The sequence below is a fragment of the Pleurodeles waltl genome, chromosome 4_2 (assembly GCF_031143425.1).
Source record: "Pleurodeles waltl isolate 20211129_DDA chromosome 4_2, aPleWal1.hap1.20221129, whole genome shotgun sequence".
NCBI lineage: Eukaryota > Metazoa > Chordata > Amphibia > Caudata > Salamandridae > Pleurodeles > Pleurodeles waltl.
Genome location: NC_090443.1, coordinates 880,036,524 through 880,602,499, shown reverse-complemented (window position 1 = coordinate 880,602,499; position 565,976 = coordinate 880,036,524). Strand labels below are relative to the sequence as shown.

General features: G+C 44.7%; 1 protein-coding gene and 1 long non-coding RNA gene across 2 annotated transcripts; one reads left to right on the top strand and one right to left on the bottom strand.

Annotated features, from left to right (window-relative positions):
- Nucleotides 1–81,128: 81,128 nt before the first annotated feature.
- Nucleotides 81,129–435,446, bottom strand: SHISAL2A (shisa like 2A). Its single transcript, XM_069232659.1, has 3 exons — nucleotides 435,037–435,446; nucleotides 227,171–227,310; nucleotides 81,129–81,571 (listed from the first exon to the last, which is right to left on the bottom strand). Exons 1-3 carry the CDS (start codon nucleotides 435,222–435,224, stop codon nucleotides 81,387–81,389), a joined length of 513 nt encoding a protein of 170 aa, XP_069088760.1. The 5' UTR covers nucleotides 435,225–435,446; the 3' UTR covers nucleotides 81,129–81,386.
- On the top strand, nucleotides 137,818–190,888 carry LOC138293438 (uncharacterized). Its single transcript, XR_011203001.1, has 3 exons — nucleotides 137,818–137,954; nucleotides 150,039–150,130; nucleotides 189,042–190,888. It is a non-coding gene; the product is annotated as an uncharacterized lncRNA (long non-coding RNA).
- Nucleotides 435,447–565,976: the final 130,530 nt, after the last annotated feature.

The window sequence follows — 565,976 nt, the reverse complement described above, 5'->3', positions numbered from 1 at the left end:
CCACGCCTCTTGCCCCTCTCCTTGGAAGATGTCTGGGCAAAAAGTTGGGGATGACCCCCCTAAGGCTGTCAGATCTAACAAGGGTATACAGACAACTGCAGCCAACCCACTGGGGGGTAGCTTTGAAATTCTAGTGTGCAAGTTCCTGACAGGGATGCCAGCGAGGGGTGGAGCTGACACCCCAGGAGCTGATGTTTTTATTTTTTTTGGACTGTCCAGAATTCTGTGTAGGAGATTTGGGACGGGGTGGAGAGTTGATATGGCACCCCAGGTTTGGTCAGAGGTGCCTGTCTTCTGGAACCCTCTTCTCCCCTTCAAAAACTCTTACACAAGGGAGAGACTGTCTCTTGCCAGCGGATTTCTACACACTTCGCTGCTGGATCCTGGCACTGCCATGGAGAAGTGGTGGGAGGAAACTCCTGACCCCCACCCAGGACCAAGGACTCTGCCCAGTTGACCCCAGGACAGGTGGGTCTCCCCACTGGCAGATGAGGCTGGCCCCTTACACCCCCTGAGGATCAGTAGGGGGAAAGCCCTGAACTTTTCTGCACCCAAGATTAAAGATCAGAGGAGAGCTGGTGCAGGAGACCAGGAAAACCAGCTTTTTGTGAACTGCACCACTTGAGAAGTGAGGCTTCAACTGCCCCTGCTGGATAGAGCTCACTACCACAAGTAAAATGAGCCCAGGACCACCTAAACGGCTCAACAGATCCCGAGTTATGGTATTGTAAAGTTTGGTGACTTTTGACCTACTTTATTGCCTCAGAGCGCTTCGGGCTCTGCTGTCGGTTCAGTAATCTCCCCCAGGGTGGGCCATAAGGGTCATCGCAAATAATCTTTTTTTATGGGATGGGGAAGAGGACGTGCGTGGGCAACCCCCTGTTTTTTCACCTCACCAGGAGACTCCCTCCACAGAAGGATTTCTGATTAAGGGGGCCAGGACCCCATCCCTAGAGCCCCGAATGCTTCATGATGCAGGGAAAGCACCATAGCACTTCCCTAAGGTTCTAGAGATAGGGGGGTGCCATTTAGCTCCCACACAGAAGGCAGGAAGGTACTTGGACCCCTTACCTGGTCCCCATTATCACAATGGAGCCCAGGAGCAGTGCAGCTACATTTGCCCTATGGGGTCTGCCTCCCTGACCCCCATGCCTTTGTCTGGGGGAGCAGGAGACTGCAACACACACATCACATCTGCCCACGGGAAGACACCAATGACCGCTGCCAGCTTCTGCAGCAGCGCAAAGGAAATGGCACTTTCTGCAAGGCCACCCCCAAACCTTTTGCCTTCCTCCTCCACTTGTTCTGACCTTTTTGTTGGCCTTAGGACCTTAAGGCACTTTACCACTGCTGACCTGTGCTAAACTGCATGTGCTTAACCTAAACATGGTAACATTGGTGTATCCACAATCAGTATATTTAATTTACTCGTAAGTCCCTTGTAAAGTGGTATACCACATATCCAGGGCCTGTAAATTGAATGCTACTAGTGGGCCTGCAACACTAATTGTGCCTCTCACATATGTAGCCCTGTAAACATGTCTCAGGCCTGCGACTGCAAAGCCTGTGTGTGCAATTTCACTGCCACTTTCACTTGGCATTTAAAAACTCTTGCCAAGCCTTAAACTCCCTTTTATTACATAAAAGTCACCCCTGAGGCAGGTCCTATGTACCCCATAGGGCAGAGGGCTAAGTAGGTAAAAGACAAGACATACTTTTAAGTTGTACATGTCCTGGTAGTGAAAAACTCCTGATCAGAAAGAAGTAGCTACATCATGTTTCATATCATTGGAATGCAATGATAAATCCTCTTTACTAGTGAAGTCGGATTCAGCAAAAATGGCACTTTTAGAAAGTTGGCATTTCTTTGCTTTTACTTCTCTGGGTGCCCAACAGCCTGTCTCCAATATACATCTGAGCTGGGCAGGGCGGCAGATACATTTGTGCATTTTCTACAGAGAGCCACAAAACAGGGCACTCAACTACATCTGCATTTGTCTGCATACTGATGGGTCTTCCTGCCAGGACCCCACACAAAGGACTGATTATCCCCAATAGATAGCTTTGCAGCAAGGGCTGTGTTGAAAGTGATCCTTTTGCACTTCAGAGAGTTCCTTTGAAGTCATCCTCTATATCAAAGGCACGTTTTGGCATAAGTACTGGGGTAGTCATTCCGAGTTTTGCGGTCATCACCAGAGACCGCTGTGCAGGTAGCCGCAGAAAGACTGCCAGTGATGTCGGAGTGAAGACCACCGTATTACGAGTCACCCACACAACACCACCCAAAATACACCCAGAAAATGACACAATTGGCTGAAACGACAGCGTGAAGGAGGTGGCTGCACCTCCAGCACTGCCACGCCGAGAAAATACCAGCCGCCAAATAACAATTCACAAATCGGCATCGCGGACCCAACACCGCAGAAATCCATTGGCGGTCAGAACCGCCGTAGGGGAGGAAAGCACCACCACCAGGACACTGCACCACATTGGACAATACTATTACCCAACACCTGAGATTCATACACACACCTGTCCACAGCACTATAAAACACACCCCCACACATACCCAGAACCCTTTGTAACCAGAAACTCTGACAGAGCAAGCAAAGAGCCCACCGAAATGAGTGCACCTAGATACCACAGGCACCATCACACTCAACATGCATCACCCAGCACATCACTGCACGCAAACACCACAGAGCACACATACATAACACTACATAACCTCACATCAACAAACAGCACACACAGAATCCCAGCACAACAAACACCCGCACCCACAACACACCCACCATGGCACCACCAAAAAACCCACGATTCACAGAAGAGGAATTCAGGGTAATGATTGAAGATATCGTCAGAGTGGAGCCCCAACTGTTTGGAGCACTGGTCCAGCAGACATCCAAAGCCCGGAAGAATGACCTATGGCAGAGGATAGTCATCAGGGTGAAAGCAGTGGGAAACCATCCACGCATAAGGGAGGACATTAAGAAGAGGTGGAACGACCTTAGGGGGAAGGTACGGGCCCTGGCTTCCATGCACCAAATCGCCATTATGAGGACAGGTGGTGGGCCCCCACTGAACCCCCCAGAAATGTCACAGTGGGAGGAGAAAGTCCTAGCCATACTACATCCAGAAGGGCTGATAGGAATACCTACTGAACTGGACACTGGTAAGTCTACTGTACTCTGCGGCCAACATGTGCCCATGCACAGCATGTACCCCCACCGCCCTCTCACCCCTCACACCACTCTAACAATTGCACCTTAAACCATGTCACTCCCCATCCCCAACAAGTATTAGGAATGCACATCAGTACATGGCAATGACAGTAGCAAGGCAAACATGAACTATTCTCCAAAATAGGCCCATTGGAACATTCCACTAATGTGAACACAAGTAGTGGACTGCTAACTGTCAAAGCCATTACTGCCCTGCAACTCCAGTTAATGATGGCATACAACCATGTGTATCACTGCATGGATATGGACAACAAACCTGGCCCATCAGGCATGAGTGGTCAGTCCACCACCACCAGCATCACCCTGCCCACAAATGAAACCACCTCTCCTCTGGCAGCCAATGTACAGCAGAGCCCACCTTCCCATACCTGGGTCCCAAGGTCACATCAAACAACAGTGTGCCCTACAGGACAGGGGCAGGAGTCAACAATGCAAACCCAAGACAATGACGGTCCTGGTGTCAGTGGGAGGGGGCACATGCACAGGGGGCAAGGGCCAGTGGGAGGGCAATCATGGGCCAACGGACGAGGCTGGTACTGGACACGGCTGGCCAGGAGGCCGCTTCCAGATCCCCTGGAGCCTACCAACAAACCCAGGACAAGATGGGCTAGATACTCACCACCTTGCAGGACATGCAAAGGCTGCAGGGGTAATATCACCAAGAGGCCATGCAGGCACTCAATGCCACCATGGTCTCCATATTAGAAAAGTTCAAGGAATTTTGAGCAATATCCTGTGGACATCCTCAACCCAACAGCAGGCCACATCCAGTAGTCAGGCAATACCACTGGCAATAACAGCACCTGCTACTGAAATTGAGGCACAGCAGGAGGACCCACAGACCACCAGCACCCCTACCTGTGCAGCTGAGGGACCCCCCACAAAAGAGGCCATCCATCCAGAAATCCTGCAGGATCTCAGGCCAAGACCAATCCCCCCACCAGGAAGTGATCCTTCTTCTGAACTATCACCCTTGTGTGCCACTGTTACACCCTTTTGGCTGTCCAGTACCAAGTACACAGCATACCGAGCAAATGGATACAGGACCAGTGAGACAAACAACTGTACCTACCACTCTGATCAACACCCACACCAATACCCCACTCCTCTGCTCTGTGATATCATACACTTAATAAACACAAATTCACACAAGTCATGGTGCACATCTCTTCATTGTATTTAGTGGCAATCCTGTTTCCAAGCAGCAAACATATCCACATGTCAGCACCACAACAATATTGAAGTGTCAGATGTAGTGGAATATCAGGCAGGTGTATAAGTAAATCCAAATTGTACTGATTTCCATTGTCAACGATGGCAACAGACAATACAGAAATCAGCTTGCAGACAGAGATGTGACCTGAAGAGGGAAAATGAAATGGAATCAGGCACAAAGTTGTAAAGAATGTAAACAATACATACATCCACTGCATTTGAACACATACACAGGATGACAGGTCCAGCAGCTTTGATACCACATATGTAATGGTCTGCATAGACAGTCACACACATGTGGGACAGGAAAGTTGTAACATAGGTAACATCCTCTATTGTTCTCCTCCCTGAGTGGTCAGGAAAAGGTACTTGCCACATAGCAGCTGACAATGCAGCATGACATGCCTGCACAGCAGAACAAGACTAATATTTCCCCCTAACATATCCCCAAATAGGCAGGCTGAGGACCCCACACCTTTGGTACAACAATAAGGCTGTACTGCAATGGCACCTGCATTCCACACAGCAGCAGTGCATTACCACTACCCCTCATGGTAAGTCTACTACCCTTCAAGGTCGCAAACCAGGATGGAAGGCTGTAGTCACCACACCCATCTTGATACATGCAAATACTGGCTAGTGGCTGGCTTAAGCAATACTGCTTCCATGTGCAGATGACATATAATTGACACATACCTGTACATCATTGAAAGTAGTGACGAATCAGGCCAGTCTAGTTGTCATGTGCCTCATCCTCATCTGCCTCCCCCTCAGCATCAGAGTCACTGGCCTCAAACACTGCTACAGCATCAAAGTCCCCCTCCTCCAACAGTGCCTTTTGAGGGCCAGATTATCGAGCATGCAGCATGCCACAATGATCTTGCAGACTTTCCCCAGTCGGTACAGTAGTGATGTGGGGCTCTTCAATGGTATCAAGATCTATGAGTGGTCGGTAAACTGCTGCATTCCTCATCACTCCATTGTGGTGATATCTGTTCGGGGACACAATCAACGATCTGGGAACCACTCACAATATAGGGCACCAAGTATGACATACAACAAGTTGGCTGTAATGTTGTAGGAAGACACATCACTCCACACTCCATTCCTAACCAGAAAATGGTACATGATCCCTGTGGCAAAGGACGTATACAGCGTACACGTACACCTTCCATGTGTTCCACTGTAGTGATCATATATGCTAACAACTGTAGTGACAAATGTGGTGATGTCAGCAGACACTCACTACATGTGTCATTATCCAGAATGTGTGACCTGATGTATCTATTTGTGACGACATGCAGGTAATTATGCAGTGTGCACCTAGGAAAGTAATGCCACAGACTAATATTTAATCTGCCTGTCCAGCATGCATTGTACAGATGGAAGTGACCATGTTCTGCCGGCGGTAGTCATCATGACGGAAGGCAGTCTGAACCGCCGTGCAACTCCCCGTTGGTTAACATTGACGTCTTTGGGAGACTGGGACCAATGACAATCACCGCCGGCTGTGACAGTAATGACCGCTGCGGTTGTAACCATTTTGTATGGGCCAGCTCACTTGACTCCTGGCTTTCAGGCAAGACAGACCTCCACTTCGTGTGCTGCTGTGTCCTGTCACTTGGAGCAATGATAGCACGCATTGCAAGGGATAGGGCCCCAGCCTTCACTACGGAGGAACTGGAGAAACTGGAGGAAGGGGTCCTACCCCTGTATGAGCGGTTGTACAGTGCTCCAGGGCAACAGGTCAGTACAACGTCCTTTGGCCCACATGTCGGGTATTGTTGGACAATGTATGTGTGTGCACATTGACAATACAGTTGTTTAGCATGCACAGGATATGTGTGGAATATTAACAGTGTGCATGGTCCGTTTGTTGTGTGTCACCAAAGTTTACTGCTGTATTGTTCTAATTAACATCATGTCCCCCCTTTTCTGAATGTTTCCCATGCAGGTCAGCGCCCACCAGAAAAACGGGTTATGGAGAGTCATCGCCAAGAAAGAGAGGACCCAGGAGGTCCATAGCTGGCAGAGCACCCACTGGAGGAAGCGTTGTGAGGGCCTGCAGTGCTGGGCCTGGAAGACCCCGGATGCCCAGCTGGGGATGGCCTCCCAATGTGAGAGGGGCGCCTGTCGGACCCTGACCCCCCCAATGGCCTGCATACTGCCAATGGCATACCCAGAGTTGGATGGGCGCTTGAAGGAAGCACAGCAGCCACAAGGGGGTAAGTGTTAACTGTCAGGTGACTGCTGTATGGTTGTATACAGCGACCTTCAATGGATTAGGAATTGACGTGGTCAAATGTGACTTAGGTAATGTACAGTCCTAGTTGTCACACCCATCATGTAGGAGTGTGTGACGTTACCTATGTTGAGCCATGCAGGGGACAAAGTGGTGGTACTGTGACACATGGTAACCTGTAGGTATGGGTCGCTCATGTGTGCAAATATTTCACTGGCTGCATCCTCCAACTCTGTGTGTACTGTTGTAGTACAAGGTGGTCATTTAGGCACTGTATATGGGTAATGACAAGCATGTTACATGAACATTGCAATTGTTTACCTTGCTACATCAATGGACCTCTGTAGCACATGTACTCCACACATTACTGTCAATTAGTTAGTGTTCCCAGTGGCTCTGTGTTCAGGTGTGGATGGGTATGGTCCACGGCTTTTTTTTGGATAAGTCATTTAGGCAGTTGATATCCATGTAGTGGTCTTCATTGAGGTGTTTAGGCTGCAGGGATGAGGTGAGTTTGGGTATCGCTTGCATGACCCAACAGTAAATGATTGCTAAATGGTCTCTTGTTTCCCTGGCTGGGGTTGTAATCTGTATTGTTTTTATGTGAAGTGGATGTGTGGGTTAACACAATTTCCTCTTTTTCTGTTCCTTCCACCCTCCTTCTCTCTCTCCACATTGGTCTATGTGTGCATTAGCATCATCTGGTGAAGGATGAAGGCACTGGCGAGTGGGGAAGCAGCAGCCCACAGGACCCAGGAGGCAGACACCAGTGAAGCTGAGGGGACCAGTGGGACGGAGGGTGAAGGGAGTACCACAAGGGAGACTGGAGCTACAAACACATCTGATTCAGATTCCTCCTCTGAAGGTGGCTCCCTGGTGGTGGCGGAGACATCTGGAACCACCCCAGCACCATCCTTGTCCACCACCCCCCTTACCAGCACCTTCTTCCCTGTAGCACCCCACCCAGTTGCCTGTGCCCGCTCACCCCGTAGGGTTGGCGTCTCCTTCGCCGAAGGCAACTCTGCCCCTGCCCCAGTCAGCCCTGCTGCCCTCAATGAGGAGGCTATTGACCTCCTGAGGTCCATCTCTGTGGAGCAGAAAAACAATTGTGAATGCCATCCAGGGACTGGAATCCCAGATGCAGCAGTCCAATGCGTTCCTGGAAGGCATTCACGGTTTCTTATCTGGCCTACAGAGATCATTTCAGGATCTGTCCTCCTCCTTGATGGCAGCCAGTGTGCCTTCATCTTCCGTCCCCTCTCCAGCTACCTGGTCCCAATCCACAAGCCCCCTACTTACACCCGTCTACACCTACATACCAGCAATAGCCTACTACAACAGACAAGGTGCGCAAAGACAGTTATAGGCATCACAAACATTGCCACAGGCATGCACACACACAACACACATCTGCAAACATAACAACAGACACTTCCCCATCCACCTCCTTCCTTGCAGTCATATCTCCATTCACACCTGCCAGCACTGCATTATCACACACTGGTCCTACTACCATTCCTGCCATACCCCCAATCACCACAACAGCAGACTCACAGACACACACCCACACACCACATCTGCACTCACCACAACTATCGTCTCTACCACCTGCAGCACATCCAACTCACTTGCTCACACCACCGCAACCTTCACTCATACATCTCCCATTCCTTCTCCCTGCATCTCTGCCCCTTTCCTCCCAATGAATGCACGTGTACCCACTCACCCACCCAACATTCAGCCACCACACACATACAGATATTGCACACACCAGCATCCGCATACAGCACACCAACACGTCAGACGAGTACTCCCTCTACCTCCACTCCCAACCCTCAATCATGTGACTGCCCCCAAGAACCTAAGAAAGTTTTCCTTGCTGCCCTTGACCTCTTCCCTACTCCTCTCCCACCCTGTTTTCCCCATAAACACTGTGTCCCCCTGCCCCTTTTAGGCCCTTCCACCTCCCATTCCTCGGGTGCCCTCTCTAGTGTTTCCCCTGCTCCTCCACCAAGCAAGAAATCCACCCCTCCCAGTGCTGAAGTCACCCCTCCTAAGCCCAAACCAAAAAGTGCCCCTTCAACATCCAAGCCTCCCCCACCGCCCCCACACCCCTGAGTTGCCTGCCTGTCCCATTGATGCCCCTCTGAAGTGGAGGCCTATTTACTGTCAGGAGTCAAGTTGGGCCCATAATTCATGGACAATGTTTCCTGCATTTCTGGGCACTGGACTTGCCATTGGCACTTTTTATATATAGTTTATTTTATTCATTTGTTGTTGAATACAACTGCCCAAATTGCTGTGGTTGTCAAGTTGAGATGCTTGTCCTGGTTTCCTTCTACATGGTGGTGTAACATCTGTGTGCAAAGGTGTGTGAGGTCTCTGTATGGATTGTGTCTGTGTTGTTGCATGCGCTGGGTAGATGGTTTGGGCCACAGATATGTTGTGGTGTGTGTGACTGCTTGCTTGTGGGATTGTATGGGGTGTTGTGTGCGTCCGTGTGTATGGTGCTGCTTGTGTGGATTTCCTTGAATGTTGGTTTTACTTGTTGTATCACCTGTATAATTGTTTGGATTTGTGTTCACAGCTATTGATTGTGTGTCATTGCTACATAGAGTTCATGGTGTTTGTATGTGTGGTGTTGCCCAGCGTGCCTGTCTATGCATGCGTTGAGGTGTTTGTGGTCTAGTTGTCATTGTGTGGTTATGGGGTGTGTTGTTGGTGTTGGTGTGTGTTGTGCTGTATGTTTGGCATGTATCAGCTTGGCTATGAGTGTGTATTGGATACTTGACATTGATGTATATTGTGTGTGCCTGTGTGTGGCCTGAGCTGTCTATTAGAGGAATGTGTGTTATGTGTGGGATTGTATCACTGCCATTTCCACCCTTCTGTGCTAGGCGTACTTACGGTTGTCGTCTTTGTCGGTGGCCTGAAGGTATGTGGTGAGATACAACGCTGGTGAAGACTATCAGTTTGTCTGCCCTGGCGGATGCAGAGACATCTCTGTGCCTGGAGGTGGGTGTCTCTTTTTTTACTTTCTGTTTCCGCCAGGTTTTTTGTGGTGGCCAGCCCGCACCGGATATCCTGGTGGTGTGGTGACTCAGAATATGGCGGCGGGATATTGGCTTCCACCTGCATGATGTTAGCTTCCGCCGCGGGATGCTGCTCATTGGCGGTGCGGTGCTGAAGGTAACTTTTCTGTGTTGCATTGAGTTCACTGCCTTACTCGTTATGTGGCAGTCTGCACCGCCACACTGGAGGCAGTCAAAAGACTGCCATCAGCGTGTCAGTTCAGTTACCGCAAGTGGTCATTCTGAGTTTTGCGGTAACTGAACTGACACGCTGATGGCAGTCTTTTGACTGCCTCCAGTGTGGCGGGTGTGTCTCTGACCCCCTGAAAGCAGATCACTGCTGGACATGACTGTTCTAGTCATGTCCAGCAGTGATCTGCTTTCAGGGGGTCAGAGACGCTGGCGTAAAGACAGCTGAGCTGTAAGGATTACCACTTTGCATGGATTGACTGTTCCAAGGAACTGCTTCTCTGCTTTGCTGAGTTGCCCTGTTGCCTGCTGATCTCTGCCTTGCTAAGTACAAGGACTGGACCAATCTCACTTGAACCCAGTGACTCCAAGGACTTGCTGACTGTTCTTTTACAGTCTCAGGCACATCAAAGACTGCTTGCAACTCTCCTGTTGCTGCTGGACTCTGCCATCTGTGAGTCCTACCCTTGCCTGAGGTGCCTCTCTCCAGTCCTGGGCCTCTGAAGTGGGTTCTACAGCTGAATTCTGCAAAAAAAGGATTGTCACCTTTGCGCTGGTAAGAACCAATGCATTGCCCCTTCCATGCATGTGCAGAGGCTGTTCAACGACAGCGGATTCACAGCCTGCACAGCCTGACGATGACGCTTTGTGTGGCTCGGGGACGACACAATGCTTTCATCTCCACGTAGCCTGATGATAAAGCAGTGACCCGACTGCATGGAAGATGCTGATGCATTGTGCTGTTGGCGTAAACGCATTGCTCCATACAAAGTACTTTCTCAGTGGACCCTGTGTGGGTTCTGTAGCCAGCCTACCCTCCATCACAGTTGGCCTGAACTTTAGATTTGCACCAGTCTGGCGTGACCTCAAGTAATCTTTTGTCCGCTAGTGACTTCTAAGCACTGTTTTCACATTTAGGCTGGCGGTAATTACCACCAAATTATGACCATGGTGGTGAGAACTCCTTTAGACAGCCAAAGTACCACACCAACCACCCGGGCGCTAACACCACCGACTACGGCGCTAGCCACCTACAGCCAGGCGGAAGTCAAGGTACCCCCACCATATTATGACATAGCAAACCTCCAGGATTTCTGGGGCGTTAGCAAGGCCATCAAAAGCCTGGCGGAAACATACTACAGAAAAGGAAAGACTCATCTTCAGGGACACAGAGTTCTCCGCAGCCTCCATGGAACCTGAACTCCAAGACTTCCCAATGTTCTACCATGCCATTGCCGTCCTGGAGCACCAACACCGACGAAGACGACGAGGTTGAGTACAGCCGCCTAGCACACAAGGAAGGGAGGGAGGAAAAGGAGAGTGACACACACTCACAACACACACCATACACCAAACAACCAGCTGCACGGTACATCGACAGTTACAGGAGCCTTGAGCAAAGAATGCAAGGACACATATCTGTAGTTCAACCACTGTAATTTGCTGCCAACAGCCACCATAATGAATAAATAAATAACTATATACACGTCACTATACAGATTGGGCTAATGGCCAGTCCAAAGTACTAAAGGGCCACATGGCAACATGGCATCGTCCAAGCCCCGGCTTGATTCCTGAGATCATCCGGACTCCACTGTCCAGGGGCCAGGGGCATTTTGTTGGAAATGGGCAGGTACCTCAGGGGGAAGGGGATGGGGTGCAATGTAGCTGGTCTAGGTATTATGCCCACTGGTTCTGGAGGAGTCTTCTTGCCCACTGTTCCTGGAGGGGGCTCCTTGCCAACTGGTTCTGGAGGGGGCTCCTTGCCCACTGTCCCTGGATGGGAGTCTTAAGCCACAGTCTCTAAACTCTAAAACTGGTGCAGCCAGGACACTGAGATCCTCTCTGCTACAGAGTTTTCTTACTGGAATTGGCTCATGGCATCCCCTGACATCCCCTTAGTTACACATCTGTAGACGACCAAGACCTGGGAGAGGTTAAACACGTTCATTGACCCCAGATGTATGAAAATGTAAGGGACATTTATCACTCCTGCCAAACCTGTCAAGCAAGTGACAACACAGGACATGCCAACGCTCCACTTATATCACTGCCAGAGGTGGGGTCTCCTTTTGAGAGGGTGGGAATTGACATTGTCAATACCCTATTCTCAAAGAAACCCTCAGAGAACAGGTACATCCTTGGAGAAGCAGACTGTAAGAATCAACTTAGGTATCTTGAGGGAATTCCTCTGAAGATGGTAACTGTGTATGTGATGTCCAGGGTCTTGCTTGTTACCTATATCAGAATGGGGTTACCTCATGGAGATCGTTTCTGACAGAGAGACAAACAAGCGTCATATCAGCATACTTAAAGACCATGTGGGATGAGTGTGAGTTGACTTACAAGATCACCACACTGTACTATCCCCAAAGAATTGGGCTGGTGGAAGTATTCAACAAGACCCTGAAAACATGATCATGGGTTTGACTGAAAAACTCAGACGGAAGTGGAACATTTGTTTACCATGCCTTCTGTTTGCCTACAGGGAAGTACCATAAATGGGAGCAGGGTTCAGCCCCTTTGAGCTTCCGTATGGGCACCCTATCAGAAAGTCTTTAAATCTTGTCAGCGAAGGATCATAGAAGCCTCTCGAGGAATCCAAGCGGACTGGGCCTGAGATCTAGGATGGCAGAGTATATGAACAAGGCTAACAGAAAACTAGGGGCCAGTTAAGAAGTGATCACATAATGGTAAGGTTATAAGGCAAATTGTTAGAACACCAATCTGGCCTAAAAGCATGGGTTGTGGAGCTAGTGGCTCCCACTGCCATCCAGACCCAGTGGGCTGGCCTGAGTGATCCTTGTCAACCACATATGCATTGACATTGGGGCAGCTTACCTGTCAAAAACAAACTGTTGAGGGGAGGGAGAGAAGGAGGGGTGAATGAACCTTCCAGCAGTCTTGGGCCAGTCCGGAGGCTGTGGTTCCAAAGGCCACCACTCAAGGAGTGACCACAAAACTGAGGCCCCAGTTCTGTGAGGATAGCAGGGGGCTCAATGCAGTCGCTTAAACCGACAATCATACAGTCCCAGGAGGTGATGATCTTATTGTTAGGGGCTGCAAAGTACTCATCACATTTGATCTGATTTCTTGGCTCTGGAAGATTGCCCTAACTGAGAGGGTCAAAGAGAGGCCTGTAATCTCTACTTCAGAGGACCACCTTCTGTTTACGGTGATACTATGGCTATAAATGCCCAGCCCATTTCTAGAGACTGGACAATGGAGTTCTGTCAAGGTCAGAGGACGTTAGCACAGCCTATATTGATGATATTGTTGTCTTTAGCTCCACCTGGTGGTTGAAACACTTGATCTACCACTGGGAAGTGCTTCAGACATTGCAGCAGGCAGGCCTGACTATAGAAACCAGCAAGTACCAGATAGGGCAGGGACCTGATCCATACTATCACGTCCTGGTAGGCTCCCAAGGCTCAGACTCAGGTGACGCTCTTCCTTGGGCTGACTGGATATTACAGGAGGTTTGTCAAGGGACATGGTACCATTATGACCCTCCCTTAACTGAGCTAATTTCTAAGAAGTAGTTAAAGAAAGTCAAATGGAAAGAGAAATGTCATAAGGGCTCTGACACCCTGAAGGAGGTACTGTGCACTGCAGCAACCCTTTGGATTTCTGATTTCAGCAAGGAGTTTGCAGACCAGATAGATACCTAAGAACATGGCATAGAAGTGATACTATCCAGGCTGAATGTGAATTCTCTGAACCAACATGTAGCCTTTTTTGGCAGGTACCTACAACCCGGAGAGCAGGATTGTAATGTTATCAAGGGCTATGTCTTTTCTGCAGGTTGAAACTGAGACCGTACTTGTTTGGATCTCAATTCAGGGTTCAACGTGACCATAGTACTCTCAAGTGGCTGGTGCAGATGTGGGAGGAGCACCAAAACTGTCGAAGCAGTCCACCTCACTACAGGATATTGATTTTACCATAAGAGGTATGATTTGGAACTGACAACGCAGATCCATGTGGGCTTTCCATGTTTTCCCGCTTAGAACATGTGAACTGCCAAGAGAATGACTGTCTTTCTCTTCACTTTTCATCTGGGGGGACAAAGTGAGATAATGTCTCTTTGTGTGAGAAAGTGCCTCTTTTTGTGTAGTCAGACCTATTTTTTGTGGACTGATGCTCCTGGTTTTTGAACTATACACTCTGGGGTGCTGCTGTCTTGTACTCAGTGTATATGCTCTGACCCCTAAACATGGTAACATCGGCCGACACCTAACTGTTATAGTAACTTTCCAATAGGGTCATATTATATGGTGTAAACAAAATGCACCAATGGCATGAGAAAGCTATATTTCACCTGAGGTATGTACCATAGGTTTGTGCCATCCACTGAGCTAACAACCTAACAAAGAAAACATGGATTCCGACCTCCTTGTGTAGGCTGACTCCTGCTGCTTTTAAAACTGTCAAAATAAGCCCTTTCGGTATGAAAAAACCCTACTTTTAAATATTAAATAAGTCACCCCTAACAAGACCTTGCAGCCCACATGATAGGGGGCACTTATTCAAAGGTGGTACTTGCAGGATTTAGTGTGGGCTTTTACCCACAGTGACTAGGCCCCAACAGCTATTTTGGCTGTAAAAGGCAGTAGCCCTTGTGAGAAAAATAAATTATAAAAAATCAAACCTCTGCTATTTCTGCTTTAGGATGAGATGCCAGTAGGTTTAAAAACTATTATAATGTTTACTGAAAACCAATTCATTGGTGAAGTCTGAATTGTAATAACTATTAATGAAATGTGACCTAAAAAAATTAGACTTTGTCAGCCTGAACCTCCACTAGGCTAAATACCATTAGCCTGTCAGCAGCAGTGCTTCCCCTTAATGAGGTGAGAAAACTCCCAGCACAGAAACAATGACGTAGACCTCTTTGCAGGAAGACATGGGGGGGAGGTACGTGACTACTATCAACTAAGGAAGGACATCTCAGGATGATCAGGAGGTTCAGCAACATGACAACGAGCAGGGTGAGACCTGCCCATGTATACGTAAGTGTAAAAGGAGACATGGGAAAGAGAAGCCTCTTGTTTCCAGGGCTGCCTGTACCTAGCTTGGCACCAGCCCAGTGAGAGGGGGGTTATGCTGCCAGAAACAGTTTGTGTAGTGGAGGAGTAGGGGACTGCTTATTCATAGTGGTGGAGCCTGGTCTTTCATCGACCCCAATTAATATTATTAAGCCACATTCTTGCAAGCACTATTAATGTTCTTCCTTTAAAGGGCACAAAGTGTAAAACCTTATGCAAATAATATTTGAACTTGATTTTCTAATTTCGGTATGGCTCGGAATGCCGGGACAAAACAGAAACTTTACTGGTTTGAACTTGCTGTGAATTGAGAAATATACATTAATTTCTATTGCATCAAAAAGAAAGGTTGTTTAGGACCAAACGAGACCTATAGATTAAATTTGCATTCACATAAATATATATATATATACATTTTTAAATGACATGTTAGATGATTTTGAAATCAACTTACATGGTTCTCTGTCTTCATTATGGAAAAAAGGCGTCCTAATATACTCTATTTTGAATTAATAAAATGTGTCCATAATGTTAGATAAAATTCTGATGTAAAGAATGCATACTGCTGAGCTCTTTTTATATGATGTGGAGAGAGAACAAAGACTCCCAATACTATCCTCCAGGGGTTAAATATGAGATGTGATGAACCTGCCCTCGCCACTTAAATATAATTGTACAGCACAGCTATTCAGTTCTCTGAACTTCTAAAAAATTATGGATCTAATGGATTTGCCCAGACAGTGCGGTGGCGTTTTCTCCCATTTGGGATTGAAAGCTTCATTAGTGGCAATATCATGAAGGCATTTATCCAGATAAACAAACACGCAATAATAGCTGCAATTTTTCAAACTCATAACCCACTGTGTAGAGCACATACTATTAAGGACATCAATCAGGTAGTAATTTTGTGATAGACAGTGCAGGATTTTCTACTGCTGGCGAGCAGGAGCATGTAAAAAGCCTAGTTTTACACAAGACATCTCCAGGGGTATCCCATTTGAGTGTTCAAGAATAAAGACTACTAGGGCTAGCAAGGTAATCTGTATTGTTGAGGAATATGTTGAATATTCAGATCATTCTTGTAATCTTATGGTTGGGCTGGTACTTAACAATACTCTGAAAGTAAAAAGTATATATTATTGTCGAAAAAAAAATATGATGATTGGTTGTCCTGTGATCCCTGGGTATTTAGAGTCATGAGCCATGAACCTTATACCCGAATGTATGTTGCACATAACTCTCCAATGGGTGCTTACCATCTGCAAGCTGTTCCTATGAATCAGCTGTGCACAGTCAGAGGTAATATGTAGAACTGGGTGATAAATTTCTCTCTGCTGCTGAAGCTGGTTGAATTTTGGACACTCTGCATTCTGCACAAAGTTCTGGCCAAATTACACCAACTAGTGCGTGGTGGAGATTTTTCTCACATGCAGTTCACTAAAGGTAAGTTGTCGAGCACAAGCGAGAACTGGCATCCACTAGCATGATGTTTGGGCAGTAGGAGTGCACCTGGAGAGATTTTACCAATGTGGGTAGTCACATAAGTTTGCAGTGAGAAGGCTGCCCCTCAAGTAGAAAATCTAATGGAACGGCAGATAAATCAGCTGGATCAGCAGTAACCTCTGTCACGTCACTTTCTGAGGCTCCCTCTGATTTTTCAGTGCGGAATGAACTCTCGGTGCCAAATACCGGTAGGAGCAGCATCATATGCCGATTTCCATCCATTTGCAGAACTCCAAGGAACCTCATGGAATTTTCATGTAACTTTATGGAATTCTGTGAAGTGAAAGTCAGTGAGTGTCGCCCACCCCTAGTATTATGGGGTACACATGCAACACCTGACCCTCTTGCAATACATGGCCCTCTTCATCTTCCCCCCGATCTCATATATTAACAAAATATATTGACTGCCCTGCCACCTTCGTTCAATCTCCGTCTAGCTTAACATCCATATTTTCAAAAATGTTTTTTATAAAAAAGAGTACATATTGACTGCCTCCCCTGCTACCATCTTCAGTAGCTCCCACAATAAAGGTAAAGATACCTAGAGTCCTGCCAACATCGTACACACATGACCTCTATCATCACCTCAAATATATAAAAATATGCGTCTTGCTACATTTGACAGCCTTCAGTCTCCATCCGGATACAAGGAATGTGCTCTGAAGCACAGTTCACACAGAGGTTCTAACAGAGGCCCAGCTGCTGACACTGAAATCATCTGACCGTTGTGGGTCTGCAGAGAAGTGGAGCTAACAGGGGGATTGCTTTTATTGGTGTCTGGATCCCCTTGCCTTCCTCACGTTTGTGGAACCCAACCGAGGGTAAGGAAGTGAACGAAGAAAGGTAGCAGATAAGGGTTTAATTAGGCACATACTATGTTTTTCACTGCTCTCATGTCTGCAGCATCAATGGCAATTTCAGGTGGAAGCCATGAACAACAGTGGATCACCCTCAACATGGTTTATTTTTTACCTAACAAATTATTACACACTTTGATGCTGTTTTTCCATGAAAGGCGTGACCGCCAGAATGGCTCAGAAGCAGTAGGGTTTTAAACCCTGTGTGGGAAGGAGCTGCGGCGGATCTGGAGCAGGAGGCAAACGCACAACGGCGAACGGCACGGACGGACAAGTGCCAGAGGTGGAAAACAGAAGATGACGGCGTGGAGTGGGGGCACCGACCACTACGCAAACAGCTATGGAGGGAGGAGAAGACGCGGAAAGGCCGGCCTTGTTCTGGAGAGAACGTGGCCCATCCAGGTACCGGCTACAGCCTGAACGGGACACGGGGAGGCGGGATATTTGAAAACAGAAGGGGGAGTGGGGACGGAGGGATCAACCATGGGAAGGCACAAAGGGCCAGATGTATCATCAAGGCCATTTGCGAATCGGAAATATCAATTTTTAAGAACTCGCTATTTCCGACTCGCAAAGTGCCATGTATCACATTTGCGAATCGGTAATAGCGATTTAAAAAAAATCGCCAATGCTATTACCGATTCGTAAATTGCGATACCGGCCCCATTCACACCTACGGGCCTGTTGGCCATATCTGCAAATTTTTTGCATTTCCAAAATTGCGATTTCTGAACCAAAACCCCAGGGTGCTGGGTGCCTAAGGCCCCCTCTGCTGCACCCCAAAAAAATGTTTTCACCATGTAAGGTGCACACATGCCAAAAGGGCATGTGTGCTTTACATGTACAATTAAAAAATGCATTTTAAATGCATTTTTAAATTTTGCACATGGTTACCGCCATGTTCAACTTGGTGGTAATTAGCGATTCCTAAATGCCAAAATCGCATTTAGGAATTGCTTCATACATGTGCTAAGGAATCGTGAATAAGGATTCCTTATTTGCGATTTCTAAACAGGGTCGCAATTATAAGGAATCGCTATTTTAGCGATTCCTTAAAATTGCGTTCAGAATGTATTTCATACATTCTGAAATGCCATTTTGCATTCGCAAACGGGCATTCACACTGTTTGTGAATGTAAAATGCTTTCATACATCTGGCCCAAAATCATTTTTTTTTTTTTTCACTGAGCACCAGACATATTAAAGAAAAGAGAATCAAAAGGGTCTCATATACTAGTACGATATACAAACAGAAGAGAAAAAAAATAAGAACAACAACGGGCATTATTAGGAGGAGAAATACAGCAAAGGGCAAGTAAAGGCAACCAAGAAGATCTAGAAGAGAGAGGTAGAAAGTGAGAAAGAGACAAGGGGCTAAAAAAAACCAGAGTAAGAAAGAAAGAAAGAAAGAAAGAAAGAAAGAAAGAAAGAAAGAAAGAAAGAAAGAAAGAAAGAAAGAAAGTAAGGAAGAAAGAAATGAAACCTGAAGGACAGAGAAGGAAAAAGAAAGAAAGAGAGAAGAAAGAGTATTGTTGGAAAAAACAGGTCAGAAAGAAGAAAGGGGGAAAACGAGAAGAGACAGCAGAATAAAAACAAATGTTAGAAAAGAAAGAAAAGAAAGAAAGAGAAAATTAAACAAAACATACCTTCTAAAGGTCTTTTCTTCTCTTCTTTCCTCCTTAGAACCCCATTGATGATCTGTGAGACGCCCATCGGAAAGAAAGAGCGAAGAAAGAGGAAACAAAGTCAAGAACCCGAAAAATTCCAGGAAGACTTCCAAGAAAAACGCGAGAAAGAAAGAGACAGTCGTGTTGAAAAACTATATATCACAACAATAAAATGATAAAGAGCTCATACTAAAACTCCTGAAAGCCTCCATTATTACTGATCCTGTCACAAGTATATTCAAATACTTTTAGGGTGCTCATACCAATTTGATGGACTTTTAACAATAGCCAGGGAAACAAGATGGACAACTCCATCATTTTTAAGCATTGCAGCGCATTTTCTTCTGTTGTCATCTATATGTTTCTGTTCATCAAATGATGCAAACGTTTTAAAGTGACTTTCTTAAGGATACGGATGATGCTGAACATCTGCAGAAAATTCTCACTTATTCTTCTGACCCATTGATGTTTGTCATACATATGTATGAAGAAGATCTCCAACCCATGCCAGAAGATGAGGAATTCTCAACTCAACGTACAAGGCTGTTTTTTTCATGTGCATACCCTGTAAAAAATGGTTCCTATTCTTCACAATCACACAGAAAATTTGAGTTGTAAATGCCTGTTGACACCCCACTAATGGGGGATTTGAATAATTTTGGAACCAGTTAAAGAGTATCAGCGCTTTTGCATTTGCTTTTGCCTTTGACTTGAGAGGGACAGCTTAAAAACGTCTAGTGGAATTGCGGCTTCATGAAATAATTTAATTGCTTTTGCATGTGACACAAGAGTGAGCTTTGGTGATGCCTTGAAGAACTGCAGCTCTGCGAAAGAATTTTGAAGATTTAGCTCTTGTGGAATTATATATTATCATAGTTGCATGTTCTTGAGAAATTATATATTTTCATAGCTGCCATGTTACATATGTGAGGCATTTCCATGATTTATATGAATGTAAGAGTGACATTTTACAGCCAAATGTGTGACACTTTGAGTGGCACATATCTTTTTATGGTCTGTAATACAATGAAGGACTTGCACAGCCATTGTGCTTTTGCAGGTTAGGGTGGGACCTCATAACACTATAAATTGGCAAGTTATTATTGCCTCCTCCGCCAACCAGGATTCGTTTCTGTTTCTCACTCTATAAAAACAGAAAGACATCTGCGGAGGGATTGCATCAACCAATTGAGTTTCATAGTGCAAAATAGTATTTTTCCAACCCATACCTTGAACTTGCATCCTTCATTTAAAATGTATGTTATTTTATATGTAGTTGATTAAAGGTGATTCACCATTAAAAATTAAGACAGAATAATTTCGTCCTTGTTAACCTGTTTTTGCCCCATTCATCCACACTCTAACACTGCCTCATTGGAGTTAAGTGCTGAGGCAGACTCATCTGTGCCACAAAGACGTGACTGCAAGGGCAGGCTAAGACTGGGCCAGCAGAAAACGTCCGACCTGGGACGTGCTGGGAGGGGGGTGAGAACTAAATTCAGACAGTGTGCTGCTATTGACAGCCCTACTACCCTCAGAGCAGCATGCGCTGGCAAGGGGCGTAGCTTGGTCAGTATGATTGGGGGAGACGTGTAAGCTTCAGATTTCCCAACGATCATGCTGGCACCTGATGTTAAAATACATTTGTCGCTGCTCGGAGAGAAAATCTGTGCCAGATGAGGGCAGGCTGGCTAGCACCTTTAAATTGCGTGTTTGCATTACCAGAATGGGACCTTCCTACTGAGACCCCACACTCAGGACTGGAGGCAGGAAGGCAGATGGGGCCTACAACTTGTCTCTTAAGTTAGTATCCGGCAGGCAGGACAGTATATCCAAAGGCCTGGAGGGGCAGGCTAGAGTACAGAAGAAAAACCATTGCAGTGGACCACAAACCACGTAAATCATGTCTGTCAGCATGTGAAGAAAACACCCTGCACCTTCTCCAGCTGCCCAACTAGCATAATTACCTGCATTAGTGCCACACAGAGCACAGGGGTCAGACGGGCACAGTGGACAGAGCTGTAAAACAAACTCCCTGCCTGAACCATCCATTTGGTGTTGTGTGCCATATAACAAGCCATCCAGCCATATGGTTAAGCAGTTTAACAGTAATTTAATCACACCAATACAGTGTTGGCTGTGTTTATTTTAGTCCGACCTAGCACTACAAAATAATTTTTCTACGCTGAAATTACTAATACACCACCACTTTTTAAAGAGTGCTTAGAAATACATTCAGACCGCCTCTAGTGTACTACTTGTGAACAGTATGACAGCGACTGCCCTAGCTTTAACAGGGACTGAAGTGACAGTACAGTCAGCAACAGAAAACAAAGCAATATTTATACTTTGAACGAAACAGCGAGTGGAACCATACCTTTTAAAAGAAGTTAGCTGATAGAGGCAACTCAGGGAACATTCTCCTACCACCATGCCTGCTTCTAGTAAATAGGAACTATGCACTGAAAGAGATCCCCATGCTAGGGCCCCAACCTTAACGTCACTTCTGTTCTTCTGAGTGATTGACAGAGTAAATGATGAGCCGATAATGATTACTGGGGTTGGTCAAGCTGGAGAGCGTAGTGAACGGACTGGCTTATGGGAATTCAACGCTGCTAATAATGTTGGTCCGAGGAGCTATTAAAAAAGCATGACTAGCGCATTGTAGTGCAGTGATGCAACAACCTGCACTAAGATGTTTTAGTCTAATCCCTGGCGATGGAACTTGTCAGGGCTGTATAATATATTACTTATACATATATGTATACATATGCATACACACACATAAAAATAATAAAAAATTAGATTAATTTTGGGGGTGAAAATTTTACATAACCACCCAAAAATTCATTTTAAATTATAGTCCATCCATTTCGTATACAACACAGAGAAAATAATATTAACAATATATCTTCAGAACAGTTATTCTTCTCAAATTGCATTCAAATCATCTTCACAGCTAGCCAGCAAGTGTTTTACAGGCACCTAGCTTTTTCAAATCCGACAAAGAAATATACACAGTTGTGAGCTATTAAAAAACTATAAAAACAAAAAATGAATCAATAAATCACATTACACATATATACTCCTTCAAATTATACCTTTAAGTTTGAAAAATAAATGTTTATTAAAAGTTAATACAATAAGATACATATATACAATACATCTTATAATTTAAATTAATAAAATAGTAACAGCTCAGTTACAATAAAGAACACTCTCCCAAGAGAAGAAAACAGCTTGTGTAAAGATGGAAAACATGACAACATTTATATCCATTATTCATATATATGAAATTAGAAAGAAAATATGTAACACATAAAACTGTATCAAAAGACAACTCATGAAGGTTTAGAGACTTCCTCAATTTTCGGAAAGTGAATGCACAAAGTGTAAGCCAAAGAGTTTAAGTAGTTGGTAATGGTAATCCATAGCATATCTCTTTTAATGGCAAGGGATATTGGGGAAACATAAGCTCTATCCAGTCTATGATTATAACATACACCATACCACCAAGCTTGAACGGATCATTTTGAAGAATCCTTCCAAGATTTAGTAATTTGTTGAAATGCAACAGTTAATGGTAAGTCCAGAATTAAAATATTGTTCTTTTTATATTGAGACCATTCTTCGGCAAAACTTCGCAAAAATATATTTCAAAAACGTAAAGTTATCCATGTATTAAATATAATATTTATCTGGTGCTATACTCTTACCCAAAACTGAAATATGAAAGGACAATCAAACAACATATGTTTAAAATCTGAAATGGGCGCATTACCGGACCAAGAAGACTAACAATTTGAATTCATTCTCTGCAAAGAAACTGGTGTCATTAATAATCTATTGTATATAAAGAACAAAGTTTGGACTGCATTAGCTGCTCTGGAGGATTTCCGTATTTTATTCCACATTTTATTCCATAAAGAAATACAAAAGGACGATTCTAAATCTCTTCTCCACTGTAATTCTATTGTAGATTTAGATCTTTCCTCAGGAGAGACAGTAATTAGCTGATAAATGTGAGAAGCTGATGGGGTTTCTAACAGGAAATCTTTAATTGGATAAGGGTGAACCTTAGACGATTGTTGCGAAATACATTTATAATATCTATCAAAATATTATATTTCTTGGCAAAAGAAGGCAGAAAAGAAAAAAGATGTTGTGCTTGTTCAAGAGAAATGGGAAAACCATCTTCAAAAAGTGGTGCACCAATCTCAAACCTTTTATATGCCATTGTTAACGCGTCCCTTTATGTCAATTTTATACACATTAGGACTCGTTTTAGGCCAATGAATCTTGTGACCCAGTGGTGAGACACCGTAGGATGAGATAGCTGATCAATATGTCAAGCAATATATCAATAATGTCATCAATATTCACCACCACAATACACTTTACTTTAGTTATAGATATCAATCAAATTGTCGACGCGACCATGACCTTTCAGTCATGAATAACCACACCTTTTGGTAGAATTGTATGAATTTTATTCCCTATTGATTACAATCTACTAGCAGAAGTGTCAACCTCAAAACCAAGAAGCATAAGAGCATAGTCACAATATGGCAACTGTGATAAGATTTCATTAATGCTAGAATCACAAACATAAGAACATAGCACAGCGTGAACATAGATCAGAATACAAATAATACTACGTAAATCTCAGTTCAGCATAGCACAATGTCAGTCTTTGTCTATATTCGTCAGTCAGAGAGGTTACCTATCCTAACCACCAATTAGCATCAGCATGTTGGGATTCATGCAAAATAATTTAGAACACCAATGTAGAAAAAATATCTAGCTATGGCATCTGTAAAAATAAGCAGTTGGTACCTAGAAAGGAAAAGCAAACAGACAAATTATAAATCGCATTGTCATAATTACCCTGCAAGGATTAGGTCAGCACACAGGATCAGTCTTCGTCTTCAGGACATCTGTCGAATCGCCATCAGTCTAACCTCGTCTAAAGGACAGGGGACACTTCCCTCATAAGGAGGAGAAGTGAAAAGGGCAATCTATATGGGTGAGGATAGCTTATTAAGTCTCAAAGTCACCAAACAGAGTGACAGAGTTTCTGGATGAAATCAATAGCATTCCCTACCTCGTTCTTCTGACCCCTCTGTGACATGGGTTTTTATCCCTTTTTCGTAATACCTTCCCCCAAAATTCTATTGGACATTGAGTCTACCCCATTATCTTTAACCTATCAAATTATACATTAGGTAATCTCAATTGTCACCCCACAATAATTTATAACATTTTGATTGGTCTTCATAATTGACGTCTTCGGAGGTGGCACATCCGGGGGGTTTTCATCACCACTTGGCACGTCTTCTCAGGTCATGAGTTCCTTTGTCCATGGTGTAATGTCCTTGTAAATTAGATTAATCTACTTTTGTTTCAAATTGTATTTAGATTCATACTAAGGCAGCTAGCATGCGGATGAGAACGGAATATGGTTTGTTACATAAAATGAAGGAAAGGATCAATTGCAGGGTCATGGCCCTTTGCGAGTCAGCACACTGAAAAACAGAGAATAATGCTTTAATATGAGAACTAGGCAGCCGAATCTACAACTCACGCTAAATTAAGGCCTATGAGATTTTTAATACAATGCAATATCGTAAATGTTAATATAAATCGTAGAATGAACAGTTTTACTTATCATTATTAGCTCATGTATATAATTGTGACCACACACATTATAGTAAAAAAAATCAGATGCGTGTTTAAGCAGTACACTAATTATTTTCATTTTCTATGCAGCATCATTAATCATTGATATAAGCGTTTAGTATATGTAATATTTAAACTACGCTCTATCACCATGATTTCCCAAAACATTTTCTAGTATTCAATTTAATATATTTGTTGTACCAAAGTGAGGAATTGAGAAACTGATCTTTACTATCATCATGTGAATTATAAATGCGTTGTAAGATTCTGCAAGAGTTCTTTAAAGTAGGCAGATAAATAGAGGTTGGTTTCTGTGTAAAATAATTATTTCTCAACCTCAACCCATAGTGGCGGGCCCATAGAATTCATATCATTTAACAAAAGAGAAGCTTGTTTAAAGGAAAAAGACATGTGATGAGAATGAAAATCTGGAAAATTAACCACTCCCAGAAAGGGTCTCATTAATTTTTTAAGAGACATTTGTTTTTTTTTATTAGTCCATAAAAATGTAGATAAAATGGAGTGCCTCGTCTTAAAATAATGACACTGGACACTAACTGGGATATTTTATAAGTAAAAAAGGATCATAGGGAGTAGCATCATCTTAAGAGAATCTAACCTACCACACCAGGATAAAAAAGGGGATTCCACTTAGACAAAATTGAATTAAGATTAGAAAAGAGTTGTGAAAAATTACAAGAGATTGTATGCTTAAAATTAGGTTTAAATCAAAGGCCTAGATATTTCATTTTATCATTATTCCAATGGAAATTGGATAATTTAAAATCTTCAGAAAAACAAAAGGAAGTATTTCACATTTATCTTTGTTCAATGTATGTCCTGATATAGAAGCATCATTTTCAACTTTCAAAAAAAAAAGTGAAGATTTTGGTTTTGATATAAAAAGTAAAATGTCATCAGCATAAAGCCGAACATTTTGCTTGATTTCCCCCGAACTGAAAACCATGCAAATTTGGATTAGCTATAAGTTATATGAGAAAGGGTTCCAAAACAATAATAAATAAAAGTGGCGATAGCGGACATCACTGATGAACTCCTCTATACAGTGAAAAAGAAGGGAAAAGTAGACCACTTAAAAAAATGGCTGCTTTAGGGAAAAAATATAATAATTATGCTAGTTTTATAAAATTAGTTCTAAAACCAAACCACAAAAGAGATGAAAAAATAAAATTCCAATTAACTTGATCAAAAACTTTCTCAGCATCTAGAGCAATTGCCGAGAGAGAATCTTTATACATAGCTGATGTACTGAGAATATTAAAGAACAATCTTGTATTTTCCGATACTAGGCATCCATTAATAAATCCCAATTGTTCCCTACCAATCAATTTGGGTAAAAGTGGTTCCATCGAAAAACCAAAATTTTAGCAAAAACTTTATAATCTAAATTAACTAGAGAAATTGTTCTATAATTCTTACATAATTTTGGATCTTGGTTATCTTTTGGAATAAGGCAAATTACAGCTCCATGAAAAGAGCCTCCAGTCAAATTAGATGTGATGAAATATGAAAAAAGTTGATATACTCTTTGGGCTAATAATTTAGAGAAGTGCAAATAGAATTCTATCCGGTCTTGGAGCTTTACTTTTTTTAATACGTTTCATTACACTGAGAATCTCCTGAAAGGAAATATCTTCATCTTGAGCAGGGAATTCAGATTGTGAGAATGTTGGTGGATTAATAGGAGAAAAATATTGGGAAAGGCATTCCTCCGAAGGTTGTGATTCAGGAGTATACAATTGTGGGTAAAAATGTACAAATTCATTTAAAATGTAATTTTTATGTAATGAAGAATTAGAGGCGTTGTAAATAGATTCTATCTTTACTTTATCTTTTTTAATTTTAAGATAGTTTGCTAAAAGTTTCCCTAACTTATTCTGTCCTCAATAATATTTAGCACTAGACTTAGGAAGGTAAGAATTAGCAATGTTTGTGGAATTCTTATTAAAGGCAGATTTAGCTTGAACTAGCTCAATAAGACACTTTGTAGACTTGGAAGAGTAATACATATTTTCTAATTGTTTAATGCGATTCAAAGATTGTAGTACATCTTTATTAGCAACTTTGTTTTTTATTGGCAAACAAAGAAATAATAAAGGGCCTCATTACAACATTGGCGGTAAATGCCGCTTACCGTCGTGCAGAAGACCACCAACACACCGTTGTGGCGGCGGAATTCCGCTACAGCTATCATGACCCACAGCTCGGTATCTGCCATAATCCAGACACCCACACAAGTCTGCCACACCAAAGGTCAGTGATAAGCTAGCAGAAACAAAACCTCCACCGTCACACCAACAGGAATACGGCCACACTATCATGACCCACGAATCCACGCGGCGGTCTTTCAACCACGGTATTCCATTGGCGGTAAACACCACCGTGCTCAAAATACACATACATTTACAAAACACAACCACATTGGACAAATCGAAATAAGCACACCTGATACACATACACACACCACTTCCACACATCCAATCCAATATAAAACACACACCCATATCACCAACAAACCCTTACTACCAGAAATTCCGAAAGAAGGCCAGAGAGACACACCACCAGAAACAAAACTAGCATCCACAGGCACACAACATCATCACTCACACAACATCCACGCACCTCAAACAACACACAACACATCCACTCACACATCACAACACACACCACCTCACACATCACCCACACCACATCATGGCACCACAACGACACCCCAGGTTCTCTGAGGAGGAGCTCAGGGTCATGGTGGAGGAAATCGTCCAGGTAGAGCCACAGCTATTCGGATCAAAGGAGCAGCACACCTCCATTGCTAGGAAGATGGAGCTATGGCGCAAAACTGTCGACAGGGTCAACGCAGTGGGACAGCATCCAAGAACACGGGATGACATCAGGAAGAGGTGGAACGACCTACGGGGGAAGGTGCGTTCCGTGGTCTCAAGACACCAGATTGCAGTACAGAGGATTGGCAGTGGACCTCCACCTCTTCCCCCACAACGGACAACATGGGAGGAGCAAGTCGAGGAATTACTGCATCCTGAGGGCCTCGCAGGAGTAGCAGGAGGAATGAACTCTGGTAAGTCAACTCTTAACTATTATATCCCCCACCATACCTGCATGCCATCACATACCCCCACCCTCACCCCCATTACTCCAACACCTCACATATGTCCCACTATCACAACCCACCCATACCAACAACGAACCCTGAATGCAACACCAAAGCAGGGACACCCATCACCAAAGCATGTCCACTACAGATATCCATACAGACCCCAAACCAAATATCACACAAGGACCTAGACAAGAATGCAAGCACTGGAGTACAGGGTCACTCACCCACTGAACACAATGGCACCCACGGATGCAATAATCATGCCTTTACACCCCTGCAGGACCCCTACCCAACGTCACCGTACAGGAGGTTCCAGACATATCCAGTCCCCCCACAGAAGAGGTCCACAGTGATGACAGCATCTCTGAACAACTGGATCAAGATGACCAGCCCAGCCCATCTGGGACCTCGGGAAAGTCAGTTCCCCTGACACTGGCACAAGCCACCACAGAGCTTCCCCCCTAAGGAAACACCAGCACAGCACCCACCCAGCGGGCCCATACCGCTGTCCCCGGGACACATCAAGCAACAGTGTGTCCACCACTACAGGGAACCCAAGCAAACCCACCAACCCATGAAAATCAGGGACCTGAGGGCAGTGGCAGTGGGCACACGGTTCAGGGGACAGCGTAACAGGAAAACAGGGGAACTGGGAGGACAGCTGTGCGACAGGGGAGGACAGGCCCAGGGAACCCACTCTCCACAAGGCCCTCTCCTACATCATGGGAGCATACCATCATTCCCAGGAGACGATGGCAACGTTACTGGCCAACTTTCAGGAGACCCAGCGGCTGCTGGAGGAACACTATCTGGGGATCAGGGAGGAACTGAAGTCCATTAACACCACCCTGGTCACCATTGTAGGGGTGCTGAAGGACGTTGGGAACACCAGGAGGGACACTGTGGCACAACAAGGGGCCCCTGACACTAGCCTGGATGATGAACAGCCCTCCGCAGGCGCTAGTGGACAGGAGGCACCGCCACAGGACCATGACACCAGCCCTCCACCCCTTGCAGATGGAGAGCCACCCCACAAATGGTCCCTGAGATCCAGGAACAAGACAGAGAACATTGCCAAGACCCCCCACAGGAAATGAGACCTCCCTGAATGTCACCCTTCTGTCCCACTTTGTCACCCTGTCCATCCTTCAACTGCCCTTGCTCCACTTCCTATGCCCCTTTGGACAATGCACCTGTGAAACAAATAGACTGGACTCTGCCAGGGACATTCCTCCACCATCACCCCTGCCCATTTTACAACCCCCTCCACTTATTGGCACAGAAATAAACACACATCAATCACAAAACAACCTGGAGTCAGTCTGTGCTTTCACTAATGTGTAATTGCAATAACTATGGAATATAGCAATGTCAATTTAATTGTCCACATACCGATGAAACACAGCAGTAGGTCTTGAGGAAATATAGCAGAGGTCACAAAGTGGGACCCACATCTGTTAAATGGAAAGTCAAAGTGACAAGTCAGGGTCCATACACTGGGTGAAAACAATAGTATGAGATGTGTGAGGCAGTGACACCTTCTTATCTGTGTCTCACTGGAAGTATTGCTGTATAACGTTGTTTCCGTTGTCGATATCCTCTTCTTCTACCTCCTCTTCTTCACTGTCCAAAGGCTCCACAGATGCCACAAGACCTCCAGCTGGACCATCCTCCTGCAGAAAAGGCACCTGTCGACACAAAGCCAGGTTGTCCAGCATACAGCAGGCCACGATGATCTGGAACACCTTCTTTGGTGAGTAGTAGAGAGAACCACCTGTTATATGCAGGCACCGGAATCTGGCCTTCAGGAGGCCGAAGGTCAGTTCGATCACCCTCCTAGTTCACCCATGTGCCTCATTGTAGCGTTCTTCTGCCCTTGTCCTGGGATTTCTCACTGGGGTCAGTAGCCATGACAGGTCGGGGTACCCAGAGTCACCTGCAAATTTCGAGGGACAACTGTTAGACACACACTAACCCATAGGGACAACCCCAGACCCAGACGCCCATTCACACTGTATAGGGTCCTTGTCCTCACCTATTAGCCACACACGGTGCCTCTGGAGTTGCCCCATCACATAAGGGATGCTGCTATTCCTCAGAATGTAAGCGTCATGCACGGAGCCAGGAAATTTGGCATTCACATGGGAGATGTACTGGTCGGCCAAACACACCATCTGCACATTCATCGAATGATAGCTTTTCCGATTTCTGTACACCTGTTCACTCCTGCTTGGGGGTACCAAGGCCACATGTGTCCCATCAATGGCACCTATGATGTTGGGGATATGTCCCAGGGCATCGAAGTCACCTTTCACTGCAGGCAAATCCCCCACCTGAGGGAAAACGATGTAGCTGCGTATGTGTTTCAGCAGGGCAGACAACACTCTGGACAGCACGTTAGAGAACATTGGCTGGGACATCCCTGATGCAATGGCCACTGTTGTTTGAAAAGACCCACTTGCCAGGAAATGGAGTACCGACAGGACCTGCAATAGAGGGGGTATCCCTGTGGGATGGCGGATAGCTGACATCAGGTCTGGCTCCAACTGGGCACACAGTTCATGGATTGTTGCATGATCAAGTCTGTAGGTGACTATTACATGTCTCTCTTCCATTGTCGACGGGTCCACCAGCGGTCTGTACACCGGAGGATGCCGCCATCTCATCACCTGCCCCAGCAGACATGCCCTGTGGACGAGAACAGCGAGCAGAGAGTTAGCCTACACTGAGGTATTACAAAATGTCATTTGCATACATTTATTAATCCGCAATGTGCCTGTTACTGAGTGTATGCAAGGCCTAGATAGGTGTGACGCAGTTAATATTAATACCATCTGGCCCCCTGAAATGGCGGCTGCCTGACCTGTAAGGTGGGACAAGGGATATGAGGTAACTGTTCTGGCGTTCTACACCGTTGCGGTAGGCGGTCGAAGACCGCGGCGCAATCGTGCATTGGTTAACATAGGACCCTATGGGTCCCAGAAGCCAATGATGATGTACGCTGGCGGTGACGGTACGCACCCCCGTGGACGTGACTGCCATTTTCTGTCTGTTCACTCACTTGATACCTGACCTTCAACAGAAGACCTACACTGCAAGTGCTGCTGTGACATCACTCTAGAAGTGACGATGGCTCATGTGTCTGGGCAAAGGGCCCCTGCCTTCACTTTGGAGGAGTTGGAGAAATTAGTGGATGGGGTCCTCCCCCAGTACACACAACTATACGGTCCTCCAGACAAACAGGTGAGTACACTGTGAGCATGCTGCATGGGCAATGCCTGTTTGGAGTGGTGTGGATGGAAGATACATGGTGGGGACTGAGGCCTGCATCAGTGGACGGTGAGCGGATGTGCGTCAGGGCAAGGGTGGGAACGTGGGCCAAAGAGTATGACGGTCCGGACGGGTAAAGATCTTTCTTTTCCCCAGTACTATTCCTCTAGGTCAGCGCCCAACAGAAGAAGGATATTTGGTGTGCCATCGCCAAGGACGTCAGGACCCTGGGGGTCCACCACAGACGGCGCACCCACTGCCGTAAAAGATGGGAGGACATTCGCCGCTGGAGCAAGAAGATGGGGAGGCCCAGCTGGGGATGGCCTCCCAATGTGGGAGGGGTGCCCGTCACAAGGTGTCTGGGTGGGGGAGGCGGGCTTAGTAGGCAAGGTCCCCTGAGAGGCAGGTTCAGTGGAACCCCAACCCCACTAGTGGTTAGTGCCATCTACACATAGTCAGGCTCCTGTGACTTCCATGTGTGCAGCAATCAGGCTTAGGCCTTGTACCCCATGGGCATGTGAATAATCTAGGAACAATAAGTGCATGGCGTAGTGCAGAGGGCTGCTGTGTCTGTAGTGTCCGCCGAACTGTAGTGGTGTTGCATGCACTGAACATGTCTTTCTTCTGTCTTTCCCCCACCCTTTTTGTGGTCTCCCTGTTCTTGTGTGCAATAGCATCATCAGGCGGGGGAACAGTGACACTGGAGTAGGAGGGAGCTGCATCCCACTTGGCCCTGGAGGGTGAAACAACCGAGTCCCCCAGTGGGACGGAGGGCGAGGGGAGCTCCACGGCGGGAACACGAGGTGACTCCTCCTCTGATGGGAGCTCCCTTGCGGTGGTGGGCCCCTCTTTGCCCCCGCATCAACAGGTACAGCCACCAAGCCCCCTACCAGCACCGCCCTCCCAGCAGCCCCTCAGCGTGTGTCCCATGCCCGCTCACCCAGGAGGGTGGGCCTCTCCTTTGCCCCAGGCACCTCAGGCCCTGCCCCAGTCAGCCCTGCTGCCCTCGGTGAGGAGGCTATTGACCTCTTGAGATCCCTCACTGCTGGGCAGTCTACAATTCTGTATGCCATCCAGGGTGTTGCGAGGCATTTGCAACAAACAAATTCATACCTGGAGGGCATTCATTCTGGCCAGGCAGCCCAACAGAGAGCATTTCAGGCTATGGCCTCAGCACTGATGGCAGCCATTGTCCCTGGGTCCAGCCTCCCCCATCCAACTTCCTCCACTCAGACCCAATCTTCTGTACCTCAGCCTATCCCAAGCACACCATCAGACCAGCATGCACACACCTCACCACACAAAAGTGGCTCAGGCGAACATAAGCACCACACATCCCACAGGCACTCACACAAGCATCATACCCATGCAGACATACCAACATCCACTGCCTCAACTGTGTCCCCCTCCTCCATTTCCTCCTCCTCCCTCCCAGTCTCATCTCCACTCACACCTGCATGCACTACATCTTCAGCCACTACCTCCATCACCAGCAAGCCCATCACCACACATCGCTTACGTGCGCTCACCACCCCCACTACCATTCACACAGCCCCTGTGTCCTCTCCCAGTGTGTCAGTGAGCCCTCCTCCCAAAGTACACAAACGCAGGGACACACCCACCAAACAGCCATCCACCTCACAACAGCCTCCAGCCCATGCACCTTCACCCAAATTCAGAAGACGTACATCTCCTACAACCACTACCTCTTCCTCCACTCCCAAACCTCCTCCATCTACCAGTCCCAGTGTCTCTAAAAAACTTTTCCTGGCTAATATTGACATTTTCCCTACACCTCCCCCCTGTCTGTCCCCTAGGGCCAGGCTTTCCAGGTCTCAAACTAGCACCTCAGCCGCCACATCCCCAGGCACAGTGGTGCCAGCAACTGCGTGCTATTCGAGTGCGCCAACCATCAGGGCTGCCAGTGTGCCACGGAGAGAGTGCAAGGACATTCCGCCACCTGCCAAGCTAAAAAAGTTGCCCACATCCCAGAGGGAGAAGCAGAAAACACCTGCCATAAAATGGGTCAGGGAAAACAAAAGGGAATAGTGGCAAGACAGCTGCGTCATCATCAAAGGCTGGGAAGGGCCAGAAACTGAAGGGCAGGTCAGGAGAGGGCATGGTGGCACTGACTGAGGGACCAGTGTCACACCTTCTTTCCACATCGATGCCAACCTGTATGGCGGAGAAGACCACCACCTGCACCGCTACCTGCACCGCCACCAGCACCGCTGCCACAGAGCCCGTAGCCAGCACCGCTGCCACAGAGCCCGCAACCAGCACTGCCGCCACAGAGCCCGCCACCAGCACCACTGTCACAGAGCCCACAACCAGCACCGCCGCCACAGAGCCCGCCGCCAGCACCACTGCCACAGAGCCCGCCGCAAGCACCGGTGCCACAGAGCCCGCCGCAAGCACCGCTGCGACTGACACCGCCGCAAGCACCGCCGTGACTGACACCGCCGCAAGCACCGCCAGCGGCCCGCAACATCCTGAGCCAGTGACACCACCACAGACATGGCTGCCATCCCCAGTGGTCAGTCGTCCGAGGCTGGAGGTGAGCTCCAGGAGCCTGGGCAGCTTCCATGAAGCATCACTTTCAGTGGAGAAAGGCATCCACTTCCTCAGTCCTTGACAGGATGAAGCACTCTGGGCACAAAGCACCATCCAGAACCAGTGGAGTATCACATCCACTACCTCAGTCCTTGGCAAGATGAAGCACTCTGGACACAAAGCCCCCTCCAGAACCAGTGGAGTATCACATCCACTACCTCAGTCCTTGGCAGGATGAAGCACTCTGGGCACAAAAGCCCCCTCCAGAACAGTGGAGAGATACATCCACTACCTCAGTCCTTGGCAGGATCAAGCACTCTGGCCACAAAGCCCCCTCAAGAACCAGTGGAGAGATACATCCACTACCTCAGTCCTTGGCAGGATCAAGCACTCTGGGAACAAAGCCCCCTCCAGAACCAGTGGAGACTGTTATACACTTGAGAGACTGTGGCTTTGCACTCCCCAGGATGAAGCAGTGGGCAACCCACCCACTGAAACGACTTGTGAGACTGTGGGTTTGCACTCCCCAGGATGAAGCAGTGGGCAACCCACCCACTGAAAATACTTGTGAGACTGTGGCTTTGGACTCCCCAGGATCAATCAATCAATCAATCAATCATAGAATTTATAAAGCGCGCTACGTACCTGTGAGGGTTTCAAGGCGCTGGGGGGGAGAGCTGGTGTTACTGGTCGAAGAGCCAGGTCTTGAGGAGTCTTCTGAAGGTGAGTAGGTCTTGAGTCTGTCGCAGGTTGGTGGGGAGGGTGTTCCAGGTTTTGGCGGCGAGGTATGAGAAGGATCTGCCGCCGGAGGTCTTTCTTCGGATGCAGGGGACGACAGCGAGGGCGAGGTTAGTGGAGCGGAGCTGACGGGTGGAGGTGCAGAAGCTGAGTCTGTTGTTTAGGTAGGCTGGTCCAGTGTCGTGGAGCACTTTGTGAGTGTGGGTAAGAAGCTTGAAAGTGATCCTTTTGTCCACGGGGAGCCAGTGAAGGTTTCTCAGGGGGTGGGAGATATGGCTGTGGCAGGGTACGTTAAGGGTCAGCCGGGCGGAGGCGTTTTAGATACGTTGGAGGCATAGTAGGTCTTTTGCTGGGATGCCTGTATAGAGCGCGTTGTCGTAGTCCAGCCTGCTGCTGATGAGGGCCTGTGTCACTGTTCTTCTTGTTTCTGTCGGGATCCACTGATAGATTCTGCGGAGCATGCGGAGTGTGTTGAAGCAGGAGGAGGAAACTGCGTTGACCTGTTTAGACAAGGTGAGGGAGGAGTCGAGGATGAAGCCCAGGTTGCGAGCGTGGTCGGACGGTGTCGGCGGGGTTCCTAGGGCGGTGGGCCACCAGGAGTCGTCCCAGGCGGAGGAGGTGGGTCCGAGGATGAGGACGTCCGTCTTGTCCGAGTTCAGTTTCGGACGGTTGTTTCTCATCCAATCGGCGATGGATTTCATTCCCTCGTGGAGGTTGGTTTTGGCGGTGTGGGGGTCTTTGGTGAGTGAGAGGATCAGCTGGGTGTCAGCGGCGTAGGTGAAGATGTTGAGGTTGTGTTGTTGGGCCACTTGAGCAAGGGGGGCCTTGTAGATGTTGAACAGCGTCGGGCTGAGGGATGAGCCTTGGGGGCGCCGCAGATGATGTCGGTGGCTTCGGAGCGGAAGGGGGGGAGGCGGTCTCTCTGGGTTCTGCCGGAGAGGAATGAGACGATCCAGTCGAGGGCTTTACCTTGGATTCCAGTTTTGTGGAGGCGTGATTTCAGGGTGCGGTGGCAGACTGTGTCGAAGGCGGCAGATAGGTCCAGGAGGATGAGGGCTGATGTTTTGCCGTTGTCCATTTGGCGTCTGATGTCGTCTGTGGCGGCGAGAAGGGCAGTTTTGGTGCTGTGGTTTCGTCTGAAGCCGGACTGGGAGGGGTCTAGGATGCCGTTGTCTTCGAGGTGGCTGATTAGTTGTTTGTTGATGATTTTTTCAATCACCTTTGCTGGGAAAGGGAGCAGGGAGATGGGTCGGACGTTCTTGAGGTCATTGGGGTCTGCTTTGGGCTTCTTGAGAAGGGCGCAGATTTCGGCCTGTTTCCATTTTTCAGGGAATGTCGCTGTTTCGAAGGAGATGTTGATGACCTTCCGTAGATGGGAGGCGATGGTGGAGTCGGCTTTGTTGTATACGTGGTGAGGGCAGGGGTCTGACGGAGATCCTGAGTGGATGGAGTTCATGATCTTGAGTGTCTCTGTGTCGTTCAGGTTGGTCCAGGAGGTCAGGTGGTTTGCACAGGTGGAGTGTTCGGGGGTGGGGTCTGGCGTGGGAGTGGCGTCAAAGCTCTTGTGGATGTCGGTGATCTTCCGGTGGAAGAAGGTGGACAGTGCGTTGCAGAGTTCTTGGGATGGAGGGATGTCGTTGATGTTGGCGCTGGGGTTGGAGAGTTCTTTCACAATGCTGAAGAGCTCTTTGCTGTTGTGTGCATTGTTGTCCAGGCGGTCCTTCAAGTGGGATCGTTTGGCTTGTCTGATGAGTTGGTGGTGCTTGTGGGTGGCATCCTTGTGGGCTGTGAGGCTGTCAGGTGTGCGTTTGAGGAGCCATTCCTTTTTTAGCTTCCGACAGTCGCGTTTGGAATTTAAGAGTTCGTCGGTGAACCAGGCGGCTTTTCTTCTGGCTTGGTTGTCGGTGGGTTTTTTGAGTGGCGCGAGGGTGTTGGCGCAGTCGTTGATCCACAGGGTGAGGTTGTTGGTGGCGGTGTCTGGGTCGGTGGAGTCGGGGGTGGGTTCTGGGCGAGGGCGTTGGTAAGCTGGACTTCCGTAACTTTGCTCCAGCATCGGCGGGGTGGTTGTTGGGTGCGGTGGTGCTCGATAGGTTTCTTGTAGGTGAAGTGGATGCAGTGGTGGTCGGTCCAGTGGAGTACGGTGGTATGGTTGAAGGTGACGTGGGCGCTTGAGGAAAAGATGGGGTCAAGCGTGTGGCCGGCGATGTGGGTTGGTGTGTTGACGAGTTGTCTCAGGCCGTGGTTGGTGAGGTTGTTGATCAGGGTAGTGGAGTTGGTGTTGTTGTTTTTCTCCAGGTGGAAATTTAGGTCCCCGAGGAGGATGTAATCCGTTGAGGTGAGTGCGTGGGTGCTGGTGAGGTCGGCGAGGGATTTGCTGAATGGTGCTTGTGGTCCGGGGGGGTCTGTAGATGAGCGTTCCTCTGAGAGTGGTGTTGGGGTCGGTGTGGATGCGGAAGTGTAGGTATTCGCGGTCTTGAGGGAGTCGTCAGTGTGGGTGTCGACCTTGAGGGAGGATTTGTGGGCGATGGCTATGCCTCCTCCGATTCCATTTTTGCATTCCTACGGATGATCTTGTAGCTGTCCGGGATGGCTATTGCGATGTTGGGCGCCAAGGAGTCGTTCCACCAGGTTTCGGTAAGGAAGGCTACGTCTGGGGCGGTGGAGTCGAGCAGGTCCCAGAGCTCGATGGTGTGGTTGCGTGCGGAGCGGGTGTTGAGGAGTATACAGTGGAGATGGTTAGTTTCGGTCTTTGTTGGTTTCGTTGTTCTGTCGCAGGTGAATCTGCAGGTGCGGCATGCAAAGGGTCCGTGGGTGTTCCTTGGTGAGGGCTGGGAGCATGCTGTGATGCGGCCAGGGTTGAGGGCGCTGAGTTGGTCAGCCGTGTAGCGGCGTCTGGAGGTGCAGGGGTCTCGCGGACCGGGGGGGTGGTGCTGGGCGCGGTCCAGGCGCGGACAAGCGCAGACGGGCTTGCCTTCGGTGAGGCTGCGCCACGGCTGATATAAGAGGAGGGGAGGGTGGGTGTGGCAGCTGGGAGGTGGGCGGGCCTGTCCAATGGGAGGGCTGGGGGGAGGGGCCGCAGGGGACTCAGCGGCGGGAAACTGGCTAAAGGAGCAGTGAGAAGGAGGGGGGAGAGGCCGCAGGGGATGCAGCGGTGGGAAACTGGCTAAAGTAGCGGTATGAAGGAGGGGGTGGGGCCGCAGGGGACACAGCGGCGGAAAACTGGCTAAAGGAGCGGTGAGAAGGAGGGGGGAGGGGCCGCAGGGGACGCAGTGGCGGGAAACTGGCTAAAGGAGCGTTGAGAAGGAGGGGTCGCAGGGGACGCAGCGGCGGGAATCTGGCTAAAGGAGCGGTGAGAAGGAGGGGAAGGGGCCACAGGGGACGCAGCAGCGGGAAACTGGCGAAAGGAGCGGTGAAAAAATGGGACAAAGTGTGGAAAGGCGGAGCGGGGAGCGACCTGCCTGCAGTAGCAGGGTCAAAGGATGAAGCAGTGGGCAACCCACCCACTGAAAAGACTTGAGAGACTGTGGCTTTGCACTCCCCAGGATGAAGCAGTGGGCAATCCACCCACTGAAAAGACTTGTGAGACTGTGGCTTTGCAATCCCCAGGATAAAGCAATGGGCAACCCACTCACTGAAAAGACTTGTGACACTGTGGCTTTGCACTCCCCAGAATACATCAATGGGCATGGAGCCCCCTTGTGGAGCAGTGGCATCGTGCGTTCATCATGCAGAGGTGCCCCCCTCCCCCTGAGGTGCCTGTTTCATTTCGATCTGATGCCCCTGCAGTGTTCCCCTATTTCCAGTCAGGTATCTAGTGTTGGCCTCGCCCATGCATTTTGGGCCCAGTGGTCCAGGGACAATGAATGGTGCACTATCCGGACTTGTGTAGTTGCTGTACATAATTGTATATACTAGATTTGGAGTTTTGACTACTGGATTTTTATTGATTACAATCGTTCAGATAATTTCCTTTTGTCCTTGCGTAATTCAAGGGGGAATGGGGGGTGCAAATGTAATGTTGCAGCATGTATTTGTATGTATGGTGTTGTGGGTGAGGGTGGGGTTGGGGGTGTTGCATGTGTATGTCAATCTCTTTTCCCTCCCCCTCCCCTATGTTGTAGGTGCAGTACTCACTGTGGTCATCGCCGCCGTCTTTGTAGCTCCTGATAGAGGAGCAGGAAGACCATCACAGGCAGGATCTGCAGTTCTGGCTCCATGGCGTCCTGGTTCCTCGTGGGGTGTGGAGAGGTGGGTGATTTTCCCTTCTGTGTACTGTTTCCACCGTGTTTTTATTCGCGTTGGTTCTGCCCCGGAAAAGGTGGCAGATTGCCGGGTTGTGATAGGGTGGGCGGTACATTGTCTTCCGCCTGTCCGTTGGCGGTTACCGCTGCGCTGTTTGTTTGTACCGCCATGGCGGTCGGATTGTTAAAGTGGCTGTCTATGTTGGCGGTTTCCGCCGTGGTCGTGATCACATTTTTTTCCGCCGGCCTATTGGCCGTATTACCGCCACTTTAACACCGACCGCCAGGGTTGTAATGAGGGCCAAAGTCTTTAAGCAGCTTTGAAAGCATCCCAGATGATCTAAGTAGATACCTGAGGAGTACCATTATCTAAAAAGAATTATATTTTTTCAAAAAGTTGGGAGAAATTAGTATCAAGGAGTAAAGAATTATGAAATCTCCATCTTTTGTTTGATTGGACATGTGGTAGAAGATCAAGGACCATACTTACAGGAGCATGGTCAGAAATTAATGCATATCCAATTTCCGAATCTAACACATGTTGTACCAAATGTTGTGAGACAAATAAGTAATCAATCCACGATTGAGAGGAATGTATAGGAGAGAAAAAAGAGTACTCCCATGATGTGCCGTGTACAATCTCCAAACATCTGTTAATTTGGTTAATCATATCAGTAAACTGAAAAGACAGTGGAAGGTATAAATTTAGCATTAGAATTACAATCAATAAAAAGATCTAAAATCATATTATAATCTCCTCTGAAAATTAAATACTCAGCAGAAATATTCATTAGCTTTGTGAAGATACTCTTCCAAAATAATGTATCTGGTTGAGTGGGTGCATAAACATTAAATATAGTTAACAGAATGTTGTCAATAAACATCAAAACAATAATCCATCAGCCCATACCATCAACTTCTTGAAATCTAACTAAAATATCTAAAGACTTATGACATAAGATAATCACACCAGTTTTCCCTGTACCAGGAGAGGAAAAAACATGTCCCACCCATCGTCTTTTAAGTTTAGATGCTTCATTATCAGAAATATGAGCTTCCTGTATTAGGCCAACATCAGCTTTTAACTTCAACACATTTTAAGACTCTTTGACACTTTATATGAGATCCCAAACATTTAACATTTTAGCATTTAAGGAAATAAATCTAGTTGTCATTTAGAATGAAAAATTAGATAATGTAATGAGCAAGCACAAAATATAAACCAACTATGTAATTTAAAAATCTGAACAAACAAAACCATCATAAAGTATGTAACAGAGAGAGAATGCATATGAGCAGGAGACAGTAAGAAAAAGGATAAGAGAGAAAAGTACTGAAAGAAAATGAGAAGAAAGAGAAAGAAGAAAGAACTTTATAAACAGAAAATACTAAAATACAAATAAACATATCAAGTAATAAGCACATACCTACAAGACAAAACAAAGTGAGGGTGGTAATACCACAATAGGAAGATGACACAACCTCAACTTCATAACTACAGAGATGAAAGGGGAGGAAGGCCGGGAGTCACAAAATGCAAGCCTAGACACGGATACGTTGAGAAGGCATAATCTATAAGAGAATGCAAGGAGAAGAAAATTAGGAAGATTAGTAACAACCAATTCCTTTAAATATTAGGTTAAATTCAATAGTACAAGGATCAAAAGATGCATAACTATATTTCAAAGAATAGTACATTAATTAAGACCCCGCTATTTTGGAAATATCAATTTTTTCACTCCTGCAGGAATCAATAAACTTCTGAAGCAAAGCTGGATCTTCATATGTTATGGTTCTATTGTTGTAAGTCACCTTGAACAAACGGGGGGGAAAAAGACCACATTGCACATTAAGAGCTCTAAGCGCCGGACGCATGTCTAAGAATCTTTTCTGTTTGTCTGCTTTCGATTTAGCATAATCTTATGCAAAAAAAAGAGATTGAAATCTGACCACACGATCTGACCTTTATCCATCGCTGCTTTGAGAACCTTTAGCAGATTCAAGTATTTAGGAAAAAATAGAATTATCTCTCTTGGTTTCTTAGACGAAGAAGAGGGGTGTCCAAGTCCATGTGCTCTTTGTATATTTAAACTTGGAGACATGGGTAGATCCAGGAGTTTGGGCAAAAGCAATTGGAAGAAAGACGTTGGATCTGATCCTTCAACACCCTGAGGGAGACCATAAATGCGAAGATTATTTCTTCTAATTCGATGTCTTCAGCATGTCTTTTCAGCACAGCCACTTCAGATTGTAACAATTTAATAGCCGCACATGAATCCTCCAACACCTCCACCTTCTGTTCTATATGAGAAACTCTAATTTCCACATGAGACCATTTATCATCCAGAATTTGTAGTTCTCTATTAGTGTGATCCATATAGGGTTTAAGAGCTCTAATTTCTTCAAGAAGTAACTCCATAGAGATGCTATCAATTGCTTTAATAGGAGACAGAGGATCTTTTTAGCTCTTTTATTAGCTGATGCAGAGGATATTACCGGCAGTTTGGATGACAATTTATTAATCACGGACGATGTACAGGCAGGTGTTATAGGTGTAAAAGAAACACTATCTTGGCTGGATTCACTCATGTTATCCATATTTGAGGAAAATGAATTGAATAAAGCAATACTATCCAAACTTTTAGTAATTAATCCTTTACAATTAGTTAAATGAAGACTCCTAGATGTGCCCGTAACCAAAGAATTACATTTTGGAGAATATGAAAAAAATTAAATGAACATCCAAGAAAAAAATAATAATATTGAAAAGAGTCACAATGCAAATAGGAAGAATTTATGTTGAAAAACTTGAGAACTGATCAACCCATGTTGAAATTTCCCAGGCATTTGATAAAACATATAATAAAATCGTAAAAAATAAGTGTGAGGAGAAAAAGAGGAAAAAACTAAATGGCGGCTGCAATTGAAATCTCAGACGGCTTCCATTATTCAAGGAAAAAAGTGGCATTAGAGACTTGCCTATCAGCTTTTAGGGAATGTCACTCTGGTCCTCAACCATTCCCCCGATGTTTCCTTGTTTTCTTTTGAAGAAAAAACTGCAGAGAAACGGCCCGGCCTCCTCTTCTGCCGCCGCCATCATGGAGCTCTCAAGAGGTGGCCATATTCATTCGGTGCCAAGCCACGCCCCCTTCAAATTATACCTAATTAAATTTAATACATAGAGTTCAAATTCAAATTTTGTTGCTCGAACTACATTCTCCGTAGCGGGTATCTAGGGATCTGGGAAGTGAAACACCGGGCAGTTTCTTGGTTTACCCTATTACGTTTAGCAAATCTATCTATCTATCTATCTAGTTCTCTCTCTATATATATTTATAAATATATATAGGTGTGTATGTGTATATTAATATATATATTCATACACACACATATATATATGTGTATATATATATTATATATATATATATATATATATATATATATATATATATATATATATATATATACATGTTTTATCACCCAGTCCACTTTTCATGCCGAACTCCTAACGGGTGAATCCATTACATGATAGCGGCTTCACGTTATTAATTTAAAACCAATAAGAAGATGATAGAGCACTCTCTGGGTATGAATCCATTTTATTGCACCACAAAAACATTTCAGCAACACTTTCCTTCCTCAATGTGTTTGCGCAAAAGGAAAGCAACACATGTGCATCATTTAAATACGTTTCTTCACACATCCTCTAGAGAGACAGATCACGGACTCTCAGTTCCTCAGTATTTATTGCTGTCACGGTGCAGCCATATCAGTACCATTTACACCAGTGACTCCTGTATATTATCCTGTTCTTCTGAGAATGTCCCATTCCAGTGAATACAGGTCACTTCACTCTCCCACGTTCTGAAACATTTTGTAAATTAGTCTCTCCAACTTGCTCACGAAAACACTTTTTTACCCTCTGCTTTCCAAAGTTGAGATATAAATGAATAATAAGTCCCTTGTTTACCGCAGATTGCCTTTTGTCAGACACATCATACCTTAAAGCGCCCGTTTTAATACTCAGAGCTTTACATTCTTGTAATGTTTGACCTCATGTCAGGTATGGCATTCCATTTTGGAAGGCGGTGGTTTTGGCATTGTCAAAATTAAACTTTATCACCCAGTCCACTTTTCATGCTGAACCCCTAACGGGTGCATCCATTACGTGATAGTGGCTTCACGTTATTAATTTAAAACCAAGAAGATGGAGCACTCTACAGGTATAAATCCATTTTATTGCGCCACAAACACGTTTCAGCAAAACTTGCCATCCTCAGAGTGTTTGGGCAAAAGGAAAGCAACTCCTGTGCATTGTTTAAATACGTTTCTTCACACATCCTGTGGAGAGACAGATGACGATCTCTCAGTTCCTCGTTATTTATTGCTTGTTTTATATATGTATATATATATTACCTACAGGCGGTCGCCACTAAGTAGTTACAGTTAGGACATGGTAAAGGCACGAGTTATAGTTACCTTAGGGCACGAGTTATAGGGCCAGATGTAGCAAGCCGTTTGCATGTCGCAAACTGCGAAAAACACAGTTTGCGCCATGCAAACAGCCTCCCGCGATGCTCATTCCCAAATTGCGAGTCGGTACCGGCTCGCAATTTGGGAATGCGACTCGCAAATAGGAAAGGGTGTTCCCTTCCTATTTGCGACTCGCATCGCAATTCAGACTTGCTTTGTGACCGCGAATGCCGTCGCAAAGCAACTCGCAGTTACCACCAGTGTCACACTGGTGGTAACTCATTCGCAAAAGGGAAGGGGTCCCCACTTCCCCTTTGTGAATGTCAACAAAAATATTTTTTCACAACAGGCAGTGGTCCCATGGACCCCTGCCTACTCTGAAAAAACGAAACCAAATGGTTTCGGTATTTTTTTCATTTTGCAACTCGTTTTCCTTTAAGGAAAACGGGCTGCAAAATGGAAAAAAAAACTGCTTTATTTTAAAAGCAGTCACAGACATGGAGGTCTGCTGACTTCAGCAGGCCACCATCCCTGTGAGTGCAGGGACTCGCTATGGGGTTGCAAAAAGCGACCCACCTCATTAATATTAGTGAGGTGGGTCTTTGCAACCCCATGGCGAGTCGCAGAAGGTGTCTGAGACACCATTCTGCATTTGCGAGTCTGAAATTGTGAGTCGCACCCACTCGCAATTTCAGACCTGCAAAAGCATATCTTGCTACATCTGGCCCGTAGTTACTTAAAAGAACTCTAACAATAACTGCTGAATTTCTATGGTTTTGTACAAGTAAATTCAGAACCTAACTATAATGCCCCTTTAACTTTTGTTTTTTTCAGTGAATTCCTATGTTTTTTTAACGTAAAGTAATTTTAATTGCAGCCAGGCCTTGCAGCCAAGCCCTTATTACCACCCAACGCCGCGCATAGCCTTTGGCTGTCTGCAGGGCAGGTTGGAAACAGGACCTGTCTCTGTCAGTGGATGTGTGAGTGGCTGTGAGAGTGTCTGCTTGCTCTGAAAGTGGATGTGTGAGACGATGAGTGGGTCTGAGTGGGTGCATGAGTGTCTGAGTGGGTGCCTGAGCCTCTGAGTGCATGTATGAGTAAATGAATTAGTTTAAGAATGAGTCTGTGGTTTTCCTTTGAATTTTTTCCATAATTGCTAATATTTTGGGAATACTTCATTGAAATTTCCAGAAATTTGTGATGTTTCGTGAATATCGCACACCGTAATGCAAAATTATATTAAACCCATAATTTGCCCTTAAAACATACCTATAACCCCCCCCCCGGGGTCAGGGTACCTTCACCCTGACCCCGTATGCCACTTTCAATTAGGATTTTCACCATGGGGGACAATGTTCAGTAAAATAAAATGGCGGTTGCAACTTTCTAGTCAGGTTGCGGTCAACCAATTGCAACACCTCTTTTTGCACACGTATTCGCGAAAATTCATGAATTTCACTAAGAATTTGCAGCCAGAGATATACAAATTTATTTGCCCTTAAATATCTCCTAAACTACTGAATGGATGTACACCAAATAACTAAAAGCACAATCTGCGTACAGGCAGCTAGCTTTTTGCCAAATTTGGTGTAGTTTTGTCCAGTTGTTTGGACTATACAATTGTTAACAGGTCCTATGGGAATTAGCGTGGGAAACACAATGTTTTTTGAGATCTCTTTGTCTCCTCCTCTGCTTGACGAATCACCCCAAAACTTCCTGTGCCCAACAAGAATCGCCAGGCCACTTTTTGGGAACATTTCATGAAGATTCATAAATGGTGCCAAAGATATAGGCAGGTCAAAAAACGCTTTTTCCATGGAAGCATCTCCCAACCATAACTGCCTACTGGCAAATACATATATTTATATTTCATCAAAAACAAGATGGAGCACTCATGTGTAGGTAAACTGAAGTTTAAATGCATCGCCAGACTCGGATCAGCAATTACTGCCTTTCTCAATGGCAGTCATTTGAACTAAAAGGTCATATGCAATTTAATATCACTTGGAGTCACTCCCATTGGATTATTAATCTTAGATGTTAATCACCAGCATCACATCAATCCTCAATGTCAAACTGTTTTCACTTATTTTAGCATAGTAATCTCCATGCATAATTTACACTTCAGTAGTTGTTCCATCAAAGTGACACCCACAGAGACACCAAATACACTGTGCCAGATTTTTCAAACAATTAGTCACTTGGTAGGAGTGAACCTTAAACATTCAAAGTGCCTCCCTTGTTACCGCAGTTTAGCCATTGTAGGTACACATCCTGAAGACGCTCGCTTAGTAGCGCACACCTTAGTATTACAATTTTTTCCAATTTCACCAGGCATGCAACACTACCTAGGTTGCGGCGGTCCTGGCAGTATTAATACGTATTCAAATACATAAAACCTACTGGTGGCTGCCAGTAGGTAGCTATAGTCAGGACCATTTTTCCATAGGTAGAGAGTTTTTTTATTCGCCAATAAGTTTGGCACCATTTCACAAATCTTCACAAAAGTTTTAAAATGTATACTTTGGGCAGTACAGCTGCTGTCTTGAATGTTTCTGGGTGATCCATGAAGTGGGGACCGAGAAAAAAGGTGGGTCCCAAAGCAGTTTTTTCCCATTCTACATCAATAGGATTTTTCAAACATTTTAGCACGAATACAGCCAGAAATGTTGTGCCTCCCTGCACCACCCCGGGGACCGCCACCTCCCCGGGGCAAATGTTGAATTAAATGGGTGGGGGCTTGTGGACCCCCGCAACCCTGGTGACTACCACATCCCCGGAGCTAAAATGAAAGAGTGAAGGGGATCCATTGCCGACCCCTAGCCCCGGAGAGCATCTCCATGGGGCAAATTCTAATGTTGGAGGGGACCCATGTGGCCCCCCTCGAGGAGCCAATAATGGCCCTGGGGACCGCTACCGCCCAGGGCCAGCTCCTGCCATGTCCCAGGGTGCCCAACCCATTACATAACTGTTTACTCTGACTTGGTGGAGGCTTTGACAACGACTGCAATGTCAGAGCAAATGCAGACATCCAGGCAGGGAAACAGAGGAAACTAATGCTCTCACAAAGAGGGAGCTGCATCCTTAGCAGCTCCTGGTCCGTGACAGCAATGCCTGCTTCCATAGGAGGAGGGAGCCGGCTGGGACCATGGGGCCTTGAGACTTCCCCCGTGGTCCCATTGCACACTGGGTGTGCTGGAGAACACCAAGGAGAGATGGCTGGGCCCTGGGGTGTCTGGGGACAAAATCAGCCCAGTGAGGGGGGCCTTATGGTCCCCTCCCCAAAACTATACAGAAAACTATAATGCAGGCACAGCCTGTCCTTTAGGGCGGAGGGGCCATGCCCCCCCCACCTTTTGCCCCTAATGAAGATTGTCTGTCAGGCTGAACAAAGGTCAGCCTGACAGACACTCTTCATGTTCAGGTCAGGCAGCCAGAGTAGACATGAGTGATTTGCGCAGACTCCTGGCTGCCTGAGCTGAACTTTGCTGGGCTGAGGAGGTCACAGCTCCCTTGGTGTGACCTCCTCGGAGCAGCAAAGGTGCCTTGAGGCCCTCCCCTGGGTGACCAGGAAAGTGTCACCCATTGACTTCAACCTGGGTGCTTCAGGTTTAAGCCCTGAAGCGCCCAGGGCGAGTGTCCATCAGTGACAGTGTCACCCATTGACTTCAACCTGGGTGCTTCAGGTTTAAGCCCTGAAGCGCCCAGGGCGAGTGTCCATCAGTGACACTTCGTCACAGAGCGGGGTGGAGTCAGCAGTCTCACTGACCCCAGCACACTCTGTGACAAGGCTGGGACTGCTGCCTTCCCTCATTGGCTGACCGTAGTCCCAACCTTCTTGGGACCTCCAAGGCTGAAGGTAAGTGTGTATGCGTGATCTTTTAAAATGAATGTTTGGTGCGTGCGTGCATGTTTGAACGTTATGAGTGTTGTTAATGGATGTGCGTGCATGTGTATGTGAAAGAATGAATGTGTGTGTGAGTGATCTTTTAAAATGAATGTTTGGTGCGTGCGTGCATGTTTGAATGTTATGAGTGTTGTTAATGGATGTTCGTGCGTGCGTCTGTGTGTGAAAGAATGAGTGTGTTTGTGTGTGTGATATTTTAAAATGAATGTTTGATGTATGCGTGCATGTTTGAATGTTATGAGTGTTGTTAATGGATGTTGGTGCATGCCTGTGCGTGTGAAAGAATGAGTGTGTGTGTGATCTTTTAAAATTAATGTTTGGTGCTTGCGTGCATGTTTGAATGTTATTTGTGTTGTTAATGGATGTGCGTGCGTGCATGTGTGTGTGTGTGAAAGAATGAGTGTGTGTGTGCTTCCCGCCCACCCCCCTCCCTCCTAAAGCTGCCGGACGCTACTGCTATAATGCTCGGCCATGCGGGATGGGGTCTTTAGGGTTGAAATCGGCCAGGTGATGGGGGTCATGTGGTACCCCTCCTCCATTTTTTGAAGGCCGGGACCCAGGGAATGGGGTCCTTAGGTCTGAAATCAGCCAGGAGAGGCGGGACCACACAGGCCGAGTTTGCACTTACCAACAAACCATTAGAAAGTACTCCAGCTGGATGGCAATTTATGAAAACTGTGTACTCTTGTTGGATAAATGAGCAGGTGAGCTGCAGTTCGGGCCATGGTGCTCATTTCACAGAAATTAAACCTCAACAGAAAGAACTTACAAATATAAACATAGCAGATGCCCCAGTTAAAACTCCAATTTTGGAAGTACAAATGATCCTAACTGCTGGGCTTGGCGAAGGAAACACAAGTGTGTTTACTCCACGATTCCATATTGAAAACTGATCTTTTCTTTGTGGAGGTGAATGCATCTTTCATCTATTGGAGCACAATTAGACACTCTCACACCCAGACAGACCCTCATACACCCAGTTTCATACCTAGACAGACACTCTCACAGCCACTGTCACACCCAGAGAGTCGTGCCCTGCGGCCAACCCCTGTCATGCACCCCAAAGGCTGTGCTCAATACTAGGTTGGGTGGTTAAAAGGGGTTGGCTGCAGGCCAGGCCCAATGGCCAACCTCCGCCATGTATGTCCGAAGGACGTATGGTGTGATAATTGGATTAACGAATACTGATGAAAATTACATTTAAAAAAACATAGAAATTCACAGAAAAAACTAAAGTTAGAGGAATGTTAACGTTAGGAAATAGAATTTAAAAAACCTTAGAAATTCACTTAAAATACCTACACTTAAAGGGATGTTATTGTTAGGTTCAGAATTTATTTGTACAAAACCAAAGAAAATAAATTCAGTGGTTTTAGTTAGAGTTATTACACGTAACTATAATTCATGGCTTAAGGTAAATATAACTTGTGGTGTCCCCATGCAATGCTATTTACTCCAGATATTACAGCACTCATGACAACTTTTATAATGTCAATAAAAATATCAATGAAACATTAGAAATGAAATTATTGAAGAAACAACTGTGCATGGCAGGTGTGAGTTATAATCGTCACTAAATTTTCAAAACCAGTTTACTACTCTCATTAGCTGCAGTCTTGGAAGTTTTGGGCTGATTCATTTAGGAGGGGGTGGGAAAAAGGGGGGGTCCCAAAATGCATTTTCCCCATGAAATTTCCCAGAGGTATTTTGAACATGCCTAAAGCATGACCCGCAAGACAGAATTACACTAAATTAGGCAGAAAGGTAGCTCTTGGTGAAAAAAGCCCTTTTTGTGATTTGGTGTAAATCCGTTCAGTAGTTTTAGAATAATTGAAGGAAAATGACATTTTTATATCCAGGGATACGGAGGCTCTGCAGATCCCAGGGATCTCATGCTGAGATGTGATTGGTTGCCAACATTTCAACCAGGTAGTGTTGGCAGCCAAAACATTATTAAGAAAAAAGAAAAAGAGGCAGGGTAAAAATACCCTGACCCTCAAGCCTCTAGAGACCCTGGCACTACAAAAACATTTCACTGAAAATCACAGAGAATTCGCTGGTAACAATTTAGCACAGTCTCCAGTGCTTGATTACAGTTTAACCCCTGGGTGGGCCAGGTCCCAGAGGCATCAATGACTATAAAGCAAAGGGAGAGGGGGTGCACGCAGACCCCCTCCTAAGGCTTTTGATGAACCCCTGGTGACCATCACCTCCAGGGGCTTTTTTAGCATATTGGAAGTGGCCGAGAGGACCCACCTACCCGGGGCTTGATTTCTAGTTCGGAGGGGAGCAGCACGGACCCCCCCTCCTGTGGCATAAGACCGAGGAACCACCATCTCTCGGGGACTTAATTGAAATATTTGAAAGGGGGGCCACGTGGACCCCCAGGCACCAGGGATCATCACCTCCCGAGGGCCATAAATTAAAATAGAAGTTGGAGGGGGGCACCCTCCTGGGCCATAGGTGGCCCCAGAGACCACCACCTTTCTGGAGCAGGCCTGTGCAAACTAAAAGAGGGGGATCATGTGGCCCCCCCTTCCTGGAGCCATTATTGGCCCTGGGGACCACCACCACCCAGGGCTGGATCCTTTTCTCTGAGATGCCCATCCTCAGGAGATAGCAGTTTACTTTCAGTTTAAAAGCTCCCGCCAAGCAAGAGCAAACTGTAAATTCACTCCCAGCTAGAGGGGCCATGGAAACTGCTCCCGCTTTCTGGGAGCTGACTTTTTATCTGTTTTCAAGTGGGCAGAATAACAGATGAGTTGTTCCTGCACTCAGGGCATTGCATTTTTTTTAAACTTTCTGCCTGTGGAAACAATGCTGGCTTCCAGTAGAGGTGGGGAGCCATCAAGGACCACGGAGGCCTTGAGGCTCCCTCATGGCGAGCCAGATCCTTCCTCGTGCCCTTTCCTGGTGACAGCAGAGACTATCATTCATTGTTTTCATTTCTATGAGTATGCAAACTTGCAAAACCACCTCGAAGATCCGCTTCTGTGGACCCACAGGTTAATGGAATGCATCAGTCTTCCCACCTTTTCCCAGCTTGATGGTCAGCTTATCGAAAGGCCCCCTGAGCATAAGGGATGCAGAGAATATGACCACATCTCCACTAATCAAAGAAGCACTTACTTTCTATAATGAAGAGAAAGTACCAACATTTGGTGAAGATTCAACTCTTTGTAGTTTTGCTATCTTCTCTATAGAAGGAGTCATGTTGGCACAGATTTTAGTATGAAGAGGCTTGAGGCACAATCACATTGTGAAAATTAAACCAGATATTGTTACTGGAGATGTTATCTCATGGTCCTTTATGCAGCGGTAGTGCAGAATTATAAACATAGCAGGTGCTGCAGTTGATGCTCTGCATCTGTAAAGGACAAATCCTTCTAGAACTCATCCAAGGCAAAGCAAGGTTGTTTTCTCTGCATGTGGGGTTAAATGCATGTGGGGGGTGGCTGCAGGGCCTTGCTGCAGGCCAGGCCCTGTGTCCAACCTCCACCACCCACAGACGAAAGCTATGCGTACCTAGGGTTGAATGCCTAAGGTAGGTTAGCCACAGGGCCTGGCTGCAGACCAGAACCTTCTGCAAATCCCCGCTGCGCGTGGCGGAAGGCTGTGCATGGCAGAGTTAGATGAATGTGGGGGTGGCAGCAGGGCCTCTCCTGCGGTCAACTCCCACTGCATAAAAAAAACATCGAAATTCACTGAAAAAAAATAAAAAGTCACATGGACGTTATAGGTAGGAATTAGCATTCATAAAACCTTAGACATTCACTGGAAAAAAAAAAGTTACAGGGATGTTATAGATAGGGTTTGACTTTACATGCACAAAACCATAGAAATTCAGGTGTTATACTTAGAGTTATTTCAACTGACCATAGCTCGTGCCCTAAGGTAACTATAACTTGTGTCCTTGCCATGCACAGCTAATTACCCCACGTATTACATAATTGAAGACATTTTCTATGACATCACTGATATTATCATTTCAACATTTACAATTAAATTATTGATGAGAAAACTGTGCATGAAGGGGGCAAGCTATAGTTACCTTCGGGCACGAATTATAGTTACCTGAAAAACAGTTGAATTTCTATAGTTTTGTGTGTGTAAATTCAGAACCTAACTATAATGTCCCTGTAACCTTTGTTCTTTTGGTTTTGGTTTTGGTTTTTCAGTTACATATTCACTGGAAAAATCAAAGGTTAGAGGGATGTTGTAGTTAGGTTCTAAATTTACTTATAGGAAACAATAGAAATTCAGTAGTTAGAGTTCTTTTAAGTAAATGATCAATAATTTTATTGCAAATGTTGCAATAATAATATCAAAATGCCATACAAGATCAATGATATAATATGCTGAGTAATTAGCTTTGCATGGCAAAGGCGCAAGTTATAGTTACCTTAGAACCCGAGTTATAGGTACCTAAAAGAACTCTATAACTGCTAAATTTCTATGGTTTTGTACAAATAAATTCAGAACCTAACTATGACATCCCTGTACCCTTTGTTTTTTTCAGTGAATGTCTACGTATTTTCAACATAAAGAAATTTTAATTCCTACATGTTATACCAACTCCGCCTTGCAGGGCCAATGGCCGTGCATAGCAGGAGTTGGTGGTAAGGCATGTTTTTCCAGCTAGGCCTTGCAGTCATGACCTTATAACCACCCATTCTTGCGCCACACACCTCCTTTGGCTGTGAGCATCGAAGGTTGTCCACAGGGCCTGTTTCTGTCAGAGGATTTGTGAGTGGGTGGGTGAGTGGTTGAGTGGGTCTGAAAGTGTGAGTCTGAGTGGGTGTGTGAGTGGACACATGAGTCATTGAGTGCATGTATGACTGAATATATTACTGTATTAATGAGTCTGTCATTCTTCTTTCAAAGTTTTCCATATACACGAATTATTCCTGAAAAATCACGAATTTTCATAAATATTGTGCTTGGTGACGCAATATTATTTTAAACCCATAATTTGCCCCAAAAACCTTTACCCTGATTCATTATACCACTTTCAATTTGGATTTTCCCCCCTGGGGACCGTGTCTAGTGAAATAAAATTACAGCCACTACTTTCTAGCCAGGTTGTGGTCAGCCAGTTGCAACACTTCTTTTCGCATGCATATTCATGAAATATTTGTGAATTATTCATGAAATATTCATCACGGTCATCGCGAAGTCATCACGGTCAGAGATATACCAATTTATTTTCCCTTTAATATCTCAAAAACTACTGAGCAGATTTACACCAAATAAGTGAAAGCGTGATCTGTGTACCGAAAGCTAGCTTTCCGCCAAATTTGGTGCAATTCAATTTAGCAGTTCGGACGGTAGATGTGTCTAAAGGTCCTATGGGAATTTACATCGGAAACACAACTGTTTCCACCCCCCACTTTTTCTCTGCCTGTGCTTGACAAATCACCCCGAAATTTTCCGTGCACAGCAGGAGTCACCGTAACACTTTTTTGGGAAATGTTCATGACGATTCGTCAAATGGTGCCAAGGATATAGGCAAGTCAAAAAACACTTTTTTATGGAAACACGGTCCATAGCGCAGAGTAAGGTAACCCAGCGTTTTGAGCTGGCTTGTCTTACTCCAGATCTATGAAGTCATTCAAAGCCATGTAAAGCGGTTTTGCGTGGCCTCACAGATATGATTTTGCAGTCTGCGCCATCAGAGAGTCACTAAAATTGACACTTCAGCAGCGCAAGGGGCTCATAAATATGCCATGTGTTTCTAAATCAGAGGGTAACATTTTGACTGGGAAAAATCACAAGATCTACCTCAACATTGCTCCATTACTAGTGATCCATAAAGAATATGTATGGTCCAATCTACCATAACTTTTCACAGGGGTAAACCAACAGTGTGTATTTGAGCACAAACGAGTACCCAGAAGATATCAAGACTGTGGTGTCTCTCTCACATACCTTAACAATCTGGATTTGTCCAATTAATGTTTCTTTTATTGATAACTATAGCCCACAGTCACTTATGCAGTTTATCTTTTAGTTTATGTTTGTGTCATTGACATGGTTGTTGTGTTACCAACACAATTTTGAACTTATTGTTGCCTTTAGTTAAATAGAAATAAAAAGCTGATTTGATTGATCTTTTGACAATAAATGATTTTTCATGCTGTTCTTATAAAGTAAAAGGAATAAGCTTTAAAAGAAGTCTCAGAGATCACCATTTTTTGGAGGCTTGACAAACAAGTTACTTAACTTTGGTAATGCATTATCTGGTAGAGACTCAGGGGCTCATTATGAACACAGCGGGATTTCCTGCTATGTTCATGCTGGCGGTCTAAACATAGACTGCCAGCCCCTTTGAGACCCCGTCGGCTGTATAATCAACATTCTACTGGGCCGGGGGGCGGAAACAGTGTTTCCGCCAGCCGGCTCAGTGGAATGCTGTGCCCGGACATTGCCAACGGCTCCACATGGAGCCGTCGTCAATGCCGCAGTGCCATAGCACGTATGTGTGTCCAAACTAGGGCCCTGAAAAAGGGATCACCCTAACCCTAGTAAAAAAGTTTGCAGAGTGGGGAGGGATGGGTGGGTGTAAGGAATCTGACGCTAGATTGAGTCTATACCAGATATTGCAATACCAAAGATAAGTAACTTGTTCATCTCAGAGACACTTCCAGCTGTAGATTCCTTACCTTTGATTAAATACCAAAGCCATATCCTCCTGGCGGTAGACTACAGACAAATGTTTTTAAACTCAAAAGTCCTGCAGGACCCAACTAGCAAAATGCCCTTCCCTGCAGACCTGACTGTCCAGGCAGTAGTGTTAGGCAAACATGTGCAGTGACGCCCATGTTGCTGCCTGGCTGCTGTCTAGGACTGGGACTCCACAAGCTAACGCCATGGTTGCATATTTTCCCTTGGTGGAATGGGCTTGTAAGCTCTTGTTCGGCTGCTTCTTAGCCGGGGCCTTGCAGATCTTAATACAGAGGATGACCCAAAGCGAAATGGTCTGTTTCTGTTCTGCCCAACCCTTTTTTGCTCCCACATACCCCACAAAGAGTTAGCTGTCCACCTCGAACTCTTTTGTATGGTCAAGGTAGACCCACAATGCTCTTTTTGGGTCCAGCTAGTGGATTTGCTCTTCTTCCTTAGAGGGATGTGAGGGAGCAAATGAGGTGGGCAAGGTGACAGTTTGACTCAGATGGAATGGGGTCACCACCTTGGGAAGGAAAGAGGCACAGGTACGTAGTGCCACCTTGTCTGGAAATATTGTGAGATATGGAGACTTAGATGATAAGGTCTGAATCTCAGGACAGATGTTATTGCCACTAAGACGCCTGCCCTGATGGTAGGCAGTCGGAAGGGACAATTGAACAGTGGCTCGAAGGGAACACACATAAGGTAAGTGAGAACTAGGTTAAGATCCCATTGAGGCATGATAAAGGGCGTAGGGAGAAACATATTTAGAAACCCTTTAAGAAACCTATTTATAATAGGGGACTTGAACAGAGAGGGTTGTGGGAAACTGTTGCCTTGTTGCAGTACCCCCCACAAACTTTTTGCCTGATTTCTGAATGCAACATGGACTGTAGTGCAATGGGATCCTGCTAACCAGGTTCCTGGTGCAAGTGTTCTTTCCCTAAAATTGCAAAGGTAATTGGAAACAACCTTAACTACCACTATAAGTCTCTAGTAAATGGGTACCTAGGTAGCCAAGTCATGGGGTAATAAGGGTAGGCCCTTGACGGCAGCAGCACTGACTGTGGCTCCCTCTAGGGCCATGCATCCAGATGCTTCCAGCACTGCCATTGCAGATTAAGGTGGTCATTGTTAACATGGCAGTAAACACTGTACCACCGGCGGTGGCGGTAACTACCGCCAGCAGGCTTATGGTCTAGACTGCCAAATAATGAAGCACATGAGAAACAGGCAGCGGGCCATCCACCCACCGCCATTTTGTTAGTCCCGCCGACGACGGGGGAGAACATTTTCAGCCCGGCGGAACAGCCCTACCCGCCCACCAAATAATGAAACACCAGACACCCATCAGTTCCGGGATGGAAACCACAGCCACACAAAGCTTGATGGAAATGACCCATGTAAAGGGAAACACTCACCGGAGGCACACAGAACACGCCGACGCCGACATGGAGCGAGAGTTCAAAATAATCCCAGTGCTTCTCCTTGCCATGTTTCTCCAGGACCGTGACCGGCAAGGAAGATGACAACGGTAAGTACTGCAGCTTTGTACACATGGAAGGAAAGGGCACAAATACACACCCACCCACACCGCAATGCACTCCCAACCCCTCCCACCATCCCAAGCCAAACATACCATAACAAGATGTACTTAGCAGATACAAGCCAAACAAATACCTACACCAATGCACACACATGTGCACACCACACCCCCACAGTTAAACACTGCACAACATGTCAATATTGTGCCAATAGGACTGCTGGGCACAAACATTTACTCCAAGTTGATTAAAATCAAATGTACAAACAAGGCCATAGGCCAGTCCATATGTACAAGTCCCGGAAGGGCAATTATTGGCTACACTTGACTCCTACGATGGTAAAGGAAACTCCACTGAGAAAGGGCATCTATGGGGTAGCCAGGCACCTCAGGGATCGGGGGAGGGGGTTGCGGGGTGGTGAGTCAGGTTTTGAAGGGGGGGTCTTGGGCTTAGGTTTAGAAAGGTGGAGAGGCTTTGGGCATGCCCTGGGAAGGAGGGGGAGTGGGCCTGGACCGGGGGGTGGCAGAGGGACCTGTGGCTTCTTCCTCCCTGGGGAAGGTGCATAGGAATGGGAAGGGTGGACTGTTGAGGACTTTGAAGAGGAAGGAGTGGATTGGCGAGGGCATGAGAACGTTTAGGGACAAGACGGGGTGAGCCAGTGGTTTCAAATAGGTCAACAAGGGAGAGGAAAAGCTTCTTACGTATAGTTGGGGGGGGGGTTTGGAGCCAGGTCTGGGAGTGGACGTTGAGGGGGTGGTGGTATGAGGTATAGGTGTGCTGTACATGGATGCAGATGCCTGTTTAGTCTGCTTATGTATGGTGGATGTGTGTGGTGTAGATGAATGTGAGCATTTGAGTGTTTTGGGGGGAGGGGGGTCGACACAGTAGGAGAAGACATGCTGCCAATGTATATGGATGTTCTGTGGGTGTCTGCAGGTCTGGTGAGTGTGCTGCAAGTGTTTGTGAATGTAGTCGTGTGAGTGGAGGTGTGGCGTGGTCTCTGGGGTGCATGACTGGATGTCAGCTGTTGTGGTGACTGCAAGAATGGGGGCAGCAGCAGTGACTGAGGGTGCAGAGCATGTGGGTGTATTCATGGTGAGGTGACAGAGGGGGAGGAGGGGAGGTTGACACGGGGGGTGGTGGATTTTGTTGTGTCTGCTTTGGTATGTTGGGTGTGTGCCTGCATGTGGTGGGAAGTGTGGTGCTTGTGTTTCTCTGTGTGCCTCTTGTGTGTTGATCTGTGTGCATAGCTGTCTGTATGTGTGTTTGGGATGGGTGAAGGGAGTGGGATTCTGGAAGGGGGCAGAAAGATCAGGGACACTGGCTGCAGTAATAGAGGAGGGCAGAGCCTGAAAAGATCTATGTAGGCCTGACATGGCACTGTGAATGCCTTCCAGGTATGCATTGAACTGCTGCATCTGGGGAGCTAGCCCCTGGATGCCATTCACGATGGTTGTCTGCCCTACAAAGATGGTTCTCAGGCGGTCAATAGCCTCCTTCGTGAGGGCAGCAGGGCTGACTGGGGCAGGAGATGAGGTGCCTGGGGCGAAGGAGGTGCCCTCCCTCCTGGGTGAGCAGGCACGGGCAACTCAGTGGGGAGCTACTGGGAGGGCGGTGATGGTGTGGGGGGTGGCAGAAGATGGCAAAGAATGGGTGGGCCCAGTAGGGTCCGCCACCACCAAGGAGCTGCCATCAGAGGAGGTTTCACAGTCACTACCTCCAGTGGTAGTTGCCTCCCCCGTGGTACTCCCCTCACTCTCCAACCTGCAGTCCCATTGGTGTCAGTGGACTCTGCCACATTGGTCCCGTGGGCTGCAGCATCCCCACTCGCTGGTGCTAAAGTACACAAGGGCACAAGAGCACGGGTGGGAACAAGAAAGAAGTATGTCAATTTTAGGAAATATGTACATGTTAGGACACATACACTACCACCCACCTCAGGCACTAACCCTCAGCAGAGACAACATATGTTATGAATGTGCCCCTGACTGGTAGGCATGACCCCACAGTACACTACATTCCCATCCTGCCCCACTACTCTGACACACTTTGCAAAGTGAACCAATGAGAGACGATGCCAAGCCAACACATCTGCAAGTCCATGAGGCTACATTGAATACAATGGCCCTAACAGGGGACCCCTCACAGGCCTACAGACCCAACCAAAACTAGCTAGTACACTATCCCACGGACATGAAGGGGTACAAGACTGCAGGGACACACCTGTATATGTGCCTGACACTACTATGCATGCACCCCTTACACCTACCTACACTCATCATAGTTGCATCACAACAGTGTTGGTACTCACCCCCTTGTGGCTGCTGTGCTGACTTTCAGCACCCATCCAAATCCGGATAGGTCATCGCCAGAATGCAGGCCATTAGGGAGGTCAGGGTCGGACGGGCACCTCTCCCTCGTTGGGAGGCCTTCCCCAGTTGGGCCTCTCCGGTCTTCCTGGCCCAGCGCCTCAGGTCCTCCCACCGCTTCCACAGGTTGTAGACCCCCAGGGTCTGCACTTCCTTGGAGATGGCTTGCCACAGACCCCTCTTCTGATGGGCGCTGGCCTGCATGGGACACACGGAGTAAAGAAACAGATGTCCGTGTGGGCGCCCCATACACAAATGCCATGCCCGTTCAACCTGACATGGCCCATGGAGACAAACATATGGGCAATTACCAAGCCAAATACTGCCAGACACACTACGGGTGAACATTCACACAGTCAACAAAAAAGCATACAGACATCCGCCACATTCACACACATCTAAGTAGGACAAATAGCAACTCACCTGCTCCTCTGGTCGCCCATAAAGCTTGGCATAAAGGGGTAGGACCCCATACACAAGCTTCTCCAGCTCCTCCTCAGTGAAGGCCGGGCCCGTTCCCCAGTAACACGTGCCATCTGAGGGACCAGAGTCAGGACACAGCAGATCACGCAGTGGAGTTCTTCCCTTCTCATAGTGCAGGAGTCAAGTGTCAAGGGCATGTCAAAATGGCGGTAGATATCGCAGTGGTGTGCATCGTCACCGCTGGAGGGGATTATGATTGGCACAGCTTCCCCATTGACAACCATGTTATCCAATGATCAGCTGCATGGCGGTGAACACTGCCTACCGCCATGAAGAGTAACGCCAGCGGAATTAAGTCACTTCCACACTACACTACTTGTATGCCAGGAGGCTGCCACTTTGCATCCACCACGCCTCCTTAGCATGGTCGGGGGCCTCATCCATGGCTCCATTTCCTCTCCCCTTCATTGAGTCCTGACATGAGTACTGGTCGACCACATGTAATCATGGTGGGAAGTGTGTCTACACTGTGATGCCATTATGACTGAGACACCCCCATCACACATTAGCCTGACAGGATTACTTCCTTCTTTGTGTCTGTGTGAGGAACATTTGTTTTGCATGCAAAACATGAATTCTGTCACCATGTAATGCAAGTGAATGTCCCAACTCAATGTTTCTTCCTTTCTCCCCCATAGTTACAGACCCATGTGGCGAGAGAGAGACCCATCTGTTTACAGACCCCTGGTAGATCTGGCCACCATGGAGGGACGTCACATCATCATAAATTACCACCTGTATCGAGCTACAATCCTGGATCTCTGTGCAGAAATGGAGCCTGTTCTGAAGCCAGCTAATAGGAATCTCCATTCCATACCTACAACTGTGTAGGTACTATCTGTGCTACATTTTTTGCCCACAGGCTCATTCCAAGTGACAGTGGGCATGGCTGCTGGGGTATCACAGCCAATGTTCAGCCACATCCTGTCCAATTTCCTGAATGCATTCATGCAACACCTGCAAACTTATGTCCAGTTTCCCCAAAGGGCTGATCTCACCGACATCAAATCTGGATTCTATGCTTTTTCAAATATCACCCATGTGATAGGTGCCATTGATGGTACCCACATAGACCTCATACCCCCAAGAGTAAATGAACAGGTGTTTCAGAATCATAAAAACTATCACTCCATGAATGTCCAATTGGTGTGTACTGCTGGTCAGTACATTTCAGATGTCAATGCAAGGTTCCCAGGATCAATCCATGATTCATTTGTCCTGAGAAACAGCGGTGTGCCACACGTGATGGGACAGCTACGGGGGACAGAGCTTGGTTCATAGGTGAGTGTGTATGATACTGGATCAGTTACATAGCTGACAGGCAGGCTGTATGCAAGTAGATAGTGTGTGTTTCAACCCTCTTTCACCCACTTTTTCAGGGCATTCTGGCTACCCAAACATGCAATGGCTCCTGACACTTCTCAGGACAGATGCAGAAAGGCATTATAATGAGGTACATGGGCGAACTAGGAGGGTGATTGAGCGGACCATAGGACTCCTGAAGGCAAGATTTTGTTGTCTGCATCTCTCTGGAGGATCTCTGTGCTATGTCCATAAAAAGGTGTGTCAGATAGTGGTGGCCTGCTTCATCCTGTACAACTTGGCTGTGAGGAAAGCTGTCCCACTTCTGGAATAGAAGGATGCTGTCCAAAACAGCCCTGCCACCTCAGAGGAGGGATGAGAGTGATGGTGAAGAAGAGGGGGAAGACATAAACTCCAGGACCCAACTAATCTGGCTCTACTTCCAGTGACTCTCAGGTACATTTCCTATGATGCTAATGGCTTCACTGCATTGTTTCAAGGTGACTCATGTAGTAAGTGCTGTGGTGTCCCTTACCAGTGATGTAGCAACTTCATGACTGAAGTGGCAGATGTGAGTAAACGCAATGGAATGTACAGTGAGACACAATTCAGACACTACAGTCTGTTAGACCCCCTTGTGCAACATCATGATGCTAACTGGCTATTGCACACACAACCTAATTTGATAGCTCATAATGAATAAGGATAGAGATTTAGGATGCACAAGTGTATTTATTCCAAGTCAACACATCCATGAGTGATGGGACAGAGGATGAGAGTGGGCACATGGTGAACAACATTTTCAAGTACATTTTCACAGCTGTTGGTAGCACAGGGGCATAGCCAATAGGGCCATTGGAAGATGGTGAAGTGGCAGTGGCATGTCAACAAGATAGCTCAGTGTCAAACAAAGGAAACAGTTCAGGGCAGAGTCACTTCCTGGCACTGGGCTTGGTCTTGGCTGGTGTTTCAGTGGGTTGTCTGGGTCTGAAGCCACATTTGCGAGAGTGAGGCTGGGGTGCTGGTGACCTGTGAGTTCTCTGGCAGTGCCACAAGTCCAGTAGCTGCTGCAGATGTGGATAGCAGAGCAGTGTCCTGGCTAGTGGAAGGGGCCTGCAGGTGGGTGGAGGACTCAGGCTGGATGCTTGTCTGGTGCCGCAGCGCCCCTGCAATGGTGGCCATGGTAGCATTGAGCTGTTTCCATTGCTCCATGGCCTCCTGGTGGTGTGCTTCCTGCAGCCTTTGATTCTCCTCCAAGGTGGCCAGGATCTGGCCCATCCTGTCCTGGGAATGGTGGTATGCTCCCAGTAACTCAGCAATGGCCTCGTGGGCAGCAGCATTCCTCTTTGGGCCACCCCCCTGGGCCACTGATACCCTCCTACTGGCCCTAGCCCCCTGTGCCTGTGTCCTCTGCACAGGTCTGGCAGTTCCACTTGAAATGGGCCCTTCATCATCCTGTGTGGTGGTGGGTGGGGACTCAGTCCTCTGTACATGTGGGCAGCCCGTCCGTGGCCTGGGGACACTGGTGTGGGAGCGTTGGGCCAGAGCTGATGGTGGTGGCTGAGTGGTAGGGGTGTCAGTGGTGTCTTGGGTGGGACTTCTGGAGGGTGACTGTCCAGGGGTGTGGGATGGGCCAGGGATTTCCTCTGTGTCCAGACATCCATCTGCACTCTCCTGAGTGGGGCTTTTGTCTTCAGGTGGAGGACTGGCACTCCTTAACATCTCCGTCAGGGTGGCATGGGTGGTTGTGCCTGTGTGTGAGAGAATTGAGATGTGGGTATCCTGCACATTCTTGTCATTTGCAGCACTGGTCAGCAATAATTGGTGGTTGGATTCCCATGTAGTGGCATGCAGGGTCCCTTTGTGTTCGTTTTGATGCATTTATTGAGGGGACGTGGGTCATTGTGGGTGTTGTGGTGATCCTGAGATTACATGCCTGTGTTGGTGACTGTGCACAGGGGGCTGGGTGGTGATTTGTATGGGGGATTGTGGGCATGCAGGTGACATGGATATGAGTGTGTGGGTGTTGTGGACTGGGTAGGGGATGGGGTCCTGGTGAGAGGGATGGGGTGATACATCCATTGCAGGTGTGGCGACTGTTAGGGTATTGTAGGTGACTTACCCTAGTCCAGTCCTCCAGTGAGTCCAGTGAGGCCCTCCGGGTGCAGGATAGCCAAGACCTTCTCCTCTGAGTCGGTCTATTCTGGGGGATAAGGTGTAGGGACCCCCACCAGTCTTCTCTACGGTGATCATGTGCCTGGATGTCATGGAACGCACCTTCCCCCGCAGGTCATTCCATCTCTTCCTGATGTCGTCCCTTGTGCGTGGATGGTTTCCCACTTCATTGACCTTGTTGACTATTCTTTGCCATAGCTCCATCTTCCTGGCCAAGGGTGTCTGCTGCACCTGTGCCCCAAATAGGTGTGGCTCAACACTGAGTATTTCATCCACGATGGTCCTTAACTCACTGTTCGTGAAGCAGGGGTGCTGAGGGGGTGCCATGGTGTGTGTTGTGGGTGGTGTGTTGTAGGTATGTTGGTGACGGTGCTGTTGTGTGGTTGGGTGTGTGGCTTGAGGTAGCAGGTGTGAAATGTATGAGTTTTGGGGGTGTTTTGGTGTGTGTGACTTGTGTGATGGTTAGTTCAGTGTATGCCTGTTGTGGTGTCAATATCTGCTGTGCTATTGGCATTGCAAAGCATTGTGGGATGTGTATGTGTGTGTTTTAAAGTGTTGTGAATGTGTGTCAGGTGTGTGCTTTTTGAACTTGCCAATGTGTGCATTTGTTGTTGGCTGGTCCCATTGCTGGCCGTGGTGGTCTGTACCGCCAATGGTCGTTCGACATTCACTGTCTGCCGAGCTGATTTGTGTATCATTATCATTATCAGAGGATTTGTCTGCATGGTGGTGGCGGGGTGAGGTGTACTGCGTTTCCACCATCGTTGGCCCTGGCGGTGGGTGGAGGTTGCAAGATTTTTGGAGTTTTGCCTTTTTGGCATCATTATACAGCGGTGTGCATGTCACCGCCACTGGTGGCCTTTCGTTCACCGTCAGCACGGCGGTCTGCGGTGATTGCCGCCAAGTTCATAATGAGGGCCTATGTGTCCTGCTGCAAACCTAAAACACAAACTCAATATGGCACACTGTCTGTGTGCATGTCCACCATACACTGCATTTACTCTGGGTAAGACACCACTCTGGCAGGCCTTACAACCCTAAGGCAGGATGCTCCATATTATCTGTAAGGGCATAATTGCATGAGCAATATGCCCCCACTGTGCCCTTGCCAAACCTGGAACATAGTGAGTGAACAGAGCAGCCATTTTAATACATGTGATGGACACTGGCCAACATGAGTTTCTCAGCTACATGATGGCCACTCTGAACCCTGGGTTGTTTGGTATCAAACAACTCAGAATGATAAATCCAACATGGTGCTAGTCTTGGATGTATCCCTAAATGTACCCAGGAGTCACAATAGAGGTTCCCCCTCCAAAAGCTAACTATCCTGGCATGGTTGCTGACTGGTTCTATCCGTCCTGTCACCTCCAGGTAGCCAATATACATACCTGGGGGGGAGAGCCCTGTCTCTCTGGTTTGTAAAACAATGCCCTTCCTTAGTAGAGGTGCTAATAACCCTTCACCCAGGAACGTGCACTGCCCTGCTGGTGAGCTTCAAAGGGCTTACCACCTTTCAAACTCAACCCTCAAGCCTACTGCTAGCAGCAGCTGGCATCCCCCTTTGCAAACTCCCACCTTTGATGGGAGCCAAGGCGGGAAACCTAACAAAGGGTAGGAGGAGTGGTCTCCCCTGGCATGCACCACCTCTAAGGTGTTGCCTGCAAGTGGACCCTCTTTCTCATTTTCCCCCATCTTGAATGGAGGGAAAGTAGCCAATTAGGTTTGGGGCAGTGACCGTTCCCACAGGAAATGGTCACTATAGTGGATGTAAGTGTCCCATTGCACACTACCAGGCTCCCAACTAAAATGCCTACTAAATTCAGAATTTAGTAGGCATCCCTGGACCAAGAAATTAGATTTGAAAGAAAGAAGAGAAGACAGCACCAATAAGAACCAAAGCCAGAGAACTGTGGACCTGCTGCACAAAAAAAGGCGCCAAACCCTGTCTGCTGCACCTTGGACCCGACAATCACTGCTGCGGAGAAGCTGACCACTGGGCTGACCTTGACAAACCCTGAGGACTTTCAAGTTTCTTCAATAGCCCAAGATCTCCCTGCAGAGTGGAGGTACCACTCTAGAACCAAACAAGAACCAACAAGCCATTGAGGATTACCTCACTGACTGGCTTATATCTCCTGAACTGGAAGTTACAGCTGGGCCTGACAAAACACTAGCAACCACCAGAACAAACCCTGCAAGTGTGCCAAGTGGGGTGGCACTGCGCCCCCTGGTGATTGCACCATACCAATATACTGGTCAGTGGACAGTGGACACACAGAAAACCAACTTTCCCAGAGCTGAAAAAATATCAGGAGGAAGCCCCAGTTGAGAGACTTCAGGAACACCCCAGACCTCCCACCAGAGGGCCCACTTAGTCCTGTAATCAGCCCTCAAAGAGACCTACCCCAAGCTCCAAGGGGCTCTGTTGCACACAGCTCCTGGGTCAACAACTCGCCGTGCATCCGGTCGCCCAGTGCTCTGCAACAAGGAACCAGATGTGCCCCCAGGGTCCCACATCCCTTGTGACCTTGACACCACAAGGGGACCCCAAGGTACCACCTTTAAATTTGCAGGAACCACCCTTTTCCAAGTGGTCCCCTGGAGTGGCCCTGTACCTGCTCCAAGAGACTTTCCAATGCTGCTCCCTCCGTACCTGCGAACCTCCCAATCCTCTCCAGCTGGCACAGTGTGCCCACCGACGACCTCGCCCAACCTCAAAAAACAGCAACTGGGAACACAACTGTATGATTTTCTATACATTTTTTTAAATGAGTGCCTACTGATTCCTATGGTGCGTAGTTACGGACAGAAAGACTGCATTTATTCAAACTTCAAAAATTAATAACTTAAAAAGTACATAGCCAATTTTGATAATCTTGGTCTTAAAATGTATATAAAATCTGAAGTATTTTTAGAAATTGGTCTTGAGTTACTCCTATGAATGTGTGAGATGCATGATTGATACTGTGAGTACAACAAATGTTTTGCACCTCCCCAAGATTAGCCTAACTGCTCGACCAAGCTACCACAAATATTAGAGCATTAGGGGGCATATTTATACTTTGCACCTTTCTAGCGTCATTTGTTTAATGCTAAAACTGTGCAAACTTAACTACATATTTATATTTTGACGCTAGACCCGTCTACAATCAAAATATTGGAGTTATCGTACTCTTTTGGATGCGTGAACCCACCTTGCATTAATGAGATGCAAGGTAGGCTTTCCTGTCCAAAAAATTACTCTAAGCCTGTGGCACCATATTTATCCCCCATGCAAAAATGGCGTACGGGTAGGAGGCAGACCTAAATAATGGCGCTAAGCCTGCTTAGCGCCATTATTTAATGCCTGGGTCAGACTAGGCGTTAGGGTAGCTGTGGACCCATTTCCATGGCTAAATACAATGGAATGGGCCCACGGATGCTCAGCTCAAGCCCCAGCAACACCCCACCCATACCAGAGGGACACCAGAGGATGCAGGACCCCATCCTGGGTAGGTATTGGTAGGTATAGGTAAGTATAAAGTTTATTTTGTTCTGTGCCATTGGGGGCCCTTTACACAGGCCCCCATACATGGTACCAGGGTCTAATGGCCATGCCCAGTGGCCACTGGTCCCCTGGGCATGGCCATTAGAGTGGTGGGCATGACACCTGTCTTTAATAAGACAGGCACATTTTAGGGTGCTATTGCGTCAAGAAATGACACTAGGCTGGTTAAAGCCATATATATTGGTGTTAACCAGCCTAGTGTCATTTCTGGTGCCCTAACACGATTTCCACTACTACCACCGCCCGGGCTAGCTTCTTCTCTTTTGACGCTAGCCGATCTTTACCCTCCCTCTGGTAGCTTGGCACGAGCATTCAGGCTTAACTTAGAAGGCAATGTGTAAAGTATTTGTGTAATAACCCATGCAATAGCCCAATATAGTACCACTCAGTGTTTCGTAAAATATAGAATATTTATCTGAATATTTGTAGATCAACACAATAAAAGATGCAATAAGAATTTGTGGAAATATCACTGAAAGGTGATTTAAAGTGTCTTAAGTCTTTAAAAAGCAAACAAAGGGGGTTATTACAACTTTGGAGGAGGTGTTAATCCGTCCCAAAAGTGACGGTAAAGTGACGGATATACCACCAGCCGTATTACGAGTTCCATAGGATATAATGGACTCGTAATACGGCTGGTGGTATATCCGTCACTTTACCGTCACTTTTGGGACGGATTAACACCTCCTCCAAAGTTGTAATAACCCCCAAAGTCTCTTTCAAGCACAAAGTACCTGGTTTGGAGTGGAAAATCTCCGCAGAGGAGGAGATGCGTGGAAAAATGGTGTGTGTGTCGGTTTCACCCCTTCACACATGGACTTGCGTCATTATTTTTCACGCGGGGAGACATGTGTCGTTCTGCGGAAGGAAAAAGGGTGTGTGCGTCGGTTTCGCCCCTTCACACACGGACTTGCGTCATTATTTTTCACTCGGGGAAGACGTGCGTCATTTTCCGGCACGCAGGCCGACTCCTTCTATGGTTCACAGGATTACCAGATGTCCCAGGGTCTGTGCGTGGAATCCTAGACTTGTTAACCAGCTGCGCGTCATTCCGGGGAGCTGTGCGTGGAATTTTCTTCCTCACGGCAGGCGTCGCGTCGATTTCCTCTCTGGAAGTCGGTTGCCGTTGCCCAGGCGAGGCTGTGCGTCGAAGTTCCGGTCGCACCGTAGGCGTTGTGTCGAGCGGCGTCTTTCCGGATCGCGTGCGGTGAATTTCTCACCGCGGAACAAGCTGTGGGTTGAATTTTTCGCCGCACACGGCGTCCACTTGAAAGAAAGAAGTCTTTTTGGTCCTGAGACTTCAGAAAACAGGAGGCAAGCTCTATCCAAGCCCTTGGAGAGCACTTTTACAGCCAGACAAGAGTTTAGCAAGGCAGCAGGCCAACAGCAAGGCAGCAGTCCTTTATAGAAAGCAGACAGGTGAGTCCTTTGAGCAGCCAGGCAGTTCTTCTTGGCAGGATGTAGGTTCTGGTTCAGGTTTCTTCTCCAGCAAGTGTCTGAGGTGGTAGGGCAGAGGCCCTGTTTTATACCCAAATGTGCCTTTGAAATGGGGGAGACTTCAAAGAGTGGCTTAGAAGTGCACCAGGTCCCCTTTCAGTTCAATCCTGTCTGCCAGGGTCCCAGTAGGGGGTGTGGCAGTCCTTTGTGTCAGACCAGGCCCTCCACCCTCCCAGCCCAGGAAGACCCATTCAAAATGCAGATATATGCAAGTGAGGCTGAATACCCTGTGTTTGGGGTGTGTCTGAGTGAATGCACAAGGAGCTATCAACTAAACCTAGCCAGACGTGGATTGTAAGGCACAGAAAGATTTAAGTGCAGAGAAATGCTCACTTTCTAAAAGTGGCATTTCTAAAATAGTAATACTAAATCCACCTTCACCAGTCAGCAGGACTCTGTATTACCATTGTGGCCATACTAAATATGACCTTCCTACTCCCTTCAGATCAGCAGCTGCCACTTCACCAATGTATGAGAGCAGCTCCAATGTTAGCCTATGAAGGGAGCAGGCCTCACAGTAGTGTAAAAACGAATTTAGGGGTTTTACACTACCAGGACAAGTAAACTACACAGGTACATGTCCTGCCTTTTACCCACACAGCACCCTGCTCTAGGGGTTACCTAGGGCACACATTAGAGTTGACATGTGTAGAAAAAGGGGAGCTTTAGGTTTGGCAAGTACTTTTAAATGCCAAGTCGAAGTAGCAGTAAAACTGCAAACACAGGCCTTGCAATGGCAGGCCTGGGACAAGGTAAAGGGGATATGTGAGTGGGTGGCACAACCAGTGCTGCAGGCCCACTAGTAGCATTTAATCTACAGGCCCTAGGCACATACAGTGCACATTACTAGGGACTTAAAAGTATATTAAATAGTCCAATTGGATATGCTCCAAAGTTACCATGTTTAAAGGGAGAGAGCATATGCACTTTAGCACTGGTTAGCAGTGGAAAAGTGCGCAGAGTCTAAAAGCCAAAAAGTGGAGGGAGGAAGGCAAAAAAGTTAGGGGTGACCACCCTAAAACATGTCAGGTCTAACAGATATGTGTACAGAAGCAGAGTGAATGTATGTGTGACAGTCCTTATCGTGCAATTCCTATCTGGGCAAGCAGAGAGGGATTTGTATATTGTGTCCCCTATATCTATTTGTTCTTGTGTCTGTTAGGTACTTGCTGTTTGCTTACCTACAAGCAGGGCAGTCCCATATTGTCCATCCTGAAACCTCTGGTTGATGATGAAGTTGCCGAAGATGTACTCATCATGAACACTACCTGGGTATTTGGCCAGCACAATGAGGATTAAGGTGCAATGATTTGTCATGACCAGCACATTCATTGAGTGTGTGTGCTTCTGGTTGCGGTACACATTATCTGTTGCCGCAGGTGGTGCAAGTAACACATGGATGCAGTCCATGGCTCCAAGTACATTGGGAAACCCAGCAGTTGTGTAGAAGCCCTGTTTAATTTCCAACTGCAATTGATGGGTGTTGGGGAAGAGGATGTATTGGGTTGTAAGGTGGATGATTGCTGTGATCTGAAAGAATCCAGATGGAAGTAGGTGAAGCACAGCCAGGAGCTTGGTCAGGGATGCCCGCTGGTGGCAGATGCACTCCCTTCTCCTGTGCTGCCTCTGTGATCTGGGTGCTGGCAACTGTGGTGGTGCTGAATAAGGTGGTGGTGATGTAGGGGGTTGCAGTTGTAACATGAGTAGGTTGTTGTTGTACTCCAGGTTGCCAGGGTGATTTGTATGTGTTCTCCTTAAATACCTGTGCCTGAGTGTGAGAAAACAGGGTTGATCACAAAGACTCTCTAACGTTTTGCCCCCAGTTTTCACATTTTGCTGGTGTTTTCCTGACTCTGATGTGCCCTGGGTACTTACTGCTAACCAGTCCCACGGCCTGTGCTCTGTAAAAAATGAGTATGCAAATTAGGCTAATTATAATTGGCTAAGTCAACCTATCTATAAGTCCCTAGTATATGGTAGGGCATGCAGGTTTAGGTACTCCAGCATAGGTACTGCACCCACAGCTGCACTGCTGAGGTGCCCAGGGTCATTTTAAAGGCAGGCCGGCCTTGCTGACTGCTTTTAAATTAAAGTTAAATGCAAATTTGACTTTGGAATTAAAGGTACTTCCAAGTCCTAAACTACCTTATTTCTAAATATAAATCACCCCTAAGCTGTGCCCTATGTGCCCCTAGGGTTGGGTTCCATGTAACTATAAGCAGGGACCTTTGTAAGCCCTGATGAGGTAAAACAGCCAAATGTGTTTTTCCCTCGCTGTAGTGAATGGCCTCCATAGGCTAAAATGGGGAGACTTTTTAAATTAACAAAGTCCCCTTAAGTGTCAGATTCCTCCAGTTTGGTATCAAATTAATTGTTATAATAAATCCCACATCTTACAATTGTTGGATTTAATATAACTAGCTGAGGTAAAGAATTTTAAACTCTACATGAAAAGTTGCCAATTTCAGCCCTTCTCTGATTGGCCAGCCTCTGGCAGCCTGGCCAGACTGCCTTGATGAGGTGTGAAGTGGCCTGGGATGAACACAAATGATGTGCCTGGGGGAGGAGAACTGCCTCAGCAGATGGGGAAGCAGGAAAGAAGGGGGGCTGCCAAACCGGTCTTCAAAGGCAGGGAAGGACATTTGGAACAACCCAGCACCTCCCTCTCATTGTGCAATCCCAGACAATTAGGTGCCCTCTTGATTAGATTAGGAGAGGGCAGAAGAGGGGAGTGTTTAGGATTGTTAGCCACACCAGTGGGTGGGCTCAGCCAGATCTAACCTCTAAAAATCATTTTCAGCCATGATGGATTTTTGAAGACAGTTGCTTCCTGGGATTGATTTTAGCCACACTTCCTAGGAAGTGGACTTCACAGTGGGAAGGACCCTGCATCTGATTGGAGAACCAGGACCCCACTGCTTTTCACTCAGGAGCAAGGATAAATGCGACAGAGCTGCACCCACTCCTCAGATCTCTACCATGCCCCTACAAAGAAGAACATCAGAAGAAGAAGGACTGCCCTGCTGGACCACTGACCTGCACCTGGACACCGCACTCTGAAGGACTGCACCAGCTGCACACTTGGGCCTCACCACAAGAAGGACTTTGCCTGGCTTCAGCTGGTTCAAGGGGGGACTCCTGGTTTGCTACAGTTGAAAAATAGCTAACCAGAGCCCCTGCATCAAATCCTGAAGAAACTGACCAGCTGACCACTGTCCAGTGGCTGTTTTGGAGTTTGAGCCAGGTGCATTCTAGGAGTTGTAGTCCGCACCGTCAAGGAGCAACTCAGAGCTTCTGGAACTTTGGTGTGAGTTGTGGACTCCTAAAGCACCTTAAAAACCTTCAGTAAGAAGATCCAGAGGTTAGGAGAAGATTGGAGAACTTTTTGGAAAAAGCTCCATAGAGGGACCGACCCGCTGCAGCAACTTTAGCCAGCTTGCCTCATCCGCAACCAAGCCTGACTTGCGGATTCATCCCGCTGAAGAAAATCTCTGGAACAGTGACTAAGTCCGAAAGTAGAAAGTTGATCAGGACCTCCCGAGAAGTGTATCTGAAAAGGGCTCCAGGGATGTTGGATCAAGATTCAGGTTCAGCCCGGAAGAAGGATTTTCATCCAAAAACATCAGTTAAGTCTAAACATAGAAATCTTCACCGGCGGCTCTGGCGACGCGTATCCAAGGAAGGGCTACATTGAGGTTGGATCGGACTTGCGACTTTGTCCCTCTGTAAAAAATCTTCAAGAAATCAACTAAGTCCGAAGGTAATTTTTTGACCAAGGCCTCCCGCTTGCTGTAGCCGAGTAGGGCTCCATCGCAGTCGGCCTTAAACTTTGACTTTGCCCCGGTCGAGGTGCGACCAGATGACCAGAGTGGCACTAATCGTTTCTATGCACTAAAAAACACCAAGGCCAATATTTATACTTTTTTAGCGCCGCATTTGCGCCGCTTTTTGACGCAAAAACTACACTAACTTACAAAATACAATTGTATTCTGCCAGTTTGTGCTGCTTTTGCGTTAAAAAATTACGCAAATGCAGTGCTAAAAAAGTATAAATATGGGCCTAATTCTTTAAAAATTCATATCTCCGGTTCCTCTATTTCGCTTTTATTCATTTTGGTGTGATTTTAAAGGTAAAAATATACTCTATTTTAATAAATTAGTGTTGGATTTTTATTGTGTTATGTGTTTTACGTATTTACTGTTTTGTGATTTTTAAATGCTTTACATACCTGTCTCCTAAGTTAAGCCTTGTTGCTCATTGCCAAGCTACCAAGGATTGAGCTGGGTTTAATTTTTATTGAGACCTAACTGGACCTAAGTGGAGGTTAGTGACCTATAGCTAAGGGTAGGTACTTACCTGCCCTTACCAATAATCCATTTTCCAACACTGGTCTGAACAGGCATAAAAAAACTTTGACACTATTCAGTTAGTGCGGCTTTTCCTAGGCACGTGTCACTTTTTGTAAAGCTTGTAGATACAGCACTAGCAGGCCAACATTGTAAATGGTTGTTGGTATCTGATACAGCCAGATCCGGCGCTGATGCAAAATGGCATTATCCCAGAAAAAGTGATGCTAGAGGCCTCTTGTATCACATTGTAGATCTTGAGTTAATACTGCGAGGCAGCAGCATCAGAAAAAATGATGCCACAGTGGCACAAAATCCTTGTAAATGAGGCCCTTTGACTCTTGCTTATTTTGTTGGGCTAGCAATAAAGCTTATGTTTTTTTTTACAATAGTTATTCCTTAATGTTAAAAAAGTATGGTGTTGTGAATAAGGTCATACACCATGACCATCTTCTAAAACGTGTTGGACTGACATATAGAAGCAGGCATTGGCGATGGACCCATCTAACTGACCCTGTGTGGGCCAGTTTGTAGCAGTTAGGGCTGTATTTATGGCCAGGTGCGCTGCTTTTTACTATTGATGTCCCTGATGCTACTACAAACTTTGCTTGCATCAAAAATAAATGCTTAATTTTCCCATACCTTGCATAATACTCTTATGGAGTGTACCTACAAGTTAATAACTGACCTGATTTGAAAATGTGTCAATTTTCTAAGCTAACTTGTTTGCTTATGGGGCCACTTTTATGTTGGTGCACTGTCCTATTTTTTGCCGACCCTGTCTGACAGATGTTAATCCTTAGATATTTAGCAGCAGCAGAAGAATGACAAGATCCATTTTTATAAAAAATGCTTTTTCCTGAATTAATGAGGGTCATCTACGTAAGATAGCTGCACTTCTCTACAATCTACAGAAAATATTACCTACAATAAAAATGTTATTACTACATTGACGGCTTTAAAGAACACAGAAGTTATTGATGCTTCATGGAATACAGACGTTATAGGACCAACATCGATTTTGGAAGTATTCTGTATCTTGGCGTGCTAGAAATGCCATTTTCAGGAATGGTCAGAGCTTATGTCCATTGTCAGTGGCATAACGAAACTTGAGGGTGCCTCCTGTAAAATACATGGAGGGTGCCCCCATGTTCCAGTCTGGGACAGGAGCACTCAGGACAGAGGCCTGCCACCCCTGCAGACAGTGCAGGTGGGGGACCCCTGGAGCTGGGGGTCCCCCTGCAACACATGGGCTGTTGGAGCTATTGTTACATCATTGTTCATTGTATGCACATGAAAAGCATATGTGCAAAGAATAAACATACATGATTACTTTTTGGAGGGTCATGTCCAAACTACACCTATTTGTTCTGACCTGTTTTTGTTGACTTTAGGACTCTTTAGCAATATTGATTATAATATTTAAAGGAATACTTGTTGAGCATGAAACAAAAGTAGCTTTTCAGAAAAAAAGAAGAAATTGCTATTTTGTTGTTGAACTGTTGCAGAAGAAAAACAAAGACTTTTGAAGTGGAAGCATAAACAGAAATAAAAACTTTCCAGAATGAATAAAAGAAACCAAACCCTGAGTACCAGTCCAAAAAGTTATTGATTTAAAAATGAAGCACAGGTCATCAGCGTGACCATTCCCTTACATTAAGAAAATAAACTCCCACATCTTCATCACCCCAATAAAGCAAAAGTTTTCAGACACATTCAATTATTGATGTAAACAGCACTGATGGACTTGGCCCTTTCTGCAGGGCAATTCCCAGACTTTCTGCCTTCACTCCTTCATTTTTTGCCTTGGGTGTCTGTGCACTTTACCCCTGCTAACCAGTGGTAAAATGCTTGTGCTCTCACCTCTAACCATAGTAATATTGGCTTGTACCAAATTGGCATAATTAAATTACTTATAAGTCTCTAGTAAAGTGTACTACATGTGCCCAGGGTCTGTAAATTAAATGCTACTAAGGGGCCTGCAGCACTGATTGTTCCAACTACTTAAGTATCTCTTTATACATGTCTCAGGCCTGCCATTGCAGAGCCGGTGTGGGCAGTTTTAAAATGCCATTCTGACCTTGCAAAACATAAATTGTCAAACCATCTGAGTACACTGTCCAGTAGACTGTGATACTCAAACCCAATTCGGAGAGAAGACAAGGTCACCTGAGGCATATAGCTAATTAGGAGCAAGACCCTTCATCCACCAAAAGGTGGCATGCTTCATCATCGGGCATGCTCCTCTTCAGGCCGGAGCTGCAACGTCCAGTGGGCCCCACAAGGGGGCTCTTTGATGATAATCTTTTTGAATGGTGCCAGCAGGAACAAAAGGAAATTTGTGAATCCTAAAGTGTGTTATTGTGAGATACCAAACACAAAAACAACACAAAATATTACAATGAAATATGACCATTTAATGAACTTGACCCATGTCCATTCACAAGTGATATCCACATGCACACACCTAGTGAGGTCATTTGAAGTGGAAAGACTCCAAGCTTGTGCCTTCACATTATTAGGAGAACAATGAAATGTTGTGTAGTAAGGTGTACCACAGTAAATGTAGAGCATTGGATCCCTACAATATAAACAAAGGAGATAAAACATACACAAATAGCTGATTCAAAAATAAAAAGTGGCCTCCAAGGTATACTGTGGCTGTAATTGAGTAACAACTGTGCGCTGAAAATCAAATTGTAGCTCCAATTATTAAAGAGGCTTTACTTGGAACTGTAGTACTGGTAATGGAAAGGGTAACTGTCTATGTGTGAATTATACTAAACGAAAACATATAGGGGGTCATTCCGACTCCCGCCGGCGGCGGTAACCGCACGCCCGGCGGGAGCCGCCGAATGACCGCACCGCGGTCAAATGACCACAGCGGTCATTCTGAGTTTCCCGCTGGGCTGGCGGGCGACCGCCAGAAGGCCGCCCGCCCGCCCAGTGGGAAACCCCCTTCCACGAGGATGCCGGCTCCGAATGGAGCCGGCGGAGTGGAAGGGGTGCGATGGGTGCAGTTGCACCCGTCGGGATTTTCGGTGTCTGCCACGCAGACACTGAAAATCTTAATGGGGCCTTGTTAGGGGGCCCCTGCACTGCCCATGCCAGTAGCATGGGCAGTGCAGGGGCCCCCAGGGGCCCCACGACACCCGTTCTCGCCATCCTGTTCCTGGCGGTAACAACCGCCAGGAACAGGATGGCGGGAAGGGGGTCGGAATCCCCATCGCGGCGCTGCAAGCAGCGCCGCCATGGAGGATTCCCTTGGGCAGGGGTAAACCGGCGGGAAACTGCCGGTTGCCCTTTTCTGACCGCGGCTTTACCGCCACGGTCAGAATTGCCCATATAGCACCGCCAGCCTGTTGGCGTTGCTACCTCCGGCCTCCACCCTGGCGGTCTATGACCGCCAGGGTCGGAATGAGGCCCATAATCAGGAAAGGGAACATCTATCCTCAGGGAACACTTGAGAGCATGTCAACTAGTCATACAAGGTCAACAAAGTGTTAATGCAGCATGTATCATATCAATGAGCAAATGGTGGTCTTGTATCATTTACATAACTCTCAAAACCTATTGTTATGACCGTGGGTTAACTTCGTCAGAGGTCCCATAGTAATGATGTTTTCTATCACCTGGCAGCCTCTATTACCCATGCAAGCACTGGAGTGCATTATGATGCCCATACAGTATTAAAAGCAAATGAGCAAACATGCTTCTGCCATCGGATGACACAAGGACACTGTGAGGTTTTGCAGTTGTATGGTTACTGTCTGCCCAAGAGCCCATGTCCATCTGGCACATACTGGCACATTTAGTGATGCCAGCTTCAAGACAGAGGCAAGCAAGTACATGATGCCACTCGAGAGGGTAACACGGACACCACACCGCCATAGTTAAATTATTGCCTGCCTAGGGCATTGTTTGCATCCACCGGGGTCAGCGCGGCTTGTGCTGCTCAAAATAACAATCAGATGGCAGAGTCAGGGACGTTCTCCAAATTATAAGAAAACGGGCAGTAAAGTCGCACTTACTTGTTGCGTTGGGAGCTGCAGTCCTCGGACCTACCTGCCGACCACGATCCAGGAAGTAACCCGGGAGGTGGTGTGGCATTTGTTAAGCATTTTGATTGGCTGCCAATCCCAAAAATGGGTTAGTCGTCACAAATATACATTTTGCCAGGCCCAAACCTTTCTTTTTAATACATATGTCACCCCTAATTTTAATACTTATAAGTCACCCCTAGGGAAGAGAAGGCAGAATTCCCGGGGACTTCGAAGCGAAACCTCTAGAAGCCACTCCTCCACTTCAAAGGCCCAACAGGGTATGAATACTGGACCCCAGACACCAACCCTTCAGTGCACTTCTGGACCTGTAGATACTCTGCCATGAAGAAAGACTTATCTGCGGAAGGAGAGTCACTCTGCTGACTACACTCTGCTGGACTCCTTCTTTCTTGTGCTGACCTGCTGTTTGCTGCCTTCATGTCTGAGTGGGAAGGACTGGAACTGCATCTCCTGAAACCAGAAGCACAGAGTGACTCAAAGGGCCAGTTAGCTGGCCTCCTGGCATGAGCCTCAGGGACAGAAAGCTCCAACAATCTTGTATCTGCACTTGGACTCTGCTGTCTGTGAGTCTACTCTGTCAAGTGGTGCCATCCCAGTTCTGGACTGTTGGAAGTGGGCTTAACTTGCTTTTCTAGCCTATGTGGATCCAGCGGAACAAGCACATCTCCCCTGCTACACAGTGTAACCCTGAGCAGAACCAACACATCTCCACTGCTGCGTGAACTAGATCTGTTGCAAAGACTCACACTGCTGCAGCAGCACACATTGCCTTTAGAACTGCTGCTGCACAATGCATCCTTAGCACAGGCCCTCGCATCCTTCGGCGAAGGCAGCCTCAGTGATGACGCTGGACTTCACATTGCAGCTTCATAGCTCCTGCTTGATGCATCCCCGACTCAAAACTTCACATTGAAAGCTCGATGAGATCTTCAATGATGATGCAACGGGACCTCACACCACAGCTTCGCTGCATCTTGGAACTGACACATCACTTTGACCGTGCAATGTCTCTTTGACGCGAATCCTCACAATGCTCTGCAAACCCGGATTGAAGGTACCTTGTGTTCAGTGGGCCTAAGTGGGTCCTTGTAGCTGGCCCGTGCTCCATTGTGGTAGGCCTGAATGTTTGACTTCGTCCTTGTCGGATGCGACTAGATCTCCATAGTTGATGCCGTCTGACTTTTGATACTATTTTTAAAAAAAAATTCAATTGAATATCTCTGGTTCTAATGATTGGATTTTTGTCATGTTGGTCTTGTTTTGTCAACAAGTAACCTCATTTCTTACAAGCGCTATCATTTTTACTTTAGATTTAAATAATTAACCTGCTTGAGTGGTTTCTCTGCACACGAAATGTAAATATGAAATTCTGCACTTATTACTGATTTTGCACAGTTATCATAGAATCCTGTGCCTATATGTCTATCATGACGTGTTCGACAGACTGTTACATGTACAAGCTTCGGACACTTGCTATGTCAGATGTAAATGGAACTTGTGTAATGTCTTTATATTTCTATCATCTGCTTTGCATATTTAAATAGATATGATTATCTGCACACACAAAGTAACATCAATTTTTGTAGGTGTCCCCCATTAACCTGCCCTCTATCAGCTTGCGGACTAAGCATCCAATATGTATTGCTACTCCTGATAACTTTAATGTCTTTTTATTCATTTTGTATTCAGAGAGGGTCTTCAATACATCCAATAGTGTAATGGATGGAATTTGTATAAAAATAGAAATCTACGTCATAAGAATTCGCAGTAAAACAAAAATGGAACAAAATAGGTTAATAACTAAACAGGCAAGAAGTAAAAAAAAGAAGGGTTATACCTAATAAAGCCAGTGCAAGTTTTTAAGGTAATGATATTGAAATATTCATCCCCAAGTAGAGGAGAGCCTCAAGTAGCCCCTTTTTCCTTTATTTTTCAATACCAATGAAAAATAATGATGCATTTAGCAAGCCACTGATCAAGCGCAAATGGCGACTTAGGGCCTGATTTACAGTTTGGTGGAGGGGGTTACTCCGCCACAAACGTGACAGATATCCCGCCCAAAGTATTACGATCCCATTATGGCCTATTGCCATTGTAATAGGCAGACAGCATATCCATCACATTTGTGACGGAGTAGTCTGTCCGGCAAACTTTATATCAGGCCCTTACTTCTCCGTTCCTGTGCAATACCAATTCTGGTGACAGTGCTTAATTTGCAAATAAAAATGTGCCAGTGCCCAAAGCTATCTTTTGAAGCACTGTCTGGCGATAAAATAGAGAAGACAAGAGCTGGCACATTTCGGCATGATACTAATACCAAGCATAATATTCAACACATCAATTTCTAGCCCAATTTCTAGTTTGTTAGTAAGTTGCCTATGAATGTCAACCCAATAGCCTTGAATTAAGGAAGGTACAACAAACATATATACATTATCTGCAGCCAACAAGCAGCAGCTTGGGCATCTGATATCATCCTGATTCTTGCCCGCCCATTTTGCTATGTACTCCAGTGTATAGTAGAGCAGTGGTTCCCAACCTTTTGACTTCTGTGGACCCCCACTTTATCATTATTGGAATCCGGGGACCCCCCACTGAGTCATTATTGAAATCTCGGGACCTTATCTGTTAATATTATTTAATTTTCTAAGCAGTCGCGGACCCCCTGAGGAGGCTTCGCAGACACCCAGGGGTCCCCGGACCACAGGTTGGGAACCACTGTAGTAGAGCATGCAATAGTTTTCGATTGTTGCAGCTTTAGCGTAGCTTAAAATAATTCCGTGGAGAATAGTGTAAAAACCTGGGCAATCATTTTAGAAATCACAGCTTGTTCCAATGCATTAGATCATTTTGTGGACAATATCTCCAGATAGTTTGCCCCCAAATTATTAAAACAAGTGTATACCTTCTGAATGGAAACCCTATCCTGTTCCTCTACCCTTTAAATCCAATAGGTAATGCTCTCCTAATGTACGGAGTTGATTACTAACGAAATATTCCTGTATCTGAAGCTATTTGAAGAAACGTTTAGCTGGGAGTGTAAACTCTTCTTGTAGATGGGAGAAAGAGCGGTTTGTATTTGCTTGGAAAAATTGGCCGACAATTAAATTGTGCCAGACACGATAAGTTGGGTCATGAAAAATAGACAGAAATAAATTATTTTTATACACTTCTATATCGGGATGAATAGCCCTGAAATTATGTTTACTCCATTCTATCTGCATGGACCAAGCATCGCGCACCACCTTAAATCGGATTTGCTTAAAGTATTTAGGTTGGAACCTGGAAAAGCAGGCACTTGCTTCTCTGCCTAGGGATATTTTGTAAATATAATGTATTTCATGATCACACTTCTCTGACAGCAAATAGCAAAGACATTCCTCAAAAGCAGCCCAGAAATACTGCTAAAGATCCGGTAGAGCCCATCCACCCTTTCCTGTGGTGCTGTCAGCCATTTAATGGCTAATCTGGCTCTCTGATAGCCCCAGTAAAGCTGTCCATAGAAGAACCTAAGGGCCAGATTTAAGAAAAGTGGCACTTCATTACATGTGGCATCACTTTTCTTGCGCCCCCTTGTGCCTCCCCAAACCGCCACCATGTGTCTCCCGTATTTAGTATACAGCGCACCATTGCGCAGGGTAGCGGCAACAGCAGCAGAATTTCTGACGCTATTGGTGTACTGTTCAGGGTTAGCACCAAAATGTTGGTGCTAACCCTTAACAGTACATAGGGGCCTAGTGAAAACAATGGCAAGTCCCCTTTTAACGCCTGCTCTAAGCAGGCATTAAAAATGCTGAAAACAATGGCACAAAGAAATATTTTTGATTTCTTTGTGCCATTTTTTCAGCCCCCCTAACAGGTGAACGCCCCCCTTGCATACATTATGCCTGGCGCATGCAAAATGTGGTGCAAGGGGTTACAAAGTGGCTCAATGAATAAATTGTGTTACTTTGTAAATATGGCACAGTGATTTTGACCCCGTTGGGCCACATTAGCGTAAATCAAATGATGCAAATGTGGCGCAAGGGGCTCTTAAATATGCGCCTTAATATGAAGTTAGGAACCCAAAGTGGAATAGCACAAAATAAGTAGCGAAACTTGGGGAACACATTCTTTTTAAGGATGTGACCTCTTTCAATTAGAGATATTTGTCATGGATCCCAGTTCCATTAGTGAAATAGATTTGGAGAGTAAAGCCCCATAATTAACTTTTATGACTTCTACCATACTGCTTGAAATTCCAATGCCCAGGCAGTTTACCGAAGGAGTCACTCAATGATCTTGAACTGTTATAAGGTGAATCAATATAATTTGTGTAATATTCATATTCAATTAATATCCAGATATCTTACCAAAATCAAGTGCCTTCTGTTTGATAACGGATGGGTGCCCCGTTTGAAAACCTCTGATGCTTCTCCTTAGATAAGTCCCTGGACTTAAGGATCTTAATATAGGCAGTGAACACAATTCTTATATTTCATACCACACCCCACACCAGTCAATAATAACAGCCAAACGATATGGCCACAAGATCTATCAAATGCCTTCTCTGCACTGAGAAGGATCATACAAGCTGGTTTATGCAAGGTATTTACCACATTTCCCCCTGCAGTGAACCCTCAACCCTTCCCACACTTTTTCCTCGTACCTCCACGCAATACCCACCCTGCTCATCAAGCCCCACCCTGAGAGGCTCAAACCCTGGGGTAAGAACCCCACAACTTACCATCACGGAAGGATGGCTATACACCACTTGTCACTGACTTAGGAAGATACAACCAGTTCAGACATTAAAGTAAATACCTAGTTGATAAAGTGCCACCTCCCTGTGCCCCCTGGGTATTTATACACTGAAGGAAGGTGATTTACCAACCTGAAGACCCCACAATCCCATGATACATAATTGGTAAAGTGCCTGACTCGAGAAACCAGCACCTCCGACTGACATCTGAAAATCTTGAAGAATACAATTATCTAATCCGAGATAAGTAGCCAGAAGCCTTATGTTGCCACTTTCAATCTCCTTCTAGCCCGCATCTTGGTCACCCTCCCTTCACATCACATATATTACATAAAGGAACCCAGCTAGAGGACTTTCGCTTTTAGTCTGCCCCAGTCATATTTAGTGAGATTTAGAAACACAGTTGATAGTCCTAGATGTCTCTTGATCCCCAGTGGTCACTTTGTTCTGAGTGTCTGAGAAACAGATAACTTTAGTGCTATATGCTGATTACTAAACAATACATTGATTTTATTTATTGTGTTTTGTATAGTATGAACATGTGCTTCCCGCTCATATATTCATATTTTTTCTCATAATATGCAGATTCTCTTCTGTGTTTTCACATTCAGAAAAGTAGATATTCTCCTGTGAATCTTAACATGCTGTGTAAAGAGTCAAGAGGGACACTTTCTCACAGTCATCCTGTGAATAGTACAAACAGGACTCAGTTCTTTCTCAGGCAGAGAGGTCCATATGCTTAGATCCAAAGAGTATTGGCTGATGACCTAGCTGTCTTTTGCCCTGGCCGACCCGAAGCAAATAGGTATGGAATGAAGTATCCACCTCTCATAATGGCAGACCTTGGAGATGCCAATTTGATAATGTTGAGAAACTCTTTAGGAGGGGGAATTGTTGAACATATCATGTTACCTCTTTTCATATAATTCACATTTGTTCATTCTCTGCTGCAATTGTAATTTATGATAATTGCTAGTAAAATCCTTCCCATGCTCTGCACTAGTTTGATGACTGATATAGGCCTATAATAATACTATTAATCCAGACTTATTTTGTGTGGACTATCTTGCTTGAAAAAGAAGAATCATTGATACTCTTCACTTGCCTTCAACATATCTCCACGCAGAAGATGTCATGACTGAAGAATGCCGGTCAATGATGTCAACACACACCCAACTGACCTCTAACCTACATTACCCCCTTTTTTCCCAGACACTGTACCACACATTGTGGCACCCCGGACAGACTTAATAAAACTACACAATAAATGTAATACAGAACTCAAGGTGTCACGATTTTTATACAGCAAGCAATAAATCCTCAAAGGACATGAGTGAAACAGAGAGAGAAATATATTGCAAACTTTTAATTTATTTAATTATTCAAACGAATGCACAGTGCTTTGCCTCTTGATTATTCCGTATTATACAACAAAAACTATGAAAAGATTTGTATTACAGAAAAACAGATGAAAAAATATATGTTTTTCAATCCATTTTGTAAGAACAAAGCTTTAAGGCAAACGTTACAAAAAGCAGGATTGGTGAAAACATGACAGCATGAACTTGAAGTGCACAGTGAGATGTTCATTAGAAACTTCACAAAACACTTCAGACATTATGTAGGTCCTTGCACGTTGATGGTGGTCACAGTTGCCATAAAACATCTCTGGAAAAGTCGATCAGGGTCCTGGGGTTGATTATCGCAGTCCAGTTTATGGTTAAAAAAATGTCTCCTAAAACCATTGGGTCCTGTTGACTGGCTGGATCTGCTGGTACCCTCCAAGGAATTCTGCTCTGTAACTAGAACATAAAACATTGGTTTAGTTATACAGATAACAATATGCACCACCTCTCTCCAGTTAACTAAATAGAAACAAGTAAAACTGGCAGAGATTTACATTGACATGCGCTGCGGTATCCTGATTAGTTTTCATAACATATATACATTTCGCTCATTCTCTTATTTAAAAGAAGTGTGCTATTTTTCAGAGCTTGTGGTAATTCACAGCGTACTCTACGTCTGATTTCACGGAAATGTGTGCCGTTAATTTCTGCCATACAGCGTTGTTTACACTTCCACACAATGTTTGTCCAGACATCTTGCATGGCATAAGCATGATATCTATATGCGGATTTTATGCACAACGAACAGCCTACAATATAGCTGATTTCTGCAGACATGTTGCAAGTCCGTTTAAATGACATACAACATATTGTTTCATAATATACGAGAATATATAAATTCACATAAAAAACACATTTTAAACGTACAAAACCGAGTTACCTTAAGTAACTATAACTCGTGCCCTAAGGTAACTATAACTCATGCCCCCGCCGTGTACAGTTTTTTCGTCAAATGTTTTACTACAAATATTACATATATATTACCAATAATATCAAAGATGTCATGAGTGCCGTAATTTGTGAGGTATTAGCAGTGCATGGCGAGAGCACCGAGTTATAGTTACCTAAGGGCACTTATAGTTACTTGAGATAACTCTAAATATAACAATTGAGTTTCTATGGTTTTGTACATTTAAAATCTGAGCCCAGCTATAACGTCCCTGTAATTTTGGGCTCTTTTTAGTGAATTTCTGTTTTTTTTCAATTCTATTTCCTAACTATAACGTCCCTGTAGCCTTTGTTTTTTTTAGTGAATTTCTATGGGTTTTTTTATTACGTAAAGTAATTTTCATTACTATATGTTAAACTAACCACTGGCAAATGGCCTCAGGGCCTAGCCTGTGGCCTGACCCTGCAGCCAACCCCCTAAAACCATCCAACTGTGCATGGTGTGGTTGGCCACAGGGCCTTTTCTGCCCCAGTCCTGGTGGCCAATCCCCCTAATCACGCGACCCCACGCTGCTCACGGCCCAACATGACTGCCAACACTTCCTTGTTGAAGTGTTGTCAACCAATCAGATCTCAGCACGAGATTGGGAGGGTTCACAGAGCCTTCACTTCCTTATTTATACAAAGTTGGATTTTCTTTAATCCTTCAAAAACTACTGAATGGATTTACACCAAATAACAACAAGGTTGCTCTATGGACCAAAAGCTACCTTTCTGCCACATTTGGTCTAATTCCATCCAGTGGTTCGGGAGGTATTGCTGTTAAAAGTCCCTATGGAAAAAGTCATGAGGAAAAAGCATTTTGGGTTCCCCCTTTTCTTCTGCCCCTGCCTGATCCGTCACCCTGAAACTTTTCAGACAGCAGCTGACATGAGCGTCAAAGGTTTGTTTAAAATGTCATGAAAATTCGTCAACGGGTGCCAAAGATATAGGCAAGTCAAAAATTGCTTTCTCTACAGAAACTAGGTCTTAACTATAACTACCTAGTGGGGACTGCCACTAGGTGAAACATATATCTATAGCAATATATATATATATATATATATATATATATATATATATATATATATATATATATATATATATATATATGTATATATGACCTAGTTTTTCCATAGGAAAACAGTTTTTTTCATTTTGCTAATAACTTTGCCGCCATTTGCTGATTATTCACAAAATGTTTCAAAACTAGTTTGACACACTTCAGCTGCAGTTTTAAAAGTTTCAGAGTGATTCGTCAAGTGTGGCCCGATAAAAAGGGAGGGGTCTCAAAACACGTTTTCCCCATGCAATTTCCTATAGGAATTTTAGACACAACTGAAGCCCGAACCGAAGTACATAATTTACCAGATTAGGCAGAATGCTAGATCTTGGTCTAGAAAGATCCCTTTTTGTAATTTTGTGTAAATCTGTTCAGTAATTTTGGAGTTATTAAAGAAAAAAGATTTATGTATATCTAGAGACACGGATCTGCCACAGATCCTCTGCGCATTGAGGTGGATTCACATATCCATGCACCAACAGCAACGCCATGATTGGCCGGCTGCAACCTGACAGGAAAGTTGCGGCTGCCATTTTGTTGACTGGGAATAGGTTATCAGCGGGGAAACTAAAATGTAAAAGTGATACAAGGAATCAGGGTAGAGGTACCCTGACCTCATGGCACTGATGGAGGGGTCTGTGAGGGACCCCTCAAGGGCAAGAAATTGTCCAAAAATATTTTTCTGTGGGCAGGAGGATCCACGGATCCACCCAGATCTTCACGGATTTGGGGGAATACACAGATCCTGAACACACACCCACTTACACGCCCACACAACCTCTCACACACAAATTCACAGATCCACAAAACCTCTCACACACCCACACACTGACCCACACAGCTCACACACAAATTTGTGCAACCACACAACCACTTTCACACTCACACAACCACTCACACACCTACACAACTACTCACACACAGGTACAGCTACTCAAATACCCTCTCACAGGCCCATAAAACCAGTCACACACTCATTCATGGACCCACACAGCCACTCACACACCCAATAAGACAACCACTCACACGCACTCACACACCCACAAAACCACTCACACACACACTCACAGACCCATGCAGCCACTGACACACTGACTTACACACCTACAAACCACTCACACACCCGTACTACTACTCAGACACACTCACAGACCCACAGATCCACTCACACATACACACACTGACAGAGCCACACAGCACTCACACACCCACTCACTCACACAACTACTTGTATACCCACACAACCACTCACATACCTACTCGCTCACCCATACAGCTACTCACAGCCCCACTCGCAGACCAACAAAATCACTCACACACTCACTCACAGACCCACACAGCCACTCACTCCCCTCACACACCAACACACACTCACACACCCACTTACACACCCAATTACAGACCCACACAACCACTCACATACCCACACAGCTGCTCACAATTACTCACATACCCACAGAGCCACTTTCACATCCACTGACAGACCCACACAGCCAGTCACACACATACACACCCACCACACACTCATACACCCACTAACACACCCACACAATCACTCACATATACTCTCATACCCATGTTACAGGGACGTAATAGTTAGGAAATAGCATTACAAATCCTAGAAATTCACTGAAAAAAACAAAGGTTACGGGTACATTATAATTAGGAAATGCAATTTAAAAAACCCTAGAAATTCACAGAAAAAAAAAATTGACGCATAAAAAAACACAGAAATTCAGCAGTTATAGTTATCTCTAGTAACTATAACTTGTGCCCTATGATAACTATAACTCTTGCCCTCGCCATGCACTGCTAATTACCAAACATATTACATCACTCATGACATCTTCTATGACACCGATCGATAATATCACTGCAACATATGCTGTAACATTATTGATAAGAAAACTGTGCATGGTGGGGATGCAAGTTATAGATTCCTTAGGGCATCAGTTACAGTGATTTGGTGTAAATCCATTCAGCAGTTTTTGAGAAACTAAGGGTAAAAAATAATTGTATGTTTTGTCAGTTGAGCTCGCGAGAGTGAGTTTAAAAATGTAACATTCTGATTGGCCTTGAGAGCTTTAAATCATCTGCGGCGTACCCCAGGGATCGTCCCTGAGCCTGACCCTCTTTAGCGTCTACATGGCTCAGCTCACAAACATCGTCAAATAACCACCTCAACTTCGTCTCATACACAGATGACACCCAGCTGATCCTCTCCCTCAACAAGGATCCCTCCACCGCCAAAACCAACCTCCACGAAGGAATGAAGGCCATCACCGGATGGATGAAGAACAGCTGCCTGAAACTGAATTCTGACAAAACTGCGGTCCTCATCCTTGGCTCCACCCCCTTCGCCTGGGAAACCTCCTGGTGACCTGCCACAATGGGAACTGCACCAACGCCCACCGACCACGCACGGAACCTGGGATTCATCCTGGACTCATCGCTGTCAATGACCCAGCAACTCAACGCCGTCTCCTCCTCCTGCTTCAACACCCTCCACATGCTTTGGAAGATCTACAAATGGATCCCAACTGGAACCAATAGGACGGTCACCCAAGCCCTTATAAGCAGCAGACTGGACTATGGCAACACCCTCTCTACGCAGGAACCATGGCCAAACTCCAGAAAAGACTGCAATGCATACAGAACGCTTCCACATGCTTCATCCTGGACATCCACCGCCACATCACAGCCCACCTGAGGGACCTGCACTGGCTCCCCATCAACAAGAGAATCACGTTCAAACTCCTCACCCATGCTCACAAGGCATTGCACAACACTGGACCAGAATACCTCAACAGACGGCTCCCCTTCTACACCCTGACTTGACAGCTTCGCTCCGCTGACCTTGCCCTCGCCACCATCAAAATCAGCCACAGAACGACTGCCTGTGGCAGATCATTCTCCCACCTCGCCAACAAGACGTGGAACACTCTTCCCACCCACTAGCGACAGACATAGGACCTACTTACCTTCAGGAGACACCTCAAGACTTGGCTGTTGGAGCAGTAGCAGCCCCCCCAGCACCTTGAGACATGTGAGTAGTGCACTTTACAAATGCCTTGATTGATTCATTGATTTTTCCGGGGCCTTCCCACTTGTTGGGGAGTCAGACTCCTGTAAGTGTTCTGATAGGCTGCCAGCAACATGAGAAAAATGTTGCTGGCAGCCAGAACAGGTCTCTGGGACTTAGTCCCCTGCCCTGAAGTTGTAAAAAGAATGGTATATGGGGCAAGGTAGGGATGCACTCACCCACTAGTCCCCATGATAGAAACCCAGAAGGCCCTCACTGGTGCCAAAAAGGGAAAACAAAATGGCAAAAAAATGTGTGATTCTTCAAGACTCTAAATGGGATTTAAAGGGATAATGCCCTGGGGAGCCTACCCTGGGGTTGTGTTTATAAAGGGGAGGGGAGCTCCTAGAGACCCTGGGAAGCTCACCCTTGGTGCCAAAAATCTAATTTTATGAGGTGGAGGATGAGCAGCTCCTCTCCTTGAGCCATTATCCACCCCAGGAAGCGTAACACCGAAGCCGATATTATTATTCATGGGGAGTGGGCCAAGCGGCCCCTCCTTCCCATGCCCGAATAGGCCCCGGGGAGCCCACCCTGGGGCCGGTTTCTTAAAGAGAGGAGGATAGCACACCTCTCCCTCCCTAAGCCATTACTAGTCCCTGGGATCCCATCATGCAGGGCTGGCTCACAGGCTAGGTCTAGGGAGCCCAACTCTGGGACACAGTGGTTTTCTTGCACGCAGCAGAGCAGGCAGGGAAATCTGTACTCTCTCTCCTCCCAAGCAGGATCAAACACTAAGTCCACTACCAGCTGCATGCTTCTGCCTGCTGGAGAGAGGACTTTAGATCTGAAGTGATGCGGGCAGAGAAACAGGTCTAAATATTGCTCTTGCCCGCAGCATTGTGCTCCCCGCGAGTGGGGCAATATCAGGCTCCCACTTCAAGCACCAATGACAGTGTGGTGGGTGCCCTGTTTAGGTACAAGGGCACCCATCTTTCTTTTGGTGGGCCATGACGGATGAGATCACAGGTGGCCAAAATCAGCTTGAGGAAGGTTTCTGCATTCCCCCCACCCTTTGAATAGGTTGCTGGGCCTTAGGGGATGGGTCCCCGGGGCCGAAATCAGCCTGGGGAGGGTAGTCACTTGCTCCCTCTCCATGAAAGTTGCATGGGGCCACAGGGGATAGGGTCCATTGGGGCCAAAATCACCTCAGGTGACCACAGGCTTCCCTACAAATATCAGCAGGCCATATGGGATGGTGGTCTCTTAGGCTGAAACCAACCAGGGGAGGGGGCCCACATGACCTTTCCTTAAACCTGCACTGAGCCCCAGGTAAACGGGCCCCAGGGCTGAAATCGGGCTGGAAAGGGGGGCCACATGCCCCCACCCCTTGGATAAGTTGCCCAGCCTGGGAGATGGAGACCCTGGGCCACAATCACCTGGGGAGGGAGTACTGCATGCCTCCCTCTCCATAAAAATTGCTCCGGGCCACAGAAGATTTTGACTCAGGGGCTGAAATCAGCCTTGGGAGGGTGTTGCGTGCCCCCCTCACCATAACATTTGCAATAGGCCCTAGGGGATGGGGTGCCCAAGGCTGAAATTGGTTAGGGGAGGTGGGCATATGACCCAACCTCGAACAAGCATGCCGGGCTCCAGGGAATGGGGTCACCAGGGCTGAGATCAGCCTGAAGAGGGGGCCCATGGGCACCAAGCAAACATAAAAAAAGTAGATTCACAGCATTGTCCCCTAAATGACTCTGCCAAAATCAGAATGGTGTGGATATAGCACGCTCTGTGGCACTTTTAATCCCAACTGGGTTTTTATCACAAATGTAAAGCAAGCTGGAACAGAATATTTATTTTTGATTTCCCTTCCAGCACTAAACTTAATTTGTTTACTAAACTTTATTTGCTAGCACTGCTTTGCATCAAAGGGGCAGACGTGAGTGCTCCCATGCAGCCACTTATGGTTTTTTAAACAAAACCCTATTTACTATCACTTATAGGCAGGGCTTTCTGACAGTTAAGCCAAGAGATTACCAATGTTTGCTGCAATGCTTCCCAACAGCCAAAGTTGTTTAGCTGTGTTGCATCAATGACAAAACAGTGTCATATCAACAATAATATAGCACTGTTTTACTTCCCCCCTGTGCTGGTGCACTTTTGACAGCCATGCACAAAGTCAGATTCTCCTGCACAATAGTGCAAGGGTGTGAGTGTTCTGTTAAGCATGGGTTTTGTTCTGGAAGGGAACGCTTACAGTACAAATGCTACGATTTAATAGTTTTTATGTGTGCAGTATAATCCAGTACAAATGCAAAGTTTGAAAAGGTTTGAGAAAAGAAAACTTTTTTCAAACCTTATGCCTGTCTCAAGAAGGCAACTATCTTTAGCACGAATCCCTGTTTGTCAATTTCTGTAAGCAGAAATTTACTTCAAAACCAATGGATAGTTGAATGGGGACACGCATGTGCTACCCATAGAATGCTCCCTTGATGCAAAGTAGCACAACGTAGACCAGAGCGCTGCTTTAAGTTATGTTATGTTACTTTAGGCACTTTCCAGCTCAAATCAGGATTTGCGTTGGCAAGTAAATCCCTACTCAACATTTTGGGCTGGGTTTGGTCACCTTTATGATGCAAACTCCCTTTGAGGCTGACGTTAAAAAGGAGAAAAGTGGTGGAGGTCTTACTGCTGCGGGCCCGTAGTAAAGAGACCCATATTATGACTTTGGTGGTTTGGCCGAAGCCAAAACTCCGAAACGCTGCTCGTACCGCCAGCGCGGTCGGACTGCCGTCCCGGAGGTGAGCACCCCTGGGCCAGCGATAGCTGTAATAAAAATAACAATACGGTCTTATGACTCGGCATACCGCCTGCATTTTTGTGGCAATCTCCATTACTGTCCCCTGCAGACACATCCCCACATGACCACAAACCTACATTCACGCACCCCCACTCACCCATGCATTCGCTTACATACACCCCCACACACTCGCACCCAAACATGCACTCAGATACACTCATTCACTCGCACACATGCTCTCAAACAGACACATTCACTTGCACGCACACACTCAAACACCTCCTCCCCCTCTGTATTCACACAAACATACACACACTCACACACACACACAACACCCCCTCCCCTCCTAGGATACATGCACTCACAAACGCGCACACAGACACCCACTTCCCTCCCGCATTCATACACACACGCAGACATCACACACATCTATACTAACACCCCCTCCCGCTCTCACACTGGCATACACACCCCCCCACTCACACATATGCACCCCCCTTTGCATTCATACACACCCAACCCCCTCCACACATGCATTCACATACCCCCTCTGCACACTTCGATACAAACAACTTCCTTCTGCACACTTCCATACAAACATCCCCAACCAACTGCACGCATGCACACCAACAACCCCACTCACTCACATGCATACACACGGACACCCCCACTCACTTGCACGCTTACACACAGACACCCCCACTCACTCGCAAACATACACACAGACACCCCACTCACTCGCTCACATACACACATGCACCCCCACTCACTTGCAGACTTGCTCACATGTACCCCTATTCGCATGCATCCCAATAAACACACCTACTCACTTGCATCATAACACACCCCCTCCTGTCTGCTTCCATTCAGAAACACTCACACTCCACACACACATACATAAACACACGCAAACCCATAGTGCTACACATACACTCAAACACCACACACATGCACAAAACACCCTCCCTACTCCCCTCTTTCAGAAAGTCCTCCTACCTGTCTTGGAGAGACGGTCATCTGGGAGGGGATGGGTCTCGGCATTGCCAACGCCACCACTGCACCGCTGTTCAGGAAGCCACTGTGCAGTATTATGTATTATAATACTGCAGGCAGTGTCCTGTTGGTGTGGCATTGCTGGTAGTGGAAGCGCCTCTCGTCCAGTGTCGGCCAGGCAGACGTGTCAGATTTCTGCCCGTAAACAGGCGGAAATCCGACATAACTCGTAATGTGGCGGTCTTCTTGAGCCCGTGCCTTCGGTGGTCTTATGAAAAGACCGCCAAAGTCGTAATGAGGGCCATAGTATTTTGCACTGGAAGAGTGCCCTTCCAGTATAGTCTCACACAGACACCTTTGTACTATGGAGCAACAGTGTATGTGTGGCACTAGGCAGTCTGATTGCGCACCAGCATTATGGAAGACAGCAGAAGCGTTGTATTCTAGGAGGGCAGCTGAAGTGCTGTATCCTAGAAGATATGGAGCTATAATTCTCTCTGCCCTCCATGTAAACCAGTGCAGCAACCAGCTGTGCCATGGTGCTTGAAACTAGGCAAATCTGTCCACAAGTGTTATAGGTATCTGCTGAATGCACCTTCCAACATTCTGCAGGGCTCGTAATGTGCACTAGATCGAGTTATTACGAGAACCATGCACATTCTTTCAAGGTAAAGGAGTGCCATATTGCAAGAAAATTATAATCTACCTATCTCCCTTTAATTAATTTGTGACACTAAATACTGCTGGGGTTTCCTTTAAATCTCTCTTGACCTGACATACTGTGATGACAATGAACTTGCCTTCTTAATTCGACGATGAAAAGATTTAAATCCTTCCTCAGTTTGTGGTTTACTTCATTTTATTTACAGTCTCATTAAAAATCGAAAAGTTGGACGTTTTGAGTATGAAAGCCCAGAATGCTTCAAGGTGCGCAAATGGAACACATCTCTGAATAGATGCTAAATAGCTCTTGCTCATAAGCGAGCGCAGTTACAGTTGTTCAACTATTTATGCAATGTCCTTGACACTGATAAATAATCTTTTGTGCAAAAAGACACAGTAGATTGTTTGGCAGCCGATCCCCATCGTGTTTCTGGCATTTTATTCAGAGAACAAAAGCATGTGGTAGAAATACATTTAACTCCATCGAGAGGCCCTGAAAATATCAAATATGCATACAAAAATAATAACAAACAATAGTTCGATGCAAGCAATTGAGGCAGATAACACAAAATAAAATGTCTTGTATGGGTCTGAATTCACAACTACAGAAAGATAATTGTAGAAAACAAAAGGTACCTGCTAATAAAAGACAATCACAGTTGGTAGAGAAAGAATCCACAGATAGTAGAAATTAAGGGGCATATTTATACCCTGCTTGCGCTGAATGTGCGTCAGAAATATTGACGCACACTCGGCGCAAGCCTTGCACCATATTTATACTATGACGCCCGACCCCGCGTATGTCAAAATTCCTCCGTGTGCATCATTTTCTGGATGCGGGAAACTGCCTTGCGTTAATGACATGCAAGGTAAGGCGTTCCCGTCCAAAAAATGACTTAAACACCCGTGCGCCATATTTATCCCACCATGCAAAAATCCTGCACGGCCGGGAGGCAGAGGAGGAAAATGACGCACACCCTGATGTGCGTCAAAAAATAATGCCTTGGTCAGGGCAGGCGTTACAATGGGGCACAAACGCCAGTACTTAAGGAAAACACACAGAAGCAACAGCAGAGCTCAAAAAGAAAGACATGGAGGTGCTATTCATCCAGCATGCACGAAGACGCAAAGCACATGACCAACAGCAGCAGCTTCTACCATACCAGCAGGGACCCCAAAGGCAACGCAGAAGGCAGGAGAGGATATTTCGTACCAGGACAACCCTTCAGGGACTCAGGCAACAAGACATCATCCAGAGGTACAGACTCAAATTGCAAGCCATTCAGCAGCTGCTGCGCGATACTGAGCCAGAGATGGCACCCAGCTTGCAGACACCCCACATCTTTCCACCAGAGACCAATCTGCTAGTTGTGCTCCACATGTTGGCAAGTGGCCTGTTTCCAACAACTGGTGCCGTGGTTGCTAGGATTTTACAGCCCTCATTCTCTGCCTTCCTACCCAAGGTATTGGATGCCATCATCTCCCTCACACCCCGCCACATCAGCTCCCCCAACACACAGCAGAAGCAGCAGGAGACCAAACAGGGCTTCTACCAAATCAATGGCTTCCCACACGTGCTTGGTGCCATTGACTGCACACATGTACGCATTGTGCCACCTGCTGCAACCAAGCATCTATACCACAACAGGAAGCACACACACTCCATCAATGTGCAGGCCATTGTCGATCACCGGGGATTGATCACCAACATCGTGGCAAAGTATCCTAGGAGTGTACATGATTCGTTAATTTTCTGCCACTGCACCATCAATCAACACTTCCAGGATGGGTGATATGGCAATGGCCTACTTGTTGGGAAGTAAGGAAACCTACTTATATACACACAGCACAGCAACCCTGTAGGTCACACAACACATACACCACTACATTGACACGTGGCCAGGAAGACAATGAGGTTGTGACACTGCTAGGCATGTTTGATATCCTCACCCAATTGGATACACACTTAGGGACAAATGACAAATGCAAATAACAACAGATGGCACTCCAGAGCCACGAAGGACCAATTTAAAACCACACAGTGACAATGAAATGGCCTTAACTGACAGTACAACTTGGAAGATACATCTTACAATATCACATCAATAACACTCAATCACACACCCTTCCAAACAATATGTACAGTGTAAGGGGTATGCAATGTGTTTCGCTGCAGGCATAAGACCATGACACACATAGCATGACGATGATGACTCTAATGAAAGGGACAGAACTTTTCACCATCGTCAACGAACTTGCCAAACCCAAAGCCAGCAACATAGACCCCTCACACACATAGCGCCTATGTGACGCCCTCTCCATCCACTTCCCCACAAAATCCTGGACATCCACAACAGCTTCATACCACACACACCCACCGTAAACACCCCTCACTCACCCAACCCAACCCCAACTCATGACCCCACCACCACACTCACCACCTGGACCCCCACCACACACGAAGAAACCGAAAAAACTATGAACTCCATCCACTCCGGATCCTCCTCCGACCCCTGTCCACATCGCATATACAACAAAGCCAGCCCAACCATCGCCCCCATACTCCACTACATAATCAATTCCTCTTTCAACTCTGCCACCTACCTAGATCCCTGGAAGCAAGCGAAAATCACCGCTCTCCTAAAGAAACCCAAAGACGACCCGGAGATCCTCTCCAACTATCGCCCCATCTCCCTCCTCCCTTTCCCCACCAAGGATGCCGAGAAACATGTCAATGCCCGCCTATCCCACTTCCTCGAAGCAAACAACACTCTTGACGCCTCACAATCCGGGTTCCGCAAGAACCACAGCATGGAAACCGCCCTCATCGCATGCACTGACGACATCAGGACCAAAGTCGACAAAGGCGAGACCGTTGCACTCATCCTCCTAGACCTCTCCGCAGCCTTTGACACCGTCTGCCACCATACACTCCGCACACGCCTCCACAACATAGGAATTTGCCACAAAGCCTTAGACTGGCTCACCTCCTTCCTCACCGACCGGACCCAGAGAGTCCGCCTCCCACCTTTCCACTCCACCACCTCCAAGATCATCTGCGGAGTCCCCCAAGGGTCCTCCCTCAGCCCCACACTCTTCAACATCTACATGATCCCCCTAGCCAACATCCTCTGAGCACACGGAATCACTATCCTCTCCTACGCAGATGACACCCAACTCATCCTCTCCCTCAACCGCAACCCCACCACCGCCAAAACCAACCTACCCGCTGCTCTCCTCGACACCGCCAACTGGATGACTACTAGCCACCTCAAGCTTAACTCCAACAAAAGCGAGATCATCATCTTCAGCCCCAACAAAACCACATGGGATGACTCCTGGTGGCCCACCGCCCTAGGCCCCGCACCCACCCGCACAAACCACGCATGCAACCTCGGCATCATCCTAGACCCCTCCCTCTCCATGACACAGCAAATCACTGCCCTAACCTCCTCCTGCTTCCTCACACTACGCACTCTAAAAAAATCATTCAAATGGATTACCCCAGAGACCAGGAAGGCAGTCACCCATGCACTCATCAGCAGCAGACTAGACTACGGTAACGCCCTCTACGCCGGCACCACACTCAAACTCAAACGCAAACTCCAGAGAATCCAGAACACAGCCACACGCTTCGTCCTTGGCCTCCCCCGCCACGAACGAATCTCACCACACCTCATATCCCTTCACTGGCTCCCCATAGACTAGAGAATCACATTCAAGATCCTCATCCACGCTCACAAATCCCTCCACAACACCGGCCAAAAGTACCTCAATGAAAGAGTGAACTTCCACACTCCCAGACGCAACCTCCGATCAGCCGACCTCACCCTAGCCATAGTCCCCCACATCCAACGCACCACCACAGGAGGCAGGTCCTTCTCCTACCTCACCCCCAAAACCTGGAACTCCCTCCCAACCAACCTTCGCAAAACCAAAGACCTCCTGCTCTTCGGAAAGAGCCTCAAGACATGGCTGTTCGAACAATGACCCTCCGTACCCCCCACTCTTTTTTTTAGTCCCCCCCTCCCAGCGCCTTGAGGCCCTCACGGGTGAGTAGCGTGCTCTATACATTTTTTTTAATTGATTGATTAATTGATCATTGAGGCTGTACCAATATCTCACATCACTCTTGCTCTGACATTGCCCACTACCAATAAGCAAGTGGACTGTGCTAAGAACACATATTGATGTGACAATATTGAAAGTGCACATTCCTACACATACGGTTTGAGACAATTACACATATACACAACATACGTACAGGCATATGGACCTTCTGACACTCGAACCGTCAACCTCACAACCAAGTTAGCCAGCTGAACTGGACCAGGTTCAGTAGTGTAGGTACACGTTTGAACATGAGTCAACTCGGTAAGGGCAGATAAATAGGTCTGCATAGAACTTGTCACAAATGGGATATCTGTGCATTGACAATTGTCAACACGTCAGTGCTGCCAACTTATGGAGATGTGTTGTACAATGTCCCCTAGCCAAATCAAAGGGCCTCACTGATGTTTAACAAATTCTATTGCATATGTTGAATGGGATGGGATCTCCAGGCCATATAGATGCAACTGTGTTACCACCACTGTGGAACTGATTCCGTGTATGGAAGTATCATGTCACCCCCAGTTAAGACACATGGACAGCTCTTTCACATGACATAATGCATGGGTGTACACAATGTACTGCTAGTCTACAAAAATACCGCTGACATCCAGTCAATCAGCCAAACACCATTTCAGATAATGAAACAACCCAATGCTGATGGTACATCCTAAAATCCTAGGATTCCACACAGTAACACAAACACAGATGAGTCACAGACAACACAAGATAACAACTGCTATGCAAAGTGATAAACATGGTGCAAGCAACATCAAACTTTTTCACTCATTTTCTCTTTCAGCTGTTCAGGGGAATGGGATCCAGCCATGGATCATGACCCCATTTGCAAACGCAAGCACAGCATCAGAGCGTGCCAATAATGATGCACATCGGAGGACACGCACCATAGTAGAGAGGACCTTTGGCTTCCTGAAGTCAAGATTCAGGTGCCTCAACATCACCGGAGGCAGCCTTCTATACTCACCTGAAATGGTCTGCAAGATCATTTTGATCTGTGCCATCCTGCACAACATTTGTGTAAGGAGGAACATTCCCCTCTATGAACCAGACCCACAAATGCCTGAAGAGGAGGAAGAGGAGGATGTTGTCCATCAACATGAGGGGGACCATCCAAACAATGCAGCAGGATTGCATCGGAGACAACACATTGTACAAAACCTCTTTTAACTATAGTCACCATCACCACTGTCTTACCATATGTCATTAAACACCTATTGTAATCACTTTATCATGGTCTGGGTAATTATTTATGCATCACATTATCCCTAAGATTCATAATCAGAGTGTAGCCTCATGGAGCATTGCAGATATACAGATTAGGATACAGAAAAATCCACATCACATTTGATGGGTGTGAATGTACACCCAACTTCACACACACTGGAAATGACATATATCCTGTCCATTTCACATTTGAAGGGCAATATCAGAGGAACACATCTATGGCACACATACATGTTGGCAACATGGCTCATTGCAGCATATTGCACACAACTAAGACATCATCATTCATAAGGTAAACAACTGCCTCATAAATGAGGCAGTGGATGTGCTATTGCATTGGTAACAGGAATGTATGACCAGACCCTTGACTGCAGTAAGTGTGACATCAGCTATCTCTGCAAGGAGCATGTGTGACAAGAAGTCCATGTAAGCTGCAAATGGATAGCACAAGTGCTCCAGGTATGACTAGCATTGCTCACAAGACATGCCCTGCACATGCCATCCCAGGTCATAAGTCCTGCCACTGACATGTTTTCAGTCTCTCCCCACCCTTCTCTAAGGGGCCCTGGAAATGGACTATTTGTACCCAGATAATACTTCATCTACACACACCGAGACTCACATTCTGACTCCAGTGTGCTTCCCTCTTTATTATGGCATGCCATAGTCATAGTTCATCTGTCTGCATGGGCTTCTGGTCAGATAATGCACTGCCTGGTAGTCTGTAGGACCTGTAATCACCTGTCTATTGCTTCCCATGTAAAAGGCACTGTTGGCCCTTAGAACTTGATTCTCACCTACAGGACTTGTGAGAGACTGAACCTGCACACACCTGTGAGCACTTCCATGCAGACCAACCATTTGAACCTGCACTGCCCTTGCTGCTGCCTGGAACGGCATAGAAGCTGCCATTATATGTATATCCATGTTATGCATTGCCATATAAATCACTTGTGTAACACAGGACAAATACAGTTTTCATTTTCTACAGTGTTGTTCCAGCTTTGACCTGTCTCAGTCTGCTCACTGTGTATTTGCCTTGTTCATGTTAGTTCCTGACAGAGCCTCCAACCTGTTACCCTGGTTGGTCCCTGTCTTTCAGTTACCATAAAGGTTCCATGTGGCTACTTTTGTCTCGTAGTTGCTAATCATGCCCTCACTTTCCTCCTGGGGTATTGTGTCAGGTAGGTCTACAATGAATACTCAAATACATTGTATAGCGTAATCAGTTTACTTATCGTATCATGGGGTGGAACATGTCTTCAAATAGCCTAATCATGGCCCATCCCTTGTCTAGGTTTCATGTATGCATGAGTGACAAATAGTGACAGTGTACCATGACTGTATGCATGGATTGGGTGCGGTGCCTCCAGCACAACAAACAACGTTTGCTAATGTGCATGAAATGTCAAAACATGTTTGTGCCCTGACCGTCCACACACTGATTCACATCAGCCCTAACCTATTGATGGGGCTTGCTTGGTGAATAGCTGTGAGATTAATCAGCACAGAAGTACTTATGTTCACGGTTGCAGTGGGAATTTTAGAGGCCACCGTGTATACAAATGTTGTGAGGAAACCTGCCAGTTTTAAATTACTGATCCATTAACTTTGTGAGCACACTAAGGTTGCCCTGTTGTCAGTCTCATAAAACTTCTGCAGTGCCATAGCTGGACTTTCCCCATGTGTGTTCTCAATTCCTCTTTGGCTTTCGTTCAATTCAGCTGTGAAGGATACTTTGTTAATGCAGGGAATGCCTCCTCAGACTCACGACTAGACCTGCACGAAACTGTGACAACATGGACCCCAATAATGACACAGGGTACACATGGCCAAACAATTGAACTGGACACCTTTGTGCAATTAACCACTGGAAATATGTGAACACATGCTGCTTGGTCTGCTGGTCCTCCACTACCACAAGAGAAACATAGGTCTTTTATATGACTCAAACTGTGGAGTGGCATTACATTTTTGGAATAGTTTTGGGACTCTGTGTCACAAACACTGTACATACATAGCATTTTCAAATGCCTGATTCATGGGTAGTATACAGTCAAGTGACCAGGAAGTGGTATCCAACGTTCCAGTACATGTGATGGCTTAGAAGTGTAACATTGCCATAATCAACCGTCCTCTATCCGTCCTGTGCATGGTTTGTCACGGGAGATGCGTTTGTCCCAAAATTCACAGAAGTTCACACAGCATTTGTTGCTGCGTGTATTACAAACACATTTCCTGACTCATTTCAGCACTGAATTGCATATGATGGTAATCCACATTGACAACACATGCATACAAGCACATTTATGAAAACACGTCTTGTGATGTTCACACAGTGGGACAACTAAAATTGAAATAGCCACTTCACAGACATTGACACACAGGCAATGAGTTACTGTATTAAGTTGTGTAGCCTTGCTATCCTCTATTGACGCACAACCTGCTCAAACTGGGTAATACCAATTTGTATTCCAAAAGTTTGGGTATCTATTGCGTCAGTGAAGAGAGCAAATCTGGTACAACTACTAGAGGAACATGGTCCACATTACTGTGATCTGCCACATGTGCCCAAACACTGGAATGCACAATGTAGGTACAAACAGCCTATCTCTGTATAGTTATAGCTGTCATGTACTATAAAAATGTGAGAAATGACCCAAACCCAGTAAAAGACATACATTTTGACGCATACACGTAAAAAAGACGCATATGCATCAAAAAACATCACATATGTGTAGAAAAATGACGCTCACAGCCATGATACATCCATTGGCCCGAGCGGTAATTCCCACACTCTACCCCATGAAATTGGTTACCAATGAAAAATATTTGGAAATATCGATTCAGGTAATTTCTAAGCATGTGATTCGAAAAAAATGACGCACAGACTGTAAGCTTCATAATATTTTGATGCATCATGAAAAAAAAACACCACATTTGAGGCAGGAAGTGATGTAATAGGATATTCTGTTTACAGGATTGGTATTGTGGGTGTACTTTCACTTTCACTTTGCAGTCTGTGATTTTTCTTGACTGTGTGGCTGTGTTTGGACTAGTCTCTCTGTGAATATTGTGAATTTGTCTCCCGTGTGCTCTCTATATTGTCTTTTGGTGTTTTCTAAGTGTCTGTGGTATCCTGTGTAAGTGTATTTTTGTCGTTTCTGGTGTCTAATGTTTTTTTTGTACTGTTGGAAGTCTGTTGTGGGTATTGTTAGTTTGGGATAGTTGGGCTGTTTTAGGGTTATTTACATTTCATTTTCCTCTCCTCCTTTCCCTTCATTATCCTCTGTACCCATTAATTCCCTTATTATTTCAGTCATGTTGGGTAGGCCAGTCTGGGGAGAATGGGTGAGGAGGAGCTGGGGGGATTCATTTGGCTGGTATGCCACTTCCTCCCATTGATGATCGAAGCAGGTGGCAGGGTGATACAGGGGTATCACACAGAGACGAGGAGGCTCTGGTGGTCAAATGTCTTGTACCATCTGCGACGCGTCTACAACACACCGTGCAACGACCACCAACTAAAGCACCGCTGGGCAGACCTTGTTGCCAGGGAGCAAGACCTGCTGGACCACCTGGTTATTGTGATTGGTGGCCCTGTTGGTGAGTACAATTCAGAGTAATGTGCACATTTAAATGCTCTGTAGTAACAGAAGCAGATTTGTTGATATGCTGCAGGCAATGTATTTGGACATGTGGAATGCAAGTTAAACATGCAGTGGCCCTGAGTTATACAATAATTGCTACACATTACTGTCATTTGTTGATGGAACAGCTGCACGGAGTTACAAAACTCAACTGGAGCCTGTAAATTACTTTACTGTCTTCACGTCACTAGATGATGCAAATGTGGCTATAACATATGTTTTAGCCATAGCCTGTAACTGTACCAGGAAAGACATGTTTTTCACCAGATAAGTTCAAGAATTAATGTGTTCCCCAATTATTTATAATACGCCTGAACTCTATTCCGGCCCATACGTACCAATTTCTTTCTAACCTTAGGTAATATCTTAGGCTGATAGTTTGACTTGGTTGTGCCGCAAATAAATTAGGAATGGATGCCAAAGTAATGCACACAGGTTCATATCTAAATGTTTGGGGCTACTTTCCATAGCTGTAGCATATAAAATGAAGCAAATTATACAAACTGAGGGATACCAACTATCCATGGCCCTCTGTTCATTGCACCTGTGTGTTTTAAATTTGTCTTGGGCACAATAGGTGGAACAGAGCTAATGCATTTCTCATCTGTGTTACTCTATAGCCATGCACTTCTCATAAGTTATGGGATACCTGACATTGGGGGATGCATGGTCACAATGTATTACGTGCATGATGTTGTGCAAGAGACCCCTGACCAGTTCCATCATACATATAAAGTTCCCTAATAATGTGCTAGTTTTGTTTGGTACACCCCTGCTGATCTATTGCAGCATATGTTCAATAGCTAACTTCACAGTATGGAGGCTATCACAGACATGGGTGTATGCTAAGAACAGAAGACCAGCATTCCTGTGACTGCTGCCATTCCGAAGGTACATACAAATTGAAACCTACATCATCATGATTGACACAGTGGTACATTAGCTAAACCATGTGTTAGTTTGCTGTATATCCGCTGATCTCCCAACTTGGCAAATGTAAGATGATGAATGTGGCTCACTGTGAGTTCCAAAACCCAAAATGGATACACAGGGTAATGAGTGACAGATTTCAGGTGCAATGACTACACCTGTGACCATGCAGTCTGTCATGGATGACCACAATATACACTGTCAACATATTTCTCCTTGTTGTATTAAAATATAAGAAATGGTCAATCAATGGCTTGCCTCAAATTGTCACCAATTAACACACAGTATCCCTGCCATTATGGTGTCATAGGGGTCATATGTGGCTCAGGGTACATTGTTAATGTAGCATATGTAACCTACACACAACACAGGCCCACATGTGAGGGACCGTAGAAAGCATGATAACTCATGACCTTAAATCAACCCACAGGTGCGTCACACAGTAAATGATTGTCCGTTGATGCACAAGCCACAGTACCTGAGTGACTGGTGTTGCAGTGCTCCAGGAATGTGGCTTTGTATGTCTCTCATTACTACAAATGATGAGAGGAGTACACTCCATAAATGAATCTGCAACCAATTGATGGAGCATGTTTGTCACCACTTGATAGGGCCACTGCATGTGTGCAGATATGTGTGAATCACTCACTGGAGTGACCGGGTCTGTACATGTTTGCAGTGGTATGTCTGTTGGAGTATCATCATGCCTGAGAGGCTGAACTTTCATATTTAATGTTACACACAGTAATTTTATTTGAAAGTGTTGTACAGTGCACAGACGTTGAGCACATTTCTCCCTTCCATGCTTTACAGGTGGACCTGCCCCTTACACATTTGGAGAAGTGGCTCAATTTGCGGACCCAGACATATCCAGTAAGTGTTGATATTTCCGTTCTGTGTTGTGTTTGCAGCTGTTGTGTGATTGACTCCTGTGTGTTGGACACATAGCAAGGTATGATGTGCTGGCAAATGGTCTGATATGTTACTTGACTGGAGTTTCACTTTTTTTCCATCTTTGAGTTAGACAATCAGTAGTGTATAGTCATATTTTGGGATTGTAGTGCAGCCCTGTAGGCATTGCAATGTGAAGAGGGTGACATTTGTTTTTGAAATTTTTATAAAGAAAAATTAGCAGAGGGCCATATTCATGATTTAGTCAGGAAGACAGACCCTGAATCTCATAGAATAGGGATGCCAAAGTCTTACCCACAGACTTGAGCCTCCCTGTTCACTAATGAACATGTTCGACTGTATGTTTGACTTCCTAGCAGCATCTAGCTCCACATGTTGTGCTACATGTATGTGGCACTTGAGTACAATGTCATAGGTGTGCATGCAGCTCATGCCCAGATGTGTGCTTGCATCTATCTGCTTGTTGTAAGACAGGTATTAGTGGTATTAAATGATGATGACAATTGTCGACATTTACAAACATAAATGTGGATGGGATTGTCCAAGGTTTGGGTCTATCCTAGTTGGACATCCTCCTTACCTGTGGTGGACTGTCTAAACCCATGTACAGCTGTCCAAAGCTTCCTGGGTGTCCTTGATGTTTGAAAGTATGTGTTGCTTGTCCATCCCCCCGAGGCACAGGATTAGGGTTCTGAAATGTGTAACTAGGTGTGATGGTCCAAGTTTAGTATACAGACATGTAAATCTGTAAATCACTTGTCCAAACCTAGGATACCCACTCATGATTAGCAACTGCATTCCATCCTGGCAATTCCATTTACAAATCACAGATCTTGTGGCCTTGATTGTTATCCCGAAGATAGTCATTAGTTGGCCTGTCACATGTGGAGGACTTGCAGCATTTTTTATGTGACTAATGGCATGCACAATGATGCATAGGTCATTTAAGTTGGTGTGCTGTTAGATAGGACATGTGTAGGCTGCGTTGGCATGTACTTCCTCAGGGAGAATCTGTGATCTGTATGGTGATCTGGCCTGTTTCAGCTACATTAGATGTATTGTCTGATTCTCATCAGTAGCTATATCACACAATGAAGTACCTAATGTTTGGCTTTATCTTTTTTAACAGCAGCCAATATGGATGCCAGCCAGATTCGTGAGTTTCAGCGCCGGGCGATTTGTTACCGGCACATTCTGGATGTGCAGTCTGGGTTCTGCTACATGGCACGGCGTTATCGCCATGAAAGAGCCTCAGGAGTGTGGAGGGCATTTGCCCAAGGGGGCCCTTAGGTGTCAACAACAGCCGCCACCGCCAGCACCACCACTTTGACCCAGGTGGCAACAAGGATATAAGCCACCACTGCAGGACCATTGACTTCCACTGCTCCAGGACCACTGACAGCAGCACCTGCACCTCCCCCTACAAGCATGGCACCACCAGCCGGACACACATCAACAACTGGCACTCAGAACACCCATGCTGCAGTCATTGACCCTGGTGATTTTAGAGTAAATGCAACGTGACATGCAACATATGGTGCAGAGACTGGACAGGCTGCAGCAGGAGGTGTCACAAATTAATACGAGGGTGCATGCCATAAAGAAGACCCTGCGGAGGGCGAACTTGTGACAATTATACCCTCTGCCATGATTCCCTCCCCTCCCTCCTCTTTCCTGGTTCTCTTAATTAGTGGGTTTAGGGGGCTTAGTGTTAGGTTAGACAAGGCTGTTAGTTTAGTTAGTAGTAGTGGGTTGGGGGTGGTGGTATGATATTTTTTTAAGTTATTTTTTATGTGTGTGGGTGGGTGGTGGATGATGTTGGTGTTTTGGTGTTTAAAAAAAATAAAAAATAAAAATATGTTTATATAAAAATACAAAAAAATATATATTTGTTTAGTATAATATAGAATGTGTTTAGGTTAGTATATGTTGCCCTCCATGTGTCCCGTCTTATAAGGGGGGTGGGGGTGGGGTTGATGTTTAGAGTGTTTCGTTAAATGTGATACGTAAGTTTATCTTAGGTTAGTTAGGGCCAGTTGTGGGTAATGTGTAGTTAGGATAGGTTAGGTTAGTTAAGGTGTTTCCCCTGGTTTTAGAATCCTTTTTTACTGTTAAATAAATATTTAGGTACTCCTTTACAGTATGTGTCATATGCTTGGGGATCAGGGCCTTGGCATGGGTGAACAGTGTCTCTTTAGTATTTGCATTTGCAACCAAATCCCAACTGAGCTGTCACATTGGCAGCTACACCAGAGCTACTTTGCTAGGAATCTGCCATCCATTGCACCCACCACTCAAGGTTACTATGGATCCCAATGTGTTGTTAATTGTTTATGTATGTTTTAAATCTCACATACTTTGGGACCAGATTTGGTATTGAGGACACTGTGTTATGTCTGCCTGCAGCCTGATGTGCAAGTGAAGCCTTATACGGTGAGTGATGGTATAATCTCAAGTAGTATAGTATACATGACTTACACCTATCATTTGTTACATTGTACAGCCAGGTTACTTATTTGTACGTACACCCATACACATCCATTCCTGCTGTATGGTGTGTGTGGAAAAAACTGTGACAAATGTCACATACGTAAAGATGGTCTAGTACAATAATTTGAAGCCAATATTTTTCGGCTTAGACATCCCTTGAAGAAGACTTACTCTGTCCAACACAGCATTTTACTGTATAGTTTTGAGTTAACTCAGAATTAACCTTCAGGAAGGGTAGATGATGGTACAATCCAGACCGCAGTGCATAGTTATCAGCCCACATTCTTTCAGGGAAGTTGTATTGACATTCTATGGGCATTGACGTGAGACAAACATCACTAATCTCCCTCACGGTTGATGTGTCACATTACACAGAGACAAAGTGGTTGTTAAAGTGCTATTTATTTTAAAGTGCTGTTGTGCTATATTTACATTGTCCATGATTGTGAGTCCATCAGTGTGACACCTTCCATTGTGATCCTACACAAGCGCAAATGGACATGTCATTGGACATGCTGGGGTGAAGTGTCATACAGTGCAGAGGGACATGAGTTGCCAACGAGGTAGTGAGAGACAATCACAGGGCATTGTGACAAGGTAAACAGTGGGCTGGAGAACAGTGTTTGAGAGCAGCTGTTGCAAGACTGGCAGGTTACAAAGCACAGGACCTTGGTTATAAGTGGCCATGTGGCAGGGACTAGTGCTACCGGGTACTCTTACGGGTGAAGGTGATCTGTTCCACGTCTTCATCTTCTGATGTGTGTGTTGTATCCTCTGCCCTATGTCGTGGTGGGTGTGAAGGGGCAACACACACTCAGTGTTTGAAGACGTGGATTCAGAAATCCCAGTAGCTGCCAACTGTGGGGGTATTAAGGGCAGTACTGCAGCAAGGAGGAGCTACTGGTTCTTAAGAATAGCAGGCACATCACTGTGGTAGGCAGCCAGGTCAGCCCTGAGGGGGTCAATATTGCATTTGTGCACACATTGAAAGGCTTGTTGTTGGAGGTGTTGTGTCAACTCTCTTACAGCTGTGCTGATTTCCTTCACACTTTTTTCAAGTTCTTGCAATATTGATATTCGCCCTTGCATGGCTGCTGCCTGTTCTGCAGTTGACATCATGCACAAACGCACACCCTCTAGGCTGGCTGCCATACTTTCCATCCCCACCTGCACGTCCTTGGCCAGCTCCCGCTGTACTCCAACTACAGTTCTCTCAAAGCTGGTGCCAGTGTCGTCAGAGTCCTCAGCTGGGTTGGAGCTGGCAGGTCGTACAATTGGGGTGGTGGGTGGTTCCTCTATGATGGTTGCTGTATATGTGCGCCTCCTTGCAACTGAAGGTGGGTTTGGAAGGTTCCAATGACATCTTGGAGGGTCTGCTGGCTGATGTTTGTCAGCTCGTCATCCATGTCATCAGGGAAGTCCAGGACAGGCATATCCCCGGGAGAGCCATCGTCCTCTGCAATGAGATATTTTACGATTAGTGCGTCTGTGTTGTGGCATTTGTAATGTGACGTGCCTGCTTTCCTATTAGTTGCACATTGTGATATAGGTTCCTGTTCATTGTTCCTGTCTATAATATTAGCATTCTCCCAGGCCTATGCCCCACCTGCATGTCACATGTATTGTGATCAGTTTGGGGACTTGTCAGCATCACATTCTCTAAGTGTAGGTTCTGACCAAATTGTATGTTGCCACCTTCTTGTCCTACTCAACCCCCCGTCTACTTCCATTCTCATGGTGAGGCCTTGCACTGGCTGTAGGTGCTCTCATAGCACTTGCACCACACTTAGCAATCTTGAACTGCCCCAGTCTCTGATATTTCACATCCAGCTATATGTTGCTGAGACCTAGCCTAACTATGTATAGCATTGGCATGGCACACTACATAAGTCAGCACTGGTACTGTGTAATGTTGATGTTGGGGAATGTGTGCTACATTGGATTGCACTGATGGTCCTAGCAGTGTTCCAGTTCCTCTTCTGACTGTGCAGGTGTATTTCACTAGCCGGTGACATATGTCCTCCCCTAAATGCTGTTTTCTGAGCAGTATAACAGTTGGGATGTTGCATGGTGTCATTGGAGCTATTGTGACCCAGGCACAGGATGGACCCTGACATATGCAGCATGGGTATGACATTAGTGCTGTGTACCTCATAATGTTTATGACAATGGCTGATGTTTGTAGCAACTATGGACATTCACATTTGACAGGATTAGCACGTTTGTATTGATTTCAGGGGATTTATAATGTTGTCATCCTGAACCCTCTAACTTGGGTGTGTTTGATCCATGGGCATGTAACTGCCATTAGCTATTTGACCTGCACACACAGCAGAGGTGGCAGTGGCAACTGTTGTCAATATTACATTCCACTTGCGGATATGGCCTGAGACTGTTAATTGAGCCCTAGTTCATGTAAGCAGAATACCAGTTGTTGTGTGACAGCAGGCCAGTTTTACGTTGTACCCTATCCTCCTGGACTGGCTTTACCTTTCCAACATCCTTGACATGGCAGCATACCCCCATGCAAAGGTTATTGTTGTAGTGTAGTATTGTGCCCCAGGTTTCCTATGAACAGCCCATGCCCCCGTGCTGTGCTCCTTTACCCATGCCACTCCCTGAATATCATGACTTTCATGCATTGTGTAGTAGGTATGTCCACCCCCCCTGTTTACAGTTAACATTTGTGCATTTGAATTCCCCATGCGACTTACCCTGCATCTGTGTTGTCTCCTGGTAATCTGAGCTGTCCTGTCCTTGAATCCCTGTGACGATCTTGTCAGGGATAACGGCTGCCACCATCTCCTCCATGTGGTCCAGGGCCTCCTGTGGTGCTGGACTCCCACCTCCAGTCTGCAATGCTGCCATCTGGTTCCTGCCCATCTTTTCCTTTGTCCTGCGCTTGCAGTCATGCCAGCGTTTCTTGCACTCGATGACTGTTCTCCATACTTCTGCCACACTGTTTATCTTGTCAACAATTTGTTGCCATATTGCCCCTCTCCTACTAATTGGCATTTTTGAGGTGACAAACAGTTGGTACTGTTGTTCTGTCACCTCTTTTACCAGTATTTCCTGCTCCTCTGCACTGAACCGACACTTTCTTTTCTTCTGCTCCCTCAACTGGGTCTTGTGTGGGTCCTTCTGGCTGGTTCATGGTCTGTTGTCATCTTCCTGAGGTCTGTCCAAGCATCTGGGATCCATTGTGGCTCTCCTTGGCACATTTTGCAGTGTTTGCGCTGCTTTTTGATGCTATTGCTTAAAAAAAGACACGTATCCGGTTGGCGACGTCATAGACCGGCTCACAGTCATTTTTGCCGCGTTAATGTCATTTTTCTTTACGACTTGAAGCATTGGTTTGAGTAAAAGAGAATGACTCACACCTGTGGTTTGCGCCGCCGTGCGTCAAAGTATAAATTTGACACCAGAGCGGTGCAAAGAAATGGCATTAGCCGGCGATAAATTTTTGGACGCAAAACTGCATCAGCGCAGTTTGATGTCAAAAAGTATAAATATGGCCCTCAGTGTGTCCCTGGAGCTCACGAACAAAGAGGTACCCGGCTCCCCTGCTCTATATGTTAGCCCCCCAAAGCTTATGATAAAACGCTGATGGCTATTTATGATTTGTATAGCTCATTATTTGACAATATTGCAGATGTTCACTTAACACTAGTAAGGGGTAATGGTTTTTTACCGTCATGGTGGTACAAGGTGGCAGCAATTTGACTGTGATGTTGAGGTGCCCCAAGGGCACAATTGTATTTTGTAAGTTTCCACAGTTTTTGCGTCAAAAAACTGCAAAAATGCGGCACTAAAAAGTATAAATATGGGCCCAAGTCCAATAAACACCCTACCAAAGGGAACTTACCAAACACTTTAAATCATTAACAAATCTTGCTCTCAGGTAGTAGCGGCCAAGCATAGCACTTGCTTTAAGGTGATGCTATTGGGGGGATCCAAGGATCAAGTGTTGAAATAAACAATAGAGTTAAAATAATAAAGAACTTAATGGGTAAATCAAACTCACAAATTGGAATCAAGGATTGACTAGCTACCGAAAGCAGTATGCCGTAATCTAATATCTGGTACCTTGGCAGGAGAGCAATGTTGAGGCTGGTGCCTCACAAAATAATACACCTGCTGCATACTTTATCAAAGAGACACTGTTAAATAAGTTTGTGGAGTTACAAGTATGCAACGGACGCATCGGGATGAAGACTGTCACTACTATGTAAGAAACAACGTATCCTTTCGTGATGTCAGTGATCCTTTGATTGTTCTTTTCCTAATTTGTACGCCCTTGAGGCTTCTCTGAAAGGTGTATCCCGAATTGTTAACTCGAACACTCATTTTCTCTATCCACAACTATAAGTTAATTCACTTAAATGATTACATATTGTTCTACAGGTGAGATAGGACATTTCGATGACCCATTTCCATGCCAGCAACATAAATCTGGAGAAGACATTTTAACAATAGCAAGCCAGTCTCAGAATTATTTCTGTTGTAACATTCAGAGGATGAGTATCTTGTCTGAAACCTAGCACACACTCTCTGTCGCCTTTGTTTTTTAACATAATCGACCTCTGGACCCATAAATTGAACAACCCGAGTAGATTTAAGTCTGATGTAACCAAATGATCGCTAAATCAGCTGCTGGAAAGGTAAGTGAGACCCCAGGGCAAACTGACAAATGCTACTGCACATGCGAGTGGTGCTTGTCTCAAAAGCACCGACATAGAGATCTCAGTGCTGGTTAGCAGCCACAACTTATGTATATATTGATGTAGGTATGTATTTATTTATGTTAATTGGCCTGTTGTTTATTTATTTAGAAAACACCAACAGAAGCACACTATGCAGCTCATGAACAGTTTGGGTGGATAACATTAACTGGAACATGGATATAATTAGAAATGAGTGAGTCACTATGCAAATCATAGTTACATTGTATACATATCTGCAACCAGCATGATTGAAAAGGTGGGGGTTAGGTATAGGGTGAGGTTTTATGAAGTTAATTGAAGATTGGAACTTTAAGACTGCAAGTGTTGGCCCATTTTAGGGAACACCGCTACAGCCACCTCCTGCTAATTTTAAGAGCACTCTGACAACTATATGCTCTGAAGATTCACTATATCTATCCGTGCTGCTGCCATCACCTGATACTTGTGCTGTAGATTACAAAAGGGAGAAAAGGGGATACAAAACGCGGCACAAACTAAGTTAAAAAACTCATGAGCAAAAATGTTGTGGTAAAGGCTACATGTTCCAAAATCTAAATCTATCCAATGGGTGCACTAAACACTATCCTATTGGTCTACGTCTCTTAATACATTTTAGATGGGGCACTTTGAAAGCCCTCTTTTTTGTACTGAATGATAACGAGCAGTGGAATTAAAAGACGAAAGGGAAACAACAGCTACTCCCACTGCTCAGACCAAAATGATATCCACTGACTACTTGACTGTGAAAATTGATCAGTTTGACTCTAAGGCTTTCACTGCAAGACAGTCACCAGTGCATTCATTATGCCAGTGACTGGCTTCCAAATTGTTTACCATGTGCCATGCTGTGTAATGTCACAGTACTGTGCTGACAGGAAGATGTCCAGTGCTGAGAAGTATTCAAGTTTGCTTACACTCAGTTTCCTGTGAAGCAATAACCAGCATCCAAAAAGTGTAGTCTAGCCACCGAAGACTGAGGCACAGTGTAAATTCGTTTGTGTATTTAAAGAAATAGCACATTTTATTTTAATTTTAGTTCATTAATAGGGGATTCTTTAATTGGAATTCAAATGTTTAGGCTTAGTTTACTTTTCTTAAATAAAGCGATAACAAAACAATGGGTGGTTGTGAGGGTTACTGTTTTTAGGCCATTCGGTGGCTGCAACATTTACTTCCATATCTATGGATTTACTGCATTGGCCACATAATTGGCAAAATTTGCAGATTTAAGCTAAAGTATGCAAAGTGATAAAAAGAATACTGGTAGACAGTGTGCAATATGATTTACATTTCCTGCTGCATAATTTAGATAACCTTATGAACAATTTGGTTCTCCATGCTTCAAAATACTAGTAGCCTTCACAATGTTAAAGCAATACAGAGTGGTCTGGGGCTGCCATTATGAGGATGAAATCCGTATTTCACAGACAACCATGAAATATTTCTCATATTTTGAATTTTGTGCAATAAAACACAAATATACAGTTACAAGAGGATATAGGAAAAATTAAGGGATACACACCGTACATCTTTCAAACCGTTAACACGTCTGATCAGAATGAGTACTGGGCATCAAAAGAGGACACAGAAGAACATTATATTCCATATTAAATATCCCTAGGTGAAAGACCAGATCCAGTAGTTCTAGAAAAGGAATCCTCACCCACGTAATGTGGCATGCTCCATCATAGTCTTCCTTATCCCACCCTGATAAGATGGTACTACCAGGGTGAACTCAACCTCAAGTGTATGAGGGAGTTCTGGATAAATTATACTTCCCAATAATTGCAGGGATCCAGATAAAAATAACTTAGGATAACTCTATAAGATATCCCTTTATTATTTTGTACCTTAGGTATGCTTAAAATACCTACATGGGATGTTTAGGGGTACTATGACCCTCACATCTATTAGTCTGTTAAAAGGATTAAGACCCTCACATCTATTTTACTGCCCAGAGGAAATCTATCTATCTATCTATCTATCTATCTATCTATCTATCTATCTATCTATCTATCTATCTATCTGTTAAACCAGTCAGCCTTATGGTGGTCTTCACCCACATGTTTTGCCTTATCCTCCTGTTTTTGCTGAATTTGTTTATGTTGGCCTTAGGATGCTGCACACTTTGCTACAACTAACCAGAGCTAGACTGCTTGTCCTCTCTCTTTTAAACATGATGAAATACCCAATTGGTACATTTAGTTGCCGTGTAAGCCCCTAGAACAGTGGTACTACCTGTACCCAGGCCCTGTAAATTAAATTCTACTAGTGGCCTGCAGCCCTCATTGTGCAACTCTTTTGCGAAGGCCTTTAAACATGTCTCAGGCCTGCCACTGCAGCCTGTCTGTGCAGTTTTAAGTTGTCATTTGAAACTGGCAAATAGCTTTTGTCAGGCCCAAATCTCCCTTTTTACTTTTTAATAAACAAAAGGCACCTCGAGGGTAGACCCTAAATATCCCATAGGGCAGGGTGCCCTGTTTTTAAAAAGTAGAGCATGCTCTTTAGAATTTTAAATGTCCTGGAAGAGAAAACCTCTTTTTTCACTACTGGGAGGTCTACCTCTCATATAAGAGAACAGTAGGTTACCTTTTTTACATCGAATAAGTGATGACATTCCATTGGTAGCAGGTAGGAAGGTCAGCTTCGGTCTTTAAAGAATTGTAATTTAAAACCCTGTTAATGGTAATGTTAGATTTTAGGTCACAGTTCTAAAAATGAACCTTTTAGAAAGTTGCCATTTTGTTTGTCCTAAACAGTTGGTGCCTGCAGCCTCTATAGTCTGGGTCAGATGAATGGGTGTAGCTGGCAGTTAGTCTTTGTGTATTACACCAAGCCAGAGAGACAAAGAAGGAAGAGGTGTTGGCAGGATGGACCATCTCTGTCAGGATGAGGGGGAGAAGCTGTCACCTACGACAGTTGCACATCACAAAGGCTCTGCCCCAGCACATTCACAAAGGGTTTCACACCAGTCCATTGTGTCCCCAGACAAGATAAAGCCAGGACAGGGAGCTTGGAAATTCCAGCACTTTTGTAGGGGGAGGACTCTAGAAGCTTCTTCTACTTCTGCTGGGCACCAGGGATAACTATTGGACCCACAGACCCAACTCAACAGTACACATCTGGACTTGTGGAAGACTCGGAAAAAGGACTGTTAAGCTACTCTGCTGCAAGAGGGAGTGTTACTCTGCTGCCTGACTGAGAAGAACGGAACCTGCATAGTGAACCCAGGACCACCAGAGTGACTCAAAGGTCTAGTTGGCTGGTCATCTGATCAGAGCCTCAATACATAAAAGGCTCCAACCACCTTGAACCCTCCACCTGGACTCTGCCTGCTGTGAGTCCCAACCTCAAGTGGTGGCTTCCAGCCCTGGACTCTTGGAAGTGGGCCTGAAGGTGCTCTGAAAACCCACATTGTGATCCCAGCAGGAGTGACGCAGCACAATGCATTATATCGCAGCACTGCACTGGAACCACCACTTTGCAACGCATTCCCCACACTGGACCTCTCATTTCCTCTGAAACACTGCAACACAATGCCTCCTCAATACAGAACCATGCATGGCACCACTGCAGCAACTCAGAACCACCACTGTAGAATGCATCCTCGATGCAAGACTTCACATCACAGCCCTGAAGCTCCTCGAATTTGCAGCTGAGCAACGTATCAACGACCCGGGACCTCGCCACACTCTGCAACTAGGACTTAAGTACTTTGTTCAACGGGCCTAACTTGATCCCTGTATCCTCTGTCCCCCATCGTGGTTAGCCTGAACGTGTGACTAGATACCCACAGTTAGCACTTTGTGCTTCTAAGCACTAGTTTTATCTAAATCTTTAATATTGCATATCTCTGGTGCTACTAAGTGGATTTTTATCATTTTTGAGTCAAATAATTTACTAAAATTTACTTTTTTAAATTGGAGTAGGATTTTTCTGGTGCTGTGTTTCCATTTTATTACTGTTTGTGTACTGCAAAAATACTTTGACAATGCCTCTAAGTTAAGTCTGACTGCTTTTGTGCCAAGCTACCAGAGAAATATTCAGAGGTGGGCTGTTAGACTTTTCATCCTTGGTGTGGTCTCCCTTAACTTTTTGCCTCTGTTCCCCAGGTTGTTGATGTGTGCTGGACTCTGATTTTTCTGTTTTTGTTACTCCGGGCACTTTACCACTGCTAACCAGTGCTAAAGTGCAAGTGCTCCTTTACAAAATGTGTATGTAATTGGCTTATCCATGATTGGCATATTTAATTTACTAGTGAGTCCCTAGTAAAGTGCACTAGAGGTTCTAGGGCCTGTAAATCAAATGCTACTAGTGGGCCTGCAGCAGTAGTTGTGACACCCACATAAGTAGCTCTGTAATCATGTCTCAGACCTGCCATTGCAGTGTCTGTGTGTGCAGTGTTAACTGTAAATTCGACATGGCAAGTGCACCCACTTGCCAGGCCTAAACCTTCCCTTTTCTTACATGTCAGACACCCCTAAGGTGGGCCCTAGGTAGCCCCAAGGGAAGGGTGCAGTGTATGGTTAAGGTAGGACATAGGGTAATGTGTTTTATATGTCCTGACAGTGAAATACTGCTAAATTTGTTTTTCACTGTTGCAAGGCCTGTCCCTCTCATAGGTTAACATGGGGGCTACATTTAAATCTGATTAAAGTGTAGATTCCCTTTGGAAGCGAATGGACATGTGGAGTTTGGAGTCTCTGAGCTCACAATTTAAAAATACATCTGTTAGTGAGGTTGATTTTAAGATTGTGTGTTTGAAAATACCACGTTTAGAAAGTGAGCATTTTCTTGCTTATATCATTGCTGTGACTCTTCCTGTTTGTGGATTCCCTGTCTGGGTCAGTTTGACAGTTGGGCTGGTTGCACCTCACACTAGACAGTGACACAAAGAAAGCTGGGGTGTAGCTGTATATCCTGGTGAGCCATCTGTGCTAGGAGGGGGCGGAGGAGTGGTCACTCACACCTGAAACGGCTGTGCCTGTCCTCACACAATGCAGTCTCCAACCCCCTGGTGAGTGTCTGGGGCCTGGCCTTGGCAAGGCAAGATTTCACATTCAAGAGAGACTTTGCTTTGAAGTAGGCCTACTTACAGACTTTAGAACACTTCTGGAAACAAGAGGAACCTCTGCCTGGAGAAGAGCTGAGGAAGACGAGCTGCCCAGCCTGTGACTGTGCTTTGTGGAGCTATCCTGCAGTTGCTGCTTCTGCCAGAGTAAGAGGGCAAAGACTGGACTTTGTGTGCCTTCCATCTTGAGAAGAACTCTCCAAGGGCTTGATTTAGAGCTTGCCTCCTGTTATTTGAAGTCTCAGGGACAGCAAAGACTTCTCTCTGCAAGCACCTGGAGTCTCTGGAGAGACTCCTACTCTGCCCTGTGGTGCCCATCCAGTTCCTGGGACCCTGAAAGGAGAAGTTGGCAGCCTAAGAGGAGGAAATCCACGCACAGAGTGCTGTGCGGGGAAAAGATCAACGCGACTACTATCTGCGGCTGAAGAAACAAAGCGCCGCCAGTTCTGTGGCTGAGAATCGACGCTCGCCGGAAACGCGACCAAAGAATCAATGCATGGAGCTGTAGAAACGACGTGCAGCATTGCTGACAGGGACCCGGAGATCGAAACCCACGTTGCGTGGTTTTTGAATCATCGTGCGGCTGGATTTCCGACGCGAAGAGTGCTGACCGGATCGACGCATCGCTCTCCTGCAGAGAGAAGAAATGACGCGCCCGACCCGACGATAGGAGAAACAATGCAAGGTCTCGCTTGTGAGTAAAACTGACGCATCGTAAGCCCTTTTTGATGCACAGTCACCCGTGCTGGGTTATTTTTGATGCACCCGCTGTACATTTTCACGCTAACAGTGTTAGTGTATGCTTAAAACCACTTAAAGACTCTTTTTGGTTTTTAATTGATAACTTGACTTGTGTATTGTGGATTTTTGTCGTTTTGGTCTTGTTTTGTTTAGATAAATATTTCCTATTTTCCTAACCCTGTGTTGTGTCATTTTGTAGTGTTTTCATTAAGTTACTGTGTGTGTTGGCACAAATACTTTACACCTAGCACTCTGAAGTTAAGCCTCCTGCTCTGCCAATCTACCAAGGGGGTAAGCAGGGGTTAGCTGAGGGTGATTCTCTTTTATCCTGACTAGAGTGAGGGTTCTTGCTTGAACAGGGGGTAACCTGACTGTCAACCAAATACCCCATTTCAAACATGGGCCAACTACCCACAAACGCCCAACTCAAAAACCTAAATGGTATTTTGATACTGGTGGGTGTGTGTGTGTGCACTTGCCTGTGTAGATAACATTATTTATTAGCTACACAATGGCAGATATCTCTGTGATGTTTCCACTGAAAAGGCATTTTCTTGTTCAGATATAGCATCTGACCCCATAGAGCCAGCTATGGTCTGATTTGCCAATTATTGTGCAGGGGAATAAGCTGGTGGGCCAGTAGTGATTCCACATTTTAACTCCTATAGGGAATTTTGCTCATATCTGCAGCCTGACCCTCTAGTTGAATTTCCACCAACTTCACATGAAAGTAGAACTTTACCCAGAAATAGTGTTTTTGTTGGTTTTGTGTAAATCCTGTAATTCTATTCAGTAGCTTTTGAGTTTCTAGTGTTTTAAAAAGTTACAGCGTAAGCTTTTAATGGTTAAAATGTTTGCGTATTGTTGCCATTTTAACTTAGGAGTTATTGCTTGTGATTCATGTTAATCACATTTTGAAAATTTTAAGAAATGAGATTGACCGGATAAGGGCTGTGAAATTTTATTTGCCCATCTTGAAAAAAAAATTGCATAGCCATTGGAGGCCACCCTCAGAGTTGCCCGACCTCAGGATTTTGGTAAGGGATACCCAGAGGCATGCAAAATGGATGTCCCAGACCAGGAAAAAACACCAAAAATCATTGTGTGACTCTTTTCCGTGATCCAAGAGTGCTGGAATCAATAGCTATTTTGTGGTTGACTCTCATGATTTCAGACCCAAATGTTTTATGACTGTTAAATCACTTCTGGCCCAATAGTTTCTCATTGATCAAAGAAAATCCAAAGGCAAACACTTTATCAGGTGTCTGACCACAAGCAAACACCAAACCTTTGTACTAGCCCAACCTGCACATGGTCAAAGGTTATGCACTATGAGGATAGGCTACAGTGAAGAGGGAGGTGCAAGGCCTAGCTGCAGGCAAGGTCCTGTACACACCACCTGGAGCACATGGCTGAATGTCGTGCTCAGCAGGGGGTGACAGGGGATAGACCACATAGATCAGTCGTAAACCATCAATGTGCAAGGTCAAACACAGAATATAGTTGGGCAGTAGTCCTGACCCCAGTCCACACCCTCTGCCAACTACTGTGGTGCATGGCCGAAGGCTGTGCCTCAAGAGTTTGGCTGGAAGCAATGGTTTGGGAGGAGGACCTCACTACAGATGAGGCCCTGTGCTCAGATCCTGCTGAGCACAGCCAAAGGACATGAACTGAGGGTTGGCCTTTCATGTAGACTGGATGGTGGGCCCAGTGCTGTGGAAATAAAATGCTACATAAAACATATTAAAATTGAGCGGTAAAAACACAATTGAAAAATGACTTATGGTTCTGTTTCAAATGCAACAAACCACCAAGAATTGACAGTTAGGGTTACCAATGCAAACAATGAACACCTTAGTTTACGGTGAACGCCATGCTCGATAAACTATTTTACAAACAGTCCTGAAACAAAGGAGAGAGAAAAGGAGAATACAAAATGGTGGATTGAACAAGGTATGGCATGTGTAATGTGTATGGGAGGACTGAGTTAATAGAAGGCATTCATTGTGGTTGTGAAATGCAGGAGGCCTCATTTTGTGCAACAGGTCTTTTAAAAAACTCATATGTTATGCTTAAAAATCTAACTCATAAGATTAAGCTTTAAATTGGGCTGTCCATCAAAGAATGTGAGCCCTCTGATTTGTATGTAGCTACCTCTCCATTACTCTTTGTTCCCAACACAATTCAGTACGTAAATAATATGATAAAATGCTAGATTTGTTTTCCAATTCCTTTTAAAAAATGTGAACAACTCAGAATCAGAAAGATTTCCATCAGGACATCACTATGGGATATATATTTTTTTCTCCTGTATGTACACAACAGAGTGAAGAACGTCTTGGAAAAAATCAGTGGTTGATTTCAACTGTCAGACTACTATTGTCGAGATAGTGTTCAATAAATTAGCATGAATCATTTTGGTCTCTTGTGAAAGAAGACTGGCAGTAATCTGAGGACAGCAAGTCTATGGTTGATGTTTAGAGGGAATCTCAAAAAAAGGCACATCAGGCAAGTGCTCTAAATTAATCAGACTATACTCAAGATGACTTATTAAAAATACATTAACACATAGTTTTAGAAGGTGAATCAAAAATGTTTTATTCTATATACTTTTATTTAATAGATTTAGTAAGTGTAGATCCAGTCCAAATATCATCTTGCAGTTAGGTAACAGTATTGGAAAAATTAAGAAGTTAAAAGTGTGCACTCATGTTTATTTGATTGCAGTTTTATATAGGGTAAATTTGTACTGTGGGTATAAGATTGCTTTACAAGAGAACCACATTATGTTATACATTTTGTAGGCATAGGAACAGTAAGTATTTTGACCACAATCAAATTCCACAGCTTCTAACTGTGCATTTTCACTGCAATCAGAGAATTACATATCTTGCAGTGTAATGATTATTGGATAATCTTTCTTTGCTGTGACCAGATATGCTTGAACATTATCAAGATTTATGAATTTTCCCGGTCCCCAAGTTATTCAGAGGTGATGCTGTGGTTTATCGCCAAAACATCAACAGATGAATTAATTTAAAATTCTATATGCACATTCAGTCCTCCTCAAGAATGAGCTCAGATTTCATCACATTCTCTGGGGATGCCTCATAATAATACCCTACTGGGGAGAGGTGGTGCAAAGAATAAATCAGGTATTGGCTAGGACAGTTCCCCTAGATCTGAAATGGTTCCTTCTTGTCTATTTCAGGGGATATTTCCTGGATGAAGTAACAGCACATCTGGCTGCAGCTTGCAGCGGGGGTTGCCAAACCAAACACTGTATGGGCCTGGGGCACAGCCACCCTCCATGAGTCGAGGACTGGGAAACTGATTTGGACTGGTGTCAGTGGGCAGAGCAAGTTGTTTATCAAAACAGAGGCTAACCCAGGAAGTGGGAAACATCTGGGGCCCTGGAGTTCCTTTCTTGGGTGCTGAACAGAAGGGTAGAGGGCACAACGGGGGAGAGAGGGTGCTGCATAGTAACATGATATCATTTGTGGACTGACACTATCCACAGCCAACTAGGTTTCATTTTAAATGTACTAAGGTATATATTATATTACATCTGCATAATATGTTCTGGTCAATATATGTGCAAGATGATTGATACAACTTACCTTCTGTATCCACTGTATGCTGAGCACAGTTTAATAAAAAGAGTTTCAAAATGAGGGGCAAAAAAAGAACGAACTGAGATGCCTTTTTAGGCTAGAATGTCATAAGTAGTAAAAGCATGACTGTACATTGGATGGTGTACCAAGAGTCTTGCAAACTACAAGTTTAGTGTGAACAAATAGAATGTCTTGGAATCTAAATTATTCAACACTTTGGCCATCCCTTCCACATGCCATAATAATAATCCAATAACACTTTTTTAAATATTCAGTCATCTATATCAGGAAAAAGAGTTCCCAGGTGGGGATCAGTAGGGAGGCTCCTTTGTCAATTAAGTGCATCCAGATGTGAGGTTGCTGGATTTTCTCCTTTAGCTTGATACTCTGCGATTTGCAAACACAATGGAGATATAACTCTTCATGAAAGTGAAGGTTAATTCTCCATAAGGAAGAAATCCAAAAACGTGAGGGATTACATTCTATCTTGTTGAATCAGAAATTAGAAGAGTCCTAGAAGGCAAGTTGCAATATATTCAGTAGCCACATTAGATTTCATTGTGTTGTCTGTCCATAAGAGTTTATCTTCCTACCAGCCTGGAATTTTATACAGAAGGGAATCTAGGAGTCTGGAGTGTCCCAAGCCCTGAGGTATTTTAATTGACTCAAGATTGTAGAAACAGCTTTTCAAGCAAAAGGAAGAAATTACTACTCTGATTTCACTTTAGTTACATATGAATTGTCCACTGAAGACATAGGATCTAACTAGAGATGAAAACCCTCAGCTTACTTCTCATATGTTTGTTGTGCCCTAAGCAGATGATTATGATAATTAGAAACTTAACATAGCAAATCTATAAGTGATCTCCAAAGGAACATTTTAGAAACCTGGAATTCAGCTTCAAAGACTATATTCCAAGCTTAGATCTTTGGTTATTCTCTCCTCGACTAGCGTGAATACAATGTATCATGATCAGTTTTGTGAAAAATGGCCTTTGGATGTTGGAGAAAATATTTTTCTGAGAAGTGGGTGGTAAGCACAAACAAGAGTTTAGGAGAATTGTGATGTGTGAGCACTGCTGAACTGTAAGCACAAACAAGGCTTTGGAAGCAATGGGACATGGGTCAAGCTGTGCAAATATTGAATGGTGATTTTAATTTCCTACAGCATAGTGTATATGCCAAATATTCAGTATTTTAAATGCTAATTTGGAATTACAGTGAATTCCCAATTAGAATAGTGCATGGATCATGAATTAGCATATTTAAATTTGTGAATCTAAATCCAACCAAAAATGTAAGCAAATAATTGCTGCATAGCTTGAGCTTCACAACTATCATGTCCTTTCAGTGTGTACCTAGAACTTGGGTTGATGCATAAATATCTAAGCTCTAACCCACAGCAAGAGACAACGCCAAGGACAGCCCTTACAATCTGAAATGTACCCCAATGAGCAGTGAAGCTATGGAGGTAGACATTCTCAATGTCATGAATCTCCTGGGGACTAATTATTTCATGAGTGATCAGATATTACATAATGTCCGCACCAAGCATTTTATAATTTACCCTTGGACCTTGTGCTAGGCCTCTTCTGTCCTATATTCTGCAATTCAGTTCTACTATGAGCTATAGTCATATCTTGTTACTTTATTTGGTTATAAAAGGGGATCATTAGTGGAGAGACAGTTCATCTGAGAGCTGCAACTGTAAATTCTGGGTAAACGATGGGGGCTCTTTGTGACTAATTCCAGCACAAAAGTCTCCCTTATTGATTTAGTCTGCATTAGTTTTTTCAGGAATCACTAGCCACAAACGTTCTGACTGTATTTTGCACTTTAGTTAGGGCATAATTGAGGATTTGGTGGCAGAAGTTACTCAATCACAAACGCGACGGATATCCCGTCCGCCGTTTTACAATTCTATAATAGCCTATGGAAATTGTAATATGGAAGACGGGATATCCCTCACATTTATGAACCAGTAACCACTCCGCCAAACTCTATATAAATCGGGCCCTTAGTTCCTTTTTGTGCTGATATAGGTTTCGTTTTTTTCTTTTAGGTCAGTGGTCATGGCCTTTTATAATGCCCTTCTCAGCAATATTCATGTTATATCATGGATAAATCAGTCCCTTTGTTCAGGCCTAATTGCCTTATTGCCTACAAATTGTCTAGCTCTTTCAAGCTACATAATCAATAACCTTTCCTTATATACAAATAGGATCCCTCTTTTTCTGTTTTGGAGATTAAATATAATAGATAATAAAAGTGTGGTGTGCTTATCACAAGCTTCGTTTTATAATTTTTGGTCGTAGCCACTGATTTATTATTTTGTGCTAAGTCCTCTTTGGATTCAGTTGTGTAATTTTCCTTTCGTCTCTGTATGTGCTTCTCCTATGCTACATTTCGGACATAACTATGTTAACGGTTTTTTTTAGGCACACGGTTTTGACAAGGGCTTCAAGACATTCTGGACCACCATTAGATCTCACTTTCCCTTTTTTTTTTTTTAAACAGTTCATTATCTAGTTATCACACTGCTGGCAAAGAAAAAAAAGGTTGTCTTTGTTTGACCTCAAAAGGAGAACGTGGGAATACCCCCTTTTTAATAAAAGGAAGCGGAGAATAAAGCAAAACCAGTGACGAGGGTGCGGGCTGATATCAAGTACTGGAAAACGAGGGACATAAGGCCCCACAGTACTTCGTGTGTTTATATGAGAGAGAGAATTTGTGCATATGTGTAAATATGTGTGTGCTTGAAGGTGCAGGTCAAAGGGCACGTGATGTCACTTCTGCTACCCCTGGCATTTTGGTGAATTGATGTCCATGATGGAGACTGGTATATGTTTTGCTGGTCACTTGTTGGGGCCCAGTGCACGTGTGCGGAGATGTGATGACATTACAATGGAACATGTAGTTCCCAGATTGATGCCAAGGGAGTCCTCCGTCATTGTCGGGAATTATACTACAACCTGCATGACTTAGAAAAACTAGGTCTATGTAGGCTCATACTTCTATTATGTATAGGACTAATTTGAGCTCATAATCAATGTATACACGTAGATGCCTGGTATCTAGAGGTTAATTACACTTTTTTAATAAAAAAAATCCTTAGAGGAAAAAGGTCGAGGATTTTGATTGTTCTGTTATGACAAATGTTGGCAAACATGGGTTAATGTGGGTAGGTAGCGATACAGATTGAATTGTACTAATACATTAGTGGCATAGAAGTTAGCATATGGTGACTTATAGGCCTTCATTCAAAAGCCTAACAGAGAAATTAATGTGAAAATGTATAATGTGTACGTTTGAATTATCGTGAACAATGTGGACTCCATTCGCATTTGACGTCACTTTTTAACATGAAGATATTGTGCATTTATATTTGAGCGAGTTACTGACATGAATGAATGTTTAAAGTATTATCTTTAAGAAGAAACACTAGAACTAAAGTATATTATGAGTATTAAATGATCATGAATTATTCATAGTTATATTGAATTAAAGGAATTTTATTAATGTGAGTTACATGTGTGCAGAAAATTAAATGCATGTTTAAAACTGTTCTAATATGTCCTAAATAATCTTTGCAATAAAATAATTTGCTTTGCATATTTGATATAATTGTAGGTACCGCAATAAGATTTAGGAGTCTTTTTAATGTATTAATGTTCATTTATGCTTTCTTAGGAAGACGAGGCCTGAAGATTCATTCTTGCAGCAATAAAGGAAAATTACATGTTCTGTTCCCTCTGACCTGAATTTTTCCCTAGGTTGCTGACGTGATGTTGGATGTCCTATTGTACTGAAGACGACAAACATGTTTCATTTTTAACTATGTAACAATATTTGTTCTAACTGTTGAAAAGACAGGAAATTTTATTAATCTTCATGTGGGAATTGTTTAGCTCACCCTGTGTATACCATATCCTGTGTATCAGCCTCAAGCAACTAATCACCCCACCCACGCACACCGCAGGACACACACTAGGCCCAATTTTACCTCAAGGAACCGAATCACCTTCAAGAATGCCTCCACTCCGGACTAGACTGACCAACACTGCATACATTTCGTTGTCACTGCACCCAACAGCTGCCTCAACGTCCCCAGGGCCCCCCTCAGGAAATGGAACGGAATCACCAAGGAGCAACACACCATGAACCTCGCCAAATCACCCTGTCCCTCACCGATGAGGCCAATGCCGCAGCACGCAACCTCAACTCCTGGATAACCGAATGTGCCAACTTCTTAGCCCCCTCTGATCGTCTTCGGTCAAGCGTGTCCCAAAAAAAGCCAGCTGGTTCACAGCCGAACTCCAAGAATCCAAACGCACCTGCAGACACCTAGAGAAGAAATGGAGAAACAGCAAAACCAGCAAACACGTCGCCTCTTTCAGAGCCACCATTGCCATCCATCACCAATGCATCAAGAATGCAAAAAAGCTGCACTCCAAGAACGCATCAACAGCTCCCCGCACAACATGAGAGAACTCTTCATGGTAATCAACGAATTCACCAATCCTCCCTCTGAAGCCACCAACATCCCTCCATCGCAAGAACTCTGCGACAAACTGGCCACTTTCTTCCACTGCAAGACTAAAGACATCTATGACAACTTCCTCCCGCAGAACCCACCCAGCGTCAGAACCTACGACCAACCCAGCCCCCCAGAACGCACCCAAACCATCCACAGCTGGTAAATGCTCAACATAGAAGAGACTGAAATTATCATGAACAGCGTTCACTCCGGAGCTCCAACAGACCCGTCGTCACCACATCTACAAAAGGGCCAGTGCATCCATCGCCCCCAAACTCAACAAGATGCTGAACTGCTGCATCACAACAGCCACCTTCCCCAAAGATTGGAAACTTGCTGAAGTCTGCCTCCTCCTGAGGAAACCCACAGCCGACCCATGAGAGCTCAAGAACTTCCTACCCATCTCGTTGCTACCCTACCCAGCCAAAGTCCTGGAAAAAGCCATAAATTCACGGCTGCGACAATTACTCGAGGACACCAACTTTCTGGATGCCTCTCAGTCTGGATTCCCCAGCAACCACAGCAGAGACAGCTCTTCTTGCAGCCACTGATGACATCTACACACTGCTTTACCGCAGACACACCACAGCACTCATACTCCTCGACATGGTATCCCACAGCACCTTATGCACCAGACTCCACGCTGCAGAATCTCTCACGGATCCTCACTGAGCCCAACACTCTTCAACATATACATGGCCATGCTGGCAGCCATCGCCAGAGACCATGAAATGAACATCATGTCATAGACCGATGACACAACTCATCATATCCCTCACTGAAGACACAGACAAAACTAAGATGAACTTTCACACTGAGATGAAAGCCGTCGCCACCTAGATGAGGGAGAGCTGCCTCAAGCTCATCTCGGACAAGGCCGAGCTCGTCATCTTCGGAAACTCCACCTCAGCCTGGGATGAATTCTGGTGACCCATATCGCTCAAAGCACCACCTACTCCGACTGACCACGCCTGCAACCTAGGAATTATCTGCTACTCAATGGCCCGACAGGTAAATGCAGTCACCTCTTCCTGCTGGCACACTCTCTGCCAACTCTGCAAAATCTTCAAATGGATCCCGGTCGACTGCCACAAATGTATCACCCACACCCTAGTCACTAGCAAGCTCGACTACGACAATGCACTCTACGCCAGCAGCCCAACAAGGAACATCAGGAAACTACAAATCATCCAGCACGCTGCCACAAGACTCGTCCTGAACCTCCCCTGCCAAGAACACATCTCCCCAAAACTGAGGACCCTCCATTGACTCCCAGTAAATATGCGAATCAACTTCAAAGTACTCACCCACACCTACAAGGCCCTGCACAACATCGGACTGGCCTACCTGAACCATCACATCTCCTTCCATAACCCCACAAGACCCATCTGCTCCACCCAGCAGGTGCTAGCTACCATCCCACGCATCTGAAAAACCACCGCCAGATCTTTTCCATACCTCGCAGCTAAGAGCTGGAACAACCTGCCCACGCACCTTAGACAAAGCCCATCGCTCACCATCTTCAGAACCTCATAACATGGCTCTTCGAATGAGGTCCAGACCCACCACTAACACCTTGAGACCCTCACGGGTGAGTAGATGCACTTTACAAAAACTGATTGATTGATTGATTGTGAGAAAGGATTTGAAAGTAACAAACAACTAGAAAATTTTATACTTTGTTGGAACTGTATGAATTCATTGAAATGACTAAATGTTTTCTCTGAGAAAATCCAGAATAGTTGCAAACTTGATGGTGTCACCGGCTACAATTGGATACTGAATCCTGTGCGTAAGTTGAGCCCACCTGGAGGACCAATCGAAGGGCCCATGGATATTTCTAATTAGTGAGAGACTTTGAAACTTCGAGTCAGTCTGTCTAGTAGTCTGCTAGAGTCAGTATAGTCTACTCCTGCCTTGAGTCTGCTGCTGTCACCTCTTCTCCCTCTCCAAGTCATCTGATGAGTTTCCTTTTAGTCGTAATTGCCCCACCTGCTTATGCTGTTCAGTACTAATATGCCCAATCAATTATGAACTGCTGACCTGTCCTTTGTGCAGCCCGTGTTCTGCACTGTCCTGATGCTGCTATCAACTGATGTTGGAAGAAGGTGATCGTTCTACTCGACAAAACTTCCTGTCTGCTGTCCCATGAGGAGAGCTGTAACTAAATGTGGTTTCTTGATCCCTTTTCAGCTTAGATAACTACACCATCGTATTTTTTTAGAGAGTTGCCCTAGTTAGATGATTTTTCCAAATTATTTTGTCTTTTCCTCTTTGCCTTTTGTCCGCATGTGTTAACCCACCCATTTCCACACATGCAAGTCCAAATTTGTGTTAGAGTAAGGATGGCCCAGCCCTGATAAATTGATTGTTAGAAATTGTATTTTGATGATATACTGATGTCACCATCATCTGCTTTGAAATTTGAAATTTGTTATCCTTTTATAGTGTTAAGTAGGCTTAAGTATTGGTCAACCTATGATTTTCATGTATGTTTATAACTCATTTCTGCGCACAATATACATTGCATTGATTTTGGGATTGTAATAAAGCTTAGAAACTTTATTCAGTTTGGTGTTTGATTTAGTATTTAACCCCTCTGGGGCCCGGTACGAGCTGGTCTAGTCCTCGGCCACGGTCGCTGTGTGCTGAGGACAAGACCAGCTTGTCCTGCATCGGGCTCATGGGGGGAGCGCTCCCCCCCCTGAGACTCCCACCCACCCCCCCAGGGCAGGGATGGAAAGGGAATCGCTTCCCCTTCCACCTCGGAACCCCACACCCCCCCCAGTGAAGTCTGATGACGTCAGCACGATAATCGCGTGCTGACTTCATCAGATGTCACCTCCCATTGTACTGGAAGCTGAGCTTCCACCGTGATCCTGAAGAGAAATGCAAAGCATTTATCTTCCGACCGAGAGGTGGGGGCAGGCAGAGGCATGAAAGGAAAGGAAAGTCTTTTCCTTTCCTTTTATGTTTCAGTAAGCATTTCTGCAGCCCAATTGTGAAGCGATCAGGCTGCAGAAATGCCCACTAGACACCAGGGTGTTTTTTCTTTTATATTTATGAATAAGGGGAGTCACCCCTCGGGCAACAGTCATTCCCTCGGGGGCAAGTTTTTTTAAGGTCTTTTTTGCAACCCCATGGGGCAGACCGGCCTACTGTAATTAGGCCAATCTGCCCTCGGGGGGGGGCAGAAACCATTAGACGCCAGGGATTGTTTACTTTTCTTTTTTTACAGGAGGGGAGTGACCCCTTAGGCAAGGGTCTCTCCCCTGGGGGGAGATTATTCTTAGGCTATTTCTGCCCCCGTTGGGGGCAGATCGGCCTATTTTTATTAGGCCGATCTAAACCACCAGACACCAGGTATTTTTTGTGACAATTTCTCTTAAGGGGAGCGACCCCTTAGGCAAGGGTCGCTCCCCTGGGGGCAAATTTATTTTAGGTCATTTCTGCCCCCCTGAGTGGCAGATCGGCCTATTTTAATCAGGCCGATCTGCCCCGAAGGGGGGCAGAAACCACTAGGCACCAGGGATTTTTTGTTAAACTTTCTTTACAGATGGGGAGCAAACCCTCAGGGAAGGGTTGCTCCCCATGGGGGCACATTACTGTTGGCCATTTCTCCCCCCCTTGGAGGCAGATCGCCCTATTTCTGGAAGGCCCATCTGCCCCCAAGGGGAGCAGAATACCCAGCAGAGACCAGGGAAGATTTTTTTTTTTAAAAGAGGGTGGGTTTATGGCCATACCCCCACCCCAAATAAATGGGGACAAAGTTGTTCTGCCCACCGGTGGGCAGATGGGGCAATTACCCCCTATTGACTCCCCGGGCGTGCAGAAAACCTACTAGATGCCAGGGAATAAAAAAATAAAAAAAATAGTGGGTGGTGGCTCCCAACCAGTATGGGCCTGGTTATGCCCCCACCCCAACTGAAGGGGGTAACAGTCTTTCAGATCTCCCCCCGCACACTAAAACATCTTACCCCACGGCAAGCAAGAGGACATTTGATTATTTTGGGTTTTGGTTTTAAATTTGGGCCATGAGAGCTTGTCTAACTCTCAAAATTGTCCCACTTGGAATGGTGAGGGACACACTTTTTGGAATTTGGGACGCTGCCATGTAGAAAAATCTACGAGACCTAGACACATCTGAAAACTAAACATCTGGGTGAGTCCAGGGTGGTGTGCTTCACATCCACCCAGCACCATTTTTTTACCCATAATGCACTGTAAACCTCCAACTTTGCTTGAAATCAGACATTTTTCCCACATTTTTGTGATGGACCCTTCTGGAATCTGCAGGAATTCACAAAATTCCTACCACCCAGCATTGTCGCATCTATACCGATAATAAAATCCTGCCCCACTTGTCAGCCTAAAAATGTTTTTTTTTCAAACTGCCCTTTTTGACCTGCTTTGGTTCCCCCTCATTTTTGACATGTTTTTGGCTCTTTCGTGTCACAGGCACTTTGCCCACCTACACAAGTGAGGTATCATTTTTACCGGGAAACTGAGGGGAACGTTGGGTGGTAGGAAATTTGCACCGGTGCAGTGGTACCACACAGAAATGTGGGGAAAATTTTATTTTTTTAGCTAAATTTTAGGTTTGCTGAGGATTCTGGGAAAGAAAACACTGGGGATCCACACATTTCACCTCCCTGGACTCCTTCAGGTGTCTAGTTTTCCAAAATGTTTGGGTGTAGCAGGTTTCCCTATATGGCTGCTGAGCCCAGGACCAAAAAACGCAGGTGCCCCCCCAAAAACAGGTAGTTTTGTATTTGATAATTTTGAGTTGTCTACATAGTGTTTTGGGGCATTTCCTTTCACGGGCACTAGGCCTACCCACACAAGTGAGGTACCATTTTTATCGGGAGACATGGATGAACTCTGGGTGGAAGGAAATTTGTGGCTTCTCTCAGATTCCAGAACTTTCTGTCACCGATTTTAGATTCCCCTAGATGTCTAGTTTTAAAAAATGCACAGGTTTGGTAGGTTTTTCGTAGGTGTCGGCTGAGGTAGAGGCCAAAATCCACAACTAGGCACTTTGCAAAAAACAGATCTGTTTTCTTTGGGAAAATGTGATGTGTCCACATTGTCTTTTGGGGCATTTCCTGTTGCGAGCACTAGGCTTACCCGCACAAGTGAGATACTATTTTTATCAGGAGACTTGGGGAAACGCTGGGTATAAGGAAATTTGTGACTCCTCTCAGAATCCTGAACTTTTTATCACCGAAATCTGTAGAAAAAGTGTTTTGTTTGCCAAATTCTGAGGTTTGTATAGGACTCTGGGTAACCGAACCTGCTGAGAGCCCCACATGTCACCCCATCTTGGATTCCTCTAGGTGTCTAATTTTCAAAAATGCACAGGTTTGGTAGGTTTTCCTAGGTGCCGGCTGAGATAGAGGCCAAAACCAACAGCAGGCACTTTGCAAAAAACAGGTCTGTTTTATTTGGGAAAATGTGATGTGTTCATGTTGTGTTTAGGAGCATTACCTGTTGCGGGCACTAGGCCTACCCACGCCAGTGAGATACCATTTTTATCAGGAGACTAGGGGGAAACGCTGGGTGAAAGGAAATTTGTGGACCCTCCCAGATTCCAGAACATTCTATTACCGAAATGTGAGGGAAAAGTGTTTTTTTGTCAAATTTTGAGGTTTGCAAAGGATTCTGGGTAACCGAACCTGGTAAAAGCCCCACAAGTCGACCCATCCTGGATTCCCCTACATGTCTAGTTTTCACAAATGCACAGGTATGGTAGTTTTCCCTAGGTGCCGGCTGAGCTAGATATCAAAATCTACAGCTAGGCACTTTCCAAAAAACACATAAATTTTCAATGTAAAAATATGATGTTTCCATGTTGCGTTTTCTGTCGCGGACATTAGGCTTACCCATGCAAGTGAGGTACCATTTTTATCGGGAGACTTGGGGGAACACAGAATAGCAGAACAAGTGTTATTGCCCCTTGTCTTTCTCTAAATGTTTTCCTTCCAAATGTAAGACAGTGTGTAAAAAAGATTTCTGATTGAGAAATGCCCTGTAATTCACATGCTAGTATGGGGACCCCTGAGATGTGCAAATAACCACTGCTTTTCAAAAACTTTTCTTGTGTCCATTTTGGAAATACAAAGGTTTCCTTGAGACCTATTTTTTACTCTTTATATTTCACCAAACGAATTGCTGTATACCTGCTATACAATGAAAACCAATTGCAAGGTGCAGCTCCTTTATTGGCTCTGGGCACCTAGGGTTCTTGATGAACCTACAAGCCCAATATATCCCCACAACCAGAGGAGCCCAGCAGATGTAGCGGTATATTACTTTTGAAAATATGACATCGCAGGAAAAAGTTACAGAGTAAAACGTGAAGAAAAATTTATTTTTTCACTTCAATTTCAATAATATTTTTATTTCAACTGTTATTTTCTGTAGGAAAACCTTGTAGGATCTACACGAATGACACACTGGTGAATTCACAATTCTGTCTACTTTTCAGACATGTTTAGCTTTCCGGGATCCAGCATTGGTTTTACACTCATTTCTGTCATTAACTGGAAGGAGGATAAAAGCAGAGAAAATAGTAAAAATGGGGTATGTCCCAGTAAAATGCCACAATTGTGTTGAAAAATTTGGTTTTCTGAATCAAGTCTGCCTGTTCCTGAAAGCTGGGAAGATGGTGATTTTAGCACCACAAACGCTTTGTTGATGCTATTTTCAGGGGAAAAACACAAGCCTTCAACTGCAGCACTTTTTCCCCATTTTTCTTTTTTTTTAAAACAACATTTTCGCTGTATTTTGGCTAATATTTGGTCTCCTCCAGGTGAACCCACAAACCCTAGGTACCTATAGAATCACTAGGATGTTAGAAAAAAAGGATGCAAATTTGTTGTGGGTAGCTTATGTGGACAAAAAGTTATGAGGGCCTACGCACAAACTGTCCCAAATAGCCAAAAAAAGGCCAGCATCTGAGGGGGAAAAGACCTGGCAGTGAAGGGGTTAATGGTGTCTAGCATTGTTTATGGTTCTTATGTTATTTATCTGTGTTGAATGAATCTGACTACTACACTCCTTACTGAGTCCAAAGATCCAGTAGTGATGGGCTAAGGTATGGTGTCTCACCAAAGCACTTGTGGTTTCTGAACCCGAGGCAGGAAGATCTCCGCGAGTGCGCCAGTAACAGTAATTGTCCCCGCAGTTCTTCAAAATACCAGTAGTCATAATATTATAAGACATCCACTACAGCGGTTTTTCATTTTACTAAAGTAAAGTCCAATTTTCAGTAAAATCCAGACTCAAGTGTATAGAGAATCAAGTTGTACAAGTAGGTATGGAGTCAAGAGAGATAATTGCGTTTTCTGATGTGCTCCTAATCTGAGGTCCTGGTCCTATTAGAATACCCTCTAGGCTAACTTAGGATAAAAGATCTACAGTGATCATCCAGATGAGCCTGACAATTTCATGACAGAGAATTTGGCTGATTCCAGGGAATCTCATCGTTTAGGCCATGTTTGTGGGGCCCTAGCCTGTTCACCCATATCCATTCTCTTTTGAGTAAGGTCCTTGTCATGTTGTCACTGTGTAGTATTTTTCTATAATGGTCCAGTGAATATCTGTGCCATAATGTTGTTCTTCTATGTAGTGTGCTGTAATTTGTATAGATGAACTCTGGCAGCGGATATTGCTGTGAAGTTAACAGATCGTCATTTTTATTTTCCTTGATGTCATACCTATATAATGTAACTTGCAGGGGCAGTCAATTAATGGAAATGCCATTAGCATGATTGCGTTCTTCCCAAGGGGTGGTTAAACCCAACTCTAAAGTTCTTGTACAGGGCAGACTTTAGAGTAGTCGGCACCTGGCGCTGACCTGTGAAGAGCTGTGCTTAGAAATAACTTCTGGGTTAAAAAAATACCTGCATCAGAGTTCTTTCTGTGTCAAGCAGTTTTCAAGGAACCAAAAAAATGTCAAGATAACTCTGGTGATTACGTTTCTTCTGTAGAGAGATGGAGATTTGTCTAGTGACAATTCTATAGAGAGATGGAGAGTGGCAATCTGACTCATCCTAAAGTAGCAAAGAGGGTTAATATGCCTCCTGCAAAGAACGTGCACCGTGCAGATCACAATGCTCTATTTAGGTGGATAGCTCTCTATCGTACTGCTTTTGTCACAGAGAGCCTTTTGTTACTTGGAGTCCATAAGTTACAATCCTAATATTGCACAGAGAGCTATGAACTGTCATTAAAGAGCTGCATGCAAACTGCATGGTATAAGTTGGAACATTATTAATTTTCCCCAGCCTTTAATTATCCTAAAAAAAGCCCAATATGTTTTAAATACCAAGTTTGTGCTTTCCAGTTCAAACACTCTTAAAATATACTGTCTATTAGTGTGGATGACATTTGACTCCTACACTTTGTAATTCTTATTATCCTGTGTAAAATGTCCTACAGGATGATATACACATGTATGATCCATTATCTCTGTATGTGCAGAAATGTTTTAAGGCATGGGCAAATTGGGCTATAGCCCGGGCCCCACCCTTTCAGGGGCAGTCCTAATGCAACCAGCACTGTTCTGCAGAGTCTTGCCCTAATTACCTTGACTAATTCTTAAACAGATTGCTTTAGATACCGTTTTCCTTTAATTTATTTGTAATGTGGATAATATGTGAGAGTCCATTACAGACTTTTTGCAGAGAAATGTTGTGCTTGTGTTGCATGCAATATCCATAAAAAAATATTTTAAATCAAAAGTGATCTCACGCGAGAAATGGGAGGGTGTCACAGAGATTATTTGCAGTAGTATTAGTGGGCTGCTATTGTGTCACAATATTAAAAACGCACGTCACTATCCATGAATATTAAATGTAAATACAATTAGAGTTTGAACAGTGTGCCTTTGCACTGTGAGTGCCTTGGCCAAAGAGGGAATGAAAGAGGTGAAATTGGATCATAAATTCAAAGCTGTTGTGAGGAAGAGCCTGCAAAATACGTTTGGCCCAGGACCATGCAAAATCCGTAAAATGTTGCTGTGTATGGGTCATGTAAAGTGCTTTGATGCACTATGGCATATTTGTGGGCGCTACGGAACAGAGGGCCACTTTGGAAGACCTAATTAGGTGTTTGCAAGGAGTTTAAAGAGAATACATTCAAGCTAACTGAGGGGAAAATAGGAACATTCCTTAAGTCAGTCTGTAAGGATGGGGCCCCTGGGCCAAATGGTATACCTGGAACTGTCTTCAGGGAAGACGTTGATCTCTGGGCACCTTGCATGCACACACTTTTTAATTAATGCATTCTGTCCTCTAGCATTCCGGAGTCTTAGAGGGGTTCTATCCAGCACCCAATCCACAAAAAGGCAAAATACTGCACCAGAGTACTATAGCCTAATGGACTCATTAGACATGGAGGGGAAAGCCTTTGTGAAAGTACTCTTGCACGCATTAGAGACCTGGGTCAGGGACAAAAACATCATCTGATATTACCAAATGGGGCTTTGTCGAAAAGCATTCACAATGGATAATATGATCACTCTTTCATACTTGGTGGATAAGGCAGGTAAAGAATCCACAAGCCCACTATATTCATTCATGTTTCATTGATTACAGTGTGGCATTTAATGGTATTGGCCAAAGAAGATTATGGGCAAAGCGCGCCGCTTGGGGAACCTAAACACCTACTGGTGGCTATAACAGCCCTATACTCAGACACCTGAGACTAGATGAAGCTAACCCAAACTCATGTCACTCCAAATATACATACAAACAAAGGTCTGAAACAGGGACCTGTCATTGCTTCATTTTCTTTTTACTTGTAGGCGACAGAGCTGGGTTTAGAGCTGCTGAAAGGGAACCTCTTTCCCTGTAAGACTCGGGCCCCTAAAGTTACCTCTGATGCAATATGCAGATGATCTGGTAATAGTAGATCATAGACAAATTGACATGAAGAGGGCACTAGGCATATTACACAATTACAATACTAGAAACTCCTTAAAAGCAAATGCTGCAAAAACCAAAGTCTTACTTTTCAGACAACGGGTAAAACAACGTCAATTGACATGGAACCTGGGACCCTTAAACATAACCATGACTGGTAAATACAACTACCCTGGTGTCTGACTGTCGGACACAGGCAAATACTTTTTACAGGCAGGGGAAATAGAGGAAATGGCAGCTAAAGCATCATTTGCCTTAGTTAAACTCCATCATAAACTAGAGAGCAAAAATGCCGAAGGGATCCAAACAGTAATCTGTGCCAAATGATTACCCACTATTAATTACAGGCATCTTGCCCTCTCAGGAATGTTCACAAACACACTAGAGCACTGTCACATTGCTGCATATCGGAAAATATTTGGGCTCCGAAAACCAAGAAGACAAACATGCTCAGACAACAAGACAAGATAAACATTGACATGGCTGGAGTTTGGGGTGGTGAATATGGCCATCAAATGCAAAAAAGGTCTTAATAGAATACTACCACCACGTTATTAGGGCAGAAGAAGGTTCCATGAAATGTGCTTTGCAGGTGATCTTCAATAACGCAAAGAGTTCACAGGCAAGATATTTCAATAGTGTTTCCACTATATTAAATCTTGTCACAGATAATCTAAAAGTTCCAGCCTTGACACTGCCCCACTTGAAAAGTATCCTAAAAAAACGAGGAAAGCACCTGATGAAAGCACAAGACATGAACCAAATCAGGCACATTCTGGGTGCCTTGGGCGTCCACAAATTCCACAAGGACATTTGGTTGTCAACACATTTAAATGTCGCCATGGGGAGGAAAGCCCCAGGGAACATTTTACTCATCAGACTTTTGACACTGCCAATATCGGAATTCAGAGGGCACTGGAAAACAAAAATGTCAGTACAAGCAGTGAAGGTTATGTCCATATGCCTCTAATCTGTGGATCACCTAGTAATATGTTGTTTCCCACCTCTGCTGCCCCAAAGGAGCGTCTTTCTAAGGTCAATATTCTAGCAGCATAGCCAGAACTTGCAAATAGGCAGTGACTAATGTCTATATGTGTGATGTTCCTTTGGATTTAAAAATTGCTAAATCCTTTGCTATATCAGGAAAGTTATTGATCAAACGCAGTCTGTAATCCTTGACTCTCGTATGAGCACTGGCACACTTTAATAGCAGCGTTCAATAGTCTTTCCCTGAGCTCAGCTTTGAAAATACTAGGCTGGGGGATTGTTATTGGTTTTTTAAACAAATTTGCAAACGTGGTCATGAATAAACAAGGTGCTTAGATGTGTAGGCATAGGGTGAATCCAAATTGCCTCTACGAGACTCCCCTTATGGAATGGGATGGTAGCCCAGCTTTTACATTTCATGAACTTATTTTGATTTTAATACTCAACATGAAATTATAATTGCTTAGATTTTTGAAATCGGATGTTTGTACAGCATGCTGTACTAATTGCGAATTTTCACTGGTTTTAATACTTGCCACAAAAGCCTTCTGTTTGGTGATCCGTCCGTTGTCTTTAACCTCTGGTAAGACCTTGTCGCTGTTTAAATGGTTTGACATTACATTAATGATCTGCATTCCCAGTATGACAACCCCTATTTCCTGAATCCTATTTTTATCATTTTTATGAATATTCTGCTAAAATGAAATGCTTTTACTATGAAAGTATTGTTTGGCCCGTATATGAAATTAAAATGCAATGAATGCATAAATTGCTTCAAAAGATTGGTACGCGAAGAACCCAACATCCCAACAGGACTCCTGTATTGCACATTGCACTTTCTGTGAAATGCATTTGCACTAACTTTTGAAACGTCCTAAATATTCCATTATGGGAGGTTTATTTCATTTTTCTGCTTACTTTTTTTAAAGTGACATACTGAAATTATCTTCTATGTGTTGGGATGTTACTGTTAAGATTTTCATTAATCATACAACGAACTACTTACCTTACACTATGGTGGAATAAGTAGTGTTAAAAAGCAATTGAAATGAATGTGAGAGAAGGTTAGCGAGAGATGAGAGGTACCTGGTACCTTTTGGAAGATGGTAGTGAGGAAATCCATTGAGAAGAAGATCATTAGGGGGAGCTGAAAAAGACTGTTGCAGACTGCTGTCATTGGGCATATTGAGCACTGTCCACATGGATAATGGCCCATAGTCCTTGGAAGGTCCACAGGGTGTATTGGCTCGGTGATTAGTTTTCTTTAGTCTAGTGTTGACAAGAATGTCCCTGAGACTCCTATTCCTCTTGAGTGAGAAGAGTGGTTTATTGAACAAGAGCTAGTTGCATGTTAAGATACGCCACTGTTTTGAAATAACTTCCTTTACTTGGTGAGAAACGTTGCTGTATGTGCTCACACAAATCAGGCCTTTCTTTTCTTCTTTCTTGTCCACTAACAAGGCCTCTCTCTTTGGTTGTTCGTGACCACTTTATGGCCTTCTGGATAATGTGTGTTCTGGATAATGTTTTTTTCTGTAAGTATCTCTGCTTCTGCTTTATAGTCTTGGATCTCTGAGCAGCTTCTTCTGATCTTCAGGAATTGCCCTACTGAAAGATTTTCTCTTAGGGCGCAAGCGTGTGGGTTATTGAAATGCAAGAGGCTGCTCTTGTTCGTTGGGATGGTATAGAGTTTTGTGGAAAAACTGCCATTCTTAGCTTGAATTATCACATACGCTTTAAAAGCAATCACAGGCATGGTAGCCTGCCAACCTCAGCAGGCCACTATCCCTAAAGATGGCTCATTTCTACTGAGCTGCAAACTGCGACCTTCCTTGTTAATATTCACATGGTAGGTAGATTTCGGACCCACTAGGAACATCTAATTAAAGGTAGGAATTTTCATACATTGCAAATAGTGATTTCCTAACTGCAATTTGCAGAAAATCACAATTTGGAAATCGCTATCCACAAAAGTTGGCCATTTGTGCCCGAGACTCTAAGCATTATTATATGAGCATGAGTGGCAAGCATCCTAGAATGCATTTTCAATTGTGGGGTTTAAAAGGCTTACAGTCTACATGACATCATTAGAATTAAACAGCACCCTTTTTACTCTACTCTTGGATTGAGTTGGCTTGAAGGCTTCATATCCTTATATAGCTCCTGAGTTGTGAACGAGTCCCGGATAATTCCTGCTAAATCATTTGTTTTAAAAGATTGCTCTCCAGGATCAGTAACTTGTCTTTGACGTGGTTGAGTTACTGACAGAAGCAAGTGTCATGCCGCAAAAATCCCATCTTATTTTTAGATATCCTGTGGTATGTGCCTATTGATGTAAAGATCCTGGCAAAAGGTTTTTTCAAGTACTATGTGAATATTACACAACATATGTTGTCTACATGATGTCCAATGACTAATGGTGAACTTTGTAATGTTTTTACTGAGGTATGTTCATGCGTCACTTGTGAAGTGCACCAGATCATAGTTACATCTGACCAGCTGGAGCTTTTCTTGAGATAAGTTACAGCCATGTGCAAACTCTATGCTTCTTCTTTCTTTTTAAACAGATTTTAATTAAATAGAAAAATGCAGCCACTTGGGTAATCGCACCCGATAATGTTTTAAAAACGGATAATCCATAATTGCAGGAGATGCATCATGTTGATTTTGAGGCCTCTGGTTACCCTTAAACAAACACAATTAACAAACAAAACTATAACATTGATCCTTTGCACTCAGTACTGATGTGCTCTTTCGTCTAAATCATTTATGAATTGAAACCTTTTGCTTGGAAATATTCATACCTACAACATTTCACTCGCTCATGTAGTTTTGGAGTTGTTTTAAAAACTGCTAAGAAATCAGCTGCAAGTATGGTATAATTGGAGAAGGTGGCTAATGGCGCAAATATCTGTGTGTTTTAAAGATGAAACCACAATTTTAAAAATACAGGAACACAAACCTTTCCATCAAAAGTAGGTTGCGCAAATAAGTGTTTGAATATTAATGCATGTTATATTTTTTTTAGCCAAATTGAGGGACTGCTGGTCTGTGGTTTGCAGAGTGCACCTGTTTTCGCAGCACACCAGAGCGAATTTCAAGTGCTGCTAAAAGGTTTTACCTCATTAGTACTTAGAAGTCCTTCTACTTGTACTTGTACCCCAGCTGAAGTGATTTGAAATGTAAACAAAAATGGTATCTGTTCTTGAAACAACTGCAGATCATATACGATTCATGCAAAACCCTTTCCCTGTCAGGCAGGGTCACGTTAAAACATGCTGAATTGTTCCTAGGAAATTAATCTGAATCTTTCTTCATACCTCTAAAAGAATGTATTATCATCACGTAACTAAAACTAACACAAGTAAATAAAGCTCGTATAAATGTGGGCATTTAGGCCCAGGATAGGTTGTCCACTGACACCACCAGAGCGGCAGAAGACCTGTCTCCACCCACTCCGCGGCTGACCTCCCACCTCATTAGTGGCTTAATGCAAACTGATGGGGGCCACACCGCCAAGGCAGTGAGGGGAAACTCAAGCCCCCACATCTCATTAACATGCATAGGTCTTGGGCTGAAATGAAGCCCCCAGAAGGGTGGGGCGCCCCATGCACTGCAGGGACTGCGGAGGGTTGTGTTACGCCCCGTTATTTATGGTTAACCACCTACTTAGTGGTTTATTTCCGACAAACATTCTGCAGCGGGCTGCTGTGACATGGTGCGCGACCAGGGCGACCTCGCATTCTTATGAGGCAGAAGTGTTCCTGCTGTGTCAGCAATGTCGTCTGAAATGAATCGTCTCAACCTGGTAGTGAGAGTTATTTCTGAGATACAAAAAAATCAATGACACTGCTGCAGAGGGAGTTTTGGCCACGTGGGGCCATTATTCATTTTCCCTGCCCAAGTCCACCATGCCTTACACAGCAGACCCATGATGGGACATTCTTCATCATTAGGGTAATCTTACTACGTCTCTACAAGCTATTTTTCTTCCAGTGGTAATATTATTATATTTCACTGTCACTTTGCTACATTGCCTTGTCTATTTAGTATGTTATATGTTTTAAAGTGTAGTACGATTAAAACGAGCTTTACCAGGAATCTTGAGGTATTTTGCACTTCGGTGTATTTTTCATGGCGGCGATCGAAGTCTGTTAGAGCTCCACTTTCCCTTACCAGCCGCTTACGCTCTAGTTGTTTTTGTTTTCCTCATTTTTACTACTAAATGGCATCATTCACACGGACGTGCGCAGCGGGCGCGCCAAAGGCATGTCGAAGGTGAGCCGGGGCTGCCCTGTGCACCGGGCTCCTCTGCCGGTTTCCCACGAATAAACTACTCCAGGGAAGCGTTGCTAAAATGTAATCGTGCAGGTACTAGAACTAACTGTTCTCGTTTTATTTTGACATATTATTTGGAAAGTTATAAGAACTGTGATTTCACCTGCTGGAGAGAAAAACTATTAATTGATGTTAAACCACGATCCTGCATGGCTGCTCAATCTACCCCTTTTAACTGTTTTCTTATCTACGCCTGCTCTTTAATTAAACATAAGCATTAAGTTTTAGCATTTCTAGAATTTTACAACCGTCCATAAATATGTTTAACAGAATCATTGGCTGCTGAAGCCTCCGATCCTGACTTTGCCGCTGCTCTCCCTGCTGGATAGGCGTCTAGCAGGTTAGATCGGTTAGGTAAAGGTGGAGACGGCGCTGCAATAATTTATTGCAAAACTGTTGGAAGGTTCGTCTGACCCCATGTATCTAGCAGATTGCGAGGCGCTTTCATTAAGCTGTAAATTTACCGCCCAGGATATTTTCTATGGTGCGTTAATTTATAGACCCCGAGCCTGAAAGCGAAGTTCTTGGAGGACTTAAGCAACTATATGGTGTTGAGCATTTATTACCCCAGTTTCACAGTATTTGCGGATTTTAATTCCATTTAGATGATGCTGATAACAGAGAGTCTACTATTTTATTGGAAACCTTAATTTGTTTTAGTATGAGCCAAAGGGTGGAGAGTGCCACTGATAACGCCGGCCATATATTGGATGGCATTTTTTCAAACCATCCCAAACTTAGTGTAAAAACACTGTTACCTATCACTTGGCCAGACCACGCTGCTGTACACTTCAGTCTGGACCTGACATTTTTTAAATCCTAGAAGCCTCAGCTGGGATGGTAAAAAAGTGCTGCAATTGGAATAAATTGAATTATGCTGAGTTCAATGAACATTTAGAAGCCTCCAGGCCGGTATGTCTTGATGATAATAATGAAGCAGCATCATTGTACATTAAATGGTTTATATGATGCAGTCACAGAATTAGTTCCAGAGGTCAAAGTGAAAACATTTAGAAACGGTCCGTCAGCGCTTTAGTTCTCTCCCACTCTAAGAATACTGAAACAGAAAAGTCGTAGGCAGGAAAAAAAATTGAAATCTCAGTATAGAGTAAAGAAAAAGGTAAAATACAAAAGCCTAATTCATGATTATAAAATATGCATTGTTGAGGAAAAATCTAGCTATTACACGGAGAGAATCTATCAGGCTGCTAATTAATCTAAAGAACTTTTTGAACTGCTCAGTGCTTGGCTAAGCCCAGTTCTTTGACGGATCCGCCCCAGAGTGAGCTCCTTTGTGAAAAACCTGCAACCTCTTTCAAAGACAAAGTTGTACCAGTCTATGATGAATTCGACCTTATTAGATCTACTTATGTACAGACAAAGGAAGCGGATCCTCCTATGTTAAGATCGGTTGAGCTTCATAGTTTCCCCCTCTATGATAGAAAACCAGGTGGTCGAATTCATTTTGAAAACCAAGTCTGGTGCTCCCTCAGATCCATTACCACCTAAAGTAATGCATGAGATGGTTCACTGGATAGCACCTGTTCCTACAAACTTATTTAAAAATGTGCTGGAAAAAGGATGTTTCCCTTTGGAGTGGAAAAAAAGCTTCAGTTTCACCACTGCTAAAAAACTCTCCCTTGATCAAGCAGTGGAGCAAAATTAGCGCCCAATATCTTGTTTTCCATTTCCTTTTAATGTTATTGAAAAACATAAAATGTGTCAGACTTTCTAAATAAAAATAAGATTCTGAATGAGTCACAATTTGGCTTTAGATCTGGCCATAGCACTGAAACTGCTTTAGTGGCAGAAGAAATCAAACTGATTATGGATAATGGCGGGAAGGCTGCGGTGGTCCTGTTAGACCTCCCAGCTGCCTTCAATACTGTGAGTCATGTGGTCTAACGTGAGCAGATAGCTGTAATGGGGATCACCTTCTCATCTTATGACCTGCTGTCTTCGTTTTTAGAACATTATGAGCAGAAGGTGACCCTCGGGGACTTTAACTCTAGAACCTTCACTTTGCCTTGTGGGGTCCCTCAAGGGTCTTCCCTTAGCCCCACACTGTTTAATCTGGCTGTGGCTCCTTTAGCCAAACTTATTCATTTGTTTGGTTCTACTACCAAAGCGTATGCCAATGACACTCACATTGTTGTTTCAATCTCTGGTAACACCAAAGAAGTGGTAGACGGTTCAACAACTGTATGCAAGCTATTGAACTCTGGATGAAAAGTAATTGCTTAAAACTAAATTCACAAAAAACAGATGTCCTTCCTTTTGGTAAAGTCAGTACTTTCTGAAATAAATCCTAGTGGCCCCAGTCTGTGGGTTGCCCCCTATGCCAGCTGGGAAAGTCAGGAATCTAGGAATTTCTTTTGATGCAAAACTATAATTTGTGGATCATATCAACAAATTGCCATCATCCTGTTTCCTCATTCTAACAATATTAAGGAAAATGTTACCTTTTACTCCTTCGGAGTTGCAAAAAATGGTGGTTATACCCCTAGTTCTATCTAGGTTAGATTACCGCAATGCCTTATATTTGGGCATTAATCAGAGACCATTAAATTAGCTTAAACTGCTGCAAAACTCTGCTTGTCGCCTGATTAAGAAACTGCCAAAGTACCATTCAGCCAAGGCAGTGTTGGCCGATCTTCACTGGGTCATTGTCAGAAAAAAATAGCATTTAAGGAACTCTGTTTTGCTCATAAAGCACTCTATTGAAATGGCTTGGAGTACCCTAAAAAGAAATTCAGGTGGTATGTGCCACCAAGACCGCTTTAATCCGCCACAGCAAGAACAGTTAAGATTCCTAGGATTACGAAAGTGACCAAGGGAGGTCGTAGTTTCATTCATGTTACTGGTCACCTCTGGACTGGATTGCCTTTGACACTTAAACGGCAAGAAGATTTAGCTTCCTATCGCATACAGTTGAAAACATGGTTGTTCGCAGAATCTCTATAACCTCTGCATTTTAGTTCGTTTTTGGTTGCTGTTGGATGTAGTATGTTGCCCTAGGGCATTTGTGCGCTTTATAAACTCAAACTCAATTAGGACCCACCTAATTGATCAATGGAACACTGACTTCCTACGTCAAAAGGGATGCTGCTTCAGTCTGCGTACCTGTACAGATGGCTGGGGGCTTCACATGCACACAAGAAGTGGTTCTCCCACCTTTAAATAGGGACAAAGGAACAGAACATTTGGTGGGGTGGGGTGTCTGCCAATTTATGTCGGGGGTTCTGCGCTATCAAACCCTAAATGAGACCGAAAGATTTTAAAACAAGTTTTTCTTGAAACACCATCTATTAAAATTAATTTATTTGATTTCCATTGTGTTGATGTTTATCAATGTGCTAAAAAATGCATCTATTTAAAACATATGTGTTAAGACGGCAATGCCCCCCACACGGAGTACAGCTGAGACCTTTGAACTGCATGCCTAACTCCAAGTATCTGGTATCATGGTTTTCATATTTTTGACCCCAACTTCTCGTTTCTTGTTCACCTAGTATACTAATGGGCTGGTCCTGTCTGGCGGTAAGAATACCCTCTATAGTGACAAGAGGACTACTGTCTGTCACAGGCTCCCAGATAGTGGAGGTGTATTTCTGGAATTCTTACGAGAGGGAGGGAACCCAGACACTGAAGTGGGGAAAGAAGAGACAGTTTTCTCCTTAGAAATTTGGTTATGTTCTTTGTGATACTGACACTGCTGATTACTATTCCTCATTCTTCCATTTGGTGAATGGCTGGGGTGATGAATGAGATTGCAGTTTCTGTGTCAGTACATAATGATACCTTTAGAAACGGACCAGGCTTTTTTCTCCCTCCCTGCTTACTGTCAAATGTGGTTGTTAATAGTCAGGTGCAGACTGCTCACACCTCTTTGTGTCTTTGATATGGGTGATCCAACGTAGAGACAAACATGTTGCGAAGTGCATCACTTGAGACAAAAGAGGAAAACCTGAGAGGGACATGTGAAAAAGTCCATACCAGTTTTGAGAAGTCAGACAGAAAAGCCACCTCCTGTTCTTCCAACTCTTTATAAAAATGGGAACTGCAGACCTATTTATTGTTCCAGTTCCAAGTTCTATTTAGCCACAGAGGAGGTGCACCACAGAGTACCCAGAGGAGTACTGTCTATTCAGGGTTGGTATCTGCCTTGCAGCCAGCTTCCTAGGGCTGAGAGGACATCACCTGGAGACTGTCCTAGGAACCCAAGAAGTCCTACCTGAGTGAGGAGGAAGGAGCAAGGCCACCCTGTTGGAAGAGGGAAAGGAGCAGTTGGCCCTGGTGCAAGGGATCATCCACCAGAGACTCACTAACTGTGTGACTGCTATGATCAATGTTGTGGATCATTTCCAGAGATATTCAAAGTACTGCAGCACTTCTGAAGTGTGCATGAGCAGCCTCATATGTCATCCCAGTCATTGGTATTGAAATGCTTGAGGATGTGTGCCAAACTGGTTGGCCTGACTGAAGTTGTATCTGACCAAAACTGGGTGCTCCACAGAGTGCCAATAGGACTCCTGTGCAATCATGGCTGGTGTCTGCCTGACAGCCAGCTTCCTAGATGTGAGGGGACATCACCTAGAGTATAACCTGGAGGATGAAGTGCCTAGCATGTTCTAGGAACCCATGGAGTCCTTCTTGAGTGAAGAGGAACAAGCAAGCCCCCCCCCTGTAGGAGGAGCTGGCCACTGGGAGGGGGCTCTTGACCCTGCTGCATAAGTCCATTCACTAGAGAATCACTAAATGTGTGACTTACGTGATCAATGTTGTGAACCATTCTCAGAGATCTTTGTAGGACTGTGTGGTGGTTCTGAGGCATAACTGAGCACCCACTCATGTCATCCTAGTCAGTGCAGCCAAGACGGAGAAGGGCCCGACTGAAGCAGGGATCAACATTTGCCTTGCGGCACCAGCTGCATGCTTGCAACCCCAGAAAGAGTGATCACAGCACTGCCACATCATGCAGTTCCAGATGCCTGTAAGGTGAAGACTGCAAACCAGTAGTGCAGACCTAGAGTACCCCTTAGTGAGTGGGTGTTGTGGCACTGACTCCAAGTGTTGCCATGTGGACTATTCTTCTTTGAAGCTTGAGGCCCTCACCTTGAGGCACTACATTCCAAGTGAGCCTGAGAAACTGAAAAGCCTGAGGAACTGAAAAGCCTATTTGTACTGCTTTTGTTATGCCCCTAAAAGCATTCCCCCTTGATCACCAGAGCCCTAACACTGTGGAAGAGGACTGAAGAACCACCTCTATCATGGGCTGCCCCAGCATGACTGATAGAGTATTCACTAGAGGCTTTGGGCACACCAAGTCTCCAAGGTCCATACTGCCTAGAGACTGACAGAGATGAGAAGGGAGCCAGCGCCAGAAGCAGCCAGGCTCAAGACTGGAAAGGGTTGTACTTGGCCCAGTTTGAGGAGGGGACAGTATAGACAAATGACCCCAGGCCCAGTGGCTGTGGCACAGTAGCCCCTGCCTGCCCGTAGGTCGCTGAGCACTACCTGCAGTATTGTTTAGACAATTAACACCACAGTAACTTTCTATCATTAGGCTATGCATCCTATCCACCCACACATATTTTATACATTATTGCACTTGTTGCTTTGTTGCCAATGTAAATCGCTCCACTCTCCATGTGGTGACTGTCAGACCTGACAGCCTTAGGATGGTCCTCCCCCAACTTTTTGACCGCCTCCCTCCTCTTTTCTGACACTGTTTTTGCTGTTTTTTTTTGACTCTGTGCACTTTACCTTGCTAACTAGTGCTAAAATGCATATTCTCTTTCCTCTAGACATGACATGGTAGCATTGGTTCATACCCAATTGGCATATTTGATTTATTTGTAACTCCCTAGTAAAGTGAGCTACATGTGCCCAGGGCCTGTAAATTAAATGCTACCAGTGGGCCGCAGCACTGATTGTGCCACTAACATAAGTAGCCCCTTCACCATGTCTCAGGCCTGCCACTGCAAGGCCTGTGTGTGCAGTTTCACTGCCACTTCGATTTGGCAGTTAAAAGTACTTGCAGAGCCTTAAACCTGTCTTTTTCTACATATAAGTCACCTCTAAGGTGAGCCCTAGGTAACCCATAGGGCAAGGTGCTATGTAGGTAAAGGCAGGACATGTACTTATGTGTTTTATTTGTCCCGGTAGTGAAAAGCTCCTAAAGTCGTTTTCCACTATTGTGAGGCATGCTCCTTTCATAGACTAGCATTAGGACTGCCCTAATATACTTTTTGAGTGGTAGATTAGGATTTAAAAGGGTAACCAGGTCACATTTAGATTGGCCATAATTGTAATAAAAAATTATTATTGGTGAGGTTGGAATTTATATTACTATTTATATTACTATTTTAGAAATGCCACTTCTAGAAAGTGAGCATTTCTCTGCACTTTAAACCATCTGTGTCTTACAGCCTGTCTCCAATCAAAATCTGGTCTGTGCTGGTTGACAGCTCCCTTGTGCATTTCAACCAGACAACCACAAACACAGGACACTCATCTGCATACTGAATGGGTCTTCCTGGCCTGGAAGGGTGGAGAGCCTGACACTTATATTTCAAAGCCAGTGGCCTGCCCTCACAGAAAGGACTGATAACCCTCACACTGACCCTGGATGACAGGACTGGGCTGAAGGAGGAATTTGTGCACTTCAAAAACACTCTTTGAAGTCTCCCCCACTTCAAAGGAACCTTTGGGTATATAACCTGGGTCTCTGACTCCACCAACTCAGACACTTCTGGAGTTGCACTTGAACTCTGTCAGAAGACCTGCTTGGCTGCCCAAAGGACTCTCTGGACTGCTTTGCTGAGAAGGACTGCTGCACTGCTGTTGCCCTACTGCCCTGCTGACCTCTGACTGTGCTGGAAGGACTCTGCTTTTCCCCACAAGTGCTCTCCAAGGGCTTGGATTGAGCTTGCCTCCTGTTCTGAAGTCCCAGGGACAGCAAAGGCTTCAACTACTAGCTTTTTGCTTGTACCCGACTCCGGCAACTCCGGAACGACTTCAGTGACGCCTGTAATGCCACAGCCTGCTTCCACTCCATGGACCTTTCCTCACGCAATAACCGTGGCTGCAACGCAAGTCCGATGTTGCCGTGATTCCACTGTTGCCACTCAGGGTCATCGTGACACTGCAAAGTTGACACTTCATGTCCTGACGGACCGGAACCAGCGACCCCACCGGGTCACAAGGATTTGACGCATCACGAACGATATCACATCAGCTACCCCTGCATCCGAACGGAACCAATATCTCACCTCCACCTGCCCTGCGGCGCGGAACCAACGCTTCATCTCCTTGGAAGCCATAAGGGACTGGCGCCACACCGTCTCAGGCAACACCTCTTTCCGACTCCATGTGACATCCTAGTTCTTCATTTCCAAAAGATACTTGTAGGAAGTTGGCTCTGTATGTGCTATTTTAAAGTAAGGAATAGCATGCACAGAGTCCAAGGGTTCCCCTTAGAGGTAAAATAGTGGTAGAAATAGATAATACTAATGCTCTATTTTGTGGTAGGGTGGTCGAGCAGTAGGCTTATCCAAGGAGTAGTGTTAAGCATTTGTTGTACATACACATAGACAATAAATGAGGTACACACACTCAGAGACAAATCCAGCCAATAGGTTTTGTATAGAAAAATATATTTTCTTAGTTTATTTTAAGAACCACAGGTTCAAATTTAACATGTAATATCTTGTTTGAAAGGTATTGCAGGTAAGTACATTAGGAACTTTGAATCATTTCAATTGAATGTATACTTTTCAAGTTATTCACAAATAGCTATTTTAAAAGTGGACACAGTGCAATTTTCACAGTTCCTGGGGGAGGTAAGTTTTTGTTAGTTTTACCAGGTAAGTAAGACACTTACAGGGTTCAGTTCTTGGTCCAAGGTAGCCCACCGTTGGGGGTTCAGAGCAACCCCAAAGTTACCACACCAGCAGCTCAGGGCCGGTCAGGTGCAGAGTTCAAAGTGGTGCCCAAAACGCATAGGCTTCAATGGAGAGAAGGGGGTGCCCCGGTTCCAGTCTGCCAGCAGGTAAGTACCCGCGTCTTCGGAGGGCAGACCAGGGGGGTTTTGTAGGGCACCGGGGGGGACACAAGCCCACACAGAAATTTCACCCTCAGCGGCGCGGGGGCGGCCGGGTGCAGTGTTAGAACAAGCGTCGGGTTCGCAATGGAAGTCAATGAGAGATCAATGGATCTCTTCAGCGCTGCAGGCAGGTAAGGGGGGGCTTCCTCGGGGAAACCTCCACTTGGGCAAGGGAGAGAGACTCCTGGGGGTCACTTCTGCAGTGAAAGTCCGGTCCTTCAGGTCCTGGGGGCTGCGGGTGCAGGGTCTTTTCCAGGCGTCGGGACTTAGGTTTCAGAGAGTCGCGGTCAGGGGAAGCCTCGGGATTCCCTCTGCAGGCGGCGCTGTGGGGGATCAGGGGGGACAGGTTTTGGTACTCACAGTCGTAGAGTAGTCCGGGGGTCCTCCCTGAGGTGTTGGTTTTCCACCAGCCGAGTCGGGGTCGCCGGGTGCAGTGTTGCAAGTCTCACGCTTCTTGCGGGGAGATTGCAGGGTTCTTTAAAGCTGCTCCTTTGGATAAAGTTGCAGTCTTTTTGGAGCAGGTCCGCTGTCCTCGGGAGTTTCTTGTCGTCGTCGAAGCAGGGCAGTCCTCAGAGGATTCAGAGGTCGCTGGTCCCTTTGGAAGGCGTCGCTGGAGCAGAGTTCTTTGGAAGGCAGGAGACAGGCCCGTGAGTTTCTGGAGCCAAGGCAGTTGTTGTCTTCTGGTCTTCCTCTGCAGGGGTTTTCAGCTAGGCAGTCCTTCTTCTTGTTGTTGCAGGAATCTGGTTTCTAGGTTCAGGGAGAGCCCTTAAATACTAAATTTAAGGGCGTGTTTAGGTCTGGGGGGTTAGTAGCCAATGGCTACTAGCCCTGAGGGTGGGTACACCCTCTTTGTGCCTCCTCCCAAGGGGAGGGGGTCACATCCCTAATCCTATTGGGGGAATCCTCCATCTGCAAGATGGAGGATTTCTAAAAGTTAGAGTCACCTCAGCTCAGGACACCTTAGGGGCTGTCCTGACTGGCCAGTGACTCCTCCTTGTTATTCTCATTATTTTCTCCGGCCTTGCCGCCAAAAGTGGGGGCCAGGGCCGGAGGGGGCGGGCAACTCCACTAGCTGGAGTGTCCTGCGGTGCTGTGACAAAGGGGTGAGCCTTTGAGGCTCACCGCCAGGTGTTACAGCTCCTGCCTGGGGGAGGTGTTAGCATCTCCACCCAGTGCAGGCTTTGTTACTGGCCTCAGAGTGACAAAGGCACTCTCCCCATGGGGCCAGCAACATGTCTCTAGTGTGGCAGGCTGCTGGGACCAGTCAGCCTACACAGATAGTCGGTTAAGTTTCAGGGGGCACCTCTAAGGTGCCCTCTGTGGTGTATTTTACAATAAAATGTACACTGGCATCAGTGTGCATTTATTGTGCTGAGAAGTTTGATACCAAACTTCCCAGTTTTCAGTGTAGCCATTATGGTGCTGTGGAGTTCGTGTAAAACAGACTCCCAGACCATATACTCTTATGGCTACCCTGCACTTACAATGTCTAAGGTTTTGCTTAGACACTGTAGGGGCACAGTGCTCATGCACTGGTACCCTCACCTATGGTATAGTGCACCCTGCCTTAGGGCTGTAAGGCCTGCTAGAGGGGTGTCTTACCTATACTGCATAGGCAGTGAGAGGCTGGCATGGCACCCTGAGGGGAGTGCCATGTCGACTTACTCATTTTGTTCTCACTAGCACACACAAGCTGGTAAGCAGTGTGTCTGTGCTGAGTGAGGGGTCTCCAGGGTGGCATAATACATGCTGCAGCCCTTAGAGACCTTCCCTGGCATCAGGGCCCTTGGTACCAGAGGTACCAGTTACAAGGGACTTATCTGGGTGCCAGGGTGTGCCAATTGTGGAATCAAAAGTACAGGTTAGGGAAAGAACACTGGTGCTGGGGCCTGGTTAGCAGGCCTCAGCACACTTTCAATTCAAAACATAGCATCAGCAAAGGCAAAAAGTCAGGGGGTAACCATGCCAAGGAGGCATTTCCTTACAATACTGTACCTGGGGGTCAGTGCGACTCTGGCACCGGAGTTTTGGATTATTGCGACTCCATCAATGACGCTGTGATAGCCCCAGTGGGAGCTACTGTGTTTCATTGGATTTTCATCATTTCAACAGTATTTTATTAAGATAAATATTCTCTATCTTTTTAAACCTGTGTGGTGTATTTTTGTGGAGTTTTCACTGTGTTACTGTATGATGTATTGCAGAAATACTTTACACATTGCCTTCTAAATTAAGTCTGACTGTTCCGTGCCAAGTTACCGGAGGGTGAGCATAGAATAATTTGGATTGTGTTGTGACTTACCCTGACTAGGATTGTGGTCCCTACTTGGCCAAGGGTGTATACCTCTGCCCACTAGAGACCCCATTTCTAACAGTGATGTCATAGTGTAACAAAATAATGTAAAGTTTTATGTTCCCATAAATGTTTACAGCAGGCCTGAAATATTTTTATAGGTGCACCTCAGAATGGTCAATCGCTTCTCCATCTGCTATTCTACTGACAGAAAATGCAGGTAACAGTTATTTTGCATCGACCTTCTCTGATGACTTGAGAACATTGCTTGTTTTATGCAGACTGGTCAATATTTGTGTTGGTATACCTTAATCAAAATGGTATGAGTTTACCAACCAAAAAAAGGAACTGGGTTTGTGCCACAATCAAAATGTAGGCACTCCCACTACATGTTGTCTTTAGCACACACTCAGTAGCTTAGGTATGACTGCCATATAATTATATTAGCCTCACTCATACAGATTCATAATTACAGATCACTGAAAGATTATCAGAAAAAAACACTGTGTAGACAGAATATTGTGTCAAAAATATCGAGGACCAACATATTGAGAAGGTAAGCGCAATAGGTAAATTTAGATTTACTATTCTTAACCGAAGATATATATATATTGTCAAGGTTATATATAGTAAAACTTTGCTTACCTATAGAAACTTACCTTCATGATATTTTTGTCCTCAATATTATTGACACTATGAGGGTCATTCTGACCCTGGCGGCCGGTGGCCGCCAGGGCCACCGACCACGGGAGCACCGCCAACAGGCTGGCGGTGCTCCAACGAGCATTCTGACCGCGGCGGTTCAGCCGCGTTCAGAAGCGGAAAGTCAGCGGTCTCCCGCTGACTTTCCGCTGCTCGTTTGAATCCTCCTTGGCTGCGCAGCGCGCTCCGCAGCCATGAGGATTCTGACCCCCCCTACCGCCATCCTGTTCATGGCGGGAAAGCCGCCATGAACAGGATGGCGGTAGGGGGGGTCGCGGGGCCCCTGGGGGCCCCTGCCGTGCCCATGCCAATGGCATGGGCACGGCAGGGGCCCCCGTAAGAGGGCCCCGCAAAGTATTTCAGTGTCTGCCTTGCAGACACTGAAATACGCGACGGGTGCCACTGCACCCGTCGCACCTTCCCACTCCGCCGGCTCGATTACGAGCCGGCATCCTCGTGGGAAGGTCGTTTTCCCCTGGGCTGGCGGGCGGTTTTTCAGCAACCGCCCGCCAGCCCAGGGGAAAACTTGTAATACCCGCCGCGGTCTTTTGACCGCGGTGCGGTATTTTGGACGGCGGCATCCTGGCGGGCGGCCTCCGCCGCCCGCCAGGATCATAATGAGGCCCTATATTTTGCCCACAATACGTTTGTTTCTGATATTCTGTTCTAACACCCATAACTACACTGAACAGATCTATGCATATACAGAGAATAAAAGATTAGCAGAGTTTGTGTAAACTGCCCAACATGCACCGTGGTGAAATAATGCACACCTCTCTGATGACGTGTTAATAGCATATTATAGAGAGCTAGTTTAATGTTAAGAGCTTGTAAACTGATATACCCCCTTGGAACTAGGATGAGTCAAACATATTAGCCCAAAATTGCAGCTTGGTTAAGAGGAATGTTTTATCTACAGCTAATTGTTAGGAGTAGGGGAGTGTGCTGAATGGTGTACAGTAAAGTGTTCTATACTTTCAAGGCACATTCAAAGAAATGTCTTACTCCATTGCAGAATATCCTAAATCTAGGAATAATCATGAGAGCTGTGTTTGGACACCTGAGAGCTGTGAGTGCACACTGCTGAATCCTGCTTTTAATAAAAAGGTAAGGAACAGATGTTCATTTTGCTTAGAATCCACATGGCTTTAAAGATGACACATTCCCTGAGATTGAGCCAATAAAGAGATATCAAAACAGGAGATTGAAGACTGGCTTTGCCAATCAGCTGGGCATAGAGAATTTACATTGTCCAGCTGGATCCAGCAGTTGTTGCTAGCAATACTATCCTTTTGTCATTGTGGTTAAGATACAGGAGGATTTTCTTGAAGCCAGTGCAGGTAGACACCACAGTCGAGCTTTGAATTGTGAGGGCAAAATTTGCTTTAAACCTGAATGTTGGATAACATATTGCCTCAACAGGGGAGGGGCAAGGCCTACATTTGTTAGGCCTGTAACTTTAGAAGGAGCAAGAATATATCGCCATCATGATCTCAGGGTCCTCATTTAGCTTAAGCCAGCTGGCTCACATCCACATCCGACACTGTTGGAAGGACTATGCCTTTGATTTGGAGGCACTGTTATTGATGATCAGCTCTCTGTTTCCAATGTACATTGGAAGGTGTTTCAAAGAGAGTAGATGATTGGAGCCAAAGGCTCAACATAAATATCAAGTAAATGAGAAATAAACATAACCATGTGAAACAACAGGGACTGGAAGAAATGGAATCAAAGTTTATTGGAACTGATGAAAAAAGAAGGAGTGTAGCAAAGTCTTCTAGACACTCCATCAAAATGGAGTGAATCAATGGTGCTGAACTCCATTGACAGGTCAAATAGTACTAGAGTTCCAACACCATAATCATCCAACTCCATTCTAAAGTTATCAAGAGCTGCAATCAGGACTGACTCATTGCCATGGCCGTGCTGCTCCCTTGTTATAGGCCCGCGCCTTTAACGCTACAACGGGCTCTAAGGATATATTAGACAGCTGAAATGGGTCTTCTTCGGTTTTTGAAGATCAGCATGGGTTTAAGTGTAGTTTAATGTAAAATGGGCAGGGATCAGTCATGACTGAAGGGAACTGTTTAGAATGGAAAAGGAGAGAAACTTTAGCCATATTGTCACCCCACCAACAGAGGACAGAAAATTCAAAGGAGATGCCAAGTTCTAAATCAGGGGTCTCCAAACTTTTATGTAGTGAAAGATACTTGTGTTCCGTGAAAATCATAGTGAACTAGTGAAGGCTAAGCAACTCATGCATTGTAATTAGATGCCCCTCACCCCCAGCTTAATTGACCTTAAGCTTAATGTCTATATAGCCAGATACTATGGTTTGAACAAACTATTTTGACTAGGGTCATATGTCAGGGCTGCCATGTGCATCAGTGAGAGTGTGGTCTTTGGGATGTATGGATATGTGTGCACATGAATGGGATATATATATATGGTTATGAGTGACTGAGAGACTGCATCCTGTATGCACAAGACATACCTTTCATTATATGTGGCACCGTTACATGTATAACACAATCATCAGACCATTTGTTTTTTAATGGCAGAAATTTAAAGTGCAGAAAAAAGTTGGGCAAAAATGTTCTGATTATCAAACATGTTTCTGCACTTTAAATTTCTCCCCTTAAAATAGTGGTTTTATTTTTCACTTATTAATATGGCACTGTGTCCAGTAAACTAAACTGAAGGATTGACCTTGTTTATATGGATTTCATCATTTAAATTTTCTCCCATTTCCAAGTGGCACAAACACCAGGCATCTTGCTCCCAGTGGCCTGTAGACACAGTGCATATTTACAAAAGAAAAACACATTTGTTTAAATGGGGGGAATTTTAAGTGAAGAAAAATGCTTCATAAAACAGTAAGATGTTTAAAGTTGAGAAAGACATTGAGGGGGTCATTACGACCCCGGCGGTCGGCGATAATGTGGCGGTAAGGCCCGCCAACATGCTGGCGGTACTTACTGCCATATTATGACATTAGCGGGTTGGCTGAAGCCAATCCGCCAATGTACCACTCCGACCACCATGGTGGTAACAGCCACCGGGCTGGAGATATCCATCTCCAGCCCAGCGCCCGCCATTGTTCTGCCTGTGGGATTATGACCCTACCTACCGCCATGGTTTTTGTGGCGTTCGTAATGCTATGAAAACCATGGCGGTAGGTCATATCAGTGACAGGGAATTCCTTCCCTGTCACTGATAGGGGTCTCCCCTCACCTCTTTAGTTACCCCCCACCTCTCCAGTTGCCCACCACCCCTCTACATCCACACCCCCCCTTCACACACACACGCATACACGCACTCGTTCACACATACATACACACATGCATACATCCAATCACACACAAATCCGCACACACTTCCAAACATACACGCAGACACGCATTCACATTTCACAACACACACACACTCACACATCCGTACATACACACACGCATTCAACACTTAACACACACCCGCATTCACGCATACACATACATTAACACACCCCCACACAACACCCCCCTCCCCTGTCGGAGACCCGACTTACCTGGATCTAGGGGGTCCTCCAGCAGGAGACGGGAGGGGGCGCTGCTACCGCCAGCAGCGCCTGCCAGCAGAACACTGGCAGGCCGTATTATTGGTCATAATACGGCTGGCGGCGGTCTACTGGTGTGGCACTGCTGGTGGTAGCAGCACCACCTTACCGCTATCCACCGGTATGGCCACAGACAGATTTCTGCCAACCTTGTGGCAGAAATCCAGCTGTGGTCATAATATGGCAGACGGCTGGTAGCCCCAGTGGTAAGTGGTTTTTACTGCCAGTGTCATGATGAGGGCCTAAGACTTAATGTTTCATAGAGAAAGTTTTCTTCACTGTAAATTTCTCCCATCTAAAAATGACTATTTTTCAGGTATAAATATGGCACAGTGTCTAGTGGCACTGGGAGCAAAAGGTCTGCTGCGTGTAAATGTGACACTTTGTAATGGAAGAAAATTAAAAATGAAGATTTGATTATTAAGGTAACTTTTCATTTTAATGTTCTCCTATTGAAAAACATTCAGAAACATCCATTTGTTCTCATACTCCAAACAAGAACTTTTATGTAAGGGTTAAATACTTCAGTGCCTCAAGTCTTCACAACTGTGCCCCAGTCTGGGTCAAAAGTCTGACTGGGCACTGCTCACTATCTGCAGCCTAATGACAACAATGTAAGGTAAACACAGATATCTCTTAACGTTAAAAGAAAAATGTACCCATGTGCTTATTCAAAAATAAACTCAAGGTTGGAGCTACTCTGAAGAGCTACTGGTAGCTCCTGATTGACTGGTTGGAGACACCTGTTCTACACTTTCTCACTGGTAAGCAGTGGGGGATGGATATGGAAATATAGAAGATAATAACAGAAAAGACAATGTTTATCAGTTGATGATGCAAAGAGAGGGAAGCTGCAGGTCAAAATATATTTGCCTTTATACAGAATGCCCTAATGTTGAGATACATGGTAAAACGGTGGAAAAGGAGAAGGCAAAGTAGGGCTAGAAAGGGTTATTTTTTTTCACAAAGGAGAAAGCATGTTTAAATTGCACCTACCCATTTCTGTGTGTATATTTGGTTTGCCTTCATTATATGTGTTGTCTGCAAGCCCAAAAAAGTCAGCTTCAAAGACCAACATCTTAACAATTAGACATGAATTAGACAAAATATAATGTCTCACACTACAAGAAAAAACGAGAGAAAGCTAAGCACTACCCAGTATTGATTGAAAACACAGGAAGCAAAAAAGAAGCAACAATAGTAAATAATAAACTACTCTTACAACACACACTATTTTATACATGCACTTCATAAATTGTGAAATTGAGCTATGTAATTAAGCATAGAGTTGGGGCTGAACTAATGCTAACCTCCTTTAGAATGAAGCACAGTGGATAGCACCTCATTCTGTTAAAAGATAACATTTATCCTACAATATCTTGTTAACAGATATCATGAATTAACAAAGACAGACAGTCAAACAAGCAAACATTTTAAGTGAGAGCACTTGGTAGGGAATGCGTAGGCTTAAAAGACACATTTGTTCCTTTCTAAAAAGGTGCATGTTGAAGTTGTGCTTTGTTTCAGATGTGTCATCCGTGAATGTAATAAGTACTGCTGGGTGGTTGAAGTAAGATTAAATTAGCCTGTTTAAATGTACTTCCTCTGTTTGTAGTTTTGGTGAACTGCAGGCAGAACTGAAGACAGAATATACTTGTGCTCAGTGGCATCGCAAACCCCCTACTCTACCAGCTTGAGCAGAGGGTGGGGGGACGTGAGGGTGTTAGCAAGCCCCAGAACTCTGAGAGAGGAACTAACACTAACTGAAGATTATCAGTGTACAATGGGTTATTGTGGGGTGTGTGGTCTAGTCAGGAGATATGGTGCATGCCACAGTGCTCCAGGGTTGCCATTGAGTTAGGTATCATAGTGGGAGAGATGTAGGAAGCGTTTTTTAAGGGGGTTAAGGGTCTGGGCGGCCTCTTTGTGGATTGTCACACCCAGGTGCAGGGCATGGTTAGTTACTGACATCGCAGACAGTGTACATAGGCCAGAGTAATGTTTGATATTATTGGTGGCCTTAGTGGTATTTGTAGTTCTTAATTTAATCATGGCTGCTGTCAGTAGAGCGTTGCAGGCCGTTAAGGTTTTTCAGGAAGAAGGCAGGGAGGACTTGCTTCAGGAGGGGGTGCGGAACAGATATGGGTGGGATTAAAAGACCCTAAAAGGGCATCTGCATAGGGAGCGGCTGCTTAGGTTTTTGGCTGTACCTCACCGGCTCAAAAACCAAAGGAGTTCAAACAGAAGAGCGTGACCGGGAGGTGGGTGTGTTCAGTACCTGCGCCAGATTCTGTCAGGGATGATGTTGCGGAGCCCACATTGTTGCCTGTAGTCAGAAGTGGCCCAGCTGTGGTGAGGGGAGGGGAAGCCGTAGGCTGGTGCCAAGATCAGGCGCGTTACTGACGGAGCACATCGGGGATGAGGAAGAGGTCTCCCCGTGGAGGTTGTGGTGGCACATGATCCCCGGCAGGGGCATTATCGTGATGATGTGCTCGTGCCAGTGGTGGACGTTTGTAAGGAGGATGCCGCTGCAGGTGTTGCAAAAATAGCAGATGATGGATGGAATACAGAGCAAATCAAACATTCACCTCCAGTCACAAAGATCTGGGTTTAATCCATTGTTTTTTTGCTCACCACGCCACCCCAGTCTGGACCCAGCCATATGTAAATCAGCCTTGACCCTGTTCCTCATGGGAACAGTCCAGCCCGAACTGCCTAGCCAGGTCCTCCCTGGACCGGAAACAAGCATCCTAGGAAGAGTATCACCCTTCATCAGCTAGGGCTAGCTTGAATCCAGTGGCGCAGTGTGGAGGTGTTGTGGCAGCTCTTGTCGTGTTAGCAGCTGACTGGAAGCTGCGCGCCATGTTAGAGGAAAAGAACTGTGGAGTGCTTGCTAGCAGGGCAGCGCCCACTGTTTTTACTGATTCAATCATTAAAATTGAATGGGATGAAAAGGAGGGCATCGGGCAAGCAGTAGAAGTGGTCCAGGGTGATTTTGTTAGGTAATGGGCCTCCATTTAATGCTGGGGTATGGACTAACCCTACCCAACATTTGGTCCCCAGCTGTGTCAGCCCCATGATAAAGAAAGTGCAGAGATGGGCAGCGGGAAATGGAGTTCTTCATGAGGCAAATAGTTATTTAGGGGCAATAGGAATAGGGGATTAGTGTAGGTGGTTGGGGAGGAAGGTGGGAGTCATAGGTTATGGATTTGCCTTATTTGGAGAGTGGCGGTCTTATGGGTCAGGCAGAGGACAGTGAACTGCTTAGGAAGCCGGGGTGTGACAACTCCTTCAGGCTAGCTGGCTTGGAGGAGAATGGCCAGCGGCAGCACAATGTTTCAGGCATCAGTGCTGTACGGATGCCAGTGGGGGTCGGAGAACACTCTGGGCGCCTGTCAAAGTGAGAGCAGGTTCCAGAGTGACTTGCTCATCGTTGTGGGAGCCCATTTTTGCTGCAGTGGAACCAGAAGGTGATGCAATGACGGAAAGCAGCCAAGCGTTGCCAGGGGCGTTGCTGGCTTTGCAGGTATAACAGGGTGTCAGGACAAAATGTTAGAATATGATGAAGAGGGTTGTTTGGAGGAAGGCAAAATATTGGAGGAGGAAGCTGGTACTCCGTTAGTGAAAACAATGGCGTCTGGGGTGGGTGGACTGTTAACACCAGGAGGAGTGTTGCTGTTTTTTAGAAGGTGGTCCAGAAGCCGGTCTAGCAGGGGAGTGGAGAACACTAGGACAAATCAAGAGCAGCATCCATCGGTCCCTAGAGGTAAGCAGAGAGTAGTTTGGGGAATTCCTATGGTGGTGGACAGGTCCAAAGTTGTTAGGGTAGTGTCTGTGTCAGTGGTAAATACTCCAGGTAAAGCTCCACCAAGTGATACCTCTGGGAATGGAGGTAAGGACTTGGTGACACAAATGATTGAGGAAGAGAATATAGCTGACAAACCCGATACTGCAAAGGGTGATGGTAAGCCGAGCAGGGAATCAGTGTCAACCACAGGAAGTGATAAGACAGGCAAAGGCAATGGCGGTGTTTCAGGAGGTAGTATCAAGAATAAGAAATTGCTGTATATGGAGGTGTGTATACCTCTGGGGGTGCATCTCACCCAGGAAATAAAGGAAGGATAAGATCTGCAAAGGGGAATTTGTGGACGTTTTCAAGCTGTTGCACAGGGAGGTACAGACGAAGAAGTGCTCAAATGAGGAAGAGCACATAGGTCAAAGGTGCCCACTACAATAGAGAATTGGACTTCCTCCTTCTTAATCTTTGCAACTGTGTACTGTGAGTGGCATCTGGAGGCATGCGTTGCTCTTTTTTCAAATGTATGGATGTGGTGCAGAAGGCGCAGATGAACTATGGGGGTTTTGGTTGGTTTTGGTAATGCAAGGAATTTCAAACCAGATTAGCAGTTAATTTAGAGAAGGAGTGGGGGAGATAGATAATGAACTCTGGATGCAATGGTGTTGCACGGCTAAGAATGCCTCGGTGGTCCACACTGCTAGTGTTTGCTATTGTAATACAAGCTCTTTCAGGGGTGCCCCACCCAACTGGGGGTGGGGAGTTTCGGGAGAGGGCATCTTCCCCAAAATGGGTCAAAAGACGGGCATGTACACACTTCCAATGTAAAGTTAGACATGACTGCTCCAACTGCGGGGGAAGCATCTATTGTCAAGTGTTGTGTGGGAGGGCTCAGTAGGGGTGACAGTGAAATACTAGAAGGGGGAGGGTTTAGGGGAAGAGGTGAGATGCAGCAGGTGGTAGAAAAAGGGCCCTATGCAGTCCTATCCAAAGTAGGAGGAAGCTAAGTGTTTGCACTGGGGTTTTTTGGATGGTTTTCATTTGTGTTATCAAAGGCCCAAGTTCTGAGATTGGCAAAAAATGTAAGGTCTACATTGGAGAATCCAGAACTACTGAGGGCCAAGCTCAATAAGGAGCTTGCTCAGGGAAGGATTGTTGGGCCTTTTAGTTTTTAGACTCACCCAGATTTGACCATTCCCCCTTTGGGTGTGGTCCCTAGATTAACAGCAGGGTGAATTTAGATTGCTTCATCACTTGTCTTGGCCCATAGGAGAATCTGTAAATGTCTAGCCCAAAAAGCCTCTCTGGTTCATTATGTTTCTATTGATGAGGCCATTGCCTTGGGTAAGTCTTGCGGAGTCAGAGCGGAAATGGCGAAATCTGATATTCAATCTGCCTTCAGGCATTTGCCAGTACATCCGGAGGATTTTTCTTTGTTGGGATTGCAGTTTGACAGTTCTATTTACATACATAGGATGTTTCCGATGTACTGTACTGTGTTCACTGTCTGAGACTTTTTTGCAGTGGTTTTTCCAATTTCAGACTGGGGTGTGTCATGTTATGCACTATTTGGATGATTTTCTCTTGGTGGAAAGAGGTGGTTCTGGTGATTGTTGGAGAACTTTGTAGCTTTTAAAGCACCTTCAGCCAGCGGACACCATAATACCGCTAGCAGTATTATGACAGAGGAGACCGCCAGCTTTTTTCTGGCAGTCGCACCACCTGAAAAAGCTGGCGGTCTTGCATCTTGGCGACAGGAATAAGCATTCTTGTGGCCAGGATACACGTGCACACACTTCCACATATGTGCACGTATGCACTCACACACTTATACACACAAATACACACCCACGCAAATGCAACATACACACCCATTCACACTGACATACTTACACAAACACCACTGACACACGCATTCACTCCCCCTAACCTCCTCCAGTGCATACCCACATTCACTCCCCCCTGCAGCCCACATTCCCGTCCCCCTTACCCTCACTCGCATGCATCCATTTACGTCCCCTTCCGCACCACAGAGACCCATTCACTCCCTCCCTTCTGTACCGCACACACACCCACTCACCCCATCCATCATCTTTCACCAACATATACGCACCCACCTACCCCCATTCACGACACTCACACACGCACTCACACTCTCACACATGCGCTCACTTACCTCATCCATCGAGGAGGTCGTCCGGGAGGGGACGGGTCCCAGTGCTTCTATCACCAGCAGCGCCCCATCATCAGGAGACAACCATGCGTTATTATGGGTCATAATACGGGGCGCTGCATCCTTTTGGTGTGGTGGAACCACCTCCTCCCCACTGACCGCCAGGATGACTGCTGTCGGGTTTTCTCCCAATTTCGGGCAGACATCTGACGGCAGTCGTAATGGGGCGGTCTTAAGACCGCTAGCATTGGCAGTCCTTTGGCACCCGCGGCTTTGGCAGTCTTGTAAAAAGACAGCCAAAGTCGTAAAGAGGGACATAGTATTGCCTTTTTGGAGCTTTTTTTCCATTGGTGGTGGCTCTGGTGGTATAGGGTAAGATGCTGGCTAACTGGAGGGTAGTCTTACATGTAGATAATCAAACTGTGGTCAACTTGATGAACTCCAAGAAAGCACGCAATGAGACATTTTTTGAAACTGCTGAAGATTTTTCTCCTGGGGTGATAGAAGTTTAATATTATGTTCAAGGCCATATACATTCTAGGTATGAATAATGATATCGCTGATGTGCTATCTTGTTCACAATAGGCAAGATTCCATGGTCAGTGATGCCATGGGATCTGTGGTCACTGGGAGACTGAGGATGTTACGCTTGATTCAGCAATCCATCACAGCGTCAACTACCAGGAGTTCGGGCCTGGTCTGATTTTGTTAATTCGGGTGCTTCAAGGAGGGTGGATGGCCCATTGGCTTTGTTACAGAGGTGCGATGATGCAGTATTTTTTATTCTGATGCAGATTGATACAGAATTATCAGTAGTGATTATATTGGGGAAGATGTCAGGGATCTATTTTTTACGGTAAGTATTTTTAGAGATATGATCTGATGGAAGGCGAGGTTTGTAAAAGAATTGTTGCGGGTTGGGCTAGGGAAGGTGGCGCTTGGGTGGCCAGGAGACAACCAATTTCTAGTAAGTTACCGCGGGACATCACTGATGAGTTGGGAGGTATTTGCTTCTCACCTTGGGAGGCTGCATTGTTTTCTCTGTGTATATCTTGGATGTTTTACGGTGCTTTTCGTGTCTCTGAATTGCTTGGTACGAGGGGGAGGTCAGGTTTGTTGTGTTCTAATGTTGTGGTGGGTGAGGAGGGGCTCAGGATGTGGTTGCCTAGGTCCAAAACGGATCAGTTAGGTAGAGGATAAGAAAATCTCTTTCAACCGGCGGCTCCGCTGACATGTTTGGTGGGTTGCTGGTTTTCGTTTGCTCATTTTCTGCCTGTAGACTCGAAATACGCGTTTCATCAGGATGATGAGTCTCACCTGAATTATTTTCAAGTATTGCGTGTTTTGAGGATGGCACTTGGTAAATTGGGTATTTCCCCCCACAGATTATGGCACACACTTATTTCGTACAGGAGCAGTTACTGAAGCCAGGAGGTCACCTCTGATACTGGTATCATGAACATAGGGCATTGGAGGTCACATTGTTATAAACGCTATGTTCGCCCAAGTCTGCTTGATGTTTGAACCAATTTTCATTTGTTATGGATGCTGGTTGCGTATTCTTTGGGTAATTTTCTTTTTCTTTTCAGGTTGTATGGCAAGTCCAGGCAGCGGCACTTCCACAGTTTGGGTAGTTGGGCACTCATTTGTCCATTGGGCATTGAAACATGTGGAATTGAGGCATTGTGGCTGGCAGCTGGGACTCGATGAAGCTCGTGTGTTGGTTTGGTGGTGGTGGGGGGAAATTGGCATCAGATGCAGTGAGCTGATGGGTCTACTATCCAAGAGATTAGCTTCTGTTTTGTGTCCGGACTTGTTTGTGGTACATCTAGGAGAGAATGATATGAAGTCTTTATCATGAATTGGGTTGTTGAAACCTATGAAGGTAGACTTGGCAAGCATTAAAGAGAAGTGGGCTGGCACACATATTTTATGGTAGAGTTGGTGCCCAGAAGGTATTGGCGTGGTGCGAGGAATCCTGGGGGCACCGAAAAGCAACAGACGGTCAACATAGAGATGAGAGGATTTTGCAAAGATTTGGATATTTCAGTTTTAGCACCCACAGAGATAGTACAGGATGACGTTTCTCCATTTAGACAGGATGAGGTGCATCTGTTCCTACTTGGTACCGAGTTTTAATGGTTGGAATTGAGGCTTAAGATTGCTGACCTTTTGGGGGAGAGGCTTTGGGACTAGAGGTACAGTTTGAGGGGAAATCTCCTGTCAGGTGGGGCAGGAAAACTTCTGCGTGTTTTCCCGGTTGGAGGTTAAAATGCATTTCTTCGATGGGGGGGGGGAGTCCGAAAGCAGAGCAATGAGAGGTCAGGGATACTGAACAAGAATCAAAGGGATAGAAGGCCATGGGTAACAATGCAATGTAGAGACCAGGGCAGAGGGGTACTGGATTTTGAATACAAGGTTGGGATGGGAAGGGTCATCTCTTGGGTAATCTTTATTAGAGGGAAGGGGTTGGGTGTTTAGTCGGTTATGATGTATTAGTAAGGATGGCTAGTTTTCTAAGGCTTGTTGCTGAGGTTGTTTATAAATGTGCCAGACCGGTTCTATTAAAACAGCCTTTTACCCCTTACATGGTTTGAGTCTTGTGGCTTGCATGCCATCTCGCCCGATGGAGGGTTGGGGGAGATGAGCTTGCCTAGTGTCCCCCTGGGCTAGTTGGGTATGGTGGTGCATTCTACAGGGTTCCAGGGTTGTCATTGAGTTACGTATCATAGTGGGTGGGACATAGGAAGGTTTTTTTTAAGGGGGTGGAGGGTGTGGGTCGCCTCTCTGGCCATTGTCACTCCAAGGTGCAGGGTGTAGTTAGCTACTGTCATCCCTCCTACCCACCCCACTTCTTTTTCTTGGAGTAGGTTTTTCATAAGGGGGATAGGGTTGTTTATAGTGGATTTATGAATTTAGCTGCTTTTGTAGGGAAGTTCCCTGGAGAGGTTAAGTTTGTTTTGCCGCTGGTAGGCAGGTCTGGCTTAGGGTGGGCTAATAGGCATTTCTTGGATGCGAGGAGTATCTGAAAGCAGAGCAATGAGAGGTCAGGGATACTGAAAAAGGATCAAAGGGATGGAGGTCTAAGGGTAACAATGCAAGGTGGATACCAGGGCACAGGGGTACTGGATTTTGGGTACAAGGTTAGAATGGGAAGGGTCATCTCTGAGGGGTAAGCTTTAATAGAGGGAAGGGGTTGGGTGTTTAGGAGGATGTGATGTATTAATGAGGATGGTTAGTTTGGTACGGCTTGTTGCCAAGGTTGTTCATCAATTTGCCAGACATGTTCTTTTAAAGCAGCCTTTTACCCCTTACACGAGTGTTGTGATTTGCATGCGGTCTCGCCTTCACCAGCTCAGCAGAGGCCCCTGCAGCGCCAGCACTGCAGGCCCCCCAAATTTACCCATACTATGGGCAGCCTCCTCTACTGATGTGAGTGTGGAGGGCCACTTCAGCATATCATGTTTTGCTACGCCACTGCAGCTTGGTTCCCTTGTTTCAGTGACTGATCTTGATGTGTGTTGTAGTCTGCAGGTCTATTTCTTTTGCTGACAACCTGTATAATTAACTACAACACCTAGAAGGCTTCCATAGTCTGCTTCAACTCATGTGAGAGACTAGACAGTGACATGGTGTTGGAGCCTGACTTCGAGCCCACTTCCTAGCTTCCATCGCTGGTAAGGTGTGTGTTTTCTTTTTGGATAAAACTTGTGTTTAGTAGAGAGCAAGCCCTCAACTTCCTTTCTCTCCTCACTCTTCTTTAATAAGATGGTTCTGTTAGAGCATGTCATCTATGTTAAAAGACAACCCTGTCTTCCCTACATGTTGGTATAAATCTACATTCCAGGTTAAAAGTATGGTTCAGTAAAATAAAAGTAAAGTTCTAAAGATAAAAAACAGAAAGCTACTTGCCCTATCAGACTTTGAAAACTGCAGAAAATAATATTTTTTTAACCAAAATATATTTGTTCAAAGTAGAATGGATTGTACAGCATTTCTCGCTGCCAAATTTAATTTTCAAATCACATCATTATCTTGGCCTTTATGAATGAAAAACACCAAACGTGCTTGTAGAATGAAGATGCAACACTTTTGAGATGTGGTGATGTTTTTGTCTCATAGCTTTATTTTATTAAATGCATTATTCTTTGGCACATTTGGAATATTAGTGACACAGATGATTAATAGAGTTTGTCCAACCTTTAACCACGCTGATAAGAAAAATTTGGAAACAGGGAAAGAAAAAGAGAAGGAGAGAAGTGAGAGGGAAAAACAGGGAAATCAGGAGGGATATGAGAGAGAGAAAGATACAAATGGGCAAAGGAGTTAGAGGTGAGAAAAGAGAAGGAGAGACAAATGAAATATGGAGATGAGTGAGAGATGCAGAGATAGGCGTAGAGAGAACAGTGTGATTGGAGAAGAGAGGGTGGGACAATGAGTAGGGGACAACAGTGGAGGGAAATGTTGGAAAAGAAACAATGGAAGGAAGGAGATGAAAAAGAAAGAAAAAGGGAAAAACAGGAAAGAGTTCAGTGGGAGGACACAGATGAACTAAGAAGGGAGCCAGAGGAATAGGCGGCAGAGAGAAAAGGAGAGAAGAGAGAATAGGCAAGGTTAGAGAATGACAGATTAAATATAGAAGAGAAAATAGGAAAGATAGAGGGGGATGAAGATTTCTACAAAGACAGACCTGACAACTGAACAAAGCTCTCATAGTGTGAGGTGTGGGTGGGGCCTTGGAACAGGTGGGGCTAGTGCCAGGAAATGCCTCAGAGGCACTTTTGCCACTTTTCCAATAGACCCTCGTCGCAAATGACAAAATAAGCCTGCTGAGGCTGGTTTCGATACCTAGGGTGTTTTCACACCCAATAATGGACGTCAGCAGTTCAAATCCTCTGAAAACGACCTGAAAACCACTGCTTACAGTGGTTTTCATCTCATTTCCCTTGCCAATCAATCAATCAATCAATCAATCATAGTATTTATAAAGCGCGCTATGTACCCGTCAGGGTTTCGAGGCGCTGAGGGGGGGGGGGAGCGCTGCTGATTTAGCGGTCGAAGAGCCAGGTCTTGAGGAGCCTTCTGAATGCGAGGAGGTCCTGGGTCTGGCGAAGAGATGTGGGGAGAGAGTTCCAGGTCTTGGCGGCGAGGAAGGAGAAGGATCTGCCGCCGGATGTCTTGCGCTGGATTCGGGGTACGATGGCGAGGGCGAGGTTGGCGGATCGGAGTTGACGTGTTGGAGTGTAGAAGTTAAGTCTGGTGTTGAGGTAGGAGGGTCCGGTGTTGTGAAGTGCCTTGTGAGCGTGGGTCAGGAGTTTAAAGGTGATCCTCTTGTCTACCGGGAGCCAGTGGAGTTCCTTTAGGTGAGGGGAGATGTGACTTCGGCGGGGTATGTCGAGGATCAGTCGGGCGGAGGCATTTTGGATACGTTGGAGTCGTTTGATGTCTTTGGTTGGGATGCCTGTGTAGAGTGCGTTGCCGTAGTCAAGTCTGCTGCTGACGAGGGCCTGGGTCACCGTCTTTCTGGTTTCTGTTGGAATCCACTTGAAGATTCTGCGGAGCATTCGAAGGGTGTTGAAACAGGAGGAGGAGACGGCGCTGACCTGTTTGGACATGGTGAGGGCGGAGTCCAGGATGAAGCCGAGGTTTCTTGCGTGGCTGGCAGGGGTGGGCGGGGGTCCGAGGACGGAGGGCCACCATGAGTCGTTCCAGGCCGAGGGAGTGCGCCCGAGGATGAGGACTTCCGTCTTGTAGGAGTTGAGTTTCAGGCGACTGTTGTTCATCCAATCGGCGATGGATTTTAGTCCCTCGTGGAGGTTTGTTTTGGCGGTGAGCGAGTCTTTGGTCAGGGAGAGGACGAGCTGGGTGTCGTCGGCGTAGGAGATGATGCTGAGATGATGTTGGCGGGCCAGTTGAGCGAGAGGGGCCATGTAGACGTTGAACAACGTAGGGCTGAGGGAGGATCCTTGGGGGACGCCGCAGATGAGGTTGGTGGCTTTGGAGTGGAAAGGGGAGAGACGGACTCTCTGCGTTCTGTCGGAGAGGAAGGATGAGATCCAGTGGAGGGCTTTGTCTTGGATGCCGGCTTCCTGGAGGCGGGTCAGTAGGGTGCGGTGGCAGATGGTGTCAAAGGCGGCTGATAGGTCGAGGAGGATGAGGGCTGAGGTTTCGCCGTTGTCCATTTGATGTCTGATGTCATCTGTGGCGGCGAGGAGAGCAGTCTCAGTGCTGTGGTTTCGTCTGAATCCGGATTGTGAGGGGTCCAGGATGGAATTGTCTTCGAGGAAGTGGGTGAGCTGAGTGTTGACGATCTTCTCGATGACTTTCGCTGGAAAAGGGAGGAGAGAGATCGGACGGAAGTTTTTGAGATCGCTGGGGTCGGCCTTGGGTTTTTTGAGGAGGGGTTGGATTTCTGCGTGTTTCCAGCTGTCCGGGAAGGTGGCAGAAGTGAAGGAGAGGTAGATGATCTTGCGGAGTTCGGGGGCGATGGTGGCGTTGGCTGAGTTGAAAACATGATGGGGGCAGGGGTCCGTGGGGGAGCCTGAGTGGATGGTGTTCATGGTTGTTATGGTTTCTGCCTCGTCCACGTGGGTCCAGGCGGTGAGGCGGCAGTCGCGGGATGAGATGTCGGGGGTGGGGTCTGGCGGTGGACCGGTGTTGAAGCTGTCGTGGATGGTAGCGATTTTCTGGTGGAAGAAGGTGGAGAGGTCGTCGCAGAGTTTCTCGGAGGGCGGGATGTCGTTGGAGTTGGCTTTTGGATTGGAGAGTTCCTTCACGATGCCGAAGAGTTCTTTGCAGTCGTGGGCGTTGTTGTTGATGCGTTCGGTGAAGTGGGCGCGCTTGGCGATGCGGATCCGTTGGTGGTGTTCGCGGTTGGCGTTTTTGAGGGCGACGAGGTTGTCGGGTGTGCGTTCTTGGATCCATTTCTTTTTGAGCTTCTGGCAGATGCTTTTGGAGGTGGTTAGATCGTCTGTGAACCAGGCTGGTTTTTTCTTTCCTTGGATGGCGGTGGGTTTCTTGAGAGGGGCAAGGGTGTTGGCGCAGTCGAGGATCCATTGATGGAGGTTGATGGCGGCTGTGCTCAGGTCGGTTGCGTCGGGTGGAAGGTTGTTGATGAGGGTGCTGGTCAGTTGGTCTTGGGTGACTTTGCCCCAGCGGCGGTGGGGAGGTAGCTGGATGCGGTGTTGCTCTGTGGTTTTCTTATAGGTGAAATGGACGCAGTGATGGTCGGTCCAGTGGAGTTCGGAGGTGTGGCTGAAGGAAACGTGGTTGCTTGAGGTGAAGAGGGGGTCAAGGGTGTGTCCGGCGATGTGGGTGGGCGTGTTGACTAGCTGGCGGAGTCCGAGGTTGAGGAGGTTGGAGGTCAGTGATGCGGTGTTGACGTCGTTGGCATTTTCCAGATGGTAGTTCAGATCTCCCAGGAGGATGTAATCCGGGGAAGCGAGGGCGTGGGTGCTTGCAAGGTCGGCGATGGTGTCGCTGAAGGGGGCTCTTGGTGCTGGAGGGCGGTATATGAGGGTTCCTCTGAGGGTCGTGTTGGGGTCCGTGTGCATCTGGAAGTGGAGGTGTTCGGCTGTCCTGAGGGTGTCGTCCGAGTGGGTGTGGATTTTGAGGGTAGCTTTGTGAGCGATGGCTATTCCGCCGCCGATTCCGTTGGTTCGGTCTCTTCTGGTGATTTTGTAGCCGTCCGGTATGGCGATGGCGATGTCCGGAGACGAGGAGTCGTTCCACCAGGTTTCGGTCAGGAAAACCACGTCAGGAGCTGTGGTGTCGAGCAAATCCCAGAGCTCGATGGCGTGTTTTCGTGCGGAGCGGGTGTTGATGAGGATGCAGTTCAGGTGGTTGGGGTTGAATGTTTCAGTAGTTGGATTGGTCGTTCTGATGCAGGAGAAGTTGCAGGTCCGGCAGGAAAAAGGTCCTTTAGTGTGCTTCGGGGATGCCCGGCAGCATTCAGTGGAGGGGCCGGGGTTGAAGGCGCGGAGTTCGTTGATCGAGTAGCGGATGCGGGGGGCGCGAGGGCCAGGGGGTGTGGCGCTGGGCGCGGTCCAGGCGCGGACGGGCGCAGACGGGCTTGCCTCTGGCGCGCGCACTCTGCCACACTGTGAGACTGGCTCCTCACTAGGTGACCTTGTGCTGGGAGCCGATATCGTGTGTCACATAGTGGTATCGTGTGGGTTGGCAGGTCTGCAGAGAGCCAGCCAAGCTATTGGTCCAAGTTGGGGGGGGGGTGTAGTTATTTTTTTCTGGCTATTCCCCTGGCTTCTGCTAGTCTTAAGGCCCCATTTTTACATCTTAACAGTTATTTATTCTTGTACACACATGTTATAGTACACAAGATCTAAGCTATGACAGGTAACATTGTGATATTCAAAGACACAAGAGGCTTCTTCTACCTAAATTAAATTAAGGTTTTACAGGCACTCATTTATGTCTATTTAGATATTTTATATAACCCCAACCACGTTGTTTATACCTGCTTCAAAGCACTTTGATAGTACTACATGTGCATCAATGTGCAGTGGGCCTGTGCACTTATCTGGTTCGACAGAAAGGTTGTTGGGTGTTGGTTTTTAGCTGTTCTTCCTTGCGCCTTAGGTTATAATGGTGGTCTTGGGGGTTTAGAAATCCGTTTCTTAGTGCGGATAGTAAAAGGAGGGTAGAGGAAAGAGTGGGTGGGGGGTGGAGGGGCAGCTATCTAGCCATCCTAAATTGAAGCATGCTCAGTGCAGTTTTCAAATGTTCTCTGAAGAGTGTGAGATTACTTTATGCTCTTATAGTTGAGGTGTGATTCCAAAACCTTGTTTACAGATCGACACATATCCTAATTCCCAATGTAGTCGTCAGACAAATCTGGAATGCTTATATTTTGAGAATAAAAAGAGGAATTAGTTCAGAACATGTGAAGGGAATTATTGTTTAGAGCCTCGATATTTATATTTACATATGTGTCTGTAATACAGAGAAAGATCAATTTACAGTATGTTTTACCCTGAGAGAGAAGTGGACTCAGTGGGAAGACAACCGGCTGCAACAATATAAGGGTAAAGCAAGTCAAGAAGTCAAGAGCATTACATTTTGCATAGTGCAAGTGACCATCAGCACATAACATACGAAGTAAACGATTATAACCAGTAACGAACAGCATTGTGAACTCTTCATACGAACACAATGATTGGTTATTAATTATTTTGAGACTCCTGATGCAGGTGAAGGGTGTGGCTGGATGCCCGAAATAATAAAGTGCAGACATCAGGTTACAGTCAGTGATACAAAGGTGGCAGCAAAGACGATTTACAGATGATGACAAGGTGAGCTGATGGTGGAGCCCTACACGGGTGGTTGGGAACTCATATTCATCCTGAGAGTACTTTGTAGCTCAATGAAGGCACCAATGAAGACACGGCTGATACACCTTTATGAATTTTAATAGAAGGTTAATGCAAGAATTAGTAGTGTGTTCCGAATCACAGGCATGTGAGCAGCAATGGTGTGCAATGTGTGCGCCACCATTTCTTGTCTTGATGAAAGCCTAGTTTGAGGGACGCAAACATCACTCTGAATTGAGAGTTGTGAAGTCGGTTTTACTCTTCTGGAGGATTGAAACTATGCAAATATTAAGTAAAAACCCTTAAATCCTCACACAAAATTCGAATTGCCCATATTTTTGACAGTTTTATACTGACTTTGGACCAATCGGGAACGAGTGAAATAGAAAGAGTTGGGTAATAGGATTAGATAGACCGCAACACCAGTGTATAGGTTTCCAGTTGGTGCCCTATACTAATAAGCGTTGCCAGGAAGTGGCTCTTTAATGATCCTGATGAGAAAGTGAAACGTGATTCCTAGAACTTATTAGGGAAGTGACTATCTGGTAGGGAGGTGATTATCTGGTATGTCGCTGTCAAGCTTAGGAAAATTCCTAATGAGGACAGGAACAAAGTACAAAGTTGTCAGGAGCCCTAGATTTAAGTTTGAGCCCTATATTTTGCGAAGGCATTTTCTAAGTACAGATGGGTTCCAGACAGGGGATGGATGGCATGTTCTTCGCATGGTGGAAATTTAGTAGGCATTTAGGGCCAAATGTAGCAAAAGTTTAGCGACTCGCAAATGGCGAAAAACGCCGTTTGTGAGTCGCTAAAGCCACTTTGCTATGTAGAAATGCATTTTGCGAGTCGGAACCGACTTGCAAAATGTATTTCCGACTCGCAAATAGGAAGGGGTGTTCCCTTCCTATTTGCGACTTGCAATGCGATGCAATTCCATTTGAAGTGGATGGTAACCCAGTCGCAAACGGGAAGGGGTCCCCATGGGACCCCTTCCCCTTTGTGTCTGGCATCAAAAATAATTTTTCAGAGCAGGCAGTGGTCCAATGGACACTACCTGCCTTGAAAAATACCGAAACTAAAGGTTTCGGTTTATTTTTCAAAGTGCAGCTCGTTTTCCTTTAAGGAAAACGGGTTGCACTTTGAAAAAAAAAACTGCTTTATTTAAAAGCAGTCACGGACATGGAGGTCTGCTGACTACAGCAGGCCTCCATCCCCGTGAGTGCCCTGAATCGCTATGGGGTCGCAAATTGCGACCCACCTCATTAATATTAATGAGGTGGGTCTTTGCGACCCCATAGCGACTCGCAGACGGTGTCTGAGACACCGTTCTGCATAGCAAATTACGAGTTGCAATTTGCGAGTCAGAAGGACTCACAAATTGCAACTCGCAATTTGCCACCTACCTACATCTGGCCCTTAGCATTTTGGAAACATTAAAAACAGGAAGGGCAGGGAAGGCCTATGTATAATGGATTAAGTCATCAAGCTATCATTCAAAATTTTAAGCATGAAGTTAGCTCCGATTGTGTCCGACCAGGCATTGGAAAGCACATGCATCCAGTTTATGAGCCTCTGATTAATAAAAAAAAAATGTTATTACTTATATTGGCAGCAGGATAGGGCTGCTCTTAGAAATGATGGGATGACTCATGAATAGCCAACTAGTTTATAGGCAGCCTCAGTTGTTTGATTTGCAAACTACACTGTATGGAGCTGGAAAAAAACATTTTTCCATTCCAATCGTGTGCACAAAGTTAACTTCACTGATCTGCTACCCCACTAGCTCTCTATTTAGATTTGTTGTGTCTATCCTCTTTATGTTCATGGAAAGCATTCTTCTAAACGTGGCTAGGGTGATGCTATGTACATACAATACATACAATACATTCAAATGCATATGAGTAAAACTTGACCAAGAATTCATTGAGAACCAAACAGTGCTCAGAGAGAAAAATACTCTATGGAGTGTAAAATGTAAGAAATTCTCTTGCAGATACATGTCTCATCGAGGTGAGAAAGCCTTTTATGAATGGTAAGCACAGGTATTCTAAGCAGGAGGGAATAGTTGACAGTAGGGTTTCTGTGATACTTGACGTTGCTTCCTTGCTAAATATAGATCCCTGCAAAGCAGAAAAAATGACCGTCGTACAGTTAGAAGCCTATGTGGTAAATTGGCTTGTAAACGTCTCATTTCAGGGGAGTGGTTAAACGTCTCACATAGTTTCACAATGTCAAGCACCTGAACATGAAATTCTTATTATGAGGCATGCTTTGGATCTTTAGCAGACCTTTGAAATTGGCCATTCTATGCCTTATAGTCATTGTTATATCATTATATAATCAAATACGAGAATGGAAATCAAATTCCAGGACTGGATGAGCTACCCACTCATGAATCTGGTTAACATGAGAGTTTTTTTTTTTGTAAGTCTTGCCCGCATGGTAATGGTGGAATATAACCTGCTCCTATAAAGAGTGTGTGAGAAATCGGGCTGGTGGTTGACTGGGGTGTGAGCCCTGGTCAAGCAGCAACCAGGATACTTGTTAGGGTAAGGCACATGAAAACCCCAAATTAATCTGTGTTCAGAGTCTGATAGTTTGCCATGGAGCAGTCAGGCTTAACTTGAAGGCAATGTGTTAACCTCTTCGCTGCCAGGCCTTTTCCCCCTCGGGTGCCAAGCCTTTTTTGGGCTGTTTGGGGCAGTTTGCGCTTAGGCCCTCATGACTGTTTGTCCACATAAGCTACCCACGAAAAAAAAATTGCATCCTTGTTTTCCAACATCCTAGGGATTCTAGAGGTAACCAGAATTTGTGGGTTCCCCTGAAGGAGACCAAGAAATTAGCCAAAGTACAGCAAAAAATGAAAAAAGGGCTGCAGAAGAAGGCTTGTGGTTTTTCCCTGAAAATGATATCAACAAAGGGTTTGCAGTGCTAAAATCACAATTTTCCCTGCTTTCAGGAACTGGCAGACTTGAATCAGAAAACCCAATTTTTCAACACAATTTTGGCATTTTACTGGGACATACCTAATTTTTACAATTTTATGTGCTTTCAGCCTCCTTCCAGTTAATGACAGAAATGAGTGTGAAACCAATGCTGGATCCCAGGAAGCTAAACATTTCTGAAATGTAGATACAATTCTGAATTCAGCAACAGGTAATTTGTGTAACAATGGATTAAACCCAGATCTGTGACTGGGGGTGAGTGTTTGCATTGTTCAGCACTCCGTCCATCATCCTTTTTGTGTTGCAGAATTTGTGTAGATCCTACAAGGATTTCCTACAGAAAATAACAGCTGAAATAAAAAAATATTGAAATTGAGGTGAAAAAAACAGCAATTTCAGATGTTTGAAAGCAATATACCGTTACGTCTGCTGGACTCTTCTGGTTGCGGGGATATATAGGGCTTGTAGGTTCATCAGGAACCCTAGGTACCCAGAGCCAATAAAAGAGCTGCACCTTGGAAAGGGTTTTCATTCCATACCAGGTATACAGCAATTCATTTGCTGAAATATGAAGAGTGAAAAATAGGTATCAAGTAAACCTTCGTATTCCCAAAATGGACACAAGATAAGGTGTTGAGAAGCAGTGGTTATTTGCACATCTCAGAATTCCGGGGTCCCCATACTAGCATGTGAATTACAGGGCATTTCCCAAATAAAGGTCTTTTTACACTCTGTCTCAGATTTGGAAGGAAAAAAATGTAGAGAAAGACAAGGGGCAATAACACTTGTTTTGCTGTTGTCTTTTCTCCCATGTCTCCCAATAAAAATGGTACCTCACTTGCGTGGGTAGGCCTAATGTTCGCGACAGGAAACGCAACATGGACACATTGCATTTTTACATTGAAATCTGACGTGTTTTGTGCAAATTGACTAGCTGTGGATTTTGGCCTCTAGCTCAGCAGGCACGAAGGGAAACCTACCAAACCTGCACATTTTTGAAAACTAGACACCAAGGCGAATCTAAGATGGGGTGACTTGTGAGGCTCTCACCAGGTTCTGTTACTCAGAATCCTTTGCAAACCTCAACATTTGACCAAAAAAACACTTTTTACTCACATTTCGGTGACAGAAAGTTCTTGAATCTGAGACGAGCTACAAATTTCCTTCCATCCAGAGTTCCCCGAAGTCTCCCGATAAAAATGGTACCTCACTTGTGTGGGTAGGCCTAGCGCCCGTGACAGGAAATGCCCCAAAACACAACATGAACACATCACATTTTCTCAAAGAAAACAGACCTGTTTTTTGCAAAGTGCCTAGCTGTGGATTTTGGCCTCTAGCTCAGCCGGCATCCAGGTAAACCTACCAAACCTGCACATTTTTAAAAACTTGACACCTAGGGGAATCCAAGATGGTGTGACTTGTGGGGCTCTCACCAGGTTCTGTTACCCAGAATCCTTTGCAAACCTCAAAATGTGGCCAAAAAAACAATTTTGCCTCACATTGTGGTGATAGAAAGTTCTGGAATCTGAGAGGAGACACAAATTTCCTTCTGCCCAGTGTTCCCCCAAGTCTCCTGATAAAAATGGTATCTCACTTGTGTGAGTAGGCCTAGTGCCCGCAAAAGGAAATGTCCCAAAACACTATCTGGACACATCAAAATTATCACAAACAAAACTACCAGTTTTTGCGGGGGGCACCTGCGTTTTTGGTCCTGGGCTCAGCAGCCATCTAGGGAAACCTACCAAACCCAGACATTTCTGAAAACTAGACACCCGAGCGGAGTCCAGGGAGGTATGACTTGCGTGGATCCACCAATGTTTTCTGACCCAGAATCCTCAGCAAACCTCAAATTTAGCTAAAAAAATCACATTTCTCTGACATTTCTGTGTGGGATCACCGCACCGGGACAAATTCACCACCACCCAACGTTCCCCTCAGTCTCCCAGTAAAAATGATACCTCATTTGTGTAGGTAGGCCAAGAGCCTGTGACAGAGAAGAGCCAAAAACGTCGAAATTAGAGGGGAACCAAAGCGGGCCCAAAAGGGCAGTGTAGGAAGTTGGCTCTGTATGCACTATTTCAAAGTAAGGAATAGTATGCACAGAGTCCAAGGGTTCCCCTTAGAGGTAAGATAGTGGCAAAAAGAGATAATATTAATGCTCTAATTTGTGGTAGTGTGGTCGAGCAGTAGGCTTATCAAAGGAGTAGTGTTAAGCATTTGTTGCACATACACACAGGCAATAAATGAGGAACACACACTCAGAGACAATTCCAGGCCAATAGTTTTTGCTATAGAAAAATATATTTTCTTAGTTTATTTTAAGAACCACAGGTTCAAATTCTACACGTAATATCTCAGTTGAAAGGTATTGCAGGTAAGTACTCTAGGAACTTTGAATAATCACAATAGCATATATACTTTTTACATAAAACACATTTAGCTGTTTTAAAAGTGGACACAGTGCAATTTTCACAGTTCCTGGGGGAGCTAAAGTAATGTTAGCTCTTGCAGGTAAGTAAACCATCTACGGGGTTCAAATTGGGGTCCAAGGTAGCCCACCGTTGGGGGTTCAGAGCAACCCCAAAGTCACCACACCAGCAGCTCAGGGCCGGTCAGGTGCAGAGTTCAAAGTGGTGCCCAAAACGCATAGGCTTCAATGGAGAGAAGGGGGTGCCCCGGTTCCGGTCTGCCAGCAGGTAAGTACCCGCGTCTTCGGAGGGCAGACCAGGGGGGTTTTGTAGGGCACCGGGGGGGAACACAAGTCCACACAAAAAGTACACCCTCAGCAGCGTGGGGGCGGCCGGGTGCAGTGTGTAAACAAGCGTCGGGTTTCCAATGGATTTCGATGGGAGACCAAGGGGTCTCTTCAGCGGTGCAGGCAGGCAAGGGGGGGGCTCCTCGGGGTAGCCACCACCTGGGCAAGGGAGAGGGCCTCCTGGGGGTCACTCCTGCACTGGAGTTCCGATCCTTCAGGTCCTGGGGGCTGCGGGTGCAGGGTCTTTTCCAGGCGTCGGTATTTCAGAGTCAGGCAGTCGCGGTCAGGGGGAGCCTCGGGATTCCCTCTGCAGGAGTCGCTGTGGGGGCTCAGGGGGGACAACTTTGGTTACTCACGGTCTCGGAGTCGCCGGAGGGTCCTCCCTGAGGTGTTGGTTCTCCACCAGTCGAGTCGGGGTCGCCGGGTGCAGTGTTGCAAGTCTCACGCTTCTTGCGGGGATTGCAGGGGTCTTTAGATCTGCTCCTCTGGATACAAAGTTGCAGTCTTTGTTGAACAGAGCCGCTGTTCTCGGGAGTTTCTTGGTCTCTTGGAAGCAGGGCAGTCCTCTGAGGATTCAGAAGTCGCTGGTCCTGGGGAAAGCGTCGCTGGAGCAGTTTTCTTCTGAAGGCAGGAGACAGGCCGGTAGGACTGGGGCCAAAGCAGTTGGTGTCTTCTTTCTTCTTCTGCAGGGGTTTTTCAGCTCAGCAGTCCTCTTCTTCGGTAAGTTGCAGGAATCTAGTTTCCTAGGTTCTGGGGAGCCCTTAAATACTAAATTTAAGGGCGTGTTTAGGTCTGGGGGTTAGTAGCCAATGGCTACTAGCCCTGAGGGTGGGTACACCCTCTTTGGGCCTCCTCCCTGAGGGGAGGGGGGCACATCCCTAATCCTATTGGGTGAATCCTCCATCTGCAAGATGGAGGATTTCTAAAAGTCAGAGTCACCTCAGCTCAGGACACCTTAGGGGCTGTCCTGACTGGCCAGTGACTCCTCCTTGTTTTTCTCATTATCTCCTCTGGACTTGCCGCCAAAAGTGGGGGCTGTATCCAGGGGGCGGGCATCTCCACTAGCTGGAGTGCCCTGGGGCATTGTAACACGAAGCTTGAGCCTTTGAAGCTCACTGCTAGGTGTTACAGTTCCTGCAGGGGGAGGTGTGAAGCACCTCCACCCAAAGCAGGCTTTGTTTCTGTCCTCAGAGAGCACAAAGGCTCTCACCGCATGGGGTCAGAAACTCGTCTCTCAGCAGCAGGCTGGCACAGACCAGTCAGTCCTGCACTGAACAATTGGGTAAAATACAGGGGGCATCTCTAAGATGCACTCTGTGTGCACTTTTTTAATAAATCCAACACTGGCATCAGTGTGGGTTTATTATTCTGAGAAGTTTGATACTAAACTTCCCAGTATTCAGTGTAGCCATTATGGAGCTGTGGAGTTCGTTTTTGACAGACTCCCAGACCATATACTCTTATGGCTACCCTGCACTTACAATGTCTAAGGTTTTGCTTAGACACTGTAGGGGCATAGTGCTCATGCACCTATGCCCTCACCTGTGGTATAGTGCACCCTGCCTTAGGGCTGTAAGGCCTACAAGAGGGGTGACTTACCTATGCCACAGGCAGTGTGAGGCTGACATGGCACCCTGAGGGGAGTGCCATGTCGACTTAGTCATTTTCTCCCCACCAGCCCACACAAGCTGGCAAGCAGTGTGTCTGTGCTGAGTGAGGGGTCCCCAGGGTGGCATAAGACATGCTGCAGCCCTTAGAGACCTTCCCTGGCATCAGGGCCCTTGGTACCAGGGGTAGCAGTTACAAGGGACTTACCTGGGTGCCAGAGTTGTGCCAATTGTGGAGAAAATGGTACATTCTAGGTGAAAGAACACTGGTGCTGGGGCCTGGTTAGCAGGGTTCCAGCACACTTCTCAGTCAAGTCAGCATCAGTATCAGGCAAAAAGTGGGGGGTAACTGCAACAGGGAGCCATTTCTTTACAGGCAGGTTGAAAAAAAAATGTTTAGGCTGACAAGTGCAGCCAAATTTTTATTGCTATAGATGAGACAATGCTGGGTGGTAGGAATTTTGTGGATTTGTGCAGATTCCGGAAGGTTCCATCTCAAAAACGTGGGAAAAATGTGTGATTTCCAGCAAAGTTGGAGGTTTGCAGGGCATTGTGGGTAAGAAAATGGTGCGGGTGCATGTGAAGCACACCACCCTGGAATCACCCAGATGTTTAGTTTTCAGATGTTTCTAGGTCTTGTGGATTTTCCTACATGGCAGCGTCCCAAAGTCCAAAAAGTGCAGCCCTCACCATTCCAGGTGGGAAGATTTTGAGAGTTAGCCAAGCACTCATGGCCCAAATGGAAACCCAAAATAATCCCAAAATAATCAAATGTCCTCTTGCTTGCCATGGTAAAAGATGTTTTAGTGTGCAGGGGAGAGCTGAAAGACTGTTACCCCCTTCAGTTGGGGTGGGGGCATAACCAGGCCCATACTGGTTGGTAGCCACCACCCCACAATTTTGTTTTTTAAATTCCCTGGCATCTAGTAGACTCTCTGCCACCGGGGTATGGATCGGGGGTAATTGCCCCATCTGCCCACTGGTGGGCAGTACAGCTTTGAGCTTTGGCCCCATTTATTTGGGGTGGGGGTATGGCCATACCCCCGCCCTCCTATTTTGAAAAAAATCTTCCCTGGTCTCTGGTGGGCTTTTTGCCCCCCAGATGGGCCTTCCAAAAATAGGCCAATGGAGCAGATATGGCCAATAGTAATGTGCCCCCCCGGGGAGGGACCCTTGCCTAAGGGGTTGCTTCCCACATATAAAAAACAAAATAACAAAAAGACAATTATCCCTGGTGTCTAGGGTTTTTTTGCCCCCCCCCCCCAGGGGCAGATTGGCCTAATTATATTAGCCTTGCCCAAGGGGCCGCTCCCCTTATGAGTAGGTATAAAAAAAAATCCCTGGTGTCTAGTGGGCATTTCTGCTGCCCCATCGCATCGCACTGGGGCAGCAGAAATGCTTGCAGAGACATGACAGGAAAGGAAAGGCCTTTCCTTTCCTTTCATGCCTCTGTCTACCCACTCCTCCAGAGCGGAAGAGAAATGCTGAGCATGCGCCGCGCCACCAGACGTAACCACGACGTCCTTGGTGGGGAAGGGGTTAAGTATTTGTGCAACACTTCAAACAGTAAACAGTGAAACACCACACAAACAGGATGCCTCACCAAGTTAAGAAAATATAACTTAATTTATTAAATAAAATAAGACCAGAATGACAAAAATCCAATAAGTACAATTTAAGTTATGAATTTTTAAAGAATAAGTTGTAAAAGGTTGCATAGAAGCCAAAAGTACCAACCGGGGATCTCTGACAATGACAACCAACGGCTAAACGGAGCACTAGTTAGAACACTGACTGCCTGAGGCACAGCTTGGGCGAACCAACTAAACATGACATTTCCTCCTGCACAGCTGTTGAATAGAAACAAAGAGAAAATCAATACAGGATCACACATTGATAGATTGCTACAGAACACTACTTACTCACATGTCCATTCAATTCACAGGAAAATTGCATAAAAAGGCAGCATGCCCATTTATTTGTAGAACAGTGATATTACAAAATATCAAATACTTGTTCTTTAAATGAGATTGCTTTTCAGTGTTTTACACACCATTGACTCTATCACAGCAAGTTGCAAAATGGTGGTGAAATAAAAGAAAGAGGACAACACCAGACAAAGACGTGCCATAGTCCTACAATGCGAGGATCTTTTATTCAGGGGCATAAAGAAGGCCCAGCAGCTTCAGCAGGGCAGAGTGGCCCCCAACACCTTCACATAGTGGTGTAATGACCGCAAAAGTGCAACTCGAGACAGAGACGCACCCTGACCGTACAGTGCAAGTGGCTGCACCAAGGAAAGTAATGCAGGCCTCTGCAGTCCCTCCAGCACAGGGGGTGCACCAATACTTCGGAGGGGCCAAAACAATGAGGAGGCCCCATGCAGCCCAAGGCCAATGAATATCTGTGAGGCATGAGAGGCTCTGTAGCACTTCAATACATTCTCTGGATGGTGGGGGGTCATTATTTTGCATTAGATCACTGCCATGGATGTCACTTCAGCAAAATGTCTGGGGTAGCAGAAGTGACATCACATGCCCTTTGACCCCCCAGATGGCATCACAGGCTGTGACATAACACATCCTTTCCTTTCAGGTGATGCCATCACATGACCTTTGTCTGATGGTATCATAGAAGTGACATCCCTGACGAAAACATGCAATAATGCAAGATCATTTGAAGCATTAAATAAAAATATAACAAAACCAGACAAAAGAGTTGTTTAGTTAGCTTCGGTGATATATTAGGAGTACCTTAATAACCTCATCAGATGTCAAATTCTAGAAAGAGATCACAGTAGCCCAAGTAGAAAGATAAGTGGCTGATTAGAACCTGGCATGTCCAAGTGAAATCTCAAATGTCTGAGATTAACCGTCATATGCCCAACTACAGTCTAAGACCTGGAAACTTGCCCAATTAATGTCTCCAAATGCCACACAATCATGAAAATACCCAGCAATGCATCACATTTCCTGGCACAACTTTTGAATGCTGAGTCACAATCATCTCACTTGGGCTTGCATCATGAATTGCACTCAACATTATTGAGACTTTTAGAGAGCTGTTATAATGCACACCTAGTTTATCCTATACAACCATTGAGATTTCTGACACAGCATCTCAGTCCTGACATACGTAATGCATTAGCTCGCCAGTGATCTACAAAACTATTGCAATTTCCAGGTTAGCATCTCTCTTGTCTTAAGCACTCTTTCCAGTAAAGCTTCCTGTCACCCTCAGTAAAGTACAGATCCTATGAAACTCCTTTCCTGTAAACAACTGCGCTTGTGTAAAGCACACCTTTATTGTAAATAACCTCTTTTAGGTAAAGCACCTATTTTTTTTACAGCAATCTTTTCCAGAAAAGAGCACATTCCTGTAGAGCACCCATCTTCTGTAATGGACATCTGGGTAGTAAAACCTTATGGTGTACAAAATACTGAAATCGTATAAAGCATCTTTTATCAAACCATCCCTCACCCACAAAGCACCTCTGCCAAGAAAATGCATTTCTCATAATGTACATCTCTCTGTTAAACTCAGGTATTTGAAATAGCCACTATTTGTTTTCCTGTAAAGCAAGTCTCTTGCAATGTACCTCTCTACTGTGTTACTGAAAATATAGAAAAAGGAGAAGGCCCACTTTTGCTAATGCATGAATTAGGAGGAGAATGTGCAGAGTTGTACATGATCAGAGAAGAATATGGGCCCAGAATGGTTATGGTGTTGAAACAGAGAGCTCAGGACAGGAAGCATGGAGGCAAGACAAGGACAAGCAGAAACATTTATTCATAATGCAGCTGCAAGTAGAAGTCCATAGAAAGTGTGAGTAATAACTTGATAACACACACACGCATGGCGGGCACACATTCCAATCCACGTTCACAAGGGAAGGATTCACCATGGAGGATTTAGAAAGGGAACACAATAAGCTTTGATGCTTGAAGGCCAGCAGCTGTGCAAGGGAGGCCAGACAGAAATGTTTGAAGGAGAAAATACCGATAGGCTTCAGAACGTGAGATAAAAGACATTGCGGTTTATTAACAACTGTGCTCGTGACAGATGTGTAACCTCCGCTTTTCTGTAAACACGTAATTAGATGCTTTCTCAAGGAGAAATGTGGCTTTATGCTAACGTAGGTAGAGATACAATGTACCAAGCAGGCGCTTAAATCAAAATGCTTGACAAGTGATAAGAGGCATTCAGGGTGTTGTGAATCTATTAAAAGGGCTGTTTGTACTGACAAAGTTGAGGTCGGTCACAGAGCTGTACTGCCCTCCCGGCCGTTGTTCATAAATGCTCATATTATTTGCCAAACAGAGTTGTGTCGTTCTTTTATTCCTGACCCTACAACATCTGGCTTAGCCAGCTAGGAGCTATCTTCTCTTCCCCGAAGTGCAGCTGAAAGAGGCACCGCCTGCACTGCTTGAATAGAACACTGTGCGCAACAAAAACAGGTGAGCTTACACCTGCCTATTCAAACAGGCAGTCGGGAATTCCAGATGTTGCTGCCCTAAAGGGTGGAGAGAGGTTGGGCTTTGTACCTTATTATTTTTTAATTGCATGATTCTTTTTGGCAACTATAATATGACAAAATGCGTGCATGATTTATGTGGGGTTTAATGCAATGTTATGTTGTTAGGCTAAAAATGAACTGTGATTTCCCAGTCAGACCGGAAGACTAGCTAGGGGGTTCAATGCAATGTTTTGTTGGTATGGTACAAATGAATTGTGATTTCCTGGTTAGACCGGAAGACTAACTAGTGCGACAGGCAGCAGTGCATTACCCAAGGGGCAGCCCCTGGAAAAGACATTCATTTGGGAATGCCTATCCGGTATCCCAGTTAGATCCGGAGGATCAGGGTAGAAATAGTGAGGTGGACCGAGTAACAAGTGTGAAGTCTGACATAGTAATAGACGGTTGCTTTACCGGTGCCAGCAAACTTTGCCCTGAGTGAGTCAGACGCCCGGTTCACCAAATTCCCAGATTTAGCAACATCTGTAAGGTGCCTTCGAGGGAGAGCGACCAAGGCTGAGATATCAGTGTGAGTCTGAGGGTAGTCAGACCCTTGGTTGCAAACCTAAAAAGCACGACAGTGACAAGTGGATGTATTTCATGAGCAATGAGTAAAAAAGAGGACAAGATAGTACAGTGTTCTACAATCATAAGGGTCAGGTTATAAAGAAATGGCAGGTGTCCACACCAGTTGTCACATAGTCAGATATAATTGAGATATAATTGAAGAGGAGAGGGTGTGAGATCTCTGCCATATTTTTGACATCCCAATGACACCCTTAAAGCGTCCCGTAAGTGGGAAATAATTAGTGTATATAAAAACACAGGGGGCCTTATATTAGAGGCTCTTCTTGATGCATTTCTCACAGATATTCGTAATTTCACAACCTTAAACCATGAATGCCTCAGCACATACCCGAGCACCACAAGTAGTTATCTACATACATGACTACGTTATAACACGCATTGCGTCAGGTAGTAATCCACTCAGACCCCCCATAAATTCACACGCCCCAGACATCACCATAGAAGAGGTGTTACATAGAGTGGCGATAAGTATGGCTGACGTTCGCCAATACAGTCTCACCACAATATATGTGGTCAGGTAATACTGAGTAGGACTGTCCCTATACAACACTGCTATAGGTCAGTAACAGTGGTAAAGCTAAATACACACTAAGACAAGAGACAAAAAGCTGAAAAAAGATACACAGTCCAGCGGTCAGACTGCAAGAGGTACACGTAGAAACACCCATATGATAAAAACGTTCCCTTCAGATAAGAAAAGAATACTAAAATATTGTAAGCAGTGACACAAGGGCACTGAGGATCACGCTCAACCATGGCCAAAAGAAGGGACATTTGATGATGACATAGCGGAACACACATTGACTTAGATTCGCTCAACATATAAGAAAAAGAAAAGACAGAAGAGGGAAGCTATTTTGTCACTATGGCGGGTATTCTGTCATGAAAAACCAAAGGAAAAGTCAACTGTTCCCGAAGAGGTAGTGGCACAAACAAAAACAGAATCCCCGGGAGAGTCACTAGGGGAGCCCCTACCTTATGGTCTTTACCCTATCCTGCCAGCTGCAGGGTACCAACATCCAGTTTGGGTTGAGCCTAAGGAGAAGAGGTTAGAGACGCAGGGAGCTGAGGCAACCCCCGCTCCCGTCCTATCAGCTCCTCGAGCCGACCCAGAACAGAGCAGGAGAGACAGGGTAGTAAGTGAGTTGCAACACATGGGGAGACAGGCAGAGGAATCTAGGAGCCTTGCCCCCCTCTGGGGACAATGGACTACAGGGCATGTCATTCTTAGGCTTGGAGACACATCTGCAGACACATTGAGGGAGGCGGCAGAGGAACGGATAGAAGAGGAAGAAGAATGGGAGGGAGGTGTAGAAAGCTACAATATGAGGAGCCCCCGGATGACTCACAACATCCGTAACAGGATCAGAAGATGATGAGGATTGGGACAATGGATTTAATAGAAGTGCGCATGAACAAGGGATTAACAGAAGGTTATACAATTTTCGCCCGTTCCCCACACGAGAACTAGTAATGACAGCAAGAGGTGGCACAGATACAAAAAGACGGTCAATCCTAAAAACAAGGTCAGAATTGACACCTATAGAGATAATAGAGCAAGAGGAGGGTAGCTATTATTGTCACCCTTTCTCAGATGAATTGGCAAGGTGGACTAAAAGAGAAGGAAGGAAGCCATGGCCACGACAAAGGTCTTTTCAACCCTTTGATTTAGCGACTGCAGAAGATTGCATACGGCAGGGATGGGGTGACCAAGATTGGAATTACCCTTAAATACAAGAATGCCTTGCAGTTTGGGAAAAGTATGCCATAGACAAGCCAACTAAAGTGACACGTAGTACTAGAAAAGATCCAAGGTTAAGTCTCAGGTCAGGAAGCCCTCGACGAATAACTCAGTTGCCCCTTATTTTTAAGGGAGGGCAAGTGCCAGCATACGTACCATGGCCACAAATGGACAAAGAGAATCTAAAAAGAGCACTACCCCCGCTGTCTGATGGTGCAGGAAAATGGATAGGATGTTTTGAAAAACACACTTCCGGGGTCAACCTTGCCTTAGGTGATGTCAAAAGCCTGCTCAGCTCATTAGTGGGAGACGAAGTAAACACAATTTTTGTGAGGACAGGGTTCCCTCAAGTAACATTGATAAATACACAGTTTGACGGGTCATCTTTAAACAATGTCTGCCAACATGTTTGGGATGCGCTCCGACGGACTTATCCAGATAGACCAGACATTGGAGCCCTTATGGCAGAAAGTATAAAGCCAACTGAGGATATTGCAGAAATCATTACTAGAATGAAAGAACAATGGGTGCAGGAGGTAGGAAGTATTTGGGAAAACACAGGAGGAAATGCAATTTTGTTTTATTATGTATTAAAGCGAGGCCTTTCCCCTGATATACAAGCAAATTAAGATGGAGTGGTGGGAATAAAGGCTAAACCATGGCCCGAAATACAGGCCCACATAGTACATTAATTTAAGCGAAAACGAGAAAAAGACAAGGAGAGGACAGAAAAGGCGGAAAGGGCCACAGCGAAGTTGGTGCAACAAAAACTTAAGAAGCCGAGTACAGAAGGGGCACTTGTGACTGCACTACCAATGTCTGTCACAATGCAAGTGCAGGTGCAGGCACCAGGAGAACAACCAGCAAGTGATACAAGGAAGGGACAGGGGGGTTTTACAGGAGAGCAAGGGCCAACACAAGGGAAAAAACAAGGAAGCTATAGGGCAGGGCAACAATGTTATTATTGTGGTAAGATGGACCATTTTGCAAGAGAATGCACAGCCAAGAAAAACGTTGAGAGAGTGCAAGGTTGGAATTACCCGTAGGGGCAGATGGGGCCTCAACAAATGCAATGTGCGCCCCGGCAATAAGCAATGCAGGGCCCCCCGCAGGGCCCTCAAGACCAATGAGTTGCACCCCAAGGGCCAATGACACAAGGCGGGTCCCAAGGCGTCAACAATACTACGGGAGGACAGGCACAGGTCCAGGTGGGAGGGGTAACAGTGCAAGGAGGCAACCCCTTTCATGCATCACCCCAAATGTTCGGGGGAACACCAACTCAAAATTATACCCAATGACAGAGCCCGCAGATGGGCACTGTGTGTCCGATACTATCGGTAACCCGCAGGTCAGATGAGGAACCCACTGTGGCGGTAGCCGTAGAGGGTCGCCCTTACAGGTTTTTAATCGACACTGGGGCCACCAAATCATGTATAAAGGAAGGAACACTACCACTTTCTTGCAACTCAATGGACACACAAGGGGTTTTTGGGGCTGTGAGCAGGGTTCCATTCACCAAATCAGTAAACATGATTGCGGGAGATAAACAAATTGAAGGACCACTACTGTACTCCCCAGAGTCACCAGTCAATCTTCTTGGGAGAGATTTAATGAGTAAACTGAACATGACCATCTCCTTCCTGGAGGATGGGTCAATGGTATGTTACACGCCAGGTGTCACACCGAGCAGGATATTGCCCCTCATAGCTCATGAGGAGGTAGGACAACAGGTCAGGGCAGTTCCTGTCGATACAGAGGCTTTTTGCGCGGGTTATATCACCTTGATAGCGCACACACCAGCACTACAAGGGAAAACAGTGCAGTTACCAAAGGAACTGCTGTTCAGGCATTACAAGCCTGTGGATCCCATAAAAGAACTTGAAATGATATTGGAAATATCCACCCTTGAAATAAGATCAACAGATGCCGTGCTGTCGGCAACTGACAGAAGACAGGAGATGTGGGCATCAATAATATTCACAGATCCTGGGGTTAAATTAAGAGATCTATCTGATGAAGAAATATTTGATGATTGCCCACTAATTGAGACAGTTGTGTTTGAGATGGACATTGCCATTAGAGTGCAGCTACAATATAGAACAGTGTCCAGATACGCATAAGACCAAACAATAATTGAGAGAGATTTGGCAAAAGTCCCAGAGGTGTTGTGGACAAAGGGTCCATATTATGTGGGACTGATCAAAGGGGCTGAGCCTGTGAAAATTACATTGAAACCTGGAGCAATTCTGCCCAGGGTACGCCAGTACCCCTTGTCCAAGGAGGCAGAAGAGGGCATTATCCCCGCAAATCAAGCATTACTTGAGGAGGGAGTAATATATGAGAGGTCAACACCGTGCAACACTCCGATTTTCCCGATACACAAGACAAAGGGGGGTACTTGGAGAATGATTCAGGATTTCCACTCCATTAACGATGTAGTGATACCAGAATTTCCAGTGGTACCTGACCCATCAGTCATACTAACAAACATTCCTAAAGAAACCACTTATTCCTCAGTGGTTGATCTGAAGAATGCGTTTTTCAGCATTCCACTGCATTCTGACAGCCAATATTTGACTGGATTCACGTTTAGACAGACCCAATATTGCTATTGGCGTCTTCCACAAGGCTTCTGTGAGTCCCCGAGCATTTTTACCAGAACAGTGAAGAAGGATTTAGCAAACATAAACGGCAAGAGTACTTTGTATACGTAGATGATATCATGGTTTACAGTGCCACTGAAGTCATATGTAGAGATGACACCATTGGTCTCCTCTCCATGCTTGCAGAAAAAGGTTACAAAGTGGACAAGAACAAATTGCAGTACGTGCAGATAGAGATCCACTATTTGGGACAGATAATATCTAAAGATGGGAGGAGGGTTACACCGGACAGAGTAAAGAGTATTGGGAACATGTTTAAGCCCACAACCACAAAACAAATGCAGAAGTTTTTAGGACTCTGCAATTATGTGAGGCAGTGACTATCTGACTGCACCACTTCTAACTGCTTTGAGAGAGTCCCACACACACGTAAACAAAATAGACTGGACAGACGAAAGGGAGACAGCCTTCCTGGAGCTAAAGAGAGCAATAACAAATGCTCCAGTGTTAGGTACACCTGATTATAGTAAAACATTCTACCTCTTCTGTCATTGTAATGGAACGACGATGACAGCAGTACTAACTCAAAAGACATCTATGGGACACAAAACAATTGCCTACTACAGTGGGCTGCTAGATCCTGTCATGAAAGGGCATTACCCATGTGAGCAAGCTCTGGCTGCAGCAGCTTTTGCAGTTCAAAAGAGCACCACCATAGTGATAGGATCACCTTTAACACTGTATGTACAGCATGCGGTATTCACAATCTTGCAAAAGAGCAAGAGCACCCTTACAACTCAGAGGGTATCTGGATATGAAGTAATACTGTCAATACCATTCTTGCAAGTGGTATGGTGGCACACAGTTAATCCAGCAACGTTCTTTGCACACCCAGTTTCTGACAATGAACAAGTACATGACTGTGCCACTTAGACCCCAGAAAAAGAGAGTGGGATAGGAGAAGGCCCCATCCCTGGGAGCATGCTGCTCTTTGTCGATGGGCCCTCTTTCATAGATCAGGAGACTAGGATCAGGCACTCAGGAGCGGCCGTTGTAAAAGCTGAGCAGCAGGGATCCTCTGACACCTTACAGATAGTGAGTCAAATACCACTTCCATCCCATGAATCATTGAAGCGCTGCAACACGCCGAAGGACTAGAACTTACCATTTATTCAGATTCAGCATATGTTACCACCACTGTGCATTCTAGCATTCACCGATGGGAAAACAGGGGATTTCTTAAATCTGATGGATCCCCTGTAATGCATAAAGATTTATTGGCGAAATTGATAAAGGCTTCAACTCTGCCATCTAAGGTAACAGTTATACAATGTGCAGTACAGACCAATCAGCAAGACCTTGGCCCTCATTACAACATTGGTGGGTGGCAAACGCCGCCTGCCAAGTTGTAACCACCGTCCCGCGGTGCCCATTATGACATCACCGCTGGGCCAGCGGGCGGAAACAGAGTTTCCACCCACCAGCCCAGCCCAGCGGGGATGTGGTCCGCAACATGGGAGCCGGCGGTGTTGCGGCCGTGTGATGGGTGCAGTTGCACCTGTCGCGCTTTTCACTGTCTGCAGAGCAGACAGTGAAAAGCCGCATGGGGCCCTGTCAGGGGGCCCCTGCACTGCCCATACCAGTGGCATGGGCAGTGCAGGGGCCCCCAGGGTCCCGCGACTCCCCGTACCGCCAGCCTTTTCCTGGCGGTTCACACCACCAGGAAAAGGCTGGCGGTAGGGGGACTTGTAGCTAGCAGCGCTGCCCTGGTGGATTACTACCGCCGGGGCCATTGTGGCGGGAAACCGCCGGCCCCGGTGGTGCGACCGCGCCGCTTCTGCCGCGGTCGTAATGACCTTGGAAGTACCACCAGCCTGTTGGCGGTGCTGCCGTCATTTCAGCCCTGGCGGTCCTGAACCGCCAGGGTTGAAATTACCCCCCTTGTTTCCAGGGGAAACGCCTTGGCAGACTGGTCAGCAAAAGAAGCAGCTAAAACATCTCCAAATTATAGTGAACAGGATGAACACACGTTAGGGATGATGACAAGGAGGCAACAGAATGCTACTCAATTACCACCCCCATATACAGAGACAGCACGATTACATTTAGGCAAATTGCAAGAACAAGCACTACCTCATGAAAGAGAGCTGTGGGAACAGCGAGGGTGTATACAGTCACCAACAGATTTTATCTTTAGGCAAGAAAGCACAGGTGAGTCAGTGATGCCTCAAGCCTGTTGTACACAGCCCTAGAGCATTTACACCTCCCTGCACATACTGCCAAGGAATATCTTCTTGCTACGCTACAGACAGATTGGTTCATTCCACAATTATCTGAAATGATTACTATGTACATTGCAGAATGTTCAGTATGCCAACAATACAGCCCTTGACCCACACTAAAAGTAATTACTTCAACAATACCACGTCCAACAGGCCCATTTAAAAATGTACATATAGATTTTGTCGACATGATAGAGAGATCTAACAATTACAGATATCTTATCGTGGTGGTCTGCCCCTTTTCATGGTGGATCGAGGCAGGACCATGTGTACATAATGATGCTAAAACAGCAGCCAACGTTTTGATAAGAGAAGTGATACCTAGGTGGGGAATCGCAAAAGCGATCCGCTCAGATAACGGCACACACTTTGTTAATGCAATGTTTCAGCACATCTGCACCTCTCTAGGAATAAAGCATAAATTATGACCTGATTATCATCCCCAAAGTAATGATATAGTGGAACACCTTAACAACTTGTTAAAGAACAAGATTAGCAAATTATGGGCCTGATTACAATTTTGGAGGAGGGTGTTAATCCGTCCCAAATGTGACAGATATCCTGCCCACTGTATTACGAGTTCCATAGGATATAATGGACTCGTAATACGGCGGGTGGTATATCTGTCACATTTGGGACAGATTAACACCCTCCTCCAAAGTTGTAATCAGACCCTATGTGCCACTCTGCAGAAAAACTGGCTGTATTGCCTTCCACTAGCCGTATATGCCCTCAGGAACCAACCAGGAAGTGATCATCAGTTGACCCCTCACCAGATAGTGACAGGACGTCCTATGCCAACTCTTTTAACAATAGCTCGACAGAGGACAGATGCTCAAAGACAGCTGAGGTTTTAGGACAGGAGATGAGTAGTTATTTATCTCAGTTATTGAAGTCTGTCAAGTTCTTCTCTAAACAGGTGTCATGACAGGAGAAGTGCACCACCGCAGCCCAGCAGACCAGTCCAATTTCCGTGGACCAGCAAGTGTACATCTGTAATTATGTACAACAATGGAGAGACAGCAAGTTCGAGGGCCCCTACTTAGTTACCCAGAGCACCCCCACAGCAGCGAAGGTGGAGGACAGGAAGCCCTGGATACATCTGTCAGACGTTCAACTGGCCCCTGCTTCATGTCACACATCACCATCTTCACAGGAACTTAGAGGAGGGCAAAGAAAAAGACGAAGGACAGCGTCCTTCCTAAAGAGGCCAGTGGAGCTCCTATTCGACACTGCTGGTGGACAGTTATGTGTTTAAATTTTGTTTTTCTGTTCATGTTTTGTTATGCTAGCAATTACATTTCAATGGTATTTTAGCCCACGCATGGCAATGTGTCAGTATACTAAGCACCTGCAGAGAGAAGAATATAAGTATGAAAATGTATCCGATAATATTCATGTTAGTTTACTAGACAACATATGGTATCAGCACATGGCAGAGATAGGCATGCAGGCTACTAATGAATAATGTTTTGTTTGTTCCCCGATTCCATATGCTAGTGACACAGACAGGCTGCACTTGTCAAAAGAGGTATCTCCGAATGTTACTCAATGTTTGTTACATTTGTATCTTTGCAGAATGAGAGCACGGATGTAACCCTTACAGATAAGACAGGGAGCATTCCTAGCAAACACCACACAATATGAGAAGGAGCTAGCCGATATAACAAATGTCTTGACAGACCGCAAGGATTAAATAGTGAAGTTAGAGAAAATGGCCGAGACAGGGGTAATGAGGTACAAGAGTAAAAAATGGAAAAATAGAATATTAGAGCAGGGATCCCTGGGAGTATCACGACCTACACTTTTTTGTTAAAACTATTCAGCCACACCTATGCCCCAAGATTGCCAGGAGAGGCCATATTTTCGAGTAAATGGATCAGTATACGTCCATGGTCAGTGGTACCATGGTGCAACATTTGGATGTAGAGCTCTCTCTTTATGGATGGGAAATCAGAGTGATAATAGTACACAGCAGAAATGTCAGGCTATATGGGACGAAAACATATCTAGATTAAGGTAGACTTGGGTAGAAACGCGATCCACTCTTCGAGCAGGTAGAACACCAATTGTTTTCTTTTTATGTTTCAGAGGGAATGGAACAGTCCCGGTAGGGAGAAACATCAATTGCATCACCACAAGGTACAACGCTGACATGCAATGGAGCACCTCCAGTCTGATGGACTACTATTGGCAATGCAGAGAATGGCTGTACTCGCGACTTCCTTCCGGATGGAGAGGTCTTTGTTTCTTAGTTACTGTGCACACACCCTCTCCTTCGTGATTTCAGGGGTGGACATTTCAAAGTTACATGACCACCTCATGAGCCGTCCAACCACCTTGCTACACCATCGGAAGAATAGATATGCAGATTATATGGGTACTAGAACCTGGGAAGACGTTTCACGAGATCACAGGTTGTTCAATGATGCCCAATTGTTCTTCGGAAGCATCTTCCCATTTGTCCAAGGAAAGGCAACTGCCTCCTGGCTGCAAATAACCGGATGGGAACTGATGAAGACCATTAACGCGACTGAAGATGGGTTCAATGCAGTCAAGGAAGAAATGCGGGCTGTGAGGGTGATGCTTATGCAACATAGGTATGTGTTAGACTTGATGACGGCCATGGAGTGTGGGGTTTGTGCCAAAATCGGAAATGCCTGTTGCACATACTTGCCAGCTAATGATGCAGACAACGGAACAATAATGGAGGCCATACAGACTCTACATAACCTACGGAAGAAGATGGCAGACGAGGGGGGTGCCCCCAACGAATGGTTTTCAGGGTAGTTTGTATGGATGCCATCCTGGTTGTCAGGACTGGTTAAGGGGTTATTCCCAAAACTTGTGGTGATATTATTGATGTTTTGTATCATTCAAATAGTGGTAGGATTCTGCAAGAGAGTGAGCCAGAAGTTGGGAGGGATGTTCACTATTAGGGTAGCCAGGAAAGTGCAGGAGGGCGAGGACAACATATACACACTAATGAATGGATGTAGCAGGAAAGATGAAGAAGTTGAAAGTTCAACTAAAGGGGGGAATGGTACTGAAAATATAGAAAACGGAGAAGGCCCACTTTTGCTAATGCATGAATTAGGAGGAAAATGTGCAGAGTCGTACATGATAAGGGAAGAATACAGGCCCAGACTGCTCATGGTGTCCAAATAGAGAGCTCAGGACAGAAAGCATGGAGGCAAGACAAGGACAAGCAGAAACATTTATTCAGAAGGCAGCTGCAAGTAGAAAGCCACAGAAAGCTTGAGTCATAACTTGAGAACACACACACTCAGGGAGGGCACACATTCCAATCCACGTTCACAAGGGAAGGATACACCATGGAGGTTTTAGAAAGGGAACACAATAAGCTTTGATGCTTGAAGGTCAGCAGCTGTGCAAGGGAGGCCAGACAGAAATGCTTCCAAGTCTGGAGTTAGTTGAAGGAGAAAGTATCGATAGGCTTCAGTGAAATAAAAGACATTGCGGTTTATTAACAAATGTGCTCATGAGAGATGTGTAATGTTCGCTTTTCTGTGAATGCGTAATTAGATGATTTATCAAGGAAAAATGTGGCTTTATTCTAAATTAGATAGAGGTAAAATGTACCAAGCAGGCATTTAAATCAAAATGCATGACAGGTGATAAGACGCATTCAAGGTATCGTGAACACATAAAAAGGGCTGTTTGTACTGACAAAGTTGAGTGCGGTGACAGTCACAGAACTGTGCTGCCCTCCCGGCCGTTATTCATAAATGCTCATATTATTTGCCAAACAGAGTTGTGTTGTTCTTTTATTCCTGACCCTTCAACATCTGTAATTCACTCCATTCTTTAAAGCACATTTTACTATGATGTGCCTACCTCCTCTAAAAATACCCTCTACAGTAATGCATCTTTGCTTGTAAAGCACGTTTGTCGTCTAGGACAATTCTTGTATTTATTTGTCTCACACCTGTGTTTTCCACCGGGAATTCAATTATGGAATGCAATTAAATGCAATAGTAAAAACACCAATCCTAGTGTCTGGTATGAGTACAATTAGTTGTAGGACTTTAAAAGCAGTCACTCTCATGGTGTTGCCATACTCAGGGCATGCACTTTAAACCACAGTCTCCTAAGCACACAAGGGTGCTAGGTCCGTGGCTATCTTCTTCTGAAACCCTTCTTTATTTACCTCTCCGTTTTAGTCCAAAATGGTGATCACTCTCACTGAGCAGCAGCTGCCGGTTTACTGGGTACGCACTGGGCACGTTCTTCTGCACCATTCTCTGACTGGGATGTGGAGAGGCACTCTGGAGTCTTTAATCCGGGTGGGTCTTCACTCATTAGGCTGGACTGTATGAACCCTCACATGCCCTCTGGGAGCCTTTTTAGTTTTACAGTTTTGTAACACATGCACCTGCCCATGTGATGATCGTGTGGCAGAACTGGAGATGGGACTGGGTTCTGTGTGCAAGGCTTTTCAAATTAAATATTTAATGTGGCTAGAATTACTCTTTGCTGATTTTATTTTAGCAGCAAACCTATATATAGGGTAATATAGGTAAAAAACAAAATGTAATTTACTGTCTTTCCCTACTTTGCTTCTAGTGCTCCTGTTGCATTTTTTTACCTGCACCAGAGCATTTCCTAGAGAATTCATTTAACAAGAACAAGCTAGAATACATTTCAGCGCAGACTCCCCTCCCCCCACCACAACCCTCTGTCCCTGTTGGTTTTCCTCACACCTTCCGAGCTGGAGACAATATGCAAAGAGCAATGTCCATTTGTAGCAAAGGTAGAGGAGGGGGTTTGCTAAGTGGTACTTCCAGCAACAGAGGCCAGTTCATTGAAGCTGAATAGGGCTGCAAAACCTTTTTACCTTCTGACTGTAATAATGTGCTGCACCTCTGCTTCCTTGATCTGACGTTTGCCCAAAGCACTGCTTTGTTTCTTGGCATCATTTTCAATAGTGCATCAAAATATTTTGGGGCTCTGGGCAAACTTCAGGTCATTATTTTTAATGTGCCACCTTTACTTATAGTTTGTGGTAGTCAGACTATGGCCCTCATTACAACCCTGGCGGTCAAAGACCGCCAGGGCTGTTTCGACAGAAGCACCGCCAACAGGCTTTACATGGGATTACGACAGTCGCACATTGGTCCCGGCGGTTGTAATCCCCCAGGACAGCCTCCCGCCAGCCATTTCATTGCAGTATGAACCGCCATGAAAAGGCTGGCGGAAAGGGGAGTCACCAGGCCCCCTGCCACGGCCCCCATGGAGCTTTTCACTGTCTACGTAACAGACAGTGAAAATCGCGACGGGTGCAACTGCACCTGTCGCACCGCCGCAACACCACCGGCTCCATTTGGAGCCGTATCCCGTTTTGCGTGCGAGATCCCCGCTGGGCCGGCGGGCGGAAACTAGGTTTCTGTCCGCCGGCCCAGCGGGGATCTCCAAATAGCCACCGCCGGAGTGTGGCCGCATTGGCGGGCGCGCAGCGGTTTCAACTTGGCGGGCAGCACTTGCCGCCCGCCAAAGTTGAAATGAGGGCCTATGTGTTTTGAAGTAGCACATGAGGCAGTCTCAGGCACCAATGCCAGTTGTCTACCTGTGCATAAAAGGACCATTAGGCTCCCTGCAGGATACACCTATTCCTTAATTTGTGTTTATTGTTTATTGTCACTTCACGCAGTGTCACGTTGAGGGCGGTGGTGCAAATGGTGCCTAACTCGGGTTGGGGGGAAGAGAGGGGCACACTGGCCTTCCTGTATCAACAGGGTAAACCGATCAACTGGATATAAAGTGGACCCTGCATGGCCTGTCCAGTTTTCCATGCACACCTCTGACACACAGAAAAATGGCTTTAGCTTTACCTTTAACTGTACAATGTCTTTCTGTCTGTCTCAAACATGAAACTACTGTATACAGTGTGGGTGTGCACACTGAGTGCACTTGAAATAAGTTGCCTGTTGAAAAAAAAAGTACAGATTAATGATATGCACCAGAAGCATTTACAAGAGAGACGAGCATGTTTTAAATAAGAATGCCGCACATTTCACAAGTGAGACTTTCAGGCAGTGAAGCGATTGTTTTTGATGAAGAACAGGCATAACGCCTAGTAATTATTTGCAAAAGAAACTGTTACCTAATTTGAAACATAAAGCAGCTTGTAGTAGAGGGTCTGTGCATCAAACTTTCTATTATTGCGTGTCTTGTGGGTGTCATTTTAAAAGTGCTTTTTTGTTGGCTATGAACAAGTCCCAGTTTGCCTCTTGAAAATAAGTCATTTGAACAGTTGTGGCATCTATAAAGACGTGTTTCCCCATGCTGTTGTAATCCCTTTTGATTCAAAATTTAGTAAATGTATGTTGTAAAATCCACCATTTGAATACATTTTTTTAAATATTTTCTTGCAGGAGGAACTACCCCTCATGCCCACCTTTTTTTTCATTTCCATGCTTGCTCGATAATTCTATTTAAGGGCCGGAGGCTCCGATTATGCTTTCTCTTTCTTTACTGTCTCAACACAGCAGCCAATCAAAAGACGGTAAAACAAAAAACATCAAAACCCATGATGCTTTACAACAGGTCACATGTACCAATCACCACTCAAGACCCCTGTCCATATATATCAAGACCTCTACAGTCACTTCCTCTTTCTTTGCTGCGCTGCAGCAGAGAAGTACTCATTTGTCTTACTTGATTCTTTGAACGTTATATAATTGTTTTGTGCATGATATTCGTTACTTCATAACTTGTAAGCGAAGTGATTCTGCTCGCATAATTTTTATTATTTCAGTGCTTCGTGCTTTTGTTAATTTTTTATTTGCCGTCTTGCCATCTTAGCCCTTTTGTGGTGTAGGAGCGGGAGCGGACTACGCGATTAGCGTAGTCCTATTTTTATTTCTAGTGCCCTCGTGGCATTGCACTGCAGCGTTACGAGCTGATCTTTTACAGAGTTTTCCTCTGGGAGATCGGCTCGTGTTTCTGGATCGCCTGCGACTGGAGACCACCTGTCGGTCTCTCCATTGTGCTCCCTATATGCCCAGTTTACATTTTGAACGTGGGCAGTGATAATTTAAAGAGGCTTTACCTAGAGTGCTTTGATTTTGGCTACAGGCTTCTCCCTCCACAATTTACAGGGCATTCAGCCTGTCAGGGTTTTTTTGCACTTCCCCTATATTAATATCATGTATTTCTTTGAATTTAATTGTGTATTATTATTATATAATATATATAAATATGCAGGAGAATGGCTCAATGGGATGAGCATGAATCAGGTTATTACCCTGAGGAGACTGGAAATCAGTTAGAGATGAACCTGGTGGAAGCCCTTAATTACAGGGTTCAACAGTCTGTCAATGATGCCCTTGTCAGGGCTTTAAGACCCTTTTCTGGCCAACTTTTTGATTACGCCAACACCCACGGTTGGCTACAGGAACCCAACTTCAGAATGAAGGTTCTAAGTCTAATTCAAAGTCTAAGAATTTGGATAAGGGTTTGGATTCTGGGTCAGAGAACATTCATGCTGACGCATTTGAAAAACTTTGACGTAAGTGTGCTAGTGAAAATAACTATAGCACTAAAAAAGACTCTAGTTTTCCCCCAACTTCGTCAGATACAAATTCCTCTTTTGAGGATTCCGATGACTCTGAGGCTCCGGGACCCAGCAAGAAACCAAAAAAGCAAGCTTCCCCTTCCAGGGTCCTAGATTTCAACCCCACAGAAGTTGTTCACCCCAGGGAGTCCAATTGGGTTCTTTCCTCAGAAGTGGCGAAGTATGTTCAATCCTATATTTGCAGGAGCTTGGATAAAGAGGTGCGATCATGTCTTTGGGCGGAATGCCCTAGACAGAATCTGAAGGGTAAGGTTACAGACACTCGAGAAATAGACCCTACCATAGTGATCTTTATGAAAAAGTTTGCTAGAGACTCAAAAAAGGGTCTAGATACGTTGTGGCATAACTGCCAAGATAAGTTACTTGACATGTTTGGTCCTTTGACAAAGATTCTAGATATGGCCTTCCACGCCAAGGAATCAGGGACTCCGGTGGACACTGACGTTCTAATTGGCTGGGCCCAAAGAGCCATTTGTCAACTGGGCAATATGAATTGCGCAATTTCTTCAGAACGCAGGAAGTCCATACTGATGCATATTTACCCTAAACTAAATGATTACGCCACCTCAGAAGCGGGTCCTTCGACAGATGGATTACAATTTGTTTCTTCCTTTATTAAAGAACTAGCAAAGTTCTGTTCTACTTTTGCCTCCCTCGACAAGGCACAGATGTCCCTTAAAAAGGTTTTTAAACAAAGCGTTTTTCTCAAGGCTGGTCGTTATGGAGGGCGAATGCCCCAGCCAGGGATCTTTTGCAAGTCCTCAGAACTACTACCCCAGAGGGAGAGAAGGTTGGTACGGAGATCAATCTGAATCTACACTCTATCCTACTCGCTCCAGAGGAGGACGCTCCAGGCACCTAGAGGGCCCCAAAGGGGACAGCAAGGAGCTATTCATGATGCTGGTTACTCCGGTAAGCATTATACCACATTCTCAAGTACTTCTTGGGGGCAGAGTGGGATTGTTTCTGGATAGCTGGAAAAAGATTTCTGGGGATCCTTGGATTCTTCAGATGGTCTTGGGTTTCCGATTGGAGTTTATCAGTACTCCGAAACAATTGAAACCCCCTCTTCAAATGTGTTTTTCCCTTGCAGATCAGCCCTTTATAGATTTTGAGGTTCAAGCTCTGATCGACAAAGGGGCAGCAAGTTTTTCTTCACCTCACTTTATCATCCCCAGTTTTGTAGTAGACAAGAAAGGCGGGGATCATCGCCTGGTGCTAAATATAAAAGATTTACATTTTTGGATCTTATACAAAATGGAAGGGATTCACACGTTGAGAGATATTCTATTAGAAGGAGACTGGATGGTTGCCTAGACCTAAAGGATGCCTATCTTTCGATTCCCATTTTATTTACCCACACAGGAGGTATTTACAATTCCTGTGGAAGGGCCACTATCTGGAGTTCAATGCGCTACCTTTTGTTCTGTCGTCAGCCCCCTGGTGCTTCATGAAGCTGATGAGACCAGTGGTGGAATTTTTCGTGCTAAAGGAGTATGATTAATCATATATTTGGATGACATATTATTGATGGCTCAGGATGTACAGATTCTCCTGACTCATTTAGATTGGACCATTCATCTCTTACAGGATCTGGGTTTTCTTATCAAAATGCAGAAGTCACTGTTGAATCCGTCTCAAGTGACAGACTTGCTGGGTTTCAGGATAGAGTCAGTCCGCTCTCAGCTTATTCTTCCTTCTCAGAAAATTCGTAACATCAAGAGGGAATTGAGGTCTGCATTAGTCAGCCCGACTGTGTCATTGAGGAAGATTGCCAGCTCAGTGGGTCTTCTAGCCTCATTTATTCAGGCCATTTTTCCGGCTCCCCTTCACTATCATGTCCTGCAAAGACTCAAGATTCAACACTTGCAGAAGGGTCTGAACCATTCTGAACGTATTCCGTTAACCTACGAGGTGAAGTCGGAGATTCATTGGTGGCTTTGGCGTATGGAAGCTTGGAACGGCAGGGCCATATTTGGTTCATACCCAGAGGTGGTGATCGAATCAGATGCCAGCCGTTTGGGCTGGGGAGCCCGTTGTGGTTCTTTGGTGACAGGGGGTCGATGGTCAAATTCGGAGCAGGATCTTCACATCAATTGTTTGGAACTTCTAGCGGGCTCTTTTGCCATAAAGAGTATTTCCCCTCAGAAGATGGACTGCTGCATATTATTGAAGATGGACAATATAACAAAAGTCCGGTATGCCAACAAATTAGGGGAGACAAAGTCCAGGATTTTGGCAGAAATTGCCAAGGACTTCTGGCATTACTGCCTCAGTCTGCCTCAGTCATCATCTGGTTGTCCTAGCAGATTATCTTCCGGGTGTCCAGAACACAATAGCAGACTGGAATTCCAGGTTTCTGAGGGATTCCAGCGATTGGAAACTGGATCCAATGCTTTTTCTCCAAATAATCAGAGAGTGGGGTCCTTGCTCTGGATCTGTTTGCATGAATTTTGTTGCTGCTCAGTTCTTGGAGCAGACAACACTATGGACTTCGTTCTTGTTGGAAGTTTCTTCTGGATGTTGCTTCTGTTGAGCCCAGCTTGTGTTTTGCCAGAATCTCAGATCTGGTGATCGTTGGAATAGTTAATCTGTAAGAGGTTTAGTTTTGGATGTTTGATGTTTATCTGACTTTGGCAAAGAAAGAGGAAGTGACTGTAGAGGGTCATGATATATATGGACAGGGGTCTTGAGTGTGACCTGTTGTAAAGATTCATGGCTTTTGATGTTTAACTGTCTTTTGATTGGCTGCTTTGTTGAGACAGTAAAGAAAGAGAAAGCATCATCCTTGCTTCCGTGTCGTAATAGAATTGAAAATTCTTGACACGTAACCTACAATTTTTTTTAATGACATTTGGGTCCAAGATTTCTGCCCCACAACTTTTAAAATCCACCAGCCGCCCCTGGTACAGACAATCCAAACCACAGCGTTATGTTTTAAATCCTGACTTTAGTTTCCCTACAGCATGCACTCTTAACATATAATGTGTGGCAGCCGCTAAAATTTGTACATGTGCCAGATAATTACCCCGGGATAAATTCATATTATTTCACTGGAGCCAGTTGGAACCCAGATCCATCTCAATAATAGCCGTTAGATCTAGGTGGACCCCCTCATTTCCTGCACTGACTGCCTGGAAACACCACACCCAATATATCACTGATGCCACTGCTTATGACACTTTGCAACTGTATTATTTCTGCTCCAGAATACAGTAGTGCAGTAATATATTTACCTCCTACTAAAGAGTGCAAACTCAGAATGTGTTGTGTTTTCTTAAACAAGGTGCAACAGCTTTTTACATGATAATAGTCGTGCTGACAAAAAGTGAAAGTTTGTCAAGTACCACAAAATTCAGAATATTAATTCAGACACCAGCTTCCATTAAACTGGGGCACTGAGGGTGTTTAGCTGCTCGCTTGTGGTCCATCATTTAGGCATTTGCACACCACTTGTGATTTCCTCACACAACACTCGCCTTTCTGCTAAATTCTCCATCTCGTCAGCAATAATGTGTTTTTTCTGGACCGTCAGTGTCAAGGCCTCTTCCTTACTCCACAGTACATGCTCATTGCAGTGGAACAGTAACAGAAATATACAACTTTTCTTTTGAAAAAACACATGAAGGTTTAGGTAACAAATCACACAAAAGGCAGGTGGAGAGTGTGGTACAAATGGGTAAGACATTTGTTAAGCAAAGAGGGGCACTGGCATTTTGCAGAAATCAATGCAATGCTTTAATTTCGAAGATAAACATTATAATTCTAAATAACTACAATGTACCTTAAATAAGGTTTATATCAGTACAAAATCTTGAGTTTCAACATTTCATGTTGAATTTGAAGAGTGGGGAGGAAAAGCAATACTGCATATGGGGTGTATGCAGCCGTCATGTTTTCACTGCAACACTTCTCTTATCACATGGAAACCCACATAATATGCCCAGATCTAACAACAACTGGACTGATAATACTTCCCAAATACTATCATTCAATCTTCTTATGTTCACGGTGGCCACATTGGGAGTAGAATGGTGCCTCTTCTCTATTGTTTCGTTAAGGCTTGCTTCGTGTTTGATAGTCATCAAATATCCTCAGGACAAAAATGTATTTAGGTTAGTGATGTTTGTTTAAATTCATGAAGCTGTGTAAATTATTCCTATGTAAATATCTATGCGCAGTAACTGTTCTAATGCTGCAGGTTCCCCTTTTGGGTTTTGGTCGCCGTATAGAAAATGGTAAAAATAGAAATCTAAACAAAAATAATTATATACTTTTGTACTGAAAGAGATGAGCACAACCTGAGCCCTCACTGTTCCCTCGACCAGAGAAACTAAAGTATTCAAGTTATAAGCAGCTCTGGCAAGAGCTAAGTGCCAAAAAAATTCAGCACCTTCTATTCTGTTCTAATCACCATACATGTAAAGTGCATGGCACCCCAGGACCGGGCCTCCCAGAGCAAGAAGAAGATCAGTGAGGGAAGAAAACAGAGCAATTATGGGAAGAGATAGGTTTTTAACTGCGTCCTAAAGTGCAAAAAAATATTTTTGCTTTTCAGGTTAAGAGGCAAAGAGTTCCAGATCTTGTGGGCAAGATATGAAAGCAATCATTCCCCACATCTGGCTCTGATTATTCTGGGCACAGCCAGGAGATCGAGGTTGCTGGGGAAAGTGTGATCAACTGGCAGAGAACTTTAGGGACCACCTTGTGTTTGACCCCATGTACCAGTCAGAGTGATTTAAACTGTACTCTACGGCTTATGAGCAACAAATGGAGGGTTGTTAGTGCTTTCCTGGCTGACCATGATTTTGGAATCCCTTGTATAGTCCAGGCTGCAGCATTCTGACTGATTTAAAGTTTCCCCATCACTGCCTTGGGACTACCCAAATAGAGTGAACTGCCATAATCAAGGCATGATAGGATCAGTCCATGGATCAATATTCTTCTTGACTCGGCCAGGAACCATCAGAGGGTTTTTCTAACTTCTTTTAATGAGCCAAAGCAGCAACCGGCTATCGCAACCAGCTATCTTGTTCACTTGCGAGGCCTTGGAGAGCTGATTATCTAGGGTGAAGTCTAAACTCTTCACCTCCTCCTTGGATACTGGGCGTTTCCCTAACACCGTGGACCAGCTGATCTGTTGCCAGAGGGATGGGTTATTGCCTACCACCATCTTCTCTGTTTTGTCCCCGTTTAATTTTAGACAGCTGCCCTCCATCCATTCAGATACCTTCCTGGTATCTAGCACTGCTAGTCCTCCCTCACGTGTCACAAATTTAACTACAATAGTGCATATTTTAAGCAGTTGAATATTTTACAAAGGCATCTTTTTCGAGGAACTGTCTTGATTTTATGCTCTGCTGAGCAATGCATTGATTTCCCACAGGCTGATGAATCGCTGAAATGGTTTTCTTATTGTGTGTCAAGGAGTTTAACAATGCATCATAAAATGGGTTGTAAATACCTGTCTGCCTGAACACCATTTACCATTTCTCTTCACAGTCATACTAAAGTATAGGAAAAGGGATAGACGGAAAGCTTGAACGAATCTCAGCCACCAGTCCTGGGTTGATTGTTCATGGAGGACCTGGCCTGGCACTTCATGCTGGACTGTTCCCATGAGGAGTAGGGCATAGATTGATTTGCATATGGGTGGGTCAAACTGAGGTGGCATGGTGGGTGAATAATGATGGATTGGGATGCAGAACAGGCAAATTCCAGTGGCTTAGGTCAGGGGTGGCAGGAGGATTTTAAAAGTGGTGGGGCAAGAAATCTTCGACCCATGTGTAATCCGCAAGTGAGTGCAGCGAACTAGCATGAAAATGAGAAAAATGGGGCATGGGGAGTGGTTCCCCCGCAAGAAAGTTTTGAAAAGAATTGATCCAAATGGTGGATTTTGCAGCATACGTATACTACAATTTTTGTATCAAAAGGGATCACAACACCACTGGGAAACACTTCTTTAGAGATCTGGTACCACAGTAGTTCAAATGATAGTTATTTTCAAGAGGCAAACTGGGACTTGCTCATACCCAAATAAAAAGCACTTCTAAAGAGATGTCCACAAAACATGCAACAATAGAAAGTTTGATGCACAGACCCTCCACTACATCAAGCTGCTTCTATATTCCAAATAAGGTAACATTTTCAATTGCAGATAATTACCAGGTATCATCCCTGTACTTCATCAAAAACAATCACATCTCTGCTTATTTAAAATGTGACCTTCTTTCTTGTAAATGCTACGGGTGCCTATCACAAGGACTGTACATTTTTGCGACAGGAACCTTATTTCAAGTGTTCTCAGTGTGCACACCAACACTGTAAACAGTAGTTTCAAGTCTGAGATGGATATTAAGGCACAATACAGTCAAAGGTAAAGCTGTCTGTGTGTCAGAGGTGTGCATGGAAAACTGGACAGGCCTTGCAATGTCCACTTTATATCCAGTTGATCGGTTTACCCTGTTGAAACAGGAAGGTAAGTGTGCAAATTACCCCTCTCTTTCCCCCAATCCGAATTTGGCCCCATCTGCACCACCACCCTAAACGTGACACTGCCTGACAAAGTGACAAAAAACAATATACACAAATTAAGGCAGGGGTGTACCCCTGCCCACTGCAGAGTGCCTAATGGTCCTTTTATGTACCAGGAAGACAACTGGTGCGGGTGCCCGAGATTGCCTTTGTGTGCTGCTTCAGAACACGCAGTCTGACAGCCACAAACTATAAGTAAAGGTGACACAATAAAACAATGAACTGAAGTTTGCCCAAAGCACAAAAATATTTTGATGCACTATAAAATATGAAGATAAGAAACAAAGCAGTGCTTTGTGCAAACATCAGATCACTGTTTTCAATGCATCACTGTAATATAGCAGTGGTGTAGTAATCGAATCATAGGCCCTGGTGAAGCACAGAAAATGAGCCACGCATCCAGCATTTTAAAAGAAAAGCTAGCCAGTCTTTTAGTGCAGTGGGCCCCATTAATTTAACCATGGGCTCTGCTGTAATAGCATCTGTTGCACTATTGGTTGCTATGTGCCCCAGCACTCTCCCACCTCCCATGTTAAGTTGCTCTTTCGCATTCTAGTCTCTCCGCTTCAGACAGCGGCGATTGCCACAAATATCAAGGGAAGGGGTGGCGGATGGGGGTGTAACAAATAAATAATAAAAAAAATAAATGGACAGGGGGTCGCATTTCTGTCACACAAACTACAGGAATATACTGGGATCCACAAAATTCCTACCACCCAGTGATTCATCACCTGTCCTGGTAAAAACATTACCCCACTTGAGTGGCTATACCTAGTGCCTGCGTCAGGAATGGATCACCTCAGGGTCAACAGCTGCCTCATGTAAGGACCAACATTGACCGTTGTGTGATCAAATCCTGTCGCGGGCACCAGGCCTACCCACACAAGTGAGGTACCATTTTTATCTGGAGACTTGTGGGAACGCTGGGTGGAAGGAAATTTGTGGCTCCTCTCAGATTCCAGAACTTTTTGTCACCGAAATGTGAGGAAAAAGTGTTTTTTTGGCCAAATTTTGAGGATTGCAAAGGATTCTGGGTAACAGAACCTGGTCAGAGCCCCACAAGTCACCCCATCTTTGATTCCCCTAGGTGTCTAGTTTTCAAAAATGTGCTGGTTTGCTAGGTTTCCTCAGGTGCCGGCAGAGTTCGAGGCCAAAATCCACAGGTAGGCCCTTTGTAAAAAAACACCTCTTTTTTCTGTGAAAAAATTTGATGTGTCCATGTTGTGTTTTAGGCTATTTCCTTTCGTGGGCACTAGGCCTAACCACACAAGTGAGGTACCATTTTTATCGGGAGACTTGGGGGAACGCTGGGTGGAAGGAAATTTGTGGATCTTCTCAGATTCCAGAACTTTCTGTCACCGAAATGTGAGGAAAAAGTGTTTTTTTGGCCAAATGTTGAGGTTTGCAAAGGATGCTGGGTAACAGAACCTGGTCCGAGCCCCGCAAGTCACCCCTCCTTGGATTCCCCTAGGTCTCTAGTTTTCAGAAATGCACAGGTTTGGTAGGTTTCCCTAGGTGCCGGCTGAGCTAGAGGCCAAAATCTACAGCTAGGCACTTTGCAAAAAACACATCAGATTTCAATGTAAAAATGTGATGTGTCCATGTTGCGTTTCCTGTGGCGAGCATTAGGCCTACCCACGCAAGTGAGGTACCATTTTAATCGGGAGACTTGGGGGAACACAGAATAGCAAAACAAGTGTTATTTCCCCTTGTCTTTCTATACATTTTTTCCTTCCAAATGTAAGACAGTGTGGAAAAAAGACGTCTATTTGAGAAATGGCCTGTAACTCACATGCTAGTATTGGCACCCCGGAATTCAGAGATGTGCAAATAACCACTGCTACTCAACACCTTATCCTATGCCCATTTTGGAAATACAAAGGCTTTCTTGATACCTATTTTTTACTCTTTATATTTCAGCAAATAAATTGCTGTATATCCGGTATAGAATGAAAACCCATTGCAAGTTGCACCTCATTTATTGGCTCTGGGTACCTAGGGATCTTGATAAACCTAGAAGCCCTATATATCCTCGCAACCAGAAGAGTCCAGCAGATGTAACAGTATATTGCTTTAAAAAATCTGACATTGCAGGAAAAAGTTACAGAGTAAAATGTGGAGAAAAATGACTCACTCAATATTTTTTTATTTCAGCTGTTATTTTCTGTAGGATCTACACAAATGACCACTTGCTGAATTCAGAATTTTGTCTACTTTTCAGAAATGTTTAGCTTTCTGGGATCCAGCATTGGTTTCACACCCATTCCTGTCACTAACTGGAAGGAGGCTGAAAGCACCAAAAATAGTAAAAATGGGATATGTCCCAGTAAAATGTCAAAATTGTGTTGAAAAATGTGGTTTTCTGATTCAAGTCTGCCCGTTCCTGAAAGGTGGGAAGATGGTGATTTTAGCACCAGAAACCCTCTGTTGATGCCATTTTCAGGGAAACAACCACAAGCCTTCTTCGGCAGCCCTTTTTTCCCATTATTTTGAAAAAAAAACAAATTTGTCACTGTATTTTGGCTATTGTCTTGGTCTCCTCCAGGGGAAACCACAAACTCTAGGTACCATTAGAATCCCTAGGATGTTGGAAAAAAAAGACGCAAATTTTGCGTGGATAGCCTATGTGGACAAAAAGTTATGAAGGCCTAAGCGCAAACTACCCCAAATAGCCAAAAAAGGGCTCAGCACTGGGGGGGGGAGGGAAGGCCCAGCAGCTAAGAGGTTAAATTTGATATACATATTTTGAGCCTGTACTCCCAAACAAACAATGAGTAGCCCGATCGCTCTGACAATAAAAAGGCGAGTGCAAACCAGTTCGCTTCTCCTCAATGATTTAACCTTGGGGCAAGCAGCCCAGCACACTTCAAAGATAAAAAACCTGCACTGTGAACAGGAATCATAGGACATAAAGGGCCACTGATTACAAAGAATTGTGGGACATTAGCAGCCTGAAATACAGAGGGAGAAGACGCATTGACACTGAATATGAGAAAAAAACAGAGGGCTGGTAAACAGAGCAAAAAGAAGTTCCCAAATTGACCATAAAATGAGGGATAGTGGAGGAATACTGCACTTGATTGCTGCTCTTGGGGAGAAGAAACACAGGAAGAAGCATGACAAATGCATGCCATGGACAAACGGGGAGAGAGACTTCAAGAGCGACATGGTGCCAGCAAATGGGAAGACTGTGGGCGGGCTGAAGCCCACAAAGAAGATACAGCATGTCTGGGTTCGAGACAGCGCATGTGCCCCATCTAGAACCAAGACCTAGAAAAAAAAGGCTGAATATATGCTATAACAGGTCTGGAGTCTCAACTACATTGACTTATGTTCATCCTTGGTGAGTGTGACCCCACCTTCCTTTTACCTCTATGACAAAAAGTCTGAAAAGGCGTGCGACAGGATAAGTGCAAAACAAAAAAACCTCAATTAAATAACATCAAAGATATCCATAATTTATAACTTGGCATGCTGTTCAAAGAGGGTATCCCATTCAGAGGATTGTATGTCAGACTTTTGAAAGCAAAAGTATCCTGCTCTACAAATATCATAGAGAGAATATCAAACAACAATAATATTGTACATGTAAGCATTTATAGGAAAGTATAGACTTACTCTTTTGACCTTGACATCTATGTACTCTGACATCTGACAGTATACATACCATCAATACACATATATGGAAATCAGTATGGTAAATCCAACTAAATAGTTTTACTTACCTTTGCAATATTTGTGTATCAATATTCATGCACCAATATTTTTGTAGCAGAATATTGAGGACTCAATATTCTGTTACTTTTCTGGAAATTGACGGAGCTACTGCCCAATGGATAATGTTAATATTTGGCTTGATGATGTCTGATGTTGGAAGCCATGGAACGGACTGAAGTTTGAATATCTTGTACCTAAATCCACTGGTGTATAGATTTCAAATTAGAGACGCATTGTGAGCTACTGGCCCTCATTCGTTCACTCTATTGGCACGATTCAAACTATAACAGCAGATACTACTGTAGTCTCTATTGTGTATTGCAGCAGCAATGGACATATGAATCACACCTAAAAAACATGGGTTTTAAATCATATTAACTGATTAATGAAATGGTGGACACTAATCACATCCATTCCAATCACATAAGCAGTATATACTTGGCCAAAACACGGTTAATAAATACCATCCAAGACAATAAAATATGATAAGTTTTAAAATACATGTCCAAAGTGGGAAAGCGGGTAGAGTATGCCTATATCAATTGAAAAGCCCTCTGATCTCTTTGGTGTTTCACCTGGTCTGAATCAGTGGATTCCCCAACTTCTGTGGTGCTCATTCATAACGCAAAAAGGTTGTGGGATGTACAAGTAAGTGGAAAAGGCAGAGTGGGGAGGGGTGCAATAAAATTACAGAAAAAGTGTTGACAGGCTACAAAACCATGGCAATTGGAAGATAGAGGGTAGGCGGAGCAATGGAGAAGGGCTGGGTAGGAGAATCCACCTGGAGGATGAAGAGTACAAAGGGTAACTAGAAGGTACCTCCATAGAAATAAAAGAATGAGAGAAACAAGTATGAGGAACCTGGGTTTGGAAGTGCAACCACCTGACAGCTAAAATAAAATGAAACAAAGAAGAGAAGCCTGCACCTTCCAGAAAGCAAGAAAATAAAATGGTAACTTCTCATGCTTATTAACAGTGTACCAATGAGACAGCAGTGGTTGAAAGAATCTGCCATTGGAGATGTACATTTTGACACTTGTGAGAGATTGCTTTTTGATTGATAGTGCATGGAGTAGTGGTTGGAGCAGGTGCAGGGTAGTGGCTTTAGATCTTTCCTTTATTCCCCTCAGCAAGAGCAAAAGCTCCTCCACTCCATCTTCAGGGCTGGAACTCCAAAAGAAGAACAATTCTGTGAGTTTCAGTGAGGTACACTTTGGAGGCCTCTCCTCTCACAGTATGAAGATGCTATACAGTACATGTCAGACTAATGTCTTCACTACCATATAAAGTCTCCTGACATCATCCTTACAGAGGCAGAGATAAACTTGAATGTATCTCTTCTCCTTCTTCCATGTGAACAGATCAAATGGAACAACCGCAGGATGATCTGTGGATTATCTAAGCCTGGAGGGTTCTCGTGGCATCCATGGACTTGATGAACATGAAAGTGGATACACTAGTTGGCACTTTTGAGTCCAGAGTGAAGTCAGTGATGTCAATAGTAACATTAGTAGAATAAAAACTGTTGGTGCTGCTACAAGCTCGGGTTGTGCACTGGGGAAGAAAATTCCACAGTGGTGGCAGAATACCAACAATGTCTGGTGACCTCGATTTTTGCAATTGTAGAAGTGCTTTGAGAAAGCGTAAACCATGAACTTGCCACTCAGCATGACAATGATTGATGGACTAGCATTTGAACATTATGACAAAATTAAAAATGAGACATTTTATTCCTTGGATCCTAAACTCAGATGATGGAAACTGTCACCTGATGCTTAAGAAAGCAGTGATTCTGTTAACAAGGTGATCTGCTGAAGTAGAAGAGAATTTGGGAACTTCCTAGTTATCCTGGATGAAGATTTATGCACGAGGGACTGCTCATACTCTCTTCAGTACACAAACAGGTAAAACACTTGGGTCACTCCCGTATCCAGACTTCAGCGGTGGCACCCTGGTAATACGGAAAGAAAGGCATGTATGAGCTATGAAAGACAGTGTTGGGTCTCAGAGCTCTGACATTGGTACTATATCCTGCAAGAGGATGGCGGTTGTGGGCATTTGAGGTTTAGTTTTCACCCATGTGCAGTGGAAGCCGGTAATTTTATGAGAGAAGGGGGTGGGGGAATGGGAGGTTACACATGCACACATACACCTCACTCACACCCATTAATTCACACATGCACTCACACACCCATTCACAACTCTCATTGACAAATACACATGCATTCATACATGCACGCACCAAACATAAAAAAAACTTACCTCAAGAGCAGCAGCTCTGACAGGGATTCCTCAGAGGTCCCAGGAGGGTTGGGACCTCTGCCTTCCCTCACTGGCTGACCTACGATCAGCCAGTGAGGAAAGGCAGCAGTCCCAATCTCATCACAGAATGGAGTGGGGTCAAGGAGATGCTGACACATCCACCCTCTGTGACCAGGTGTCAGTGATTGACACTCGTCCCTGGGCACCTCAGGGCTAAAAACTGATGCTCCCAGGTCCGAAGCAATCAGTGACGCTTCCTCTCTTTGTCAGGTGGAGAGTCTCAAGGCACCATTGCCAGGCTGAAGAGGTCACCCCCACAGGAGCTATGATGTGTTCAGCCCAGCAAAGGTAGACAGGAGTCTGCACATTTAGCACATGTCCAGCTCCTGGCTGTCTGACCTGTACCAGAAGAGTGGCTGTCAGGCTGACTTTTGTTGAGCCTGACAGACACTTTTCATGTCAGAAAAAGGTGTGGGGCATGGCCCCTCAGCTCTTATGGATGAGCCGCTTCTGCCCAGGTGGCTAGGAGATTTGCAGAGATCCCCAAAGGCCCCAAAGGAAAACTGAGGCTTGCCTTCTGGCAATCACTACATTCTGACATTCTGTGTGTCATTCTCCCTCTTTGTTTCCCCCTGCAATACTGCCCCAGGTTCTACAGGGGGGATGTTCTGAATAGCAATGTAAGATGTTTAACTCCTATGTATGCTCAATCTCCGCAATGGCAATTTTCAAAAGTGTAAAGTTGAAATATATCATTCCTTGTGCTTAAACAGATAATGCCCACTTGAGCAAGCATCAACAGTGTCTTAAAATAAGAAATGATAATTAGCAAGCGTCTTATAAAAAGAAATGAACAATATACGGAAATGGACATAGCCTTGCCATACTTCACCTGAAATCCTTTGATTATGTTTCCTGCCTGATGGTAGCTAACCATGGTTTAATTAATGGAGTACCACAATCTTAACATGTTATATTATGTAATATTTGTTTATCCAGCCCCAGCAAATCAGATCTCTACTGGAACTGAGGACACTCTGCCAGGAAGAAAGACTGCTCTGCTGCCAGAGGGACTGCCACTCTGCAAATGCATTGCTGTATTGTCCTACTGCCTGCTGTGCTGTGGGAGGGACTGCCAATTTGTTGCTTGCTTTGCTTTGTTGGCCTGCTTCCTGCCGCTTCCTGCCTGCAGTGAGAAGGACTGGACTTGCGCTCTACATAGCGCCTTGGCATTGCTCTCTACTTAGCGCCTTGAGATCCTTATGAGTGAGTAGTTGTGCTTTATAAAAAATTATTTGATTTCATACATCCTTGAACCCGAGAAATCTCCAAGGGCTTGCTGGCTTGCCCCCTGTTCTGTGCAGTCTCAGGGACATTAAAGACTGCTTGCAACTCTCTAGGTGCTGCTGGAGTCCTCCCCTTGCCTGAGGTCCCTCCCTCCAGTCCTGGGCCTCAGAAGTAGGTTCTGCAGCTAAAACCTGCAAAAAGCAAAGCATTGTCCACAGTGCAGGAGAAAAATCGGCGCATAGCTCATGGACGGCAACCCAGTGGCTGTCCGAGGCCAGAGGATTCACAGAGTGCACAGCCTAATGACAACGCTCTGCGTGGCCCAAGAACAATGCATCACATTCCCTTCCATGGAACCTGAGGATGACGCAGTGCTCAGTGTGCAGTAGAAATATTGACGCATCATGCCCTCGCCGTTGACGCATTGCTCCATCAAAGGTACTGTTTCAGCAGCTCCTGTGTGGGTTTTGTGGCCAGCCTACCCTTCATCGTGGTCAGCCTGGATTTTGGATTTCCACTAGTCCGTCATAACCCCAAGTAACCTTTTGACCGCTAATGACTCCTAAGCACTGTGCTGAGCCTTTTTGTGATGTTTTTCACTGTGTTACTGTGTTGCACAAATACTTTACACATTGCCTCTTAAGTTAAGCCTGAAGGCTGTGTGCCAAGCTACCGGATGGTGAGCACCCTGACAAATGTGTGGTCCCTACTTGGTCAAGATGAATACCTCTGCCAGATACCTAATTTCTAACATATGTTAGTTCTTCAGTTAGCTTGGCTGACTGCAAACCTTCAACTTGCAACTGTTGTTGGAGGTTGTGGCAACATATGTTACACAATTAGGATGCACAGAACATATGGTGCTGGCAAAACAGCAAAACTACATTCACTAAATACCAAACAAAGCTCTGTAGTAAATATCAATAAACATAAACCGACAATCTAATAGGGTTTAAATGTAGTACTAAGACCTGTAATAAAAGAAAAACCCAGCGCCCTGAATACAAGCTGTTCAAAACAGAAAGTGGTATTTATCAAGATGAGTAAATACCATTAACTTTGTTTTCTCTTTTTAGGCACAGCTTCCTTAATCTTTCATTGGTCCAATAACCAGGCAAACCCTAATGTAGTCCTGCACTACTAACAGAGTTGATTTCCCATTACAGAGAACAAGAGACAGGCAACATAAACAAGGGCAGACTGACGAAGTACCGTAAAGCAGTAATGGTAGACAACGTATTAGAGAAGGACCAGAAAGAGAGACAATATACAGCAATTCACTAAGAGATAGTGATGTGTAGAATAATGGAAAAGTGGACAGAGCAATGTTGACTGCTTTGTGTGGGGAAAATTGGTAGAATGATTTTTTACTGCTCTCATTGTACCCTGAGTACAGTTGCTCCTGCTGAATGCCTTTCTCATTTACACAAGTAAGAGTTCACAAAAGATTCCCAGAGGCATTCCAGGAAAACTGCAAGTGCTGCATGGTCCCAGGAGTACAGTGGAAAACTCCGCAAATCTCTAAAATGTTGAAAGCAGCACCCATACAATTTTGTAAATGTAAGACTCGGGTCTATGGTCTTTCTCTAAAGGTCAAAAAGCCACAAATTGGTACTCTGCAAGTACACAGGAATAACTGACTCATAACTTGGAAGTAAATGCATGTTGTGTGCATATTAAAAAATACCACTACTATGAAACAACAATATGAGTGGCCAGGCTATATGGTGTGTCGCCGTTGAACTCTAGAGTGAAAAATAAAGGTACACAGTGATTGCAGTTCATTTTGTGATGTACAATTTTAAAAATAGAACTCACTCATTGATGTGAGAAAATACTGCTAGAGTTGCTATGAAGCAGCCACCAACTGAGTTAGAAGTCTAATGCAATACTTAACCTTTTGTTAGATTACAGATTTATAAAGGATTTCCTAAGTGAGCTATTAGAGTGGTCTCTGCAGTTTCCAGAAGCTTTTAGATGTGTCAATCAAACCAAGAGAAAGGTAAGTAGAAGAAAAGCAATTACACTTATACAGTCTTCTTATCATGAGAAAAACAATATTTTATACTTGTGCTGCACCTCTATGGCTATAGTAGAAGATTCTTCATCTGTCAAAAGTCAGATTGCTGTTAAATATATTTTACCCTTAAAGAGAATGCCCTTGAAAAGTGAAACTATTCTAGGACAAATTTGCATAAGCATACCTTATATTACTGGCACAGAGAAAGCATAACTTTTTTTATTGGGGCTTAAGTTGAATGGAAGAGGTTGCCCTGATTACTTACTGGATATTTTTTTAATCAAACTCTTTTTACTCTTCCCACATCGCAAGCTTGTACAAAGTCTCCATTATGCGGACAAGTGAAGCCTCACTCACAGACACGCCAATAGCCCTTTAAATTTGACAAATATTTTTAGCTCCTACCTCTTGCCAGGAGAACACAGGTATCCGTACCTTCAACCCAAAGTCCTGTTTGCAAACCCAGTCAGTACTGCAATAGTCATGACTGGCTGCACAATCAGTGTAAAAACTCATAGCAAAAATATTGATAACCAAAGTGTGAAAAAGTTAAGTGTATACAGAGGAGGATGGCTTTACTGTACTCAACTCCACATATATGTCCCTTAACTGCGTGTGTGTAAGTGCGCATGTGTGTGTGTATATCTTCAAGATATATAAATGGGGAGTTAAGAATAGTACGTTTCTACTTATCAATATATACTTACCTCCACGATATCTTGCAGTCGACGTTTCTGTAGTCAACATGCTGACATACTCCCAACAGTGAGAGAATTCAGGGAAGTGATGAGGAACACTACGATGCTATCAATGCATTGTCACTTAGCTTTGCTAAATTGCCACAAATTCTTCAAATTGTAAATCCACATCAAGCCGCTCCAAGTCTTCTACTGACAACTCTTGGTGGTTGTCGACAAATTAGGCACAACATATGAACCGCTGGGGTTACTTTAAAAAAAAAAACACTGCAGAAGCTTTCCAACTTTCTTTGATAGAAAAACACAACCTACCACTGCCTGATTTCTACCTTGCCCAATACCCTCAAGAAAGGAATAATCTCTATGAACGAGAGTGTGAGGGAAGGGGAACAATCAATAGGCTATCTGTTCGTTAGGAGCCTGCCCTACTTGACACAGTTCAAAAAGGAAATTATTAAGGGGGGATCTGGGGCAGATAAACAAACCCTAACTAGCAATTCATAGCTGGGGGAAATGCTGATGCTTTTTTAAATTTATAGAGGTAGAATTGTTGCCTGTTTTCCCAACTACATTCATCCTAAACATGCAGGGGCTGTGATGAAAACAGAGGGATAAAATGGAAATGTAGTGGAGTAGATTGGCTTCATATCAACCAGCGGATTTGTATTTGAGGACCCTTTGACTCGAGTTAATAGTGATGTGATTGATGCTGTAACATTACTCTGGCTCGTTTGCTGCGACCCAGTAATATTTTCCTGCCCTCATTTCAACTTCTCATATTACTTCCACTGCCATTACTGAGTCATAGTATGAGTCAATCATTGCACCCGATCATAATCTTTTAAAGCAAGCTAAGGCATGCTCTAAAGGTTAGCTAAATATTTGAATGGATTTAGAGTAATAGGTCCCTACTTCATTTAATTAAATTTAATATATTTAATTTAATTAATGTGAATTATAAAAGAGGTTTACAATTAATGTAAGAGGTGCAATTCTCTACTTTGAAGCTCACTTAATTAATATTTTTTAGGGATTTAGCACATTATTGGTTTATAATTAGTATTCGGTTCTTCATCTTAATAGTTAATAATATTATATATTCAACATCTGCTAGTTAAGAAGGGATGGATTGAACTGTAGGGTATTTTCATGATGGTGGTTACCCTGATGGTAATATCACAAGAGGACTAAATAGTGCCTGAAGGAGACCGCATGCTGAGACGTGAGACCCCTCAAACAACATTATCTAGCGACATCACCTACAGCAAACAAAGGACATACTCCCCCCCCTTGTTTATGACCTAGCGCGCAAAGAATAAGAATCTTCACGACACCCAGAGGGGAGGCAGAGGAAAAGGGGGAAGGAAGACAAAAGGGAGACAAAGAAAGGATCTCAAAGAGCAACAGAGGGACAAAGATTTCTCACATAAGGAACGATAAAGAAGCAAAGAAGGGGGAGGAAAGCCGGAATAGGAAGAAGAAAGAAGAGTAGAACAACACGTGTCGCACTACGCAACCCGACCCTCCAACCAAACAGCCAATTGCCCTCCCAAAAACAAGAACCATGATACTGGGTACCACAATAAGAGACTGATCTAAAATAAAACATAGACAAGATACCCCCCCCCCGTTGCACGCTGCATCACACTCAAATTCATTGATCTCTCCTCAGCTTTATATCAATGGATCTCTATCAGAAACTGAGCATATTCTAATCCTCTATAGATCACGCTCTAAAGCTTAGCAGAACACAGCAGATCCTATACTCCAAGGTCTGACCCATCCTTGGAAGTCGAGGAAACTTTCCGTGGACCTACAAATGCTAACTCTTAAAATAATATCTCATAATTGATTTCCACCCTTGAGAACAATGCCCAACGACAAGACTGCAAGTAAACATTCTCGTCAACTGCTATTCTCGGAAGCCATTGCTCAACCCAAAGCTATGACGGCACAAACGGCATCACAGGGGCATACATCTCCCCCGGTAGATCAACCCGCACTAGACGCCACAGACCGTATACTGCAAGAGATTGCCTCAGTTGGACGACGCCTGGAGGCAATGGACTTAAAAATAACAGACTTAACTTTAGCATCCTCCTCAATCCGCGCTGATTTAGCAGGCTTCAGAGAAACAGCAAATAACCTGGATCAGCGCCTGTCAGCAGTAGAAGACCATATAGCGTCAACCCCTGATCAGGAAGAAGAACTAAAGTCGCTCAGAGCTAAACTTACTGAACTGGAGGACCGAAGGCGTAGAGACAATGTACGCTTTTTCGGCATACCGGAACAAAAAGAAGGATCCGATATTAAAACCTTTCTTAGCTCACTGCTGACCAACCACTTCGGCATAGAGTTTTCACCACCTCCAGAATTTCAGAGGGTGCACAGAATTGGTCCTTCACACAAAGCGTCTGCAAATAAACCGCGCCCTATCATTGCATGTTTCCTACGCCATGAACAAGCCCGCCAGGTCATCTCGACAGCTAAAGCACGACAACCGATATCACTGAATGGACATGAAATCAGAGTGGCAGCAGACTTCTCGAGGTTAACAAATGACAGAAGAAGAGCATTTCTTGCCCTACGTCCGCAACTAAGATTTCTAGACATCAAGTATGGTATTTTTGAACCAGCACGTATGTGGATCACACACCACGGCACATCCAGAGACTTCACTGACCCCGAGGACCTCAGCACTTATCTACATAGTGTGACCCCGCAATCTATGGACACCGCCCCCGGCCGTCCGGACCCCCCAGCGGCGCATACAGAAACTGCTATTAGTCTGTCAACTCCATGGCCCCAGACTCAACGTCCCCCTTCGCAAAAAAGAGGCCGAGGATATGATCGGCCCCTAAAGACACAGGAATCCCGGGAGCACATTCTGCAAGCAGTGATTGATCACACTCAAGACACGGGCAGAGACAAATCCCGCTCCCCCGTGAAACCACCATCAGAAGATCAGCATGTTAAACACTAAACCCACAGTAGGACAGCTGCCCCGGAGATCCGGACCCGCTTCTAGAACATCTACTCTTCACCTTGGGACAGATAAGTGACAGGCCCATTCACCACATCTGCTGCTCACCCAATAGGGGAGTGGGGACCTACTAAAAACACATTTATCAAATGCTGATTGCCACAATGTAACACATAGGTATACTTGTAGAACAGCACAGCTAACTCTCAGGCATATACCAATCGCACTGAAGAGAGTAATCAGACTAACACAATTCGGGGTCATGCCGGCTCCAAGACTACCACAAGGGGCATGCTCCCGGACGAACACTCAAAATGCAACACCGCAGGCCATCATAAGATACTAAGAATTCTCATATTCTAAGATGTCTTAATAGATGATAAGCACAGAACGTGTAGCGGGAGGTCCTGTGGCACACAGCCCTGGGCCCGTCCCTTTCCCCCTCCCCCCTCCCTCCTCGTTCTTGGACCATAACCTCTACTCCGGGCCCGTGCCCAGCCCACTCCGGCACCTCATGCACCCATTTATGCACCCACACGACTGGGGCCCCCCCTACCCCCCTGGGAGGTCCCATGATACCAGGAACAAAGCATCTATTCCCTCATCATACCCCATTGATATAATACCCTACCGGCACGCGGGCCTTACAGGTTAGACCCACAGATTAGAAGGTCTTAGACAGTAGTGAGTGTTTTCATCCTCTGACCAATTTCCATTTGCTATTCCTTTTTCCTTTTCTTATTTATTCTTTATTACTTTTATCAATTATTTTTAATCGCTGTCCGTCTCTCTCTGCACATTCCACGCTATTCCTCTCCATCCTCCTCCCTCCCTTTCTTTTCTTTTCCCTTCTCTTCTATATTTTTCGCATTGTGACCAAGGGGAACTCTCCCAACCTCCCAAGGCCTAACTGAACAAGAAATCCATATTCCTCGCCTCTCAGCCCAGTCCTTACTTACTTCCTGGTCCCACCACACGGACCATAACATATTCAATACACCATAAACCATGACACACCCGGCGCCCTCAGGATCGACAACCCCACTCACGTCACTGTCCTGGAATGTACACGGCATGACCCATTATATTAAACGACAGAAGATACTGTCCTATCTCCGCTCCAAACATACCGACATTGCTCTACAACAGGAAACACACATTTCCTCGACAGAATCAGAGAAACCACGTAGAGATTGGCTGGAAAAGTAATATACAGCGGAACACCACCCATGTTGGCAGGTACACAGGGAACGGGAAGAAAATGTGGAGTGGCAATACTCCTGCGTCGCTCCCTGCAATTCAGACTAATTAAAACATGGCATGACCCAGAGGGACGCTAAGTACTGACTAAGCTAGTGGTGGGATCCTCCACAATATGCATAGGCTCCATACACGCCCCCACCGGCCCGAAGCGCACCTTTTTCCTCTCCCTCAACCGTCTTCTGACACAGATAGGTGCCTCACAATATATTCTTGGGGGGGACTGGAACATAGTCCAAGATGCCATTCTAGACCGATCAATTGGTCTTGACGCGGGTAACAATGCAGATAGAGCCGTTTTTAAAGACATCCTCTCAGATCATGGCCTAAAAGATTGATGGCGTCTGTCCCACCCTTCCAATAGGGAATATACTTTTGTCTCTTCGGTCCACGGGACCCAGTCACGGCTAGACTATTTCTTACTTAATCATAGAATACTACAAGCGGTTAAGTCAATAGAAATACTGGTAGCCGCACTATCAGACCACTCTCCGGTAGTAATAACCCTGGAACTCGGAATGATTACACCCGGCCGTAAACCCTGGCACCTCCCTAACACTAGATACCGATCCCCGACTGGGAAGGATCAACTTAAGACCCATATGGCCACATACTTGAAGGACAATAAAGGCTCAGTGACTTCACCACAACTTCTCTGGGCTGCGGCGAAAGCAACTATCAGAGGGCAATTAATGAGAGATGCAGCTATCTCCAATGCCCATAGACGGGCCCGACAACACACGTTAGAAGACACAATAACACAGGCCATGAGGAAATATACACAGCAACCCACCCACCCCAATCGCCGCTCCCTAGAACAGGCTAAAATGGAGCTTAACACCCTCTACACCTCACAGGCAGAATATGCCCTACAACGGCTGAAGGGATGCCACTATGAGCACGGAGAGAAAGCGGGCCGCTTACTGGCTGCCCAACTACGCCAACGGGAAACAGCACTTGCTATACCGGCACTACGCACCCAGGATAACTTACTCATTACACACCCCCAGGCGATTGCAGAAGAATTCGGCCGGTACTACCAAACTTTATATTCCTCAGAAACATCGGAAGACACTGCCCGCTTAGACGCATTCCTGCAGAGGACGCACATCCCCCATCTTACAGATGAAGGCAGGGCTCTTCTAGAAGGGGATATTAGTAAGGAAGAGATACAACAAGCAATAGCTAATCTATCATATCACAAAGCACCGGGGGAGGATGGGTTTACATCTGAATTCTGTAAATGGACGGGAACCGACACTGTAGATGTCTTATACGAAGCATTTCAAGGGGCCGAAAGGGAAGGCTCCATACATCCTATGTCTAATAAAGCCACTATCACAGTCTTGCCGAAACCCGGAAAAGACCCACTTCTTAGCGGAAGCTATCGCCCTATCTCCTTATTGAATGGAGATATTAAAATATTAGCGGGAATACTGGCCACTCGCCTTAAAAAAGTTATTCCCTCGTTAATCCATCACTCCCAAGTAGGCTTTGTACCGGGCCGCTCCTCCAGGAATCACCTCCGCACACTTTTCCATGCCATTTGGGCCGCCCGCGATACACAAGAAGAAGCTCTAGCCCTCTCGTTGGATGCCGAGAAAGCGTTCGACCAAATAGAATGGTGGTACCTCTTCGAAATCTTGAAACGATTCGGGTTAGGAGAAGGCTTCATTAACAAGGTGCGCCTCCTATATGGCTCCCCGACAGCACAGGTAAACTGTGGGGGGGTTCCTGTCGGACACTTTTGATATCCGGAGAGGGACACGTCAAGGATGGCCACTATCACCCCTCCTATTTCTACTCACGGTGGAGCCTCTGGCGGCAGCCATCTGTAGTTCCAACCTCATATCAGGAATCCCGCTACCAGGCGGAAAATCTGACATATATTTATACGCAGATGATATCTTACTTACCCTCACTGACCTGCCCACTTCCATCACTGCCCTGAGGGAGATTCTAAAGGAATTTGAATGCATATCAGGATATCGAATCAATTGGGACAAGTGCGAAGCTCTACCACTTTCCCCAGTCACAGTGAGTGCCTCCATACAAGGCTTACCGATTAAATGGAAACACTCCCGACTAAGATATCTAGGAATTGACGTAAATACAGGGTTGGTCAGTGTGGTGTCAGATAATATAGACCCACTGATCAATACCATGAAACGGGACTTTGAGAAATGGGGCCAATTGAACCTCTCTGTTGGACTTTTGCTTTTGCAGGGTCATCCCCAGACTTTTTTTGCCTCCTGCCTCCTATATTTTTCTGACATGTTGCTGTTGGCTTTTCAACTCTGAGCACTTTACCACTGCTAACCAGTGCTAAAGTGCATATGCTCTCCTGTTTAAATTGTATGTAAGTGGTTTATCCATGATTGGCATATTTGATTTACCAGTAAGTCCCTAGTAAGGGGCACTAGAGGTGCCAGGGCCTGTAAATCAAATACTACTAGTGGGCCTGCAGCACTGGTTGTGCCACCCACATAAGTAGCTCTGTAATCATGTCTCAGACCTGCCACTGCAGTGTCTGTGTGTGTATTTTTACACTGTAAAGTCGACTTGGCAAGTGTACCCACTTGCCAGGCCTAAACCTTCCCTTTCCTTACATGTAAGGCACCCCTAAGGTATGCCCTAGGTAGCCCCAAGGGCAGGGTGCAGTGTATGGATAAGGTAGGACATATAGTAATGTGGTTTATATGTCCTGACAGTGAAATACTGCCAATTCTGTTTTCACTGTTGCAAGGTCTGTCTCTCTCTCATAGGATAATATGGGGGCTACCTTTAAATATGATTAAAGTGTAGATTCCCCTAGAGAGTAGATGGACAGGTGGAGTTTGGGATCCCTGAACTCACAATTTAAAAATACATCTTTTAGTAAAGTTGATTTTGAGATTGTGAGTTTGGAAATGCCACTTTTAGAAAGTGAGCAGTTTCTTGCTTAAACCATTCTGTGGCTCTGCCTTGTTTGTGGATTCCCTGTCTGGGTCAGTTTGACAGTTGGGTTGTTTTTCACCTCACACCAGACAGTGACACAAAGGGAGCTGGGGTGTGATCTGCATTCCTGATTAGCCATCTCTGCTAGGAGGGAGGGGTGGAGTGGTCACTCTCATCTGAAAGGACTGTGCCTGCCTCTGACAATGCTGTCTCCAGCCCCCTGGTGTGTGTCTGAGGCCTTGCCTGGGCAAGGCAGGATTTCACAAGAAGGTGTGAGTCCCCTTTGAAGGGAGGTGACTTCAAAGACTAAAATGGGTATAAGAAGGGCACCCAAACTTACAAACTTTGGAAACACTTCTGGAACCAAGAGGAACCTCTGCCTGGAGAAGAGCTGATAGCTGAGGAAAACGTGCTGCCCTGCCTGTGACTGTGCTTTGTGGAGCTTTCCTGCAGTGCTGCTTCTACCAGAGTAAGAGGGCAAAGACTGGACTTTGTGTGCCTTCCATCTTGAAGAAGAAATCTCCAAGGGCTTGATGTAGAGCTTGCCTCCTGTTGTTGAAGTCTCAGGGATAGCAAAGACTTCTTCCTGCCAGCACCTGGAGTCTCTGGAGAGACCCCTACTCTGCTCTGTGGTGCCCTTCCAGTTCCTGGGACCCTGAAAGGAGAGGCTGGCAGCCTAAGGACAAAAATACACGCACCGAGCGCCGTGCGGAGAAAAGATCGACGCGAATCCGATCGCGGCTGAGAAAACGACGCGACGCCGGTTCCGCAGCTGAGAAACGACGCCGCAGGAAACGCGACCGAAAAACCGACGCCCGGAGCAGGAGAAACGACGCGCAGCATCGCTGACGGAGGCTGAGAGATCGCACCCTGCGCCGCGGGACTTTCGGATCGTCGTGTGGCTGGCTTTTTCAACACGCACCGCCGTGCCGAGTTGTTTTCGACGCACACAGCCGTGCAGGGTTACTTTCGACGCACACCGCCCGTGCGGGGTTATTTTTGACGCAAACCAGGTACATTTACACGCTAGCAGCGCTAGTGTGTTGTTACAACTACCTAAAGACTCTTTTTATTTTAAACCTTTAAAAAATCATAACTTGACTTGTGTATGTTGGATTTTTGTCGTTTTGGTCTTGTTTTGTCTAGATAAATATTTCCTATTTTTCTAAACTGGTGTGGTGTCATTTTGTAGTGTTTTCATTAAGTTACTGTGTGTGTTGGTACAAATACTTTACGCCCAGCACTCTGAGGTTAAGCCTACTGCTCTGCCAAGCTACCAAGGGGGTAAGCAGGGGTTAGCTGAGGGTGATTCTCTTTTATCCTAACTAGAGTGAGGGTCCTTGCTTGAACAGGGGGTAACCTGACTGTCAACCAAAGACCCCATTTCTAACATTGGTGACCAGCGGTCGGGATTTGGACTTGTGTTTGTACTTGACATACAGTAATTGAGTGTACACTACTGTTTTTGATCTCAGACCACTACGTGACCACATACTACTTGTCTTGTGATTCTGCTTTTTGTTCTCTGATGTCCTCCTGGAAGTATTGCTAATATTTTTGGACTTTGGTTTTTGGTTGTGAAGCCTTTGCAGAAATGGAAGTCAATTTCTGGCACCTATCTATGTATAAAAAGTGGCAGCTTAAAGCATTCTGCATGGAAAGGGGACTGGCTGTGAACAAGGAATCCAGAAGGGAGGATCTTGAGTCAGCCCTGTTTCAGGATGAATTGAAACGTTGTCAGGCAACACCACCAAATGAGTCTGAGGAGGATAACTACTCTGAGGAGGAGGACTACTCCAAAGAGGAGGGCAGTGGCCCTGAGGAGGGAACAGAGAGAGATGATAGGCTCCTAGCTCGAATCCGGAGTCTGGAAGAGCTAGAGGCAGAGCTTAAGAGGGCCGAGGAGAAGAGAGCCTTAGTCCTGGCAGAAAGGAGGAGGGACTTAGAGATTAAAAAAATGATTTATGCTTACGAGTTTAAATTGAAAGAGCTGGAAGTCATGAGGGCTGAGTCCAGCTGGAATGGTGGCAGCAACAATTGTATATCCAGTGATGCTGCAGAAGTACACATGCCCAGAGAGGTGGTGCCCTACTTGAAGGAGGGAGTTAACACACGCCAGGAGGTTCAGGGGTATGAGGTAGCTCCAGTGATGCACAGGGTCTCTGAGGTGGATTGGGGAACTGGCATGGGGAGTCATATTCCTACTGGTGGGAGGGACACTCTACTGACTCTAGTTGAGAGTGACAGGGAGAGGGGTTCCCCCCAGGTAGAAGTCCTGGTTATGGAGTGTGAAGACATCCCAGAAGAGTGTGGGTTGAGTGTCAGGGACAGTCAGGTACTGTCTCACCAGTCTCAGGAGGGTGATGTGGGGTGCTTTGTCAAAGCAGAGTCACTGGATGGTTGGGTGAAGGGTACTTTGGTTAATTCATGTGAGGGGCTGAGTGATGTAATTGCTGGAGAGCATATGTCTAGTCCTTATTTTCCAGAGCTATGCCAACACCAGGTGGAGTGTGAGTTCTCTGACCCCAGGGAGCTTACAATGGAGGCAGACTTCTGGGTGAGTACCAGAGAGTCTGAAGAGGCATTTGGGGGTGCTCCTGAGAGGAGTGGTCTAGGTAGTTCCCAACCAGGTGAGGTAGGGAAGGATTGTAGTGTCCCAGGTAGGTCCCAGTGTAGTGGGATGGGTGAGGGACCCCATGTCCAGTCTCAGAGGAGAGGGAATGGGGGTGGGTTGAGGCCCAAGGTGCCCGAGATCCGGTCCCAGGTCCTGGAGGGGAGCCTAGCCTGTACCATAGGGCCATCTGTTGAGGGAGACCCCACAGTGTCAGGAGAACTTGGGGGGGCGGCTGTAGCCAGCGTCCCACCAGTTCTGGTGTCTGGCAGTACCACTCCTAGTGAGGGGGTGCAGAAGTCCAGACAGAGGGTTGAGAGGGGGTTGCGGACCCCAGTGGAGAACCTGGAGGGTCAGGGGTCAGCTCTGAGAGCAGAGCCCCCCATGAATGACCTTGGTGAGACCATTTCTGGGTTGGGGGGAATCCAGACTCTGTCAGATGGGCAGAGGTCAGGAGACCTGCGCCAGCCAGACTCTTGTGTGGCCCTTCGGGACAGTGTGTCCCTTGAGGGGGGTAAGTGTGCCCCCCTGGAAGTCCTGGTGTGCCAGGCAATGGTTCAACCGCAGGGTGGTGACTCTGGGTTGAATAATCAGGTTCAGGGGGTAAACTCTGACCTGATGGGGGGTAAGTGTGCTCCCAAGGAAGTCCTGGTGTGCCAGGCAGTGGTTCAACCGCAGGGTGGTGACTCTGGGTTGAATAATCAGGTTCAGGGGGTAAACTCTGACCTGATGGGGGGTAAGTGTGCTCCCCAAGAAGTCCTGGTTTGCCAGGCAGTGATCCAGTCTGTGGGTACAGGCCCTGGATTGGGAGGCCAGGTTAAGGGTGTCCCCCCTGACCTGGAGGAAGGGGCTACTGCTAACAGTGCCCCTACCATGTTGTCTTATGGGGGGGCTGCTCCTAGTTGGGTGCTTCAGGACCCCAGAAGAGAGGGCAGGGGGAGGGAAGCCTCACCCCTGGCCCTGGTCCAACCTGAAGGTACAGACCCCAGGTTGGAGGATCAGTTGCAGGTTAACATCCCTGCACTGATGGAAGAATTGTGCAGGACTGCTTCTACAAGCACCCTGACAGTTTTTGACTCTGGGGGTGCCGCTTCTGCAGGGAGGGTACAGAGCCCCAGAGGGGAGGACCAGGGTCAGGTTGTCATCCCTGACCTGGTGGAAGAGAGAGTGGTCAAAGGGTGCCAGGCACCTGGGGCTACCACCCCCCACTCTCCACAGTCACAGTGGTTAGAGAGGCCTGAGGTCGGGCTCTCATCCCTGACAGTTGTCTGGGGCCACTGTGGCTTGCTGTCCTGGTGGACAGAGTTGCCCCTGGGGGGGGAAGGACGAGAGTCACACCCCAGGGGTGGAGTGGGCAACACCATTGTGTTGGCCCTGGTGGTACTATCTGCCCATTGCAATACATCTGTGAGCAAAGTAAAGTTAAGTGTTGCACAGATGGTGTCTGTAGATGTGGAGAAGGGTTCCCCATGGGTTAGCTTAGTGGGCCCTGAGAGTATGGACAGAGGGATCCAACTGGAGTCAGGAAGGCGTAGAACTGGAGCATGCCCCTGCTGTTGTGGGCCTGGGTCCCTGTTCTATCGCCCCAATCAGGGAAGTACATCAAGGTATTGATTGTTCTCCCCTGGCTTTAGGCTGGTAGGGGGTCGTGTTGGACTTTTGCTTTTGCAGGGTCATCCCCAGACTTTTTTGCCTCCTGCCTCCTATATTTTTCTGACATGTTGCTGTTGGCTTTTCAACTCTGAGCACTTTACCACTGCTAACCAGTGCTAAAGTGCATATGCTCTCCTGTTTAAATTGTATGTAAGTGGTTTATCCATGATTGGCATATTTGACTTACCAGTAAGTCCCTAGTAAGGGGCACTAGAGGTGCCAGGGCCTGTAAATCAAATACTACTAGTGGGCCTGCAGCACTGGTTGTGCCACCCACATAAGTAGCTCTGTAATCATGTCTCAGACCTGCCACTGCAGTGTCTGTGTGTGTATTTTTACACTGTAAAGTCGACTTGGCAAGTGTACCCACTTGCCAGGCCTAAACCTTCCCTTTCCTTACATGTAAGGCACCCCTAAGGTATGCCCTAGGTAGCCCCAAGGGCAGGGTGCAGTGTATGGATAAGGTAGGACATATAGTAATGTGGTTTATATGTCCTGACAGTGAAATACTGCCAATTTTGTTTTCACTGTTGCAAGGTCTGTCTCTCTCTCATAGGATAATATGGGGGCTACCTTTAAATATGATTAAAGTGTAGATTCCCCTAGAGAGTAGATGGACAGGTGGAGTTTGGGATCCCTGAACTCACAATTTAAAAATACATCTTTTAGTAAAGTTGATTTTGAGATTGTGAGTTTGGAAATGCCACTTTTAGAAAGTGAGCAGTTTCTTGCTTAAACCATTCTGTGGCTCTGCCTTGTTTGTGGATTCCCTGTCTGGGTCAGTTTGACAGTTGGGTTGTTTTTCACCTCACACCAGACAGTGACACAAAGGGAGCTGGGGTGTGATCTGCATTCCTGATTAGCCATCTCTGCTAGGAGGGAGGGGTGGAGTGGTCACTCTCATCTGAAAGGACTGTGCCTGCCTCTGACAATGCTGTCTCCAGCCCCCTGGTGTGTGTCTGAGGCCTTGCCTGGGCAAGGCAGGATTTCACAAGAAGGTGTGAGTCCCCTTTGAAGGGAGGTGACTTCAAAGACTAAAATGGGTATAAGAAGGGCACCCAAACTTACAAACTTTGGAAACACTTCTGGAACCAAGAGGAACCTCTGCCTGGAGAAGAGCTGATAGCTGAGGAAAACGTGCTGCCCTGCCTGTGACTGTGCTTTGTGGAGCTTTCCTGCAGTGCTGCTTCTACCAGAGTAAGAGGGCAAAGACTGGACTTTGTGTGCCTTCCATCTTGAAGAAGAAATCTCCAAGGGCTTGATGTAGAGCTTGCCTCCTGTTGTTGAAGTCTCAGGGATAGCAAAGACTTCTTCCTGCCAGCACCTGGAGTCTCTGGAGAGACCCCTACTCTGCTCTGTGGTGCCCTTCCAGTTCCTGGGACCCTGAAAGGAGAGGCTGGCAGCCTAAGGACAAAAATACACGCACCGAGCGCCGTGCGGAGAAAAGATCGACGCGAATCCGATCGCGGCTGAGAAAACGACGCAACGCCGGTTCCGCAGCTGAGAAACGACGCCGCAGGAAACGCGACCGAAAAACCGACGCCCGGAGCAGGAGAAACGACGCGCAGCATCGCTGACGGAGGCTGAGAGATCGCACCCTGCGCCGCAGGACTTTCGGATCGTCGTGTGGCTGGCTTTTTCAACACGCACCGCCGTGCCGAGTTGTTTTCGACGCACACAGCCGTGCAGGGTTACTTTCGACGCACACCGCCCGTGCGGGGTTATTTTTGACGCAAACCAGGTACATTTACACGCTAGCAGCGCTAGTGTGTTGTTACAACTACCTAAAGACTCTTTTTATTTTAAACCTTTAAAAAATCATAACTTGACTTGTGTATGTTGGATTTTTGTTGTTTTGGTCTTGTTTTGTCTAGATAAATATTTCCTATTTTTCTAAACTGGTGTGGTGTCATTTTGTAGTGTTTTCATTAAGTTACTGTGTGTGTTGGTACAAATACTTTAAGCCCAGCACTCTGAGGTTAAGCCTACTGCTCTGCCAAGCTACCAAGGGGGTAAGCAGGGGTTAGCTGAGGGTGATTCTCTTTTATCCTAACTAGAGTGAGGGTCCTTGCTTGAACAGGGGGTAACCTGACTGTCAACCAAAGACCCCATTTCTAACACTCTCCATGTGGGGCAGAGTACAGGCGGTGCAGATGGTAACCTTGCTGAGGTTCCTATATGTCCTAGGTATGCTCCCCCTACAGATCCCCTTACCTGTATTAAGAGAGATAGACTGCTGTATCCGTACCTTTGCTTGGGGATCCATGCGCCCACGACTACCCAAAACCACCTTGATAGTCCGTCGGGAATGCGGTGGACTAAGCCTTCCCTCGATCGAACATTATTCGTACGCGTTACATCTTTCACAAATGGCCCTCCTACTCTCGACTGTAATAACCCCGCCGCTATGGGTGGACGTAGAACGAGCCCTTACAGGGGCCCCCTACGGCCTCCAGCTATTACACGATACGAGCCAAAAAAGCCCCCGACCCACCAATCCTATGATAGGAGCCATGAAGAAAACCTGGCAGCGGGTACATCAGCTCCTTAAGATCGACCCCCACTTACATGACAGGGCTCCGTTATGGGGCAACAAAGGGTTCCAAATAGGAGGGAAAACTATTACCTGGAAGGATTGGTATCAACGAGGCATCAGACGAGTGGACCAACTTATATCAGGGGAAACCTGGAAAACTTTTAGGGACCTACAGGTGGAATTCAACCTCCCGGAATGCCACTCATGGCGTTACCTCCAACTCAGACATTGTCTTAAACAGAGACTAGGTGCCCTTCCCCGACAGCTCCCGCGCTCTCCTATACTACACTATCTAGAGACATGGGGGAAGATGAAAGGTGCGATATCGGGACTCCAGGCATTGCTGAATCGCCACCTATTCTCACCCCCACTCCTGACTTCCCTCAAAAACAAATGGCAGACGCACCTACAAACTGAATATGACCTGGAGGACTGGACTGACCTGATCGAAGCCAGGGACCGCGGTGCACGCGAGGCTCGTCTGAAATTCTGCCTCTTTAAGACACTACATGATTGGTATTGGACCCCACAAAAATTACATATGGACTTCTCCCCATTGCAAACTGCTGGAGGTGCCCACACACACACTGTGACTTACTCCATATCCTACATGATTGCGCAGCCGTACAACCTTTTTGGAGAACAGTGGGAAACACCCTCCGAGAATCCCTACCCCTCCCACCACTTCTCACCCCATCTCTCCTAATGCTACACGACATGGGAGAACTCCATAAGATCATACGAACTCAAAGTAGACTCCTACACACCGCGCTAGCGACGGCCAAATTATGCATCCTTAGATACTGGCGGGCACCGACCGTCCCCTCCCATGATGAATGGTTGACAGCAATGTACCAAGCAGCCACACACGAACGACTTATCTACAGTTTACAGGACAGAACGGAGGTGTTTCTCCAGACCTGGTCATCCTTCATTCCCGGACACTAGGACCAGATTACCCCTAGAGAACTCCCCTGCCCCAAAACATCTTATAACACTTTATAGTCTGGCTCTATCTTTCTCTTCATATGGAAGCAGCCACTATAATGATTTGCCTTTTGAATTCACACGGCCCCCTCCCCTTGGTCACTATCGCTATCACTATCACTATTAATATCACTACTAATATTAACATCATTATTATTACAGTGATTTTTATTGTTACTATCGTTGCCATTTTCTTATTCTTCTTCTGCCTATTAGACACCATGGACACTAATACAATCCATATATACACCCTCTTTCCCGTTACCCCTTCCATACCCTCCCTCCCTACTCTACATTTTCTATACACTTAGATTCCTACCCAGACACCTCTCCCCCTCACCTGCCACCCCCACTTCCTTCTCCCATTTCCACGACCCACACTAATCACTACTTTTCTTTATATCCCTCAGTACACTCCTAATGGCCCCCCACTACCCTTGACCATATCCCACCCTTACCACAAAACATTATGACTCACACTCTTTAAATGACTAGCAGCATATTCCTGGGAGACTCAAGGAGATGGCAAATGGGACACCTGGTTAGTATTGACCCCGACTGTTATTACAGTAGAATTGTATAACGAGGACTTCATGGAGCAAATGGATCCTTGTTTTTTTTTATCTCTCCCTCCTCTTTTATAAGTTGGTTTCATTGAATCGTTTAACATATCTCTGATTGTATATGCATTATTATAAGAAAAAAGCCGCAACTATGGCAAATGGCATAGCAATAGACAAGAGAGATATAAAATAACAATTGTACATGTATAATGCCTAGAAAAAACAGACATGTGTATTGATAATGACTCACAGAATGTAAAACTGTACTTGTTGTCTTCCCTATGAAAAAACCTGATTGGAAACAGAAATGGCTTAGGTCCACAGACTGTTCACTATACTATGTAATATGATGCAATTAACAATAAAAAAAATACAACACAAAAAAAAAATCAAGCCATTAGATATTTATTGATAGCGCTCCATGAATGTTTACTATTAGAATAATCACATTTGTATTCACTTTATCCTCTAATGCACATCATAAAGGTAACAATGTTCTTCCTAGTTTTAACAAATACATGGACGATGAACATTCGATGTGTGAAACTCCTAAAAACAATATAAAAACATCATACCTGTAGCTTGAAGGCTTAAACCTGTGTCCAATTTACTGTGTGGTTTGGTGCTAATGAACAGGTAGCAGAGAACACACACCGTGATGATAAAGGCAAGCAAGACCACTGCTGCTATCGACAAGCCGACAAGTGCTCCTACACTGAGAAAAGAGGGAACAACATGATTAGGCAAGGGCTTAAAAAGAGCAAGGCCATTTGACATAGCACATACATCATAGGAAAAGGAGCACAAGTTTAGAACATCTGCACACATTGCCTTTCCTACAATATATTTGATCCTTCAACCTGTTTAACAAAACGTCCAAACCTCACCTCCTGTGGTTTCTTGACCATTTTGAAACTTTTGTCTTTCTCCCTGCACCTCTTAACCTCAGCACACCTACTTACTTTGTTGTATTTGGAATAAAAAAATTGGCCCAGAGTGTGGCACTACCTAACTGTAAATGTTAACAGTGTGTGGAATGTGCAATGGTTGTACCTCTCTTTCCAATCACAGAAGTGCTGTCATTTTGTTATGTTGTACTGTAATATGTAAGTAATAGGTACAGAATGTTAGTGGATGATTCCACCACTCTACCTTGAAAGTGAGTGATCCAAGGGTGACTGTTGGGGCAATCCTGGAGATGTGATAACAGAGGTGACTTGTGTACAAATTACGTGCAAGAAATAAACTGAATATTGATCATTGATGTTGTTAAGCGTTATCATCACATATTTGGCGCTGATTTAGGCCATCACACTGTACTCACTGCTATCCAGTTCTGTGGATGAGTAACGTTGAAGTATCCAGTGCAAGGCATTGTCTCCAGGGATTGCGTTTTTGGACTGCAGACTGTCTAATAGACTGTCTTTCAGCCGACCATTTCTCTGCTGTTTCGCACGGCTGGTTGCACACCCATTTTGAGTGTTTTGTGTTTGCTTGTTATGCCATGCAGCTTTTCTATCACACAGCCAGGCAGGCACACCTATTGATCCGCTGCACAGTAGGCAGAGCTTTCGGCATACACAATCTTACGCACAAACCTGTTGTCTGGAACATGTCGTCAGACCCTTGTAAAAGGCAGGTGGACTGCAGTACTGTAGGTGGAGCTTTCTCTCTTCTTCCTGCCATCATGGGAAACAGCTAGTGTGTGCAAGGTTTATCTCACTGAACCTCAGTACAGCTGCCATTATGGAGTGCAGCACATTCGAGAAAGCTGCCATTGTTGACACTGGGTTTGCCGTCATCACCAGTAATGCTGACATTGGAAAACAAAACAAGGTTGATACGCACAACAAACTCAGCGTATCAACAGATATATATTTTCTTTCCTTTATTTGCACAAAAAATGAAGCACATCAATCATTAAACCATTTTTCCATTCTGTTGTCCACAGCTGGCGATTCTTAATCAGAGCCTATCGAAGGAAGGGCATATTATTAAGTTGATACACACAACACTGTCAGCACATTAAGCCATATTATAATCACTGATGTGCACAGCTACTGATGTGTATGTTCTGGCCACACAGTAAATGACACAATTACAGTGTTGATATTCACAGCTTAGGAGAAATTCTATGGATGCTTTTAGCCCAGGGATATGCCTGTATATGAAGCATGTTCGGGGAAAGGAATGGAAGCCGGAAAGTGAGATGGCTGAAGTGTTGATAAAGTCCAGTGAATAAATATCAATGGATGGCCAATGGAAATGTGTGTGATTCCAGAAATTACAGCCTAGTTGTAAAATAACTGATGAATTGTCCATTGATGATGGCGTGGTAAGAGTAGACAAGTGTGTTACCCCTGTGACTTTGCTTTCTAAGCTCATCAAAATGTCTTATGAAGGACATTTAAGGTCAACAATAACTAAGAGAAGAGCAAGGGCCTACTATTGGTGGCCTTCTATGGACAAGGACATTGAGGTAGACGTTAGGGAATGCGTTGTGTGCAGTAATTCTAAAAAGGGTTTTAAAGTGGTATCCCCACAGTTGCACGTAATACAATATCCTGACAGACTGTGGGCTAAATTGGGTATTGATATTGTCAGACCATTCAGTTTTCTGCCACATCATCTACAATATGCTTTTGTCCTGATAGAATATTATAGTAAATGGCCTGAGATAGTTTTTTTCTCCACAGAATGTATTTACTAGAGAAGGGTTACCCCAATATCCTATTCCTGATAAAGGTGTACAATATGTTAATGCTACCATGGAGTATTCGGTTAAGCACCCGAAAAAGTCCCTTTATCATCCCCAAAGCAATGGGCATGTAGAGAGGATGAATAGTGTTGTAGTTGATTGCATCAATTGGCCAAAATTAACAATTACACTGTGGAAGAATCAAGCAAGTCCATGTTATGGTTTTATCACACAACACCTCATATGGTTATACAGAAGTCCCTGTCCAGGTCTTTAAGGGGCTGCCTACCTGCCTCAGTGTTATATCCATCTTAGTTTCTTAGCTCCATTAAGAACAAGGGAATGAAGACTGATGATCAGAGTCCCTTAGGCCAGAGGGTGGTGGAGAACCAAAGAAAAAAGGAATGATATGATTCCAGAAAATGTGACAAAAATGTCCTATTTCAGGTAGGAGACCTGGTGTGTATAAAGAAGCCTGGGTTTGTAAAGAAAGGAGATGGCAAGCACGGAGATCCAGTTAAAACAGACAGAGTATGTGGAAGTGCTACACATGTGGAAGGGGGACATTGGTGGAATGTCGGGAAGATTGTCAAGGTGACTAATTTGAAAATGGCACCAGATGTTGATGCTAAACATGGTAAAATTGACATGGCTCATTTGTTTAAGAATGTTAAAGATGGGGGGTGCTCAAAAGTTCATTGATAAATCCTTTCAGTCCAAGGAAGATCTTTCTGGGTCTTCTGAAGTTGTGTTAAGACGGTCATCGAGGAAAAGATTTGTACCTATGAAATTGAGATGATGATGTGGTTTTATTATTCTTGTATACAGATTTATAGTTTTGCCCTAGGATCATTTTAGGATGATATTATTTAATTGCATAATTTTATTTTTTCTTGCCTTGATTTTTTGAACTTGGTTCTATTTGTTATGTTGTTTTCATTTTACATTGTAAATCTTAGATAGTTCTCTTTAAGGGAAAGTTGTTTTCCATTTTGAGTTTTGTACAAAAAGGAAGATAATATTTAATGTTCTACTATAATATGTAGGTAATAGTTATAGAATGTTAGTGAATGATTCCACCACTGTACCTTGAGAGCGAGTGTTCCAAGGGTGACCACTGGAGCAGTCCTGGAGAAGTGATTACAGCGGTGGCTCGTGTAAAGATTACACACAAGAAATAAACTGAAGATTGATCACTTATGTTGATAAGCGTGATCATTGCACATTTTTGAAATAATTAACCACCACCACGATTTCAAGTGTGCTCTTTCGTGACTTTTTCAACTGCACACTTGTGCATTTTGCACATATCTCATTCGCTTTAGGTCAGACATTACATTACTCCTTATAGTAAATTAGGTCCAATGTCTACAGTCCTTGTTGAGCAAATATAATTGCATGTTAAGTTAAATTTATCATACAGTCATGACATGTTCACACTCCTAGACATATTAACTAAACATTGCATTAGCTGCTGAGCAGGTTAGTCTGAGTAACTTGCATCTATTAGATTAATTTTATTTGGCTTTGCACCTCTGCATGGACAAATTGTGTATGTTTCTCATGTTCATTTCTCTGTCTCAACTTCACTCCCTGTCTCTGCCTAACTCTACCTCTGACTCATTCTCTTTATACCTATTCCTATCTCACTTCGCAACCACTATTGTTTTCTCTTCATCTGTCTCTTGGTGTATCATCTCTCTCTCTCTCCACCTGATATCATCCCTCATACTACTCTTTCTCAATCTATCCCTTCATCTTGTAGTACCTCATCTTTTGCCCCCTCACCAACCACAGAATCCCCACAAATCTGCCACAACTGTATCTAACTCTGTCTCACCCGGTTTCCATGTCACATATATGTCTTTGTCCTGCATCTACATACCATAGCTCTCATACTCTTCTCTCTTTTTACCTCACCTCTTTTTCTTTCTCTCTATACTTTACCTCTCTACATTCTCTCAGGCCTGTCAGAAGGGGACTCAGAGGGGGGCATTATTCCCCAGGGCCCATGCTGCAACATATATTTGGAAGCAACTTAAGGCAAAGTTATGCTCTTCCCTATGGATAGGGCAGCTAACACGGCTAATTTAACTAGATTAAACCATTACTGTGTCTTTCTTACAATGAGAGGACAAGTCTGGTTAGACACTGAATTAAGCCTAAAAATTATTTTCGCAAAACAAAAAAAATCTAGGACCAAGTGCAAAAAGAAATGGATTTATCAATACATATTCAAGCTATTAGGTACTATTTGGCTGGTTGACGCCTCCCTGCGGATGTATTCATTCCCAAGGTTGAAATTCGAATGTAGGCAATTTAAAAAAGGCCTAGAGAAGTAAACGCCTTGAAAGATTATAGCCCGAGCAGTAAAGCGACACAAAAAGTATACAGCATTCTCTATTTACTATTGCTTTCACAGTTTCACATTCGATAATACCTCGAGTTTTCTGTTTCAGTATCATAGTGAAACATCATGAGTTCGGCAAGGCACAGTTGCTAAACAATATGTACATAAATTAAATCAGTCCCTGTTTAAATAATACCAAAATCAAGAGCTTGCTTGAGAGAGTGAGCAGTGAAATTAAATTATGCTGTAACCAGGGTCTAGAAACACAAGTAAGCAATTAACTGAAAGTAGAGCTTAAAGTGGAAGCCCTGTTCCCATAATGAACGTTTTAAGCTTGTTTTACTAGAGGGTGGCATAAGGGAACAGTCAATACGGGGTAAAGTTTTGTTCAACTTTAAAGCATGGCATTGATATCACGAAGAGCGTACATTGCCTCTTGCCCTTCCCCACATTCAAAGCGTGGGCAGGTTTCCCTTTGCTGTGATTTGATTGCCTCGCTGCTCAATCTTTGCACTGTGTTTGTTTGATCTCCATTTATTGTCCAGAATTAGATTCACTGGATAAAAGGTCAGCTGGATTCATGTCTCCGCACCGGGAAACTCTCAATACTTGGTATGGGGTGTGCAGGGCCGGCATAAGAACTGGTGGCTCCCAGTGCAACAATGTTTATTAGCGTCTCCCAGTGACTTGCTCCAAGGATTTCTTCATTACCCTTCTCCAATAATGCACCTCAGCTCTGAATAGACTATCCTTCACATGTATTAATTTTCTTTCATAGTGCTACTCATACTAGTGTAGTTTGTCAGAGCACTTTACATCACTCAAACACACATTGTACAGAGACATCAAATCGTTCAAGTTTATAAATCAATGTATAGGAAATATTACATAAGAGAGTGAAGACTACAAGGTCTGGAGAAGCACAAACTCCAGATTTACAACATAACAGAGTGTTTGGGGTTGCCTTTACAAACAAAAAGGACCGCTGTGACAAAAGCAGAAACACACTGCGTGTTACATGTGTGGCATGCAAATTAACCCTCTGTGGCACTTTATAATGAGTCAGCACTGCAACTAGACAAAACTGAGATCTGTCTGGTAGGAACATTAATCACCAGAGCTATCTTTAAATGTTATTATTGCTTGAAAAATGCTGTGCACATAGATAACTCTGCAACCGGTGGATTTAACCTATCAGATATTTCAAAATAGAGCCTCCCCTCTCTGTGTGGGGGCACCGATCGCACCGCCCAAAAGCCGGCACTGGGGGGGGGGGAGTGGGCCACTACTCCTTGAAAGACAGGCGAGGGGCTATCAGAACTCTGTCGGCGTGTGCATTGCTTATGGAAAGCATGTCTCAAAGAGTAATGGCGACACACAGGCTAGTTTGGGTAAATCCAGATTACTGCACCTCTGGAAACAACAGCAAGTGTCTATGCATATGAGGATGGTGGGTAAAAGACTGCTTATATAATAAATGCGTTATCCACGATCATCTGCAGCAAACGTGTGGACACTCTGACCAGACTGTTGGGTTTGTTGGGAGATATGCAGGCATCGTAAAAAATACACATCTTTCTCAAAAACACCAAGAGTTAAAATAATGGAATAAACCATTCCAACAACAAAATACTTCTACATTTACCAGAGTTGATTGCTTTAATTTGTATGCAATACCACACGTTTAAAAACCCACTCGCATGAATTGGCTGTGTCAGTTCGTTTACAAGAAAGGTACAATTTCATATGAATTAGGGCTTAGCATTCTTGAAAAGGACAATAATGGCCTCTCAAGACTGCAATATCGGCTGGAATCATTGCTGAACTCATCACAGTACTCCAATATGGATGGTATATTTTTTAGACATTATGCACCACTAGGCCCCTTCTGCCAGGTGATTAATCCAAATGTCATATCGCTTTCCGGTTGGACAGATCCAGCCATGTGAGACCCGAAGAAGCAGAGCTGCTTACTGCTTAGGAGTAGACTTGTTCAATGGCGACTAGCGACCAAGGTGGAAATGTTCATTCCCAGTCGCTCACCACAGGTGGAATTCTGCATTGTATATAGAAATTTCACTACACCAAACAACCTTTTTTTGTTAAAGTAATGACTATGACAGCAAGATTGGAAACCTAGTCAGTCTAGACTACATCAGTTAGCAAGCCATACATGTTCCCTGTTTAGACTACACATCACCTACGTCCAGTGTCCTTTACTACACTGAGTGCATAATTATTTCTGTGGCATCCTGTAGCTCAGGCGCCTCAGAAACCTGCGTTCTCTATTTCTTTCTGCCCTCCTCTTCAAAATACTGACTGACCTCCACACTAGTTTCCTCCTACATCCCAGAGACCTTTCTGCGGCACAATAGTTTCTTTTGCCCAAATTCCCTGAGGGTCCTTAATTTACTGTATCCCATGCTCTTCATGGACCTGCATCCCAGGTATCTTGTTGCACTGAATTCCTAATATATGATTTCCCTGTAACCCGTATTGCATGCATCAGAAATATCCGAGCTCCGCTGGCTCGACTTCCCCTTACTGCTACCTTTAGTTGAAGATATTTTTGTGCTCCATCTTCTCTACTGACCTGAACCTGATTTTCATTATGAAAAGACATCTAAAGTTGCTCATGCCTCTGATGATGATTAATGGTATATATTTTGTGGGAGGAGGCGCCTCTGTAAAGACTTGGGCTAATGAAGAAGACCATAATGGTTAACCATAATGGTTGAAACGCATTGCCATGCTACTGCAAGTCGTTTTTTAAAAGGATCTTATGGTTTGAAATAAACATCGCAGTTGTCTCAAGTGCCGGTATTTGGATTTCTTCTTGATAAAATATATATATGGGTCCTGCGCCCATAACGGTGCACCAGCTTCTTGAGGTGAGCACAGGAAGAACAGCAGGAGTTGTTTGTTATCATATATATATATATACATATATATATATATATATATATATATATCTTTTATTATATATATATATATATATATATATATACACATATATGTATACATATATATGTGTATATATGTATAAAATCACTGGAAAAAAACAGGGACGTTATAGTTAGGAAATAGAATTTAAAAAAACATTGCAATTCACATAAAACACCAAACATAACAAAGAAGTTACAGTTAGGTTCACATTTTAAACATGCAGCTCCCTCTCTGTGAGAGCAATGGTTTCCTCTGTTTGCCTGCATCTTTGAGGAACCATCCGCTTCCAGCAAGTGAGAGCTGTTTGATAGCTCTCATTTGCTGGAACTGGAGTGTTTGCTCTGACTTGGCTGGAGCTGTGAAAGCTCCCACCAAGTCAGAGCAAACATCTATGTACTGGGGGTGGGTACCCCGGGACATAATAGGAGCCGGCCCCCGGGGCGGGGGTCCCAGGGCCATCATTGTCTCCAAGAGGGGGGGCGCACGGCCCCCCCCAACCTATTTAGCCCCAGGAAGGCGGCGGTCCCCGGGGCTGTTCCAAATTGGCCCCCCATCTTATTTAAATTTAACCCCGGGGAGGTGGCGGTCCCCAGGGCTAGGGGTAGAGGCAAGGTGACCTCCACATTGCATTAGAGGTTTGCCCCGGGAAGGTGGTGGTCCCCGGGGCTGCGGGGGAGGGACACGTGACCGCCCACATTTAATTGGAGATTAGCTCCAGAGAAGTGGTGGTCCCCGGGCTGCGGAAGGGCTGGTACTCCCCCCTGCTTTTAATTCGAAATTAGCCATGGGGAAGTGGCAGTCCCTAGGGCTGTGGGTGGGGCCTGGTCCCCCCCTTAATTAGAGATTAGCCACATGGAGATGGTGGTCATTGGGGTTGCTAGAGGGGTTCTATTGGATATTGACCCCGGGGAGTTGGTGGTCCCTGTGGCTGTTGGGGGGCCTTGCAGCCTCCCTGCATTGCATTGGAAATTAGCCCTGGGGAGGTGGCAGTCCCCCTTGCATTCAAGATTTCAATGCCCACCCAGGGGCTTCTTAAAAACAAGCGCAGGAGATCACACTTTAAAAAAATATATTTTTGCCATGTATTCACAGATCCACTGTGAATTTGCAACAACATTTTTTTATAAAATGTTTTTTCGCCCTGTGGGAGTGCCTCTGGGTCTCCAACACCAGATCAAAGAGGTAAGGATATTCCTGCTCTGGTGCCTTTTCTTTTTTTCATGTCACAAAATGGCTGCCAACACTTTCTGGTTGAAGTGTTGGCAGGCAATCAGAGCTCTGCATTTCCCTGCACAAGCTCATAATTATTTGTGAACCCTTCGCACGCGTAGATAGCTATATTTAGTTTTCTTTTAATATTTCCAAAAGTACTGACCAAATTTACACTAAATGACAAAAAGCACTCTTCCTGGACCAAGAGCTACCTTTCTGCCAAATTCGGTGTAATTCCCTCCAGTGGTTCAGCTGTAGTTATGTCTGAAATCCCCATGGGAATTATAATGGGAAATGCATGTTTTTTGACACTCCCACTTTTTCTCAACACCCCTCCTAATGGATCACCCCTAACCTTCCCATGTACAAGATTCAGTTGAATACTATTTGGGGAAAATTGCATGAAGATTTGTCAAACGGCGCCAAAGATACAAGCAAGTGAAAAAATGCTTTTTCAATGGATACATGGTCCTAACTATTACTACCTACATATTCACTGAAAAAAACAAAGGTTACAGGGACGTTATAGTTAGGAAATGGAATTTAAAAAAACATAGAAATTCAATTTAAAAAGTTACAAAGACGTTATAGTTGGGCTCACATCTTAAACATACAAAACCATAGAAATTAACTTGTTAGAGTTATCTCAAGTAACTATAACTGTGCCCTAAGGTAACTATAACTCAGCCCTCCCCATGCACAGTTTTTTCATCAAAAATGTTACTACAAACATTACATTGATATTATCAATGATGTCATCAAAGAAGTCATGATTTTGTAATTAGCAGTGCATGGCTAACCACCCAACCCCATGCTGTTCAAGGCTTTTGGCCATGTGCAGCGCCAATTGGCTTGCGTGGTTCCCCTCCCTTTGCCGAGTTCAGATCTGGAGACCCCATCCCCCAGGGCCCGAAGTTGTTATATGTATTTTTTTTCTGCAGTGGGCCTGTGTGGCCCCCCTCTCCGGGCGAATCTCAAGCCTGGGGACCCCATCCCCCGGCAACCGGCCTAAACATAACCTTTTTTGGGAGAGAAGGGGGGGCATATGGGCTCCCTACCCAGGCCAATCTCGGCCCAGTAACCCCATTACCTGGGGCCTGTCCATGTCCCCTCGGTGCCTCCCAGTGCAACCAGTCACCACCGTTGGGGCCCGTGGGGGAGCCTGAAGACCCTTGCAGTCCCAGCTGACTCCCCGCCTCCTGCAGGACCCAGCATTGCTGTCACAGAGAGGGAGCTGCTAAACATGCAGGTCCCTTTCTGTTAAAGCAATAGTTTCCTATGTTTCCCTGCAGGCATGTCTGCGGACAGGGAAACCGAGGAAACCTCCACTTCCACCAAGTGAGAGCTCCTTGACAGTTGTCACTTGCTGGACGAGGAGAGTTTGCTCTGACTTGGCGGGAGCTGTCAAAGCTCCGGCCAATTCAGAGCAAACAGTAATGCCCCATGGATGGGCACCCCAGGGACATAGCAGAAGCCAGCCCTGGGGGGTGGCAGTCCCCAGGGCCATATTTGGCTCCATGAGGCAGCCCTCACTGCCCCCCTCTGTTTCACTTAGCCCCAGGGAGGTGGTGTTCCTGAGACTGCGGTGGCCACACACTGCCCCCTGCATTTCATCTCAATTTGTGCCCCAGGGAGGTGGCGGACCCCAGGACACTGGGTGGGCTGGACGGCCCCCGGCATTTCAATACAGATTCAGCCCCTGGGAGGTGGTAGTACCCAGGACTGCAGGGGGGCTGGGCAGCCCCCCAAATTTCATCTCAAATTGTGCCCTAGGGAAATGGAAGTTCCTAGGACTGCCAGGGTGCCAGACAGCCCCTCCCCCACATTTCATCACAGATTGATTCTGCCCAAGGGAGGTGGCATCTTCGGGTCAGAGGGAGAACCAGCAGCCCCCCTCACTCTATCACTGATTGTGCCCCAGGGAGGTGGTAGTCCACAGGGTTGCGGGGGCCGTGTGGCCCCTGCACTCCATCCCTGATTCTGCCCCAGATAGGTGGCAGCCCCTGAGACTGCAAGGGGCTGGGCACCCCCGCACCATGCTCATAATTTCAACACGCCTGGGACCTGGCGCACCCAGGGACTGCATTTACACACGTGCAGATGCGCCATGTCTCCTGCCAAAAATTAAAACAAAAATGCTTTTTTGATCTGGGGGGGCACTCTGGGACCCTAGCACCACAGCTAAGGGGTCGGGGTTACACTACCCTGGCCCTTTTCTTTTCTTTAATCTTTTTTTTCTGGGTCTTGGCTGAACACATTGACCCACTCAAAGCTTCGGTTCAAGACATTGGGCCTGATTACAACTTTGGAGGAGGTGTTAATCCGTCCCAAAAGTGACGGTAAAGTGACGGATATACCACCAGCTGTATTACGAGTTCCATAGGATATAATGGACTCGTAATACGGCTGGTGGTATATCCGTCACTTTACCGTCACTTTTGGAACGGATTAACACCTCCTCCAAAGTTGTAATCAGGCCCATTGTTTGTTATTTGCTACATTTGCCGAAAGCAAACTTAGCATATTTGTCTATTTGTTTTTATCTAGCAGCTATAGCTGCTTATCTCCAAAACAGATAACACATCTCTTTATTCAGAATCCCAGTTAATAAAGCTTTAATGGAAGGTCTTTAAAGTGTCATTCCACCCAGGTTATCTCCAGCAACATCCTGTAACTTTAATGTTGTTCTTACAAGGCTCATGGGTCCACCTTTTGAGCCAATGCATGCATACCCTTTACAGTTCCTTTCATGGAAAGTGACTTTCTTAATAGCTATCACTTCCCTAAGATATGTAAGTGAACACTAGGCTCTACCTTTAGAAGAATCATTCTTCCAAATAAACAGGGATAGAGAAGTTCTTCGAACAAGCTCTAAATTCCTTCCAAAAGTAGTTTTACAATTCCTTTTAAATCAATCAATTGAATTACCAGTTTCCTTTCCACAACTAGACCTGGTTGCAGAAAGAGCTCTTCACATACTAGATGTTAAAATGGCTCTCATGTATTATATTGCTAGAACCAAACAATTTAGGAAATACAAACACATTTTTGTTGCTTTTTCAGTACCTCATAAAGGCAACCCAATATAAAAAAAAATGTATAGCCAGATGGGTAATCACATGTATTCAAGCTTGCTATGCTAAAGCCAAATGGCAGTTACCTGTTGCCCCTAGAGCACATTCCACTAGAAAAAAGGTGCTTCTATGGCATTTCTAGGTAACATCCCCATGGCAGAAACTACTTGGTCTACACCACATACATTTATTAAACATTATTGTGTGAATGTATTAGCATGCCAACAAGCCAATGTTGACCAGGCAGTGCTCAGAACACATTTTCAGTTAACTCCAACTCATACAGGCTTGCCACCACTTATATGTAAGGACTGCTTTACAGTCCATGCAAAGTATGTGTATCTACATCCACACATGCCATTGAATGGAAAATGTTACTTACCCAGTAGACATCTGTTCGTGGCATGTAATGCTGTAGATTCCCAGGTGCCCTCCCTCCTCCCCAGATGCCTGTAGCTGTTGACTTTACATTAACTTATAAATATTGTACATATGTAAAAACATTGCATGGCCATCTCTTTTTCTTTCCTCTGTATACACTCCTTGCCTCATTCGCTTGTGGGAAAACAATCTAACAAAGGACTCGATGCCCATGCGCAGTATTACCAAGAGGAGGAGTCACTCAATCATGTAACTCGAAAAGGGTCTTCAAACAAAAACAACGTGTAACACTACAAACCCAACACTAGATGGCAGAGTTATGCAAAGCATGTGTATCTACAGCCACACATGAACTTTGGCACAGACAAATCTTCCTAAAGCTTTTCTAAAAAAAAATTCTCCTGCTTCTTCATACACATTATTTCGGTCAAAGACTTTAAAAGTGACAAACAAATCACAATTTTCAATTTTACTTATTAAAGCAAGACATTCAATAGATACAAATATGTTCATCAATATACTCATATAAATCTTGCATATAATGCAAGTATAATAAAGTGCTTTGGTAAGTTAATTGTGCAAAAGCATTTAAAAAGGAAAAAAGGTGGATAAAAATAACTCACTTTCGATTCAGATATGATAAAGCACTCTGATTTGGCCAGTTTAGACTACCACAACAATAGTTTGGATTTATAATAAAAAACTGTTTTAACTGTACAGAGGAATAGGTAAAATCAGTTCCCTGTAGCCCAGAACAACAAATTACAACTACATTTATGCAGGGACTTATAAAATGTGACTGTTTCTCGGTCTGGGGTGCTCTTGTGAATTAATTATGCAAGAGTGTTAAAAAAATTCTATAATGAGAACTCACGTATTATTCAAGTATGATAAAGTGCTTTGATGTTAACAATTTGGACTACCACAACAGTCATTTAAGTTTATAACACAAAACTGTTTTAACTGTATCGGGAAATAAGTAATTCAGGAGCTTCTGACCATTGCGACCCAAAGCAACAACATACAACTACCTTTTAGCAAGTACATATAAAATATGACAATTTCCAGATCTGTAGATGCTCATTCTTGGCCAGATTGTATGGACATTTATTCAAGTGTTGCCTGGCCATCCAGGGTCACAAACCACAAATATTTTGGGCAAAGCTGGCTAAGCAAGAGCCAAATGTTACAGGAACTTAGCCCTGATGGGCCAAGTGCATTCAAGATACTTTACTATTGAGAATACAATATATAGGGCCTGATTCCGAGATTGGCGGGCGGCGGTCACCGCCCGCCAAGCGGGAACCGCCAGAGGACCGTACCGCGGTCAAAAGACCGCAGCGGTCATTCTGAGTTTCCCGCTGGGCTGGCGGGCGACCGCCAGAAGGCCGCCCGCCCGCCCAGCGGGAAACCCCCTTCCACGAGGATGCCGGCTCCGAATGGAGCCTGCGGAGTGGAAGGGGTGCGACGGGTGCAGTGGCACCCGTCGCGATTTTCAGTGTCTGCCAAGCAGACACTGAAAATCAATGTGGGGCCCTGTTAGGGGGCCCCACGACACCCGTTACCGCCATCCTGTTCCTGGCGGTGAAAACCGCCAGGAACAGGATGGCGGTAAGGGGGTCAGAATCCTCATGGCGGCGCTGCAAGCAGCGCCGCCGTGGAGGATTCCCTGGGGCAGCGGGAAACCGGCGGGACACGGCCGGTTTCCCGTTTCTGACCGCGGCTGTACCGCCGCAGTCAGAATGCCCACGGAAGCACCGCCAGCCTGTTGGCGGTGCTTCCTCCAACCCCGGCCCTGGCGGTCCATGACCGCCAGGGTCGGAATGACCCCCATAGTGTTGTGTCTAACCTGCTTAGTCTCAACGCAACCCTATATTGGCAGAATCCAAGGGTACAACAAAGGGATGCAATTCAGCGCTTGCACTGTCTGATACATATTGGACAAAAAAACAACACGTGTGCGTTGGTTTCTTCCATTTCCATTTCCAGAAGCACATCCAACCATTCATCCTTTTGAAGACTTCTTAACTTGGTTCTTCTCGGGCTCCAACAATTGATTGGTAATATTGTCTATCTCTGTAGGCTAAGCTTTTAGTCAGGTTTGTAACATAGCGCCAAGATGCCTGTGGCATTGGCACACTGTAGAAGATGATATCAATACCAGTTTCACTGCACGCTCAGCAAAGTTTATTACCTTCGGTTGGGACCTTCCACTTGGTGGTGACAGTTGCAAGATGTAGGGTTCCCAAACTGAATCTTATATAAAGGGATTTCATAAATGGTGGATCCATCTCATCCAGAAAGGACTAAAAAATGGGGGTTAGTTTTGTCTCTAGAAACCTATTAATCAGTGTAACAGAGTTCGAAGATTCAATATTTTTTTTCTCTTCATTCATCCAAAAAATGGTCTTTACCAATTTGATGGAGGAGGAGGAAAGAGATACTGAGTTTTCCCAGAGATCGAGCAGACCCAAGTTGGTTAGTACCTGTTTTATATACTTCAACCATGGTAGTGTTAACGCTCCCTTTTGCAGACCCAAAATATCCCTGAGACCTGCCCTATAGGGTTCCTGCTCATCGATCAACCAGATTCTCAGCCAATACAAAACTGGTTTAAGTCTTACTTTGGCTGTTAGAGATTGCATGTCCAAATCCAGTTTAAAAACTAATAGGGTGCTTTGAGGGAGTTTTAATGTCACCTTCAAGAATTCATTTTCTGCGACCCCTCTATTGGTTCATTGTTGCTGTATCCCTAAAGTTCTGCTGCCTAAGCCATAGCAGCCACTGCTTGGGTTTTCCAAATTATTAAAACAGGAGATAATTGCAGAAGTGAGGTATTTTTTGCAAAAATCAGGATAGCTGCCACTCTGTGGTTTAGCAGAAGCATGCTTTTTATAGTCTGAAAAGACCAGGAGTTACTACTGGATAGGTGAATTCCCAAGTAGTCAAAGTCTAAGACTCTCTCAGGATTCACTCGCTCCAATCTTAAAACCCCTCTAAAGTGCCTGTGCGGGTGGATTGAAATTAACTTAGTTTTGCTAGTGTTAATGGCCAAGCCATGGTTGGTGCAAAACAAAATAAATCTAGCAAGTAAAGTCTCAATGCTTTTGGGTGTTTTGGAGACTAATAAAGTGTTGGTAGCAAACAACAGGGCTGGCATTTTTATAACCCCTTGCTCCCTCAAGATCAGAGACTAATTCAGTACTTAGGTCAAATATTTTTCTCTAGCCTCATAGAGTTGGTTTTAGCTCCATGGCTAATCGCCTGCCAGAAGACTGCCTGGTTCCTGGACCGAACAGCCTCCAAGATGTCATCACACAAGGTAGTATCCCAAGTTACTTTGGCCTGTTTTTGGGATTCTTTATACTTGGTTCTAGCAGCCTGATGAGGAGCTGTTTTTAATGGCTTTATTTAGGTGGGACTTGGCTGCCCTACAGGTATTATTACACCATGTGGAATTAATACACAAGGAAGTACTCCGCCTGGAGGCAGGTTTAGTAAAAAAAAAAAAATTCTAGTCCTTAAAACACTTATTGTGAAGATTGATAATAATATGTGGAGAAAGGTCAGGGTCATCACATGCAGACAATATTGGACCTAAATGGTGGTATAATTTGGTATGGGTAACCTTATTGTCGACTAAGGTGTCCCACCTAACATTTCTATGATTATTGGTAACAGATAGGCTACCACAAGGCAGTTGTGTCAACTGGCCTGGGGGATCAGGTTTGCCCCAGAGGGTGAGGAACAGGGGAAAATGGTCACTTTCATACACCTGGATGACTTCAATATCAATAAGGTTAGACCAGGAATGTAAATCCAAGAATATAGAATCAATATTGCTCAGATCAGTGTTCTTTTTGAAAGTAGGATGCCTGGCTAGATCAGAGACTATTCGGTCATTACAAGCTCTCATGTGATAGCACAGAGAAAGATCTACTCTCTGCAAAACCACCTTGGCCAAGGATGATGTGAATGAGCCTGGTAATTGTGGAATACCACATAGCTGATCTTCATCACAAGCAATGTCCCACAGGGGTGCTGATGGCTCAAAGCTTATATTGAAATCCCCTCAGACAAAAACGGCAGCCATTTTACCTGCCTTTTCGATACAGTATCTCAATAGCAATAGAACTGGGGACTCCGTCAATTTTGATATACTGCTACTGCACACGTTATATAAAGTAGAAGATTCTTCCCATTCCAGTGTGATTTCTAACCCAAGTATATCTGGTAAAGGTGCTTCACCGACATCCAAAAGCAATGCTAATCAAAGTAGCAGGTATCCCAGATGATCTTTCTGCCTTGGACCCCACATCTGATAAATAAAAGGTTTAAAGCCTTGCATGAGGAATTGCTCTATCTCCCAAGTTTCCTGAAATATAACATCACCTTTGTTGCTGAAAGTCTCACTATTTTATTGTGGTAATTTGCCCTACTACGTTCCATGACACTATTGAAAATATGTTAGTTTTAGGCATGGTCATAGTCTGGATTTCCTGATGGGGTAAGATAGCTGTCCTGTGAATTGGATGGGGCAGGGTCTATGTATGTGGTATTTCCGCAGCTGGACAGTTTATTTGGGTCTGGTCAGGGGAAACCAATGAGTAGCTTGATGGTGTAATGACATCGTCTGGAGTGGACCCCAGTCTAGGTTTTGCTTTGGCCCTTGCAAATTTTCTGAGGATGGGAATCCTGGGTGATTCCAGTCAGTCAAAAAGGGACATGCTGGAGGAGACTCGAGATCGATCTGGCTTTTGTTGGGCAATTATAGTGGCTTTAAATTGAATCCTATAGTTGGGCAGCGGAAAAGGTTGGCCTTCCTGTTACAGAAGGCCACTTACAATAGAGGGATGTCAAAATGTCAGCTTGATAGATTCCGAGTTATTGTCAGCAAAAAACAGACTTGTAGGCCCAAGCATGTCTGAGTGGATAACACTCTGGCACTTCCGGACATTTTAATGCAATCACTAACTGTATTAATTAAGGAAGATTTGTTTCCACTGCGCAAAGTCAGTAAGGTCCAGTAACACAACATTGTCTTTTAAAAATCTTCATTTTTTATTATTGCTTTTTCTTGAACAAACGAGCAATCAGCCAACGTGTTTCGTCCTATACAAAAGGACTTCTTTAGGGCTAAAATGTAACACAACAAGAATGTATATATCACACCAGGACAGAAAAGACACAATAAATACAAAAATAATTTAACAACAAAAAGAAAATGTACAAAAACATACAAAAAATATATACAAAAAATCACCTCTAATACACATACTTATGGTCATAAAGAACTCATAATCATAAGAGACAAGGGACACATGCTACCAGGAATGTTATTCACACATATAGTTGATGAAGACATATATATTAATATATCAAATGACACATATTACTAATGTTTACAAAGACAAAATACAAAAAACAAAATATAAACACTAGTTTTTTTTAAAAGGATATCATCTACATAGTTCTAAAGATTTTTATAATATCGCCATCATTCTGTAATTTTTAACAATATATTTATTGAAAAGAAAAAATAATAATAATATTTTTTTTATATATAGAGAAATAAATATGATATCAAACACATCATACCTTATATTTGCATGGTCTTTAAATTGATTGTCTTTCCATGGTATTGGAATTAAGGGCCAGATGTAGGTAGAACACAAATTGCGACTTCCAATTTGCGAGTCAAAGCGACTCGCAAATTGCAACTCTCAATTTGCGAACCAGAAAGGTGTCTCAGACACCTTCTGCGACTCGCTATGGGGTCGCAAAGACCCACCTCATAAATATTTATGAGGTGGGTCGCAGTTTGCGACCCCATAGCGAGTCTAGGCACTCACGGGGATGGTGGCCTGCTGGAGACAGCAGACCACCATGTCCGTGATTGCTTTTAAATAAAGCATTTTTTTTTTCCTCTTTGCAGCCCGTTTTCCTTAAAGGAAAACGAGCTGCAAATAGAAAAAAATACCAAAACCTTTTGTTTCGGTTTTTTTCCGAGTAGGCAGTGGTCCATAGGACCACTGCCTGCTCTGAAAACATAATTTTGTGAGCATTCACAAAGGGGAAGGGGTCCCCTGGGGACCCCTTCTGTTTGCGAATGAGTTACCATCCACTTCAAGTGGATGGTAACTGCGAGTTGATTTGCGACCGCTTTCGCAGTCACAAATCAACTTACATCGCGGTGCGAGTCGCAAATAGGAAGGGAACACCCCTTCCTATTTACAAGTCGGAAACACATTTTGTGAGTCTGTTCCGACTCGCAAAATGTATTTCTGCATCGCGTGAGGGCTTTTGCGCCTCGCAAACAGCGTTTTTTGCCATTTGCGAGGCGCAAAAGCCTACCTACATCTGGCCCTAAATGTCCAACCTATTATTACTAAAAAGAATGACAACACTATGTAATGTCCCATGGATAGAGAAACGAGTAACAACCAAAATTATCGACTACCCACACATAAATTTAATATTTTCAAAATTTTCAAAAGATGGAGAATTTAAAAAGAGGTCAACAAACTCCATAAACAAATAGCCCTACATAAATGGCCACAAATGCCCCAAAGAAAGACCACCAAAAGAGCCCATAATATAATAAAAAAAAAAAACACAAGAAATTTTACTCTAAAGATAATAACCAAAGCTTTTAAGAATACATGTATAAATATAGCTATTTCTATTTCACAAAAAAACACAGCTCATAAACCATAACCCCACAAACCTACAAAAGCTTAGACAAAAACATATATTTATAAATTCTAACACCACACATGTACTAATATGCTATAAATGTGTGTTATTACTACAAAACAATCCCAATGGGAGAGGAAATTAATAGGCATACTACAAAACAGCGTTCCACAGGATGACATTTACAAAGAAAAGGCATTTGCGGTATATTTAAATTTAAATGCCTAGTCATCGATAATACTGCCTGAAAGGTCAGTGAAGCACGTGAAATTACAATCAATTAGTAACCGCTTACCCCATAACATAAGGGATCAGCCATGTCCGTCCCGGTCGGCAAAGAAAGTAAACTGAGCCCAGCTTGACATCCGCTTTTAAACCCTGGGCAATCTAGGTAAAGAGATTATTTGACACAGGTGGCATACGCATTGCTATGGCGACCGTTCTGGAATAAGAATAGTCACCATTTTAGGTAAACAGATCGGCCATTTTTTAATGGTGTCATCCATTCTATAAACAGATGTATAGGATCCATCTAGCATTATACGGGCTTAACAGGAGTTTTGATAAAGCCCTAAAAAGTCAAAAGAAAGTGATACTCTATACTAAACAGGACCATAGATGCATATAAGTTGCTATAGCGACTATTATACGATAAAATTACTCTTCATATTGCATAAATACGTCGGCCATTTTTAACTGGTGTCAACTATACTGAGAACCAACGGAGCCTAAGACATTCTTATAATAAAGCCCTAAAGTATAAAGCTTACAGACTATGCCATGTTATATTAACATGACATAGGAAGAGCCACGAAAAACTGATCGTTTTAAAATGGGGTGTCAGCCATCTTAGAAGGATGTAATCAATAACGTAGATGGGGGCAAAACAAGGAGGAATATAGATAAGACATTGTTGGGGCTTGAAAACTATTTTAATAAAGCCCTACAAGATAAGAAGAGAAAGATAACCTGTGATGAATAACACACAGGAAACCTACCCGTCGCTATAGCGACCATAGTACCATTGAAATATTCGCCATAATGGATAAAGGCGTCGGACATTTTGAACTGGTGTCAATTATACTAAATGTATGTAGATTATATGACAATTATGGCCCATCATCTATTGGGGGTGAGTATCCAATTCAGAAAACCCTAAAATTGTGAAATTCTAAAAAGAAATTAGCCAACAGGGGAAAAAAGAGAGAACACAGACCTAACAAGCGATGCCTATTTAAAGGAAATAATGGAATTCTTCATCTGTATTGTGTCCCATACTCATGGCGCGTAGGCGGCATATCTATGCTGCCTCTCTGCGCCGCAGGGTCAATTCTCTGTCACCCCCTCTTTTGTTTGGTGGTACCGTATCAATCCCATGTAACCAGATCTTATTGTCATCTGAATGTTGTTCCAACATATGCAGTGACAGAGGATATCTAGTGTCTTTATTCTTAATTGCACGGACATGTTCTTGTATACGGAGTTTGAGAGGCCTTATAGTGCTGTCAACATAGATTTTACCACATCCACATCCTACAATGTAAACAGCATATCTCGTTTTACAGTTGATGAACTGTTTGATTTCATAGCTTTTACGAGAATTGTAGCAGAACGTTTTGATCATATCAATACGCAAGTTACAGAAGTTGCACTCATTACATATGAAGAAACCTAGTGGGCCCATAGGTAGCCACGTAGATGATTTATTTGTAGCAATATAACTAGGGTACAAGTGATCCCTAAGGGTTCTACCCCTTCGATAGATTATCTGAGGTTTTTCAGAGATACAATTACGAATATTAGGTATTTCCAATAGTAAATGCCAATGCTTCCTATTGATCTTCTATATGTCATTACTTGATGTAGAGAATTGGGTAACAAATCTCAAAGGGTCTGCTCCTTTCTTCTTTTTTCACTATTACTATTATTCCTTACGAGCGTATTGCTTCTCATAAGTTGTCCTACTCGCTTTTCCGCTTTTGTCAGGATATGTTCTCCATAGCCTCGATTTCTGAATCTTTGTTTGGCTTTATCGGCATGTGTAGTGAATGTCTTGTTGGTGCTACAATTGCGTTTTATGCAGACCATTTCTCTCGAAGGGGATATTGTTGATCATAGACTTAGGATGGGCACTGCTGGCATGTAGGACACTGTTACATGAGGTAGGCTTTCTAAAGAGAGTGCTCTGTATCTTATTCCTTTCAACATAGAATGTAATGTCAAGAAAGTCAATCTGTTCCTTGCTGTATTGTAGACTGAGTTTTACATTAAAGGGGTTATCATTAAGAAACATATGATACATCACAAGTTGGTCAACATAGCCTTTCCATATGAGTATAATATCGTCTATGTATCTACCCCAAAAAAACAATAGATCAGTCCATTGGGACGGGTGCTTACCCTAGGCATGCTCCCACTCATACCAACCCATGAAAAGGCAGGCATAAGAAGGAGCAAACCTGGAACCCATCGCAGTCCCCTGTATTTGATAGAACCACTGACCATCATGTAAGAAAAAATTCTTTAAAAGAATGATATCAATCATTTCCATCACCATGTTATTATGTTGCCAATGGTCTGCCGTCCTAGTATATAGAAAAGCTTCAACCGCTCTAATCCCAAACTGTTTATATATACAAGTGTAAAGACTAGTAACATCCATGGTTACAAACATCAAGTCATCAGACCACTCAAAATCATCAAATTTATTTAATATGTCTTTACTATCTTGTATATATGCAGGTAAATTGTGTACAAACGGTTGTAAAAATGTGTCCACATATTCAGATAGTCTCCCTGTGGGGGAAGAATTCCCCGAGATAATGGGTCTACCAGGAGGAAACCTATCTCCTTTATGTATCTTGGGCAATACATAGATACATGGGAAACGTGGTTCATGTACTTTCAAATACTTATATTCCCCATCTGAAATAAGGCCACTCTCTCGCCAGTCATCCAATCGCATATTAATGAAATCGCCAATCGATTTCATTGGATTCTCAGTAATGCGTTCATAGCACACCGTGTCATTCAATTGTCTGTTAATTTCCTGAATGTAGTTGACTTTATTCATTAGTACTACATTCCCACATTTGTCTGCCCCCCAAATAACCAACAGAGGATCAGATTTTAGGGAATGTAATGCTTTCCTCTCCATTTGGGTCAGATTGTCATTGCTAAATTTAAAAGTGTTACTCTTATCTAGACGCCTATACATGTCATTAGTCACTCTAGTGCAGAAAAGATCAATGTTGGGATGTGTTCCAAAAGGCATGTTAAGTCCACTATTGACCTGTGTATCTTCCTCAATACCCAAATCATATCTTAAACTGTTTATGTCCACACTAGTATCATCCGTAAGTGACATGAGCAATTGCAAATCTTGTAAATCAGACACCGTATGAGACAGAGCGGGTGGTGACTCGACTGCCAAATGGCTAGACATATGCATGGAGTTGAAATGGTCCTTCAATTTTAACAACTGTGTAAATTTAAATACATCAACAAAAATGTTGGTAGGATCGCCCATTTGTGTTGGACAAAAGCCCAATCCTTTACTAAGAACTCCATATTCATCTTTATTATGTACATGATCAGATAAATTAACAATCACTAGTTGTTCTTGCTCTAAAGTCTGGTCAATGGTTGATGTTACAATATAACCATCAGCAATTGTCAGATTTCATATAGTTAGTTTTTCTTGGAGCGTGTTTGTACCCCCTGTGAGTCTAAACCTGTGCTTTTTTTTCCATCTCTTACACCCCCTTCTGGTCTTTCCACTCTTTCTTTTCGTATGAATTTGCTTCCTAATCTCAACCTTTCCATCTCCACTAAAAAAGGAGATGGATTGCGAACTGGTGGTGCCGATGTCGATGCCGCACTGGATGTTGTGCTTTCAAAAGAACCCACAGAACTTAAGCAGGCTGAATCAGTGTCCGATGTTTCAATCCGTGTTCTTTTCCTGTCCACATGTGTTTTTAAATTATCGTATTTCCGTGCAAAAGTATAAATACGACCTTCTCTGTAGTTATTCTCATCCCGTTTGATTTTGCGCAGTTTCTTATCACGCAAGGATATTTGGTATTCATTCATTACTTTGTCCAAGATCTCAATTTCTCTTAATGGCATCTTTCAAATTCATATCCTCAATATTTTTCTCCAATTTATCAACCTCCGCTTGTAATTTAGAGGTTTTTTTCTCAGAATGTTTGACCAGGATGCGCATCATCGTAAACTAGGCACTCTCCAAATTGTTTTCCCACTCAGTCAATGATTCCTCATCCAGATCCTCGAATGTGGAAAAGATAAGAATTCTTAGGCCTCTTCGAATTCTTTTATTTTCAATATATTTTTGTAGTGTGATGCCGTCCCACCATCTGGCCACCTCCTGTTTCTTCAGTCTCTCTAATTTCTGAAATTTGTATTTCAAACCTTCTTGACCTGTAGTAATACTATCACTTCCGTTCTGTACAGTTTGATTACAAAAAATGTCCCTTGCCATTTCTTCACGTTTGTCCTTGAATCGAGACATTTTAGTGAAAACACAAGGAAAAATATTTCACTTATAAGTGGTAGGACACTACAAAGCAAGAAAAATAAAGACATATTAAATATATTTGATGATTTTGAGTGGTCTGATGACCTGATGTTTGTAACCATGGATGTTACTAGTCTTTACACTTGTATATATAAACAGTTCGGGATTAGAGCGGTTGAAGCTTTTCCATGTACTAGGACGGCAGACCATTGGCAACATAATAACATGGAGATGGAAATGATTGATATCATTCTTTCAAATAATTTTTTCTTACATGATGGTCAGTGGTTCCATCAAATACAGGGGACTGCGATGGGTTCCAGGTTTGCTCCTTCTTATGCCTGCCTTTTAATGGGTTGGTATGAGAGGGAGCATGCCTGGGGTAAGCACACCTCCCAATGGACTGATCTATTGTTTTTTTGGGGTAGATACATAGACGATATTATACTCATATGGAAAGGCTCTGTTGAGCAACGTGTGATGGATCATATATGTTTCTTAATGATATCCCCTTTAATGTCAAACTCAGTCTACAATACAGCAAGGAACAGATTGACTTTCTAGACATTACATTCTATGTTGAAAGGAATAAGATACAGAGCACTCTCTTTAGAAAGCCTACCTCATGTAACAGTGTCCTACATGCCAGCAGTACCCATCCTAAGTCTGTGATCAACAATATCCCCTTCGGAGAAATGGTCCGCATAAAACGCAATTGTAGCACCAACAAGACATTCACTACACATGTCGATAAAGCCAAACAAAGATTCAGAAATCGAGGCTATGGAGAACATATCCTGACAAAAGCAGAAAAGCGAGTAGGGCAACTAATGAGAAGCAATACGCATGAAATGAATAATAGTAATAGTGACAAAAGAGGAAAGGAGCAGACCCTTGTGAGATTTGTTACCCAATTCTCTACATCAAGTAATGACATATATAAGATCATTAGGAAGCATTGGCATTTACTATTGGAAATACCTAATATTCGTAATTGTATCTCCGAAAAACCTCAGATAATCTATTGAAGGGGTAGAATCCTTAGGGATCACTTGTGCCATAGTTATATTGCTACAAATAAATCATCTACGTGGCTACCTATGGGCCCACTAGGTTTCTTTATATGTCATGAGTGCAACATCTGTAGCTTGGGTATTGATAAGATCAAAACGTTCTGCTACAATTCTCATAAAAGCTATGAAATCAAACAGTTCATCAACTGTAAAACGAGATATGCTGTTTACATTGTAGGATGTGGATGTGGTAAAATCTATGTTGACAGCACTATAAGGCCTCTCAAACTCCGTATACAAGAACATGTCCGTGCAATTAAGAATAAAGACATTAGATATCCTCTGTCACTGCATATGTTGGAACAACATTCAGATGATAATAAGATCTGGTTACATGGGATTGATACGGTACCACCAAACAAAAGAGGGGGTGACAGAGAATTGACCCTGCGACGCAGAGAGGCAGCATAGATATGCCGCCTACGCGCCATGAGTATGGGCCACAATACAGATGAAGAATTCCATTATTTCCTTTAAATAGGCATCGCTTGTTAGGTCTCTGTTCTCTCTTTTTTCCCCTGTTGGCTAATTTCTTTTTAGAATTTCACAATTTTAGGGTTTTCTGAATTGGATACCCACCCCCAATAGATGATGGGCCATAATTGTCATATAATCTATATACATTTAGTATAATTGACACCAGTTCAAAATGGCCGACGCCTTTATCCATTATGGCGAATATTTCAATGGTACTATGGTTGCTATAGCGACGGGTATGTTTCCTGTGTGTTATTCATCACAGGTTATCTTTCTCTTCTTATCTTGTAGGGCTTTATTAAAATAGTTTACAAGCCCCAACTATGTCTTATCTATATTCCTCCTTGTTTTGCCCCCATCTACGTTATTGATTACATCCTTCTAAGATGGCTGACACCCCATTTTAAAATGATCAGTTTTTCGTGGCTCTTCCTATGTCATGTTAATATAACATGGCATAGTCTGTAAGCTTTATACTTTAGGGCTTTATTATAAGAATGTCTTAGGCTCCGTTGGTTCTCAGTATAGTTGACACCAGTTCAAAATGGCCGACGTATTTATGCGATATGAAGAGTAATATTATCGTATAATAGTCGCTATAGCAACTTATATGCATCTTGGGTCCTGTTTAGTATAGAGTTTCAGTTTCTTTTTACTTTTTAGGGCTTTATCAAAACTCCTGTTAAGCCTGTATAATGCTAGATGGATCCTATACATTTGTTTATAGAATGTATGACACAATTTAAAAATGGCCGATCTGTTTACCTAAGATGGCAAATATTTATATTCCAGAACGGTCGCCATAGCAATGAGTATGCCACCTGTGTCAAATAATCTCGTTATCTAGATTGCCCAGGGTTTAAAAGCGGATGTCAAGCTGGGCTCAGTTTACTTTCTTTGCCGACCGGGACGGACATGGCTGATCCCTTATGTTATGAGGTAAGCGGTTACTAATTGATTGAAATTTCACATGCTTCACGGACCGTTCAGGCAATATTATTGATGACTAGGCATTTAAATTTAAATATACCGCAAATGCCTTTTCTTTGTAAATGTCATCCTGTGGAACGCTGTTTTGTAGTATGCCTATTAATTTCCTCTCCAATTGGGGTTGTTTTGTAGTAATAACACAAATTAATAGCATATTAGTACATGTGTGGTGTTAGAATTTATAAATATATGTTTTTGTCTAAGCTTTTGTAGGTTTGTGGGGTTATGGTTTATGAGCTGTGTTGTTTGTAAAATAGAAATAGCTATATTTATATATGTATTCTTAAAAGCTTTGGTTATTATCTTTAGAGTGCAATTTCTCGTGTTTTTTTAAAATTATATTATGGGCTCTTTTGGTGGTCTTTCTTTGTGGCATCTTTGGCCATTTATGTAGGGCTATTTGTTTATGGAGTTTGTTCACCTCTTTTTAAATTCTCCATCTTATGAAAATTTTGAAAATATTTAATTTATGTGTGGGTAGTCGATAATTTTGGATGTGAATCGTTTCTCAATCCGTAGGATATTACATAGTGTTGTCATTCTTTTTAGTAATAATAGGTTGGACATTTAATTCCAATAATATGGAAAGACAATCAATGTAAAGACCATGCAAATATAAGGTATGATGTGTTTGATATCATATTTATTTCTCTATATATAAAAAATGTATTATTATAATTTTCTCTTTTCAATAAATATATTGTTAAAAATTACAGAATGATGGCAATATTATAAAAATCTTTAGAACTATGTAGATTATAGCCTTTTAAAAAAAACTAGTGTTTATATTTTGTTTTTTGTATTTTGTCTTTGAAAATATTAGTAACATGTGTCATGTGATATATTAATATATATGTCTTCATTGACTATACAGTATGTGTGAATAACATTCCTGGTAGCATGTGTCCCTTGTCTCTTATGATTATGAGTTCTTTATGACCATAAGTATGTGTATTCGAGGTGATTTTTTGTATATATTTATTGTATGTTTTTGTACATTTTCTTTTTGTTGTTAAATTATTTTTGTATTTATTGTGTCTTTTCTGTCCTGGTGTGATATATACATTCTTGTTGTGTTACATTTCAGCCCTGAAGAAGTCCTTTTGTGTAGGACGAAACGCGTTGGCTGATTGCTCGTTTGTTCAAGAAAAAGCAATAATAAAAAATGAAGATTTTTAAAAGACAACGTTGTGTTACTGGACTTTACTGACTTTGCGCAGTGGTGCACTATCCATATCTTTTTGCATTTAATCCTTTCAGGGTTGCCCCTGTGGTGGCAGGTGCCGTGATTTGTGCACAGGTATAGCCATAGATATTGGGCGACAATATAGTTCACAGAGTTTTAATATTTATAGTAGTCTAAGACAGGTGCATTTGTAAGGTTTAACCCGCCACCAATTCAGTAGCGATTTATGGCTCTTGCCCTGTTCTCCAGGTAAGCAGTCAACAAGTCTGCATTAGTTACTGGGGGCTTTGGTCGGCTATGAATGAAGGAGTGCTATGGAAACTCTAGGGTATTACTCCTAATAGGGTGTAGAGGACCCTAGGTTGCTTCTTTTTGATTGCCAAGAGGTAGCATTCTCAGAGGAGTGTCAGACTGAAAAGTGACCCCCGGCCTGGGGGACCTTGGTCTACCCTACATTCTGCCTTAATTGTACAGTTGAGAAATGCTCCATCAACACATGTACCTTGGTTCTTAAGTCCCTAATCTCTGCCTTCAGGATGTTAAAGATTTCCCATTGATATTTATTTGTTCCCTAGTCTCAGCTGACACTGTTGGCTGAACTTTGCTAACAGATTTCTGGTTAGACTCCATATTGGGTTCTTCATGCAAAGCTAGAGGTAGAAAATGATTTGAGCAATGTATCGTGGGTTACAGCAGGATATGGCGTCGGTTTGGAAACAGGTTTGGGAAGGTAATGCTGCATTATCCTCAGAAATGGTTATTTGTGTGTGAGAAACAGTGGTTTCGTTCAGGCTAGGGAATTTATTTTATGTTCCCTTTTTCTTAAATAATGTTTTTTTTTTTTTTTTTTTGTGTTAGCACCTGGTGGGGTGGGGACATCAGAGCGTAGGATTTGTTCTGCATACTCAATGAGATTATCAATATCTTGCAGGTTGCAGCTGTTTGCCCCCCATTTATGTCGCCCCGCCAGCCATTGTTGTGCCCTCCTTAGCCCCTTAATGAAATGTGGAATCAATATACACATTTTATTTCGGAACACAGCATTATCTTTCTGTTGCATCCCACGGGCCTGGTTGCAGCAGGACAGTGAGGTTACGAGGTGTGCGGGAAAGGACTTAACAGTGATATCAGTACTATAGTAGTAATGAATGATATGCAATGGGATTGCACTGTACTTACAAGTGCACATGTCAGGATGACCGGCTGCCTTCGCCGACCAGCCCAACATGTGCATTGGAGTCTAGAGGCCTCTCACCCTGAGCAATTAGTGAGCCGGGTGGAAGGGCCACAGCTGCAGCTCTCCGAACTCCACTTGAGCGCTGGGTTCACCTGAGCAAGCCAATCCTGGTGTAGAACAAGCAGTTAGGCCTCCTGTCTGGTGGTCTTGACTGCTACATGAGCATGGGGTTGGGGAGAATCAGCTGAATGCCAGAACAATGGCCAATCAAGGCATAGCTTCATTATGAAACCATGCAGTGATTGGCCATTCCTGTTCCTATCTTTCCTCCTCCCTCTTCCTGTGCAGCACAAGTAACCACCTTGTACACAAAGAGTGGTGGAGAGCAGGAGCCTGAAACTTCCCAGCTCAAAAGCTCCTGACCTAGTGACCACGGTTTGCAGTCCAGGGCGCTGGCCGAAACAAAAGTTATTTCACTTCTTAAAATCCTTAAAATTAAGCATGGTACAGTGCTGTGCATTAGTTTTTCTGTGGCACTGCCAATGGAAATCTCATCATGATCAGTCGAGTGTGAGACAGACAAGCTGCAGCAGCTGTGAAGGTTTTGTTTTTAAGCGTCTTGTGTAATTGTAAATCAAAGGAAGAAAATGTTTTTACATTTTACTAGTCTGAATCACACTAGTAAAATGCAAAAACACATTTCTTTGATTAGATTTACAAACAGCCAACATAGAAAACAAACAAGGCAAGATAGCTTATAAATGATAATAATCTTGAATTATGGTACTCACTTTCTGCAGTGTGCACTGATGAGCTCAGCACAGGCCTGCCCCTCACCCAAACACCACAGCCCTCCCACTCCCTCCTCGAATGCAAGGTTAATAATGCTAGTTTAGTAAAGACTATGGTGGATTCACTAAATTGTGTGACATATCATTTCCCTGAGCTTTTCTGGGTGGTCGTGTTCCTGTTTAAATCAAATATGTGCTTGTCCTGACCTACATGTTTCTGTTAATACATTTTGATGATGTTGCCTTAACTGAACTATGGTGGATTCATTGCGATAGTAGTGACTGTGACAAGATCCCTGGCCAAGCATGCCATTTTGCAGAGGCATCTGAGAGCACTCGTCATTTTTATGTTGGATACGTTTTAGCCTGTCTTGAGATTTCACAAATTTCACAATATTGACTTGCATTTTGAATAAGCATCTCTATGCACAGACTTGGAAATACATTTGCATCTGTTATTTTGCTTGTTTTCTATTTTATTTAGCCCAGAGGGTTGCCAGCAACTTTTGAGGGAGTACATTTATTTGTAAAGGAGTTTTAATTGTTTCCTTTAATGTTATTTTTTTCACATGAAAGTGTCTGAGTCAGAAACGTAGCCGCGTGTTTCTGAAAAATAGGAATGCATTTTCATAATTAGTGTCTGGTGCAGGGCCGGCTTTAGCGCTGGTGGCGCCATGTGCGACAGTCTTTTTTGGTGCCCTCACCCCATGACCACCTCTGCGGATTCCCTCACTACCACCCAGCAAACGTGCCCCTCATCTCTTCATAGCACCTCTTTCTCATACATTCATTTGTTTTAAAGTGCTTGCAAACTCTGCCTTTACTAATCCACTCAGCTATCCATATAAGATATATGGCCAGATGTATCATTTTATCCAACAGTGATTACCTAATTGGGATTTGTTGAGAATCGCAATTAAGTTTTCGCTATTGGAATGTATGAAACTCCAGGAGTTTCATACTGCAATTCGCAAGGGCTCGCAAATGGACCTACCTCATAATTATTCATGAGGTAGGTCACAATTTGCGAGCCATTGCGAATGGCTACAATCACAGGGATGGTGGCCTGCTGGGCTCAGCAGACCACCATGTCTGTGATTGCTTTTCAATAAAGCAATCTTGTTTTTTAAATGCAGTCCGTTTTCCTTGAAGGAAAACGGGATGCATTTAAAAATGAAAAATGAAAAGTTTTCTTTTCATTTTTTAAGAGTAGGCAGTGGTCCGCGGGACCACTGCCTGCTCTTAAAAAACGTTTTTGCATGCATTCAAAAAGGGGAAGGGGTCCCTTGCGTACCCCTTCCTCTTTGCAAATGGGTTACCATCAATTTGAAATTGGTGGTAACTGCAATTGTTTTGTGACTGCATTCACGGTCACAAAACAATCATAAATACCTCTGCGATTCGGTATTAGGAAGGGATGCCCTTGACACGCCCCTTCCTAATACTGAATCAGTATGAAGTCACAAATCCAATTTGCGATTCAGTAACAAGTTACCGAATCGCAAATTGGACTTGTTACATACCAAAATACATTTTCCTGATTGCAAAAATGTTTGATACATCTGGCCCACGGTTCTGTTCTGTGCAGCAGGCACATTAACCCTCTGCCCTACTTTATGGCGAGTCAAAGCTTCCACTAGACAAAACTTCCATCTCTCTCCCTAACAGGAAGATTAATCACAAGAGTTATCTTGGCATTTTAATTGCTTCCTGAAGACTGGACGTAGAAGGAACTTTTCAGCAGGTGCTTTTAAATCGCATGTTTCGTAAGTCATTGCTAAACACAGAGCCCCCCCCTGAGGTTAGCACCTCCCAGTCCAGGTCAGCACCTGGTGCAGCCGCACCACTCGCACTACCCTAGAGCCGGCCCTGGATGTGTGGGAAGGCGTGTGGCCTGGACTTTCACTGCCTGACCGTGTCCGAAGCACAGGTTGTGCACTACTGGGCCTATTATTAGTTTGTGTGTGGGGCTGGAAATGTATATGTCTTTAAGGGAAAAGAGAAACACCAATTCCAATATTAGGCGCTGTTTTAGCTGTTATTAAACAGAGATGCTTCAAAATATTTAAATAGATTTTACATGAGGTCTTGAATTTCGGCTAGCACAAAAACTGATATCTTATAAACATTTAAGACTGTGGGCCTGATTTAGATGTTGGCAGAGGGAAGGCTCCATCACAAATGTGGCGGATATCCCGTCCCCTGCATTATGATCTCCATAGGATATAAGGGATCATAAAACAGCGGACGGGATATCTGTCACGTATGTGATGGAGTATTCTCCTCCGCCAGGAGCTAAATCAAACCCTTTGTCTTTAAGCTAACATTTATTTCTTCTCAGAGACTGCTCCGTGGGTGCTTACCTACGTTCTCTTGCTTGTATGACACGCACCATTGAAACCTCTCTCAATGACTTGGTGTTCAAAAGGGCACCTACTGTGTCAGCAGTCACACAATAGAGTGTTTTTACACACTACACTAATTGTTAAACATATTAAATGCAGCCAGTTTTTAATGTGTTTAAATATTGCAAAATATGTTAACAGTGCTTTATAAAACTTTTTGCTTTCTCAAATTCTGTTTAAAATGCACCACTTGCTACTCCTTTATTCAAATGTTTCTTGACTAAAGAACTCTCTGAAACACCCTTGTTGTCCAACAGGTCCACTCACTTTGCTCGCTTGCGACATAACACTCATCTACAAGTTTAACACCCCACCATTTTCAAATGGCACAGCCGCCACTGACTAATACATGAGCTCAGAATGTTTTTCATTAGATTATCTTTTCCCCACTATTGCTTCTTGTTTTGATTAAACCCTTTTTACTAAAGATGTAAAACTACCTAAAAAAGAGGATGATAATGATAATGACTTTTCATCCTTGGTGTGGTCACCCTGAACTTTTTGCCTCTGTTTTCCAGGTTGTTGATGTGTGGTGGACTCCGTTTTTGCTGTTTTTGTTACTCTGGACACTTCACCACTGCTAACCAGTGCTAAAGTGCAAGTGCTCCTATACAAAATGTGTATGTAATTGGTTCATCCATGATTGGCATACTTGATTTACTGGTAAGTTCCTAGTCCAGTGCACTAGAGCTGCCCAGGGCCTATAAATAAAATGCTAGTAGTAGGCCTGTAGCACTGGTTGTGCCACCCACATAAGTAGCCCTGTAATCATGTCTCAGGCCTGCCACTACAGTGTCTGTGTGTGCAGTTTTAAACTGTAAATTCGACCTGGCAGTGTACCCCCTTGCCAGGCCTAATCCTTCCCTTTTCTTACATGTAAGACACCCCTAAGGTAGGCCCTAGGTAGCCCCAAGGGCAGGGTGCAGTGTATGGTTAAGGTAGGACATATAGTAATGTGTTTTATGTGTCCTGACAGTGAAATACTGCTAAATACGTTTTTCATTGTTGCAAGGCCCGCCCCTCTCATAGTCCAATCATCTAAATATGATTAAAGTGTAGATTCCCTTTGGCAGTGGATAGACATGTGGAGTTTGGGGTCTCTGAGCTCACAATTTAAAAATACATCTTTTAGTAAAGTTTATTTTGAGAGTGTGTGTTTGAAAATGCCACTTTTAGAGAGCATTTTCTTGCTTAAACCATTTCTGTGACTCTGCCTCTTTGTGGATTCCCTGTGTGGGTCAGTTTGACAGTTGGGCTGGTTGTACCTCTCATCAAACAGTGACACAAAGGTGGCTGGGGTGTAGCCTGCATATCCTGATGCGCCATCTGTGCTAGGAGGGTGAGGAGGAGTGATCACTAACACTTGAAAGGGCTGTGCCTGCCCTCACACAATGCAGCCTCCAACCCCCTGGTCTGTGTCTGGGACCTGGCCTGGGCAAAGCAGGATTTCACAAATAAGAGAGACTTTTCTTTGAAGTAAGCCTACTTCAAAGGGCAAAATGGGTATAAGAAGAGCACCCAAAACCACAGACTTTAGAACACTTCTGGGAACCAAAAGGAACCTCTGCCTGGAGAAGATCTGAAGAGCTGAGAAAGAAGAGCTGCCCTGCCTGTGACTGTGCTTTGTGGAGCTATCCTGCAGTTGCAGCTTCTGCCTGTGGTAGAGGACAAAGACTGGATTTTGTGTGCCTTCTTTCTTGTGAAGAACTCTCCAAGGGCTTGAATTACAGCTTGCCTTCTGTTATTTAAAGTCACAGGGACAGCAAAGACTTCTCTCCGCCAACACATGGAGCCTCTGCTGAGACTCCTACTCTGCCAAGTGGTGCCCATCCAGTTCCTGGGACCCTGAAAGGAGAAGCTGGCAGAACAAGAGTGAGAAATCCACGCATAGACTGCCGTGCGGGGAACAGATCGACTCAACTCCGAGACGCAGCTGAAAAATCAACACACCGCCGGCTTCGCGGCTGAAATCGATGCTCGCCTGCAGTGCGGCTGGAAGATCGACGCACGCGGCTGGAGAAATGACACTCAGCATCACTGACGGAGGCTGGTGAGATAGCAACCCGCGCTGCGTGGTTTTCAGATCATCGTGCGTCAGGATTTCTGATGCAAACATCGCTGGGTGTGTAAAAACTATGCAAGTCCTGCCCGCACCCGAGAGTGTGGTTCGACTTAACGCATCGCTCTCCTGCGGAGAGAAGAAATGACGTACCTGACTCGATTGAAGGAGAAATGACGCACGGTCTCACTTGTGAGTGATATCAACGCATCGCAAACACATTTTGATGCACACTCGCCCATGCAGGATTATTTCTGACGCACCCAGGTACATTTCCACGCTAACAGTGTTAGCGTTGTGTTTAAAATTAAATGAAGACTCTTTGGTTTTTAATTGATTACTTGACTTGTATTTTGTGGATTTTCGTCGTTTTGGTCTTGTTTTGTTTAGATAAATATTTTCTATTGTTCTTAACCTGCGCTGTGTCATTTTTTAGTGTTTTCATTGAGTTACTGTGTGCGTTGGTACAAATACTTTACACCTAGCACTCTGGAGTTAAGCCTGCCTGCTTGTGCCAAGCTACCAGGGGGTGAGCGGGGGTTACTGAGGGTGATTCTCCTTTTCCCTGACTAGAGTGAAGGCTCTTGCTTGGACAGGGGGTAACCTGACTGCCAACCAAAGACTCCATTTCTAACAGACCCTAGATGTACCTTCACTAGGTTGCACAATATGCAGTGCAAGGGCGGCAATGGCAATAACGGAATAGTACAAAAATATTTAAAAAGAGAGGCTATGTCAACTGTATTTCATTAGCATATGGGGCCATTATGGTTAAAAAGATTGATCGCCACTATATCTTTGTGATGAGAAGCAAATAGGGATAACAATCATGGAGGTCTCCAGTTATCTAAAAGGCTCTTAAATATGTGAATATGAGTAAGCTTCAGGGTCAAGAAAGTCCACAATTCTATCAAATTGAGGGATGGAAATACAGTAATTCAGACAATATCAATAACTCACAAATAGAATTTGGGGGAGGCAAGGGGAATAGCCCAAAACAGGTTTAAGCAATATTACTGGCCCCTCACACTGTGAGTCAAGCAGTTGCTCCTCATCTGCAGTTAGGAATCATAAGACAGCCCCACACTATGGGGACTAGACAGCTGGTTCAAGTGCTGGCTGTTGTGATTTGAACAGCAAAGAAAGCTGGGGGACCTCATTTCAGCCCCAAGAGGATAAAGTATGTCCCAACAGCCAGGAAAATTATGTATTTTAAATGATTGGGATGATGATGCACCACCTTGCTACAGCAAACTGTGGTTACACCTTGGCCTAGCAGTTGCTAAAAGAAATGTTTCACAACACTGAGGGTGGCCAAACCATAGACTCTGCAGAATTGGCAACAAGATATCTATTGGTGCATGCTTGCAGAACTAACAATCTATCATAGCAGAGGTTGTCTCAAAAAAGTGAGAAAAGGTGTGGTCCTCGTGTAAAACTTTCAGAGGGTATTGGGCTGAAAATGAAGTATTGCACAGTGTTATGCTATGTTATGTAACTGAGATTTCTAGAGAGCACGTCCACCACGTGGTCTCGTGGCACTAGGTAATTGTCTCGGCAAGACTTAGGGTACTAAGCTTGCTTAAAGAGCCAGGTCTTTCACATTTGTCTTAACTTTTCATAATTTGAAATGGTCCTACGTTCCAAAGGCAAGGAGTTCCAGACATGGGGGTCAGTGTCTGAGCACCTGACTTCACCAGTTCTATTTTTCTTAAATTGAGGAAATACCAAATAATGTATTTGAGTAGATCTAAGGTTCCTGGTGGGGGAGTACTTGCTGATATGTGATTTAACAAAAAAGGACTATTCATGCGCAGAGTCTTGAACATTGTGCAACAAGCTTTATGCATCAATCTGGCTATCACTCAGAGCTAGTGAAACTCTTTTGTAACTTGAGAGAATGATAGTGTTTAGGAAGTTGATAGATCAATCAAGCAGCCTGATTTTGAATCAGCTGGAGCCTGCATGTGAGATATTTAGAAAGACTAAGGTATAGAGAATTAGCATAGTCAATTCTTGACATGACTAATGCAATCAAAACTTGGACCAAGGTGTCAGTGGTGAGAAATGTTTTTATCTCCTTAAGTCTGTGAAGTTGAGGAAAGCAAGAGAAAGTCGCTGAACCAGTTTGTTGTTTCAGGGATGGGTCCTCGTCAATCTTTTTAAGCTATGGGGGGGGGACCCATCTCCTTAGGCCAGTAGGTGGGACTCCAGAAGTCAAACCTATTTTAGTAACTACTATCTCTGTTTTATCAGAGTTTAGTTCCAGGTGGTTACTTTTCATCCAGTCTCAGATGAACTGCATAGTGTCTTAGAAATGCACCTTAGAATTTAGGGTATTATCAATCGTAAATAGGAGTTGCAGGTCATTTGCATAGTTAAAGATATTGACTTCCAGGAAAGCAGATAGTATGTCTGGGGATGACTCATCTGTGAGCCATGTCTCAGTTAGTAATAGCAGATCTGGAGCTTCAGTATCTCATAAATAGAATACTTCAGACTGGTGTTTAACTAAGGAATGTGTATTCAGATAAGTCACCAAGAGTTCAGTAGGGTCTGTCTTGTGAGTTGTAGTAAAATAACTATTAGGACTGGAGCGTAGCAGAGGGTTAGGGTAATTCAAAGTGAGGGGGCTAGTAACATGAGTGTTTAAAAACCTAGTTTACTTAATTGCATAATAAGTAAAGAGGATATATTTTGACTTACTGGATTATGTTCATGTAGCTATTCCGAGGAGTAAGTGATGGTTTGGACTTAATGGCTGGCCCCTTGCCCCGGCTGGGCACGGTCAGGCACAGACGGGCTTGCCTTTGGCGTGCAGGTGGCACACCTGTTCTGCACGTCTGCTGCGTGTACGTGTACTGAAATCCATTGAAGAGACGTTGGGCCAAGCATCTTCAAATGCCCGCTTCTTGAAAAAAGGCCGCTGATTGGGTCCCCCATTAGCCAATCAGAATGCATCCTTGCCCCAGGTAGCAAAATGCTGTTTCCTAAACAATGTGGTTCAAAAATGTAAACAATGACAATTTTAAAAAGGTTTCCCGAGTTAAAAACTATTTTGAATTCTAATGTGTACAAGTTGCTTTTAAAAGGAAAGTGCAAGTGCAGTAAAATTCAGACAAATCCACTAAGCAGAGTTACCACTGCGTCTGCGCCATGATATCCGTTAAATAGAAGGTTGGCCAAGCACCGTTGAATTCCTTCATCCCCAAAAAGGCTTCTGATTGGTTTCCCCCTCAGCAAATCAGAAAGTGGCTTTTCCCCAGGTACCATAATGCTGTTTCCCTAACAATAGTTTAAAAATTTAAGCTGACAATTTTAAAAAGGTTTAAAAAAAAAAAAGTATGTCCCAACAGCAGGAGTCCTAATACCTAATGAGCACTTTGCACCCTGCAGCCCCTCCTCTTCTCCGAGTAAGCTGGGGGACAAAGTCCCATCCCAGCAAGGACATTAATAAGAATAAGGTCCAAAGGGCTTGTCTCACAGGTAGTGGGAGGGCTGAGGTTCTGCACACACCCAATGTTCCCTCCACTTGAACAGTGAGGATGACAAAGTCTCACTCAGTTAGGGGCAAAAGGGAAAGAATATACATGAAAAATGTACCTCTGCATACTTGAAAGTAGCTGTACAAGGTATGGCAGACAATACTCCAATGCAAAACCAAGGGCTAGTGGCCCTGCCCTGGCTCTTCATGGCATCTGTTTGCACTATATAGCACCAGGAGCAGGTGAGCTTGGTTCCAGGGGCCTCCTCTAAGCCCCCGCTGGATTCTGGGACCAGTAATCCCCCATTGTCGCCACAGGAGCATCCCATGCAGCAGGTGATCTGTTTGAGCTATAGAGTGCCCGGTGCAGGTAAGCAGGTGAACGTGGTTCCAAGGGCCTCCTCTAGGCCCCGCTTGATCCTGGAACCAGTAGTCCCCTGTTGCTGCCAATGTAGTGTCCGACACAATGGGTGATCTCTTTGCACTATTTAGTACCAGGAGAAAGTGAGCAGGCAGGCCTGGTTCCAGGGGCCTCCTCTAAGCGACCACTGGACTCTGGGAACAGTAGTACCCTGTTGCCGCCACTGTAGCATCCACAGAAGTCTCAGTCACCTCATCTTCTTCCTGGAAGGTTTTGGGTTGATCTGTCAAGCGGGGGACAAGAAAAAGGTGGGTCCCAAAATGCATTTTCCTCATGAAATGTCCCATAGGAAATAAGACACAGCTACAGCCCAAATAGCTGAATGGAATTACTCAGAATATAGCAGGAAGCTAGATGTTTACCCAGAAAGTATGCTTTTATGATTTGATGTAAATCTGGTCACCAGTTTTTTTGGAATAAGGATTTAACATTGTTTTGTATATAGAGACACAAAGCATATATGGATCCACCAGATCAAAAGATAAGATCTGATTGGCTGACTGGCTGCCACCACCATCCCTTTCTTCGAAAAAGATTAAACAAAACATATAGAGGGCAAGGTAGGAATACCCTCCTCACCAAGACTTGTTGGGGGTCCCAGGTCCCAGAGGTAATTTCTTCCCAACCCCCCCAACTTGACCCCCCCACCCCCCTCCCGGGACCCCCCCAAAATATTTTTTGCGATACTGCAGATCTCAGGAGGGTAAATTAATAACTCTGACACTGCAACTCAAATCCTGGCCATGCACCTCATCATGCACTGCTTCTAATCTCACATATTACATGTTCGGTGATAGCATTGAAATGAAATCATTTATGACAACACTCTACATGGCGGGGGCGCAAGTTATAGTTACTTCCGGGATCGAATTATATTTACTTCAGTTAAATAAAACTGGTGAATTTTAATGTATTTTTTGTTTGAAATGTTATGTTGTCACCTCACTATCTCATAACTTTAACCTTTGTGTTTTTTCAGTGAATATGTATACATTCACTGAAAAATCCAAAGGTTAAAGTGACATTATAGTTGAGTTAAAATGCTTCAAACTAAAGCAAATCTCTAGTAACTATAACTTGTGCCCTAAAGTAAGTATAACGTGCACCCCGTCATGCAGTCTTGTCAGCAATTATGTGTTTTCACATGATGCAGTGATGATGTCACAGATGTCATGAGTGAAGTAATATGTGGTGAAAATAGCAGCGCATAGCAGGGGTGCAAGGTATAGTAGTTTCCTTAGAACATGAGTTATAGGTTCTATGGATAACTATAACCGTGAGTTTAAAATGTTACATTGTCACAGAATTTTTTAATTATCACGTCACTTTAACTTTTGTTTTTTTCAGTGACTTTCTAGGGATTTTTAATATAAAGTGATATTTTATTACCATATTTAAAGCTTATCCCCCCTCTGCGCATGGCCATCAGCAGTTGGCAGAGGGGGGTTTTGGCCAGGCCTTGCCACCACCCCCCTGCCAGAAGCTGCCCTCTTCAAGCCACTCTAGGCCCTGGGAACCCAACCCCAGTAGCCTTTTGTTTTTAAAAATGGGAAGGGATGCCGCAGCCCTCACATCAGTCCGCTAGTGGCACTGAATCCCCATCCCCCAGGGCCTTCTGTTTTTTAATAAAGGGAAGGGTGCACATCCCCCTCCCCAAGCCACTATTGTGCCCTGGAACGCCATATCCGGGGCCCAAAAACAAATTATTAGGGGAGAGAGGGGAGCGGCCCCCTCCCTGAGCCCAAATGGACCCTACCCCCGGGAACTTCCCTGAGTCTTAAGTGCCCTAGGGGACCCCATCTCCTGGGAAAAATATATAATTATTAGGGGAGAGGTGCATGGTGCCACTACCGGAGATCAAATAGGTGCAAAGCACCCCCCTCCCCAGCAGCCATACTTTATTAGTAGGGGATGGGGGTTAGCAGCCCCCCACCTTGAGCCTTAGGAGGTCCTTGGGGCCAAATACATCATTATTATGGGAGGGGGCGCATGACCCACCTTGCTGAGCCTAAATGGGCCTTGGGGACTCCATCCCCTGGGGCCAAACATAACATGGGGAGCCTCTGGGGGAGTACCACAGCCCCAGCAGGCTTCCACACAGAAGCCAGCATTGATCCCGCTCGGAAGGAGCAGCTTCTTCTGCATGCTCCCACCGGGTGGGAGCAATCACAGTTTCCTTGCCCGCAAGAACATGGGCATAGAAACAGAAGTGTGCTCACACCTGGCAGAGCATTTTCAAAGCATACTTCTTTCCTGCCCACAGTCCTGTGGAAAGGGAAAAGTACTGTGTCCCCAGGGCTGGCTCCCTGAGACATTGTTTAATAGCTGTTCTCGGGTAATAGGGTCCACTGGGCCATGCAAGGCTCTGGGAGGGAGGCCATGAACCCACTTCCCCTCTACATGGCTGTTTGCCCTGGGGATGGGGTCCCCAGGGCTCATTTGGGCTCAGGGAGAGGGGATGCATGCCCCTTCTCCTATTAATATATTTTCAGCCCCAGGGATGAGGTTCCTGGGGCCTCAAGGCTTGGAGAGGGGGGCTGCATGTCACTCCCATTCTTTATGTGAACTTGACCCCAGGCATGGGATCCACGGAGCCCAGTAGTTTCAGAGTTATTAAAGGAAAAAAGAATTTGTATATCTAGAGCAGTGGATCCTCCTCTGATCCACCCCAAGTACTCCTCAGATCCAGAGGAAAAGCAAGGCCCTGATTGGCTGGCAGCAACATGGCAGAAACGTTGCAGCTGTATTCACGCATTGGCTGAGGGGTGGGGAAAGAAACAGTGCAAAAACATACAAGGGGTCAGGATACAGGAATCCTAACCCCACAGGACACATTCAGGGGTCCCTTAAGGACCATTCAGGGGCAAAGAATTGCCCTTTTTTTGAGCTGATCAATGGATCCTCAAATCGTCCTCAGAACTCCTTGAATCCAGGGGAAAAGCAAGGCCCTGATTAGCTGGCGGCAACCTGGCAGAAATATTAATGTGCTTGTTAAAAAATAAATAGAAATTCACTGAAAAAAAAAAAGATTACAGGTTGGGTTGATTTTTTACCCTTACAAAACCATAGAAATTCAGCAGTTATACTTATCTGAAGAAACTATAACTTGTGCCAGAAAGTAACTTTGGGCAACGGGTTATAGTTTCCTAAGTATAAATATATCTTGTGAATTTCTTTGGTTTTGAATGGGTATAACGTAAACATCCCTGTGGCCTTCATTTTTTTCAGTGAAAAAAAAATATATATGGTTAGAAATTGGGTTTCTAGTTGGCAGAGGTATGCACCCTATCCAAGTAGGGGCCACAATCCTAGTAAGGGTAGTCTGATACACATTTTAAATTAACCTCTGCTCACAGTCTGATAGTTTCGCACAGAGCAGTCAGGCTTAACTTAAGAGGCAATGTGTAACGTATTTGTGTAACGCTTTATTACAGCACCACAGAGATAGACAGCACAGAAAGACTCCACGCCAGTTTTCAAACATAGAGACTATTTATCTGAGTAAAACAAGACCAAAATGGCAAAAATCCAATAGGTAGAAACCAAGATATGAATTTGTAAAGATTAAATGTGAAAACAGTGCTTAAAAATAACTAGCAGTCAAAAGGTTACTTAAGGTCACAAGGGACCATTGCAAATCAAACATTCAGGCCAACAGCGATAGAGGGTAGGCCAGCTACTGAATCCACACAGGGTCCGCAGAAACAGTATCTTTGATGGAGCAAAGCGTTGCCGCCGAGGACATGATTCATCTCTTTTTTTGCAGAAATCCGATTCAGAACCCACTTCTGAGGCCCAGGACTGGAGGGGCAGCTCAGGCAAGGGTAGGACTCAAAGATGGCAGAGCCAGCAGCACAAGGAGAGCTGCAGGCAGTCTTTGATGTCCCTGAAACTGCAGAGAACAGAGAGCAAGCCAACAAGCCCTTGGAGAATCTTGGGTTCAAGGATGTAGAGAATAGGTCCAGTCCTTCTCACTCAAGGCATGAAACAGCAGGCAGCAGGCCAACACAGCAAAGCAAGTAGCAAAGTGGCAGTGTCTCCTACAGCACAGCACACAGCAAGCACTAGGTCAACACAGCAATGTGATTGCAGAGTGGCAGTCCCCCCTGGCAGCACAGCTGTCCTTTTTCCTGGCAAAGTGTCCTTGGGTCCAATATAGTTCTGATTTGGTGGGGTTTCGGTTCTAGTACTTATTCTCAAATGTGCCTTTGCAGTGGGGGAGACTTCAAAGAAGCCTTTGAAAATCACTAGGTCCCTGCCCTTTCTTCCCTGGCTCCAGACACTCTACAGGGGTTTTGCAGCACTACAGTGGGTTATGCAGCCCTTTGTTTGGGGAGAGGAACAGCCGTATTCTGGTGTAAGTGAGGCAGTGCTAAGCTCTGCTCCCTCATTATGCCAGATAATGGCCAATTAAAGCCCATTAAGTCACACCTAAACTCCCCTTTTGTGTGACTGTCTAGAGGGAATGCACAAAGCCCATCGGACACCAACCCCAGAGGTGTATTTAGAGACAGGCAGCGGCACAGAATGGCTAAAGTAAGAAAATGCCGAACTTTCTGAAAGTGGCACTTTCAGACTTACAATTTTAAATCCGACTTCACCATTAGTTGTGATTTTAAATTGTGAGTGCAGAGACACCAAACTCCAAATTTCTATCTTTTCCCAATTTGAAATTACACTTAAAAGATGTTTATGGCAATCACAATGTTAACCTATGGGAGAGATGGGTCTTTCAGTACTCAAAAACACATTTAGCAGTTTTTTACTACCAGGACATGTTAAACTTAAAGGTACATGTCCAACTTTTTAAATATACTCCACCCTCTCCGTGGAGCTAACTAGAGCCTACCTTAGGGGTGTCAAATGTAATAAAAAGGAAGGTTTGGCCCTAGCAAATGGGTACACTTGCCAGGTCAAAATGGCATTTTTAAACTGCACACACGTGCTCTGCAGTGGCAGACCTGAGACATGTTTGAAAGGCTACTGTAGTGGGTGGCACAATCAGTACTGCAGGCCCACTAGTAGCATTTAATGTATAGTCCCTGAGCAAATATGCTGCACTTTACTGGAGACTTAGAAGTAAATTAAATATTCTAATGGTGGGTAAACTAATATTACCATATTTTAAAGAGAGATCCAAAGCACATTAATACTGGTTAGCAGTGGTAAAGGGCACAGAGCCCTAAAGCCAACAAAAACAAGGTTAGAAAACAAGGAGGGGGAAGGCAAAAACTCTGGGGATGACCCTGCATAAAGGGCCATTCTATCTATCTATCTATCTATCTATCTATCTATCTATCTATCTATCTATCTATCTATCTATCTATCTATCTATCTCTCTCATATATATACTTACTTACTTACTTTAAAACAAAGGTTACAGGGACGTTATAGTTCTGAATTTACGTGCACAAAACCATAGAAATTCAGCAGAGTTATTTCAAGTAAATATAACCCGCACCCCTGCCATGCACAGTTTTTTCTTCAACAATTTGACTGCTAATGTTTCAGCAATATGTTTCACGTTATAAAAGTTGTAATGATTGCTGTAATGTCTTGGTAATCATCAGTGCATGGTGAGTGCCCGAATTATAGTTAACTTAGGATGCGAGTTATGGTTCCTTGAAATAACTCTAACCATAACTGCTGAATTTCTATGGTTTTGTGTGAGTAAATTCAGAACCTAACTAAAATGTCCATGTAACCTTTGCTTTTTTAAGTGAATTTCTATGTGTTTTTAAATTCTATTTCCTAACTATAACATCCCTGAAACCTTTGTTTTTTTTTAGTGAATTCCTATGTTTTTTTTAACATAAAGTAGTTTTAATAACTATACATTAATCCAACCACCGCCGCACATGGCCTTCCGCCGTGCACGGTGCGGGTTGGCCACAGGGCCTGTCTCTCTAGGTGTGAGAATAGGTGTGAGAGGGTTTCTCTAGGTGTGAGAGTGGGTGTGACAGTGTCTGGGTGTGAAAGCTGGTACGAGAGGTTCTATGTGGGTGTGCGAGTGTCTGAGTATGAGAGTAAGTGTGAGAGGGAGTTGCTGGGTGTGAGAGTGGGTGTGAGAGTGTCTCTGTGAGTGGGTTTGTGAGTGTCTGTGTTGGTCTGTAAGTGGGTGTGTGAGAGTCTGAGTGGGTCTGTGAGTGGGCACATGAATGTCTGAATGGGTCTGTGAATAAGTGCGTAAGTCTTTGACTGGGTGCATGAGTTTCTGAATGGTTCTGTGAAAGGGTGCATGAGTTTCCAAGTGGGTCTGTGAGTGGGCGCATGAGTGCCTGAATAGGTTTGTGAGTGGGTACATGAGTCTCTGAGTGCCTCTGCGAGAGTGCATGAGTTAGTTAGAGGGTCTGTGAATGAGTGCATGAGTTTCTGAGTGAGTCTGTGAGTGAGTGCATGAGTCGCCGCCCGCCAAGCGGGAACCGCCAGAAGACCGTACCACGGTCAAAAGACCGCGGCGGTCATTCTGACTTTCCCGCTGGGCTGGCGGGCGACCGCCAAAATGCCGCCCGCCCGCCCAGCGGGAAAGCACCAGCAACGAGGAAGCCGGCTCCGAATGAAGCCAGCGGAGTTGCTGATGTGCGACGGGTGCAGTTGCACCCGTCGCGATTTTCAGTGTCTGCTAGGCAGACACTGAAAATCTTAGTGGGGCCCCCAGGGGCCCCACGACACCCGTTACCGCCATCCTGTTCCTGGTGGTGAAAACTGCCAGGAACAGGATGGCGGTAAGGGGGTCGGAATCCCCATGGCGGCGCTGCAAGCAGCGCCGCCATGGAGGATTCCCTGGGCCAGGGGTAAATCGGCGGGAAACCGCCGGTTGCCCTTTTCTGACCACGGCTTTACCGCCGCGGTCAGAATGGCCAAGGAAGCACCGCCAGCCTGTTGGCGGTGCTTCCGTCATTTTAGCCCTGGCGGTCGCCGACCGCCAGGGTTAGAATGACCCCAAAATGTCTACCCAACTGAAGTACTTTCTAGTCAGTGTTACCTCATAGGATAAATGCCATTGTGTATTCTACACTACAGCTTCATAATGGACCACGAGGAAATGTTTCCAGGTGACGATGTGTGCGTCTAGCACTTGCGTCTTTCTCCAGAATTCTATGATAACATGAATCCTGCTATAGAGGCCAATGAGGCTACAAAGACATAAATTTGGGGAAATTTCATGAAGATTCATCGAACTACGCCAAAGTTATAGGCAAGGCTAAAAAAGATTTTTCTATGGAAACATGGTCCTAACTATAACTACCTACTGATGACCGCCAGAATGACATATATATATATATATATATAGGCTTAGAGTTCCACATCAATTATGCAAAAAAGAAGCAAAGAACTCTGAGTAGCTTCCACGTTTAGGTGGAGAACAGCTGCTCGATAGAGCAACCTATAGCACCAGCAACACTCTGAATTTACTCACCCTTAAATGTATGTTTTTCTAACAAAGTTTTTTTAAGCATAAGATTAGCGGACGGCCATCCATGCCAAGCTAGAAAGGGACAGAAGATTTTGCCATTTCTACAGCAGTCTTTGAGTTTAGGATTAGGACAGTGCCATGCATGCCGAGCTGTGAAGAGAGGCCTTTTACCACACCAGTCACAGTATTACAGCTTTGGATTGGTAAAATACCATACAAGCCACCCTGGACATAATAAAAGCAACCTCTGACATATGTTTCACTGTCATGTCAGCTCTTTAGAGAGGTTTAGTTTTGTCCAGACACAAGGGAGCACCCACTATAAGTCAAAACAATACCCTTTCAGGCTTAGAGTGTCGGATAAATTATGCAAAAAATAAGCAGAAATCTCTGGGTAGATCACAAGTTTAGTTGGTGAGCAGTGGCGGCTTGTGGACTTGGAAAGTGGGAGACCGAAAGGAAATGAGGGATGGTGGTGGGTTGGGGGATCTTTATTTTGAATGAAGCTCTCAAGCAGGGAACACATGTCTCGACTGAGGAAAGCAGCACATAGGGCCTCATTACAACATTGGCTAAAACCGCTGTGCGGCCGCCAATGCAGCAGCACTCCTGCGGTGCCCATTTTGACATCCCCGCTGGGCCGCAACATGGGAGCCGGCTCTAAATGGAGCCAGCGTTGTTGCAGCCGTGCGACGGGTGCAGTTGCACCCGTCGCGCTTTTCCCGCATGGGGCCCTGTCAGGGGGCCCCTGCACTGCCCATCTCAGTGGCATGGGCAGTGCAGGGGCCCCCAGGGGCCCCTCGACTCCCCGTACCGCCAGCCTTTTCCTGGCGGTTCAAACCGCCAGGAAAAGGCTAGTGGTAGGGGGACTCGTAATCCCCTGGGCAGCGCTGCTAGAAGTGCTGCCCTGGTGGATTACAACCACCAGGGCCATTGTGGCGGGAAACCACCGGCCCCGGCGGTGCGACCACGTCACTTCTGCCGCAATCGTAATGTCCCTGGAAGCACCGCTAGCCTGTTGGTGGTGCTTCCGTCATTTCAGCCCTGGTGGTCCCGTACCGCCAGGGTTGAAATGACCCCCATACTCTCCCCGCACCCACTTACCGTTCATTATGAATACACATAGTCGACTCATAAATACAAACATGGCGCCATATCTGAATCATCACATATCCTCCCTGTTATAATGAGGAATATGTCACACATGGTTTGTGATTAAATGCATCTTATCAAGAAATTGAGTGTTTTCTCCTCAAGAGGACTTCCAAGACAGACACCCAGCCCCAAAGACTTAAACATAACCTGCTGTCTTCTCACAGAATCATGATTCACACACACAGCAGGCAAGTAAAAGGCCATCTTAGTATACGCCCACGATGTGCATTTTTAATGTTACAAGTCGGTTAATTGCTGTATGTGCTAATAATACCGACAGACCTGTGCATGTGGCATTCTGTCCCTTGTGCTGCCCGCGCTGACACTCATTTATATAACTGAGCCAGGCCAATGTGCCCCATGTCAGTATCTAATATGACTTTCTCATTTACAGAAACTTGCTGCTGTTTCAAGCACTGCTGTGCTCTGCAGGGACTCCCAGAATGGATGAACCTGGCCCTAAGCATTCAGCAGGAACTGGCCAGCGCCCCCAGGACAATATCTGTATTACACACACTGTTTATTGTTTCTATTTACTGCGCAACAAAGGCGTCATCTGTAAGAATTAGACATGATAAGTGGTTCCGAGAAACTAGATGTAGCTTTTCGGATCAGATTTGAATTCCACTGTCACTTTAACTGACAGTCATTCTTGGGAAATCACTTTAACTCCATGTGATGTCTGGTTCTCTTTTAAAGAACTCTGAACATCTTGGGCCAAGTTCGCTTGTGACACTGAGGAAAATATTCCTCCATTTCCAACGCAGCAGCACGAATTCCCACAAAGACGCAAACCTGTTCAGGAGCGGCGAAGTCGCGGTTTTAATTTTAGCATATGAACTATTTCAAGTTTAGCCTGCGGACAGTTTTAGCTGTGTGCTGGCTTAATGTAATATAAAAAATAAATTAAAAAAAACATTCATACAAATACAATGGCGGTTCTTCCTCCTCTGAAGCTGCTGCTGTTACCTGGTTGAGTCCGAGGGTCTGAATCAAACTTCCAGTTCACGCCAACACGAACAAAACCAATCCTGCAGCTTCTCCCATTCTGTTTTCAGCATAAGAGAAGTGTCTGGGTCTGGGTTGAACGGAGCAGGCTAACCCAGCACTGCTTTTGCGACTTGGGGCCTGTGCAGTTCCCCGGCTGTTGAACACATCTGCTGGATTGGTGCAGGTAGAAGTGCGCATGTTCGGTTGGCTGTAGAAAGATAGTTGGCCACCGACATGTGCACTCTGCACTTTACGATATCATCACATCCCTGCTATGGAACAGTAATCACCCAGCCCCCGCCCTTCACACTCACTGCTGCGATGCACATCATAATAAAATGGTAATACTAATAACACCATTTTATTATATTTTTGTTGATTTCCTCCTGCGCTCGCAGCAGGCATGGCGATGTTCCTCTGCCCTAAAGGAGGAACCACTGCTGGTGGAGAGCAGCTCCTGTATAGAACACCGTACAACACCAGTGGCACTCTGAATTTACTCACCTCAAATGCCTGCTCTTCTAGCAAAGTTTTTAAGCATAGGATTAGCACAGTGCCATCCACATTGCAAACACACTGATTGATATCAACTGGACTTACGCACCTGGTGTAAGTTCTTCTTCATCAAACAAAGTCACCTCTGGTTCTCTCAGGCCTTTCTTAGTCAAAGCAGTGAAAGGCAAGAAGGACTCTGCTTTTTACTTTTCTCTGAGACCTCTCTGTATATTCACTGCAATAAGAGTGTTTGCCTAGTCACACTCTGAGTACCTGAGCATCCCACAGGTGTGTCCTATCTCGTGTCATAGTGGCCCGCAGACTCAATGTCTTTCCCTGAGAGTACCAAAAGTGGGTTAGAGAAGAATTGGCTCGAAGTCCCAAAGCTTCACTGCCATTTTGAACTACAACTAGCCCCCCATAAGTTGCAGTTGCATTCTTAGAATGTTAATTGAAGAATGTCAGGTTAATTCATAATCCTGAATTGAGTTTAGAGCAAAACAAACTCCTGCCATGGTGTTCCAGTCCCTGGAACAAAACAACTCCAATAATTCTGGTGTTGACTGCAAGCCTTTTGGCTTGGTCAGTGCATGTTTTCTCACTTTTTTGTAAAACTTTATATTTGAGTATCAATTGACCCGTCATAAATATAACAAACATTGGGTAAAATATGACACATTGCCATAATAGTCAGTGACACTGAAGGAAACTATTTTGTGTGTGGGTGTGCCCCTGTTGAAAGAAGAGAATGGCACCACTGGCAGTGAAGTTAATGAATGGCTGAAGTTGTCTGAACCATTATGCCACGCGGTACACTGTAGTGGATGGTCAAAAAATTTGATCGGCGCAAAAAAACTGTGGCTGAAGAGTGCTGCCTGAAAGCATGTGTAAGTAAGTATATAGCATAAATATTTTAAATAAAATCTAAATAACTTGGATAACACCAGGCGTAAGCAAAAGGTCTCAATATCACTGCAAATAGTCCTGCCTTCTGACTGACAGACATTGTTGCATTCACCCAAGAGATTTCATAGCATATATCATAGGAGCAAAAGTGGCATACTGACAGACATAACTTGCGAAAGCCGATATATAGTCAAAAGAGTAATTGGTGTCTTTCACAAATAATCACAGCCCTATCCTTTAAGTCTCTTTTAATGAGAAAACGACTAGGCTCCATTTTTACATGAAACCAACCACTTTTCCTCAGCAAGATATCAATTATGCAACAATCTTCACTGCTAACATTGACACTTTTTTTTAGCGTGACAGAGAATATCAATAGATTAATTAATACATGTAAACCTGTTATCATCCTTTGTAATGCTAAAATCCTTAGATTGCCAATCTGTTATTGGTTTGATCATCAAAAAATGTGTCATTGAGCACAGATGCCATGGGAGGTTAAAATGAACTCAAACATGTTATTACCACAGCTCTTATTAAGAAGGCCAAGACTGTCTTGTGTATACTGGCAAACTGAGCACAATTTAGACACACATGGTACCTACACTGATACGATTAATTTGTATTAGACCTCACCAACCACTAGGCCCGGGCAGAGTGAATGGAGTTCGGCTTTGTGGAATTCCGCGGAGTTGAAAAAAAAACTCAGTGGAATTCCACGAAGCTTGAGCTCTGTGCCCCGTGAAGTGAAATGGAGCGGATTGGGATGGGGTTGGGTAGATTGGAGTGGGGTAGATCCGGTGAGGGTGGGGTAGTTTGAAGTGAAGTAGATTAGAGTAGAGTAGATGGGGATACATTGGAGTGAGGCAGACTTGATGGGGTAGATTGGAGTAGGGTAGTTTGGGGTGGGGTATATTGGGGTAAAGTGGAGTGGTGTGGAGTTGGATAGATTGGAGTGGAGTTAAGTTTGGAGTGAAGGGAGATAGACTGGGGAAGAGTGGAGTGGGGTAGATTGTAGTTTAGTGTAGTGAGGTACATTAGGGTGGAGTGGGGTGGGGTAGACTGGGTGATTGTGTGTAGGTTAGATTGGAATGGAGTGGGGTAGATTGATGAGGGATGATTGCTGTGGGGTAGATTGGAGTGGAATGGGGTAGACTGCAGTGGAGTGGGTTGCACTGGAGTGGGGTAGATTTTAATGGGATGGGTGGAGTGGGGGTAGATAGGAGTATAGTGGGTTAGATTGGAGTGGAGTAGCTTGGAGTAGATAGGGCTAGCTTGGAGTGGGTCAGATGGGGAGGGGTAGATTGGAGTAGGGTCGATTAGGTTGGGGTGGGGTAGGTTGGAGTGAGGGAGAGTGGGGTGGATTGGGGAGAAGTGGTTTAGACTGGAGTGGAGTGGGTTATACTGGAGTGGAGTCGATAGATTTGAGTGGAGTGTGGTAGACTGGAGTGGGGTAGATCTGAGTAAAGTGGAGTTGGGTGGATTTGGTTAGAGTGGAGTGTAGTAGAGTGGAGTGGGTTAGATCAGAGTGGATTGGAGTGGGGTAGAGTGGGTGGATTGGAGTGTGGTAGATTGGAGTGGAGTGAGGTTGACTGTGGTATATTGAAGTGGGTTAGATTGGAGAGTAGTGGGGTAGATTAGTATAGAGAGGGGTTGAACAGATTGCAGTTGAGTTTGGAGTGAGTTGGCATTAATTGGAATGGACTGGGGTACAACAGACGGGTAGATTGCTGTGGGAAGAGTGGAGTGGGGTAGAGTGGAGTGGATCGGAGTAGAGTGAGATAGACTGGGTAGACTGGGTAGATTGGAGCAGAATGGGGTAGATTTAAGTGGAGTGCAGTAGATTGGGGTGGAGTGGGGTAGATTAGAGTGGGATGAGTAGATTGGGTTAGATTGAGTGGAGTGGAATATATTGGAGTGCAGCAGATTGGGGTACATTGGAGTGGAGTGCAGTAGATTGGGTAGAGTGGAGTGGGATAGATTAGAGTGAGCTAGATTGGAGCAGTGCGGGTGGATTGGCTCATAGTGGAGTGGATTGAGGTGGACTGGAGTGGAGTGGGGTTGAGTGGGTTAGAGTGAGGTAGATTTAAGTGGGTTAGATTTGAGTGGGGTGGGATAGATTGGGGTGGGTTGGAGTGAGGTATGTTGATTGGATTTGGGTGGAGTGGAGTGGGGTAGATTTGGGTGGAGGGGAGTGGGGTAGATTGGAATGGAGTAGAGTGTAGCGAAATGGAGTGGGGTGGGGTAGATTGAGGTATATTGAAGAGGAGTAGAGTGAAGTAGATTGGAGGGCAGTTGGGTAGAGTGGAGTGGGGTAGGTAGTGTGGAGTTGAGGGGTATAGAGTGGGGTTGGGTGTTGTATTATGGAGTGGGTGGCATAGATTGGAGTGGTGTGGAGCCGAGCGGTGTGTCGTAGAGTGTCTTAGAGGGGCATAGAGTAGAGTGACATGTTATAGAGTGGGGTGTTATAGAATGGAGTGGCCTGGCATAGAGTTGAAGAACTTAGGCCTATATTTATAGTTTTTTAGTTCCGCATTTGCACAGCTTTTTGATGCAAAAACGGCCAAACTTACAAAATACAATTGTATATTGAATGTTTGTGCCACTTTTGCGTCAAAAAATGATGCACATGCGGAGCTAAAAAAGTATAAATATGGGCCTTAGAGCACAGTGAAGTGGAGTGGCGTAGTATGAAGTATGCATTGTTTGGTAATTCACTGCCCTTACAGACAACACATATTTCAATTGAAATTACCATTACATTTGCACCAACATGTGGACAATATTGCACAATAATGCGTGCAAATGTCGCCACCTAATGTATAGGTGTGTTTTGATCACTTTCGAATTCTACTTATTCTGATTTATTCTGAAACATAAGCACAGTTCACTTTTAGTTCATTTTTTGATGTGTGATTGAAAAAAAAACATCATACACCCTCTCCTTTTACATGGATACTTAGCAGGAATGTCACATAAATTCTCTGAAGTCAGAGAAAGAAATGTTTTCACCAAAGCTACCACAGAAGAAAGAGCTTGATATTTGACCTCTATCTTTGAATGCACATCAAATGTGACAAGATAAGGGCAAGATTTAAAGGTCTGTTTACAGAAAGTGAGTTCATGGAAGAATACGGTAAACAAGGTTTGGGCAACGGGAGGGATGAACCCATGCTCGGCAGTCTAAACCAAATAAAGCAGCAAAAAGTAAGCCAGAAAATGCGAGTTACAATCCACAAAACCAATGGTAAGCAAAGGGTGGAAAGCATTCCTCGGTTTTTCTAAATGTCCCCAAGATGTTCAACCTAATAAAAAGGAATACACACACAATTAGCAGCTACAGGGCAGGCAATATCCTATACCAGTGGCTTTGTATGGCAGGGTTGCTGTTCAAAGGTAATGGAGTGTGACCACACCATGTATTCAGAACATGCTGCACAGCGCTAAAGATCCCTGGAAAACCCATACATGCCTAGTACCCCCATGCTTAAGAGACCAACAGGAACAAAGCTGCAGGTCATGCCTTGGCAGGGATATAATTCTGCGTGAGAGGGACTAGAGGGAATTATCTTGTGTAAGGAAAAAATAGTATTCTAAAATGTGATATTTGGGGCTAAAAGGCAGGTATTTCTCTTGTCATTGCTATCCAGATTTTGGAAATGCACCACAGCAAATTTAGGGGGTCATTACGACCCTGGCAGAAGGCGGAGAAGCGGCAGTAAGACCGCCAACAGGCTGGCGGTCTTTTTTTTGTATTATGACCATGGCGGTTACCGCCATGGTCATCCGCCGCTTCTCCATTCCGCCCGCCAGGGCGGAGATGACCGCCGGGCTGGAGACCTGGGTCTCCAGCCCAGCGGCCGTAACTATACCGCCGCCGGTATTTTGACCCGGCTTACCGCCGTGGATTTCCTGTGGTAGGAACCGCCATGAAATCCATGGCGGTAAGTACTATCAGTGCCAGGGAATTCCTTCCCTGGCACAGATAGGGGTCTCCCCCACCCCCCACCCCACCCCGACTCCCTCCCCTACACCCCCCAACACCCCTGCCACCCCCCAAAGGTGGCAGGGCCCCCCCCCCACCCCGACCCCCAACCTCACAAAACTCACACACACATGACACGCACGCAGACACCACCAACACACACACACACACCGACAAACATGCCTACATCCACACACTCAGTCAGACACGCACACCCATATATAAACATACACGCACACATCCATACAGACATACATACAGACATACACGCACTCATTCCCAAAACACGCAACACCCCCATAAGCATACACGCACTCACACACCCCCTCTACATACACAGATGCACACCCCCATGCACCCACACAACACCCCCCCACCCCCCTCCCCTAATGTACGATTGACTTATCTGTTCCGTCGATCCTCCGGGAGGGGACAGGAGCCATGCGGGCTGCTCCGCTGACACCACACCGCCAACAGAACACCGCCGCACCGACTCACAGGGCGTGATTCGATGGGCGGTGTTCTGTTGGCGTGGCGGTGGAGTTGGAGCAACCTCCACTTCACCGCCACCCGCCAGTATGGCTGTTGGCGGCTCTCCGTCCGTAAAAGGACGGAGGTCAGCCAACAGTCATAATACGCCGAGCGGCAAACTGCCACTACTGGCGGTCTTCCGCACGGCGGTCCCTCGGGGGTCTTGTAAAAAGACCACCGAGGCTGTAATGACCACCTTAGTGCCTTTGAACGCCATGGAACCATAGAACCCCAATTTTATCTGAGACCCCTACACTCAGGCGATCCATAGAAACAAAGATGGGGGGGTAAACCTTGGCTGGGATATATTACGGTTAAGGGAGACTAAAGGGAATTATCATGTTTTGCAAACCAATTTGCAAAAAATCTGACAAACATCATATTCAGTGTGCTGTGCTGGCCAGACAGTTGGGATATGGAGGTCTGGCTGACAATAGATTTCTTTTCCCTTACAGAATTACAAAGTAAATAGTGTTTACATTTTTAATGTAAACCTTTATTTGATATGACATCAAATAAACAATACATCATAAACAATGAGTCTACCACAATTTTGACATTCTCACTAATATTGCATAAATGATTGTGCAGACTACGTTCTCTAGGAAAACTCACACATATTTGGTATTGTTGGACGACAAACATTCAGACCAACATATGCTTTGTTAAACTCACATTTATTGTTTGATTTATTAAAAATCTTACACTAAGCAATAAAGTCAAAGAACACATACATATATGTTATTAGCCAATCCAAATTACAATTAATCATCCATAGTAACAATAGTAACAAATCAACTGAATGAAGTAAGATAGAAAGGGTGCATTAGGAGATTAGTATAGTGAGCACCAATCTAAATCAGACAACTTCCTCTATAGAATTAGGCTGACAAAAATTACTTCCACCAGACCGTTATCTTCACAAATTCACATGCTCATTTCATCCAGTCTTTCACATTTCCAGAGTCAAACCCGACCTACTTGACGAGGTTGTCAGCCTTCCATCTGTACTAGTCAATGGACCACCTAAATGTGATGTCAAAGAGTCATGACCTCTTGTATCCATTTCCGCCAACTACAATATCTATTGGCCTGTAAAGGAAACAATTTGGCCAAAAGGTCTTAGTAACCTGTGAACATTGTCCATGCCACTAGATTACTAAGTGAATTCATTAAAGTAATTCTTTATGACCTGGACCCAACCTTATTTCCCTGGGGGGGAAGGTGAGGGAGGGTAGGGTGTACTATTCAGGAACAGGGCAAACAAAGAAAGTGTAGCATGCTCAGGGGCTGGAAACAGTGGATGAAAGGTCAGTGGAAACTCACTGAATCACTAACTACACAAATTTACATACTCACTTGATGGTGTTAATGTTGTTTCTGGGCCAACAGTGGCATATCTCTACTTAAGATCATTCAAGGCACATAGGGGGTCATTCCGACTTTGGCGGGCGGCGGAGGCCGCCCGCCAAAGTAACCCCGTCGGAATACCGCTCCGCGGTCAACAGACCGCGACGGTCATTCCGACTTTCCCGCTGGGCTGGCGGGCGACCGCCAAAAGGCTGCCCGCCCGCCCAGCGGGAAAGCACCAGCAACGAGGAAGCCGGCTCCGAATGGAGCCGGCAGAGTTGCTGGTGTGCGACGGGTGCAGTTGCACCCGTCGTGATTTTCAGTGTCTGCCAAGCAGACACTGAAAATCAATGTGGGTCCCTGTTAGGGGGCCCCTGCAGTGCCCATGCCAGTGGCATGGGCACTGCAGGGGCCCCCAGGGGCCCCACGACACCCGTTCCCGCCAGCCTGGTTCTGGCGGTGAAAACATGTTCCTTCTTAACATATTATGCATTTCGAGAAACATGTGGCCATGTGCAGGGCACAAGTTCCTATCCCAGCATGTCCACCTCCAACTTCCATCCTTGTTCGGTTGGTAAATTGAATACCATTAAATCTGGCACGAAACAGCAGGTCACTCAGTGCTCTATGCTATATAAAATAAGTGTTATCAATGTTGTTTGCTGACTGTTCTCGCAATGACGAATGGGGTGTAAATAGGAAGGGAAATTCAGATTTGAGTGTTATCAGTGAATTTTGTTTTTGGTTGAAAGTTGGTATCTCGCTGTCTCAGTTTTGGTAAATTGTAAAAATTAAAAAATACATTTTCATGTTTTTCAGTTTCTCTGGTGTCAATAGTATGGGTTCATCATGCTTCTTCAAGAACAAGCTCTACGTGGAAATAACATGTAGGTTCCCCAAACGAGCATGCTCCAGAAGCTATTTAAAATACAAGTCTAACGTTTGTTTTAAGATCTAGAATTTGTGTGATAGTTTGCAGATCATGAGGAAATGCTCGGACACTCTCATGCAGAAGTCTGCTGGGGTAAAACATTATTTTTTGTGGGTTAAGCAGTCATGTAGTATTGCTGTAGTTATAGGTCCAATCGAAGTCCAAAGATATTTGTCATTCCCTGATTGACCATCACCATATTATTAGTATATAACATGCTAAAGTCATTTGCAATCTGTCACATAAGGAATAGATTTAACATTTGTCTTCATTGCAATAGGCCTGCTAGCCCTAAATATGTGTAATGCACAATCCCCTCTAGAGGCTAAATATACGGTTACACTTTCTGCCATTTTCTTTTCATGTGGTGATGCCCTCTAGAGGCTAACTATATGGAGACATAGCCCTGTTTTTTACAAACGCTATTTTCATTGTGGTGTCCTAAAGGGGCTGTTCTGAGCATACTGGGCTAATGCCAAAAGTTTATTTCTGATATAGGTTTTTATTGCGTTTATATGATAATTGTATGTGTTTTATTAATCTCTCCTTATTACAATGATCATGATTCAAGCTAACTTAACATCCTTATTACTCCATGGCTGTTTGAACACTCTTGAAATGTTTGGGTGGCCCTTCTGGTTTATTTCTCTTGTTACTCCTCAATTGCTGTCTTATGTCTTTTCTGGGGGGAATTCTGTTAGGCAGACAGCAACTCTGATGGTGGGATGGTGGAAGTGGTATTCTATTGGAATTACCAAGGCAAATTTAAATTAAGATGCTAAATGGCAAACATTTTATTTTTGGCTGCGGATAGAAGAAGGTAAATGGAAGTGCTTTAGTTATATGCAGGGCCACTGGAATTATGAGGCAGGGTTGACCAACTTATGTGGCAGTAAAAGTGCAGTTATACATTTACAACACCAATAGCTGTAACTCAAGCAAATGCGAGACCCATTGCATTGCAAATGCTTGTTTTATGCTGCGGTGGCTCAAGCAGTCCCCTACACAGCTCCACATTTACAAACTGGGGCAATGGGACCATTGCTCCAGCTTGTAAAGCCCTGTGTGGGCATTCCCATGTTAAAATTATGCAGCACTAGAACAGTGAAATTTACTAAATTTCACTGCATCGTTCTGTGCCTTCACTGTGTTAAAAATGTAATGCCTGCTCAGAGCAGGCGTTAAACTGACACAGGGCTTTTTAACATGGGAGCCTTTCACGCATTGCTGGAGTAGCATACATTTTTTGATGCTAGTCTAACAATGCCTCAGTTTAGCACCACAGATGCATCAGAATTTCTGATGCATGTGTGGAAATGTGCGCCATGGAGCGCTGTATCATAAATACAGTGCTACCATAGCATCATTAAAGGCTCCAAGGCTGGTGCAAGAAAACAAGTACATCAATTCTGATGCGCCAGTTTCTTGTGAATGAGGCCCACTATTTTCTAGTTTCGAAATTTGCCTTTTTCACCTCCCCAAATCTCACTGACAAAGCTACACCCCTGCTTTCGGTCTACCCAAAAACATTTTCTAAATGCTAATTTCTTGAAACTTACTGAATTGGTTTACACCAAATCAAGCAAAGGAACTACTTTGTGTGAAATTCTACTTTTATGCCAAGTTAGTTTAATTCTGTTGAGCTGTTTTTTCTATAGTGGAGAGCAAAGAAACCTGTGGAGATTAACATTGAACTATCACAATTTTATGACACCACCTTCATGTCTTGCTCCCTCTAATGGGGGCACAAGTCATGTTCAGCTTATCTCACTGACATATTTCAGTGGTTTATACATTTTGTTTTGTAACCATAACTTCATTCAAACTTCTTTTTTTTGTGATTTTTTTTTTACTTTACATTAAAAAATGTTTTCAGCAGAATTATATTTGAAAATCTTAATACCATTTTAAGGAATGCTAAATTACCAAACGTATGAATGAAAATTCAAAGATATTACTTTTAAATCCTTTTCAATCCTGCATTGAAACTGATGATGAAAAGTGCAGCGCAAATAACATACAGTAATCAATTTCTTTTATTGCTCCAGTCCTCTTGAAAGCAAGTAATTCATGTTGGGGAGCACAGACCTTAAGGGAGAACTGCTAATAAATAATGTATCACAAGAAACGCTATAGATGGGTTGCAGACAGTAGCAGCTACTTGGTGTTTTTGTTGCTGTGGATCTGTCTCATGAAAAGGAATACTTTACTTTTTGTTGCAGAAGGGTTCCTTTGGGAAATGACTGCCCCTTGGAAAGGCTCTCAAGCTTCACAAATGCTTTTTCTAGTATCTGAACGTGTTATTGCTTTTAATAGCGTACGTAAGCAAAATATTATGTAATAGGAAGGTTCGCAGAGATGTCCAACAGAAATTAATAGACTTTACTTTCATTAGTTCAGGTAAAAGAGCGCCCACAGGAGGTAGTCGTGGCCGGACTGTGTACCAAAAGTAACCCTGGAAATTTTGTCAGACCAACCTAGCACTGCATGTAGCGAGCAAGCGAGCCTGACGCCCCCCGCCCCCAAGATGAGTTAAAAAAAATGCAAATATGGTGTCTTTTCATTATGAGACCTTGTCTAATCACTGAATGGATGGATGACGATTTTAAGACAGGACTGCCTGGCTCAAGGAAGGCATAGATGGACGGTGTTAATTGGGTGGAATAATTAAAGAATGGATGACAAATAAAAACCTTTAACTACATAGATCAAATGATCTCATTGCCTGGCCGAGGATGGGTGCTTTGGTTTTCATTTTAGCTTCGGCATTAACACATCACCCTCCCCAAACAGTACTACCATCAATTCATATGAAATAGTTATAGCCTGGATGTATTTAACAGAGTGCATTAATTTAGCGCCTCAAATAATGAACCACAGACTATTATGTTTTGACCTATAGCATGTGAACAAATAAGATAGCCATGTGGGGACTGAATTGCACAAAAACCTTGCATCAATATCAGCTTCCACTTTACCACATTGTGTAATCCTAGGGGATTACTTTTTTCACAGTGCCTTTTTTTCCTGCATCATCACATGACAGCACTTTTAAGTACATCAGTTTGGGGTGCGCACCGCACAAAAAAGGCTATAATGTTACTCAATATTTAGTAACACCCTAGGCCACACATATGGGACAATAAACAGCTTTTCTATTGGTTCAGTAATAGCATCATCGTCAGGGCAGTGGTGGTGGAGTTGCAGAATGTTTGTAGGTTCGTGATGAGAATTTGGCCTTTCTGACAATTGCAACTCAAAACAAAGGTATAGTTTAACAAATAAACTGAAATGTGTTGCAAAGTTCACATTATAAAGAACTAGACTGTCAATTTATAATTGTCTTGTTCATGCACAGACTTGTCTCTCTGAGGTAAGCAACAGCAGATACATCATCACCCTCGCCAACCCTCTCAACAAAACCCTGATGGTTAGCGCTGCTTGTGGCGAGCCTGTAGGACATAGAAACCACCCAATTGTATAAACTAATGGTTTTTGGAGCAGTGTTAACACAATTTGTTTTGCATTGTTTATTTATCAGCGCTGCAGGCAAGAATGTGGCTGGCTGGTCCCCCAGCAAAACATGCACCCTAACTATCACTGACACCGCCCCCACCCTGCCGGCCCACCGAGGTGTCTGGTGTCCGGTCGTGTGTACAGTAAAGTTTTGTTCTCACTTCAAACCACTGGTCGTTCCCAGAGACGTTTCAGGGGAAAAACCCTGAAGCTACAATTACAGTCTCAAACACTTGCAATGCATTGCAGACTCGTAGCCGGACATGTGCATATGCATAAAGTTTCAGGTTCTGTAAGCGTAGGAAAGAGCAACAGATGTTCTTAAAATCACACTTGGCGAAAAGTGAGCATTTTGGGGGAATATATATTTTTAAAAAGAAAAAATATTAAGGTTAAATAACGTTCTATATGAAAGCATGAATACTGCACGAAAAGAAAGGCGTGAAATTGCAGGGACACGTAAACAGACACATGATGGATTATCAATGAATTAAAGGTAATTCACAACAAGTATTCATCATGCGTGTTTAAGCCAGACATTTTGTGTACTAGTCAAACATGCATTATGACCATGTGCAGATGACAAGTTTGAAGGTAACGATGTGCAAATGTATTTTATTACATCTTACAAGTGTAATGGCAACAAATATTTTAATAGGATCAAAATAAATCTAGGCATACTTATTGCCTCAAACCCGATTTCCACACATTATCAATTGTGTGATTTCTATCAGGGAACAACTGTATGTCTGAGCAAATGTAGTGGCTATTTCAATGGAAAAGGTGCTGTCTGCAAATAATACTGTGCTACCACGCTTTAGCAATATATTTGCCACAGTGCTCTCCTAAAAGCACCACTAGCTACATACTGCCCACTTACCACTGTCCTGCTGAACACAATTGCTGCACTACTTCGTAGTCTGACCCACAGATTTTTCCCAATCTCTGGACCTTCCGTGATGTAACATTGATGTCAGCAACCCCACTCTGAAAATTGTTCTGTCACCACTGTTAGAGAGTTGCATGACTAACATTGATATACAATGTCCACTAGTGTTTATTAAGGTAGAATAATCCCACTAGGGCATCTGGTCTTTTATACTTTATATGTCTAGGTTATTGTCTCTTTTGTCATGGTCAGGTGGAACTGATTGTGGAGGTGGGGGATGCTGGATCGATAGCTGAAGATTACCTTACCTGAAAAGGAAAGAACTGTTCACCCTTATATTACACCATAAAATACTCCCACTGTGCCTGTTGAGCGTGCATTTTCTAATGATGTTAAAAGTAGACATATATGTTTAATTTCAAGATCTGAACTCAAATACCATACGTTTTGACCTTTACTACCAAGGCCACAGGAATTATGTGATTCTGCAGCCAAAGCATTCTCTGCATATTTGTAGATTTGCCACACTTGTCACATAATTCATCTTCTTCTGGATAAATTGCAAATTTTAGCCAAACAAAATGTGTTTTTTAATTTAAACAAATCAAAGTTTATTAAAAACACTGCCAAACTTGTTTCTACAGAGTGGTTTAATCTTTGCTGCATAGTACTTTCAGCTGCTGATTGCTAAGCTTAGGTGTTAAACTAACTCTAGTGAGATGAAACCTACGCCCAAACAGTGCTAGAATATTTCAAAATGACAAAATAGTAGCATAAAACCTGTATCACGCTGCACAATTTGCCTTTTCTTGCTGCATAATTTAGTCAACTCTAGTGCATAATTTGGTATTCCCATGTCACATAATCCCTGTAGCTCTAGTTATAACTTAAATGTGCAATCAAATCTGCTTTAACATTTTGTGAAGCTGTAGTAAAGAAAGAAACTGGTCACATGGTAATCAATGTTTGCCTGATCAATTAGCATGGGTGGGCCTCGTGATTCTGCCTAACGTTAAAAATGCACACTGAGGTCCTCCAACGATCTATCTTTCTTTTACTAATATCAAAGCTGTTTTCAATAAAGTTGGCCAGAAATTTGGAGCACACGCGTGTTCATTCAAGTCTTCCAGCTCCAACAGTGCATGCTTTCTGGTAGGGGGAAATTGATTTGGTGACAAAGGCCGACCTTTGACTGTTGGCACACCATTGCTTGGTGCAAGAGGAGGCGGTAGAGTTCTTAATTAAATAGACTGGCAACTAGTGTTTGAAACAGGGACCATGAAGATCACTGTATGGTCCACCTGCCTTAAGTCTATTAAAATCAATCTTTCTGTCCTCTCTTGTCACTGAAATGTTGCAAGTAACTGGTCCATTCCCTGGGGTGACTCTGGCAAGGCGAGGCAAAGTGTGTTCAGTGTGTGTGTAATCAAGGGAACCCAGAAAATAATGCACTCTGATTCACTGCAAGATAATCTATGTTTGGTCTAATAACTTCATTTTCAGTCACAAAGGAGATGAAAGAAAATTTTAACTTTCCACTCTCTACTACAAAAGTCCATTTAATATGACGTCATGGACACTAAGGTTCTGGGGTTGCTATGTAGTACTTATAAATAAATCTTCATTCAAAGCTTTATGGGCACAAAGACACATGGCTCACAGATGTGCAGAAACTTCCATTCCTAATGTAGGAAACACTACTAAATAAAAACGTGCTCTGGCTCTCTGCCCATTACCCCATTTGCCAACCTCCCATGTATTACCAGCCACCCGGCCTCAAACTCGAGGGGCCCCTGGCTGCCAATAAAAAGTTAATTTCCAATTCTGATTTGTGTCCTTTGTTCAGTCAAACAAGCATAGGGCTCTCGAACTTGTAGAACATGATATCTCTCCATTATCTAAGTTCATGCTGACAGACATTAGCCAACTGCACAGTGACATGGGCTCATATTCTTTCCAGTGCCATGACATAACAAATGCCCTCCAGAGCAGTAACATGAGCTGTAACTCATTCCAGCGCCATAGCAAATGCTCTCCTGAGCAGTGAAGGCTCATAACAAGTGCCTTCCTGAGCAGGGACATGAGCTGCATCTTATTCTAGTGCAACAGCATAACAAGTGCCCTCCTGAGTAGTGACATGGGTACAACTAACTCCAGTGCCATAATAAGTGCCTTCCTGAGCAGTGAAATGAATTGCAACTCATTCCAGTGTTATAACATAAAATGTGCCCTCCGGAGCAGTGACATGGGGGAACCTCCTTCCAGTACAATAGCATAACAAGTTCCCTTCTAAGCAGCGGCTCGAGCTGCTACTGTTTCCGTTGCCATAACATAACAAGTGGCCTACTGAGCATTGACATGAGCTGCAACTCCTTCCAGTGCGTAACATAACAAGTGTAGGTGGAGTACCTAAAAACGTAAGAGGTGGTGATAGAGAGAAAGAGCTGAGAAGGCTGGAGAGCAGGTGCATGTTGGAATTTGACACACAGAAACCATATGATCTTACTATGGATGTGGAAATGCATGTACATCTTGAAGATGATAGTAGTATTCTGTTATCTCAGTGCTCCTCTTGCTTACAAAGATTTGGATTCGTGTTTTTGTCATACTGGTATATTTGTTTTCATAGTTTTTTTCTTTTTTTCTGTTTGTCCTAAAGTGATTCAATGAATTGTAATATTTCCTGATTAACAATAGTGATTACAGGAGACGCTTATTCCTGATATAATCTGGACAGGTGAGTATGCGCACAAAAATGTAATTTGCCCACTTGGGCTTCTTTTTCAGAGAGAGAGAGGGAGTGTGACTCTTAAAAATGTATTATTCCCCCATCCTGTTGTATTGAAAGGCACATTGTATGGTGCAACGAACTGTCAGGGAATGTAAAACCAACTAGGCATGATCGATGCACTGTACTCATTGTTGGGATTCATGCCTCACACTTCAATTTAACCATATGGACATTTCTTTTTAGGAAATGGGGGTATGTTTTCAAATCTGATTTACGAAGGTATTTGTGACTTTTAAGTTCTCTGCAGTATAATTTTGGTAATATTTATTATTATTTGTTCATCCCCAATTCCCTGCCCCTTTAACAAACGAAACAATAATAAACATTGTCTAATATTGTTTCGTTTGTTAAAGGATTTGCAGCTGCTGCTGCTGGCGGGGGGAGGAGTCACCGCTGGGAAAGACATACTAATGTGATACCAAGGAAGGTGTACCTTGGAGAGGCCAAGCACCACCCTTGTTTTAGAAGCTTGAGAGTAAAACTTATACTTTTTTGTTGTCAATTTGTCATTTGTTAATCAACAGCATACCTTTCATTCATTTACTGAAGCCAGTGGCTTACTTTTTGGACAAATATATGATATGTTTTTATGTATGGCTTAGTTCTGAAGCTTACCATTTCTATGTCCTGTAAATAACGTGTATTAGTATGGCCATATTTCTCATCTGCCTCGCAAAAATGAAAGGCTGAGTTCGCATTGCCTACATTTGAAAGTGTTAAACACAGAGCACGCCCGGATGTCGAGAGCGAGTGCTTAAAAGCCTGACTCATCTTACTTTTTGGGATACATCTAGATAGTTTAGTTTTGCCTTTCACACCAGGGGCTGCTCCTTTGCAATGGCGAAGGAGCGTTGCACCACTGGCTGAGGCACAAGCAGAAAAATAAAATTATAGTTTACTATTGTTTTATTTTTCTGCTTCTGGCACAGCCAGCTGTGCAGGGAGGGGGTGGTGTTAGGCCACAGGAGGTGGGAGGAGAGGAGGAGGTGAGAGTGCACGTAAGTGTGCATGTGTGTTTGGCTGGCTGTCTTAGGCTGACCAAACACACAAGAGCACTTAGGTTTCTCCAACACGGCTCTGTTGAACAGCCAGCCTGGAGAAACTGCACAGACCCCAGGGCTGTGTCGGAGCGGCAGTCTGATCCGCTCAGACCATTCCTGGAACTGTTTTTATGGTAAGTTTAGCATGAAATCAGCGCCACGATTGCTGGGGAGCCTGTGCATGCTGAGACACCACAAGAGGAGCAATGAGCGAGGTTGCAGGGACGGAGAATCAGGAAAGTGGAGTACCTGAAAAAATATATTTATTGAAACTCTAAAGACAGCAGTTACACATAGTTTGTCTGACGACAGCAAAGTGTATGCCCGCTTATTTGAGGGAGTTGCATGTCGGTTCGCCATCTACTGCTGAAGACCTTTTACCTAAATACTGCGCACAAACATAATAAAAATATAATTTACGGATCTGCACATATTGTAAAGGCATGTCAGTTTTTTTCCCAACCTGGCTTCGAGAGAATCCATTTCAACACAACAGAATGTTTCAGTGGGAGGTGAGAGAAATACTGCTTGTGTTTCTTTTGAAAACATTTCTACTTAATTATTTTCTGGAACCAGTGTAATTTATTCATTATTTGATGTGCCCCATTTTAAGATCAGAAAATTGAGTAGTGTTAAAAATGTTAGTCAAATATTTTCCAAAAAAGTTAATTAACAACTGGTGCACAATAAGAAATATCCATCATTTATGCTGCATCTGTTTCAATATACAGAGAGCCACTAAACGGGGTGTGGGCTCCGAACCTCAATGTTCAAATGAACAATAGACGTCATTTAGGAGTCACCTTCCGACCCCTGTCACTGCCTTTGCCTCCCCTGGTCTCAGAGGGGGCAAAATCAGTGCCAGGAACACAAGGACAGTTCCACTTTCCTTATTGTCTGTCAATTTTCTATTACACTAATAGTGAATAATATTGGATTATTGACTATCAATGTAATAAAAAATGTATTGCAATTTGCCTAAATATGACCCTCCCTGGCAACTGAGTTGAGTAAAAATTATTTTAAATGTATGCTGTGTGCATGCTTGCGGATGATAGTATGTTTAAGTTTAGAGCAAGTGTGTGTATGTGTGAGCTCGCACGCGTGACTGAAATTAAAGTTTAAATGGCGAGTGATTTCAATTCAGCTACCCCTGACATTTTGGTGAACTGACGTTCATGAAATGAACCCCAATAATCTAATCACTGCAGAGTTTACCTCAATGGTTAGGGTCCACTGCTTCACTGATCTAACAGCTACACCCTCTTTCCTCACGTTCAGATAGAGAAATACGTTTAAAAGATTTAGTACAGGAAATCCCAATAAAGTCATTAACCACTTAGAAATTAAATATTTGACCTATAAGGAGTTGTAACAGCATTTTAGAGTAAGGAAATAACTTCTCAATCAAAATTGTCCAGAATCTCGGGAGGAAAATGAGAAGTCGCCAGATTCTTAAAACTAACTCTGTTTTTACGCACAGTTCTTGCATATCGGCTAACAAACCGCAAACTCATCATAAAATGATCATGGTTAGTTTATTTTGGACAAACTAGAAGAACTATCATCATAGGTTTTAAAATACACTACTCCATTTCTTAAGGTAAGGAAATCTTTCATTTGCTTCCACAGTGTAGGAAATTGAGCTACTGGTTGAGGAAGGTGAAGCCCTACTCAAGCAGCAACCACATTTTCTGTTAGGATGAAGTCACCAGCAACTTCAAATTAACCTGTGATTCATCCTATGGTTCCTTGGAATAGAAGCAGTCAGGCTTAACTTAGAGGTAGTGTGTAAAGTATTTATGCAGCACATCAAACACTAACAAAGTGAAAACACAAAATACGAAAAATCTCACACTAATTTAGGAAAGTAGAGTAAAATCTATTAAATTTGAGACCACATGACAAAAATTCAATAGGTAGAACTGGAGATATAAAATTTCCAAGTTTTAAGAACACATAGGTCCTCATTACGACTTTGGCGGACTTCTATGAAGACTGTCAAAACCGCGGGCGCCATGAGACCGCCAGTGCTGGCAGTCTCCCGCCTGCCCTATCACAGGTACTGCCGGATTTCTGCCACACTTTGGTTGGAAATCAGGCAGTAGTCGTGCTGGCGGGCGGAGGCGCTCTGGCGGTTCCACCACTGGCCCGCCCCGCCAGTAGGACACTGCCAACCATATTATGGGTCATAATATGGCTTGGCGGTGTCCTCCTGGAAGGGCGCTGCTGCACCGCCAGCCTGTTGGCGGTGGGACCGCCACATTTACCCTGGCAGTCGGAAGGCTGCCAGGGTCAAAATTACCGCCATAGTGCCTAGAAGCACAAACTGTGGTTATCTGGTCACAATGGACCAGGTCAAAGTCACTAGTTCAGGCTTACTACGATGGAGCATTGGTCAAGTACAGGGACTCACTTATGCCTGCTGAAAAAAGTACCTTAAATCGTGGTTGTGGAGCGTTGCAAGATTCTGCATTGAGGATGCACCACGCATCGGCGGTTCTAGAGAGTTGCAGAGCTGTCATGTGGAGGTCTGCATCCTTGTCAAGGATGTCATTGATGTGGGTCGTGCAGTGCGAAGTCCTGCATAGAAGATGCATCACACACTGGTGGTTCTGAAGAAGCTAAGATGCTGCAATGCGAAGTCCTTCATCACCAATGAGGATGCCGTTGATGGGGGAACATCCGGAAAAACGAATCCGGAACAATGACCTGCATTGTTTATGCAAGCGGAACCACACTTGCGTTAACAACGACTCCCTTTTTCTCTGCCTTAACCACGCATGTGCTGAACAACGCACATGTGGGATTAAGGTAGAGAAAAAGGGAGAGTGCATCAGGAGAGGACGCAGTCAGGTAAGTGGGCTGGGGCAGGGTTGGGGTAGTTTTTAGGGGTAAGGGGATTAAGGGCTTGGGGTGGGGGAAGTCAGGTAGTTTGTTGTTTTAGGGGCGGGGTGGGGGATTGGGGTAGTAATAGTTTTTAAGGGCAGGGGATTGGGGCAGTTCTGTTTTTGATGGTACGGGGGTCAGGGTAGTTTGGTTTTTGGGGGTGGGGAGTCGGGGTAGTTTGGTTTTTGGGGGTTGAGGGTCGGGGTAGTTTGGTTTTTGGGGGTGGGGGGTTAGGGTAGTTTGGTTTTTGGGGAGAGGGGTTGGAGGGTCGGGGTAGTTAGTGTTTTTTGGGGTGGGGTGAGGGTAGTTTGGTTTTTGGGGGTGGGGGGTCTGGGTAGTTTTGTTTTTTTGGGTGGGGTGGGGGGGGTCAGTTGTTTTTAGGATGGGTGGGTGAGGTCGGGGAAGGGTTTAGGGCTCAGGGTGGGTGGGAGGTATCCGGTGTAGTTTTGTAGTAGGGGAGGAGGTCAGGGTAGTTTTAGTATTAGGGGTGGGGTACTTCTGCGCCTTAGGACAGGTGGGGGGTTGCATGCTAGAACCATGCATGCCGTTCCCACACATGCCTTTACTAGGCATGCTTTTACAACAAAAAAGCGTTGTAAAGGCATGCGTAGTAAAGGCATTTGTGGTAGCATTGCGGTCGTTGTTCAACTGCGTTGTTCAGGCATGCGTGGTTCCAGCATTTGTTGTTCCATCATACAATCCTGTTAATGAGGTGCTTGCAATGTGAAGTCCTGCATCGAGAATGTGTCATATAAAGGCAGTTCCAAGAAGCTCTGGGTTGCAATGTGAGGTCCTGCGTCGGGGATGTGTTGCATTGTGGTGATCTCAAAGCAGCTGCAAGGAGATACATTGTGCTGTGTCATTTCAGCTCACAGGACCACAGCTAGGCTGACCTTCAAACTCAATTGCAAGGTGTCCAGGACTGGAGTGGGGGGTATGACTCAGCTGACAGAGTGTAGGTGCTGCGTTTAGATGGTTGGAGCCTTTTCTGTCCCTGAAGCTCTGATTAGGAAGACAGCTAATAAGGCCTAAGAATCACTCTGGTGGCCCTGGGTTCAAGATGCAGGTTCAGTCTTTTCACTCAGGCAGCAGGGCAACAGGGCAATAGAGTAGCAGTATGTCTTGCAGAGCACTACAGCAATCCTTTTAAGTCTTCCACAGGTCCAGAGGTGCACTAAAGAGTTAGGTCTGGGGGCCTGATATTTGTACGTAGGGCCCACTTCGAAGTAATAGAAGGTTCTGAAGGTTTCTACCAATGGAGGTGTTTGGAACTTTCTTCCTTCCTGCCCTGGCCCTAGCTAGCTTGGGGTCACAAAAGACTAGTGTAAAAGCCCTTTATGAGTTTGTTCAGGCAGAACCTTTGCCATGTGCAAGTGTGGTAGGTGACAGCTCCTCCCTGTCATCAAGTCAGAGATGGCCCATCCTGCCAACACCTATTTCCCTGTCTGGGAGCAACACACAAAGACCAACTGTCAGCAACACCTAGTCATCTGACTTAGTAATGTGACCCAAGATACAGGCTACAGGCACCAAATAGTTGGGACAAGAAATGACAACTTTCTAAAAGTGGCATTTTTAGAATTGTAACTTAAAATCCGACTTTACCATTAAAGAAGGTTTAAATTACTATTCTTTAGACATCAAACTCAACAGTCCAATTTAACCATGTTTAAAGGAGAGAGCACAAGCACTTTAACACTGGTTAGCAGTGGTAAAGTGTACAGAGTCTTAAATCCAGCAGAAGTGTTGTCAGTAAAAATAGGAGGATGGGAGGATAAAGGTTGGGGGGGGAACCACGCCAAGTATGTCAGGTGCAAAAAAGAACGGATAATGGACGGAATACGGAACAAATCAAACATTCACCCAGAGTCACAGATCTGGCTTTATTTAATCATTTCTTTCAGCTTGTCATGCCATTCCAGTTTGGACCCATCACATGCAAATCAGTCTTGACCCTACTCCCCGTGGGAACAGTGCAGCCCGAACTGCCAGGCCAGGTCCTCCCTGGACCAGAAATATGCATCCTGTGACCGGTTTCGGGGTATCACCCTTCATCAGCCAGACAAGCTTTTGTCTAGTGGCATAGAGAGCACGGAACCCGTGACTGAGTATACCTTTCCCACTTAGGGTCAGAGCAATATTGTGTTTTTTATTTTTATTTTTAGAAAACCAAAATAGCATTGGGCTAAATAAACATGGTGCTCACTCTGAATGCTTTTCTGCTTTCAGTGCAATCACCACACCCCTGGGTATATCATAAGTAGAAAGATATCTTTCAGGCAGAGAGAGATCTCATAAAATGTGATATGGGGCCAGATGTATGAAAGCTTTTTGCATTCGAAAACGGTGCGAATGCCCGTTTGCAATGCAAAAAGCCATTTCAGAATGTATGAAAGGCATTCTGAATGAAATTTTAAGGAATCGCTAAAATAGTGATTCCTTAAAATTGCGACCCTGTTTAGAGAGTCGCAAATTGCGACTCTCTAAATAAGAAATCGCAAATAAGGATTCCTTATTTGCGATTTCTAAGCATATATAAGAAGCAATTCCTAAAAGCGATTTGGGCATTTAGGAATTGCTATTTACCACCAAGTTGAACTTGGTGATAACCATGTGCAAATTAAAAAAATGCATTTAAAATGCATTTTTAAAATTTACATGTAAAGCACACATGCCCTTTTGGCATGTGTGCACCTTACATGTTGCAAAAATGTATTTTGGGGTGCAGCAGAGGGGGCCTTAGGCCCCCAGCACCCTGGGGTTTTGCATTTCCAAAATTGCGATTTCTAGTTAAGAAATTGCAATTTTGGAAATGCAAAAAATTTGCAGATATAGGCCTACAGGCCCATAGGTGCGAATGGGGTCAGTATTACAATTTGCGATAAGGTAATAGCATTTGTGATTTTTAAGAAATCGCTATTACCAAATCGCAAATGTGATACATTGCATTTTGCGATTCAGAAATAGCAATTTCTTAAAAATCGATATTTCCGAATCGCAAAAGGCATTCTTGGTACATCTGGCCAATGGTTCTTTACCAAGAGAGCAGAAGCTAGGACCTTTACTGTCATGTCAGGCTCCTGCAGTATTTTTAAAGATACAATCCAATTAAAGTTTATAATTATTTTGAAATCATGATTTTCCTGTGTGTTGGTGTACATTACTGGCATGTTGTCCTGCTTGTTGGTGAGATTTTGGGTGATAAATTTGAAGTTTGTTAAATGTGTGCATGGGGAGTCTGAGTGTTTCCTAGTGGGGAATTGCATTGTTTGACCTCTGTGGGTGGATTGAATCTTTCCCCAGTGTGGATGTAGAGGTGGAGAGTGGTGTCCTGGGTGAACGAGGCATTTATGAGGAGCAAAGAGTGCATGAGTCAGTGGCCATTTATCGGTGTGTTAGTTTAATTTGCTGGTTGTTAGATTCTCATATTGTTTAGGGCATTTCTGTCATCTTGCTCTGTTGTGGCAAAGTTCATTGTGGCGTATTTTGTGCATTTCCTTTGTTTGCCGTGCCTGTTTGAAAAGACAGAAAATGTCTTGGACTGCGCATTGTATTGTGTACTGCCTTTAATCAGTGCAATGGCCCCTGGGTGTCGCAATGCCTTAGTGGTAACTATTGTTCCAGAAGTGTCTGCTAGTCAGCCTCCCTGGAATCATTGGTGCCGGAACAATTTTTAGACTGGTGGTGTTGCCATCAGTGTTACATCACTGAGGTCACAACGATTGTGAAAAATCCAAACATCACACAAACAACAAGTGTAGAAGATGAGACACGCCTAGGAGAATGGTATGGGGTGTGCTATGTAGCCTATTGTTTGTTTTTCAGCACATTTTTGCAAGTATATGACTAAGGCGTGATGCGGTAGTGCACTGTCATTTGCAGATAGCATATCTTCCATAGAAAAGGCTTTTTGAGATGGCCACTAAATTTGCATCACACATGCAATTTTAGTAATAAACCTATATGGTGCACAAACAATAATGCGTGGAAATCCAGCTTCATAGAATATTTCTCATTTCCATAACATGTGCGTAAAGTGTCTTGATTTGTTTGGTCCTAGTAAAATGTTTGTTTCTACCACACTTCAGAATTAAGGGGAAAATGTACCTCATTTGCACTATCCTTAATGCTGATATATTTGCAATATTTGTTACAATTCAGTCACAAGTGTTCAAACTTTGTTGTGTTAAAACACTGACACCCTAAAACCTTCATTTTCACACTCCAAATACCCCCAGCAAGATTGTCACATAGTTAACATTTTAAAAAATCCTCTCAATTTGGGGTCAGACAAAGTAAAGAACTGTAAACCCCAATCTCCGCCTTAAAAGAATGAGCAGCAATTTGCCAGAAAACGGAGCCTGACTTCTGACCTCTCTCTGCGAATGCACAACAAATGTGTCAAAGTTAAAACAAAATGTAAAGGCCTCTTTGTAGCTCATTGACCTTCTGAACTCCACCATGGTAATTGTGGAGCTGATGCAGCACCTCCTGCCCCCGCCTACTTTCAGCGCCTCTGCCTGGAATTCGTTCAGAGAAGAACCGCAGCCTTGGTGGGGGGTATTTTGAGTTAAAGTGGCCAAAGGCTTCGTACTAAAGATGGTTCCTGTTGCTATGGTCTCCCTGTGAATTGCGTGTTTCAATTCCAGCAGTCTTGTTATTTCAGAAATAACAAACAGCCAGAACATTTGATAAAGTGAATGCAGTGGGTGTCAGGTGAAAAGGGTCAGGGCCAGGTGGCAATATGGCAAATAGCCAATAACCTATGGCAAGCTCTCAGCTCCCACTGTGTCTGTAGATCAAGACACAAGCCCAGCTGTGTGTAGATGGAACAGAAAGCACGCCAGGTGCAGATCTGCCTGAAGTGACATGACTCATGCATTGGTATTCATCTGAGTCTATTTTGCCTCTGGTACAGATGGCCATATATAGCCGACTTTCTGTACCACAGGAAAAGATAAAGCAGGTGGCAGCCATAACGGTACTTTCAAAAACATCAAAACTGTCTCCGGTCACTTATCTCAGTAATTTCCAAACAAACAAATGTGGCTTTTTCGGTGCCACTTCCCCCGTCCTCCTCGACGAGCATTAGTGGCGAGCTCTGGGCGAGTGCCTATGGATGAAACAGCAATTGAACATCTGCACGCCATGCGTATTTCATTTGTATCTTAGAAAATTTCGTGACTGATGCTGCAGGACACATTATTTTTATTGCCGCAGGTTCAAAAAGAGGACACATCTGTGTGCTTTCAGTGCTTCTTATTTTAGAGATTAAGTATAAATGTAACAATCAGTTTTCTCTACATGTTGCATTTTTAATGAAACCATTCATTGTTCTCGTAAATCCTTTCTAAAGAAATGTACTGTGTGCAATATTGGTTAGTCCTTAATTGAACCCTTTCCAGTCGTACACGATGACCACCATTAGGACTGAGGCGGAGTGGTATTACTGCCCACATTCGCGTTTATCAGCCTCTCCTCTTTGGATATTAGCTCATGCTGAAGTAGTGACACAAAAGATGAAATCATTAGGGGCCAGATGTAGCAAAGGGGTTTTCCCATTCTGTGTCAATGGGAAAATGTGTTCGTACATATGGCCCTAGATGCCGTAATAGCGCATGTGATAATGCCTAATGCTACTACAGAGAGACAGGCAAATCTTAAGGAATTGACACCAAAATACTTCTCCAACTCAGAACAGGTGGTAAACACTGACAATCAGAAAAGCCTACATGAACAAACAACACATCATTGTCATACGAACGATGTGTCTTCAAATATTGACAACGCAGATACGATTAATGTTTTTAGGTTCAAAACATCACAGTATTTAAGACACAAATCATTGGCTACACTGTAAATTCTGTCCACGCCTACTGACCCTCACTTGAAGTGGGCACCACGGAGCAAGTACACACAACAATTATTTAAGAGAGCATGAAATACACATTTTTATTTATTCAGTACTTATGCAGCTCCAGCATCAATATGCAACCTAGCACCACAGGCATTGCCACCAGCCAGATACAGTAGCCATTGCCACCGGTTAGATACAGGGAAAGGCTAAGACTCCTTTACAGATAGATTAACGCCCCTCAACTTGCCCGAGCCCACATTCCCACTTCATAGCGGCTGGACATTGACACCATTCAGCACACCCCAAGGCTGTTAAGGATGCACTTGTGCCTAATATTGGCATAGGAACTACCGTACTCCCACCCCATCATGGAGATAAGGCTATGCTGCATTTGGTAGCCACTGTGAGATACCAAAGTCCAGTAGGACATCTGCATATCTAAGTGAAGCTTCATTCATCTAAGGTGCTGACCGAGGTAATAGAGCACCCCTCATCTGAGTCCCTCAAACTATTGTTTTCCCTACGGTACACCAGGCAATGAATGTTCTCAAAGCAAGGTCCTTGGGCATTGGCAGTTTCCCTAATGCCAATGGCGTGAAATAGTGCACACAAATACCACATGGTCAAACATACATAAATGGGAAACATGCAGCATGCTACCAGTGTGCAACTGGGGTGTGGTGGAGGCCTGGTGTCTGAACACTCTGCATACAATTTCTTTGATCTGCCCATAATACAATGATTTTGATGAATAGTGGAATACCATATACTAGGGAGTCGTGCCTCCTAATCAGCACATGACTTCTAGGTAAATAAATCATCTTCAATGCCCCCTAAGGATGGTAATACATCTCAAAGATGATACCATTGAAGCATTCACAATGCATCTTGGAACTTGTAATGACTATCTGATAATAGCACATGACCCAAGTATTCAAGTAAACCTAAAGGTGTCCAGAGCATTGCATTAATAACATGAGATACAAAAAGGGTGGGTGTGTCCAAGCAGAAAGTAAACAGCACATCATTCCTGTACGTACTATGGAATGATTGATAAGGGTGCACAGGTACAGAGCTAATGATTTAGAACATTTAAGTTAGTGCTGTCCTAACAGATGCCGTAGATACACAAACACAAGAAGGCAAAATCATAATCAAACAGTAGTCATGTACATATCCATTTCTAATGTTTGTGCATTATCCACAAGCCAGGGATGAACTTTCTTAATGACTAGTGAGTTACCAACGATGGCCATTGAGAATCCCTTATTAATCATGGTTAACATGAGCATCTTTATGATGAGGAATTGTAACATTGCTGTCATAAACAGTTAGTGCAGGCTGCCTAGGTACCCAGGCAGCATAATGCATCATCACAAGAACCTAAACAATAAACAGTTACACAATAATTATACACTAAGAAAAAACACTAGTTGGTAAGGAAAGAATAAGATGTAAAGTTCTGGAGCAAGGAATGTTGAGGATACAGTCAATGCCAACAGTACGATCATTGTTATACAAATACATGGTTCGAAATCATCTGGGATAAAGACCAGAGGTTCTTCATAGGGGCTTAGTGTTAGCCGTAAAATTGTCCATTGTGGACTAAATGGATATTAATTCTGCTTTCCAGGGTAAGGTCGGTGGGAATATATTGTGAGCCCCCTGATAAAGGAGATCCAATTCTTCCAAGCGGCCGGTTTAAGATTAGCAGTATTTTTTCAATAGCTAAGGACAAGTTTGCATGTCAGTGTGAGTAGAAGATCTAACAAGTGTTAAGCCTCCTCTCTTGTTATATGAGGTTCCAGGTGACCCATAAGTAAGAACAAGAATTCTTCCTGTGGATGAATCCGGAATAGGATTCTGATACATTTGAATACATCCTCCCAAAACTTTGACAGGGACCGACAGTAGAAAAGCATGTGCGGTAGATCTTCATCACTTTGGTTGCAGTTCCAGCAAGTGGGGCTGTCTCTAATCTTCAATTTATGTAGTCGGGCTGAATTTCAGAATCCTTTATGTATTACCATGAATTCAGCATGTGCTAGGACCTGGGTGATATTGAATGAAAAGGGAGATTGTGGTATTTGTGACCCACCTTATGTATCCTTTTGTACTAAGGCATCTCCATCCCACTTAGCATGGATTCCTTTTAATAGCTTGAAAGATAGAGGCTGTGTGTCTGGATCTGATTGGGATACTAGCAAAAAGGGATATTGAGGGGTCTTTGTCCACAGAGGTTAGTTTTCGAGTGCATGCTTTAAGCTTCAGGAAATGATAAAAGTCAAGGTTATTCACGACACGTTTGTTGTAAATTAACAAAAGTTATAGAGTTTTGATACATGCCCAATTAATTGATGGTGAAGATTCCATGAGATGCCCAGTCGGGCCATCCAATCAACTGACTATCCAGTTTATTTTGGGGCTATTCCATATGGAGTCCAAATATGAAGTGCAGATTTTGTAATCTAACAGGGAATCAACTTGTAATATGGCAGATTTTGTGCTGTTCAAGATATATTTTGAACATAATGGGGTGAATGTGCTCATGGAGAGAAATTAAATTAGGTTTTCTAGAGGAATAATAAGATTTTCAATCTCTAGCCATATGGGGAGATAAGCCTCTCTCTGAATTCGACAGTGGATACCTTGTTTGAATGGGAAGGCTGATTGGTAGGTTTTGAGGTTAGGTAGGTTCACACCTCGTAGAGTTTTGGACAGTTTCTTTAGGGAGTGTTTTTTTTGTTTACCTTACCATAGAAATTTGTTGATGAGAGCACGTAATTTTAAAAAAAAGATCTCCAAAGAGAGTGAGGGGCAGCATACTGATCAGTTTGTTTATTATGGGTTTTATTAAGTTGTTCACTGTCTCAATCCTTCCCCATCATGCCACTGGTACCCTCTTAATAGCCCTCAGAAGGATGAGTAGACTTACCTTGATCTGAACCTGTGACCAGAAGGTCAAGCACAGGGCACATTAGTCCACAAAGCCACCATGATATTAGAAATGTGTTACCCAGGTAAACCCTGGCGCATCACTATGTGCTTGTATATACTCTGCATTGCACTGTCACACTTCATGTACTTGTCCATTCCCTGTAGGTATTAAATCTGACCCTTAATGTAGCCACTTTCTCGAATGTTTGTAAGACTGAAGTCAGTATATTAAATCTGACCTTCGCCTGCCTTCCATGGATGCACGTTCTCCAATGTAAGATAGGCTTAAATTAGAATAATGAATTTGACCCCTTACACCAAGGTCTGCACTTTCCCCAGTGTTTGCTAGATTGGAGTAAGAATAAACACCTCTGCCCCCACATGTGAGCTTTTCCTTAACTTTTTCTAGGATTTTAGTTAGAATAGAGTATGTGGAATAATCTTTGCATTTTTATTTTTTTATAATTTTGGACAGGAATTGTTTACATAATTTGTAAATATATTTTAAGCACAATTAATTTAAAATGATATGTGTTTACAAATATTTAATTAATTTTCTGCTGCATTGAGGGCCACATGTACAAAGATCCAGTATTGCGACTCGCAAACTGCAAGTCTTAGTGACTCGCAATTTGTGACTCTCAATACCGGATGTACAACAGTGTACTTTACACTGTTTGCGATTCCCAATGGGGTTGCAAATTACCTACCTCATGAATATTCATGAGGTAGGTCAAAATTTGCGACCCCATTAGGAATGGCTGCCCTCACAGGTATGGTGGCCTGCTGGAGACAGCAGACCACCATGTCTGTGACTGCTTTTAAATAAAGCAGTTTTTTTTTTTAATGCAGCCCATTTTCCTTAAAGGAAAATGAGATGCATTTTAAAATCAAAAATGAAAAGCTTTCTTTTAATTTTCTCAGAGCAGGCAGTGGACTGTGAGACCACTGCCTGCTTTAAAAAAATATTTTTGCTGCCATTCACAAAGGAGAAAGGGGTCCCACAGGGACTCCTTCTCATTTGCGAATGGGTTAGCACCAGTTTGAAACTGGTGCTAACTGCAATTGTTTTGCGACCGCATTTGCGGTCACAAAACAATCATATATGCCATTTGGATTCGGTATTAGGAAGGGACGCCCTTGACACGCCCCTTCCTAATACTGAATCACAAAACCCAAACTGCGATTCAGTAACAATTTACTGAATCGCAGTTTGGGATTTATATATCTCAAAATGCATTTTTCAAGTCGCAAACGGGTAGATTCTGTGAAAATGCTTCGTACATCTGGCCCTTAGTTTTTTTTTATTTTAATGTTATTCATTTTTGTTTCAAGTATATGTTAGCTATTTATGATGGTAAAGTTAATTTAAAATACATATAATAATTTTTTTATTTATTAATAATCATAGGTGTATGTGGTGTTTAATTCTTTAATATAACTTATAATTGCCATATATTTGCAGGCAATTCAAGGTAGTCAATCAGTTGTATGGAAGCTTTACATGCTAAGCATTCTGTCGACCATGTGTTTTTGGGTGCATGTAAAGCAGGAGCCATTCCTCCCCGTCCCCTACATCAATACCATAGTATTTCTCCAAGGCCCCAAATATTGTAAAACTTCTTTGGCTTTGGGCACCCTCTGGCCTTATATGTTATCCTTTCAGCCACCATATATAGGTCCATCCCCGTTTTCCACTCTCGAAGGCTTGGTGCTTCTGGGGCTCCCCAATGTTTTGCTATGTTTCTTTTGGCCACTATTTTGCCAATGTGGTGAAAAAATAGCTTGGGCCTCGTGACATCTATCGAGAATTCCTGTAGTGCATATCTGCATCTCATCCAGCACTGCTCCCAGCTTCCCCAGGATTATTGCCAGTCACATTATATGTGAGGACAATCCCAGATTATGTGGAAGAAAGAGTAGTTTTCTGACCCACTTCTGAGGCAGGCCAGAGTCTCCGCCCTTCCAAACCTGTGTAAGCGAGCCCTGTAATAGTACACCTTATGTAGCATTTTGAATTCTATCAACTGTAGCCTGGATCTTATTGCCACCGCCCCGGGTACATCAGAGCAAACACCAGTCTGTTCAATCTACCTCCCCTAGTTCCCTTTCCAATCTCTCCCTCAATCACCTAAATTAATCAGGCATGTTATTGGTTAGCGTTTTATACGTCAAAGAGAGAGCTTTATTTACCAGTTCTCCCTGAAGCACTCTCCCCTCCAGCAGAGCATACTTAGGGATTTCCACTTGCTCAAATTTTTCTGCCAGCCAAGCATGCTTGAGCTGCATACATTTATAATGTTATCTGTTGGCGAGCTGTTAGTCCTGCTGTAGAGGGCTTAATGATGTAAAGTCCCCCTCTTCTATTAGGTCACCTAACTTAGATATGCCAGTAGTATCCTAGGGCCTGAATCCCTTCAGTTTCCCCATTTCAGCCAGACGCGCCTCCATCCTGGAGTGGGGCTTCTCGAGTCAGCTTGGTATCACATCTCATGCAACTCTCCTCCCCTTTTCATGAATCTATTGTCAATTGTGTAGCAGTCAATAATCTGTTGGCCCCTTTCCCTCCATATTGAAGGTGCAGATATGAGTAATGGTGGAATTGGCTTCCCTCAAGTAGGCATGTGGGGTGGTCTCCTGGTGCATGTCCCCAGTCGTTTATCACTATCAGATGGGCAGCCCAATAGTATGCTCGTACGTATGGGAGGGATATCCCTTCATTGTATTGATTACGCTGTAGCGTTTGTAGTGCTTTTCGTGGGTGTCCCTCCTCTGGGATATTAATGTATGTATTCTGAAAGATGTACAGTAACTTTGGTAAGGTGATAATTTTAAACATGGACGCTTGCCTGAGCACGGTCAGCGGCAGACATTTCCACCTCTCTACATTGCCATGAAATTCTGCCACTATCCTCTGAATATTGTGGTTGAGGCTGCACTCCCTGTCAAGGGTCACCTGTACCCCAAGATATTTAAACCCTTCCTTATTTATATGGAGGTCCAGCTGAGCCAGTTCTTCCCCTACTAGATATAGGTGTGATTTGTCCTTGTTTATTGTATAGCCCGAAATGGTCCTCATACCTCTTATAAATGTTGAACACTCTGTGAAATGTCTCATTTGGGTGTGTGACGTATAGGAGGATGTCGTCTGCATACAGAGATCCTTTCCTCCTCCCCTTCTCCTTCCTGTATGTGAATGCATGTGATTTCTGGGAATGTCCGGACTATAAAGGCCAGAGGTTCCAGCACGAGAGCAAGCAGCAATGAGAACAAGGGGCAACCTTGTTCCAAACCCTTTTAAATTGGGAAGTCGACTGCCATTACTCTCAAACTTCTACAACTGGATTGATATACAACAGCTTTATCAAACCCTGGAATTTGGGTCCAAACCTGAACTTTTACCAGTACTTGTGTCATAAAGGGCAAGTGGACAGCATCAAATGCTTGTTCAGCATCTAAAGATAGTAACATATGAGGATCTTCCTTGACTTGTAGGGTGTTCAACTAATTATGTAATCTACAGATATTGAACCTGGTTGACCCCCCATTCATGAAGTCGGTTTGATCCTTATGGCTCGGGGGGCTATGACTGCCACCATTCTCGTGGTGAGTATTGTCGCCAGGATCTTGGTCTCAATGCCCAGGAGAGAGATTGGGCAGTAGGAGCTACATTACTTTGGTGGTTTCCCTGGCTTTTGGATCACTGCCATTGTGGCTCTGCAGAGGTCCGGTGGGAGCATACCCTTATCTCTTGCCTCCATAACATTGTTAGTAGGTACAGGCTCAGGATATCTGCATTTCTCTTTAAGAATTTCACTGGGATTCCATTTGGGCATGGTGTTTTCCCCATTTTCAGTTTTCCTATCGCTGTTATTATTTCTGACAACTCTATGTCAACCTCGAGTGCCTCTTTGTCTTCCAGTGTCAAGAGGAAGATCAGCATCTCCACTAGGTACTACTCTATCTGGGAAGTATCTGCTAGTGCACATGCCCTGTAGAATTCCCTATAATAGTGGGAAAACTCATTAGCTATTGTCTGGTCAGTGTCAAAGGTCTCATTATTGGGGCCCTGTATGCTGTTCCCCCAGTGCCTCTATCTCCCTCCTTCCCAGCCATGCCAGTAGCCGGCTGGCCTTGTCTCCCTTGTCGTTCAGGCAATGTGGTGTCACTAATACCTGGGCTTTTGCTTCATTGTGCGCTAGTAGTTGATATTCTCTGCGGAGAATCGCTATTTTCCACTGGGTAAGTGGATCTAGATCTGCCCCTGGTTGCCTTTCTAACTCCACTAGTTGCTTTTCCAGGGATTCTATGTCCTGTTTCTCCATTTTCTTCTTTTGAGAAATAACATTGTGCACCCTGTTCCTCAAGACTGCTCTATGAGCTTTCCAGAGTGTGACCGCTGATTTTACCGAATTCCTATTTTCATTGACATTAAGCTCAGTGTCAATCCTAAGATCATGAGATACCCTCTCATCCTTCAGTTCCCAAGCACTTAGGTGGCCATTACAAGGCTGGCGGTCTTTAGACTGCCAGCCTCGTTGCGGCGGTCTCCCTGACGCAGACCAGGTGGTGAAGACTGCCGCATTATGAGATAGGTGCTTTGGCTGCAGCCAAACCACCACAATGCTGCCTGTACCTCCAGGGCAGTGTTACCGTTGGGCGGAAGGGGAGCACCTCTGGCCCGGCAACGGCAGTGAGACTGCTGGCGGTATTATGACCCAGCAGACCGCCAGGCTTTCCGTGGTGGTCGCACCGCCACGAAAACCTTGGAGGTAACGTACCCATGAACAGGAATCTCCATTGCTGTCACTGGCACCCTCCCCCCCCGACACCACACACATGCACGCACCCTCCCCCCCAATTTCCACGAACATGCACGCACCCTCCCCCCCATTTCCACGAACATGCACGCACCCTCCCCCCACTTCCACGCACATGCACGCACCCTCCCCACCCAACCGCACACAAGCACACATACAATGCCACTCGCACTCACACATATGCACCCCCTTCCGCAATCATGCACACCCCCACTGTATCCATTCACACACTCCCCCTCTCCGCAATCACACACACGCACTCCTCCCTCTGCATTCATGCACACGCAGTCCCCCTCTCCGCATTAATGCACACGCACTCCCCCTCCACATTCATTCACATGCGCTCCCCCATCCATATTGATGCACACACCCAGACACTGCATCCATTCACACACCCAGACACCCCCATTCACACACATATACGCACCCAGACCACACACATGCACCCAACACCCCCATGCCCCACTTTTGGACGGTCTGTTGGTAGCAGCAGCTTTGGCGGTCTTGGAAAAAGACCGCTGAAGTCGTAATGACCACCTTAGTCTCCAACTTGTACCTTGTCAATGAAGCTGAGTCCTCATAGTAAGCCAAAGAGGTGAATGGTGGAAGAGGCCCCTGGCTAGGTACTCTGCACTTTCTATCTCTCTCACTTCCCCCACTGGAGAAAAAATTTAATCTAACCTGGATAATACCCTCTGTGTGCCTGAGAAGTAGGAGCAGTGTCTCTCTTCGGAGTGACGATGTCACCAGATATCTGTTAAAACCCTGGGTCTTTACGTAACCTGCCAGTTGTGTCTTTCTCAATCGGGCCTGTGTGGTGCCGGAGTGGTTGAGCTCTAAGTTGACTACATCATTAAAATCTCCCCTAGGAGATGGATGGTGGAATTTGTGTCTACTAATGTCTCAGTAATTATGTCTAAGGTCTGTCCCTGTAATTTCGGGGGAGTGTAAATGCTTGCCAGAGTTATATCTGTCCTACCACACAGCCCTTTGACTGCCACATATGTACTGTTGGGAGTCTACCCATGACTTCTCATGTTTAAACTGGGGTGTTTTCCTAGCTAATATGGCAACACCCTGGGATCTAGGTGTGTATCCAGTGTGCGCCAACAGTGTATAGTGTCCCCTAACCACCACATTTAACTTTATTGCCTAATCCATTCATGTTCCACATCATAATGGTTCACTACCTAATATCTGGTCCCCTGCCATTTTCCTCATGTTGTCTTGTACTTTTGTCTATCCGGCCACCTCCCTTCCTACTCCTTTTGGAAGACACTATCCACTCCTTATGTAGGAACATAAACTTCCCCACAAAATAGTTAGAAACTGATATCTTGCCCAAACCCCATCCCACCCCGATGTCCTCCATGAAAGTGATTCCCAGAAAACATGGCTAAAATGTTCTCCCCAAAGGGACCAGAGTGGTGTGTCACCCACCGCCCCACCCACTAACTCAAAACCCTCAATTCAATGGCACATCATTAGAGCCTACTGCCTGAGCATGGCAGCTCTTACTTCCTTGTTGAGGTGTAGTCTGCTCCAACTCAATGAGCAAGCCCTGAAGAGGGCTAGGAGATCATTCTCCAGTGCCTCCAGTTTGCCTTCAGACCCATGGTGGCATCAGCTCCACCTGCCCGGTCGGCATGGCATTGGCAGGGAGGGCTGCTGAGGTTTCAGATCCTCACTCAAAATTGGCTATGGCATCCGCTAAAGGATGTATGGATTCTGAGTCACTCTCCTGATCTTCCCTGGATTGTCTGTATACTGACTCCCCCCTCCACGTCCATCGCTTTACATTTTTTCCTGTCTTTCAACCGATCTTCTTCTGAGTCCGGGCTGTTCTTTGTCTTTGCATCACCTCTGTGTTGCCCCCCTTGGGTCTTTGATTGTCCTTGGGACGAGCCCCTCCACTCCATACTGGACAAAGGATAGTTTCCTGGGTTACATTCCTTTTATGCCTGGGACTCTTCCTCAGTCATTCCCATGCCTCCTCAGTAGTCTGGAAGAAGAGAGATTTTCACTTGGCAGATGACCTTCTGTTTTGCCAGGAATAGGAACATGGATTGTATTGTAGTTGAAGATTGCACATCTTGGCCTTAACTGAGTCAAGTGTGCACCTTTAATATTGTACTTCTCGGGTATAATCTGGGAAAATCTAGATCTTAGACTTCAAATGGCTCACCTCTCCCTGTTTGCAAGCCTCAGCAAGGATTACACCTCTATCTTGAAAGCTCAGGAACCGCATTATTACCGGCCTCGGTGGAATCCTAGGTGGTGGCTGCCTATTCAACGCTCACTGTGCCCGTTCTATTATGCAACAGGAGGAGAGTTTCACTTGTCGTATTGTTTGTCGAATCCTCCTGTCCAGGAAATGCAGCATGTTCGGGCGCTCAACGCCTTCTGGGAACTCCATGAAGCAGGAATTGTTCCTCCAGGCCCAGTTTTCTGCATCTTCCGATCTCCATACTACATCTTTATTGATGGTGCAAGCTTCATTCACATCTGTGACAAGGGTTTTCACTGTGTCTTCCAACTCGGATATTCAGGTTTCGACTGAGGAGACTCTCTCTGCCATGTTTTGGAGATCCTGACAGAGGAGGGAGACCTCAGAGTGGACTTCACCCATTTTTTCGCCTCAAGGCATCTCTAGATGACTGAATGGCCATCAATAGAGCAGCATTGTCTGTCGTGGCCGGTGCGGTGATGTTTGCGGCCTCCTCTGTGGGTGGCTGGACCACTTTAGTATATTTGTCAATTTTTCCTTCACACAGTGGTCTTAGTTCCTTTGCTTGCGCCATATCCTCCCCAGCAGCAACTTCCACTCTTCAGCGGATTAGTGCTGCCTCATATTGTTCGTGTGGGGGGATCCCTAGCGTCCAAGGACGGGCTGCACTCCTGTCCATTCTGAGGTAAGTGGATAAAATTGTCTCCTGTCTACATGCTCTCTTCACCCCTGCGTTTGAGGGGAGGAATGCTCTCCCCCCATGCCAATGTGCCCACCAGTAACAATGAGGAGCTGTTACCTAGGAGGGGGTACTTGAGAGTACTCCCATTGTTATTTGCGTATATCATACAGACTTGCCCAGTTTCAGTTCTCTCTATTGCCCCCCCCCTGTGCTTGATTACTCCATCCATCTGTGGCACGTGGTACTTCTCTGTCCACCCACTTTTTCTGTTTGGTTCGTGTATTTAATTATGGCCTGGATTCAGGAGAGGGGCCCCCATTGGTACCCCTCATGCTTCAACGGGTATCGCAGCCACAACCTCCATGTGACTGGGCAATGTGTCCCACTCGTCCCAGATCCTAATGTAGGTTCCAGTGCAGCAGAAGCCTTCTGTTCCACAAGCTTCACCGCCCGGTCAGGCCTATGTCGGTGCTCCTCTGGCCTGGGAATCCAGCTCTCACTATCCTCGCCCTCAAGTCATCGGGAGGGGCCCCTCCCCAAGCTCTGATCTCTTCTCCCCCCCATCACACGCCCAGGGATCTGCTCCTCCCGGCAGGCACGCGCATTGATCCCTGGTGGGCCTTTACCTCACTGGCTCCCATTCCCTGGTGTGCACCCGCTAGGTCGTTTGCACCTGGGTTTAATTTGGCTGTCTGCTTCAGTCAAGTCTCTTCTGCGTGAGCAGGCATCAAATTATAAGAATGCCGTCCTTTGGTACTGCATCTTCGGGCTCCGAGCCTGCCTGCCAAGCATGCTGATACTGCGCAACAGTTACCTCCGGCTTCGATCTTTGTCGAGATCACTTGGTGCTTGAGGATCTTCTCTCAGGAGTCCGCATCCGTCTCTCCCGCCCGTGGGAGGCTTCACTGTAGACTCAGGCTTATGACAGCTTAAACTCTTGCGGCATCTCTCGGGCCCTTGTCTCACCGTGCCTTTGCTGTTTCAGCGAATTGCGCCAGGCCATTGTCTTCGGTCACCACTTCTGTTCCTCTCTATTCTTAGACATGAGTAGCAATGTTTGTGCCTCCAGCCTGTGAGTGACTAGGATGATTAAGGGTTAATTGGGGAGCCTTCAGTGCTGAGCTTGTTTACAGTGCGTCCGACTGTGCCACCATCTTGACGGCCCTTAATTTTTATAATTATATTTATTTTAATTTTTTTTTTCAGTATTAGTAGATAAATGTTCATATGGCATTTTGAAATGCATTTTATTTCGAATACAATACACAAAAATAATTAAACCTTTAATTTAGCTTTTAATTACAAGTAGATGTATATTTATATATATATATATATATATATATATATATATATATAAATATACTTGTATTTATAATTTAAATGTCTATATATGTGTATATACATGTACATATATATATATATATATATATATATGCACATTTATACATATATATATATATACAGTATATATATATATATATATATATATATATATATATATATATATATATATATATATATATATGAATTATGTATGATATAGACACAGATCTATCTATCTATCTATCTATAATATATTGTCGATATTTTGGACCACAATATTTTACCACCATTTTTTATACTTCACTTCTGCAAAGTCATTTTTGTGTGCAATATTTTCACTCAATATTTTTGTAACACGCATTTCTTGTGGTCGATATTTCGTCAGACAGCCACCCAACTGATCTCAACTAATCGCAAATGTGTACAAGTAATTCCCTCATTGGTCATTGTTAGCTGGGGGTATGTAATTTTGTGTTTCTGGATTATTTGTTGCAGAGCAAACTGGGACTACAGTTGCTAGACATGAACCAGCTCTGCAAGTTTCTCTGACATCGCCCCATGTGCTCTCCCACCACCACTATTGCTGTCATGGCCTCCTGAGAGTTCCCTAGGAGGGTTGCTTGACTTGCCTCCACCACAACAGTTCTTTCCTTCATCCGTACCAAGGATTGAGCTGTACTATCCTGCATGTCCAGCTTCTGCAGTAGCTCCAGCCTCTCCTACTGGAACTCAGGACCTTGATGTCAGAACCATAATTCTGGAGTGCGATATATTCTTCTTTGTAATCCCCTTCCTCCATGCTGCTGTCTTGCCTTTCAGACGGGGTTGAATGCCTGCAATTGGGTCACAGAAGCAGATGGGGCAGTGGCTGCTGAAGAGCACTGGCTCTCGTGGCAATTATGTAAGCAAGTGTGCAGGTGGTTGCAGCTTGGATGTTAAAAGTGCTTGTGGTGGCAAATGAGTGGAAAGCACATTATGTGGGCAGTGATGTGACTTGTAGTGCATATCTTCCTCATACTGTATGGTGTTAGCTGTAATTTGAGCTGTGGTGCACTAAGAATTAAATTATGCTATTTGTAATGAACCACAAATATCAAACTGTAGTTGCACCAGTTAAGCACATCTTTTCCTCATGCACAGATCCTGTACCATCCACCTACGAAAATTCTGTGAAAAGGCAGCACACAACATGGGCTGTTCCTTGACCTCTTTGCCCTCCACTAAGGTAACTTCTGTCTCTATGTAAGTAGCGGGAATCAGGAAAAGGCACATTTCCAAACCTCTTGTCTGCAGGTCCCAGGAAACATTATCCCTTCGTGCCACCAATAAACCTTTTACACTCCTATCTCTCAACTTGCTACACATGATATGTGAAATGTATATACTGTTGATACACTCACTTCTATAATCAGTCCCTTATTCTTCAGCTCCTCCGTCAAACCAGCCCAGTGCTGGTCTGCCCCCAGTGACTAGGCGTACTTCTCAGTGCTTGGAGAAGAAAGCAAATACATTAAATTTCAGGTTGTGTCGTCGCCATTTCATGGATGTGAGACCACATTGTTGGCCTTGTCCATGCTCTCTTATACTTTGGCCTGTGACATTGTGCTTGAATTGTGGGGGATGTGACCCTGAGCCTAGGTTCCACCTTCACAATGTCTTTTGCTAGCACATCAAGCTCCCTCTCCATTAACTGCACTTTGCTGAGTCTATGAGAGGTTATGGTGACAAGATTGCTTGGGTGCAGCATACCCTGCAAGAAAATAAATGAGAGCAAGACCTTACAATGAACTTGATGCGTTGAGAAGACAGAGCTGCATATTGCTCAGGTGTTGTCACATGTTAGAAAAAAAGTTGATGAGATATCTAACACTATGGGTGAAACAGGGCTCTGAAACTGCCTTCTCTTGATGGTATCAGAGAGTAAAATATGATGTTAAAATCATAAACTGTTTTTTATTTCTATTTGTGTTGCAAGTTATTGGATAAAAGAAAGGTCTGCAAAATTTGATGGGTATTAACCATGAAAAAAAATGCAATCGATTTTTGAAAGAGCAGTGAGTTAAACCTATAATTGAGGTCCTTTTAACTTATTTAATATCGAGAGACGATAATGCGCCAAATATTGATTTGCATGAACTCGATGGAATAAAGAAATCGCCATGGGGTGCCAAATGTAATATGGAGTATTCAATACATGGTGCAATATTACTACAAACTTAGAAACCTCAATGAAGTTTTGGGGAAAATGGGGGAATGAAATTAGATTCTGAAGCATTCTTCTCCAGGAAGGATTCTTAAAAGGCTTCTAGAAATTAGTAAAAAGTTGGATGATTGTCTCTCTCGTATTGGGATTCACTAATATATTTGACTCATTTTACCGAACAATTTTAGCTACTATTTAGGTAAACATTATTGTTAAATGGTTAGATAACATCACAAGGAAATATATTTAATAGCTACTGAACTCTAAATTAGCAACTCTCAATTTGAGTAAGTATGCGCACATGCGATAGTTAATAGGGACTTACACTGTCTCCATATCTGAACAGGGATAAGTGTGAGGGCCACAAAACAAGTAAAGAGAGTGCTCAATTGCAATAAACAAATCTAAACCAGATAAAGCTTTGATGCCAGAAGTCTCGGAGGACATCTTCGATGAAAACCTGCTTTATTTCAGAAGCAATAAGGTGGCACGAAAAGTGTAACACAAAGTACTGAAATGACACACGCACATACACTGAAAACATCTAAACTGAATGTTACGCATAGGCAAACTGAAAACTTAACAGCCACTCACCAGTTACCATGATGAATAAAAACTGAAAAGTTTTTGCTTATTTCTTGCAAAGAGATTTGTTTCAAATCTGCACTCCTTTTGCTGTCCGAGGCAAGTGGATTAGTGATTGCATTACCATATTTAAAGTGCTGCCAGAGGGATTCAGGAGCCAGAAGGTCTCGATACACAGGTTAAGGGGACCCGTCCTCTAGAGTTCAATTAAAATATCTTGGCTCTGCCTCGTTCACTAATATCTGCACCCACCCTACTCCACCAAGTTCCATTCGTAAATATTGTCTTGGTGGATATGGGGATTTTAGTTCTTTGGTGCCTAAGCTCTGGAGTGAGCTACCCACCCACCGGTACATGATCTGTGTTTCAGAGAAGAACTTAAAAGATTTGTTTTTAAATTTGTTTTTCCTTTTTAGATGTTTTACAGTGGGCGCCTGTTGCTTTTGGAAAGACCTCTAGTTATGTTGCCTTTCTTAAAGCCTTGTGGAGTTGTCTCTTCTGCTAATTCTCATTGCACCTCCTTCTGCCATTTTCCATCTATGCACCCAGTGTCTGGGACAATATCCTCATATTCATCAGGACCACCCCAGCCCTGATTCAATTTAGGAAAGACATGAAGATGCCCTCTGTAAGGAACACTCCATCACAATGTAACAGTCCACAATCCAGCCACCCCTATCAATCATTGACTTTATTCTTGTCTTTAACCCTATACAGTGCTCCACTGCCTTTTACCTAGGTTCCCTCTTTACTACTGAACATATACATACATATATACATTCTCACCACTCGTATTTGGTCTTGCAAATTCAGCGCCTAGATGTTTGTGGTCTGGATATTTCCTTTGCAGTCTGCTTTTTTGTGTTTGCTTCTAAAGCGCAAAGAGGCCACTAAAATTCCACAGTCAAATCAAATCGTATCAATTCATTTGCCCCAATCAGGTAAATGTTTCGCAATGCTTTGAAACTGCACAAACAGCTAACATCTATCCCTTCCACTTCCCCATCATTTCCTGTCTCTTTTCACAAGCATACAGACCATTTACTTTAATATGTATAACAATTCATATGGCCTAACGCAACAAACAATCAATCAATCAGGAATTTGTAAAGCACACTACTCACCCGTGAGGGTCTCAAGGCGCTGAGGAGTGGAGGGGGAAGAAGGGAGGGGGAGGAGTGCTGCTAGTGCTCTCAATAGCTCTGGCTCTGCCTCGTTCACTAATATCTGCACCCACCCTACTCCTCCAAGTTCCATTCGTAAATATTGTCTTGGTGGATATGGGGATTTTAGTTCTTTGGTGCCTAAGATCTGGCATGAGCTACCCACCCACTGGTACATGATCTGTTTCAGAGAAGAACTTAAAAGATTTGTTTTTAAATTTGTTTTTCCTTTTTAGATGTTTTACAGTGGGCACCTGTTGCTTTTGGAAAGACCTCTAGTTATGTTGCCTTTCTTAAAGCCTTGTGGAGTTGTCTCTTCTGCTAATTCTCATTGCACCTCCTTCTGCCATTTTCCATCTATGCACCCAGTGTCTGGGACAATATCCTCATATTCATCAGGACCACCCCAGCCCTGATTCAATTTAGGAAAGACATGAAGATGCCCTCTGTAAGGAACACTCCATCACAATGTAACAGTCCACAATCCAGCCACCCCTATCAATCATTGACTTTATTCTTGTCTTTAACCCTATACAGTGCTCCACTGCCTTTTACCTAGGTTCCCTCTTTACTACTGAACATATACATACATATATACATTCTCACCACTCGTATTTGGTCTTGCAAATTCAGCGCCTAGATGTTTGTGGTCTGGATATTTCCTTTGCAGTCTGCTTTCTTGTGTTTGCTTCTAAAGCGCAAAGAGGCCACTAAAATTCCACAGTCAAATCAAATCGTATCAATTCATTTGGCCCAATCAGGTAAATGTTTCGCAAAGCTTTGAAGCTGCACAAACAGCTAACACCTATCCCTTCCACTTCCCCATCATTTCCTGTCTCTTTTCACAAGCATACAGACCATTTACCTTAATATGTATAACAATTCATATGGCCTAACGCAACAATCAATCAATCAATCAATCAGGAATTTGTAAAGCACACTACTCACCGCGAGGGTCTCAAGGCACTGAGGAGGGCAGGGGGATGAAGGGGGGGGGGGGGTTGAGGAGTGCTGCTAGTGCTCGAACAGCCAGGTCTTCAGAAGTTTCCTGAAGGTAAGGAGGTATTTGGTCTGGCGCAGGTGGGTGGGAAGAGTGTTCCAAATTTTGGCGGCGAGGTGTGAGAATGATATACCGCCAGTTGTAGTTCTGCGGATATGTAGCGAGGGCGGTGGAGCAGAGATGCTGGGTCGGGGTGTAGAAGGAGAGTCGCCTGTTGAGATATTCTGGTACGATGTTGTGCAGTGCTTGGTGAGCGTGGGTGAGGAGTTTGAAGGTGATTCTCTTGTTGACAGGGAGCCAGTTTAGGTTTTTCAGGTGGTCTGTAATGTGGCAGTGGCGGGGGATGTCCAGGATGAGGCGTGCAGAGGTGTTTTGAATGTGTTGCAGCCTCTTCTAGAGTTTAGCCGTGGTTCCTGCGTAGAGGGCATTGCCATAGTCTAGCTTGCTGCTTACGAGGGCTTGGGTGACTGTTCTTCTGGTTTCAGTGGGTATCCATTTGTAGATCTTTTGGCGCATGCAGAGGGTGTTGAAGCAGGAGGAAGAGATGGCATTGACTTGCTGGGTCGTGGATAGTGAGGGGTCCAAGATGAATCCAAGGTTGCGTGTGTGATCAGTGGGAGTCGGAGTGGTTCCAAGAGTGGCAGGCCACCAGGAGTAATCATCAAAAACCAACTAAAAGAGGGGTTTGGAAAAAGGGAGATTTGGATAGAAAAATCCTGGTCCTGTGTATAGAGCTCCCAATACATGTACAAAAACAAGTTTGTTTACCACATCTTTGATTACTCCTGATGACATCTTAGCAGACTTAGGAATCACCAATTCGGCTACATGCATTAGTGGATTAAAACCTCGATCTAGATTTACACCTATCCTCACATCTGAAAATCCAATTGATGTTTTTTACAAATTGGTCACCAAAGATCTTCATAATTTGGAGGATCAATACATACTTGGGTGCAAAATGCGGGCACAAAATCTGAACCCACAAGAACAGAAGGCGTTACACTTCTTTGACGACATCAAAGATGTGGTAATCAAAGAAGCAGACAAAGGTGGAAACATTGTCATAATGAACCATAAGGAGTATGTTGGAGAAATAAATAGACAACTCCAGGATCTGACAGCCTATTGCAAACTTTACCACAATCACATAGGTAAAATCACTAGAGATATTGAGACCAAATTGAACTTTTGGAGAGAGAAAGGTCTCTTAACTGAGTCTGAACACAAGTATCTTTTTAATCTGATGCCAGTGTTTCCATGTATTTACACCCTTCCCAAAGTTCACAAAACAGCACCTTTTCCTCCTGGTAGACCCATAATATCCGGCATCAACTCACCCACCGAAAAACTTTCTGAGTTTATAGATATCTATTTACAACCATTTGTATCTAACTTACCGTCGCACATAAAAGACACCACACATCTCCTCAGTCTGATTGCAGATTACGAATGGATGGAAGGTCACATTTTAGCCACATTGGATGTCACCTCATTATATACTTGTATACCAAAAGAGGCAGGCATGGCCGCTATCCAACATTTTTTGAACAAAAGAGAAGCGACAATTCTGGCACATTCCGATATGCTGATTGACTTGATTAATCTAGTCATGGACAACAATGTTTTCCTGCACGAGGGTACTTGGTATAGACAAAAACAGGGGGTGGCAATGGGGGCCAAATTTTCACCCTTGTTCGCCAACCTGTACATGGGCTACTACGAACATTATCACCTATGGACCAATGGTCCACCAGAGCTTACACAACACATCCTGTATTGGGGCAGGTACATCGATGATGTACTCCTTTTTTGGTCTAGTGATCTAACCACTTTAGAGACATTTATAAAATACCTCAATGTCAACCAATACAACATACATTTCACTAGCTGTGCTAGCTCAACAAGTGTTGACTTCTGAGATCTGACACTGTACACTGAAAACAAGTTATTCAGGAAAGCAACAGCCTCAAATTCCATCTTACATGCTAGCTCTGCACATCCACGTTCCCAAATTCAAGCAATCCCCTATGGGGAGGCTGTGCGAATCAGACGGAACTGGCAAGATGATTTGGAATTCAATAAACAGCTTGATGCATTAGAACACCGCTTCCTTAACAGAGGTTACTCTAAGAAACTTTTGAGCACCACACGGGAAAGGATTCTTAAGACCAACAGAACATCTCTGCTTCACAAGAAACCACAAAAGCAGAGCGATAAAAAGAGGGCTCCAGCTTTTATCACTACTTACACTTGTGCCAGTGCAGATATTTTCAAGATTCTCAATCGCAACTGGCACATCCTACTATCTGATGAAACCCTACAGAAAGATCTTTATAAAAGACTAGACATGATCCATCGTAGAGGGCGCACACTGAGAGACAAATTGTGTCATAGCTTTTTACCAAGTGTCACTAATGATAGTTGGTTATCCGCACCACCAGTGGGTTTCTACAAATGCGGTCGGTGCAATATTTGTGAGCATGCTCTGGATAAGACAAAGGAATTCTGTTACAACACCAAAACAACACATAAGATCAAACAATTCATGAATTGTAACACTAAGTTTACTGTCTATTGCATCATTTGCATCTGCAAAAAAATCTATGTAGGCAGCACAATCAGGCCATTCAAAGAAATACTGCAAGAACACATCCGGGCGATTAGAAATAATAACAGTGACTACCCGTTTGCAGTTCATTTCAACCTTGCACACCCTTTGCACGAGAAACTAGACATACAAACACATGGTATTGCCACCCTGGGTAAGTGTCCTAGAGGAGGCAACAAAACTCTACTTTTGAGACAACTTGAGAGCAGATGGATTGTCAAATTACGTGCAGTAGAAGCAGGTCTCAACTCTGACAAAGACCTTCATGTTTTTCTTTAAAGTAATCAATTTGCTAAAGTGGATATGTTTCAACTTTTTACTGTATTTTGATAATATAGGCATTTCCATGATAAAGAAAGTAAGGGCAAAATGTACTATGTTTTTCAATGTTGCCTGTATCTGATGGTACCTTGTTGTAATCTACACATGTTGGAAAAATGACCTTATTTGTGCATTAATAATACTTTGTGTATTATATGTCTTTATGTATTTAGATATATATTTTTCTTTTCTTCTTTTCGGGATGACATGCGTTCAGGGTATCCTTTGCTCTTTCCTATGCCTTTGAATGCAAATCTGTATTATTGCTGACCTTTCAGTTGATTTTATTTACTTGGTCTACGTCTATGGTGTGGGCTTTTCTCTTTATCACTCTGCTCAAATCCCCTTTCCAAGACGGTGGTTTGTGTGTCCCCTGGTCGTTTAGTCCGTCTTCTATTTCCAATCTTACAATTTCCGGTTCCGATTTGGATTTAAATGCAAATCCCGGTCGAACGCACGCCTTTGATGTGACGCTGTTCGTTTACATCTCAGCCGGTAGGACAACAAGAGGTATTTGTGCTTCCTGCTTACACTCTATACAAACGGGGAATTTAGGATAACATGCTGTTTTTCGATACATCAGTTAGCGATAGATCTAATTTATTCCTTACCGCCATGGCAAGAGCCCCGATATTGGCGTATGACCTGTTCTTTCTCTGGTTAGTTTTTATGTGTTTTGTATCTAGAACAAACGCGGTAGTCGCCATAATGTTTCCCCGTGTTCTAAGATGCACGTTTTGTCAAAACTTATCACTCTCTAATTGCACCAAAAAAATACCTCATTTAAGTCTGTTTGCATTAGGGTAGGTTTATAAAAGATAGAAGCGCTTTGCCCTGTAGTCGGGTAGCATTAGTGTATATGACATGAAGGAATAATACGGTATATAGTATATATCGTTTTCAAATAACAACTCTTTTCTCCCCTTGGAGAAATGTTAAAAAGCGTTATGGACATCACCTTATGACCAAACTTGGTTGTTACTAGGTTCTTGCTTACTTATTAGGGAGCTGCCTCATTTTTACGTTATCGCGTTTGTGTGTTCTTTGGTCTTTATACAATGGGCTTTGTCTTTTTACAATTTTGTGCAGACTTACTATGGTCTCTGGCTCTCCACATGACCTATGCCTTAACCTCGTTATTGATCGATCGTACATCTTTGAAACTATTTGAAGTTCCAATATAAAATTCATTTCTACATTGTTTAAGGTATGTTCTATCTCTGTTTCCCCTCACTGGGGTTTTCTTCATCTTTGCTGCATGCTGTTCAGGTATATACAATAAGTTTGTTTCACACAATGTACTTTCATTCACTTTCTGGTTTTCACACGGTGTTCTATCTCTTGGATCCCCTTGGTCGTTATCAACACGGACAGTTTCGGTTCCTTTTGGTGATATCCAAGATCGGGTGTACATTCACCTCATATACACATATTGTGTAATAAAGGGGGCTTTTCTCCTTTTTATTATATAATGTTTCCAACATACCATACACTGATGGTACGTGGCCTCTTTCCTTCAATCTTAATCTTAATTCTAAATTTCATTTAACACGTTTTGGCATGTCTTATTAGCCAAGTATTAACAACTTGTGAGCTTTACACATTTTCATTTTCATATGTTTACAGCCTTGAGAAAGTCAAGGGTGACGAAACACGTGTCGGCTGTTTTCTCTATGGAAATTGTTATTGGCTTCCAATTCAAAATGTCGAATGTATCCTATTGGATCAGGGCATGTACTTCCCTGATAAAACAAGGAATAAAGGACTTTCATCATAAAATCAGAGAAGTGCCGTGGTTTCCTTCTTTCATCACCTATCCAAAGTCCTGCCCTTTCCCTATACTACCCTCCCCCCTTCCTTTTACCTTGCCCAGCTTTTCTTTCCTCCGTTCATGCTTTCTTTGTCTAATCCGTTTGTTGACCTTATCCATTCCTTAATGCAACCTGATAATCGACCCTGCCAAGTATCATAACTGATATTGGCAATCTACCTTCCTGTCCATCTTGTCCAGCTGTTGTCCCCCCCTCCTTCAATATCTGCTAGAGTCCTGTCAGATTCGCTATCCGTACGTATTTCATTTGTCATGTAACTCTCACTGCCTCTGCCAGCACCTGCTCCCAGCGACAACATATATATCTTGCATCCCGTGCACCCGTTCTCCACCGCAGTGCCAAAACCCCACCAGCTTCCTCCAAAGAACCTCTGACTGTCCATGAAATAAAAAGTGGGTGGGTGGGAGGGAAAATATTTTCTACCTGCCAGAACTTTAGTCCGGCCATGGTGTCACCTGCTGACAAAATGGTGTCCGGTAACAAAATGGCCCCTATACATATTTCCTCCTGCCGCCCAACAACATAGCCCAAGTAGCCCAACGTTGCCTTGGGCCGTACCACCTTTCCCCAAACATCCCGGGGGAGAGAACTCACTCTGTTTAGCAGTCCCCTCACCAGGCCCCCTTTGCTTTACAGCCCCAAATTCCATTGTGCCACATTAGGTGGCAGAGCTTTCTAAGTTGCGTTTCTGATCAACTTTAGTAAACCTTTGAAGACCGGTATTCCTAGTTCTTTGGCTGTCATTCTACCATTCTGACAAAAGCATATTTTGTTCGAATTTCTTGTCATGGATCTGAGCACAAAGGTATCTCCTAGTGAATGCTGCACCTAACAATTATGAAAATAAGAAACAAATAATGATTCAGCAGATGAATAGCACCTGTTCTCTGAAGTCCAAATGGAGTATTTCAACAAAGAGGGATCAATCAAAATCTTCATTAAATCCTAGAAAAGAAATATACTAGTACACTACACCCAAGATAAAAGGGTGGCCACCTTCAAAGTTTGCATTAGAATATTATGAGTTTTTTGTAAAATTGTTGATTTTTTCTAAAACATCGCCATCATTGCTGAGGTAGTAATACTCAATGCATTCTGCTGATAATGCCATAAGAACAGCAAGAGAAAGAAGTCCAGAGTCACAAAAAGATGTAGAGATGCTAATTGCGCATTGGATAAAACATGTTTACAAAAATTGATACACTGCTACTTCCCAGATAAATAAAACTTTTAGCATATTCCGCTTCAGGAATGAGGTTTAGTCCCATTAGTGAATTAATTAAAAAAAGTATTCCAATTTAAAGAGACACAAATGCCAAGGAAGAGGGATGGATGAAAATAAGTGAATGAACACAAAATCAAGTAGTTGTAGAAATGTTTATAGCATATTTGCAAACTGAGCTGCTTTTAGAAACACTACTAAATCTGTTATTGGTTGAACAGCTGAGGCTAATCATATTTTGGAGTGCAAAAGCTACTTTTTAATGTGTGGGATGAATGTGTCAACTGACTCGGGTCAACGAAGGGTCAAAGAAAAATGATTTCTGATTGTGGGACCAAGCAACTAGAATGAGAGTGATTTTAAGGAAGCCCCCCTTGCAGTGTTTGAGGTGGTGTACCGGCCGGGGGGTGGGGGGGTAGCTGGCACAAGACTAGAGAGCTCAATAAACAATTGGACCCTTTCTGGCTTCATGAGGCCAATGAGTGGAGGGGGTGCCTACCTATGCAGGCAACAAGATGAGATCCCTACAAATCACCTGATGCAATGTATGTGGCCATAATAAACCTCCCCATTGGATAAGCATTTTGAAGAAGGTTGCCAATCTTGGAGTGCAGATCTGTTACCTGCAGACAACACCTCATTAAAGAGGAAGATAAATATTTGAGATCAGGCTTCTTTCATAAACATTACCATGCCTCAGGGGCTAAGAAATCCATTGGGGTGGCAATTCTAGTAAAGAAAAACACAGTAATCCTTTGTAGAGAAGGGTCTCAAGAGGATAAGGATCTGTGCTTGGTTAATAGTTAATACTACATGGAGTAATAAACCACTATCTTTACCTTCCATGAATGCCCCTAACCAGAAACAATAATTCCTTGCTGGAATTAATTTTGACAAAGAACCCTGATAACTGATAGGGATCTTAATCTAGTGATGCATGTGAACCAAGAACGTTTCCAACAAAGAATTGGAGGGATGCCTGAAGTATCAACTGAAGGGAAAAAAGAGCAGGAGGATATGGTACTTCTGTTACTGCCATGTCATAGGGACTGACTGTTCTGACTTCTCAGTAGCTCGCAACACACCACAATTGACCATATACTCCTCAAAAAGGGTTGGTGGAAGGATTGATATCAGTGGATCAGAGACCCGTGATAGGAGCCTTGTCCTGGCATTTTTGTGAAATGCCGAAGTCTGAAGCTCCTGAGGATTAACTAAATCACTGCTACAAGACCCAGCAGTGGTTAATGTCAACCATAAACAGATGGTGGACTATCTCATATTTAACAATACTGGAGCGGCAAATAAAAGAGTGATATGGGAATCATTAAAGGCAGTAGCTCCAAGAACCCTAATTCAAGAAACAGCTCACCTGAAAGTAATGTGAGAGGCCCTCTTGAGTGACCTGCACAATAAATGGCAGTGAGCAGAAGTAAAATACAAATCTTCTGCATCCAAAACAAACTGGAGTCTCCTCACCAGTATCAGAGGCCATAACCTTAAATATGACAAAGCTAATTATATATTAATTAAGGTTGGACCTATATTTCATGAGGAAGGCAATCAACCTAATAGACTCCTAGCCTGTAGATGGCGGGCACCCCAGGCCTGCAGTTACATCTCAGAAATTAAGACTTAAGGCGGGGTACTGCAAAACACAGAGGGAGGTGAATTATGGGCCTTTCAGGATCTCTGTCAGTCTCTTTAGGTAGGAGAGACCTCCATCCCAAAACTAAGGCAAATCTAAGTAGACTCAGTTCAACTTCCTGAGTTACACAAAACACATAGGGAGGTATTAGAAGCTCCCCTTCAAGAGACAAAAATGATATGTAGAGTCTAAAAGAAGCTACAACGCCAGGGCCTGAATGACTTTCCAGCTGTTTTTATGGATCATTGACAGAATTTTTGGAACCAGAAATATCATGTGAATATAATATCATGTCAAAAATATGGAGGACAAACATTTTGAGAAGGTAAGTGCAAATAGGTAAGCATAGATTTACTATTCTTACGTACCCCCCAAAAAAAAATATTGTCAAGATACATATATGTGGAATTATATATGGTAAAACTTTGCTTACCTTTACAAATTTACCTTCACAATATTTTTGTCCTCAATATTCTTGACACAATATTTTTGTTTCTGATATTCTGTCTAAACACAATATTTTACAGAACCTTTGCCCCTCATTCAGGGTCATTCCTAGTGAATCTCAACAATAAGTTGAGCAAGCAGTTGTGACTGATGTCACCTATGGCAGAGGTGACAATAACATTGATATTAAAAGCAGACAAGGACTCAGTGAACTGCTGATTATACAGACTGATATCTTTACTTAATGTAGTCACCAAGAAATTTACGAGGGTTTTGAAACATTGTTTGGAGTGAGTGCTCCCATCCCAGATCCATGCCGATCAAGCAGGATGTGTCCCAGGACACAGCCTTGGCAGTTATACTAAGAAAGTTCTTCATCTTATTGATTTGGTAAGAAAAGGAGGGTAAGTCACTGTCCTCTCTTTGGATACGAAAAAGGAGTTGGATTGGATGAACTGGGGCATGATGACAGACAACCTCCAGAAAATGAAGCTTAGGCAATGTTTTCAGGGCAGAGTTTTGGCAAGCTACAGGCCCTTCAAGCATGAATAAGAGTGGATGTGTGGCAATCATGTAGGGTGTCGATAGAGAGAGGGGCAAGATAGGGGTGCCTCCTGACCAGTCTTTTATTTGCACTTGCTTAAGAGCCTCTTCTGCAAATAAATATGAACTGAACAAGGACATCTCTTTTAGACAGAATACCTTTTTAAAAGCATGGCTTTTGCCAAAGATCATCCCATTTCTTTAGAAGACTCCTGCCGTGCCATCAGGTAATTGATTCCTGAATTGAGTTACAAATATAACATGCTTTTGTATCAACCTAAACAAGTCTGAATGCCTGATTGTAGCAGGAGAGCATGCACTACTATTTAAAATCCTACAGACCACTACCCCTTTCCGATGGTAAATAGAAAGCATTAGATATGTGGGAGTCAGATTGATCCCCTAGTAGCATGACTGCACCAAGGAATGCTTCTAAGCCTTGATATGTAAAATCAACAGGAGAGTAGCATCATGACTTTCATAAGTGGGATGGATTGGATTGGAAACTGAAAGTGTTAGAAATGGGGTCTTTGGTTGGCAGTCAGGTTACCCCCTGTCCAAGCAAGGACCCTCACTCTAGTCAGGGTAAAAGAGAATCACTCTCAGCTAATCCCTGCTTGCACCCTTGGTACCTTGGCACGAGCAGTAGGCTTAACTTCAGAGTGCTAGGTGTAAAGTATTTGTACCAACGCACACAGTAACTTAATGAAAACACTACAAAATGACACACCCCAGGCTTAGAAAAATAGGGAATATTTGTCTAAACAAAACAGGACCGAAATGACAAAAATACAAAATACACAAGTCAAGTTATCAATTAAAAAGCAAAAAGAGTCTTCATGTTGTTTTAAACACACACAAACACTGTTACCGTGAAAATGTACCATGGCTGGGTCAAAAATAACCCCACATGGGTGAGTGTGCGACAAAAAGGGCTTGCGATGCGTCTATTTCACTCACTCACGAGACCCTGCATCGTTTCTCCTTTCGTCGGGTCGGGCGCGTCTTTTCTTCTCTCCGCCGGGCAGCGATGCATTGATCTGGTCAGCACTCTCGGGTCCGGCCAGGCCTTGCGTTGTTTTTACATGCTCAGTGGTGTTGGCGTCGGAAATCCAGCCACACGATGATCCGAAAACCACGCAGCGCGGGTTGCGATCTTCCAGCCTCCCTCAGCGATGCTGCATGGTGTTTATCCAGCTCCGTGCGTCAATTCTTCGGTTGCGTTGCAGATGAGCTTCCTCGACGAAGCCGGAGGTGCATCGATTTCCCAGCCGCAGATCAGAGTTGCGGCGATCTTTTCCCTGTACGGCGTTCTGTGTGTGGATTTCTTTCTCTTAGGCTGCCAGCTTCTCCTTTTAGGGTCCCAGGCACTGGATGGGCACCACAGGGCAGAGTAGGAGTCTCTCCAGAGACTCCAGGTGCTGGCAGAGAGAAGTATTTGCTGTCCCTGAGACTTCAAACAACAGGAGACAAGCTCTAAATCAAGCCCTTGGAGATCTTCACAAGATGGAAGGCACACAAAGTCCCGTCTTTGCCCTCTTACTCTGGCAGAAGCAGCAACTACAGGATAGTTCCACAAAGCACAGTCACAGGCAGGGCAGCTCTTCTTCCTCAGCTCTTCAGCTCTTCTCCAGACAGAGGTTCCTCTTGGTTTCCAGAAGTGTTCTAAAGTCTGTGGTTTAGGGTGCCCTTCTTATACCCAATTTCTCCTTTGAAGTAGGCCTACTTCAAAGCAAAGTCTCTCCTGAATGTGAAATCTTGCCTTGCCCAGGCCAGGCCCCAAACACTCACCAGGGGGTTGGAGACTGCAAGGTGTGAGGGCAGGCACAGCCCTTTCAGGTGTGAGTGACCACTCCTCCCTTCCCTCCTAGCACAGATGGCTCATCAGGAAATGCAGACTACACCCCAGATCCCTTTGTGTCACTGTCTAGTGTGAGGTGCAACCAGCCCAACTGGCAAACTGACCCAGACAGGGAATCCACAAACAGGCAGAGTCACAGAAATGGTATAAGCAAGAATATGCTCACTTTCTAAAAGTGGCATTTTCAAACACACAGGGCCTGATTATGACCCTGGCGGACGGCGGAGGCCGTCCGCCAAGGTACCGCCGCTGAATGACCGCACCGCGGTCAAAAGACCGCGGCGGCCATTTAGACATTTCCTCTGGGCCGGCGGGCGCTCTCCAAAAGAGCGCCCGCCGGCCCAGAGGAAATGCCCCTGCAACGAGGACGCCGGCTCAGAATTGAGCCGGCGGAGTTGCAGGGGTGCGAAGGGTGCTGTTGCACCCGTCGCGTATTTCAGTGTCTGCTTAGCAGACACTGAAATACTTTGCGGGGCCCTCTTACGGGGGCCCCTGCCGTGCCCATGCCATTGGCATGGGCACGGCAGGGGCCCCCAGGGGCCCCGCGGCACCCCCTACCGGCATCCTGTTCCTGGCGGGCGAACCGCCAGGAACAGGATGGCGGTAGGGGGTGTCAGAATCCCCCATGGCGGCGCAGCAAGCTGCGCCGCCATGGGGGATTCTAAGGGCAGCGGTAAACCGGCGGGAGACCGCCGGTTTGCCTCTTCTGACCGCGGCCGAACCGCCGCGGTCAGAATGCCCTGCGGGGCACCGTCGGCCTGTCGGCGGTGCTCCCGCCGACCCTGGTCAGAATCACCCCCACAATCTTGAAATCAACTTTGCTAAAATATGTATTTTCAAATTGTGAGCTCAGGGACCCCAAACTCCACATGTCCATCATGTCCATCCGCTTCCAAAGGGAATCTACACTTTAATCAGATTTAAAGGCAGCCCCCATGTTAACCTATGAGAAGGACAGGCCTTGCAACAGTGAAATACAAATTTAGCAATATTTCACTGTCAGGACATATAGAACACATTACTATATGTCCTACCTTAACCATACACTGCACCCTGCCCTTGGGGCTACCTAGGGCCTACATTAAGGGTGTCTTACATGTAAGAAAAGGGAAGGGTTAGGCTTGGCAAGTGGGTACACTTACCAAGTTGAATTTACAGTTAAAACTGCAAACACAGGCACTGCAGTGGCAGGTCTGAGACATGATTACAGAGCTACTTATGTGGGTGGCACAGCCAGTGCTGCAGGCCCACTAGTAGCATTTGATTTACAGGTCCTGGGCACCTCTAGTGCACTGTACTAGGGACTTATTACTAAATCGAATATGCCAATCATGGACAAGCCAATTACATACACATTTTGTTAGGGAGCACTTGCACTTTAGCACTGGTTAGCAGTGGTAAAGTGCCCAGAATAACAAAAACAGCAAAATCAGAATCCAGCACACATTAGCAACCTGGAAAACAGAGGCATAAAGTTAAGGGAGACCACGCCAAGGATGAAAAGTCTAACAGAAAGAAAATGCTATTGCCCAAACTTTTACATCAATTCCAGGCCATTCCCCTGCCAGAGAGCTATGGAGATATTGATTCAAAAGGCCAGGGCACTCGTATGAAATAAGATAAGAGTCTGTGCAGTTAGGTTCTTGGTCTTCGGAGAATCAATATATAATCCAAACAGAGTTAAAATTCAGTGTCTTTATTCTTGTGCGAGGTTTTCATACATGTTCATCACATCAGAAAGATTCCGTATGTGGTCATCACAACAACATCCAACAGCCAACACGTGTTTCGTGTCCGAGAAATTAATCTCATTGACTTCCTCAGGGCTGTAAGAAACATAATAATGAGCTTGGTCATAATCTGAAGTTATACATGACTATGGAAAATTATTACCTGGCACTAAAATCGTAGCCAAGTCCTTCACCAGTATCGCGTGAGTGTCTAAAATCATCAAGTGACATTACCAAACGGAGCCACAGAGAAAAAAACTGTGATTACAGTCTACCACAAGTGATAAACTTGTTATTATTATAAATATCACCAAAAGTTTGATGTGCACGTGAAACAAATTAGAAATTAAGAATTAGAAATAGGATAAAGACTCCCACCAGATATGTGGCGATGAGAAATGGAAACTAAGGTTGAGAAATGTACTCTTAATGACAGGGCGTCATTAGGAAAAAAGGAAACAGAAAGGCGTCATAACACCTAGGAAATTGGTTAGTGAGTGTGCTAAGTTAAGCATTCGCAAGTGTGTCTGAATAAAGAAAAACGTACCAAAGTATAAGTAAGGTGTTAACATGAATAAATGGCTTATCCTAATCAAGTAAAACTCTTCAAGATAATGTACGATCTGAAATAAAATGATTGTAAGTCATTAGGAGGAAGATAATGAGTAAGCTGAATTTAAAAGGAACTAACAAAAGGACTATCACGTACCAATAGAGAAAGAGTAGTGGGAATCATGTGACGGGGGCAAAACACTATTAACCCAGAGACTTCATGAGGGAGTACTCATAAGTCAGCACGTATGGATCCAAAATCTTTTACGGTGCGATCTAAAAGAGAAGATCGCTATACTAAGGAAGTAGTGACAAACATAAGCAATATGGCATAATTCTGAAAGTAAAAGGTCACGTACCTATAAACAAAACAGTTCTTTTGGGTAAATTCTTGTGTTGGGGGTGCTGTGTCTTGCTCCCCGATAATTAAGCTGGCGTGTATGTAGAGAAAAAGGACGGGTAAGCCCTCCGTCTCATCTAAAACCGATGTAACAAAGATTATAATCATATGTTGCTTCTAAGTTGAGCAACCAGACTCAGCCCCCTCAAAATAAAGTGCAAAATACATAAGTTAACATTAATGTCACCTACCTAGAAGTATAAGGTTTAGAAGAGACACAGAGTATGGTCTCAGGTGTGTGTGTGAAACTCCTCGGCATGACGGGCAGTATGTTTGTTTGGTCCTTCTTTTATTCGATGATGAGAATCATCGGCTGGTCCGAACTAGAAAAAGGACAGAGTGTTGAAAGAAAAAGTGGGCGCCATCTTGGAGTGTGAAAGACACAACTAAAAAACAGTGTCCAACTGGGTGGATGAAATTGCTAAGCATTATCTAATGCGAATAATCTCAGGCGCTTACACAAATTGATAGAAAGACACCGAATATAGTCTTACACGACACAGAGTAAGGTCTCAGGAGTGTGTATAAAATTCTTCGGCATGACGGGCAGTATGTTTATTTGGCCCTTCTTTTAATCGATGAGGAGAATAATGTAACTTAGAAGTAATTTGTTCGAAGGATCCCGAGAATAAGAGATGATACAAAATAGTAAAAACAAAGTGTAATCAGCCAAGTAATCCTAACTAGTCATCTTCCTAATTATTCGTTTCACGTGATCATCAAAGATTGGTGATACTTACCAATAAAGTGTGAATTCATATGTAATGTAAATACTGTAATAATAGTAACACTTCACATTTGAACAGAGTTCACCATCTTAGCACCAGAATTGAACTGGGCTCATTCTTCCATATTAGGTAGTGTTGTATACTATGTTGATAGAGTTTGACAGTAATGATTAAATTCATACTTGGACATAAAGGGGGTGATTCTGACCCCGGCGGTTCCTTACCGCCGGGGCCAGGGTCGGCGGGAGCACCGCCAACAGGCTGGCGGTGCCCCGCAGGGCATTCTGACCGCGGCGGTTTTGCCGCGGTCAGAAGTGGAAAACCGGCGGTCTCCCGCCGGTTTTCCGCTGCCCTGGGAATCCCCCATGGGGGATTCTGACAGCCCATACCGCCATCCTGTTCCTGGCGGTTCTCCCGCCAGGAACAGGATGGCGGTATGGGTTGTCGTGGGGCCCCTGGGGGCCCCACATTGTATTTCAGTGTCTGCATTGCAGACACTGAAATACGCGACGGGTGCCACTACACCCGTCGCACCTTCCCACTCCGTCGGCTCAATTCTGAGCCGGCGTCCTCGTGGGAAGGCTCTTTTGCACTGGGCTGGCGGGCGGCCTTTTGGCGGCCGCCCGCCAGCCCAGTGCAAAAGCCAGAATCACCGCAGCGGTCTTATGACCGCGGAGCGGTGTTCTGGAGGGGGGAACTCTGGCGGGCGGCCTCCGCCGCCCGTCAGGGTTAGAATGACCCCCAAAGTGTACAAAGTATACGTTATTATGATAGTAAAATTAATCACCTAGGAAGTACTCCATTTCATAATTTGTGTTAAGACTTTCCTCCACTGCTCTTAATTTGAGGATCCAAGTACATTCACGTCTCCTAAGGTGTAATTCTCTATTCCTTCCTCGTGGGTCTTTGGATATATTCTCAAACCCATAAAATTCTAAGCTTTTGGTTAGGCCCTGGGCCGGGCATTGATTGATGTGTATTGCCACAGGATACCGACTGTCATTCTGTCTCACTGCTCGATAGTGTTCACTCATTCTTATTTTGAGGGATCTGATAGTGCTGCCTACATAGTATTTGCTGCACTTGCAAATGATCATGTAAATTACGTAATTGCTGTTACATGTAATGTGAGAGGTGATGGGAAATCGATCACCAATCTGATTATGAAAGTGAGAGATCCCCGTTCTTGCCCATCTACACATTCCACATTGCCCACATTTATAGAATCCCTTATTGCGGCTAGTGAGCCAATCTTCGTGGTGTTGCTTACTAGGGTAGCTCGGACATAATGTATTCCTAAGAGTTCTGCCACGACGGAATGTAAGAAGTGGAGTATCTGAAATAAAACTTCTTAGAGTTGTATCCGCTCATAATATCGGCCAATGCCTTGTCATACATTTGCGTAGTAAAGAGGTGGCTTGTGAATAGTCAGCTACACAACGAATGTTATTATTAAATGTTCTAGATTTTTGTTTGAGAGTGTCACTTCTTGAAATGTTTAAAATCCTATTACGGGCTTGCTTAAGAATACATGGTTTGTATCCCCGTTGCTTAAATCTGTGCTCCATATCATTAATGCATTCAAAGAAATCAGTGTCCAAGCTACAGTTGCGTCTAGCTCGGACCATTTCACCAAACGGAATCGCATCAATCTGAGGCCTGGGATGTGAGCTTGTTGCATGTAGTATTGCATTGCATGCCGTGCTTTTTCTATAAAGACGGCTTTCGATCTTGTTATTGTGGATGAATAATTCAACATCAAGAAAGGGAATACTCTTATTACTGTGCTCCCAAGTAAAAGCAATGTTGAGGTCATTAGAGTTAAGGTATTCTATAAAACTGTTCAGTTTGGGTATGTCCCCCGTCCAGATCATAATAGTCATCAATGTAGCGACCCCAAAATAATATGTCCATGTTCTATGTGTTCCCTTTCGAACTCCAGATCACGTTATGTTCAAAATAACCCATGAAGAGGTTGGCGTAAGCTGGTGAAAATCTGGATCCCATAGCAACTCCACGTTTCTGACGAAACCATGCTTTTTTAAATAGGAAGAAGTTATTGTTCAAAATAATGTCAATCATCTTTAGCAGCATCATGGTGTGGTTATATAGGCTAGCTGATCTGTTATTAAGGAAATGACATACAGCCTGTAGTCCTAAGGTATGTCTGATGCTAGTGTAGAGGGAAGTCACATCCAGGGTAACAAGAGTTATCCCTGGTTCCCAATTGATATCAGTGAGGATACTTAAGATGTGTTTGGTGTCTTTAATGTATGAAGGAAGATTTGTCACATAGGTTTGTAAAACAATGTCCACATATTCAGAGATTCTTTCAGTGGGACCACCCATCCCGACACTATCGGTCTACCTGGGGGACGATGTGGATTTTTGTGAATCTTTGGTAAAGTATACAGGCATGGGTGTCTTGGTCTAAAGACACGTAGGTAAGTGTATTCATCCTCATTAATTAAGTGTTCATCAAAACACTTCCTAAGGAATTTTTTGATTTCATTAGTTAGAGCTGGTACAGGATCTGAAGCAATTTTTTCATAGCAAGTGTCATCTGCTAATTGACCATATATTTCTTGATCATAGTCTTTCGTATTCATAATTACTATATTTCCCCCTTTGTCAGCCTCCTTGAAAGTTATATCCTTGTGTGTTTGTAGGTGTCTCAAAGCCCTACCTTCTTCAAAATTCAAATTGCTAGAAAAGGAACGGCGCCGTTTTCTGTTTTTAATTTCAGAAGCATTCAAATCCTGCCAAACTAATTTGTAAAAGGTGTCAATACAATTGTCACTGGCAAGATTAGATGTCCACTTGGATTTCGACCTCAGACCACTACCCAATGTCTCAACAGGAATATCTAGTTCAGTAAGTATCTGTAGGACTGTAGTGGGATTCTGTTCATAGTCTGTAATTGATAAAAGTGTTGCAGTGTCATGTACACCTTGAATTGAGAGAGGATGAAAACCTGAAAACCTCGCACAAGAATAAAGACACTGAACTTTAACTCTGTTTGGATTATAAATTGATTCTCCGAAGACCAAGAACCTAACTGCACAGACTCTTATCTTATTTCATACGAGTGCCCTGGCCTTTTGAATCAGTTTGGTTTTTCCTATTGGAGAAACACTGGAGGTGCTGGGAGGACCCTCCGTTCAGGAGCACCGTATTTACTGTCTATTGTTAAAGAAATGTTTTGGTGCTATTCTGTTAGCGCCTATCCCTATAATTTTTCCCCCTTTTCTTCACAGCTGTGGAGCTATTGTTTGCTTACAAAACACATGCAGCATCTTCGTATGGGCTAACGGAAAACACATTTTTAGATGGCAGCACTGCACTAGCTAGGGAGATTGGGAGTACCTCTCCTCCTTTACAAGTTTCAGGCATCTCAACTCAGATACATTGTGGAGCGGTTGAAAAAGGAGTCAGAATCACAGATGTGTTGGTGTTACATAGATTAAAACGTAGCTAATCAACCATTGGGTGAAGTCTCTGGATTTCAAAAACGCAGAGATAAATCAGCCTGTGTAAATCCCCAATCATATCATCGACCCTACAGGCATGGGACCACAGGATGTGCTTGATAATATTTTCCTCTCTACTCTCCTTCCCTTTATAGGAATCCAGAATTCTCCCCAGGCATGGATAGAACCCTCTTCAACAGCTGGAAAGACATCTACAGGCAAATCTTCTACTTTTTCACACAACGCACTACAGCATCCAAAATTGCTGTGCTGTTTTGAAAGGAAGAAAGCAGGGCAGTGCCATATCTACAAATATATAGACTGCTGCTGCTCTGTTCCCGCTAACCCACTTTCTGGCTGCCTAGTGCCACACACACATATCTTTGCACCACAGTGCAAAGGTAACTGCATCAATCTAGCCTATGTTTTGTATTGCAAAGGTAACTTTCAAATACAAAAATCTACTTTTTTGAGGCCACAATACGCAAACTTTTACAAGGATAAGTGCAATTTAGGTGTGCTAAAAAACATTTATGATTCCAAATTCCACATTCGAAATGACAAAAACAAGTGGAAATTAAAAAATGTGTAGTAATGCTTACAATAGCAGTAAAATAAAAAGTTACACTGTATGTGCGAGCCATATTGAGAGCTCTTAGTTTAAAGAATTAATAACAATAAAAGCACTCCAAACATGCAGTAGACAACACAAAGAATCGAGTTGGCTCTTTTCACATAGCAGGTACATTTATTTTTTTGAAAAACCCCTTTTGTTTTCTAATCTTGTAAGGGGTTTATGTTTTCAGCAATGGATGGTATGATTCTGTGGGACAGATTGCTTTGAGGGCTCAAATAAATGCCTATTTTCACCCAAATATGATTTTGAAGCAGGTGGTAACTGTGAAGTTCATGGGTGACTGCTGGGCACATTGTGTGCCAGGTAAAACCTGATACACTCTGTATGGCAAAAACACATTCTGAGTTCGCTAAGCGTTGATGGGGGAACAGGCAGTAATGCCACAGCAGAATTGTGCGGTAAATGCTTACCCGGTAAATACCCTATCTAGAGGCTTTAGTATTTACCAGGAGCACAGTAATCACCTGAAATTGCACAGGAAAGGAAATGAGCACCAAGGTTTTTACCACTCTGTTCCACCCAACAATCAGAAGCAGGACAGATAGCTAACCTCTGTAGTACACAAATACAGAATTAGAAAATTCAAGTTATAGATTTTCCCCCAAAAAATACAGTTTAAGCTCCATCCATACCCAAAGTTTATACATCTGAATTAATACACATATTCATAAGTGGCCTGTTAAAGGATATGACCAACCACGAGGCCACGGTAGCTGGTGATGCATTCCACGTTGGCAAGCTATGCTGTACTGGTGCCTAGAAATATTTAACTAGCCACACAGATTTCTTCCAGTTCACTTATTGATTTTAGCTCCTGTGTAGCACAATCACATCTTTTCTTGATCAATATATATTTTGTAAGTAATAATTAAGGAGCTCATTAATCCATAGCCTATTCTGAGCTAAACTGTGAAAAACAAATGAACAATTTGGAACGGTGACCTTTGGGCTTGTTAACGGGTCATTGATTAGGCTTCCTAAGGGGGTGAGAGGGATGGATAGATTAGCCAGGGTGTTTCTTGTTAGACCCTGTTAAACAGCACACCTCGATTGCGTCCGTTTTAGCACTAGCGCGTTGGTGTAACAGCATTGTTAGTGAAGTAAATCTTTTTAAAGACTAGAATAGCGCAACGGAATAGTTAAAAATATCACACAAATCACTGAATGATACTTCACCGTCACCGTCTTGATAAGAATTGGTCTGCTGCTCATCTGTCCTCAACCCTTTATCAGGCAGATAAAGGTCTGATAAAAGATTGAGGACAATAGTATGCCAGAATGCCACACAAAAATATTGTATTGTAGCGAGAATACCAACTATCAAAATATCATGGAGTTAATATATATAGGTAAATATATATTTATTACGCTTAAGTTCACCTATACGTACCTTGAAGATATAGATCATCATTGTACCCATAAGTGGAGCTAAATTTAGTACATAAATACTAACTATATATTTACCTTTACAGTATTTTGGGAGCTGATTTTCTTGTTAAAATATTTTAGTAGCACAATGTAAATTGGGTTATTATTTCAGAGAGGGATCAGTGCCCTACTTCAGTAACAATCACAATCCTTTTAAGGGTAAAAGACAAAAATAACTAAATAATCCTGTGCTTAACCAGCTGGTAGCTTGAAACAAAAGCAGTCACGCTTAATTTAGAGGCAATGTGCAAATTACTTATGTAGCACTCAATTAGTTATAAAGTAAAAGCACAACACAAGAAAAACCCCAAAACAATTTAGATAACCAGAGGATATTTGAATAAATACAATGACACAAAAACAACAATAATCTAATCAGTAGAACCAGAGTTATGAGCTTTTAAAGTTTCAGGTTAAATAGCACTGGACCAGGGCAAAGTCACAAGTTTAGGGTGACCGCAATGAATCACAGGCCAAGTACTGGACGGAGTTCAGCCCTCTGAGGGTTGTACCTTCTGTTTTTGATGTGAGGTCTGCATGGCTTTGCTTTGCAGAGGTCTGTATCAATTGCATCAGATCCGGTGCAGCTTTTAGTTGCGCAGCAAAGTATTGTGGGGCTTCCTGTCACTATGCGTCAGATCTAGTGAAGTCTTTAAGTAGGAGCTGAGCAGCTCTGAGTGGCTCATTGTTGCTTCGTGTTCGATCTGGCAAAGCTTTCAGGTGGGATTTGTGTGGCATAGCTCTGCGAGACATTGCATTGCTCAACAATACTGTGTAGTGAGACTGCCGGGCTCTGCATAGTTCTGTGTCGGATCAGGTAAAACCTTTCAGTGCAGTATGCAAGGCTCTGCATTACTTTGCGTCGGATTTGATGGAATCTTCAGCTAGGCAGTGAGGAACACCCGCTGACTTCAGCCAAGGTCCAGGACTCTGAGACAGTGCTTGGAGTTCAGGACCCACTCCCACAGAGGCCAGAAGAAAGGAAATGTCAGGTCCAGGTGCGCCTGGGCAGCTGGAAGTCAGGAAAGGCCTCTAGAAACTTGTTTTGTCCCTTTACCTTAAATAGAAGGTCAGCTAGCTGAACCTTGGAGTCATTTCTGGAGTCCTGGGTTCAAGGCAAGCAGGTCCAGTCTTCTTCTTGAGACAGCAGGACAGTATTTCCTATAAATCTTATCAGGTCCAGAAGTGTTCTGATGAGAGGTTCTGAGAGTGCCACTTTCATGCCCAGTGCCAGCCTGTGTGTGGGGGTGATCCTCTTTGTCTAACCTGTCCCTTTCCCTGAGTGTTGCTCCAACCTGTTTAGGGTGACAAAGGGCAGACAGGCCCAGGTATGAGCTGTGTTTGCAAGTGACTGTGTAGAAAGTTTCAGAAGTTAGGAAGGGGGTAGCCAGAGTCCTTAGGCTACCCTTTGAAATTCAGGAGGGGCAACCATTCCAGGCCCTCCAGCTACCTTTCCCAAACCCAAGGTCTTTTTGTCCCCTTTCTGGAAGGAATACACATCACATCACTATTACAGTCATGTGACCCTGCACACTGGCAGAAAGGTACTTTTGGTTTAGGCAGAAACATGCTTAGGCAGAAACATGCTCACTTTCTAATAGTGCCATTTGCAAACTAGTAAGTTCAAATCCGGCTTTACTAGTAAAGAGGATTTTTAATTACAATGCAAATGAGTGGAAGAAGTATTTCTCTATCTGCTCCCAAACGTTATCACTTATTAAGTGTAATAAGGTAACTAGGTATTAGTCTATGGGACAGTTAGCCTTGCTAAAGTGAGAAATGACTTTAGGAGTTTTTCACTGAGAGGACATGTAAAACTTAGGTACACATGTCCTAATTTTAAAATACTATGCACCCTGCCCTATCAGCCATTCACAGCCATGTGACCCACAATACTGATGTAAGGCACAAATGGTTAGGAAAAGAACATGCCATCTTTCTAAAAGTGGCATTTAAAGAAATATAACTTAAAATCTGACTTTACCATGAAAGAGAATTTTAAATTACAATTAATTTGAGTCTGAACAGCATATATCCAGTCATAGCTTGTGCCGCGCAGAAGGGGCAGGGCGGGGTGGTGGAGGTTGGGAGGTGGATGGGGGGGGGTCCAGTGGGAATACAAATTACATTTAAAAAAATAACAAACACTTACCTCCTCTGTCGCACTGCGCCGCTCTTCTCCTCCATCGCTGCAGGCAGGAACAGGCTCCCAGCCTGCCCTGTGGCCAATGCTGACGCTGCTCAGAGCAGTGTCAGGATTGGCAGGGAGCACCTAGCCAGGGCGCTGCCTGGTAGACTAGGAGCCTGTGCAGGCTCACTTCAGTCCGGCAACTGTGTATTGTGTAGCCTATTGCACATATGTGTTTGTCCGGCCCCAGACACCCGGCCAAACACACATGTGCTCTGAGGTGGAGTGCTGTGCTCTCCCCCTCACTCCTCATCACCCCTTGGCCCCACCCCTTTGTAACGAAACAATAATAAACACTGTTCGTTATTGTTTCCTTGTAAAGGTTTGCAGCTGCCGGCGGAGGGGCAACGCTCCTCCGCCCTAATTGAGGAGCCGCTCAATCCAAAGGTAACACTTATTAAATGTAATAAGGATATCCAGTGTTAGCCAATGGGAGAGATAAGCCTTACAGTAGTGAGAAATTACTTTAGGTGTTTTTTTCACTGCTAGGATATGTAAAACTTAAACCCACATGCCCTACTTTTTAAATACATTGCGCCGCGCCTGTGTGGGCCTGCAGGGTCTACCAAGGATACTTATAAATATTAAAAAGGAAGGTTTATGGCTGGCACAGGGTTTATTTTGCCAAGTCAAAATGGAAGTTCAAAACTGCACTAGAGCCTGCAGTGTTTGGCACAAACACTTCACCACTGGTTAGCAGAGTACAGAGTTCTAATGCCAACAAAAATGGATTGATCAAAAACAGGGAGCGAAGGCAGAAAGTCTGGGGGAATGCCACACCAAAAATAGTCAGGCCTAACACACAATATTTAGGACTTCATATTGCTGGAGACAGACTGGCCTGAGAAAGGGCTATGGAAGGAAGGGTGGCCGACCAATCCTCTTCTTGACAGGTCAGAGTACATTCAGTGATACTTGTAATTTTTGTACCCATTTTTTAGTTGCATGTGCTGTTTCAGTCTTAACGGAAAGTGATTGACATAATAGGGCCATTTAGGCGCATGTAAATGAGTTAAAATTGGTTGGTGCTAATGCAATTTCCAATTGAAAGATTATTTCAAATTGTGCTCACTCAAGATTGCACAGATACTTATCGCTAGTGGAAACCATCTGCACATACTCAAAAAATAGATATTAACACATGCACGTTTGTGCACGATGAGCCCTCATTTTGTTTTAGCCATGTTTTACCAAAGAATTTTGAGAGTGGCCGGTTCATGTACTAATTGACATTCATTGCACGAAATTCCAGGATAGGAATAAGCTATTTGGAAATACTTTAAAATATACTGAAAGAAAATCTCAGATTTATAATTTAAGTGAAGGTTAATAGAGGATAATGATAAAGCAGACATGGTCCTAAACGAGTATTATTGCTTTTGAGTTAAATCTTAGTTTCTGCCTAATCTCTGAGAATGCTAAACAAAAGAAGGTATTTGTGTTGGCTTACAATATGGCGGATGCCTGTCTGAAATCAGCTCAGAAAAGCACTGACGGATTCAACTAGGTACATGCGGTAAAGAAGTTGCTATCAGCTAAATTACCTTTTCAGGGTTGTTAGGCAATCAATCAAAAGAAAAGATAGGACAATGGAAGCTTGAAAATCATATGCAAAACTGTAATTACTTTGCATTTTCGGCAGGGTTACTAGACAGCACACAACCTGCATGGTGCATAATGAGTTTTAGTACATTCATGTTAATGTTGAGAGTAGAACACCCGGGATTCGTCAGAATGCAGTTCTTAATTACCTGACAGGCGCAGCTCCAGCTCTCACAAAAGACGCCTGGCTTTTTAAAGGGACAGGAAAGGTGGTGGTAATAGAGATGGTACTTTCACGTGGTGATATTACTATGAATCTGGAACTAGCCAATAACAGCTTCGTATGTGCCACTGCCTGCAGACCAGACACGTATTTCAGTTAAGGGTCAATAACTATCATACTAGACAGGTTATGCAGACCATAACGGTACTTTTTGAATGACCCGGAGAACCAATCTGTGACACAGGAAGTGTAAAATCAAGACTTGCACATTAGGAGTACTAATGTGATTCTTGTACTCCACCTGTGCTTCAATAACAGTTAAATCCATGAGTCAAAGAAAGAAGTTGGCAATGATTCTTCAAAGTATCCCTGGGTTTACTTAAAATAGCATAGCCAAGCTCCTAAAACTTTACTATACTAAAGCTGTGGGGGTATTTGAAAAATAATATGTGCAATGAAAAACAAAAGAAAACAAAGTAAAGTCCAAATAATGGTAGATGTAAACATAGGAAAAAATGCATATTTGAAACACATGTTAACAGTTAGATTTCACAATATGTAAATCTGATACAAATTAGGATAAATTAGGATAAGTATCCACAATGGTTCAGGATTAAAGTCCAATAATAAAAAATGCGACTCGGACTCCATTAAAGTTTAGGGAAATAGACAAAATGTTCAGTAATTTCAGAATATAGTACAGACTGTACCTGCTGAAAAATACTAAACTGATATTTAGAAGTAATAATTAAGCTCATTTCACTCAAGAAAGTGGAGTTAGTGTGAAGAAAATCTCACACCAGCTGATCTGCCGAATGTGGGTGTGAAGCTGACCAGATGTGAAGATTTTTTAGGTGGGTGAAAGAGCTACCAGAAATCAAAGACAGACAGTCCTTGAATCAAAGTTGAAGTTTTCTTGATTGGCCACCAACAGGCAGATACGGGATAAAACACAACACGAGTGAAAGCAGGTTTCAGGTGCAATCACCTGCAAATACTGCGCTATGAATTCAGAACAGCTGGGTGGAACGGTCAGCAAAAACAGTCAGGGGTGATGATGTTGCAGGAATGTGTGGCAGAATGAAAGGCCCTCAAAGTGATGTGACTATGTCATGGTTGGATATTTTGTGGGTTCGAAGAAAATATAAAAGTAAGACAAGGGACAGCGTGTTAGTCATTGGAGGTTGTCTCCTGCTGCTTTGCTCACTGAGTTGCTTTCGTAATGCATATTTGGATGTTTTTCCTAGGAATGTGCTTCAGTTCTCTATTGAGATGCTACCACGCTTTTTTAAAGTTGCCTTTCACTTTGCTAAGGGTCTTATTGGCTGATCACGTTCACTTACATGGAACGGTTAAGCAAATGTCAGTACTTTCTAAATATGATGTTTTTCACATGTTTTGTGATTAGAAGAAAATACATTTCTTTTTAATTTTATGAATTCGGACTCACCCTCTTCTCTGTAAAACTTTCCTGAATCCCCGTTTGAGTGATTGAACCTTGTGCCCTCTCCCCAGACATTTGAGAGTGACTATTGACCCTGTCCCCAAACTAATAAAGACTGCCACATGTATGCTTTTGATAAATTCGTGGTTTAGCTCTGGAGGGTGCCCAAGTCCATATACTTGTGGGAATTAATACCTAACACATGTAAGTACTTGGCTACCTCCACACTTTTGTGTGCCATGAGACTTTCAGAGCGTAACTCTTTGAGAAAGACTCCTTCCACCTTTGCTTCACGAGCGTTCCACTAAGCTTGATCTTCAAAAATAAAGGATCAACCTCCATGATGAGATCCAAGAGTAGTATCCACTTCTGTACGGAGAAATCCCAGCTGATTTTCTTATAAACTTTAAAATACCAGGGCCTTGCTTTCATGCCTTTAAAAAACATCAAAAGTAACTGTAAGTTTTATTTTAATTTTTAACAGTGTGTCAGTGTAGGATTTTAGCAATACGTGTACACACAACAATTCTTAGTAGATCACATCAGATTTCAGATATCAGAAACACTTGGGTAAAAAAACAGAGTAATAAATAAGTTTGTGAGGCTGGGGTAGTCGGAAGTGGGCTGGGAGAGTTGGAAATAATTTGATAATACTTTGGAAAACTTCCACAGAAACCTGCTTATGGGTATTCAACAGAAAGGTGCCCAAAAGTGTCACCTGTCTTTCTTTTAGGCAGCACACGGCACGTTCAAGACTTTGGGGGTGATTCTGACCCCGGCGGTCAAGGACCGCCGGGGCCGGGGTCGGCGGGAGCACCGCCAACAGGCTGGCGGTGCTCCGCAGGGCATTCTGACCGCGGCGGTATGGCCGCGGTCAGAACAGGAAAAACCGGCGGTGTCCCGCCGGTTTTCCGCTGCCCTGCTGAATCCTCTATGGCGGCGCAGCTTGCTGCGCCGCCATGGGGATTCAGACACCCCATACCGCCATCCTGTTCCTGGCGGTTCGCCCGCCAGGAACAGGATGGCGGTATGGGGTGTCGTGGGGCCCCTGGGGGCCCCTGCAGTGCCCATGCCAATGGCATGGGCACTGCAGGGGCCCCCGTAAGAGGGCCCCACCCTGAATTTCAGTGTCTGCTTAGCAGACACTGAAATTCGCGACGGAATGACCCCCTTTATCTCCCTAGACCTTGGAACTGTCCAAAGAGAATCAACACAACCAGCAATACCCTTCATAAGTGGAGGTGTGAAGAGGGAACTTTGCAATGAGATTTAAACAAACCAAAAAGAACAAAAAAGATAATTAGCATGCTATGCGTCTTTCCGTTCCACAAAACACACAGAAAACGTAACAGTAGAGACACTACCTCACTCTTTGGAGCACTGGAACATGAAAGAAGACAGCTCTTTTATGTGAATTGTGGCACCACTGGAATATGAGAAACATAGCAAATAAAAAGCAGCAGCACTGCCACAATCTAGCTAAATTCAGTAACACATGGTATATGCCCTCTACATTGCAGGTCGTATATATCACATGGCAATAAAATTGTTCCCACTTCATTGACCTCGCCCTACATTGCACAATAATTGCAATTTCTAGTCCTGACTCCACCTATAGTTTCCTATGAAGTTATGTATTGGGGGAGTTAAAAAGGGGAAGTATATAGTTACCTTGAGACATGTGATGTAGGTACTTGGTTTTGATGTAGTGGGAGTGATATTACTGTACATTGATATTACCTACCTCACTATAGGAACATACAACCATAACATCCAATTAGAAAAGTGAAATGAAGAGATCAAAATATAAAAAAGTCAATCGATTTTCTAACATCGGTAATTGGGCCAAACATTAACACTTGGATAAAAGGGATATTAGTTAATAAAGTGAATAAAATATCAGACAAGTTGCAAGATATTAGTCTATGACTAACAGAAGCATCTGGTTCAAGTCTGGTGTAGCCATGAATGAACAATGGTCCCATGAATAAGATATTGGGGGAATGTTAGGTATATTATTTCAAACATAGCATTTGACAAAAATAGAAAATACAACTTTCTGGCCGGACTAGACTGCAGGTGGAGCCCAAACAAGCTTCTGCAGCTCTGGATACCGCTGGTGAGAACTTGTAACGCAAAATACAACATAAATGACACAATGGTCTAGGAGAACAAAGCTGCTGGGAGAAGGTGTAAAATCTGGTCATTGTTATAGAAGCATCTTCCATTGTGGATCCATGTGCACTAAAAACAGGTCGAGAGGGAAGTGTTGGATGAGGTAAAGCTTAATAGGGTTTTATTTCAGTTGCAAGACTTGCAGTAGAGGAGTTTTCCAGATTTAAACACTGGCAGTGTTTCAGGCGTGGCAGGTGTGTCATCTGTGGTGTGGGGCTAGTGCATTAACAATCCTCCAATGGCTCCCAAACTTTTCAAAAATGTTTCTCACTTTCTTAGTTGCTAGGGTCTTATATGAGTACTACCCTAATAGTGTTTCAGAACAATTCCAGTTTGGGTTTCACAAAGCCACAATAAAACAAGGCATGATTGCAGTTCAATAGTGAAGAAAATGTCAATGGTCCCCCTTGCCCATAATCTCTGTGTCAAAAAACTGCAAGCTGAAAAGCACAAAAATAAAAGATTGAACTTCTGGTCCTGACTTTAACAGTGACATGATCTGAAAGACAGTGAGTAGGAGAGAGAGCCGAGGGGACTGACAGGTGAAGCACCAGGTATTCCCCTTCAGAGTTCCAGGTTCAAGGTTTACAGGCCACTTTTGGGCTTGGTGGGCTACATTCACATGGCATCTGCTGTACCAGTTCTCATAACCTGCACCTCATTTGTGCCCTCCTTTCTAAGCCAAAGCTGGCGAATCAATGCAACATCATTGTGCAAGTACCTTGGATTTCAGCCAGGATGTCTGTGAAAATAAAAGGGCTTCTCCATTTACTAAAAATTGCTCAGTGCTTTGTTTAAGAAATAAAATATCACTTTGTCCTCATACTAGTGGACAAAAAAAAAAAAAAATAGTGACTCAAAGGCATCAGTGGTTCACTAATCACGTAGAAAAGATGTAATTTGGTCAATCCTGCACAAGGCTCAAAAGTGCAAAACAACTACTGAGGAGTTACATGCAATAGGTTGTTTATCTTAGTAACAAATGACAAATCCATAGTTCTTGTTAATCCACTTGGAATTGGTAGTGGTACAACCCTATTGAAAATCTTTTTTTTTCAAGGCACTATTATTGCGTTTTATGCATGTGCTTACAAATACAGTGCAATTATTAAACTTCTCCGCAATCACTACACCATCCCACTTAATATCTTATTGTTGGAGATTAGAGGGGGCTTAGCACAGATAAGTTTCTGAAGAGATAGAAATGGTTGCATCACGGATTTCATACATAGGTTGTTCACTAATTAAGCATTTTTTTCACATCAAATCAATACGGATTTATAGAGCGTGACTAATCACCTGTGAGGGTAGACAGGTGCTTTAAAGAATAGCTGCTAAGGGGTTCAGTTAAACAGCCAGGTATTGAGTCCTTTCCTGAATTCCAGAAGAGAAAATGAGGTCTGCAGGTGAAGGGGGAGGTCTTTCAGGATTTTGCCATGAGGTAAGAGAAGGAGCTCTTCCACTGTTGCTCCGGAGGATATACGTGGTGTGCGTGAGGGAGAGTGAGATGGAGAGCAGGAGTCGGGAGCATTGGTAGAAGTTCAGTCAGTGGTTGATGTATGCTGGTCCTTGATTGAGGAGGGCTTTGTAGATATGGATGAGAATCTTGAATTGACATCTCTTCTGAATAGGGAGCCAGTTGTGCTTTTTGATGTGGGAGGTGATGTGGGTCCATTTGGGGAGGCCGAAGATAAGTCTGGCTGCTGAACTCTGTATGGTCTGTGGTCTTTTCAGGAGGAAGGTGGTGAATGCTATGTAGAGTTGGTTTGCTGTAGTTCAGCTGGTTGTAGACTAGGGCTTGAGTGGCAGTTCTTCTGGTGTTGACAAGGAGCAATTTAAAGACCTTATGCAGCGTGTAAACAGTTAGGAAGCATGCAGAAGAAACTGTGTTAATTTGGTTTTTCATGGTGAGCTTGCTGTCCAGGATGATGCCAAGGTTACGTGTGTGGTCTATCGGGGTAGGTGTTGGTCAAAGTTCTTAAGGCCACCAGGAGTAGTTCCTTGCGGAGGTGTTGGTCTCAAAAATCAGCACTTCTGTTTTGTCTGTATTGAGTTTTAGGCAGTTGTCTCTCATCCAGTCATGCCCATCATGCACCTGCGGAAGTTGGCCTTCATGGTGGAGGGATCTTCTGATAGTGAGAGGATCAGCTGGGTGTTGTCTGCATAGGATATGATGTCCATTCTGTGGGATCTGATGATATTGGCTAAGTAGGTCATGCAGATGTTGAACAGTGTGTGGCTGAGGGACAAGCCTTGATGGATGCCGCGGATGATGTCCTTGGGCTCCGAGGTGAAAGGTGGTAGGCGGATTGTTTGTGTTCTTCCGGACAGGAAGGAGACTATCTACTTAAGTGCGTTTCCTTGCGTTTTGATGTGATGAAGCTTCATGATAAGGTTGTGATGGGATATGGTGTTGAATGCTTATGAGAGGTCGAGGCGGATCAGGGCTGCCGTTTCTTCCCGGTAGAGGACGGTTCTGATGTCATCAGTGGCAGCGATCAGGACATTTTTAGTGCTGTGGTTGTACGGAATCCAGATTGTCAGGGTACCAGAGGGTTACTGATCTCCAGGTGCTGTGTGAGTTGGTGGTTGATGGCCTATCACAAGTAAGTCCTCAAATGTAAAACAGGAACGTATAGCAAATCTTAACAAACGTAATGATCTGCTGGAGGTGAAGTGAGGTTAAGATTGGGGAAACCCACGGGCCAGGGGAGGTGTAGCACGCTACACTCTTTCCAGGGTGCATGTCTGAGACAGAGTGGGAGCCCCAGTCATGAAGGGGGAATGCGTTTTGCTGCGGGGGTAAATCTGGACATCGGCAGGGTATTATATCAGTCTGCCTCATTCAATGCACTCAATGGAGCTGATAGAAGACCACCAGAATCATCTATGTAAGGACAGTCCTGAATGATGGTCTCATGCTTGCCTATGCTTTAGATGTAGGAAAATGTCCCTTTTTGACATGCTTACTCCCACTTTTTGCCTGGTATCTCATGCAATTTTGACTGAAGTGCACTGGTTCCTGCTAACCAGTTCCCCAGTGCCAGACCTCTTTCCCTAAAACTGTGCAATTGTTTCCCATTTGGCAATACTTTTGGCACCCCTGTAAGTCCCTAGTAAATGGATACTAAAGAGGGTCCCTACGGGTTGCAGAATGTATTGCGCCACCCTAACCACACTCATGCAGTCTGCCATTGCAGGCTGTGTGACATCATGCAGAAAAAAGTGAAAACACAACATGGCACACAATCTGTGTGCCATGCCTGCAGACACTGAATGCAGTATATGTATGTCACCCTTACAGCAGGCCTTACAGCCATAAGGGAGGGTGCATTATACTATATGTGAGGACATATCATCATAAGCAGATAAGCTCCTGTGATGCCTAAATCAATTCTTAGACATTACAAGCAAACAGGGACACCATCTTAAAGTATTTACTGGGCACGGTCAAAACGTTTTTCCCAGCTACATAATGGCTTCATTGAATCCTAAGGTGTCTGGTATCAAACACCTCATATTAATAAACCCACACTAATTGCAGTGATGGGTTTATTAATATATGCACCCAGAAGGTATCTTAGAGGTACCCCCTGAACCCTACAAGTCTTCTAGTGTACTGGCTGATTGGTACCGTACAGCCTGCCATCACAGTCAGGTTTCTGCCAGTGAGAGTTAATGCATTCAGAGGCCAGAAACAAAGCCTGTTCCAGAGGATTGTATTCAGACCTCATCCAGCAGAATGGCTAATGAATTAGCATACCCAGGCCAGAGACTTCAATGTCTGTGCTGTCTTTGAAATGTGACCCTAGCATCCGCCAGAACTTCAGGATGCCACCCCCTGCCCTGAGGCCCATTCGACATATGCCTAGGTGAGAAATTAATTATGCTAGGAGACCTGGAGTGCACCCAGGACAGACACACTGCTAAGGTGAGCTGCATGAGGTGACCCACTTGAGGAAATTTCCACCACCTTGGTCATGGCAGAATTTAGGAAACTGCCCACTTCCCAAAAGAGGTTTTCATATAGGGGGTGTAGTGACCCCATGGGTAGGTAGCCCATTGGCTAGGACTCTCCACTACCCTAATGCCCCTAAATTTAGTATTTAGGGGGCTCCCTGACTCCAAAACTGCAGGTTTGTTGGCCAGAAGAAGAAGAAGCACAACAAAGAAGCAAAAACTGAGAACCAGCAACTCACTTGGCGCCTACCCTGCCAGTCTGCCTGCTGTCCTCCACTTTGTACCAAAGATGACTCATCCTGCAGCTGATCAGCCTCCAAAACCCTGGGAAGGCTGCCAGCACTTCAAGAAGTAACTAGCGTCTCACTTGGAGCAGAGGAGCTGCTTCCCTGCACCAGTGGTGAAACAAAACTGGAGGGGGCCTCCTGCAAACAACATGGAAGGGCCTCCCCCTTCAGACTCACTCAGGCCAGGTGCTGTGCTGAGGGGGCCCTCACAAGCTTGAGGGCCTTCCCCACACCGCAGGGCTTGTGGGGGCCTTTGTTACAGCACTAACCTGCATGTTTGCAGGCACCAACGACACACACAAGAGTCTCTCCCTTCGTGACCACACTGGACACAGCAACACTGCCCCCGAGCTCTACAGCCCGAGGTGGAGTGAACCCATGGTGGCCATAAGATCCAGAGACCTGCCAGAGCTGTGCCCCCCTTTGGGTTTAGCCCGATTGCACCCTGCTACCTGCCTGCAGCCTCTTTGTGCAGGACACCAAAATGCAAGAGCCTTGTACCATGAAAACCCACCACCTGAAAGCACCACTGCACATGAACCCCCAGCCAGAGTCATTGAAGTGCGCCAATGGTATCAATAAGGTCCCAAGGCCCTTCTGGAGCTTAGCTCACCCTTGGGGTTGGCAGGACAGGTCCCCTAGCCCTTCCATGTAGCCTGTTTTCACAGGCAACTAAGAACCGCAAGTGTTTATAGCAATGTGAGCCCGCCAGACAACGATGCTCTGCACACGTGCCCCTAACCTGAGTTGCTTTGGATTGATGGTGTGCCTGCATGTACAAAACCCTCAAGACTTGAGCCCCTCCTTTGGGTTCAGCCGGACTGGTCACCCAGTACACACTTGCAGCCTCTTTTCTCAGGACCATTTTCCCATTAAAGAGAAAGGGACACTCAATGCTGTAATACACCTCTGCACCCAGATGCCCCAGTGCCTCCCGAAGTGAACCATTGGTGCTGTCTCGGACCCTGCCCCATACTCACTTTAACTCCCAAATAGTGGTACTGTAAGTCGTTGCTAAGTGCCCGAATGCAGTATATGTTTCCTTTCCCATAGGATAACTTTAGTGCACCAGACTCTGAAAAGCACCTCTGCCCTCAGATGCACCAAAGTTGACCGAGGTGACCTCTTGGTGCTGCTTTTGACCTTGCCCCATACTTACCTTAACTCCAGTAGAGCAGACTTGTAAGTCGTTTTCCAGTACCGATATGCATTATATGCTTCTTTTCCCTGTAGGATAACATTACCGCATTAAAGTCGATGCAAGCGTATTTGCTGTATACTTAAAAATTGCTAACTTAAAAAGTACTTACTCAATAAAAAAGTTCTTGGTGTTAAAAATATATATACAAATATGTTATTTTTCTAAATTGGTGTGGATCTCCTTATTGAGTGTATGTGTGTATCATTTATTGACTTGGTGTATACAACAGATGTCTAACATTCCCTTTTGATTAGCCTAAGCTGTTCGACCACACTACCACAAATAGAGCACTTGGGATTTTCAGAGAAAGCCCTGACCACTTCAAAGGGGATACCTGGACTCTTTACACAACATTCCTCTTTTTGGTATACTATATTAAGATCCAGCTTCCTACACCAGTCAACAGAACCCACAACTCACTTCCCTGCATATGTTTGCCCTTTTGCATTCTGCCCACTTAAATACCTTTGCCAGTGCATAATAGTATGTCCCCTGGTGGCCTTACAAGCCATTGCCAACTGGTGACACACCAGGATGAGCATCAAATCTATACATTTCATCGTAATAAGTTTCCCCCTTGGTCGGGGGAACAGGCCTAGCAGACAATAAGCTGTTGTTTTAAGTATATGCCATTCTGTGACGTTAGTCACAAAGCATGTGACGGAGTCCCAGTAAAGCACTGGGCAGGACTCTACCATGTGAAAAAAGTTGCTACCTCATTGTTACATCTGGGGCAAAATGTGTGTGCCTATGGGAAAATTGGGTCAATCCTCTTCAGAATGAGGTAGGCTCTATAGAGGAAATAAAATTGGATAAGCTTGAATCTAGCATTTCTAGAGACCTGTGGTGTGGCATCCACGAAATTATCGCCACTGGGCCGTATTCCAGCAGCTGCAGTCCACTGCATGGCAGCCATCTTCAGCTGCTCCTGCTCACACAGACCATCCTCTCATTTGCTACTGTAGTCGTGGTCAGCTGGGATGGGGCAAATTGGTATCCCCAGCTGCTCTCTGGGGTCAGCTTCGACTGTTCAGCAGGCAGAATGAGTGCCTGGTCGGCGGATAAAACAGGATTGTACGGGGCCGAAGAGAGTGCTCACTCACTGCGTTTCATTCGACATTGCGGTTAGTCCCACCACCAACACAATTGAATTTCTGTCCGTGGTTCATCACCAACAAAAAAACTGCTGTCAAGAGCTTCTGTGGTGGGATATTACCATTAATTACCATGTATGAATGTGTCCTTAGTAGGTTGCGGATCAAAAGTGCATACCAAATAGTCCATGGTCTCAGTATTTTTGTAAAGAGCCAAACAAATGGAATGTTTGAATATTTCATGCAGCATCAATCAAGTCAGCTTCATGTGGCTGCACGATTTACACATTCCAGTGATATTGTGACTCATAAACACATTTTTCGTTGCTAAAAAAACTGAATATTTTTTGGTAAATGAAACCAAATAAACCACTGCTGCTGTGAAAGGTCTTGAATCACTATGTTGTTTGGTAAACTGTTTGCTGCTACTAATGCATTTCTTTATAGAAAAGCCCATGGGCATCCATGCATTGAGCCTGGAAGTTGCATGATCCCAGGTGGCACCTACAAAGCCCAGCAGACCACTATCACATTAAACTTTCAGAATTTTAGTTCAGATAGATTGAATCTGGTCCCTCTGGTCCTATCGGCTGTCACTGCTGTGTCTTCAGAAAACAGCACCGCAACAGGGGAGATGCGTAGGTGGGAAGGAAAAGGTAGGAGAAAAAAAATGATGGTTGCATTTCAGAGGGAATGACAGAATTCTATAACTTTATAAATAGTATTTCTTGCAAGCTATAAAACAAGAATTAGAGTGTGACACTCCACAGAAACATCTTCTCATCAGTATGAAATGGTGTGCAGCACATGACACAAAAAAGAACAAGCATTTGCAATGCAATGGATCTTGCATTTGCTTGAGTTAGAGCTATTAGCATTGTAAACTCCTAACCGGACTTTTTTTGCCACATAATTTGAAAAAAAAAAACGACCACGATCGTGCTGCGTAGGAAATAAAAAAGAGAAAGTAGTCCAGAAGCCATGCTGAAAACATGGAGCCTCGTATGTTTTCAGTAGTTGGCCGGTCACTCGAGAAGGGCTAAACATTGGAAAAGGCATGACATATGCATGCCTTTCACTAATAAAATCAAGCAAATTTTAAAAGTCAAGCCCCTCAAACCAATGAAAGGACAGGCATGACATAGGTGTGGTTAAAAGCTCACAGAGAAATTACAACAGGGGCCAGAGCGCTTGGGCACATGGCCCCAAAAATATAGCTACATAAGAAAATAAAATGCCTGAATACAAATTGTGACTCGTTGAATAGAAGAACATATCTTCAGTTAATGCCGACAATAAGAAAACACACTGAAAATGTGCTTGTCTGTAATCGTGCCACAGTTGTGTAGCAGTTAAGTTGTTGGGTGTCATTCACAAGACATGCTATGCTCATAAATCCACCTTACAAACGTAATTGGATGGCCTTCCCAGTGCAACCTCTTCAAAAAAGGATACCCTGTACCTGTAATATTTCACATAGCTGTATTTGATTAAGCAGGAATAAGGTCCATTTAAGTTGTTTGGAGCGACAGTTCAATATTGTGGTAAACTTTAAACGTTTAAGAACTTCCAGGAAAACATCAGTTTGTGTTCATTCACAAATGTTTTTCCGACTCTTTATCAACTTGTCAAGGGCCAGTGATCTGCTCCTGCAGAGGACTGTGCAAAGGGCCAGATGTAGGTAACAGTTTGCACGTTGCAAACAGCGATTTTCGCTGTTTGCGACGTGCAAACTGCACTATGCAATGCACAAAACCCGTTTTGCGATTCGGTAACCTGGTTACCGAATCGCAAAACGGGTTTGCGAGTCGCAATTAGGAAGGGGAGTCCCCTTCCTAATTGCGAGTCGCAGTGCAATGCCAGATTACAAAGCAATCGCAGTTAGCACCCATTTCAAATGGGTGATAACCCATTCGCGGAAGGGGTCCCCATGGGACCCCTTCCCCTTTGTGAATGGCATTAAAAACATTTTTCCAGAGCAGGCAGTGGTCCCATAGACCACTGCCTGCTGTGAAAAAATGAAACGAAAACGTTTCATTTTTTCGTTTTGTAATGCATCTCGTTTTCCTTCAAGGAAAACAGGCTGCATTACAAAAAAAAAACTGCTTTATTTAAAAGCAGTCACAGAGATGGTGGTCTGCTGTCTCCAGGAGGCCACCATCCCTGTGAGTGCCGCGAGTCTCAAGGGGGTCGCAAATTGCGACCCACCTCATTAATATTAATGAGGTGGTCCTTTGCGATCCCCTTGCGAGTCGCAGATGGTGTCAGGGACACCATCCTACATTCCAATTTGCAACTTGCAAATTACGAGTCGCTCTGACTCGAAATTTGCAAGTCGCAAATTAGAATATACCTATATCTGGCCCTAAGTCTCTTCCCAAGGTGGAAGGTAAAACGGACCGCCCCTGCACGTGGAAGGGAATGCACGAGAAGGGGTTGCCTGGTTGGGAATAATCTTTTTTTCTGGGGATAAAAAAAAATGTGATGAACGATAATGCTACTTTTCAGTAATACGGTTTGTACCATCCATAAAATTGCCCTTTAGGAATACTACCACATAGAAAGTTACATGAATCCAGACACACCCTTGGAAAGATTTTGAAAATGCCAACACAGAGTACCCTTTCTGAATAACTTTTATTCTCTTTTGTTAATCTGTCATTGACCTTTGATCCTGGGACCTGGACTTCTAATCCAGTTTAGGAATGGAATTATGGTGTTCAATTCTGAAAAGTCCATTTGGTTTACAAGAAGTAGAATCATCTTCCCAACACTGTGCCACTAATTAATGCCCAGCACTCAATTGTTTTGCGGCTTGGCTTGTGCTACATAAATATTAAAGCATAACAACCATTGGTAAAAATGTCCAAAGCAGCCCCACAGAGGGACACCCTCAGCTGGACTGGCTCAGCTGCTTTACACACTGGGGTCCTAGCCCAGGCGGGCAATGTTCACAGTCAACATACATTATCAGAGTGTTGCATTCGGTGGTGGCTGCATGTGACAGTGACCAGTTAAATGACAAGTGAGACAATCTACTGGCAAGGCACTAAAAAAGGAAAGAAAGCGCTATGAAAGGGACACCACTGTAGGTGCCCAAGACTAGTCGAACAGAGTAAATCAGCATCCCTAACGTCTCCCAGAGGGGAAAAAACAGAAAAGGTATTTAATCCGTCCCACAATCACCACTTTTCAGAAACGAAACTTAAAATAAAGAAAAACAACATGAAACACATAGGAAGCCCCTGATGTTTCACAACACAGGACCCTGGAGCTCCTGGAAGGAGAGACCTTCCGATCCAGGCTACGCATAATCTATCTCACGAGGAAGAGGAGGTTGCATAATAAGCACCCTACAGTCCTCCCAGCCAGCTCCTAAGCACCTTAGATATAAAAACATAAACTAGCAGAGTTGTGATTGACAGCCAGATGACGGAGAAAAGCAATCTTCCCAGGATCACACCTTCTTATCTACTGAAAAAGCCATTAAAACACATGACACCCCTGTTTAACAGATAACCTAGGGCCAGATGTAGGAAGGAAGCAATTTGCGAGTTGCAAATTGCGAGTCCTTCCGACTCGCAATTTGCAACTCGCAAATTGCTATGCAGTACGGTGTCTCAGACACAGACTGCAACTCGCTATGGGGTCGCAATGACCCACCTCATGAATATTCATGAGGTGGGTCGCAAATTGCGGCCCCATAGCGAGTATAGGCACTCGCTAACATGGAGGCCTGCTGTAGTCAGCAGGCCTCCATGTTAGCGACCTGCTTTTCAATAAAGCAGTTTTTTTTTTTTTTTCAATGTAGCCCGTTTTCCCTAAGGGAAAACGAGCTGCATTTCAAAAAATCCGAAACCTTTTGTTTCTGCCCTGAAAAAATATTTTGGGGTCCATTCACAAAGGGGAAGGGGTCCCATGAGGACCCCTTCCCGTTTGCGAATGGGTTACCATCCACTTCAAGTGGATGGTAACTGCGACTCCATTTGCGACCGCATAAGCGGTCACAAATGGAATTGCATACCATTGCGAATCGCAAATAGGAAGGGAACACCCCTTCCTATTTGCGATTCGGAAATGCATTTTGCGAGTCGGTAACGACTCGCAAAATGCATTTCTGCATAGGAAACACGCATTTGCGAGTCGCAAACGGCAAATTTTGCCGTTTGCGACTCGCAAAGTGCTTCCTACATCTGGCCCTAAGAGCCTTAAAGCGCTTTATGAAATGGAACACTTTTTACTGGCCTTAATCTTTATGACAAAAGGCAGTAGGCAGCTCTGTCATATAGGAAACTCTCCACGAAGCGGCGATGCTATATAAAATAATAGTTTTACATAAGCTAGCCAATTTAAAGCCACGCCATGAGCATAAGCATGAAGTAGGGACACAAAAGTAAACAGACGTTCGCTCACAGTCAAACCTATCAGCAGTTATACAGTTATCCATGTAACAGGGTCAGTGTCATGCAAAGCGCTCCACTACTCCCCAGCGAGATCGCACTGCGTAGGAAATAACATAAAATAGTCCAGAAACCATAAAGAAAATATTGAGCCTCATATCTTTTCAGTAGATGGCCGGTGAGCTCGAGGAGGGCTAAACACTGGAAAAGACATGACGAATGCACGCCTTTCACAAATTAAATCAAGGAGATTTTAAAAAGCAAGCCCACGAACCAACCATACTGATGGGCGTGCGGTGGGCATGGTTAAAAGCCCACAGAGAGATTACAACGGGACCAGAGCGCTTGTGCGCTCGACCACAAAAAATGTGTCATACATTATTGAACGTTTAGAACTGGTTTATGGAACATGCCAAACCATTTGAAACATGCAGTACAATTAGCATGGCTGCGATGCATTGTGGAGAGTAGCATCAAGAAAAATGTCAGGACTCGAAAAGTGAGCATATTTGTCACTCACAAAGAGGAAAGCTGGTATCTGGTATGTACACTTTACAAATAATCACAAATATGGCATTACAATAGAAATAAAGTGTGGGACATCAAGCAAGACCACAGATCAGAATTAGTTTAGAACTTCTCTTTTGTTCCTGACACAAAATGAGGAATTTTCATAAGCATACCACAAAATTCTAATAATGAAAGCAGTGTTATACAAAACCTCTTTGTGATATTAAGAGTTAATGTAGCAAAAAACAGAAATGGCGTGTGGCATAGCACAAAATTAAAGGTAAGCTGGTGGCACAGGTTAGACAAAAACACTGAAGCAAACAAAAAATTATGGGAGGGATAATTGAATTAATCTCAGCCACTGGTAATTACTTGAGGCTGCATTCCCATCGGTCGTTTGTTTGCTCACAATGCCATCTCAGATGAGACCCAGTCCTATGCAAATCAGCCTTGATCCTACTCCAGTGGGAGGAATCCACTCCAAACTGCCAATCAAGGTCCCCTCTGAACCAGAACACAAGCAACCCAAGATCAGTTTTATTCTAGTTGGGGCACTTAGAGTGCAACTTGATTACAGTGGCAAGTGAGAATGGGACCCAGGACTGGGCATACCAGTCGCACTTAGAGCGTCACAGTGAAGTAAACAAAAACAAGATGGGTGAGATGCTTGAAGTAATTTCAGCCACTAGTGGGATGTTTGAATTAATCTCAGCCACTGGTAATTATTCAGGCCGCGTTTCGGTCTATCACTTTTTGCCCACAATGCTACCTCAATATGCTGTACTAGTATTAACTAATTTTATTTCCAGTAACTCACATTTTGAAGAAACATTATCCGACACAAAATATAATAGTGGCCATTATGAACTGGAACAGTATTGCAAACTTTTTTTTCTCATTGTAATGATGCGCACATTTCATTTAGGTAATAGTTCCATGGTAAAACAAAATGACAAAGCAGTAGATAATGTATGTTGTTGTACTGGGCACACAGCCCTCTAATATACATGTATATTTTGTTGCTAGAGAGAAATATGTGCCCTCTGTATATTTATAGACTCTGTTAATTGAAATATTTACATTTTTCAGCATCTAAGGCTTTTATTTCACACTTTTTCAAAAGTCTGCTTTAAAAGTGCGGTTCTGTCTCGCTCTCCAAACAATTGTTTTAACAACAGCAAATAGGACGGAAGTATTAACTTATTTTATTTCCAGTAACTGAAGTTTAGAAGAAACATTATCGGAAATAAAAAATAATGATGGCCATTCAAGGAACTGGAACAGTATTGCAAGCGACTGTTTTATCTCATTGTAATGATACACACATATCATGAAGGCAATAGTTCCCCGGTAGCACAAAATGACAAAGCAGAAGAATGTGTATGTTGTATTTGGCACACAACCCTCTAATATACATGTATATTTTGTCGCTAGAGAGAAATATGTGCCCTGGGTACATTTATAGACTCTAATAATTGAAATATTCAAATTTTTAAACATCTACGGCTTTTATTCCACACTTTTTCAAAAGTCTGCTTTCAATGGGTGGTTCCGTCTCTTTCGCCAAACAATTGTTTTAACAACAGCAAATACGACGGAAGGTTGGAGGACAAGAAAGACTATCGAGCTGCCATGAGGACAAGGAATGGCAAGTGGAGGCCATGACCACACATGTAGTTCTCGTGAGATACAAGAAACAGGACAGTTGGATCCTCTGTATTGGCGGTGATTCTGACAATTTCTTAGCAGTCTGAGAGTGGTCTCCGCCCACTGCTGAAGCAGAATTCATAATAAGGGACGTATAAGAAGAACTACAAGTGCTAGATAAAGCTAAGAATTTAAAAAATCCATTCTTTTGAAATGTTGCTAGCCAGCTGAGTATGGAGTTGGCAAATAAATAGCACTTTAGAAATGTTCACTATTCACACAGACCAGCAGCTGGTGTTGCCATTGTCATGTTTTTGTTAGAAATGGGGTCTCTGGCTGGCAGTCAGTTTTGCACTGTGTCCAAGCAGGGACCCTTACTCTAGTTAGGGCAATGGAGGTACACACTTAAGATAACCCCTGCTCACCCCCTTGGTAGCTTGGCACAAGCAGTCAGGCTTATCTCAAAAGCAATGCGTAAAGTTTTTGTACCAACACACACAATAATATAGTGAAAACACTACAAAATGGATACCACACCAGTTTAGAACAAAAGACAATATTTATCTAAATCAAACAAGAACAAAACAACAAAAATCCAACATACACAAATCAAGATATGAACTTTCAAAAGAATAAGAGTCTTACTCCATAGAAAACAATTGAAACATTACTGTTACTCAAAGTACCTGGGTTGTGTCAGAAATAAAGCAGCACGAGTGAGCGTGCGTCGAAAAAGTCAGCAATGCGTTGGTTTCTCCCTCACAAGTGAGACTGTATGTCGTTTTCTTCTCTGGTCGGTGGATGCTGTGCCGTTTTACTCTCCCACAAGAGAGCAATGCGTCAATTTTTGCTTGCGTTGACTTTTGACTCCCAGCAATGATGCATGAGAAATCCAGTCGCACAGTGTTGGAAAACTGCGCTGCGTGGGGTTTGCTTCATTATGAGCAGCTGCAAGAGGGTGTTGTGTCGTTTCTCCAGCTGCGATGTGTCAATCTCTCAGCCGCGAAGCAGGTGGAGTGTCGATTTTTGCTGCCAAGAGGGTGGCGTGTCGTTTTTCAGCTGCGTTGCAGGTGGTGTGATGAAATGTTCCCCACATGGCACTCTGTGCATGGATTTCAGCCCTTGTTCTGCCAACTTCACCTTTTAAGGGCCCAGGGACTGGAATGGGCACCACTTGGTAGGGCAGGAGCCTCAGGAGAGAGTCCAGGTGCTGGTAGAGAGAAGAAATCGAATGTCTGGGGTCTTGGGTCCACTACTTATACCTCTTTCTGCCTTTGAAGTTGGCAATCCTCAAAGGAAAGTCTCTGTTTTTCACAAGATCCTGCCTTGCCCAGGCCTGGCTCCAGACTCACACCAAGAGGTTGGAGACTGCATTGTGTGAGGGCAGGCACAGCCCATTCAGGTGTAAGTGACCACTCCTCCCTCTACTATAGCTCAGATGGTCCATCAGGATGTGCAGGCTACACCCCAGCTACTTTTGTGTCACTGTCTAGAGGGGATTCACAATCAGCCCAACTGTCAATCTGACCCAGACAGGAAATACACAAGCAGGCAGTCATAGAATGGTTTAAGCAGAAAAATGTCCACTTTCTAAAGGTAACATTGGTTTCTCACTCGCAAGCGAGACCGCATGTTGTATTCTTCTGCCAACTTCACCTTTCAAGGACCCAGGGAATGGGCACCACTTGGCAGGGTAGGAGTCTAAGCAGAGAGTCCAGGTGCTGGTAGAGGAAGTCTTTGATGGCTCTGAGACTTCAAAACAGGAGGCAAGCTCAGTCCAAGCCATTGGAGATTCTTCACAAGCAGGAATATACCACAAGGTCCAGTCTTTATCCTCCCTCAGGCAGAAGCTGCAACTGCAGGCCAACCTAGCAAAGCAAAGTCACAGCCAAAGGGGCAGTACTCCTGCTCCAGCTCTTCAACTCTTCTCCTTGGCAGAGGTTCCTCTTGAATCCAGAAGTAATCCTAAAGAAATCTAATGTCTGGGGTTTTGGGCCCACTACTTATACCCCTTTCTGCCTTAGAAGTTGGCAAACTTCAAAGAAAAGTCTCTGCTGTTCACAAGATCCTGCCTTGCCCAGGCCTGACTCAAGACTCACACCAGGGCGTTGGAGACTGCATTGTGTGAGGGCAGGCACAGCCCATTCAGGTGTAAGTGACCACTCTTCCCTCCACTCTACATCAGATGGCTTATCAGGATGTGCAGGCTACACCCCAGCTCCCTTTGTGTCACAGCCAAACTGTCAGTCCAACCTAAACAGGGAATTCACAAGCAGCCAGAGTCACAGAATGGTTTAAGCAGAAAAATGCCCACTTTCTTTCTAAAAGTGGCATTTTCAAATTGACAATTTAAAAACCAACTTTACCAAAAGATATATTTGTAAATTGTGAATTCAGAGACACCAAACTCCATGTTTCCATCTCCTCCAAAAGGAAACTGCACTAAAAAGATACTTAAAGGCAGCCCCCATGTTAACCTATGAGAGACATAGGCCTTGCAACAGCAAAAAGCGAATTTGGCAGTATTTCACTATTAGGACAAGTAAAACATATCAGTACATGTCCCACATTTAACATACACTCCACCCAGCCCATGGGGCTACGTAGGGCCTACCTTAGGGGTGCCTTACATGTATAAAAAGGGAAGGCTTAGGCCTGGCAAGTGGGTACAATTGATAGGTTGGATTGGCAGTTTAAGACTGCACACACCCCTTCACTGCAATGGCAGGTCTGAGCCACGTTTACAGGGTTACTCATGTGGGTGGCACAACCAGTCCTGCAGGCCCACTAGTAGCATTTAATTTACAGACCTCTAGTGCACTTTACTAGGGACCTACTTTACTAGGGACCTACTAGTAAATCAGATATGCCAATCAGGGATAAACCAATCACCAATACAATTTACACAGAGTGCATATGCACTTTAACACTGGTTAGCAGTGGTAAAGTGCCCAGAGTCTTGAAGCCCAACAAAAACTGGTCAGAAAATAGGAGGAAGGAGAGAAAAAAGTGTGGGCATGACTCTGCAAAAAGGGCCTGGTGCAACAGTTATGTTATGTGATGTAGATTTGTAGAGCACACTCTTATCCAAGAGCATATCCTGGAACTGAACCGGTGTGAGCCTAGCCAAAGCTAGGGTCTAGATGGACTACATGAAAAGCTAGGTGTTCAGCTTCATATGGAATTCAACAAGTGAGGAGGAGGCTCTTATGTATATTGACACAGCTTTCCATGCTTTAGAAGCGATATAGGAGAATCTTGACTGCTGGATCTGGTTCTCTGTATGTATGGGATGTGTGCAAGTAGGAGCGTGAACGAGACGAGATGTCTTGCAGGTTTGTGAAAGCAGATGAGATTATTGAGGTCAGTGTTATGAAGTGCCTTGAAAGTGTGGGAAAGAAGTGTGAAAGGTACTTAGTTGTGCATCAGGAGCCAGTGGAGCTCCTTCAGCTATGGTGTGATGTAACTGCAGTGTGGGAGGTTGAGAATGAATCTAGCCACCAAGTTCCGTGAATGGTCTGCAGCCTTCTGGTGAGCTTTTGTTGATCCCAACATAGAGGGTGTTACATAGTCCAGCTTGCTTGTAACCAGAGAATGTATGATGGTTTCTGGGTACTGACAGTGAGCCATTTGGAAAACTTCCTCAGCATCTCCAGGGTATGCAAGCATGAGCCAGTGATGTCATTGACTTAGGTGCTTATGTCGAGTTTCCTGTCGATGACTATCCCAAAGTTCTTGGCGTTGGTAGCGAGGGAAGGTACTGGTTCTAGCTTTGATGGCCACAGAATGGAGTCCCATCATGAAGTGCTATTCCCAAAGATCACAATTTCGGTCTTGTCGGTGTTCATCTTCAGACAGTTGATCTTCAGTCAGTCATACAGACATTGAACTTGATTCGGGTACTGGGCATCTTGTCCGTGAGGGAGAGAATGAGTTGTGTTCCATAAGCATAGGAGAGGACGTTGATGTTTTGACAGCAAATGACACTGGCTAGACGGATCATGGATGCAATGAAGAGGAGTGGACTAAGGGAGGAACCTTGTGGAACTGCTTGAGATCTGCTGTACTGTAAATCTTGCAGATCAAAAGACGCTAAACATTTCCTCTCCAGGGTCCTCAATAATCAGTCATGGTCTCATGGGACCCATGTGAAGGTTACTAGTGCCAATGAGACCAACAGCAAGAACTTAATGCACCTATCTAGTGAGTAAAGGGCCGTTTCAGTCAATCAGCACTTTCTATGACACTATCCCAGGCAACCCTTAGGACAATCTCCTAAGAAACATCTAATGGATAATAGTGATCAAAGTAAACAATGATTTTGGAGTACCAAACAACTATACACACTAGAAGAGTAATAAGAGGTAAAACAATGATGTGTTCCACCGTGGAATGGTGTTGCTTAGAAATACTGTGTGGATAGTAGAATTTTAGGAGCATAGACTGAATGCCAGTTTGTGGATGATGCTTCTAATAGGAGACGATGTCATATGGATATGACAAAAAGGCAGACATGTATTAATACATGTGGGAGTTGGATGCATTACATGGCAACAAGGTTGGAGTCCAAGCCAATATATATATATTGAGTAGCATAAGTGAATTCAAGCAAGGATAAAGCTAATGGCTGCCTACAGCTGCCTGGGCAAAACCGCACAAGCCCAGGCAGGCTATTTGATAGAACTGCATCCACAGAGTATGGCAGCCCCAGAAGTCACTCACCTCAACCTTCATAAATAACATGGGACGTGACATTCTAGTTGCCACTGGCTTTGACAGCCATGACTATAGACAGCTACTAGAGTCCTTCTTAGTGAGTTAAATGTTGTGATTTGAGGTTAATGAAGGCACAGATGCAGCTTTTGGCACTACTGACACATTCTACATTAGTGTCTTATTGCTTAGATGGTTCCAATATGTTGTGTTTTTGTAGTCCCTAAAACTGACAAGAAACAAAAAGGAAGTCCTCTTATTGAGCTGATACTCACAGATCTCTGCAACTGTAATGAGAGTACTTTTATGGCTGAAAAGAATAAATGTATTTTACTATACTGAAAACATATACAGTTTTTTATTTGTCATCCTGCCCATTTCCTGCATCTGATTAGTCACACATATTTGCAAAATTTACTCTCACACCATTTTTGATACGTTGCTCCCCCTAATAGCACATTAATGATTACTTGTTTTACATGAAGTAAAATCAGAACATACAGAATTATAGATGAGTGGCACCAAACAGAGAAGGAAATAAACTGAGTTATTTATGATATCATTCATTACACTAAGGTGAAAAGCAATATTTATATTCACTTCTTGCTTACCTACAATATTCTCTTATCTATGCACCACTCCTCCAAATTGTCTGTCCCTTAACTCAACATCTACACAAAGGAGGAGGAGTGAGTGGGGAGCCATATGTAACATGGCCTTGCCTCCCAAAGTAAAAAAAAAAACACCCACCCCACCACCTCTTTGAAAAAGAAAAATTGCCCACAGCTCAAATATATAAAAAAAACATACCTGGAATTCTGCCATAAACCCACGCCATCCACTAAATTTACCCTTCTCTACCCAAATCCTAACCCCTCCCACCCAAGCTGCGCTGGGAATTGCCGGAGGCCCTCCCGCGATTCTCCTACCCATCAACTAAAGGATACAAAGAGAAAAGATAGGTTACACTGGAAGAACGTCCACAGTTTATTAACATCAAATCTGATACATAGGTTGTTACGCTATCTGCGGTCATTAGCATGTTCAGCATGATTATTTTGCATTATAAAATTTCTAACTGTTGTGTGTATCCATTCAACTTTATTGCATATCAAAATTCAAATCAATTAAATGTGCCATGTCCCAGCCAAACAGTAATAAATCATTTTTTTGACTGCTGTGACAGCTCTCTTTCTATTGCTACTTGGTGCAGTAGTTCGCAGTTTCGAGGCATCCCCTTCTATCGAATGTGTGGCTCTCATGGCCATGAGGCCATGCCTGAGCCACGGGTGCCATAACTGCCCAGCGCTGACCACTTCTTACCCCATGTTGCCTTCATGTGTCCCTGTTGTGAGGCATACCAAGGACCGGTCTGGGTAATTTTGCATCCCCCTTTACCTTTAATATGAGAATAGTTGTTGTTAATGCAGAGCGACTCCCGCCCCTGCTGAGTGCCTTTACAGTGCGGCATGCCAAAGATCTGGCCCAAGCAATTTGTATGTGTCCCTCCCATGAGGCATCCTATGAACCTTTTTTGGTCCATTGCCCTGTGCTGTTTTGCATGCCACTTCATCGCCAAGACACAGCAAACACTCTACCTGAACCCTTTAACTCTTAACTCTTCTGCGGCTGCAACGCCGGTGAAAATTGGCGTGGGTGGGTATCAGTTTGTTCCTGGCGACACTGCTGGGGAAACGCTTGCCCCAGTTGTTTTTTGTAGCATGTGCGGCCACGCCCTTCACCTTGGGATTGGGCCATTGAAAATCTGCATGTCCTGGTCACTGGGTGACTGCTCGTTCCCTTTGGTGTGCTTTCTGCTGTCCTTTTGCTGCCATGCCCCCTATGTTTGTCGACTCATATGGGGGGAGTCAGCTGTCATCCCTCCAAGGTCAGCTACGCTCTGACGGTGGGAAATGACCAGCCTCTTGCCATTTGTGATATCCCTCCCTTTCCTGTGGAGACATGGGAGAGGTAGTAAAAGGTGGGTGACATCACCAGTTGCTATCTCATTGCTTTAATCAGGTCTCTGGAGACCAAAGCAAGGTGGCGCAATATAAGGGTAGCGAGTGCTTTCTTATTAGATGCCACTGCAATGAGAAACTTTTGCTTCACTGATCCAGTTATTCATGCCAATGGTTTTTAAAAGAGGTCAAACGTTGCAATATGATTTTGTACAGTTCATAAGTATATTCCAGTTTAAGAGATTCAAAGGCTTTGGAGTGAATAAGCAGTGCTGAATTTATCATTTACAGCAATGCCAGAATGTAGGGGAGGGGAATGTGAATAATACATGTTGGCTTACAGTGCCTATATAGAACACTTTCCTAATATGCAAGTAAGTATGTGCCTGGAGACCAGGTTAATGTCTTGATACGGTCATAGGAATGTGTTCTATTCTTTCATACAATCATAGGGGATTTTTTAGGTCTTAGATCTCTTTCATGATCGTGACCCTCCTTTCGTTGACCATTGCCTCACATCCCCAAATCATGGATACTTACCAGCAGCATGGCAGGGTTTGGCTGCTGAGCACAGCATGGACAGAAGTATTCACCAAGGCCCCAAGACAACGCTGGCTAACACATAGAGGGTGCAAGGATGATGCCACCTTGTTTAAAACAGAAGGATGGAGCTGTATACCACATTATTGGCTGACCACAGCACTTGCCTCCTGATGAGTCTTCCTAACACCACATGCACATCCTCTCCTCCACCTTGGGGTTTGCCTTTTCTACCGGTCTTTGGCTACACTGTGCCATGGTTGGATTCTAGTTTCACCTGATGATACTCCTGCCTGCCTTTCTCCTGTCTGCCGCCTTTGAGCTATACACCACTAAGCAAAACCTAGCTTCTCTGTTCTTGTCAAGGCTCCACCTTCATGATACATACACGCACAAGAACTTTGGGGGTCATTACGACCCTGGCGGTCATGGACCGTCAGGGCCGGGGACCGCGGATGCACCGCCAACAGGCTGGCGGTGCATCCAGGCCAATTCTGACCGCGGCGGTAAAGCCGTGGTCAGAAAAGGGAAACCAGCGGTTTTCTGCCGGTTTTCCCCTGGCCTGAGGAATCCTCCATGGCGGCGCTGCTACCGCCAGCCTGGTTCCGGCGGTTTTGACCGCCGCAACCTGGTTGGCAGTAGCGGTGTTGTGGGGCCGCTGGGGGCCCCTGCAGGGCCCCACCAAGATTTTCAGTGTCTGCATAGGAGACACTGAAAATCGCGACGGGTGCAACTGCACCAGTCGCACCCTTTCCACTCCGCCGGCTCCATTCGGAGCCGGCATCCTTGTGGAAGGGGGTTTCCCGCTGGGCTGGCGGGCGGCCTTCTGGCGGTCGCCCGCCAGCCCAGCGGGAAACTCAGAATTACCGCGGCGGTCTTTTGACCGCGCAGCGGTATTCTGACGGCGGTACTTTGGCGGGCGGCCTGCGCCGCCCACCAAAGTCAGAATGAGGCCCTTTGTGTCCTCGTTTAGAGCAGAACTCAGTTTCTGGGAGAAGGCTGGATCCCAAGTCAATCTCATGCGACAAAGTGGCACAAAAAAGCTGAGTCCTACATCCCTACTTTAATAAGTGATGGGTAGAATGTGTAATCTGAGGCCCAGATGTATGAAGCCCTTGTGTTACCGTTGCATCACGCAAGGCAGAGCAGAGCAACTTCAATGAGGTTTTCAGAGTCACACAAAGCCACCTTTCATGGCTCTGTGTGGCTTACGAAATCTGGAGAAACAAAAGGCAGTGCAAGTCACTGCTGTGTGCGCCGCTCCAGGGGTAGAGCATGGCTGTTCCACCCTCCACCCATGCATTCTGGTGCATTCCCATATTTAGTAAGACTAGTAAAACTGCTATTCATTCACAGTTGAGGAGTAATGAGGAGAAATGTGTTTATTCTCGATGTTTTCCTCACACAAACATAGAAAGAGGAAAAAGCCTCAGAGAATTGTTTTTGTGCAGGAAGGTGTTCCTTCTGTAATGCAGGCACCCTTGCACCGTGGCACAAGGGTGCCTGTGTTGGTGCTCGGCTGCACTCAGTGTGCGGGTGCAGGAAGAGGGCAGAAATGTGTCATTTCTTAGTAGATGTGGCGGATTCCTGCCCTCTGTGTCACACAACATAGCAAGCTATCTTGCTGTGTTGTGTTGTGTGGCTTGTAAATTAATTGTCAATTAATCATCATAAGTGTATAAGCTGAATCCTGGTCATGAAACAATTTTTGCTCACACCCAATAGATTTCCCTTGGCCTCTAATCATCGCAACTCTCCCAAATTGACATGGAAAGAGTCAATTTTAGTAACAGACAACACCTGCCAGACAACCAGTATGTTTTTCTGCCTCCCATTAGTACTTTTCAAGAGTGAGCACAGACACAAGATGCCTCGAGTAAAGTAAGAGGATTTTAATAGAAACCAAACTAGGGTAGAGCATATGGAGATGTATGATGTCAGATAGCACAGTTACAGTGGCAGTAAGGAATGACAGAATGTTCATATTATTATAAAAATTTAAATAATTTAAGAGATACCGCTTTGCCCGATGACAAATGAACAAGTGTTCGCGGATTTTCTTAGTGCTAGAACACCTGGGGCCGTATTACCTTTGAAAAGGTGCACCCAGCACAAACAAGGAAAGTACAACATATTACAAGGCTTGCGCTGCCCCCAGAGCAGCTACAAAATCGTGCTGCTTTCGGGGCAGCACATTTAAGAGAAAAGCCGCTCCATGTTTCTCTGTGCAGGCGGCACCCTGCCTGCACTTTCAAGGAGGATTGGAGATCCCTTATAGGTGGGTGCAGGAGGGATGTCTGAGGGGTCCCTTTTGATCCTCCAGTGGGCTGCCTTTAGAAGGTGCACTTTCAGTGCACCACCTTATTGTGGCACACTTTCAGTGCGCCTTCCAATGGTATGTTTGCCCCTGCGCCCAAATCGGCAATACGGCACTAGCGCAGAGGCAAAGTGATTCCCTCATTTGCATGGGGCCACACCCCCATTCAAATGAGGGAATACATGAGGGAACACCCATTGATGATAGCGCTGGCGCTATATGTGCACCTGTGCTACTGATATTACAGAAGGGCCGCACAAGTGTCTATGGCCCCTTCTGTAATACCAAAGTGCCTCGGGCATTCTACTGTGCAGCCCAGTGCACTTTATGTAATATGGCCCTAGGACTAATTTTACTTGACAAAAAGTACAGACCGTAAAATTGCAGAATGATTGGGTAGCAGTCACCACAACTCACACCCTTCTACAGCATGGAAGGAGCATAGAACCCTCCTCTGCCTATTGCTACCCTCCCCAACCCTCTCCCATTTACCACCTGCTAAAAGTAGGTAGCACATGCAAGCTGAAATCAACATGGAATGGGGAATTCTGTTTGGAAGTTTACCTGGAAAAGCAAGCCTACAAAGCTAATCCCTATTCTATGGGGATTTACTACTAATACTGGATTTAGGTGAGGGAATACCAGATAGAAGTGGTAGTTTCAGGCCTGTGGCATCCCTGTACCCAAATTCAACTGACTTGTAATCAAGTTCCAATGTCTCCACTATTAGAATTAGCACCTTACTGTCAGCCACTGGGTGAGGTGAAGTACATTATGTCATACCAATATGGTACAGGCAGTCTGCCTCTGCTCATAACGCCAGGCTCCGTCTTCAAAGTGTAAAAAGATAAAAATAAAAAGAACAAAAGATCCTAGAAACATGCAGCCAGTTTACTTGGTAGATACAAGACTTGAATACAAGCATGTATGACTGTCTCTTAGAGAGATCAAATTGAGCTTTTGGTACAAGTTACCTGAAGACCTGTGAGATGTTTCCCTATGATTTCTGATACAGTGTTTGGGGGAACTCTTACCGGTGGCTCTTGACTACATGCCCCAGCCTCACTAGCGGCATTGAGGAGCAACCGCCACTCTTTCTGTGCCAGGAGGCACTTAAAGTCATACTCCAGGTCCTGCAGCACGGGGAACTCATACCAGTGCCTGATGGCTCTTAACTACATGCCCCAGTCTCACTTGTGGCATTGAGGATCCACCAATGCCCTTTCCACAACAGGAGCAGCTTAAAGTCATGCTCTGGGTCCTGCAGAGCAGGACGCGTGCTGGATGCACCCAGACAAAGATTGGACTAAGACGGGCCCGTCATAGACAGCCAGAGGCCGGGCCAGGCCCATCTTCTTGGTTCCCTCCTTTGGGCCACATAAAGCCTGACTTACTTGCCCTTCTCTTCTCAAGGTACTGTGTACAAACAACTATTTTTGTTCTTGCTTTTTTGAGGATTTGGTGATTAAACTGGGCAAAAGAAAGGCCACTACCGGTGCCATCTTGGGCTCACAAACCCACCTTTATTCATCGACTGACAGCTTCTTAGTGCGTTGGTGGACCTTGTATCAAACTAAATTACGTTGGCGCCAGCGCCAGCTTTCACTCGTGTCTGAGGACCTTAATACCCTGTTCATCCCTAAGGTGCTAAGGTCCCCTGCTAAAAGCCCAGCCGATCCTACTGGTGCTATGCCCCAGTTCTTAAGTACGCACAAGTTATCAATGAGGGATTGTACTGGCGACAGTTGTTCTGTAAGTATCGGGCCAGAGGAGAGAGTTGCTCCTATTAACAGTACGACAACCAATGTTTGTTCGCCTGATGTTGGGCCAACGACCAAAAGAAGGAAAAAAGTGCAGAGAGTTACACTACCCAAACCTGGGCAAACAACAGGGTCACATAAGACTAACGACTTGTTAATCTTGCCTTCTATGAACACCAATCCCTGGGTCACCTTGAGTGCGTGTCTTAGCAAACTTCTGGACACTAAGTTGTACGCAGTTTGTGACCAGCTTGCTGGCATCGTGGCCAACTTAAGTAAATTTTCAAAATTGGTAGAAAGTGGCTTTGTCCCCCTTCAGAAGCCACAGCCCCACGGTGTTGACAATTTCACTCCCCCTCCCCACAACATTGGTTACTCAATCAGTAACTGATACCGCGGAAGTTGATGGTAGAGGTATTGCTAATATCTTTGCCTGGGCTACAGTCACCGTTGTAAATTTGCTGCCACAGAAGAGTGAGCATCGGGCCCCACAGGAGGGCGAGCATCAGGCTTCTAACATTTCTATCAACCAGACAGCAGGACATCGGCGAAACTTGGCCTTCCTCTCTGTGACTATTTTACCACCTGCCTCCTGACCTTACATTGTTGTTTTAGCCAACCTACCCAGCCTCCCGGTGGACTCAGTGGAAACGACATCAGTGCTTAAAAATATCGTAATCTTCTGGCTGAATATCAAAGTGAGTTGCCAATGGGACTTTTTTCAATGAGATTTTCTCTGTACGGTGGGTGGGGCTATAGGTTCTATGGAGAGGCAATTCTGTGTAACCCTCTAGTAGCCTCTGTAGCAGGTGAGGTCTTGGCTTTAGCCAGAGTTGGCATGAGGAAAACAAGTCCGATTATGATTCTGCCACTTGTTTTTTTATAAACACTCAGCCATCGCCTTTGTAAGTGGTAATAATGGGGGTATAGCCCCTTAACAATATCCAACTAGGCTGCTACTGAATTGCCACCTTCCCCTACAAAATGGATTTTCATCCCTTGTGGGCCTGAAATATATTGATTGACAATCCAGAATGGCATCTGATTCTGGTGGCAGTATCATCGCTACTAAGATTAATCCTAGTATGAGTGCCTATAACCTGGGTTGTGTAACCACCTTTCCCCTGTCAATAGCCCATGGCTGCTCGCATCGAGATTTTGACTCTAATATTCCTTTGCTGGATTGTAATGGAATAAATGTGGGTGTGATTAGGGTTCCCAGAGGCAGGAATGATATAAGTATAAAATTCCTTAGTTGGAACGTTGCCAGCTTGGTTTCGAAACTACAAATTGAGGGCTTGCATGTGTTTACAAATAATTATGATGTTGCGTTCATGCAAGAAACCTAAGATGTGTCTGAAATTGCTTTTGATGAGTTTATGTGTTTTAATTTCCCCATTACTCCCTCTCTTGTGGGTAGTGTTAAAGGGGATAAGAAGACCTGGTTTAAGGTTAAGGTCAATATTGGATGTAAAATTGTTTCTATTTTGACAGAAATGGACGGGGTTTAGGCCTTTGATCTACACTGGAGAACTAGATTTAGGGCTCTAGTGTTGAATTATTATAATAATGATCTTACAACCGGGGTAATGCGTACTTTACAGGATTATTCTCCTTAATTGACTCTTTAGTGGAGAAGAAGATGCAGGCAGGGAGATCACTAATCGCCTTTTGGTAGGTGGTTTTAATGCCAAGCTGGGCATCCAACCTCCACTAGCGTCACTTCCTCTTGATACCGTTAATGAGGTAGTACATTTTGCAGCAATGGATGCTAGGGGTCACCATTTATATTCCCTTCTGGCGCCTTAAGATTTAGAAAGTGTAGTTCCCAACTCTCACACATTAGTAATTTCTGCATTCACTGGGAGGGGTAATCGCACAACAATTGATATGTTTTCGCCTCTCGGAATCTAAAACCATTGATCACGGGGGAGAGGTCATCCCCTCAATCTACAGTGACCATATGTGTGTGTGTATATATATACATATATATATATATATATATATATATATATATATGTATATATATATATATGTTATAATTTTTTTTTTAACCACGAGGTTTCTTGCATGCATCTTTTATGATCTATCTTTTTGATCGAATAAAGATTAAATGATGATGATACAGCGTGTGAAAAACTCATGGGAATTCTTACAATCTTGCATATGAATAGCCATAGTAAAAAAATTGGGCTGAAGCTGAACACTATCTCATACATAAATGCATGAATGAAAAGCACACTATCATAATATATAAAGTACAAGCAATATAATATTTTATACAGTTAGCAATATAATAAAAGCAAGCAGCTTTAGCAATGAATAATTTGGGACCTAAGGCACAGACGAATGGTGAGATAAGTGGTGGATAGGAGAATGGTGGGAAATGGTACAAAAAATGTGAAACACGCAACCGTATGATGCCTGCAAGAGTCTGACTGGCTTCGCAGCTGCAGATGAGTGGCTTTGTTGTGTGATTAGAGAAGGCTCCAGCAGCTGTGATGGGCAGATGTATGGCACTAGTTCAGAGCACCACCATTAGAAAAAGATATAGTTTAGCAAAACAAGAGGTCTGGCTTGGTTTAGGTACATGGGTTCCTTGTTGTTTTAAATTGTTGCATGTCGTTGTGTTGTTGAATAACCTAATGAACGTAAGTGTGGGTGAATAAATAGATACTTGGTTCTCGGTTGATGGATGTTTGGCTTGGGTTAGTGGATATACATGTGCTTGTATAAGGGTAGGCGAGGTACACATGGAAATGGATGGATGCATGAAGGTAAGAGTATTATATTTATATATCGAAGGTCCATACTTCAGCATAAATTAAAGTGAATGGAAATGGGCGGATGCATGAAGCTAATTGTATTTTATTTTTATATCGGAGGTCCAAATGTTAGCATACGTTTAAGTGAAGTACAATAAATAATTTGACACAATTAATTTCATAGAGGCGTATCAATTAGTGACCACTTACTGATCTAAGAACAATCTAAGTGAAGTACAATAAATAATTTGACACAATTAATTTCATAGAGGCGTATCAATTAGTGACCACTTACTGATCTAAGAACAATCTAATTCATACTTCTAAGGGGAAAATCATTAAACACATTGCACCATCTCCTGCTGACAATAATTCCTTGACGCCTTGAACGACCTACTTGAACATGACTTTGCTAAACATATATAGGGCCTGATTATGACCTTGGCGGATGGGATACTCCACAAACGTGACGGATATCCCGCCAGACGTTTTACAAGTTCCATTGGATTTATTGGAACTTGTAATACGTCACATGGGATATCCATCATATTTGTGACGAAGTATCCCATCCGCCAAGGCCGTAATCAGGCCCTTAATCTTCCCCCTGATAGAATAACGTTTGAATTATTACCCTCGCCTGAGAAGCAACCATCTTTGTGATCTTTCCTTTGCCTTTACACACCACAATACTTATACCCCTGTTCTGTCAAGCCTTACTAGCCTATGCCTCAAACCATAAATTGAGTCCATATTTTATTAAACCATTCATTTCCTCCAAAGCAAGTGCCACACGGACACTCATTTTCTCTTCCTTTCTTTATTCTCCCAATCCACTCTCCAATAGAAAGGATTCATTGTGATTTCCACCTTTGCAATAGTACAGCTCCAGCCACCAACACTGAGCCGTAGATCAGTTTTTAATGTTTTGGGGTCAGTCTTAGTGTAGGGTCATAGCCTAATAGCACCAGGAGGGTCTGGGAACAATCTGTATTTGCAGCTTCACCTTTTAATACTGAAAGATTGTATCCCAAAAATCACATAGAACTTCACAATGCTACATAATGTGGGACCAGTTTGCTTCTTCTATTGATTTGCATCTGAAGCACTGGGCGACGGTCCTAGATTAATGTTCCGAAGGAATTGTGGAGTTCGGTTAATCAGCCACTTATTATAAAATTGTATTGTCTGCCAATTGGCACCTCTGAGTGCTGAAAAATTAAATTTATTAACTTTATCCCAAACTTCTATGGACAATACAAATCTTTAGTTTTTTTCCCATTTGATAAATATCAACTCCTATACTTTGCAAAGTTTTTTTCTAGTCGCCTGGCCACTGCGGAGCTAGAGTTTCAATTAAATTAATGACAATATTTTTAGTCTTAAGTAGCAAATTACATCATATGATTTTAGCCTAACACGTAGAGTATCATATGACCAGTGCAATCAGTAATTATCTCCTGAATGTGCCTTTATTTATTTTGCGCCAGGCTTTTCACCTGTGTCCTATAATAAAAACTGACATCTTTGAAAATCACTTTGCCTTCCATTTAAGTAAAGTACTTTGATCAATACTTTACCTTTGAACCCCACTCAGAATAGGACAAGCGCGTTGCCACATTTATATAGGCAGTGGAATAGTTTTTAGAAAACTGCACCTGGCTTTTTAAAAAACATCATAGACTTTTATAACAAACCTACCGGGGGTTTCAGACAATTTTAAAATATCAATTATATTATTTTTGCTTAAAATCATATTCATCAGGTTTTTCTTAAAAATCAAATATGGATCAATCATTTTTCGAATCTAAAAGCATATTGTGCAAAATAAACATAGTCATATTCTTTCAAGTTAGGGAGGTCTAACCCACCTTCTTCCACCCTTCTATATAAAGTACTAAGTGCTAGTCTGGCACTTGCCAGATATAAGATGAGAAAATGGATTCCATTTCCTTAACAAGTGCAGCATTTAACACACAAGGTATAGCCGAGAGAGAAAAAAACACAAGGAGGGAATCGACATCTTTGTCAGTGCAACTCCTGTTCCATCCTGTCAGCAAAGCTTGTACTTTAGATAACAGAGACTTGTATCTTAAATCATACAAACCTTCAACAATACTTGGGTAGCTGACTCCCAGATAGTGTTTGGGCTGGTTATAAGTACAAACCTTCAGTTCGGGTAATGAAATATCTGGCCCACTGTTGCACAGAATATTTTCAGTTTCAGTTTTGTTAATTGTATGGCCTCCTTATGCTTGAAATCCAATAACATCTCAAAAATTCGTTCTTGTTGTACCTTCCTATTGTCTTAAATCAACATTAAGTTGTCTGCATAAAGTTTTATCTTATCTAACTGTGGCACAGGTGGCTGAATCGGCCCATCATTCCAAATATCAACTGCCAGAGGTTTAGTGAAAAAAGGCAAAAAGAACACAACATAGGCGGCACTGCTGTCTAATCCAGTGCAGTGGCGTAGCGTGGGTTGTCAGCACCGGGGGCAAGGCAAGTAATTTGCGCCCCCTAACTCGTGGATTTTAGCACTCGCGAGTGCGAGCGCGCCCCCCCCAGATGTTGCGGCCGGCCCCCCCTGCACTCCCCACGCTACGCCACTGATCCAGTGTCACACTTTCAGGGTCCCCTCTTTTGAATCATTAATAAATACTTTTGCCTCTACATTTTCGTACCTTCTCTACATATATTTTGTGACCTGGGAGTAAAAACCTAAATCTCTCTAGAAGACTTAAAAGCGTCTCCTAGGGCACGAGGTCAAGGGACTTCTCAGCGTCCAATAAAAAAACATAGTTGCTGGAATGTGGCTGAGGGATAAAAATTCGAGAGCTCATGCTAAATAATGCATATTTGTTATATCTGTTTGTTATATATGTCCGGTGGACATGTAACAGTTTAGATGTCACCTTAAATATATTTGCGATAATTTCCGAATCATTTTACAGTTTGAATTTAACAATGTTATGGAACGGTATGAATTAGTTTCTTCTGCATTCTTTCACATTTTATTTTTAATAGCTGACCACATTACCTACGTTAAAAGAAAATAGAATTGGCCCTCTCACTAATATAAAATACGCTAACAACAGCAGATATATATACTTAACACATCCAAAAACTCTTTATGAAACTCAGATGAAAAACCATCAGGACCACACACCTTACCATTTGGCAAATTTTGAATTGCCTCCTTCAACTATTCCTTACTAAAGGCACTACCCAGACTTCGCCTATCTTCCTTAGGGTGTATAGTCATGCCCAATCTCCCTGAAAATACATTCAGTGCCTTATTATCAACTGTCCAAGTATAGTTATAAATCTCCTCATAATGCTCAAGAAATATCTCATTTATGTTTTTCCATCTCCTTACAGTAGAGATCAGTCTGGGGACATTTAGGGTGTGAATAGTACTTTTCGCTAATTTCCCTTGGACTTGCCAGGCCATAAACGTCCAAGAATATTTACTCTCTTCATAAATCATTTGCATTAAGTAGAGTTGTTCACATACCTCGATGTAATAATTATCACTTAATGCATGCTTAGCTTTTTCAAACCCATTTCTATCTTCTTGATATATTGCTACAAGAACTTTTCATGTGCTGCTTCTACCTGTTTTTCAAGCTGAGATTTTTGCTCTTTAACTTTCCTCTTATACAGTACACCCTTGAATGCCAATTGGCCCCACTAATAAACTTTCAGCACATTCTATACTACATTTGGTAAGGATAAATGTTGGAAATTGGGTCTGTAGTTGGCAGTGTAATGCACCCTGTTCAAGTGGGCACCACAGTCCTAGTCAGGGTAAGTCACATACACACCCTAAATTAACCTGTGCTCACCCCGTGGTACCTTAGCACAGAGCAGTCAGGCTTAACTTAAGAGGCAATGTGTAAAGTATGTGTGCAACACACACCCAGCAACACAATGGGAACACCACAAAAAGACTCCACAGAGGTTTAGAAAACGAGATAATATTTATCTGAGCTGAACAAGACCAAAACAACAAAAATCCAATCAACAGAGTAAGATTTGTTCACTTTTCAATACATCAAATGCAGTGCTTTAAACAAGACTTGTCTTGGAGTGTTTATGGTAATTTGGGGAATGAGTTGAATATGGCTGTCCTAGAAATTGATTCACTTCTCGTAAATTAAACATGATCCCACTGGGGCAGTATCATAGATATGAATAAAATGTATGTCTCTCAATGCAACAACGTCAGGCCCTCTCGGGTCCAAGTCAAGTAACTAAATGCACTCTCACAGGCCAGGACACTGAAGTACATGGTTAGATGAAGGCATTGCCACTGAAAGAGGAGTTGGGCTTGGGTGTGATGTGGTGCAAGTGCGTACAGCATGTTGCAGTTGCTTTGTCAACTGTACAGGGCATCTTCGCCTACAGTTGCCATTGGGGATCAGCGAAGTCGAGCCCAGCATGTCGGAGTTCTTCACAATAACCAGAAAGGTCTTGTTGGGTGGAGACTGTACAGAGTGCCACACTCGCTAGGGAGACCCAGAAAGTAATTATCTACTTCTCCCAAAGTGGGGCGGGTATTGCAATTATGCACTGCACTCTGGCTCCAGCCAGTCAGTCAGGAATGCTCCCATGAAGTGGAGAGTGGGTGCTTGAGGAATGGTGCAGCGAGCTATCTTTGAGCCACTCACAAGGTCCCTGATGTCCCTGAGACCTCCAGGAAGAACAGGGGCAAGTCAACAAGCCATTAGAATCACTCTAGAGTTGTCATTAGTTCCTTTGGGCAGGGGTCAGCAAGCATCAGGGCGGTTCAGCAAAGAATGGCAGCAGTTCCTGGGCACAGTCAGGCACAGAAAGGTGGCATTCCTTTGAGCACAGCAGCCTTTACTCCAGCAGAGTTTCCTTCAGGTCCAGAAGTATATTGATTTCAGGGGGTCAGAGCCTCAATTCTTATACTAAAAAGTGCCTTGAATGTGGGGGATGACGTCAAAGGATCCTTCTGACGTGTACAAGTTCCCCTTTCAACCCAGCCCTGCCTCCAGTCAGTGGGTGGTAATCAGCCCATTGTGTGGGGTCAGGCACTTGCCTCTTGAAATGGTGGTGTGAGCTCCCATCCACTCTTCCAGCCCAGGAAGACCCACCAGTATGCAGATGAATGCAGATGCAGTTGATGCAGTTGAGTGTTCTGTGTTGTTGGTGTCTGGAAGGAATGCACAAATGTAGCTGTCACCCAGCCCAGACGTATATTGGAGACAGGCTATCAGGCACACAGAGCAGTGAGCAGAGAAATGCCCACTATCTAAAAAGTACATTTCTAAAATAGTAATAATAAATATGACTTTACCAGTAAAGAGGATTTATCATTACCATTCCAATGATCCAATCTGGTAATCATCTTAGACTCCTCTCTATCAATGACCCGCCAAGTCAACACCGTCTCATCATCATCCTTCCACTTACTTCGACTTCTGTGAAAAAATGTCAAGCGGATACCCTCCAACACGAGGAAGACAGTCACCCGCGCACTCATCACTAGCAAACTGGACTACGGCAATGCATCACCAAGAAACTACAATCAAGACCGTAACGAATCCAGAATACAGCAGTCAGACTCATCCTGGACATTCCCCGACACAGCCACATTTACTCCCAACTCAGAGACCTACTCTGGCTTCCAGTCAACAAGCGCATCACATACAAACTCCTGGTATACTCTTACAAGGCACTGCACAATATAGGACCAGCATACTTCAACCACCACCTTGCCTTCTACGTACCCAACAGACATCTCCGTTCCTCCCAGCTCACCCTTGCAGCCATTCCCAAGATCCGAAAAAGCACAGCAGGAGGAAGATCCTTCTCCTACCTAGCAGCCTGGACATGGAACACAGTACCTCTCAAGTTCAGGCAGACCGCATCACTGAAGCAGTTCAGGAAGAACCTCAAGACCTGGCTCTTCAACTGAGCAGTACACCCACAAACAGTGCCTTGAGACCCTACGGGTGATCAGTCATGCTTTACAAATCACTGATTGATTGATTGAATGATATGAAAAATGAGGTAACTACTCCTTTCTGATAAGGAATTACAGCTTAAAAGTATATTAAGGAATTCCTAACCTGGGAATTCCTAAGGAATGCTGACCTAAGAGAGGAGCAGGCCTCCCAGTAATGAAAAACGACTTTGGGAGTTTTTCTTTACCAGGACATGTAAAACTTAAAATGACATGCCCTGCCTTTTATTTACACAGCACCTTGCTTTAAGGGCTACTTATGGTCTACCTTAGGGGTGACTTATATGTAATATAAAGGTAGTTTAGGGCTTGACAAGAGGTTTTAACTGCCAAGTCGAGGTGGCAGTGAAACTGCACACACAGTGTCTGCAGTGGCAGGCCTGAGACATGTTTACAGGGCTACTTAACTAGGTGGCACAATTAGTGCTGCAGATCTACTTGTAGCATTTAATTTGCAGGCCTTGGGTATAGAGGATACCACATTATAAGGGACTTACAAGTAAATATGCAAGTATGGACACACCAGTGGAACCATGTTATGCCAAGAAGAGCATGCACTTGTGCACTAGCTAGCAGTGGTAAAGTGCTCGGAGTCCTAGGTCCAACAAAAGATACAGATATAAACAGTAGGTGAAAGGCAAAAGGTCTGTGGTAAGACCACCCTAGGGATGCCAGGTCTACCACATGCCCCCCCCCAAGCTGAAAGTTGGGAGAGCTACCCAACATCTAGGGAGTTCTCATCATTAAGGCAGAAACACCTAGCTAGACCATCAGCATTGCCATTTTCTACCCCTGGTCTGTGTTCCACCCTGAAGGCCATGCCCTGTAGGGAAATGAACCACCTCAACAGTTTTGGATTTTCACCCCTCATTTGCATGAGCCACCTGAAGGGTCTGTGGTTAGTCTGAATCAGGAAGTGAGTGCCAAGCAGGTATGGTTTCAACTTCCTCAGGACCCAGACCACACCAAATGCTTCTCTCTCAATAGAACTCCACCTCTGTTCCCGGGGAAGTAACCCCCTAGAGACGAAGGCTATAGGGTGGTCCGGGCCTTCTTCATTGAGCTGTGATAACACTGCCCCTACTCCATGCCTTCAGGCATCTGTCTGAACAATAAGCTCATTGGAGAAGTCAGGGGCCTTGAGCACAGGGGCTGTGCACATGGCTTGCTTCACTGAGTCAAATGCATACTGGCATGCCTCTGTCCAAATCATATTCCTTGGCTCCTTGTTAGAAGTCAGCTCAGCCAAGGGGGTAACAATGGTGCCCTATCTCTTGACAAACCCCTTATAGTACCTAGTGAGGTCCTAGAATGATCTGACCTTAGTTTGGGCTTTGGAGGATTTAAGGCCAGGATAGTCTCAATTTTGGCCTGGAGGGGCTATGCCTTACCCACGTCTACCAGGTGTCCCAAGTACAGCACCACCCCCTGCCCTACCTGGCACTCACTGGCTGGTTGGGTCTGGCTGTAGCAGGGCCAGAAGCACTTCCGAGAAGCACTTCCCAGAGGTGTCATCCAGATAAGCAGCTGAGATGGCCTCCCAACTCCGCAAGGACCTGGTTCACCAGCCTCTGGAAGGTGGCAGGAGCATTCTTTAGTCAAAAGGACATCACCCTTAACTCATAGTGTCCCTCTGGAGTGGAGAAGGTGGACCTCTCCCTGGCTCCTTCCGTTAAGGCAATCTGCCAGTCCCCTCATGTCGGCTCAAAGGTACTTAAGTACTGGGCAGCCTCAACCTGTCAATAAGCTCATCCTCCCAGCGAATGAGGTGAGCATCAGTATTTCTTTAGCCATATATGACCCGCACAGAACCTCAGTTCAGGTGTGGTTCTTGAGGGGGCAGCTTTTGGTACCAGAACCACAGGATTACTGGAGGGTTCTACCACCCCCAATTCCAGCATCTTAGAGACTTCGCTCTTGATGCTGACCCTCACCTTATCGACAAACGGTAAGATTTGTTCTTGACAGGGAGGTTGTACCATGTGTCCATATCATGGGTACACAGGTGGGTAATTCCAGGACTAAGGGAGAAAAGAGAGGAGTACTGTTTCAACACTTGGGAACAGTCCCTGTGCTGTTCAGGAGTCAGAGTGGGGGAAAGTATTACTCCTTACACACAACCATTCTTCTCCTTGAAGGCTAAGAGGTCAGGCAGAGGTTCACTCTCCTCCTCCTCAGCTCCATCAGTCACCAACAGCATGGTGACCTCAGACCTCTTGAAGTAGGGTTTAAGGTGATTGATTTGAGGTACTATGTGGGGATGCCTGAGGGTCTTAAGGTCAGCCTTACTCTTATTTTCAACCACCTCTTAGGGTCCAGTCCAGCGGTCCTGGAGGGTCCCAGGTTCCAATGGTTCCATCATCCACACTTTCTGCCAAGGCTGGAATTCCACAGTGGTAGAATTTTGGTCATTCTACTCTTTCATAACTTCCTGGCTGGCTTTTGAGTTGTCATGGTGGGACTCAGTGCCAACTCTCCCATCTGCTTTTAGACTCCTATCTTCTCCTCATCCAAAACCAACGCAGCATTTTAACCTATAGATTTCAGAAACAATGCAGCTTCTTTTACCATACTGAAAATTTGGAATATGCCCTTGTACAGTACTCTAAGCATAGAAAAATGAATAATTGATGCTTGTGCACCAGCCTCCTGAAACTGTGAGATCATGCTTTTGAATTATTTTCACCTTCAGGCCGTTTTTGCTGTAATGTCCAAAAAAATCCAGAAAGCAATGGTCTATTGTGTGTAGATGATGATTTCTCCTTGATAGCTCGTGTCAGTTTAATTTATTTCACCCTATAGTCCGAGAAGTTTACCAACGTGGTCCTAGGGTATTTAGCTTGACAAGAAGCTTGAACTGGAACTCTGTGTGCATGCATGATTGTCAAATCCTGAGCATAGTCAGGAACCACATACAATTTTATTAGTCTTTTAAGGAGAGAAGTAAACCCTACACTATCCTCATGATGCACTGGAACTTCTCTTATATGTAAATTGGATCATCTTCGGTAATCCTCCATCTCCTCTTGTTTATCTTTGAGCCAGACAATCTCTTTTCCCAATTTTTCAAGGTCTTCTAGTAATGAGTTTATCTTGTCCTTGTACTCAGATACCTGCTGCTTCATGTTTGTTTTGTTTGAATCTGTTTTTATTATCATTTTTTTGCATTGATTGCTTTGTAATGAAGTTCATTAAGTGAGCTTATACGCATTTGTGTACATGTATTGTTACGAGAAGATAGTAAACTTAGCAAGATAATTGAATAATGGTTGTGCAACGATTAGTATAAGTGGCATTTACAGGGTGTATCAGTGCATTGCATTATCACATGAGTTAGAATTACAATTGGACAACTCTTTCGGTTTTGATACAAATACATAAACTCATGAGTTAAGCAAATACAGAGGAAGCATGCTTGCATTGTTGATATTGTCAGCAGATTCTTGTTTTTGTGTCAATAGAGAACAATTTAAACATCTTGAAACAAAACTTTAGCATAGATAACTAAACTGGAAGTGGGACACTAAACAAGAGGAAGGGTAATTAATGTGCACTATTTGCAGGTAGTTCAAATCAAATCAAATCAAATCATTAACATTTATAAAGCGCGCTACTCACCCGTGCGGGTCTCAAGGCGCTAGGGGGGAAAGGGGGGGTTATCGCTGCTCGAACAGCCAAGTCTTTAGGAGTCTCCGGAAAGCGGAGTGGTCCTGGGTGGTCCTGAGGCTGGTGGGGAGGGAGTTCCAGGTCTTGGCCGCCAGGAAGGAGAAAGATCTCCCACCCGCCGTGGAGCGGCGGGTGCGAGGGACGGCAGCAAGTGCGAGGCCAGCGGAGCGGAGGGGGCGGGTGGGGACGTAGAAGCTGAGGCGTCTGTTGAGGTATTCCGGTCCCTTGTTGTGGAGGGCTTTGTGTGCGTGGGTGAGAAGACGGAAGGTGATCCTTTTGCTGACTGGGAGCCAATGCAGGTGTCTCAGGTGTGCGGAGATGTGGCTGTTGCGGGGTACGTCGAGGATGAGGCGGGCCGAGGCGTTTTGGATGCGTTGCAGGCGGTTTTGGAGTTTGGCGGTGGTCCCGGCGTAGAGGGTGTTGCCGTAGTCCAGGCGACTCGTGACAAGGGCGTGGGTCACGGTTTTTCTGGTGTCGGCGGGGATCCAGCGGAAGATCTTGCGGAGCATGCGGAGAGTGAGGAAGCAGGCGGAGGACACGGCGTTGACTTGCTTGGTCATGGTGAGAAGAGGGTCCAAGATGAAGCCGAGGTTGCGGGCGTGGTCTGCGGGGGTCGGTGCGGTGCCGAGGGCCGTGGGCCACCAGGAGTCGTCCCAGGCGGACGGGGTGTTGCCGAGGATGAGGACTTCCGTTTTTTCAGAGTTCAGCTTTAGGCGGCTGAGCCTCATCCAATCTGCGACGTCCTTCATACCCTCTTGTAGGTTGGTCTTGGCGCTGGCGGGGTCCTTGGTGAGGGAGAGTACAAGTTGGGTGTCGTCGGCGTAGGAGGTGATGATGATGTCGTGCTTGCGTACAATGTCGGCGAGGGGGCTCATGTAGACATTGAAGAGTGTCGGGCTGAGCGATGAGCCTTGAGGTACGCCGCAGATGATCTTGGTGGGTTCTGAGCGAAACAGAGGGAGGTAAACTCTTTGGGAGCGGTTAGCGAGGAAGGAGGCGATCCAGTCCAGGGCCTGGCCTTGGATCCCGGTGGAGCGTAGGCGGGTGATTAGGGTGCGGTGACAGACGGTGTCAAAGGCAGCCTAGAGGTCGAGGAGAATGAGGGCGACTGTTTCACCGTTGTCCATCAGGGTTCTGATGTCGTCTGTGACTGAGATGAGGGCGGTTTCCGTGCTGTGGTTGGTTCGGAATCCGGTTTGTGAAGGGTCGAGCAGGTTGTTGTCTTCCAGGAAGGTGGTCAGCTGTTTGTTGACGGTCTTTTCTATTACCTTGGCTGGGAAAGGTAGAAGAGAGATGGGGCGGAAGTTTTTCAGGTCGCTTGGGTCAGCCGTAGGTTTCTTTAGTAGGGCGTTGACTTCAGCGTGCTTCCAGCATTCGGGGAAGGTAGCAGAAGAAAAAGAAGAGTTGATGACGGTCTGGAGGTGCGGGGCGATGATGTCGTCGGCTTTGTTAAAGATGAAGTGCGGGCAGGGGTCCGAAGGGGCGCCGGAGTGGATAGAGTTCATGATGGATTTGGTTTCTTCCGTGTTGATGTGGGTCCAGTTGTTGAGGGTGATGTCTGGGGAAGCGGGTTCAGTGGTGTATGGTTGGGTCTGGTGTCCGAAGCTGTCATGGAGGTCGCTGATCTTGCGATGGAAGAAAGTGGCGAGGGATTCGCACAAATCCTGTGAGGGCGTGACGGCGTTGGCGCTGGCGCTGGGGTTGGAGAACTCTTTGACGATGCTGAAGAGTTCTCTGCTGTTGTGGCTGTTTTTGTCTAGTCTGTCGGTGAAAAAGTTCCTTTTGGCAGTGCGGATCAGGTGGTGGTGTTCGCGTGTAGCGTTCTTGAGGGCGGTCATGTTGTCAGCGGTGTGGTCGTTGCGCCAGGCCTTCTCAAGGGCACGACAAGTTTTCTTTGATTCTTTGAGGGTGTCAGAGAACCAGAGAGGTTTTTTGGTGTTGGTCTGTCGATGCGTGCGTTTGAGGGGAGCAAGGTTGTCAGCGCAGTTGGAGATCCAGTTTGTGAGGTTGAGAGCTGCGTCGTTGGGGTCGGTGGTGAGGGTGGGTTGGTTGGCGGCGAGAGCGGAGAAGAGTTGCTCTTCAGGGATCTTGTTCCACTGTCGACGAGGGATGGGTTGAGTGCGGAGGTGGGAGGTCTCGCGTCGGAATGTGAAGTGGACGCAGCTGTGGTCGGTCCAGTGTAGGGCAGAGGTGTGGCTGAAGAAGACGTGTTTGCTGGCGGAGAAGATAGGGTCGAGCGTGTGTCCGGCGATGTGGGTGGCGGTGTTCACCAGTTGTTTGAGGCCGAGGTTGGCGAGGTTGTCGAGCAGGGTGGTGGTGTTGGGGTCGTTGTTTTGTTCCAGATGGAAGTTGAGGTCGCCTAGGAGGATGTAGTCCGGTGAGGCGAGGGCGTGCGGGGAGATGAAGTCGGCGATGGCGTCGCTGAAAGAGGCGCGAGGTCCGGGAGGACGGTAGACGAGGGATCCTCTGAGGGTGGTCCTTGGGTCGGTGCGAATCTGAAAATGCAGGTGTTCAGCGGCGAGGGGGGGGTCTTCGGTGGAGGTGGTGACGCTGATGGAGTCTTTGAAGATGATGGCGACACCTCCTCCTACTTGGTTGGTGCGGTCTTTTCTGGAGATCTTGTAGCCTTCGGGGATGGCGGGTAGCGATGTCTGGAGTAGAGGAGGCGTTCATCCATGTCTCCGTGATGAAGGCGACGTCCGGGGCTGTGGAGTCCAGGAGGTCCCAAAGTTCAACGGCGTGCTTGTGGACGGAACGAGCGTTGATCAGGATGCACTTGAGGTGGTTGATGGCGCGTGGGCTTGTGGTCGTGGTAGTTGCGTGGTGGAAGATGCGTTTGCAGGAGTTGCAGGCGAAGGGTCCATGGGTGCGTTTGGGGTGAGCTAGGAAGCAGGTTTTGGAGCGCCCTGGGTTGAGGGCGTGGAGGGTGGTGGGTCGTAGCGGATCAGCGGGGCTTGGGGGAGCTGGGGACCAGGGGTCATGGCGCTGGGCGCGGGCCAGGCGCGGACGGGCGCAGACGGGCTTGCCTCTGGCGCGCGCCCGCTGCGCAGTCGCGCAGCGGCCGCCATAAGAGGTAGGAGGGGGGGGGAGGGGTCAGCTGGGGGCGAATGGGAGCTGGGGGGCGGGGGCGTGCAGGAGGTCGCGGCGGGAAAGCGCGAGGGAGGGGGGGGAGAGGTAGAGTGAGAGGAGCTGGGGGAGGGGGTTTAGGGTGGAGGAGGGTGAGTGTTAGGAGGTTTGGAGATTAGGGAGAGAGATAGGAGTAGGGTTGTGAAGATAGGGGAGGGGGGGTTGTAGAGGTGGGTGAGGGAGAGAGGTAGAGTGAGAGGATAGGGAGATAGGTAGTAGAGGGGGTGGCGGGAGGGGGGGAGAGATAGAGAAATAGATAGAGAAAATAGATAGAGAAGTCGATAGATAGGGAAATAGATAGATAGACAGATAGGTAGGTAGGAGGAGGTGGAGAGTGGGGGAGTTAGATAGTGAGATAGGGAGCTAGAGAGATAGGAAGATAGGAGGAGTGAGGGAGGTAGATAGCGAACGGGTTAGCTAGGGGTGAGAGAGGGGGAGGCGAGTGAGGGAGGGGGATGAGGAAGGAGCAGGAGGGCAGGCTCGGGGGAAGAAGACGGAGGAGGTAGAAGAGCCGAAGACAGGAGAACAGAAGACAGAAGAACAGAAGACAGAAGAACAGAAGACCGGAAGAGCAGAAGACAGAAGACAGAAGAACAGAAGAACAGAAGAACAGAAGAACAGAAGCACAGAAGATCGGAAGAGCAGAAGAACAGAGAAGAACAGAGAAGAACAGAGAAGAACACAGAAGAACACAGAAGAACCGAGAAGAAGAACACAGAAGCACCGAGAAGAACAGAGAAGAAGAACACAGAAGACCGGAAGAACACAGAAGAACAGAAGGGAAGAACAGAAGAACAGAAGAGAAGAACAGAAGAACACAGAAGAAGATTGCAGAGGGGGAGCGAGGAGGAAGAGACAGAGAGGAGGAAAAGAAGCAGGAGCAGGAGAGAAGGTGAGTGGCGCGGGGCAGGGCGAGGGGCTGGGAGGAGGGGGGTACTTACAGTTAGGTGGGTCTCAGGAACACAGGAACTCGGGAACTTGGAGGAGCTGCAGCGGCAGGGGGAGCGACCTACCCTTGGGTCAAGGGTCGCTACCACTGTCGCGCAGCGGCCGCCATAAGAGGTAGGAGGGGGGGGAGGGGTCAGCTGGGGGCGAATGGGAGCTGGGGGGCGGGGGCGTGCAGGAGGTCGCGGCGGGAAAGCGCGAGGGAGGGGGGGGACAGGTAGAGTGAGAGGAGCTGGGGGAAGGGGTTTAGGGTGGAGGAGGGTGAGTGTTAGGAGGTTTGGAGATTAGGGAGAGAGATAGGAGTAGGGTTGTGAAGATAGGGGAGGGGGGGTTGTAGAGGTGGGTGAGGGAGAGAGGTAGAGTGAGAGGATAGGGAGATAGGTAGTAGAGGGGGTGGCGGGAGGGGGGGAGAGATAGAGAAATAGATAGAGAAAATAGATAGAGAAGTCGATAGATAGGGAAATAGATAGATAGACAGATAGGTAGGTAGGAGGAGGTGGAGAGTGGGGGAGTTAGATAGTGAGATAGGGAGCTAGAGAGATAGGAAGATAGGAGGAGTGAGGGAGGTAGATAGCGAACGGGTTAGCTAGGGGTGAGAGAGGGGGAGGCGAGTGAGGGAGGGGGATGAGGAAGGAGCAGGAGGGCAGGCTCGGGGGAAGAAGACGGAGGAAGTAGAAGAGCCGAAGACAGGAGAACAGAAGACAGAAGAACAGAAGACAGAAGAACAGAAGACCGGAAGAGCAGAAGACAGAAGACAGAAGAACAGAAGAACAGAAGAACAGAAGAACAGAAGCACAGAAGATCGGAAGAGCAGAAGAACAGAGAAGAACAGAGAAGAACAGAGAAGAACACAGAAGAACCGAGAAGAAGAACACAGAAGCACCGAGAAGAACAGAGAAGAAGAACACAGAAGACCGGAAGAACACAGAAGAACAGAAGGGAAGAACAGAAGAACAGAAGAGAAGAACAGAAGAACACAGAAGAAGATTGCAGAGGGGGAGCGAGGAGGAAGAGACAGAGAGGAGGAAAAGAAGCAGGAGCAGGAGAGAAGGTGAGTGGCGCGGGGCAGGGCGAGGGGCTGGGAGGAGGGGGGTACTTACAGTTAGGTGGGTCTCAGGAACACAGGAACTCGGGAACTTGGAGGAGCTGCAGCGGCAGGGGGAGCGACCTACCCTTGGGTCAAGGGTCGCTACCACTGTCGCGCAGCGGCCGCCATAAGAGGTAGGAGGGGGGGAGGGGTCAGCTGGGGGCGAATGGGAGCTGGGGGGCGGGGGCGTGCAGGAGGTCGCGGCGGGAAAGCGCGAGGGAGGGGGGGGACAGGTAGAGTGAGAGGAGCTGGGGGAGGGGGTTTAGGGTGGAGGAGGGTGAGTGTTAGGAGGTTTGGAGATTAGGGAGAGAGATAGGAGTAGGGTTGTGAAGATAGGGGAGGGGGGGTTGTAGAGGTGGGTGAGGGAGAGAGGTAGAGTGAGAGGATAGGGAGATAGGTAGTAGAGGGGGTGGCGGGAGGGGGGGAGAGATAGAGAAATAGATAGAGAAAATAGATAGAGAAGTCGATAGATAGGGAAATAGATAGATAGACAGATAGGTAGGTAGGAGGAGGTGGAGAGTGGGGGAGTTAGATAGTGAGATAGGGAGCTAGAGAGATAGGAAGATAGGAGGAGTGAGGGAGGTAGATAGCGAACGGGTTAGCTAGGGGTGAGAGAGGGGGAGGCGAGTGAGGGAGGGGGATGAGGAAGGAGCAGGAGGGCAGGCTCGGGGGAAGAAGACGGAGGAGGTAGAAGAGCCGAAGACAGGAGAACAGAAGACAGAAGAACAGAAGACAGAAGAACAGAAGACCGGAAGAGCAGAAGACAGAAGACAGAAGAACAGAAGAACAGAAGAACAGAAGAACAGAAGCACAGAAGATCGGAAGAGCAGAAGAACAGAGAAGAACAGAGAAGAACAGAGAAGAACACAGAAGAACACAGAAGAACCGAGAAGAAGAACACAGAAGCACCGAGAAGAACAGAGAAGAAGAACACAGAAGACCGGAAGAACACAGAAGAACAGAAGGGAAGAACAGAAGAACAGAAGAGAAGAACAGAAGAACACAGAAGAAGATTGCAGAGGGGGAGCGAGGAGGAAGAGACAGAGAGGAGGAAAAGAAGCAGGAGCAGGAGAGAAGGTGAGTGGCGCGGGGCAGGGCGAGGGGCTGGGAGGAGGGGGGGTACTTACAGTTAGGTGGGTCTCAGGAACACAGGAACTCGGGAACTTGGAGGAGCTGCAGCGGCAGGGGGAGCGACCTACCCTTGGGTCAAGGGTCGCTACCACTGTCGCGCAGCGGCCGCCATAAGAGGTAGGAGGGGGGGGGGAGGGGTCAGCTGGGGGCGAATGGGAGCTGGGGGGCGGGGGCGTGCAGGAGGTCGCGGCGGGAAAGCGCGAGGGAGGGGGGGACAGGTAGAGTGAGAGGAGCTGGGGGAGGGGGTTTAGGGTGGAGAAGGGTGAGTGTTAGGAGGTTTGGAGATTAGGGAGAGAGATAGGAGTAGGGTTGTGAAGATAGGGGAGGGGGGGTTGTAGAGGTGGGTGAGGGAGAGAGGTAGAGTGAGAGGATAGGGAGATAGGTAGTAGAGGGGGTGGCGGGAGGGGGGGAGAGATAGAGAAATAGATAGAGAAAATAGATAGAGAAGTCGATAGATAGGGAAATAGATAGATAGACAGATAGGTAGGTAGGAGGAGGTGGAGAGTGGGGGAGTTAGATAGTGAGATAGGGAGCTAGAGAGATAGGAAGATAGGAGGAGTGAGGGAGGTAGATAGCGAACGGGTTAGCTAGGGGTGCGAGAGGGGGAGGCGAGTGAGGGAGGGGGATGAGGAAGGAGCAGGAGGGCAGGCTCGGGGGAAGAAGACGGAGGAGGTAGAAGAGCCGAAGACAGGAGAACAGAAGACAGAAGAACAGAAGACAGAAGAACAGAAGACCGGAAGAGCAGAAGACAGAAGACAGAAGAACAGAAGAACAGAAGAACAGAAGAACAGAAGCACAGAAGATCGGAAGAGCAGAAGAACAGAGAAGAACAGAGAAGAACACAGAAGAACACAGAAGAACACAGAAGAACCGAGAAGAAGAACACAGAAGCACCGAGAAGAACAGAGAAGAAGAACACAGAAGACCGGAAGAACACAGAAGAACAGAAGGGAAGAACAGAAGAACAGAAGAGAAGAACAGAAGAACACAGAAGAAGATTGCAGAGGGGGAGCGAGGAGGAAGAGACAGAGAGGAGGAAAAGAAGCAGGAGCAGGAGAGAAGGTGAGTGGCGCGGGGCAGGGCGAGGGGCTGGGAGGAGGGGGGTACTTACAGTTAGGTGGGTCTCAGGAACACAGGAACTCGGGAACTTGGAGGAGCTGCAGCGGCAGGGGGAGCGACCTACCCTTGGGTCAAGGGTCGCTGTCAAGGATTGTCGCTGTCAGGGTTGTCAAGGATACTGGTACACCTGTGTCTAGAGGTTGATAGTTGCCTGGCAGTAAGTGTAACGTGGTTCGGTTAAGCAGTTGATGACAAGTTGATTGGTTAGTGGTTTAGTGTGTCGGGTAGATATTGTCACTGTACACCTCCGATGCCTCGCGACCTCATCTGTGGAGTTCTGCAAGGATCCTCTGTGAGCCCAACCCTCTTCAATGCATACATGATCCCTCTAGCCAGCATTATTCGCTCTTGCAACTTCAACATCGTCTCACAAACCAATGACCCTCAACTCATTCTCTCCCTCACCGACAAGGCACCCAGTACCCGGATCATGTTCAATGCCTGCATGATTGACATTGCTCACTGGATGAAGACCAGCTGTCTGAAGAGGAAGACCGACAAAGCCAAGATCATGATCTTCGGGAAGAGCACATCACTGTTGGACTCCGCATAGTAGCCGACAGAACTAAGACTGAAACTCTCCCCCACCACCCACGTCAAGAACCTTGGGATTGTCATCGACTGCAACCTCAACATGACCTGCAAAGTCATCAAACGTCATCACCTTATGCTTCCATACCCTGAAGGTGCAGAGTAAGATTTTCCAATGGTTCCCAGTCAGCAGCTGGAAAACTGTCATGCACATCTTCTTCTAAAGCAAGCTCAACTATGGGAACAACCTCAATGCCAGGATCAAAACAAAACTCACCAGAAGACTGCAGACCATTCAGAACTCAGCAGCCAGATTCACTCTCAATCTCCCATGCTGGACTCACATCACACTACATCTGAAGGAGCACCACTGGCTCCCTATACAAAAAACGAGAACAATTCAAACTTCTCACCCACATATTGAAGGCATTACTTAACACGGGCCCAGCATACATCAGCAATTGCATCAGCTTTAACAAACTTTCCAGACAAATCCGCTCATCTGGACTCCTAATTGTACACATCCCACGCATATGAAATACCACACCCGGTGGTCAAGCCTCCTCCTATATTGCTCCTAAAGCTTGGAACAATCGGTTGTTATTCTTAAGAGCTTCCTCTTCACTTTTTGAATTGCGCAATAAGCTAAAGACTTGGCTTTTCGAGTAGTCCCACTAGGCTTTAGCTAGACTCATGCCTACTCAGCACTAGGACACCTTCCTGGGTGATAGTGTGCTCTACAAATCTGCATAACATAACAACATGTCAATTCTGAGCATAATGACTCATTTTGCATTTTAAAAGTAGCAGAAGTAAACAAAAAATGCACAAACATGAGCCACTCGCATTCTGGATGTTCATGTTGCTCCCTTGTATTTGCATTACATTTTTGTGCAAATGCTTTGCAATTATGCAGCATGGCATCATACTGTAATTTTAGAAATGTCATTTAACAAGCATAACAGATAAAACCAAAATAATATGAGACTATGTTCACATAACAAAAATATTGCTGTGGCCTAGTGCAACACAATTCACAAGCAGAAGGGGTCCCATCTTCTTTGAGGTGTCCATAACTGTTTAATGTTCTGCAGCCAGAATTGCAGTTGCAAAGTTATGAAACATTAGGGATGAAGCCCCTTTTATGCCCTTCAATTGTAAAAAGGTTTGGCACATAAAAACAGCCATTTTACAGTCACAGGCCTTGTGATGTTGTGAATCAATGGGTTTACAATATCCAAATCACTTTGCACGGCCAGCCCAAAATACAAACTAAAAGCTTTGTAGGTCTACAGTATTGAGTGGTACTTCTAAAGAAGGGGTATACGGAACTCTGAAAAATATTTTCAGGTAATCTCCCTTAACAATTTAATTGAATCAACATGCTTACAAACTCCATAAAATCCGCTTTTGCGTTTAGATATGACTGCTGCTGCATCATTTCAAATCAGTGGTGCGAAATGCAGAGGTCTTAAGTTTCCTTCATCCACAAATGAGTGTTTTAATGAGTTGAGGTATTGTCTGCTTTCTGGGATTTATAGTACTGCATTCATAATAAAAAAAGACAAAAGTATAAGCCCTAGAATGCATTTAAGCACACTGTGCCACTGGATTCAAGCTACTTATAAACCACAGAGGGTAACCCAAAAACCCGATCGGGCTGGGTAGAAGATAATCATTAAATACAACAATGCCCTAACGGGGAAAGATTGACAAATTAATTATATGTCATAAAACAACATAGGTGAAAACAAAAACACTATTTATTCATATAAATATATATATTCATTTACTTACTTATACATAAATATCAATTTAATATATTCATCCTATATGGACAACCCATCTAGTAAAACACATCAAAGAACAGATAGTGTGAGGAAAAGTGCTCGTGATAGATAGAAAGAAGAATATATATTCCAATTAAACAAAAACCTATACAAAAAACATTAAAAACAGTAGGTTGGTTCTTTTCAGTTTGCTGCATTAACTCCATTCCAAATCCTCAGAGAGTTTAAATCAATTCCTTTAATCCTCCAAAGATCCTCTGCAGAAACCAATACAGACTACGATATATCCGGCGACGTTTCGACCCCTCTATACCTTGGGCCAAATCCCAGCTCCACAATGGGTCTTCTTCAGGACTGGTACGATGGGAGTCCCCTAAAACACCACAACAACTCAATCAAAAACCATCACTTATATTCTAACCACCTATGTTGTCTTAATGAAATTGATCAAAACTTACCTTAAATATATCCTCAGACTTCTTCACTTCTTTTACTTGTCTACTTATGAGGAGATCATATCTAAAATAATAAACCACATTACACCATTTACCATCACAAAAACAACCCAGTCTATCATATTCTAACCCTTCCAAATGAAACCAACAAGAAAATCACCTACTCACCTAATTTTAAAATATCATTCCTCCTCATATACCAGGTCACCAATCAATTCCATTGCACTCTAAAAACAATTAGCCAAACACAACACATTATCACATACCACTCACTAAGTACCAATATAAATCACTAAAACATTAATATAATATCCTCACATTCCCTCACTTGTTAATACTCAATAAATATTCAAGCTAGTCTGGTTGATAAGGGGTGATACCCTGAAACTCGTCCCAGGATGCTTGTTTCCGGTCCAAGGGGGAACCTGACATGGCAGTTTGGGCTGGACTGACTCCATGGGGAGTAGGGTCAAGAATGATTTGCATATGGCTGGGTCCAAACTGGGGTTGGATGGTGGGCAAAAAATGATGGATTGGGATGCGGCCCAGAGCAATTGCCAGTGGTTGAGAATAATTCAAGCATTCCCTCCATCACTGTGTTGTTTTTTCAAGCCCTGATTGTGGCAGAACAATATCTTTCACAGAAACCTATTTCTCAGTGACCCTGCCACATCATTCTCACTATCTACATTTCTAGGGACAAAAAGGAGAAGTCAAGTTTTTATCCAAATATTTGTTGCCTCATTCAGTGTAAATTTTGGTGCTGAAATGTCTATTGATGAAATGTTGTCGGTACTTGTGCCAAATAGCACAGAACTAGTGCACATTGTCCCACCTCTGATGCAATATACATGATCCGGCCCTAATGTTTCGAGTTTCTGAAACACACAGGGGATCCTGACACTAACTAGCAAACAAGCTACAGTGGAAAACATGGAAGAGCAAAAAGTGATGCGATCTCCATTACACTGAAAATCAAACACATATATAGTTCTCTCTGGGAACGGGTGAGAGAGTTGGTTTTGGACAACAACCTCATGCCAACTCTGATAATGTGTCTTATTGTCTGCAATGCTTTCAGCTCTGTAGCTTTAGGTACCCAAAGAGCTCTTTGAATGTATGTACATAAAGGTGAATTTATTTATGGAATTTCTGTAGAAATTGAATTTAGAATGTGCAGCCTTAAGCTGACTGAGAACGTCATTAGGGAAGCTACCAACCAAGTTAAAGCCCAAGTAAAACATGATGAGGTGATATAAAAAAGATCCAGCTTTATGCTAGTATTATGCTATGCAAGTTACATGTTTTTGTATAGAAGAGCATTTCCCAATTTCCTAATGTCTTTGAGCTTTGAAATCATGTGGTAAACACATGGTTGAGATTGTAGGTTTACCCAACAGAGAGGCCTATTATGAGTTGCCAGGAGTGCTATTGTCCATGAATATACCGCTCCAGGCAACTATGTGTCTCGGCGTTTACAGACCCATAATTATCAGGTCCGTAAACCCTGTACCCACCAATTCCAGGCCTGAGGCCACCAGCCACAGAGCTGCAAGGGGTGCAGACAGCTACTTCACCCAACCCCTGCATAGCACATCCATCAGCATGGGGGCAGGGAAAAGATCTCCAAAGCTGAAGGAAGAAGAAACCTGTTCTCCTGCAGCCCCCGCCCTCCTGCGCCCCTTGTTTCCCCAGATAGAGACACTCATGAGGTATTGATCTCAGTTTTTCATGCCTAGAAGGTGAAACAACTTTTAATCCCATTACCTTATGGGGAGATAATAGCCAGCATTGTAACCTCCAGGATCAGAATCTCTCCATAGAGATAATGGGGAACTTGTAAAGACGTACTGGGGTTATTCATGCAGTGCTGGAGAGGAATTCCACCAATTCCTGACACATGTTAATGTAGTTGATGAGGTTTGTAAATTATAGTTTTCACAACATTAATGTTTCTGGGGACACCAACCCCTGTGGCCAAAGTCACACCACCTCACCAGTGGACTTAGCAATAACCCCTGTCATCCACACAGCACCCATAACATGGTGTTGGTGACCAGGTAACTGTCCAAATACTTCTTACTGGCCCCCCTGACCTTCTCCCTGTCAGAATTGGTAACTTAATCCTGGTCGGAGTAGTCAAACACAACTCTTTAAAACTTTTCAAAAGATTACAAATTTTATGTTAAGAATGCTTATTTGTGCTTTGGACTAAAAAGCTACGGTTTACATTTTACTTACAAATCTATATCTCCAGAACACTCCAGTTGATTTGCTCACCTTGGTGTATAAAATTTCATACAAAATATAATCTTTTTTTATGAATTGTTGTTGGTTTTTTTTGTGTTGTCTGAGTTCCTTATTCTTTTGTTTGGTGCTCCTAAAGGCTTCACACTAGTTCCTCTGCTTAAGTCTTGCTGCTCAAGGCCACAGCTACCCAGCATAGAGAAAGAGGTTTTACAGATGAGCCTGACTAGACCTAAAAATGTTTTGGTGAGTGTATTACACTGTGTGAGATTACACAACCACACCAAACAATGCACCACAATCCTAACATACAGTGAGCAAATATGCCAGAGGGGGTCACTGGGCTCACCATGCTTTGTGATCATCACCAGATCACCACCGGAGTGAGGCTGTCAAGGGGACACCTGCACACCTACACCGAGACAAAGGATCAGCATCAGGACCTTTGCACTACTCCCACCCGACCCCCACACTATTGGACAGCCTAAAGACTTATCCTGTCAGGAGGAGCAGAGAAGAATCTCCAGTCACTATGGGTGCACAACTGCCTTGAAGAATTCGTGGATAAGTGAGTGCAGCTCACTGCTCCAATGTCAGCCGAGGGGGTACACCCAGGAACCTTGGTGGCTCCGACCCTGCAAGTGCTGGATTTCGGGTAAATCAGCCCTGTGAGGGAAGCTAGGTAGCTCTTCAGCACTGGAACACTTTTTAATTTAATACAGTTTCAGAGTGAAATTGTGAGATTCAGAATACTAGTGGGGCTTTCCCTGGATGTTGCCTACAGGGAATGGAAAATAACCACTGTTGCTAGAGCATGGAGGGGGTGGTACACAGGGAACTACCTAAAAAACACTAGAGCTTTGACCTCAGAAGGAATGTGTAGTTATTTATGAATGTCGTATTTACCTTTGCGTTAAAAGCTGTAAAATAAAATACTACACTTTTTTTCATAAAACTGATGATTTGGCTGGACAAGAATTTATTGCTGCTGCTGCGTGCATTTTGTGTTAAGAGCTTATGTTCAACCCCTGTATCTGCCCCGCTCCCCTAGGGAGGCTTGTATTGCTCAGTCCAAGCTGTTCCTGAGAGACAACTGCTGAAGGGGCACTTTGCCCATTTGCTCGTGATCCATAGTAGGCCACGACCCAGGACATCTGCAGTAAAAGGCCTCAGTCCCCACAGTTGGTCCCAGTACCTCCTTCTCGCCCCATGGCCACCTGAAATGGGTTTCAGACAGTAATTTTAACTGTAGCAAGGCTAGTAGCCCCACTGATGTATATAGAGTTACATGCTGATAATTCCTCATTGATGACTTCCAAATGGGACTACTAAATGTGGTACTTCAAGTTGTTATACGAATTGCGGTATTAATCTCAACTTGCTGCTCAAGTCAAATTTAATTAGTTATTTTATAAATTGCGGCCTTAGAAAATTGCCACTTTGTTGCCAAATTTACAGTAGTTATTTCCAGTTGCACACAGGCTACTGTCCTCAAGACACCCTGTTGCCCTGTTGGGGAGAGGGGAAAAGACTCTCAGGAGAGAAACAAAGGACCTGCTAATGGAAGAGGTGTGACCTCCTCCTAGAAGGATGTGAGTCCAAAAGGCGAGCTTCAAAGAGAAAGTCACCTTAGAACGGCCAATAGCAGTCACACTAGGAGAGGGCTGCTCTATTGTTTAGGAAAACAGGCTGGCATCTCAGGCAGACAAGGAGAAGCCATTGTCAAACTGGTGTTTTCAAGGGGAGAGTAGTCTTCATGTAGACACACCTCTGAGCTGGGCTATGGAGCTGGAAACACTAAAAGAACAGTTCAGCCATGTTGGGTGTGGGCAGAAATGTATATTATGGGCTAGCTGGTTGCTATACTTCACAGGAAGTTGTCATCAGGCATGTGGGGGCCTAGTAGCTTATTGGTTAGTTTGCCATAACATCCCTCTAGGCATGTAGCGGGCATAAAAGCAGCACCCCTGGCACCCAGACCTCAGATCACATTTGTCCTAGAGAGAGGACTGAAGAAGGACTGCACTGCTGCTCCATGGATCCAGCAAAAGATGCTCTACTAAAGACTGGACTGTCCCTGATGCACCTGTGGACTAGCAAGGAAAGGGCTGTGCTTGCACTGCCCACTCATGGAAACGTTGCCTGCAAGCCCCAGATAGAGAAGGTGTCTCCAAGAGTCAGTTTGCTGACTCCCTATTCCAATCACAGGGCCAACAAAGCTGAGAATTCTGCACCCTTGAGCACCCAGGTCCAAGAAACCTCACCGCTGCTGAAGGCTGAGATGCAGCCTGGGAGACTGACTCCTGACTCTCAAAAGTTGCACCCAACTCCGCGTGACCCCGGAGCATCATCAGCCTCCCATCTAGTCACCCAGCAAGGAAGCAATTGAAAATTTAAAAAATGCTGGCTCTGCTGTAACTGGGGACCAGTAAACAAGTGGCAAATGGTCTTGTGCTGGACTTCACCCAGACTTCTTGAGAGACCGACCCCTGTGGCCAAAGTCATCCCCCAAACTTGAGGACCAAGGGGTGCCCCAGGTAAACCCCTGACACTGGCTCAGCATCTTCAGCATTCTTGAGCATCTTCGGGAACCTGTATCCTTTGCATTAGATCCACTCCATTGACTTAAATGTATGTTCACCCACAGGATTCAGAACTGGACTGGGGACTGCTAAGATCAACAGGTAACTGTACCCCTGGACCTGACTAGCCCCTGTGACTGCCTCTCTATCTGAGTTGGTGCCCCGAAGACTGCCCATGTAGCTCTTTTCAGCTTGTTGGTTGTGGCTAACCCTAAACTGTGAACGCAGTTGATTGCAAAGATTTATTGCACTCAGTGAAAAGCAGTGATTTATTGTTTCTTTACAAATTCAAGTCTCCAGAACCCTCTTGTGGATTTTTGTTGGCGAGGTGTTTTTTTAAAGATAAAAATACAACCTTTTTAAAAAAAAAAGAAAAAGTGGTGTTGGATTTCTATTGTGTTCCATTGTATTCATACTTGCTGTGTTCGTATTTCTTAATACTTTGCACTTGTTCCATCGATTTCGCCTGGTTGCTCTGAGACACAGCTACCGAGGACAGACCGAAGGTTTTTTAAAACACTCATCTGCCTCATTTGACTCTTGCACTGCCGACAGTGACTCAATCTTCTTATAATTTTTTACCTGGATTTTGGCTTGATTGAACCCATTTTTTTCATTTTTAGAACAGGCAAGGTGGCCTCAGTAAATGGTATGTATCTCTGTTACAGCTGTGGGTTTAGATAAACATGGTGAGAAAAGAATACGAAATCAGAACACATAATTAGCTTGAGTGTTGTGGGTTTGACAGTTACCGCTGTGATTTGTAACTGATTTGAGGTTGAATCGGACTATTCAGTCTCCATATGGGTCACTCGCCAGCTGGGCTCGTAGTTCTACTGGTTTACAGATTCACGTAGGCATACAAGTACTGTTGTACATCGTGTTGCATAGAGTGCTTACACCCAATGGACGCATAAAAATGTCAAACAGAACGTGGGGTAACTCAGGTGATTGTGCGGGTACTTTTTCCTACAGGTTTTCAATTGTTGAGTCAGTGATAGACAAGAGTCCCTGCAAGGGTGTGAGAGATGAGAGATCGAGAGACAAATGGAAAGAGATAGAAAAATAGTGACAGATATGGAGTGTGAAAGTGTGTGTGTGTGTGTGCGCGCGTTAGAAAGAGAAAGCGCGAGTAATAGCTCTTCTAGGGAGATCTACATAGCGATCCCGCCAGAACAGTAGGCACAGAGGAAGAGAAAGAAAACCTTTTATGTATATAGAGGTCTAAATTATTCATCATTGAAAGCAGTTAAATTATTGACAGGGGGCGCAGATGATTTGTATTGGTATTTGCATATTGTTTTCCTCCCGCTCGCAGGGCCTACATTTATTTCTTTATGTATTTATTTATTCATTTATGTATTTATGTATTATTATTTTTTTAAACATTATTATTTACTTATTATTTAATAATGTACTTATTACTTAGTAAGCTCATGTTCCCCTAGAGCAGTGGTCTCCAAACTTTTTAATGGTGCGCCCCCCCAGTTGAAAAATAAAAATCATTGTGCCCCCCCTCAGAATTTTTCACAATTATTTCATAAAGATGGCAATGTTTAAATATGTCTAGACCTATTTAAACATTGCAGTTAACTACTGTTACCTTTTTAAATATGCAATAACATGCTTCTGCTTAAAACAAAGGCCTGTTATCTGTATAATGCTTCTTTCAGCAAGAGTCTGGCGCCCCCCTTGGGATCACTTGAGGCCCCACTAGGGGGGCCCACCCCCCAGTTTGAAGACCTCTGCCCTAGAGGCACCATGGTGGAATACGCAAAGCAGAAAGAACAGAAAAGGGGTTCCCCCTCATTCGGCTTGTTTAAAGGAGGAGAATTTCAGAAATAAAAGTGTGCTGACGTCAATGTTCTAGAGTAAGCATATTGAATCAAATTGCGAGACAGAAAGGCGGGACAAATTGGGTAAAAAGCATAGAGTACGAGGCAGATGGATTTGCTTTGGACCGTTTGCTTGACTGGACGTCAGTGCAAAGAGATGTGGGCAGAGGGAACTTAGGGCCAGATGTAGCAAGCAGGTTTGCCCATTCTGTGTCTATGGGAAAATGTGTTTGTACATATGGCCCTTAATCGTATCTTTGTAGTATGCATTCCATTCTTACTGCCAAGTACTGACGCCATCAAAGAATGGAAATCTTATTCTCTGTCAATCCAAAACACATCGCAGTAAAATCATCTGTACGCAAGTGAACACATGCATCCACTCCATAGGAATGATTGACAGCAGGGATAAAAGATAGAATTTTCATAAGCCTCTTGACCAGCATAAATGTAGAAGATCACTTCAATGGGATCTGTGAGCAAAAAGACAGGTCTCAAACAAACAGGACCCCTGTGTTTTTAGCTATCCCCCAAGTCAGAATTGGACCAAACCCCAAAGTGCTTTCTGTGCGGCTGAGAAAGCAGTTACTCCATTGTATCGCTTAGAGATTATGTGCTACATGTACAAAGATCCTGTTTTGTGACTCGCAGACTGCAAGTCTTAGCAACTCGCAATTTGCGAGTCTCAAAACCGGATGTACAACAGTGTCAATGAACCTGTCTGCGATTCGCAATGGGGTTGCAAATGACCTACCTCATGAATATTCATGAGGTAGGTCGCAATTTGCGACCCCATTGGGAATGGCCACCCTCACAGGGATGGTGGCCTGCAGAAGACAGCAGACCACCATGTCCGTGACTGCTTTTAAATAAAGCAGTTTTTTATTTTGAAATGCAGCCCGTTTTCCTTAAAGGAAAACGAGATGCATTTCGAAAACAAAAATGAAAAAATATTTTTGCTGCCATTCACAAAGGGGAAGGGGTCCCTTGGGGACCCCTTCCCGTTTGCGAATGGGTTAGTACCAGTTTGAAACTGGTGCTAACTGCGATTGTTTTGTGACCGCATTCACGGTCACAAAAAAAAGCTACAGGAACACCCCTTCCTAATTGGGACTCGCAAACCTATTTTGCGATTTGGTAAATAGATTACCAAATCGCAAAATAGGGTCTGTACATCTAAAAAAAAATGTTTCCTGTTGCAAACTGTCCGATTCTGCGAATCGGGCCATTTGCGACAGGAAAAATGGAACGTACATGTGCCCGTTAAAGTGCTCTAAATTGCATTGAGGTACCGTTAGTCCATTTGAGTGCATGGTTATAAGGGCGTTGTTGATGTTTTAGCCTATGCAGGACATGTTGGGTAAAATGCATGACATTTGACGATGCAGTATAATCAAAGGCTTTGAATATCACTGTGTATAAACATGAGGTGTTTCAGAGAGTGTGAGAATAGACAATTTACTGCAGACAAATGCCATTGTTTGGAATTGAGTAGAAAAAGCCATTGAAATGCTCTGACTCATATGCTGGGAGGAGAGGTTAAATATGAGGAGATGATCCTTAATTAGTGTGGGAGAGTTTCCCTAGCTACACAAGCATGTTGGGACCAATCCCGTCAGACAGTACATCTAACACTCTTTTGGGAACAGAAAGGGAAAGAGATTGCCAATTGCCATGCTAAAATACACGTGAGCATTTTTTTATCTTATGCTCCTGAACTATTATTCTTAATTTTTATTTCAGGACTGTTTTGCTCTTCGTGCTTTTTTGTGGGCTGCTCAACCCACACCTATCTTATCCCTATCTATTTTCCTCACCCTAATCTCTACTCTGCTGTCTGTGTCTGACAGTTCATCCTGCATCTTCCTGATACACAGTCGCTTCTGCTCCTTTTCTCTTCTACAAACTTTGGTGAAAACTATTTTTACTCACTGCCACGTCTGTCTACATCCTTTCATTTCTCACGTAAAGAAGATGTGCTCTCCTCAATCTCCAGATCCTCACTCGTTATCCTAGAAATGCTAACTTTTGTTGTAACACCTAGTTTTTTGTTCACATTTTATGCAAGAATGAATACCTCCGAGCAAAAGTACTTTATAAAATAAAATGAATTGAATAAATATTCTAGTGCTTCATATAGCTATTCCCAAAGACCTTAGTCTTTGAGATTCTCTCTACACGACCTAGAATTTTTTTTAAACTCCATTTGCCTCCCTAATACAGAAGGAGTAACTTAATATATTCACCTAGACAGGCATGCCAATGAGACTGGAGTATACATGTATGTAAGGGTACTATATAAGGCAAAGTTACATACAGAGAAGCGGAGAACTGGTTGTTGGAAATTACCATCTATTGTGTGGCATTCCCCCAGGTTTTTTCCTTGACTGTTTTTATTGGACATAGGACTATGGGCTATCTTACCTCTGATAACCAAAAGTGCTTGCGCTCCCACGTTTTAAAAATGCTGTAATTGGTATTCACCTAATTGACAGCTTCAACTTATCTATAAGCCTGTAGTGTAAGGTATAAAGAGTACCCAGGACCTGTAAGGTAAATTGCATCAGTGGGAAGCAGCACCCAGTGTGCCACCCACTGCTTGACAGTGCAGTCAAAATAAACCCTTCTGACAGGCCTAAACCTTCCTTTAAATATTAATAATACCATGCTACACATGTCTTTGTCACTGTAGCAAGGCTGCTTATTTCCATGTGAATACACTAGATTACATTTTTACACCTTATAATGTTAATTCTGATTGGTAACAACTATAAACATAGTACAAGGACTCTATTTAATAGTTATAAAAATCAAATTTAATGACAAATTTGGATTTTGTCAATTGAGCAAAAGGCACTTTGAGAAAGTTGCCACTTTTTTACCTACAGCCTCTAAGACCTTTCTGTAAGTATTCCAAGTGTCACTTGTTAGATGATGGCTCCCCTATGGTGAGGTGTGAGCTGCTCCTAGGACAGGTGCAAGGGACCTTGGGTGCGGGGAGGTGTTGTCTGTAGCTTGACAGGATGGCCTGAAGGCTGTGCCTAACTCCTTAGGTAGCTTCAAGGAGGACTTCCCTGTTGCAGGAAGATGTAGCTCACACTTGAACCTGCCTCTCCTACTATCCTCCTAGTGAAGCTGGCACCAATCCAGTGGGAGAGGGAGCTGCCGCAGAACTCTTTTAGAGTAACTACAGGGTAGGAGTTGCCTGTTTCCATAGCAACACCTCTGAGTGGGCACAGGGAGTTCTGACCAGGGGAAGAAAGGTAGTGCCACATTGGATTTAGAGAAAGAATGGCATTGTGGGATAGATTACACTAAAACACACAGGAAGTGCTGCAAAAGTGGGTAGGGTCATCCTGGGAACTGCTACTCCATTGGTTAGGGAATCACCAAGAGTTGCCCCCACCCACAGGCTGATATTGGGCATAAATGTAGCACCCCTAGTGCCCTCCTCAGAACACTGCACGACCCAAGGAAGATTCAGAAACATACTGCCCTACTGTCTGAAGAGCTGAGAAGACTGGACCTCATTCTCTTGTCACCAGGAACCCAGAAGAGGCACCAAGGCTCATGAGGCTGACCTCCTGTTTGAGCTACAGGGACATAACAAGTTCATGAGGCCTTTTTTCTGCTTTCCTAGCTGACCTGTTCCAACCAAGTATGTCCTGGACCCGCCTGCTGGCCTCCACTACTGTGAGTCATGACCCCTAGAGCCTTGGACCCTTGGCTGATGTCAGAGTGTACTCCTTCTGCCTAACCCTACAACTTGGGACCTCTACATGTTTCACCAACATTTTACTTAGACAGCCACCAAGAGACCGGGGCAAATCTACTAGACCGATCCAACAAAAGGTACATCACCAATGGCCCTGAGTTCGGTGCAGCTCCCTCTATGTTCTTCCCTGCAGCAGCAAATCCATATCAGCGGGACCACCATCAAGCACCATCTGATGATGTTAAGTCCTCTTTGGCTACAGCCTGCAGCCTCCCCCCACTGAAGGAATTCAACTTGTCCTCCTGTAATCTGTCATCATCGAGCCCTTCCTCGGCTACAGCCTGCTGTCTGGTCCCACTGAAGACTTTCACCTTTCATAAACGTTTCTAAGCATGAAGGTAACTTTTAGGACTGGGATGAACCTGATCCTGGTAGCTGACCAGCACATCATTGCAGTCTGCTTTTAAACTTACCCTTGCCCCGGTCTTGTGCAACCAGATGACCATGGATGGTGCTTAATGCCTTTGGCTCTAGCTTTGACTTCACAATTTAAGAATCCATAACTGGTTCAACTGATTAGATTTCTGTTGCTTTTGTATCAATTTATTTGAGAAAGTTTGCTTTATTTTTCTAAATTGTTTTGAGGTTTTTCTTGTGTTGTGTTTTGACTCTGCTACTGGTAGAGCAATGTGTGAAGTACTTGTGCAGTATTCTGTTAAACCTGTCCGCTCTATGCCATAGCTACCAGAAGGTTGAGCTCAGGTTTATTTAGTTACTTCAGTTGTTCACCCTTACAAGGATTTTGAATATTACTTGTGGTAGGTTCTCACACCCTTCAAGTAATAGTCCAATTCCTTACAATGGTCTAAAACATGTTATTACATTGCTAACAAGGCTGCAGTAGGTCCAAAGGGGGATACATGTCTGGTACCAAATAAAAGTGAAATAATTATTCCCTAACTTAGGGGCATTCTGGTTGTGACAATGTGACAAGGATTTGCAGGCCAGTATATGGGAATAAAGCAAATATTTGAAAATATCAAGAGATTGACCATTCTATTAAAATCCATATTTTCTTAGAACCATATGGCATATATGTATTTTTATTTAAATTGTAACAAGTTAAGATATTATCAGCTTCTCCTTTCCTCCTTAGGAACAATACCGGCACTCCAGTTGCTGCTTCTAATTGTGTCAGTCCAGGATATTAAATAAGTTGAAACATGACGGCAGAGGTAGGTTAGATTTCTTCAGTGAAATAAGCATGAACTCTGTTTTTTGGGAGTTGACTTTTAGTTGGTGTGTAGGCACCCAGTTGTGAACAGTGTTTAGAAAGCAGTAAAATATTCTTAAGAGAGGACACCTTGAGGTGTAACTGTGTGTAATTAGCATACTGATGATAGAGGGTCCTAGAGTTTCTCAGTAAGATCCCCAGTGGATCCATGTAGAGACTGAACACCCTGTTCTAAAATAACTAGATTAGAAAGAATGTTTAAAAATGTGGGACTGGTGAGACAAGTAATCCATGACCCAGTTTAATACTACTTTCATAATGTCCATTCTGTCTTTTAGGATGTTGAACAGGAAGGAACGTTTGATAGTTAAATAATCAGCAGATACGTATAAACATAAGAGAAGGCAAGTATGTTGTGCACTGAGAAAGCACAGTGCTTACACCCAAGTTGTAGGAGGGTATTCTCAGTGCTGCAACGGTGTGGAACATTATCCAGGACTTTGTTACTCATTGCATATAGATGTACCTGTGCTCTTAAACATGTGCAGTATTCAGACTGATTTAATTTTACTGTTAGACTTTTCATCCTTGGCGTGGTGTCCCTTAACTTTTTGCCTCTGTTTCCCAGGTTGTTGATGTGTGCTGGACTCTGATTTTGCTGTTTTTGGTACTCTGGGCACTACCACTGCTAACCAGTGGTAACGTGCAAGTGCTCCTTTACAAAATGTGTATGTAATTGGCTTATCATTGATTGGCATATTTGATTTACTAGTAAGTCCCTAGTAAAGTGCACTAGAGGTGCCAGGGCCTGTAAATCAAATGCTACTACTGCGACTGCAGCACTGGTTGTGCCACCCACATAAGTAGCTCTGTAATCATGTCTCAGACCTGCCACTGCAGTGTCTGCGTGCGTGCAGTTTTAACTGTAAATTCGACTTGGCAAGTGTACCCACTTGCCAGGCCTAAACCTTCCCTTTTCCTACATGTCTGACACCCCTAAGGTAGGCCCTAGGTAGCCCCAAGGGCAGCGTGTAGTGTATTGTTAAGGTAGGACATATAATAATGTGTTTTATATGTCCCAACAGTGAAATATTGCTAAATTTGTTTTTCACTGTTGCAAGGCTTTTCCGTCTCATAGGTTAACATGGGGTCTACCTTTAAATCTGATCAAAGTGTAGATTCCCGTTGGGAGCAGATGGACATGTGGAGTTTGGGGTCTCTGAGCTCACAATTTAAAAATACATCTTTTAGTAAAGTTGATTTTGAGATTGTGTGTTTGAAAATGCCACTTTGAGAAAGTGAGCATTTTCTTGCTTATAGCATTTCTGTGACTCTGCCTGTTTGTGGATTCCCTGTCTGAGTCAGTTTGACAGTTCGGCTGGTTGCCCCTCACACTAGACAGTGACACAAAGGGAGCTGGGGTGTAGTCTGCATTTCCTGATGACCCATCTGTGCTAGGAGGGAAGGGAGGAGTGGTCACTTACACCTGAAAGGGCTATGCCTGTCCTCACACAATGCAGTCTCCAACCCCCTGGTGAGTGTCTAGGGCCTGGCCTGGGCAAGGCAGGATTTCACATTCAAAAGAGACTTTACTTTGAAGTAGGCCTACTTCAAAGGATAAATTGGGTATAAGAAGGGCACCCAAAACCACAGACTTTAGAACACTTCTGGAAACCAAGAGGAACTTCCGCCTGGAGAAGAGCTGAAGAGCTGAGGAAGAAGAGCTGCCCTGCCTGTGACTGTGATTTGTGGAGCTAACCAACAGTTGCTGATTCTGGCAGAGTAAGACGGCAAAGACTGGACTTTGTGTGCCTTCCATCTTGAGAAGAACTCTCTAAGGGCTTGATTTAGAGCTTGCCTCCTGTTGTTTGAAGTCTCAGGGACAGCAAAGACTTCTCTCTGCCAGCACTTGGAGTCTCTGGAGAGACTCCTACTCTGCCCTGTGGTGCCCATCCAGTTCCTGGGACCCTGAAAGAAGAAGCTGGCAGCCTAAGAGGAAGAAATCCATGCACAGAGCGACTCCGATCTGCGGCTGAAGAAACGATGCGCTGTGGGTTCCCCAGCTGAAAATCAACGCTCGCCAGGAACGTGACTGAAGAATCGACGCACGGAGCTGGAGAAATGACACGTGGCATCGCTGACGGAGGCTGGGAGATCGCAATCCGCACTGCGTGGTTTTCGGGTCATCGTGCAGCTGGATTTCTGACGCAAGCACCGCTGGGTGTGTAAAAACAAAGCAAGGCCTGCCCGGACCCAAGAGTGCTGACCGAATCGACGCATCGCTCTCCTGTGGAGAGATGAAACGACGCGCCCGACCCGAGGAAAGGAGAAATGACGCAAGGTCTCGCTCGTGAGTGAAATCGATGCATCGCAAGCCCTTTTTGATGCACACTCGCCCGTGCAGGCTTATTATTGACGCACCCAAAGTACATTTTCACGCTAACAGTGTTAGTGTGTGTTTTAAACTACATAAAGACTCTTTTTGCTTTTTACTTGATAACTTGACTTGTGTATTGTGGATTTTTGTCGTTTTGGTCTTGTTTTGTTTAGATAAATATTTCCTGTTTTTCTAAACCTGTGTTGTGCCATTTTGTAGTGATTTCATTAAGTTACTGTGTGTGTTGGTACAAATACTTTACACCTAGCTCTCTGAAGTTAAGCCTACTGCCTTGCCAAGTAGGGGTTAGCTGACGGTGATTCTCTTTTACCATGACTAGAGTGAGGGTCCTTGCTTGAACAGGGGGTTACCTGGCTGTCAACCAAAGACCCCATTTCTAACATTTATGAAAGAGCATACCAAGTATGCTATTTGGGAATTCACTCCGTGAGCAATAAGGAAAGAACAACACATTTTGTCAGTGCATTTAAAAAAATAATTTGAAAAATATTCAATGCTCTACAGACAGATGTGTGATCAATACATCAAAACTGCTATTTTCACTAAATGTTGAACTCAGCACATTATCTGGTGGCGTTCAAAATACAATTTCCACTTTGGTCCTTGAGAATAATTTAGATAGAATGGAATCAGTTGGTTAAAGTCTACAGCAGTTAGAATCATCAAAGAGTTGAATCGATAAAGATTCACAGAGGTAGTGACAAATGCTTATAGATTCCTATAGAGGAATGCCTCATATATGCGTTTGCAATATACTGCAACAACATATTAGATGGCAGAAAGTGCATTCTTAAATTCTGTAGTTCAAATGGGGCGGACTTGTTTTTTTCATTCTCTATTATTCATCTTTTTCTTGAAATGTCGTTATTTAAGAAAGGCAAAGTTGTATTCCAACGTTCAATCTGTCACTGTTCTGTTGTTCTGTTATCATGGAGTGGAATCAATTCATCATATGCCAGGCAGTTGAAGTAATTTCAAATGCAAGAAATAGAATCATCGATCACACAGGAAGGGATGCAAGGATTATGTACAAAGTGAAATACTTCTCCTTTTAATGCCAGTGCTGTAAGAACAACACCACAGATAAAATCAGACATTACAAATCAAACCCTATGGTAAAGAAAAGGTTGACTTTGACATTTGGAAAATCTGCACTACGTGGTGTACTGTTTTGCCTCATACGAAAAGCTACAATTTCTAAAATCTGGATAACTAATCCCAACACCACTGCTCCCAACATACTACCTGAATACTATGACTTCCAAATGTTCTTGATGGCTTACCCCTAAATTCTTTTCCCTACATTGACCCTTGAGATCAGGCTAAATGCTTTTCTTTCTGATTTCAATTTCTCTGGAACATGTACTATGTGAATTCTAACCATAAACCACTGTACACACCTTTCATCAAATGTAGAACCACTTGGACTTACATTTATCAAATATGTCTATACAGTAGCATTTATTATGGTTTGCTATTGCTTAAATGGACTTTTCATTAAGGCCCTGGTATGTTCACATAGGTTACATTGCCCCATTTGAGGTACCTAAGGTTTTGGTTATGTGAATCAGGACGTCCTTTGGTTAGACCAGAGACAGAGTGTGTTTTGGTATACTTTCTATGCGGTCATAACAACATTTTAATTTCTGGTTTATGGCATTTTTGTTTAGAAAGTGCTTAATGTCTGTATGCCTCAGCATATGATGAAGACTCAGTGCAATTTCCCAATCACAATAACAAATTCATTCGGTTTACTTTGCTGATATGATAACATGCTGTAGGATTTACAGATTTTTTGTTCACAAAGTAAATATGTATATGCACATAAGCCATTTTATGCATGCACTGAAGATACTCACCCTTTGTTTGCTAAATATGCCTTACTAAAAATGTCAGTGGAGTATTCTTGTTCATAACATAAAGTAACATTATTTGTTTCAGCACATTAATGATATTTCCCTTTTAACATGCATTTGTAAAGCCAGAAGACCTGGCCTTGGAAAGCTGGTGTGCTGGTTTTGTAAACCTTTTATTGCAAGCATGTGCCATGAAAATGAAAAGAAGAAATTAAAGAAAACTTGCCGCCACTCAATTCTTACAACAAAAAAGTAAGTAAAAAAGTGTGTATGTAACACGTCACATCCACATCTCAGCCATTATTGGGACAGGATGTTTATGTTTCTGAGTCAGATTTGTCCTGCTGATACTTTTCCCAACTTCTGCACTATAATGTTTGAGTTGCTGACTCAGGTAGATGGCAAAATAACTGATTTCATTTTTATTGCTATAATTATAGCATGCTTTACATTACTGTGACATGGCTGGATGATTCACCTCCAGCTTACAAGCAATGGTTCAATCCCCTAATAGAATGTTACAATAAGGATCAGATCAGCCAAGGCAAATTTGCAATTATCAATAAATCAGAAACAGTCTGTTCTCAATGAAGGAACATCTTGACCACCTAGATTCAAATTGATTCTGTTTGCTTACTCTTTACTTATTTACGTATTTATTCATTTATTGATTTGATTATTTATTCCTTGTTTACCTATTTTTATTCACCTCCTTTTATAAGTTCAATAACTATATCTTGGTATTTAACCGTCTTCTATGCTGATACATTTCTGTTCTCTATGATTTTATGTGTTTGATTGATATACAATGCTACATTCATTTTGATGGCCAATAAAAACAAATTAACTGCTTCATGTAATTTCAATACAACAGCATGGGTGATTCCTAGCAATCTGATGACCTGATGAAGCGTCAATGGATCCGGCTGGACCACCAGACGCGAAACATGTTGACCCTGGATTAGAGGTACCACAATAGTTGCAGTCCTCTGATGGTTTTTTGTTCGTTGAGAGTAATTGAGCATTACAACTCAATTTGTTACTTTCATTCTTGGTTTTTATTCTTGGTCTTCATCTGATTTGTACTGATTAAAATGATGATGTGTCTTGTGAGATGAATAACCAATTTTACGTTTTCCTGTTCTCTCCAACCTGTGCTGGTGCCTGGATTCAGGTATCCCTCTCTGTATAGTTTGAACCCACCAGTCACTATAAGAGCAGTATGGCTTAGAGCCCCCATTTGGGGAGCCCGTCAGGCGTTGCAGGGCCGGCCTGGCGAGGAGCATTCCCAATGATGATGCCAGACATCCATTGTGATGCGTGAGGGCTCTTGCTCCTGAGGCACTAGGTCCCCTAGGACGTTGGAGTAGCTTGGAACAGTGTACCTTTTTGTGATTACCATTAGTGGGAGACTGTACACTGGACCATCAACCTCCCGGTCCCGCCCCCCCCTTGTGTATTGATTTACATACACTCTGCTACTCATCTTTGTACTCATGCATCCAATCATCAATCCATTGACTCATTCTTACATCTATCACCTGACATAACCGCAATTAAACACACAAAAACTCAAAAAAATATGCAAGATAAATTAGAAAAATGCAGATAGAAAAAAGAAAACGTGCTGCCATCTAAACATGGCTGTCATATGCTTGCAATAACAAAACTAAATGTAACAGCAGCTGTCCATCTTGCAAAGGTATTATAATCAGTCTATTGTTCTTTTGAAGTTTGAGAGAGGCTGCCACATTTAGAACCAGGTTGTTGGCCATCTTGGGATGGTAAAATAATGGTGCACTATTAACAACAGCCTTCCATAATGGTCTCTTTGGTTAGAGGATGTGACCACATGGGATGTAGCACACTGCAGATGAAATGATTGGCAACTAAGTGACTCGCTAGCGCTGCCTGGACAGCTGTTGTATCCTGCTAAGAAATATTACGATAAAAAGAGTGAAATCAAGAAATTGAAAGAGGAACTATAAAAGGAGTAAATTCAAAACTAAAAGACTGGCCAACCAGCCCTGACACTGAAGCACACCCATATTCATATGGATATACACACATGATCAGGAGATTACGCAATTCACAGGACAACAGGTGCAGACAACCTTTACATCATGAATTTCGCCCTCATGACTAGAACAGAGTGTAAATGACATGTGACACACAAATGACAGAACATAGCTCACCCAAAGCCCTTGTATCTTTCTAAATGGATATATATTTATACGGCTGTGTGTATTATTTTGTGATTTTTTTAAATTACAAGATCCTGGCAAACAGATAAAATGAGATTCAGCAACAATTATTAGAGTGCAAGTCTTCTCTCGTAGGGATTGCCAGAGGTGGTAACCACCTCGAAAATAATTCCCTGTGTCATTTCATACAACAAAATACCTCGCTGTAAGCTTTGCTACAGAGAAATAAAAGTCCGCTCTTAAATACCTCATGACTTTAACCTTTGCTTTTCATAATCAATATGTCAGGCCTAATGTGTTTATCAGTTTTTTATAATTACCGATCATATCTATGACATCAGAAATATTAGCCCCTAGTGACCTAATCAGGCCTATAGCTGTTATCATTGGCTTGACTCCAAGGACTCATGTGCTGAGCTTGCGTATTCCTACAAGGTAACCATCAGGCATAGTCATAAAGTACTGTAACATTCAAAATTACATTAGGCAAATCAAAATACTATCTCTCCTTAGAGGGCCTAACCAGGATACTGACTACAAATCATCTTTACCCATGGTTGATCAGAGTAGGTAACCAGCCCCAAAACCATTGCCTACTATGATAATCAGTGAGATTTCATGTAACTAAATGCCTATCTTTAGGCTTTAAAATGGAGTAATAACAATCTAACCTTAAATACTCACCGACTTTAACATGTTTTTCACAGCCAATATATCAGTACTCCTGCATTTATCATTACATTACTTATCAACAATCAGGCCTATAGCCTTTATCATTAGCTTGTCACCATAACCAACTCAGATCTACTGTACTTAGTGTAAGCACTCCAAAGAGCAACTAAGACATAAAAGTACAAATGGATACATAATTACAGTTGGCGAAGCAAAAATCTAAGTCTCCTGAAACAGCCTAACAAGGATTTTCCTATTCCATTCTTCTATTACCACAGCTTGTTCAGGTGGATTACCAACACCAAAACCCTTGGCTGCTATGGTAATATGTGAAATTCACTTGCAACAAAATACCTGCCTAGGTGTAGCACAGTGTAATAACAACCCATGTGTAAAAGCCTATTTATTTAACACATGCTTTTCACAATAAGTAGGTCAGGCCTACTGGCCACATCATAACATTTCATATTAAACAGATCAGACCTATGAAATCTGAACTGATTTTTCCCAATGAACCAGTGAAGCCCTTACTCTTTACCATTGGCTGAGCACCTTACTACACACCCCCTGCTCATTTGCTCATAAACTGGCAACCATCATGGATACAGTTATAACATTTCAAATAGGTAGAACAATACAGCTTGCAAACCACTTTACAAAACGTCTGAATAGCGCATAAAAAGAATAATCATAGTAAAATCCCTCAGGGTTCGCTAGAGTGAGTGGTTAATGACAAAACTCTTGAGTACTGTGGTATTCTGTGAGACTATGTGTAACAAAATACCTATCTATAGCTGGTAACATAATGTAAAAATAACCAACTATTAACAGATTACTGGCTTTAATGCATTTGCTTTTCATAATCAACATATTAGACCAACTGCCTCTTTTATTATGTTCTATAATGAGCAGAGAAGACCTACGGTATTGGACGTAAAATTTCCAGTGCACCAACCGGGCATACTACTTGTCACCATAACCAACTCAGGCCTACAGTTTTGATTATAAACTTTTCTATAAAGCAACCATTCAGTCATAAATTACAGAACAAAATTACAGCTGGCTAAACAAAATACTGGCTCACCTAAAACAGCTTCCTGTACTCACACAAAGCAACCCTTAAATATATACAGTTTGTCACACGGAGTGATCAACACAAAAATCATTGTCTACTATGGTAATGATACTCCAAATTATAAAAAATACCTATATGCAGGCTTCAATATAGAGTAATAACAATCCAAACTGAAATACCAATTGACTTTAACGGATGCTTTTCATAATTAGTATGTCAGACCTAGTGCCTTTATTATTACATTTCATAATAAATAGATCAGGCCTAAAACCATAATCATTGGCTTGCCACCATAACCAACTCAATCGTGCTATATTGAGTGGCACAAGCCCAACAGTGCAATATAAGTAGTCTTTTTAGTGGAAGCACACACATTTCACCCAATTAAATCCTTCTGTTAGAGGAACCAACATGTGTGTTGAGCCTTAACCCTCTCTCAGTAAGACTCTGAAAGCTCTTTCTTGTGGATCACATAAGGTCCTACAACAATTGCACTGTCCAGTCAGCTCTAAAAACCCATGTAGATTGGTGTGGTATTTGGCTCTCCAACACAAAACTACACTCTGAAGTCCAAAGTGCACTTTACCACTACAAACAAGTGGTGAAGTGCCTGTGCTCTCTCCTCTAAACATGGTAACATTGGCTTATACACAGTAGCATATTTAATGTACTTATAAGTCCCTAGTAAAGTGGCACTACCTGTGCTCTGTGTCAGCAAACTAAACGCTACTATTGGGCCTGCAGTTCTGATTGTGCCACCCACTTAAGTAGTCCCTTAAACATGTTTCAGGCCTGCCATTGCAGAGGTGTGTGCAGTGTTAAACTGCCATTTCGACCTGGCAAAATAAACCTTTTGCAAGGCCTCAGCCTTCATTTTTAATACATATAAGTCACCCCTAGGGTAGGCCATGGACATCCCAGAGGGGAGGGTGCAATGTATTTAAGAAGTTGGGCAAGTACTTTTAGGTTTTATATGTCCCGATAATGAAAAAACTCTTAAACTTAGGCAGGATGCATGAAGGTTTCAAAGGGGAACCTCTAGAAGCTTGTCCCCCACTTCAAAGGCATAACAGGATATACATACTGAACCCCAGGCACCAACTCTTCAGTACACTTTGGCCTTGTAGGTGCTCTGCAAAGAATAAGGACTGCTGTGCTGCTACAAAGACTGAGACTCTGCTGGACTGCTGCTCTTAAGGAACAACTGCCCAGCTTTGCTGACCTGCTACCCTGTTGGCTGGGGAAGAAGACCTGGACCTGCAACTTCATATTGAACCCAGGACCCCTGAGTGATTCCAAGGCCTAGTCTGCTGGCTTCCCAACCAGCTCCTGGACCCAGCTGCAGTGAGTTCCTGACCTACCCCAAATAGTGACCCTCAGGTCCTGGACCCTTGTTGTGGCTCAGTGAGCTTAAATCAAGCTTTTGGTTCTTCACAACCGTAAGTGGGCCGATTCACAGACTGAGCTCCTCGCACCAAAAACCAAAGCGAGCTCCAGCCATCCCGTCTCTTTGCACAGCAGCATCAACCTTTCACAGGGGACCGGACACAAAACTCCAGCCTGCCTGTCTGTGACACCCGGCATGCTCTTTGCGCAATGCCTACAGTCTCCCACAATGCTCTCCATGCTCCTCGCAGCCCTCTACAATGTGAACGGGACTTTTGCCACAAAACTTAAGAAGGTAAACCTTCAGTGGTACTAATCTAGGACTGTATCGGACATGAGCCCCATTGCTGTTGGCCTGAACGTTTGACTTAGACTCGGGTTAGCGTGGCCAGGCAGCCATGGCTGGCACTTTGTAGTTTCATAACTCCGGTTCTACTGATTGGATATTTCTCATTTTGGTATTCTTTAATTTATTACATTAAACTCTATTTTACTAACCTGGTGTGGGATCTTTTTGTGTGGTGTATTCACTGTTTTACTGTTTAAAATGTTGTACAAATACTTCACACATTGCCGCTAGGTTAAGCCTAACTGCTCTGTTCGAAGCTACCAGGGGGTTGAGCACATGCTAATTTGGTGTTTGATTGTGCCTTACTCTGACAAGGATTGTGGTTGCTGCTTGACCAGGGCTCACACCCCAGTCAACCCACAAACCAATTTCTTACCAAGGTGTTCTGATAGTCGAGTCAGCTTGTAATGAGAGCCTGCATGATGCTTATGCAACAGTGGATCAGAATCCAATACAAGATTGTGGGCAGAATTTGGAAGATACCAAAGTAGCTCCCACAGATTGCATTGACTTGTTCTCTCATCAATGAAAAATTCCTGGTTCTTACCTGCTTTCTTGGGAATAGGGGCTAGCCACAAACAGCCTGGCCACCAAGAATCGTTCCAAATAGATTTAGCTTTCCCAAGCAAGATGATCTCCATTTTCTCTCCACTGAAATTTAAGTACCACTGTGGTTAAACTGTCAACAAGATTGCCTCTTATTATTTGACTGTTCTCCCTAATTGAGACAATCAGTTGAGTGTCATCTGCACATGGTGTAATATTGAACCCCCAGGCTTTAATGCTACTTGCCAAAGGCGTCATGTACATTTTAAGGAACATTGGGCCAGATATATCATCACGGCCCTTTGGGAGTCGGAAATAAAGATTTTTAAGAAATTGCTATTTCCGACTCGCAATGTGCCATGTATCACATTTGCGATTAGGTAATAGCGATTTCTTAAAAATCGCAAATGCTATTACCGAATCGCAAATTGGGATACCGGCCCCATTCGCAGCTATGGGCCTCTTGGCCCATATCTGCGAATTTTTTGCATTTCCAAAATTGCGATTTCTGAACCAGAAATCACAATTTTGGAAATGCAAAAGGCCAGGGTGCTGGGGGCCTAAGGGCCCCTCTGCTGCACCCCAAAAATGTTTTGGGGGACATGTAAGGTGCACACATGCCAAAAGGGCATGTGTGCTTTACATGTTCAATTTAAAAATGCATTTTAAATGCATTTTAAAATTTTGCACCAGGTTACCACCTGGTTTTATTTCATGGTATTTTGCATGTGCAAAATGCCAGTCTGCGAAAAATCGCAATTTGCGATGTTTTGCAGCATCTCCTTGCAATGTGGATTTTGCGAATTGCAAATTGCGACTCGCAAAACCAGGTCGCAACGCAAGAAATCGCAATTTTAGCGATTTCTTATTTGTGGTCTGCGAATGCCTTTCATGCATTGCAGACCACTTTTTTGCACTCGCAAACGGCCGAATTTTGCGATTCGCACCGTTTGCGAGTGCAAAAAAAGTCATACATCTGGCCCATTGTGCTCAACAAAGAGCCCTGGAGATACTGGAGTTGAATGTCACAGGCTTAGACTAGCAGCAGAAATGTAATTCAAAGAAACTCATTTCCAGGAAAGACACTGACAGTAACTGCAGTAATAACCCTGTCACCTCTGATGCGGTAAGGTGAAGGAGAAGCCATGGAATGGAAAAGCTGCAAATCGGCATATGCCACATGCCCCAGGACTCCCCAACTGAGCTGCCCAAACGAGGGTAGTGTTAGTAGATGTTGCAATTCAAAGAAAGGTGGGTGTGGCCAGTACTTCATTATATGAGGGGCCAGAGCGGGGCACAGTTTTACTTGCACTTAAATAGGCTATTTATTGCCTCCATAGAAAAGGGCTGCATAAGCCCTATAGATAGTTTGGGGTCAGGGCAGGGGAGGCAGGAAGCCTGTGCACTTTGAAGGAAAATCTCCATAACATTCTCACACTGAAAAAGAGGCATCTGGTATAAATACTGGACCTCAGACACCAACTCTTCAGAACACTTCAGGACCTGTGGCAACTCTGCCACCAAAAAGGACTGTTGTGCTGCTGAAAGGAATGCCACTCTGCTGGACTGCTGCCCTGCTGGACTACGGTCTTGCTGGACTGCTGCCTTGCTGGATTGCTGTCCTGCTGCCCTCCTGCCTAGGTTGGAGGGACTTGAACCTGAAGCTGCACCTGCTCCCAGGACTCCCAGAGTGAATTCAAGGGCTAGCCTGCTGGCCTTCTGTCCAGAACCACAGGGACATAAGAGCCTCCTCATCAGCACCCAGATCTAGCTGGAGCAAGCCCCTGACCTCCAAGTGGTACCTCTCTGGTCTTGGATTCTTGGTGTGGCCTCAGTGGAGCTAAATTTAAGTTTTTGAGCTCTTTCCAACTGCAAACAAGCCCATTGGTGCCAAAACCTTGCCGCTTGAACAGACTGCCAATGCAAAGTTCCGTCAACCCGACCCTTCAGGCTACAGCATCAACCACTCATGGAGAATGCTATTGCAAAGCTCTAGCTTGACCGCCCGTGATAACAACAGGATCTTCATGCTACAGTGACGACCGTCAGCGATGCCAGGCCTGCTCTTGGCACTACATTGACAACTGTCTACAACGCTTCCCTGCTCCTTGCTCCCCCCCCACAGAGAATGGGACTCTTTGCACTAGACTGAAAAGGTAACATTTAAGTGGGAGTAAGCTGGCCCCTGTATCTGACCCACGCTCCATCACAGTCAGCCTGAACTTGTGACTTTCTCTCAGTCTCGCACAACCAAATACCTCTGAGTGGCACTTATACAAAACCCCTGGGGAAGGGAAGTGTTGGGTCCATTTTGTAGCCAAAGTGGGTGCAATGTAGGGAAAAAAAGGTAACCTGTTTTCCGAAGGGAAAACCTTTCTTTTCTTGAGCAGCAAAGTATGTCTCTCTCAAAAATGGAATTCAACCTCAAAGAATAAGGGATGGTGGGTGCAAACGTTTGTGAAATCAGCACCTGCTTCACAGTTCTAACAAATCTGAGTCAAACAGTTGTAGATTTCCTATTTTTTACATAGACGCCCAGGAGCCCTTTCTTATGTAGTTCCAAAAATGATGACCAACATATAGAGAGCATTCAGCATGCTTGCATGCCACGCCAGACAGGGAGACAGGAACATAAGGAGTATGAATACCCTGTAGGGGCTGTTTCCCCTGTTAGCCATCAGACTGCAGTCCTCTCTGGTTTTCAGCAGTGGCAGAGATGTGCTACAGGACTCTCTGTTTTTATGAAAGGGATGGAGGACCAAAGGTGGAGGGTGAGATTCTCTGGTGAAGGGGAGTTTCCTTCCCCTTCAAGGTCTCTCTTGTGGGAGACCACGAGGCATCCAGGTTGTTTCTTGAAATCAGCCATATATGGATCCCAATGACAAAGCTGACTCTGTAGACCTTTTAAACAAACAAAACACCACCCTGCAAACTAAAAGTAAGTTAGCTATGTTGAATGAAAAAGTAGCAGCCCAACATTCTTCCCCTACCACTTTCTCACCTCTGTTCCACATAAATGTTATCATTATACCTATGCCTGCTTAGGTGGGGGACTCAACTCCACTGGTTCTGTGTTGAATTTACCTTAATTCTGACATTAATAGAATTGGTACTGGTCATAACTTGCAATAGTGCTGTAAAGATGGGCAATCAAATCCTAGCAAAGGGATAGACTATATGTTGTAACACCCTCCCCTGACAGATTTCTGGCCAGTAAGTTAGTCCGTTTTTAGTTGGGGGGAATGTGACTAGTACACTCCAACTCATAAATCTCAAAATCCTGTCAGATCAAAAACACAGTTTCAATAATTTAAACCTAGGATCCAAGCCAGATAGCCATGGCACAGAGCATACAAGCTTCATTTAGGAAAATGTGCAAAGTATTTAGCAACATTAGATCAGTCAAAAAGAGAAAATACAATTAATCAGAAATCCCTGAGCCCAGTGAATGGCACTATAGGTACTGCAGTACTCAGGTGACATTTACTTTTCTATGCCATTGGTGCATTTCTTGTACCAGACATTAGGGCCTTATTGGGAAAGTTAAATATGCCAATTGATGGCTAGCCAATTTAAGTAAAGTTTAAGTGTCGGAGCACAAACGCTGGGGACTGGGCAGCTGTACTCTAGTGTACTGAGTTCAAAACTATGGATGACCATACAGAAAGAGACACTTTTTCACACTGTCCTCTCCCCCAAATGAAAGGTGAGGAGTACTCAGCTATTCCCTTGGCAGTTCTCATAGTCCAATCATCAGAAGATAGACACTCCGTCAAGACTGGCATGGTTGATTCCTGGTCTGTGCTACACTGTAACAGCCGTTCCCTGTAGAGGAATGGATCACTTCAATAGTTTAGGATTCTCCCCTTTCATCTGCATCTGTCATCTGAGAGGTCTATGGTCAGTATGAATTCACAAACTGCCACTCTTACCTAAAATAATCTTTTTAAATGAAACGTGTCCATAGTAAATGTAATGCAACATTCCTAGAGTTTGTGGACTGCAACTGATCTTATGTATTGCATCTGCTATTAAGTGAGTCACTCTGTCACCCATTTAAGAATTGTTTGCACTGTTTACAACCGTAAAAATAAAATAACTAATAGGCCTGTCTGACGTCATATTTTCAAGGTGTAAAATGTAAGAGGAGCCAGGAAAGCAACTCTTGTGAGGGTTCCTTTGCTAGGACCGTGTTGAGAGTTGCAGTGAATATTTTTGGGACTTTGACATCCCAGGGATTTCCTTATTTAAAGACAAATGATATGCCACTTATATGAACATTCTTTATGGGTTAAACAAGTCCATTTGACAGCTGAGGAGCTTTCTGAGCTCCAAAGAAGAGGCCTCTAAAGCAGATTTGCCTAGCTTTCTGACTTGATACTAGGAAGAGTGTGACACTCTCCAGCAACATTTGGAGCCTTGACTATAACTTGCTGGACTCCCTGAAAAGGGAGATCCTGAGTGGGTCCCTCAGTAACTTTACTTAATGGTTCAGGTTTTTAATCTGCCAGATTTGGTTTCAGCACGGTTGACCCATCTGAGGGCCTTGACACATTGCAGCTTTGTGGAGAGCACATGCTTTCTGAAGACTATTTTAACAATTAGTATCATTTTTATCTTTGGGCTATTATTTTCATTCTTTCATACAGTGTGAAAGGAATTTTCATATTCCTAGATAAATGATAGTATCAATCAATCATGGATTTGTAAAGCACGACTAATCACCCATAGGGTCTGAAGGCGTTGTTCCATTATAGTATGGTAACAGAACCATGTGTATTAACCAACAAAAAATCAAATACTGTCTGTTTCTCTGTTGATGGCTTCCTCTACAATAAACTGAATTTTACCACTGTTACTTTTAGGGGAAAGTTTTGTATCAGGACAGTTTATCAAAACAGAAAACAATATCACTTTTCAGGGGTTGTAAAGGAGTGTCTGTTTGTAATCATTTGCTTGATCAAGATTATTAATTGACTCCCGTTTATACTTAAAACACCATCAACTTATATTGGTATTTTCCTAACATATTAAGTAATTGTATGCCTACCTTTGTGTGGACATAATATCTTTGTCCTTTTTATCTTTTTGTTGCATTCTGTGTGTGATTTTTTTTAACCCCAAGTGCAATTACTAAGGTTAAACCTTAAGCTTGGTCAAAGATACCACACAATGTGCTATGGAACATTCTAGAAAGCCTGGTTTTGGGTGTCATGGAAGCCAGGCTTAAAAGCGCAGCCTCCAGTTTCCCTTCCTCACCCGTCCTACAGAAGTTTTTCTGGCAGCAGAGAATTTGACAGAAGGGCAAATGTTACCAAATAGATCACTGGCAATGCCAACAGGCCTCCTTAATATGGCAACTTACACAAATTGAGGCATTCACAAAATCTGTTTATCACTTTATCACATTAAAGCATGTCCTATGAGCTCTACCATGTCTTGAGGGAAGTGGCAAAAAAGGATAGATTTTAGTATAGAATTGTTCACAAGACTGCAGCTTTGTTAATCCAGTTCTTCAACTTGTTGTCAAAAGTATGAGAAAGATCACGCTTTGATAACAAATTTGAGGCATAGAAGTAGCATACTGCAGCTAATAAACAAGCATTTTAAAAGGCCCAACAGAAAATTCATGTAGAAAATGTGCACATTTGAATTTCAGTGAGGCATTGGTGCCTACTAGTCATATTTCTGACACCACTGTCAACATGAAAATATTTTGCCTTCTTAAATGTGTCAATGTTAACCGAAAAGTATTATTTCAAGTGAAAACTTTGGAAAATAAAATGTATTATGAGTATTAATTAAACACGCTTACATTAATAAATCGATTTCATTATGAATTATGTGTTTTTAGAAAATAAATGTATGGTTAAAATTTGCTTTGATATAACATGAATGATGCTTCAATAAACATAATCTGCTTTCCATATTTGATTTTAATTTATGGGTGTGCTGTGTTTTGTTAATGAATAAACTGTATTCATGTGCAATATGCTTTCTTAGCTTGACTAAGCCTTACGATTCATTTTGTAAGCAGTCATGGAAAATTTTAATTGTCACACTGCCTACTCTGACCTGACTTCCTTTCTTTATGCAGCAACTGTACTGTTGAATGTTATATTGTATTCCAGGAGAATCACATGGTTCAAATGAGCTAATGTAACAATTTTTGTTCTAACTGCTGAGTTGAGCATAGGAAGATTCATGAAGTTTATGGGAAAGAATATTGGCTTAGTTTATTGTATGTCATGGGAAGGGAAATGTAGGTAGCAGATTATTAGAACATGTAATATTTAGTAGAACAGTATGAAGTCATTGTGGACATTTGCTGAGAGATTTTCATAAAGTTGCACAACTTGGTGGATGCCATCTACAATTACTGGATGATAAAATCAGCGCTCAGTGTGTGCCTACCATGTGGACTAATCAAACGTATTTTGGCTACTTTAATTAGTGAAGAACTTTGGAACTGAAATCAGTCTTCTCCAGTCTTCTCCCCTGCTTTGTACTGTTTAAAACTCTGTTGGAGTTTGCCTATTTTGCTTAAGTTTGCTCTCTAACATTTCTGTTCTGCCTTGTTCTGTTATGAGGTTCAGTACTAATGAGGCCAACTAATTCTGAACTGCTGAGCTGTTCTGTTGTGCAGCTCGTGTTCTGCACTGGCCTGATGCTGCTGCCAACCAACGCCAGAAGATGGTGAATGTTCCGCGTGATGAACCAGCGCTTACTGCTGTCCTTTGAGGAGAGGTATAATTGAATGCGTCTTCTTGTGTTCCCCTTTCAGTTAGTAACTTGCACCAGCACATTTTTATAGTTAGTTAACCTATTTAGATATTTTCCAAATTACTTTTGTCTTCTTTTAATTTTGTTTTTGCCCACATGTGTTAGCCAGTTCCCACACATGCAAGTCACAATTCTGGTTAGTGTTGGGAATGGCCAAGCTCTGAATTTGATTGTTAAAATTGTATTTTGATATTGTACTAATGTCACTATCATCTGCTTTGAAATCTGGTAATGATGTGCATATTGTGTTGCTGCTAATCTACATTAATCTTTTGGAGTATCTAACAGTATTGGGACCATATTTAAGAGCCCCTAGCGCCATCTGACACATTAGCATAATTTTTTTATCCTAAGGTTTTGTTAGAATGCCAGAATCCCCATGCCATATTTACAAAGTGGCACAATGCATGCATTGCACCACTTTGTAAACACTTGCGCCACATTATGCCTGCGCCAGGCATAATGTATGCAAGGGGGGGCGTTCCCCCATTAGGGGGGAGGGGCGAAAAAATGGTGCAAGGAAATCTGAGAGATTTCCTTGTGCCATTTTTTCGGCATACTATTATTTATAATGGCCCCTGTATACTCTGCAGGAGTAGCACCAACATTTTGGCACTACTCCTGCAGAGTACATCAATAGCATCATAAAAAATTACGATGTTGCCCCCTACCCTGCGCCATGGTTTTATATTAAATATAGCGCACTCATAGTGGCAGTAGTCGGCCCGTAAAGGGCGCAAATATGCCCCTTGATGTTTAGTAGGTTGAATCTTTTCAGACGCTTTGGTCAGCCTATGATCTTCATGTACGTTTATGATTTAGTTTTGCGCACCATTTATGGGACATTGGTTTTGGGAGTCTAAAAAAGCTTTGAAACTTCATTTGGTTTGCAGTTTGATTTTGGTGTTGAAGTATTCATGGTGTTTAATATTGTCTAATGGATTTCATGTTATTAATTTGATGGTTCTTTGAACCTAACTAATGACTTTGTCATCAAGTCCGAAGATTCAGTCAACCTTCCACGGTGAGAAATTGGGATAGTGTCTCACCAAAGCGTTTGCGCTTTCTGAACCAAAGGAGGTGAGAAGACTTCCGTGCAAGTACCTTCGATTAAAAAGAAAGGTTCAGAAGAAACTCAGGATTAAGTCAAACAAGCTTGAGTGCAAATGAGAACTAGGATGACCACATCTTCCAGATCACTAGAGAACAGCCTATGACGTTTTTGTGTTGTCTTATTTTTCTTTCAATTAATTAATAAAACAAAGACACCTGAAATCAATGATCTGTAGATGTCAAGTTCAGGACACAAGATGGTGTCCATAATAGCTTTGACTGAGTTGGAGCCTCCTCATAAAACAAAAGGATTTAAAAACAACACAGGTCTTCACTGGGAATTATGTTTTGTTGATAGTCGCTTCAAGAAAGCTGAAACTGTTTTAATCAGTGTGATTTTCCAGGACATCTTTGTTTAAGATACTCCAGAGCAGCTCTTGATTTTTGAGAATGTAGGGTATGGGTGTATCTCAAGAAAAGTGACATCCGTTTATTTTATTACATTTGGAATTATTAAGTAATATGTCATTAAATAAAAAACAGCATGGACAGCTGTCACCAATTAGATCTTAATATAATTTCTATTTATCATTAAAAACCCTTCCTAATCTGGGTTCTAAGCACTCTTGCTGTTGGTAGACTACTGAACTGAGGTACAATGAAGACAATGATTTCTCTAGTTCCACAAAGAACATTCGTAAAAGTGACAGATCTTGGACAATCCTTACTTTTCACACCTTTATTTGTTCCAGAAACCAACCTCTGTAGCCATATCAAGAACAGAACTTTAGTGATGCGCATAATTCTTTGAAATAGCCGCATTCCCTATCTCTGAGTAAACGCTTCTCTCTTGGCTCCCCACATTACGTTTCACACCCCTGGATCATTCCTTCCGTGTTTAGCATCGGAAGACGTAGCTATGGGAACAGGGGCACTATCATGGGCGTAGGAAGCGTGGGGATGTGGGAGATATGTCCCCCCCAGACTTTGGAGTGAGGGGACACGGGGACGAGGGTACAAAAGAAGTTCCCCTTCCCTTCTGTGATTTGCAGGGCCATTAGCGCGTGAAAGCGCTACCTATACTGGCCCTGCACTTAAATTGTGTCTTGCCTCTAGGACACTCGCCCTCTGCCCTTTTGTTGTGCTGCAGTACACAAGGGATTCTTTCTCACCATGCTGCCACAGCTGCCTGCAGCATGCACTTCTGAGAACAAAGGGAGATGAGAGAGGCCCTTTGTCGAATGCTGTCTGCATCCTGTCCCTCCTGAGCCCTACCCTTCATGGCACCCTTTAGACCGAACCCTGAAGACAGCAGAAAGATTTGAGAAGGTAAGGAGGTTTGGGTAATTAAATAAAGTATTGCCAAGTATCTCCCTCTCTTTTTAAATACGGTGCTGTGTTGCCGAATATCTCCCTTTTTAAATACAGTATTGTTGAGTTACTGTGAGATATGAGCAGGGCAGGCTTTAGGGCGCTGGTGGCACCCTGAGCGACAATGTTTGTTAGGGCCCCTGTTTCTGTCTCCTCTCTCACCCTTGTCTGCCTCACGCTTTCCTGCCCCAGTGCTAATTATTGTCCTCTAAGGTGACCATCCTGCCCCAACATTTCTGTCTCCTGTCTCTCCCTCAGTCATCCGGGCATTTGTGACAGCTCACTCTGAAGGCCAAGGGCTTTCTGTAAATCTCATTTCCTGCAATAGCCTGTAGATGCGAAGCCAGCACTGTGGCAAATCACAGGCTATACAGGACTTCACAGTCTGCAGTGGAACAGAGCCTCACACTGCTGGATAGACAGCAGAGAGACCAGCACACAGAACGGGTCCCAGGAAGAACCAGATGGCCTGAGAGATGGACAGGGCCAGGTAAGGCAGCAGGGCCGGCTCTAGGGCGATGCGTCTGGTGCCACAACAACGGGTGCTGACTTAGGATGGGGGCTTACTGTGGCTTTTAAAGCATCTGCTGGGTGTTTTTTGCCGCCAACAGTTTTCAGGCAACAATAAAACTATCAAAATAATACTGGTGATTAATGGTCTTCCTGGAGAGAGATTGAAGTTTTGTCTAGTGGAAGTTTTGACTCATTATAACGTACAGGGTTAATATGCCTGCTGCAAAGAAAAATGTGACTATGCCAGTGGGTTACTGATTTTGTCAGATGTAGGAAAGTACCCTCTTTTTGGCATGGTTACCCCCACTTTTTGCCTGTTGTCAGTATGTTTTGACTGTGTTCGGTGGGATCCTGCTAACCAGGACCCCTGTGACTGTGCTCTCTCCCTTAAAAATGTGTTTGTGTGGACCACACACACCCCACATTTGGCATCCTGTTGCCCCTTATAAGTCCCTAGTATGTGGTGCCCAGGTACCCAGGGCATTGGGGGAGCAGTGGTTCCCCATGGGCTGCAGCATGTATTATGCCACCCATAGGAGCCCATGTAAAATGTGTATGCAGGCCTGCCATTGCAGCCTGCGTAAAAAGGTGCATGCACCCTTTAACTTCAGGTCACGGCACCAGGTCACTATAAGTCACCCCAATAATAGGCCCTCCTTGCCCAGGGGGCAGGGTGCAGGTACCTGTGTGTGAGGGCACCTCTGCCTGAGCAGAGGTGCCTCCCAAGAAATCCAGCTCTGTTTTCCTGGACTTCATGAGTGCGGGGATGCCATTTCACACATGTACTGGACATAGGTCCTGGACCTATGTCCAGCTACATATTGGTAACTCCAAACCCAGGCATGTTTGGTATCAAGCATGTGGGAATCATGCTCCAATACTATTGTCAGTATTGACTGTATGATTCCATACACTACGGGGGCTCCTTAGAGGATCCTCAACATTGCTCAAACTTGCTTTCTGGGGTTTTTCGGGTAGCTCACGCTGCTGCCACCCCTCAGACAGATTTCTGCCCTCCTGCTGCTTGAGCAGCTCAAGCCCAGGAAGGCAGAACATAGGACTTCCTTTGGAAGAGGGAGGCAACATCCTCTACATTTGGAAATAGGTGTTACTAGGCTTGGGAGGGGTAGCCTCTCCAAGCCACTGGTATGCTCTGAAGGACACATTTGGTGCCCTCCTTGCATAAACCACTCTCTACCAGTTCAGGGACCTCAGTCCCTGCTCTGGCATGAATCTGGATAATGGAAAGGGGCGTAACCACTCCCCTGTCCATCACCACCCTAGGGGTGGTGCCCAGAGCTCCTCCAGGTGGCCACTTGATTCTGCCATCTTGAATCCAAGGTGGGTAGAGGTCTCTGGGAGCATCTGAGTGGCCAGGTCAGGCAGGTGATGTCACAGCTTATCCTAGGTGGTCACCCTGCTAGGTGACCAATCCCCTGTTCTGGACTATTTAGGGTCTCCCTCTTGGGTGGGTCCTCGGATTTGACATGCAAGATTCCAGCAGGACTCCTCTGCATTGTTTACTTCTACTTCGGGTAACTGGAACCACAACTGGACTTTACAGGAACCTACAATCTGCAGCTCCAGCGACGACTTCGCCCTGCAACGACTCCGGCTCCTTTCAGCAACTGCAACATTTCCCCGGCTATGCTTCCTCTCAGGGCAACAAGTCTTCAGTCTGCATGAGAAGAAAGAAGGAATCTCCCTTGGAGTGAAGGAGTCACTTACCTGCATCCGCAGGCACCAACTGCAATGACGACCAGCTCTGTCAATCTCCTCTCTTCCTGAGTTGCGTGGATTCTGCATCAGGGGTGGTAGTCTGGAGTGGTGTCCTTGGTCCTCTCTACCAGCTGTCCAACTTTGGAGAAGGTAGACCCTTGTAGTCCCACGCAGGACAATACCCCCATGCACTGCATGTCTTGCAGCTTATAAGGCTTGTTGCCATCTCCTCCAAGGGATCTTCAGGCTCAGTGTAGCCCCAGTCCCCAGCACTCTTCCCTGTGAAGCATGCCCTCTATGTGCTTCTCCTGCGACGTGGGACTTCTCTTCAGGTGTGCTACATGGGCCTCTCTGCAACTCCCGGGCTCCTTGCCTGTAGGTCTTCTGTAGGGGCTGCCTCTCCTTCTCTGGACTCTCTGCACTGCTGAAGAGTCAGCTGGGACTCCCCTCCATGGGTTGAGTCCCCCTGGACCTTTATGGTCCCAGGCAGCTCCACTTTTCTCCTACTGCTGCCTTTGCCAAGGCTTGTTGGTGGCTTTTCTACACCACAGACTGACAGCAATTCTTCATCTGGCATGGAACGTCGACTGCATCATCCAGGAACTCTTCATCTGTTCCAGTGATGCATTGCTGACCATTTTCGTCTCCCTGTCGACCAACTCCTGCATCCACAGATGGGTGGGTAAGGGCTCCTGCCACGACCGGACACTGTAACGTAAACTGGACTTGATCCCCTTCTTTTCTACATCTTCCTCTTCCAGGATCCACCTCTGGGTTCTTGCAGTATAGTCTGCATCTTGCAATATCCTTCTCTGAAATCTTTTTGGTGGGTTGGGAAAAAAACAGTAACTTACCTCTTTTCTCCTGGTCACTGGGGGCACTCTGGTACTTACTTTTGGGGTTTCCTAGTTCCTCCAGCTCCCCTCTACCGATTCCACTTCCTTGGGTGGGGACCTGACTTTTGCATTCCACTTTCTTAGTATATGGTTTGGTCCCCTCTGGGCCTTCAGTATTGCCTATTGCTTTTCACTGTTTTTCTATTGCTTTTTATGCCAATTTATGATTGCTACTGTACATATAATAGTTTGTTACTTACAACCTATTGGAGAATTGCCTATCTAGTGTTTTAGTGTTTGTGTTACTGTAATAAGGAACCTTTATTTTCATTACACTGAGTGTTTCTTTCATGTGTGTAAGTGCTGTGTGACTACAGTGGTATTGCATGAGCTTTGCATGTCTCCTAGATAAGCCTTGGCTGCTCATCCACAGCTACCTCTAGCGTGCCTGGCTTTGAGACACTGCCTACCCTTCACTAATAAGGGGATACCTGGACCTGTTATAAGGTGATAATACCATAGGTACTCACCACACACCAGGCCAGCTTCCTACATCAGAGAGCTCCTTTTTTGTCCCCTGCAGTTTATAAATTAAAACCAAATATAGAACAGTGAGCAATTAACTCATCAAAGAGTGTTATGATTCCCCCCCACACTTTTTCATTAACATAATGTTGCAAAACAGGTTAATTTGAGCGCAAATCAATACTTATTATTAAAGAGACCCCCCTCCAACTATGGTGTCATGTTTTAAATTCTGAGTTTGCACTTCTCCAGACAAAGCACTCTTAAACTATACCTGCTACCAGTATGGATGACCTGTGACTCCTACACCTTGTAGTCCTCAGTCTTATGTAACATTTCCTATACACAGATTTACACATATATGATGATTGTCTCTGTGTAATATATGTGTGCTGTAAAGTGCTCTGACACCCTAGACTGGTATGAGGGATGTATGATGGAACAACACATGTGTGTATCATGCATGCCTTAACAACGCGGTCTCAACAATGACCATGTCTTTACCACGCATGCCTTTACAGCAAATTTCATTGTAAAGGCATGTTTGGTAAAGGAACATGCATAGTAAATTCTCCCCACCCTGCGCCCTTACACCTGATACCATACTCCACCCCGCCCAAGCACTTAAAACTGCCTCTGCCCTGAGGCCTAGCCCCCCACCCTGAGCCCTAAAAGTACCCTGTCCTAAAAACTACCCTGATCCCCGCCCGCACCCTGAAGCCTAAAACCTACCCTGAACTGTCCTAAAAACTTACTTGACACCCCAGCCCCCATCCTGAAACCTAAAACCTACCCTGCTCTGTCCTAAATACTACATCACCCCCACCCTGTACCCTAAAACCTACCCCATGCTGTCCTAAAAGCTACTCAACCCACACCCTGTACCCTAAAATTTACCATGCACTGTCCTAAAAACTACCCCAACCCCCAAGCCCTCATCCTGAACACTAAAACCTACCCCACCCTGTCCCAAAAACTACCTCGAGCCTACCCTGTCCTAGAAATCACTCCAACCTCCCACCCTAAGTCAGGCCCCAGCACTACTTACCTCTCTCTCCTCTGCTTCTTCCTGTTCCACCCAGACAGCTAGACAGCTCTCTATGCTGTAACCACGCATACGTGTGGTAAAAACATGTTTGGTAAAGGCATGCGTGCTAGACCCATATGTGTGGTAACGACAGTGTGGTCAATGCATTGCATTGATTGCATTGTAAGTGATGTTTCCTGGTATGATTGGTGCTTTAAAACTAGTTAAATGCATCGGAGAGAGAGAGAGTGGTGATGGATGGTAGTGAGGGAATCTGTGGCGGAGGTGGTCATTGGGGGGGTGCCAACAAACAATGTGCCACAGGGCGCCACCAGCACTAAGGCCGGCCCTGTCACACAGCACAGCAGTTCACAGGAAGGAGGCAGCACAGACTGCCATTTAACAGTCAGACAAGGACCAAGCAGCAATCATAGGCCTTACTGGACTTCATAGTCAGGCGGGGGCCCAGAGACTGACCCCGCCTGACTAGAAAGAAAGCTCCCAATAGGCAGCACAGTGCATGGCAGGCAGCACAGGAATTGACAGGAAGCACTGTGCCCAGAAAGCAGCACAGGCCTCTTAGGACTTCACAGGTGGACAGCAGCACAGGGCCTGTTGCTGCCTAACAGGCAGCAAAGGGCCCAGAAGACAGGAAATTGCAGGCTGCACAAGACTTGACTGGAAGCGCTGGGCCCGGCAGGCAGCGCAGCCTTTTAAGGACACCATAGCCAGGCACCAGCACACAGCCTGCTACCACCGGACAAGCAGGAAGGGTGCAACCAGTGGAACCGCACTTGCCAGGCAATGCCTGCCAAGCAGCAGGTAACAGGGAAGATGCACATTACTTGGCAGGCAGCACAGAACATAGAGGGTTTCACAGGCAGGTGGTGCAAGGCAGCCTGACAATACCTGACATTCAGCAAATGACCTTACAGTCAGCGCAACTGTGCCTAGCACACTGTCTTCGACCTTACAGAAGTCCGAATCCTCGCAGGCAGACCGAGGCCTGATAAACAACATAGAACCACACAGACTGGCAAAACAAACGGCTTCACCAGTGACACAGGGTGAGTCTTGACACAATTTGTTTGGAGTGATGCCGAGTTAGTCTGGCTGGCCAGGCCTGTCACTAACCTCTCAGCCCTCTCTCTCTCTCTTACTATGGCCAGGTACTGCTGAGGCCTCCCACCCATCCCAGAGTTTTCTCTCCCACATGTCCCATTACAACTTTTCAGACAATAAAACACACTTCTAGGATTAGGGGTCGTAAACCCCTAGCCGTATTCTATTTGTGAAATAGCAAATGAAGATCAATCATCACTTAAAACATGTATACACAGTAACCCCATCATATTTACAGCTTAATTTACATGTGTAGATGTCTAGCCTTAACAGAGGTGCTAATAAATCTGATTTCCTAATATTATCTAAATTCAGTTGCTGGATATCCACTTCAGTGACTGCGGATGAGATCATGACTGGTCCCGATGAGTCCCAGACCCAGACCCACCCCTCTGGCTAAGTGGCCCTCGGGTAGGTCAGTCCATATGGTAGGGCACCCCTCCCCCCCCCCGTATCAAATCCCTACCACGGCAAATCTTCTAGGTGCAAACTTTGTGCAGGGGGCCCACCTCAAGGTTGTCCCTGTCCCCCCAGAAATTGAGTGTCTCCTATGCCCCTGTGCACTATCATAATGACACTGTGCATTATCATTAGGGGGGCTGCTATGAGAAAGCTCCAATGTGAGTGCAGAGAGCGAGCCTGCATGGGTGCAGGAGAGAAGAGATACATACTGCCATGCCCCCCTCCCCGCCACCTCAACCACCTCCCCCGCAACCAGAGACAAATCCTTCATACAGAGAGAACGTGTTACTCCGCCGTCACGGCGTGGCGCTCACATTCGAAGGGGGAATGCACTAGACTTTCTCTGAAAGATGAATGGACGTGGTTTTCTTGTATGTCAGCGCACACTTTTTCTCACACTCTGTGCTATCTCACCCCAGATGTGATTCTAAAGTATGAGGGCTTGTTGTCACTTGTGAGCATTTGTTAGTTCTGGTTAGTTATTATCAGGTCTCGTAGGTCCCCTAGCCTTCTGCCATTTTGACATTCTCTGGGTGGGCCGACTTTTCAGGGACTTCTTTCACAGCAGGGTGGGCTGCCAGTACCCAATCATGACCCCCTTCACCACCTATAGCTGTGGCACCCTACAGTGTGGAGCAGGTTTGAATAGTTTAACAGGGCGGATTTGGGTTTCTAGTCAGGCGTGGCATACGTACCCTTTTGGTGTGGTGTGTTTTGGTATTCTGTCGCCAGGATTTTAAGAGGGGTGGCTAGATTCTTTGTTTTTTTCCAAGATGTGTATCTGTATGTTTTTCATGTAACTTATGACTCTTATATTTTCAGATGTCTGAGTGAGTTCACAATGTGTGCAGGTGAACGTCCTTAAGTTGGGCCAGAGGGCAGTGCGACTTTCTCACAGTGATTGTCAGTGGGTCATAGAGGTGTGCAGACTAATGCACCTTCAATCCTTGGCCTCTCTGCGAACCACAGAGAGTGGTAGTTGCATATGCGAGTACTTGTGGAAAAGTGTGAGCTATACAGATGGAAGGTTTCAGAATAATGAGCCAGGGAGAAGAAGAGCACACGTGTCTAACAGAGTAAGAGACTGCAGAATAAGTGGTGAGAAGGGAAGAATGGGAGTGATTTGAGACACTCTGAAGACTACAATGCCTTCCAAAGACCTTAGTAACGTTTAATCCACGGTTGCATGTTTTCAGAATGATTCATTTTTCTACTACAGTTAAAAAATATTGGAAAAGGCAATAGGTCTGACGTGTTTTAGGTACACATGTTTGCTGTTAATGAACATGCCTGGATACAATAATAGGAAAATCACAGACAGGGACTTAAATGCTTGTCAGGTAGCTCAGTCAGTATTGTAGTTTATATGTTTTAAGCCACGCCCTTAAGTATAAAGGTCACACCTCTTGGCAAGGATTCCTAGTTAGGCTTATTTGGCCACACCTATTTTAGAGACACTCCACACCTTTCTGGTCCCATATACAGCACTGGCTGCATTATTGTTTGTTGCAGTATGGTGTGTTGTTCTTGGTAGTTCGTGTCTTGGAACGTTGTATCTTGATGTGGTGAACTGGAGCGTTGTGTTACATGCTGTGTGCTAGAATAATGCGGTTGTGGTGTGGTGTGTTGAGGTGTGTTGGAACATGGGCTGTGTCAGATCTGTTGAGTCACCATCACGGTGCTTTATGGTGCTGCATATAATGGCCTGTTTTTTTATGCTGTAGTGTGGTGTACTGCAGCCATTGTTGTATGTTGTGCTCATTGCTTAATTTGAGCTATTGGTTCTAGATGGAGCCCCTCGGAGCTCATTTTGTGGACTGCACTTTTTTTTTATATTCACACTTTGACCCAGAGCAAGAGAAAGACATAAAATAGAGAAAGATGGAGGAATAGAAATGTATGAACATAGTGAAAGAGGGAGCATGAAAGATGAAAAAGAACTTAGATATGAGAAATAAAGGGTATTTAGCCAAGGCATCAGTAGAACAGGCGGCCGATGTCTTAGAAAAGCCTTTGCCTCCGTCACTTACTATTTTATAAAATCAGCACTGATTGTTTTGTGACATAGTTTATTATTCTATAACGGTGTGTTATCGATTTGAATGTTGTGGCTTGGAATATTGCGTTGCGGTTTGTTGGACCCAAATGGAAAACACAGTAGAATGGCTGTTGTAGTGTGTTGTTGCGTGTCGTGGGGTAGTTTATGATGCCACTATGGGTGGTGCCTTTTTCATGGGGTGTTGTGTCACGGCCAGGTGTCTAGTGTGTTCTGTTAGTCCACCCGTGAAACCATATGATGAAAGATCGAAGTGGGGATGTTCGCTAGCTGATAGGCTTCACACCCTCCCGGTGCCTTACGAGCGCGCTCAATTCGCCTTGGGAAATTGCCCACACGGAATCATCATTAGACAAGCCATTATAACTCGTAGTCGCGCCACGACTTGTATCGCGTGAATGCCTCGGAATAGATAATCAATACCACCTCCCCCTCACCTCCTCCACTTTAAACTCACATACATCAACACCTTCGATCAGAGCTCGTGTTTCCCATGAGTGCTGGCACTTTGTGTACGAAAATTAGCAATGCTGTTTCTAGGAAATACAGCCACGATTACAGTCCTGGACGCATGTGAGATATCCAAATTAATTTGGGGTGTTGCAGTCCAGATGTGGATGGTTTGTTTAGTTGTACCACAAACTCCAGAAATCAGTGACTTGTAGGTGTAAAGTTCAGAACTGGAGGCTGTCCAGTTTAAGACATGAGTGAGGTGGTTATACGTGCCCTGACTTCTGGCAGAGTACTATCCATGGCGTGGGGTAGTGCGCGCGAGCGCGAGACAGCGCCTACTAAAGTGATATCACATCGTAGTGTGATCACGATAGAGAGGGTGCAGGGCCGGGCAGGCGCACAGTGCACTTCTAAAAACAAGACATCTCATGCTTCTTGGATCTCGTGATGTACAGTGTCCCGGCTCACTAACAATCCACGCCCACGGTTTCAACACAAAGGACATGAATGCTCTTTTATTGAGGGGTTACAAGACAGGGCGAACAAGGATGGTTTCCACGCTCCCACACCGTCACCGCAGCGGGCGGCATTAGTGGCATGTGGACTGAAGCCCAAGTGATGGGCGTGAGCCACAGAGGGGGAGGAGTGGAAGGACGGTTGAGGACATTGAATCATATGGAGGGATGAACGTGTGTAGGTGCGACTCGCAAAAAGAATGATTGCCAAAAGATGAATGTTCTGGCAAAGGGACAGACATAAGTGAGAATGCAGAGATGGATAGCAAGGTTGGGTGGAACGAGCAGAATTGGAAGAGTTGAAGCGGATGGAAGGAAAGATCGATGGATGGATGGATGTGCGAGCAAAAGTGGAACAGTTGAAGTGGATGGATGGATAGTACAGAGCAAGCAGAAGAATGTGAGTTAAAGTGGGTGGACAGGTGGGTCGGGTGGATTGCTCTGAGCTTGCAGCAGTGGAAGAGTTGAATCTGATGGATGGAAGGACGGGTGAATAGACATATTTGGTTTTGGATGGGTGGAAAGGTGGGTTGGGTGGGTGGATCTGAGGAGACAGAAGAGGTGGGATTGAAGTTGTTGGGTGGATGCGTAGAAGGGTAAGTGAATGTATGGGGAGAGATGGGTTGTGGTGGTGGAACAACTACTGCGGGCAGAAATGAATAAGTGAAAAAGGAAACGTGAGTGAGTCATTAGTGCGGTGGGTGGAAGCAGACAGATAAGTTGTGGACAAGTTGGTGGACGGTCAGGTATTTCTATAGCGCATTGCCCCAAGGTATCCAAAACCTGGATGCAGTCAAACACCAAGCTCAGCCCAGAACTTTAAAAAAAGTTGCAAAAAATCCGCTTTCAATGCGTGTATAATGAATTTCATACATAATCGGTCATAAACATTGGAGGGAGACAAATAATGTTACATATTAAAATGTATTTCATTGCGCCTTGAGACCCTCACGGGTGAGTAGTGCACTTTACAAATTCCCGATTGATTGATTGATTGATTGATTGAAGAAAACACAAGGAACTGAGCAGAAAGGACTTTTGATCTCTAATGTTGGGGGAGCCAGCCTCGTGATAGGCATCTGAGGAATGACTGGCTGCAACAAAACAGTTTTAAAAGCTCTCTCCTTTGGTCAAAGTACTGTGATAACAGGTGCATGTGCAGCCCGCATTGGAGATTTCTACTGACGATTCCAGACGTTCACAAGAATATTGGTGATCTGACCACTACCCACTTTCTAGGCTCCAATTCACAAAGTCCTCTGCAGAAAAGGCTGATCATGTGGTTTTTGTCTATGATTGAAGCAATTTTCCAACTTTTAGCTTATTCACAGAGAATTCCAGCAAGTTATTGATTACCGAGCCATCAAAGGCATGACGTTTATGCATGAAGACTTCCCATTTGATGGAAGAATCTGCGTGCAGCAATCTACTGCCAATGTACATGGGCACATGTAATTTTTCCCCATGCAGAAATCCCTTCCACATACATATGTGGATGCTCCTTGTCCATTCTCACACTCAAAATGTACCTTCTCCTGTGTCTTTGAGGAGCAAAAATCTGCGTTTGTTCCCTCGGCAGGAAACAAACCACCTACAACTCTTGGTACAAGAATGTCCCCTTCATGGTAAACATTTGTGTATCCCAGCCCAGAGCGGCCGACTGCATGTGCAACTGTTATCCTGATTTATTATTGTCCCCAGTGTCACTCTAATCAAGTTTACACACATGTCAAGTGCATGTATGTGTGTAGTCAAAGGTCAGCACATATATGGTTGAAGATTTGCGTGTTGTATGAGTCTGAGTTTTGGCCCAGGGGATCTATTTTGGATGAAAGACTGATGTTGCTGCTGCCCATATCCGGGAGAGGAGCCACATCACCAACTAAAAAGCCCTGATGGGCCCAGAGATTGCAACTTTCTAAAACTTTCTAAAAACACAATTGTGGATACCTGAGCGCCTGTCTATCCCCAGCTGAGGAAGCCACCACTGCTGAAGATGAGTGCTGCTGCACAGGCCTGCCAGACCAGACCAACTTCATCCAGTGGCCCTTGTTCCAACATGAGCTTACTCCTGTGGCCCCCACAGAAGTGAAGCTGCCACTGCAAGGTTGGTACATCAACCACACCTGCTGCACCCCTAGAAAACCAACACCAGCAACAAGCAAAAGCAAGGCTTAGCCTGAAACCAGAACAAGAGCCTAGAATGTACAGATGAACCTGCTTCATAGACTTAAGATTTTTTGCTGAGTGAACACCAGGGATCAAAAGACATTAAGCTAATCAGTGGGGTATTTGAACGAATCGCCACCTGTCCCTAATCAGTGCCTGTGCCCCCAAGACACTGGGAACTGTAGTCACCAAATGTATCCTATAGCAGGGAGAGAGAATACCTGAAGGGAAGTGTAACGCCTTACTGAAGCTCATAACTGAAATTACAACCCTGTAATTGCTTTCATATTGAACTGTGTAGTAATTAGTTTTGCGGTGAGATTAAGGTGCCTTCTTCATCTAAAAGATGAGCTTTAGGTTGGACAAGGTGCTACTGTGTCTGTTAGTTGCCTGTTGGGTTCTCAGATTGTGTCTCCAACACTACCTCCCAGAGATGCCTTGAGGTGCTCTTTCTCTCAGAGTCAAGTGCAGAACGAGCTGTACCAGACTTGACAGCGTTGGGATAAATCGTACCATGTGAAGGGTTGAGGCTTAAAGCAGCAGGGTGGGAAAGGGGATGTCTCTTTGGGCCCATTCCTTTTATGAGGCATGAGCAGGCTGGGCCAAGGAAAGGGGGCAGAGCTAAGTGCTGAGCACTAACCCACTTGCAAACGTACCTCTAATAAAAACACCCAGGGCTGCTGCTAATGCAAAACATGTATCTTCCACCTCCTGATATCAGCTCCTCACCGGAGTTGTGTGAGCAGGGCCGACATTGTGTGACACGTGGTGGCACTATATTTGCAGGTCTGCTCTACTTGGCCCAGTTTGCACAGCTATGGTAGGACAGAAGCCAGGACACCACTGCCAACCAGCGTCAACTACCAGGGTTGGGTCCCAGAAGCCTCTGACTGCTCTGTGATCCCCTGGACGGGTCTGGCAACTGGCATGTGAATATCAACAAGCAAGTCTGGTGGCTTTAAAACATTCCTAAGTGCATTTTAGTAAAAGCAAACATTCACCAATCATGAGTCTGTGCGTGACAATGCTGAAGGTAAATGTCCAAAGTCCTTATTATGTGAATCCAAATTCAAGTTTGGAGCAGAGACAAATATTGGGAATTAGAATTAGGATTTCTTAGAACTATGCTGTGCCCAATCAATATATCTCCTAAGGAGGAGTCAAGTGCCAAAATAGCCATTAGCAAAGCTTTCTATCGTTGGCAGTAACGAGCCTCCTTTCTCTCTTACGCACAGATCGCACTTGCACGCTATGGCACCACAGAAGAGACAGAAACAATCAATATCATATTCAGCCATTCACATTTTGTCGGCTGTAGAAGGATAACATGCTGAGTTGGGCACAGAGCGTACAAATTGCTACAAAAGGAACATTAACTAGGTGATCTACCCTACTTGCTGTATCTGCGGCCAAGTGGACTGGGTGAGCTACTCTCTCCTGGCACGCTACATGGGAACTAGCAGCTTTGTAAGATCACTCTAATACGTGCAACTTTGTACTAGTGCAAAGTGCGGCACACGCTGAGTAGGGGGATACATGTGCCAGACGTTTAGGGTAGAGTGCCAGGGAGTTGAGTCTCCACATCTGGACATCTCTGCACTTCCATCCACCACTTTAGCTTTAGTGTGAGCAGGGCTTAATTTGAGAAATAGGGAAATCAGAGAACCTGCTAGAGTGAGATAATTGGGCGGGGAGTGTCTGGTGGTGGATTAAAGAGGCTTAAAGTGGTATGGCTAAATACTCCCTTATTTCACACACAAACACCCTCGTGCTTTGCACAGCACCGGAAGTCTAAATAATCCCACAAAACAATGCCCCCTTCTCGGTGCACTTTCACTGCAAACACGTTCAGCTGTTAAATCCGAGTTCGGAGGCATCCCTGCCACAGCAGTAATTTTAGGAGCACACCTTAGAAAGGCCCCTTTCGAGAAAAGACGTGGTTTTATGCCTGTAAAACTAAAGCCAAAATCATGTTTGAGCACAAGAGTGAACTTACATTAACTTACATTCGCCACATGAGCCAAAATCATTGGATCCACTGGATAGTGCTCTGGTTCTGCGCGTGCAGTCCAGCACCTCTCCTCCTCCACCCTTGCTTACCTCAGCCACCACATGTAGTTGTGGTCATAGGGGAAGTAGCTGTTGGGGTCGTCGCAGCAGTACTTGTTGTCCCGGAAGCCGCAGCAGTAGACGGCCCCTACCTCGCTGTCCGCCGGCACCCTGGGGCAGCTGAAGGCGCTCACCAGGACCTTCTCTGCGTTGGTGTAACTCGTGCATTCCGCGCTCATGGTGCCCGGCGGGGCTCGTCCAGGTGTGGTGGTAAGGGGTGAAAGTATCAGGCATGCAGCGCCCCTGGCTCCACAAGCCGCCAGCAGGGGGAGAGGGAGGCAGCAGGCTTCAGTGCATCCTCCAGAGGCGCAGCTACGGCGCGCTGAGAGCCGAGCAGGTGACCAGTCACTGAGCCCAGCGCCAGGCAGAGGCAGCTCTCTTACGAGGTGTGTGTAAGGGGGCGTGGGGCTGCCGCATCGTGAGTCCTCCAGCCCCCTCCTTCTCTTCACCACTGCCAGGTCAGAAAAGACACCTCCCCCAAACCTGCCTGCCGCAGTATCAGCGGACGCAGCTTCAAAGCGCTTCAGTCCTCTGCCGAGCTGAGCGCGGAGCACTGGCGTTGTCTCTAAGGAGAGAGTTGTACCTCACGGTTCATGCTTTTAAGAATACGAGAAAAGGTGCAGCGCAAGTCTATGTTCCCCTAAAATATGTGACTATTGTTAAATCCATGATATCGAAACCAGTCGTGGGAAAGACTGGGGTACGCGCTTCTGTTAACAGTGTTGAACGCACCTTACGGAATTAGGGAATTTAACGGGTCACATGTGCTAAAAGATCATGTTGAGTGATAACATGACGACGACGTGAGTTACTTCTATTTAGCAACATTATCTTCTAAGAAAACTGGAGATGTGTTTTTCCTTATGGATCTTCTCACCAAATCAGTTGGCCATCGTCTATAGGTTCCTCAATGATGCAAATACCAGAATCACGAGTTTTAAGCCTATTACCGCAAACGTCAGTTTTCTCCGAGTAAATATGGGCTGTTCAAAACATTTTCAGGAGGAAAAATGTCCGGGAACTATCAGGTAGGTTAAGCACCAATATCTGCATGTTATTCTCCCAAAATTATATTAGGCGACGCTCATGGCACCTGATAAATTCCAAACACAACTTTGTCGAATTTCATTGGTGCTATAATTATCACACATGATAAAGGATCACATTTAATGAGTTTTTAAGCCCCTCAATTTGAGTGTCCCATGTTGGGATGGCTTTTTGTCCCACCAGTAAAATCGGATGCTGCAAGGATCGAATTTTAACAGTTCCTATAACAGTTGCCTATTGCAAGTTCACCCTTTCAAGATGGTTTTGTGCTTACCACTCAAAAATCTGCAACAACTGTATTTACCAAGCTTTTGCCCCACATTAAATTTTAGCACTCCGAGGGCTGGCAACACCAGAAGAGTTCTAATCGTGATTACTGAGTTACCAGCAGTTTGCAACAGGTCTGCAATTTCTTGGGTCACTCCCAACGCTGGCATAAAGGTCGGATTATGAGTTGGGGCGATACTAAGGTCCATATGTGCGAACGCATTTTCCCATAGACACAGAATGGGTAAAACCCTTTGCTACATTTGACCCTAAGTGTGTATTTGCATCACATGCAGAATACCATATTTTGCCTATTTGCGGAGATGTGGTAATTATAGCATAACCTGCGAAAGTCTGTTTGCACAGAGATCAGAAATTACAGCCTGACTCATATTCAGGCCCTTAGTGGTATTCATCTTATCAAGCCTGGAAACATGAACGTTTGATTTGAGCACTGTGATAATCAAATCAGAACCTCCAGGCTGCGCATAGCTTAACACAGAACTGAAATAAATCCATAGGGCTGCCCCACTAGCTTTATCTACTGGTCAAGTGTATCCACTTGAGTGGTTAAGGTAGCCATGAATTCCTCAACAGTGATGAACCCACACTCATCATGTGTTGGGGCAGCAGTGTTGCTGAAGTGCCTGCAAGAATAGAATTACTGTGCACCTTTTCCATTCTAGAGCTCTTATTAAAAAGGAAACAATTTTGTCATTAGATGCCAAAGAAATTGCCACCACTCCCTGCCTACATTATTCTCTTCCTTCTAGCCCATCCGAACTCCAGCTGTGAGGCACTGATGTTAACTTGCGAATTAACTCATGTGCATTCTCTTCTGTCTAGGGAGTGGTATGTGAGGTCTCTTGCCTCAATGCTGCCTTCTTTTGTGCCAATACTCTGGAAGACAGTACTAGAGAGCTAATGATAGACATTAAAATATATAGCATTGTAAAGAATCCTATTCCTGCTTTACCATATGCAGGGCTTCACACTAAAATCGTAACTTCTCCTCTTTAATCTTTAACCTCATCCATCAACCGGATTTGCTCCACAAAAATGAACTCCCAGAAGCAAACATTGTTTTTCAAAATAGCTTCGCTCAAGAAGAATGCCAACTTCAAATGTACGTTTTCAAGGAATATGCCTAGAATTTGAACTGTCCTCCCCATGCTTGTAAAACGTGTCCTTCCCCTCCAAATTTTCAGATTAACGACACCATCCACTAGAGCTGGTCTAACTCCTTTGCACAGTCTCACATGGTATTAACACACCTGGCTGATGACATAGATAGCCTTCATATGTCCTACTGGTTTACTGCTGCTGACTTCAATTCTACATGTACTGTATGGATCTCACTGAGCACCGCCATCGCAAATACTAGATCTAAATTTGTTCATTGCTATGACGAAGCAACAGTGTTTGTTTAAATTTGTTTTATTAGTTTATAAAAACCATAAAAAGACAATAAAAATTCCAATAACGTAATAATATCAGTCAGACTAAAAACAATAAAAACATTTAACTCCGATATCCTCTTTAAGCACAGCCGCAAACAAATGTAACCAAGTATATGAACGAAACCAATCATGAGCTTGCGCAAGTTACAGTTGCGGCTGGCTACTGTCTAACAATCAACATTATACTAAATTAATTTTAACTACTAGATAGATCTCCCGATGTACCGAAATATTAAGCAGAGGGCACATACTATTCCAGCATCATAGAGGACAAAATATCAGAAACTATTGGACTTTAAATAAACTGACACTAACCAAAGCAACCCAGCACTGGCCCATCCACAAGTTTCATTCACAAGCAGTTGCAATTTGCAAAATTATGCAAGGGGTGCATTTCATTTCATTAATCTAAGAACATGTGTCATTTATGCTTCAACTTTAACAAGTCTCCCGCTACTGACCCAACTTCAGTTTTCGATATTAGTAAATATAACGTGCAAAATTAGACATATGATGCGTATTCCATGTTGATGCCTTCGCTAGAAGATATAATGTGCAAAAAATGATTAATAATTCAACCTTATGAGAGCCCCATATCAATATATTCATAAGTAAATATAAAGTGCACAATAGAGTGGCAAAGAACATATTATTCGATCAACATAGAAACCAGTTGTTGTAGTATCTAACATTTAGAACCCATATTGTTTGTTACTATGCCCTTGTGCCAGCTGAACTGCAGTGCTCAGTGCTAGCATGGTGTGCCAGAGATGCATATTGTTCGTGCTTCATGAGCCAAGTCAAGATATCAAAACAGATGGAAGACAAATATCAAAGGTAATTAACAATTTAGCACCAACTATCTTCTCAGCATGTCACGTTACTAGCTCAGTTTCAATCTTTGTTAACGATTAGTTGATGCAACAAGTGGGGTGAAACTTTCCAGAAACTCAATGCGGGCTGGTCTACAGGTTCTGATCCCCAGTACATTAAATTCCTTTTTCAGCAGTTTTCTTCTCTGATGCACCAGTGCTGGACATACATAGACAACATGCAGCATCCTTTCCACTGTCAAAGGCGGCATTCCTGATTCCCACTTTGAACATCCTACCTCCATTTAGGTAGGAAATCTAACATTGGAATATCTCCAAATCTTAACCTTACGAAAATCTGCTTTAATTCTGAAGGAGTAAGGGGCAGCCAAAATGGGTGTTTCCTTATATGCTTTATAAGATTTTAACACCTGTGTGACTGCCTAGATAACTCCTCCTTGTCTTCTGTCCAACTCTGGTGCTTAATTGACTTATTAACTGCTTTCCTAAAAGCCAGACCAGGCATATTGCAATCCCACAGGCCGCCTAGATCCAGCTGCTTTATGCTTTTTCCAGATGGTTCTTATAGTTACTATTGCCCCTCTTATGATTAATTTCCAGCCAAACTAGATGCGCTAATGGTCATTCCGAGGATTGCCGCAACTTATGACAGCATTTTACAAAATCTGCAGGTCTAGCAAGCAACTGTTTTACTAGCATAAATTCCAGTCTGACTTGAACGGGTGATGTCGACCTGGGTAACCGGAAGGCTTGCTTATATGCTTTTACCATTAGTTTGTCCAAAAGAGTGCTCTCCTCACCCCTCATTATTTCTGTGCCATAAGAAAGCATGGGTAGTAACTTAGCTCTTATGACTTATGCCAACGGATTGAGGGTGTGCCCATGGATAGATCTTGCTTACGTTCCAAAGGCATGGTTAAGTGCCTGAGCTTTATCCTTTATCACTTCCTTGTGGGGTGCATTTGAGCCTCTTGAGTCTAACTTGACCCCTAAACATTTATATGTAGCTGTTTCCTCAATTTGCTTTGCACTTAGGTGCCATTTATGCTGGTTGGAAGGTCTACGATTAAAAACAATCACCTTTGTTTTGCTTTGATTTATTTCCAGACCATTGATCTTAGTATACCCCCCTAGGCGGTTCAATAATCATCGTAAACCTATTCTGGAATTGCTAAAGAGCAGCAGATTATCTGCATATAACAGGTTGGACAGTTGATGGCTGTCAAGGGTAGGTGGGTGTGATAACTGATTGTCTAGGGCTGTAGAAAGGTCAGCAATATATAAATTAAAAATAAGTGGTGCTAAAAAACAGCATTGTTTTAGGGCAGAGGTTGTTTTAATTGTCCTAGACAAATGGAAACCCTCCAGAGCGTAATGTTTACCCATGCCACAGAGTAAAGCAGTCTAATGGCATTCAGGATATTTAAAGGTAGTCCCCATTGCTGTAATTTTTCCCAAAAATTGCCCTGAGGGACTCAGTTAAAGGCTGCTTTAAAATCAACAAAGCACATATAAAGTGGGGTCTCAGTTGCCTTTGCTCTATTAACTATCAAACCCAATGCCAGAAGATTAGTTAATGTACCTCAGTTCTTAATCAAACCAGTTTGATTAATGGGTAATCTGCCATTATCTACAACCCACGACTCTAGATCTTGCAGTTGGCACATAGAAACATACTTAAGATCAGTGCTTAATTTGTAAATAAAAAGGTGCCGGTGCCCAAAGCCCTCATCTTAAAAACGCGGCTGCTGCAATTAAATGTGCGAGCACGGAATACTGAGGCAGCATAATCCTGAAGGCATCTCTGGCCTCTTCAATCCATTTAAAGCCACTCCCTGCCCCTTCAGCTCACTCTGGCAGCTTTCTACTTTCTCTCTTTGTGACGCTTTTTCGTTTTTTTCTTCCTTGGTCTTTCCCAAATGTGTCTTTTGCTCACAGCAAATGCTTGAGGCAGAAGACTAAGCGCGGGCCCTCAAAAATAAGTGCTGGTGCTCAGCACCAGAAACAACAAGCACAAATTAAGCACTGCTTAAGATCCACATCCAAAAGTGCAATTAATCAATAGTTACTTGGCGAGGAGGTCATGCCTCCCTTATAAATGGGGTGAATTATTGATCCCTTCCAACTATCTGTAATGATGCCAGTTGACAAAATCTGGTTAAACATTGCAGCAAGGAATGCTGCCCATCTTGACGTTGATTGTTTAAACAGTGCTTGGTTTTACTCATTGGGGCCGGGCGCACAATCAGATCGTGACTTTCTAATGATCCTAATTATTTTGGACAATGTGACAACAGAGATATTTTAATCCTCAGGAATCCAGGGGCCCCTCTCCCGTAACCTGGGGGTGTTTTCTTCCACTGTACTTTCTTTGTAATGTGATTTCAGATAATCCAGCCAAGCTTCTTCACTTATGTTGGCATTATGGCCACTCTTGTTACCTTTTCAATGTTATTAATACGTTTCCAGAAGCGTTTCGAATCCCCAGATGCTGATGCATGTTGCAATTAAGCTCATAATGTTTCCTGCTGGTTTTTTTAAAGGATTTTTCCCTTTTTAATAACTTTGTTGTTCATGGAGATTACTTAGTAACCTTTCATCCTTTGGGAATTTATGCTGTTGCCTCAACAGCTCACCCATGGCAGATTTTCTCTTAAGCACGGAGCGTGGCATAGTTATTCCATTACATCGCCCCAAATGGTCTCCCTTAGTCACTCTCTCACACGAACCTTGGTTTGTTAATTCTTTATCAAAAACCTCCCACACAGTTATCAGGTTTGTAAATTCCACTTGCCAGGAACTCCAAACCGGCCACTGCCTCTTCTCCTTGGGCCTTAATTCTCTGAGAGCTCCATTTCAGTCGTTTTACATTTTCAGTGCCAATCTCCTTCTTAAGGACTGATGGTGTTCCCTGCTTATATATAGTTGCCTGGACCTTAATTATCTGGGGATTATGGTCGCTCTCCTCACGAACGGAGACTCTGAACTCACTGACATAATAAGAACTTTACCAGTGTGTAGTCTAGATATAAAACTACATCTCCTGAGGCTCTTGTCCATGCCGGTGGAGTTTTGGATGGATTCCGACCGTTCAATGTAAATAGACCAGATAACTCACATGCCTTTTTTTTTAGCTTCTCTCTGATCTTATCTTTTCTCACAAACAGTGGCATGCTTTGGCTTGGCACAGATCCAGCTAATTGTAGGTGTTCCTCACTCGGGTGATGAAATAGATTGAGATTGAAGTCACCTGAGACTAAGCAATATGCCAGACCAGTCCAATTTTTTTAGATGAAGCAAGTATGTTACAAAATTATCAGCTTCAACAATTTTTCTTTTCGGATTAATGGGGTCTGTTGAGTTGCTATTCAGCTTTTACAGGCCATTCCATATAATAGCGCTGTGGGCAGCCAGTTCCAATAATCCAGAGAGTCATGTCTTATTTGAATCTTCTATTTTGTTAGATTGACACAGAAGAGCGGTAACTTGCCTGCATCAAATTCAGGATTGGTGCCCACATCTCAGTCATGGTGTTTACGACCCCCACGGGGGTCATCTACCTTTTTCAAGGGGGAGGTCCTTTGAATATTGATCAGTTCCACCACTTTATTACTAAATCTATAGAATGGGAAAGTGTAGAGCTTAGACCTCGTACTCCCTAACAGCTCCATCTCCTTAACTTTATGAGTTTCAACGTTAACTTCCTCGTCTATGTCTGACTTGTACAGATTAGACATGTTACATTGAAGGTACTGTTGTGAACAGTTTTCCGTCATTACATTCCATTGTATAATGGCTTCTTGTCCTAAGATTGCCAATCCTGCCCCCCCTATAGGCACCGCCTCTTCAACACCTCCCTACAATCAACCCCAGTGAGTCCACCATACGGTCTGCCATACTGGAACTGATTTTTCATGGTCACAATTATTGGGGTAAGGGGAATGGAGGGGTGGAATTCACTTCATACTGCCAGACTCCTTTTAGACTGAGGGACCTGGACAGACAAAAGGGTGCAATCTGGGGTTTGATACTTAGGCCCTCATTATAACCCTGGCGGTTGGTGATAAAGGGGTGGTAATACCGGCAACGAGCCGGCGGTAAAAAAAATTGAATTATGACCACGGCGGAAACCGCCAACACAGATAGCCACTTTAACACACCGACCACCACGGTGGTAGCAACAAGCACCGTGACAGGAACCACCAACAGCCAGGCGGGAGAGAATGTACCGCCCACTGTATTACAATAGGCCTATCCGCCACCTTTTCCGGGGTGGTACCAATGACAACAAAAGCATGGTGGAAACAGATCTCAGAAGTCAAAGTAATCGTTCTGGAGACTCAGGGAAGAACCACGCCACCATGGAGCCCGAACTGCAGGTCTATCTCCTCCTACACCAGGAATACCAACGCCAGCGATGACGACCATGGTGAGTACTGCCGCCTAGCACACAGGGGAGGGGGGAAGAGAGTGACACACACACGCTAAACACAACACACCCACCCCCAACAACATACACACAACCAGATGCAACAACATTACACATCCACCCTGTACCCCTCAGGAATAATGAAAGGACAAAAGGATGTGATTGAAGTGAGTGTAATAAGATGAAATTCTAGAAATACATCCTCAAAATTCAAAACAGTATTTACATATATACAAATAGAGGGGCACTGCCCAGTCCATAATGTCCGTGGGCCACAGGGCCACATCACATAGGCCAAGGCCCCACCTTACTCCTGCATCAACACAGAGAGAACACTGCTGGGGCATCAGGTCGAAAATACACAGGCACTCCAGGGGGATGGGGAATGGGGGGCACCTCAGCCAGAACACGGTACAACACCACTTGTCCTGGAGGGGGCAACATGCCCTGTGCGATGTCCTGGGGAGTGCAAAGCCACAGTCTCTCTAGTGGGTGGTCTGCCTACTGCTTGGTCCTCGGGAGTGCAAAGCCACAGTCTCTCTAGTGGGTGGTCTGCCCACTGCTTGGTTCTGGGGAGTGCAAAGCCACAGCCTCTATAGTGGGTGGTCTGCCCACTGCTTGGTCCCGGGGAGTGCAAAGCCACAGTCTCTCTTGTGAGTGGTCTGCCCACTGCTTGGTCCTGGGGAGTGCAAAGCCACAGTCTCTCTAGTGGGTGGTCTGCCCACTGCCTGATCCTGGGGAGTGCAAGGCCACTGTCTCTCTAGTGGATGCTTTCTTCCACTGGTTCTGGAGGGGGCTTTGTGCCCAGTGTGCTTCATCCTGGGAAGGAGGGGGTGAGTGGATGCCTTCTTCCATTGGTTCTGGAGGGGGCTTTGTGCCCTGTAATGCAGATCTTGGGGAGTGCAAGGTCAGAGTCACTCACCTGGGTGTCAGACCCACACTATTTGCAGTGGGCAAGATGCATTACACTCCATGGAGGCAGGACTACACACTGCCCGGCGGCAACAACGTCTGCTCAGTGGTGGCAGTTGCGGTGCTGGTGGCGGTGCTGGCAGTGGTGGGGGAAGCTCCAACCCTTCCCCTGCAGCCACGGACGGCTGCCCACTGGGGCTGCTGTTTCTGGCAGTGGTGCTGGTGCGGTGCTGGCAGTGGCGGGGGGAGGCTCCAGCCCATCCCCTGCAGCCTCAGACGGCTGAATCACCATGGTTGGTGTTGGGGGCTCATATTCAGTCACAGCACCAGGCCTCCTGTCCCTCCTGCCTGCAGGGGCAGGCCCTTTGCCATTGCCATCTGGTGGTGCCTCCTTGCCCTTGCATTTGCCGTCTGATGGTGCCTCCTTGCCCTTCCCCTTGCGGTCTGGTGATGCCTCCTTGCCCTTCCCCTTGTAAGCTGGTGGTGCCACCTTGCCCTTCCCCTTGTAAGCTGGTAGTGCTTCCTTCCCCTTCCCCTTGTAAGCTGATAGTGCCTCCTTGCCCTTGGCAGCTGGTGATACATCCTTGCTCTTTCCCTTGACAGCTGGTGCAGGCACACTGCCAGTGCTGATGGGTGTTTCCTTGGAGCCTCTCACACCTGCAGTAGCTGCCGAAACTACAGTGGCCGTGGACTTGGTGGCTGAGGTGCTAGCCTGAGTTCTGCCCACCTTGGCCCGACGTGAAGGACAGGGGGAGGGGTGGGGAAGAGGTCAACAGTGGAGAGGAAAAGCTTCTTAGGGACACTGGGGCGGGAAGAGGGTGAAGGTTTGGGAGTGAAGGAAGAGGGACTGGTTGTAGGAGGTGTCTGTCTGCTGTATTTGGGTGCAGGTGCATGGGCTGGATGCTGTTGTGAGGTGGATGGCTGTTGGGTGTCTGAGTGCTTGCGTTTGTGTACATTGGGAGGAGGGGGCACAGACACAGTGGGAGAGGACACAGGGGACATGTGCAAGGATGTGGGGGTGGTGACTGCCAGTGAGGGGTGTGTGGTGATAGGCGTGATGGTGATGGAGGCAGTGGGTGTGGATGTAGTGCATGCAGGTGTGAGTGGAGACGCTACTGGGAGGGAAGTGGATGACGAGGTGGAGGGAGACACAGTGGAGGCAGTGGATATTGTTATGTCAGCATCTGGATGGTGTTTGTGTGAGTGCCTGTGGGATGATGTGTGGTGCTTGTGTTTGCCTGAGCCACTCCTGTGTGTTGTCTTGTGTGCATGCTGGTCTGAATGTGTGCTTGGGATATGTTGGGGTTCAGGTGAATGGGACTGGGCAGAGGAAGTTGGAGGGGGAGGCTAGAGACAGGAACCATGGCTGCCATCACGGAGGAGGCCAGAGCCTGGAATGATCTTTGATGGGCCACCACACCAGAGTGAATAACCTCCAGGGATGCATTTGTATGTTGCAAATGCCCTGCCAGGCCCTGGATGGCATTCATTATGGTTGACTGCCCAACAGAGATGGATCGCAGGAGGTCAATAGCCTCCTCATTCAGGGCAGCAGGGCTAACTGGGGCAGGGCCTGAGGTGCCTGGGTGAAGGAGATGCCCACCCTCCTGGGTGAGCGGGCACAGGAAACTCGCTGAGGGGCTGCTGGGAGGGCAGTGCTGGTACTGGGGGTGGCGGCTGTGCCTGTAGTTGGGGTGGCCACAGAGGTGCCCGCCACCAGCAGGGAGCTTCCATCAGAGGAGGTATCACTGTCAGAACTGTCCCCTCCTGTCTCCGCCGTGGTGCTCCCCTTGCCCTCCGTCCCACTGGTGCCCTCACCGTCGGTGGATTCGGCCTCCTCGGCCATGTGGGATGCAGCTCCCTCCGTCGCCGGTGCCTCTGCTCCTCTGCCAGATGATGCTAATGCACATAAGGACAGGATGACAAAACAAAAAGGGGGGGAAGAGACAGAGGATATACTTGGTCAATGGTAGCAACAACACCACTGTTGTCGTACACAACACACAGGAAACAGCCCTACGCACTAGGCAATGCACTACCAGTCACAATGCTAGTCACCATGCCATGGACAGTAATACCTAACGCCAGTTGCAGCATACCTGAGACCCACAGAGCCCTGCCCTGTAGTGGATGCCCACTAGCTTGGTTGGAGGTGGAGTTCATCAGCCCCTGCCCAACATGCACCTACCCTGTAATATCCGTCCTGGCCTTGGGGCACCAACAGGCACACATCCCCCACCCAAAGACCACGCGCAAGTAGTATATTGGGAACTGTACTCACCCCCTTGTGGCTGCTGGGATGCCCTCAAGTACCCATCCAGCTCCGGATAGGCCACCACCAGTATGCAGAACATCAGGGGGGTCAGGGTTCGACAGGCACCCCTTCCTCGTTGGGAGGCCATTCCCAGCTGGCCCTCCGCCGTCTTCCATGCCAAGCATCTCAGGTCCTCCCAACGTTTCTGACATCAGATGCTCTGCCTGCCGTAGACCCCCAGGGTCTGCATATCCTTGGCGATGGCACGCCATATACCCTTTTTCTGATGGGTGCTGACCTGCAGAGGAAATACACATAGAAAAAGGGTATCAGTCATGCCGTCCGGCCTGTTACACTAATGGCCTACCATATCCCTCCCATCCCCTTACACACATACATTGCCCACCATACATGCAGCACGCAGCTCAACCACCCCCCCTTACACGAGGCTCTCACATACAGCACTCCTTGCATTCATGCCCCATGCATCGTGCTCACAGTGTACTCACCTGTTGGTCTGGAGGCCCATACAGCATTCGGTACTGGGGTAGGACCCCATCCACCAGCCTCTCCAACTTCACAGCAGTGAAGGCAGCGGACCTTTCCCCAGTGACACAAGCCATAGTCGGATCCAGACACAGGTCACAGCAGCACTTGCAGTGTAGGTCCTCTCCTGTTGAGGGTCAGGTAGCAAGTGAGTGAACAGATTGAAAATGGCGGTCACGTCCGTGGCGGTGCGTACCGTCACTGCCGGCGTACATCACCATTGGCTACTATAACCCATAGGACCCAATGTTAACCAATGAGAAGTTGCACTGCAGTACTGGACCGCCTCCCTCAACGGCGCACAACGTCAGCGGCATTACCTCATTTCCATCTGTCCATCCACACAGGACAGGTGGCCGCCATTTCAGGGGGGGCAGGCCGTGGCACCTAACTGCGTCACAGCACACATAGGCACCATTTGGGCCTATATATCAACATACTGTTTCTGTCACAACATGCAATGCACTGTACATTTAGGAAATGTTGAATACTGACCAGATGCTCATCGTTTTGCCCCCTAGATTACAACCACTGAGGAGAAATAGGTGATTCGGACACCCCCGTGTACCGTCCCCTGGTGGACTTGGCAACAATGGAGGACAGGCACATTATCCTCACCTACAGACTTGACAGGGCCACAGTCCAAGAGCTGTGTGCCCAATTGGAGCCAGATGTGATCTCTGCTATCCGCAATGCACAAACCTCGTTTTATGATTCGGTAACCTGGTTACCAATTCGCAAAACGGGTTTGCAAGTCGCAATTAGGAAGGGGTGTTCCCTTCCTAATTGCGAGTCGTGGGGCAATGCTGGATTGGTTTGTGACCGCGAACGCGGTCACAAACCAATCACGTTTTGCACCCTTTTGAAATGAGTGGTAACCCATTCGCAAAAGGGAAGGGGTCCCCATGGAACCCCTTCCCCGTTGAGAATGGCACTGCAAACATTTTTTCAGAGCAGGCAATGGCCCTATGGACCACTGCCTGCTCTGAAAAAATTAAACGAAGACGTTTCATTTTTTGTTTTTGTAATGCATCTCATTTTCCTTTAAGGAAAACGGGCTGCATTACAAAAAGAAAAACTGTTTTATTAAAAAAGCAGTCACAGACATGGTGGTCTGCTTTCCTCAGCAGGCCACCATCCCTGTGAGGGCCGCAATTCGCAAGGGGGTCGCAAATTGCGACCCACCTCATGATTATTCATGAGGTGGGCATTTGCAAACCCCTTGCGAATCGCACATGGTGTCAGGGACACCATCCAACATTCAGAATTGCGACTCGCAAATTGCGACTCGCTCTGACTCGCAGTTTGCGGGTCGCAATTCTAAATGTTGCTACATCTGGCCCTAAATGTATGTGCACTTGAAGATTATGGGCTTTGGGTGAAGTTAGGCATTGATCTTCTAGGTCCGTTTCAGCCTTTACCTGAAAATTCAAGGTTTGCCTTGGTCTTTGTCAATTATTATACCAAGTGGCCTGAAGTAAGGTTTATCAGGGAACTGGACTCCAGAGCAGTGGTAGATTTCATGCGAAAAGGTCCTCATGAGGAAGGGATTTCCTGAAGAAATAATTTCTGATAATGGTGTACAATTTGCCTTTAAAGCGGTAGAAGTGTTTCTCCAGGAAAGCAGTATTATACATTGAAAAAATTCACTCTCTCACCCTCAAACCAATGGCCTAGTTGAGCGTTTCAATAGAGTGTTGGGGAAGACATTTGTCTATCAAACATAAGGGTGCAATACCAGTAGCTGTGAAGACTAAGTTGTGGTTCTATAGGCCAACACCAAATTTAATAACACAAGTATCTCCTTTTGAATTAATGAAAGGAAGGAAGCCCTCAATCGAATATAAACCAGCTTGGATGTCTAAGTGGCTTAGACAAAATTTGTACTTGAAGGATTTGGATTTTATTGTGAGGAACAATGTTGAGAATGCCCAAGTGAAACAAAAAACTCTCTATGACAGAGAGAAGAGTGTGTCTGTAAAGCATTTTGTGGAGGGTGATTTTGTTCATATTAAAAGAATGCCTTTTGTAAAAAAGGATATGCAAAATATTCAGATCCAGTAAAGATTGGTAACATTTGTAGTAATGCAGTCCAGGTTAATTGTTGCAACTGGTGGAGTATAGTACAACATTTTAAAGTAGGCCCCAAATGAATTTCCACTGAAACTCAGAAAATGGGATCCAAGAATGTTGGCAAATGTTCCACTGAAGTTCAGGATATGTGTGCCATGAATGATAACATATTTTCTACTGAGCCTAGTTAGAGAGCAAATCAGAAGTTTGTAGAACTTCTAGGAATATAAAGTAACCTTTAAGGTATAAATAATTAAATTGTTCCCATAGTGTCATCTTTTGATTTTATCATTAATTGACAGTGTGAAGTTTTGTTTTACATACATATTGTGTCTTCTTCTATTGAATCTACTTGAAATAAGCCTGTTTTACATATGTATGTCAGCATGAGCTCCATACCACCCTGCTCATGAAGGGAGTGTATAATGATTTGTTTTAAGTTTTTATAAGGGAAAGAAATATGTGTAGAGTTAAGCCTGTTTAGCCTAAAGTATATATATATATGGCATCAAGCCTGTTGTGTCATAGCTTTGTCAGCATAAGTTTGATATCACCTCCTCGTGAAGAGAATTGTGACGCAGCCTAGAGTGTTCTGAGAACTGACAGTAAGGGGACAGTTGCAGAGCAGCCGAGAGCCAGCAACCAGAGAAATCAGTGGTATGATATGCTGCTTTGTCATATATCAAGAAACACCTTCGAATCTATTCGACTTGTTGTTCACTACAAATAGATTCAGTTATTTATGTGCTGCTTGGTACCTCATCTTCTATTGTGTTGAAAATATATCAACATTTATAGTATCAATTGATAACTTCCAAGGTCACTTGAAGTCTACGGTGTCCTCACTTGGGTCCTGCCCAGCTATCTTTTATCTTGAACTATGACTTTGATGCTCCCTTAATTGCCAATCCAGTAATGCATGGTTAATGCAAATCTCAATCTAGTTTATCGTGAGACAATAACACACATCATCCTTTAATGTCTTCTTTTGTTATGGCGTTTGGACATTTGATAGAACTATGGATTTATTACCAATACCACCCTAAACCAGGAAAATGACCCAATAACATATCATTGCTTCTGACATTTATTATGACCTTCAAGTCACAAGTTTGAATACTAACAAAGTTGACTCAGCCTTCCATCCATCTGATTGGTAAATCGAGTGCAATTATATTAAGTAATAATGCAGCTCTTAAAAACAAGAGAATTACAGTACAGAGAACTATACAAATATATGTTCTTATTATTATGTATTGTGTGGCAGTATTTTCAGGAATTTGATCCATCTTTTCTTTGTTATTACCATCAGCTTTAAACTTTGTAGCAATTAAATAACCAATATTTGGCTTTTGGGAAAGTTATAGCCTTCCTTTTCTTACATGTAAATGTCACAGTATTTCAGTTATACTGCTCTTAAGCTTTTATTATGACCTTTCGCCTCATTTTAAATCAAATTTACTGTCCAAGTAGCCATTGCTGTTACTTTTTAGCCCAGCTATTACACCTTTAAAGAATATTGACATGTTTCCACTGCCTGTCAATATGCCACATTTTAGGAATATAGGTAGGACCTGAATAATTGTGCATGCAATCTGCAAAATAATTATTTGAACATAAACAATTAAACACTCAATAACCCCAGTCTTAATCAACTTTTTACTGACACTTCTATTTGGAAAATTCACAAATCCATAGTTGAGTGGATGGTGGTTTAAAAAGTTTTATTACATCTGGTGGTGTTATGAAATGTTTCCACCAATAATAAAAAGCAGAAGCTTGTACATGCCAGATTCAAATTTAATACAGCCCTATAGCCTGCCGTAGTGGACTACACCAGCAATGAAAGGGCCGCTCCAGCATTAAAGGCCTGAGCCAAGGGCGAGGGCTTTCAATAAGGGAGCAGGACTTTAATGCCAGTATAGCCCAGCTAGGGAGGGCTATAACGCTATTAGACCATTCCACCACTAGAGTGCAGAGTGTTCTAATAAATAAAACAAAGGCCTTAAGGAGCCCAAGGTGATTGAAATCCCCTCAGGCTCCCTGAGGCCTTTGTTCGCAGCAACTGCTGTGAATGAAAACATTGGAATGTTGGAGCTCCGGGCTTCTACCGACCACTAGAAGCCTGGAGCACTCCACTGTTTTCAATGAAGCTTCCAACATTCTAATGTTCTAATAAGATTTGAAGATTTTCTTAGGTATATCACTAGAGTATCTGCCTTTCCTCAATCCATCAGATGTTTAGAATAGTTAAATTTACCGTATGCAGGAAAGTTTATTTTGATTGCTTAAACTCCAGTCAGGCATGATAAAAAAGACTAAAACACGATGGAGTTATCCAAATTCGTATTATCTGAGAATTAACTCTCAAAAAGTAAATTGGTGGCTGTTAAAGCAAAATAGATTAAATTATAAATTCAGGTGGCAAATTAATCTGTTGCAAACTAAATTGGTCACAGACTGTAAATATTTGAGATTTGTTTGAATCAAATCTGAATTGATTATCGCATGTTGTAGAACAGGTAAGTTAGAAAAAAGCATATAGATACAGATGGTGCTAAATTTGTAAAAGAATAATTGCCAATGCCCGAAGTTTTCCTTAGGATCCCAGTGCAAATGCTGCTAAACGTCAGGTTCCCAAATGCCAAGACTATATAATTTTGATTCTACTTCACACATCTTTCATCCACTACCAACCACCTCTTGCTCATTTGTATCACTGTTTGGTGGGGAGCCAGTCCATTGATCAGGAGTGGCCTGTCCTGAGAGCAGAAGAAATGCAGAGGCACTATAGGGTGAGAATAGGAGTGCAGGGTTCAGAAGCATTTGGGCACAGGGTGGCAGCGTGAGCATCTTTACAGCCCTCTGCACAAGCAGCATCCACTATTGAGGACTCAAGAGCAGTGAGGGGAGCTACAGCCAATTCCACCTCCATCAAGCAGGGCTGTTAACAGAGGGCAAAAATGGACAAGAGGTGGTGGTCATCATGTGGCAAGAAAAGCAAATAATTGTTACTGGAGACTGTCACAATGCTGAACCCAAACAAGCTCCCCAGAGGGAGGAGTCAAAAACAGACGGACATGTCTGTCTGACATGTGCTTTCCTGAAAGCATATGTCAGGCATGATAAAGAATATGGTTTGGAACAGCCCTCCTTCACCTTGCAAAGGAATTATTTCACAGTGAAAACGAATATGATGAGGATGTTACAAAGAATTGGTGAGAACACTATGATAAACACTAAAACTGACAAACTGCAAGAGGCTGTAGCAGTGTTAGACACCAAAGTGACACAAATTGAACAGTCAGCGTTGTCAGATACCAAGAAACATGTGGACATATGAGACTAGGAATTTGAAAGAGATCACAAAGGACAGTGGAAAATATGCACTTCCTAGTCAATAGTGGCAAACTAACTGATTTAGCTGCTGGCGGTAGCACCACCAAGCCGCGTCTGGAACGGATCGGAAAATACCATCACAGCAACGGTCTTCCATCCGCATTATTTAGATGTCACAGTTCTGCTGCCGGTCTGAGTGGCGGAAGTTCACTGACGGCGATGGGTCTCTATGGACTTCTCACAATGGCAGGGGCTAAGAGGTAAGTGACACACACACACACTCTACCATAGCCAAAGGTGTATCCCCGCACTGCACACTACACAGCACAACACATGCACACAATTACCCATTGCCATACTGACACAGCACAATCCATACATGCTGAAAACTCACATTGACATTAGGCCTGGGTGAAAAACTCTGCTCCGCTGGCTGGTTTGCGGAATTCGGAAACTCTGCGTTCTGTGGAGAATGCAAAGTTATCGATAGACTCCACAACGGAGCAGAGTTTTTCCCTCATAGATGCAAGCTTGATGTCATTTCCTGTGCCTGGGAAGCGAGACGAGAGACTTCCAGTCACTCGCAAGCACAAACAAGATTTTTTACCAGCCCGTAATATTTAGCGCTGCGCCACCGACTTCTCGTGTGTCTTTTGTGATGTAGGCAAGTGCGAGTGAGCGCGTTTGACTGCAGCTGCAACCTGGCAAAGCTCAAGCAGCTAAAATGTCAAAAAGACGACTTTGAGTTAAAAATCTTCTCTAATGGATCGTTCGGGTTGATTTTTTTGTGAGAGGAGTACTTTTTTAATTTACTTTTTTTTCAATAACAGGATGTGCCCCAGAGACTACAACTTCCTGTTCCTGTCCATCCCACTGCTTTTTCCATCACCAGGTCACTTTTAACTTGGATTTCGAGCTGGAAGGATCACTTTTTTGTCTCCTGGATGTATCATTGGATTTTAGGACTTTGTTGTATTTGAGATTTCACAAGTAAGTTCAAAATCACTTGTATAAGGATGTTGTACAACTTGTTTGTATGATAGAGAGCATCGTGGTAGGTAGCCTGTATTTCGGCCCTAGTTATAATTTTTGCTCTATAAAGGAAAAATGTTTTACAGTTCACTATAATTTCTCCATGTTTTGTTTTGTAAATTTGCAATATTCCTTTAATTCACTATGTTAATGTTAAGTGGCCTAGTATGCTAATGGAATAGGCCCTCTAGCTGTAGGTCCAGTACTAGTCAATGGTGCATAATGAAACAAGTGTTTGTGGTGTCTGTTGAACTGAAATACCACTGATGGCATTGGATTAAATATAAAAAAAATGTTATTTGGCAGTATTCCACATTCTTTTTCTGCATACAAGGTATGGTGGGTTAATATTATATACTTGATGCCTTTGTATAATGTGTGCTGTTGTTGTAAAATCTTTAGCCCCTTTAATGTTCATTTTTGGAATTACTAACTTAATGCTGTTTCTTTCTCCTGCACCAATGCCATCTTTGTCTGGCCAGTGGGAAAGAGTGTTTGTCATAGGCCACCATTTGTGTTTGTTTTTACCATGCCATGTGGTAAGGAACCCTTTTTGTATAGTTAATAATAGTCCTATACCTACATGTGTTTTTTCTTTTATATTCATCCGGCTTGTTGTTTGACCATGTGGCTGGTGGTCATTTTGTGTAGGCAGCCAGTAGGCCTGCATGTGTTCTTCTTTGTTGTGGTAGCAATGCCTCCTTGCGGGTTGTTGTTTGATCATGTTTAGGCCTGCATCTGTTCTTCTTTGTTGTGGCTGCCATTTTCTGTGTTATGCTTGAGGCCTAGTAGGTCAATGCTTATTACTAAATGTACTGTATGAACAGTGTTTAAATTTTATCACATACTTTTTTTCATTTTTCTCCTGCACCATTCCTTGTCTCCCAAATCCCTGTGGTTTTTCATGATAGTCCCCTCCCCCTAGTACATCAGCATTTGTATTTTTTTAATTTTATTATTTTTTATAATACTTTGTTTCACAAACTTTATTTTCTTTAATTTTATAATAATAAATTTTTTTTCTTGATTTTAGAATTAAAAAAAATGAAAAAGTATGTCTTTTTTTATTCTTTTATTTTTTTCCCTATTTTCCTCATTAGCCCCATGTCTGCCATAGGTGTACAGCTGCACAACATTACATTTTTCACCAGCTTCCATATTTACAAGGCCCCGGCTGCGACATACATCCAGAGCCACCTCAGAGGAAGTAGGCACTGCAGAAAGGCAAATGTTATCAAAACAACACCCACCTACTGCCACTTCTTCCGACATTGGCAGTGGCACCAGAGTTAAGAAGTTAACCTCCCCAGTTTGGGAGTTCTTTATGGCTAGTGAAAAGGAGCAGAACATTGCCATGTGCTTCATTTGCCGAGCAAGTGTAAGTCAGGGTAAGCTTGATAAAACTATGGTATAGGAGGCCAAACAACCCATTTGAGAAAACACCACGCAATCCACTGGGAGGTGCACCTTAGCGACCAAAAGCCTGCAAGTGGTGTTGGTGAAGGTGTTGAAAGCAGGGAATCTGATCTGATCATGGTGGAAGGTAAATGTGAATAAGGGGGAGACATTTTGGTTGCACAAATCAGCCATATCTCCAGCAGTGCAGTAGTGTCGTCGCACACATCAGCAACATCGCAGTGGCACAGGAAGACTTAGAGTCAGGTCGAAACACCAAGGCAAGAACATACAGCGTCTGTCCCCATGTGACAAACATTGCATCTACCACCACCTTCTGCTTTGAAGTTGTCGGCATTAGTGGCACCAGTAAAAAAAAAATCCAGGCTACTATTAATGGCATGTTTCGGAAGAAGGGGCAGAATGAACGCAACCACTCAGCGTCACATTTGAACAACAGGAAGTTGGCAAAAATTTTAGCGTTGGACCGCCTCCCTTTTTCTTTTGTGGAAGGATTAGGTTTTAAAGAATTTGTGGCGGCCCTCTGCCCAAAATGAAAGGTTTCTAGCTGGACCTATTTTGTCAGGAGATTACCCATTAAATCAAACTTCCACAAGAGCAGATGCCTTTTACCCAACTCCCTTCAACAGATGCGTGCTCAGACTTTAACTGATTATCTGGACCCTGCATCTGCTAGGGGAAAAGGGGAATGGGAATAGAAAAAGAGAGACTGCCTTGAAATCCAGTTCCAGTCTGTGTTTCCCACTTGAGGATAGGCTATTCAGTGTGTGCTTCTATAACCTGCACCTTATTTGTTACTGGGATTTCTTTGAAGGAAGGACCTGCAGTCGGGTGATAAGAGCATAGATAAGTACATTCCTACTGCACATTTAACTGTTCAGCCATTCACATTCACCCAATTCTATTGTTCTCATTAGAGCTCTTCAGAGGAGTATAGCTTTGTCCAGGCACAAGGGAGCACCCAGTATAAGTCAAACCAAAACCCTTTCAGGGATAGAGTGACGCATAAATTATGCAAAAAACAAATGAGAACTCTGGGAAGTTCCCAATTTTAGGTGGAGAGCTGCTCTAGTAAGGAGCACCCTGCAACACCAGCGACACTCTAGATTTGCTCACCTCAAATGTCTGCTTATCTAGCAAAGTCTTTAAGCATAGGATTAGCACAGTGCTATCCTCGCCGAGCTAGATAGTGACAAAGTCTTTTGCCATTTGTACAACAAAATCTTTAAGCATAGGATTGACATAGTGTCATCCTTGCAGAGCTGTAAAATGACAAAAGCCATTTACCACTCCAGGCACAGTATTACAGCTTTGGACTGGTCAAATACCATCCAAGCCAACCTGGAATGAGTAAAGCAACCCCTGACACGTGTTTCACTCTCATTAGAGCTCTTCAGAGGAGTATAGCTTTGTCCAGGCACAAGGGAGCACCCAGTATAAGTCAAACCAAAACCCTTTCAGGGATAGAGTGACGCATAAATTATGCAAAAAACAAATGAGAACTCTGGGAAGTTCCCAATTTTAGGTGGAGAGCTGCTCTAGTAAGGAGCACCCTGCAACACCAGCGACACTCTAGATTTGCTCACCTCAAATGTCTGCTTATCTAGCAAAGTCTTTAAGCATAGGATTAGCACAGTGCTATCCTCGCCGAGCTAGATAGTGACAAAGTCTTTTGCCATTTGTACAGCAAAATCTTTAAGCATAGGATTGACATAGTGTCATCCTTGCCGAGCTGTAAAATGACAAAATCCATTTACCACTCCAGGCACAGTATTACAGCTTTGGACTGGTCAAATACCATCTAAGCCAACCTGGAATGAGTAAAGCAACCCCTGACACGTGTTTCGCTCTCATTAGAGCTCTTCAGAGGAGTATAGCTTTGTCCAGGCACAAGGGAGCACCCAGTATAAGTCAAACCAAAACCCTTTCAGGGATAGAGTGACACATAAATTATGCAAAAAACAAATGAGAACTCTGGGAAGTTCCCAATTTTAGGTGGAGAGCTGCTCTAGTAAGGAGCACCCTGCAACACCAGCGACACTCTAGATTTGCTCACCTCAAATGTCTGCTTATCTAGCAAAGTCTTTAAGCATAGGATTAGCACAGTGCTATCCTCGCCGAGCTAGATAGTGACAAAGTCTTTTGCCATTTGTACAGCAAAATCTTTAAGCATAGGATTGACATAGTGTCATCCTTGCCGAGCTGTAAAATGACAAAAGCCATTTACCACTCCAGGCACAGTATTACAGCTTTGGACTGGTCAAATATCATCCAAGCCAACCTGGAATGAGTAAAGCAACCCCTGACACGTGTTTCGCTCTCATTAGAGCTCTTCAGAGGAGTATAGCTTTGTCCAGGCACAAGGGAGCACCCAGTATAAGTCAAACCAAAACCCTTTCAGGGATAGAGTGTCTGCTTATCTAGCAAAGTCTTTAAGCATAGGATTAGCACAGTGCTATCCTCGCCGAGCTAGATAGTGACAAAGTCTTTTGCCATTTGTACAGCAAAATCTTTAAGCATAGTATATACACACTGGAAAGTCTGGAAATCATACAAAAGGATTCCTTACTTCAGTTGCTTGAAGTTCTGTTAAGCCAGAACAAATTCTCCTCAGAAAGCCGATAGCCAGTTGTCGGAAGAAGGAAGAAATTCAGCTTCTCCAGAAGGGAAAAAGTAGCTGGTGTGCACACCGTAACAAGAACAATAATTCATTACTCAAAACTGGAAGAATTCTCTATAAAACGAAGCGCCTCAGGAACACTGCTCATTCTCCTCAGGATGACAGTTGAAGTGCACAGCTCCCAGAGAGAAACAGCTGGAGGGAAGCTTCAGCATGAGACTAAGGTAGAAACACTAGAGCGCTGACCTCACAAAGATTTGAGGCCACCATCTTGAGTGGCAGTTAAACCTGAACAAGCTAGTTCTAAGAACAGCCTCCGCAAGAGCCACCGGGAATGAGGACGCCGCTGCAACCAACGTAGGTACAAGGAAAAGGGGAATCATTTTTGGTGAGGGAAGAACTCAACAATACTGGTAATAGTTTTCCTGACATATTTCGCCAGAGGTGCTGTTCCAGCACTACATCACAATGTGCTGGAAGTGGATGGAAAAGCTTTGCAGCAGAGTGTTGCCAGATGACAGACATGTGGACCAGTTACTTAGCCACTGATTACATGTGCATCACTGCACCCTGGATCTTTATTGCAGGGTTGGAGAAATTATATCTGCAGGTGTTGACACTCATGAACTTTTTAATGGTGCTTGGAAGCATGCAACAGTAGCTATGTACGCCATGTAGAAATCCCATACAGTTGCAAACATCTTGGGTGACTTTAACAACAAGACCTTTGAATGGCTGCACACCAGAGGGCTTAACATTGGATTTGTTGCCAAGGACAATGGCAGTAATATAGTTAAGGCCATGTCAGATGGTGGCTATTTTAGGGTCCTGTGTTTGGCGCACTGCATAAACATCATTGTACAGCACTTTCTGAAAAAAAGAACCCATAGTCTGCAATTTACTGTCCACATACAGAAGAATCTGCACTCATTGTATCCATTCTTTTAAAGCCTGCAAGCTGTTGAGGATTATCCAGTGTTATAATTGAATGCTAGTTATAGCACTCATACAGGAGGTGACAACCCGTTGGAATTCAAATTATTACATGTTGCAACATCTGTTTGAGCAGTATAGACCGATCAATTAATATGTCATGCTAAGCAGGGATGCATCTGTGAAAGGCGTGATCATTGAGATGGACCAATGGGGACTTGTCAAATGCCTGACAGAGACGCTGCTTCCTTTTGAAATTTTCACACAGGAAGTCAGCAAGTAGGACTGTACCATGGGCCAAGCTATTCCATTGGTGCATATGCTGCAGAAAAATCTAAAGGAGGTGTATGAAACGTGCACAGGTGTGGATGAAAAAACAGATGCACCGGAGAGTTTAATCCTTCGCTTATCTGTTAATACAAGGCTGCAAAGAGACATTGTGTCATCCAAACTTTACATCTGTGCCACAATTATTGACCACGGTACAAAGAATTACTGGGCAATTTCATTACTTTTTCAGACAGGGATGTTTCAACCTACAAGACATGGATTGTTGAGCAAGCCAGTGACCTAGAAAAAGAATCGTTGGGAATTAGCAGCCCACTCACAGGTAGAAGATCTGGGGTGCACTCTACAACTTCCAAAGAGCCCGTGGACAGTGCTGGTGGCTCACAGCAGCCAAAACCAACACCAGCAACAACAACAGGAGTAGGAGCAGCAGCCTTGAAATCTGTATTTGATTGGTTTCTAAAGGCAGGGTGTAAGTCCACTGCAGAGGCGAAGGCAAAAGAGGTCAAGCAAGGTGGAGCTCCAATGAGTATTGAGAGGAATGGTCCAGGTCTACCTGGATGACCCAATGAAGATCTATCTGGATCAAAACCCATTGGTGTAATAGTATGGGAAGAAGGGCCAATGGCCTGTGCTCAGCAGGCTGGCAATAAACTATCTGGCTTGCCCTGAAGCCAGAGTGTCTGCTGAGTGTGTGTTCAGTGCAGCTGGTGCAGTTGTTACAGTGAGAAGGACCAGTCTCTCACCCCAAAACATTGAGAGATTGACCATGATCAAAATGAACCAGCACTTTATGCCCCTTAAATACAGCATACATTAAGTACAACAAGAGGTGGATGAGGGTGATTGGTCAGACTCAGGTCATGGTAGTGTGTTAGCTGACCAACCTCTGGGCGAACTACCTGAGTTTAAGGATTAGCTCTCCTTCCCTGACAAGAACTGCTTTGAAAAAAAAGGATATAGCTAGCTGAGGAAACATTATTTTATATTGTTTGTTTCTGTCTCAATGACTAATGAACCTCAACCGTTTTAGGCACATGTATGGCCGGATTGGATTTGGACCAGTGTGCAGCGAAGAAGGCCCTTTCCCCTAAATCATTTCAAGGAGATTTGGGAGACAATGCCTGCCTCCATTATGTGCCTATCCTTCCTTTTTGTCCCCTAGCAGGACTGCTCCAGATATTTGATTTACAACTTTCTGGCCAATGTGTGTTTCGTTTTGTGAATCAAAGAGGATCAGCAATGTAGCACAATGCTTGATTGGAACAGGTATATAATGGTATATGCCCCAACAAGTGATATGAGGTATTCTTCTTTCAATGTTGAGATGGTTCATGTGACTCATGCCTAATGATGGCAGATAGTGAGAGTGGGTGTTCACTGTTTGACTATAATTATTACGCTTGCTTGTGTTTGAGTTGTGATTGATTTACAATGTTGGTGGCCTAATATTGGGTGATCATTTTTTTCCTGCAGGTGATTGTTTTCCTTCCTCTTTGACACTTAGCAAGATTTGTTTGCCAGTGGTTTCACTGCTTTGTTTTCTGGTGCTATGTTTTCTGGTTCACATTTGTCAAAGACCAGGCCAGTCCATTTAGCTAACAAACACAAATCTAGTCTTCACAAAAAAACGACCCAATGTTTCTCTTGTTGTTAAACACAGCTATGCGCTACAGGTCATTCTATCTCAATTGGATCGGTAGACTATGACTCTCGGGAACAGTTGGTATGGAGTTGGACATAACCTTTAATCAGAGGATGATGGAAGGACTTAGAGCGTGAATTGACAATTCAAACAACTGCAAGAAGAAGGAAGTTATCAACTTCATGGAAACTAACATGGATGATGATGAGCCTAAGAGGCCTACTCCAATCTGTGGACTGATGGTGAGAGGCGAGTTGATTACTTGATTTGGGAAATGCAATGCTGCTGCCTGTGTGTGCTGGCTGGATCAAATTAAAAATTATGTGGTTGGGTGGAGGGGGCTATTGTTGTAGGTAACTGGAAGAGACAGACGTGTGATGGATGATGTCACAATATGCATGTGCTCTAAGCAAAATGCTATGATGATCATGACAGTGTGTTGAGTTTGATCATCCAGATACATGCAGCCACTTGTCTGTGATGGTTGGTTGGTGTAAGTACTCTTACTTGAGTGATTGCACATCAGTCATAAAATGAATGATTGCAAAGGACTTTGCTCTTGCTCTGCCACCTCTGAATCTTCTTGGTACACTACTCCTCATGAAGCTTACCTTCCATTCCATCCTTCTTGATTCTACAATATCATTATAATAATTTCTGTTTTACAATCTGCAGGTCTTCTCTTCTCATGCACCATAACACTCATGCTTACTTCATCAAACCACTTCAGGCAGGCATCCAAGAAGATTGATGGGGCAATCGAAGAAGAATGCAGATTCACCAACCAATTTGGCAATACAGACTAGTATAATTTTTCTTTCAATAATCCTTTTTAGAACTGTGTATGTTAGTTTCAACCCAACATTAATTCTATTTACTATTTTGGAAATGTAGGTGACCGAACATTTTCAGATATATAACACTTGGGTCTCACTGGGGCTAATGGAATGTAAAGTTAACTGTGTCATGCATACTAATTTTTAGGTTGAGCGTTAGCGTTCGGCCTGCTGTATACTTTTAAGTATACTATACTGTGAGTTCCAACGTTTTCATTAGTGAGTTGCAGTGTCCTTCAAAAATCTTTGCTTGCTAGTGGTCAGTTCTGCCTCTTTGTCCTGCCTTTTTTAACTTTTGGAACAGCGCAAAGTACTGTGTAATTACGCTATGTCCTGTTTATCTCTTCTGTAAGGGACTTTTTTATAGCATTTGCCTGTTTCAATTCAACACTGTGGGTGCTTGCTCAGTCCCTCCTCACCACCAGCTCCCTTTGCAAACATAATAAAAACAGAGGGGGGCTTTTCGAGGGCCAGCTTGCTCTCCCCTCACTGTTTTTTTATGTTGTGTAAACACGATTCTGTTTCTCGTGCTTATTTTTAAAAGGACACTGTAAAACACGACCCATGTGTTTATGCGAGTTGAGCTGTAAAGCTTATTGTTTCCATCCCGATGTGCGCTGATCGGTAAAACGATCCATGTGTTCATGCAAGGGCTGATGGAACTGGAAGAAAATGCGCTCTCATTTTGAGTGGCTGTATTCTACTTGCAGCATTAACTCCTGTGCTTTTCTTTTAGGCCCGGCACTTATTTCTCTCCACATCAGACATTTCAAGAGGACAACAGAGGGAAAAACAAACAAGCATTTTCAATACAACGGGTCTCGCATTTGCTCGAGTTAGAGATATTAGTGTTGTAATCTCCTAACTGGACTTTTCTTGCCACACAAATGAAAAGAAAAAAAAAGGCAGCGTGATCGCCCTGGGGTTTACATAGCGCGATCAAGCTGCGTATTTTTTTTCATTTGTGTGGCAAGAAAAGTCCGGTTAGGAGTTTACAAAGCTAATAGCAACGGGTCTCGCATTTGCTTGAGTTAGAGCTATTAGCGTTCTAAACTCCTAACTGGACTTTTCATGCTGCACAAATGAAAAGAAAACGCAGCACGATTACGCTGGGGTTTACATAGCGGGATCGCGCTGCGTTTTTTTTCATTTGTGTGGCAAGAAAAGTCTGGTTAGGAGATTACAACACTAATATCTCTAACTCGAGCAAATGCGAGACCCGTTGCATTGAAAATGCTTGTTTGTTTTTAGCTCTAGCTCTAACTCAAGCAAATGCAAGACAAGTTGCATTGAAAATGCTTGTTTCGATTCCTCCCACAACAGGCTGCTGATCAATTCCCAGATGAATATTGTGTCTGTGTAGTGTTTGTCTTTTTGTCACACCTTCCCCTAAATCCCTTTTCCATCCATTCATCAAATCCCTAACCTTCTTCCCCCAGGCTGTGTGATTTATTGAGGTGTTACTTAATAATTTACAGCATTAATTAATCACACACTTGGTGGGGCAGATGTGGTGGAAGCAACGCCAACTCAGTGTACAGGATCTTCATTTGAGCTCACCTAAGTGGAGTGGGACCTCACTTCCGAAGCCTTCACTGTTAGTGCGCTAGCATGCTACTACGACACCACCATTGCACCTTGAGAAACCATGCAGCCCTCGCTTCATTTATTCAGGTAAGTGTAAAAAGGAGCAATGCTATACTTTTTGGTTAGGCAATATAATTGGCAATAACAAATCTCTCCCCCCACACCTTATCTGTCAAATATGGTTACAGAATGCCCTGCAGAGACTAGGAGAGTAGTAGGACAAGGGTACCAACTGCATAATTAATTGTTATACACTATCAGCAGATATTAAAATATGCTGCACTAATAGGAATACACAGTAAGCAGATTTTAAAAACATGCAGCGCTAAAAGGCAGCAGTGCGAAGTAAAACATCCCAAATAAGATTTTAGGCATAAACAACTATAAATAAATATTCATTAACCCCGATCCCTAACAAAAGCATAGAAACCCACCCCTTCCACCCACAGCTGGCCCACCCTTATGCCCAAACAAATCTCCCTTTCACAAAACAATGTCCAAAAAAACTATGACCAATTGTCCATTAATAAAAGAAAACAAAGTGCAAAAGTCCTTGGCCCAAAAACCTATTCTCACCCTCTCCACCCACAACAAGTCCCACTCACCAAAATGGGAGGTTAAAAAAGAGGCAGAAGAGGGCACTAAAGGCAGGCCAGGACTCGTTTGAGGAGCCCCTCCATCCGTGCCTGCTTGGCTTCTATTTGCATCAGGCTTCAAAGGAGGACACAGTGTTGGAAAGCAATGTCTGGTGGGGGACAGCAGTGATGGTGTGGCAGGGTTCGGCTGCCCTAGAACTGCGGTGCTGGTGTTGAGCATAGGCTCGAGGTGCTGGGGACTGGCTGGGACCCTGAGCATTGGCAGCGACTGCTGCTGCCGCCTCCTCCTCCTCGAAGACCACCAGCTGCTGAAACTCTGCCCTGATGGCCTTCAGCTTCTGCTACCACTGCCAGGCTGCTATTTCCTGCCATGATGGTGCATCAGCAGGAATAGCTATATCAAGAAAGAAAAAAGAGAAAATGTAAACAATGCTCTGAGCAAAACACTTGTTTAAAATCATGTAGTGGCACAGACGCAGTACATTTGCTAGTCAGCTCAGGCCATTTGATTTTGAGGTGATTAGACACACAGCTATTATGCACTTTAGAGTACAAGTATTCTTCTCTCTCGAGTTGTGCTAAATTAATGGTGACAGACTAGCTCAGCTGGCACCCTGGTCATATTCGTTACTGTCTGCAGCTGGGGCAGATATCCTAAAAAATTGTCTTATTCCAATGGCCCTGTTCTTCTCCTAAATAAATGCCTTTCAATTGTACCCGAACTACAAGGCTGATGAATACTACGAATGAAACACGCCATGTAGTATAATACAATCATTCATACAGAAATCCTGTCTGCCATAAGTAGACAGTGGGAAAATTGATACACTGCAGAACAAGGAAAGGATTAAGGAATGATATATATATATATATATATATATATATATATATATATATATATATAAATTGTATTCAGAGCCTTCGTCACAGACTATCCCATCCACAAAAGTCAAGGCACTTATTTACTCCCACTTTACTTACTGTCCTCATCACCCTCCTCCACCACACTTTGTAATAATTACTTTTTTCCCCAAAAAATACTTTTGCTTTTCAGTGATGAAAGGAATCTTCTTAACTTACTCAACTTCAGGTTGAGGTAGAGGGGATTAGGATGGGTAGGTAATGTACACACCTTATTGATCAATTCATCATCATCATCATGTGCCTAACGTTTGGCTAGCAGCGAGGGTCACTGTGGTTGGCAAATGTTGAAAGGGAAAAATTTGAACAGAAGTAAATCCATTATGGAAGCCATAATGAATTATATTTATATCTCACTTGGCTAGAAAAATGTGGCGTAAGTAAAGAATGGATTTTTCAAATAATTTGGAAGGCTGGGACAGAACGTATGAAAATTTAAAGGAATTAAGTACTAGGAAGTGATTGAGTGAGTGGGCACTGGGAGGGAAAGGAAACACACCTTGTTTTTACATAGTTATGCATTGAAAACAGTTTGACACATTAACTTACCTTAAGCAGACAGATGCACATTGCACAGCAAACATTGCAGGGCCAATTCTGTTGAATTGTACCATGCAACTGTTAAGTCATCATAGTTGGCACTGGTGAAAGGCCTTAGAGAGGGAGGGAGGTGATGGTTGATGGCTGCTGAGATATATATTACCTGCCTCGCTTGAAAAATACTATGAGTCAAGGGAATAGTCAGAAATACCACCCAACCCTTTAAATTAAACCTTTGATAAAAACCATTTCAAGCAAGTAAAGTAGATGAGAAGAAGGCCCCTATCCAGAAGAGCTCTCTTGTTTCTTAATTCCAAGCTTTTATCTATCCACTCATTGTAAATTTGTTCTTCTAGTACTCTTATTCTTCACCCTTGGCTTCGATACACACGATTTAAGCTTTACATTCTCTCATCCATGCCTTTGCCATTTAAAAACATCCACATTCCAAACATGGCTCTCAACAAACCTTTCACCAACATCCATTTACCCAATACCCACCCATGCATCCTTTTACCCATTCACCCATTGAAGAGATTCAACCCACCCGAGGATTCCGTTCATCCAGCAGGCATCCTTTCACCTATACCCTTTCACCGACCTGGGCAGGCATCCTTTCACCCATATACCCTTTCATCCATCCTTCACCCACCCAGGCATCCTATTATCATCACCCATCTCTTTGATTATGATGCACCCTTTCACCCACACATCCTTTCACTCATATTATATTTCACTTATCCTTTATCCTTCCATCTTTCTTTCAATTTTCCAAAACACATCATAGTTCAAGTTCATTTTATGAACCTTAGTCTGCATATAGAAGAGGCCATTCATACTTTTTTTTATAACTCTGTTTTATTGAATTTATCAGAAACAACCAAAAATAAACAAACAAATAAATAAATAAATCAAAAGAAACAGACAGTGCATTTTCATATGAGATATCTTAATGTCCATTGTTCTCTCGGGCGGAGGCTGATGAAACCTGTAGGTAGAAACATGGGACATCTCCAAGCAGACCAGAAATAACCACTCAACCTCCCCTCCCCCAGGACCTCATATCTACCCTAATTGTTCATACACCTCATTTACAGCATGAGTCTTTTACCACAGTTGGTTGTCACTTATATGCATAGTATAACATCCCATGATCAGGGATCCTCATCTGTGCTCCAATCAGAACCGGACTCCTGGGCCCCCGTGAAGCGTTCTAACAGTGCACTCCAGACAGTTATGTCCGCCGGTGCCCCTTCTTCCCTGCGTGTGAGTCTCATATTTTGTTCTTCGGCTACACCCCATTCCAAAACATCATGGTGACCAGTGAGTGGGGGATGGACTATGTGTACCCATCCAACCCATAGCCACCCTTTGCTTAGCCAAGACAAGAGCAAGCAGTGTGAATCTGTAAGGGACGCGCCTACACTGAGGTCTCTGTATTATACCCAGTAGGCAAGCAGATGGCGTTGCCTCGAGCCCCAGACCGGTAACCCTGCCCAACTTCCGAACTACCACCCACCAAAATTGCTGTACCTCCCTACAGGCCCAGGCCAAGTGAAGAAAAGTAGCACCTGTCTCCGGACATCTAGGACACCCTGCCTCCCTTGTAGAGTCCATTTTATTAAGTCGATACACAATGGACAAAATTAAAGTGCAATAACTTAAATCTATGGTTACAAGAGACCAGCAAAAGAGTCAAATTCCAATCCACGTCTTCTATGGGGTTCGCCAGCTCTCGATCCCAGGCCCTTCGCGCTGCACACTCTACCCCCATACTATCCCTGTGCAGTGCTCTATAAAACAGAGTCACCAAGTGGGAATAATCTCCCCAATTTATTAACTTGTGCAATATCTTTGATGCTACAGGGGCCTCCGGAAACCCAGACCAGACCTCTCGAGCCACACTCTCAATCTTGGCATAGTGCAAGAACTGGCCAGCGCTCAATCCAAACGAATCACGGGCCTCCTGAAAGGAAGTAAAGTCAGCACTGGGATATAGATCACCCGCCAGCAAGCATCGACCCTTTCTCCAAGCCTCCATTGACATGAATGCCTCCACATGCCGAAAGGGGGCTAGACTCCAAATCTTCAGTTCCCTATCAAAGGGAGCAAGTTGGAGTACCTCTTAACCATCTGTTTCCATATCCCAGCTGTATTCTTGACCAAGAAGTGGACAGGGGTCACTGACCTACCACCTGACATTAATGCGTGCAACAGTGCCTCATCTCCCAGCATGCCCACAAACAGCCACTTCTCCCAATTATCCGTCTGCGTTATCCACTTGGCAGCATGTTGTAAATGAGCTGCATACTAATAGAGTCTAATATTAGGTAGTGTCAGGCCTCCATCTTCCATATCCCTTTGTAACGTGGACAACGCCACCCTGCTACGGCGGCCAGCCAAAACCAAGGAGATCAACAAGCTATCTGGATGGTTAAAAAGCTGAGCCGTCAATGGAAACAAGAAATTCTGGACTAGGTAAAGATACCGTGGCAAGAACACCATCTTGGCCACAGCCGCCTTTCCCATCACGGATAGAAGCAGCTTATTCCAGAACAAAACGGAGTGCTTCAACCCCCTCACCACCAATTCCACATTATGCGTCAGATGTGCCATCGCCATATGTGTAACCCATATGCCCAAAAAACGAAAACTTTAAAGTTCCCACCTGAGCCCCACCTCAGGCAAAGCCACCGGTGGGGCATCACACAGCGAACCCATAGGAAACAGCAGTGACTTCTTCCTATTCACCCGTAACCCCGACACAGCCCCAAATTCTTCCATCAATTGTAACAATAGGGGAACCGAGAAGCATGGCTCAGGGAGGTACAGTAACGCATTATCGGCATTCAGAGAGACTATATGAGTATCCCGACCCACCTGAACACCCCAGAGCCACAATTCCTAACGCAACCGGGCCGCCAATGGCTCAACCGCTAAAGCAAAGAGAAGCGGTGACAATGGGCATCCTTGCCGGGTTCCTCTACCAAGCGTCCAAACATCCGATAGCTCTCTGCTCACCCGCACACGTGCAGTGGGAGCAGTGTACAATAAACTAACCCAAGCACAGAATTGGGAGCCAAAGCCCATTCCCAGCAGAACTGCCAATAAGTATTCCCACTCCACAGTATCAAAAGCCTTCTCTAGATCCAGTGATACCAATGCCAATTTGCCTCCCACCTCTGCAGTTTCATGTAAAACGTGAGCCAAACGACGCAAATTGTAAGTCGTACTACGACCAGGAATGAAACCGCATTGGTCGTCGTGTACTAGACCCCGGATCACTCCACGCAATCGAGTAGCCAAAATTTTACACAGAATCTTGACATCCGTATTGAGCATAGTAAGCAGGCGATATGGGCAGGGGTCATCAGGATCCTCCCTAGGCTTAAGCATTAAACAGACATCACCCTGTCGCATGGTCTCAGGAAGAATACCCCGTTCCCGAGCTTCCTCAAACACAGCCAACAATCTCTCCCTCAGCAAAAAAAGAAACGCCTGGCACAATTCAATTGGGAAACCATCCCACAAGGCGATTTAGACTTTGACAACGCCTCCAGAGCCTCACCCACTTCTTCAACTGTGATCTCAGCCTCTCCACCCCATCCAGCTCCAGGTGCAGAAGGTTCATCTGTTTCAGAAACTCTCCTAATCTATCATCCGAGACAAGGGGACCAGCCCTAGACACCACCTGCACATGCTCCACTACTGCCCGAAAAATGTCTTTGCGATTAGTGACCACTACCCTCCACATTCCTAATACTAATATATTGATATCCAAATAAACCTTGAGGGCCGCCACCATTTTCAAATGACAGCCAACCTCCATCAAAAATGAGGGAGGCATACGCCACCCATGAGACACATTAGCATCAGATCCCCAAGCACATGCATCAGCACCAGTGCATGATCAGACAAAAACCTCCCCAAATGCTTAACCTCCATGATCTGTGAAGAGGTCAGTCCGCCCAAGAGGAAACGATACAACCGACTAGATGTATTTTGAGTCTTAGAGTGACAGGTGTGGTCATTGACCTTCGGATGCAGATCTCTCCAACCATCCCAAAGCCCTAGATTATGCATGGCCTCTGTAAAGGATCTCGCCATCAATGGTTTTGCTCCCCACTTAGGAGGAGAACGATCTACCTTCCACCCAGTATGTGTTGGAAAATGGGTTATTGGTAGGGCAGGTAGGTACCTACACCTAGCAACAAGCCACTAACCTCCACATAGGTACAGTTAGGTCTCAGTAAATTAATCCCAGCTCTACCCTTGGTAGCTTGGCATCGAGCGTCAAGGCTTAACTTAGGAGACAAAGTGTAAAACATTCAAATATCACAAAACAGTAATTAAATAAAACACAGGAAACAGTGTAAAAATCCAAAACCAATTTATAAAAATAGCTTATATTTTTATCTTTAAAATGAACAAGAACCGGAGATATGAATTTTTAAAGTATTATTATTTTCTAGCGCTTAGAAACAAAAAGCGCCAATCGGGTCATCTGGTTGCACCAGGACCGGGGCAAAGTCAAACTTTCAGGCCGACCGCGATGGAGCCCTGCTCGGCTACAAGTCGCGGGAGGCCTCGGTTAAAAAGTTACCTTCTGACTTAGTCTCTTTTTTGATGTTTTTCTTCCCCGGGACGAACCTGCCAGTTGAATCCGACCTCCTGGAGCCCTTGTCCGGATACGCGAAGTCGGTTTCCTCGGTGGTGATTTTTACCTTCGGACTTACCAGTGCCAACTCTGGGCTCCCCCCCTACTGGGGCAGAAGGCCTTTGGCTCCCTGGAACTCTCTTTAAGAGTGGCCTACCCTTCCTTTTCTTCTTTCCTTTTCTTGGGGACCCCTGTCTCCTAACTGTAGGGACTGACTCCCCAGGACTTTGGGTTGGGGGGGCGCCCTGGGCGACCACCCCATCTGTGACCAGACTCACCTCTGGGAGGTCATTGCCCAGGATACAATCTAGGGGAAGGTCAGCACTGACTACCGCCCTAATCCAGTCAAGGATACCCTCCCTTTCTAGGGGCACTATGGCTACAGGTTTGGAGGTGACCTCCCCTGTGGCTATCCTGACTTTCTTTGTCTTTCCTGGGACATACATGTCTGGGGTCACTAACCGGTCACTCACTATAGTGTGACTGGCACAGGTGTCTCTCAGGCCAGTGGTAGGGATCCCATTCACTTGAATGTGGTGGAAGTGCCTACTCCCACCCTCAGGGATCACCAGCTTACCATCTGGTCCTGTCTCCCAGCAACATGCTAGGAGGACTTCATCATCTGAGGAATCCTCCTCTATGGCTACACTGGACAGCCCAGTGCTAACCACCTTCCTTGGACAGGCTGCATCTCCTCTGAAGTGACCTGTCTGCTGACAGTCAACGCAAGCCCTACTGTCCAAGAGTTTTTTTAACCCTGGGTCTCCCTGTCTCTGCTTGTCAGAGTGGGAGTGGGATTTACTCTCCTCCTTCTTAGGGTTCTGGGGTACAGAGGGAGTCTCTGTGGTGGGCTTACCACCTCCCTCCTTAGGTTTTTGGGGACCTGTCCCCCCCTTCTTGGAGTCTCCTCCCTGGGACTTGACAACCACCCTGGTTCTCAACCACTCCTCAGCTGCCTCCCCTAGCTCTCTAGGGTTGGTCTGCTTAGAGTCCACTAGATGCTGGCGTAACCTTTCTTGGATACAATTGGTCAAGATGTGCTCTCTCATGATCAGATTGTATAACCCCTCATAAGTATCTACTTTGTTACCAATAATCCAGCCCTCTAGTGCCTTTAGTGAAATGTCCACAAAGTCAACCCAAGACTGGGTACTGACCTTCTGGGTGTCCCTGAACTTCATTCTATATTGCTCTGGGGTCAGACCAAACTTCTTGGCTAAGCACCTCTTCATACTAGGGTATGAATCTGCCTCCTCCCCCCTTAAGGTCAGAAGCCTATCCCTCCCTGAGTTGGGGACCAACTCCCACAAAAGGGAACCCCAGTATTGAGGCCTAACCCTTCTCATTTGGAGTGCCCTCTCAAAGGCCCCCAGCCACTTATCTATGTCATCCCCCTCTACATAAGCAGGAACTACCCCCTTGGGTAATCTGGGGCAAACTTCCCCACCCATGGACACCTCAGCTTCTTTATCGCTGCTTCCATCTCTTTTCTCTTTGTATGCCCACTTTTTCTTTTCTAGGGCCAGCTTCTCTGCTTCCAAAGCTATGTATGCTAGCTGGGCCTCCAGCTCTCTTTCTCTGATGGATGGGTTCTCTCCTCCTGAAAGGACCCCCTTCCCACCACTAGCTTTGGATCTGCCCCTAGTGACTGTATTTACTGAGGACCGTTCTTCCTCATCCTCACTTAGGCTCAGATGCCTTCCCTCCCCTGAGTAGTTAGAGCTTGCATCCTCCCTTCTTTCTCCCTCTTCTGGAGCTTCTTCTGACTCTACCTCTTGGGCCTCAGCCCATGCTGTCAGGGATGTGATCAGGATTTGCTTCCTGAGATCAGTGGTTGCAGGCAACCCTCTTTCAATACACAACCCCCTAAGCTGGACTACTGTCAGTGTGGGTAGGCTAGCCAGATCAAGCTCCATGGTTCCCTAGTTTTGTGTCAACAAAAACTTTTTGCAAAAATTGGAAACAAGAATTTAGGAAAATTACAAAAATTCAATAATTGAAATTAATCCAAATTAAAAAAAAAAACAATTTTTGCACTAGGACAATTTAAAGGATTTTTAATTTGGTTTACTTAAAACTGTAACGTGATATTGAACACAAGTACAGGATCCCACCGCTGCCACCAATTATGTTGGAAAATGGGTTATTGGTAGGGCAGGTAGGTACCTACACCTAGCAACAAGCCACTAACCTCCACATAGGTACAGTTAGGTCTCAGTAAATTAATCCCAGCTCTACCCTTGGTAGCTTGGCATCGAGCGTCAAGGCTTAACTTAGGAGACAAAGTGTAAAGCATTCAAATATCACAAAACTGTAATTAAATAAAACACAGGAAACAGTGTAAAAATCCAAAACCAATTTATAAAAATAGCTTATATTTTTATCTTTAAAATGAACAAGAACCGGAGATATGAATTTTTAAAGTATTATTATTTTCTAGCGCTTAGAAACAAAAAGCGCCAATCGGGTCATCTGGTTGCACCAGGACCGGGGCAAAGTCAAACTTTCAGGCCGACCGCGATGGAGCCCTGCTCGGCTACAAGTCGCGGGAGGCCTCGGTTAAAAAGTTACCTTCTGACTTAGTCTCTTTTTTGATGTTTTTCTTCCCCGGGACGAACCTGCCAGTTGAATCCGACCTCCTGGAGCCCTTGTCCGGATACGCGAAGTCGGTTTCCTCGGTGGTGATTTTTACCTTCGGACTTAGTCGTTTTTTCGAGATGAAAATCCTTCGACCGGGGTAAACCTGGATCTTGATCCGACGTCCATGGAGCCCTTCTCGGATACGATGGCTGGGAGGTCCCGGTCAACTTTTTACGTTCGGACTTAGTCTCTTTTTTGGATGTTTTTCTTTACCGGGACGAACCACGAAGTCAGGCCGGGTCGCGGTTGAGGCAAGCCGGCTAGAATTTCCGCGTCGGGTCGGTCACTTTATGGAGCTTTTTTTCAAAAATTCTCCAATCTTTTCCAAACTTCTGGGGCTTCACCCAGATGTTCTTTCAAGGTTCTTTTGGGGTCCACAGCTCACCCCAAGGGTCCAGAAGTTCTGTGATGGTCCTTGGGGGTGCGGACTTCAACTCCCAGAATGCACCTGGCGCAAACTCCTTTTTGGCCACTGGGCAGTGGTCAGCTGGTCGCTTCTTTCAGGAGTTGGTGCAGGGGACTCTGGTTAGCAATTTTTCACCTGTAGCAAACAGGGAGTCCCTCCTTGAACCAGTTGAAGACAGGCAAAGTCCTTCTTGTGGTGAAGCCCAAGTGTGCAGCTGGTGCAGTCCTTCTGAGTGCAGGGTCCAGGTGCAGGCCAGGGGTCCAGCAGGGCAGTCCTTCTTCTTCTTTAGTTCCTTTCTTGTTGAATTCTGGAGGGGATCTGAGGCGTGGGTGCAGGTCTGCCAGTTTTATCCTTGCTCCTGGGTGAAAAGCAGGGGGGCCCTGGTTCTCCAATCAGGGACAGGGTCGTCCCCCTGTGATGACCACTTCCTGGGAAGTGTGGCAAAAATCCATCCCAGAAGGCAACAGTCTCTAAAAATCCAACATGGATGAATCTGATTTTTGGAGGTTACATCTGGCTGAGCCCACCCACTGGTGTGGCTAAAAATCATAAACACACCCCTCTCCTGCCCTCTCCTAATCTAATCAAGGGGGCACCTAATTGTCTGGGGTTGCAGGATGTGGGGGTGTTGCTGGGTGCTCCAGATGTCCTTCTCTGCCTTTGAAGACCAGTTTGGCAGCCCTCCCCCTTCCTGCCTCACCATCTGCTGAGGGGAGATTCTCTCCCCCAAGCACATTCCTTTGTGTGAAGTCAGGCCACTTCACACCTCATCAAGGTAGCCTGGCAGAAGCTGCTGCAGGCTGGCCAATCAGAGCACAGCAGCAAAAACAATGCAGAGCTGAAATTGGCAACTTTTTAGGTAAAGTCTAAACTTTTTACCTGGACAAGTTATATTAAATCCAACAACTGGAAGTTGTAGGATTTATTACAACAATTAATTTGATACCAAATTCTTGGTATGCAACATTTAAGGAGACTTTAAAATTTAAAATAAAGTCTGCCCATTCTAGCCTATGAAGGCCATTTACTTCAATGAGGGAAAAACTAATTTGGCTGTTTTTACCTCACCAGGGCTTATAAATCTATTTTTATAAAGTCCCTGCTTATAGTTACATGGCACCCAGCCCTAGGGGCACATAGGGCACACCTTAGGGGTGACTTATATGTAAAAATAAGGTAGTTTAAGACTTTGGAAGTACCTTTAATTCCAAAGTCTAATTTGCATATAACTTTAATTTAAAAGCAGCCAGCAAGGCAGGCTTGCTTTTAAAATGACACTGGGCACCTCAGCAATGCACCTAGGTGTGCACCACCTATGCTGTGGTCCCTAAACCTACATGCCCTACCATATACTAGGGACTTATAGGTAGGTTAACTTAGCCAATTATAATTAGCCTAATTTGCATATCCATTTTACACAGAGCACAGGCCCTGGGACTGGTTAGCAGTACCCAGGGCACCATCAGAGTCAGGAAAACACCAGCATAAAGTGGAAAATGGGGGCAAAAAGTTATGGGGCCTCTGCAATCAGCCCTAGTTTCTCACACAACCCCCCCCTCAGCCCACACGCCCAGGAGACTCAGCCCAACCCTGGGAGAGTCTTCCTGGCTTGTTAGGCGAGGAAGACAGTGAAGAAAACTGGCTGTCCCTTTGCAGGGCCTACTCTGCCTTATATCCTCCTGTCAGGGTCACTCCCTCTGGGTAGTGAAGCCATCCCAACAGTAAAAGGACCCAACTCAAACTGAAACTTCCCTCTAGGGGGGTCTTCCTCCTCTCTCTCTGCCAACTTGGGTAGTGAGGTGCCCACCTCCCCTACTCCTAACTTTGCTAGGGCAACACCTAGCTTACCCAAAGAGGTCACCCAACACTTGAGCAACCCCACCATGACCAATAGGGTCAGGGGGCCTACTTTGCTATTGGCCCTGGGGTCTGCCTCCCAGGCCAAGTACAGTGCTGCCAGGAAGGCTAGCACCCAGCAGAGGCTACTGACAGCTGTCAGTACCCAGAACCACACCCTAAGCTCTCCACTGACAGGTGGCTGAGCTGCTTTAGGGACAACTTTGGGGTCCTGGCACCCCTCTTGCTGTCTAGAGTGGGGGGCTACCACCTCCTGTGGCAGACACCCTCTTTCCACTCTCCCTTCTGTCAGTGCAGGGGCAACACCCTGCATCTGGACAGCTGCCTGACTACTCAGGACTTCCTTGGGGTCAGGTGAGGCCTCACCAGTGACAACTCTGGGCTCCCCCCCTACTGGGGCAGAAGGCCTTTGGCTCCCTGGAACTCTCTTTAAGAGTGGCCTACCCTTCCTTTTCTTCTTTCCTTTTCTTGGGGACCCCTGTCTCCTAACTGTAGGGACTGACTCCCCAGGACTTTGGGTTGGGGGGGCGCCCTGGGCGACCACCCCATCTGTGACCAGACTCACCTCTGGGAGGTCATTGCCCAGGATACAATCTAGGGGAAGGTCAGCACTGACTACCGCCCTAATCCAGTCAAGGATACCCTCCCTTTCTAGGGGCACTATGGCTACAGGTTTGGAGGTGACCTCCCCTGTGGCTATCCTGACTTTCTTTGTCTTTCCTGGGACATACATGTCTGGGGTCACTAACCGGTCACTCACTATAGTGTGACTGGCACAGGTGTCTCTCAGGCCAGTGGTAGGGATCCCATTCACTTGAATGTGGTGGAAGTGCCTACTCCCACCCTCAGGGATCACCAGCTTACCATCTGGTCCTGTCTCCCAGCAACATGCTAGGAGGACTTCATCATCTGAGGAATCCTCTTCTATGGCTACACTGGACAGCCCAGTGATAACCACCTTCCTTGGACAGGCTGCATCTCCTCTGAAGTGACCTGTCTGCTGACAGTCAACGCAAGCCCTACTGTCCAAGAGTTTTTTTAACCCTGGGTCTCCCTGTCTCTGCTTGTCAGAGTGGGAGTGGGATTTACTCTCCTCCTTCTTAGGGTTCTGGGGTACAGAGGGAGTCTCTGTGGTGGGCTTACCACCTCCCTCCTTAGGTTTTTGGGGACCTGTCCCCCCCTTCTTGGAGTCTCCTCCCTGGGACTTGACAACCACCCTGGTTCTCAACCACTCCTCAGCTGCCTCCCCTAGCTCTCTAGGGTTGGTCTGCTTAGAGTCCACTAGATGCTGGCGTAACCTTTCTTGGATACAATTGGTCAAGATGTGCTCTCTCATGATCAGATTGTATAACCCCTCATAAGTATCTACTTTGTTACCAATAATCCAGCCCTCTAGTGCCTTTAGTGAAATGTCCACAAAGTCAACCCAAGACTGGGTACTGACCTTCTGGGTGTCCCTGAACTTCATTCTATATTGCTCTGGGGTCAGACCAAACTTCTTGGCTAAGCACCTCTTCATACTAGGGTATGAATCTGCCTCCTCCCCCCTTAAGGTCAGAAGCCTATCCCTCCCTGAGTTGGGGACCAACTCCCACAAAAGGGAACCCCAGTATTGAGGCCTAACCCTTCTCATTTGGAGTGCCCTCTCAAAGGCCCCCAGCCACTTATCTATGTCATCCCCCTCTACATAAGCAGGAACTACCCCCTTGGGTAATCTGGGGCAAACTTCCCCACCCATGGACACCTCAGCTTCTTTATCGCTGCTTCCATCTCTTTTCTCTTTGTATGCCCACTTTTTCTTTTCTAGGGCCAGCTTCTCTGCTTCCAAAGCTATGTATGCTAGCTGGGCCTCCAGCTCTCTTTCTCTGATGGATGGGTTCTCTCCTCCTGAAAGGACCCCCTTCCCACCACTAGCTTTGGATCTGCCCCTAGTGACTGTATTTACTGAGGACCGTTCTTCCTCATCCTCACTTAGGCTCAGATGCCTTCCCTCCCCTGAGTAGTTAGAGCTTGCATCCTCCCTTCTTTCTCCCTCTTCTGGAGCTTCTTCTGACTCTACCTCTTGGGCCTCAGCCCATGCTGTCAGGGATGTGATCAGGATTTGCTTCCTGAGATCAGTGGTTGCAGGCAACCCTCTTTCAATACACAACCCCCTAAGCTGGACTACTGTCAGTGTGGGTAGGCTAGCCAGATCAAGCTCCATGGTTCCCTAGTTTTGTGTCAACAAAAACTTTTTGCAAAAATTGGAAACAAGAATTTAGGAAAATTACAAAAATTCAATAATTGAAATTAATCCAAATTAAAAAAAAAAACAATTTTTGCACTAGGACAATTTAAAGGATTTTTAATTTGGTTTACTTAAAACTGTAACGTGATATTGAACACAAGTACAGGATCCCACCGCTGCCACCAATTATGTTGGAAAATGGGTTATTGGTAGGGCAGGTAGGTACCTACACCTAGCAACAAGCCACTAACCTCCACATAGGTACAGTTAGGTCTCAGTAAATTAATCCCAGCTCTACCCTTGGTAGCTTTGCATCGAGCGTCAAGGCTTAACTTAGGAGAGAAAGTGTAAAGCATTCAAATATCACAAAACAGTAATTAAATAAAACACAGGAAACAGTTTAAAAATCCAAAACCAATTTATAAAAATAGCTTATATTTTTATCTTTAAAATGACACAAAAACGATTAAAATCGGTTCAGGGGAACCGGAGATATGAATTTTTAAAGTATTATTATTTTCTAGCGCTTAGAAACAAAAAGCGCCAATCGGGTCATCTGGTTGCACCAGGACCGGGGCAAAGTCAAACTTTCAGGCCGACCGCGATGGAGCCCTGCTCGGCTACAAGTCGCGGGAGGCCTCGGTTAAAAAGTTACCTTCTGACTTAGTCTCTTTTTTGATGTTTTTCTTCCCCGGGACGAACCTGCCAGTTGAATCCGACCTCCTGGAGCCCTTGTCCGGATACGCGAAGTCGGTTTCCTCGGTGGTGATTTTTACCTTCGGACTTAGTCGTTTTTTCGAGATGAAAATCCTTCGACCGGGGTAAACCTGGATCTTGATCCGACGTCCATGGAGCCCTTCTCGGATACGATGGCTGGGAGGTCCCGGTCAACTTTTTACGTTCGGACTTAGTCTCTTTTTTGGATGTTTTTCTTTACCGGGACGAACCACGAAGTCAGGCCGGGTCGCGGTTGAGGCAAGCCGGCTAGAATTTCCGCGTCGGGTCGGTCACTTTATGGAGCTTTTTTTCAAAAATTCTCCAATCTTTTCCAAACTTCTGGGGCTTCACCCAGATGTTCTTTCAAGGTTCTTTTGGGGTCCACAGCTCACCCCAAGGGTCCAGAAGTTCTGTGATGGTCCTTGGGGGTGCGGACTTCAACTCCCAGAATGCACCTGGCGCAAACTCCTTTTTGGCCACTGGGCAGTGGTCAGCTGGTCGCTTCTTTCAGGAGTTGGTGCAGGGGACTCTGGTTAGCAATTTTTCACCTGTAGCAAACAGGGAGTCCCTCCTTGAACCAGTTGAAGCCAGGCAAAGTCCTTCTTGTGGTGAAGCCCAAGTGTGCAGCTGGTGCAGTCCTTCTGAGTGCAGGGTCCAGGTGCAGGCCAGGGGTCCAGCAGGGCAGTCCTTCTTCTTCTTTAGTTCCTTTCTTGTTGAATTCTGGAGGGGATCTAAGGCGTGGGTGCAGGTCTGCCAGTTTTATCCTTGCTCCTGGGTGAAAAGCAGGGGGGCCCTGGTTCTCCAATCAGGGACAGGGTCGTCCCCCTGTGATGACCACTTCCTGGGAAGTGTGGCAAAAATCCATCCCAGAAGGCAACAGTCTCTAAAAATCCAACATGGATGAATCTGATTTTTGGAGGTTACATCTGGCTGAGCCCACCCACTGGTGTGGCTAAAAATCATAAACACACCCCTCTCCTGCCCTCTCCTAATCTAATCAAGGGGGCACCTAATTGTCTGGGGTTGCAGGATGTGGGGGTGTTGCTGGGTGCTGCAAATGTCCTTCTCTGCCTTTGAAGACCAGTTTGGCAGCCCTCCCCCTTCCTGCCTCACCATCTGCTGAGGGGAGATTCTCTCCCCCAAGCACATTCCTTTGTGTGAAGTCAGGCCACTTCACACCTCATCAAGGTAGCCTGGCAGAAGCTGCTGCAGGCTGGCCAATCAGAGCACAGCAGCAAAAACAATGCAGAGCTGAAATTCGCAACTTTTTAGGTAAAGTCTAAACTTTTTACCTGGACAAGTTATATTAAATCCAACAACTGGAAGTTGTAGGATTTATTACAACAATTAATTTGATACCAAATTCTTGGTATGCAACATTTAAGGAGACTTTAAAATTTAAAATAAAGTCTGCCCATTCTAGCCTATGAAGGCCATTTACTTCAATGAGGGAAAAACTAATTTGGCTGTTTTTACCTCACCAGGGCTTATAAATCTATTTTTATAAAGTCCCTGCTTATAGTTACATGGCACCCAGCCCTAGGGGCACATAGGGCACACCTTAGGGGTGACTTATATGTAAAAATAAGGTAGTTTAAGACTTTGGAAGTACCTTTAATTCCAAAGTCGAATTTGCATATAACTTTAATTTAAAAGCAGCCAGCAAGGCAGGCTTGCTTTTAAAATGACACTGGGCACCTCAGCAATGCACCTAGGTGTGCACCACCTATGCTGTGGTCCCTAAACCTACATGCCCTACCATATACTAGGGACTTATAGGTAGGTTAACTTAGCCAATTATAATTAGCCTAATTTGCATATCCATTTTACACAGAGCACAGGCCCTGGGACTGGTTTGCAGTACCCAGGGCACCATCAGAGTCAGGAAAACACCAGCATAAAGTGGAAAATGGGGGCAAAAAGTTATGGGGCCTCTGCAATCAGCCCTAGTTTCTCACAGTATGCAATTATAGACCCCAGCCCATATCAGAGGGGAGACTATCCCCTCCCCCAGTAGCTCAGGTATGGTGTCATAAAAAGAGGGATCATCTATGTTAGGTGCATAAGTATTTAGAATGGTAAGTGGCATGCCATCCAACACGCCATGTAAGTGTTCATATCTGCCTTCCACGTCTGCTTCACTATAGGTATGTGTAAATGGAACTCCAGGGGGAATCCTGATCAACACTCCCCATGCATAGGAGGAAAAAGATGCAGAGAACACCTGTCCACGCCACTTTCTAGCCAATTTATGTGATTCCTCGTCTGTCAAATGAGTGTCCCGAAGACACGCTATGTGAACGCTATGCCGTCTCAGGAAGGAGTGTACTCCACGCGTAGTGTAGCTGTTCAGACCCCTAACATTCCATGTCAATATATTAAACTGTCGACCCATGTTTAGATTGTAAAGCCACCCCTCCTACTAGGGCCCCTACTCCAGCCCCATACCCAAGATCTCACACTCAACAATGCACTGCTGGTATAAACATCAACCCGTTGAAAAGTTACCCAAACTTTGCAACCCCGAACCCCCGCACCCACCCCAGATGAACAGTAAAACATGCTTATCAAAATATACTGTAGATCCATATATATGTATGTTGCCAGGACAACAGCCCACACCCCAACACCCAACAAAGCCTACCACAGCTGTGGAAGTGAACCCCCCATCCCCATCAGTATACACAGTGCCTTTCATCCCATACAAACATCATTTAGGATGAACATCTTCCCCCTCAACCATATACTACACAGACATATGAAGCCCCTGGAAATAACTTCCGTAAAAGTTCTATACTCCCAATCATGCGGGGAGGACCCACAGGTCTATCACAGGGCCCCTGGTCGGGGCGCACAAACAGTTTCTCATACGGACCCACATAGTCAAGAATCAACAGATAACAGCCCAGTCTCCATGTCCAATGGGCCAGCAAGTTTGACATTCTGCTCAGGATCCACTATCGCCATAGTACCATCTTGCTAGATTTCAATTCTGCTGACAGAGTCAGAGTCATCACATTTCTGCGCAGAGACCCATGACAGGCCAACTCCACGCCTCCTCCAGTCCGAACTATCTACTCCAGAAGTGCGAGCTGAACCGACTCCAGACAGCCCAGAAGGACCAGGGCCAACCTTATCCTACATCTCCAGCCACCTCCAGACGTCCTCAGGATGCTTGAAGAATTGCATTTGACCTCCGGAGATCACCTTCAGATGTGCCGGATACAACAACATGTATCTGATGGTCATGGCATGAAGCTTGGCCTTCACCTCCAGAAAACCTTTGCGGGAAGACTGGACCTTATTCGTATAGTCTGGGAAGAAGGAAATCTTGCGATTCTCAAAGACAGCGGTCTCACGGGCGGTCCGCAGGAGACAGTCCCTGTCTTTATAATTCACGTCCGTCCAATTTGCCCGACCCCGCGCTCCAATTCCGGAGCTCCAACAGGGGCGAAAATCAGGAGGGGGCCCGCCAGTGTCCTCAGGGCACCTCCACTTGCCTTTGCAGAGGGGTGCTAGCATCCAGCACTCAGGATCCCTGCGGCAGAACTACGGGATGGCGGAGCGCACTAGAGACGCGTCCCGCCGGCCATCTTGGTTGGCCACACCACCGAGGCCATTCATAATTAATTCTGACTGGAGGGTGTTGACAAGTGACTCACCAACACTAGTACACCCTTGTAGTGACTATATTACTAATTGTCACTAAGCAAGCAATATGACTTACCACTGCCCACCTCTGCCACCGCCGCCGAGACTCCACATTCATCCGCTGCTGCTGCTGCGTCTGTGCTGGTGCTGGCTCTGCTGGCCCCGGCACTGGTGGTCAGTGCAGCTAGACAAAAACATTACACATTTTAGACACCAGATACGCCTCCCCCTATTGTGTTTTTTTAATAGCAAAATACAACCACAATACATCACTTTATTTCTGTTATATATATATGTTCTATCAGAATGTCAGGTGGGCATTTTGTTGGTTGGCAATTTTTTGAAAGCCAGGTAGTCAAGCCAAATAAAAATATTTTGCAATGTAGGGGCAGAACTAGCCATTTATGAATCTGAGTTTTTCAAGAGAAATAAAAGGGTGCAAGAATTCGTCAATGAAGGACATGTGATCTTGTTTGACTAATGCAATGGGGCCATCCTCTTCATACTTCCAACCATGGTGCACGGTCATCAACTGCTAGTATACTATAATAATACATACACAACATTGGAGGGTTCAAACAACTGCATGACCATGTTCAAAAGCACCTTTCTTCCTTTTTTTTAATGATTGAACTAGAGCAAGAAATAGAACGCCTTCTCACGAAACATGCGTGGAATACCTTACAATGGCATGCAATCTTCAATACATGGGTTCTCTGAGCCTTACCACCAGTCCACAAGATATATAAGGGGAGAGGGAAAGCTCACTGACAAAGCAGAAGAAAGGAAACTTCAGACAGACTAACAGAGCCAGCCAGTTTGAAGTAAAGAAACTTGAAATATTGGAATTAAAAAAACCGGATAATGCATGGATTATAAGAATTTACGAAACAGATAAATTGCAGTGGAGTTGGGAAAAAATTAGGAGACAGGCACAGTAAAAAGGTAAAATAAAATTCTAAACATGGAGCAGTAAAAGTTAGATAAATAAATATGAATAGTTACAACAACAAGAGGACTTACTGGGGTCAGCAGAGCCCTGGCACTTGTGGAAGGGGCACCTTCAGCTCCCTCACCCGCCTGACCAGCCCTCTTCTTGCCCCTGGATGCTGGATGATTTAAGAAAAAAAGATTAGTGGTACAGTTAATAAATAATCTCTCCAAGAATATTAATTTCTTTAAAGGAAAAGGCAAACAAAGTTACATTTCTACATAAGAGTGCCTGTATAATAACACTAGTGTCATAGACCATCCTATTAAAAATTTCCTAACCCTATTCCAAATTTCCTAAACGACATTTTGGAATTACTAATAAATTGCAATGAATAATATCTACAGTTATCACCTCATTCTCAACCTCTCAATGCATATATGGATGGATGCATGCAAACCTACACATCACTGGGAAATTGCTTATCTGTTGATACTGTACAAGCTACAACAAATAAGGCAGAGGGAAGTGAGAAAACATGCTAACTCACTAATATTAACTATCATTATCTTAGACAGGACAAGTGGCACAGGAAGGGTCTCTGCATTACTTCTTAATTAGCTCACGCAAGTGCCAAAAACAAGTACAATTAGGTAGGGCGGAGCACCTGTCTAGATGATGAGATGATCAGATAATATTATATTTGTACCATAAAGTTAATTTAACTGTATGTGAGCAGCATGCTTGCTATTTGGGAAGAAACTATTAGCAAAGAACACAACTAATAATTAATTAGCACTCACTGAGCCCCGCAGCCTCTACGCCTAGCAGGTCCAGCAGGTCCATTTCACGGTCCAGGATATTGGCCCACCGGTGCGTCAGCTGTTGCTGGGTGCGCCAGACACCAGAGCTGCGGCACACAGCCCAGCCCACCCTCTCCCAACATTGCTAGTGCTCCTATAGGACATAGCCAGACCCAGGCCTCCTTCTGCTACCAAGGTTGAAGGGAGGTGGCGCTCAACATAAAAGACCAATGCAGCCACCTCTGGAAAATTGGTGCGAGGCTGCACCCTTTTATGGGGGCGCTGCCCACAAGGAAGGCGGATGCCGGTGTTGGTTGGGGGCTTGGAGCTGCCGCTCCCCTGCCCTGACATGTCATTTAGGGATTTGGGGGGACGAGATAAGAAAGGGAAAAAAAGGAAGGAAAAAAAATAAAGTAAAGCAAAAAACTTAAAAAGTAAAAAAGTTGCAAAAAACATTAAAAAGTTAGGAAAAAAGTTAAAATATAAAACCCCAACGAGAAAAGGTAAGATAATAAACAAAAATTAGGGGAAAATAAGTTTTAAAAGTATGGGATTGGACAGGTTGAAGAGGGATAAATGTAGGCCTCAGCACCATAACAAAGCAAAAAACGAGATGGCCGCGCCCGTGCAAATCCCATGGTTCTGTTGGCGAGAGAATTCCAACGCGAGGACGTACTTCACATTGCCAGTGACTTTAAACGTCATGCGAAAGGGCGTGGCAATAAACTCAGCGTAGCGCAACTGAGTTTTTTTTGCAACTTTGCATAGTTCCGCATAGCATGACTATGCAAACCCCACCCAGGCCTAATTCACATACATCCATGTCAAAACATACACACACCATTGACACTGCACCCACACACATCACAACCACAACAAACAACACAAATATACACTGAGCTACACAAACACACTCACCCACACCCGCTCCCCGCACCACAACCATCATCCACCAGCTAACTGCATTGCATAAACACATACACATACTGACTCACACAGACAACTTGCAGCACAACATGACAGATACAAGTCTCCAGGCAGTGTGCACACATGGACAAAGTTGGCAGGTGAGAATGTACCATCATTCTAGTGCCAGCTTAAATTTGCCAATGAATGGCACCACAATGACGGTTGTGTATGTGTGCAATATGTGTTTGTTCCATGTGCCCCCATCTGTATCTGTCCCATTTGTGTCCCCGACATGTATATATCTCCAGTGGTTCCCACCTCCCGTGCAGTGCCCACCCAACGTATACTGGCAATGCGGCATCCCTACCTTGTAGTCCGTCAACAGGGGGTCTTGTTTTCTTTGTATGTCGGTGGCAGCAGCGATGGCAGGTATTGTCAAGTAGAGTCCAGTAGAAGAAGGAGGGGAAAAGTGGTAAAAAGATGCATTTTCATCTCCTTTCCCCCCCAAACCCCAACTAAGGAGTGGAGGTCGGACCAGCAATTTTTCAGTGGCAGTAAGGCATATCTAAATCTGCATGGCAGGAAGGCTGGCTACGGTCCCGCTGGCATCCCCCTTTTCCTTTCCTGCTGTCGATGCAGGTGGTGTTTCTTGGCAGAAAAGGCAGTTTGAATGTGGTTTTTTACCTATGGGATCGCCAACATCTAAACCATTACGTCCTGGCCCGGAGCCGAAGACCTTCCCCTTCCACCCCTGCTCCCCCACCCCCACTCCCCCCGTAATGACATCAGCACATGATCGCGCGCTGACATCATTACACACTGCCAGTCGCACTGGAAGCCATTTGCTTCCAGATTGCGAACGGAGAAACAGGTGAGTTTCTCCTCCGGCGGGTGGGTGGTTTGGGACAAAGAGGCACCGGGGGTAAGGAAAGGCTTTTCATTTCCCCTGGTGTCTCTTTGAGCATTCTTGCTGCCCGATCGCATTGCGATCGGGCTGCAGGAATGCCCACTAGACGCCAGGGATTTTTTAAATGTATATTTTGTGTCAATGTTTTGTGTTGGGGAGCGGCCCCTTGGGCAAGGGTCGCTCCCATTTGGGGGGCATGTTTGTGTGGCCATTTCTTCCCCCCTTGGGGCAGATCGGCCTAATATTTTCAGGCTGGTATGCCCCCAAGGGGGGCGGAAACCACTAGACGCCAGGGATTTTCATTTTTTCATTATGTTGTGTTTTGTGCTGGGGAGCGGCCCCTTGGGCAAGGGTCGCTCCCATTTGGGGGCCATGTTTGTTGTGGCCTTTTCTGCCCCCCTTGGGGGCAGATTGCCCTTATATTTTTAGGCTGATCTGCCCCCAAGGGAGGCAGAAACCACTAGACGCCAGGGATTTTTTTTTTCGTCTTTATTTCATCTTTACTTTCTGTGTTGGGGAGCGGCCCCTTGGGCAAGGGTCACTCCTATGTGGGGGCATGTTTCTTGTGGCCATTTCTGCCCCCTTGGGGGCGGTTCGGCCTATTATTTTCAGGCTCATCTGCCCCCAAGGGGGGCAGAAACCACTAGAACGCCAGGGATTTTTTAATATGTTTATTTTTGTTGGGTGGGGGGCCCTTGGGCAAGGGGCACCCCCCCAAGGGGGGCATTGAACTGTTGGCCATTTCTGCCCCCCTTGGGGGCAGATGGGCCTATTTCTTTTAGGCCCATCTGCCCACAAGGGGGGCAGAAGCACTTATACACCAGGGATAGTGTGTGTGTGTTAGTGGAGGGGGGGCAACCCCTTGGACAAGGTTCGCCCCCCCTTTGGGGGCACGTGTACCACAGCCATTTCTGCCCCCCTTGGGGACAGATCAGCCGATTATTTTTAGATCTTGGGGGCAGATGGGCCTATTTTTTTCAGGCCCATCTGGCAGACACCACGTAGGCACCAGGGATAGTGTGTGTGTGTTTGTTTGGGGGTGGCCCCTTGGGCAAGGGTCGCTCCCCCTGGGGACACACTACTAAAAGTATTTTCTGCCCTCCTTGGGGCAGATAGGCCTATTTTTTAGTAGGTCCAACTGCCCCTATGGCAGAATCCACTTAGGCATCAATTTCTAAATGCTTGATGGTGGGATGTTTGTCAACTGACGAAGTATTTGCATTTGTGATATTTTTTTTCCTCCTTTTTGTTCTAGTTCAAAGCTTTTGCTTTCTTTGCTGTGGCTCCTTGCGGTTTTGGTGGTGGTTGACCTGCGGTTTGCATAGTTGCATGTTTTAGGTAAGTAAAAACAATTTACTCCAAAGGAGTATTGTTGCCATGCATGAATGACATGTTTGTAGGTGGTGTACTAAATGCAGGTTTGTGTGAAATTGTCCTTAGATATGTGCACAATGATATTTGTGTTGTCTTATTTCTAATTTGCTTTTCTTTCTTTCTTTTTAGTGGGATATCATTGGTGATTGCTGTGTCTGTGCAGAGTAGTTGTTGGTGATTCAAACTTTTTCAGGCAAGTGAGCGGTATAGTTTTGGAGTTTTTAACTCTTACTAATAAAGCTACACTTTATTACTTATCTTACACAGTGCTGGTTGTTGGTGGTGCATTTGTCTAGTAAATTTTCGTAGGAAAGATCATGGCTAGCCACAGGATTACCGCTCAGCAGGTGGTTGGTATGTTTTTTGAGTCATTGTGTTGGAAAATGGGTTATTGGTAGGGCAGGTAGGTACCTACACCTAGCAACAAGCCACAAACCTCCACAAAAGTACAGTTAGGTCTCAGTAAATTAATCCCAGCTCTACCCTTGGTAGCTTGGCATCGAGCGTCAAGGCTTAACTTAGGAGACAAAGTGTAAAGCATTCAAATATCACAAAACAGTAATTAAATAAAACACAGGAAACAGTTTAAAAATCCAAAACCAATTTATAAAAATAGCTTATATTTTTATCTTTAAAATGACACAAAAACGATAAAAATCGGTTCAGGGGAACCGGAGATATGAATTTTTAAAGTATTATTATTTTCTAGCGCTTAGAAACAAAAAGCGCCAATCGGGTCATCTGGTTGCACCAGGACCGGGGCAAAGTCAAACTTTCAGGCCGACCGCGATGGAGCCCTGCTCGGCTACAAGTCGCGGGAGGTCTCGGTTAAAAAGTTACCTTCTGACTTAGTCTCTTTTTTGATGTTTTTCTTCCCCGGGACGAACCTGCCAGTTGGATCCGACCTCCTGGAGCCCTTGTCCGGATACGCGAAGTCGGTTTCCTCGGTGGTGATTTTTACCTTCGGACTTAGTCGTTTTTTCGAGATGAAAATCCTTCGACCGGGGTAAACCTGGATCTTGATCCGACGTCCGTGGAGCCCTTCTCGGATACGATGGCTGGAAGGTCCCGGTCAACTTTTTACGTTCGGACTTAGTCTCTTTTTTGGATGTTTTTCGTTACCGGGACGAACCACGAAGTCAGGCCGGGTCGCGGTTGAGGCAAGCCGGCTAGAATTTCCGCGTCGGGTCGGTCACTTTATGGAGCTTTTTTTCAAAAATTCTCCAATCTTTTCCAAACTTCTGGGGCTTCACCCAGACGTTCTTTTAAGGTTCTTTTGGGGTCCACAGCTCACCCCAAGGGTCCAGAAGTTCTGTGATGGTCCTTGGGGGTGCGGACTTCAACTCCCAGAATGCACCTGGCGCAAACTCCTTTTTGGCCACTGGACAGTGGTCAGCTGGTCACTTTTTCAGGAGTTGGTGCAGGGGACTCTGGTTAGCAATTTTTCACCTGTAACAAACAGGGAGTCCCTCCTTGAACCAGTGGAAGCCAGGCAAAGTCCTTCTTGTGGTGAAGCCCAAGTGTGCAGCTGGTGCAGTCTTTCTGAGTGCAGGGTCCAGGTGCAGGCCAGGGGTCCAGCAGGGCAGTCCTTCTTCTTCTTGTAGTTCTTTCTTCTTGAAATTTGGTGGGGATCTGAGGCGTGGGTGCAGGTCTGCCAGTTTTATCCTTGCTCCTGGGTGAAAAGCAGGGGGGCCCTGGTCCTCCAATCAGGGACAGGGTCGTCCCCCTGTGATGACCACTTCCTGGGAAGTGTGGCAAAAATCCATCCCAGAAGGCAACAGTCTCTAAAAATCCAAAATGGATGAATCTGATTTTTGGAGGAGAGATCTGGCTGAGCCCACCCACTGGTGTGGCTAAAAATCATAAACACACCCCTCTCCTGCCCTCTCCTAATCTAATCAAAGGGGCACCTAGCTGTCTGGGGTTGCAGGATGTGGGGGTGTTGCTGGGTGCTCCAGATGTCCTTCTCTGCCTTTGAAGACCAGTTTGGCAGCCCTCCCCCTTCCTGCCTCACCATCTGCTGAGGGGAGATTCTCTCCCCCAAGCACATTCCTTTGTGTGAAGTCAGGCCACTTCACACCTCATTAAAGTAGCCTGGCAGAAGCTGCTGCAGGCTGGCGAATCAGAGCACAGCAGCAAAAACAATGCAGAGCTGAAATTGGCAACTTTTTAGGTAAAGTCTAAACTTTTTACCTGCACTAGTTATATTAAATCCCACAACTGGAAGTTGTGGGATTTATTATAACAATCAATTTGATACCAAATTCTTGGTATGTAACATTTAAGGAGACTTTAAAATTTAAAATAAAGTCTGCCCATTCTAGCCTATGAAGGCCATTTACTTCAATGAGGGAAAAACGAATTTGGCTGTTTTTACCTCACCAGGGCTTATAAATCTATTTTTATAAAGTCCCTGCTTATAGTTACACGGCACCCAGCCCTAGGGGCACATAGGGCACACCTTAGGGGTGACTTATATGTAAAAATAAGGTAGTTTAAGACTTTGGAAGTACCTTTAATTCCAAAGTCGAATTTGCATATAACTTTAATTTAAAAGCAGCCAGCAAGGCAGGCTTGCTTTTAAAATGACACTGGGCACCTCAGCAATGCACCTAGGTGTGCACCACCTATGCTGTGGTCCCTAAACCTACATGCCCTACCATATACTAGGGACTTATAGGTAGGTTAACTTAGCCAATTATAATTAGCCTAATTTGCATATCCATTTTACACAGAGCACAGGCCCTGGGACTGGTTAGCAGTACCCAGGGCACCATCAGAGTCAGGAAAACACCAGCATAAAGTGGAAAATGGGGGCAAAAAGTTATGGGGCCTCTGCAATCAGCCCTAGTTTCTCACACAACCCCCCCCCCCCAGCCCACACGCCCAGGAGACTCAGCCCAACCCTGGGAGAGTCTTCCTGGCTTGTTAGGCGAGGAAGACAGTGAAGAAAATTGGCTGTCCCTTTGCAGGGCCTACTCTGCCTTATATCCTCCTGTCAGGGTCACTCCCTCTGGGTAGTGAAGCCATCCCAACAGTAAAAGGACCCAACCCAAACTGAAACTTCCCTCTAGGGGGGTCTTCCTCCTCTCTCTCTGCCAACTTGGGTAGTGAGGTGCCCACCTCCCCTACTCCTAACTTTGCTAGGGTAAGACCTAGCTTACCCAAAGAGGTCACCCAACACTTGAGCAACCCAACCATGACCAACAGGGTCAGGGGGCCTACTTTGCTATTGGCCTTGGGGTCTGCCTCCCAGGCCAAGTACAGTGCTGCCAGGAAGGCTAGCACCCAGCAGAGGCTACTGACAGCTGTCAGTACCCAGTACCACACCCTAAACTCTCCACTGACAGGTGGCTGAGCTGCTTTAGGGGCATCTTTGGGGTCCTGGCACCCCTCTTGCTGTCTAGAGTGGGGGGCTACCACCTCCTGTGGCAGACACCCTCCTTCCACTCTCCCTTCTGTCAGTGCAGGGGCAACACCTTGCATCTGGACAGCTGCCTCACTACTCAGGACTTCCTTGGGGTCAGGTGAGGCCTCACCAGTGCCAACTCTGGGCTCCCCCCCTACTGGGGCAGAAGGCCTTTGGCTCCCTGGAACTCTCTTTAAGAGTGGCCTACCCTTCCTTTTCTTCTTTCCTTTTCTTGGGGACCCCTGTCTCCTAACTGTAGGGACTGACTCCCCAGGACTTTGGGTTGGGGGGGTGCCCTGGGCGACCACCCCATCTCTGACCAGACTCACCTCTGGGAGGTCATTGCCCAGGATACAATCTAGGGGAAGGTCAGCACTGACTACCACCCTAATCCAGTCAAGGATACCCTCCCTCTCTAGGGGCACTATGGCTACAGGTTTGGAGGTGACCTCCCCTGTGGCTATCCTGACTTTCTTTGTCTTTCCTGGGACATACATGTCTGGGGTCACTAACCGGTCACTCACTACAGTGTGACTGGCACAGGTGTCTCTCAGGCCAGTGGTAGGGATCCCATTCACTTGAATCTGGTGGAAGTGCCTACTCCCACCCTCAGGGATCACCAGCTTACCATCTGGTCCTGTCTCCCAGCACAATGCTAGGAGGACTTCATCATCTGAGGAGTCCTCCTCTATGGCTACACTGGACAGCCCAGTGCTAACCACCTTCTTTGGACAGGCTGCATCTCCTCTGAAGTGACCTGTCTGCTGACAGTCAAAGCAAGCCCTACTGTCCAAGAGCTTTTTTAACCCTGGGTCTCCCTGTCTCTGATTGTCAGAGTGGGAGTGGGATTTACTCTCCTCCTTCTTAGGGTTCTGGGGTACAGAGGGAGTCTCTGTGGTGGGCTTACCACCTCCCTCCTTAGGTTTTTGGGGACCTGTCCCCCCCTTCTTGGAGTCTCCCCCCTGGGACTTGACAACCACCCTGGTTCTCAACCACTCATCAGCTGCCTCCCCTAGCTCTCTAGGGTTGGTCTGCTTAGAGTCCACTAGATGCTGGCGTAACCTTTCTTGGATACAATTGGTCAAGATGTGCTCTCTCATGATCAGATTGTATAACCCCTCATAAGTATTTACTTTGTTGCCAATAATCCAGCCCTCTAGTGCCTTTAGTGAGGTGTCCACAAAGTCAATCCAAGACTGGGTACTGACCTTCTGGGTGTCCCTGAACTTCATTCTATATTGCTCTGGGGTCAGACCAAACTTCTTGGCTAAGCACCTTTTCATACTAGGGTATGAATCTGCCTCCTCCCCCCTTAAGGTCAGAAGCCTATCCCTCCCTGAGTTTGGGACCAACTCCCACAAAAGGGAACCCCAGTATTGAGGCCTAACCTTTCTCATTTGGAGTGCCCTCTCAAAGGCCTCCAGCCACTTATCTATGTCATCCCCCTCTACATAAGCAGGGACCACCCCCTTGGGTAATCTGGGGCAAACTCCCCCACCCATGGACACCTCAGCTTCTTTATCGCTGCTTCCATCTCTTTTTTCTTTGTATGCCCACTTTTTCTTTTCTAGGGCCAGCTTCTCTGCTTCCAAAGCTATGTATGCTAGCTGGGCTTCCAGCTCTCTTTCCCTGATGGATGGGTTCTCTCCTCCTGAAAGGACCCTCTTCCTACCACTAGCTTTGGGTCTGCCCCTAGTGACTGTATCCATTGAGGACCGTTCCTCCTCTTCCTCACTTGGGGTCTGATGCCTTCCCTCCCCTGAGTGGTTAGAGTTAGCATCTTCCTCTTTTTCTTCCTCCTCTGGAGCTTCCTCTGTCTCTACCTCTTGGGCCTCAGCCCATGCTGTCAGGGATTTAATCAGGATTTGCTTCCTGAGATCAGGGGTTGCAGGCAACCCCCTCTCAATACACAACCCCCTAAGCTGGACTACTGTCAGTGTGGGTAGGCTAGCCAGATCAAGCTCCATGGTTCCCTAGTTTTGTGTCAACAAAAACTTTTTGCAAAAAATGGAAACAAGAATTTAGAAAAATTAAAAAAATTCAATAATTGAAATTAATCCAAATTAATTAAAAAAAAAAATTAAAATTAAAAATTAAAAACAATTTTTGCACTAGGACAATTTAAAGGATTTTTAATTTGTTTTATCTAAAACTGTAACGTGATATTGAACACAAGTACAGGATCCCGTCGCTGCTTCCAATTATGTTGGAAAATGGGTTATTGGTAGGGCAGGTAGGTACCTACACCTAGCAACAAGCCACAAACCTCCACAAAAGTACAGTTAGGTCTCAGTAAATTAATCCCAGCTCTACCCTTGGTAGCTTGGCATCGAGCGTCAAGGCTTAACTTAGGAGACAAAGTGTAAAGCATTCAAATATCACAAAACAGTAATTAAATAAAACACAGGAAACAGTTTAAAAATCCAAAACCAATTTATAAAAATAGCTTATATTTTTATCTTTAAAATGACACAAAAACGATAAAAATCGGTTCAGGGGAACCGGAGATATGAATTTTTAAAGTATTATTATTTTCTAGCGCTTAGAAACAAAAAGCGCCAATCGGGTCATCTGGTTGCACCAGGACCGGGGCAAAGTCAAACTTTCAGGCCGACCGCGATGGAGCCCTGCTCGGCTACAAGTCGCGGGAGGCCTCGGTTAAAAAGTTACCTTCTGACTTAGTCTCTTTTTTGATGTTTTTCTTCCCCGGGACGAACCTGCCAGTTGGATCCGACCTCCTGGAGCCCTTGTCCGGATACGCGAAGTCGGTTTCCTCGGTGGTGATTTTTACCTTCGGACTTAGTCGTTTTTTCGAGATGAAAATCCTTCGACCGGGGTAAACCTGGATCTTGATCCGACGTCCGTGGAGCCCTTCTCGGATACGATGGCTGGAAGGTCCCGGTCAACTTTTTACGTTCGGACTTAGTCTCTTTTTTGGATGTTTTTCTTTACCGGGACGAACCACGAAGTCAGGCCGGGTCGCGGTTGAGGCAAGCCGGCTAGAATTTCCGCGTCGGGTCGGTCACTTTATGGAGCTTTTTTTCAAAAATTCTCCAATCTTTTCCAAACTTCTGGGGCTTCACCCAGATGTTCTTTTAAGGTTCTTTTGGGGTCCACAGCTCACCCCAAGGGTCCAGAAGTTCTGTGATGGTCCTTGGGGGTGCGGACTTCAACTCCCAGAATGCACCTGGCGCAAACTCCTTTTTGGCCACTGGACAGTGGTCAGCTGGTCACTTTTTCAGGAGTTGGTGCAGGGGACTCTGGTTAGCAATTTTTCACCTGTAGCAAACAGGGAGTCCCTCCTTGAACCAGTGGAAGCCAGGCAAAGTCCTTCTTGTGGTGAAGCCCAAGTGTGCAGCTGGTGCAGTCTTTCTGAGTGCAGGGTCCAGGTGCAGGCCAGGGGTCCAGCAGGGCAGTCCTTCTTCTTCTTGTAGTTCTTTCTTCTTGAAATTTGGTGGGGATCTGAGGCGTGGGTGCAGGTCTGCCAGTTTTATCCTTGCTCCTGGGTGAAAAGCAGGGGGGCCCTGGTCCTCCAATCAGGGACAGGGTCGTCCCCCTGTGATGACCACTTCCTGGGAAGTGTGGCAAAAATCCATCCCAGAAGGCAACAGTCTCTAAAAATCCAAAATGGATGAATCTGATTTTTGGAGGAGAGATCTGGCTGAGCCCACCCACTGGTGTGGCTAAAAATCATAAACACACCCCTCTCCTGCCCTCTCCTAATCTAATCAAAGGGGCACCTAGCTGTCTGGGGTTGCAGGATGTGGGGGTGTTGCTGGGTGCTCCAGATGTCCTTCTCTGCCTTTGAAGACCAGTTTGGCAGCCCTCCCCCTTCCTGCCTCACCATCTGCTGAGGGGAGATTCTCTCCCCCAAGCACATTCCTTTGTGTGAAGTCAGGCCACTTCACACCTCATTAAAGTAGCCTGGCAGAAGCTGCTGCAGGCTGGCCAATCAGAGCACAGCAGCAAAAACAATGCAGAGCTGAAATTGGCAACTTTTTAGGTAAAGTCTAAACTTTTTACCTGCACTAGTTATATTAAATCCAACAACTGGAAGTTGTGGGATTTATTATAACAATCAATTTGATACCAAATTCTTGGTATGTAACATTTAAGGAGACTTTAAAATTTAAAATAAAGTCTGCCCATTCTAGCCTATGAAGGCCATTTACTTCAATGAGGGAAAAACGAATTTGGCTGTTTTTACCTCACCAGGGCTTATAAATCTATTTTTATAAAGTCCCTGCTTATAGTTACATGGCACCCAGCCCTAGGGGCACATAGGGCACACCTTAGGGGTGACTTATATGTAAAAATAAGGTAGTTTAAGACTTTGGAAGTACCTTTAATTCCAAAGTCGAATTTGCATATAACTTTAATTTAAAAGCAGCCAGCAAGGCAGGCTTGCTTTTAAAATGACACTGGGCACCTCAGCAATGCACCTAGGTGTGCACCACCTATGCTGTGGTCCCTAAACCTACATGCCCTACCATATACTAGGGACTTATAGGTAGGTTAACTTAGCCAATTATAATTAGCTTAATTTGCATATCCATTTTACACAGAGCACAGGCCCTGGGACTGGTTAGCAGTACCCAGGGCACCATCAGAGTCAGGAAAACACCAGCATAAAGTGGAAAATGGGGGCAAAAAGTTATGGGGCCTCTGCAATCAGCCCCAGTTTCTCACACTTTGTCTGATCATGATTATGAGACGGACTCTGCATCTGAGGCAGAGGAGGAACTGAGAGATTCTGGCAGTGAAGTTTCTGTCGGAGAGGAATCTTCTGATGAGGAAGCCACACCCAGTGCAGATGAAGGGCCTGTTTTAGAGGAGGACACTGATGTGCTATTAGTGCAGCAACCTGGGGCTGAAAGGTTTCCCGTTAGAAGACCTTAACTCTGGGTTGCCCCAAACATGGAGCAGCCAGAGTTGCCTGCCTTTACTGGTCTCCTGGGGTGTAGAGTCAATACAAAGAACTTTTTGCCTGTCAATTTCTTTGAGTTATTTGTGGATGATGTGTTTTTGGAAGAGATTGTTGAGCAGACTAATTTGTATGCAGAGCAGTATTTGAGGGACAACGTTGCTAGACTTAGGCCGCACTCTAGAGCTGCCCAGTGGATTCCCACACATTTGGAGGAGATAAAAAGGTTTTTAGGTTTGACTCTTTTGATGGGGTTGATAAGGAAGCCGTCGCTGGCTTCTTATTGGTCTACTAATCCCTTGATGGCAACAGCTATATTTCCTGCAAAAATGAGTCGTAATCAGTATTTGCTTCTTCTTAGGATGCTGCATTTTATTGACAATGCATTAGCCTTGCCACGAGATCACCCTGATTCTGACCGTCTTTTTAAGATTAGGCCTGTCCTTGATCATTTTGTAGATCGGTTTTCAGAGGTCTATGTTCCAGGCAAAGAAATAGCTGTGGACGAGTCTTTGGTCCTCTTCAAGGGTCGTTTGTTTTTTAGGCAGTACATTCCTAGCATGAGGGCACGATGTGGAATTAAATTGTATATGCTGCCTGAAAGTAGTACAGGATATGTGTATAATTTCCGTGTCTACACTGGTAAGGATTCCAGTCTTGAACCCCCTGGTTGTCCTCCCACTTTTGGAGTTACTGAGAAAATTGTGTGGGAACTTGGTAGACGACTGTTCAACAAAGGTCACCATTTGTATGTACATAACTTTTACACTGGAGTGCAGTTGTTCAAGGAATTGTTTACAGTGGACACTGTTGCTTGTGGCACAATTTGTTGTAACCGGAAAGGCTATCCAAGGGAGCTTGTCTGTAAAAAACGTCAGAGGGGACAGTGCAGTGCCTTGCGGAATGATGAGCTGCTAGCTTTGAAGTTTTCAGACAGGAGGGATGTCTACATGCTAAGTACCATCCATGATGAGAGTACTTCCCCCGTGACTGTTTGGGGCCAGGTTGCTGAAGTGTGCAAACCTGTGTGCATTTTAGATACAAAGGATTTCTTGATACCTATTTTTCACTTTTTATATTTCAACAAATGAATTGCTGTATACCCGGTATAGAATAAAAACCCATTGCAAGGTGCAGCTCATTTATAGGCACTAGGTACCTAGAGTTCTTGATGAACCTACAAGCCCTATATATCCCCACAACCAGTAGAGTCCAGCTGACGTAACAGTATATTGCTTTCTAAAATATAACATCGCAGGAAAAAGTTACAGAGTAAAATGTGGAGAAAAATTGCTTTTTTTTTACCTCAATTTCATTTTTTTTTTTATTTCAGCTGTTATTTTCTGTAGGAAACACTTCTAGGATCTACACAAATGACCCCTTGCTGAATTCTGAATTTTGTCTACTTTTCAGAAATGTTTAGCTTTCTGGGATCCAGCATTGGTTTCTCACCCATTTTGGTCACTAACTGGAAGGAGGCTGAAAGCACAAAAAATAGTAAAAATGGGGTATGTCCCAGTAAAATGTCAAAATTGTATTGAAAAATGGGGTTTTCCAGTTCAAGTGTGACTGTTCCTGAAAGCTGGGAAGATGGTGATCTTGCCACCCCAAACCCTTTGTTGATGCCATTTTCAGGGAAAAAACCACAAGCTGCTTTCTGCAGCCCTTTTTTCCCATTTGTTTTAAAATAACAAAATTTTCACTGTATTTTGGCTAATTTCTTGGTCTCCTTCAGGGGAACCCACAAAGTCTGGGTACCTCTAGAATCCCTAGGATGTTGGAAAAAAGGACGCTAATTTTGCGTGGGTAGTTTATGTGAACAAAAAGTTATGAGGGCCTAAGCACGAACTGCCCCAAATAGCCAACAAAAGGCTCGGCACAGGAAGGGGAAAAGGCCTGGCAGCGAAGGGGTTAAGATTGTCATGGCATAATTTTGCATCTTTGAAAACTAAAACTAAAATGAAGTGCGTCTTTCCCCATCGCACCCACCCAGAAATTTAGAGCCCCCCCATCCCCAGGGGCCCAATGGGAGCAGTATCGCAGGGACCCCATCCTCAGGACACTGCTATGTTCCCTGCCCAGGAGAGTGCATGCAGGGATTGTAAACTTTAATCTCAGTCCACATTCTCCTGGGCAGGGAGCGCAACTTTGATCCTGACCGTGGGAGCACAGAAATAAACTGCTCCCGCCTAGACTGGAGCAAAGGAATGAAGCGGCTTCCCCGCGGCTCACAACAATTCCCATGATGTGGGTACCCCGGGTGGACACCGGTGCACCCACTTTTACATTATGTCCGGTACCCACATTGAGTGCTGGAGGTGGAGCCAGCAAGTGGTGACAGGGCCTTGGGGCTGCCCAAAAAAGATGTGAGTGCTCTGGTTGACCACAGGGCACCAACAGTTAAAAAAAAGAAATGGCCGTCTGCCTCGAAGGTGCTGACTGTGGAGCCAGCAAGGGCTGTTGGGGCCTTTAAAGCTCCCCCCACAGTGTCCAGCTTTGAGAAAAAGTGTGGGTGTCCTCAATGGGACACCCAAAAGTACAACTCCTGCCCCCTAAAAAAAGAATAATACATGAGTGTCAGGCGCTGCTCATTTATTATTCCCTGCTTCTAGCAAGAAGCATCCATAATGTCCTGAGAAGGCTTTTTAGTAAGATCCTTGCATTCTGGTGGTGCCCCTATAAGGGGCAGGGGTACCACCAAGCATTTTATATTAGTGTTGTGGAGGCCTGAAGGGAACAGAGCAGCACCCCAAACAACATAAAACACAGTAAGCCTCCTGTGTCATTGAATCCATGACTCCAGGAGAGGTTACCATATGTTTTAAAGCACTCTGAGCTCAAGCTTTATGCTCTTCAGGTAGAGTCTAGATATCTTCTTGGTTCTATGGCTGCAATTTGAGGACTGAGGAATGTTATAAAAAGACTCAGAGACATGTTTAATGTTTTCTTTTTATCATGCTTTATTGAAAATGTTTAATGAAAATCACTAATATTAAAAATTGCAATATGTGCATTTATAAAATATGCGTTTGATTATAGCTGTTGGTGACATTTTGACAAAGCCAATAGGTGTGTTTTATATATGTTGATGTGCTGACCCCTTGCTAAAGCCAATAGACCCACTTCTTTACATATTTTGGTGTTCTGACCCTCTGACAAAGCCAGTAGGTCTGCCTTACTTAAAACGACATCCTTGATATTGTTACATGACATTGTCAAGCATGCATGGTGGTGGCGGTTGGATGTAGGTGGTTGGCCTATGGCCAAGCCTTGCACCCAACCCCATGCTGCACAAGGCAGAAGGAAGTTCAATTTCTTCCATGCTTCGTGGGACTTTTGTGGCTTTCCTGGTGGTTCTTCTTGTACCTGTCCCATTGCTTCTTCTGGAACATTGTGGAATATACTTTTTATCATCATTCTTATTTGGACAGAGGTATTTGTGCTTGACTCCCTTCAATCTTGGGCTACTGTTCAGATTTTTACCTCTTTTAGGTTGGGAGGGTGGTTATGTTCCTTAATCAATCAGTAATTTGTTAAGCGTGCTACTCACCCGGTAGCGTCTCAAGGCTCAAAGAGCCAGGTCTTGAGGCGCTTCCTGACGGTCAGGAGGTCCTGGGTCAGATGGAGGTTGACGCAGAGGGAGTTCCAGGTTTTGGCGGCAAGGTGGGAGAAGGATCTGCCGCCGGTTGTGGTCCGATGGAAGCGGGGGGGGCGGTAACGAGGGCGAAGTTGGCGGCGAGGAGCTGGCGTGTCGGGATGTTGAAGTTGCGACGCTCATTGAGGTAGGCAGGTCTGGCGTCATGGAGAGCCTTGTGAGTGTGGATAAGGAGTTTGAAGATGATTTATTGTTGACAGGGAGCCAGTGGAGGCCTCTGGGGCGGGCTGAGATGTGTTAGTGGCGAGGAAGGTTGAGGATGAGTCGTGCTGAGGCGTTCTGGATGCGCTGAAGTTTCCTCTGGAGCTTGGCCATTGTTCCCGCGTAGAGAGCGTTGCCATAGCCAGTCTGCTGCTAACGAGGGCGTGGGTGACCATTCTTCTGGTTTCAACGGGAATCCATCTGAAGGTCTTGCGAAGCATGCAAAGGGTGTTAAAACATGAGGATGAGATGGTGTTGACTTGCTGGGTCATAGAGAGCGATGAGTCCAGTATGAAGCCGAGATTGCATGCGTGGGTAGTGGGCGTTGGGGCAGATCCCAGAGTGGCAGGCCACCAGGACTCATCCCATGCTGATCTGTTGGAGCCGAAGATGATGATCTTGGCCTTCTCCGAGTTCAGTTTGAGGCGGCTTGCCTCCATTCAGTTGGTGATGGCGTGAAGTCCGGTGTGGAGGTCGGTCTTGGCGGTTGCAGGGTCCTTCGTGAGAGAGAGGATGAGCTGAGTGTCGTCTGCATAGGAGAAGATGTTGAGGCCGCGGGTTCAGATGATGTTGGCAAGCAGTGCCATGTAGACATTGAAGAGGGTGGGGCTGAGTGAGGATCCCTTCGGGAGGGGACTCCGCAGATGGTCTTGGTGGCTTTTGACAGGAACGGGGGGAGGCCGACTCTTTGGGTTCTGCCAGAGAGGAAGGATGTGAGCCAATCCAGGGCTTTGTGGCAGATTCTGGCGTCGTGGAGGCGTGTGCGAAAGGTGTGGTGACAGACTGTGTCGAAGGCTGCAGAAAGGTCAAGGAGGAAGAGGGCAACGGTTTCACCTTTGTCAAACCTGCTCCTTCTGTTGGTGCAAGCGATAAGGGCGGTCTTGGTGCTGTGGTTCTTGCGGAAGCCGGACTGGGAGATGTCGAGTAGGCTGTTGTCCTCCAAGAAGCAAGATAGTTGGTTGTGGACTATCTTCTTGATCATCTTCGCAGAGTAGGGAGATGGGCCAGTAGTTTTTGAGGTCTTCGGGGTCGGCTTTGGGCTTTTTGAGCAGGGCGTTGACTTCGTCGTGTTTCCAGCTCTCCGGGAAGATGGTGGTCTCGAATGACCCATTGATGATGGTCCAGAGCTGGCGAGCGATGATTTGGCTGGCTTTATTGAAGACGTGGTGTGGGCAAGGGTTGGCGGGTGAACCAGAGTGGATGGTGCTCAGGGTCTTGGTGGTTTCCTCATCGTTGGTGGGGGTTCAGGCACTCAGGATGTTGGTGTGGATGGCTGCGTTTGGGTTGGCCTTGGCAGTGGTGGTGGTATCTACTTTGTCATTTACAGTGTTTTATTCTCACATAACAGTTGTTGAAATAATACGTAGTACTTTTCCAGTAGAATGTTTTATATGTACCACTTTCTTTACTATAGGTGTCAACCATGTGAATGAGCAGCATTTTCCCTCTCTGTGATATAATATACATCTCTATATATCAGATATTAATATTATGAACTATCATAGTACAGAAAATATATATCATATATAATTAGTATTAATTAGAGTAATGTATTACATTTTCGTGGTTAATGCTATGCCTACCTTACTTCATATATTTGTGAAGTTGATCTTGTTTATTGTAGGGTTTCAGATTTTTTTGTTCTGTCTGTTGTCTCCTTTTTCTATTTAATACCTTTTTGAATATATTCATAATAAATGTATATTTTAATAATGATTTACATATTTTTTACTTTTATCTTTTAAATATGGTGAACACTTTACTTGAGGTCAGTGTGGATAGTGTGTTAGTCCTGAAATTTTCACACAAAAAAACACTGATTTCAGGAGTTTTATATCAATAAATTAAATATAATTAAAATATGACTATAAAATATATAGACCTGTCATGCAACAGTTTATGAATGGAAATAATATAGAATGCATTAACCTGTCATGCAAAAGTCTAAATGGAAATAATGTTTGTGTATTTTGTAGGGAGGTTGTCACTCTAGACTGTATTTAAAATAAATGTGTATTCATTTTTTTCATTAAGGATTTATTTAAACTTATAATTTTCTACATTTTATTCATCATACTTTCACTGCATGTGTGTTTTTTTATTTTTTTCATTTATTCTGACTTTCATGTTTTTGGAGTTTATTTAATGCCTGGTTTTAGTTTTTAGGCGTTCTGGTCTTTATTGGGAATGCACAGTGTACAAATAACTTAGGTATTTAGCTTGTGATTAATAGATTTTTGTGAATTTTTAGGTTTAGTTTGTAAAGATATTTTATGCACACTTTCCATTCACTGTTTTGACCTCGCAATTACATTACTCATTAAATGTTCTAGGACAGCAGTGATGACAACACTGTGCATGGTGGAGGTGTGAGATATAGGGGCTGGTTGAGAGTTTAGTGGTCCTAATGCTGGACCACCAATCTTGCAAGGATGACACCTTTGTCATGGCGTTGGAGCCCCCCCCACTCTATTACAAGATTTCTGCCCATGTGACTTGGCTGTCTGGTGGAAACCTTGAAGTAGATTGAATGCCATAAGCCTGTTGGGATCTTGGATCCTGGCAGAGATGGCAGTCTGTTGGCAGGTCTGTCCGCCAAACTCACGATGTGGAGGTTGGGCCTGACTGCCACTGCGATTCTGGTGATCTTGTGACCACCAGACTCAAAATCAGGCCCATAGTTTTAGTCTTTAGTTAGCTATAACTGGTGATTTATTTTTATTTTTATAAAGACATTTTTATTGTTTGACGTAAAACTTAACATCATATGCAACCAAGTTACAATACTGTATAACGTCTTACCATGAAAAAGGAAAACAGAAACAAGATCAAATAAAATCACCTCAATTAAAATAAAGGAAGTAAAGGGAGTGCTCCCAGTCCATGAGTGCTGAGTGGTGTTTGTTATAGGTGTTTGGGTTGTTCTAGTGTTGAAAGACCAGTTCTAAACGAGAGTTCAGCTTCTGGTGTCTATACCTCACAGTAGTGGGGATATAGGTTTCTTGGGATCCCGGCACATGACCGGGGGGGGGCTCAAGGTCCGTGCGGGTATGGGCCCATTTGTGGGGTTGATGATTCAAATGTGTGTTAAGCTCTTCTATACTCTAGTCACCCGTCAAGGCCTCCCATCCTCCCCAAATCTTATCGTATTTGCCCGGGCAGCCCCTGGCCTCACATACCAGTCTCTCCTGTTGTGCACACCAGTCCATTCCCTGCCTCCATTTGTTTGGGGATGGCACCCCTTCTGTCATACATTTGGTCATAATATCTCTTTTGGCTACCAGGGATGCTATTCCTAGAAAGGTTCTTTTCGCTCTTCTTAGATCAGTGTCCCCCATCACCCCCAATAGGAACGGCAGTGGGTCTGGTGTTAGATAAGTCTGTTGGGTTCTGAAGAACTGTGTTGCAATTGCTCTCCAGTAAGTCTCTATGACTGGACATGACCATGTCATGTAATAGAAGTCTGCTTCCGGCTGGGGGCATCTTGGGCAGGTAGCCATGGAGCGGAGAACTGCTTCGTGCAGTCTCTTGGGTGTCATGTATGCAGTGTGTAGAAAGTAGGTCTGCACAAGACGGAGTTTGGTGGATATAGTTAGGGCTCCTGGCGCCGTTAGGGACTCTTCCCATTCTCCCTATTCAATTTTCCCCACCCACCCCTCCCACCTACCGCGAAGTCTATCTAGAGGACCGGATGTGTTGGTTATTAACGATCGGTATATCTTCAAGATTCCTCCTCTGCCTAGGTTGCCCATTAGTACCTTCGCCTCCATTGGGGAGTGTTCTGGGACAGGCTCATCAGTTCGTATGTGTGTCGCCAAGGCATGGCGGATCTGGAGGTACTTATAAAATTGCACTTTGCTCAGTGAAAAGGTTCCCTGGAGATCTTCAAAGGACCTCACGTGTGATCCCTCCCAGACATCCCCCAGTGTAGAGATCCCAATGGCGCCCCATTTCCGGAACCCCTGTAGTCCACTGACCTTGGCGAGAATGTTACCGTGCCACAGTGGGGTTTGTTTGGTAATTCGTTTCCACCAACCAGTGATTCTCTGGGCGTCTCTCCACCCCAGTATCGTCACCTTAGTTACCTCGGGGTGGAACTGGGAATTGGGCACCCATAGAGGGCGTCGAATACTCCTGAGTAATTCAGTGTGCGGAGCTCAGGTCTGTAGGCAGGATCTGACCAGCCGCCTCCGACCCACTCATTGACAACGATAAGTTGCGTCGCGAGGTGATAGTAGTATAAGTTTGACGTCGCTAGGCCTCCATCGTATACGCTTCGCTGGCACGCAGTGAGTGCCAGTTGAGGGCGGCAGCCTTTCCATAGAAATTGGCAGATCGTTGAATCAAGGTTTTTAAACCATCTCTTGGTGATCGGGTGGGGGAAGTTCTGTAGCAGGTAGAGGAGTCTAGGACCATCATTTTGAAAAGCGCGATTCTCCCAAGTAAATTAAGATGTAAAGTTTGCCAACACTGGAGGTCGGCTTTGGCTTTGGTTATGAGTGGTGTGACGTTGTGTTCCCATGTTAGTTCTGGTATGAGGGCAACAGAAACTCCCAGATACTTAAAACTGTTTCAACGGATGGGAATGGTCTGTTGCCAGTCAACGCAGTCCCTAGCGGGATGTAGTGGGATCAGTAGGGATTTGCGTTGGTTTAATGTGAGGCCAGAGGCCTCTGAGAATAGGTCTAAGATCTGTAGAATACGCGGACCGCTTGCAGCCGGGTTAGCAATGTACAAGAGAACGTCGTCGGCGTAAAGCGCCACACGATCTTCTGGACCAGAGGGCCAGGACCATCCCTCGATCAGAGGGTCTTCTCTGAGCAATATTGCTAGCGGTTCTATTACAAGCGCAAAGAGGAGTGGGGATAGAGGACAACTCCGTTTACCTGCACTCTGGCCGTTGGCTGGGAGTTCAGAAGTCCCACGAGTTTCGGAAATCTGGGACCTATCCTGTTACTCTTTAGGACCTGGTGCAGGTATGACCAGTCCACAGTGTCGAATGCCTTTTCAAAGTCAAGGAGGAGTAGAGCTTTGGGCGAGTCAATTAGGGCACCACGGTGTGCCAGGGCCAAGTGCAGGCGTCTAATGCAGTGCCTGGTGCTCTGGGTGGGCATAAAGCCACATTGGTCAGGGTGAATTAATGGTGGAAGGGCAGGTTTTAATGTTGTTGCCAGGATTGAGGAGAGTATCTTAACTTCAATATTCAAAAGGGAAATGGGCCGGTATTCCACACAGTTTCGTGATGGAGGCTGGGTTTTAGGAATCACTGCAATTGTAGCTTGATCAATGCCTGGGGGGAAGTTTCCCGTACTCTCGGCTTCCTCATACATGTTAAGGAGGTGTTGCCCTATATCCCTTATATAGCTCTGTTGGAAAGCCGTCCGGGCCAGGGGTCTTGCCTGAGGCCAATGCGGCTATTGCAGTAGTTACCTCTCTCAGGGTTAACGGTTCGTTGAGTATGTCTCTTTTTGTAGGAGACACTCTGGAGAGAGTGATTTCGCCAAGAAGGGGGGAGTCTCTCTCCACCTGGTACAGAGGGCGTTCTTTGTATAGGTGCGCATAGTAAGTGGCGAAGCTCCGTGCGATGTCTTTAGGGGTTCTAGTGAGTGCTCCAGACTCATCCGAGGTTTCAGACATGATTCCGTTGCCCATTGGCCGCGTGGCCAGCCATTGCAGGAGTTTTCCATTTTTGTCTCCCCACCCCTATATTTGGGCAGTGGAAGCCCTCCACATATGTTTGGTGGATTCCAGGGTGAGGGCTTTAATCTCCTCACGCACCTTCAGGAGCTGGCAGAGATCCTGGGTCGAGGGGGAGGCAAGGTGTCTGCGCTCTTGGAGCATTGCTTGTGATTCTAGTTCAGCTATTTGGGAGATACGGGCGCGTTCTCTCACTCGGATGAGATGCTTGGAGTGACCTCTAACTGTCGCCTTGCATGCTTCCCAGTTCGTGCCCGGAGATTGCACTGATCCTATGTTTTCTTCAAAGTATTGTGTCAATCGAACTCTCACTGCTTCCCTGTATCCCTCATCCTGCAAGAACCAGGCGTTTAGTCTCCAAGTAGGTCTGCTAGTTGGGTCGGCTCCGCCCAGGCGTACTTGCATAGGTGCATGATCGGAAACCCCGTGGGGAAGGATCTCGACTCCTGTAACACTAGCTATGTCTAATGCTGGGGTGAATATGAGATCGATTCTAGCGTGTGACCGATGCGCAGCTGATGTCTGTGTGTGTATTGTCTGGTTCTGGGGTGCCAGGCTCTCCATACTTCGCACAGGCAGAGGCTGTCAGCCCAGTCCCTAAGTGTCGATGCTCTGGATGACCGGTTGGCCGTTCTATTTCCTGATATGTCCAACTCGGGGTGCAGCACTGCATTAAAATTGCCTCCTATCAATGTGAGGCCTTGGGGGAGGTCCGCTATAGCCTGCCCGAGAGAGGTCAGGAAAGTCTCTAGTCCTGCTGGGGGGGGCGTATATGCTCACCAGGTTAAGGGGTCGTCCGTGTAGCAGCCCAGTTACCACCATATATCTGCCTAGTGGCTCAGCGTGTGTGGCCGTTATTGTTATGGGTAGTGAGCGGTGAAGTAAGATGGCTACTCCTCTGGAGCCTCTGGAGAAGCCCGCGTGGTATACTCTGTTGTATCCCCCTCTGGCTAGCATGGGGCATTTGGTCCCAAGGAGATGTGTCTCCTGCAACAGGATTGCATCGGGTGTGTATCTGCGCAAAGTGTTATATATCGCTGATCTTTTAATTTTGTCCAGGAGGCCGTTTACGTTCCAGGACAGAATTTTAATCATTGGGTGCAACGCATGGGAAGGGTAGCGTGTGTAGTAGCCGGGCCTCGCCCGAGTGTATCTGTCTAAGCAATTCACGTCATGGAGCATAAAAGAAAGAGAAGAAGAAAAAGAAAAACCCTTGTATTTAAGAAAACCTATGGATACATTAACTTGTAACTGAGATGTAAACGTAGTTCCCCCCAACTCCCCCCACCCCATACTTCAACCCAAGAAGCATCTGTCGCCCTAGTGGTGCAGGAAGAGTTGAGGTCGGCGTCCCAGTTTCAGGCGCCTCGTTTATTGGTCCCCCCTCAGCGTTGCCAGGGTCCGGCTCACTCACCAATTCGCGGCCCGTCCGTGAAGGCTACTCGCTCCGACGGCCACGCGTGTCCCTCGAGGCCCCGTCCGGCAGCTCCCCTCATCATTCTCTCGCCGTGGGCCCCGGGGAAAGGAAACCCCAGGATTCGCTGCCCCTGGGCCGCCGTTCCAACCGCCACCAGCAGCTCAGAGAAGGCACGGTATTTTGGAGGCCCTCAGACCCGGCTGCAGGGTCCCCCTCAGCTCTTATCAAAAACAAATGGCAACTCATTAGTTGAAATCAATGCACATTCGAATTATGTAAGAAGAAACTTATGGGTGCTCATACACTGAAACACATCGTTGCCCTGATGTGTAAAACCGAGTTTCTAAGTAAACCCGTTCTAATTCTACAAAAACAAACCAGTGGTGCACACCAAGCAAAACAATATCTCTACTTAAGAGATAGTCAAATATCTTGAAGAAACCAATTAACATATCATAATAAATTCCCCTAGAATGCTTGTTTGGTCTTCTCTCTTCCTTAAATGAACTAAACATTCATAAATCTGACCAGAACATACTGTAAACAAATATACAACTAACCAAAAGATGAATATGTCCATGCGAATATAAGTTTTAATACAAAAAGGAAAAATCTTCTTAAATACATAAACATATACATATATATACAAAACATGAAGAAAATAAATGAATAGCCATCAGCCGACACGTGTTTCGTCCTGACTGGACTTCTTCAAGGCTGAGAAAATCACAACAGACAACAATCAATACACGACAAACATATATATACAATTTTACACAAAAGTTAAAACATATTTACATTTTATCCTATTGTTTTCCAAAATCACCAAACAAAGGTATTCTTTTGGTCAGTTAGGTGTCCAACATATTCTATACAAATCATAATTGTAATATTGATTTGAATCTAAACCAGAAACTACACAGGAAGAGAAGAGAACCACCACCACATAGTTTTAGTGGCAAAGTGTTATTTAATGTCCAAAGATATAGCATAGAATACTCCCCACGTCTCAAAAAATTGGTATATCAAAGCCATATCCAAAGTTCAACATGCCACATGCACACCCAAGTGTAAAAAGACTTCTTTTGTTGGCATTCTAACAGTTCATATCTAGAATTCATATTTAGTTAATATTAGACCGCTCAATGCCTCAAGTGACCCCTCCTTATACCATGGTGTAGAATAATTATGTACCTTTGCTCACTTCTATGTCCATTATATTCATATCACATCTACCATACTCTATAACAAGAGGGGGGAAAGAAAGACCATTTCATTAACCTCCTTTTGCTTTGTCCAAAATACTCCTAAAAAATGTGGAAGTTACTCATTATAATGCCATTACTGACCTGTTTCAAAACCACAATCAATCACATCTTTTCCTTCTTCATAATCAATTTAAATACTGGACATTGCTAGTTTCGTCTATTGGTGAGTCAACTGGAATAAAGACAAATAAAATATCTCTAGTAACCTTTCTACAAAACCAAATAGCCTTTAGTTTCTATCTACGTCCATTCACCTAACAGAATTTATATCAGTGTCTCCATAGTTTCCAACAATGAAACAAACACATTAATATGGCTCAATTTTTCCATTACTTACACTAAATACCATTACCAACTAACGTGCTATTAACTTACCTATTCACCCCTCTTTCTATTCTTTTTGTTTACTCTCCAAGCCCGTCTGCTGATAAATCTCGGCAAAGAAACGTCGAGGGAAGTATGTGCCTCCTGTAAGTCTTCTGTGGGCCCGAAAATCAATATGAGCCCTTCGCCGGCATTAGTGCATGCCGCGTTTTTTCTTCAAAACGCGATCATATATAGCAATGACGGAGGGAATCGTGTGCCCTCCGTTAGTCCTCTGGCTATTATGTCCTGCCTGTAACCCCCGTGCCGGCATTTAAAATGCCGCGTTCAATTTCAAAGCAGGCTAATGAACAGCAAAGCCGGACTTCCGCCTGTCCGACAGGACTATGGCGGCCATCTTAAAAAGGGTTCATTACTGAAAATAGAATTACTAAACAGCAAGGAAGGACTTTCCGTCTATTTATGTGTATATATGGCGGCCATTTTGATGTGGCAATTCCAGTCTATGGACATATTAAGTCCAAGGCATACAAGTACGGCGGCCATTATTATATGGCAATTATAGTACATTGTGTTATTCAACAAGTACCCCAGCCACAATGACAGGAGAGATTTCGATACAAAGATCATATGTATCTCCAAACAATCGCCGTTTTTACTAAGCCGGCAATCCACTTAAAGTATATGGAAGAATGCCAATTAGATCTATTTGCCAACAAAAGAGATCAATTTTCCCTTAGCTTTCGGACATCAAGTTCCATAATTACAACAAAATAAATGCCCCAAATGTATATAGAAGTGTCAGCTCTTCTCAGGCCCCTCTGTCGCTATCAGATCCAGGCCAACGATGGAGGAGCAGGCTCAATCGCAGGGCCCGACCCTCAGGCTCCGCTGCCCACAGCTCCCCGGAATCAAGTCGCTCGCACGACTCGTCAGCGGCATCCGGTGCGGCCCCTTCACATCTCTGGCTCCGGCGGGGTGAGATCCGGCCCCTCGCGGCAGGCGCTCACCTTCGCTCGGCGCCTGGACCACTCAGCCCGACCCCATCCGGGGAGCGAGCTCTCTCGTGTCTGCCGCTCTCTCCTCCCCGTATCTCGTTGGATCCAACTTTTGGTCCGACTCGTTTCTCCACGGGGTCACGTCTGGTGAGCGCCGACCCCGCCCGTCCCACAGCTCTGGCTCTAGTCCGCCTTGGGGCCGATTCCGGAGTTGGATTTTCTCTGGCTCTTCAGCTCTCGTTCCAGCAGCGCCAACAGACCTCCGGATGGTCATTTAATCTGTCTCTTCGGGTGTGGAATGGCTTCGCTTTCTAGGCGGATGACGGAGGGGTCCAGAGCACTCTCAGAGTGCGACCGCCATCTTGGCGCCCGTGGCCACACCCCATAACTGGTGAATTTAAGTGTTTTTAGGGTGTAGAAAGTAATGTTTTCACCTGACTATAACACCAATATAACATCTGCATGGGTTGGTTTAAATTAACAAACAGACAACTCAGAAACAGACTTTGGCTACAATTATGCTGATGGAGAAGTTAGTACACAATAAGTATCTTGCATTTTCTGTAGCAAGTGTATCATCAGATTGGGCATTTAGTGCAGCTGGGGCAATTGTGACAGTCATAAGGCCCATTGGTTACTGATGATTAAAATAAATACACTTTTCATACTCAAACATTATAGGGCTCCCCAGAACACATTGAGGAAACTTTCTCTGACATCATAGATATGGTGAGAGATCATTCTCCCTGAATTTGAGGATGAGCTCTGCCTTCCAGATTAAAAAAGAAACACTAAAAAAACACAGACTGCAAAAAAAGAAAACAATGTTATTTTTATATATAGTTTTCAGATAATGTAAATACACTCAAATGGACCAGTGTGCACAGCACAGATAAAAAAAAAAAGCATGACACAACCATTTGGCCTAGTGACTGAGTGGTGAGGGGTTTCAAAAAAGAAAAACAACTCAACCTTGGGATCAACCTTAGACTGCAGTGAGCAATAAATGGTCTCTACTTCAGTAATGGATACATCAAGAACATTTTCTAAAAAAACAAGATGCTTTTCGCCTATGCCTAATCTTGCATTCTGATGCTCAGCTATAAATGAATATACAGAGGACTGTGAAGTATGTCACTTCAATGGGGAAAATAGATGCACAGGTATGGACACTGCACTTGAAACAGGCAACTTGCTTAAGTGAATGTCAAATGATGATTCATGTGAGTGATATGATGAGATTAAAAATGGTATTTGACAGGCTTGATATTTTCTGATTGGGTGATTGATTACTTTATTCTTATTAGTGCTAGGGGTGTTACTTGATTAGCATTTTGGTAATTTCAGTCCAGCATTTCTTGGCTTTTTTAAACTTCTTAGTATACTGAGAATAGACAAAGACTAAAATTATCTTTGTCTCACCTAGAGCTTCCCCCAAGTTGTGACATCTAGGGGCAGATTTATGAAACATGACTCACAACTGCACTAGCGCAGTTCTGCATCAAAAGGTTTAAAGCAAGCTACCATCATTCCCTAGCTCTATCAGTGTGCCATATTTAAAAAATGATGCACAATGGCGTTAAGTAATGGTTAGCAAATAAGAAAATGATGCTAACCATTGCGACATGCCGTAAGAATAAATTATGCTAATGCTGAAAAAGTGGAGCTAGACCATTTTACTGCATGTATTTTTGACGCAAAATGGGTTAGCGGCATATTTAATCGCATTAGCGTAAAAAAAATGCACAAGCAAGAAATAAATATTTGGAAGGACAAGATGGAGAATGCAGGCCAGGAGAGAACCCAGGGAGACCTCAATCACGCAAGTACTAGCCATGAGGGTCCAACAAAGTCCCAGGAGAAGGAGGAGAAGAAGCGGAAGTGTCGCTTTAGTGAGGAGGAGCATGTCATCCTGGTCAGAGACGTAATGGAGCATCAACACCAGCTCTTCGTCACCTCCAAATTGCCTGTAGGTAGGCGAGACCCAATATGGCAGGCAATAGTAGATAAAATCAACACCGTGGCAGAGGTGAGGAGGACTGTCACTGATTGCAAGAAGCATTGGCGCAATTGCAAGTGCAGGACTAAGGAGAAACTGGCCAGGAAACAAAAGACAGCACTGCAGACTGGAGGTGGACGTCTGGCACCACAGGAGGACCTGGTTGAGCTGGAGCAGCAGATGGTCGCAGCAGTCATCCTGCAAGAGCTGGTCACTGGAATCGCAGGACAGGACAGCGCAGAATGCCAAGAACTACCACAAATGCAGGGTAAGTTGCAGTGGGGTCTATCTGGAATCTCACAAATGGAAGAAGGGGGAGGCTCATTGGACACACTCAATGGATGTTAAGGGGTTGCATCAGGACACATAGACCCTGAATCAAAATGCCCCATAGCCACCCAAGCCACACTTGTAGTGACACTCTGGTTGTGCAATGCATTTTGACATATACACAACGTGGACATAAGCCACTCACTATGGCTTTACACCACCATGTAATTATGCAGCACATTGCCTGGAAGGGGAAGTGAAATTAGTGTGGCAGTGCCACAACAAGACCTATTGCATATTGTCATTGCCCCCGATCCTAGACATCACGTACAACAGAGACTTGGAGTGAAGTCAATATCACCCCAGGGGTGGTGTTAGGATGGTGTAACATGGTAAAATGCTTTCCTTCCTCCTTGTGTCATTGGCCTTCTTATATGTACTGCATCCTGCAGCACACATTTAAATGCCACCTAACCAAAATGCCTTGTACATGTGCAAGAAGGGACACCTCCCTGCACATAAACAATCGATTTCCTCAACGCAGGCGTCACTTCAACATGCTGCAACAGTGCCTGCATTGGCGCAGAGAGAACAAATCTGCACAGGCACAGGGGGAATCGCAGGGGTATGCCGTATTCCAGTAAACATGGCACATCCCTGCATTTCAAAACTGGTGCTGCACCATGCAAGACATATTGCTGCTGCACTGAGCTGTGCCACTTGAGAAAAAAATCTGATCTTAAGTGTGCAACCTGTGGAACTCAAACTACACAGGGTGAACCAACAACAACTCTCACACAACTCCATGCGCTATTTGGGAATGGCCACAAAAGTCAACTCATACAACACATGTGGCATGTCTGTGACCATCATTTGTGCAGCTGTACAAGTAGCTGCAATCTCACCATCTGACAAAATTGAGTCTGTTATGTGAATGATTGGTGTACTGCTTAATGGTACAATCAACATGCGTAAGAACTGGCACAAGTGCCATCATAGTTGCACTATTGGCACAATGTCACTAGCCCGTAATGCAACTGTATCATCATACAAATAGTTGTCCATGTGGATCCAAGCTGCACATTCCCCTTGTGCCACATCAAAAAAGTCTCAAAATGCATGCATTGATCCATATTCTACATCCTTATACCAACATATGCCTGTTACAGATATGTTGTGTGCAAGGACATGCCTCAAATTTGGGGAGGTACAAACTAATGAGGCAGACAATCCCTAATGATTGCACAGTCCCTTCCTATTAACACATGTGTGGGGCCTGCTGCAGGCAGATGAAAATGTAACACAAGCATTGTATGCAATGGACCTACGTGTGCTATGCTGTGCTAGTGCCATCTTTCATGGTGCCAATGCATCATAGCACCAAAAGAGTGAAAACACACAATAAACTACTATGGCAATGTCCACCATGGTGAATAGGAAGGCAAATTACGTGCCACCATGGTGTCAGTGGCAAGGACATGGAGCCTGCAAGGCAGTAGGTGGTGTGGGATCAAAGCACAAAGAGCCAGATGTAATAGAAACTGATGGTGCAAGGCACTGCCTCAAATTTGGCAGTGTTGGACACCGTCATTTTCAAAATGCAGGGATACTCCATATTTACTAGAATACGGCACACTCCTGTGTTCCCCCTGCACTAAATTTGCTGCTGTGCATAAATGCAGTAACCCTTGCACCATGGTGCAAGGATAGCTGCGTTGAGGGGGAGATTGTTTTTGTGCAGGAAGGAACACCTTCCGGCACAATAACAATCTTAAATTGTGATTTGCTCTTTTTGTGTGTGCCTCAAAGTGCAGCACACATAGAAAAAGCAAAAAAATAGGATAAAAGTAAGCATTTCTCCTTGTTGCGCCCTGCTAACGCCACCCCTGTGGTGGTGTTAAATTTTGGCACTGCTTCAGGTTTACAAAAACTCATAAATCTGAGGCTCCATCAAAATGATGCACACCCATAGCAACACCCATTGCACGCCTCTTCCACGCAAAGTGATGCGTGTGAAGGGGCTGTATTTACAAGGCGGTGTTAAACCACAAAAAGTGGCTTAACGCCACCTTGTAAATATGGTGCAGGGCATGGCGCAACCGAAGCATCAAAAAAAAGTGACGTTCCGGTGGCACTAGGGGCTCTTAAATGTGTCCCAAAACACCTTATGAGCCTGCCCCATGTGTGATGCACATAGCTACACATAATATACAACTACAACCTGGGGCCTGTAACATGTCACTGATCCTCCAGTAGCAACTAAATGATGTGCTATGTCAACAGCCACCACAATCAAAGATTGACATATCACTATCTCATTGCAGAGGATGATGCCTTACCTCTTGCCAACCTGCCTGTCCTGGATTTCACAGATGACCTGGACAACCAGCTGATGACCCTCAATGAAGACACACTCCAAGGATGTCCTAGGTTCCCTCCAGACACCACCTCCAGTAGCAGGGAGGACACACAGCATTGCGGGGCCTTCACATGAACCACCCAGCTACCAACACACAGCTCCAGCCAGTCCTGACACAGCCCTGGACTCCGAGGACCCAGACATCACCTTCCAGAGGACAGTGGTAGGAGTCCAGCAGGAGCTGGCCAAGCAGGTGCAGGTGAGGATGGAGACCATGGCAGGCCGCCTAGAGGGAGTGTTGAGGTGCCTCAGTCCAATTCAGAACAACTCTGCTGCCATCAGAGGCATCCACACCCCTCTAACTGGACTCAAGCAGTCCCTGGCCGACATGGCTGCTGTCATGAGGCAGCGGTTTCAACAATTGCCCATCCCAAAGTGGCAGCAGCATAATAGGTAACAGCTGGAGTACAGAATACCTTGGAGTCCATACAGCTGGAAGTGGCCTCCCTGCCGAGACCTTTGACATCACATTTCTATCCTCTGATGTGTATGTGTGGCCCCTCAACAACAGCTCCACCCATGGCACAGGAGGCACCACACATATCAGAAGATGAAGATGTGGAAGGAACAACATTCACAAGGAAAACCACCTGGTAGCACCAGTCTATGCAACATGGACAGTTTCTCCTTAGTTCTGTGCTTAAGATCATGACAGTGTTGTGACAGCAGGCAATGCGCCCTCCTCACTCAACCGCTGCTGACTTTTCTGCTATGTAATGTCATTGCCTCAAATCTTACCTATTGGCAATTTGCACACCTCCTCACTAATACACACTTCTCCTAACCATGTCTCATGACATGTCCCTCATCCCTGAACTCTGATTGTACAACAAATTGGTCAGGATCTCTCATAGGTCTGTGAACTAGACATTGTAGAGCACTGGAAATACAATTGCACCTGTAAATAAATCAACTTGTTCACATGTAACATTTCTACGTTTATTGTGATCCATCAACTCAGCTAAATGTATGCATTGTGTGAAGCTCTGTCAATGAGAACAGAACAAAATTACATGTGTGCATTACTGTCAGACACAAAGCCACACACTACGATCCTAACATGAAAAAGGTGAATGATGGTATTGTGGGCTACAACCTACTTACAGTGTTTTAAATACATGTATTGAACAGATATCCGTGGAAGTTTACATATGGCATGTATGGGTCTGAACCACGTGTATGGTAATTTACCCACATGAGGGCATCAGTACAACTAATATGTGTGGGTCAGAAGAGGCACATCCAATCAATGACGGGGAGCTGTCAGTGTTGCATGATACAGTCCCAAATTTGGCTAATGTCATATGTACCACACTTTCCAACAATAATACTGGTAGACCCCACTAATGACAGTTGAAGTTCCATACTTACCTGTCCAAGATACTGTATACATACACAATGGGAATGGCTGGAACTGTGGATGACAAATTATTTGACTAGCTGATGTCATTTAGCAGCCAATCTGACAGCTCATTGGTCATAGGGAATGCACATGGTCATTCATGGAAAAAAGACAGAAAGCATATCCTAAGCCATTCCGCCTACTTGGCCAACGCACACATGAGAACACCCAGACACTCAATCAACATGGAGAGATAATTGTCTAATACTAACAGGAGTTATTAAAATATATTAAAAACATCATATCAAAACCTATCCTATACACTACCCTGCACTAAACTAACCTAAACTAAGTTAACGTAACTTACACCTCCACTTTCTATCCTTATCTAAACTAATCTTAGCCATGTAACGCCACACTCTAAACATTGTCCCCCCACCCCCTCTTAAGACACAAGATACAAGTAGGACAACATAAACTAAGGCTACACATATACTAACTATATCCTGAACAAATATATATATTTTTTAAGTATTTCTTAAGGTTTATAATTCTTTTTGTATTTTTGTATTTTCTTTTTACATATAAACCCCAACTAACTCCCCCACCCCCCCAAAAAAAAATGTACTAAAACCCACCCCCAACTATAGTTACTCTAACCTATGCCTACCCTGTACTATTTTACTAACCTAGCACTACCCATCTAAAACCCACTATAAATATTTTATATCAGTAAAAAGGAAAGGAAGGAACTGGGAGGTTGTGGCACAAACAGTTCACAGATTTTTCACATTTTTCTTGAAGTACTTGAACAACTTACAACTTTTTTCATTGTCTTTCTCCAACCTTTCTAATCTGGCCATTATGGCCGCCATGTCGCGTCTCATGTCTGATTTGATGCTAGATGTTGTGGCTGGAGCAGGTGGCTGTAAGGCTGTCTGGCTAAAGAGAGGTGCAGCAAATGGGGAGGGGTCAGACCCGCTGAGTCCCCCCGGCCCCCAGATTTATTTTCCGATGTGGTCTGCTTTGTTGTTGGCTGTTGCGGAGGTCCCCATGTGTGAATGCATGCCAAGCCCCAGTGACTTTCTCCTTCCTAAATCTCCTCTCCATGCTTTAGTACCTGGTGTTCACCTCCAGTACGTGCCTCTACCTGTCAGCATGCTTGTTGAAAGCATGTTGTACTACTAGGATCATATTTACAGCTGAAAAATGAATGAGGAGAATAAAGCATCAAAATGCAGCATTGGATGGAGATAGAACAGGCACGCAATGTACACAGCATCCTCAGATGACACATGCAGTCCACCATACATTCCACGACACTGACTGACTCCAAATCTATACCAAATTCCTACCAGCCATCTATGGTATCATGTACATGTCACAGGGGTAACGGCTATCCATTATTGACCATCAGGGCCCAGAGGTAAGTGTACAACTGTGTCCTTGCTCCACATTTGTGTGATCAAACTAGTGAGGTTCAAGTGGCCCAACAAGTCCAGAATCCCTGTTCCTTTGTCAATACACAGCACTGTGTATGCAATCTACCACTTTGACACTCTGGCTGCTACATCAAGCCTTGCCCAGGCAGCATGGATGCAAGGTGTGGGTCATCTGATAGGAGACAGGAAACCTCCCACCGGAAATTCTAAGGTTAGGTAACACTTCATTCAAGTGTCCTGGGTTAACACCTGCTAAGAGCACGTGTTATAAGGGGGCACACCCTTGCTCACAATGTGCCCACATGTACATTTCATGCAATTCATGCAAAGTGCCCATATAGTACCAGATACACCCTCAGCATTCACATTATATGCATATGTGATGTGACCAAGATCACGTACAAATATCATGATGTGTAGAACATGTTGGTTAATCTGCAGAGATCTAGCTTGCTACAATCCGCAAACATTTCCCACAACCATCTGGAGCTGAGTTTTGTTCTCAGTGTGTACTCTGCTGACTGGTGGCCAGCACAATAAGGCTCCTTGCATAACGGCAGCCTCAATTAAAATCTGAAGAGTAGTGAGGCATCAATGGTGCAAGTGCCTCCTACATAGCTCCCTAGAGACCTCAATACATTTACTTCATCTGTGCCATTTCATGAGTAACTGAAAGCTACGTGTGGCACACAGTGCTGTCAAAAGTGCAGTGACAAACTTGTTGGCAACAGGCATGCTAGTCAGATAAATAGCAGCTCTGACACCTATCATGATTGACATCAATGTATATGTGGGCATGCTTTCCATTTCCTAACATCCACAATTCCATAGCAGCACACACAGAGCAGGAAAACATAGCTTAGGGATATTTGGATATTTCTGTGCATGGACGACAGTTTCAAAATAAACTTGTTAAGCTGAGCGAGCAAGTCAACCTAGTGGTAGATCTGAATAACTGTCAAACATCTATAATCTGTGAGACATAGGGCCAGATAATGGAGACCCTGGCACCAACAAAACATCACTTTCCCCGACACTCCTGTGGTGCATTTAATTGTCATGAAAGCTGTTTTGTTGCTTTACTCCTCCATGACCATATAGTGCTCCATGACACAGTATTCTGAGGGGCATGCAATGGTTGTTGCAGTGGCCATTCCATTGTAACACTCATTGCTTTTGACCCTGCCCCAGATGTTGAAGGCATCTAACTCATTATCAGCGCTAAAAGACTGACATCTGCCCAGTGATTGTGTGAGTATTGTAAAGTGTTGAGGAATGCATCGATTCATCCTTGTTTCTTGCTTCTAATATGTGTGTGCCAATACAAGGCACACACACTTGAGCTATTATGCCATGGCAGTTTACGTATGCTCATTTAGTTGTCCTTACCTGCACATTAACTGAATAACATTATGGATGTCTTCCCAATACTGTGTGGCCAGCCACTTTTGCCTTGTGTACCATTTCTTGTCCAGGAAGGGATACCAACATGCGCATACACACTCCCCGCAACACAGACACACTGCTCTGTGGTCCACGGATGCCTGTGTTGGTGCAGGCTTCTGAGTAATGTACTAGTGCTGGGCCTAGTCACTTCCTGGGCCTGTGCGTCGCATTTTCAGATATATGTTGTTTTTTTGACGTATGGTCATGCGTCAATTTTTTTCTCATTGAGGCTGACAAGGCCTCAAGACTTGCGAGTGACGTACAGGGGCCAGGCATCATTTTTCTGAATTGACGCGCAGGGGCCAGAGGTAATTTCTTTGGCCTTGAGGAGTATGGAACATTGTCTTTTGCGTTAAAATATTTTGACGCATGATGGGAATGCGTGGATTTTTGGGAAAGGCTTAAAGTGCACCCAGATTCACATACCATGTCATAGAGGCTAAGCATGTATATAGTCAGTATGGTATGGCTACCTGTGTGTGCATGTCCGTTCATATCTTTACGATAACATCGGTATGTGTTACCAATATGTTTGTATATGTGTATAATAAATGTGATGACTGATACAGTGTGCATATGTGCATGTGTTGGTAGAGTGTGTCCACATACATGTTACCACATGTGTAGTTGGAATATACATATGTGAATTAAAACATATTTGTGGGTCTACAAAAATTGTAATGTCTGATATACAAATGTACTTTTACCAACAACACAGTAGATATGATGGGCTATGTCCAATACATGGTAATGCATGTGATTTCCATGACAAATCGTACTCAGAGGATGCAGTGGACTACAGCTGGATTGATTTCACATTACCCCTGGCAATGTGAATGCATGTGTGTCCACACTGTGGTGTGTAGTTAGGTTCAGCCTTCATGATGCTCTACTACACGTGTGACATATAGTTCCCCATGCATCTTAAATGTAGGAGATGGTGTACACACATGTGTCAATGAAGGTTGGGATGTGCCAGGTCTGTGGAAAGACATGTGTAGAGTCATATCTGTAAAATATGACCACAGTGGTGTGTTCATAGGATATGAAACCTCACATATCTATCTTCCTGCATGGACACATGTTGGACTTTGTCAAATGCCTGTGTAGTCATATCAGGGCCACCTATGTTTCCGTAAGTTGGAACACATCTGAAGGTCATTTCATTCTGTCAGTGATCTCGTGGTACAAATGCATTTTCATTTATTGAAAGTTGCCTTTTGTGCAGACTCCAATACACATTACCAGGCCTGTGCCATTTAAGGGGTACATGTGTGCTGAGATATCTGGCATATATGTGCATACCACCAAATAGGTACTTACAATCAACAATATCATGTTTGTTATGACTGTCACATACAATGGCATACCACTGTGTTCCAGTGTTGCAGTCAGGCAAATATGACAGCCTAGTCACCATCACTACTGTGGGAGTTTGTATGCCCACACAGACCCATGGTTGCATGTTTAGGCACAGGTTTACAGTGCTCCACTCTACTCACTCCACTGTACACATACATCAGGCCCCTGACTATGTCAATAGTCAATGTAGCCTCAGGGTGGGGTTAAGGCAGAGCAATGCACAGTCCCATGCAGACAGACACCTACCCAATTGTGATCAAAAGGACTGGGATTTTATTTTTCCTTTGGGGTACTTGATGTCAGCCTTGCCCTATCATGAACTGAGGACTGGCTCATCATTTGGCATGGTCTGAAAGACATGATTTTGCATCATTAGTAATTTCCATGAGCAGCTTGGTTAGGGCTTGTATCTCTGTCGTAACTTGCAATTTTGGAACGAGACAGGGTACAGATGATGTCATCTGTCACTGTCTCCTGTCAGAATAGTATGCAATGGGCAACTAACAGGTTATTGTAGTGGCAAACATGAGTGGGTTATGTATTGAACTAGGCATCCTTTCTGTACATATGTTGGGTGATCATATTGTGACATTGATGTGTTGCACAGTCAGTATTGGTTTATGTGTGTACCTTCTCCAACTTTTACCACATATGTTGTTAGGAATAGATTGTGTCCTACATTCTGCCAATCTTTAGGCTGCTTACACTTTGTACACACCTTCTACATTAACATTGTCCGGTCATACATGGACCGGATGCAACGAGTGACTTGTGTAAATTGAAGATGTTCACTTCTTCTACTAGTGGCTACATGATAGTCACCATCCCATTGCCTGGCTTTGCGAGATTACATGACTTCCACGCACACATGACATTACACCTGCACCAGAACGTGTGTCGTCTCCAAGTGACCTCCTTGTGTTGTATCTCCAAGTATCTGTGGGTATGTCTCAGTTGTCCATCCACATCATTTGTTGTACATGGGTATCTACTAAAACCTGCATTCCACAACCCATGCCACTTTCACCATGAGTCTATGCTGTTAGTATGTGAAATCATCTCAGTGCTGGTTTTTTATTAGCCACATTCTACATATCTGTCTCCTTCTTCTCCCCTACATTTTTTAATGGGTCTGTGACATGTTTGGACATTGCTGGACATACTTGCACATCCCACACCTGAGTGGCAGGTTGGAGACCTAGACATATTAGAATTTTGTCACTGTTGTTAACTTTCTCTTGATCTGGCATGTGAGTGTCAATGAGAGGTGTGTATTGATATGTGGTGTGTGATGGTGTAATACAGACTATACTAGGATACCTTGCTGACACATGTCAACCCTTGTAGGTAATTGGGAAACCTTTCCTACCTAGGCCATACACCGGTACATCAGTCATCACAAGTATATCCAGATTAGCTGTAGGCATGTGTCAAGGCAGCAGATTTGTGTGACAAGTGTGTATAGAATGCACAGAGAGAATGGAACACACTCTGCATACATTCCACCCAGACATCAGTTTGGTGGAGCATTGTCCCATTTAATTTTTAAATCCTGACAATGGGCCATAGGTATAGAGTGTGGTTCAGCACCCATTTCTGCTTCATTGTTCTAGCAACCCATAGCGCACTCCACAGCCAACGTGTGTGTGTCATATTTGAGGTACAGCACACCATGTGGCAGGGTTGGGCCTAATGGCAGTGACAGGATATAGGCCCATTGATACACAGTGCAGGCTCTGGCTCTAACGTTGGTTACTAACCCTGAACAATAAATGAAGGTCCATTGTTAGCAATGGTGTCCCCCATTGTCACATGTGCACAGTGCTGGCATAGCAGCGATCCACCTGAGATGTGACACAGTTCAGTTCCTACATTACTAAAGCATCTTTTGATGACAGCCCCTACCTTATGTATGCCCCCGTCGCATACATCCTTCCAGGCACGGGGATGATGTGGGGAAAGAGCTAACATTTTGCCGATTACCCCCTTAACGCCACGTTATATTTTGTGATGCGTGGATCTAGGCTTTCGAGAGTCACATGCCCGTGAGTTTTGTGACACTGGTGTGTGGCATGGAGGCGCTAGACCCTCTTACATCACAAATTATGTTGCAACCATACTTGTAACTGTTGTGTTTCTTTCCTGCTCTCAGATATGAAAAACATTCCAATGATATATGTAGTGAAGAATGAGTAGACCATGGACATTCTGGTGCAAAGTTATTTATTGTTGATATTTACAAAGTGATACTATTTGTACAGTGACTATGTGTAGAACTTCTGTACACTTTTTTGTCTCCTGCAAACTCCTGCAGCAGTGTTTTGTATTCCTCCTCTAAATGTGCTGCACAATTGTCATCCTCCTCCCCATTAGGGACATCTACCTATTTATCCAAGGGAACATTGGTCCATATACATATACTAGGCAAGATTGCACGTACCAGTATCGTCTTGCATACCAGTGGTGGTGCATACAACTGTTAGGGCCAGGCACCTGAACCTTGACTTCAGAAGCCCAAATTTCCTCTCACCACTTTTCGTGTCCTTCTGTGCCCTAGATTATATGCACACTCGTCTGTTGGGTTGCCAAATGGAGTCATCACCCATGGCTGTATACAGTAACCTTGGTCGGCTGCAAAGTAATGAGAAAACATGTGTTGGTAATGCTTAATAGTGGTTTTGTATATACCTTGGCAGATGTTAGTTTTAAGTCAAGTGGTGACTCAGACTTGCTTCTGGTATTGTGTGTGTTCCTGTTTTGTGAAATGGTTTCATTGGTCTGTGTTGATGGACATTAAAATCTTTAGTTGTGGCTCAGGGACCTGAGGATTGTCAAAGTAAATCCAAACTGATGGTTCAACCATTGCAAATATGTTTTGTGTTGTACATATTTGAGGCAGTGTCCTATTGTTGGTGGAACCTACCACCTCCTTGCATCACAGTGATGTCATATGTAGAGACACCATTGAAGCCCTACAAAGTCAAACTTTGGCCTCCATGTTGCCATATGGCACTATGAATGCAGTGCAACACTTAGGCCCTCCTTATGAACATGGCAGCAATCATCGCTCCGCCGGCGGGGGCGGTTACTACCGCCAACCGGCTGGCGGTCTGGACTGCCAAATAATGAAGCACATGAGAAACAAGTAGCGGTCCATCCACACATCACCATCATTGTAGTGCCGATGATGATGGAAGAGGCCGCCCACAGGCCGACGGAAAGGCCCCACCCACCCACCAAATAATGAAGGACAAGACCGCCATCAGTTCCAGGGTGGGAACCAACCAAGTAAAAGGAAACACTCACTGTAAGCACATACAACACGTCGAAGCAGACATGGTGAGAGAGTTGCAAATAATGCCAGTCCTGCTCCTTGCAATATACCTCCATGACCGTGACCGCCGACGAAGACGACAATGGTAAGTACCGCAACCAAGTACACATGGTAAGAAAGGGCACAGTTACACACCCATGCAACGCACTCCCAACCCCTCCTACCATCTCAAGCCATATACACCAGAATACGAGGTACTTACCTGACACAAGGCAACAAAGACCTGCACCGAAAGTACATACATGTGCACACCACACCCCCACAATGAAACGATGAACCACGTCTCCATATTGTGCCAACAGTACCACTGGGCACACAAACTTTAATGAAACATGAAAAAGTTATGTCCAAATAAGGCCATTGGCCAGTCCGTGACAAATAACCTGAAGGGCCCAAATGGGCTGGACTTAACTCCCACATGTGTGCCAGGTACTCCACTGTAAAGGGACATCAATGGGGGAGCCAGGCACCTCAGGGAACAGGGGCAGGGAGTGGCGAGGGTGGGGACTTACGCCTAGGGGGGGGCTTGGGCTTACATTTGGGAGGTGAGGGTGTTTGGGCTTGCCCTTGGAAGGTGGGGGAGTGGGATTGGACAGGGGGGGTGACAGAGGGACCTGGGGCAACACGGGCCTTCTTCCTCTCTGGTGAAGGGGCATGGGAATGGGAAGGGCAGACTGGAGCAGACTTGGACGAGGAAGGAGTGGACACGGCAAGGAGATGGGCAGATTTAGGAACCAGACGTGGTGGACCAGTGGGTTCAAACAGGTCAACACAGGAGAGGAACAGTTTCTTAGGGGCAGTTGGTGGACCAGTGGGTTCAAACAGGTCAACACAGGAGAGGAACAGTTTCTTAGGGGCAGTTGGGGTGAATATGGAGGAAGGTGTGGGAGTGGAGGTAGAGGGAGTGCTTGCACCAGGAGTAGGTGTGCTGGACGTGGATACAGGTGCCTGTACAGTATGCTGATGTGTGGTGGATGTTTGTTGAGTGGGTGTCTGTGAACGTTTGAGTGTCTTGGGAGGAGGGGGGTGGACACAGTGGGACAAGACAGGCTGCCAGTGTAAATGGATGTTGTCTGGTGAGTGTGCTGCATGTGTCAGTCAATGTAGTTGTGGTGAGTGCAGGTGTGGTATCTGGGGTGGATGACTGGATGTCAGATGTTGTGGTGACTGCAAGAATGGGGCCAGCAGCAGTGACTGAGGGTGCAGTGCTTGTGGGTGTGCATGTTGAGGTGACAGACAGGAAGGCGGGATAGGTGAACACACTGGGGGAAGTGGATGTTGTTGTGTGTGCCTTTGTATGTTGGGAGTGTGTATGCCTGTGGTGGGAAGTGTGGTGCTTGTGTTTCTCTGAGGGCTTCTTGTGTGTTGAGGTGTGTGCATGGCTGTCTGAACATGTGTTTGGGATGGGTGAAGGGAGTGGGGTGCTGGATGGGGGTAGAGGTGGTTGGTGGTGGGACGGAAAGACCAGGGACACTGGCTGCCGTCAAAGAGGAGGCCAGAGCCTGAAAAGATCTCTGTAGGCCAGACATGGGACAGTGAATGCCTTCAAGGTATGCATTGCATTGCTGCATCTGGGATGCTAGCCCCTGGATGGCATTCACGGTGGTTGTCTGCCCTACAGAGATGGTCCTCAGGAGGTCAATAGCCTCCTCCATGAGGGCAGCAGGGCTGATTGGGGCAGGGGATGAGGTGCCTGGGCGAAGAAGATGCCCACCCTTCTGGGTGAGCGGACACAGGCAACTCGGTGGGGAGCAACTGGGAGGGCGGAGATGGCATGGGGGTGGCGGAAGATGACATAGAATGGGTGGGCCCACTAGGGTCCACCACCACCAGGGAGCTGCCATCGGAGGAGGTATCAGAGTCATTACCACCAGTGGTAGTTGCCTCCCCGTGGTACTCCCCCTTGCCCTCCAACCACTGGTTCCCTTGGTCTCTGCCGACTCTGCCTTCTTGGAACCGTAGGCTGCTGCATCCCCACTCGCCGGTCCCACTGCTCTCTTGCCAGATGATGCTGATGTACACAAAGAACACAAGAGCACAGGGGAGGGGAGAGAAAACATGAGAGAAATCTGTAAATACCAGAATGAATGTACATACTTGATACACACACAACCACATCCAGCTCACACACCTACACGCAGCACCTACAACAGTAGTCATGACTATGTCCCTGACTAGTGGCCACTACCCCAGCATACAACTCATTTCCCACATGAAACACGGACCTGATCAACTGTGTGGACTACACATATGGGGGACTATGGCCGGCCAATCCACCCACCAGTTCATGGGCCCACAAAGAATCCTACAGTACAGGAAGATCAACCCCCATGGGCCTATTTGGACCGTCGACACCTGCCCCACACCATTTCCTTGCTTATGGGGAGCAGGACTGCAGGAACACACCAGTCAGAGTGCCTGGCACTAGACAGCTTACATACCACAGCACCCAAACAAATCCATCGAAGTAGTATTAAACAGTGTTGGTACTCACCCCCTTGTGTCTGCTGTGCTGCCTTCAAGCACCCATCCAAATCCGGATAGGCCACCTCCAGAATGCGGGCCATTAGGGGGGTCAGGGTCCAACAGACACCCCTTCCTCGTTGGGAGGCCTTCCCAAGATGGGCCTTGCACGTCTTCCTGGCCCAGCGCCTCAGGTCCTCCCACTGCTTCCTGCAGTGGGTGCTCTACCGGTTGTAGACCCCCAGGGTCCACACTTCCTTGGCTATGGCTTGCCAAGTCCCCTCTGGGTGCTGACCTGTATGGGACATACAGAGAAGAAAAGCAGACGTCAGGATATGGTAATCTGATACAGCTGACATGTCGTCCCCTATGGGATGGAAACTTCACAGGATCATTTTACCAACTCACTAACAGTACATGCCACACAATCTACGCCTGTGCAGTTACAAATAGAACACACATGCATACAGGCATCAGCCACCATCACACACGTCCAAGCACGACAACCGCCAACTAACCTGCTCCTCTGATCACCAATATAACTTGGCATACAGGGGTAGGATCACCTGCATCAGTTTCTTGAGCTCCTCCGTGGTGAAGGCCGGGCCGGTTCCCCTGTGACTCGTGCCGTTAGAGTAACCAGAGTCAGGATACAACAGCACACTCAGTGGAGTACTTGCATACACGGGAATCGGGAGTCAAGTGAAATTGTTGTGACAACATGATGTACGCTCAGCGGCGGTGTGTACCGTCACCGCTGGCAGCGATCATGATAGGCCCAGTTTCCCCATTGAAAACCATGTAAACCAATGAATGGGTGTACAGCAGTGAACACTGCCTTCCGCCATGACAACTGCCGCCAGTGGAATGATGTCACTTCCACTCCCTCAGATCTGGACGGCAGGAAGCTGCCATTTAGCTAGCACCACATACATATTTCATGGTCAGCGGCCCCATTTAGCCCCTACAAATCCCAGCCCATAGTCGCCTGACCACATGAGTGACTGATCCTCACATTCACCCATCTCATGAAATGTATTCACAATGGCATGCCATTGGACCAGAGGTATCTCTGCATACATGTGCCTAACGTTGTACATCATACATCGCTTGTGTGTGTAACCTACGTATTGCACACCAGTTGTTCATTCACAACATATTTTGCACATGTATGGGTGTCCCTCATATGTGTTCTTTCCTCCCCCATAGGTACAGATCCATGTGACGAGGGAGGGCCCCATCTGTGTACAGACCTCTTGTTTATTTGGATAACATGGAGGAACGTAACATCATTGTCACCAACAGACTCAATCGTTCAACAATCAATGACCTCTGTGCTTTACTAGATCCTGTACTGAGAACAGCTAATCAGAATCAGCATGCCATCCCTACTGAAGTGCAAGTGCTATCTGTACTCCATTTATTGGCAATAGGCTCATTTCAGGTGACAGTGGGCATGGGTGTTGGGTTCTCACAGCCAATGATTAGCCTTGCCCTGTCAAAATTCCTGGATGCATTTATGCAACACATGCAGACATATGTCCAGTTTCCCCAAAGGGCTGAACTCCCTGCCATCAAGTCTGGATTTTATGCCTTTGCTAACATATCCCATGTGGTAGGTACCATTGATGGAACCCACATAGCTCTCATCCCCCCATGAGTGAATGAACAAGTGTAAAGGAACAGAAAGAACTTCCACTCAATGAACATACAATTGGTGTGTACTGCTCACCAGTACATATCACATGTCAATGCCAGATTCCAGGATCAGTCCATGATTCCTTTGCCCTGAGGAACAGCAGTGTGCCACACATGATGGAACAACTACAAGGGGACAGAAGTTGGCTCATAGGTGAGTGTGTATGACACTGGATCAGTACACAGCTGACAGCCAGGCTGTATGCAAGTAATGGCAGTTTGCTGAAGTCCTCTTTCGCCCACTTTTGCAGGTGATTCTGGGTACCCCAACCTGCAATGGCTCCTGACACCTGGGAGGAATCCCAGGACAGATGCAGAGAGGAATTATAATAAGCCCCATGGACGTACTAGGAGAGTGATTGAGAGCACTATAGGTCTCCTGAAGACTAGATTTTGTTGCCTCCATCTCTCTGGGGGATCCCAGTGCTATGGCCCTGAAAAGGTGTGTAGAATAGTGGTGGCCTGCTGCATGCTGCACAACCTGGCTGTGAGGAGAGCTATCCCCCTTCTAGAGGAGGAGAGTGCTGTACATACAGACCTGAAAACTGAGAGGGAATGAAAGTGATGGTGAGGATGTCAACTCCAGGAACCAGCTGATCCTCCAATACTTCCAGTGACTATGAGGTACTGTTCACTGATTCTGTGTCTGCACTGCATAATGTAAGTCTGACGCATTTGCTTGGGGATGTGGTATCTGTAGTCATTGACACCTGAAGACTGAGGTGGCATGTGCCATGGAAACAAACATGGTGTACATTTTGACTTACTCCAGACACTGTTGTGCGTGAGGTACCATTCCTGCAATGAAGGTATGATTATGGAATTGACTGGCTGATGCATTCACACTAACAGTTGAATACTCATAATGAAAGGGGACACAGTTTGGTGTAGATGTGTTTTATTATGTGTCACAAATTCATAGGTGTGCTGTACAGTGATAGGGAGTGGGCTCAATGTGCATATCCATACCAGGTACATGGGCTCAGCGAAAGGTGGCAGTGGGTATTGGTCCATATGTCCCTTGCAAGATGGTATGTTGGTATTTGGCGGGTCAAGATGGTAGCACAGTGGCAGACTTGGGAGACATTTCAGGACCGAGTCACTTCTTAGCGGGGGCCTTGGTCTTGGCAGGCGTTCCAGTGCCATATCTGGGTCTGAGGGCACATTCTAGTTACTAGTGCTGGGCTTCAGGGTTAGGGGTGCTGGTCTTCTGTGTGTCCTCTGGCAGTGCCACCAGTCCAGTTGCTGCTGCAGATGTGGATGGCAGGTTTGTGGCCTGGGCAGTGGTAGGGGTTTCCAGGTGTGTGGGGGTCTCAGGCTGGCTAGGGTAGTGGTGCTGCAGCACCCCTGCAATGTTGGCCATGGTGGCATTTAGCTGCTTCCATTGCTCCATGGCCTCTTGGTGTTGTGCTATCTGCAGCCTTTGATTCTGCTCCTGGGTGGCCATGATCTGGCCCATCCTGTCTTGGGTATGGTGGTATGATCCTAGGACCTCAGATATCACCTCCTGGGCTGCAGCATCTATCCTTTGGCCTCTCCCCTGGACCACTGATGCCCCCCCACTGGTCCTAGCCCCCTGTGTCTGTGTCCCCGCACAGGTCTGGCAGTCCCACTTGCACTGGGGCCATCATCATCCTGTCTGTTGGTTGGTGGAGACTCTGGCCTCTGTACATGTGGTCCGCCAGTCTGTGGCCTGGAGACACTGGTGTGGGGTCATTTGGCCAGAGCTGATGTTGGTGGCTGGGTGGTAGGGGTGCCAGTGGTATCCTGGGAGGGCTGCTGGAGGGGGACAATCCAGGACTGTGTGATGGGCCATGGTATTCCTCACTGTCCATACCTCACTCTCCTGTCTCCTGAGTGGGGCCTCTGTCTTCATGTGGGGTGCTGGCACTCCTTGGCCTTTCCGTCCGGGTGGCATGGGTGGTGGTGCATCTGGGGGGGGGGGTGGACATATATGTTACATGTACAAAATTGGATGAGGATGCACAGCCCTGCCCTATTTTATGCTGTTTATTCCCCTGTCAGGCCATGAAGGGAGCTTTTGCTGGATTATCCTTTCATTTTGCCTGGGGGGTGGAGGTGCATTGTGGGTGCAGTAGTGCCATTGTGAATCCTTGCAGGGGTAGGTGACTGTGCACAGGGGGAGGGATGTGGGCCTGTTTGTGGGTTTGTGGGCATGCAGGGTGACTGGATGTGGATCTTGTGGCCTGGGTGGGGATGTGGCCCTGGTGGTAGATGGAGGGGTGGGGTGGTACATGCATTACAGGTGTGGTGGATATAGAGCAATTGCAGAAGACTTACCCGAGTCCAGTCCTCCAGTGAGTCCAGTGAGGCCCTCCGGGTGCAGGATAGCCAGTACCTTCTCCTCACAGTCGGTGTAGTCGGGGGGTGTAGGTGGGGGTCCTCCCCCAGTCTTCTGTACCGCAATGTAGTGCCTGGATGCCATTGATCTCACCTTCCCGTGCAGGTTGTTCCATCTCTTGCGGATGTCGTCCCTTGTGCGTGGATGGTTTCCCACTGCGTTGACCTTGTTAAAAATCGTCTGCCATAACTCAATCTTCCTGGCGATGGGTGTGTGCTGCACCTGTGCCCCGAAGAGTTGTGGCTCAACCTTCAGTATTTCGTCCACCGTGGTCCTTAGCTCCCTATCTGCGATGCGTGGGTGCTTAGGGGGTGCCATGGTGTGTGTTATGGGTGTGGTGTTCTGGGTGTTTTGGTAAGGGTGCTTTTGTATATATGTGTGTGTGTGTGACCTTTGTCATGTTGTGTACAGTGTATGCATGTAGTGTCAGCCTGATTCGTGCAGTTGGCGTTGCAAATGATTGTTGGGGTGTGTATGTGAGTGCTTTATAGTGTTGTGGATGTCTGTCAGGTGTGTGGGTTTCAAACTTAACAATGTGTGCATTTCTTGCTGTTGGGTCCCATTGCAGGCCATGGCGGTCCGTACTGCAATGGTCGTTTGACATCCACTATCCTGACTACTGTGAGGCCTACCTCCCTCATAGGATAACATTGGGGATTATTCATCATATTTAAGAAACTGTAATTCTTGATTGTCACATTTAGTACCATTGGAATTGTAATGATAAATCCTGTTTAATGGCAAAGTTGTATTTATTGTTACAATTTTTAAAATTCCACTTTTATAAAATTGGCATTTTCCTGCTCTTAGCCCTGTGTGCAGCCTGTCTCCAATACACGTGTAGGGTGAAGTGACAGCTGGGATTGTGCATTCCTTATAGGCAGCCACACAAAAAGGAAGCATAGGTGTGACTGATGGGCCATCCTGGGCAGGGTGGAAGGGGTGAGATGGTCACCCCCTCACACGCACCTGAATGCACTGTGTCTTGTCCAAACACAATAGGCCTAATGACCCTGTATTGTCACTCCAGCCTACTTGGAGCCAGGGAAGGGGAGGAAATAAAGTCCTTGTACTTCAAATCCACTGTCTAGAAGCTTCTCCCACTTTCTAGAACCAGGGTACTAAAGTATAAATACTGGACATCAACCACCAGTAGATACTCTGCCAGGAAGAAGGACTGCTATGCTGCTGCAAGGACTGCCATTCTGCTGAGCTGCTACTCTTCTGGACTGATACTATGAAGGAGCAGCTGCCTTGCTGTGTTGACCTGCTGCCCTCTGTCCTCCTGTCTGGAAAAAAAGAACTGGACCTGCATCTCCATCTTGCTCCCAAGACCCCAGAATGACTGAAAGGGCTAGTCTGCTGGCCTCCTGATATGACCCTCAGGGACATAACAGGCTCCCCACTACTTATGGATCAATCTTCAACAAGCTCCTGACCCCAAGAGGCACCTGCAGGTCCTGGGCCTTTCAAAATGTTTTGTGCCTCCTAAAGTCAGGCTTTTAGGAACTTTACTACCGCGAACGGGCCAGCTCACATAGGAACTATGCCGCTCGGATGAAGAATCAGTGTGAGACGCTACAAGTTCATCTCTTTGCACAGCAATTATCACTACTTGCAACTGCAAGGCTCCAGTTTGCTTGTCCATGACACACAGTTGACACTTTGAACCACTGGCAGCAATGCTGTCCTTGCTTCTGCCGAACTTCTTTCCCTGAACGAGACACTTGGTTTAATTTTGAGAAGGTAAAAAAAAAACAGCGGGACAGGTCTGGGAATGTATGTGATCCGTGCTCTTTTGCGGTTAACCTGAACTTTTGAATTTCATCCAGTCTAGCGCGACCAGAGAGCCCTGGTTGGGGATTTATGCTTTTTGCTCTATAACTAACTTTAATCTTTACAAATTCATATCTCAACTTCTACTTATTGGAGTTTTGACATTTTGACCTTGTTTTATTCATTAAATTATGATCTACTTTTCTAAATAGTTGTGGTATCTTTTTGTGTGGTGTCTTCACTGTTTTACTGTTTGAGGTGTTACATAAATACTCTACACATTATCTCTACGGTTAAGTCTGACTGGTCTGTGCCAAGCTACCAGGGGGTGACCACAGCTGAACTCTAAGGGCCTGATTTATACTTTTTGCCGCAAAACTGTGCAAATCCAGTTTTGCAGCAAAAAGTATAGCGCCGGCTTGAGCCACTCCACAGCACCAGCTAGGCACCATATTAAAGGAATGGCGCAAGCCGGCACTAAACCTGGGCTAGTGTCTTAAAAGAAGACACTAGTTGGGTGGGGTGGCGGTAGGGAAGGAGGGGGTTGTGCGTCAAAAAATGACGCTAGCCTGGTTAGAGGCAAAAAAAGTGCCTCTAACCAGTCTATCGCCACTTCCTGGTGCACAACCACCAAAAACATGACTCCTGGCTTAGGAAAGCCAGGAGTCATGCCCGCCACCCCCAATTGCCAGCACAGGGGACAAGAGTTCCCTGGCCATGGCCATTGCACCCTGTGCATTGCAGGGGGCCCCAACTTAGGGCCTCCAATGGAAAAAAAAATACTTACCCAGACTTACCTAGGATGGGGTCCCCCATCCTCCGGTGTCCCTCTGGTGGGGCGGGGGTGTTCCTGGGGAAGTGCACCTGTGGACCCATTCTATGGTGTTTAACCATGGAAATGGGTCCACAGGTCCCCTAACCCCTGGTCTGACCCAGGCGTTAATTAATGGTGCAAAGCAAGCTTTGCACCATTATTTGGCGCCGCCTCTCACCCATGCGTCATTTTAGCACAGGGGGATAAATATGGGGCAATCGGGATAGCACCATTTTTTAGGTGGGAATGCCTACCTTACATCTTATTGGCGCAAGTTAGGTGCACGCATCCAAGAAATGTTACAAGCTCCTATATTTTGACAATAGACGTGTCTAACGTTAAAATATAAATATGGAGCTAGGTTTGCGCAGAATTTGCGTACAAAAAAACACAAATTTGTCACAAACAGAGTATAAATATGCCCCTTAGTGGGTATCTGATTTACCCTGACTAGGATTGTGGTTCCTGCTTGGACTAGGTGCATATCTCTGCCAACCAGAAACCCAATTTTTAACAGTGATGGTCCAGGTTCAGGGCTCAGTGTCTGCTCTAACGATAGATAGGTGGAGCATCCTGGTTTAAAAAGGTTACAGTGAAAAGTACAACTGATGATATAACCAAAAACCATAATAATTAAGACAATAACCAAAACCCATTAGCAGGAATAGAGTATTTCATTTTTTTTCAAATAAACCCATCTCCTCCACCCACAACAGACTCATCCCTCTCCCATAACCCCTCAAAAACACACAAAGCTAAACTAATCTACCCCTTCCCCAACTGTTCCCACTCAACCTATCCACAACAGTTCCATCCCCCATTCTAAACACCCCTATAAAACTTGCAGTCTCTGCTCAATGTCCCTCTGACTTTGCCTTAAGTCCTCTACTCATTTGAGGCCCTTGCAGAGGAGGGCGTTTATGGTTGAGGGTTGAGTGGTGGTGATGGCTATGTGATACAATGATGATCCACTTGGTGCCTTGTTGTGGCAATGTAGTGATGATACCTTGACCTTGGCTCCATCTGCTTGTCACCATAGGAAGAAGGAACAGCTGTTGCTGCAGCCTCCCCAACCTCTGCCTATGCTGCCACAAGCCGCAATAAGGAACCCTTCTTGCCTCCATTTTTTGGAGGCGCACTCCTGCCGACATCTGTTCTCATTGACGGTTGTGGAACTTGGAGCTGGGCCTACCACAGGAACAACAGGATAAGGAAAAAAGAAAAAAAAAGAACATGAACTATAGCAGCAATTACAAGCTTGTTGGCATAGTCAGTCAGGTGCATGGCACTGCTGGTTCTCTGAGGCTACTGTAATGTTTTAATGGGATTCTGTGTCTTTGTGACATACATGTTATTCACATAATTATTATTTGCCATACCTTGCATTAATGAATCCACCAGAAGCACCTATAAAATACAAAAGTATATTTTTGTGATCATAGGAAGAAAAAGTAAAATAGAAAAGTTTAAATAAATTATTTAATTTGGTGACCTTTTCACTAAATACTTAGGCCCTCATTAGAGGCTGGAGGTCTTAAAACCGCCTTCCTCGTGGTGGCGGTCAGGACTGCCGCTGCTGTGGCCAGGGTTCTGCCGTCTCCACCAGGATTGGTGATCCCAATTGGTTGATGGCGGGTGGAGGTTGCAATCTTACAGGGCAGCCCCGCATGCAGCACTGCTCTGCGTATTATGACCTCATTCTCCGCCAGCCTTTTCATGACGGTTCCACAGGCGCTTGGGACTACACAGGGGCACTTGGTATGGGTAGTGCAGGCTTCCCGCTGCCCAGCACCCTCACAATGTTCACTGTGCAGGCAGTGAACATTGCAAGGGTGCTGGTGTACCCTGCAGGCAGCAGCATTGCAGCTGGCTCGATTTTGAACCAAAGACAATGCTGCTGCCTGTTTCCCTCTAGGCTAACAGGTGGAAACCTCAGTTTCCGCCCATCAGCCTGGTGAGAAACTCCTAATAGGTTCAGCGGGATGGTTGCAACTAAGGCGGCAGCCACCCTGTCGAGGTTTGGCGGACGGGTTATCCCATCCATCAAACTCATAATTAGGCCCTTAAGGTGGGTCTAAAAATGACTAGGCAGCACATTTATATACATTGCCACTGAAAACTCTGGTGCTTTAAATTTATACTGCACAATTTATTTTACTATATCATACTATATTAATAGAACTAATCTGGAAGGACAACATAACTGTGGACAAAAGTTGGCACAAAACAATAATTTCAGTGGCCCTATTCTTTCTATGTTCCTGAGACCCACCAGAGTTACACTGTCCCACCACACCCTAACCTCTTTTTCATTACCAGTATAATAAATATTATACCTGGGTTCATGAGTTCATGAGTCCATGGACAAGTGTTAGGGAAGTTTGATGTTACAGGGCTTAGGCTAGGTTTACATCAGGCTTTGGATAGGTTTGGCAGTTAATGGAAGCTAGAAAACAGACCATTGTAAGAGATGACATATGAGGAAGAAACTTAGGAAGAAGTGGGGTGAGAACCTGTGGCACATATTGGGAATATGATGGAATGGGCTGGGATGGGACGTCATAAATATGGGTAGGTAATGGGCACAGGGCAAGGTCAACATTAATGCCCCTTTTTTTCTTTCCTTAATTTTAATGGTTGAGGGGCAGAGACAAACTATAGGATGGTGGATAACTTAAAAAAGGACTGGGCTTGGAATGAGCAAGGAAGTTAAGGAATGCTCTGACAAACCACAACAAATGCAGCAATTGTCATTGAGAAAAGATCTTGACTTACTGCTGTTAGCGACTTGCTTCTCCTCCTCCTAATAGTATTCTTCCTCCTTGCCTTCTCCTCTGAACCCTCCTCTTCTGAAGCTGCCTCGCAGGCTCTGGCTTTAGAAGACATTACTTTGTTTTAGTAGTGTCAATACCAACAACACTACTTGCACAAGGAATTGCACAAGTAAAAATATTATTGCTTGACAAATTTAAAAAATCAAATAATAACTCAGGAAAGTGTGCTCCCACTTATGTATTGATTAGGAACCAAGTAGCTTCAATGTGTTTCATTTTTCAAAAGCCTTGTTCATGATGTTGAATGCCAATTTTTCGTACTTTTTTTAATACAGAATGTGTTTCCAACTTGCTCAAAAAACTTAATAACAATACTGCCTGAGCATAATTTACAAACTAGATATCAGTTCATCAATTCTTCATCTTACTCCCATTCAACAAACTGCATCATACATTTCAAATCAATATATTTGCATATTTCAATAATTCTTAATGTTTTGATACAGTTCCTCAATGATCATGCTTCTTGTATTCTCTCCGCATAATCACTCTTCGCATTCTTACATTTAATTTTGTGTCCTAATTAGATCTAAAACATGCACCCCAGTGGGCATACATGAATTACTGTATCCATAGTTTTACATCTTCCTTATCATCTTTTGATATTGGGCACCTAGCTCCTCCTCATCATCATGCAACTGTGGACTTGTAGGATTTACTACGTCAGTCACTATAATTGATTACTAAAATCAGGTAACAGCCCCCTCTTCTTCAAGCCCTAGTAGACTCACTTTATTTCTTCTGGAAATATATGTTCTAAATTAGATAAAAAAAAACTGGTAAATAAAATGCAGAATGATTATTATAAAATACCCTCCCGGCATCCCTCTTTAAGTTACAGCTTCATATAGCTCTGTTGTGCTGGAATATCTTTTTATGAACTGGTAAAATGGTACTCCCCATGTACATCTTGGGACAAGAACATCTCAAATGTGCATTGCATATTCACTTTTAGATGTCAAACTGTATTTGATAGGTATACTTCTAATGAAGGCTTAAGTATAGTAATTATGTTCTCTCCTTGCTTGCACACATTACATTTTATATCCTTTACAAAACCCTTCCTTTGTTTCAGCAAGTTGCTTCTCTCATCTTTAACATCACTCCTCACCAAACAATTTCTCAATGATCTAGCTCTTCTAAATGTTAACTGTGGTTTAATCATAACTTTCTTAACAATAGTCAGATCCCTCCTGCTCAGGTGCCAGTGTTTACTATGGCTATTATTGCCTGGTGTTTCATATTGTCAATCTACAGTTGTAAGCTTTTTTGTCAGACATTGTCTCACTGTCATCCTTAAATAGTGCAACCCTCCAGTATTTTCCCACTCAGTACATCCACTTCTATTTCCACAATTATTTCTTGTGTACTGCAGATTCTCCTTGCCTGTATCGATTCTCCATAGGCTATGCTATTAAGTGCTTCAAGGTGACTGCAATGGCCATTTAGAATAATATGTAGCCAGCTGAGACTTTTCTATGGAGTGTGGTCACTAAATTGCCCTTTTTCATTGTGTGAATGTAACATTTGACCTATTGTTATTGATATCTTTCACAAACCTTAACTTTATGCTTCAGATATACATAACTTACATATTATGACTAAGCCATCAATGAAACAAATCGCAACATGATATGCTTGGCCCACCTTTCCATCCCTTGCCCACTGCCACCTGCTCCTCCGACTAGCCCAAATGCAAATTTGTATAGCTGGTGGTGAAGCAGGTGCCCATCACAGTTCCTTTCTGTTGCTCAAAGAGCTTCTCATTAAACATAAAGATGATTTTAGTTAGACACCGTTAGCCCTGTTTGCCTTTGGTGTGGTTTTCCCCCAAACTTTTGCCTCTCTCCTCCTGTTTGCTGAAATTTGTTTTTGTCGAATTTGTGAATGATACCACTGCTAACCAGTGCTTGTGCTCACTCCTTCAAACATGGTAGAATTGGCTTACACCCAACTGGCACATTTAATTTACTTTTAAGTCTCAAGGAAAGAGGTATTACATGGACCTAGGGCCTGTAAATTAAATACTACAAGTGGGCCTACAGCACCCATTGTGCCACCCGCTCATGTAGCCCTTTAAACATGTTCCAGATCTGCCATTCCATCCTGTGTGTATTTTTAAACTGTCAGTTCAACTTGGCAAACCAAACCTTTTGCCAATCCTACACCTGCATTTTTAATACAAATAATTCACCCCTAAGTCAGACCCTAAAAAGCTCTTAGGGCATGGTGCAGTGTATTTAAAATGTTGGAAATGTACTTTTAAAAAAAAATTCCAAGTAGGGAAAAACTCTTAAATTAATTTTAGCTAATTTATTCAGAGTTCCAGTCTATCTAAATTTTGCTGAAGCCTCCTTGCTTTGATGGCCCCACAGCTTCTGCACTAACTAGTGTCTTTGGAAGAAAAAAGTGCATTTGCTGTTTTCTCTCTGGCTCCTTACTTCTTCTCCGCCATTGCACTCAACATACATACTTATAAGCTTTCCTGCTGTCTCTATGTCCATGCACATCCCCTGTTCCAACAGGGATGGCCCCAACTCCCATTTGCATACCTTCATTCATTCAGGGATCTTACTGTCAAGTTGAGGGTACTCTGGCCCTCCTCTCCCAGACCTTACCTCCAGTCTCCTTTCCTTCTTGTATGCTGTATATATATATATATATATATGTATATATATATATATACAGTAAGTATAGTTGATATATATACACACTAAAAAGGCAACGGATACAGGGATGTTATAGTTAGGTTCAGATTTTACACACACAAAACCATGGAAATTCAGCTGTTGTAGTGTTAAAGTTATTTCAAGTAACTATAATTCATGTCCTAAGGTAACTATTTTTCGTGCCCTCACCATGCACAGTTTTCCCATCAGTAGTTTGACTGCAGATGTTACAGTGATATTATCAGTGATGCATTAGATGATGTCATGAGTGATGTAATATCTGGGGTAATTAGCAGTGCATGACAATGGTACGAGTTATAGTTACCTTGGGGCACGAGTTATAGTAACTTGAAATAACTCTAACTATAACAGCTGAATTTCTATTTTTTTGCATGTATAATCTGAACCTAGCTATAACATCCCTGTAAGCTTTTATTTTAGTGAATTTGTAAGGTTTTTTAAAATTCTATTTCCTAACTATAATGTCCCTGTAACCTTTGGTTTTTCAGTGAATCCCTAGGTTTTTTTAAAAATATGAATTAAAATGCCCATCGCAATGCATGGTGTGTAGGGGTAAGTTGGACACAGGGGCTGGCCTGGCATTGTGTTGCCCCCACCCAAGCTTGCTGCTACTACCCCACCCCTTGCCACCCATTGTCCAAATCCATGCTCCTGCTTCCTAATCACTCGTCGGTGTAGCCATTGTTCTGCCACTGCCCTTCCTGCCTGCCCTCAACAGTTAGTTTGCTGCCCCATCCACCTCCTCCCTACCCTCTGTTGTCCAAGTCTTTGCATCAGCCCCCTCTCTCCTGCCCTTCCTGGTCCGATGTGCTGCCACAGCACTCCATTTAGCTTAATGTCCTTGCCCACTCTTTCTGCCCTCTGTCGCCCAATTCTATGGTCCATCATTACCCTCGTGCATAGACTCTGTGCTTAGCTTGTTGCCCCTTTCCTCCTTCCCCCTGACCTCCAATGTCTGTGTCCGTGGCCCCCCATCCTCCTTTTTGCCCTCCATGTTCCTTGGACCTGCCACTGTCCCTTCCTATCTACCCTGAGTATACGGTTGAGCTGCCACTGCCACTCCCATCTGATTAGCATGGTCAGATGACTGACACCTGTCCCTCCCATTTCCACCCTGCCTGTCTGAGTTCCAGGCCTCTATTTCCTCCCTCCTGTTCTCCTCCTCATGCCTACCCTGTGTGGACTGTTGTTAAGCCTCTTCCCCTACCCTCTCTTGTCTGCGTCTAGCCCCTACCCTTCCCTTCAGTCATCCATGGTCCTTTGTGCATGCCCCTACCCCCTCCCTCTTGCCCACCATGGCCGTTGTGCTGCCACTAACCCTCCTACTTACCATGAATGGCCCTCTGTGCTGCCACAGCCCCTCCCACCTGCCCTGTGTGGTCAGCCTGCTGTCCCTGACCCCTTCCTACCTTCCCTCCATTGTCTTTGTGTATGCCACTATAGTTTCACGGTTGTCCTCAATGTTGTGCATCTAGTGCCCATCCTGCCTGCCCTCCATGGTCAGCTTGCTGGTTCAGTCCTGCCCCCTTTCCCTCTGCCACTGTTTTCCATGTAGAGGCCCCTATCCCCTCCCGCCTTGTCTGGTCTATTGTAGTGCTCCTGCCCCCTGTCTCCTGCCCTTCATGGTCAGCTATGTTGCAACTATCCTTCCTGCCTATCTGGTGTGGTCAGCTTGCTGCCCGTGCTTCTTTCCCTTCTTCTCTCTGTTGTTCTTGTGCATGGCCCTTACCCCTCCTTATTGCTGTCTATGGTCTGTTGTGCTGCACTGCCGTTCTGCTTGTCCTGTCTCGTGTATTGTGCTGCCACAACCTCTGACGCCTGTCCTGTAAGGTCAGTTTAGTGCCCTTGCCCACCTCCATCCTGCCATCTGTTATCTGAGTCCATGTCCCCACCCCATTCCTTCTGCCCTTAGTGATGCAATGTACCATACTTGCCAACATTTTTAACTTGGTAAAAGGGAGATTTTGAAAAGAAACCCGGGGAGTAGATTTTCCCATTGACTTACATTGAAAAAGAGGAGATTTTAGGCAGGAGACAGATAAAATAATGGCTTAAAAACATTAGGAGTCTCCTGCCTGAATCCGGTCTGTTGGCATTTATGGTTGTACTGCCACTGCCTCTTCCTTCTGCCCTCAATGTTCTGTTGTACTGCCACAGCCTTCTTACCTGTCCTCCATGGTTGATTTGTTGGCCCTGCCCCCTTTTGCTCTCCCTTGCCCTTCATATGTTGTGCTGCAACTTCCCCTCCTGCCTGCCCAGTGTGGTCAACTTTTTGCCTAAGCACCCTCCTCCCTGCATTCAATCATCCACATCTGTGCCCCTGACGTCTGCTTCCCCACAGTATTCTAATGACCAACTAGATTGCTAACATTCTATGTTTATTACAATTGTGTGGCAAGTCTCACATCATCTTGATGTAATCAAAACTGTAATACCTAAACCATTTCCTTGAAAAATTATAAAAATGAGAGGATCTTATTCCCATAGAAATTATGGTTAGTGCACTAAGAAACTAAAATGAGGACATAATTTCTGAGTTCTCAAATAGCGACAAAGCACTTTCAAATTATTTGCTATCTTGATTTTATTTTATCCAGTTGTTCACTTGATTATATGTTACACTTAGTGGAGAGAATGTGGTGTTACGATCTGAGATGCAGACTTTGCAACTGGGGAACCAGGTTTGAGTTTCAGTGTCAGCTAGTCATCCTGTGATTTTGGCAATGTCACTTAATCTCCCCATGCCTGAAGCCCAAAAGGAATGTGTCCTTGTGTAGTGCAACTGATGTGCATATAAAGCACTCCACTACCTTCGGTTCAAGTCTGCGCTATATAAAACTGCAAAAAAACAAATTAATGAGTGTTTTGCACACTTCAGTCATTGGGCTATACTTGGGCTACATTTGGGTGATATTTGTGCTACATCTGGCCTCTTTCTTCTCTGGTAACCATCTTGGGAACTTATTTGTTATGAAGCTCCCTAATCTCCTCATTCACTTCAGTATACTAAGTAGAAAACGCTTTCAGTTTTCAACTTCGATTCCATCAAGATGGCAGTCAGATGTGCCACACTTTTAGCATAAATTCAGAATCTTAGCACTCTAGTTGCTCATTAGAACACTGTAGTAAACTGTTGATCATTGTGGAGTTAACTAGCAGTCTTCTGCTGGTATTGAAAGTTCATGTTTCAGTCTACAAGTCAGAATGTTTTAATGAAATTTAAAGGGAAGATATTTGAGAACTCACTTAAAACGTGTCCTAATTTTTCTTTCTAAAGCACTAACCATCATTTCTATGACACCATGAACCCCTTTATTTTGGTCCTTTTCTAAACTGAATGTTTTGCCAGTATTATGCAATCAAGATGGCCTCAGGTATGTCACATGTTTGTCATAAGTAAGCCTGTTAGCACTGTAGTTGTTCTTTGAAATACTCAGAGAGGCTGCAGTAGAACACAAGGGAATTGACTGACAGGCTGCTCTTGTTGGAAGTACAACCAGAAGATATTTGGGAACTCACTTAAAACGTTTCCTAATTTTCGTTTCTACATCACTAACAATAATGTTTATGACAAAATGAACCCCCTCATTTTGTTCCATTCTAGATTAAGGGCCTGATTACAACTTCGGAGGAGGTGTTAATCCGTCCCAAAAGTGACGTTAAAGTGACGGATATACCACCAGCCATATTACGAGTCCATTATATCTTATGGAACTCGTAATATGGCTGGTGGTATATCTGTCACATTTGGGACGGATTAACACCTCCTCCAAAGTTGTAATCAGGCCCTAAATGTTTTAGGTTTTTCCAGTTTGATTCAATCAAGATGGCTTCAGGTGTGCCGCACTTTTGTCATAAGCCAGACTATTAGCATTCCAGTTGTTCTTTGGAACACTCTGGGAGGCTGCAGTAGAACTCAAGGAAACCAATTGATAGGCTGCTCCTGTTGGAAGTATTGTTCACTCAGAATGTCAGACTCAATTCTCATAGGGGTGAGAAAGGTAGTGTGAATTTACAGAAAATGTGCTCTCATTTTAGCTTCTGGAGCCCTTTATAACCTCTATGGGAAAATCATGAAAAAACAGTTTTCTCTAAAACATGATTCATGAAATACCAGCAGAATGCTTTTCACGTGGTAAAATCACCTTAGCCACAAATGATTTATATTGTAACTAAAATCTGTTATCACCCTTTATATGTTCTCCTTTTTGTGACCCTCAAAACCTGCCATTCACTAGAACAAATTTCAATGGGTACTATCATGTATATTGGTCCTAAGGTGGCTGCCAGCACATTCTGGTTGAAGTGCTGACAGCCAATCCAATCTCGCCATGAGATCTATGCTTACGCTCTGCTCAAATATCTATATTTTTCTTCCTTCGCTATCTCAAAAACTCAAAAACTCCTGAACTAATTTACACCAGATCACAAAAAAAGCACGCTTTGTGGACCAAGGGCTGGCTTTCTGCCAAATTTGGTGTAAGTCCGTCCAGCAGTTCGGGCTGTAGTCATGTTTAAAGTTCCTTTGGGAATTACATGGGAAACACATTTTTTTTTCACAGCCCCCGCTTGACGAATCACTGAAAAACGTACCTTGCACAATAAGACCCATTAGAACACTTTTTTGGGAAAAGTCTGAAAATATTCGTCAAACGGTGTCAAAAAATGCTTTTCTTGCAGTCGCCGCTAGGTAGTTATAGTTAGGACCACGCTTTCATAGAAAAACCATTTTTTGACTTGCCTATATCTTTGGCACAGTTTGAAGAAATTTCACAAAATTTACCCAAAAAAGTGGGCCGGAGATTCTTATTGCGCATGGAGAGTTTTGGAGTGATCCATCAAGCAGAGACCAAGAAAAGGGGGGGGGGTAAAAAACATTGCCTTTCTCATGTTTATTCCCATACCACCTTTAGACACGACTACAGCCCGAACTGCTGGATGGAATTAAACAAAATTTGGCAGAAAGCTAGCTTTCCGTGCACAAATCACACTTTTGCTTATTTGGTGGAAATTCGTTCAGTAGTTTTTGAGAAATTACAAAGAAAATACATTTGTATACCTAGGGCCGTGGATCATCCGTGATGATTTCCGTGAAGCTTGTTCAGGGAAATGCACAGCAGTGATTGGCTGCCAACACTTCAAACCAGGAAGTGGTGGCAGTCATCTTGGGACTCGGCTGAAGCTGAGCCCCATCAGAGAAGTATAAAAAAAAGAAAAGGGGCCAGGGTACAGACACCCTGATCCCTAAGCTCTGGTGCTGGGGTCCTGGAGGGACCCCACCAGAGCAACAAAGCATTTTTAAAAAAGTTTACCAGTAAATTGCAACATTGTCGCAAATTTTTAGGAGTTTTTTTTTTAAAAACACAGTGGACATCTATACTTGTTTTTAAAAGGTCCTGGGGGGACCAGGTCGCAGGGGCACTGTTTTTTGTATGGGATGGCCTCCTGGCCACCCCTCGGGCCCGGGGGCCACCACTTCCCCGGGGCTATAATTGAATTCTATGTGGGGAGGCCACACAGCCCCCTGCAGCCCTGGGAATCACTACCTTCCAAGGGCATGACTGAAATACTCTGTGGGGGGACTGTGTGGCCCTCCCACAGACCTGGGGACCACCACCTCTCTGAGGCATAACTGAAATACTATGTGGGGAGCCACACAGCCCCCCGTTGCCCCAGGGACCACCACCCCCACGAGGCATACCTGAAATACTATGCGCGAAGGGGCCGTGCAGCCCCCTGCAGCTCCGGGGACCACCACCTCTCAAGGGCAAAGTGTAAAAAATAGAAAAGGGGGCCATTTTGGACCCCCAACAGCTCCGAGGACCACCAACTCCTGCTTTAGAGCTCCTCTCTGTGTCCAAAATATTGTGCATCCCCCAAAATAAATGAAATCTTTAGGCTGGGCCCCAGGGGAGGGGATCCCCCTCCCCTGAAAACAGTTTAATATCTAGGATGGGCCCTGGGATCCCTGGGGCTGAGATCAGACTGGGGAGGTGGGCCGTGCTCCCTCCCTCCCCAAAAGAAAAATGTATAGGCTGGGCCCCAGGGGATTGGGAGGGGGGCTTCACTGCCCTCTCCCCGCCCCCAAACAATTTAATATTTAGGCCAAGCCCCGGGGATGGGGTTCCAGGGTTTGAGATCGGCGTGGGAGAGGGGGTCATGGAAGGGTTGGGTTGTTATAGGGGTTGGCTGCAGGGACTGGCCACAGGCCAAACCATGTGGCCAATCCCCGGTGTGCACCGTCGAAGGCCGTGCCGAGTGCAGTGTTGGGTGGGTATAGGGGTTGGCTGCAGGGTCTGCGGCCAACCACCACCATGCACAGCTGAAGATTGCACACGTGATGGTTGTATTAAGGTATAATAATGACAATTACTCTACGTTAAAAAATCATAGAAATTCACTGAAAAAAAAAAGGTTACAGGGACAGTTAGGTTCTGAATTTACTCATACAAAACCATAGATATTCAGCAGTTATAATTAGATTTCTTTCAAGCAACTAAAACTCATGCCCTAAGGTAACTATAACTCGCGCCGTAGCCATGCACTGCTAATTAACCCATATATTGCAGCACTCATGGCAACTGCTATACCATCATTAAAAAAATAAATGAAACATTATCACTTAAATTATTGGAGAACAAATTGTGCATGGAGGGGGTGTGAGTTATAAGATTTTTTTGAAATTCTATTTCCCAAATATAACGTCCCTGTAACCTTTGTTTTTTCTGTGAATATATATATATATATATATATATATATATATTTACACACACACACACACACATATATTTAAAAAAACAAATATATATATATATATACATATATATATATATATATATATTTATAAATATATATATATATATTTATATACCTACTGGTTGTCGACAGTGGGTAGTTGTAGTTAGAACCTAGTTTCCATAGACAAAGCATTTTTTGCTTTGTAATAACTTTGGCACTTTAGCGCCTTCAACAAATCTTTGGGAAATTTTCAAAACTAGATGGCTACTCAAATCAAATCATTCTTTATTAAGATAACACAGAATACATAAAAGAGTAAAATACGTAAAACAAATTCAACAAGCACCATATAAAATCATTGATAAAAGTCCTTTATATAGATTTGTGATTTACAATGGAATAATTGAAAATAATCAGAGCACATCTGTAAGTAAACCTACTAGGTGGCCATAATACTCATAAGATAAAACATTTGGAAAAATGAATAAATATACACTGGCTAAAAACATAGTTGTGACACAATTTAGTCATATGTCCAAAGTGCAAATGCTCGTAAGGGTAAAAACATGTAAATGTAGAATAAAAATAATGACCAATCTATGGAAGCAACTTTATATTGAAATAGACAGATAGATGGAGAATCTACTATACAAAAGTGCAAGTGCTCGGAAGGTTAGAAACACATAAATGTAGAATAAAAATAATGACCAATCTATGGAATTAACTTTATATTGAAATAGACAGATAGATGGAGAATCTACCATACAAAAGTACAGGTGCCTAAGGAAAAGCAGCATATAAGTTCAATATAAATAATAGTGACCAATCTATTAAAATACAAACAGACATATAGATAATAATAATCAGTGACATACATTACGCCTCCTCATATTGCAATTTTTCTTACATGTTCAATGCCTTCTGCATCCTAATTGAAGATTTAATAAAAGTCAGGACTGCGCAACAGTTATGTACATCATTTAAATCATGTAAGTGATTAAAAGCCTCCTGATGGTATATAAGCTTCTTTCATAAACCATAGTAGGTGCAATATGCGCTACCTAGTGTCATAAAAATTTACAAAGCTTTTTCATCCCATGGACACTTAGGTAATTTTTCTGCCCATGCCTCTGCTTTTGGGAATGCGACAAGGTAATCCAGGATTGATAGGCGTAGTTTAGTAAAAAAAAAGAAATCTGTGTTGTCCATTTAATTCATTATTCAAATAACCTTGTACCCCTGATATAGAGGCCCTTGGCAATAACTTCCAATGGTTGTCTTTGCTTTTTCACATATTTCTCTGCCGGCCTCCCTTTTTGCCATAAAGACGCTTTTTAGATATGTTTTACGGTTTTGCAGGATACTAGCAGGTGCCTTAATGCTAATGCTATCATTTATTTCCTGCTATTAACTATTAACGTAGGGAAGCCATGGCATTTTCATGTAGTGGTCAAGTTCCAGGCAGTCCCTTATTAGATCCCTTGTGAATTTTGTGGTGGAACAGCCAAGAGCCTGCATAAAAAGGAGTTTTCCTGGATTTATAATATTGTAGTGTTAGTCATCCCCCAGACTGGTGCCCCATAGGTCACATTCAGTAGGCATTTACTCATATATAATTTCAGCATTTCTCTAATAGGTTTAGTGCCTAATATTTGGGCCAATCTAAAAACAGCTTCTGAAGCTCATAGAATTTTAAGCTTTGCGATATTTACATTTGATCGCCGCTGTCCTGCTTGCCAGCACTATACCTTGGTAGCTAAACATTTTTACCTGTTCTAACTTCTGCCCTGCTACATAATGCAGTTTCCCAATTTCTTTCCTCTTACCACAAACCATTGCATATGTTTTTTTAAAATTCAGTTTTAGGTCTTTACCTTGCATAAAGTTCACAAAGTTGTCAATTAAATGTTGTAGGTCATTTGCTGTCCTAGACAACAACACTGCATCATCTGCATAGAGTAGGATAGGGGTCAGGTGGTGGCTTACTGTGGGTTCATCAGTTTTTGTCCTCTGCAAACACTTGTCTACCCCATTGATGTATAATGAAAATAAAAACGGGCAAGGATGCAACCCTGCCTGATTCCTCTTGTTACACTGAATCTAGATGTACTTTCTCCATTTTTCCCGTGATGTACGCGAGCTGTAAGCAATGTGGACATCTGTGACAGGTGGCTAATAGTGTCAGCAGGGATTTATAATATTAAATGGGGCTCCCATATCTACTAGTGTTTGTCATAATTTTGCATGGTTGACAAGGTCGAAGGCACTAATCAGATAAGCGAGACTTAAGTGAATATGCCCTTGAGATGCTATAGTATATTTAACAATAATCAAATTTAATTGATACACTGTTCCACTGTGCCAATATAATTTCTAAACCCATACTGTGAGTCGGTCAGCACTTGATTTTCAGAAGCCCAACTTTCTAACCTTTCTAATGTCACCCTATCCATTAAATTGACAGATGTGTCTAATAAGGACATTGGGCAATAGCACTTTACGCCCCTCCCCCTTTTTTATTACTATGATACTTTCCCTCCATGTTGATAGGAAATGCCCTTGTGTAGCTGCATTGCAGACTTGGGTCAGAATTGGCACCCATAACAATGACTGGGATTTAAAAGTGTCAATAGGGACCTAATCTGGGCGCGATGCTTTCCCGTTAGAAGTTTTTTCTACAGCACAAGCAATTTACTCAGTAGTTACTGGTTGAAGGGATGTAATACCAGTAGACAAAAATCATCTGGGAGTGAAGGGGCAACTATGTCGTTAGGACTACAGATTTCTCTAATATGGGGTGTAAATGCTAGTAGACAAAAATGGTCCGAGAGTGAAGGGGCAAGCTAGATTTTGGTCCAGAAAAATCACTTTTTGTAATTTGGTATAAATCCATTCAGTAATTTTTGAGTTATTAATGAAAAAAGATTTATAGGTATCTAGGGAAGCCCTGGAGGGGTCTGTGAATCTGACAGACCTCATGGTGATATCTGATTAAATACCAACACTTCTACCAGGAAGTGTTGGCAGCCATCTTGAGACTCAGAGTCAGCCAAGTCCCAAGAAAAAAGTTTAAAAAAAACCAGAAGGGGGCAGGGTAAGAACACGCTGACCCCTTAGGCCTGGTGGTAGCATCCTGCAGGTACCCTGCCAGGGCAAAAAATGTTTTTGTTTAAATATTTGCTTTGATTTCACAGAGGATTCACAAATCCACTGCAAAAATTTTAAAACCACAAACACAGTCTCCCGCACTTGTTTTTTAATTTGCCCTTTGGGTGGGCCAGGTCCTTAAAGGGAAGCCCTTACAAGTATAAACATAGCAGACACCCAGTTGAAACTTCGCTTCTGTAAAGGACAAATCCTCCCAACTTCTTGAACTCATCCAAGGCAAAGCAAGTGTGGTTTCTCTGCAATTCCCCAATGAAAAAACATAAAAAAAACATGATTGAGGTGAATGCCTTTTTGATCTATTGGAGCTCAATCCCTCCTGAAGTGACTGTGATGTGTGGGATCTTTCCTGTCATCTCATGGTGAATGCAGAGGCCGTCCTTCATGCTGTCAATTATGCAATTGCACAAAATGACCTAAGCATTGCCCATTGGCCCGCCCTTTATACATTAGTGGTATGCAACAGTCTTTAGGGATCATTACGAGTTTGGCAGTCGGACACATCCGTCTATCAAACTCCCGACGAAGAGACTACCACAGTGCTGGCAGTCTCCCCACCGGCCCCATTACTACTTTCCCACTGGGTGGTTCCCACCCATCAGCCTACTGGGAAAGGTGCGGCAACACTGTTCCCAGCTCATAATTGAGCCGGCAGCAATGCTGCTGCATGCAGGCTGCACCAGCACCATTGAAATGTGCATTGTCTGCACAGCAGACAGTGCACATTTCAAGGGTGCTGGGCAGGGGGACAGGTGCATTGCCCATGCCATTGACAACATAAAACCATGTACACAGAGTGTAGGTAAGAGATACAGGTAAGTGGTGTAAAGTAGAACTGTAAACAGACATGGCAATGGAAGTACAAAGATGTTAAGTTAAAGAACCGACACCATCGTGAAAGAAAAAGATCAGAAAAAACTTCCCACACACATACCCAATATCATAAGTTTAAATAGGACATGCCAGTGTGATGAACGTTGTGGGCATGAAGTATGCCGAGATTGTAAAAAGTATACAGTGCCATAACCGGTGTAAAGGCCGTCACAGTTGTAAGAATCAAAAGATAATACGCATGCGTGAGTAAGGTAACGAAAAAAACGGACTAGAAACTACCTAAAATAAATGCAAATTAGGGAAGATGTCGAGTGGAAAAGGTGCTGACAGTACTGCTGGAAAGTAAGAGTGAGAAGACAAAAAATTGTCAGGCAAACGAGAGGTAGGTAATTAAATTAAAGCGGGACGTAGGAAATGGTAAGCTATAGTAGAGTTACCTGAGATTCCAGTAGGTGTAGAGAAAGTAAAGGCTAAGTTCATAGATCACATGGTAGTAAAAGGTCGAGTCCAGAATGTTATAGGTAATGTAATTCACAGGACTATGGTAAGTCCTGGTAAAGTCCTAAAAGCAAGGGGAGGCATAGATTAAAGTAAGACATAAAATACGGGCTAATAGGATAGTAGTGGATAGGCATGTCGCAAGAATCCGTGAAAAAATGTATAACAAGCTATGAGTATCGCACAGGTGTCCTAGACATGAGCTTATTAATAAATTGAAGAGCACAAAAGAAAGTATAAAATAAACGCTATATTCAAAGCGGTTAAGTAGGAACAAAAAACAAAAAGCTGTCCTAAACAACGAGCAGTAAGCTTGAATGCAGAGTAGTACTAATGGAAGTGTGTACGGCAAGCAACGTAGCCGGTAACAGGGAAATAAGTAAAGCAGAAAGGGACGCGGAGACTATGTACCTAAATAAAAATAGTAAGAACAGGCTGAAGTGATCAAGAAAAATGCGGGTGCCAAGAATCTTACCTAAAGCGCCGTAGCCGGGTGAAGCTTGTGTTATAAAATCAGTAGTATATGGCAGCACAGTGCGCGCGTAGGTCTTAAATGTATTGAAGGGTCACAAAATCGAAAAGAGGGTTGGAGAGAATGTAACTGGAGAGCAGTGGACAGCAAAGTAGGACCAAACGGTAAACTGGTGGAAAAGACGGTGGCCATTTTAGGTGAGGGAGAAAACCCCACAAAAGAGTATACAAAGTCAGGATAGAGAAATGTTAAAAGTGAAAATCCATGTAGACAAGAGAGCAAAAAGTACCAGTGGCAAAGATGTTCGTGACAAAATAGGTACATAAGATGAAGTACCTAAATGTGAGTCAATCAGCCATTCATAGTAAAGTAAGTCATGGTAATATGAAAAGCAGGGACACATATAAAATTACATTATCCAAGAGAAGGCACAGAGTATATGCATCAGAATGAGTAACTGACACAATAGTTACTAGCTAAAAGTAGACATGATAACAAACATTAATACAAAAAGTAAGATAGTAGTGTAACTACTTGATTAACAACGGCAAGAGTTACAATACAGACATAAAGGACATTGTAAACAACAGTATGTCTATCATGAGCATAGTGCTCATAACATTAAAACAAAATGGTTGAACAAAAGAACATAATACACAGTATTTAATATGTCATGAGTGCGTATTCCCCTGAAAGGAATATGGTATAGACAAAATGGTATTGACAGTGTATATACAATAAGAAGACCCAATGTGTGAGGTGGCCACAAATATATTACAGAGGAAAGGTAAGGTAAGGTCAGGTAAGGAAGACATGTAATTCCCTGTCAATATTAAGGCCTTTCTCAACGGCCCGCAATTTGAGTATCCATTTGACCTCACACTTGCGTAATTCCTTAGTTCTATCCCCCAATCTGGGTGATGTGGATACATGGGTGATGCCGTGGAATCTGATGTTCAGAATGTTTGTTTCTTCATGTAGTGTGTTGAAGTGTGTGGCAAGAGGATAAGTAACATTGTAATTTCTGATCGCTCTGATGTGTTCTTGTATGCGTTCTTTCAGAGGGCGAATCGTGCTACCCACGTAAATGAGTCCACAAACACAGATAATGCAGTAAACAGTGTATCTAGTGTTGCAGTTAATTAACTGTCTGACATGGTAGGTGACCCCTGTATTGTATGTAAAGGTCAAAGTTTTGTTAAGAGCCAGTTGACATGAGATGCAGCAGCCACATTTGTGGAAACCGACAGACTTGGTGGGTAGCCACGTTTGGGGATGAGTCTGAGTGAGAGGTGAGATAAAGCTGGGACAGAGGATATTTCTCAGGGTGCGACCCCTGCTGTGTACGATTGAGGGTGTTTTGCCAATAACACTCCCTAGCCCAGGGTCTAAAAGTAAAAGGTGCCAATGTTTCTTGAGTATATGAAACAAAGATTTGCTAACGGGACTGTATCTGGTAACAAAGGAAATAACCTTTTTTCTGTTAGTGTTATGGTTTTTTGTATTTTTCAATGAGAAGGGAATGCCGTTGTTTGGAAGCTGGTAGTGAGGCACTTGACCATTTGCACCATCTGCTACTTCTAAAAAACAGATTTATTTATACCACTTGGTTACCTACAGGAGGTGCAGTACTCTATACCACCACTACCCGTATTAAAAAGTAATTATTAGTCTGTACCCCAGGGGATTGAGTACCTAGGCCTGGAAGAGGGGGCACGCAGCCCCCCCTCCTCCAAAAAAAATGTTTAGGCCGGGCCTCGGGGGACGGGGTTCCCGTGGCCAACATCGGCCCTGGGTTTAATAATTAGGTTGGGCCCCAGGGGATGGGGCCACTGGGGCGGAGATCAGTCTGGGCCGGGGGATCTTGCAGGGTTTGATTGGTAAAGGGGTTAGCCCCAGCGTCAAGCCAAAGTCCATGTGCAGCGGTGGTTGGTGTAACGTATAGTAATTAAAGTAACTTTACGTTAGGAAAAACATAGAAATTCACTGAAAAAACAAAGGTTACAAGGACATTATAGTTAGGAAATAGAGTTAAGAAAACATAGAAATGCACTTAAAAGGCCAAAGGTTACAGGGACCTTATAGTTAGGCTTACATTTTAAACGTACGAAACCATAGAAAATTACCAGTTATAGTTAGACCTCTCAAATAACTATACCTCAAGCTCTAAGGTAACTCCTGTTCTGAGCTGCAAGCCACAACAAACTCCAAAGGCCTACCTGCAACAGTCCAGTGGACCTCCTGCACTAGACCCACATGGTCCTGCAATTGGACCTGCCTTAGCCCTGCTGGCCTCTGCTGAAATTAGTTCCTGAAACCCAAGTAGTGCCTTCCTGGGTTGTAGGCTTTGGCTGGAATCGGAGAGAGCTCCTCCTGACCTAACTTAAGGTTCCATCAAAATCAGTGCAAAGCGATGCAAAGCCCACCAAAGCCTCACCACACAGCTGCTGGCTTTATCAGAACCGACGCCGAGCAATGCGAAGTCTCGATGCTCAGCTCAATAGAACAACGGAGAGTGATGCAAAACCTGGCAAAGCTTTGCTGCATAGATTCATAAGAACCGACACTAAATGACACTAAGCCTTGCAAAGCAATGTGCAGACCATACACTAAAAATATAAATTACAGTTCTCAGCAGGCAAGACTTGGTCCTGTGCCCTGCCTGCATTTCATCATGATCATGCTAAACCTAGACTTTGTCCCAGTCCAGCAAAAACAGATACTCACAGCTGGCTCTTTGCCCTTTTTGGCACCACTTTTATCTAAACATTAAAAATTGCCTATTTCCAGTTCTACTTATTTGATTTTCACTGTTTTGGTCTCAAATAGCTCATTAAGGGCCAGAAGTACAAAGGATTTTGCATTTGCAAACAGTGCGAATGCAAAATCGCCTTTCACAATGTATGAAAGGCATTCACAGTGCAAATATAAGGAATCACTAAAATAGCGATTCCTTGCAACTGCGACAAGTAAATGCGAATCTCATACTGCGATTCACAAATACAGATGTGAATTTGTGAATCGCAGTATGCAAATCCCAAATAGCGACGTGAAAAATTCCAAGTCGCAATGCAATGTATTAAAAAGTAGCAATTTGTGATTATTTGCAGAATGGCTTTTTGCAAGTGCAAATTACCACAAAGTGAAATCAGGTGGCAAACAGGTGCAACCTATATAAAGAGGCCCAGAATGATTCCGCCTCTTTTCCACAATGGCTGCACTCTATGTAATTATGCTGTAATCCTATTTGGTCCTGGCTGGCTTTCAAGGCTGGCTCCCTGGTGCTTAGCTGGGTCTCTCTGCCTGCTCCTGTGAGTGGGGCTTCTGGAAACAGCATGGAGTGACTCACTTCCTGGTTGTGATGTCATCAGGCTGTTCCAGGTTGCGGTTTTCGCAATTTGCGATTTGCAAATACCAATTTGCTATTTTATGCGATTCAGTATTTGCAACTCTCAAATTGCGATTGCGAAATTTAAGAAATTGATATTACCAACTCACAATTGTCATACATCCCATTTTGCATTTCTAAAATAGCGATTTCTTAAATTTCGCTATTTAAGAAATGCAAACCGGGAGCTTGATACTTCTGGCCCTAAGAGTTATTTTTTTTTTTCTTAGTGTGGGATTTTTCTTATGTTTCACTTCATTGCTGCTTTACACATTGCCTCTAAGTTAAGCAAGACTGCTTTAGTGCCAAGCTACTAGAAGCTTTAACACATTAGTGACTTTTGCGGTTCACCCTGACATGGATTGTGGATGTTGCTTGAGAAGGGCTTACACCCCCTCAACCAACAACCCAATTTCTCTGTGTTCAGTTTTGTTTTACCAGCAAAACTGTATGTCTGTGCAAATGTAATGGCTATTTCAAAGTAAAATGTACCATCTGTAAATGACAGAGCCACATAATGATTTAGTCACATTAGGAAAATTGAACACCTCATGTCAATTAAAGCTGGGTCGCGAATGTTTGCCATTCTAAAAGTTAGTTCTTGGTCTAAAAATGTTGGAAAGCATTGGTCTACGTGTAAATGCATATTTGTAGGTATAATACTCTTTCTCCATATGTCTCCACACTTACATATTTCAAACCCTTTCCATTTGTTGGTGTTTATTTTCGACAAAACTATTTGAGGGACGTTTTTAACGATTTCCACATAGGAACGCTTGGCAGTGCGCTAAAAATCAGTTATGACTCACAAAATGGCAGCTCATTTTGTAAAATCTAGAGATTATCTGATGAAACTCAAACAATGAAGTCTCGGAACAGTAAAAAAAAAAGTATGGAGGTAAAAAATGGAAATTACTTTACATATATAACTGCTTGGCTCGGCAGTCTGCAGGATTGTCGCTGTGCACGCACCTGTTCAAGGCCGTATGTCAGTGGTTCCCAAACTTTTTTGATCCCCGGCTCCTTTGACCTATTGGCTGTGTTGGCCACGGCTCCCCGTTATGTTACTTTTTTTGGCGGGTGGGGGAACGTAATCCCAGCCTGTACCTGTACCTACACTATTTACCGTTTGTCTTCTTTATTCTCTCCTTCACGTTGCTGAAAACCATTTATTGGAAACTATTTTTGTTATAGGGATATTATTAATGGTACTTTGGCGCCTTCCGCTGGTCAGAATAATTAATGCAGGGTGTTTTTTTCCAATACCACGAGGAAAAGCTACCGATTCAAAGCACCTCCGAGTGGTTTCCAGACTGTGTGCGGCGCCCCTGGCTAGTTTTGACGGCGCACCAGGGAGCCGCGGCGCACAGTTTGGGAACCACTGCCGTATGTGAAAAGCAATCTCTTTTCACGAAGCTACCTTTTAATATGGCTGCCAGCGTGCATGGTTTTCAGCGTGCAGCGGGTTGTCCATTTGAAGTTTCGCTTGTGCATCTAGTTGCCACTCACTTGAAATAACAGAGGCAGAGAAGGAAAGAGAGCGAGTGGGAGAGAGAAGGAGACATGTGCAGAGAGAAAGCGACAGAGATCAAGAGAGAAATGGAACCTAGAATGACAAACAAATTTGATCTCCATAGAAAGAGGAATAGAACAGGCTATTAATACAGAGCATGAACCCAAAGCTAATATGGAGGGAGTTAAAGAGAGAGAACAGAGCTGTAATGCAGCAAGAAACAAAGAACAGAGAAAGGCTAAAATGTAGAGCTTGCGATTTACAAAAGGAAGGCTGAGGCACACAAACACCACGAACACTGTACACACCGCAAACGTAGAGCTGCAAGACAGCCTGTGAAAGCAGAGAAACAGAGCTAGGGTCAAAACAAGCTAGAAAAGAGATAAGTAACAAAATAGATAGACGGATGGATGGGTGGGTTGAGGCAGTGGGTCGAAACACAAGCAATGAAAATGGGTCCCTTAGGTGTGCATAAGCGGGATGTAGTTGGCTTCTCAGATTCCAGTGCCCCAGTGGCAAAGCAACTGTTACACTAATGAAAGCTGCAAACTGGATGGATGGATGGGCGGATGGATGGATGGTAGGTAGATATTAGGAGATAACGTGGGCAGGATAAGAGTGGGAGTACAGAAGGAAAGAGTACAGATTCTCTGTAGGTCTATACAGAGAGAGGAGCAAATATACGATAGGTATCTAATATGAAGGACGGATAGACTTCAAATATAGATAAAGTCAGGAATTAGAAGATAGACAGCCTGAGAATGAATGTGTGAGAGGAGAGAGCTACACTGAGACTCAGTGTCAGAGACAGAACAGTAGAAAGAAAAACCATAACACAGACAAAGCAAGCATCAGCAAAGCCAGTAGGTCTGAGTTTAATGTGCTAATGTATGCAGTATAAGCACATTAAAGCCAGGGGAAAGGAGGAGTGCTCAGGGGAAAGAGGGAGGGACAAGTGGGAGATATGACAAAGTGATGGGTGGGAGGAATGAGGAGCACAAAAGGAACGGGGCAGGGTCGGACTTGCCTGTAGAGAAATCTTGCAGTGTCCGTGTGTGGACTGTTTCCTTTTTGGGGGGTAGTTGTGGATTAGTTAGGTTTGGCAATAGCCAAGAACCTTTTACTCAAATACTAATATGTATGTTATACCTACTGAAAGAGGCTTTCAGCCACCTCTCTTCAACCATTGGTCTGTTTTTGAGTCATTTCCATTTTGCTCCCGCCCACTACAGCATACCGCAATGGGTCAGCCCTCTGGTTAAGGTCTCTTTGAGTGACTGCATTTTACTCTTTTACAAGGTGCACATCCTTTCACATGGAGTTCTCTTTAATGCAGGTTTTGCCTGATGTGATAGTAGGATGCATCTGAAGTGAGCACAGGGCACCTTCCAGCTTTATCAGTTCTTTTCTCCTTGCAAGGAGGCTGTAAATTCCATTAGAAGTGCACAGCTGCTATTTCACATCATATCATATTGGGCTCCTGGACTCAATTTCACCAATGGTTCTTTGATAAAGGTTGCCCAGGAAGAAAGACAAACTTTAGGGTGTTTAATTTGCAGCACACATGTAACAGTTTTATTTAAACATAGGTGGATTGCAATAATTTTTTTAGTATTCAAAATTGTACGGTGTGAACCCCTTTCTTTCCTTTGTTTCATCTCCTGAATTTCTTTCTTTTTTCTTTTCTTCTTCCCTCCTTTCTTTACTTCTTTTTTCGCTTTTTTTCATTCTTTCCTCTTTTGTTCCTTCTTTCCTTTTTTCTTTTTTGTTTTTCCTTTTTTCTTTCCTTCTTTGCCTTCCACCCCTTTCTTTCATTCTTTACTTTTTTCTTTCTCCTTCTTTCATTCATGCTTTCTTTTTCTTTCTCTGTGTCTCCCTTTTATTTCTTTCCTTCCTTCTTTCCTTTTTCTTTCTTTCTTTTCTTCATTTCTTTAACTTTCCTTCTTTCCTTCTTGTTTTCATACTTTCTTTCTCTTCCCCTTTCTTGTTTGCCTTTTCTTCCTCATTTCTTTCCTATTTTAATTTTTGCCTTCAGTACTTTTCTTCCCTTCTTTAATTCCTTATTTGCATCTTAATTTCTTCCCTTCTTTACCTCTTCCTTTTTTCCTTCATTCTTTATTTTTGCCTTCTCTCCTTCTTATTTCCGTGCCTTTTCTTTCCTTCTTACTATTTTGCTTTCTTTCTTTTTAGCCTTCTTTCCTTTTTCTTTCCTTCTATATTTCTTTTTGCCTTCTTTCATTCGTTCTTTATTTTTGCCCTCTTTACTCTTTACTTTCCCTTTCTTTCTTTCCTTCTTTCTTGTTTGGACTCCTTTCTTTAATTCTTTCCTTCTTCAATTATTCCTTCTTTTTCCTTTCCTTCTTTGTTTTTGAACCTTCATTATATATTTCTTTACTTCTTCCTTGCCTTATTTACTTTTTCTTCTTTTCTCTTCTTTCCATCTTCCTTTTTGCCTTCCTTTCTTCCCCTTTTGCCTCCCTCCTTCCGTCCTTTTTGCCTTCCTTCCTTCCTTTTTTGCCCTTCTCTCTTCCTTTTCTGTTTGCCTTCCTTCCTTCTTTCCTGTCTTGCCATCTTTCTTGCCTTGTTTCTCAAAGGCGAGGCTAGCAGCCAATGCCAGACCAATGACTTTTTTTTAGGTTTGCGTTAGTCAAGACCTTTTGATTATAGTAAAAATGTATATAACATAGTTATTTATAAGGGTTTTCAGTCTGGATTAATCGATTAGTCTGTGATTGTGCCATTCACATATTTCTTCCACCTACTCCACAAGGCATCAAAGGGCAATGTTAACCCACTTCAGCCATTGACTGACTTCTCTATGAGTTACAGCATGTTGGCCTTTCACAAGGAGCACATCCCTACCCAAGTTAGTTCCCTTCAATGCCCGGTGTACCATGGTAATTTGCATTTTTTTGAGTCCAGTAAAAAAACCTTTACTTTTAGCCTTTTTTTAATAGATTTAGTGATGACCTGGCAGCTTCCCAAACAATGAAGTTTCGAAAAACCTAGGACAAAACTAAACAAAAGTTGCCAAAAGGCTGGGGGCAAAAACCAGACCTTTTTGGCTTTGCCAGCACTTGTGTTTAGGGTTGATTCCCCTGATATTAAACAAACATTATCTGCACAAGTGTTTGCAGCCTTTCAGATCTTGAAAAAAACACCTACATTGTATGTCTGTACAAGTGAAAAGTACAAGTTCAAAACTGACACAGTTTGAAAATGTTGGCCAATTTTTTAGCTATCTGATTCGCTAATTGGGGCCATTTTTATTTTTCTCCCCTGACCTATTTTCGGTCCCAGTCGACCCTGGAGAATGAGGTGAAAGGGAACAGAGAGGAGGTACAGAAGAGGAGCTGAGCAAGATACACAGGCAGGAGGCAGCAGGAACAGACTGAGAGGGCTGCAGTCTTCAAGTAATACCTCATGGGGATTAATATAAGTATTTGAGTGGATGAGGAAGGACACAGCCAAAAACAATAATAGCATTATGAGAAAGACGATTACTTGATTAGGAAGAGCCAAGACACGAGTGTCAAAGTGTCAAGTCAGCAAGAGACTGATTGAAGAATAAATAGTGTTGGAAAGGGTGGACCCAGACCCCCTCTCCTTGATGTATATTGTGATAAATATGGACTAAAACCTAAAGTACTCCAGAGAGAAAGAGACAGATACATGTGGGAATCGAATTCGATGAAAAGATGTACTTGAAACACCGAATCGGTCCATTATATGGCCACAATGAGGCCTGAGGTATTTTTCTCTGACTAGAAATACAGTGGCATAACCATCAATGGTGCAGCAGGTGAAGTGGCACTGGGGCCTTGTGCTGCGAGTACCTGTTGAATCCCAATGATGGATGATTTCTACTGATCAACATGAACATAGGGGCTTGTGTCCTTGCTTGCAATACGGCGTCTTACATACTTTATTGGACGAATACGATTGCTAGTGTGTAAAATATGTCATTATGTGGGTATAAAAGCAGAAGTTTATTAATTAAAGATATTTGATCCTACATTGGCATATACTTCTCTGCAATCAATCAAACACACAGCAAAGCTACCCTGGAGGCGTAAAGGAGCACATTAATTCTATTTGCCTCTTAAAAGCATTATCGATTGCAGGCCATTATCACACCGAGGAGAACTGGATGAGTCAAAGAGGTCACTACGATAGTTTGCAATTTGTAGCTGCAGTTCAGCACTGCAAAATAAAAATAATCTTTATAGAAGAAATATATCTTTCAGTAAAATGAAAAAATGTACATTTTTGGATGAGACATTTTCTGCTTTGGCACAGAACAATGGCCAGCATGCAGTACTTCCCTGCACTCAAATGCCGAGTCTTAGTGCAATTTAAGTGAAGTATAACAACATTTCTTAAAAATGCTTTGATCTACACAGATAGATCACAAATCATTTTATCACAAGGAAAATGGATACATTTTGGGCCTTATTTATACTTTTTGGTGCAAAACTGCACTAAGGCAGTTTTCCCCAAAAAGTTTTGCACCGGCTTGCACCATTTTTTAGCACCAGCTGGGCACCATATTTATGGAATGGTGCAAGCCGGTGCAAAGGGTAGGCTAGCTTAAAAAAAAATGATGTTAGGCAGTTTTGAGTCAAAATAAATGATTCTGATCAGATTAGCATCATTTTTTGACGCTAAGGGGCATATTTATACTCTGTTTGCACTGAATCAGCGTAATTTGGCCCATATTTATACTTTTTGACGCTAAACTGTGCTAACGCAGTTTAGCGTCAAAAAATTTAGCGCCGTCTAACGCCATTCTGAAGCGCCATGCGGGCGCCGTATTTATGGAATGGCGTTAGCCGGCGCAAGCAGACCGGCGCTGCCTGGTGTGCGTGGAAAAAAACCACGTAGACCAGGCAGCGCCGGCGTTGGGAAAAAATGACGTTAGGGCGTCTTAAAATGGGGCAAGTCAGGTTGAGGCAAAAAAATCGCCTCAACCCGATTTGCGCCATTTTTTTACGACGCCCAGACGCCATTTCATGACTCCTGTCTTAGTAAAGACAGGAGTCATGCCCCCTTGCCCAATGGCCATGCCCAGGGGACTTGTGTCCCCTTGGCATGGTCATTGGGCATAGTGGCATGTAGGGGGGCACAAATAAGGCCCCCCTATGCCACCCAAAAAAAATAAAAAAATATAAAAAATTATACTTACCTGAACTTACCTGAATGTCCCTGGGGTGGGTCCCTCCATCCTTGGGTGTCCTCCTGGGGTGGGCAGGGGTGGCAGGGGGGGTCCCTGGGGGCAGGGGAGGGCACCTGTGGGCTCATTTTGAGCCCACAGGCCCCTTAACGCCTACCCTGACCCAGGCGTTAAATAGTGGCGCAAATGCGGGGTTTTTTGACCCGCCAACTCCCGGGCGTGATTTTTGCCTGGGAGTATAAATACGACGCATTTGCGTCGCCGTCATTTTTTTAGACGGGAACGCCTTCCTTGCATCTCATTAACGCAAGGAAGGCGTTCACGCAAAAAAATGACGCTATTTGCCAATACTTTGGCGCTAGAAGCGTCTAACGCCAAAGTATAAATATGGCGTTAGTTTTGCGCCGAATTTGCGTCGAAAAAAACGACGCTAATTCGGCACAAACGGAGTATAAATACGGGCCTTTGTTTTTTACTCTAATTCAGTGCAAAACTAACTCCATATTTATACTTTGGTGCTAGACCCGTCTAGCACCAAATTTATGGAGTTAGAGTCATTTTTTGGAAGTGGAAACCTACCTTGCCTTAATGAGATGCAAGGCAGGCGTTCCCATGCAAAAAAATGACTCTATGGCCTTAACACCATATTTATACTCCCATGTAAAAATGGTGCAAAGGAGGGAGGAGGGGTCAAAAAATGGGGCAAAGCTTGCTTTGCCCCATTTTTTAAGACCAGGGTCAGGGCAGGCGTTAGGGGACCTGTGGCCCTATTTCCATGGTGGAACACCATGGAATAAGCCCAGAGGTGCCCTGCCTAGGCCCTAGGAGCACCCCAACCCACACTAGAGGGACTGCGAGGATGGGGGACCCCATCCCAGGTAAGTACAGGTAAGTGCATTTTATTTTTTAAAGTGCCATAGGGGGCCCTGAAATGGGCCCCCATACATGGCACAGGGTGCAATGGCCATGCCCAGGGGACCCCTGTCCTCTGTGCTGGCCACTGGGGTGGGGGGCATGACTCCTGCCTTAGAAAAGGCAGGAGTCATGTGGCATGGTAGGTTTAGCACCATAAAATGACGCTAATCTGGTTAGAGTCATTTGTTTTTACTCTAACCTGCCTAAAGCCATTTTTTGGTGCTAAACCTTCTTCTTCTATACTGCCAGTCCCACCCGACTAAAGTCATTTTTTTAAACTCTAGCCTACCCTTTGCACCGGCTTGCACCATTCCATAAATATGGTGCCCGGCTGGTTCACAGAAATGGTGCAAGCCGGTGCTAAACTTTTTGGTGCAAAACTGAGTTAGTGCAGTTTTGCAGCAAAAAGTATAAATAAGGGCCAATATTTTGTAAGTTTGCGCCACTTTTGCGTCATGAAATGACGTTAATGCGGTGCAAAAAAAGTTTAAATCCGGCCTTGGTGCTAGATGGGTCTAGCACCAAAGTATAAATATGGAGTTAGTGTTGCGCCGAATTAGAGTAAAAAAAAATGACACTAATTCGGTGCAAACAGAGTATAAATATGCCGCAGAGTATAAATATGCCCCTAAATATGGCGTTAAGGCCATAGAGTCATTTTTTGCACGGGAACGCCTACCTTGCATCTCATTAAGGCAAAGTAGGTCTCCACTTTCAAAAAATGACTTTAACTCCATAAATTTGGTGCTAGCGGGGTCTAGCACCAAAGTATAAATATGGAGTTAGTTTTGCACCGAATTAGAGTAAAAAAAAATGACACTAATTCGGTGCAAACAGAGTATAAATATGCCCCTTTATATCATAGGATGACGGCATCAAAATGTGGGTGCACGCGAAAAACTTTAGAACCCAACCGTGGCAGAATGTTGAAAGTTATGAGACCATTCGAATTTCGCCATCCATTTAAATCTTTCTGGAATATGGTATGCCGCTGCACTGTCTCAAGTCCGTAAAAATCTAGATTGTTATAGTTTTAGAAAACTTAAAGGGCTTCAGTACATAAAAAAATAATTACCAGTTTTTTGCCCTCCTGGGATAAAACCCTCCTTTCGGTTGTTGCAAAATACAGTACCATTGGTGATATGAACTATCCTAGTGGTAGTTACCACTGATGAAAAAAAACACTCAGTGGAATAAATGTTACCATGACTTTAGCACCTAGGTAAATACACTTTGGTTAAATTTAGTGACAGGTTGTACACTTACTACTGTGTCTGAAATGATAAAATGCCGGTGTCATTTTTCAGCTGAAGGCGGATAGCACTAGTTTATTCTTTGTTTAAAGACTTTGCTGTAAACAAGACAAAAAGCTTTGTCTTTTTTCTAGTTTGGGTTGGGACCTGTGATCAAGGGTACTTTGGGCACAAGGGTACAAGTATGGTGGTCCTAGGACCACCGAACCCACAGTGGTGGCCCGACTGCTGCATCCTTGGCGGTCCGACCACCAGATTATGATGCTGGCAGTGGGACTGCCAAAAGACCACTGCCACCGACCTGACCTAGGATCCCGACCCATTGGCAGTGGGGAAAGCATGGGTTGGCATGGTCAAGCACAGTGGTGCCGATGTCAGCACCGCTGTGCTGATAAAGACTTGCCTTTCCACCGGCCTTTTCCTGGTGGGTACCCCACCATGAAAAAGCCATCTAAAATGCAGAGATGGGGCCATGAGGGGCCCCTGCACTGCCCATGTTGTGGGCAGTACAGAGACCCCCCTGTCAGCACACTCAGAATGTGCACTGTCAGTGGAATTAGCCTAGGATCTCCCTGAGAGATGCCACCGCACAGTTTCTGATGTTCGGCCTGGCTGGGATTCATAACATCGCATTGGGGAGGTCTATGGCTTGGCGGCATCCTCCCCACCACCGTATTTGCGGTCCGGAGGTCAGACTGCCTAAATCATAATCAGACCCTTTGTCACCAAAACCTGTCAGGCTTTATTTGCACCATTATCTTAAATAAATCACTGCTGCCATCTAAAGTTGGACCATGGCTATTTTTGTCTGCAAACTCCATACTACAGGGTGTGTGCTGGAGAGCCTGTTCTTTGGATAACTGGGGGGTTTCTGCCACACTATGGTCTGACGCCTAAGTGGTAGGGAAATCAACAGCCACAGTCTTTGTCAGGGTAAACCTCAAAAGTCACTAAGTTAACCTGTGTCTAATCCTCTGGTAGCTTGCCGCAAAAGAAGACAGGCACTGTGTAAAGTACTATAGCAAAAGCACACGTCTTAAATTCAGTCCCAAACGGTTCAAAGTAATCTTCTTTATTTTCTTCTTTCACTCCAACTTCAGCCAAGCCAACACATGTTTTATCTGAGATGTAACCCAATGACTTCCTCAGGGCTTTTCAAGGCTGTAAATAGTATATACTACATAGTATTGTAACATACACCTAACTTGCATTCCCATATCTCCCGGCATCCCATTTCAGTGCAACATGTTGTGTAAAATAATAATAATAGGTGGAAACCAATTACGTATGTGACCCCTATACAGATAAATATATGTATTCACATTATATATGTCCATTGCACCAATCATCTCTATAAGTAGTGTTACCCAGCTACATAAAGTATATCCCAAAGCTTGGTGTATAAGCATGCACACACAAGTGGAACAGATTCCCTAATATGGGGATCTTTGTACATCTTGTCTATTGTGTTCATATAGAACCATCATATGCCCTTAAAACAGTACCTGTCCTATGCCAATACACTTCCGTATCTCTTCTCATTCAATTCTGCCAAAACAAATCCAGCTTCTTCCGTCAGCTATAGATCAAAACTTCTGTATAGCATGACCGATAAAATCATTAACATTGGGGTTACACTGACACTACTTAATCCAGATACAGCATAACTCTCCATTAAATGCCATTCTTAATTGCGCTCACCCGTTCATCTCCAACTTCTTCAATCTACCTTGTTCTTTGATCCTTCATATCTCCTATTAGCGTAATGAACATTATCTTAGTTTCTATACGCCTCCGTAGGTCGATATCCTATTTATAATTCCCCACAATCCAACGCTGAGCCCAATACACTTACCTCTATCTCCTGTTCGTTTCCTCACTTGTTCTCCTTAGCCACGTGAGTACGCTAATGAAACCCTAAATGGAGTCTGTTTTCAACTCTCCTCTATGTACCCACTCTCTATAGTCATCAAAAGAGGACTGTGTGACGTGTGTGCTTACTGATTACTGATCCCCCCGTTTGTCTATACTCTTGGTGATAACTTTCAAAAATCTCAATATGCTCATTTCTAACAGTAATGTACTCGTATCCAATGCTCGTTTGCTCTTGAATGCTCTGTGCAAAGCACTTATGCTGCACAAAAACAGTAACAAAGTGAAAACACAGCACAAAAAAATCCCACACCAATTTAGTACAACTGAGAAAACATTACTGCATAAAATGACACCAAAACAAATTCATTCCAAGCAGTAGAACCAGAGTTATAATTTTTCAAACTTTTGAGTGACAAATAGTGCCTAAAACATTGAAGCACCACCCGCAAGTATCTGGTTGCATGATACGGGAGCAAACACAAAAGTTAAGGCTGATCACAATTGAGTGCAAGTCGGATACTTGAGGTAGATTGGGCCTGGTCTCAGCTTACCTTTGGACCTCAAAGAAATTTGGAAGAAATGTTCTTGAGAAGATGAAGTTCAGCAGGGCAACACAGCCAGCGTTGTCCCACTAAGGGGCATCATTGTTAGGGAGTTGCTGGATGTAGCCATGCTGAACTTTTGGCTTAGTCAATGAAGGCTCCATGAAGCAAGGTACCATTTGTTTTTAATCTTTCTTTATTATTGAATGAAATGAGACACAACTACACAACAAATTCAACAAAGGCACACTAGGCATGACAAGTAGTGGTAAACAGTAACATGCATGAAGGTAGAGAATCACCTGATATTACAAACCATATTTTTAAAATGCCTCAGTTTGACAGCATCAGTTGATACATCATAACCCTAATTCGGACACGTGTGCAAAATGCTTGTAGCGTTCCACAGCCACATTCAATCCCCAGGGAGCCATCTATGCAGTCAACCTAAGCCTGATGTCCACCTTTTATCAGTTCAGCATGTCCAAGTTATACAGTGGCCAAACTGTGGGACCAGCCCCACTGTTCACTCAGCAAAGGGTGGCGGGGGCCCCAGATAGTGGTTCTGGTTCCACAAATTGGACATCTGGCCACCAACATAGCATCCCAAGCGGGTAAAATAGGGATCCGTTGTGGCTTCCTCCCCTGGCTTACTTCCTCCGTATTGTCTCCCTCTCACAGTTCACCCATGTCATCATCACCATTCCCCATTTATACACATCAGGGTCTCAAGGTGACTTCCAACACATGGCTAGCTGCCTGTGAGTCAGGAAGAGTGCCAAGTCTGTCTGTCACCTTATGGGCAGCAAAACAGGCATGTAGGCCCAATAAACACAACAGGGGGATTAATTAAAATGTCCTGTCATGGCGCAACAAATGACCCAAAGGACTGTGGACCATTAGAACACCTACAGAGAGCAAGACCACATCATGTGAAAAAAGGCTGCATTTTCCACCAGGCAAAGGGTACACACCATAGATGCACTATAAATATAGAATGGAGGTGTCAAGGGGTTAGGTACAACCTATGAAGGGAATAGAATTGTGTGTGTTTGAAATGGGCATTCCTGGATATTTTGGGGGTGCATTCCAGCACCTGGTTAATCAGTGGTGCACCCACATCCTCCTTCTAGCTTTGTCTAAGGCACGTGACATCTAGTTGCACTCCCTTTAACAACGCTCTATAAGGAGACCACCTTTGTCTAGCCCATTTTTAGAAAGATATATCTCAGGCACTTGTATTCTGGGGTTCTGCAGTGCCTGGGCCCCACCATTCTCTTGTTCTGTGCAATAGAGATCCATAAAGGAAGAAATGCCCTCCTGAAATTATGAGAAAAGACAGAATCACCCCCCTACAAATAAATCACCCAAGATAGTGCTACCCAGCAGTGCAGTTCCAACCAACCTATTGCCTGTCCAAAAAGCAGAGCAACCAACAACTGTAACTCAGAGGTATAAGGGAGTTTAGTACGCTTACTTTGCAATTCCCTGGCCCAAACATAGGGCCTCATTATGACCCTGGCGGGCGGCGGAGGCCGCCCGCCAGGATGCCGCCCTCCAAAATACCGCGCCGCGGTCAAAAGACCGCGGCGGGTATTACGAGTTTTCCCCTGGGCTGGCGGGCGGGCGGTTGCTGAAAAACCGCCCGCCAGCCCAGGGGAAAACGACCTTCCCACGAGGATGCCGGCTCGTAATCGAGCCGGCGGAGTGGGAAGGTGCGACGGGTGCAGTGGCACCCGTCGCGTATTTCAGTGTCTGCAAGGCAGACACTGAAATACTTTGCGGGGCCCTCTTATGGGGGCCCCTGCCGTGCCCATGCCATTGGCATGGGCACGGCAGGGGCCCCCAGGGGCCCCGCGACCCCCCCTACCACCATCCTGTTCATGGCGGCTTTCCCGCCATGAACAGGATGGCGGTAGGGGGGGTCAGAATCCTCATGGCTGCGGAGCGCGCTCCGCAGCCATGGAGGATTCAAACGAGCAGCGGAAAGTCAGCGGGAGACCGCTGACTTTCCGCTTCTGACCGCGGCTGAACCGCCACGGTCAGAATGCTCGTTGGAGCACCGCCAGCCTGTTGGCGGTGCTCCCGTGGTCGGTGGCCCTGGCGGCCACCGGCTGCCAGGGTCAGAATGACCCTCATAGTGTGTCGTTCGGAGTAATATGTTGGCGTTATGGTTAGTGGAAGGTGGTCTAGGTTTCAACAAGATATTGGTCAAAAGCCCTTTGGAAGGTAGTCTGCACTTGGGGCAGCACACTTCATCCAGTAGAGTACCTTTCCAATGTGAGACCCTCTGCAGTTGCGCTGCTAAATAATACAGTTAAAAAATCTGGCGCTGCCAAACCCCACTCCTCCACCACCAATAAACACAGCATTTCAGGGCTACACATTACCATGAGTTCCCCCTATACAACATCAGCATGAAACAATCCAAGTCTTAGAAAAATTTCCTTGGGATCTCGATGGGGAGAACCACAAAGTAGTAGAGAAGACGGGGCAAAACTACTGTTTTAGAAATTGCTATCCTGCTGTCCACTAATAGTAAAAGAGAGGTCCAGAAAGGCACTTAGCATTCCAGAGCAGCTAGAGCACAACTCAGGTTCCCCTCATATAGCAAATCTACAGTATGGTTAATTGTGACCCCCAGATAGCGAATAGTTGCCTGTTGCCACCATAAAGTTGGGGCAGTTGATATAGGTCTATACCCTATAAAATCATCCCTGAAAGAGTAGATACAGGATTTATTCCAGTTCACCTTCAACCCTGAGCAGCGGCAAAACTCAATCATGGCTGTTTCCACTCCCTTCAGATCTGAGTCCCCACCTCACATGTACAGTAATATGTCATCCACATACAATGACAGGTAGAGGCAATCAGAAAATAGGGGTAAACCCCGATAGGAAGCCCCTTTCCGTATCGTCCATGCAAATGGTTCCAAGGCCAACGCAAATAGCAATGGTGATAGTGGGCATCTGTGTTGGGAGCCCCGTTCCACTGCACATGCCTCCAAAATGACTGAGCTGTACATACCCGAAACAACAGGTCTGTAGAGAGGAGTCTCATCCATTTAACAAAGGGCAGCCCATAACCCATGCTAGGTAAAGTGGCATATAAGCACTCCCACCGGAGAGAATCAAACGCTTTCCTAATATCTATGGATACCACTAGCGACTCAGGTGGAAGGTGCTACCACTGATCCAGGGAGAGCAGTAGCTGACGGACGTTGGGCCTAGTGCTACAAGTCGATATAAAGCTGTTTTTGTCAGGGTGGACCAGGATGCACACATGTGGTATTAACCGGCCAGCGAGTATCTTACTGAGCATATTGTAGTTAACGTTAAGCACCAAGAGGGGGCAATATGAGTTCAAGAGGAGTACGTCCTTGTCCTTCTTTGTCACTAATACTATTTCTACCTCACACATTGAGCGAGGGAGTACCCCCTGTGCATGGGAGTCATTATACAGGATCACCAATCTGGGTGCCAATTCTGTGATATACATCATGTAAAATTCTATGGGGAGACCATCTAGTCCAGGTACCTTACCCCTCGCTATCTCCTTAATCACACACTGGACTTCCTGTTCCATTATTTGCTCCCAAACACTCAGCAACTGCTGATCCCAGGGCCACCGGGGAGGAGTCAAAGACATAAAAGTTACATATTAATTGTAATTATAATGATATAGTGCTTACTACCCCTGACTAGGCATCGAAGCACATTTTGGCAAGTAGCACGCTATTCCGGAACCAAAAAGGTTTTGTGGTGGATT

What these genes read in the sequence shown, in the direction of transcription:
- SHISAL2A (XM_069232659.1), bottom strand. Translation starts at nt 435,224, where the DNA reads ATGAGCGCGGAATGCACGAGTTACACCAACGCAGAGAAGGTCCTGGTG. An exon ending in AACTACATGTGGTGGCTGAG is followed by an intron (nt 227,311 to 435,036) that starts GTAAGCAAGGGT and finishes CTCTTTTCTCAG; the next exon opens with TGTAGGAGCACTTGTCGGCT. An exon ending in TTTAAGCCTTCAAGCTACAG is followed by an intron (nt 81,572 to 227,170) that starts GTATGATGTTTT and finishes TTTATGTTCTAG; the next exon opens with TTACAGAGCAGAATTCCTTG.